The sequence below is a fragment of the Loxodonta africana genome, chromosome 1 (genome assembly GCF_030014295.1).
Source record: "Loxodonta africana isolate mLoxAfr1 chromosome 1, mLoxAfr1.hap2, whole genome shotgun sequence".
NCBI classification, from domain to species: domain Eukaryota; kingdom Metazoa; phylum Chordata; class Mammalia; order Proboscidea; family Elephantidae; genus Loxodonta; species Loxodonta africana.
The window spans coordinates 137,249,096-137,825,811 of NC_087342.1; the positions used below are offsets into that span (position 1 = coordinate 137,249,096).

Consider the following 576,716-nt stretch of genomic DNA (forward strand, 5'->3'; position numbering starts at 1 on the left):
AAAAAAAAATAAGGGAAGAAATGAGTGAAAAAGGTTCCCTGATATCTCCTTGGTTCCTTACTGAGACACATCCACTCCTCACATATTGACATGGTTATGTTCCAAATACCAGGTCGTTATGTGAAAATCAGTGTTATGCAACAATGGAGGATGACCCCATCAGATCACAAAATGGAGGATGACTACATCATTACATAACTTCCAAATTACATCATTACCTACCTGCCAAATTATATTACTTAACTGGCAGACCACTGAGAATCTTGTCCCAGCCAAGTTGACACATACCTTAACCATCACACACACAAAAAAAAAAAAAACCATCACAGCCAACATTAATTTTACCTTACAGGTTGCTGTTCATTTCTGCCAGATGTATGTCATTAATGTGGGTAATAGTCAAACAGTACATTTTTTTTACCATTGTCGTAAATGCAAAATGTCAGATAAGGAGATAATCTGTAAGTAAGGAGTAGGTGGAAGTCCTAAGTTCAGCGGTTACCGCCGCTGAGGAGAGGTCAAACTAGTGTTTAAAAACTGATCTATTACCACATGAAAAAATCTTCTGGATCACACTTACATACATGTCTTCTAATTCTTGTGTACCACTGTGCCTTATGAAATTTCAGTGCGATAAGCTTGGCCATGACTCCCCAAACTTATAATACCTCCAGATTCACGAAAAAAAAAAAAAAAAGCAGTACTTAGATTACAAAATAATTCAGCAAATATTTACTGAGTACCTATCAAATGCTCACTATCATGCCAGACATTGGAAAACTACCTATTTCTTGTATCTAATTTTTTTAATTTGGTTTGAGTTCTTTCCAGAGACATATATTCATTTTATTTTATTTAATTGGGACAGCTATCTCAATAATACTAGAAGTATTAGTTTCCTGGGACTCCTGTTATAAAAGTACCAAAAAGGGGATAGTTTTAAACAACAGAAATTTTATGACAATTCTCAAGGCTAGTAGCCCAAATTCAGGGTGTCAGCACAGCCATGTTCTGTCTAAAGGCTCTAGGGGGAGATACTTTGCTATCTCTTTCAGCTTCTGGTAGCACATAGATGCATCTACACATGGCTGCTTTTCTTATCTGTCTCTTCTGTTTTATAAGGGCACCACTCAGAAGGAATTAGGACCCACTCTATTCCTCTATGACCTCATGTTCACTGATAACAACTTCAAAGACTCTATTTCCTAACAAGGTTACATTCACAAGTACCAGGAATCAGGACCTCAACATATCTTTTTTGGTGACACAATTTGTCTTAGTTGGGTTCTCTAGAGGAGCAAAACCAGTGAGATGTTTATACATAAATAGAGAGCTTTACTTCAAAGAAATGGCTCACGTAGTTGTGAGAGATGGCAAGTCCCAAATCCGTATGTCAGGAGGAAAGCTGGAAAGTCTCTGCTGGCTCCTAGAATTGCAGGGTCAGGAGGCAGGCTGGAGACTTCTGTAGGCCTACGTTCCAAGTTCAGGAGAACAGTGCAGGGTCCAGAGACAGCGAGCTCTGCCAGAACATCCATTTATCCTGGTGGCAGGCCACACTCCCGAGGAAACTCTCTTTGAACTCATTGGTTGATCACATCATGGACAATGATTACATTACATAACGGAACAGCAGCTAGGCTAGTATCTAGGCAAATCACTGAGAGTCATAGCCTAATCAAACTGACACACAATTGAATCCGTAACACTAGAAAATTTGTTTTCTTATCGAGTAACAGACTGAACTGTGTGCCAGAATTCGTTTTCTCTCATAGTGGTATTATTAAACTATATTTTACATTTTTACAATGATTTTTTTAAAAAATATTCTTAGGACTATGAACTCACATATTTCTAGTTCATTTATAAACCCACATATTCCATAAAGTTTCTAAATCTTTTTAAAAACACCACATGATTCAAAGGAAATAGTTCAGATACTTTAAAATTTTTCAAATAGGTTAATTCAGTGCTAATGTAAGTAAGAAGGAAATAGCACCAATTTCCTGTTTCCCTGTACTTCCACTTATGACCACAGTGGACCACTATCCCAGAATCCATTGCAGTTATCTAGAATTCAATTTTATCTATAAAGTAGTTTTCCCACTTTCAAGAGTACAGAAATGATGTTTTTCACTCCTAAAATTTTAAACACGTAAAGATGGACAAAGCCTGACAGATGCGGAAAAATAAACAGAGAAATTCCACAATGACCATACTTTTATTTCAAGAAAAAATGTTTTTTTTAAAAAAAGAAAATGGTTAGATAACAACGTCAGACCCTGGAGTTCCAAGGAAAACATCTGAAAAACATTATTTATTGGCATCGAATTATTTAAAAATACCGAAAAAAAAAAAGCTACCTAAAATCCGCTAACAATGATTCCATAAAAAAGACAGTCTTCCACATCAACACTCTAATTCTTATGGTTCTAACCCCATACACATATTCAAACTTTATATACACGTATAAATTTATTTTTATAAAAATGAGGTGAAATTGCATTTTCCTTTAAATAATCATAAATGCTTTCCTCATCAATACAAATAGATCTACTTCAATGGTTTAAATAGCTGCAAAGTGCTTCACTGAATGAATGTTCCATGATTTATTTGATCATTTCTCTATCCTTGTACTCTATCTTTAGGTACTTATGTCTGTGTGAATACTGAAAACACTGCGGTTCCCTTATACTGGGGTGGTAAGCAAAAGGTGGGTAAACTATGAAGCCATGAAAGCATCATCCTGAAAAACTGGAAAATAACCATCATTTGTATTAAACCATGCTCTTCAGAAATAATAAAACCAGAAAAAGAAATACGTGTACATACACATACATATATGGACCTATATATAGGAGAAAGAAAAATTATCTCATGTGTATGTATTTATAATGAAATAATATTAAGAATAAAAATGCCAGTTATGAGACTTCTAACTTCATAATGCAAAGGTGTTTGATGTCCAAAACTCAGGGTGCTAGCTAGTCCTTTTTTTTTTTTTTTTCCATTCTTTGAGGATTTAAGTTCGTTGACCTGCAGAGGAGATGAAGCTGTTCAAACTGCAAAGTGAAGTAAATACAAAATGCAAAATCCTAATCAGCTTTAGTTCAGAGTCAGCACTAGATAATGGCACTTTCAGAAGCTATGTTGCAAGCCATTACCACATTTCTTCTGCTGTTATTAACTGAAGACAAGAGCTGAAAAATAATAGCCAGAAAGACGGCCACTAATAAATGGGAAATACAATATGGATGATCAAGTAAAGCACATTTCTTTACCACTTTCATGCATTACTCCACATTTAAAATTTTGCTTCTAGGCCCACTAATTACATCCTGCCTTTGGGATCATTACCACAGGGATAATGATAATGAAAGCGTAAACCTGATCTAGAAGAACCTGGGCTCAAATTCCAAGCCTATAATTTTCTAGCTGAGTCATCTTGGTAAAATTATTTACTTTTGAGCACCAGTTTCCACTTACAAAACAAAAATGACAAGTGTTTAATAAATGCTGGTTAGGGTATCTAGATAGTATAGCTAGGATATCACACTGTGAGCACTGCCTTTGCGTAAATAACTTAGTTACGTAAGTCTCCAGCAGTGGTTCTCAAAAGAGGGACTCATGCTCTTGGGTCCTTCAAAAAGATCCTGCAGTCTCTCAGTCCTTCTTTTCCTCTAAATTCTGTTTCATCAAATGATTGTGTAGCCTTGAGGATGTTGGTTTTTTGTCATTACTATTGATTATTCTTTCTGGTAGGAATCAGAGCTGCGTCGAAAACCAAAGGGATTTTTGAAATGGGCACTCTTCTGAGTATGTGTCTTCAAGCTAATTTAAATAGGCTACAGCTATACTGGTGAATTGCCTACAAAGATCTCAAATGTATGGTGTGATTAAAACATTCCAAAGGTTATAAAGTATGGGATCATCATTTTCTCCTGTGAAGCAGACAGATTCTAATGGATTGAGGAGAGTGAGGATCTTTACTTATTACTAAAATATTGTTACGGATTGGATTGTGTTACCCAAAAACACATGTTCAAATCCTAACCCCTTTGCCTATGAATATAACACTGTTTGGAAATAGGGGTTTTCTTTTGTTATGTTAGGAGCCCTGGTGGCTCAGTGGTTAAGAGCTACGGCTGCTAACCAAAAGGTCAGCAGTTCAAATCCACAAGTCACTCCTTTGAAACCCTTTGGGACTGTTCTACTCTGTCATGTAGGCTCACTATGAGCTGGAATCAACTCAACAGCAACGGGTTGGTTTGCTATGTTAATGACGCCATACTGGAGTAGGGTGAGTCCTAAACCTAACCTTTTCTGAGTAGGGTTTATAAAGGGGAGTACAGACAAGAAGAGCCACAAATGCACAGTCAGAAGAGACCATGTGGGTATCCACCTATAAGCCAAGAAACATTAAGAAACACCTGGGCTGCCAGAAGCTGAAAGAGACAGGAAAGAAACTTCCCCTAGAGCTAATAAACTTCCAGACATAGAGGAGAGCATAGCCCTGCAGACGCCCTGAATTTGGGCTTCTTGCCTTCAGAACTATGAGATAATAAATTTCGGTTCTTTAAAGTCATCCACTTGTGGTATTTTTGTTATAGCAGCACTAGGTATGGAACCCAGAGGGTAAGTGAAGGGACTGCATTCAGAAGGGAGTCTGCCTTTATTAAAACAGTGTTCTTGTATGTCATCCAGTCAATTCCAACTCACAGCAACCCTGTAGGAGAGAGCAGAACTGCCCCACAGAATTTCCTAGGCTGCCATCTTTATGGGTGCAGATGACTAAATCTTTTCTCCCATGCTGGATTCAAACAGTGGACCTCTTGGTTAGCAGCCCAACACTTAACGACTGTGCCACTAGGGCTTTTATTAAGATAGAACCCCCTGCCATCAAGTCGATTTTCACTCATAGTGATCCTAGAAGACAGAGTAGAACCGCCCCATAGAGTTTCCAAAGCTGTAAATCTTTACAGAAGCAGAGTGCCACATCTTTCTCCCTTGGAGAGACTGGTGGGTACGAACAGCTGATCTTTCAGTTAGCAGCCAAGTGCTTAACTACTTCACCAACAGAGCTTCTCTATTAAAAGAGTGTTGTTGTTAGGTGCCATCCGTTCTGACTCATAGAGATCCTATGTACAACAAAACGAAACACTGCCCAATTCTGTACCATCCTCATAATCTTTGTTATGTTTGGGCCCATTGTTGGAGCCACTGTGTCAATTCATCTCATTAAGAGCTTTCCTTTTTTTGCTGATCTTCTACTTTACCAAGCATGATGTCCTTCTCCAGAGACTAGTTCCTCCTGATAACATGTTCAAAGTACGTGAGAAGTCTTGCCATCCACCCTTTTAAGGAGCATTCTGGCTGTACCTCTTTCAAGACAGATTCTTATGGCAGTCCATGGTATATTCAATATTCTTTGTCAACACCATAATTCAAATGCATCAACTTTTTTTCAGTCTTCCTTAATCATTGTCCATGCATAACAGGTGACTAAAAACACCATGGCTTGGGTCAGACATACTTCAGTCCTCAAGGTGACATCTTTCCTTTTTAACACTTTTAGGAGGTCTTTTGCAGCAGATACGCCCAATGTAATATGCCATTTGATTTCTGGGCTGCTGCTTCCACAGGCCTCGATTGTGGACCCAAGGAAAATGAAATTCTTGACAACTTCAATCTTTCCTCCATTTGTCATCATGCTACTTATTGGTCCAGTTGTGAGGATTTTTGTTTCCTTTATGTTGAGGTGTAATCCATACTGAAGGCTGTAGTATGGTTTGACTGATTTGATTTGATTTTCATGAGTAAGTGCTTCAAGTCCTCACTGCTTTCAGCAAGCAAGGTTGTGTGTAAAAATGGCATCAGGGTAGGGGCATCTGATTTTCTTTAACTTCACAAGAGGGTTGGAGAATCATGATTAGCATTGATAGCCCAAAGCTGATCCTTACGAAGCAGAGGTCAGATATACCTCCTCCCTCCAACCTTTTTACCAATTCTGACACCAGCCGTCACTCCCATAGCACTCTCTACTTCTCTGCTGGGTTTGATAACTTGTTGTAATGGCCACAGAGAATTCACAGGCAATACTTACGATTATGGAGTTTATTAGAGAAGCAACGAGGTACAACTTGGAATGAGAAATGACTCAAGATACAGTTCTTTGATCAGGACAGCCTCTTCTCAGCCATGCTCACAAGTAGACCTCTCTCTGGCTCTCAACCCCTTGGCCCGGCCTCTGCCCTGCTCAGGCAAGTGTTACAAAGCTCTTTAGCTCTGCCAATAAGTACCTGGGGGCACCCCACAATGCCAGCAAGCCTTGGCCCAAAGGTGCTCAGTTCTCTCGCTGTTGGTCAGCAAGCCTAGCTCTGACTACAAGTACCCTGAGGCACCCCATTCTTCTAGAAACCTCCTGCCTGAAGGCACTCAGCTCTCTCGTTACATGAGCAGGCACACCCACTGTAACTGCCTGACACTGCGGGACTGGAGACTCATTGTGCTGACTCACACTGCTCTCCTGGTTCTGTAGCCACTGTTTCTCTGCTGCCACTTCTAGCCATCTTGCATTATCTCCAGTGTTACAACTCCCTCTGGCTCCCGGGTATAGGAGGTTTTCAGCATGGGGACCCCAGGTCCAAAAGACATGTTCTGCTCCTGCCTCACCTTGGTGGTAGTCAGGTCTCCCCTTTCTCTCTCTGGTAGGGCAAATTTTTAAGCCTAGCAGGATGGCAAAACTGACCAATCCCCTGGTTAGGGTTTCATACACCTTATTTTCATGGTCTACCCCCACAAGGGTGATATGCACCTTATTTGTATTAGTAAGCTACCCAATGACCTTGGTGGGGCAAAAGCACCTTATCTGCATAGTCCCACCAAGGCCATGGCAAAAAAGGCCATATAAAAGCAATCCACTGCACTGCATTGTGTCGTCTGCATATTGCAGGTTGTTAATAAGCCTTCCTCCAATCCTGATGCTGCATTTTTCTCCCAGCTTCTTGGATTATCTTCTCAGCATACAAATTGAATAACTGCAGTGAAACAATACAACCCTGACGCATACCTTTCCTGATTTTAAACCACGCAGTATCTGTTCGAACAACTGTCTCTTGGTCTGTGTACAGGTTCTGCATGAACACAATTAAGTGTCCTGGAATTTCCATTCTTCGTAGTTACTGTGTTAGTCGTCCAGTGCTGCCATAACAGAAATACAAGTGGATGGCTTTAACAAAGAGAAATTTATTTTCTCACAGTCTGGTAGGTTACAAGTCCAAATTGAGGGTGTTGCCCCCAGGGGAAGGCTTTCTGTCTCTGTCAGCTCTGGAGGAAGGTCCTTGTCCTGAATTTTCTCCTGGTTGAGAAGCTTCTCAGGCGCAGGGATCCCATGTCCAAAGGACACGTTCTGCTCCTAGTGCTGCTTTCTTGGTGGTATGAGGACCCCACCTCTCTGCTTGCTTTCATTTCTGGAGACATAAAAGGTGGTGCAGGTCACACCGCAGGAAAACTTTCTTTACACTGGATCAGGGAGGACCTGAGTAAGGGTGGTGTTACAAGTCCACCCAAATCCTCTCAGCATAAAATTACATTCACATAATGGAGGACAACCACACAATACTAGGAATCATGGCCTAACCAAGTTGATAGACACATTTTTGGGAGGACACAATTCAATCCATGACAGTTACCACAATTTATTATGAGCCACAAAGTTGAATGTCTTTGCATAGTCAATAAAAAACAGGTAAACATCTTTCTGGTATTCTCTGCTTTTACCCAAGATCCATCTGACATAAGCAATGATATCCCTCATTCCACATTCTCTCCTGAACTTTTGGTAGTTCCCTGTTGATGTAGTGCTGCATAACTGTTTTTGAATGATCTTCAGCAAAGTTCTACCTGCATGTGATGTTGATGATATTGTTTGATAATTTCTACATTCTATTGGACTACCTTTCTTTGGAATGGGTACAAATATGGATCTCTTCCAGTCAGTTGACCAGGTAGCTGTCTTCCAAACTTCTTGACATAGACAAGGGAGTGCTTTCAGAGTTGCAGCCATTTGCTAAAAGATCTTAATTAGTATTGTGTCAATTCCTGGAGCCTTGTCTTTCACCATTGTCTTCAGTGTAGCTTGGACTTCTTCCTTCAATAACATTGGATCTTGATTATATGCTACCTCCTGAAATGGCTGAACGTTTACCAAATCTTTTTTTACAGTGACACCGTGTATCCTTCCATCTTCTTTTGATGCTTCCTGTGTCGTTCAATATTTTGCCCATAGAATCCTTCAAAACTGCAACTCGAGGCTTGAATTCTTTCTTCATTTCTTTTAGCTCGAGAAATGCTGAGCATGTTCTTCCCTTTTGGTTTTCTAACTCCAGGTCTTGGCAAATGCCATTATAATACTTTGTCTTCTTGAGCCACCCCTTGAAATCTTCTGTTCAGCTGTTTTATCATTACTTCCATTCACTTTAATTATCCTATATTCAAGAACAAGTTTCAGAGTCTCTTCTGACATCCATTTTGGTCTTTTCTTCCTTTCCTGTCTTTTTAATGACCACTTGCTTTCTTCATATATGATGTCATCCATCTGGTCTTTGGTCATTAGTGTTCAATGTGTCAAATCTCTTCATGAGATGGTCTTTAAATTTGGGTGGGATATATTCAAGGTTGTACTTTCACTCTCGTGGACTTGTTTTAATTTTCTTCAGCTTCAACTTCAACTTGCATATGAGCAATTGATGGTCTGTCCCACAGTTGGTCACTGGCCTTGTTCTATTGATATTTAGCTTTTCCATTGTCTCTTTCCACAGACGAAGTTGATTTGATTCCTATGTATTCTATCCGGTAAGATCCATGTGTATGCTTCGCTGTTTATGTTGTTGAAAAAAAGGTATTTCCAATGAATAGATCGTTGGTCTTGCAAATTTTTTTCATGTGATATCTGGCTTTTCTATGACCAAGGCCATATTTTCCAACTACTGAGCCTTCATTAAAACAGTAGGGAATAAAAAATACAAAGGATGGATACAAATGCAGATGGGTTTGGTACACTGATGTCTCAGGATAAATGGAATCTGTTGAGGATGATGGGAGAAGGGTTGGAGAAGTCTGAAATAGTTGTAGTGACAGCTGAACACCATGTTGATTTGAGAACCTAGTAGACGTTTGGGTAATACATAAGTTTCCTGTGAACTTGCAGCACTGATGTTATATTAGAAGCAATTTTATCTGTCGGATGACTTTCTTCAATGATGCTGACCTTCCTACATTCCAAGAAGGAGATGGTGTTAACTAGGTTTATTCACAATGAGGATATTAGGAGAGGGAAACCAGGAAATGCTAGAGGCAAAAGAGTTGAATATTGATTACAAGAAAGAGTAAATAAAATAATGTACCATGGAATCTAAATTGAGTAGGGAGACAAGAGACCACGCAAGGGTTCTAAAACTGGAGGTGCCTTACCTGCCTAGGGTGGCTGGCTCAGGTGTAGGCTGGACACCATTTTGTGACTTCCGCTTCTGCATTCTTGTGAATGTAACCGGGACTTCTTCACATGCATTGGCCCTGGGCCTTTGGCTGAGTCAACCAGAAAACTAACTTCTTCCCATTCATATGTTTTTATCCTTGGGTCTCTGGCTGGGCAGAACCAGCAGATCCTGGACCCCATCAATCATCTTGTGCTTACTTAACCCACATATGCTCCCTTTACCAATCCCATCAAAAACATTGCTTCAGCTATCCCACCTTCCACTTTACTGATTACTCACCTACCAATCAGAATATTGTAAGCTAACTTCCTGATTCGACCCTTTAACTATGCCTGTGTGACTGCAGCTTTTCGGAGCACTGGTTTTCACTTTGTAAAATCCAAAGGCAGCTCCCTGGCTCGAGCTGCCTTTGCTCTCATAAATCTTACTTTCATTTTAAACTGAGTACTTCTTGTCACCAAAGAGAAAATGGAGAAGTCAAGGGGTTTAGGGACCACAGTGAGGTTCAAAATGGTCACAGTGGTTGTAGTTGAAGATGGGATATTTCAATTACTGAATTGGGAAGAAAAGCAGGTTCTGGATATGACTTGGGGAGTAAGTGACTGAAGTAAGTGGATAAAAAGACCTTGGAGAAGATATGGAATTAGGGTTAGATTTCGGGGTGGCAGGATCCTGTTTTGTTTGTTTCCTTCTTTTTTTTTTCCTTTAATAACTAGAAAAAAATTAGCTTATTGTATCCACTGTAATGTTAAAAATAATTAAAACTCACCAAAATTTGAATGTTAAGGTTTATTCCGAGCAGTTATTTCATATGCATATAAACAGAGCATTTTGATTCCAGAAAAAGCAAGTGGCTTGAAGAAGTTAGGTACTGTAGAGTTTCTAAAGAGGACATGAAAGGGGGGAGAAATACAGAATACCAACCATTGGCTAATCTTAACATGATTGACTGAAACTTGCCCTATCCCTTTTACAGAAATCAATAGATACCAGTTCACAAAATAAGTCTCTGCTCCTCCACTCATCTACATCTTTTGAGATTCAAATTTAGTAAGCCTGGCTTTGAACAGGAAACCCTGGTGGCCTAGTGGTTAAGTGCTTCAGTTGCTAACCAAAGGGTTGGCAGTTCAAATCCACCAGGTGCTCCTTAGAAACTCTATGGGGGCAGTTCTACTCTGTCCTGTAGGGTCGCTACGAGTCAGGATCGACTTGATGGCACTGGGTTTGGTTTTTTGGTTTGGCTTTGAACAGGAAAGGAGAGAGAGGATTTGTAACTTCAGGTGAAAGAAAAGCTGAAGGCGGATTAATTTCGGTCAAGGATTTTTTTTAAGCAACTATTTGGTTTTGTGTATAAGACCCCTAAATCAAACTAAAATATCTGCTAGCAATTTCTCTCTGACAGTAATTACCCACCCATTCAAACCTAAAATTCTTAACTTTTCTCCATTATGTCAGAATTAAATTTTGCTTAACGTGACAAGTTAGCTGAGAGGTGAATGGGATTTACTAAGTTTAAACGATAAAGACATGCAAAACTTTTAACAAAAATTAAATGCATAACTAAGAGATCTGGTTTTGTAATTAGTTGTGTTTCTGATATTCAAAGGCACTCTCAGTAACCTCTCTTAGCTTCAAATGTTTAAGTACAAAGGAGCTGCTAATAAGATATTAATAAATACACTAAATACATATTTGTATGTACACTAACTATATTGGAGCTTAAGGGAGGTGTGTTAAATGTGAAAATTATCTAGGCCCTGAATCCTGGATAAAGGGATACATGATATTATAAATTCCTAATTAATCACATTAATTTGAAAAAACAGCAATTTTAGAAAATATCTTTAATATTATATATAGAAACAGATCATTTTACTCATAACTGTAGACTCACAGAGTCAGAAAAATTAAAATGGAAAGGGATCTAGAGATTGTTCAATCTAGTGGTTCTCAGTGTGTCCCCTGACCAGCAGAATCAGTACCACCTGCACGGCTTGTTAAAACAACTTATCCTACCCCAGAGTTTCTGATTCAGTGGGTCTGGAGTGGGGCCTGAGGATTTGCATTTCTAACAAGTTCCCACCTTATTTCCCATTCCATGTATATCAGTTTTCTACTGCTGCTGTAACAAATTAATACTAATTTAGTGGCTTAAAACAAATTTATTATCTTACATTTCTGTAGGTCACAAACTCAACGTGCACCTCGCTAGATTGAAATCAATATTTCAGCTTTCCTTTCTGGAGGTTCTCAAGGAATCAGTTTCTTTGCCTTTTCCAGCTTCCAAAGGCCCACCCACATTCCTTGGCTCTTCCTCTATCTCCAAAGTCGGCATGTATGTATTTTAATATTAGAAATTTATTATTTAAAACTACATCTTGAAGTCAGTACAAACGAGTCCAGTCAACCACATCTGCCTGTTGTCTACACGCCTCAGTATTATACTGTCATTGGCACAGACTATGTCATAGAGCATCACAACTGGATCATGCAATATCCTCAGGCAACCAAAAATAACAAATTATAATAAATTATATTCATTACACTACTCTTACTAAATTAGGAAAGATTACTATTATTCCATTTAAGGAAAAGATCTTAAAAAAAGTTTTAAACAAGAAGTTTTCTGCTTAAGCTTTGCTTCACAGGACAATTAGGACAGTTCATTCCCCATATATTGTTCTTAATCACAGTTTTTCTGCATTATTTTAATTGCTGTTGAATTTTCATTGACATGTTGCATAATTTTTATTTGTTTTTTAAAAAGGGATGATGAGGAATTAAAAAAATGCTCGCTGACTAGAGAACTACTCACCTAAAGGAGTTGAGTTTCGGTGGTGGCACTATCGGTGACTTCCTTCTCTTTTTCTGTATTTTCGAATCCTTCATTATTGAGCATCTATTATTTTCATAACAAAAAAACCACAAAGGAAAATAAACATGATTGTCACCCCAGTTATAAGACCTAAGGAGGTAGGGTAAGAGTTTTGAAGTCTTAGGTACACGAATGATGGAAGATTTTTTTTTTACAGTACTATCGTCCAAAGTGTACTGCCGAATCTTCCCTAGACAAATTACTTTGAAAACATCTTTAAAAAGGAATGTAAACCACAGTTAGTTTTCAAAAAAATGTGATTGCATTCACTACCCTTTCTTTTCAGGTGGCTATGGCTTAAATCGTAAGACCTCCTCAAAGAAATTAACTTTTAACATTTCTCAGGCATTCCTGGAGCCACGGGACCCAAATACACCCACGGTCCCGCTCAGAAGCGCTCACACGCCAGGTCTGCCATGGGCCTTCGGCGGTGGGGATTTCGGACGAGAAGTGTACAGGCCGAGCAGGGCCCTGTCGAGAGCCCCAGCGGCGGGCGCCAGAAGTCGGGGTTCGGTGCGGCGCCGCAGCCCGCTCCGCCCGCGAGCTGAGCCCGGGCTGCTGAGGAGCCGCACTGGGGGCGGCGGCGTCGGGGCGGGGGCGGAAGCCGGGCGGCTGCTCCAGGGCCCGTGGGGGAGGAGCGGCGGCGGCGGCGGCGGCTGAAGCTGCAGTGGCGACCGACGCGAGGCGGTGGCAGAGGAGACCCACCCCTGTCCACATGGACAGTCGCAAAGGCCTACGCTGATGCATTCGCGCCTGGGCGGGGTGGGCGGACGGCATTAGAGGCGGCGGCTGCAGAAACACCGAGAGGCCTGCGGGAGCCTGACGGTCGCGGAGACCTCGCCGCCCCGGTGCGGCTAGTGCGGCCATTTTATTGCCCGGGGCGAGGGGGAGGCGTGTTTGCGTGCTCTCCTTCATCCTTCCTTCCTGGAGGTCCGTGGGTCGGCGAAGCTTCTCAGGCTGCTTAGGTTGGCAGTGGATGGGGAGTCGTGGGCCGAGAGGAACCGGGCCAGGGAAGCGCCGTCGCCGTCGTCGCCGCTCGCGTTCCCCCGGAGGGGCCTGAGGAGAAGCCTCTTTACCCGCCAGCCCGCGGACAAACCCGGGAGCGCCTGGGCTGCTTTTGTGTAGGCCGGTCTGGAAGTGGAGCGCCGCCCGCCTGACGGCCGAACCCAAGGCCAGCAATCCTGCGGCGGCTATCTTCCTTTGGCGCGGCCCCTCATCCCGGCGATCGTGGCGGCGGTCTGGGCCATGGATTAAGAAGGAGGCGGCGTGGGAGGAGGAAGATGGCGGCCGGCAAGAGCGGTGGCGGCGCTGGGGAGATTAGTTTTCTGGAAGGTACGTCTCTTTCTGCCCTTGCGGGGGTGGGGGGTCGGGAACTACAGGGAAAACGTGGTCCCCGCGACCCCGGAAATTCAGTTATCCGCACTGGGTAGGTTTCAGGGGCGGTGGAGGTACGAAGATGGGGGGCTGCCGAAGCGATGGCGGGGAGGGGATGTGCTGCGAGCGCGGGGTTCGAGCCCGCTCGGGCCAGGGGCTTGGCTGAAAGCGGGGACGCGGAGAAGGCGACGGTGAGTCGGACCCGCGAGCCGGAATAGGTGGGCGTCCTTTGAGAGTGCGCGCAGAAGTCTGACATTTTCTGAGTTTTGGTGGTGGACTAAGGATAAGAACACAGTGCATTCAGGTCTTGTTTAGTGTTCACGGAAAGTTTCAAATTGCTAAAGTTGAGAGAAATGGGGGGCCCATCTAAGCAGGTAGTTTTCTGGATATGCTTTTATACCCTGTGGTATTTCTGTCTCGCGGAGCTTTGCTTAAAAATATTTTATAAATAATCAAAAAAGAATAAAGTTCATAATGTCAATTTGGGGGCAGTCACTACAGCTAATCGACTAAATTTGGGTGGTTCCATTTTTTACTCACTTGTGAAGGAGAGTTAAATATTTTCTGTAAGTGAACTAAGCCAGTCTTAAGAAAAGCTATGTTATTGTTGGGGGTGGTGGTAATGGATAACAACAATATTGGCTTTTTGCCCTTTGTATAAAGATTCCCGAAATATGGCTCAATTCATTGTAATTGTGGACCAAGAACTTTAATTTTCTTATTGGTTAATTTGATGATGGGCCTAGTGTTTACCACTAGTATTTGAGTATGTAGATATGATTTTTAGGAAAATGAGTCTGCTCTTTTGTTTAAGAGGATTAACTGCTTTTTGGATGATTTTGCCAAGATGATTTTTATATGCAGTGTATCATAAGCAATACTCTTTGAAAACTTTTAAAAATTACTGAGTTAAGAAAGTGCAACTTAACTATAGTAACAGGTTCTGTAGGCTGTTGTGAGGGATGGGTATGCCTTGTTTACTGCTTTATTAACATCTAAAACACAGTGAGTACTCTTTGTTTAATAAATGAATAGAGACCAATAGAGGTAAAAAAAAAAAAAATGTGCAGTTTTCTTAACTCTTTATACTTCAGTATGGCAGAGCAAGTTATGCAAGCCAACCTTTATCCAGAAGTGATGGGAGTTTTGTATGATTTCTAGTAAGAAGATACATATGTTTCTGAGTGTTTCTGGGTTCATTTCATATTACCTACTCGTTTCATATTACCTACACTCTAGTTTGGGCGAAATGGGTACCTGTTAAACGCTGAGAGTGGTGTAGCTTGTCTTATAGGTAGTGCTGTATCATAATTATTTGCTTTAAAATTGGAAACTCAGAAGATGGCTTACTGATGCTTATTCAGTAATCAGATGACTGTTTTTTTCTGTTGTAAATTCTGGGCTCCTATAGGTTCCTGATTCTGCTTGAGTTCTCACTAGATGACCATAGGGAGGCTAGAAAGAGCATTAATAAAGTCAACAGATACAGGGCTGATATGAATTTCAGGAGCTGTGAATGTACAGTCTGTGAATATGAATTAAGGATTATGAGTACTTCAGTTTGATAAATTTGAGTTTCACCATATCTCTCCTAGTATTTTCTAAAGAAAGTGAATGGTAACTTGTTTTGAACATGAGCATAAAAGATAATGAGGGTTTTCGTTTCCTATATGAGATTTTTAAGGAGCCCTCGTGGCGCAGTGATTAAGAGCTCAGCTGTTAACCAAAAGGTCAGCAGTTTGAATCCAACAGCTGCTCCTTGGAAACCCTATGGGGCAGTTCTGCTTTGTCCTGTAAGGTCCTTATGAGTCAGAATCGACTCTGCGGCAGTGGGTTTTTTTTGTATTCGTTTTGTGTACCAGACTTTCATATACTGTATTAAATCTTTTCTAAGTAAATGGGATGATATTTAGTACTACTTGTATGTTCTTATCTGTGTTTAACTTTCCATGATTCTTTTGGTTCCACATACTTTTAATAATAAAACATTTCACTGTGGTTACCATGTTTTTAAGTGTTCAAAACGTTTCTGCATAGCTGTTAAGATTTAATATTTAAACATTTACATATTATACTTCCTTAACTTTCCACTAGACTTTTTGAAAAACTGAAGTAGGTTTCCATTCAGACACTTACAGCAGACATACTCTGTTGGCTAGGCAGTGTACCAGGGTCAACATAGTGTATAAGATAATCAAAGCCCTTGCCTTCAAAGAACTTATATTTTAGCAGGAGGAAACAATTGAAAAATAACCACTTAGAACAAACTTACCCCAAATTTTTGCATAATTCCCTTCACTTTATTCAGATTTGCTCAGATTCGTCAACCTTTTTAAAATAAATGTCATGCTGCCACACACACACCCTTGTGTGCAAACAACAGTATTCTCTTTTACTGTTTTATTTTTCCTAATTGTTGTTAGTTGCCATCAAGTTGATTCCAACTCATGGTGACTCCACGTGTGCAGAGTACTTATATGATAAACTACTTTCTGCAAGTTTTTCAGTTCTACTAAAATACTAGTTTCATTAAAGCAATGATTTTGTCTTTTCATCACAGTATTCTTTGCATTTAGAACATACTTAATGTTTATGAAATAAACAAGGTGATTACAGAGTATAATAAATTCTGTGGAGGAAATATTCAGAGCAATGAAATAATGAAAGAATGAGGGAGCTGTTTCACATAGTGTTAGAGTCAGGAAAGTCCTCCCTGAGGAGGTGACACTTGAGTTAAGATGACACCTTAACTGTGTACACTTCAGGGTATGACAGAGAGAGTATGTGTGAAGGTATAGTTTGTTAAACAAAAAGGTCACTGTAGTGGAAGTATAGCAAGCAAAGGGGAGAGAGTGGTACGAAAGTTAGAAAAGGCAGACGATCTATCATGCAGGACCAAGAAAATTTTTTATTTCATACTGAACAGTGGGAAGTCATTGAAGAGTTTGGGTTAAGAGGGTATCATGATACGATTTATCTTTTTTAAAGATCACCATTACTGCTGTGTGGAATTATTTAGAGAAGAGCAAGATTAAAAATGAGGAGATTGGGTTAGGAGGATACTGTAGTAGTCTAGAGAACAGTCCAGGACCCAGTAGACTTACGTTCAGTTACGCACAAGATTGCCAGGAGTCAGAAGCGACTGTTGGGGAATAGTGTCATTTACTGAGATGGGGTAGCCTAGTAAAGGGGAGAGAGGGAAATTAGCTCTACTTTGGTCGTTTTAGGTTTGAGATGTCTATTTGACATCTGTTTTCTGTAATATGCTTTATATCGTAACTGTTGTTGTTGTTAGGTGCTGTGAAATGAAACACTGCCCAGTCGTGTACCATCTTCTCAATTGCTATATCTGAGCCCATTGTCGCAACAACTGTGTCTGTCCATCTCCTTGAAGGTCATCCTCTTTTTTACTGACCATCTATTTTACCAAGCATGATGTCCCCTTCCAGGGATGGTCCCTCTTGATAACATGTCCCAAGTCTATGAGACGCTGTCTTGCCATTCTTGCTTCTAAGAAGCGTTCTGGCTGTATTTCTTCCTAGACAGATTTCCTTCTTCTGGCAGTCCATGGTATATTCAGTTTTCTCGGCCAACACCGTAATTCAAATGCATCACTACTACTACTGTCTTATTCATTGTCCAGGTTTTGCACGCATATGAGGTGATTGAAAATACCATGATTTGGGTCAGGCACTTAGTCCTCTAAGTGACATTTTTCCTTTTTTAACACTTTAAAAAGGCCTTTTGCAGCAGGATTGCTCAAGGCAATATGTGATTTGATTTCTTGACTGTTGCTTCCATGGGCATTGCTTGTGGATCCAAGTAAAACGAAATTCTTGACAGCTTCAGCCTTTCCTCCATTTATCATGATGTTGCTTATTGGTCCAGTTGTAAGGATTTTTGTGTTCTTTCTTTTGAGGTGTAATCCATACTGAAGGCGCCTGTAGTCTTTGATCTTTATCAGTAAGTGCTTCAAGTCCTTGTCAAGTTCTTTTTCCTCATAACTACCAGTTGAAATTTTAATTTAACTTCTAACTTCTCTAGGGAAGAGGAGACTTACTGGCTGCTATTGTACTAATCTTTATTTTGTTCCTGTGGTATCACACTAAAATTGCATGAGTTTAATTAGGCCACAGTTTATATAGATTTCCTCGTTTCCCCTCTTTCACTCATTTCTTTCTGTTCTGTTCACTTTTAAGGTTTTTTTTCATGCTTCTACTTGTGATAGATGGTTTTGGCAGGTTTCTCTTCTGACTTCGTTCATTCATTCAACCAATATTTATTGTGGAGGAGAGAGAGGGAAATTAGCTCTACTTTGGTCATTTTAGGTTTGAGATGTCTGCTTGACATCTGTTTTCTGTAGTGTGCTTTATATCGTAACCATTGTTGTTAGGTCCTGTCAAACGAAACACTACCCAGTCATGTACCATCTTCACAATTGCTATATCTGAGCACATTGTTGGAGCCACTGTGTCAGTCCATCTCCTTGAAGGTCATCCTCTTTTTCACTGACCCTCTACTTGACCCAGCATGATGTCCTCCTCCAGAGATGGTGCAAAACATCACCTGATGTTTTGTAAGCACTGGCCAAGTGAAGGAAACCCTGGTGGCATAGTGGTTAAGTGCTACAGCGACTAACGAAAAGGTAAGCAATTTGAATCCACCAGGCGCTCCTTGGAAACTCTATGGGACAGTTCTGCTCTGTCCTGTAGGGTCGCTGAGTTGAAATTGACTCGACGGGGGCGGGGTGGGGGGTTGGCTAAGTGGAAGGCACAGTGGTGAGAAAAAAACAAAAAACATGATTTCCTACTTCATGGAGTTTCCAGTCTCAAGAGAGTCCATAATCAAATAATCACACTCATGAATGTAAAATAACAACTGTTGAGTATAACAGAGGGTATTATTTATGGTAATGAGCTGTTTGATTTAATCAGGGTGGTCACAGAAGGTTTGAGGGAAGAGTAGAAGGAGAGGAGTCATTGAGTCGTGCAAATGGTTAACACAGTCATCTCCCTAACTGAAAGATTGGAGATTGGCGTCCATCCAGACGCACCCTGAAAGAAATACCTGATGATCTATTTCCCAAAAAATCAGTCATTGAAAACCCTATGAACCACAGTTCTCTGGCACACAGGGGGTTGCCGTTAGTCGGAACTGACTCTTCAGCATTTAATTTTTTCATGAGAAGGGAAACTGGAGAGACAGATCTTTCCAGGCAGCAGAAATGAAAGGGAGGGACCATGGCATGTTTAACCAACTAAAAGGAGGACAGTATGGTGCCAGCAAGGAGAGTGGTACCTGGAGCCTGGTAATGACATCAGTTTCTTTCAAAAAAAGGTCACTGGCTACTGCATTAGAAATCTTTAGAGAAGGGCAAAAGATTATCAGGGAGACCAGTTAGTAGTCTATTGCAGTATAGGGCAGAGGTGATGGTAGCTAGTTTGTTCTTGTAACCTTTCTTTTGATACTCTTCACCTTTTCTTCTCTGTGGAATTTCTAACTAAGTCTACTTCCTCTCTCATTTGTTTCTTCTTTTTCACCCTGCACTTGTTCATGTCTAGCTTCTTTTCCCTTTGCCTTTTGTGTTCTTCCAACTGGAATTTTTCATCTATGTTTTCTCCCATTTTTGTTTTTCTGAAATAACTTTTTTTCTGCCATCCTTTTCTAATATGCATATATTACTACCTTAGTTGTTTGTTTTCCTTTTCATTCTGGACCTTGTCCACTAGATTGAAAAGAACGATGCTAAATAATTGCGGCGTTCTCTGTACCAGCAAAAATGCTTCTGTCTCCAAATGAAAAGTCTTTTCCATTTTTTTATTTCACATGTAAACTCAGTGCAGAACTCAATCAATTTTCTACTTTGACTAACACAGTAATGCTTTACAATGTCTCTTCAGCTGAGGCACAATTTCTCCAAAGGCCACTGACTGACATTTCATGGAGTACAGCAGGGTCTTTAGTTTTGGCCTGCTAAGGGGAATATGCCACAAAGTTCTCCATTTAGACCTGCTCCTTTTTCTTTTGATTGCAGTAATTTTGGAAACTACATCAGGGTGTTGTTTCTTATTTACTCCTTAATTAAATGTTCATTTCCTGGTTTCATCCCAGTTGAATCAATAAATTGTGGTCTCTTCTCATCATTTGATTTCATGTGTTCACATAGAAATGTGGAGTAGAACCTCACTTGGAATGGAAGGAATTTTCTTTAAAAATAGGTTGAGAGCATGAACTCAGAAGCCACAATGTCTGGGTTCATAACCTAGCTCTATCAATTACTTACTTGCTGTGTGATCTTGGACAAATTATTTAACTTCTTTGTGTTTTCTCGTCTGTAAAACAAGGATAATTGTTACCTCATAGGGTCACCATCAGGATTAAATGAGAATATATGTTAATGTTTATAACAATTCCAGGCATATAATAAGCATTATGTGTTCGTTTATTACTATTATTGCATATTATTAGCAGTTGAAGAAGTGGAAAAGAACTTCGTTTTCTTGCTTTCCTTCCCTTTCATGTTGCTGTCTCTTTTATTTGAATTCTAGTTTTTTGTTCATTGTCCTTTCACTCACTGTATTTCTTTTTGTAGGCATCAGCTTATTCTTGATATTCTCAGTTAACTAGAATAGTGAGAGAGGAAAGGGAGAATGATATTATGTACTCCGTATAATCTAGACTGCCATACATTGATCCTATTTCTGTAACAAATGTATATTGGATATTTGAGGAAATCAAGAAGTATATGTGTTATATGACCCAGAGCAAGTTAGTAGTGAAATTAAACCTGATTTTTAGTCCCAGCCTTCTTCCTTCCTTCCTGTTTGGTATTCTTATCGCTCTTCTTCCCCTATTCTCTTTCTTAACCCTTGCTGCCAGATTCCAGGGTGGGGAAAATAGACCCAACCTTTCATCTGGAAGAGTGACAAAGAATTTACAGCCATCTTCAATATACCAGAGGTAGCGAGAACCAAAATTGTGGTATTTTTTTCCCACTCTCGCCACAAAGTTAGTTTCTTAACTTTGAAAATGTTAGTTCTTACATATTGGATTCAAAAGTTTTTAAAAATTCTGTACAGTCCAGAGAGCTAAAGAGGGACAGAACAAAATAGGCAATACAATTTGTAATTTGTTTCAGCAGACTATATAACAATGTAAAAAAATAAGCAGTCATAAATTTAACTTTTTTTCGATAAGGGACTGATTCAGAAATTTATGAAAACCATAAAATGTAAGTAGGAAGAGAAGAGGAAGAGTATTAGAAACTTTTCATTCCATTCCTTTTTTCCTTCAGTGATGTCTGTGTTATGCTGCCATTGTTGTTATAATTGTTCGCATTTGCATACCTCAGCTCTTAGAAAACATGGTCCCAATACTTAATATTGTTAAAAAATTAAATTAATACTGTTTTCATACACAACAGTTAATCCACAGCCTTAAAGACAGATTGTTTACTGGTTGGGATTGCAACACTCTTATGTTGTACACTTAAGCCACATTACTTGGAGTGATTCAAGGATTGACGATTCACTCTTGTGAACTGCATATCGTGGTTGCTGGCATCAGCCATGGGGTGAAAACAGTGACAGTGACTATGGAAGGTAGATAATCTGTACCTGTCCATTTGACACTAAAAACAGCGTTCCTTTCAGCCCTTGTTTTTGGGTGCCTTATGGATTTTGTAAAGACATCTGGTGACACAATGGTTAAGTGTTTGACTGCTAACTGAAAGTTTGGTGGTTCGTTCCGGAGAAAGATCTGAAGATTGATTCCATAAGATTACAGCTTAGAAAACCTGCGGGGACAGTTCTCTGTCACATGGGATTGCCCTGAGTCAAAAGTCACTTGACAGAACCTAACAACAACATGAACCTTTTGCACTCATTGCTGAAAATCGGCACCTCTTGTGTCCTGAGGGTGTAAGACTGTCAGTGCTGTAATTGAGATAACCAAACCAAAACCAAACCCATTGCCATTGAGTCACTTCTGACTCATAGCGACCTATAGGACAGGGTAGAACTGCCCCATAGGTTTCCAGGGAGCAGCTGGTGGATTCAAACTGCTGACCTTTTGATTAGCAGCTGTAGCTCTTATCAACTATGCCACCAGGGTTTCCGTAATTGAGATAGTCCCAGGCAAAATAGGACATATGGTTATCCTGCCCTGCCTGAAGTTAAAAACAGTAGCTACCTTTGAGGCCATGCGTAACTTGGGTGGGGTAGTAAGACAATTGTTTGTTTTGTTTCAAATATATTTAATGCTTGTTTTTGAGGATAAATTTTTCTCCCACTCAAATTAACTGCATTACAGTCTTTGAAATAAAGCAGGGAAAAAAAAAAAAGGAACAGTGTTGGTGACCAGTCATATACAGAATAAATTTACTTTTTCACCTTTTTGCAAAGACATTTTTCAGGACAGTGGCAAGCTAGAAATTCCCATAGTTTCCAAGATTTATTTGTAGACTATGCAGTAACCATGTTATCTTTCCCATATTAAAAGTGCAAACTTTCTGCCTCCATTACCTCGTATGTCTGAATCTGCCATTAAATTCTGAAAGTGTGGTCAAGGTAGCAGTTTTTCTTTAAACCTCTGCTGACCTCTGCCACCTTAGAAATCAACACTTTCTTTGCCTCCATAATGCCCCCTCACAACCTGCAACAGTTTGGACAATATGGGCTTCCTAATGTTTTGGCGTTTAATCTTTTTTCTTAAGTTGGTTTCCATTCTTTATTATTATCACAACAAATATTACTGAAGAATGATTTAGTTTTGTCACAGTAGCAATTAGGTCAGAGAATCTGCTTTATCAGCATTTCCTTCACAAGTTTGGATATCAACTCTTTGAGTCTCCTTTGCCTTCACTGTGTACAGGCTTCACTTTTTTCTCAAGTTTATCTTCTTTTAGTTTATTATGAAACTCCTTTTTGGATTGTGCACTAGCACTTCCAGAGTTAGTGTTTCTAAAATTTCATTGATCCATCTCACCGAATACCACATCTTCCACTGCCACCATGATGACCCTCTAGTCCTCCACTCCTTGGAGCAGAAGGAACATTTGGAACTACTTGTCTCTGGCAGTCATTTCTGAGTTGTTCATTTTCTAGCCTGGAACTTTGTGTGCTTCAGCTTGGGTTGACTGTGTTTTTAGAGATCATGTATGTATCTGAGTAAAGGGGGAACCAACTGTACCATTTTGGGATGAAGTACCATTGTTTGATGTTTCTGTTCCATAGAAGGTCAAGGAGCTTGAAGCAAGACCGACAGCACCAAACTGCTGCCTGAGTGATGGACTTGGACTGAACTGACTATATGCCAGCATCATGCCAAAAGGTCCATAGAAACCCACTGAATGAAATGAAGAAGTAGATAAGCCTAAAGAAGACTGAACAATAGCTGAGTCCTGAGGCAAAGAATATTACAGTTTTGATGGTTCACGGAGTTCTTTGTCAGTTCTACGGATACGACGTATTCAAAGATTTCATCTTGAGGTAGTATTGGATGATCTCTTGGCCTGTCTTCTGTACCAAAGGATCCCAGATTGTGTAGATCAGGAATTCAGGCAAGGCTCAGCTGGAGATTTTTCTGATTTGCATTGCATCTGTGGGGTATTCAGTGGTGGTTTGGCTGGTCTGGCGGTTTCAGGATGGCTTCGTTCAGGTGTCGGACCCTGGGCAAGTACGGAAAGCTTGCCCCTATTCCCTCTCTTGGAAACCCTGGTGGTGTAGTGGTTAAGTGCTACGGCTGCTAACCAAAGGGTCGGCAGTTCGAATCTGCCAGGCGCTCCTTGGAAACTCTATGGGGCAGTTCTACTCTGTCCTATAGGGTCGCTATGAGGGAATCAACTTGACGGCACTGGGTTTGGTTTTTGGTTTTTTATTCCCTCTCTTTATAGGCACAAGGCCTTTTCACTTGGTCTCTTCAAGGAGGATATTCAGACTTCCATGTTAACTCAGGACTCCAAAGACCACCTTTGGAGATTCTTGACAGGTCCTTAAGAAAGACTGGGGCTATAGTCCTGTCCGTAAAAAAAAAAAAAACCTGTTGCTGTCAAGTAGATTCCAACTCATAGCAACCTTATAGGACCGAGTAGAACGGCCCCATAGTTTCCAAGGAGCACCTAGTGGATTCAAACTGCTGACCTTTTTGTTAGCACCCGTAGCTGTTAACCCACTACACCACCAGGGTTTCCGTAGTCCTACAGAGCCACCCAAAACTGTTTCACTGGGAGACTTCCTTTTTCATTAAACTTCCCTTTACATTTCGTGCTACTGATTTTATATGTCTAACTTCCAGAAGTTAATTTTTCTTTCAGTGGTCCTTTTTAAAAATATACCCGGTTCTTTCATGGTTATAAAAATCTTAACAATGATAATTTTAAAAATGTGTCATGAAATATTTCACACATACATGAAGTATAAAGCATAATGAAGCAGACACTCCTGTTCTCCTTCCTAGGCTAAAGAATATTACCAATACAGTTCAATCTGGGGTTAACCTTACCTTCCCTTTTTGTATTTCCCTACCTCTCCTCCAGAGGTAACCACCATCCTTAATTTGTTAGTTATCATTTCCATGCATTTTTTAAATACTTTAATCTTTGAGTATCTGTCTCTGAACAATATTTATCTATTATATATTTTTGTTTAGCATGTTTTAAAATATTTTATAAATAACATGCAGTCTTCTGCAACTCGTATTTTAAAAATTCTTACAGCATTGTTTGAGAGATTCAACGATGTTAATAAAAATAACTTTGGTTTTTCGTTTTCATTGTCATTAAGGGTTATATTGTATGACCAGACTACAGCTTATGCAGTCTATTCACACTATATATATATATATATATATATATATGTGGAAATTTGGATTGTATCCAGATTTTCACTATTACATGCATTGCTACCATGAACATTTTTATTATGTCTCATATTGCTACTCTGAGCATATTTATTACATTTTCTTGTGCGTGTGTGTGTGTGTGTGTGTGTTTCTCCAGGGCAGGGATGTGCAAACTTTTTCTGTAAAGTTCTAGATAGTAAATATTTTATGCTTTGTGGTCCATACAGTTTCTGTTGCAGTTATGCAATGCTGCCATTTTAGTGAGAAGGCAATAATAACACATAAGTAGATGAGTGTGGTTGTGTTATAATAATGTTTATGAACACTGAAATTTGAATTTCATGTAATTCTCATGTGTTACAAAATAGTATTCTTCCTTTGATTTTTTTCCCAACAATTTAGAGTATCCCATAACAATGGAATTATTGGGTCATAGGGCATGTACAGCTTCCCCTTTACTGGTATTGTCAAATTGATCTCCAAAGTGGTTTTATTATCAGTTTTAAATTTTCCTGTTTCTTCACGTCATTGCCTGCTTCATATTGTCTGATATTTTAGTTTTTGTGCGGCTTGCTTTTGTGTGATTTAAGAAATCCTTTTCTACCCCAGGGCTATAAAAACATTTACCAATATTTTCTTCTGAAAGTTAAAAGATTTTCCTCTTTAAAAAAAAAGTTTTTAATCCAAATATAATTCATTTTTGGCAGTGACTTTTGTCCAGCATCATTTGTAGAATAGTCTATTTTATCACTTTCAGTACTACCTCTATCATATATCACATGTACATGTACCCGTGGTCCTGTTTGTGGACTCTAGTATGGGCCGTTGATCTGTTTTTCTATCCTTGAGTCAGTATCTAGTTACTATAACTTATAGTAACTCTTAATATCTAGTAAAACATCTTCCCTCAATCCTTCTTCCCCATACAAACACCTTATTTTTCTTCATAATTGTCTTGGGGATTCTTGGCCGTTTGGGTTTCCAGTAAATTTTAGACTCAGCTTGTCAAATTCCTTCAACCTTTTGACATTTCTATTGAAGTTGCATTGAAACTTGACATCTTTAGGCATTTGATCGAGTCTTCCTATTTGTCCATTTTATTTAGGTCTTTAACATCTTGCGGTAAAGATTTTACTTTTCTCCAGAAAGTTTTTGTACATTTTGTACTAAATTTATTTGTAGGTATTTTGTAAATATTTGTTGCATTGTAAATGTCTGTTTTTAAAATTAGATTTTGTAGGGTTTTTTTCTGTGTATAGAAATGTAATTAATTTTGGTGTGTTGATCTCATATCTAATAACTTTACTAAACCATATTTAAATATTTTGCAGAATCACTTGGGTTTTCCTATTATATATTTATTATTTCTTATATTGCCTTATTTGCAGATGATATTTTGTTTTTCTTTTTCAATTCTTACAAATGTTCTTTTTTTTCTTACTGTATTGGCTTGAAGTTCTACCAAGTCAGTGATTTTTAAAAGAATGCTTCTAATGTCTTACTATTTAGATATGGTGTTGCTGTAGTTTTTTGATAGATACCTTTATGGCTTAAGAAAATTCTATCGAGAAGGTATTACTTTTCTCTTTAATCAGTTAAACGGTGAATTATATTTTTAGATGTTCTATTAACCAGCTTTGTATTCTTGGGGTTAAATCAGTCTTAGCCATGATTTTTGTCTTTTTTTGTAGATTACTGGATGGAGTTTGCAGTATTTTGTTTTCAGTTTTTGCGTCAATGTTCATAAGTGAGATTTGCCTCCTGTTTTTGTTGTTATTGTTGAACTGTCCTTGCCTCTTTCTGATGTCGAGGTTTTCTTTGCCCTGGAAAAGATTATATAATATTGTAATTGGACTAAACTTAAATGTTTGGTAGAACTCCTCTTTAAGACAATTTCTTTCTGATGTTCTCTTTGTAGGAATTTTTTTCATTTGCTTATTTCATGCTTATGGTATTTTTTGGGATTTCTATTTTCTCTTCAGAGAGATCTGTTAATTCATGCATTCCTAGGAATAGACAGATTTAATGTAAAATTGTTCATAGTATTTAATCTCTGATGCATTTGCAATTATATCTTTTTTTCTATTTTTAAATTGTGTTTTTCTTTCCCATCACTAAACTCAGAGAATTTTATCAATTTAATTAGATTTTTCAAAAAATAATTTTGACCTTGTTGGTCCTCTGTATTATAACTTTGTTATTTTGCCTAATTAATTTTTACCTGTTTCTTTAGTTTTTAATGTCAAAGCAGGGGACTGGAAGTCAGCTATGCAGGCTGGGGAGCAGAATTCTAGTCTGTGTTAATTAGGAAATCATATGATCGCGTTTGTTAAAATTGTATGTACAGAACCCCAGTTCCTTTAGTGCGTAAATATTATATAACCTGTCTTTTGACTGCTGAGTGATTAGTTGATCGATACTAATTGCTGGATAAGAAGTCTTTATTAAGTTAGTACTTGTTGTAGCTTATGGTTAAACACTTGGCTGCTAACCTAAAAGTCCTCGGTTTGAACCCACCGGTGGCTCTGTGAGAGAAAAGACCTGGTGGTCTGCTCCTGTAAAGTTTACAGCCTAGGAAACCCTATGGGGCAGTTCTACTCTGTCCTATAGGGTTATTATCACCTTACCCTGCTCTCTTTTTTTTTTAAATATGGGTTCATTTTACATTAGATTTTTTTTTTTAATAATTTTAAAATTGTAGAGAAGTTGTAAAGATAGTACAGAAAATTTTTGACTACCCTTCACCCAGCTTCCCCTTGTTATCTTCGTATGTAACCATTGTATGTTTGTCAAAACTGGAAATCAGTATCAAGAATACTGCTATGTGTACCATCTTATGTAACCATTGTATGTTAGTCAAAACTGGAAATTAACATTAGTATAATACCGTTACCTAAACTGTAGGTATTATTTGGATTTCACCAGTTATTCCATTAATGGCCTTTCTTCTTTTACAGAGTCCAATCCAGGATACCACACAGTATTTGGTTGTCATGTTTCCTTAGTCTCCTTTGATCTCTGACAATTTCCTGATCTTTGTTTTTCATAAGCTTGACAGTTTTAAAGAGTACTAGTCATGTATTTGTGGAATGTCCCTCAATCTGGGTTTGTCTGATGTTTTCGCATGATTAGAATGGCATTATAGGTTTTTGGGAAGAAGACCACAGGGTTGAAGTGCCATTTTTATCATATCATATGAATAAAATTTATCACTGTTGATATTAACCTTGACCTCCTTATCGAGGCAGTATTGTTAGGTTTCTCTACTAAAAGCTTTTTTTTTTTTTTTCCTTCCTCTATACTCTGTCCTCAGGAAGTGAGTTAACAAGCTCAGCCTAGACCCAGGGGAAAAATATTTAAGCTTCATCTCTTGCAGGAGAGAGTATGTACTGTATTTTTACACAAATAATATGTGCCTTCTATGTTTGTTTGCCAACCATGCCTCACCCTGTCAGTTATTTTCATAAGCACCACTATGCCAGTTATTTTTATATGTTGCACAGTGCACTTAAGAAAATACCTCATGGGAAGAGGGCGTCCTTGGCAAACAAACATAAAAGGTGTGCGTTATTTGCATAAAAACATGGTACACACATTATTTGGAATTTTCTGTAAGGAAAATATGTGTCTTCTCATTTAATTATCTATTCAATGATACGTTTTTGTCAGTATGGACTCATGATATGGTTCAAAGCAGACCTGGTGGCACAATGATTAAGCCCTTGGCTACTAACCTAAAAGTTGGTGGTCCGAACCTATCTGGTGGCTCTGTGGGAGAAAGACCTGGCGATCTGATTTCGTAAGGGTTACAGCCAAGAAAACTCTGGGGGGCAGCTCTACACGGGGTCACTGTGAATTGAAAATCTATTCAACAGGACTTAACAATAAAAATCCAATGCTATTTTTATTTATTTTTACTAAAATTGTTTGGCTATTGAGAATTTCTTCAGGTTGCCTCCTGTAATCTTTTGACATGCCTGTCTTTGTTTATTAAAGCACCTCTTTGCTTCCTGACACTACAAGATGTTCCGGGCTCATCTTGTATTTTCACTGCCTCAGCCCAGGTATCAGCCATTTCTTTTATGAGCCCTGACCACTTGTGTTGGAGAATGGTATTTAGAACCAAGTCCTAGTTGTAGTTGTCGCTTCTTGCCACTGTGGATTCACTGCTTTTAATCCTACTCAGAGAACAGAGCCCTAGGTCTGTATACTAACTCATGTATATACATTTATCTGTATTGATTTCTGATCTATCACAGTATATGTGTTAAAATAAACATGAGCTCATACTGATAACTCTAATCTAGAACCACAGGCATCATTTTAGCTTCCCCTCTTGTTTATTTGTAACTTCTTTCTCTGACAGTGAGAAACCTCACTTTTGTTATCCACTGTTTATTTACTTGTTTGTTCAACCTAGTGTCCCTGGGTGTTGTAAACAGTTAATGCACTTGGCTGCTAACCAAAAGGTTGGTGGTTCAAGTCCACCCAGTGGCACCTGAGAAGAAAGATCTGGTAATCTACTCCTGAAAAATCAGCCATTGAAAACCACGTGAAGCACGGTTCGACTCCTACACCAGCGGGCTTGAAAGTGACTTCATGGCAGCTGGCTTTGATTTTAGCATATATGTAAAGTTTCAGATTTGCGCGTGATGGCTCATTTCCCACTGTTTCATGACATTTATTTACTACTTTATTGTAAAATTCTTCAAAATTCTTTCTCAGTGAGAGGCTTTTTTTTTTTTAAGCTTGCATTGAAGTTTTATTTTTCTGTAGTGATTTATGTTTATTTCAGGGCTCTTTAATTATGAGCTTTTCTGGTCCACATAGATTGTGAAAATGCTGGCCTGTACTTGTGGGCTAGGAATCTCTGGATGGTGGAAACGATTAAGCACTTGACTACTAACTGAAAAGTTGGCTGTTTGAACCCACCTAGAACCACCTCGGGAAAAAGTCGTGGAGATCTGCGTCCTAAGGCCACAGTCTTGAAAACCCTGTGGAGTTCGGCTCTGCTCCACAATACATAGGACCATGAGTTGGAATTGACTCCATGGCAACTGGTTTGGCTCTTATTTTTGTTTGTTTGTTTAAGTGTAGGCTTATGGTTAGGAGTTCCCTAACCGTGGGGTAGAGTCTTTTTCTTCTTTTCAGTTCAACCCAAAACTCAAAGCCCAAGGACACATCACAGTTAGCCCTACTATCTCTTTCTTCAGTGAGTTTCTTTTTTTCCTAGCCCATCTGATAGGAGTGTTGCCCATTAGGTCTTCTGGTCTTTACTGTGACCTTTTCTTGCTGGAGCGCTAAACTTGGTCTTGTTAAAACCCAGACTTTAGGCCATCAGGTTTTTGTCATATGGCTCCAAGACGCATACTAGGTTCAAAACTTCATTATCTGTGTGGATTCCAACTTTCTAATTGTTTATGGCTTCATAGGATTTCAACCATGCACTTATAAAAACTTTTAAACTCATAAGAGTGTATTTGGTGTTCTGATCTGGAGAGTTCTGAACGAGTATGCCGTATTGGCAACACAGAAAGTCTTGTTTTGCTTTTCTTCTGTCAAAAGGCAGAGATGGCTGGCTGAGGTAAGGGAAAGGATATCTCATGAGTAAAGCAAGCAAGCTATCAGGTACTAATTTCTACAACCAACAGTCAGGTTGAGATTTACAACGGATTTTATATATTTCACATGTATTTATGTACCTTCCTCCTCCAATTTTTATTTTATCATACTAATTTGAACTTCTTTTTATAGTAAACACAGTGACTGTAAAGGAACAAGAACAGATTTTAGTGTGCTCTTTCTCTTTTTGGAGGAAATAAGATGTTCACAAGAAATTGTCAAAGGCAAGCAAACTGGAAGAAAAGTGCTAGAATAAGAAAAGGACCTGGGAAATGCTCGAATTCATTTTATATTGAGTAGTTCTGTTAATGAATACTTACCTCAGTTTGTTTTTATTTCAGCTTTGGCTAGATCAGAGTCTAAGAGAGATGGAGGTTTTAAAAATAATTGGAGCTTTGATCATGGAGAAGAAAGTGAAGGAGATACAGATAAAGAGTAAGGATTTTTTTTTTTCCTCAGATATTTTATAAGAATGAAAGTTTTCATTGGAAAAACAATTTATATTCCATGAAAGTATTTTTAAAGAGTATGGTATTTACTTAAAACATTGAATTCTTTTACAGTAGCATTAGGAAAGCAAAAGCAGTCCTTTATTGGTCAATAATTTTGTTATATTTCTCTGTCTTTTTAAATGTATAAGTATGTGTATGTAATACATGGACATTTATGAGTAAAACTTTGCCATACTACGGAAAGGATTTTTTTTTTTTTTTGTAAAAATGGCATTTGGTTCCAGCATGGTTTGAAAAGTCACTATATCATGAATAAATGAACCCAGATTAAGACCCCTGAATTTTCTGTGGAAATTTAAATCCTACAGTATCTTTCTTCCCTCCTAAACCTCCCCTCCTGCACATAAATCTTAGATCAAATTCCCACCCAAGAAAGCAGAAACACTATAAATAATAAACTTAGATGTTCACTCAGACAGAAGTTAAGCAAAGTGTTCAGTGCGCTTTGTTAATGTATTTGGGTATATTAATGTATTTGGATTGACTGCTGTGTAAAAATTTCAAGTGATACTTTTAATAGAATCTTTTGTATGTTGGAGATTTGTATTAAAAATCCAACATTGCTGTTGGTTTCTTGGCTTATTGATCTAGTTTTCTGCCGGCCAGAGAAACAACAAAGTTAAAGAGAGATATTCACATCAAGTTCTACCAAAGCTGTAGACATTTTAAAGAAGTTTTTACACAGAAGTCATTCAGAGTGTATTGGCTAAATATTGTAGGTGCTTCACTTCTGTCTGGGCAACAGCTCCATTCATGATTACTGCAACTTTATATGCCCTCACCTATGAGATGTTGACCTGAAGTGAAGCTTTATTTTGAAGGAGAGCTTTAACTGGTAAGTTTCTCACTTAAAATCAGTATTTTATGGCCTTCTTTCTTTCTTTTGATAATTTTTTTAATATAACAGATTTTTAGATACATTTATTATTTATGTAGTTTTGGAAAATTAAAATTAAATCTGAAATTAAGCTGAGCAGAAAGTGTACCACCTTTTAAACATTTTTGTATAAATGGAAGGAGAGAATTTTTAGCATTAAAAAAGTTGGTATGTATATAGCCAATAATGAAACAAAGCATTTATATTTTTATTATGAGTAACTAGTGTTTTACTATAAATGGCTAGCAGAGTTGTCTTTAGAAGGATATATTTGACCTTCTGTACTTGAAGATTTGCTGTGGTTATGTAAATAATTTGTCTTTTAAGGTGCTCACAGTCCCATATGTTTCATTTATGAATTGTACTCTTGGCTTCATCACTAAAATTGGACCCTCAGGGACTCCAACTTTTTGAACATAATTGAGATTAACAGTGAACTGTTAATAGATATTAGTCTGATCTTTCAGAATCTCGGATCAGTGACTCTCGGTGAAGTTTTGATGTTCCCAGGAGTCGTGAAGTAAAGCTATTTTACTGTGGCAGTACCATCAGATTTACTTTCTTTTCATTAATAAAGGTTTTCTTCCTTTATCAGTTTGTTTCTTCTGTTTCGTTTCTCTGTCCTTTTCCCCTAATTGTCGACCTAAGACAGAAAGGGAAAAATGAGTGAATGTACATAAAATCTATGGTTAAAAAATAAAAAATTACGTGTTCATTTAAGGCGGGGATTGGCAAACTATGGCCCATGAGCCAAATCTGGCCCACCACCTGTTTTTGTTAATAAAACTTCATTGGAACACAGCCACATATGTTGTCTATGGCTGCTTTTTCACTACAGTGGCAGAGCTGACTAGTTGCTATCCAAACTATCTTGCCTGAGAAGCATAAATTACTTACCACTTGACCCTTTACTGAAAAAGTTTGCTTTTATCCCTGAATTAGGTGAGCATAAAAGAGAAAACTTTTCTGATTTTAATGTCTGGGTTGTAATTGTTACTTAAGGTTTTTTCCCCTTATTTTCTGTGTAGTGGGGCAAATCTACTCAGTGTAGATGAAGATGAGGATTCTGAAACCTCAAAAGGAAAAAAGGCAAGTGTTGCATTTTTTTTTCAATTAGGTTATAATACCAAAAACTACTGCTCTCAAAAGAAGAGCTTTATTTTTTTTTTTTTCGCTTGTAAACCCAACCACCAACTTCCCTGCTCCAGAGACAGCGTTCCCAATTTCTTGTTTATCCTTCCAGAAATACTTTAGGCATTACAAAGAAAATATTTTACTACACCTCCATATACAATTCTTAGCATAGTGTACACACTTTTTGTTTCTTGTTGTCTTTACTTAATGTATCTTGGAGACCATTCCATGAGAGTCCTTAAAAAGAACCCTCATTCTTTTCAGTGGGTACACCACTATGTTGGTGGATATATATGGTGTTTCCAGCCTTCCTCATCCTGCCACAAAAAAATAATGTTGAGTAAATTAGTCTTCTACATATATTATTTTGCACACGTGCAGGCATATTGACAGAATGAATTCCCAGAAGTAATCTATTATGATATTTCCAATTTTATTGTGCCCAATTTACTCTTTGATCAGCAGTGTCTAAGAGTTTCTGTTTTCCTAAACTGTAGTCACAGCGATTTCAACTTTTTGATCTTTGCCAATGAAAAATCATATCCGAATGTAGTCTTAATTTACATTTATTTTTTACAAGTGAGTCTGAACACCTTTTCATATGTATAGCCCTTTCTGTTTTTTCTCATAATTGTCAGGTAGTAATTATTATTTCGCCCATTTTTCTGTATGGTCTTTGGACTATTACTGATTCATATAAAGTATTCATATTCATTCTAAAATCCTTTTTTTTTTTTTTAACATTTTGACACCTCTGGAATCTGGATGCATCTTATAACGATACCATGAAATGATTTATTGTCTTTTTTTTTTTTTGGCATAGCAGTACATAGAATAATGATGCATCCTATAATGGTTTCTTAAGTTTGGTAAAATACATGTTTTGGAGAAACTAGCGCTTTACTGTGATAGTAGTGTTGATATTTTAAATCAGTTTTTTTCATTAGTCTTTTGTCTTTGCTTATAGTCATTGCCTTGAAAAAATGTATTTTCATAAGTTGTTAAATATATTAGTTATTTTTCTTTTATGGCTTTTGAGCTTATTATCTTGGTTCCTAATGATGTTAACCTAGTTGCTTTGTACTATTAGTTTTATAAAATAGTTTCACAATGATAATACCAATGTAATTACTAATAAAATTATTAAAATTTTTGTTTTGTTTATTTGCTTGTTTTTGGGAGCACCACTAGGTATATACTACTTTGAATATATGTTGAAATTACTGTGTTTGAAAGTCACCTGAAATTACTTATTCCTGCTTGGTCGTGTCACTAACTGGATGGAGAATTAGTTTTTTGGTTTTTTTTTTTTTTTTTTAATTTGTTTTTTCTTTCATTTTGGTGTAATTTACTTTATAATTTTGTAAAACAAAGTCAAATCTGCAAAAGAAGTTACCTTCAGGGACATCTAGCTTCTGTCCCTTTTCCTTCTATCCCCCATAGGCAACCTGTTTTAGAATTAGAAGGTTTAGCTTTCCATTATTCTTCTTTTAGTGTACATTTATACCACCCTTCTTTTTTTTTGGTCATCCAATCTGAAAGCTTTTTATTTTAGTATAGTAGTTTAATTCATTTACATTTTTTGTATACTGCTGCCGTTGAAGAAACTGTCCACATTGTTTCAGCACCTTGATTTCGGTAATTAACAGTATATCTTGGAAATCATTCCGCAGCGACGTATTTAGAGATGTTTATCATCTCTTACTGCTACATAGTAGTCCATTGAATGTACTGTAGATATTCAGTTAGTCCCTTCTTGATGAACAGGAGTTTTTCCCAATCTTTTGCTATTACAAATAGTGTTTTAATAAAGCTTTGTGTATATATATTTCTGTATCTTTGTAGAATATTTGTGAGATAGATTCCTAGAATTGTAATTGCTGTTTCAGAGGATAAATTCATGTAATTTTGCCAGATATTGCCAAATCCCCTATTAGTAGGAGTAGTACTTGGCATTTCTGCTAGCAATGCCTGAGAGTTCCTGTTTCCTTAAAACCTTGCTGAGTATGTAGTCAGACTTGAATTTTTGCCAGTCTGATATAGCACCTTCTTTAGCTCATAGTTCCTGTACTTAAAGTTTAGTAAAACTTTAGTTTTGGTTCACTTTCAACAGGAATATATATGAAACACGGAAAGATGCAAAGCCAAAAGAGTCTTCTGGATATCAGTATTTCAAATTGTTCCTTGCAGGAAGTTTTTAGACCCTAATACGATAGATAAGTAATTTATGTCTTTTGTAAAGTGGAAAAAGGCTATTGTGAAGTGGGAGGTTGAAAAAGGTGTTATATGATGCCTTTTCCGCAGATAGGTTTTAAAAAAAATCCCTTTTAGGGAAGTGTAAAAATGGAGATGGTGGATTTAGAAGTTGATTTCCTTAAAACTGTCCATTCCTGCTTATCCTTTGGAAAGTTTTTGTTATATCCCTGAGGTTTATGCAGTGAAACTTGTGAGAACCTGAACTCGACATGACTGCCTTACTTTTCCACTCTCGCTGGTTTTCCACTTTAGACAACGTGTAGCCTTAGCAATTTTCTGTTGCTTGTTTTAGTGAAAAATATTTGAGTCTTTCTCTGACAGTTTTCTGCCTTACACGGGTTCCAGCTTTCACAGGTTGTGCTGTGTTTCCCTGAATTTTGAATGGCTTTTGGGTAATATATGGGTCTACATGGATCCTTGGTTTAAACTAGTTTAGTCCCTTTTCTCCATTTGAAAATGAGCATGATTGAGAGAAATTATTTTAGTTCAAAATGTCTTAACATCCCTTCTGTTTTGTAGAATAATCGTCTTTTTGCCTTTGGGCTTATACAACTTAATCGTATCTCTGTCTGTGAAGGCTTTATGTCTTTCATCAGTTTTTAAAAAAAATTTAGTGATTATCTCTGTGTATATTACCTTTCTACATTATTTTTTCTGGAACTCTTATTAGACTTAGTAGGACCATCTCCCTCCCCCCCCCCATATCCCTTAATGTATATTTTTAAAAGTAAAAAAAGAAATTTTTCCTGTACCATATTCTGGGTAATTTCCCCAGCTGTCTCTTCCAGTTCACTAACTGCTATTTTCAACTGTGTGTAATCTGCTATTTAGTCCATGCACTTTTTTGTTTGTCTGTTTAATTTCGGTTACATTTTTCATTTGTAGAACTTGGCTCTTTTTCAAATTTGTGTGCTCTTTTCCGTAGTGTCAAGTTCTATACTATTTCAGTTTCCATTCTCCTTTTAAAAATTTTAAATGCTCTTAATATATAATTTTAATGTCTTTAATCATTTGGAAACCCTGGTGGTATAGTGGTTAAGTGCTACAGCTGCTAACCAAAATCCACCAGGCGCTCCTTGGAAACTCTGTGGGGCAGTTCTGTTCTGCCCTGTAGGGTCGCTATGAATCAGAACTGACTCAACAGCAGTAGGTTTGGTTTGGGTTTTTTTAATCATTTAATGGATTCTTTTAGACTGTTCTGGTATCTGAAATTTTTAGGTGCTAAACTCCCTTATTATCTGTTCTTTAGTTAAATCGATTATGTGTGATAACTCTGGGTAGAAGATACCAACATATTGGTATTTTTTGCACATTTCACGGTTCCAATGAAATATTCATGTAACAAATATGTATTGGGCACAGTGTTCTAGTTGCTGGGGAGTAAAACAGACAAATTTCTTTTTCTTTTGGAGCTTAAATTCTAGTAACTACTTATGTTTCTTAGTAACTTAATGATTAATGTTATAAGTACGGGAGTTGGCTTATGGGCCAACTGCTGCCCACAGCCTGTTTTTGTATGGATCATGAGATTGAATGGTTTTCTACATTTTTTTAATGGTTGGGGCAAAAAATTAAAAGAATACTATTTTGTGATGTGTGAAAGTTCTATGAAATTTAAACTTATGTCTATAAAATTTCACTGGAAGACAACCATGCTCATTTGTTTATGTATTGGTTAAGACTGTTTTGGGTGGTACAACAACAGATTTGAATAGTTGCAACAGCCATGTGACCCAAAATGCTTAAAATATTTACCGTGTAGCTCTTTACCAAAAACTTGTTCAACTTCATTACTGTGTATTAACTTTGTTTATACTGTGCAAATCTATTCTAGAGATTGGTATCCAGTTAGGAGAAACATATAGCTTTGTTGGGTAGGTGGCATATTCTAGCAGTTAATCAAATTCTAAGCCTGCTAATAACTATAGGATTGTTGTGAGAATTGTATGAGCCTCTAATTGATATAAGGAATCCTGGTGGCACAGTGGTTAAGCATTCGGCTGCTAACTGAAATGTTGGGTTGAACCTACCAGCTGCTCCACAGAAGAAAGATGTGGCAGTCTGCTTCCATAAAGATTTATAGCCTGGGAAACCCTATGGGGCAGGTAGTTCTGCTCTGTCTTATAGGGTTGCTATGAGTTGGAATTGACTCTACAGCAGGGGCTTGGTTTGGATGTCATTCATATAGTGTATGGTACTAGCAAATCTTTTATAAATGGCTACATTACCGTTAAAATTAAATTCAGTATTATCGACCCTTTATAAACTGGTTTTCCTTTGCACCTAATAATGTGTTTGCAGTTGCAGATCTGGCATCATTGAGGCCCATGTTTGTCGTTGGTTTTCTGGTCATGTGATTTTTTTTTTGTGCTAATCCATCTGTTCGCAGTAGTTTTTCTGATGGTTTGCCTGCATTAGCTGGAAAACAGTCTTAGAGTGCTAAAGGAGGGAAGAAATATTAACTAAAGTTTTCAGGAACCTCTAGATTGAATGTCATCTTTTATTATTAGGAGTGCTCCAGTCTATATAATTATCCATGGATGGCTCAATTTATAAGCTGTATTTTAATTCACCATTTATCTTTGAATTTTCTGGCAGCTGGAATTGTGTCCTATGTGTTTGCAATTGTGTGATAAGAGAATCTTTACAAATTTACATCCTATAATTTCCTATAGAGCAATTTTTTTTCTTTTTTTTTTTTTTTGTTGAACTTTAGATGGATGTTTACAGAATGAACTGGTTATTCATCAAACAGTACACACATTGTTGTATGACATTGGTTGACAACCCCATGACATGTCAACACTTTACCTTCTCAACCCTGAATTTCCTATTACCAGCCTTCCTGTTCCCTCCTACCTTCCAGTCCCCGCCCCAGGGCTGGTGTGCTCCTTTAGTCTTGTTTTGTTCCATGGGCTTGTTCAATCTTTGGCTGAAGGGTGACCCTCAGGAGTGGCCTCATTACTGAGCTGAAGGGGTGTCTGGGAGCCATACTCTCAGGGTTTCTCCAATCTCTGACAGGCCAGCAAGTCTGGTCTTTCTTTTTTAGTTTGAATTTTGCTGTACATTTTTCTCCAGCTCTGTCCAGGACCATCTATTGTGATCCCTGTCACAGGGTTTCAGTGGTGGTAACTGGGCCCCATCTAGTTATACTGGACTCAGTCTGGTGGAGGCCATGGTAGATGTGGTCTACGGAGCAATTTTTTTTTTCTGGATCTGTATTCTAAAGGTATAACAGATTGTAGGGGACCTTTTCTAAGGGAAATTGACAATATAATGATGTTTTTCATGTGATACCTAATTATCTGACAAAGCTATGAGTACTGGTTTGTCTTGTTGCTCACTGAAATGCATATATATAGCTTTTGATACCAACCTATGGGCAACAGAATTGGGAAATTTAAGAATGAACGTATATAGATTCTCTCACTTTGATAATGGGTATTGCATTGTTTATAGCTTTCTCAAAAAGAACTTCTGAATATGTGTAAGCACTTACTCAGAAACATGGCAGAATTAGCTGAGTTATGTGCCTGTTTATCGGGGGATTTAATTTTGGCTTAACCTTTTCATGCCCAGCGGTACATATAACCCATTCCTGTCGAGCCAGTTCTGACTCATAGCAGCACACATAGCAACCATTAACGTCTTCAACCTTTGGGATTTCTTGGGAAGCTGCTTTTATCATGATAGTGCAAGCTGCCGCAAGACAGCGGCCTTTATGACTATTTGAAATTGAAGAAACATGCGTGTGCCGCAAATTACTCTTTCTGCAGAGTATCGTATGAGGTGTCTAAATTTTTGGTAGGAAAAACAGAATTTTGAGGAAAATTTTATATGTTGCACATATGTGCCAGTAGATTCACTATTCAGGGTCTGTTTGTTATTCAGTAGCTTCCAGTAATTGATCTAATATTTTAGGTGAAGTTGCAGGATCCTAACACAAAAATTACTGGAATGTATAAAATAAGGAGATTAAATTAGATATTGCTTACAATGCAATTAGCATAATGCCTATTCATAATAAGCACTCAGTAAGTATTAGTTATTGTAGTTATCTGTATATAGTGGTATAAGGATGACAAGACTTTATCTTACGGACTTTGGACATATTATTAGGAGGGCCCAGTCCCTGGAGAAGGATATCATGGTTGGTAAAGTAGAGGATCAGTAAAAAAAAGAAGCCCCTCAACGAGATGGATTGGCACAGTGGCTGCAGCAACAGGCTTAAACTTAGCAAAAATTGTGAGGATGGCACAGGACCAGACAGTATTTTGTTCTTTTGAATGTTATGAGTCAGAACCAACTCAGTGGCACCTAACAACAACATGTATAGTGAAATGAAATAACATTATCCATTTTTAATACTGGAAACTTTGTGTCTTAGTTATCTAGCGCTGCTATAACAGAAATACCAGAAGTGGATGGCTTTAACAAAGAGAAATTTATTCTCTCACAGTCTGGTAGGCTACAAGTCCAAATTTAGGGTATCATCTCCAGAGGAGGGTTTTCTCTCTCTGTCGGCTCTGGAGGAAGGTGCTTGTGATCAATCTTATCCTGGTCAAGGAGCTTCTCAGGCACAGGGGCCCCAGGTCCAAAGGACACACCCTGCTCCCATTGCTGCTTTCTTGGTAGGTCCCCAACTCTCTGCTCCCTTCCCTTTGTAAGATATAAGGTGGTGCAGGCCACACCCCAGGGAAACTTCCTTTACATTGGATTAGGGATGTGATCCGAGCAAGACTGTTAGATCCCACCCGAATCCTCTTTAACATAGTCTAGTCTTGCCTCATTAACCACAAAACGTAGAAAAATTATATCAATCACAAAATGGAGAACAGCCACACAATACTGGGAATCATGACCTAACCAAGTTGCCCCATATTTTAGGGGGGCACAGTTCGACCCATGACACTTTGCTTCCAGGATTGTTAACAGGGTATGTATCAAAATAGCCTAGAGCAGTGGTTCTCAAACTTTAGTGTACATCAGAATCGCCTAAAAGGTTAGATTAAAAAGATTGCTGGATTCCATTCTCAGAGTTTCTGATGTAGGAGGTCTGGAGTGGCACTAAGGAACCCTGGAAGCGCAGTGGTTAAAGCACTTGGCTGCTAACCAACTAACTAAAAGATGGGTGGTTTGAATCTGCCAGCTGCTGTGTGGAAGAAAGATGTGGCACTCTGCAGAAGAAAGATGTTACAGTCTGCATCCATGAAGATTACATCCGTGGAAAACCGTGTGGGGCAGTTCTTGTCTGTCCTTTAGTGTCACTAGGAGTTGGAATCCACTAGACGGCAACGGATTTTTTTGGAGTGGCACTTGAGAATTTTTATTTTAAAAATGTTCGCAGGTGATGTTGATGCTGCTGGTCTACAGACCACACTTCGAGAACTGTTGGCCTAGTACACTTTTTCAAAGTAACACATGCCTGGACTTTATCACCGCACTTATAGTTTTTTTTTTTTTTTTTATAGTTAGGTTTCTGGTAACGGACTTGAGCCACAAAGAGTGACTAGACCTAATTTTTCTCAGCAGACCTGTAGTTTATGATAATTTATGGAGTTTCTAATTAAAGATATCTGTGTTATGAGCTTCCTAACTGAAGATATCTGTGTTTCTAATTGAGAGGGAATTAATAATAGTTACTGAATTCTCACCTGTTTCTGGGCTAGGCAACTTGTATGTGATTTCTCTCTCTTCCTTTCTTCTATTTTCAATGACATCTTTCTTAATGCATGGAAAATAACCCCATGATTACAGGGAAAGTTACCTGGCCGAAAAGAAACAACTGGTCTGTTTGATTCCTAAATTGTCTTTCCATAGTACTGCTTTGTTTTCTATGGGAAAGGGCCCACCAAATGCAGAAGTAATTATATTCTCTTACTGAGGGTAGTGAAAGAGTATGATAACGCCACTATCTTGATTTCCTGTAGTTTTGTTCCTATTTTCAGTTGCTTGTCTTAGATTTTGATCACATTTTTTAATCTCTTTATGGGCCTGGTTATTTTTTATTGGTAGAAATTCATATGAGAAGTTAGAGATAATATGAGATTTATGAACATACCATCTTCCTCTAGGAGACTATAGGAAACCCTGGTAGCATAGTGATTAAGAGCTATGGCAGCCAACCAAAAGGTCAGCAGTTCGAATCTACCAGGTTCTCCTCGGAAACCATATGGGGCAGTTCTACCTCTGTCCTGTAGGGTCACTGTGAGTCAGAATCGACTCGACAGCAGTGGGTTTGGTTTTTGTTTGTTTGTTTGTTTACGGGGCTGTAAGTTTACTTCTGGCCTAGGAGCACTACTAAGCCCAGATCACTTTAATCCAGTGGTTCACAAAACCAGCATTACCTGATCAACATCACCTGGTTACTTGTTAGAAATACACTTTCTCAGGCCTGCACCAGACCTGCTGAATCAGAAGAAACTCTTACGGGGGGAGCACAGCAGTTTGATCCAGGTAGTTCTACTAACCAGAAGGTTCACAGTTCCACCAGCCACTCCTCGGAAATCCTAATGGGGTTGTTTCTACTCTATAGGGCCTCTGTGAGTCGGAATCAATTAAACCGCAACAGATTCAACAAGTTTGCCTTTAATCTGACTGGAGGTTGAGGTGATTGGAAGCTGGATTTCAGCTATGTGAAATAATTCACCCTTATTTGCAGCCTATAATTCTGATCCAAATTTTGGGGTGTTTTTATTCGAACTTCCTTACTTGGTGGATCTTGAATTCCACTTTTTGTCTCCCTAGCCCTGTGAGTCTGTTGGAAGTTCAGTTAAGCCTCTCAGCTGCATATTCTGAAATCAACAGGGGCCTGTGGGTAAAAACAACCACAGATCTGGGTTTAGCTCTCTTAGTTTCTTGCCCCATAATTTTTTTCTGCCATTTTAGCGCTCAGATACCTCAAACAGATTTTTAAATATATATATATATATATATTGTTCAGCATTTTTAGTTGTTTTCAGGGGGTGGAGGGACATTTGGTTTGCATTACCTAATCCACCATAAGAAGAGCAGGGGTCTGAAGTACATGGATGTCAACTCAGAAAAGATTAGGAAGTAAAGAAAGATTTCAAGGAGGAGGAAGTGATGAGTTTCTGTAGAGATAATTGGAGGAAAAATCAAGTTACTCTGTTTTTATGGCTATATTTGTTATGAAAAGAAAATAAAACCTTAAGCTGTTTTAGAAATAAAAATATAGTAATTTTTTTAAATGTTGTTTTGGTGAAGTAATTGCTAAGAATCAAACACAAGGTCTTAAATAGAGCCTGAAAACTAAACCTAAAACCTCTTGCTGTCTAGTGGATTCCAACTCATAGCGAACCTATAGGGCAGAGTAGAATTGCCCCATAGGGTTTCCAAGGCTGTAAATCTTTATGGAAGCCAACTGCCGTGTCTCTCTCCTGCAGAGCAGCTGGTGGGTTGATCTTTCATTTAGCAAAACAAAACAAAATAAACTCAATGCTGTCGATTTGATTCTGGCTCATAGTGACGCTGCAGGACAGAGTAGAACTGTCCCATACGGCTTTTAAGGAGTGACTGGTGGATTCAAACTGCCGACCTTTTGGTTAGCAAACAAGCTTTTAAAAAACCATTACGTCACCAGGCTTCCTTCAGTTAGCAGCCAAGCACTTTAGCCACTGTGCCACCAGGGTTCTTGAGAGTCTGAAAGCAGTTTCAAAGTCTTGTGCAGTGAATGGCAGGTTTCTTTGTTGAGAAGAGCTAACCAAGAGGGGCCATTCTATTGTCTTATGGTGATGCCCCTAACATTGGATTGTCATTAATATGTTTATGCTACCAATTGCACCTATGAAGGCATGAAGACATCTTTCTCTACATAGACACTTTATTGCTGAGGCAGAAGCCCTTGTGGAAAAATACAAGTTGTGATGACAGCTGATTGTCATAATTAATAGTACTGTCCCACATATAGCAGCAAAGCCGTTAAGCAGAGAAAACTGCTTATTTTTCATACGCTGGAGAGAGGGTTATCATATGATTCTCTACCCCCATACCCTCTATTTTTTTCTTTTATTTTCTTAAATATCTGTAGAGATACTTAAAAAAAAAATACAGTAAACACCCACATTCCCACATATTTGCATTGTCTTTAGATAAGAAAGTATTAACCGTTCAATTACTCCATATTACTGCCATCCCCTCTTCCCCATCCCCAATAGCTAGTACATTTTTACAGCTTTTTTTCATTTTTATGAATGGATTTTCAAATAGTTGTTAATAAGTTATATTCTGGTGTTTACTGACTTTAACATTTGTGATCTTTTCACAGTTAAATCGTCGATCTGAAATTGTTGCTACTAGTTCTGGTGATTTCATCTTGAAGACATATGTAAGACGAAACAAGACTGAAAGTTTCAAAACTTTGAAAGGCAACTCAGTTGGACTTAACATGCTGAGCAACAATAAGAAATTGAGGTATGGACACTACCCACACATTCCTACAGAAAAGATGGAGAACAGGCCCAACCTGTACCTTTTCTGTTGAATTTGTCAGTAGGCCTAGGAGGTAGGGTGGTCCCCACGTACGGATTCTTTGCTTTGAATCTTGGGAGTAGGGATGATTGCAGTGATTTCTTGGTTCTGAATAAAAAGTAATGCGAGACACATTTCAGGAGGCTGGGATTTCATAAGATGAGCTTGCTTTCATGCAGCTAGTAAAATCTCAGTCATAATAGTAGAAGGCACTATAGGATGGGGGTTGTTGTGTCTCCTGTAGGGGATGCTTACCAAGATTATCTCAACAGGGGACCTTTTCGTTGTTGTTAAGATTTCTTCTTCTTCTCTTCCAAACATAACCTACCTCTCCTAGTGGTTGTCATAGTGAACCACTGTAACTGATCAGATCGTGTTGTTATATCTTCCAGAAATAGGGTTTAAAAGCACTGTTTTATTTCTGCCCTGTCAATTTATAGATAGAGAACTGAGATTCATAAAGGTTAAGTAATTTTCATATCAAAGGCAGAATCAGAAGTATAATTTAGGACTCCTGATTTCTATTCTAATGTTCTACTCTATCTTCTTTCTTGAAATGGAACGGTAATATCTCAAAAAGAAATTCAGGAAGTAGGAAAATTCATAATGGGCAATTTGGTTTCTTTATAAATAAATCTTTCTTTTTAATGGTGAAGACTTTTTTGAGCTCAGAATTTAAATGATTTATTTTGCATATATGTATGTAATTTTTCCCTATTTAGTTATTTTTCGTTTCTTAAATCTGCAGTGAAAATACACAAAATGCATCATTATGTTCTGGAACTGTAGTTCACGGTAGACGTTTTCATCATGCAAATGCACAGATAACGGTAGTAAAAACAGCAGCCCAAAGGTAAGGGTTCTAATTGTTACCTTTGTTTAGTGTATACGTATCATCCTTTTTCATAGAAAGTGTTCACTTTTTTTTCTAACCCATTTTTTCTATTGTGAACTTCACTATGTTCCCATTATCTGTAAAGAGATACATCTATGAAATAAGTCATGTCCTAGAATTTTGGTAAATTTCATATTTGCTTTTTAATAAATTACATTCTGTAAGGGAGAGTTTTGTAGTAAGAGCCCATTCTATTGCATTATATTCCAGTAGATCTAAAAAGATATTTAAATGAAGCTGATTTCACAACATTGACAGAGATATCTTCCTTTTCATACAAGGTTTATAGGATTTTGTAATTCAAAATAAATCACATTTTTACTTTTAAATGTTTGAGAAAAATCTATTGCACAGTAATTTTTATGGATTTGAGTATTCTCATTGATCTTGAACGTACTACTTGAACCTTAAAATAATGAAAGTAATATTTGGGGAAAACTTGGTATTTTAAATACTATGAGGCTTTTCAGAACGTTTTTTGAAATGTTGCATCCTTTTTCAGTTAGCTTAGAAGTCCTTAGTTTCCAACAATTAAATAATCTATTTATTATGTTATAAATAGTTTAGGTGATTTTTTTTTGATAACTAATAAAACTTAGAGATTTAGTATATGTTTCAGGTGCTGTTCTTCAGTTTTTGAAAATGTCAAACTAGGCTGTTAACTCATTTAGAAAATGTGTCCTGACTTTTAAAAACCCTTGCTATATTTGCTGTTAAGTTATAGACTATTAACATAAAAACCTGAAATCTTTCTCAGACTTCAGGCTGATAAACCCATCTTTTGCTTATTATGTTATTTTATCATAGTTTTCACATAATTAAGAGAATCAACTAAAAACACAAATGTTAGTGCACATACTAAAAAAAAAATGGCTTGCCCTGCTGTCAAAGTACACAGATCAGTCTTTCTGGCCTGCATGTGACACAAACATGAGAATAAATAATAAAAGAAGGTAATTAGGGGGAGGGTAGAAGGAGAAACATACACTTCTCCTCACATACTGATCGCACTGATAAAGTCCATCTATGATAAAGATGTCTTCATATACTGAAAATATGGTTTTAAGGTGAAATACTACTTAAAAATTTACAACCAAGTTAAGTGATATATTTTACAACCAAAATTATTATTTTTGATGTTTTCTCTTAGTTTGGAATTATTTGCACTGTGACCTATTGCCTCCATCCTTCCTTTCCTCATTGGTAAGATTAAACTGATTATAGTGTGGAAATTGGTAAGTGCACTTATCGTGCACTATAATAGGTCTCTGCATCTGTCATACCTTGCATGTGTATCATCACTCATCTGCATAAAAGATTAGATTCAGTTAATAGGGAGTAATATTTACTAGTAAAAGTTTCAAAAAAAAAAACACGAGTTAATTTGTATTAAAAAAAAAAGATCCTGAATGAAAATACAAGAACAGCTCCATAGGAGCAGTAAAACCGTAAAGAGTCAAGTCAGCAAGGCAGATTCTACTTATTGTTTGTCTTTTATTTATTTATTCTGTATAAGAATATACATTTCTTGCTCCTACAGCAGTATAACTGTCACTAAAAAGATTTAGAAGTTGAAAGAAGTTATTGAGAGGCTTTCCATTTTCTTCCTCCAAAAATGTTGTCATTTTATGCTACATACCAGGTATAGGTGAGGTGCAGAATATTCAAAGGTGAATGTAACAAAGTCCTTGCCTTTGGAGCTCAGGTTTGATTAGCGTAGAGGACAGAAAAGACAAGTAAACAAATGATTACGTGGTAAGTGCAATAGTAGAGATATACAAAGTATATGTAGTAATATCACAGAAAAGGGAGCAAGGAAGAACTCAAAGGAATTAGAAGAGAACAGGCCACCCCTGCAGTAGGAAACATCTTCAAAGGCACAAAGAAAGCCTTCATCAAAAATGGTTGCTACCAAGTAGTCTGTTTTAATTAGTGTAGTGTTGGCACGATTGTCAGATGTCAGGTGAAAATGAATACACTGGTTTTTACAGCTTCTCCTTATTTTTTTTTCCAACTCTTAATTTGAAATTCAAGGAAGTAACACCAGTTGGTAATTCATACACTCAGCCTATGCTTTTTTAGGATGAGTGCTGTAACTTGGTTTTTAAGTAAATTAGACCTTCTTCCTGAGTAATTTGTAATTCTTTAGTAAAATATGGGAACAAGTGCTTCACACCTGTTTATCTAATAGGAATGAGTGAAGATTGCTTAAATATCATATCAGTTAGCTGCTGAGATTTGAGAGATAATTTAATTCATATTTAAAACGTAAGCTGTTTATATACCGTGTAGTGATGGAAAAATAGCCTTAGTATGGAAAAATAAAAGGCAGAAATTTAAAAATCTGTACAACTCTATGTATATCTCTACACCCATTTTGATCAGATGTGTTAAAACAGCATATTTTATCAATTTATGTTTTATTTATATTTCTTTCACATACTTTTTTTTTTTGGCTTGGCTTTTTATTAAGAATGGGGAAAAGACTGTAAGGGATCGTAGGGTAAAATTAAAGTGTACAAAAGCATATATAGCCCATAAAGGGGAAAATGGACCCAGGAATAAAATTTAATTAATGAAAATTACAGTTTTGAAAAATATTTTTAAGTCTTAAAACAGGTCCCATATATAAGAATCAGCTCATTCTTCCTCACCACTGTTCTCCCTCCTTCCTTCTTTTTTAACTTGCAAGAGTACTAGTACAACTGTAATTCAAAGTAATTTTTATTTTCCGCTTTGTATGAAATAGCCCAGTAAGAATGTAAGTTGACGTTTTAACAGAGTCCTACGTTACTCATAATGGCTTCTTCCTCATTTTTTTAATAAGGTTTTTTTTTTTTAAAGTTTAGTATGTAAGGTCCTCTAGGGCAAGACTTGATAAATAAATACGTGTTGAGGATTTTTGTATAAGTACTATGACTTAAAAGTTGGATACCATGTTAGGATAAATGTATTTTTCTCAAAGATAAGAAAAATGAGCATGAGTGTGTGTGTGTGTGTTTGCTTATTTTTCTTCGTGACTGTCTTGATTTTTTGGGAAGAACCAAACTTGTTTCTTTTACCTTTTCTATGTCCTCTACCTCTTCCCTTTCCTCTATACAGGTGAGTTTAAAAAACAACAAACTCTAGTGTTTTAAACTCTTTTCACTCCCTTGGGCACAGGAACATAGAGTTAAGAATGGCTAGATTAAATACCTAACTTTCGATTTTCATTGTATTTTCCTGGAAATATAGCTTCATAAGAATATATATATAGGGTAAGATAGAGTATATTTAAACTTTTATCTTTATGTTTTGTTTCACTTTAATAGAGATGTGGCAATACTCTCATTTTTCTGTCACTTATATAACGTAACTCTGTACAGACTATTTGCATTTATTTGGAATAGCAAAGGTAAATTTCAAATTAATGAAAATTGTTTATTTTTTTAATGTGTTTCTTTTGAATGTTATTCATATAAAAGTTACATATTTTTTCTTAGCTTACCAGGATTTTTTTTTTTTTTCACTAGTGTACGCCACATCATAGGAATACAAGAATTAATATGGGAACTCAGGGATTTTGTCAATCGTGCTTTGTTTATAGTTAATTCTGAATATTGTTTTTAATAGAGGAATAATTATGGAGTCTGAATCTTGTTTTCTGAATCGAGGGGTTATATAATTTTTTTCTTGAGTAATTGATGCTAATAGCCTTTTAGCTTTTCATGAACTGTGGAGAAGGGTGGAACTTTTATAATTTGGACTTGTGATAAAAGGCCGTAATTTCAAACTTTAGGCCTTTTATTATGTCCCAAACTGTTTGTTTAATCTAAGACTTTTGTACAAAATTTTCAGCCTTAAAATTTTTTTTTCCTTACTCAAAAGCAAATAGTCATACCTGATATTAGGATTGGAAACACTAAAAATTTAATGTTTTTTAGTTAAAATTTAGTAACCACTAAAAATTTAAAATGTTTTATAGTTAAATGAAGCCTTCCAGGAATCTTTCATATTTTTATACATATTTCTTCTTCCTGTTAAATGTATTAAGAGGAAGACTATTTAAATATAAACTTTTTTGTATTGACAGAAATTGAAAAACAGTGTATATATATTAGACAAGATTCAAAATGTTGTATATAACATGTATATAATGTATTTGGAAACCCTGGTGGCGTAGGGGCTAAGTGCTACAGCTGCTAACTAAAAGGTCAGCAGTTTGAATCTACCAGGCACTCCTTGGAAATTATGGGGCAGTCCTACCCTGTCCTAAGGATCACTATGAGTCGGAATTGACTCGACAGCAATGGTTTTGGTTTTTTGGTTTATAATGTCTTTAAAACAAGTTGATCATATTATAGTTTTACCTTATTGACTGCTGTTACTAAAGCTACAATGATATAGCAACAATGAGGTCTCGCCTCTTACTTTTCTTTTCTTTTTCATGTTTTAAGCAATCTGGACCGAAAAGAAAGGTAAGCTTAATATCGATGAAATTAGAGCATGGATATAGCAGTAAAATATCAAATTCTTGGTTATTTATATACTTTGAAAAATACCTATTGAATTAGCGTTCATCATTAAAGCTTATTCGTTATCTTTTAAAAGGAAACATTAATATAATAGCATGATCTTTGGATTATGTGGTAGTGTTTCAGCATAATTCTCAATATACATTTTCTGTGAATGGTTATCTATTTATGCTGATATGATTACTTTTCTTTAAAAATAGAATGTTTCAGTGTCTTAGTATGATTGCTCTCAGTTACATTATCAAATCTTTCTTGATATATTTCAGTGATGATAATACTTCTGTTTTTACACCTCAGTAGCTTGGAGTTAAATACATCAAATGTATTCATTCCTATTCTGAAACAAAAGTTTGTAGTAGAATTTTATGATCGACCTTTCTCTTTTCTTACTATTTCTTCCTTTTGTCCTAACACTGCAGGCACATAGTCCTTTAGGAAAAATGTTAAATAATATAAATGATACGGAAAAGGTTTTTAAGAACACATCGCTTTGAATAGTGAAATGATGTGATTGCTATAAAGCAGGAGCCCATAAGAATAGCTTCTCTAAACCCACTGATATGCATACAGAATGTTTTTAGCCGGTGTATATGTCCTTTTGGCTAGTTTCATTAAGAGCCCTTGCAGTACTTTTATGTGATTGGTGAATGTCAAAAGAAAGGACATTGTATAATTTTTTCAAATTCAATAATTTTAACTGTAATTTTGTTTAAAGATGTAGAGATAAAGAGGATAATGTGCAATATTTTATTAAGTGCATTTATTCCATCTTTATAAACACCAAGTTTCTAAAATATAAATTTAAAGATGATCCTTCCAACAAAAGATTTACACATATTTTATAATTATGAAATACTTGATAGTTGCAGCCGAGTCAACTCTGACTCAGGTGACCTCATATACAACAGAATGAAATGCTACTCAGTCCTGAGTCACCCTCACCACTACCAGGATGTTCAAGTCTATTGTTATAGCTCTTGTGCCAGTTCATCTCACTGAGGGCTTCCCTCACCCTCTATTTCATCAAACATGATGTCCTCGTCTAGCATTTAATCCGTTCTGATGTGTCCAAAGCAAACGAGTGGCACTCAACTCGCTTGCTTTGGATAGTGTTCTATTGTGATGCATAAAGTTTTCATTGGCTAATTTTCAAGAGTAGATCACTGGGCCTTTCTTTCTAGTCTGTTTTAGCTTGAAAGTTCCTCTGAAACCTGTCTACCGTGGGTGACCCCTCTGGTATTTGAAATACCAGTGGCATAGCTTCTAGCATCATAGCAACACACAAACCACCACAATACCACAAGCCTTACATGTTTTAAATGAATGGATTGTGCAGACGTTTTACAGCCTACTTTGTGGGAGTGAAAAAGTACTTTCCCTTTTTGTTATCTTTATCTCTTACTAAATCATTATTTTTCGTATGACACAGTCATTTTATATCTTTAATTTTTAACTCATGTGGTTTCCTTTTTTAGTAAGAACATTAATATTTTTTAATAAAACTTAGAAAATACATACTAAATAACTCTATAATTATATATATGAAACAGTTTTGTTTTATCTAAGAAATTGTTTCCAGTATACTATAGTAGATAAAATGTAGGTACTGTTATGTTATCATAATAATAGAAAGATGTTAGATTATTAACTTTTTCACAGTAGCCTTGGAGGATTTGTGCTGATTTTTCCGCTATTTTGGCTCCTTAAGCGCATTTCAGTAGATAAATTTATTCCTTGATATATTTAACAATGCCTGTATGTGCCAGGTACTCTATTAGGAGCAGACAGAAATTCCTTTTGGAGCTTACATTCTTGTTGGAATAATACTGGAATAGGAGTCATAAGAGAGAATTGAGTGAGTAGCATATAACCAGTGGGCACATTACTTGCTATAACATGGGGATAGTAATATTTGCCCAATTTTAAAGGAGGTTTTTGAGGAACAAATGAGATGACTATTTAACACTGTTTTTTTTTTTTTTTTTTAGATGTTATAATTTAAGCTTCCTAAAATAATAACAATCCATATCGAAATTCTTTCAATTATTTTACTAAGTCTACCTGCAGGGATTCTAAAGCTCTTAAAAATTGAAGATGAAGCAACAGCTTTTTATAAAAAGACCTTATGAGGAAAGCTCATGAGTACTTTATTTGGCAGCTTATTTACTTTAAGGCTAAACTTAGCCCATTAATCCTTTGAATCCTTACGTGAAATTATTTTGTGTTAATTAGAGACAAACTGAGAAGAACTTTGGTGTTAACAGTAGTTTTTACTTTGTGATTTTTTTTTTTTCTCCACGTAAGCCCTTTTTCTCCCTTCTTGGGGCACTGGTGGCACAGTGGTTAAGAGCTCGGCTGCTAGCCAAAAGGTCCGCAGCTCGATTCCACCAGCCACTCCTTGCAAAGTCTATGGGGCAGCTCTACTATGTCGTATAGGGTCGCTGTGAGTCGGAATTGACTTGATGGCAATGGGTTTCAACAGTAAACTGCCTCTTTTTTTATGATCTTTGAAGAGTAATGGAGGATCTTTTATCTTTTTCCCTTAACACATGAGAGACTGTAAATCTTTGAACTAAATGATTTATTTATAGGAGATTGGTTTATCTAATAAGTAAAATGTACTTGTGGAAGGTTAATCTTTTCTAGTTTTTTTTTTTTTTTTCCTAATTGTAATGTATACTGAGCACAATGAGGTGTGTTTTTAACTTAATACCCTCCTGAAATAAATAGTAAGATTTGGAGCTTGAAAACTTAAAAAAAAAAAATACTGTTAATTCTCTTTATCATGGGATGACTTATGACAACTTGAATGACTCAAGTGCCTTTCTGACTTTATGGAGAAATTCAGTTGTGAATACAGTGTGTGTGTTAGCACAAGCAATCTAGAATATATAATTTGGTATTATAACAGTTGTTTTACCTCCTGAATAAAAAATCTGTTGACCTATTATAATCCTGAACGGTGATTTTTGAATTAAAAACGATTTTGAATACTTTTTTATTGTAAAAAGGGTACATTATAAATAATTTTGAGAGGTACAAAGTTGAAAAGAATATAGTAAAGTAACATACCTAAAAGGTGTATTTGGAAAAAAACCCAAAAATACCAAACCTGTTGCTGTCGAGTGAAATTCCAATTCACAGCACAGTGGTTAAGAGCTCGGCTGCCAACCAAAAGAGCTCCTTGGAAGTCCTATGGGGCAGTTCTACTCTGTCCTCTACCAAGTCAATTCTGACTCGTGGGGATTCTGTCCTGTATGGTCACTATAAAGCTCTTACAATAGAAAATTATTAGGATTTTAATGTATTTCTTGCCAGTCTTTTTTTTTTTTTTTTCTCCTATGCACTTTTTAATATATTTAGGCATTAGGTCATAATGGAAATATAGTTATATATTCTGAATTTTGACCTAACAGTATGTGCTAAGCTTTTTTTTATGTCATTGGCTTCTATTGGCTACGTAATAGCTTGTTATGAAACTGTATGAGTTTTGGTTTTTTTTTTTTTTTTTACTATTAGCCTGTTTCTGTCTTCCCCCACTCCCAGTATTTTATATAACACTTAGATGAATAACTTGGTATATAAATCTCTAACTGCACCTCTTAGGATAAATCTCGAGAAAGGACTTCTTTGGGCTGGATTACAAATGTTTTTAATGCTCTTGATAAATATTCCCAAATTGTTTTGAGAGGGATGGTACCAATTGATAATAATACTGTCAATTGCTGTCTCAAGATATTTGAAAATAAAATTATATTCAGATGATACTTTTTTTTTTAATTATGGGGATTATCTGAAACCTTAGCAATAATAGAAGTTGAGTGAGATGGTAGGCTACCAGATTGAGAGTATTAATAATTAATGCTTTTCTTCATTTCAGCTCTAACCAGTTGGAGCATATATTAGAAAGACCAAAATCGCATTCACAATAGCAACTAAATTTAAATACCTTGTAATAAAATTAATAGTGTTAATAAATTATCTAAAGAACCTAATTGGATGCATATATTACATTCCTCGTTGATAAAAAGCCTTCATGTTGTTTGATGCCAGTGCTTCTTTAAAGTGGATTTAATGTGGTTCTAGCTAAATCTCAGTGACTTTGTTGTTCTGAGAATTTGACCAGTTGATTCTAAAGTTCATTTAGAAGGATAAATATTTGAGAAGAGCAGTAGACTTATTTTTAAAGAATGGTAATTAAGGGAAGAAAAGAATGACTCGTCTTGTACAGAATAAAGCACACTGTAAAGAAAATAGTAATTAAACATGGAAACTCTGGGAAAAAATTAAATAGGCAGTAAATAGATAAAAATATATTCAGTTTGCCCAGTCAGTAAGCAACGCTACAGTGCCTTTCAGATGCTTGAGTTAGGACATTTTACACCAGCTGACAGTATTTAAATTACTATATGATGGCTCTGCATGGTGGCTAGTGGTTCGCTTTCGACAGCGTTTTCATCTTTTTTCAACAGTGTTTGTGTAGTTGTTTGACCTGGTAAATACGCTTATAATTACATAATGCGTTTTAGGTTTATACTTTTATTCATTTTAAGTATTTATTTAATACCTACTATATTCTTTTTCTTTCTTTCTTTTTTTTTTTAAAGGCATAAGGATACTGTGATGAATAAGACAGACAAGATTCCTCTACTCCTTTAGCTGGGGCAGACTGATAGGGCAAAGACTAATAATGAACAAGTAAAATATGAAATAAGTATTTCTGTGTAGAGACATATAATTGGATGATGTGATAGACAGTGGCAAGTTTTGTCTTTTTTTTTTTAGGTTGCATGTTCATAAAAACTCTAAACTGCAAAGCTAACCATTTAACCATAGACTAAATAAGGAGTGAGCCATATCAAATGCCAAGATCATCAGGATGGCTTTTCCAGATAGGGAAAAGGTGAAACTAACTTACTAATACAAGAATGAATGATTTTGGCATGTTCAAAGAACAGAAGGAAGGGCCACTATGGCCAGAGCACAGGGGGCAAAGAGGAGAATGTTGTGACGTGGATTTGGAGAGGTCATCCACAACTAGGTCATAAAATAATTTGTAGAATAATAAGAGGTAGGATTTTATATTAGTGCAATAGAAACTTTGGGGTATTTTAGTCAGGGAAGTTTTGGTACCTGATAAATAGTTGAGGTTTTCGAAAATAGTATCTTGTACATGATTTATAATTTGGCACAGTTAAATACAATGGCATTCTATTAAGACTGAGCATGTCCCACTTTCTAAACAGACATGATACTGCAAAAGAACATTAATAGTAGTCTGTATCTAAGTATCCCAGCAAAATCTAGGAGCTGGGGAGGTAGAAAGGAGAGGTAAAAGCAATCTTAAAGGCCTTTTTTGGCAAGGAGGAAGATGATGGGAGGGCGAGTGGGGAGAATAGGGAAGACTAGGAGGGTCACTATGAGTTGGAATTGACTTGATGGCAATCGGCATGACAATGGATAGGATGGGGAAGTAAAAAATATTTTGAATTTCTCATCCGTTATGGTGTGTGCAGTAGAACATCTTGTTACTATCTTGATAACATGTTAACACAACATGGCCAATGGGTTGGTAATATGGGTTGAGAGTGGGAAGGTAATTATTTGTTAAATTAACTAGATGAAAAATAATAAGTTGTGCAAACCAGTAAAATTAGGGGAAAAGAGGAAACTATAAAATAATAACAAAAATATAAAAATAGTAAAGTAAGGTGAAAGAAAAAATGGTCTGTCAGCTCTTGTCATAGTTATCATCAGACTGAATACATCTAGTAAAAGGTAAACTGTCAAGTTTAATTAAATATAGTATATTGTATTGTTGGAGCCCTGGTGGCACAGTGGTTAAAATGCTCGGCTGCAAACCAAAAGATCAGCGTTTCAAACCCACCAGCTGCTCTGCAGGAGAAAAATGTGGCAGTCTGCTTCCATAGATTTACAGCTTTGGAAACCCTATGGGGTAGTTCTCCTCTGTCCTACAGGGTTGCTATGAGTCAGAATCAACTCGACAGCAGAGGGTTATACTGTATTGAGACATAAAAAATAACAGTTTGAAAGTAAAGGGATGTACAGAGCCACAAGAGAAATGCCAACGAAAAGAAAGCATGTGTGGAATTTTAATAACAGCTGGAATTAAGGGTTATAAGCACTAAACAGGATAAAGGAACACAGTTTGTTGTGGGCACAGTCAATAAGAAAGAATATAGCAGCTAAATGTGAAAAGCTCCCTAAAATAGTTAAAAATGCAAGGAGATCTTGGTTAGAATACAATCGTGGAAGTTTGTGTGTGTGTGTGGTAGGAATATGTATAACAACACGTTTGCTGATTTAACACTTTTGAATATATAATTCAGTTATATTACTTATACAATTTGGGAGATTTTAATATGTGTCTTTCAAAATTAGACTGATTGGTCATATGACCTGGCAATCCCAATCTTAGATCTATACCCAAAAGAAGTGAAGGCAAGAACACAAACAGAAACCTGTACACCAGTGTTCATTGATTACAGCACTATTCGCAATAGCCAAGAGGTAGAAAGAACCTAAGTGTCCATCAGCAGATAAATGGGTAAACAAAGTGTATATACATACAGTAGAATATTAAACAGCCAGAAAGAGAAATGAAGCCCTCTTGTATGCCATGTATGGATGAACCTTGAAAACGTCATGCTGAGTGAAAGAACTCAGTCACAAAATGGCAAATACTGTATGATCTCACTTACATGAAATAGGCAAGTAGAAGCCAAAGCTTAGTGATTACCAAGGATGGGAGAGGCAGAAAGCGAGAGTTACAGTGTAAGGGGAACTGAGTTTATTTTACTGATGGTGGAATAATTTGGAAAACTCAGAACCCATTGACATCAGGTTGATTCTCATAGCAACCCTATAGGACAGAGTAGAACTGCCCCATAGGGTTTCCAAGGCTGTAAATCTTGTTTTTCTTTTTTTAAGAACAAAAGAAGTTTTATTTGGCATATATTCAAAAGGACAAAACTGGGAAGCAGACAAGCATACTGCCAGTGCTAATGTCTACCAAAATCCAAGGAATATTGTAGAACAGACAGGAAGGGGAAAATGGACACACGTGCTGCTACAGCCATGTCAGTCCGAGTCAGAGTAATATTGCAGAAGAGACAAAAGTGGGAAAACAGACGTTCCTGCTGCTAAAACCATGCCTGTCCAAGTCCTGGGATGAAAGTGAGAAAACGGACAAACATGCTGCCAGAGCCCTGTCTGTCTGAGTCCAAGGAAACATTATAGAATAGGCAAGAATGGGAAAATGGCCGTGCATGCTGCTAGAGCCGGGTCTCCCCCAGTCCAAGGAACATTACAGTCATCAGTATATATTAACATTACAAAGGGCAAAACTACTGAAAGCTTTAACTGTTCACAGATTGGCTGTTGTTGTTCTTGTTAGGTGCCCTTTAGTCAGTTCTGACTCATAGCGACCCTGTGCACAACAGAACAAAACACTTCCAGGTCCTGCGCCATCCTTACAATCTTTGTTAATGCCTGAGCCCGTTGTTGCAGCCACTGTGTCAGTCCATCTTGCTGAGGGCCTTCCTCTTTTCCACCGACCCTGTACAGTGTCATTCTCCAGGGACTGATCCCTCCTGACAACATGTCCAAAGTATGTAAGATGCAGTCTCGCCATCCTTGCTTCTAAGGAGCATTCTGGTTGTACTTCTTCCAAGATATTCGTTCTTTCTTTTGGTAGTCCATAGTATATTCTTCGCCAGCACCATAGTTCATAGGTGTCAAAACTTCTTCAGTCTTCCTTATTCATTGTCTAGCTTTCACATGCATATGATGCGATTGAAAATACCATGGCTTGGGTCAGGTGCACCTGAATCTTTAAGGTGACGTCTTTTCTTTGCAACACTTCAAAGGGGTCCTTTGTAGCAGATTTGCCCAATGCAATGCGTCTTTTGATTTCTTGACTGCTGCTTCCATGGCTGTTGGTTGTGGATCCAAGTAAAGTGAAATCCTTGACAGCTTCAGTCTTTCCTCCGTTTATCATGACATTGTTTATTGGTCCAGTTGTGAGGATTTTTGTTTTCTTTATGTTGAGGCATAATCCATACTGAAGGCTGTGATTTTTGATCTTCATCAACAAGTACTTCAAGTCTTCTCCATTTTCAGTAAGCAAGGTTGTGTCGTCTGCATAACACAGGTTGTTAATGAATCTTCCTCAAATCCTGATGCCCCGTTCTTCTTTATAGAGTCCGGTTTCTTGGATTATTTGCTCAGCATATAGATTGAATAGGTACGGTAAAAGGATACTACCCTGACTCACACCCTTCCTGACTTTAAACCACTCAGTATCCCCTTGTTCTGTCCAAACAACTGCCTCTTGATCTACATACAGGTTCCTCATGAGCACAATTAAGTGTTCTGGAATTCCCGTTCTTTGCAGTGTTATCCATAATTTCTTATGATCCACACAGTCGAATGCCTTTGCATAGTCAGTAAAACACACGTAAACATCCTTCCCATGTGTCTGTCAGTTTGCCGTACTGTGGAGGCTTGCGTGTTGCTGTGATGCTGGAAGCTGTGCCAGCAGTATTCAGATACCAGCAGGATCACCCATGACTGACAGGTTTCAGCTGAGCTTCTAGACTAAGACAGACTAGGAAGAAGGATCCAGCAGTCTACTTCTGGAAAGAATTAGCCAGTGAAAACTTTATGAATAGCAGATTGGCTAGAAATTGCTAAATTGCTAAGATTCTACATTTTGAATTGTCTTTCTTAACAATCACTGGTACGGGTTTCAGTCAGGAGGTTCTTGATTGGTCTCGCAAATCTTACTATTCACTAAAGGCTAATAAAAAAAGATAAGAGTGGAAAGCATATGGATCTTTTGTGTCATGATTTATTTATGTGAAAGATTCCCTAAAACATGTTTTCCCAGATTGTCTTAGTTATTGTCTTTATACCTCAGGGCCCAGTTGATGTGTCCTTGTGAGTCTACCTCCAGCTGGGTTACGTTCTAGAAAGAAATAATGGCCCTAGTATTACCTGCTAAATCATTCCCGCCTTTTGATCGGAGATTGGAGTTAACACATCGATGATCAATACTTGGACTTAGGCTCCTAGATAGCGGCCATGGCAGGCTCTTTAAACTCACAGTGCTGGCTTTCCACCAGATACCATCTGGTTCTTCATCACAAAGCTGTAACTCTTTACGCAAGTAGACTGCCATATCTTTCTTTGTAGAGTGGCTGGTCAATTCGAACCATTGACCTTTCAGTTAGCAGCCAAGCTCTTAACCACTGTGGCCACTAAAAAACTAGGGCTCCTTAAATTCAGAAAAGGTTAGTAATAATGGTTATACAGCATGAAGAATTAATCAGTATCACTGAATAACACATATAAAAGTTTTTGGATTGGCAAGTGTTTTGTGGCGTCTTTTTACCACAAAAAAATTAGACTGATAAGCCAAAAAATTAGTTTGGAATGATAGGTTTGAACTGTAAAATGAATACATTTGATTTATTTTATAGAAATGTATTTCTTTTTTAATCAGAGCAATGGAAAAACTATTTTTTAAAAGATATCATTAAACAAGGGAAAAAAATAAGGAATAAACCAGCAACCAGATCCTAGATGCCTAGGGTTGGGGCAGGGAAGAGGGAATGATGAGCATGGGGTATCTTGTAGTGCCAGAATGCATGCAGATACTCAAAAAACAAAAGGATGATGTCATGTCAAAGGACCCCAAGAACCAACTGAAAGCTCCCAGAGGCCAAAACAAGCAATTGGACCCAAAATATAAAATAGATACCTGTGAATTCATACCGATATAAACAAATGATTTTATAAATTATTTATTGAAGTATTTAAGCAGTCTTAAAATAAATCCTGCTTTTAATACAACGCCAGATTCCATTTGGTAATAAGATTTTATGAGCTACGTAAAATGAATTTGAGGAAAAGGAACAGCTCTTTCTTAAAGAAGAGTTCCAAATAATATATGTAGATACTTTCCTCTTCAAGAAATGTGAGCTGGACTTAGTGACTTGCTTCCAAAGAAAAAATAAGGGAAAATAGTAATTTTTGAGTGGACACTAACTTAATTAAATGATGAAGGTTAACATCACCAGTGGTAAGTTACGTTGATATCATATACCCTCTCCTTCCCATATTAAAACACTAAAAACTTGATGCTATCGAGTCATTTCCAACTCACAGCACCCTATAGGGCAGAGTAAACTGCCCTACAGGGTTTCCAGAGAACAGCTGGTATATTCAAACTGCTGACCTTTTGGTTTTGCAGCCCAGCTGTTAACCACTGCACCACTAGGGCTCCCCTCCCATATTACATGTTAAGAAAGGCGTTTCACTTCTGTGATATTCTTCCCCCACAACCTCATTCTAATCATGAGGAAAACATCAGGCAGACCCAGATTTAGGGATATACTACAAAATACCTGACCATTTCTCAAAAATGTTAAGGTCATGAAAAACAACTGAGAAAAAGTAGTAGACCACAAAAGACTAAGGAGGCATGACAGCTAAATGGGATGTATCCTGGATTGGATCCCAAACAAAAAGAGAGTATTATACTGGTGGAAATCCTAATACAGTCTGGAGTTAATAGTAGCCTGCCAGTGTTTATTTCTTCATTTTGACGTATGTATCATGTGAGGTGTTAACATTAGGAGAAACTTAAAAGATATAAGGGAACTTTGAATTATTTTTGCAGCTTTTCTGCTAATCTGAAATTATTCCAAAATACAGTTTATAAAAAAAAAAGACAAAAGGCTGGGGCCTATTTAATCTTTAAAGAACAGAGCATTCAAATGGTATTTGAACAATTCAGAACAGAGAAAAATAAAAGAGGTCTCCAATTCACTTTATGCAGCTTGTAAAATCTTTATTACCAAAATAGAAATCCAACGTCGTATCAAAAGTGGGGTCTATTTCAAGATTGCTGGAATGGCTTAAGACATGTCACCTTAATCATAGTTTATGATTCCTATATTAAACTTTTTGGTTTATGAGAACTAAAACTCTTAATATTATCAGCATACGTTTTCCTAAGTGCAAAGGACAGTGTTATTTCCTAGAGAATAATTCATAGGCCAGAGGTTATGAACAATCTAATGGAGGTAATATTTGAGTAGGGGGAACTTGGGAGGGAGGGCCTAGGAGTCTGAGGACCTGGGCTCCAAACTTAGTACTTGGTAAGTATGATCTCCAGTGAGCCATGTCATTTCTGGTCTTGACAAAACGACTGTGGCATTCAAATAAGGCAAACAGTGCAAAAAGTTCTAATATGGTATCTGACATAAACAGGCACTGAGCACATTTATTCATTTGTATATCCTTTAAAGAATAGGTTGAAGCCTGATAGTGAGGATTTTTAAATGTCAAGAAAAAGAATTATGGTTCAGTTGAAGTGGGGAACACCAGAGCTGTTATGAAAGGCTTTCCTAGATAGGACAGAACTCATGGGACACAATTCACAGAAACTACAGGGCAAATAGTGTCCCCTGGAGTTCAATCCTCAGGAGCTCTGCCAGTTTTTTTTTTTTTTTTTAAGGTGAAAATTGCCTGCCAGTTTTTTGTGTTTGTATTATTTTCTTTTTAAATAGAGTCTAAAAAAAACACACACACACAAACACAAACCTGTTGCCATCAAGTCAATTCTGACTCATCACTACCGTATAGGACAGAGTAGAACTTCCCTGCCCCCATAGTGTTTCTAAAGAGTGCCTGGTGGATTTGTGCTGCAGCTATACCATTTTTGAGCAGCCGTAGCTCTTAACCATTGTGCCACCAGAGATTTATTTTGTGTGAAATGGAAGAATTCTATCAGCAGAAAAATCAGGTAGGAGATGCTTAAAATGACTCTAGAAACAGTAGAGTGGTGGTGTGTATGGTGCTCTCGAGGAAACGATAGATAAAAGAAATGTAATGAAATATTAGATAACTGGAAATTTATTTCTTTTGGTTAGAAATGTTTCAATAGAATAACTTTAGTATTACCAGTTTTCTTGAAGTTATTGCAATGCCTATTCTTCTGCTTAAGACACTTACTTTTATCCTTTTTTCTGATAAAATGAGTAATCTCGTGGTAAAAGAATTTCAAAACATAGTATCCGGGAAGTTGAGAGTTGATAGTCTAATGCTTTTGACAACAACATTTACTCTATATGACGTGTGAAAGTATCTTAAGGTTTAGTTTCTTACGGTGTTTTTCTTTTTCAGTTGCTGTTTCTCTTCTGAAAGTTGGCGACTTTATTAATAAGGATGTTTTTGAGGGAAAAGATGGATTGTTTTTTCACATTTAAGAATTTCGTAGTTTTTATTAGTCTTCTTTCGAAGTGTAGTAGTAGGTTTACAGTCTTTTTGAAGGGCTTTAACCCAAATTTTTTCTGGCTCATTATTCCTGTCTCATTTTGGGTGACTGTTAGTAAATGAGTTGTTTGATAAAACATAAGATATTTGTTATTTTGCATGTGTTTCCCAGAACCATGATGGACAAGTACAAGTTACAAAATTGACAAATAAAGTTTAAAGCTCTACATAAAGTATTGATGGTGTGATCATGTACTTAAGTAGGGCTCTTCAGTATAGTTGGTTTAAAGATTTAGATTTAGTGATATTCAGTGGTCAAATAAATTATTGAGGAAATGTATTTCTGAACGTTAGGTTGTAAATTACATGTTTTTATATGTGGCGGTTTTATATTGGTAGACCTTAGGTATTCATAGGTATTAACATTTTCATAATAATCGACAATTGAGCCCCCCCCCGTTGTGAATTTGCTGACCCGAAGTATTATTAATCATTCCTATTTTAGAATACAGTGTGGTTGATGATATTTTAAGTATTTAGATGATTGTTATTTTTAGAAATACTTGTATTTTAAAAATTAAAGGCCCAAAGGACAAGGGGACCCCAAAGAGCTAAAGCAATCTTGAAGAATAAAGTAGAAAGACTCACATTTTTTTATTTCAAAACAGGCTATAAAGTTACAAGAATTAAAACAGCCTGGTACTGGCATAATAGACGTGTAGATCAGTGGAATAGACTAGAGAGTCCAGAAATAAATCCATACATCTACGGTCAGCTGATTTTTTTACAAGGGTGCTAAGTCCATTCAATAAGGAAGAAAGAATCTCTTCAACAAATGGTGAACGGAAAATTGGATTTCCACGTGCAGAAAAATGAGTCAGGATCCATACCTCACATTATACACAAAAATCATTTCAAAATGGATCAACGACCTAAATGTGAAAACTAAAACCATAAAATTCTTGGAAGAAAATGTAAGGGCAAGGCTGTGGGACCTAATTTTTAGTGGTGGACAATCAGATAGGACACAAAACCATGAGCAGGAAAAGACAAAATAGATAAAGGGGACTTCATAAAAATTAAATACTTTTATTCATCAAAGGACTATATCAGAAAGTGAAAAGATAACCTACAGATTGGTAGAAAATTTTCAGGAGCCACATATCTGGTAAGGGTCTGATACCCAAAATGTATAAAATTTTTCTGGAACTTAACAACAAAAAGATAAACAACTTAATCAAAACGTGGGCAAAGAACTTTAACAGACATTTCACCAAAGAGGATATTCACATTTGCCAACAAGCACATGAAAAGATGCTCAACATCATTAGCCATTGTTGTTGTGTGCTCTTATGTCAATTCCAAGTCATAGCGATTCTATATGACAGAGTAGAACTGCCCCATAGGGATTCCTAGGCTGTATTCTGTGGGGGCAGATTTCCAGGTGTCTTATCCTGCAGAGTCACTGGGTGGATTTGAGCCACCAAATCTTTCTGTTAGCCATCAGGGAGATACAAGTCAAAATCACAGTGAGATATCACCTCACCTCTGTCAGAACGGCAATGATAAAGAAAACAGTAGGTGTTGGCAAAGTTGTGGAGAAACTGGAACCCTCATCCATTGCTTGTGGGAATGTAAAATCGTACAGCTGCTGTGGAGAACAGTTTGGCAGTTCCTCAGAAAGCTGAACATAGAACTACCATATGGCCGACCAGTCCCAATCATAAATATATACCCAGATGAAGTGAAAGCAGGAACGCAGACTGAAACCTTGTACACCAATGTTCGTTGCGGCACTATTCACAATAGTCCAAAGGTAGAAAGAACCTAAATGTCCATCAACAGATAAATGGATAAACACAATGTGGTATATATACACAATGGAATATTACTCAGCCAGAAAGAGAGAGAAGTTCTCAGGCATGCCACAACACGAATGAACCTTGAAAACATAAAACTGAGTGAAATAAGTCAGTCACAAAATGACAGATACTGTATGATTTCACTTATATGAAATTAGCAAATATATATAAACTAAAGATTACTAGTACCAGGAGTGGGAAAGAGAAGAAAAAAGGGGAGTTTTTGCTTAGGACCATTGAGTTTATATTAATGGTGGTGGAATAATTTGGAAAAAGATGAGAATGATTTCACAACATGAAGAATGTAATCAGTGTCACTGAATTATACATGTAGGAATTGTTGAGGGAAAAAAAGTTAAAGCCCCTTATATATTAACTGTTGCAAATAAAATTCACAGAAATGGGCATCTGTAGTCATAAAGCAGCAAAAATAGCCTTGGGCCCTTCCCTATTTTATTTTTCCAAAGGATTTAACATTTCACTTTAAGGTTTTATTTCAGTAAGCATATATGAAGAAAAGGTGATTAGTCTGAGTTCAGTGAGATGGTTACTAAGAACCTGAGAACTACCTTATTACAAACATTTGGATATCTGTATAAGAGGAAGTAAAAGTTCTTTGACATATATGGTGACCTGGAAAAGGAAGAAGGCCCTGGTGGCCAGAAAAGAAACTGAAAATGGTGAGCATAGGAGCAATGCTGTGACTGATAGCTGCTGCAGTCTGTGTGGATTCAAAGGGAGGCAGGATTGGTAGAAGAATATCAGTCCCAGGAACCCTGTTTAGGCATATGAGATGGAGTTTTTTCTAAAACTTCTACACAAAACACAAGCCCACAGAAGTAAAAAATCACCCACCTGCAGGGAAAGAGGACAGCTGGCAAGGGGGGTTTCTCTGCTTCTGCTTCATTTGGGGTGGGGGTCGACGGGATGCCCACTAAAAAATTAAATCCTAGGCTTGAGCTTCATTCCAGTTTGGAGTTTGAAATTTTAGTATCTATATAGTAATGGGACCCGCAAGCCAAGAAATTAATATAAAAATTGATTTGAGATCACCTAACAAAATTTTAAAGAAAATATGGCTGTAAGATTCTTTTAATTCCCTTACAAACTAACACTAATCCTGAAATTTCTTATTCTTATATTAAAATATGCTTTAATTTCTGCAGTTTTTTCATTATGATAAAAACTTAAAAACAAAACTTGTTGTTAGGTGTCATTGAATGAGTTCTCACTCATAGTGACCCTATGTACAACAGAATGAAACACTGCCAAGTCCTGCACCATCCTTACATACCTCGTTATGCTTGAGCACATTGTTGCAGCCACAGTATCAATCTGTCTCCTTGAGTATTTTCTTTTTCACTGACTCTCTACCAAACATGATGTCTTTCTTCAGGGTCCCTCCTGATAACATGTCCAAAGTACGTGAGATGAAGACTAACCATCCTTGCTTCTAAGGAGCATTCTGGCTGTACTGATCTAAGACAGATTGGTTTATTTTTCTGGCCTGTTAAAATGCCTTGCTGTTGAGTCAATTCTGATGCGTAGCGAGCAACCTTTTAAGACAGAGTGGAACTGTCCCATAGGGTTTCCAGGGAGCTGCTGGTGGACTCAAACAGCCTACCTTTTAGTTAGTAGCCAAACTCTTAACCACCGCACCACCAGGGCTTCTGTTCTGTTAGTCCATGGTATATTCAGTATTCTTCACCAACACCGTAATTCAGTCTTTTCATTGTCCAGTTCTCACGTATGAGGCAATTGGAAATACCACAGTTTGGGTCAGGCACACCTTAATCCTCAAAGTGACACCTTTGCTTTTTAACACTTTAAAGAGGTCTTTAGCACAGATTTGCCCAGTGCAGTGTGCCCTTTGATTTCTTGACTGCTGCTTCCATGGACATTGGCTGTGGTTCCAAGTAGAAAGAAATCCTTCGCAGCTTCAGTCTTTTCTCTGTGTATCATGATGTTGCTTGTTGGTCCAGTTGTGAAGATTTTTGTTTCCTTTATGTTGAAGTGCAGTCCATACTGAATGCTGTGTAGTCTTTGATGTTCATCAGTAAGTGCTTCAAGTTATCTTCACTTTTCAGCAAGTAAGGTTGTGTCATTTCCATAATCCTAGTTGTTAATGAGTCTTCCGTCAATTCTGATGCCATACTTTTCTTCATATACCCCAGTTTCTCAGATTATTTGCTCAGCACACAGATTGATTAAGCCTGGTGAAAGGATACAATCCTAACGCACACCTTCCTTTCCTCATTTTAAGCTGCTCAGTGTCCCATTGTTCTGTTGGAAAACAAAATTTAGTTTGCCCTATTTAAATAGAGAAACATGTAGCAAATATTGAGTGCAGAGTAGCCATAATGTTTGGAAATGTAGGCAAATGTAATTTAAGCAATGCTTGGTTCAGCGCACTGTGTCAGATTGCAGAGAACACTGCATTAAAGCAGTGTTTTCATCGATCCAGTTTTTTTTTTACTGAATAAACCTGTACCTTTAGTATACCCTAGAGGAAATAGTCAAGTAGGTTCAAACTGTAAAAAAATATGTATATATTTTCAGATTTTGTGAACACAGTATAACTGTCAAATATTTTTCTTATTGGTAATTTATAGTATCATTTAAAAATACCTTCTTTTTACATCATCCACTATTTTAAAAATATACAATAGGAGTTACTGGAGTTTGCCACCAAAAAACCAAAACCAAACCCATTGCCATCGGGTCGATTCCAACTCATAGCAACCCTACAGGACAGAGTAGAACTGCCCCATATGGTTTCCAAGGAGCGCCTGGTGGATTCAAACTGCTGACTTTTTGGATAGCAGCTGTAGCTCTTAACCACTACACCACCAGAGTTTCCAGAGTTTGCTACAGTAGTATCATATTTCACTTCAGATTATTATTGCCTCTGTTGCATTTTAAAGTTAGTATCTTTAAGTGTTGAATTATAAAAATTAGAGATTACAATTATTTGAATTAAAGGTAAGACAGTACTATATCCAGAGTGTGAAAATGTATGATATATAAAAACAGACATTTTATGTTAAGCCTAATATAGCATAATCAGAAGCCGAAAATCTGCTGTCTTCCTGACACTGTTACACTTAAGACAAATTCCCATCTTTACAAATCTTAAAACTGTGGCAAGGTGGAAATTGCCAATTGTACCAGGTGTTACTTGAACCAAAAAAACCAAACCCATTGCCATCGAGTCGATACCGACTCATATCAACCCTGTAGGACAGAGTAGAACTGCCCCATAGAGTTTCCAAGGAGTGCCTGGTGGATTTGAACTGCCGACGTTTTGGTTAGCAGCTGTTGCACTTAACCACTATGCCACCAGGATAATGACACTACTCATCAGTATTGATCAGTTTGCCTGGGTTAAATTCTGGCAGTGCCATTTAATAGTTGTGAGACCATCAGCAAGTTAATTTACCTCTTTGTGCTGCAGTTTTCCCTTCTGAAAATGCTAGTAATAGTACATACGTCATAAGATTATTGTGAAGATTTAATGATGTAAAGCCTTTAGATATAAAGGGTTTAATAGATACAAAGCCCTTAGAGCAGTACCTGGCACATAGCGTCAACAGTAGCTAACTGCTATTACAAGTACACTACTGTCACTACCTCTCTTTACATTTTGTTAAGTAGTTTGACTTTCATGGTGTAAGAATATGAAACCCTTACAAGATATTCCTTTAGGATTTTGATTAATTAATCCTCACATATACTCTGTAATGAATAGATAATTGATCACTAGTGTGAATGGATTTCCAAATAATAAAATAGCCCCTTTCCCTTTTTTTAATTTCTAGTTAAATAAAATAGGAGTATTTTTAGAAGTTTTGACTTAGAGTGGGAAAGTAGTATCGTAGCGTCCTGGTCTGTTGCACTTGTTGCAGTTCTCCTTATTTAGTGCTTTTATCCTATGGTTAGCTATAGGTTCCCCCCTCCCTCCAAATTAGTGCATATTTGGACTTAAATAATATTTAGGACCCTTATGAAGACTGTGTTCAAAATCCTGGAAATCTGTTGTATGTGAAGTCTTGAGAATAAAGTAATATTTTTAAACAAATGTGCTTGTGTCGCTTTGCATAATACAGTCATAAGACTAAAAGTACTTATTCTGCAATGCTGGTTTTATACGTAACAGTTTTTGGATTGATTTTGGAATGTTCTCATGACCAGTAACCTATTCAACATTTATTGCATTATTCACTGGTGTTTTTTAAACTATTGAAAAAGCATTTAGAGCAAAACTAGCAAATGAAGTATCATTTAAGTGGATACTTTTTTATTCAAAAATAAGTTGTGTGACTATGAAATATTATAAGTTCCTTTTTAATGTGATTTTTATATACCGATCGTGAAGGCAATTCCAAAAGAAAAACTGTAAAGGTTTGTGCATTTTGGAAATAACTATAGCTTTCCAAAGTGACTAGTTTGAAAGAACAATAATTTGGATTCATTCACTAAATCTTTATTGAACAACCTTCCTACTGTGGGCCCTGATAGACTGACAATCTAAATAAAATATAGTTACTGTACTCAAAGGTCTTACATTAAGCTTTAAATGTAGTTTAGTCTTACTATTTTATAATACCGCTTTTTACATGGCAAATAAGCTGTAGTTTGCTTTAATAAGTATATTGTAAATATGCCATAATTTTTCATTTCGATGTTAGAATTAAACTATGTAAATTTCCTTTTGTAGGAAAGAATACCCACCTCATGTCCAAAAAATTGATATTAATCCTGTAAGGCTAAGTCGGCCCCACGGTGTTGGTAAGTGTGCAGTTTTACTTTTTACACCTGTGAAGGGTTTTTGAATTGTTATAAGAAAGGTACAAATAGGGAGATGACATTGGCTTTTGAAAATTTTCAGATACAATAGAAATATAAAGAAAACCTTTTTCTTGTTTAACTCTGATTTGAGAATTTCTTTGTGACCTGAAATGATCAGGTAATTTTGCAATCAGGTGATGCCAATTTGAAATGCTTTAATTTATTAGCATTTTTGTCAAACTGAAAGTTCAAATGTTAACTGCCAGTGGACTATATAGCTTTGAAATTGTGTTTTATTCAACTGTGTTGTAATGTATTATGTTAATCATCTTTTCCTTAAATTGTTTTAATTCTAAAATTTGGAATGCGTTAGAGAACCGCTGAGTTAAAAGAGACCTTACCTGATAAGATTGTAATAATAGATGTTGGAGAACCAAAGTGAGTGGGTATTTATAACTGCATTTAAGTAATTCTTAATGCAATAATATTGATGAAAAAATAAAACGAGGGCCAATAACATTTAGGAAAAATATTTCACCGTCAAATTGATTTTCTTTATCTAGAATAGTGGTTCGCAATGTGTGTGTCTAGTTTGCCCCAGGCATTTGTTTGAGTAAATACTACTGATGACTCTTATTAATCAAAATCTAATGATTTTAAGCAGCTGTATTTTCCAGAAGGAGCCCCGTGGCGCAGTGGTTATGGGCTCGGATTCAAACCCTCCAGCCACTCTGTGGGAGAAAGATGTAGCAGTCAGGTTCTGTAAAGATTATACAGCCTCAGAAGCCTACGGGCAGGTCTAGCCTGTCCTTATAGGTTCTCTATGAGTCAGAATTGAGTTGACAGCAGTAGCTCTGGGTTTATGTTTTCCAGATAGCCAAGAGCTTGTTTTTTAAAGCACTTGCGTTCTTTTTCTGTTAATAACTTTGGGTGAAAATCTTTTGTATATATATTGAACATATCCCTATTATTAAGACTAGTAGTAGTGGACACCCTCTTCAACGTTTATTCCGTTATACCTTAAATCTTTATTGAACTCTTACTCTATACCACATGCTGAGTTAAATGCTTTAATTCATAGTTAATTTTATCCTAGCTCTCTATTCAAGATTCCCTTATCCACATTTTGTACAGAGGAGGAAACGGACATAAAGAGATTACCTAACCTGCTATCAAGGACACATATGGAAGAGCTGGTATTGGAACCAAAGTTTGTTTGATTCCACAGTCCAGGCTTTTAACCGCTGTTATTTTTACTATTTTCTTGCTAGGTCAGAACATTATTTCTAATCCTTAGAGAACTGTACAACATTCCCATTTTATAGGTGCATTTCAGAAAGATTAAGTGAATTGTCCCACTCATACAGTTTTAGATGCCAATCAGCCAGGCTTATTAGGAATAAATTTTAAAGTTTCTTCAGTAACATTTATTATTCAGCAGATAAGAATAGGGGTTTTTGTAACTTTTTATTTTGAAAGCATTTTAAACTTACAGAAAAATTGCAAAAATAGAAAAGGAAGTTCCTATTTTCCTTTTACCCACCTTTCCCTAATATGAACATCTTATTAATTATAGTACATTTATCAAAATCAAGAAACTGCTGTTGGTATAACACTTTTAACTAAGCTGTAGACCTTGTTCAATTTCATTAACGTCCTTTTTCTGTTCCAGAATCTAGTGTGGGATCCCACATTGCATTTAGTTGTCATGTCTCATTAAGCTCCATGAATACTTTTGAAAAGTAGTGATCACTTATTTTGTAGAATGACTCTCAGTCTGGGTTTGTCTCATATTATGGTTAGATTGAGGCAGTGCATTTTTGGCAAGACTTCCACAGAAGTGATGCTGTACTTCTCTCAGTGCATCATATCAGGGGTTACATGATGTTGATGTATTTTATTACTGGTGATGTTAGCCATGATCACTTGGTTAAGGTAGCATCTGCTGGGTTTTCCACTGCAAAATTACTATTTTTCTCTTTGTAATTAATAAAGATCTTGGCTGGACCCTTTGTTAGCCCAAGATTGGAACCATTCCTGAAGCCAACTCTCCAGACAGGGATTGGACTGGACTATAAGATAGACAGACAGTGGTACTGGTGAGGAGTAAGTTTCTTGGCTCAAGTAGACACTTGAGAGTATGTGGTCAACTCCTGTTGGGTGGCGAGATGAGAAGGAAGAGAGGGACAGGAGTTGGTTGAATGGACATGGGAAATACAGGGTGGAAAGGAGGAGTGTGCTGTCTCATTAGGAGGAGAACAGCTGGGAGTACATAGCAAGGTGTGTATAACTTCTTGTGTGAGAGACTGACTTGATTTGTAAACTTTTGCCTAAAGTACACTAAATAAATAAAGATCTTGGGAGAGATACTTTGAGATAATGCAAATATCCTGTTTCTTCTCAAACTTTTACCTCTAAATTTAGCAACAGTTACTACGTGGTGTTTGTCTGATGATGATTCCCTATTCTCTTCATTTCTTACACATTTAATTAGAATTCTTCTGTGCAGAAGAGCCTTTCCCTCTCTTTATTTTTTCAGTTATTTGCATCTGTGGACTCAGAAAACTAGTTTTTTGGAGCAGGATCTAGATTCGTATGTATAGTTCATATGAATAATATTTGTAAACTTCAAGAGAGCAATATTGGTGTATGTAACTGTAAGCTTTGTTGTCAGCTTTTGTGTCAGGTAGGTGCTTATATACTAGGGTATGGGATGAATGACAATGCTATAATAATATTGCAAAAATTGTTGCATGAATTTTGGGTTTCGTTTTAGAATTTCCTTTAGAGATAGTTTGAAAAGCGTTGAGATTTCAAACCCCTAGGATCAGTAGTTAACTGGCATAGCACCTGGAATAATTTTCTCCTAAAAATGAATCACTTGTCTTTCTATAGTTCTTAAAACCCAAGGTAATTTTCTTGATTGTTACATTTTTCCCCCTTGATTTTAAGAGGCATTTAATATGAATTTTGATGTTATGGCTGTATATCAACACTTATTAGCATTGATACGCAGCTCTTGAGTGTAAAATTAAAGCTTGCAGGCCATTAAGCATAATTTTTTATCAGACCACGTCTTTTTTTTTTCTTTTAATGTTTGGTGTTCTTTCTGTATTTTCTAAACAGGTAGAATAACAGCAACTGCATGACTATTAAGATCCCTTTTTTTGCTACCTCCTGTCCCTTTGTTTCTTAAACTTCGTTTTTGTTCCCTCACCTTTTTTTAATAATGTTCTCAAATAATTAATAGATCTTATGTGCTGTTTCAGAATGTACATTTTCCAGTGTAGCAACTTAATCACCTGATTTAGCCCTGTTTAACTTATATTTAAAACTAAGTTAACATATTTAAGACGAAAAATATCCCCTTGCCCTCAGCCATTGAGATAGCTATTAGCATTTTGGTATACAGATTTCTAGACTCTTTCTTTGCATAAATACTCGTTTTTAAAAACACATTCATACCATGTATACTATTCTGTAACTTGCTTTTGACTTTGCTATAGTAGTATCTGGAGCCCTGTTGGGGCACAGTGGTTAAGAGCTTAGCTGTTAACTAAGAGGTCAGTAGTTTGAATCCACCAGCTGCTCCTTGGAAACCGCATACTTCCATGAAGGAAGTATGGGGGAAAAAATTATATCTTGACCAGATTGGCAAAACCTAAAAGAATGATGCTATTTAATGTTGCTTAAGAGTAGGAGAAAACATGCATACCCAAGTACAGTTTGTTGGGAGATGACAACCTTTATGGAAAGCATTTTGATGGTAATATATTAAAAGTCTTAAAAACGTACATAGTCTTTGTTCTTGCAATTTATTTCTAGGGGTTTGATCTAAGGAAATAATAGATAAAATGTAAAACTTCAACCCTGTTCTGTCCTATAGGGTTGCTATGAGTTGGAGTCGATGCGACAGCAACAGGTTATAATAGTATCTTAATTCCGTAGTCATTAAAAGATACTAGAATATCAGAGGAAAAGCCAGCATGGAAAACACAAAGGAAGTTTGAGAATCAAATGGGCAGGAGTGGGCAGGGAAACTGGACAAATGGAAATGGGGAATCCAGGGTTGAAACGGGGAGAGTACCAACACATTGCAGGATTGTAACTAGTGTCATGGAACAATTCGTGTATGATTTATTGAATGAGAAACATTTACTGTGTAAACTTTCACCTAATGCACAGTAAAATGCTCCCCCCAAAAATGGACAAGCTGTCTATCATAGACTTTCTTACAAGTTAATAACCAAGTATCTTTAATCATTTTTTAGTGAATGCATTGTGGTCATTTATGTGCCATAATTTAAGTTGATTTCACGGTTTTGGTATTGTAAATATTATTATACTAGTGCATTTTTTATATTTGATCTATTATTTCCTTAGATCAAACCCCTAGAAATAAAATTGCAAGGACAAAGGCTATGTACATTTTTAACACTTTCAGTGTATTACTGTCAAAATGCTTTCCATAAAGGTTGTCATCTCCCAACAAACTGTACTTGGATGTGCATGTTTTCTCCTACTCTTAAGCAACGTTAAATAGTATCCTTCTTTTAGGTTTTGCCAATCTGGTCAAGAAAATTTTCCCCCCCATACTTCCTTCATTACCAGTGAGGTGTCTTATATGTTCAGTAGCCACTGAATTTTTTCTTTTATTCGTGTCTGCCCATTTATTTATTGTGTCCTTTGCCTATTTATCACTTACTTATAAAAGCTTACTATAAGTTAAAAAACAGCAACTTCTTTATGTTTTCTGATGTGTGAGTACTTTTTCATTGTGTGATTTTTTTTTTTTTAGGATTGTCAGGTAGTACATTTTAATTTTGATGTGATCAAATCTACCTGTTTTTAAAGTTATATTTACTTGTTTAGTGTAATGTTTAGAAAAGCTTTTCAGACCGTGGAATTCTAAAAATACTCACCTTTATTTCCTAAAAGTACTTCTAGGTTTATTTTTATTTAGTTACATGTTTCTGTGGTTTTGTAGAAATAAATTTTAAAAATTGTTTTTATAACAGCATTCTCTTATTTTTTACCAATAAATTTGTGTAAATGTTCAGGGATGCTTAATATAATATTTAATGAATTCCTTGATAAATCAATTTCAACTGTATTTTTTGCTCATGTTTTTGGAATGTCTTTTTTTCCTAGGTTATATTACGTACTTTTAAAGTTTACATATATATCTTAAAGTTGATACAATTTATTTATTCAAGCTTGCCTTGCGCCCCTATTCTCTGATAGTGTCTATTCTCAGGAAACTCAAGGGTAGAGAGACTACAAACTTGTGAACACATTGCTGTGTAGTTTGAAGGTACTATGATAAACACAAGTGCAAAATACAGTATCATAAAAGAGTGGTCACTGACCCTTTCTGAATAGTTGAATTAAGTCCTCACAAAAAGAAGTAAGGAAAGCTGAGTTTTGACTTACTAGAGCTTGACAGACCAAGTAGAGGGAAAAAGCTTTGAGGCTAATGAGAATGGAATGCAAAGGCACCATGGGTTGAAAGTCTGACCAATTTGAATAAATAACCTTTTTGATTGGAGAAGATGGTAGAGGATAGGCAGAGATGAAATTGGAGAGGTAGGTCGTGACCAGACTGAAAAATGCTTTTTATGTCATGCTAAAGAGCTTTTACTAAACTGCCTAATTTTTTTTTTTTTTAAAGAGCTTTTACTAAACTGCCTATGCTAAACAAAAGTATAAGTTATAGAGCCAAAAGTGATTTTTAAGGAGGCGGAACTGAGAATGTTATACATAACTTTAGTTTTATTTTATGTTGAAAATTAGCCATAGTGACAGCTACATGATGGAGAAAACTAACCATCTTTATAGTTTGTCCTTCTTTTTTGACAGACCATAAAAATAATTCAAAAGCAAATTCATAACTAAAATACAGTGTTATGTCACTCTCTAAGTATATATTTTTTAACATATTAGTAATAACACAGAACCAAGTTCTCAAATAAAGTTAAGGACCTTCCTTGCTTCTCTACCCCAAACTTCTATTATGAAAATTTTCAAACATACGGAAAAGTTGAACTCTTACAGTAAATACGTATATATCTACCACATAAATTCTACAGTTAACACTTCATAATACTTGCTTTATCACATATTCATCTGCCTACTTTTGCTCTTACATTTTAAGAGCACTTTGTAGCTACCAGTACACTTCACTTCTGAATACTTCAGTGAGCGTATCATTAACTGGATTTCAATATTTGTTTATAGTTTTTTTCTTTTGATATAAAATGTGTACACAGTGAAATACACAAATCTTAAGTGTACATACAGTTCAGTACGTTTTGACAAGTGCCATTTACCTTTCTAACCCAATCCCAAGCCCCTGTTTTGACATAGTAAAGATAGTATCATTGCCTCAGATGAGTTCTCTCATGTCCCTTCTCATTTAGTCACCACCCTTACCCCCTCAGCGGTAATCATTCTTCTGATTTTTCCCAGCATAGATTAATTTTAACTATTCTAGAACTTCATGTGAAACTAGACCGTATGAAGAAGAACATAGCATTAAGAATAGAGAAAACTCATTAACCCGAGAGATGTAGGTGACACAGCATTGCTTGCAGACAGTGAAGAAAACTTGAAGCACTTACTGATGAAGGTTAAAGGCCACAGCCTCCAGAATGGATTATACCTGATGTGAAGAATACGAAAATTCTCACAACTGGACTGATAAACACTGTATTGATAAATGGAGGAAAAACTGAAGTTGCCAGCTATTTCATTCTGTTTGGATCAACAGTGTCCATGAAGCAGCAGTCAAGAAATTATGTGACGTATTGCATTGGGCAAATCTGCCTCAAAAGACGTCTTTAAAGTTTTCAAAACCAAAGATGTCACTGCAAAGAGTGTGGTGCACCTGACCCAAGCCAAGGTCTTTTCATTCACCTCGTATGCATGTAAGAACTGGACAATGAAAAAAGGAAGACAGAAGAAGAATCGATGCATTCCAATTGTGGTGTTGACAAAGAATTTTGAATATCCAATGGACTGCCGGAAGAACAAACCAATCAGCCTTAGAAGAAGTACAACCAGGATGTTCCTTAGAAGGGAGGATTGTGAGACTTCAGCTTGCTTACTTTGGACATATCAGGAAAAACCAGTTGCTAGGGAAGTACATTCTTTTTGGGAAAGTAGAGGGTCAGCAAAAACGGAAACTCTCAGTGAGATGGATTGACGCCATAGCCACAACAATGAACTCAAACATACCAACAACTGCAAAGATGGCACAGGACTGGGCAACATTTCGTTCTGTTATACATAAGGTCCACGTGAGTTGGAGCCATCTCCGCAGCAACTAACAACATAGAGAACAAAATTTATTAGTAGTTGCTAAAGGCGAGGGTGTGGGGAGTCTTATCTTAGGGGGCGCTGAGTTTCCATTAATGATGGTAGAATAATTTGGGAACAAATGTTGCATGACATGATGACTGTCACTGAATTGTGTAAAAAATGTTGAATTGGCAAATGTTTTGTATGTATATTTTTACCACAGAATGTTTAAGAATATCAAACAACATTTTTATATAGCTAAGATTATGAATTTGTAAAATTTAATTTTGGTACTCTTTTTTCCGTTCCTCCCTTTAGAGCGTATAATGAAGAAATCAGAAGAGTCTGAATCACAATTGGAGCCTGAAATTAAGAGGAAAGTGCAACAGAAACGTCATTGTAGTACTTACCAGTCTGTGTCTCCTCTGTCTCCTGCTTCAAAAAAATGTTTAACCCATTTAGAGGTAGGTAGAAAAATTACTCTTTATTGCGAGTCAGACAATATTTTTATTATTATTTCTTTAGTACTTAGTACATTCTAGGTGGCTTTTTTATCATAGAACTAGAAGAGACCTAGAGAGACATTATTTAGGCAGTATTCTGCTTTCAGACATACCATTGTTCTTTACCTATCCAAAGCATAGAACATATTTTTTACCTGAAAAGAATTTAGTGCTTTCCTGAAATACACTCTAAATAATTGTCCTCAAACAGAATTTTTTTGAAATTTTAAATTTATAGAAAAGTTTTTTTAAAAAAGTAGAAAAGCTATATACATATGTTTTTCATAGATTCCCCAGTTTTCCACATTTGTTTTATCATCCTTCCCCTCTCTCCTTTTCCGCCCTCCACCCACCCCTCTGTGTGTGTGTGTGTGTGTGTGTCTCTGCACCATTGGAGTATAAGTTGCAGGTATGATGCCCATTTAGTGTGTGTTTCCTTAAAAAACAACAACGACAACAAAAAAGACATTCTAGCAGCCCTTGGTGTCACAGCAGTTAAGAGCTTGGCTGCCAACCAAAAGGTTGGTAGTTTGAATCCACCAGCCAATCCTTGGAAACCCTGTAGGGTTGCTATGAGTTGGAATCAACTTGATGGCAACGGGTTGTTGTTTTTTTTTTTGTAACTGGAGTACAACTCTCAAAATTAGGAAGAAAAAATCTTTTGATCCCATATTGCCATCTAACCCACAAAATCGATTCTGACTTCACCAAGGTAATGTCTTTTATGGGTATAGGCTCCAATCCAGGATCATATGTTGCCTTTAATTGTCATGAATCTTTAGTCTTTTTCAATCTAGAATTAGTTCCTTAAACTTCTCTTGTCTTTTATAACCTTGATATTTGTAAGGCGTATAGGCCACATACTTTATAGACTTATTTCTCAAGTTGGATTTTATGTTTCTTCATGATTTATACATTTTTCAAGAATGATGCTATAATCTCATTACATCATTTCAGGAGGCACGTGCTGTGTCATATTAGCCATGATTGGGGGGCCAACTTGATAGCCAGTAACAAGATGTTCTCTTAGTAGGTATTTTTATACTCATCGATTAATAAGGCTTCTACTGTAAGGTAGAGCCTTCCGTTATTCCCAGTTTAGTTATTTATTTATATCAGCATTCTTATTTTACTCAAAACATTTTAGTCTATAATGATCATATTTATTTTCATGCTCAAGTTGTCCCAGACTTGGCTTATGGGAGTTTCTTCAAACTGTCTCCTGTTTCTTTTTGACACTTCTCCATCATTCTTTCAGGACTTCTTTCTTTTTAGTACAAGTTGTTCTACACTTACTTTGTATTTTCCCGTCCTAGCCCTAGAGTCGTGCGTTTCTTTGAGGAGCCATTGCTCCTTTAAATGGAAGGAAGATACTTGGGTACCAGCTATGTTCATTGCTACTAAGTGCTCATTGTTTCTAGGTTGTCTCAGTTGGCAGAGCTGGAAAATAATATGTGTGTGTATGTCTTAATATTTAACACTTATTAAAATCCATGAGTTCACACCAATAACTCCAATTCTAGTCTAGTACCACAGTATTTATCTTAGCCTTTCCTTCTTTGCATTTTTTAACTCCCCTCTCTGGTGTGAGAAACTGACTGCCATTATCATCAGTTTATTTTACTTATTCGTTCACTTTCCCTTTATGTGGCTAGTCTTCTGGCATGTCAGGCTGAGCTTGGCCAAGGACATACTGGCATCTTTCTACTTGTTGGCCCAGATAAAGAAGTAAAGAGGAAACCTCCTTCCCAGACATACCGCCTTTTCTCTACTGGACATGTTGACTGAAAGCTTCAGATGCTCACTGAAAGCTTGAGAATTTTTTTAATGTTTAAAATACATATTCCCTCTTCTTCTGTTTACTCCCATGTCAATTGTTCTTACTCTCTTCTTGGTGGAGATAAAGAATAGCTTGTAGCCAGCCTGTATGTAATTTTTTATTTTCTTCAACCAGGTTGGTGGTTTTTTTCATTCATAGTTGTGAAACCCCAGACTATTTACTACTTACAAGAAAACAAGCCTTATTTTACATAATGAGATTAAATATTCCCAGGATATTTAATAAAATGGCATTGTCTAAATCGTGCCTCAACAAAGAGTATTATTCCTATTAAGTGTGGTTGGTTATTTACTTATTTATGTCTCAAGACTGGCAGATTGTATGTCATATGCAGTTTTTATTTTGTAAAAGCCTTCCACTGACCAAAAGTGAAAAATGAGGCTTTAATCAGTCTTTGTTTTCCAAAAGAAATACTCAACAAAAAATTCTTAGGTAGAAGATAATTGAGCCATGTTGAGATACTAGTTTTTAGGTTGCTAGGTTGATAAGATTCTTAATTTTTTATCATGAAAAACTTAAATATTTTATTTGGTTCAGCTGATCTGTATTTTGTTTCTAATTGTTCGACACACAGTTCCAATACAGATGTTTCTTAGCTGATGGACCAAAACCAAACCCACTGCTGTCGAGTTGATTCCTACTCTTAGCAACTCTATAGGACAGAGTAGAACTACCCCATGGGGTTTCTTTCCAAGGTTTGTAAATCTTTATGGAAGCAGACTGCCACATCTTTCTCCCATGGAGCAGCTATTGGGTTCGAACCACCAACCTTTCAATGAGTAGTCAAGGACTTTAACCACTACACCACTAGGGGCTCCTTTAGCTGATGGAGGAATATGCTAATAGCTCAGGTTGTATTTACTTTTATATTTTAATATAGAGAATTTTAATAATAGGGAATGTACTTTTTATATGCTTCAGTACTAATTTTTTGCAGGGAAATAATCAGAAATTGTTGCTCTTCCATAGAGTGTTTTTTATTTAAATGTGTCCCGTTTATCTTTATTATATACAGTAAAATGTGGAACCAGTCATTGCCCAGGTTGGTCATATCTAAAAATTCTTAAAGTCAAAGTTTCCTTATATTTAGCGTACTCCCACTGTGGGAAATGGGACTCCATCTCCCACAGAAATGAACATCTTTGTACTTATTTGGGTACTCTACAGTATTCTTTTTAAGCTAGAGGTGGAAATATATCTGCTCATCGTGAAAACTCAGCTTACCAATGGGGCTTGTATTTTTCTTAAAGGATTGGATATTTTATCACAGGATAATAGATAGGTGGGACTACTATTTTGTTTATGGATTTCCCTTTCAGATGCAAGGGACATAGTAACCCATTTGTGTTACTTAATACCATTATTACCTTCCCTTATAGTGAAAATAGACTAAAATATGGGGAGTGAGATAATCTGTCCCATATTTGTGTCTAATCAGTTGTTTACATAGTTTATATGTTAAGTATGCATTCTAAATGCACAAGGCCCTATTGAAAGTGTTAAGGGAAAAATAACTTGTTTACACTCCACAAGGTAGCTAAATTCTCCAGTGTACTGGCAGAGAAAGAGGTGTGCTCTTTTTTTATAATCCACGTTATCTGGGATAGAACCTTGGAAAGATAACACAGTATAATAGAAAGGCTTTGTCACTTTGGGCAAACAATTTCTTTGTCAGTTTCTCATCTGTTAAACAAGAAGGTAAGGTTAGAACAGTGGTTTTCAGACTTTTATGCTTGCATACTTTCTATATATTTTTCAAGTGTAGGTTTACATGCAACAAGATGCATAAAACTTAAGTGTTGAGTTCCATCAATTTTGAAATATATATATACTCTTGTAATCATACGTAACTGTCACCAACCAGTCAGTCCTCCTACAACCCCTTGATGACTTCTGCCACCATAGAGCTAAAAGAATTTTAAACAACTATATACTCCCTTACGTATTTTTAAGTTGACATTGAACCTTTTTTATCTTAAGTTTCAGTAGTCACACAGGGTGTAGTATCTGACACAGTGAAAGAAATATTTTGAAATAGGATTATTTAATCACTTGCCTCGTATATGGATCTAATGCTGTCCAAATACCATAGCAGTTGATACTTAACCATCTGTTTATGCTTGATCATTCTATCATGTTTCATTGTTAAAACAGATATTTATTTCCTGTGATAAAAGGCTGAAAAGTGTTTAACAATAAACTTTTTCTCCTGGGTTGGGTTTTAATTATTGTCATTGTTGTTAGTTCCCGTCAAGTCCAATTCATAGCAACCTCATGTGATACAGTAGAACTGCCTCATAGGATTTTCTAGGCTGTAATCTTTTTTTTTTTTTTGTATCCTATAGAAGCAGATCACATCTTTTTCCCAAAGGGCCACTGGGTGGGTTTGAACAAACAACCTTCTGGTTAGCAGCCGAGTGCTTAACTGTTGTGCCACCTGGGCTCCTTAAAAACAAATTTAAAATAATAATCATATTTAATTAGGAGTACACTACTGATCAAAACTATTGTTGGGAGCCCTTGGGTTGTGTAAACAGCATGATGGGCTACTAACTAGAAGGTTGGAAGTTTGAGTCCACCCAGAGGCTCTTCGGAAGAAAGGCTTGGCGATTTACTTCTGAAAAATCAGCCACCGCAAGTCCTTTGGAGAACAGTTCTACTCAGACACACACGGAGTCTTCATGAATTAGAGTCGACTTAATGACAACTGGCTTTTATATTATTAACATATAAGTAATTATTTGATATAAACACAAATTTATTAGAATACATGTTTTAATTAGAGGCAATGACCTTTTTTCCAATTACTTCATATGTGCATGAATATATATATATATATTGACAGAAGATTTAGCATCTGTTCATATTTTCACTTCTTACAGATATAAGTGCTGAAGAGCTTTGTTCTCATAAATAAATACATGAGAATGGAGTTTTATTATAGTAATATAACTCCATACTTTGAACTCCTTTCACATTATATGCCAAAAGTCACATGGTACTCTACCATCAAAAAAAAAAAAACTTTTAATGACTTCTTAACTGTAAGCTATATTAGACCTTCTTTAAAATATTTTTCAAAGAAATAGAATTTAGTGTCTTGAAAAAATTTTTGTTATCTAGTCCTCAGAATCAGTTCCTTTTTTTCAGTATTTAGAATTATTCCTTCATTTAGTTTGGAGGTTTTTGTATTCCAGAATCATACACCATTGTACGATTTCAAATGGATGACAGATTTAGCTTTCTTTTTTAATGTGGGAAAAGAACAATTGCTGCAGAAGATGATTTGACATCAGAAGCATACTCGAATCAATTTTTTGAATGATTATGGAAATTGAGGATCTAGATATTGATTCCGTTAAGAGTATTTATGCCCTGTACACCTTGGAAAATCGTCATGTATCCTCAAGCATACACATAGTTCAATTTGAATACTGCTAGACTAGAACATCTTGAAAATGCCTTCCAGCGTTTATATGCTAAATTCCAAGTAAAATGACTTATTCAGGGTCTCCGGATAACCATGGTGTCTCCGGATAACCATGGTGATGATGGAAAGGGGGGGCTTAATTTTGAGACTTTCTTGTTTCTCTGATGCTGAAATAAAATACCAAAGTCTTTTGTTTCTTTTGGAACTTAAGGTATCTGAACAGCGTGAATATTGTCCAAAATGTGGAAAAGAAAAAGAAAATCAGACTAAATGCCAAAGTTGTGGTACTAATTTTTCTAAGGATTTGCAAAGAAACTGCAGACAAGGTGTAACTTTGAATGAATCCTCTGGACCATTATTAAGGACGTCAATTCATCAGAATTCTGGAGGACAGAAGTCACAAAACACAGGATTAACAATCAAAAAGTTTTATGGCAACAGTATGGGAAAGGTTCCGATTGATATTATTGTGAATTGTGATGATAGTAGACAGAATTATTTACAGACTAATGGGAAAGTCATTTTACCTGGGGCAAAAATAACCAAAATTACAAACTTGAAAGAAAGGAAAACAAGCCTATCAGACCTAAATGATCCAAGTAAGTATTTTACTCCCTATAGTATTTCTGATATCAATTCAGTATCTTTTCATATGTATTTTTAATGTGAGCATGAACATATTTGAGAAGTGTAGTTTTTAATAGATATCTTCTTGTGAAGTGATACAGCATTTTTGGTAGATCTGTTCAAGCCTGTCCATGTTGTTGGAAAATAATAACTGACTTTGTTCTTACTCTGTTCATCTTAAATAGTGAAAAAACACAGACTTTGGCCCCAGTCTTAGGTCAAGTCCCAGTTATGCCCAGTTTTCTTACTTTGGCCAAGTTGATTTAACCTTTCTCATCTACAAGTTTTCTGCCTTCTAGTGTTTTTGAGGGGAATAAATAAAACAACATGTAAAGCGCCTAGCATAGCCCAATATAGTATGTAACATGTAGAAATAATTCAGAGATTAGTTCCCTTTTTGTTTCTCCCCTAAATCTTATTCCTGTCTTCAGATGCATAGGAATGAGTGTACGGAACTCAGCCTTGTTTGTAATAAATGACAAAAAATTGGGAACAATCGAGTACTGATTGAAAAAACTGTAACATATGTACTTACAAAAGGGGGAAATGATCTAATACTGTGTGCAGTGATTTCCAGGATGTTTAAGTGTATACAGTGAGGTGTGTAGTACATAGTATATAGTATGCCTACTCTTTATTTATGAAGGGTGAGAGAATGAATACAGTTTTTTAAAACACAAAGATATGCCAAAAACTAAAAAAAAAAAAAAAAGTTACCGGAAAGAGGGAAGGACAGAGTGTAGGTGTTAGGGTGTTAGGAATAGATACTAGACTTCTCTGAATATACCTTCTTTTTACAGTTTTGACTTTGGAACCGTGTAAATATTTAATAATTATAGAACAAAATTAAATTTTTAAAAAGGAGAACAAAACCAAAAAGAGAATAAAATAAGTGAATCTTACTATATATCTAGTTGGTGGTTTGAACATACAGAATTATTTCAAATGAGTTTAAATTCAAATAATATTTTGGCTATACCTACCTAGTAGAATATATTTTAAGGCCAAACAGAACTACAAAGAAACCCTAAATGTGTTCGGTAATATTAATAATTAGTATTGTTACTTTTAAACATATACATATTGATAATACAAGTATTGTCATTAGGAACCAAGTTTTTCAGTGTTAGAGAAAAGTGATAAAAAATATATATAATTAAATAAAAATTCTCTATGTTTACATTTGAATTAGGGATAATAGTGTGAATTCATTATCTGTGTTCTCTTAAATATAAAATAGATATTTCCTTGCTATATTCCCAGACACAGTATACTGAGTGTAAAAATGAAAACCCTAGCTCCCGTGTTGTATTTTTAAACACCATTTTCCCAATAAAAATAACCAGAGCTCTTTAGAGAAAGGCAGACTCCAGGTCTAGAGCATGAAATATGCAAGATAAAGCGAGAGCCTCTAGTCATATTAGGAAGCATGGAAACAGTCAAAGACTGCTATGGACATGTCAAAAGGACATAGCTAAAATTAAATAAATTAAAAATGGCCAAAAACAGGACTACATGAGTCATAAAAAGAACCATAACTGCCATGGATTGAAATGCCAAATATATTAAAATCAGTTAGTTCATAATAATATACTTACCTCCAAAAGGAAAAAAAGAAAAGCTCTCCATTGGTTACTTGTGGAGATTACTTTGTTTCAGATCATTACTCTGAAAGCTGGTAAATGGAAAAAATGTTTTTTTTTAAATCTAGTAAGTATAGATCAAGTTCTGTTTTAATTCAGTTCAATAAAAAAACCTCAGCCCATTCCAACATGTTAACATACTTTTCAAAAAAAGAACTACGTTAAAATTACTAGATGATAAACAGGATATTCGTAAATTCTGTTTAGCCTGATGACATTTGAGAAATATTTTGTGATACTACATAGGGGTATACCTGTGTAGTGTTAAACTAAATCCTTCCTGGTGATGAGATTTTTGTGTTTTAATATGGAAAGGTATATACAGAATTCTCATTTATTAGGCAGTCACTGGATGTTATCACTGTGCCTGCACCTTTATGTAGGAAACTTTAAGATGCTGAGAAGTTTCCAGGATGAGGGGAACTGGAAGTTGGTAAGGCTATAATGTAAAAAATTAAAATTAGTACTGTATTTGAGGTAAGATAATGATGTATGAAAATAAATTCATGTTGTTGTGAGGTCCCTCAAGCAGTTTACTGTTCAGAGCTTAACCTAGGACCATATCTATTATGCATTAAATCCAATAAAGCATGAATTAACTTACCATCCCTACTGAAAAAGAAAGTTATAGGCTAAGTATTTTTCATTAAACTATCTGGAAAGATGTACCCCAGTTTAAGAACATTTCATAGTAATATAAAAAATGTCACTTATTCCATGCTTACGTGACCTTCTTTATGATAAAGGTTTATACGCTAACAAATTTTAATTTAATTTTCACAGTCATATTATGTAGGTACTGATATCCCATTTTGAAAATGAAGCAACCTAGGCTTAAAGGCATTGAGTAACTTGCTCAATACAGATATATGATTAAAGGTTAGATTTTTTAAAAAGATGTTTCTGATTCCAAAGTCTATTTTACATGGAAACCATTAACCACACAGTTTCTGAGCACTTGAAATGTGGCCAGTCAGAATTAAGAAGTCCTGTAAGTATAAAATAAAGAATTTTGAAGACCTTAGTACAAAAAAAAAGAATATAACATACCTAATAATTTTATATTGATTACATGTTTAAATGATAATGTTTTTTATACATTGGGTTAAAATAGATTATTAAAAATTTTTAAAGTCAGTTTTCTTATTATATTTACTGTTAAATTTGTGTTTGTATTAAAATAGTTTATCGATCATGAAACATGTTTTAGTAGGAATAGCCATATAATAAAATGTACAGTATCTCAGGTAGTAATAATTTCCATGTAGAAAGTGAAACTGGTCCAGGAAATGAAGAGTGACAGTTGACAGATGTCTGGAGGAGAAGAGAAAACTAGGTGATAGAGTAGGCACCTCTGATAACTTTGAACAGAGCTCAGAATGAAGTGAGGAGGAAGATATGCCAGTATCTATGGGAATAAATTTGGAATATAAGTACAGACACTGAGGCAAGATTCTAGATATATAAGAATAAAAGAAAAGAAACTGTGAGAACTGCTTTGTAACTCTGCCATACGATGCTGGCATGTTCGCTCCCCATTGGTTTGAAATTTTGGTGACGTTAAGCATAGCCCTCATTTATTTTAAGTTAATAAAATGAAAGCTACCTAGTACAAGCCTATCTTTTGCAACATTGGGGCTTTAAAGTAAGTTTTGATATAGTAAATATATAACTTTAAATGCCCCTGAAACACCATAAAAATAATTATAGAACACTAGGCTTACCTTTCAGTTCCTATTTCTGTATTTTCATAAACAATAAACATTCATCAACTTTTTCTTGAAACTTGCATGTATGTCAGACGCTGTGCTAAACATTTTACGTAAATCATTTAATCCTTGCAGTAATTCTGTGAAATATAGGTATCATTATTCCTAATTTTACATAGAAGAAACAGGCAACTATGTAGTTAAGTGGCAGAGCCTTTTCCCAGCATTCAAATATATGTATTTCTGCTTAGACCTTCTAATCTGACCTGTTAGGTTTTCTTTTAATAAAAGACCAGTTCTGAAAAAGATCCAGAATTAGCATTTATTTCTAAGACCGGACAGCAAAATAAAAAAACAAGCTAAGCATTTCTGGGGAAAATGCTCCTCTGAGACATATAAATTACTCAGTAGGTATTAACTAAGCATTTGTATGTAGAATACTAAAAAAGAAACAAGTGTATGCATTATTCTATACATAATTTTTGAATGCTTGTTCTGTGTCACACACCGCTTTAAGCTCTGGGATATGTTGTTTAAGGAACAGAATAAATGGCTAGTGGGCCTGGAACATAAAGACAGAGAAATAGAGTAGTATGAGAAAGCTGGAAAAGTCAGCAGGAGCCAGATTATATTGGTTTTATAAACCAGAGTAAGGAGTTTAGACTGATTTGAGTGCAGTGTAGTGGCTTTGGGGAATGATGGTTTAGAGATGGGTGTGATAAGGTTCAGAGTTCCTGAGTGGTACACATAGTTAATGCACTTGACTGAAAGGTTGGAGGTTCAAGTCCACCTGGGAGGTACTTCAGAAGAGAAGACGATATACTTCTGAAAAATCAGCTGTTGACAACTATATGGAGCACAGTTCTGCTCTGATATACGTGGGGTTGCTGTGAGTCAGAATCAACTCAAGGGCAGTTGGTAACTGGTCTAACGAGATTTAGCAATGAGTATAAGGTGTAAGAGCAAATTACCTTCATGATGTCCTCTTATTACCTACATTCATTTACTCAAAAATATTGAGCATTAGGCATTGATCCAGGTTCTCCTGAAGACCAATTTTGACTTCAGTGATTTCCTGTGAGATAAAATCATCTGGTCACATAGAGTTTCACACACATTTAAAATGAATACCATTCTGTGAAAACTTGTATGCAAATTATTTTCACAACTTAGACTTTGGAACTCTGAAATAGACCTACTGATAACCATTATTAATTTTTATAGCTTGTATGTTGCTATGTGGTTGAGTGGTGGGGGAATATTGAATCAATTTCATATTTGTATATTGTAAAAAAAAAAAAAAAGCCATGTCTTAACGATTTCGTTGTTCTTACCTCTCCAAATTTTACTTCTCATCCGGTAGAGTGGATTGTATCTTCATTTGTTTTTTATTAATATCAGATCTAGAGGAAATCCAAAGCAAATTTGGTATATTTCCTACTTTGGTGATTTATTTACATTTTTAATTTGACAGAAATGGAATGCCTCCTGAAGCATTTACCATTTTCTTTATAGTCATTTTGTCCAGTGATGATGATGATGATGATAGTGACAGAACTAACAGAAGAGAAAGCATATCTCCTCAACCTGCTGATTCAGCATGTTCTTCTCCAGCACCATCCACTGGAAAAGTAGAAGCAGCACTTAATGAAAATACCTGCAGGGCAGAACATGAACTAAGAAGCATTCCAGCAGATTCAGAGTTAAACACAGTTACATTGCCAAGAAAAGCAAGAATGAAAGACCAGGTACCTTTCATGTTTAATAACATTTACCCAGATTAAATCTCTCTTTGAGATGTAAATTTTTTTTTTTTTTTTTGAGCAATTTAATCATATCAGTAGGAGAAAAAGATAGATTATTTATTAAGTGGAAGGTCATTAGACAGTATATAAAAGTAAATGTCAAATAAATAAAAAGCTTAAAGCAATTCAACAAGAAGAAACAGTAACAATCTTACAGTAAGACGTAGACTTGTGTTATCTAGGGAATAGGGAGAAGTCATTTTAACAAGACTAGAAACTTGGACATATTTCACTATTAATATATTTTACTATGCCTTGGTTTATATAAATTTCAAAATGTTCATAAGAGAAGCACTAACAAATTGTTAGTAGACAGTAACACTAGAGACAAATATTTGTAACATGCAGATGACTTATAATTAATATTTATAATAGACTAAGAACTCTTAAAAGTTGAAAAAAAGAAAATGAACAAAAAATAGGAATAGACAAGGAGAAAATCCAGATAGGAAACAACCAAAAGAAACAAAATACAAATTAGTAAGAAAGTGCAAATTAAAGAAACAATGAAATAAATTTATATACTTGGAAAATTTTATAAGATTTACAGTTAGACTGCAAAATTAATACAAGAATGCTGCTGGCAAGAATCCAAGAGGAGACGTACTTTCTTATTTTGCTGATGGAAAAGATTACGTCTGAACCAAAACCAAAAACCAAACCCAGTGCCCTCAAGTCGATTCCGACTCATACATCTATCAACATTATTTTTAATGTATACCATTTGATCAAACAAGTCATTCTTTAGACTTCATCTCAAAGGGAAAAAATACACCGGTATATAAGGCTATATGTGCAAACATGATTATTGTCAAACAAGTGCAAATAAATTGATTGCCCATTCATACGGAAATGGCTAGATAAATTGTGTTATATCCACGTCATATGGAAACGCTGGTGGCGTAGTGGTTAAGTGCTACGGCTGCTAACCAAAAGGTCGACAGTTTGAATCCACCAGGCGCTCCTTGGAAACTATGGGGCAGTTCTACTCTGTCCTGTAGGGTTACTATGAGTCGGAATCGACTTGACGGCAGTGGGTTTCATCCATACCGTGGACTATTATGCAGCCATTGGAAATAAAAATTATTACTATACCGGAGGACTTGTAGAATTTTTTTAAGGTACTGTTGAATGGGAATACTAACATGTAAAAATAGGGTGTATATTATTTTTATATAAATAATATTTTTTAAGTAGAAACCTTGGAAAACCTGTTAAAAATTTTGTATGTATTTATGTGTGTATGTATTTCAGGGTTTTGGGAGTACAGATTAAAAACATGGAAATACACATACTTGGTTGTTAAGAGGGCATCTTCAGAAATGAAAAACAAAACAAGCAACAAGAAGGATAAAATAAAAAATGATGCATTAATATTTTTATATAATCCCAGGGTAGTGCCTTTCCAAGCACAAAAACACAAGCAAAAATAATAAAAGAAGAGATGCATGTATTTGACTAAATAAAAAGTGTAGAACATGTATCAAATTACTTAAAATTTGATAGGTAAATGCAAATGGGGGAAATAAGGAACTCTGTGACCAAGTTGATTATATATTTTTAATTTCTTAAAAATGATGAAGTAAAATCAAACCATAGAAAAATAGGTACAGGAAATGAATAAAGTTCACCAAAGGTGGTAATTAAAGAAGTAAAGATTAGATTAAAATTATATCTTTTTTAACTGACACGCTGTCAAAAATGTAAAAAGCGTTGTAGTGCGTCATCATGGTCAGTGTTTAGAGAAATGGAACATCGAGTGCATAAATCAGTATAATTTTCCTTTGGGCAGTTTGGCAGTCATTCTGGATACATATCAGAACTTAATTGCAAAAATGCTCATAGATTTACTATTATATAAAACCAAGTTTTTACTTTAACACTGTTGAAGGAAAACCAATCAAGCAATAATTACATTTCTTATATTGGGTCTTTGTATATGTGTACATAGTTTGCAGCCTTATTTTATTAACTTAAGTGGAAATTTTCCTTTTCAGTTTGGTAATTCTATTATCAACACACCTCTAAAACGACGTAAAGTGGTTTCTCAAGAAACTTTAATTGATCCTGTGTCCTTAAGCTGCCAATGTTCCTTTGATAGTGTCATCTTAAACTGTCGAAGCATACGAGTAGGAACGCTCTTCCGGCTGTTAATAGAGCCTGTAATTGTAAGTATATTCTTAAGCTCTTCACAATACCAATTATAAGATTCAAAGTTCCTTTGCAAAGGCTAGTATGTACTATTTAAAAATTTATAAGTGAAAATGTTTAATAGATTATTAAAATTGTTTCAGGATTTCAGATTGCTTTAAGAGTATATAGACAAATATGAGTAAGAGCTTCTCACCATTAAAAATCAGTGTATAAAAATTTATCATAATGTATTGATCACAGTAGTGACATAGTCGTCATAGGAGATAATATCACTGAATTATGAAACCCTCCATTATGTTACTGTTTTATTCTCATCCTAGCTCAGTGCATGAATAAGTATTTTTAAGCATCGTGGTGAGAAAAAGAAGAATCCAGAAACACTGGGATCTGCAGAAAAATTTATTGCAGCAGTGAGACTCCAAAAACCAAACCCACTGCCTTCGAGTTGATTCTGACTCATAGTGACTCAGAAATAGACTATCGGACTAAAGTGGTTAAGTGCTACAGCTGATAACCGAAAGGTCGGTAGATCAGATCCACCAGGCCCCTCTTGGAAACTATGGGGCGGTTCTACTCTGCCCTGTAGGGTTGCTATGAGTCGGGATCAACTCGACAGCAATGGGTAGTATTGGACTAAAATGACTACCCAGGAGGCATTTTGCTTTTGGACTAGTTCAGTGTCTAAGATCCCAAAAGGACTTTAACTCATTGTAGTCCCTTTTTTCTAAACCTTTCATGCCTTTCTACTTACTATTCCTACTGCCACCAATCCAAGTGTTTATTTTCGATTTGAAATTTTAATGTTATTTCCTTAACTAGCCTTCATAGTCATCATTTTTCTTTTTTCTAGGGTACTATATATTTTGGTAGGTTAATTTTCCTAAAGTACTATACAGAATCTCTCGGCATTACCATTTATACGTAAAGCTATATCTTTAAGAAAACATGTAATAGCAGAAAAGTTAAAAGGTAAATTAAAAAAAAAAGTACTATACTGAATCTCCCAGTATTACCATTTATACATAAAGCTGTATCTTTAAGAAAACTATAATAGCAGAAAAATTAAAAGGTAGTTTTATTATTATTTAAATTATGGTAAATAATAGGGATGTTTCGTTTTTTTCCCGATAAACTTTGATGGTTTTAGAACAAAATATGATCAAAAGGGGGGAAAAAATCTCCACAGTTTATTTTATAGGAACGAATGACGTGCGGACCTGATTTCTTAACAGTGGAAGGTTCTGTGGAAAGCTGCATTTTGTTCAGCTTCTTAACAACTTAAAAACTAGAAAGTTTCAGAAGTACTCCGGAAATTTAAAGCAAATTATATATATAAACTGTCTACCCAATAGTGCCATATGACATTGTAGTGAACTTGTCAAGTTTTTCTGGGACTTACGAAACTTTGTTTGTCACAAGCCTTCATAGTACAAATTATCTTTCCTGATTTCTGTCAGTTAACAAAATGTCACTTTGTACATCAAAAATTTCCAGGCATACCCTGTAGGCTTTATGACTTTTCCCCACATAAGCACTGATATTCAGAACTCTTCAACATAATAATTAAGGTTTTGTTGGTGATTAAGACATTTAGTTAAAAGTGGCATACATAGTCTCAACTATCTATTTAAAAATGACATTAGAATCCTAGACAAATAAGAGCCTTTACACGAACAGATACATGCACACCCATGTTCATTGCAGCGCTGTTTACAATAGCAAAAAGTTGGAAGCAGCCAAGGTGCCCACCGACGGTTGAATGGATAAATAAATTATGGTATATTCACACAATGGAATATTATGCATTGATAAAGAACAATGATGAATCCGTGAAACATTTCATAACATGGAGGAATCTGTAAGGCATTATGCTAAGTGAAATTAGTCAGCTGCAAAGGGGCAAATATTGTATAAGACCACTATTATAAGAACTCGAGAAATAGTTTAAACAGAGAAGAGAGTATTCTTTGATGGTTATAAGAGGAGGAAGAGGGAAGGAGGGAGGGAGAGGGGTTTTCACTAATTCGATAGTAGGTAAGAACTATTTTAGGTGAAGGGAAAGACAACACACAGTACAGGAGAGGTCAGGACAACTGGACTAAACCAAAAGCAAAGAAGTTCCCTGAATAAACTGAATGCTTTGGAGAACAGTGTAGCAGGGGCGGGGGTTTGGGGACCGTGGTTTCAGGGGACATCTGAGTCAATTGGTATAATAAAATCTATTAAAACATTCTGCATCCCACTTCGGAGAGTGGCATCTGGGGTCTTAAACGCTAGCAAGTGGCCATCTAAGATGCATCAGTTGATCTCAACCCACCTGGAGCAAAGGAGAATGAAGAACGCCAAAGACAGGGTAATTATGAGTCCAAGAGACAGAAGGGGCCACATAAACTAGAGAGTACATCAGCCTGAGACCAGAAGAACTAGATGGTGTCCGGATATAACCAATGACTGCCCTGACAGGGAACACAACAGAGAACCCCCAAGGTAGCAGGAGAGCAGTGGGATGCAGACCCCAAATTCTCGCAAAAAGACCAGACTGGTCTGACTGAGACTAAAATGACCCCGGAGGTCATGGTCCCCAGACCTTCTATTAGCCCAAGACAGGAATCATTCCTAAAGCTAACTCTTCGGACAGGGATTGGACTAGACTATGGGATAGACAGTGATACTGGCGAAGAATGGGCTTCTTGGATCAAGTAGACATGAGACCTTGTTAGCGTCTCCTGTCTGAAGGGGAGATGAAAGGGTAGAGAGTGTCAGAAGATGGCCAAATGAAATAGAGGAGGGAAGGAGTGTGCTGTTTCATTAAGGGGAGAGCAACTAGGAGTATACTGTAGGGTCGCTATGAGTCAGAATCGACTCGATGTCACTGGGTTTTTTGTTTTTTTTTTTGAGCAAAGTGTATAAATTTTTATATGAGAGTCCGACTTGATTTGTAAACTTTCACTTAAAGCACAATAAAAATTTTTTTAAATGACATTAGAATTTAAATGATTTTTTCCATAAAAGCTACAGATTAGATTATACATTATGTCTAAAGTGAAGAAAAACCGATTTTATAAATTCGTTTGACAAAGTAAAAGGCAATGTGTGTACTCAGTAAATATTGATACAGATTGTTTTGTTTTTTAAAAATAGTAGGTGAATTATTTTATCCTAAAAAATAGTTGTGCTTACAACATGAAAGTTTGGAATCTATGGTGGTAATCTCTGTTGTGGTATGAGGTTTTCCCAAAGAACATTCTTCATGCAAGTATAGTGGATCTCTAGTTTTTTCAGATGATGTAATCTAAAAAGATTATTTGAAATTTGCTTCTTGAATTTATCTGCCATGTAATGATTAAGAAACAGATTTTAAATGTTTTATTAAATTTTGTAGTCACTTCTTATTAGATAAGTTAATTATTCAAAATTCACTTAAGTGATAAAATTGGCATATTAAAATGGCTTACATTAAATAAAGCTGTCATGTTTTTCCAGTGACAAGCTATAAAATCAAAGTTTTCAGCCAACTTAAATTTAGAAACTTGGAGATGTAGGTGATGTATCTCTATGTCTACTAGTAATTTATATTAGTTTAATTACACACATAATTTTAGATGACACAATACATTTAGCCATACTTCTTTCTACTCCTACATTTCATGTAACAGTTTCATTCATATGCCTCCAGATTAGTGTTTATATCACCATTCTGCCACTTTTTGAGTCATACAGCATCATTTTCTAATACTCTAGCCTCTATGTACGTTAAACCGTTTTCCAAGCCACAAGTACCCTATTCTTGACCTCCATAGTGAAACCAATTAATGTATTACTTTTAAAAGTAATTTTTAAAGGTACTCTTAGTGATATCTTAAACTTAACCGTCATTGTAATAATTCCTATATTTATATTTCCTTGCTTACTTTCTTTATATCATGAAAAGATTCAAACAGAAGAGTTGAAAAAGAATTCTACCATGAATAATCAAATACCAGCTAGATTCTACCACTAGCGTTTTATTATACTTGCTTTATCTTACCACCATGAGTCAGAAATCTACCTGATGCCAATGGATATTCATCCCTCTGTATAGCAGTCCATCTTATTAAATGCACTTCAAAGTATTTGCGTCCTTTTTTTAACTTCTGCACACCCACCAAATGAGTATTAATTGAGGTTGTATCATGCTTAATGTGTCTTCTCCGCTTAAAATAATTGGTTAGAAAATCACCATTTTGTAACTGCCAGTAATAACTGATTCAGGCAAGGCTTTCCAATAGATGCTAATGTCATTGAGGCGAAGGTTATTAGGAATAGGATGTTTCAAGCATTTCTCTATAGATTACTATTTAAATACAAAGGGAAAAATGTGTTTTTACAGTGGAAAGACTTGATAGTCATTGCCTTAACCAGATTATTAAGCTTGTATTAATCAGTAGTGAGACAGCCTGACATAAGTACCTCCTGATGTGATGTAGTAGGACGTATTCCTCGCCTATGTGTTGTTTTGGCTGGAAATGTATGACCTGAATTAATTTATGAAGAAAAGGTCCAGAATGTTGTACATTTTGCAGAACCTATTCTGGATTCTTAAAAGGCCATGTCATGAAGAACAGAGGAAGCCGGGTTTCTGCTCTAGACTGAAATAGACTGAAGAGATAAATGTAAATGTAATCCAGTTAGGATTATGGATTGGTTTAAAAAAAAACTACAAAGGACAAATTTGAGGAATTTGAGGATGAACTCTATGTTGAATGAAATTAATCTTGGTTTTCTTAGATGTGGTAATGATGCTGTGCTTGTATAGGTGAATGTCCTTATTCTGGGGAGATGTGCACTGAAAGATTTTGGGGTGAAATGTTACCATATCTGCTGCCTGCTTTCTGATGATTTAGCAAAAGGGAAATGTGTGTATTTATTGAGAAAGAGATGGAGTGAGTGTGGCAAAATAATAGTTGATGAATCTAGGCAAGGGATATATATGAGTTCATCGTAATGTTCTGTCAGCTTCTCTGAATTTTTGACATTTAAAAAATTTAAAAAGTACCAAGAAATGAAACAATAATATAAGAAACATTACCAGTACTTGAAAAAAACATAGATGAAGCGTACTTTTCCGAAAGTTATGAGAAAGTATCTCGTCTTATAAACACATGGTAAATGGCCCAGTTTTTCTGCCCTGTGTAGACTGAGGTCCAAATAATATCTCACTTAGGGTGTGTGTTGCAAAACCTTCATAACTCTGTGACCAGTACTAATGTATGTTATTTTTTTAGTTTTGTTTAGATTTTATCAAGATACAGCTAGAAGGTAAGCTATTTTATGTCTTTTTATTCATTAAAGTTTTATTTACACTAAAGAACTTTATATAAATTAAAAGTAAATGATATTCATAGAATTCATTAAGATAATTAATCATTACATATATTTTCTTAACCAAGAGCATATATCTTAGTGGTATAATTTAAAAGATTCATACTGTAGAATGACAAAACCTATTTTTTTATATATACACTTCATTAGTACCCCTGTTTCATTTAGAAAAAAGTGTCTAAGCTTTTATAAGACATTGATGAAGATTTTTCCTTATTTTCCAGTGGAGTTATTATTTATAGAGCATAATAAATATATGTCTTAACTTTAATTTTATATTTCCTCACAGTTTACTCCATCTGCGACTTTACTGTCTTAAGGTTTGATTCCTTTTCCATTTGCATTTGTTTTCCTCCAGAAGCAGAAAGTGATCCTGTAGCGATCACTTTAAATACCTCTGATCTGACTAAATGTGAATGGTGTAATGTCCGAAAATTACCAGTAGTGTTTCTACAGACAATACCAGCAGCTTATCAAAAGCTGAGCATGCAACTGCAAATGAATAAAGAGGATAATGTTTGGAATGAGTGTAAAGGAATAAATATGTTGACAGGTAAGTTATGTAGAATACACACAGTTTATGGAATGGCAGAATGAGTGCATGCACTAGAATTAGATGCCTTAATTTACATCTTTATTATCTACAATCCTGACAACTGCTTTGTGAGACAGATACCATTTTACAAATGAGGAAAAGCTCACAGAAAGTGGCAGGGCTTAAGGTAAAATCCAGGTTTGCCCATTTAAAGTTTTAAAAACTGGAGTTAAAACTCAAAAGATTTGTGCTACTCATTATCATATCACTGTGTAATCTGAGTAAAAGGATTTTTTTTTTTAATACACTGAAAAAGTGCTAAGTGCAAGTCAGCAACATAAATCTGGAATCCTTGAAAGTTGGTCTGAAGAGGAAGTTTTCAGGCTCATGCAGTGGATCTGCACCCTCTACGATAAATACCAAGATACAGTTCTCCAATTTAATTCCCTTCACTTCTACCATTTATGGAAAAGCATGACTGATTATAAAATACTTTTCAGCAATGATGCAGATTTGTTATTGCTGCTTCAGCTTAATGATGAGTAAATGTTACTTACTGTTTCTATTTGGTTTTGACAGAATGTCAACCAATACATTTTTAAAACCGTAAATAGTTTTGGATCCAATTAGATGAAGTAAATAAGTTATATCCGTGAATAGATTTTTCTTAAGCTAATGCTAGACTAGTGTGTTCTGTTTCCATACTCTTAAATAAGGAGAAAACAGTGTCAGTTAACCCTGTCACTGATCTTTATTCCAGTAATGTTTTTTGTATACCCTCTGTATGCCAAACATGATTTTGGACATTTATACTAGGATTTCTGGTAATATCTTGGAAACAACTAGTTGTTACTCTTATTCTAATATCTGTTTATTTTGTTAAATAGTTACATTTATTTCTTTTCAGATCTGGAAGAACAATACATTATTTTAATTTTTCAAACTGGCCTTGATCATCAGGCAAATACGGTGTTTGAAAGTATCATTACTGAAATTGGTATAAAAAATAATATTTCCGATTTTTTTGCAAAAATTCCCTTTGAAGAAGCCAATAGCAGACTTGTTGCCTGTACAAGAACCTATGAAGAAAGCATCAAAGGAAGTTGTGTCCAAAAAGAAAACAAAATTAAAAATGTAATTGTGTTTTTAAATATTTATAATTTTAAATAATGGGTATCCTTAAGGAGAAAAATGTTCCATTATAATACTACTCATTTTGGTGTCAGATATTTTAATTTCAGAATTAATTGCTGTTATATGTGATTTGTAAATTGTCTCATGTCAAAATATTAATGGGGGGTAGGTAACCTGTAACACAAATAGCATTTGACTTAGCATATTGGGAACACTTAATCTCTCAGCTTGACTATAGACTTGGAAGTATGGCTATCCAAGGCATAGTCTTAGTAAAGCTGAGCAAGGCCTGACTAGAGAAGAAGCACTCTCACAGTTGGTGGATTGCAGAAAGAGCAGAGGAAGGAAGGGGAACCATCCTCCTTATTTTGTTGACTTGGCTATAGGATATAATGCCAGAGGAATCAAAAAGCAGACAAGCAGTGAGGCAACTAAGATGGACAGAAATATCAATGAAAGGCTCTTTTCTCTAAAGACCACTTGTTTGGTTTAGCTTTGTGTAAAGTTAATGTTCATTGGACTGTGCTCCCTGAGCCTCTGCCTGTACATCCCATGGAAGTCTTAGCCATTGGATTTAGGTGGGCTTCCATTACTATCAGAAAAAACCACTGTATCTGTTATTTGAATTTTAGTAACATAATCTAATTTAATATGAGTAGTAGAGATTCAGACAAAATACCAGGAAAGCATTGTTACGTAAATTTGGAGAGCATCATTATTGTAGAAGCTACATATAAAAAGTAGAATGTTGTTACATATCATAAATACTTTTTAGATAGATATTTTTAATCCTTTTTAATAGGCATTCTTGTCTGTGCTTACTCTTCTTACTGAAATGTTTCCCTATTAATATTGTGAGTTGATAATTTCCTTTACCAGGTATCCTTTGAATCTAAAATACAACTTCGAAACAAACAAGAATTCCAGTTTTTTGATGATGAGGAAGAAACTGGAGAAAGCCATACCATCTTCATCGGTCCTGTAGAAAAGTAAGAGCATTCCTTTTTATTTGCAGTGCTCTGAATTTGTTTGTTTATTTTATTACATCATATATTTGTTTTTCTGTTTGTTACAGATTAATAGTATATCCACCACCTCCAGCTAAGGGAGGCATTTCTGTTACTAATGAGGACCTACACTGTCTGAATGAAGGGGAATTTTTAAATGATGTTATTATAGACTTTTATTTGAAGTAAGTTAATATTTTACTAACTTCTTAGTAAATCTTCTATGTATTCTATTCTATTACATAGTCTATTATATTGTATGTCTTTAATTTTTGGAGTCAAACTGGGTTTTGAATTCCAGCACTGCCACTTACTGCATGGTATTTGCAAAGTTACTTAATTAGTCTCTACTTGTGTTTCCTCATTTTTAAAACGCCAAAATTAATAACAGAAGAAGCCAGAATCACTGCCATTGAGTCAATTCTAACTCATAAAAATTCTAACGGACTGAGTAGAATTACCCCATAGGGTTTCAAAGGCTGTAATCTTTACAGAAGCAGACTGCCACAGCTTTCTCATGGGGAGTGGCTGGTGGGTTCAAACTGCTGACCTTTGGGTTAGCAGCCAAGTGCTTAACCACTGCACCACCAGGGCTCTGGAGAAATAATAGCAGTATGTAAAAGTTGTGAGAATTAAATGGCATAGAACACATGTCAAGTGCAACGTGCCTGACACTTACAAAGTGTTCATAAAAGATATTATGTTGTAATTGTTACAGTGTTTTATACCTGTAAAAATATTATTACTGCCCTAGGTTAGGTAACCATCACATGTCTGTCAGTTTGTTGTACCGTGGGGGCTTGCATGTTGCTGTGATGCTGGAAGCTATGCCACCAGTATTCAGATACCAGCAGTGTCACCCACGAAGGACAGGTTTCAGCTGAGCTTCCAGACTAAGACAGACTAGGGAGAAGGACCCGGCAGTCTACTTCTGAAAAGAATTAGCCAGTGAAAACCTTATGAACAGCAGCAGAACATTGTCTGATACAGTGCTGGAAGATGAGTCCCCCGGTTTGGAAGGCACTCAGAAGACAACTGGGAAAGAGCTGCCTCCTCAAAGTAGAGTCAACCTTAATGATGTGGATGGAGTCAAGCTTTCTGGACCTTCATTTGCTGATGTGGCATGACTCAAAATGAGAAGAAACAGCTGCAGACATCCATTAATAATCAGAACCTGGAATGTGTGAAGCATGAATCTAGGAAAATTGGAAATCGTCAAAAATGAAATGGAATGCATAAATATCAATATCCTAGGCATTTGTGAGCTTAAGTGGACTGGTATTGTCCATTTTAAATTGGACAATCATATAGTCTACTCTGCTGGGAATGACAACTTGAAGAGGAATGGTGTTGCATTCATTGTCAAAAAGAACATTTCAAGATCTATCCTGAAGTACGCTGTAGGTGACAGGATAATACCCATACGCCTACAAGGAAGACCAGTTAATACAACTATTATACAAATTTACACACCAGCCAATAGGGCCAAAAATGAAGAAATAGAAGACTTTTATCAGATTCTGCAGTCTGAAATTGATCAAACACACAATCAGGATGCATTAATAATTACTGGTGATGGGAATGCAAACGTTGGAAACAAAGAAGAGGGATCGGTAGTTGGAAAATACGGCCTTGGTGATAGAAACAATGCCGGAGATCGAATGATAGAATTTTACAAGACCAACGACTTCTTCATTGCATACCTTCTTTCACCAACAATAAACAGTGATCGTACACATGGGCCTTGCCAGATGGAACACACAGGAATCAAATTGACTACATCTGTGGAAAGAGACAGTGGTAAAGCTCAATATCATCAGTCAGAACAAGGCCAGGGGCCAACTGCGTAACAGACTGTCAATTGCTCTTATGCAAGTTCAAGCTGAAACTGAAGAAAATCAGAGCAAGTCCACGAGAGCCAAAATATGATCTTGAGTATATCCCACCTGAATTTAGAGACCATCTGAAGAATAGATTTGACGCATTGAACACTAGTGACCGAAGACCAGACGAGTTGTGGAATGACATCAAGGACATCATCCATGAAGAAAGCAAGAGGTCATTGAAAAGACAGGAAAGAAAGAAAAGACCAAGAAGGCTTGCAGAGGAGACTCTGAAACTTGCTCTTGAGCATCGAGCAGCTAAAGCAAAAGGAAGAAATGATGAAGTAAAAGAACTGAACGGAAGATTTCAAAGGGCGGCCCAAGAAGACGAAGTAAACTTTTATAATGACATGTTCAAAGAGCTAGAGATAGAAAACCAAAAGGGAAGAAAACACTCGGCTTTTCTCAAGTTGAACTGAAGAAAATGTTCAGGTCTCCAGTTGCAATAGTGAAGGATTCTATGGGGAAAATATTAAACGACGCAGGAAGCATTAAAAGAAGATGGAAAGAAAACAGAGCCATTATACCAAAAAGAATGAGTCGATGTTCAACCATTTTAAGAGGTAGCGTATGAGCAGGAACCAGTGGTAGTGAAGGAAGAATTCCAAGCTGCTCCGAAGGCATTGGCAAAAAACAGGGCTCCAGGAATTGATGGAATAACAATTGAGGTGTTTCAACAGACGCATACGGCGCTGGAGATGCTCACTCATCTATGCTAAGAAATACGGAAGACAGCTTCCTGGCCAACCAACTAGAAGAGATCCATATTTATGCCTATTCCCAAGAAAGGTGATCTAACCGAACGAGGAAATTACAGAACAATATTAATATCACACGCAAGCAAAATTTTGCTGAATATCATTCAAAAAGAGCTGCAGCAGTATATCGACAAGGAACTGCCAGAAATTCAGGCTGATGTCAGAAGAGGATGTGAAACCAGGGATATCATTGCTGATGTTAGATGGATCCTGGCTGAAAGCAGAGAATACCAGAAGGATGTTTACATGTGTTTTATTGACTATGCAAAGGCATTCGACTGTGTGGATCATACCAAATTATGAATAACATTGCAAAGAATGGGGATTTCAGAACACTTAATTGTGCTCATGAGAAACCTTTACATAGATCAAGAGGCAGTTGTTCGTACAGAACAAGGGCATACTGATTGGTTTAAAGTCAGAAAAGGTGTGCGTCAGGGTTGTATCCTTTCACCATACCTATTCCATCTGTATGCTGAGCATGTAATACAAGAAGCTGGACTATATGAAGACGAACGGGACATCAGGATTGGAGGAAGATTCATTAACAACCTGCATCATGCAGATGATACAACCTTGCTTGCTGAAAGTGAAAAGGACTTGAAGCACTTACTGATGAAGATCAAAGACCACAGCCTTCAGTATGGCTTGCACCTCAACATAAAACAGAAATCCTCGCAACTAGACCACCTCAACATAAAGAAAACAGAAATCCTGACAACTAGACCAATGAGCAACATCATGATAAACAGGGAATAGATTGAAGTTGTTAAGGATTTCGTTTTACTTGGATCCACAGTCAACACCCACGGAAGCAGCAGTCAAGAAATCAAACGACGCATTGCATTGGACCTCTTGGTGCAAAGGACCTCTTTAAAGTATTGAAAGGCAAACCTGTCACCTTGAAGACTTAAGGTGCGCCTGACCCAAGTCATGGTGTTTTCAATCACATCATATGCAGGTGAAAGCTGAACAATGAATAAGGAAGACCAAAGAAGAATTGAAGCCTTTGAATTGTGGTGTTGGCAAAGAATATTGAATATAACATGGACTGCCAAAAGAACGAATAAATCTGTCTTAGAAGAAGTACAACCAGAATGCTCCTTAGAAGCAAGGATGGCAAAAATGCGTCTTACATACTTTGGACATGTGGTCTGGAGGAGATCAGTCACTGGAGAAGAACATCATGCTTGGCAAAGTACAGGGTCAGTAGAAAAGAGGAAGACCCTCAATGAGATGGACTGACACAGTGGCTGCAACAATGAGCTCAAGAATAACAACAATTGTAGGGATGGTGCAGGACAGGACAGTGTTTCATTCTGTTGTGTATAGGGTCACTGTGGGTCGGAACCAACTCGGTTTCACCTAACAACAACAGGTTAGGTAATGATGTGTTGAACAGCTACAAAAGTATGATTTCATGTATTTCCTTCAGTAAGTGTTCATCAGGCACTAGCTGTGTACCAGATACCGTATTAGTCAAAGTTTATGGTTTATTAGGGAACATAAATATGGTATTAAAGCAATAATAGAACCATCAACATGGTGCAGACACAAGAGAAGAGAGCATTCTTCATTCTCTTTGGGAGCTGGAGGGTTTGAGGACCAGGAAGATTTCTGGGAAGAGTTTCCATCATGACCCAGTGTACACATGCATATATATGTTTGATGTGTTTAGTATAAATTTATATGTTTTTACTGGTTTGTGAGACAAAATGGGTATGTGTACAAAACAAAACAGAACTAACCATCAGCATGTCCAGTGCTTTCTAATATTTCCTAGTTTATTCTAATATATTTCATAAAACAAAACAGAAAAGCTGGTTGTTGAAACCTGCTAAAGTTATTTTATGACCTACTAACACCTACAACCCACAATTTGAAAACAAAACGGTCTAACAAAAGTGAAAGATTTTAATCAGAGAAGTGGTATCATAATTGAATTTCCCTCAGATCATTTTGACAGGTATGCACATTGTGAAGTCTAAGTGAGAAATAATTTGAGGCCTAACTGAGGCATTTTAGTTGGACTGGAGAGAAATTGATGTTTTAGGAGGTAGATGAATGGAGATTAAGAAGAAAAGAAATGAATGCCAGAGACCTGCTAAATGATGGTACCGTTATCTCAGGTAGTAAATGGAGAAGCAGAATGGGCTTGTGTGGGAGAAAGGATAAGTTCTCGATTAGATGTTTATGATACAACCAAGGAGAGAATTCCAATAAACAGTTGACTATATGGTTCTGGAGTTTAATTCTAGCGTTTCAATAATAGTTCTCTTAAGAGAATGGATGAGATTGCTTAGGTAGGGGTGTAGAATTATAAAAAGAGCAATACGGACAGAGCTTAGGGAGTAAATTTTAAGGAACAGACAGGAAAGAGAGAGGCTCCCATGAATAATTTCTGAAGGTATTTGAGAGGTAGAAAGACAAATTCAGAGAGTGATGTAATGAAATCCAAGGAAGGAGGATGTATTCAGTGTTACCACTGCAGCCGAGCCAGATAAGGGCTAAGAACAGTTTTGAGGTCACAGTGACCCTAAGCTAATTTGATTCCATTGGAGTGATAGAAAGGAAAGCCAGATTGATAATTTGCTTAACACACAGTGAGATTAAAAAATATTTTTTTTTGCTACCCTCTCTGAGCAATTGACAGAACAACTAGACAGAAAATCAGTGGGCTTACAGAACTAATTAACACCATTAACCTACAGGATCTACTCAATAGTTATAGAACACCCCACCCAACATTACACATTATTTTCAAGGGCCCATAGAACATGTACTAAGATAAACTATATCCTGGATAGTTAAAAAGCCTCAACCTACTTAGAAGAACTGAAATCATAGAGAGTATATTTTCTAATCACAGTGGAATCAAACTAGAAATCAGTAACAGAAAGATACAGGAAAATCTCCAGATACTTGGAAACTAAACAACTTACTTCAAAATAATTCGTGAATCAAAAAGGAAGCCATAAGGGTAATAAAAAATCATATTGAACTGAATAAAAATGAAAATACAAAATTTGTGAGGTACAATTAAAGCAGTGCTAATAGGGAAATTTATATCACTAAAAGCATACATTATAATAGAAAAAATGTCTAAAATAATCTAAACTCTAACCCCAAAAAAAGTAGAAAAAGACAAGCAAAATAAGCCCAAATCAAGTAGAAGGAAGGAAATAAATAGAGCATAAATCACTGAAATAGAAAACAGTAGAGAAAATCGATGAAACAAAGAGCTGGTTATTTGAAAAGAAGAATAAAATTTACAAACCTCTAGCAAGACAGTTGAAAAAAAAGAAGTCCCAAATTACTAATATCAAGAATTAAAAAAGGGGGATAATATCTCAGGCCATGTAGACATCAGAAGGGTAAGAGAATACTACCAGGAATTCTACATGCATAAATTTGTTAACTTTGATAAAATGGACTAATTCTTCAAAAAAAAAAACTGCCACAGCTCACCCAATATGAGATATATCATTTGCATAACTCTATAGCTATTAAGAAAATTGAATTCATAATTTTAAAATTCTCAAAAACAAAAACTCCAGGCCCCAATTTTTGTTGTTAGGTGCTGTCAGATCGATTCTGACTCATAGAAACCCTATGTACAGCAGAACAAAACACTACCTAGTACTGTCTCATCCTCACGGTTCTTGCTGTGTTTGAGCCTGTTGTTCAAGCCACTGTTTCAGTCCATCACGTTGCGGGTCTTCCTCTTTTTTGCTGCCCCTGTACTTTACAAAGCATGATGTTCTTCTCCAGGCGATAGCCCCTCCTGGTAACATCTCCAAAGTAGTTGAGATGAGGTCTTAATCATCCTCGCTTCTAAGGGGCATTCTGGCTGTAATTCTTCCAAGACAGGTTTGTTCGTTCTCCTGGCAGTCAATGGCATAGTTGGTATCCTTCGACCACACCATAATCCAAAGGCATCAGTTCTTTGGTCTTCCTTACTCATTGTCCAGCTTTAGCATGCATATGAGGCGAATAAAAATACCATGGCTTGGGTCAGGTGCATCTTACTCCTCAAAGTGACACCTTTGCTTTTTTTAACACTTTAAAGAGGTCTTTTGCAGCATATTTACCCAATGTAATACATCGTTTGATTTCTTGATGTCTGCTTCCATGGGTGTTGATTGTAGATCCCAGTAGAATGAAATCCTTGAAAATTTCCGTCTTTTCTCTACCATGATGTTTATTGTCTAGTTGTGATGATTTTTGTTTTCTTTATGTTGAGGTGCAATTGATTCTGAAAGCTGTAGTCTTTGATCGTCATCAGTAAGTGCTTCTCAAGTCCTCTTCACTTTCAGCAAGCAAGGTTTTGTTATCTGCATTTCTCAAGTTAATGAGTCTTTCTCCAATCCCGATGTTGCTTTCTTTTTTCCAGCTTTTTGGATTATTTGCTTAGTGTACAGATTGTATGCTTAAGGGATACACACCTTTCTGACTTTGAACCACACAGTATTCCCCTGTTCTCTTTGAATGACTGCCTTTTGGTCTATGTACAGGTTCCACATGATGAGCACGATAGAATGTTCTGGAATTCCTGTTCTTCACAATGTTATCCATAATTTGTTATGATCCACACAGTCAAATGCTTTTTCATAGTCAGTAAAACACAGGTAAACATCTTTTGGTATTCTCTGCTTTCAGCCAAGATCCATCTAAAATCAGCAGTGATATCCCTCATGTTCCAGGTCCTCTTCTGAATCTGGCTTGAATTTCTGGCAGTTCCTTGTCAATGTACTGCTGCAACTATTTTTGAATTATCTTGTGCAAAATTTTCCTGCATGTGATATTACTGATACTGTTTGATAATTTCTGCATTCTGTTCGATTACCTTTCTTTGGAATGGGCACAAATACAGATCTCTTCCAGTTGGTTGGCCAGGTAGCTGTCTTCGAAATTTCTTGGCATACATGAGTGAGCGTTTCCAGCACTGCATCTGTTTGTTTAAACATCTCAGTTGGTATTCTGTGAATTCCTGGAGCATTTTTGCCAATGCCTTCAGTGCAGGTTGGACTTCTTCCTTCAGTACCATTGGTTCCCATATGCTACCTCCTAAATGGTTGAACATTGACCAGTTCTTTTTGGTACAGTGACTCTCTGTATTCTTTCCATCTTCTTTTGATGCTTCCTGCATCATTCAATATTTTGCCTGTAACCTGAAACCCAATACTGTGGAATCCATTCTGACTCATAGCAACCCCATAGGACAGACTGTAACTGTCCCATAGGGTTTCCAAGGAGCGGCTAGTCAATTCAAACTGCCGCCCTTTTGGTTAGTAGCCGGGCTCTTAACCACTGCACCACCAGGGCTCATTTTGCCCATAGGATCCTTCACTATTGCAACTCGAGGCTTGAATTTTTTCTTCAGTTCTTTCAGCTTGAGAAATGCCAAATATGTTCTTGCTTTTTGTTTTTGTACCTCCAGGTCTTTGCACATTTCATTCTAATATTTGGTCTTCTCGAGTTGCCCTTTGAAATTTCTTTAGCTCTTTTCTGTGATCATTTTTTCCGTTCACTTTAGCCCCACTACATTCAAGAGCAAGTTTCAGAGTCTCTTCTGACATCTACCTTGGTCATTTCTTTCTCTTCTGCCCTTTTTTCTTCCCAGGTGGTATCACTGGAGAATTCTTTGAGAAGTTAAAAGAACTAACACCAGTCGTACCCAGTCTCTTCCAGAAGAGGAGGGAACACTCCTCAGTTCATTTCCTGAAGCCGGTATTACCCTCATACCAAAGCCAGACAAAGACAGTATTTAAAAAAAAAAAAAAAAAATACAGACCAATATCTTTTATGAATATTGATGGAAAAATCCTTAACAGAGTGTTAGCATATAGAATTCAACAGCAAATAAGAATTATATACCATGACTGATTGGGATTTATTCCAGTGATGCAACACTTTCAGTATTTGAAAATTAATCGGTATAACCCACCATATTAACTGATTAAAGAAGAGAAGTTACATGATCATATAAATTAATGCATTAAAAACATTTGACAAAATTTAGCATCTGTTCATGAGACAATCTCGCAAAACTAATGGGGGGAACTTCCTCAACTTACTGAAGAATATCTACAAAAAAATTATAGGTAATGTCATACTTTCTGCTGAAATACTTGCTGAACACTTTTTCCTTAAAATTGGGAACAAGGCAAGGATGTCCACTCATGACTTCTGTTCATCGTACTGCTGGAAGTTCTAACCACCACAATAAGGCAAAGAAAGGAAATAATTGACATTCAGATCACAAAGGAAGAAATAAAGCTGTCGTGTGACATTTTTGCAGGTGTCATGATTATCTGTGTAGAAAAGCCCAAGAAATCTACCAGAACAGCTCTCCTAGAACTAGTGAGTTTAGCAAGATGGCAAGAGGCAAACTAAATATACAAAAATCAATTTCTGTATTATTAGCAATGGAAATGTGGAAACCAAAATTTAAAATGCATACCATTTAAATCATGCAGAAAATGAAATGCTTGTCTTCACTGACCATAAAGCCATAAAAGTAGAAATTAAAAACAGAAAAAGCAGAGAGAAGAAATGAAACACTTGGAAACTGAACAACGCCCTGTTCAAAAACAACTGGATTACAGAAGAAATTAAGGATGGAATAAAGAAATTCATAGAATCCAATGAGAATGAAAACACTTCTTTTGGGGCACAGCTAAAGCAGTGCTCAGAGGTCAATTTATAGCAATAAAGGCACACATCCAAAAAGAAGAAAGGGCCGAAATCAAAGAATTATCCCTACAACTTGAACAAATAGAGAGCAACAAAAGAAACCCTCAGGCACCAGAAGAAAGCAAATAATAAAAATGAGAACAGAATTAAATGAAATAGAGAACAGAAAAACAATTGAAAGAGTTAACTAAGACGAAAAGGTGAAAAAATTAACAAAATTGATAAACCGTTGGCCAAACTGGCAAAAGAAAAACAGGAGAGGAAGCAAATAACCTGAATAGAAAATGAGATGGCTGATACCACAACAGACCCTACTCAAATTAAAAGAATCATATCAGATTACCATAAAAAATTGTACTCTTAACAAATTTGAAAATCTAGAGGAAATGGACAAATTTCTAGAAAAACTACATACCTAAACTAACACAAACAGAGGTAGAACAACTAAATAAACCCATAACAAAAGAAGAGATTGAAAAGGTAATTAAAACTCCCAACCAAAAAAAAAAAAAAAACCCTTGGCCCTGGCAGCTTCACTGGAGAATTCTGCCTAACTTTCAGAGTTACACCACTATAACTACAGGTATTTCAGGGCATAGAAAAGGATGCAGTACTCCCAGATCAATTCTGTGAAGCCACCATGTCCCTGATACCAAAACCAGGTACAGATACCACAAAAAAAGAAAGCTACAGACCTATATTCCTCGTGAACTTAGATGCAAAAATCCTCAACAAAATTCTAGCCAATGGAATTCAACAATGTATCAAAAAAAAAATTCACCATGACCAAGTGGGATTCATACTGGGTATGCAAGGATGGATAGTTCAACATTAGAAAAACAATCAATGTAATCCACCATGTTAATAAAACAAAAGACAAGAACCGTATAATCTTATCAATTGATGCAGAAAAGGCATTTGACAAAGTTCAACACCCATTCATGATAAAAACTCTCAGCAAAATAGGGATAGAAGGAAAATTCCTCAACATAATAAAGGGCATTTATGCAAAGCCAATAGCCAGTATCATCCTAAGTGGAGAGAGTCTGAAAGCATTCCCCTTGAGATCGGGAACCAGACAAGGATGCCCTTTGTCACCACTCTTATTCACCATTGTGCCGGAGGTCCTAGCTAGAGCAGGTAGGTTAGATAAAGAAAGAAAGGGCATCCAGTTGGGTAAGGAAGAAGTAAAATTATCTCTATTTGCAGATGGCATGATCTTATACACAGAAAACCTTAAAGAATCCTCAAGAAAACTCCTGAAAGTAATAGAAGAGTTCATCAGCATCAGGCTACAAGGTAAACATACAAAAATCAGTCGGATTCCTCTACACCAACAAAGAGAATATTGAAAAGGAAATCACCAAATCAATACCATTTACATTAGCCTCTAAGAAGATAAAATACTTAGGAATAAATGTAGCCAGAGACATAAAAGACCTATACAAAAAAAAAACTACAACACACTACTGCAAGTAAACCAACAGAGACGTACATAAGTGGAAAAACATACCTTGCTCATGGATGGGAAGACTCAACATTGTAAAAATGTCTGTTCTACCAAAAGCAATCTATAGATACAATGCAATTCCATTCCAGATTCCAATGACTTTTTTTAATGAGATGGAGAAACAAATCACCAACTTCATATGGAAGGGAAAGAGGCCCTGGATAAGTAAGTATTACTGAAAAAGAAGAACGAAGTGGGAGGCCTCACACTGCCTGATTTTAGAATGTATTATACTGCCACAGTAGTCAAAACAGCCTGGTACTGGTACTACAGATACATAGACCAGTGGAACAGAATTGAGAACCCAGACATAAATCCATCCCCATATGAGCAGCTGATATTTGACAAAAGGCCCAAAGTCAGTTAAATGTGGAGAATACAGTCTTTTTAACAAATGGTGCCGGCATAACTGGATATCCATCTGCAAGAAAATGAAACAAGACTCATACCTCACACCAGGCACAAAAACTAACTCAAAATGGATCAAAGACCTAAATATAAAATCTAAAATAATAAAGATCGTGGAAGAAAAAATAGGCACAACAGTAGGACCCCTAATACATGCCATAAACAGTATACAGAACATTACTAACAATGCACAAACATCAGAAGGGAAACTAGATAATCGGGAGCTTCTAAAAATCAAACACCTATGCTCATCCAACAACTTCACCAAAAGAGTAAAAAGATTACCTACAGACTGTGGAAAAGTTTTTAGCTATGACATTTCCGATCAGCATCTGATCGCTAAAATCTACATGATACTGCAAAAACTCAAATACAAAAAGACAGACAGCCCAGTTAAAAAATGGGCAAAGGATATGAACAGGCAGTTCAGCAAAGAAGACATTCAGGCAGCTAACGGATACATGAGGAAATGCTCACGATCATTAGCCATTAGAGAAATGCAAATCAAAACTACAATGAGATAACCATCTCACTCCAGTAAGGCTTGTATTGATCCAAAAAAACAGAAGATAATAAATGTTGGAGAGGTTGTAGAGAGACTGGAACACTTACACACTGCTGGTAGAAATACAAAATGTTATAACCATGTTGGAAATCTATTTGGCTCTCTCTTAAAAAGCGAGAAATAGAACTACCATACCATCCTGCAGTCCCACTCCTTGGAATATATCCTTGAGAAGTAAGCACCTTTATGGGAAGAGATATATGCACACCTGTGTTCTTTGCAGCACTGTTTACAATAGCAAAAAGATGGAAGCAGCTAAGGTGCCCATGAACGGATGAATGGATAAATAAATTATGGTATATTCACACAATGGAATACTATGCATCAGTAAAGAATGATGATGAACCAGTGAAATATTTCTTAACATGAAGGAATCGGGAAGGCATCATGCTGAGTGAAATTAGTCAGTTGCACAAGGACAAATATTGTATGAGACTGCAATTACAAGAACTCAAATAGTTTAAACACAGAATATCCTTTGATGGTTACAAGGGTGGAGAGGGAGAGGGGTATTCACTTATTAGAGGGTAGACAAGACCTATTTTAGGTGAAGGGAAAGACCACACACAATACAGGAGAGGTAGCACAACTGGACTAAACCAAAAGCAATTTCCTCAATACAACAGAACGCTTAGAAGGCCAGAGTAGCAGGGGCAGGAGTCTGGGGACCGTGGCTTCGGGGGATGTTTAGGTCAGTTAGCATAATAAAACATTCTGCATCCCACTCTGGTGAGTGGCAACTGGTATCTTAAATGCATGCAGGCAGCAATCTAAGATGCATCAATTGGTGTCAACCCACCTAGAGCCAAGGAGAAATGAAGAACACCAAAGACACAAGTAAGTTTGAGCTCAAGAGACAGGGCTACATAGATCAGAGACTACATCAGCCTGAGACCAGAAGAAATACATAGTTCCCGGTTACCTCCAATGACTGCCCTGACAGAGAACACAACAGAGAATCCCTGATGGAGCAGGAGAGCGGTGGGATGCAGACTTCAAATTCTTGTTAAAAGACCAGACTTAATGGTCTGACTGAGTCTAGGAGGTCCCCAGAGGTCATGGTCCCCAGACCTTCTGGTAGCCCAAGATAGGAACCATTCCCAAAGTCAACTCTTTAGACAGGGACTGGACTGGACTATGAGATAGAAAATGGTACTGATGAGGAATGAGCTTCTTGGCTCAAGTAGACACATGAGAGTATGTGGGCAGCTCCTGTCTGGAGGTGAGATGAGAAGACAGATGGGAACAAGCTGGCTGAATGGACACAGGGAACACAGAGTAGAGAGAAGGAGTGTGCTGTTTCTACGGGGAGAGCACCTCAGAGTACATAGCAAGGTGTATAAATATTTGTATGAAATACTTGATTTTTAAGCTTTCACATAAAGCACAATAAAAATAAAAAGGGAAAAATGAAATGCTTAGTCATAAATTTAATAACACATGTTCAGATTTATATACATGATCTAAATAATGGAGAAACTCACCATATTCATGGATTGGAATACTCAACATAGTAAAGATACCAGTCATCTCCCAATTGATACACAGATTCAGTGCAACTCAATCAAAATTCCAGCAAGATTTTTTTTTTTTAGAGAGACAAAATTATTCTGAAATTATTTGGAAAAGCAAAGGAACTTAAATACGTTATTCAAAGGAAGACTAAAGTGGAAGACATCAGTCTACCAGAATTCTGCATGAGTGTGAACGCATACAAACATATTGTGTATAGCGACAGTATTCAAGATTCTGTGATTTGGTGGAAGGACAGGTATATAGATAAATGGAACAGAATCGAGACCACAGAAATAGCTCCACATAAGTACGGCCAACTCATTTTTGTTTGTTTAGAGTTTGTTTTGTTTTGAGTGTACAATTCAAGAGTTTTAATAGCAACAGAAAAGAGATTGGTGGTTGCCTGGGGCTTGGGGGGAATGGTGGTGGGAAATGGGGAGTGTTGCTATAGATTGCTATTATTAATAATAATATGAACATTGATATACAAGTTTTTGTGTGAACACATGTTTACTTGTGAGTTTAGAATGTGTTCTTATAAAATATTAGGTCTTACAAGTCATGGATTTACTTTCAAATACCACTTCTCTGCTCAAGGATAGCCTGTTGTTTATCATTGTCTACAATAATAAACATTTCTGATAACTTCTTTCAGTTATAGGAACAGTTTGAGGATGGCTAAATAGATATTCGATCACTGCTTGGCTGACTTTTTAATAAAAAGTGAACTATTAAATGCATTACGTTGGAATTATTTTTTGTCAGATATTTAGTGCTTGAAAAACTGAAGAAAGAAGAAGCTGACCGAATTCATATATTCAGTTCTTTTTTCTATAAACGCCTTAATCAGAGAGAGAAGAGAAATCTTCCTGAAACAACCAATCTGTCGTAAGTCAAGCTCTTTAAAGATATTTAACAAATGTAATAAGTCACTCAAGCTTAACTTAATAAAAATTACTTATCTGCATTGAGGCACCATTATTTAGTTCTATTGTTTACAAAATGATTATAATTCATAATATTCTAAAGCTTTAAGAATACTTAGAATTCATAAAGGTCTAGGTGTGATACCTAGAACAGTGCTTCCCAAATATGCCTGATGGTTTTTAAAAAATTATTTATATATTATTTATTAAATATGGATTTTTTTTGTTTCACTCAAGATGTTCTTGTACCCTAGAGGATCTTATGAGTCTGGAATTGTAATAAGCTCTTTGAATAATTCTTTTCAAACAAGTTAAGGAAGTACTCTTCTAGATACTGGGTCTGAGTTATTTTCTTTATAATTCTTTTTCAATATATTGAGTATCCAGCTTGAATTCTTGCTGGTAACTACTCAGAAGAAATATAAAATGCTGACACATTTTTGTCGTAACTACTGTTAAATGAATTGATGGCTGCTTGTACATAATATAAATAATGTTTTGTACTATTTTGACAATTCCCAATTTTGTGTCTTAAGAGTTGACGATATACATTCCTTCACTGCTCCCCTGTACTCATAGTCTTCCTTGCTTCATCTGCCCTCAGATATTTCTCACTCTTCTGCCTGTTTTTCTGCAAAATTTTTGTAGGCAGTGCTCCAATATGCCTTTTAACATAGTTGCTGGAACCAATTCTAAACTATAGTGGAGAGCTAAGTCTAGGCAAGACAAGTGTTGTAACCTCTAGGATGTAGTGCAGGAATTAAATACCTCTTTCTTCCATATCCAATGATGAACAGTTTCTTGCCTTCCTAGCTCCATCTCCAATGCTGTATTTTCTTTCCCCGATTGCTTAAACCATCTTACACAAGTGTTCTTGCTGTTGAATCTTCGTAATTTATAAATTGCTGCATATAAGCTGAAGCACTAGAGACTTTTCAGAAGCTTGATAGTTTATCTCTTGTCTGACAGAATACAGCAAAAGCGACATGGGAGAGTAAAAACCTGGACCCGGCATGTAGATATTTTTGAGAAGGATTTTATTTTTGTACCCCTTAATGAAGCGTGAGTAAGAATTTTATGTAAATGTGATGGCAATTTTTAGAAAATGTTTTTCTGAGATGAAGATGTCCATTATAAAACTTCTTTCTGAGAAATGTATATATTTATATTTTTATAATCTTACGAAAATTAATGTAGATTTCCAGTGAATCATGTATGATATTGAACTTAGCAATCACTAGACCAGATACCTTTTTAAATTTAGTTTTAATGGTCAAGGTAGACTAATGTCATTAAAAAATAAACAGTGGTGCTAGTGGTCTAGCAAACATTGTTTAGAAAGGTTATTTTATACAAAAAGATGTTTACATCATTTAGAAAAATTTGACTCTTTGGTTTACAAAAAGCTTTGTCTCAACTAAAAATCAGTGATGGGTGGAGTTATGAAATTTGTGCAGATTGAAAACCAGCTTCTATATTAGGCTGTTCTGATTACTTGAAGCAATTTTGTAAATAAATGAAGGTACTTAACACTGTTACTTCCTCTCAATGACTAGAGAGATACTTATGTGTTTGGATAGTATTACTGTGTAATTAAGACCTGAGAATTTTTTGTATTTCTTTTTGAAGCAGGGGAATTGCTTTTCTATGCCCTCCAGCCAAAGCCCACCAGGAACATACCTACCTGTAGTTGAACAACTTGGATTTATTACTTGTTGCAGTAAGGGAGAATGCACACCATGTGTAATCATGAGATGTCTCAGTAAGAGAGTGCTAGGAAGAATCTATTATAGGATTTGGGTTTTGGCTAGGGGACTTGGGGAAGGGTCCTAGGAGGTGATGGTTTGCCCTAGATTGGTTGCAGAAATTCTGTGATTGGGTAAAAAAGTAGCATTTGCCAATTTAGCAGGAAAAGCGGGGCGGGGGGGGTTGGTATTTTGTGAGTTGCACTGTGACCTTCGTGTTTGTCTCCGCTTAGATAAATTATGAAATGGCCTTGTTTTGTCTCATTTTATCATGGTGTCAGAGTAACCTTGTCTAAGGTTGGTTTTCTGTGAAATTGTTTGTGTTTAAAAGACCTAGTGACAGGCTAGCTTCTGAATGTGCCTTTTTTTTTTCCTTTGACACTATAAAAAACAAATTCACCTATAGGATAGTCAATTTCAAATCCCAGTTACTTAAAATTTTGCTTTAATCATGAGACCTGTGTTCCATTACTTGCCCAGTCAGAAGCGGGTAGGCTAAGTCAAAACGTTCATTTATGGCTATAAAGCACAACCTCTTGAAAGCTGTGTATTTGCTGAAATCAAACATAGTATCCTAATACAATTTAAAACTAATTGCTCTCTTCGTTCTCCCCAAATTAAGTTTCTTGGCACTAATATGTGATAAAAAGTAACGTTTGAGGTAGAGCAGCCTACTTGGATGAAAGGGAGGATATACACAAACCAAACCCACTGCCGTCGAGTCGATTGCGACTCACTGCGACCCTATAGGACAGAATAGAACTGCCCTGTAGAGTTTCAAAGGAGCGCCTGGCGGATTCAAACTGTCGACCTCTTGGTTAGCAGCCGTAGTAGTTAACCACTGTGCCACCAAGGTTTCCAGGATATACATAGAAAGCCATTTATCGGAAATTAAGTATAAAAATTTTAAATAGAAGCATAATTTGGGTGCATGCTCTTTAGGGTTAGAGGTACATGCCTCTTAGTTACTGTATCTGATGTATACTGTTAACGCTTCCAGTCTATTGAGGGAGAATGGGCAAAGTTGTAGGCCTAATAAAGGATTTTGCAGAAGAAATTTGCCATTAATAAGTAGAAGAATAGACTCCAAATCAAGTTGTCTTTTTTTTTTTTTTTTAAGAGGTAGAGCCACAAATGTGTATATTCCCTAATGATATTAGGTTGTTGTTGTTGTTAGCTGTGATCTAGCCAGCCCCCAACTCATGCCAGCCCTATAGGAACAAAACAGTAAACACTCATATAGTTGTCATCTATTTTATTTTTAATTTTATTGGTGATACTAATATCTTTAAGCTTAAAAGTTTATAAGCTGTTTGTTAAAAATTGTCACAGTAATTGACAAGGAGCAGAAATTTGATACTTGGGTCAAATCCATCTTGAGATAGATGAAATTGTCTGTTTTAGCCGCTTCTTCCTTTGGTTATTCAAGGTCAATGAAGGAATTAGAAGTGACCTCAAGGTTATCTGATTCTGCTTTCTTCTTTCAGCCAAAGAAAAGACTTCTCCTAATTCATAAAAAGAGACAATAGAAATTTTATGGCTTATCTGTATTGACACAGCTAAAAAATGTTAACTGTGATAGACCTAGGCTGTGGCTGTAGTTTGAGAGTCACTGGATTATACCACATTTCATCAATTTTTTAAAAACATTTCTTTCATATTTTAACATTTCTAAAATTCAGATATGACAAGATACAGCTTTGTCTTAGAGTTGACGAAATGAGGAAGTTAGTGTATTGCCCTTTCTATTAGTACAGCCTGACCTAAGTTTATAAGGAAGCCCTGGTGGCTTAGTGGTTAGGTGCTATAGCTGCTAACCAAAAAGGTCAGCAGTTCGAATCCACCAGGCACTCCTTAGAAACCCGATGGGGCAGTTCTTCTCTGTCCTATAGGGTCGCTATGAGTAATTGACTCAATGGCAATGGTTTTTTTTTAAGTTCATAAGGATACTGAGGATTAATAATTTGGAACAGGAGGAAAGCATTTATCCATCTGTCTTTACATACCGAGGATGAAATGAGCCTCTGTGATGTTTCTACATGCTGTCTGAAGAAAGGATAAAGAGTATTGTTTCTCAATATGACCTTGGGTTAATTTAACATTTTGTAGAACTCAGACTATGGAATAACTTCTATCCTTGTCACAGTATTCATTTTTGATTCAGCAAATATTAAACCTACTGCATGACAAATAATTGTGCTAGGCCTTGGGAATTATACTAGGCTTGTAAGCTCTCTGACACCTGTAGCCTGTTTATTGTATCCCCAGCACATATCACTGTTCCTAGCAAATCATAGGCTCTTGAGAAAATTATTGGTTAGATTATTATTGGTTATAAGCCTAGACTGTACAGTTTCCTATGGACTGCCCTCTGCTGTTGGGAACTGTGATACCTAGATTCAACTATGTCATGAGTACATTGATAGCTGAAACTCTTTAGTAATTAAAATTTATTTCCTTTCAGTATATTTAAATTTCAATATAGCATGAAACCTTTAAAGGTTTACTTACATAAATATTTTCAGTAGTAAGCCCTTTCTATCTTAGTAATGGAATCTCTCGGTGGTGCAGATGGTTCACACACTCAGCACCCAGCACACCTTGGAAGAAAGGCCTAGAGATCTACTTCTGAAAAATTAACTGTTGAAAACCCTATGGAACACAGTTCTACTCTGACACACATGAGGTTGCTATGAGTCTAGATCAGCACCATGGCAACTGGTACCTTATTAAAACACACAGTAGAAGTTAATAAAAGGAAAAAAGGTAGATACACACACATAATACTTAGAAAATGTTGAAAACTATACAGTCTACACATATATAGATTTCTGAAGACATTTTAATATTGAGGCAGATAGTTTTCTATCACTTTGATATAAAGAGGACAAAAGGGTGAATAGTAATGATGAATTGTAGAGTAATGTAAATTACATTAAATTGCCTGGAGAAGCAATGCATTTCTTATACCAAAAGCAAGAAAATGTTCAATGGATTGCTTATAAAACTGAATTCAAGCTACATAATTCTAACAAAAATTCTAACAAAAGAATGTTTTTAAATTGAGAATTAAAAATATTGGGCATTCTTAATAAATTTGTTTACAAAAGCTTTAGAAGAAACATTTCAATTGATATTTATTGCCAAATATAATAAACTTTTATAATAATATATTCAGTAGTTTCATTTGTTTTTTACAGTGCCCACTGGTTTTTGGCTGTTGTTTGTTTCCCTGGTTTGGAAAAACCAAAATATGAACCTAATCCTCATTACCATGAAAACACATTCATACAAAAATGTTCAACTTTAGAGGACAGTTGTATTTCTTCTCCTTCAGCCAATGAAATGGACAGTTGTTCACAAAACTCTTCCGCCAAGCCTGTAATTAAGAAGATTCTAAACAGAAAACATTGCATAGCTGTAATTGATTCAAATGCTGTACAGGAAGAAAGTGACCCTCGTTATCGGAGAAACATATGCAGTGTGAAATGTAGTCTGAAAAAAGTAAATCATACTGCAAATGAAAATGAAGAATCAAATAAAGGAGAATCTGCTTGCCAGGAAGTTGTTGATAGGACTAAAAGTGAGAATGGCCTACAGAATGAATATTTAAGTTCTATACACCATACAGGTATGTATCCAAATGTTTTGAAAGAATGAAGGAATTCAGAATAAATTGAATTTTTTTATAAATAGGATTAGAATTCAGGGTGGACTTTTTTTAAGTCAGGTTTCTTCAGGTATAGGAGCTCTGGTGGTGCAGCGGTTAAGACTTCAGCTGCTAACCAAAAGGTCGGCAGTTCAAATCCGCCAGCTGCTCCTTGGAAACCCTATGGGGCAGTTCTACTCTGTCCTATAGGGTTGCGGTTGGTTGGGATAAACTCGACAGCAATGGGTTTGGTTTTTGGTTTTTTGTTGAGGTATATAATTTACATAAAATGAAATTTACTCGTTTATAAGTATAGCTCAATGAGCTTTGATAAATATATATAGTCATATAGTCACAGCCATAGTCAAGATTTAGAACCTTTCCATCATTCCTTTTGCAATCAGTCCCTTTTTCCCACCCCAACAGAGTTCAGTTTTTACTAGGTTTACATTTTCTAGTGTTGGGACTTGGATTTATTTTTATTTCATAGGAAATTTGCTGTATTTAACATAAGTAGTAGTTGTACAGTCTTAGATCTGTAAGGGAAAGTAATTCAGTCTCAATTTACAGCTGCATAAAGTGAGATCCATTGCATGATTAGATCAGATTTACATACATTTACATGCTGAGGGATGGAGTTTAATTTTAGGAAATACTATATAGTTAAAACCTTAACTAAGAATAATTATATATAGATTCTTCTTGTTTATTTCTTTTTGTCTAACCTTTCTTGGCTAAAAAATATTTCCAGTTTTATTCATTGGCTCTTCTTATATCATTATATAATATGAATGTAGAAAGTTTGGCAGATTGACAGCTGAAATGTATTCTTTGTACTGGTGGGAGTTTAATTGATGTTGTTATATTGGTTTTTGTTTGTTTTAATGCTTTTAGATAAACCCTAACCATTGCTTATCATATTCTTTCACACTCACCTAATTATGATACTTGCTACCCGTGTTTATGAGATTTGGATAAGTCCTTACTGCCCCCAGAGAATGCCTTGAATGTTACTGTTGAAAAAAGTAGATGATTGATAACAATATGCTTTCTTATGCTTTACCTGTTTCTGTTTAAAAAACAAGCTCTGCGATAGTTCTGATTAATGAAGATTAATGGAGTTTGTAATCAATTTTGACTTTTCTGAATTGACTTTTTAAGTGTTCTTGGTTTTTTTTTTTTTTTTTCAGTTGTGGCATTCAATAAACTTTAAAAGATGGTTCCAATTAAAATCTGAAATATTAAAAATGGGATATAGATTATTTCTCCAAAGAACAGACATTTTTTTAAAAAATAATTTCAATCTTTACTAATCTGTAAATATTTCTAAATTGTAAAAATAGATACCAGAGAATGGAAATTTATTTTACGGAAAGTATGCTTTAAGACGTCAAGCACATCAAGGTAGAAATGTGGACTGATAGGGAGAACATGATTAACCTGGCAGAGTGGAGTGAATCAAATCTGGAAGTACTAATGTCTAATTGAAACTACACCTATGACCTGTCTGACTGACTTTTAGCTTCTTTTGTTATGTAGGTGGCACTCCACACATTACTTAATTTGATTTGCTTCTCATTGTCATCACTCCTTTATCCTCCCTCTAGCTTCTTACTCCAAATTATCTCTTATTGTCTAAGTCACACTTTCTAAATGTGATATCTGAGAAGTGAATCTGTTTTCTGAAATAAAATTGTGTTCTTAAAGGATTTTTTTTTTTTTTTTTTTTTTTAGTTTCTGCTTAGCTTGGTTTTAAATGAAAACCCAAAATAAAAATTTGAAATGTTTTATTTAAAAATGTATATATGTATGTGGTACTTCGGGTGTGGATTTTCTGTAAAGTCCAGATTACTTATACTTCCTCTTTCTTTATCTTTTAATGATAGCAGCTAGCTAAAAACTGATTAAAAGTTTTTTCTTTGTGGTTACTCAAATGATCAGCAGGCAGTAAAATTTTTCTAAACTTCAGAGCTAAAGTATATTCAAAAAACTGGGCTGCTTCTTAATCATGATATTAAAAAGCAGAGTGGTGGTTCTTATTACAGTTTTATTTTTTCACATTTCTGTAATTATGTATTTTAAGTAAATTAACTGACATTGGAGCTATTATTCCATAGACCAACTAGACATGTTGTAAAAGTCAAATAGCCAGAGGCATAAATTAAAGCTTTCTCCACCAAAATAGTTGCATTCAGGTTAAAGATCGGTTCCTCATTCTTCTTCACTATTTTTCTATGGGAAAGGAGGGGCACTGGTCCAATAACTCTTCTTCTTTATTTTCCTTCAGTTTTAATACATTGATTCTCTTCTTTGAGTCAATTCCGTATTTCTAGCACTCAGTCACCTTTATAGACATCTAAAACTTCAGTTGATCTACTAAATGTGATATCCATTCTATCATTTTTTCTTCAAACCACAAATAAATTAATCTACTCCATAGAACCCGTAACATGCTCCAGTATGTGCCTTGTGAACTTATTAAAACTGTGATTAGCTCTGTTATGCTTTCTTTGAAGGAAAAAAAGTTGGAACCAATATGTGGCTTCAGGAAGAATCTACCAAAAATTGTAAATATTAAACATTCTTAATACTTATACCAGCTTATATTATTATAGTCAGAAAGCTGCTGTTTAGCACTTGCAAGAATATTTTGATTCATTTGACTACTAAGCTGCATAAAGTTGATAGCAGGCCCAGAGTGTTGCTCTTTTTGTTCTGTGAGAGGTATAAGCTTAAGAGGCAGAAAAAGAAAATTGAGCGATATTATAGCAAAAAAGTGTATCAAAAGCCAAGCAGATAAATACTTCCTCTTCTAGCTGTCTTTACACTCTGTTTCATGGGGCAGGAAATAGGGTGAACATAGGCAAACTAGGTAACCACCAAGTACTGTGCGAATAGCCTCTTTAGAGATTGATGACCATTTTTGCCATTCTGTAGCATAAGCCTTCAAGTCACTGTTTTTCATTCCTTTTAAAAAGAAAGTCCTTCTCTGATACATAATCTTAGGTCTTTCTTTAATGTGAATTCAGATTGAATTAAAGTACACGACTTAAAGCAAAGCAATGGGACAAAGTTTAGGGCTCTATATATATAAACCTAGAAATTCCTAGTGGCATTCTATAAATTAATGTCCTAGCCTAGTAGCAAACAACAACAAAAAGAAGTAGCCAGTTAAATTTGAGTAAATGACTTCAAGAATCCAACAGAGACCACAAGTAAAGAATACTATGTAGATTGCCTTTTTGATATCTGTTTATTTCATTTATTCATTATCTTTATTGTAGTTCGTGCATTTGTTTCTGTTCTTATATGTGTATAACCACATCAGTTATATCTTTCTTAAAGGCAAGGGCTCTGAAATAAATGCTTCACAAAATTACCATTATTGTGTGTGATTCACTGATATTTAATGTTCTTCTTAATGCTTGTTTTAATCTAATTCTGATAGTGCCCCACAGTTTGAAAATTGTTGCTGTAGAGTAAGTCTGTGCCTTTTTCAGAAATGAGGTCCCATAACTTTTATCAGATGTGTCCGAGGGTTTACTGACCCAAAAGTACTTAACAGTGCTCTCCGGAGCTTCCTTTACTGCCACAGAGAAAATGGTTAAGTAGTCTATCCTGTATACAATGATGGCATATTAAAAATGAAGATAGTGAAAATTTTTGTGATCTGATTAATATCGCAGTAATTGAGTTCTGAGGGCAGTGGTGGGTTCAGAGGTAGAATTCTCGCCTTCCTTGCAGAAAACCAGGGTTCAGTTCCTGGCCAGTGCACAACCACGCCCTGTCTATCAGTGCAGGCTTACGTATTGCTATGATGCCGAACAGATTTTAGCAGAGCTTTCAGACTAAGACAGACTAGGAAGTAGGGCCTGGCAGTCTGTTTCCAAAAAGCCAGTGAAAACCCTAACCCTGTGGATCACAATGGTCCAATCCACAACCCATCATGAATATGGTGCAGGACCGGGCAGCATTTTGTTTCATTGTTTATAGGGTCATCATGAGTTGGGGGCCAACTCAACGGCAGCTGACAACAATATACTGAGTTTTGTTTGGTCTGAAAAGTATAATTGACAGGACTTAAGTGATGCATATTAGACAACTTTAACATAATTTCAACTATGAAACATATATAATCACAAGTGTTTGCTACTGCTGTAGTAAATAAGTGGAATTGCATGTTATCCCAGAGATTACGTTTTAAAGTCACCTGTAGGAAAATAATGTATCATTACTTTTGCTTGCTGTTTCTGGAGTTGGATGCCATATGAAGTAATTGGCATGGCATGGTGCATGAAAAATGTGTATGTTTATACTCTAGAATCATCGTCAGCTTCTTCAGATGACCTTACTATATAAGAAGCCCTTAGGAATTGAGACTCATTGAGAGAACAGCTGATTGAGTTATTACCCTTCCATTTACTCTATGGCATTTGTTTATTGAGTAAAGTAATGGAGGGAATAGATTGTATTAAATTATTTTTCTCCCTTTTTTGAAATTGTAGTTTAATTTATGTAAGTTAGATACAGATATTCATAGGTAGGAATGATTTGCTGCTAGAATAACCTAATTGTTATTAATTCTGAATTGCCTGAGGATTTGGACAAATTTTATTCAAATATAGATGTTTCAGCTTCATACAAACACAAAATACAGGTTTTTGAAAAAGATTAATGGAAGAATAACTTCTTTGTATACCAAAAGGATTTACCATGATGTTTTATTAAGTTATTTTAAATAATATACTTCTGATCACCACATTTTAGATTTAGATACAGCTTTTTCAGGAGCACATTTTATTTTGCTGTTTTCCCATGCCATCTTGTTTATATATATTAATATTCTTAATATCCTTTTTATAACTTACGCCAAAACCAATTTTAACGTGTCTAAAAAAACCATAAAATTATGTTCTTTAAATCTTTGAAGTAGCATGCTTTGTAATAATACTGGTATATTGGCATTATAGTCCCTGATTCATTTTTTATTTTTTCTTTTCACGTAAATCTTACTTTCCTACAAATCTTGTCCCTTGTCGTATGATGATTATGTAGTTCATCCTTCCATACTGAGCTTTTTTTAAAGCTTTTGTATGATTTGCTTCTTTCAATAAAATAATTGATTTTTAAGTACAGTATGTCCCAGGATCACTAACTTCCAACTTAACAGACCCTTACTTGCCCTTTAGTGTTACGTAAATGTGCCCTCACTTTGAAACGATTGAACCAACCCCACATGCAACAAATTCTCCATCACAATCGCCTTCACTTGCTGGCGAGCACCTTTTAAATCCTTTAAAAGGCTTCGAGCCTTTCTTTCCTAAAGTAAGGCTTATAAGAACTGTATGCACTTGTTCCAACTTGACCTACAAATTCAACTTAGACACACTTAGGAACGGATCTCTTTTGTAACCTGGGGACTGCCTGTATTAGATTTTTGGAATGGACCTTTAGAAAGTAACCATTTCAGTTTTTTCCTATGAGTCACTTATTTTTGTACTACCAGCACTGCATTGTTTTTATTTATTGAAAAGTCTATGAATACAACCAAGGCAGGAAGGAAATATTCAGAATTGGGGGAACTTGTCCATAACTACCATTCTAACACAATGATTCTTTTCATTTTCAAATATTTATTATTTGTTCAGAAGCAAGCTTTACTTAATTTTAATCATGATTATATTTTTACCCTGTGTTAAATAATTTCTCACTCTGTACAGTTTCATTTTATGTTCCCTAAGTTGCTAACTATTCCCATGATTGAATATTTAGGTTATTTTTAGACTATTGTAACTTGCATTAATAGTTGAAGGTATCTGTTATACCTAGCACAAAAATACCTATATACATACATATATATATTTATACATATTTTTGATCAAATAATTCATACCCAGTTTGTTTTTGTTGTTTTTTTTTTTTTTCATACTGATAACTAAGGAAACAACTCTAATATGTGCATCCAGGTTTTTATTACAAATAATTTATTTTATATTTGTGATATTACATGCCTAACCAAGTTTTGTATCCTTAATTACTGTATCATTAATTAATAGCACTAATTTTGATATCATAGCCTGCAACTTATATGCATAGCTTTTATTATGTACTGTTTCTTATTAATACAGATGGCTTAAGCAAAATCAGACTAAACTATAGTGATGAATCATCTGAAGGTGGTAAAGTGCTCGAAGATGAACTCATCGACTTCTCAGAAGATCAGGATAACCAGGTGAAGGCAAAAGCTTAGCAAAAAGTTCTAATCTCTTATCTAATTGAAAATTTTCTAGAGAGTTTCTATAGACAATTCCTGTAAGCAAAAACCATCATGCCTTCTGGATTTGATCTCATTTCAAAACACAAATACAATTTCCAGTTCAGAAGTTCCCAGGATAAATGTATGAGTGTTATTTTTTTTTTATTTACCACTGTAGGCTGAACTAATATTACCCTCCTCAGAAAGCTTTAATATAAAATTAATTCATCGTCACCTTTTCTCTCCCTCTTTCAAAGCATTCAAGGGTTTTATTTAACCTTTAGTCTAACATTCAAGAGGCAAGTGTTTAAATTTTCAATTATGTGAAGTAAGAGTATGGCAAAATTATTATCGTTTCTATTTTTCCAGTGTTTTATTCTTTCATTTTATTTGTATGTATTATAGCAGCAGTAGATAGTATTTAGTTAAAATTAACGTAGGTCATTCCAGTATTTTGGAATCTTGTTTCTCTTGTTAGGTGCCTTCGAGTTGCCTCCAACTTTTAGCGACCTTATGTACCACAGAATGAAACGCCGTCAGGTCCCACACAATCCTCACAATAGTTATTTCGCTTGAGCCCATTGTTACCACGACTCTGTCAGCCCATCACATTGAGGGTCTTCCTCTTTTTCCCTGACCCTCTGCTTTACCAAGCATGATGTCCTTCTGCAGGGACTGGTCTCTCCTGATAACATGTCCAAAGTAGTTGAGGTGAAGTTTTACCATCCTCACTTCTAAGAACATTCTGGCTGTAATTCTTTCAAGACAGATTTGTTCGTTCTTTTGGCAGTCCATGGTATATTCAGTATTCTTCAACACTATAATTCAGATGCATCAATTCTTCTTTGGTCTTCCTTATTCCTTGTCCAGCTTTCACATACATGTGAGGCGATTGAAAATACCATGGCTTGGGTCAGGCGCACCTTAGTCCTCAAAGTGACATCTTTGCTTTTTAACACTTTAAAAAGGTCTTTTGCAGCAGATTGCTTGGTGCAGTACATCGTTTGATTTCTTGACTGCTGCTTCCATAAACGTTGATTGTGGATCCCAGTAAATGAAATCCTTGACAACTTCAGTCTTTTCTCCATTTATCATGATGTTGCTTTTTGGTCGAATTGTGAGGATTTTTGTTTTCTTGATGTTGGGATGCAGTCCATACTGAAGGCTGTAGTGTTTGATCTTCATCAGAAAGTGCTTCAAGTACTCTTTGCTTTCAGCAGGCAAGATTGTGTCATCCGCATATCGTAAGTTGTAAATGAATCTTTTTCCAATCTTGATGCCATGTTCTACTTCATATAGTTCGGCTTCTCAGATTATTTTGTTCAGCATACAGATTGAATAAGTATAGGGAAAGTATACAACACTGACACACACCTTTCCTGACTTTAAACCATACAGTATCCCCTTGTTCTACTCAAATGACTGCCTCTTGGTCTGTGTACAGGTTCCTCATGAGCACAGATAAATATTCTGGAATTCCCATTCTTCGCATTGTTATCCATAATTTGGTATGATCCACACAGTCAAATGCCTTTGAATAGCAATGTCTTATTAACACTAAGAATAAAGTATGTTTTTGAAAATATTTAAAGGGTGCTTTATATTGAGAAATTTATACAAATCTACGGCATCTATTTCTTTAAATTTCTGACCTTTCTTTAGTTGTTAGGACTAGCTTTGAGTTGTTTAAAGTGATGATGGCTTCATACTTAACATTTTTCGTTTTTGCTCAGTACTTTTGTGAACGAAAGCCATTTTTTGTGATGTGTATTGGTTTACAGTGTGTGACTGTGAGATACAATGTTTTTCTATATATATACAGATATATGTGGAAATTGTATCCATGGCTTATGAATGAGTAATTATGCTCAGTTAGTCATAGCAGTTATCTCTTATGTGAATTAGCTAGTCTAGTTGGTCTTTAATGTTGTTGTTCCTACTATTTGATTATTCCATTCACAGTGTTGCCGGAAGCTTTCTCCAAACATAAAGAAAAAAGCCTTGTTTATCTTATAGTCAAGAGAACTACAGAATAAGACACAGTATTTTTAAACTAATTTCTCTTTAGTGGATTATGGTTTTGTCAAGGAAAGCAGTGTTTCCTAAAATTATTTAAATATTTCTGATGTGAAAAATTATTTATGTAAAATAATAATAAAGATGAGTAATGCCCTGATGTAGAACAGTTGTCTTAGCCAACAAACTAAATTTTTATAAAAATAAACTAAAATCAGAGCAGTAGTATTTGAGGGGAGAAGAATCAGTCATAATATATTTAATCATTAAAGATTTATTCTAGATTGAGTAAAACTAACAATGTTTTTAGATCTCTGATTGGTAGCTTTTTGTTTTGTTTTGTTTTAATAATTTTTATTGTGCTTTAAATGAAAGTTTACAAATCAAGTCAGTCTCTCACATATAAACTTATATACACCTTACTACATACTCCAATTTACTCTCCCCCTAATGAGTCAGTCCGCTCCCTCCTTCCAGTCTCTCTCGTGACCACTTTGCCAGTTTCTAACCCCCTCTAGCCTCCCATCTCCCCTCCAGACAGGAGATCCCAACATTGTCTCAGGTGTCCACCTGATGCAAGTAGCTCACTCCTTAATCTGATCGGTAGTTTCTTTTTATTGAAATGTCAGTGTCATGACATTAGATAATTGGAATAAAGTGATACAGCAAATTTTCTCATATCTGATATGCCTAAATAGAAAAGTTTTTGTGTGCTTATTACAAAGGTTTTTGTAATGGTGCTATTTTGTTAGTTCAAGAATTATTTAAATTATGTATTTTCAGTACTAAGACTAAGCTTTCTTTTATAGGATGATAGCAGTGATGACGGATTCCTTGCTGATGATACTTGCAACTCAGAAGTAGGACAGTGGCATTTAAAGCCTACAATCTGTAAACAGTAAGCATTAACTGTATATCTTACAAAGATCAGGATTACAAACTACATAATTTTTTTTTAAGTACCCTCATAGAATAAAATATAACTGCCAGTTTGTGTTTAAAGAAATATTTGAGCAAGAGTCACAAAGGCTGCTCAGTGAGGAAAAAGGGGCAGGCTGTCCAGGAATCAGGTTGGGGAAGATGGATAATTATTTCAGTCTTCCATTTGCCCAGGTTTCCAGGTTCTGTGTGCATGCACATACATGTACTTGGACATACACAAATTTCCATAGTAAACCACTGTTCCTTTTGGGAATATAGTGTTTTTGAGCAGAGAAAGACTGTGAACTGCCATTCTAATCAACAACATGGGAATTGGGGTTTAGACTGGTTTCATAGCTACTATATGAACGTTATGGAATGACTCAGGGCAGTCCTATGGGACATGTTCCAGATGGGAGCCCCAAAAGAGAGTGAGCCTGTTTAGTTTTCAGAAGTGTTTGTTCTAAGGTCTCCCCAGAGGCTCTGAACTTCTTAGGTGATGAAGTATTATTTCTTGACTAAATCTCCTTTTACTTTTTGTAGAAAATGTTTGCTAAAACTCCATTAATAGCCTTTAAAAAAGAAACTTCATTTATGAATTTAAAAATAGAGACCAAGGCAAATTAAGAGATTTGTCCCAGATCTCCAGATCTTCAAGAACTTAGGTCTTCAATATTCCACAACTTTTGCACTACATTAGACTTCCTCACTTACTTAGATTTACAACATAGCTTTACAGAGTTAAAACTTTGAAGGCTGGGTGTTTAGTTATACTGGATGTTCTGAGGAGCCCTGATGGCTCAGTGGTTAAGATCTCAGCTGCTAACCAAAAAATCGGCAGTTCAAATCCACCAGTTGCTCCTTGGAAACCCTGTGGGGTGAGTTCTGCTCTGTCCTATAGCGTTAGTATGAGTTGGAATCAACTGAACAGCAATGGGTTTGGTTTTTTGGTGGGGGGCATGTTCTGATGTGGAATCTTGCCAAAACACACACACAAACACACACACACACACACACACACACACACTGGATTCTAAACTAATTTTTTAATGCAGTGATTGCCTGGTTATCTACAGTAGGTTTTAGTTTAAAATAGGATTATTTTCCTTCTGCTTTTGCATGGGCCCACATTTGATGATATGGGAGTATGGGGATTTTCAAAACTTCAGAATTGTTTTGGCTTTATACTAAATTTTTTAAGTATTTTTAGGGACCAACAATGAAATATGTTTATAACTAAGATATGGTTAAATTAATATTCTGTAACTCAGTATTTAATATAACCATAGATATCTAAGAATTACTAAACTGCATGTATGTGTCAGATTTTTTTCTTCCCGTAAGCTTTACTGAGGCATACAAAGGGAATTCCGAAAGTTTTAAATTTCATTATTAATGTGCCACATTTTAAATTTTTAATGCCTTTACAACATTATAAAATATTTAACACATGATCATTTCTACCCTGCAGACCTTGTATCCTGCTTATGGACTCTCTTAGAGGCCCTTCTCGGTCAAATGTTGTAAAAATTCTACGAGAGTAAGTTCAAAACCTGACCTCATACTTCATGTCATTTTCTGGTGGGGTGAGGGGTTATACATATTTACATATATGTATGTTTTTACTATATGTGCATTATTGCAGGTATCTAGAGGTGGAATGGGAAGTTAAAAAAGGAAGTAAAAGAAGTTTTTCCAAAGATGTTATGAAAGGCTCTAATCCAAAAGTACCACAGCAAAACAACTTCAGTGATTGTGGTGTGTATGTATTGCAGTATGTAGAGAGCTTTTTTGAGGTGGGTTTCAATTTTCGATCTGGTATAATAAAGTACTTGGCCCTATTTTAGTGTAAAAAACACAACAAATACATTAGAGAAATTTGAAAACTTCAGTTGAAAAATTATTCCGGAGAGCAAAAACTCCCAAAATGGAGAAATTTTAAGGCATAAAAATGCTGTATTTATACTTCATCAAATCTAAGGCGTATTGAACTCATTCCATCACTGATCAGTCCATGTATATCATCAACTGTCTCTCCTGACTTTTTCTATCTTAAGAAGTCTCTGATTCAGACTGCCTCTTTTCTCCCCTTCACAGATAAATTTCTTGAGAGATATTTATATTCACTGTCTGTATTTCCTTGGACCTCTGGTGGCACAGTGGTTAAGAGCTTGGCTGCCAACCAAAAGGTCGGCAGTTTGAATTCACCAGCCGCTCTTGGAAACCCTATGGGGCAATTCTACTCTGTCCTGTAGGGTCATTATGAGTTGGAATTGACTTGATGGCAACGGGTCGGATCTCCATTTCCATAACTCCTATTTCCTTCTTAAATCTATTTAATCTGTGTTCACCCTCAGTCTTATATTGAATTTGTTCTTGACCTCCCAGCACCATTTGACCCTGTCAACCAAAACACAGATCTAATTGTGTTACTTTTGTCCTTTAAATCTTCTCGTGGTGGCTTCTTGTTCCTCTTCAGTTAAGACTAAAATCCATCACATGGCCTGTATGCACCTGTATGATCTTGCCCCTGCCTAAGCTTCTAGCCTTTCATTCATTTTTTATATTAGCCATCTGAACATCATTCAGCTTCTCATGTTGTATGTATCATGTTCTTTCTTACCTCTGTAAAAAAGAAAGTTTTTTTTTTTTTTTACCTCTAGGCCTTGATAAATGTTTCCTTACCTGAATACTCTTGCCTGTTGCTTCTGTCATTCCTTGGCTGGCTAACCCTTGTTCGTCCTTCATGTCTCGGCTTAAACATCATTTTCTAGGAATTTTATTAAGCTCCTGCGTATATATTCTACTTGTACTCTGTACTTCTGTCATAATACTTGCCATGTTCACTGTTTTATTTGTTGAATTCTGTCCAGACTGAGTTGGCAAACCTTTTCTGTGTACATGTTTTAGTCTTTGTGGGTCATACAATCTCTTGTGACTGCTCAGTTCTGCTGTTGTAGCGTGGAAGCCACCAAAGACAGTATGTAAATGAGCAAATGTGGCTGTGTTCTATTAAAACTTTATTTGCAAAACGCATAGTGGTCTGGATTTGGCCTGTAAGCCATGGTTTGCTGACCCCTGATCTAGACCATAAGATATTTAAAGGCAGAAACTGTCTTATATTTCCAGTGCCTGGCATGTGATATGTAATGAGTAAGTACATATTGAATGAGTAATTGATTTTTTTTGTCCATCTTTAACTTGGGATACTTTGCGATTTATTCTTTACACTTGTTTAATGTACATTTAATATTTTTTATTTTTAGAACCCAATTCTCAACTTTGAACTGCCTATGAATTTGGCAAACTGGTTTCCTCCCCCAAGAATGAGAACAAAAAGAGAAGAAATCCGAAACATAATTCTGAAGCTGCAGGAAGATCAGTGCAAAGAGAAAAAAAAGCATAAGGACACTTACTCAACCGAATCATCTTTAGGTGAAGGAACAGAACAATGTGTCAACAGTATCCCAGATTGACCATTTCTCTTGCTTGTTAGTTCTGCCTTGGGAAACTGAATGACTTTCACCTTTTACTATAGACAGTAAAGAACTGAAGTGTTCACCACTCAGAGTGATTTGGAAATGTTAATGCTTGTATAAATGTCATATAATTAATTTTCAATGGAGTATGTATTAAGTAAATGACTGTAAATATGTTAATGAGGCCAATTTTTCCAGCATTTATAATTATTTTTTTCACTTGTTAGGAAGCTTTTGTTATGTATTTTCTGTTAATAGTACTTAAAACTGCAACTTCTAAACACAAAATAAAAAGAAAATATTTATAGGAGGAAATCGTTAACTTGATATTCTTTAGTAAACTTGTATTAAATTCCTCTGGGTGTGATATATTTCATAGGAGTATTTAAGTATGATAATCTTTTGACCTTTTGCATTTGTTTTGAAATATGAAAATAAGATTAAATATAAGGCATTTTGAACTAAAAAGAAAGACATCTTCATATGCTTGTGTAGCGGGAAGAAAGTAGCAGCTTTTCAGTTGATACACTCCTGTGTGCTCAGAGAACTCAAGAAATGTTAATAAATATTTATAATTTTAAACAAATATTTATGAAGAAGCAGTATTAAGAACAGTTCAAATTAAAGTTACTTTGAAGTGTACTACTAAATAATAACAAAATATACTTTATCATACATTATTGTAAAATGCATTTTCGAAGACATCAAAGACTCAGGTTAAAATTATTTTGGTTAAGTGCAGCTTGAATCTCAAATTTCCCATGTTACCTTTCTATGTTATCGCTTAAAGTATGCTACAATCTGTGTGACATAATTAATAAACATTTTTAATCTCTGTAAACACAGAAATTTAAATAGGAATTTACTATTTTTTGTAATAGCTTTTGCTATTTTTCCATTGCTCACTTTGTTGTTATTTTGATAAACAAAATATCAGACTTTTTGCTTGAGTTTTTCAGCGTAAATTATTTTTAAATGTAATAGTACTGCCTTTAATCAATTTCATAATGCAGAAAAATAACTCCTACCTTGAATTCCCTGTAAAAAATACTAAAATGTGATGGTTTTGATGAGATTTACAGTTCACATAGGGACCTTGTATATATGTGCTGAAACTATTGTTTTTCAAATGAAATGTTATACGTTTCTTTCCAATTAACTTTGAAACTTGAAATATATATTTTAAAAGTCTTTTTTTTGTTAAATAATGACTTTTTAAATGCACGTATAACAAAAGTAGAGACTAAAAGAAGGACATGTTTATATCATCAGCAGTTACTTTTATTTTGCCCATCTCTGGCATTGCAACCAACATTTTATGCTCTTTCTTGAATTTAATTAAGTCTATGGTGTAAGGATTTGGGGGAAGTTTTGTTGTTAACAACAAAGAGACTTTTTTTTTTTTTGAAACATTAAAATGCAAGCTTAAGAAAAGTCACTACTTGGGGTATCTAACTACAGATTTTTGTTTCTTCATTACTTTGAACTGAACATTTTTTATTTCTGATTATATGTTTTAGGAGTATCCTAGAGCTAGTAGATCAGTATTTACTGAATATGGTGAAATGCTTTTGCTTTCTAATCTAAGACCAAGAGAAGCAAATTGTTTTAAAAACCTAATTGCAGTAAGCAAAATTGATATATATTTTTTTAATGTCCTGCATTTTGTCAGAATTTGAAAGTACTGGAGAAAAAAAACTTCTAAAATGCATGTTTGTTTTTGTTTTAATTTCTAACGGTTATATTATGCACTCACATAACTTTTGATAAGATAAAAATATAATTTGTCCCTTGGACCAGTTTAAGCCAATCACGTATTGACATGAAAAATATAGATGGATGCATGTCAACTTCTAGAGGTAGAGTACCCAACTATTTATGGTATTTCTCCAACCCTATGTGAAAGTTCTATGTTTTAAAATTAATACTAATTACTTGGCAGTACATAGTGAAATTTTTGGAGACTACTGGGTTTAACTCTGAAAGTAGACTTGAGACTGGTGTAAACAGACATTCATTTGATAATTGTGTACAGCTCTGGTACTTCTGTATGTAGTTTAAAAGTCGCTATCAGCCTTTTACAAAATGTGTTACTAGTATTGAGAAGTTGTGAAACAAAACTTTAGAGGTTTGTTACTAGACACTGAAGCTGCATGACGAGTATCTGGTGTCTTAACTAATTAGATAGATCTGTTGTATTGGTTTTCTTGTTGGCTAGAATAACAATTAATTTTTAGAAGAGTTTTAGATTACTTGCCATAAAATATGTATGCATTTCAGTTCTTGGTAGTTTAGGAGCAAATGTGGTGCTTCATTAGTCCCTTCCCTTCAGTGTTGCTTAAGACAGTTGAAAACAGTATTATTTCAAGTTCACATAAACCTAAAACAGTTTAATTTTTCTTTGCATAATAAACTGTGCTTCAATTTCAAGTTTCTTTCCAGTTAACTTTGAAACTTGAAGTATATAGTCAATTAAATTGTAGTAGGTTTTATTTGAAAGGATAAAATGATTACCTAAATTACCAAAATGAATTCAGTATTTTTTTTTCTTAAAAACTGATCTACAAAAACTAAACTATAATGGAAAAAGAATAACAGAGTGTTCATTTACCAAAATCAGATACTGTACTTAAAGTCTCAAACCATTCACTGAAAAGTAATAAGAATATATTTTAACATATAATAAGAGTTGATGGATTAAGGGGACTGGAATATAAAGATGGAAGGGAATAGCTTTGTCAGAAGAACCCATTCTTTAAGAGTTACGAGGCAATGTAGTGCTAAGTGTCTAGAGGAGACACATAACAAGGTTGCTCTTTAGATCACTAAGGATGAAGAGTAAGGGAGCAGATTATTGTGGGGGACATACTACAGACTGCCTAGCCAAGCGACATAACTAGATAATTAAACAACAGAGGCAACTCCAGATGGTACTGGGAAATGTAAAAATGTGCTGAACTCCAGCAGGAGTTCCTGGTAAGTTTGTATTCCTTACTCTCACAAAGAAGAAAAGGGGTTATGAGAGCTGCTGTTCCAAAACTTAAATTTACCCATAGGGGAAGAATTGGTTGATCAAGTGGAGGCAGTGTGAACTTTGGGGAAAAGTATCCCTGCCATTTTAATTCCGATAGCCAGATCAAGGAATACTGGTAGAATAACTAAACTACTATTAATAGAAATCAGGGTGCAGTGTACTCAGAGGAAGATGCCATAAACTCATGGCCTTGAAACATTGAAAAGAGTTAAAAGTTAAGAAGTCTTTATGGTCCTTATTGAAAATGATTACAGTGAGGAAGATGGTATCCAAAGCCAGGATTTTTATCTAGAAATGTACATCTGAATCATCTGGAGAGCTTTTCAAAATACACATATCCAAGGTCTCAACCCCAGTAAACCAAAACCAAATCTGTTGCCGTCAGTTCTGACTCAGTTACTCTACATTGGTGTCGTGTATTTTCAAAGAATTTCCCAGGTAATTCTGATGTGCACCTCCCGTGCCAAACCACTGTTTTGAAAGAATCATTATATGTCCCTGATGGCTTTCAAGTTGCTGGCCCCAGCCCTTTTTGAGGTGTGCCTGCATTTTCTACCCTTGAGTGCTTTAAATTATCACCTCGCCACCCTAGACTCCCATTAAGAACTTGATAGATGAAGTCATTAAATTGCTGCTACTAAGCCTTCAGGAATTATAAAGAAAATTACTGAGGTCCTCAAGTTGGAGACTGGCAAATTTTATATAGAAAAAAGTACATTCTGCAAATTATAAGGTAGTATACATTGATAAGATTTTAAAATGAACTGTTAAATTGATTTATGACCTCTTAAAGCAGTGAGCACCGAGAGTCATAGAACCACTAAAAACAAGGTGGTTTTTCACTTTTGAATGAGATTGTGGGCTAGTCAATCTGTAGACTGCAGCAGACCAGCAATTTTCAAAGTGTACTTAATAGCTCAGAGCCCAGATGGTGGTGTGGTTAAGGGCTTGGCTGCCAAGCAAAAGGTGAGCAGTTCAAATCTGTCAGCCCCTCCTTGGAAACACTGTGGGGCAGCTCTTCTCTGTCCTATAGGGTTGCTATGATTCGGAACCGACTCCGTGGCAGCTAACAACAAGTTCAAGTTAAGCAAGTTTCTTCACAGGATTTCTCAAGAGCTTTTAATATTGCTAATGTGCAGAATGATTAAACCAGAGGAAGGTATAGAACACAGCTTATTTGATATTTAATTTGATAACTTAATTTGCCCATACCCTCCTGTTTCTCTCCTGGACTGGCTTTCTAAGTTTCCTTATTTAAGTACTGCCCATCAGAAGACATAGAAATTAGTGGTAAAGGTGTTTGTGAACTGAAGTTCAAAAGAAGATGCTTTTGAAACTGTCTTGAAGTTGGTTATTTTTATACTTTCTTAGTTGGGTTATGATTTGGAAACTTCATAATAGGTGACTAATGTCTTGACGAAAAGTTTAATGAGAAGGATTTTTCTTTAACCATTTTAATAAAAACCATTGTACTGAAAGAATTACAAATTCTTTTATATAAATGGATTCTTCTGGAAAAACAGCAGGTTAGATGATTCCAGTCAAGGTAATCAAATCCTTAAATGTATGCACAAAAAAGGCCTGGGATCTACTTCCAAAAATTAGCTAATGAAAACCCAATGGACCACAGTACGGGTACTTAACGCAACCCAACATGGGGATGGTGCAGACCTGGGAGCACTTTAATTGTTCGTGGGTCGCCATGAGTCAGGGGCCGACTCTACAGCAGCTAATAACATCAAACTCATATAAAAGTAGAAATTGTATAAAAATATGGAAGTGAGTTGAAAGACTATTTGGAGGCTTTTTCTGTCTTTGTATCTGAACCACTTAACTGCTAGCTTTAACCTCTTCTGACTTTCACTGTGTCATCCTTTACTTTAGAGTTAAAATGCAATGGACAAAACTTAAAAGCGTTTTTTTTTTTTTCTTTTAAAAATAGCTGTGCAAAAAATATTCTTTATATAAAATTAGGAGTTATATTACTAATATATTTTCTATAATTTTTAATTCCTCAAATACCTGTAAACAGGACTTTGTTCAAGCCTGTGATATAACATATTATTATAATTAGATTTATACATATACACAGCAGAGGGTTTAATTTAAAAGAAATTGAGCCTTAAACACAGAATACAGGTTTTGAGTATACTAGGTGCTGAGTATAAAACGGAGCCAACAAATAAACATTTCCCCATTACTGGAGCCTCTTTACAGCCTATTGAGAAAGATACCCTTTAAACTCACAATAATTTCAAATAAGTGTCATGCATAGGAAGAGGAAAGGCATAGAATGTATTAAAACAATAAAGCTTGCTCTGGGAAGGTTAGGAAAGGCTTTCCTGAGGATGTGAAATTGGAACTATGAGTTAACAGACCTGAGCAAAATCTGGAGGGAAACTTTTTTTTGCAGGCTGTGGAAAGGCCTTGAGGTAAGATGTGTAACTTGTCCTAAATGATAATGGCCTCATTTGTTAAGGCTTGTACTATTGGGTTATATTCCAAACACTGTCCTAAGCATTTTAAAAATGTGTATTTCTCACAATGATTACGAAATACTGTTATTATCCCCAATTTACAGAACAAACAAGTTTAAAAATAGTTTCCCCAGGTAGGCTGCACTTTGCACTCAAAATCTTACCCTACAGTCTAGATTAACCTTTTTCTAGATAAAAGAATATGCAAATTAAGGGGTACATATTTTCTAAGCTTCAATGTGGCAAAATCTTGATTATTATTGGAGTAGTATGTAGGGGCTCATTGAACTATGTTGTTTTTCAGTATGTTTAAGCATTTTCATAATTTTAAAAGAAGGCCTGTGTAACTAGAGTGAAGTAGAAAGGTAGGCTGGGACCGTATCACTCGGTCTTGAAGTCGTGTTCAAGATTTTGGTCATTATCTTAAAAAGCCATTGAAGCATTTTAAGCAGAGGAATAACATGACCAAATCTTACTGTTGAAAAGATCATGATGAAGACCAAATTTACTGATCTGACAGATTGGAGAAACCCCAAAAGTAGGGTCCCTGGACACCTTTTTAACTCAGTACTGAAGTTACTCCTGAGGTTCACCCTTCAGCCAACGATTAGACAGTGCCATAAAATACAATGAGGCTAAATGGGCACACCAGCTCAGGCGCACGGATGAGAAGGCAGGAGGGGACAGGAAAGCTTGTAATGAGAAACCACAGGTCGAGAGGGGGAGAATGTTGACATGTCATGGGATTGGCAAAGAATGTCACAAAACTATGTATGTATTAATTATTTAATGAGAAACTAATTTGTAAACCATCTAAAATACAATTTAAAAAAAAGCACATTGGGCAAATATGCTACAAAAGGCCTCTTTAAAGTATTAGAAACCAAAGATGTCACTTTGAGGACCAAGGTGTGCCTGACCCAAGCCGTGGTATTTTCAGTCACCTCATATCCATGTGAAAGCTGGACAATGAGTAAGGAGAACAAATAATTGATGCCTTTGAATCATGGTGTTGGCACAGAATATTGAATATACCGTGGACTGCCAGAAGAATGAACAAATCTGTCTTAGAAGTACAGCCAGAATGCTATTTAAAAGCCAAGATGGTGAGACTTCACCTCACTTGCTTTGGGCTAATCCCTGGAGAAGGACATGATGCTTGATAAAGTAGAGGGTCAGCAAAAAAGGGGAAGACCCTCAATGAGATGGACTGACAGAGTGGCAGCAACAATAGGCTCAAACATAGCAAAAAATGTGAGAACAGCACAGAACCAGGCAACATTTCGTTTTGTTGTATATAAGTTGCTATAAGTAGGAACAGACTTGATGGCACCTAACGACAACATAGTTTCATGTAACTTGACTTCCTTTTTAAGACTTTGTTTTCTTGTTCAAATATGCTCCTGCAATATATCTTGTGTGTAAATTCCTGAAGAAAGTATTTTCAAAATTCCTTTTTCTCTTGGCCAACGCATCCCTGGGTGTCTGGATTGTAAAGTTATGTGAAGTGTTGGTAGAGGGTTGGGAATGGTGTTAGTAGCTTGTACCATGACAGCTATCTGAAATTGTGTCCTCCACTCTTATAGGTGGGTAAATTCTTCCAATAAAAGCAGAAAACAGTTCTTTTTTGTTACCGTCTAAAAAAAAAAAGATTAAGATGGTGGTAATGAAGGGATTAGAAGGGGCAAGAATGAGTGCAAGCCTCTACTATAGTAATTAGAGAATTGCTGTATTGTGAATTACTATATTTAGGTTTAAGGGTACAATTATGGCTGTGATCCTAAGAATGATCCAATAAGAAGACATACTTGGATATTTCATTTGAAATGTTCGTTACAGAAACATGCAACAAGAACAGCAAAGGGTGTTCCTTTCTCCTAGAATTTTTTGTTTTTTCTTAGGAACAAAGCATTATCAAAGGCACTTACATGTATGTGAAATATGCCTCTGAAAAATAAATATAAAATCACTAAGTGAAGATATTATTGACAGAAAATTGGATCTAAAAGCAAAATTGAAGCTTGTAAAACTACCAAAGAAAAAACATTAAAATTTTCTTAAAGCACCAGTGTTATATTTTTAAAATATAAACATTAAAAAAATATAATTAGCATGTAATATCAACATTCTACTCTCTTCACATAAAAAGTAAAATTAGTGTAAAATTAAACCAGTCATAATAGGTCAATTGTTCCATGCCATTTCCAAACATACTTCTTACAGAAACTGTCCAAAGCTATTGTTGACCCTCTCAGATCCCATTCTCTTGTGGAATCTAATTGGATTTAGGGTAAGCACTTGATTTCAAGGGAAGTTAGTTTTAGTTTATGGTGATATGGCCTGGCAGATAAACAAAAACAGGCCGTTAGATCCAATCATTGGCAATTTAGATTGAAAGGAAAGAGTTTGCAAATTGGAAGTAGAAGAGAGGATAGTATATTAGGATGAATTGAAGTCCAATGGTCATTAATTAAATGATAAGATGTATCCTTATTTCAGAGGTTAAAATGTGAAAAAAAGATGCATATTTTTTTTTCACATTTTAACCTCTGAAATAAGGATACATCTTATCAAGTAAGTAAACTTGAGTTTGCATCAAAGCCACCTGGAGGGCTTGATAAACAGGATGTTGGGCCCCATCCCCAGAGTTTCTGATTCTGGAGTCTTGCAGTGGGGCCTGCAAATTTGCATTTCTAACAAGCTCTCAGGTGAGACTGCAATTTGACAACCACTGATGTATGGACAGCAACAGGGGGATGTATGGTAGGAAATCCTGGTTGGTGTAGTGGTTTAAGAGCTACAGCTGCTAATCTAAAAGGTTGGCAATTCAAATCCAAGGCACTCTTTGGAAACCCTATGGGGCAGTTCTACCTTGTCCTATAAGGTCGCTATATGAGTCGAAATCGACTTGATGGCAATGGGTTTGGATGTATTGCATCTTAGCATTTTCAGCCAGGTGTGTAAAAACCCTTGATACAGGTAAGACCAAAAAGCACCAAGAATCAAAGCATCTTAGGTTCAGTGAGATGCTGTATGAAATTATTTGATTATACTTACTCAACAATATTTTAGTTACATAGTTAAGCATTTGAATAACTGAGGTATGTGATCATACCATGCAGCTTTGCTTATTTTTTATTTTTATACTTTGGATTTTTCTTATTATTTTAGCAACTTCATGTGTATTTCATATTTTTATCCATATTTATACAATCTGTATATCTATATATAGTAATATATGTAATTGCATGTGTATTTGTTAGCTGTTTTTAATATAAAATCTGGGATAATAATAGAAACACTTTTCAGCATTTTTGTTTCTCAGCAACATATCGTGGAGATCAGAGTGGAAGGGAACCCTTTTACCTTGAGGCATTCACCCAGTAGTGGCATGTCACTTCCACTCACACTACATTGGCCTAAGCAAGTTAGTCTACACTCCTAACTTCAAAGAAACAAGAAGAAAGTGCACACTTACCATATTTCCAGAAGGAGAGGATTATTTTAGAGCTGTTTAATGACTACCACAATACTAATGGGCATCCACTTTTTTCTGATTTTTTGAAACCATGAGCATGTAATATATATCCCTATTTTTATGTACTAATATAGGGTCGCTATGAGTTGGAATTGACTCGACGGCATTGGGTTTTTGGTAATATGCTGGTCATTTTATTTCTTTGGGATAGATTTCCAGGAATTTTCTAGGTCAAAGATTATACGTTCTCTTAATATTTATATATATTACAGCCAGTTTTCTGAAAAAGTATAAGAATTTACATTTCCTCCTGCAACTTATTAATATACCATTTTTCCTGCATCTTCACTAGCAATAGATATTACAGCTCTTTTAAATTTTGCAAGTCTTATAGCATATAAAGCTGTTTTTCATGATCAGTTTGGTTTGCATTTCTTTGATACGGGTTTAAATTTGACCCTTTTTTTTTTTTTTTTTTCCATCGTGGCTTCAGTGATTTGGCTTGCCTATCATTTGTCCATTTTCTGTTGGATTAGTTGTCTTTTTTTTTTTTTTTTAACTTTCTTCATATTACAAATATGTATTACAAATGTGTTTTTATTTTTTCATAATCTATCATTTATCTGCAGACTTTTTAATGATCTATTTTCCATTCCAAATTTTTATTTTTTATGTATTTTCTGGGGTTTCTATCTTAGTTAAAAGCTCTTTCTTGACTCTTAATAGTACTTTTTTTTTTCCATTCCAAATTTTTATTTTTTATGTATCTTCTGGGGTTTCTATCTTAGTTAAAAGGCTCTTTCTTGACTCTTAATAGTACTATAGTTGCACGTTTCTTGCAAGATATTTTTAAAATTTAATAAAACTGAATTTATTTTTGTGTAGAGAAAAGATGCAGGTGTTATATTCTTAAGAATTTTATAGTCTTCAAGACAATCATTTGCGTCAGTACCATTTTATTAAAAGTACTTTTTTGCATTGAATTAAATTCCCAGTTTTGTTATTGTCTTAGTGATCTAGTGCTGCTATAACAGAAATACCACAAGTGGACAGCTTCAACAAAGAGAAATATACTTCCTCATAGTAAAGTAGGCTAGAAGTCCAGATTTAGGGCATCAGCTCCAGGGGAAGGCTTTCTCTCTCTGTGGGCTCTGGAGGAAGGTCCTTCTCCTCAACCTTCCCCTGGACTAGGAGCTTCTCCTTGCAGGAATCCCAGGCCCAAAGGACATGCTTTGCTCCCAGCACTGCTTTCTTGGTGGTATGAGGTCCCCCTGTCTCTCTACTTGCTTCTCTCTTTTATGTGTCAAAAGAGATTGCCTCAAGACACAATCCAATTTTGTAGATTGAGTCCTGACTCACTAACACAACTGCCGCCTATCCCACCTCATTAATATCATAGAGGTAGGATTTACAACACATAGGAAAAGCCTATCAGATGACAAAATGGTGGACAATCACACAATACTGGGAATCATGGCCTAGCCAAGTTGATACACACATTTTGCTGGGACACAATTCAATCCATGACAGTTACATATTAAATTATCATGCTACTAAGATTTATTTCCGAAATTTCTATTTTGTTTCTTTGATTTGTCTACTCCTTCCTTCATTATACCTGATAAATTACCATAAGACATAGTGAAACAGCTATACTCAGGGGTAGCTTATAGGTATAAATGCCTTTATCGCTAAACACAAATATAAAAAATAAAGAACCTAAAGGGTCATATTTAAAAAGTAAGAACAGAAAAATAAAATACATTAAAAAAAAAAAAACTAAGAAAGGGAAATTAAGGAAGACAAAGTTGAAGTTAATTAACTAGAAATATTCTGCAACATTACCACACAGCATGATTAAAAAAAAAAAAATCATGAATTTTTTTTTCAAAGATAAACACATTAGATAAATTTTGAGCCTGATTAAACGAAAAAAGAAAAGGAAAATTTAATATAAGAAAAAAGGAGACATTAAAGGTTCAGGAAAGCTTAGAAAAGACAATTTAACATATAATTCCATGATCTCAAATTTGAAACCTTGAATAAAATAGGTTAAGAGTTAGAAAGTTGGAAAATATCAGAAATGACTAAGAAGTAGAAAACTTGATTAGACTATGTACACTTAGAAGATATTGACAAGATGTTAAAGAGCTACCACTGAAAATGCACAAAGACCAGATAAGCTCTCAGATCTGAATGTATAAACAGTTAAATCTGAAGTTATTAAAACTATTCCAGCCCGTAGAAACAGGTACAAGTCTTCCAATTCATTTGTGAACCCGACATATCTTTAATAAAAAGTTCTAATAAACAGTATCAGAAAACTAAGGAATTATGTAATTTAAGATTGATAAACTTGAAATAAAACATTAGCAATTACAATCCAGTAATAGCCAACAAGTGATGCCCTATGACCAAGTTAAAGATGGTTCAATATCAGAAAATAACCTAATCGTATGTCAAAAGATTGAAGAAGGAATTTTGTATGAGTATATACAAAATTTGGTTATTCGTAACACTACCTTTATAAGAGCCGCCGTGGCACGGTCGTTAAAGAACTCAGCTGCAAACCTAGACCAAAACCAAACCCAGTGCCCTTGAGTAGATTCTGACTCAGAGCGACCCTATAGGACAGAATAGAACTGCCCCATAGAGTTTCCAAGGAGCGCCTGGCGGATTCAAACTGCCCACCCCTTGGTTAGCAGCCATGGCACTTAACCACTACGGCACCAGGGTTTCCGCTAACCTGAAGGTTGCAGTTAAAACCGCCATGGGAGAAAGATGTAGCAGTCTGCTTCGGTAAAGATTTACAGCCTTGGAAACCCTGTGGGGCAGTTCTACTCTGTCCGATAACTTTGCTGTGAGTCGCAATCGACTCGACGGCAGTGGTTTGGTGGTTTGTTGTTGTTGTTGTTTTATCACAACCTTTAAATAAGAGTACAAGGTATCTATTAAAATGTAATATAGACTATCAACTCCCAGTAATAAATATTACACTAAATGGTAAAACACTGAAACAATTTAAATTTATCAGGAACTGGACTGGCTCTCTTCTAATAGTACACTTCAACATTGTATTTGAACTTTAAGCAAAAGCATTAAAACAAGAAAATGAAAATCACTTGTAGAAACTTTAGGAAGTAAGAGATAAAAGGAACTTTGCTTGTTGATTAGGTGGTTATACAACTAGAAAATCTAAGAAAATTGTTTTTTTAAAAATAGACTATTATAGAAAATTTATTGGTTTTTCTGGCAGTCCATGGTAACCCAGTATCTTTGTCAATGCCATAATTCAAATTCTTCTTCAGTATTCCTTATTTGTTGTCCAGCATCTGTCTTGGAAGAAGTACAGTCAGAATACTCCTTTGAAGCGAGGATGGCGAAACTCCATCTCAGGTACCTTGGACACGTTATCAGGAGGGACCAGTCCCTGGAGAAGGACATCACGCTTGGCAGAGGAGCAGCGAAAGAGAGAAAGACACTCAATGAGATGGACTGACACAGTGGCAGCAAAGATGGGCTCAAAGATAGCAACGATTGTGAGAATAGCGCAGAACTGGGCAGTGTTTCATTCTGCTGTACTTAGGGTTGCTGTGAGTTGGAACTGATCAACAGCACCTAACAACAACATAGAAAATTTGGTACAGTACCTGGATAAATACACACAAAAAAGTAATTCTAGCAAGGAGAATCTAGAAGAGGAATTGGGTGGGGGAGAATTCATTCACAATAACGACCGAGAAATATAAAAATTCTTAGGAATAAATTTAACAAGAAGGCAAATGACCTGAATAAGAAAACTGTAAAATTTCCTTGATGGATATAGAATAAGACTAAAGACATATATCGTGTTCTTTGTGGGAAAGCATAATACTTTAAAATGTTGATTCCTCCCTAAATTTATATATCACTGTAATGCAATTTCATATAATCCCAATCATGTTGGGATTTATACAGAAAGAAAAATATTTGAGAGGATCCAAGAAAAGAGGTATTAGAATGTATTACAAGGTCAATATAAACAAATCAATATGGAATCTGGGGATGAAGACAGAATGACAATGAGATGAGCCTAAAGAAATGTGCTGAGGGAGAGGAAGATAGAAGGAACTACTGTACACACAAAAGGGCCAGGCTGTGTTTTGTTCTGTTTCACTTAGGAAGTGACCCAATGACACCTAACAACAACAATGCATGCAAAAGTGACACCAACACAAAGGGTGAAAAGAGAATATAGCAAGTGCTGAAGTGAGCCAGGCATCAGTTGTTCATTGTTGCAGGTCCCCACCTGCTGTTCATTTTGGTCATGGACTTTAAAATACATGCTGCTGGTTAACAGCAGTGTTTAAAATGGTAGTTAGCAGATTGTAATAACAGTCCTTCTGTTGTTTTTATTCTTAAATCTTTAGAGACTTGGTTACAAATAGGATAACCACAGAACTACCTAGGGAGAAATTATTCTCTAGGCACGGGCATTGGCCATGATTTTCTCAGGTGCCAAGTGAAAAAAAAGTAACCTAAAATGCCCCGGGCAAAACTGGGTTTGTGGGTGTGTCAGATTTTTTTTTAATAATGACATCACTGAGAAATATATTTTGGATTTTGCCCCTATATAAAATGCATTTCTCTATACAGTTTCTATCTCTCTCTTTCACACGAAAAACAATCCTTACACCTTCTAAAGACATGTATTCTGATAATTTGTTTTATTATTTTTAAAATATTCATTAAAATTTATTACACTGATATCACCACCCACAATTTGAAAAACACTAAGGTTTTTAATCGCATATGCTTCAAAAAATTGAATACACATGATTAAATTTTTGTCTAGTACCAATTTGGATAACCAAATTGTATAAATTACAAAAGCCTATTAAAAATTCTCAATTTTTGGTTCAAAAAATGCACACTTATGGGAAGATAATTTAAAACATTGGAAATGTTGGGGAAGTATATGTTGAGGCAGATTGTTTTGTAGTTCTCTGGTTAATTTCATAATTGTTATTGGCATGATCAAATTGAGTTGGTTTAAATACATTTCTCTGCAAACATTTAAAATATGCAAAAGCAAAATTAAACAAAAAATTTGATTGTACACAGAAATCACTTTAGAAATTTTTATTTTTAAGTCTAGGTAATTAGTTTGGTTATCTTCCCATAATTAATATATATGAAAATGAATTTTTTCATCTCAGCAGTACATATTATTTCTTTGTAAAAACAGAAGTCTTCTCATAGCAATTCGATTTTTAAAGACTTTCTTATCCAAGAGTCATGCCATTCATTTTTAGTGTGATGTTTTTCAAGAAAAAGTAACTGAAAATTCAGGAAACTAAAATAATAATTTAATATCTCAACTACTAAGGGTATTTTATGAACTCCGGTTATTACTGTGTGAATTCATTTAGTGCTTTGTTTGCTTCAAACTTATGTTTATTATTAACTGTAAGATAAAATTTAACCTTGGCACATATTCAATTAGACACTTCCTGGTCAGTGGTCACTCTTTGATCTATTTCAAGATACTACTATTTTTAAGGCAAGGAGACTAGCCACTACCAATCTTTTCATGTCTTTATTTAACAAATACTTTCAGCAGAATATTGCATATCACTGACTTGTTTAAATAGTATTTCCTATCCCCAGTATTTCCCGTCTTTATATATTTGAATTGTATAGTGTCAGCTTTGAATACTTCATTCATAAACTTGAAAGAGGGTATAATTTTTTTCTTTTTTTGTAAGATAATATCATAGTTTTTTTATACATGTAAAACTGAAGGTAATTGGTGGAAATAAAAATTATAAATTAATTTTTATTAATTTCTAATAAAATTAATTCCTTAGAAAAATGAGACAAATATGTATATAGATACTTTATAAATATTGAGTCACCTGTGGAATAATGTTTTAAATTTAAATCCCATGTTTCCATGGAGAATTGGGCAAACCTTCTCTTCCGTAACAAAAACTCTAAAATGCTCTAAAAATGTTCATTTCTGAAAGTCCTCAACTGTCAAGAGTTTGGTTCCATTCCACAAATGTTACATGTGCCAGGCGTTAAAGCTGGCTCTGTACATCCAAAGAGAAAGGCCTGGTCCCCTGCCTTCAGTACACTCACAGGCATGTAAATAAAACATTCAGTATAATACAGAGTGTGCTCAGATAAAGACCTGCACAGGATATTTCCTATGGACACTAAATCCAACCGGAGGGTAGAATTATTATAGTAATGTTTATTACATTTATTATGGATCAACTAATCACTGAAAATGATTAACTTTCAATTACTGTTAGTAAAGGATTAATTAATAAAAACACAATTTTACAGATTTGAAACATCATTAATTTTCTGTTGCATTTTCTGGACTGTTTGTTTAAGTTGTGGCGACTTGATCTTTCAGAATTGTGTCAATGAATTCTTCATGCAGATTACATACCTATAACAATACATATAAACAAATGGTTTCTTTTATCCAAATTTGATCCAAGCTTGTTTTTCTACCTTCTCGAAGCTTTTTAAAATCTTAACATTTAATTTTTTAAATTATATTATGTCAATAGATTCAGTTGTCACCACTTATTCGTAATATGGAGCTCTGGTGGTGCAGTGGTTAAGAGCTCAGCTGCTAACCAAAAGGTCGGCAGTTCGAGTCCATCAGTAGCCCCTCAGAAACCCTATGGGGCGGTTCTACTCTATCCCATCGGGTCGCTATGAATCAGAATTGACTCTATGGCAATGGGTATTCATAATATGCAACAATAATAAATAATTCAACTATTTCTCTACATTCATGAAATTTGTATAGCTATAGCAGGAATACTTATCTAGGGTAAGATATTTTAAAAGTTATGTTTTTTATATAAATTTCTATTTTTTAACATTCAAATTTCATCAAAAGTGCATATAACAAAGAAATTCTATTATTGACTTCCTGTAATAATCTCTACAATTAAAACATAGCTAATTTCAAGTAAGATTTACTATTTGTTTTATTTTTAAAGATTTAACACTTTTTATTGTTCAAATGGAAACCCTGGTGGCGTAGTGGTTGAGTACTACAGCTGCTAACCAAGAGCTCAGTAGTTTGAATCCGCCAGGCGCTCCTTGCAAACTCTATGGGGCAGTTCTACCCTGTTCTATAGGGTCACTATGAGTCGGAATCGACTCAACGACAGTGGGTTCAAGATTATATGTGAATGCTGTCTTTTAAATGTACTTATTATTTGTATGAGTTACGGATGAGAATTAATAATATGCTGTGTTTATAGAACTCTTTAGAGTTTGCCAAGGGCTTTCATTTTTGCATTATCTTACTTAATCCTTCCCCTAAAAGAAGTATTATTATCATTCCTATTTAACTGATGAGTAAATTGAGTCTCAGTCCTGGAGAGCCTGGCCTTCAAGTGCTGTCCTTCCTCCTTACACTGTACATTTGGTGTTAAAATGAGTTTGAGTTTAAATCTGTTATTCTAGAATGGCCTTCACTTATTTGCTTTCTTGTCATTTCTACAACTTTGTTAAGTTACACTTGGCTCAATTAGTCTGAAAAAAAAAAAAAAGATTCACTCTGTTCTGGCCTTATTCAAATTGCCACACTCATGCTAAAGGTGACAAGATATGGCAAATTAGATAAAAGATTATTATTCAGGCATTTGACAGTTCAATTAAAGTGTTTGAAGTGATGATCTTTGGTTACATTTGTGCTACTGTTTTTCAGTTTAAATTATAACACTGCTAGAACAGTTCAGACAAACTAGCTGGGAGTTTAAATAAGAGAAACTACAATGAAATCTCCAGAAGCCAGATGTTAGATGTGTGGTAATCTGGTTAAGGAAAAAAAAAAAAATGTAAAGGTATCTGTTGATAAACATTTCTGCTTTTAGTCCTTTATATTGAAAACATTTCCAAAGTATATTAGTCTACTTTCTTTCAAGAGTGAGTTCAGAAGGGTTAGAATAATTTAATCTTATTAAGAAATAATTTACAATTTTACAGTGATTACATTAAACATTATTTTTTCATGTTAAGGTATGATACATGCAGATGTTGATGGCATATGAATTTGGGCTAAGGTATACACTAGGGAAAAACTTCATAAGACTGTTTCTTAAAGACCTGCTTATTTCCTGTAATTTGTTTCCCTAAAAATTCCAGCTGATTACACCATCAGTGCAGACTGGTTAATAACTGGAAGAAATGACCAATACTTCTTTTAGAAGTAACAGTGTTATAAATATCTCACTTATTAATTCAATAAACATTTCTTTAACCTCATTCCTCTTTTGTAAAATGGAGATAACAATAGAACTTCTATACATCAATTGGGGTTCTTAATTGAAGGTAATGGAGACATAGTCTGCCTAGCTTATCCAGAAAAAGTACTGGAAGGATATTATGTAGCTCACAAAGCCACTGGGAATGGTGGAGATCCAAGTGTATAAAATGCTCAGGGCAATCCGTTTAGTATACCATTGTTGCATTGTCATGACCAGACCCTACCTGCCACAATCATCCATGCCACTATAAATCATCTCTACCCACCCCTGCATCTTTGCATCACTTTGTACAGCTACCAAGTTTAAGGTGAGAGATCCAATTGTCTTACTGTAGGTGCTATGCCATGTCTGTGTCCTAGCTGCCAGCTAGTGAGGAAAGGAACTTTGGCTCAAATCAGTTTCCATAATGACAGGTGGGCCTGGCCTGCACCAACATGCAAAATTAAGGCTTCTCCACAAATAGCATAGGGGTACAGAAGTCCCACAGGAAAAAAGCAAATATTTACCATACTACATCATAGGGCTGTGAAGATTTAATGCAATGGTCTATATGAAGAAGAACGTGGCATCAGGATTGGAGGAAGACTAATTAACGGCCTGCAATATGCAGAAGACACAACCTTCCTTGCTGAAAGTGAAGAGGACTTGAAGCACTTACTGAAGAAAATCAAAAACTACAGCCTTCAGTATGGATTACACCTGAACATAAAGAAAACAAAAATCCTCACAATTGTACCAATAAGCAACATCATGATAATGGAGAAAAGATTGGAGCTGTAAAGGATTTCATTTTACTTGGATCGACAATCAGTGCCACGGAAGCCGTAGTCAAGAAAGCAAATCACTTGTTGCATTGGGCAAATCTGCTGCAAGAGACCTCTTTAAAGTGTTAAAAAGCAAAGATGTCACCTTGAGGACTAAGGTGCGCCTGACCCAAGCTATGGTCTTTTCAATTGCCTCATATGCATGTGAAAGCTGGACAGTGAATAAGAAAGATGGAAGAATTGATGCCTTTGAATTACAGTGCTGGCAAAAAATACTGAATATACCATGGCCTACCAGAAGAATGAACAGATCTGTCTTGGGAGACCAGCCCAAATACTCCTCAGAAGCGAGGATGGCAAGACCTCCTCTCACATAGTTTGGACATATTATCAGGAGGGACCAGTCCATGGAGAAGGACATCATGCTTGGTAAAGTAGAGGAGCAGGAAAAAGAGATAGACCCCGAAGGAGATAGATTGACACAGTGGTGCAACAATGGGCTCAAACATAGCAACAGTTGTGAGGATGGCACGGGACTGGGCAGTGTTCCATTCTGTCATATGTAGGGTTGTTAAGAGTTGGAACCTACTCCAGGGTATCTAACAGCACGTAAAGTACTTAGCACAGTGCTGACACATAGTAAGCATCCAATAAATTTTAGCACTGCTATTACTATTAATTCAACGAGTCAGACAACATGCTAATCTCTGGAGATGAAAAAATAATACTGCAGAATTTTTCATTGAAAGGAGCTCAATCTTTTGGGGAGTTGTTACAGGAGGAAACAGATATAAAATCATTATATCTTCTTAATTACAAAGCCCTCCACATGTCTGTCAGTTTGTTGTACTGTGGAGGCTTGTGTGTTGCTGTGATGCTGGAAGCTATGCCATTGGTATTCAAATATCAGCAGGGTCACCCAAGGCGGACAGGTTTCAGCTGAACTTCCAAACTAAGACAGACTAGGAAGAAGGACCTGGTAGTCTACTTCTAAAAAGAATTAGCCAGTGAAAACCTTATGAATAGCAGCAGAATATTATCTGATATAGTGCCAGAAGATGAGCCACTCAGGTTAGAAGGCACTCAAAATACGACTGGGGAAGACCTGCCTCCTCAAAGTAGAGAATACCAGAACGATGTTTACCTGTGTTTTATCGACAATGAAAAGGCATTTAACTGTGTGGATCATAACAAATTATGGATAACATTGCAAAGAGTGGGGATTCCTGAACACTTAATTGTGCTTATGGGAAACCTATACATATATCAAGAGGCAGTCATTCAAACAGAGCAAGGGAATAACGTCTGGTTTAAAGTCAGTAAAGGTGTGTGTCAGGGTTGTATCCCTTCACCATACTTATTCTATCTGTATGCCGAGCAAATAGTCTGAGAAGCTGGAATATATGAAGAAGAACCCAGCATCAGGATTGGAGGAAAACTAATTAACAACTTTTTTTAATATGCAGATAACACAACCTTGCTTGCTGAAGGTGAAGAGAACTTGAAGCACTTACTGAAGAAAATCACAGACTACAGCCTTCAGTATGAATTACACTTCAACATAAAACAAAAATCCTCACAAGTGGACCAATAAGCAATATCATGATTAACAGAGAAAATACTGAAGCTGTCAAGGATTTCATTTTACTTGGATTCACAATCAACACCCATGCAATCTGCAGTCAAACCAAAAGACTCACTGTATTGGGTAAATCTGCTACAAAGGACCTCTTTAACGTGTTGACAAGCAAAGATATCACCTTGAAGACTAAGGTGTGCCTAACCCAAGCCATGGTATTTTCAATCGCCTCATATGCATGTGAAAGCTGGACAGCGAATAAGGAAGACCAAGGATGAGTTGACACCTTTGAATTGTGGTATTGGTGAAGAATATTGAATATACCATGGACTGCCAAAAGAATGAACAAATCTGTCTTGGAAGAAGTACAACCAGAATGCACTTTAGAAGCAAGGATGATAAGACGACGTCTCACATACTTTGGACATGTTATCAGGAGGGATCAGTCCCTGGAGAAGGATATCATGCTTCATAAAGTAGAAGGTCAGTGAAAAAGAGGAAGACCCTCAACGAGATAGATTGTCACAGTGGCTGCAACAATGGGCTCAAGGGTAACGGTGAGTGTGAGGTGGAGCAGGACTGGGCCATATTTCCTTCTGTTGTATATAGGATTGCTATGAGTTGGAACCAACTCAACGGCACCTAACAGCAACACTCACAATTATAAATCTCCTTAATAAGTGGTACAATATAGAAATGAAGTGGTGCACTGGAAAATAAGGTAAAGAAAAAAGAATTCTGTGAAAGAGTCAGAACAGAGAAAATAATAGTTGAATGGAGTTTTTAAGACTGAGGGGAATGAATTCCTTAGATTAGGCGGGAGGGGAAAAAAAGTCTATGTAGGAGGAATAGTCAGGAAAGGGCATGGGATATTTGAATTCCTATGGCTTTTTTTTTTTTTTTTTATGGCTTTAGGTTCAGTACTGTGAAGGGTTCTATCATTCCATATGAATGAGTTTAAATTTATCTGAAACGTACCATGATTTGGTAAAGGAGTGACATAATTGGATTTGGGGAGGGCGGTACAGAGAATGAATTTGAGTGAGCAGAGACAAAGGCAAAAAACTGGTGAAGGCCCGTACTAAGGGAAGATGGAGAATAAGGCCTCAACTTGGAAATAATTTATGATGTAGTAGAATGAACTAGAATTCATGACTACGAAATTAGAAGTAAGGAAGAGGAAGGAGTGTTGGGTAACTTAAAAACCACAACTTCTGGACACTGGTGACTGGTAATGCCATAATCATAATAGGCTCTGTCTGCAAGGGAATTGCTTGAAGGAGTTGGCAAGGGAAAGATAATGATTTTCTGTCATGTACCTGTGGGTTATTTAGTCTGCTTTATTTTAGGAGTTGGTGACACAGATGCAGTTGGACCTGTTAAAGTGGATGATTATTAGTTAAGCAAAGAGTAAAGACAATTTAAACACCCATGTCACGGTTCCCTATAAAAATGAAGGAACAAAACCACAAAATTTCACATATAGTGTCAGGGGTTCATGGAGCCCTTCAAAGTTTATGATACTGGATTGATGAGTCTCAGCTTAGAAATCTCTGGGGCAGAATCTGGGGAAGAGCCCTACAAATATTTAATGGGCAAGAGCAAAGATGAGACAATTACAAATATAAATAGAAAATAAATTATGATATGAATTTTGGCAACAAATAAGACACAGTGCAAAAAGCATATGCATAAATACAGGTATATATGGAATTTCCTAGAATTGTCAACTCTCTTGCCATTTGTTCATCCATCAGTCTCATTCACTCAATAGTAATAATAATAATGGTAGACACTGTTTAATGATTGCCTATCATGTGAAAAGGTCCCCGGATGGTGCAAATGGTTTGCTTTCTATAATTAACCTAAAGGTTGGTAGGTTGAACCCACCCAGTGGGACCGTGGAAGCCTGGCTAGCTGCTTCTGTAAAGATTACAGCCAAGAAAACCCAATGGAGCAGTTCTACTCTGTAACACATGGGGTCCCCATAAGTTAAAATTGACTCCACAGCAACAGGGTTTTTTTTTTTTTGGTTGACCATGTCAAAGTCAGTGTGTTTGTGAAGTTCACTATCCTGCCTTCAAGTAGCTTTCAGTCCAGGTGGGGGTGACTTATATGCCAACTGAAGCTGCAATACTGAAATAAATGTTGAGAGAGACATGTGCAATGGGTGTTAAAAGAGCAATAGGAAGGAACAGAGACTTGTACCTAGGTTTTGGTATAAAGGGATTTAGGGAAAGCTTTTTAGAGGGGACAAATAAATTCTGCTCTGAAGGATTAATTCCATTTAGCCTAGCACTGCTACAATGTGATAAATAGCATTGCTGTCTGTTTTTGGACAGACAAGCACTTTACAATGGCTGGAGTGTAAAGTACAAGAAATAGAGGAAGGCAGTGTGGGCAGAAATGAGATTACACAGTTAAGTAAAGATATGACAGTGGCGCAAAATGCAAACGATTCCAAAGACAGGCAGGAAACATTGTATGAAGGCTGCTGTAGAACAGCTTCACCAGGCGTGCGATGAACCAGGGGGCTGCATGACCAACGAAAAGGCATTCAAATTCAATTAAAATAAAAAGAAAGAAAGAAATCCCTACTGTGTTAGCCAAATAAAATAGTTTGTGACTGGTGAACTAAATCAAGAAGGATCTTATGTAACTTTAAGGGGTATGGACTTTATACTATGGGTTGTGAAGCACCATTGTAGGACAAAGTAGGACTACCCCATAGAGATTCCAAGGAGCAGCTGGTAAATTTGAACTGCTTGCTTTTTGGTCAGCAGCTGAGCTCTTAACCATTGTGCCACCAGGTCTCCAAAGCACCATCATAGGAGCTTAAATAGAGAAGCACATAATAAGATTTGTATTTTATAAAAGATAAATCTGGTGGCATTGTGGAGACTGAATTAGAAGGGAATGAGGCTATAGTCTGGGAAGCTGGTTAGGTGGCTAACGCAGTACACAAGACCTGAGACGATCCTGGCCTGAAACAAGATAATGATGGTGGCTATAAAGAGGAATTGGATGTTGTGTTGAAGATATAGAGGAGCCCTGATGGTGAAGTGGTTAACAGCTCGGGTGCTCTTAACTCTTAACCAAAAGGTCGACAGTTCAAATCCACTTAGCCACTCCTTGGAAATCCTGTGGGGCAGTTATGAGTCAGAATTGGCTGACCACAGCAGTTTTTTTTTTTTTTTTTTTTGAGATATAGGTAGAGCTAGAAGCAAAGGGACTCCATAATGGTTTAGAAGTGGAGGACAAGAGAGAGCAAGTCACAGAAGTTGTTACTCATGAAAAACTGTAATGTGTCCGCTTCTATTGGTTTCCCAAGGTTTTTTAATCTTAAGTCCAAAATGAGGTCAAAGAAGTGAAAGAAGCACAGCATGCTACCTTCTTCCTCCTCACCTACTCCTCATTATTTTTTCAATTCATTTATAAGTCTTGAGTTTTTATATCAAGATTTACTTTCTGGCAATCTGGAATTAAATTTCTAAGATTGCTGCAAATTATTTCCTTTCTTGGTTTCACTTCCTCTTTCCTACTTCCCTATTTAATTCTTAAAATTTTATTGTTTTAATTGTAGTTTCTCCATTGAGAAAACTGTAGAACATCCGAATATCTGAAACTTCTCTCCTCTTCTGAATCTTCTAGATTTTCTTCAATTTCAAAGTTGGTAATTGGAAATGATGGGGGGAAAATCTGTACTTTTTTTTTCATTTGAGACATTCAGCATCATAGTCAATTACCATTTTATTCTCGTAAAAGCAGCTTCCACTCGTCGTAAAGACGGTTTACGTTTTCATTACAGAATTCAAATTTGCATAGCTACTTCATATTTAATTTTAAAATATAATCCACAGATATGTCCCTTATAAAAACAGTAAAAGATGATAGGGGCTCTAATAAATAACAGCAGGAGGGGAATGTTAGGGGAAGTCAAAAATTTCCATCTCAGGCTCCCTTCCCCCAAAGCAGAATAGCAAGTTTGTTGCTACTGAAGGCTACTGCCTTCTTAGGGCAACCCAGGTCAGCGAAGCCGGGCGCATCCACAGCCCTGGGGTCCTCCCTTCTTTTCCGCACAACTTTTTCCCGCTTTGCGCTAATTCTTGCTGTTGCCAGACTATATAGTCACGCCATCGAGCCTGGAAAGAACTTGCTTTCCTGGGGCTGGAAACTAGAACCATTGCGAAGGAAGCCGTTTCCCAGGGGAGGAACAGGGACTTTCAGCTCGGCCAGGGGCAGTGCAGCCCCGCGGCGACCCCACCGTGACCCTCGAAGCTCCGCGTCGCCGCCAGGAGAGGCGGACCGAGGGGCGGGGCGACCCCCAGCGCCGAGCGCCCCTCCCGGAGCGCGGCCCCGTTTGCCCGCCCCGGCCCGCCGCGCCCCCGCCCCCTCGGGCGCTCCGTAGCCGTGACGTGCGCGGCGGCGGGGCCGGTAACTCCGCGGGGCGCCGGCCGGCGGGCGGAGACGGACCCGGGACCTGTCCGAGCAGGAAGCGAGCAGGATCCCGGCCCTGGCCGCCGCCACCTGGTCCCTGTGCTAGTACGCGTCTTCGTCCTCCTCCCTCGTCCTCATCACTCGCACCCGCGTCCTCCAGCCTCACCGGCGACAGGTAACCCCGTCGCCGCGCGCTTGCCTCTGCGCCCGCACAGGTGAGTGTCCCCGAGTCCCCGCTGCGGGCTGCACCGCTTGGGCCTCGTTTTTCCTGTTCTGGCCCTGCTTCGGGGCCTTCTCCAGCCGTCCCGGGGCGGACGGCTTGTTTCCCAAGGACGCGCGGGTGGACGACACAGGTGATGGTGGGACCCGGCGGCGAGCGTGCCCAAGCGGCGACGGCTCGCGTTAGTGTCGTAGGTGGTTCTCTTTTCCACAGATAGACAATGAGACTCTCCTTTTATAGGTTTATCATCACCGAGGTACTTTTGTGTTTCTTCCCTGTTCCCAGGTAGAGATAGAACACTCAGGTGTCCAGTTCTGACTTGGACGCTCCATAATAGTTTTATTTTCTCTTTTGTAAACAAGCTTAAAATTCACTGCAGAAGCGTGCATTTTGTTCTGGGATGCGAGGATCAACTGTTGTCATTACTAGTTTAATCATTTGGAGAATCGTTTGGGACTCTCGAAAGCAGTATTTTCAATCGCACATTGTCCAGTACCTTAAGTATGTTAATTCATGTGTGTATTTATTAATTTCCAAAACTCCTTAAAATGATTAAAATGTTCTAAGTCTGGAATTTTAATTTTAAGTAGAGAATAACTTGTTAGTGTTATTACTAGAACATCCGTGTCAGAAATACGTTTATACAGTTTCGGGAAACACCCTACGTTTTATCTGGCATAAAATATGTGGTGGAGGAATGCTTAAAATCGAATCTGCAGATCTTAGTTGGGAGCTAGGACCACAGCATGAACTTAATAGATTATTACACATTCTGAGTACAAGTTTGGTCTCTGTTGTGCTCTGGTGGTGTAGCTGCAGTATCGCTAAATATAGTCAGTGCTTGAGAGTTTTAAAAATTAACATTCTTAAGGTTTAGCAGAAACCATCCTTACACCATAAAATGTGGATCTTGAACTTGGGTTGGTAGTTGTCAGGGTACAAAGGTTGGCAGCAAAATAGCATTTCTGTACAAATTAACTGAACTAATAGACGTCTGGGGTTATGATTTTCCAACTGGAAATTGTTTAGTGAAATTACCTTGCTGTTTTTTAATCATTAGTTTTAAAAGTACCACAAATGATACGAAGTGAGCTATAATCAGAGCTTGAAACAATACAGCCCTTCAAAGTAGCTCATTGACTTTTAAATATCCAGCTTATTTTGAGTATGTTCGGTTGCACAGGAATCACATGCAGAGTGGTAAACAGAAGTCATTTTAGTATTATGCAAATTCGTTGTTACATTTGTATGATCTGTTTGACATGCTATTTGTTTTCCCCACTTTTTTAGTTATATTTTTATTTTCAAACACTGATTTTAAAAGGCAGTGGCAGAAGTGACAAAAGACTTAAAAAAACAGTTCATGATTAAAAACTATGAACATGATATGTAATGTAAAAGTGTGTAGAATGTACATGTACTGTATATTCTTCGTTAGTCCTGGAAACATGAGTAAGAAAAATGTACTGAGCTATTGGCAATATTTAAAGTAAATTAATGCAAGGTATTAAAAAGAGTTCATATACGATCTTTCCACAGTAGTTACATCATAACCCAAGAGGCTTATCTGAAATGGGTTTTTTCCCTGTTTATGTTTGTGTGATCAAGTTTTAAAATAACAGTGGGCAGGAAATCTGAGAGAGGCTGGAGGCGCTTTTCTCATCCTGTTGTGACTTTGTCTGGAGTCTGTGGTGTATCATGTAGCCCATTGTTTAGACAACTGGGCTGTATCTGGGCTCTAAAATACAGCTTTCTTTAGAAAGTTTTAAAGGTTTTGGCCATGGGATATTTGAATAAATATTAGTACCCCAAACATTAAAAAAAAAAAAAGTTTAAGTGACTGTTGATAATTGAGGCTCCATCTTTGTTGTGTAAAATGTCAGTTTTAAAAAGGTATTTCTAAACTCTGTAAAATTTTAATTTCTATATATTAAAAAAACCTTATTTTAAAAGATTGCAAAAAGAATTACGACTTTGATAAATCTCAGTCTAATTCGGATGCCCATCATGAGACACTTCATAATAATTTGTGAACCAGTCCATTAGTATTGTAAGAATGTTACCCTATTAGGCATCTGCTGCAATTAAAACACTAACAGGAGCGCTTGACCTTCAAAATAATTTTCAAGGTTAGTGGGCTTGCGCTTCTTTCAGGTAGTAGGAAACTTGGGGCCAGAGAGTTAAATACTTGCTCAAGGTTGTATATACCTTGAGGGGCAAAGTCTGGATTCCTACCTGAGTCTTCTGACCCGGAAACTTTTGTTCCCTCTACCAGGCCAGTTTGCCCTGATTTCAGCTCACTTGGTAGATGGTTAGATACACCTGCACAACTGGTATTGTATTGAAGAATGTAACTAGAGGTTTGAAGAAGGCACCCAGAGCAGATGTGATAGGTCATGAGTGTAGTTCTGGAACTAATATAGAATTCCAGGTCTGTTTTTTCATTCTCAAATTGACATCCTTGAACAGTGATATCATGTTGCCTTATTTTTGATATAGTCCCAGAATGTGATACATATTGTGGCGCTTTTATTTTAATGGTCTTTATGGGAACTAGAATTAGACTGTAACCTAATACTGGTTTTCATCTTAGCTAAAATGAGTAGTATGATGTTCATGGTTAGGATAAAACTTTTAAAAAATTTTCCTCAAATGAGATAGATTTTTGTCCCTAAATGCAGTAGCTGTCTTTTAAATATTATATAATTAATTAGGTAATCCCAGGGAAAAAGCTTGTTTTTAGATTATGATTAAAGTGTCACCTGTGCTTTTAGGACAGATCCTCTTTTATGGCTCTTTTTATTTTAGGAATGTCCCTTGAACTGTAATAAACATAAACGACAAAAATGAACACATAAATTTGATCTCTCGTAACAAACTAGAAATCATATTTTAATAATAGAATGGATTGGGAAAATGAACAGAAAAGGGTAGAAAGGGTAAGTTGGGTGGCTAGATTTTTACAGGGTAATTTCATTATTTGGTTTGAAGCTTTAGGAATTTTGTACCTCAGAGCACCTGTATTCAATTGTAAATATAAAACCATCATCCAGAGGCTTAACATAAATTATTAATAGATGATCCATGACATATCTGCTTTTGTTTTTTTGGTATAGGTAATCAAGACCTAATTAGGGTGAAGTAATTTTCTGAATTCTATTTTTGAGGCATTAGATAATGTCTGGCGACCCTGGGTGGTGCCAGTGGTTAGTGCGCTTGGCTGCTAACTGAAAGGTTGGTAGTTTGAGTCTTGTCTACTCGGAGGTGCCTCAGAAGAAAGGCCTGACAGTCTACTTCTAAAAAATCATCCATTGAAAACACCATTGAGCACAGTTCTACTCTGACACGTGTGGGGTCACCCTGAGTTGGAAATGACTCGATGACAACTTGTTTTTTTATTTTTGTATAATGTTCAGAGGAACCAGGACCTCGTGCATTTAAAACAGTTATGCTTCTGACAAATTTTAGTGAACTGTTAACCGTCTTAAGATACAAGTATTAGAATGTATCTTTCTGTTTATGGGTTTTCAAAAAATCTTTTTTTTCGTATTGGGGAGTAAAGGAATGACAGAGTGGTTTGAGAAATGACCATAAGTCAACCAAAAGTCCCCCATGCATACTGAAGTGTAGGAAGTAAAACCAGAAGAACAAACCTGTAATCTTTAGAAATCTTGCTAGTATTAAAAAGAGAGGAAATAATTTTCTCTGCAGAAAGCTTGTCTCAAGTGAAACCAAAACACTGAAACACATTCCTCCGGTGTATATTCAAGAGGTATAGCATCCGTGCTGAGTAACGCGCACAAAGGAAGGTGGTGGCTCGTGGTAGAAGCACGGGCATCTTTTGTCTGTGTTACGTCCCTTGTTATTTTATTTGAAAGTAACCTCCTGACCAGCTTTTATAAGGCAGGGAATTGTGTGTGGTAGAATTATTTGGTTTCTATTATATGTAGGGAAACCCTGGTGGCGTAGTGGTTAAGAGCTACAGCTGCAAACCAGCAGGTCGGCAGTTCAAATCCACCAGGCCCCCCTTGGAAGCCCTATGGGACAGCTCTACTCTGTCACTATGAGTTGGAATCGACTCGGTGGCAACTGGTTTTTGGTATTATATGTAGATGAGCCTCTTTTTCAACAAATATTTACTGAGGGCCTTCTGTGTTAGAGATGTAACTGTAGGTGTGCACTGGTTCCTCCCTGTTCTGGCTGATCTTTAGATCTAGGAAATAGGAGGAGTGGCAGAGACATTAAATACATAAATACAAACCATCCATTTAAAATCTGAAGATGTTTATGTCAGAAGTTAATATCCTGTTTGTATGGGACTTAATTGTTTTGGAAATCATTTTACACACTTTTGGTCCTTAAAACAACTTGATGAGGTGGGTGGGGTAACTTTATTACTATTCTGTAGATGAATAAATACTCAGAAAAATTAAGTAACTTGTTGAAAGTCAGCATAGCTCAGAATGGACCCTCTATTTGTATATCCCCAAAGTAGTGATCCCCATCTCCCCACCTCACTGAGTACTTTTCTGTGTTCTAGAATTTTCGGGTAGCCTCTTGTTGTTAGCTGCCGGCATGGTGATCTCCAGCTCATGGTGGCTTAGCGCACCAACTGATCAAAACGCCGCCCAGGCCTGTGCCATCTCCATGATTGGTGCAGATCAGACTGACTTGATCCATAGGGTTTTTATTGGCTGGTTTTTTGGAAGTAGATCACCAGGCCTTTCTTCCTGCTCCGTATTAGGTTGGACACTCTGCTGAAACAACATCATGGGAACACACAAGCCCCTACTGATAGAGGGGTGGTAGCTGCGTGTGAGGTGCATTGGTTGGTAATCAAACCTGGGTCTCCTTTTTAAAAGGCTAGAATTCTGCCACTGAACCATTATTGACCCCTAGCAGTGACTTGTTTCATCTGATGATTTTTAATTCAGATGGTTACAGAAATTCCAAAAAATCAGCGTCACTAAAGTTATGATTGTTAAATAAAGTTTTTTTAAAATGGAAGCTAGAAGATGAGCATGATACATCATTATGCAATGTTTTCTTTAGATTAGTGGAGATGAAGTTGGTAATTAACCTTCCTAGTTGGATAGTTCTTAAAGAAAAGTCCACAATCAGTTAAATGAGAGGAGAATAATGCTTGGGAAGAATTTTAAAATACCTTTTATTACTTGGCACATTGGCATTGATCTTGATGTTATGCCTATCTTTATAAAGAGTTCCTAAAAACCTAAGGTGTGTCAGCGTTGGCTCCTTTATGCCTTCATTCATTTAACAAATACTTGAGTGTCTACCATGGGTCAGGTACTTTTCTAAGCACCAAGGGCAGTCATGAATAAGACAGACCAAGTCCCTGCGCTGAGTGTGACATTTTGTTGTTTTGAATTATGTAAGTTAATTATAGACTCTTCATACTAGTGTGTAATCAACAGGGCTGACCCTGAAGTTGGGAAATAGACAGTTGTCAAAGTGGTGCGATTTGAGGGCTACCTGGTGGGACAGTGGTTAGAACCCTGGGCTACCGAAGAGTGACAATTTCGAACCCACCAGCTGCCCAATGGGAGAAAGATGTGGCAGTCTGTTCCTGTAAAGATTTATAGCCTTGGAAACCCTATGGGGCATTTCTGCTCTAGTTTATAGGGTCACTGTGAGTCTGAATCAGCTCGAGGACAGTGGGTTGTTATTGTTGAAAGACTCATTTGCTCTAAAATGTGCTACTCCCGGTGGTCAGTCTGCTGGAGGCTCTTAGGCTGTTGGGTTACAGCACTATTACTAGTCTCCTTCTCATAAATGAAAGTATGTTCTATCTTACCGTAGTCTCGGGGCGGGGAGGGGGAAGAGAAAGTAATGGAACCTAAGACCAACATGCTGGTGTTACAAAAGGGTATAATTTTAATAGCAGGTATGGTTGTTTGAGCTCTCACTATGTGTCAGGTACTATGACAAGTAAGTACTTTAGTTCATCCTCAGTGAGGTTGGTATTATGGCCCTGATTTTACGGATTAGGAAACTGAGGCACAGAGATGTCAGATTTGCCTAAGATCAGAGCTAACTTGGTGACCCTGGAATTTGGATCCAGTTCTGTCTGATGGCAAAGCCTTTGTAGTGCCTACTCTACAGTCCTTGTAGCCACATAGGAGGCACTCGCATGGAAAGAGTGAATACCTACATACAAACTTGTGATATTCTACGCATATGTGATGACAGACCATGTAGGTGGAGGACCTTGGTGAGGGAGTGGTGGATAAAGAAAGCATGTTGGGTGCCGTGAGTGGTGGGAGTTTACTGAGGGGAGAGGATCTTGCTTCCTGACTGCTTGACCCATAGGCTTGGTCCTTGCTGTGATAATCCTGAGGCTTCTGAGTTGCATTTATGCACAAGTGCTTGCCATCCTGCTCATGAGTAAGAGGATAGTCAGATTTGTGATCCTGGCTTTATCACTTATTATTTGGGTTGAATTAGTCTCTCTGGGCTTCAGTTTTCTCATCTATAGAATGGAGGCAATAGTATTACCTACCTGTTGTGGTTCTTGTGAGGACTGAATTAAATGGTAGTACATGTAGAAATTTTTTTTTTTTTTTTTACATGTAGAGCATATAACACACTGTCTGCACATAGTGTACATTATTATTGTGTTGGATTTTTTTGGCCATGTTAGAGATTTGGGTAGAATCTTGAGGTTGGCCAGTTTTAAGTAGTTCTTAAACTTACAGGTGCATCAGAATCACCTGGAAAACCAGTAAAAACGCACATGTCAGGGTGGAGTGGGTAAGACCAGGGTATTAATATTTTAACAAGCTTCTTTCTTGTTTTACATGCACAACAAAATTTGAGAACCACTAGTTCAAACCTTTTCTTCCTCTTGTGCTTAGGGAGGGCTTCAACAATAACAACAAAAATTATTTGGCTTGACTAGGCACTATATGGTAAAAAGGGAGTAAAATATCAGTTATCAAAATCTCTTCACCGATTTTTCTTTTAAAGCCTCTTTGGAATTTGTAGCATTTGTATTTAAAGGACAATGCAGTGTTATATTTCAGACCTAACATAAATCGTAATGACTGTTTCAGCTTGTTAACCGCTTCATTTGGAAGTGAGCTAGCTATATTTAATTTTTAACAATTATGGTCATAACAATAATATATACAAATGCACGCTTACACAGATTTTAAGACCTTTTTAAGCTTCTTAATTGGATATCTTTAGGTGGTGTTTTGTTTTTGAATAACCAGGGTTGGTACTGTTAGTGGTATCAGGCAGGGTCCTGGTAGGAAAGAGATTTAATCCTTGATGGCTCAAAAGAAGGGACTATTTGCAGAGGTTAGGGAACAAACAAGGGGTAGCAAAGCACCCAGAGACTAGCAACAGTGAGAAGCCGTTAATTTTCTAGTGATTACCAAAGCCCAGAGAGCTGACGTTGTGGAGGAGGGCCTGTGGGAGCTGTGGCCTTGAGGCATGCCAGGAGAGAGGGGGAAGTTCCCTGGCCTCCCCTCCCCTTGCCTTCGGGTCTCTGATCAGTGACTTCATTGCTAGAACCTAACTGAAAACGGCTGGATGGGGAGCCCAGGTAATGATCTCTGCAGGCTCATCCTCCCAGGGCAGGAGCTGTGCAGAGAAGGGCTGGGGGTGGAGTGGAGCAAATGGAGAATAACTAGGACATTAATTAGAACAGTTGGGAATTTGCGGCGTTGCCTTGGTGCATTTTAGCATTGTGATACACAGAATACCTGGGACTACTTGTCTTATATATGCTTTTAGGACTTAGTTATCCATTTTCTTATTTAACTGAAAAATTATTTTAGGGACTTTTAATGTTCTTTATAATCCAATAAGAAACGTAATCCAGGACTGTTAAAAAACAAAACAAAACAAAACACTTATATCAGTGTATTGTTATACCTTGATGAGATTTTCTGGAATTTTCTTCTTTAAGTAGTTTTGGTCTAATGGAGTAAATGTCTTTTCACCTGAAAAGAAAAATCTTTTAATGACTAAATTAAAAAAATTTGCCAAGTTAACCAGTTCTTTACCCTCTGGAATGTATACTTTCTATTCATCTGGACTTTCTGGATAGCAAAAAGAACAGAACACACAGCCTTATGCGGTAACAGTTAATAGAAGAAGGACTACCGTATCAGGAAATACACTGAAACCTGTGAGAGCCGGAACTTGCCTTGTTTTTCTGGATCTCGGAAGTTTTCTTCCTTTGACAAGGTGCAGCCTTACCACTTCTCAGTTGCTCGTTTTAGTGAGAAATGTTTTTCCCCACAAAGATTTTCACCTCACACAGGTTCGGCTTTCACAGATTTTACTATAATTGTTCTTCCTCCCCAAACCTGTTTATTTATTAAAAAAAATTTTTTTTTATTTTAAATTATTATAGATGAACGCTTACGGAGTGTCATGTATTGAAGTGTATTCCCCCAAAGTATGTGTATCAGCTTGGCTAGGCCATGATTCCCAGTACTGTGTGATTTCTATCATTTTGTCATCTGACGTGATTTTCCTGTGTGTTGTAAATCCTATCACTATGATGTTAATAATAAGATGGATTAGCAGCAGTTATGTTGACGAGATCTACAAGATTAGATTGTGCTTTAAGCCAATCTCTTTTGAGATATAAAAGAGAGAAGGAAGCAGAGAGACAGGGAGACCTCATACCACAAAGAGCAGAGCCGGATACCACCGGTAGGAGAGCTTGTCCTTTGGACCCGGGGTCCCTGCATCTGAGAAGCTCCTCCACTAGAGGGAAAATTGCTGAGAAGGACCTTTCTCCAGAGCCGACAGAGAGAGAAAGCTTTCCCCTGGAGCTGATGCCCTGAATTCGGACTTCTAGCCTACCAGACTGTGAGAGAATAAATTTCTCTTTGTTAAAGCCATCCATTTGTGATATTTCTTTTACAAAAGCACTAGATGACTAAGACACAGAGCAAATTAGTTTCTCATTAAACAATTAATACACATATTGTTTCGTGACATTGGTTGCCAACCCCAGAACAGGTCCACACTCTTGCCTTCTGGACCTTGAATTCCCCAATACCAGCTTTCCTGTCCCCTCCTGGCTTCTTGTCCTTGCCCCTGGGCTGGTGTGCCCTTTAGTTTATGGGCCTGTCTAATCTTTGGCTGAAGGGTGAACCTCAGGAATGACTTTAGTGCTGAGCTATAAGCCTATCCTGGGGCCATATTCTCAGGGTTTTTCCAATCTCTAACAGACCAGTAAGTCTGGTTTTTTTTTTTTTTTCTTTGGTGAGTTAGAATTTTGTTCTACATTTTTCTCCATCTCTGTTTGAGACCCTCTATTTTTTATTGTGATCCCTGTCAGAGCAGTCGGTGGTGGTAGCTGGAAACCATCTAGTTGTGCTGGGCTCAGTCTGGTGGAGGCTGTGGTATTTGTGGTCCATCAGTTGTTTGGACTAATCTTTCCCTTGTGTCTTTGGTTTTCTTTGTTCTCCCTTGTTCCAGATGGGGTGAGACCGTTGGAGTATCTTAGATGGCTGCTCAGAAGCTTTTAAGACCCCAGGTGCTACTCACCAAAATAGAATGTAGAACATTTTCTTTATAAACTGTGTTATGCCAATTGAGCTAGATGTTCTCCGAGACCATGGTCCCCACGGCCCTAAGCCCAAAAATTTGGCTTCCCATTAAATTTCTGTGAAAATCTGTTGCAATTCATAGTTATCACCAACTGCTTTGCTAATGGCAATTTTACCAAGTTAATCTTAATTCTAGCTAAAGCTATCAATCCATGGTCTTTATTTTGAATTGATTCCTAAAGGTTATTAAAGAAAATAGTTCCTCTCCTTAAAGAGATGGTCTGAAGGACCCTAACATAAGAGCAGTACTCCCCCAAAGACAATTCAACTACATTTTATCATTTCTGTTTCATCTCTTGAGGGCCCCAGGGAAAGAGAAATACAAAATATTATTCATATTAAATAGCAGCTATGCTGGGTCTTGTTCCCAATTTTCAGAAAAGAAAGAGCTGTATTGCCTAGGATGGAACATGTTAATCAAACAACAAACATCGGGCTCTGAGACTTTAACATGTAAAGGATACCTCTGGATGTGTACAATATTATAATTAAGTCCTTTTTTTGGAGGGGGGTGTGTAGGGGAGACAAGTACGCTCTTTCTGTAGCACCTGTGCTTGGAATCATACATTTAGATATTTTCTCTGTAAGTGAACATTTTTTTTTTAAGGGGAGATTTCAGACTTTTAGGGAATCTTCTAAAAAACATCTTTTTTATTTTTATTCGACACTGATAGGGTACGTATCCCACAGGAGAGAATTGAGACTGTTGGTTTTTCCATGTAATGCTTTTCAGATTTCCCTGATTTGAGGATTGAGTTATTCCAGAGAGAACTTTTCCCCTGTTCCTTGTTATTTTTTTTCTAAAATTAGATGAACCAGCTGTGTTGTGGTTTGTGGGCATGATTTGCTCCTGTTATTCTTTTGGTCTTAGTATTTGGGAAAGAACAAAGTGTATGCATGCATATGTGTCTGCAGAAGAATGTATTGGCTTCTCTGCTTTTCCTGTTCATCGTTGTTGCTCTTGCAGATTAGGAAAGCAAGATGATTTATTTATCTATTGTTCTTGAGGTTTTAAATTAAATCATTCCTTGTGTTGGTCACTGAGATGATGGAGAGAACAGATGAGTATAAAGTTTAAAACTTGTCATGTAATCAGATCGTCATTTGGGAAGGTATGTATTAGTTTGAGAAAGATTTTCTACCAGATATTGGGGGTAGTGGTGTGTGGAAATTGAATGAGCTTGACTATATGACCAGATATCACTATAGATGTTTTAGAATTCAGAAAAACATATTTATTTTAATCAGAAATGTATATTTTATAGAGATAAATTCTACTGATAAGTTTGTTTTGGAGGGGCAGCAGCATAAGTTAAGAATTTATAAACCAGCTGTTAAATTTGGTCATTTTAATGAGTGATTAGCGAAAATGGAGATAGCCTGACGTCCGCTAATGGGGCTGTTAGTGTGTCAGAAGATGGACTTTGTTTATTAAAGGTGTGCTCCTGGGCTCTGGAACTGGCCCAGAATCCCATGAACTTTGGTCCTATTTTCTAGGATCTTGCTCTTGGACAGACAACGTTGACATAGATTAGAATTTTCAGAACACGCAGACAGGTGAATAGGTCAGCACGATTGGACAGTTGGGGGTTTATTCCAGATGGGCTGGGGAGTGGCAGTATATAGTAATGATGAATTGACCGAGTGATGTAAAATGGCCCGAGATTACTGCGGCTCTGTCAACTCTAACAATTCTTTTTTTTTTTTTTTTAACAATTAAAGAAAAAAATACTATATTTTAGGTGAAAGTTTACACAGCAAATTAGGTTTCCATTTAACAATTTTTAAACAAATTGTTCCATAAATTGGTTACATTGTTTATAATGTGTCAGCATTCTTATTATTTCCATTTTGTTTGTTCTGTTTCCATTAATCTAGCTTTCCTGCCCCTCCTTACCTTCTCATTCATGTATACACTTTAAGGAGTGAACCCTCGTTGTCTATGTGTACTCTCTGGATGCTTATTTTTTTTAACTTTATTGTGCTTTAGGTGACAGCTTGCAGTGCAGGTTAATGTCTCCTTCAAAAATTTATACATATATTGTTTTGTGACATTTGTTGCAAGCCCCAGAATGTGTCAGCACGCTCCCCCTTTCAACTCCAGGTTCCCTGTGTCCATTCATCCAGTTCCTCTCCCTTCCTGCCTTCTCCTCTTGCTTTTGGGTAGGAATTGCCCATTTGGTCTCATATATTTGATTGAACTAAGAAGCACATTCCTCACATGTGTTATTGTTTGTTTTATAGGCCCATCTAATCTTTGTCTGAAAAGTGGGCTTCGGGAGTGGTTTCAGTTCAGAGTAAGCAGGGTGTCCAGGGGCCATAGTCTTAAAGGGGTTCTTCCAGTCTCTGTCAGACCAGTAAATCTGGTCTTTTTTCGTTAATTTGAATTTTGTTCTACATTTTTCTCCAATTCTGTCTGGGATTCTCTGTTGTGATCCCTGTCAGAGTGGTTGGTGGTGGTTGCCCAGCACCATCTAGTTCTTCTGGACTCAGGCTGATGGAGGCTCTGGTTCATGTGGTCCTTTAGTCTTTGGGCTAATATTTTCCTTGTGTCTTTGGTTTTCTTCATTGTCCTTTGCTCTGGGCACGATGGGACCAATAGATGAATCTTAGATGGCTGCTTGCAAGCTTTTAAGACCCCAGAAGCTTCTCACCAAGGTGGGATGTAGAACATTTTCTTTGTGAATATGCCGGTTGACCTAGATATTCCCCAAGACTGTGATCCCCAGCCCCCTGCCTCAGGAACTCAGTCCCTCAGGGTGTTTGGATATGTCTAGGAAACTTCTGTATCTTTGCTTTGGTCACATTGTGTTGCCTTCCCCTGTGTTGTGTGTTGGTTTTCACTTCACCAAAGTTGACACTTGTCTACTTAGTGATTTTCCTTCCTCCTTCCTCCCTACTCTCATAACCATCAAAGAATGTTTTTTTCTGTTTGTAAACCTTTTCTTGCATTCTTACAATAGCGGTCTCATACAGTGTTTGTCCTCTTGTGACTAACTTATTTCACTCAGCATAGTACCCTCCAGATTCATCCGTGTTATGAGATGTGTTGCGGATTCATCATTGCTCTTTTTCGTTGTGTAGTATTCCTCTGTGTGTATGTACCATAGTTTGTTTATCCATTCAATGTTGATGGGCACCTAGGTTGTTTCCATCTTTTTGCTTTTGGGAACAGTGCTGCAGTGAACTTGGGCGTTCATATGTCTATTCGTGCAATGGCTCTTATTTCTCTAGGGTATATTCCCAGGAGTGGGGTTGCTAGATTGCATGATATTTCTATTTCTAGCTTTTTAAGGAAGCCAAGTCATTTTCCAAAGCGGTTGTACCATTTTACACTCCCACCAGCAGTGCATCAGAATTCCAGTCTCCCTACAGCCTTTCCAACATTTGTTATTTTCAGTTTTTTTGATTAGTGCCAGTATTGGGGTGAGATAGTATCTCATTGTAGCTTTGATTTGCGCTTCTCTAATGGCTAATGGAAAACCCTGGTGGCGTAGTGGTTAAGTGCTATGGCTACGAACCAAAGGGTTGACAGTTTGAATCTGCCCGGTGCTCCTTGGAAACTCTGTGGGGCAGTTCTACTCTGTCCTTTAGGGTTGCTATGAGTTGGAATCCACTTGACGGCACTGGGTTTATTTTTTTTTGGAATGGCTAATGATCGTGAGCATTTCCTTATATGTCTGTTAGCTGCCTGAATGTCTTCACTGGTGAAGAACTCTAACTAAACTTTTGAGGGCCACACTGAGTGTTTTACAAGGCATTCTTTAATTTTAATCCTTGCAATGACCCAAGAGGTAGCTATTCTTATTATCCCATTTTACAGCTGACAGCGTGGAGGTCCAAGGAGCTAGCTAAGGTGATTCAGTCAGTGAGGAGTAGAGCTGAGAGATGCCTCCAGGTAGTCCGGCTCCAGAGCCTTTGCCCGATTTAGAATTCTAACTTAACCTTTTTTCTCTTTTAAAAACTTAAATCTTTGAAAATTCCTCCAGGATTCATATTTTATGTCTTTTTATATATAAACAAGGGATGGTAAGTGTCTTGGTCATCTGGTGCTGCTGTAATAGAAATACTACACATGGATGGTTTTAACGAAGACAATTTCATTCTCTCATAGTCCAGTAGGCTAGAAGTCTGAATTCAGGGCTCCGGCTCCAGGGGAAGGCTTTCTCTCTGTAGGCTCTGGAGGAAGGTCCTTGTCATCAGCTTCCCTTGTCATCAGCATCTCAGCACAGGAACCTCAGGTCCAAAGGACACTGCTCTGCACCAGGGCTTCTTTCTTAGTGGTATGAGATCCCCATTCTCTGCTGGCTTCCCTTTCCTTTTATCTCTTGGGAGAGAAAAGGTGGTGCAGGCCACATCCCAGGGAAACTCCCTTTACATTGACTCAGGAATGTGACTTGGTAAGGGTGTTACAATCCCACCCTAATCGTCTTTAGCATAAAATTACAATCACAAAATGGAGAACAACCACAGAATACTGAGAATCATGGCCTAACCAAGTTAATACATACATTTTTGGGGGACATAATTCAGTCCATGACAGTATGTCATGACACTCATGCAGCTGTTGCCCACTTTTAAGTCCAAGGCAGACAGCTCCTGTGTCATATCCTCTTTCCTGCTGAGGCCGGACACTCCCCCACATTCCTGCTCTACCCAGGGCTTGGCCTCTCCTGCCACTAACATCTCTGGGACACACCCATCCAAATGGTTCTTGCCTTCTGAACTCCTTAACAGCTACCTGTTTTAATTACATATGTGATATGTTTGCTTTAAAAATACATATTCCTGTAAAATTTTGTGTAAATCAAATAAATAAAAAATTATAACTTTTTACTATCCTAGGAGAACTTTCCATTTAAAGGATTATAGGGCAAGTCTTTTTTTTTTTTTAAACAAATGACTATTTTCTAGATTAAACTAATAAAATAGAGATTTTTTCGCACGTTAGGTTTGCATAAACTTAGGTCAGGTTCAGTACACATTTGATATAAATACGCCAGAATAAAATTTGGTCTCATGTTGTGCTCCGTATTGCCAAAAAAAGGATTGGGTAACAGTTTGTCTTTTTAAAAATAAATGCCATTTGTTGGATTTGCACTAAAATGTACCGTAGTAGGTTTATCTATGGTAATAAACCAAACCCGTTAATGTTGATTCCGACTCATAGCAACCCTATAGGACAGAGTAGAACTGCCCTATAGGGTTTCCAGGGCTGTAATCATTCTGAAGCAGACTGCCGCATCTTTCTCTCATGGAGCGGCTGGTGGATTCGAACCATTCACCTTTGGTTAGCAGCTAAGCAGTTAAACACTGTCCCACCAGGGCTCCTGTGGTAAGAATAATATCCTTTTAATAGATTTGAGATGTATATCACAGTAGAATTTTTTTTTTTGCTATAAAATTAGGTAAGGAAGTTCTACCGTTCTAATGTTTAAATGCTGAAAATCAGTGTTTTACATGATTCTGAAATAATTTTTCTGAAAACAGGTAAATTTTAGAGAGAAATTTTTATTAAAAAATTGCTAAAGTTGAAAAGCAAAAAAAAAAAAAGTTTGGAAAACATAACTTCACGTAGCCTGTGGTAAATTATTTTGGGTACCTAATACCATACTAATGCGGCCATGAACCCAGATTGATTGTAATCCCTGTTCTGCCACTGAACACTTAACAGAGACTGCTCTGTAACCTTCCAATTAATAGATCTGCTGGCCTCGTTTAGATCACTATTCTTTCCAGCTGCTTCAGCTACTGACCAACTGATCCTCCTTTAAACTCCTTTCTTCCTATTCCTGGCCTTCTGTGGTCAGGCACTGCTTTGGGTCTCTGACTTTTTTTCTTCTCTTTTTGCTGTTTATTTTCCTCTGCCTCTGCCTTTACTGTTCATGTTCTCATAAAATCCTGTTCTTGGCACTTTGCTCTACTCACTCCATTCTTTCTTTTGATAATTATATCAGTCCCACAGTTCCAGTTCTCATCTTTAGGCAGATTTTCCCGAAATATCTTCTAAAGTCTTCTTGACCAGCATTTCCAAACCAATTTTTTACTGACGTCTTACAGTTTGACATGTTCCCATCAGATCTGTCTTCCTCTAGAAACTTGCATCTTCTCTTTCCCTTATTTCAGAAAATGGCACCATCCTTATTTATTCTCAGACTCCTCATGCCCCTCTTTGCTCTTCACATGGCCGATTCTGTCAGTTGCCAGATCCTGTCCTGCCTGTGAAAGGTTGTCCTTCACATTCTACTGCCTTTGACTGAGTGCAGGCTTCATTACTTTTCCCACCAGACGTAGCTCCTTATATTTGGTCCTTTTCTTCCAGTGTACATTCTGCTCTGTACACTATCATTTGGGTTATATTTCAAAGTGGATATCTGATTGTAATAGTCTCTTCTTGCTCAATAAGACATCCCGGTAGCCCTTCAGTAATGATTTTAGAGTCCAAACTTTTATTGTGGAATTTGGGACCCTCTGTGACCTGATTGCTTGGTGTACTTTACCACCTGCGCACCCATCATACCTCTGCAATTACGCTGTGCTCTTGCCCCATTCATAAATTCCCCAAACAGGCCCCCGAACATGTTCTCAAACACTCTCACACGCCCATTCTCCCATTTCCCTACTCTTGCTTAAACAGACCAGTTATCTGGTGCGCCCTTTCCTGTAGCTAGTCTTAACCATTCTTTAGGACCTGCTTGAATTAAATCTTTCAAAGTAGCTTTCCCAAATTTACTATTTGGGTTTATACTTGTATTATAATGTGCATCACAAATATGTGATGTGTCTGTATGTGTCTTCCTTTATTTGCCCCTACCGTCACTTGATAGTGAATGACTAGAGGGTGTGAACTGCCTAGCAAAAGCTTTGTAAGATTTTGTATAGGAGTCTCAGAAATCCTTTACTTTCTTAAAATGGTGAAGATTTTGTAAAGATTTTGTTTATATGGGGTATATCTATTGATGTTTACTGTATTAGAAATTTAAACACTATTTAATTCATTTAAAAATAAAAATAATAAATACATGTTAACAGAAATAAAATATTTTCCAAAAAAAAAAAAAACTTTTCCAAAACAAACAAAAATTAGTGAGAAGAGTGACACTATTTTACATTTTGTAAATCTCTTTAATGTCTGGCTTAATAGAAGACCCCTGGATTCTCTTCTGCTTATGCGTACAATTTGTTGCAATATGTTGTTTTGGGTGAAGTACAGTCTATGAAGAAAATCTGGCCTCATGCAGATATGTAGTTGGGAAAGGGAGAAGTATTTATTTAGTCTGTTTTATACTTTGAGTGGATCTTTTTACCCATGCAAGATTTTATAATATGATGTATTTATTGGGCATTTGGAAATATTGATTTATTGAGCTATACAGATTTTGCAAATTTAGTAATATTAAAAAGCGTATTCTGATCTCATTAGAAATATCTTTAAGGATCAGGAAACTTTTTTATGCTCATGACGCAGATACAAGTTTTCCCAAATTCTGCTCTTCACTTGAAAACTCAAAGTTTTTCACATACTATCAGTTTTGTTTTCTTGTAATGACAGACTTCATACAAAAAAAAAAAAGTCTTCCAAATCAAAGTTTGAATAGCCGTGGCTTGTCAGTCGTTCTTTAAAGTAAAAACAGCATTCCATGGAAAAAACTGCAGTTCATAAAGTTCACTATTTGAGCATTCACATAGCCTTTCCCTTGAGAAATCATATTTTGTTATGACACAGAATCACTTTATGCTTACTTCCCATTTCTTCATACAGAATATTAAAAAGATGTATACTTGGGGGTTGAGCTGTATTAAAATGAATAATTTTTACTGCTTCATCAAGGCCATTCTTAAGTTAAACTAATCAGTTGATGTGTAGTCGTTTCGTACGACAACCTCGTGTGAGTCAGAGTAGAAGTGTGGTCCAAGTGTGATTTTCAGAAATTCTGTTGGTATTTCATGGCTTCCAAGGCTCCTCTGGGTGGACCCGAACCACCAGCCTTTCAGTTAGCAGTCAAGTGTGTTAATCATTTGCACAACACAGGGACTCGTAAGTGAAATTAGCATTTTTTTTACTATGGGTGCATGAGGGTGAAGAATACAGTGATTAATGGTATAGTTTGGTTCCACTGCCTTGATTCTAGCTAAAGTAGTAATAGACGTTTTATTCATCGTTTCTTTTGTACCATCAGTGGAAGCATAAACACGGTGGAAAAGACGTATGTTTTAGTGTTATTATGAAAATAATTTTGGCCTTGTTGATTGTCTTAAAGAGTCTTAGGGAGCTCTAGAGGGTCCGTGAGCCACACGTGGAGAACTGCTTGTCTAAGTAATTGTGCACTTGACTTGTGAACATCTTCAGGTTTCATGTAGACCAGACATGATGTTGTTGTTAGGTGTCATCAAGTTGATTCTGACTCAGTGACCGCATGTACAACAGAATGAAACACCGTCTGGTCCTACACCATCCTCAAAATCGTTTGTTATGCTTGAGCCCATTGTTGAGGCTACCATGTCAGTCCATTTTGTTGAGGGTCTTCTTTTTTGCTGACCCTCTACCTTACCAAACATGATGTCCTTCTGCAGGGACTGGTCCCTCCGGATATCACGTCCAAAGTGTGTGAGACAAAGTTTTGGGATCCTTGCTTTTCATGAGCATTTCTGGCTGTACTTCTTCTAAGACAGATTTGTTCATTCTTTTGGCAGTCCATGGAATATTCAGTATTCTTCACCAACACCGTAATTCAAATGCATCAGTTCTTCTTTGGTCTTCCTTATTCATTGTACAGCTTTCACATGCATTTGATGCGATTGAAAATACTGTGGCTTTGTTTTTGAACACTTGAGAGAGATGTTTTGCAGCAGATTTCCCCAATGCAATGTGTCATTTGATTTCTTTACTGCTGCTTTTATGGACGTTGATTGTGGATCCAATCTTTTCTCCGTTTATCATGATGTTGTTTATTGGTCCAGTTGTGAGGATTTTTGGTTTCTTTATGTTGAGGTGTAATTCATACTAAAGGCTGTGGTCTTTGATCTTCATCAATAAGTGCTTCAAGTCCTCTTCACTTTGAGCAAGTAAGGTTGTGTTATCTCCATGTCACAGGTTGTTAATGAGCCTTCCTCCAATTCTGATGCCGCGTTCTTCTTCATTTAGTCCAGCTTTTCTGATTATTTGCTCACCATGTAGATTGAATAATTATGATAAAAGGATACAACTCTGACACACCTTTCTTGACTTTAAAACACAGTATTCCTTTGTTCTGTTCGAATGACTTCCTCCTAGTTTATGTACAGGTTCCTCCTGAGCACAATCAAGTGTCCTGGAATTACCATTCTTTGTAATAGGACATGCAGAGAAACCTGGAATGTTAGAAATGTTCGTTTTCCTGGAGTTAATTTGATTCCGCTTCCTTGTAAGATAGTTGAAAAAATTTAGGCTTGAAGAGGTTTAAAAAACTTGATGAAAGCCACACAGTGAAATTACATGGCAGAACTGAAAGATAATTCATGACTCTTAGTTCAGAGTTCATTTTTTTCCTGTCCATATTGTGCACTTAAAAAATTTAGAGATAATTTTAGACACAATTTATATAAAGCTATGACTAGAAAATAAGTATTTCTTTTTGTGCTATAAATGTGGGTACTGTCAAATAAAATGTCTTGGGAGAGTGGTTTTTGAACTTTGTGACCTAGAACTCTAGGATCTTTTTTTTTTTTTGTCTCTTTTTTTTCCACTGAGCTCACATGAAATTACTTGCTGAATCGCATGGAAGATAAGATGAGAAATTGAGATAGTTCAACATCTAATGCATGATCAGTGCTATAAAAACTCAAAAAATACCGTGGTTAAAAAAAAAAGACCCTGGTAAAAATCAGTATCATCAAATTTGATATTTAAGAGAGCATATGATTCTATAAAGAAGTGAAAAATTGAGCATGTTTTAGAGAACATTTCTTTTTAAAAATGTTTTCTTGTAGAAAATTTTAAACATATTCAGGAAAGGAGACAAAAACATATAAACCCCTGTTTACCCATCACCCATATTCAACAGTTACCAACTCATAGCTGTTTTGTTTTACCTTTTTCTTTGTAATTATTCTTCCTTGCCGTGGATTATTTTGAATCACATCTCAGATGTCGTTATCATTTCATCATCCAGAAATATTTCAGTTGGTAAGAGAATTTCTTAAAACTTATAAATAGGCGTATATAATGAAATCAAGATTTGTTATCTAAAATAAGTTTGAATTAATCTCTCAGAAGCCTTCTAGCCCAAACAATACAAAACAGAAACAAAGAAACAAAAACACCATCCTTTTGGTCCTGCCGTCCCACTTGTTCCTTTTCCTAATTTCTCTTCCTCTACTCTTGAAAGAGAAGACTGTATTAGCTGTTTTTATTTTTTTCTCTGCTCACTCTTTTGTTCATTGCGGTAGAATTTCTGCCTCAACTCCCGTGCTGAAAGTGATTCTATTTCCAAATGCGTTGGCTTATTTTCACTTGTCATCAGCCTCTTCTGAATTATTTGATGATGCTGGCATCCCCGTCTTGTTGAGACTTTTTTCTCTTGGCTTCCATTGCAGAAGTCTCTGTCAATGTACTTTCTGCCTTTCTCTCTCCTTTATCTTTGTTGTTCTCATTCTTTCTTTAAAATGTCAGGTTTCTCTTTTACTGCTGTACTAGTAATTCTCTACTTTGTCATACCTGGTGAACCTTTTTATAACAATTATTTTGCAATACATCCTTTATTATATCAAAATGAAATTAGTAGACAATATAACCTATATGTGGGGGCAGCGCAAGTACAGTGGTGGACTTCTTGCCTTCTGTGTGGGAGACTGGGGTTTGATTCCAGCCTGCGTACTGCATGCGCAACCACCTGTCTGTCGGTGGAAGCTTGCACGTTGCTATGGTACTAAACAGGTTTCTGCAGACTAAGACTAGGAATGGCTTGGTGATCTTCTTCCAAAAACCAGCCAATAAAAACCCTGTGGATCACAATGATCCAATTAGCAACACATCGTGGGGATGGCACAGGACCAGGCAGCATTTGGTTCTGTTCTTCATGGGGTCCCCATGAGTCCTGGGCCAACTTGACCACAGCTAACAACTATATACAGGTAATCCCCAACTAACGATGTGTTTGAGTTACGACGAACTGTACTTAAGACCATCTTTTTTTTTGATACATCTTATCGTTATTAATATGTACCGCATATAGTGTTGCAGCGTGAAATTTGCTGACGTTATTATTCTCAGATGTAATGTTTCCAATTCTCAAAGACAAATAAAGATGGGATTTATAAAGATACTGATAATAAAAGGCAATAATAATGAAAACTAAAAAAAAAAAAAAAAAAATTCCACTTACCTCACGACTGACCTACGACGGAGTGGTTGGCAGAACGGAGCCTTGTCATCTAAATCAGGAACTACCTGTATATATAGCAGTCCTGGTGGCCCAATGGTTAAGTGTTTGCTTGCTAACCAAAAGGTTGGTGGTTCGAACCCACCCAGTGGCTCTATGGGAGAAGGAGCTGGCCATCTGCTCCCATAAAGATTACAGCCTAGAAAACCCTATAGGGCAGTTCTACTCTGTGACATGGGGTCACTGTGAGTTGAAGTAGATGGCACCTAACAACATAGTATATATATTAATATAATGGTGTAAGTATAACATAAGATGAAGAAATTTATGTTTAATTATGTATTTCAGTATGTGGAGACTAAGAATGTTAGTAATTAGATGCTAACATTCCATATGTAGAATAATCATGAATGCAGCAGCTGCAAATTAGAGTAACATATGTGTGTATTATATTGGCGACTCTTCAAATAAATATGATCTTGTTCCCACCTAGGACTTGGAATTTGTAGTTGCTGTGTTGCCACTGGTAAGGGTAGAGTCTGCATGGTAACTGGGTTAAGAAAATTCTTCTGTTGCCATTAGCAGGTGCCGAGGAGAGCATGTGGGTCTCCCCTGGGTTGGGAACACATACAAAAGGTACAGCTAGCTGCCTTGGCTCTCAGCATGGGGGTCTGCACTAGATTAGTCCTTGGATGCTTTGAATGAGATGTCTTGGCAACTGTCCAGACTGGAAATATACCTTCTCAGGTTGCAAGCCTACCTTGGCTTATCTGAGAGCAGCGTATGGGGATAGCAGTACCCTGGGTGGGTGCCTGCTTTGCCAAAGATCAGTCTGCTACCTTGAGAGCGGTGCTCTTTATCTGTTGACAGTCTGGGAGCACATTGCCAAATACAGGTCAGGAGGCGTATATGACCTGTAAAAGAATCCTCCTTTTCCAATTAGGCTATTCAAGGCTTGTGCTGTATTCAGTTGTTATTTGTTTAATGTTAATTTTGTTATTAACAATGTTGAAGTCAGTCAAAGTTTAGTAATTCATTTGTTTGAGGGCATATGGCCTCTTATCAGAAATTCAGTAGTGCTACTCTTGTAAAGGGAGCCCTGATGGGGCAGAGGTAGAGGTTGAGAGCTTGGCTGCAAACCCAAACGTCGGCAGTTCGAATGCAGCAGCAGCATCTTGGAAACCTTATGGGATGGTTCTCCCATGTTCTATAGGGTCACTATGAGACGAAATAGACTTGACGGCAACCGGTTTGGTTTGGTACTCTTATAAGGAATGGTAAATAGCTTTTTTTTTTTCCTTCCTCAGTTGAGTATTTTATTGTCTTTAGTTATTGAGAGAACAACTAGACAGAAAACTCAGTAAGAATAGAGACGATTTTAACACTGTCAGCCACCTAGATCTGATATTTATAGAACATTAACATCAACCAATACCAGAATACATATTCTTTTCAAATACAGTAGAACACTCACCAAGGTAGATAATATATTGGGCCACAAAATAGGTCTAAATACATTTAAAAGGATAGAATCATTCAGAGTATTTTCTTTGACCACAAAGAATTTAAATTTTTAAAAATAAACACACACACATCCAAATCCCTAAATATTTGAAAATTAAAAAACACTCTTCCAAATACCTATGGATCAAAGAAAAATTTACAAAGAAGTTAGAAAATACTTCAAACTGGATGAGGATGAAGATGTCCCACTGCTGTCGAGTCAATTCCGACTCATAGCGACTCTATAGGGCAGAGTAGAACTGCCCCATAGAGTGGTAAATAGCTTTTTAATGGAGTTGACTAATATGCTCCTAATAACAGTAATTAGTAACATTTGCAGGGTAGATTGAATTCTAATATGTAGACTGGTGCTTTGTTTTGCTGTTCTAGAATGTGTAGCATATCACTGCTTTAAGATTTCAACCTACTCATTTTTTAATACTCAGTTCAGTTTGTCGTGGTCCTCGTCCTTCACTCTTTCCCCACCGCCATGCCCCATGCGTCTGTGAATACTTTATGTTATCACTTTAAATATTGTTGTATGAGGTAACTTACTTGTCTTTCTCCTTCAGTAGATTAAACTCTGTGTGGCTAGTGGTTTTGTTCTTGTGTTTTCAAAGCCTCATTCTTTGCCCTGTTATAATAAAACCAGAAAATGAAACCTGTTGCTTTTGATTCCGACTCATCGTGACCTGTAGGACAGAATAGAGCTGCCCCATATAGTTTTCAAGGAGCGCCTGGTGGATTCAAACTGCCGACCTTTTGGTTAGCAGCTGTAGCACTGAACCCCCCTACACCACCAGGGTTTCCCCTGTTATAATAGATGCTCAGTAAATGTCTATTTACTGAGTGAATAATTGCATAACAAGTTTGAACTGTGACTATATTGTCTATATTAAAAATTGTTTTTTTTTCTCCAAATAAGAATTCTAAGTCATTCCATTAACATAAAATCTCTTAGGAGTCGTGAGATTGGGACACTTGAGGGCTTAATAAGCCAGGGCAGCTGGAATACTGGAGGAAAAAGTAGTATCAGCAATGGTATGAAAGAGTTTTTTTTTTTTTAATGGAAGGTGAAACAGCTGAAACTATCTAGGAACCCTTTCCTTACTAATTTGAAATGATGCAATACAAGACACATGGCAGAGATCATTTCTACACGCGAAAATCATTTTTAAGCTATGCTTCTTTGTGTAACTACTCAAACCAGTTGCCGTTGAGCTGATTCTGACTCAGGGCAATTCCATGTATGTCATAGGAGAACTATGCTCCGCAGGGTTTTCAGTGGCTGATTTTTCAGAAGTAGGTTGTCAGGCCTTTCTTCTGAGGTACCTCTGGGCGAACTCCAACCTTCAACCCTTCGTTTAATTGCTGAGCGCATGAACTGTTTTCACCACCCAGGGACTCGTACAACTACTAGGGTTAAATAAATCCTTTTGAGAAATTACAAACCTAAATTTAATGAGTTTGTGCATGTTCCTTTTTTTTTTTTTTTTTAACCTCTATCCTGCAGTTTTGTGTACTGTTTTTTCAGGGCTCAGAGTTAGAAGCCTCATTGTGGAAGAAAGATTGTTCACCTGTAAACATATATATACTTGTAGCATCAATTTGAGTTTCCACAGAATTTATTATATTTCTGGATGAAAATTACTTGAAAGATAATACTTTTTTCTGATTATAAAGGCAATAGCTATCCTTGTGGAAAGTTTAGAAAATATGAACTGTGTAAAGGAGGAAATAAATATCATAACATCACTATGTAGATAGTGTTACTATTTTTATGTATTCTTTGTTTTTAAAAATTTATTAATTCTCCCTCATTTACAAATCAAATATTAGTGTCTGTTTTCTTCAAGATTTTATTCTTTTGTAATCACTAATTTATCTTGGAGCATGGTTGAAATGTTATTTTAAAAATTGTAATATTTAATCACTTTTCTTCTTTTCATTTACCACTGAGAAAGAAAAATCTAACCTTTTGGTTTGTTATTAGGGAAGTTTTTTTTCCTGTTTTTTTAATTTTATTTCATATTCATCACTAAAGCTTCCCCTTTTTTGAATATTTTTAAAATTGTACTCATTTTAAATTACACAGCTAATAAGTGAATGCATTCTTTTGCCAACAACCAATCAAAACAATACAGATATAGGTGACATTTCCTTAGGCCACCTCCTGGTTACTCTTCTCTCTCCAGAAGAAAACATTGTTACTATTTCAATTGGTATAATTCTCTATATTTTACTGTAGAGTTTTTCGGCTTATATGGATATGTAGTTTTGTATGTGTTTTAACGTAAAAGATCTGTGCTGTAGAAAATGTTTTCCAACTTGACTTTTTCATATGACAGCAGGTCTTGGATGTGCATGTTGGAACTTACTGTCTTTAATTGCTGCATGACTTTCTGTAGTCCAGCTGTAGTACAGTTTATTAGACTACTTACTTTATTGATAGACATTTAGATTGTTTGCAGTTTTTCTTTATTACAGTGCTACAACACATATCCTTGGATGTACCTCCTTACTTAAAGGCTTATTCTTGGAATTGCTGGGTCAGAGAATTTATCAGTTAAGAGTCCCTGGGTGGTGCAAAAAGTTAACGCACTCTGCAGTTAACTTTTTGGAAGTTTGGAAGTTGGAAGTTTGAATCCACCCAGAGGCGTTTTGGAAGAAAGGCCTGGCAATCTGTGTCAGAAAAACAAGCTATTGAAAGCCCTGTGGAGCACATATCTAGTTTGACACACATGGGATCGTCATGAGTTGGAATCGACTAGATGGCGACTTTTTTTTCTTTAGCCTTGGCTAACAGTGAGAACAACTCAACAGCTCAGTGCTATCAAGTTTTACATTTTATCCCCATGATAGTGACAAAAGTATCTCGTTGTTTTAATTGTACATAATAATATCTTTCTTACCTGGAAATTTCAGAATTTTATGATAAAGATGGATAACATACATTTTTCTGGTATCATTCTTTATAGAGACGTGGCTGGTTGTGTGAAACATAGACTTTATGTTAAGCAAGATTAAAAAATAAGTTGAATTTGTGATTTTTATATGAAGAAACACTTAACTTCCCCCTCCCCCCAAAGTCATTTTAGTTTAGTTTTCATTTGAGTCGAGCTGATGCAACAAAAAAAGTATTCTTTGCTCTTAGTTTCCGGAATCAGATATTTTGATGGCTAAGACCTTGGGAAGCATTCCTAAATGTAACAAAACAGTTTGTTTAACAAAAATATGGAACCAAGGCACCGGTACTATATTATGATTTAGAAGAGTGTAGAAATAGGAATAGACTTTACAGTGTTTTGAAAAATAGCGAAGTAATGAATTAATTAAAATTCAAATATTATACTCGAGAATATCTTTTGCATTGTTAAATTTATTTAAGTATTTTGTACATTCATCACTGGCTTTTGGTTAGTAGCAACTGATCTATATGATAAACAAACTGAAACAAATAATATGGTGTCAAAAGGATTATAAAACACCCAGCTAAGTTTGTAAATAGTTCCCTCTAACATAAATGCCATTTTTGCTAGTGCTGTCCTTCTCCATTTTGATAACAAGTTACTTATAATGGCCAATGTCTAAAACATCTTACAAATATTGCACAGTATTGTATGTTTCCATCTATATCTTATGGTTTCTTGAGAATTGTGCAGTAAGTGAATGGTTTTGTTGAATTATTTTAATGGTATTTGGTTTTGTATGTTTTGTACTGGTTAAGTAAGAATAAGTAAAAGGAATGGTTTTAAAAATTAAATTCCTGCAGTCACTTTTTCTCATTTTACGGAGGGGAAAAAAATGCTTTCAAAGTGAACCAGAATGTAAGCTAATTATTTTCCTAATTATTCCTACTTCCTTTTGACTTTGCTAATTAAGTTCTTATTAAAAATTGTTTTCTTTTTTAAAGTGTTTTTAAGGCAGTATATTTACGTGCTTTAATTGGCATAGTTGCCTTTCATTCCTGTGATACTTTATGTAGTATGTCAGTTTTACTTCAGGAACTGTATGTTATGTTCATTAACATTTATGGATATCAGCAAAAAGTCATTGTGAAAGAACACTTAAACGTGATGCTAAAATGGTCTTTAGTATATTACATTTTTTTTTTTTTCTATAAAAGACAAGGTATATGGGATTTCTACTACCATGTGTGGTTGTTTTGGGGGATCTAAGATCTCTAATCATAAACCCATTAGAGGTTCTGTAGAGATGAATTTATCATGGCATATATCTGCTTCCTTAGAAACTTTAATCTTTGCATCTTAGATTGTATTGTTTATACAGGGTCTAACTTAAAATATAGGTGTTTAACCATTGGGTTGAAGAGGGTATTCACTACTTATCTGTTCAATCAACAGATATTTAATAATTCCCTATATATGATGTGGGGCCCTGGTGGTGCTCTGGTTAAGAACTTGGCTGCTAATCAGAAGGTCAGCAGTTTGAATCTACCAGCTGTTCCCCGAAAACCCTATGGGGCAGTTCTACTCTGTCCTGTAGGGTCGCTGTGAGTTGAATTCGACTCCACAGAAGCAGGTTGTATATATGATGTACTGTATTAGGTACTGGCAATATGTGGATAGGCAGGGCATGATTCTTCTCCTCAAACTTTAAGAAGAGATTGAAATTTAACAGCAAAGTACAAAACGAACTAAGCAGATACTAATTCTGTATTAAGTGAAAAGCAGCATGTGGTGGCCCTGTGGAGGAAGGAGCACCTAATCCTGAGAGGGCTTTTGGTGGAAAGCATCAGGAAGGAGGAGAGATGTGGTTAATTTTTGAAGCAGTGAATAGAATTGCAGTAGATGGAGAACAGGGGTGAAGCCTTTCTGGGAGGAGGAGTGCAAGTGGAATGGTTGGGGGCACAGAATACTTGTTAAGTGTAGAAAGATACCCTTGGAGAATTTGATCCATTCAGTAGAGTGAGAGGGATACTGTCTGAGCACTTCCATCTCCAAAATGGAGTTTTCAAGTTGATATCTGCTGGGCGATAACTCAGCTTTCCAGGTTTTGAAGATTACATGTGTTTCCTCTAATGTCTCTTGGAAAAACTTTTTCTATTCAAGATAAGACAAGGGAAAGGGATGGGGGACTGGGGTGTTACCTAAACCTTACATGGACAGATGAGGAGCTGTGTTGGAGTTCAGGGTGAAACTAATTATTCTGAGTAACCTTACTCCAAATATTAAAGTGAGGTGAGTCTTATAAAGTACAGGCAGGATAATGGAAATAACTTTCGAATGGTCTTCACAAGTTCTTTGGCTTAATAGAATTTTCATAAATAAGCACATCTTCCTTTGTATTTTGAGTCTGATTTTCTGCTGGACATTTTGTTGGAAGTTGATAGGTTGAAATGCGGTTAATATTAATTACCTTTATTTGTATCTGTTTAAAATAGCTTTATGTTGTATTAGATTTACCTTGTTTCTGTCCTCTTTCTTTTATCCTGATGTTCAAGATGATGGCACCTTATTGCTGCTGCTTCCACAGAATCTTATTTTTTATCCTTTCTCAATAGCTGGTTAAAAAGGGAAGTAGAAAAAGGGCTTTTAGGATTTAGTCATTTCACATGTTGATTACTACAAATCTCTTCTAATTACGCTTTTGCATGCTGTTCATTTAGCTTAATGTACTAAGTGCATTATCATTTTCTTAACCACTTTGTTGCTTTGACTGTTACCCTTTTCATCCTTTGCTCTGATATCCCATCCCTAGATTCATGTTTCCTTTCTCTTCTTTCCCTTTTCCTTTGAAACCTATTCTCCATCTGTCCTTGTTTTCTTGCCCCGTATCTATTATTTTTGTACTTACTATCTCTTAAGCTGAAAACAGATTATCTCTGTTTGTCTAACCAAGGATTCTGGCTGTCTTCATGCACCTCTCTGAAATCTACTTGTTTCAAATTTAGCTTTTCACAGAAGAACAAGTGATAGTCTTTGATAGCCTGAGATAGCTTTTTAGTCTCTATTTTCTCAAGGTGCCTCTGATTTTCTACCAGTATTTTAGTGTTCTTTATCCTCTGGGAAATAGCCTACAGGGATAAGGCCTTGTTTTGACTTCACGTGTAGATCGTATGTGACTTCATATATAGATCATATGGTTTACTTAACTGGTAACCCCACTTGTGAAATTAGAACATGCAAATAGACTAGTTAAACGGAGCTTCAGCACCCCATCTCTCCTGTATTCTGGTGACCAACCCACAAGGTGGAGATCTTTATTTTAATAATGAGATACTTTGCAGAAGGGATAGTTTCCACCTCTGATATGGCATTTGATATCTCATATGTTATTATCATTTTAAACATCCCACCTTACCTGAGAAATACTGATGAATACTGTAATTAGACAAGGCCTTGGGCTCTGTCTAAGAGGTCAATAAAATGGATTATTTTGGCAATGAAAGCAAGGCTTCTCTACTAAAGTCTTCTTGTTAGGTGCCGTCGAGTCGATTTCAACTGATAGTGACCTCATGTGACAGAGTAGAGCTGCTCCATAGGGTTTTATGGGGGCAGATTGCCAGTCTTTCTCCTGTGGAGCTGCTGGGTGGTTTTCAAAAACCAACCTTTTGGTTAGCCGAGAGCCTAACCGTTATACCACCAGGGCTTCCATCAAAATCTAGGACCCACATATCTGTGGTCATTTTGGTTATCATTTAGTGTTTGCCAGGATTATTGAAATACTTGGAAATTTATCATCTATTTTGAAACACAACTACATGAATTTTATTTATATTCCTGAATCTTCTAAGTGGGAAAAGCAAAAGGGCACACTGTATTTTAGGGAGAAGCATGGGATTACCATGAGCTGGAATTGACTTGGGGACAGCTGGTTTTAAAGTGATGGAAGGAAGAAGTTTGAATATAGACCTTGTTCATCAGTGCTTGCCTTCTGTGGGACCATGAGAAGGAGCCACAGCGGAAGGACCTTTTGTATGACTGGTGTGAGAGATCTTAAATGAGGGAAGACTTTACGCAAGGGTCTGGGAGTTGGGAGGGAAATTTGAAATAACCAGGGTTGGGCACAGAGAATGGAGGTATGGTTGAAAGTCAGAATTAGGAATACAATAATCAGCCTGGGGAAAACCAACAGACCATAGGATGTGGCAGTAAGGAGCAGAGTGAAAGGGAAGTAAGTACTTTTTTTTTTTAAAATACGTTATTGTACTTCAGATGAAGGTTTACAGAGCTAACTAGCTTCTCATTAAACAATTAGTACACATATTGTTTTGTAACATGGTTACCAGCCCCACAATATGTCATCATTTTCCCTTCTTGACCTTTGAGTTCCATATTACTAGCTTTCCTGTTCCCTCCTGCCTTCTAGGTCTTGCCCCTGGGCTGATGTGCCCCTTTAGTCTCATTTTGTTTTATGGGCCTGTCTACTATTTGGCTGGAGGGTGAACCTCAGGAGCAGCTTCAGTAGTGAGCTAAAAGGGTGTCCGAGGGCCATACTCTCCGGATTTCTCTGGTCTCTGTCAGGCCAGTAAGTCTGGTTTTTTTTTTGCTATTTAGAATTTTGTTCTCCATTTTTCTCCAGTTCTGTCCTGGACTTTCTATTGTGATCCCTGTCAGAGCAGTCAATAGTGGTAGCCAGGCACTATCTAGTTGTGCTGGACTCAGTCTGGTGGAGGCTGTGGTAGCTGTGGTCCATTAGTCCTTTGGACTAATCTTTCCCTCGTGTCTTTGGTTTTCTTCATTCTTCTTTGCTCCCGAAGGGGCAAGACCAGTGAAGTATCTTAGATGGCCGCAGGAGTGAGTACTTTTAAGTAAGTGGAGAAAAAGAAGAGGGTGGATTGAAGAACAAAGAGTACTGGAACAGAGGACTAGAGTACCAGCGTGTTGGGGTTTGAGAGTTGCTGCTGGAGTTTGAAACTCTGTTAAGGACACCTGAGAGCCATTTGTTGTTTAATTTGTTGATCCTTAGAACTGAGGACAAGGGTAGAGATTTAAGGAGCCACTTCATAGATCATTATGTTTAGTGTTCCATGCATAATTTTCTCTGTTCCTCAAATATGGATTTGCTGTATGGGTAATGTGAATAAATGTAAATTTTCATTTTTTCTTATCATTTATTCAATGACTTTTTTTGAGTGCCAACTCCATGCCAGGCTCTTATAGCTCTGGAAAAGGGAGAGAGAAATGTAAATAAGTAGTCTCTTCAAAATTTTTTTTTTCCTAATTATGGATAAAAAGAAGAATAAGTTAAGTTTAATGTGGAAGTTGTATTGGTTCATCTGTGATTCTCCCAACAAGTTAATCTTTTAAAACACAGAGACTTTCTCTTGTTGGAGAGTCATGGCAACATATGCCATAAGAAAAGCTGAAAATTCTGTTAAAGTGCCTCTTTTGGGAAAAGTGGTGTAGGATAGTAATTAAGAACACAGGGTCTTAATTTGTTAGGTTTATGCATCTTTTCCTTTGTAGTTAATGACTTTTTGTGCCTTGTTCTAACCCTGGTGGCATAGCAGTTAAGAGTTTGGCTGCTAACCAAGGAGCCAGCAGTTCAGATCCACCAGGTACTCCTTGGAAATCCTGTGGGGCAGTTCTGTTCTATCCTTTAGAGTCTCTATGAGTCAGGATCGACTTCACAGCAGTGGGTTTTAGATAAACTTCTAGAAGCATTATTGTTTGCTTTTCACATGTAGATCTATATTCCACCTATGTATGATTTTCATGTATGATGTGAGGTAGGGTAGAGCTCAAGTTTTATTTTATTTTCCAAATCCAAGGATATCCAGTTGTCCCTTTAGCATTTATTGAAAAATCTATCTTTCCCCATTATTCTGCATTGCTACTTTTGTTTTAAGTCAAGTATTTGTATAAGTCTTTGTTCTGTTCCGTTGGCCTATTTGTCTATTTATGCACTATCACCACATTGTGATATTGTTGTAGTTTCATAACTGCAATAGTTCTTCAAGGATGTTTTAGCTACTTTTGGCCCTTGTATTTCATATAAATTTTAGCATCAGTTCGTCAGGTTCTTAAAAAAAAAAAAAGCTGTGGAAATTTTAATGGGATTTTAATTTTAATATGCACCTTGAGATCACATCTACAGTATTGAGTCTACTCATGTAGGATCAGGGTATATTCCTTAATGTATTTAGGTCTTTGTTGGTTTCTCTTAATAATGCTTTATAGTTTTTTCTGTGGTGGTCTTACATATTTTTCCTTTTAACGTTTTACTTTTCTAATTTCAGACTTTTGAGAGAGTTGCAAGAACAGTACTATACAAAGGATTCTTATATACGTTTTACACAGATTTCTCAAATGAACACCTTACACACACACACCCCACTCATAATTTTTTTCTGAACCTTGTGAATGTAAGTTGCAGACATGCTGTCCCTCTACCCTCAAATGTTTCAGTATTTCCTAATAACAAAATTAATCTCTTAACTGACCACAGTACAGTAACCAGTACTATTATTTACAATCTACAGATCTTATTCAGAATTCACCAGTTTTTCTAAATACGACCTTCATAGTGAAAGTAAATCCCAGCTCATGTGTTGCATCCAGTTGTCATGTTGCTTTAATCTCCTGTCATCTGGACCAGTTCCTCATCTTCCCTTGTGTTTCCTTTTTGAGGAACAAAACCCAGTTATTTTGTAGAAAGCCTCTCATTTTGGACTTGTCTGATATTTCCTCATGATAAGATTCAGTTTACATTTTTGGCGTGAGTACCAGAGAAGCAGGGCTTTGAACGCGTTCATTCTGGTTTGAACACCTGCTGATAATTTGCATTTCTAACAAGTTCCCAGGTGGTGCTAATGCTGCTGGTTAGGAACCAGTCCTGAGAACAACTAGTAGACCAGTGCTTCTCAAAATTTATTATACATAAGAATCACCTGGGGATCTTGTTAAATGTAGATTCTGATTCAGTATATCGGATTCAGTATATATTCTGATTCAGTATATCAGTAGATCTGATTCAGTGTACCAGCAGGGGTTCGAACTGGAATGAACCTGTTGAAGCCCTGCGCAGAAGTGGTGTATTGCGGTGAGCAGAACTTTTGATCATTTGGTTAAGGTGGTATCTGCCACCTGTGTGTAAAGTTATTATTTTCTGCTTTGTAGTCGATAAATATCTTTGGGAGATGTACATATTTTAAAATTAGATTTATTCCTAGGCATTTGATGTTGTTTGATGTTATTGTAAAATGGTGTCTTAAAATTTTTTATTTTCTAACTATGTTTTGTTAGTACATAGTGTACTTGGTTTCTATACATTGATCAAATACCCCACAGACTTACTAAGCTCACTTATTATTAATAAGCGACAGGTTTTCCATTATGAATATATCAAAATTTGTTTATCTGTTCATCTCTTGATGGATATTGGAATTATTTCTAGTTTTGGGCAGTTATGAATAAAGTTGCTGTAAGTATTTGCATATAGGTCTTTATGTGGAGATTTCTCTAGGGTAAATACCTAGGAGGTTTCAGGTAGTGTGGTAAGTAGTATGTGGAGTTCCAGTTGCTCTGCGTCCTTGACAGCACTTGGCATGGCCAGTTTTTAAAATTTTACCTTTCCTTGTGGATGTGTAGCGGGATCTCATTGCGATTTTAATTTGCATTTCTCCAATAACTCTAATGTTGAGCATCTTCTCCTGCACTTATTTGTCATCCATAATAATTTTCATTGATTCATCTTGTCATTGATTGGTTTTTTTGGGAATGTTAAAACAGCCTTGTTTTCTTGGAATACCGAATTTGGTTGTGATGTATGATACTTTTTTTTTCTGGGTTTGTTTTGCTGGTATTTCTTTAGGATATTTGTTTTGATATTAGTGAGTTTTTGTGTCACGTGTACCCTGACCTTAGAATTAGTTGTTGAATTCTCTGCCCGAGGGCTGTGTAAGATATGTATCTTTTGGTAGAAGTTGCTGGTAAAAGCCACGTAGGCCTAGTGTTTTCTTTGTGGGGAGATTTTTAAATACGGATTCTATTTCTTTAATATTTATAAACTGTTCATCTTTTCTGTTTCCTCTTTTGCCAGTTTTGGCAAATTGTCCACTTACTAGAAATTTGTCCGTTTTACTTAAATTTTAAAAGTTCTAACTTATTAGTGTAAAATTGTTAAAAATATCCTCTTATCTTTTTGGTATCTGAAGAATCTGTAGTGATGCCCCGTTTTCATTTCTGACATCAGTTAGACATCCCCATTTTCATTCCTAACATCGGTTATTCTTGCCTTCTTCTTTTTTTTTTTTTTGATCAGTCTCACCAGGAATTCTTTTTATTAGTCTTCTCAAGTGAATCTAGAACTACTATGCTTTCTCATATTAAAGTTAAACTCTCTAATGAAGCTGCAAGTACAGATGAAGTTGCTGTAAAGATATTTCTGTATGTGTTACAACATTTGATGGAACAAGTCTGTGTTAGATTTTTTATCTTGATGAAGGTCCCATTATTGCTTTGTTTGTGCTCTGGCACAAAGTTGCATTGGTTTCTGGTAGTCTACCAGTAACCCAGTATTTTCCATAAACCTTGTGGGCAGTTCTGCAGAGTACAAAAGTCTTTACAACAAAATACTGTAAAATGGTATTATGTTAGAAGAATGTATGCAGTGAGACACAGAGGCAGGAATAAATGCCCATTTTCCTAGAAGGTTTGGAGGTCAGCAAAGTTTGAAAGGATGGGGGATGAACAGAGAACTGAGAGAGTGTGGGAGGGAGATCATAGAGAGGAGCCTAGGAAAAGCCCATGCTGTCAGAATTCATAATCCTCTTTATACAAGTGCCATGTTGGTTTAGGGACAAAGGGAGACAAATTGTGTTTTAAGAAATAAGAGAAAGTTTCATGAATTTTCTTAGCTCCCCTGGAACAAAGACTAAGATAAATACGTACTGCCTGTTAGCCTTATACTGTGGCGGGTCAGGGGCTGCAGATCTGAGGAGCCTTTGTTAGCGCATTTAGTGCTGGTGAAAAAGGTGGACTCTAGCCTTGGACACTGATGTCCTCTAAAGACAAAGCAAAGATAGAATCCTATGTCCCCTGTCATCTTTCACTGAATAAGGGGGCTGAGGAGGAGGTCTCCACAGTTGGCCTGTTTCCAGCCCTCGTATGTGCTGACTTGGGCCAGGCCAGAGGAAGAATCCTGTTTCTTAGGAGTGTTGTGAGAGTTTGTCTGGTGAGCAAATATAGTCCCTGCCTGGCTGGCTCCCTGCAGGGCTGGGGCCTTGTGCTTGCAAGGTGACCGAGCTAGCTGCAGCCTTCAGCTTCATGGTGGGCCATGGGCACAGGTAGATAAGGTGTAGCTGCCAGCCATCTGACTGGTAGCTGCATTGTTGCCTACTCCTCGCCAGGCCTGAAAGCTGAAGAAGGTTCTTACTTCATAGGCAATCATCACTAAACACGCAAAGGAGGAGGCAGCTGCATGCTGGTTATACATCTGGGTGCCCTTCAGGGCTGGCAACTCAGCCGTAGTGGGGCAGGTGATGAAGGCCATGATGTAGAGAACAGTGGCACCAACATTAATGATCATTAACACCATGTAAAATTTCATGTGCGGCTGGAACAGGTACAGGATAAAGATGATGATTGTCACCAGTCAGAGGAAGACAGTGATGAACATTACCCAGCCATAGGCTGGGTACGGGTTGTATGGGTGTCGTCAATCAGGGCCCACACCAGTAGCCTCAGCACCTGGAGGGGCAAGAGAGAGCCAGCGGCTCCCAGAGCCCCCCCCACAGACCAGATGTCTTATGCTTCTGCTGTACATAGTACTCCTTGCAGAAAATGTTGTTGTTAGGTGCTGTTGAATCGGTTCCAACTCATAGTGACCCTATCTGTTTACAACAGAATGCAACACTGTCTGGTCCTGTGCCATCCTCACAATTGTTGCTATGCTTGAGCCCATTGTTGCAGCCATTGTGTCAATCCATCTTATTGAGGGTCTTCCTCTTTTTCCCTGACCCTCTACTTTACCAAGCATGATGTCCTTCTCCAAGGACTGATCCCTCCTGATAACATGTCCAAAGTATGTGAGACGTAGTCTCACCATCCTTGCTTCTGAGGAGCATTCTGGTTGTACTTCTTCCAAAACAGATTTGTTTGTTCTTTTGGCAGTCCATGGTATATTTAGTATTCTTTGCCACAATTCAAAGGCGTCAATTCTTCTTTGGTCTTCATTATTCATTGTCCAGCTTTCACATGCATATGAGGCCATTGAAAACACTATGGCTTGGGTCAGGCACACCTTAGTCCTCAGGGTGACATCTTTGTTTTTTCAATACTTTAAAGGGATCTTTTGCAGCAGATTTGCCCAATGCAATGTGTCTTTTGATTTCTTGACTGCTGCCTCTATGGCTGTTGATTGTGGATCCAAGTAAAATGAAATTCTTGACAACCTCAGTCTTTTCTCTGTTTATCAGGATGTTGCTTATTGGCCCAGTTGTGAGGATTTTTGGTTTCTTTATGTTTAAGTGTAATCCATACTGAAAGCTGTAGTTTTCGATTTTCATCAGTAAGTGCTTCAAGTCCTCTTCACTTTCAGTAAGCAAGGTTGTGTCATCTGCATATCACAGGTTGTCCATGAGTCTTCCTCCAATCCTGATGCCCTCTTATTTGTATAGTCCAGCTTCTCTGATGATTAGCTCAGCATACAGATTGAATAGGTATGGTGAAAGGGCAGAACCGTGATGCATACCTTTTCTGACTTAAGACCACGCAGTATCCCCTTGTTCTGTTCGAACGACTGCCTCTTCATCCATGTACAGATTTCTCATGAGCACAATTAAGTGATCCAGAATTCCCATTCTCCTCAATGTCATCCATAATTTGTTGGGATCCACACAGTTGAATGTCTTAGCATAGTCAATAAAACACAGGTAAACAGTTGAATGCCTTAGCATAGTCAGTAAAACACAGGTAAACATTTTTCTGATATTCTCTGGTTTCAGCCAGGATCCATCTGACATCAGCAGTGATATCCCTGGTTCCATGTCCTCTTCTAAATCTGGCTTGAATTTCTGGCGGTTCTCTGTCAATATACTGCTGCAGCCGCTTTCAAATGATCTTCAGTAAAATTGTCTTACATGAGATATTAATGATACCGTTCTATAATTTTCACATTCGGTTGGATCACCTTTCTTGGGGATAGGAATAAATATGGATCTCTTCCAGTTGGTTGGCCAGGTAGCTGTCTTCCAAATTTTTTGGCATAGACGAGTGAGCACTTCCAGCGCTGCATCCATTTGTTGAAATGTCACAATTGGTATTCCATCATTTCCTAGAGCCTTGTTTGTTGCCAGTGCCTTCAGTGCAGCTTGGATTTCTTTCAGTACCATTGGTTCCTGAACATGCTACCTCCTGAAACGGTTGAACATTGACCAATTCTTTTTGGTATAATGACTCTGTGTATTCCTTCCATCTTCTTTTTATGCATCCTGCATCATTTAATATTTTCCACATAGAATCCTTCAGTGTTGCAACTCGAGTCTTGAAGTTTTTCTTCAGTTCTTTCAGTTTGAGAAACGCTGACCGTGTTCTTCCCTTTTGGTTTTCTGTCTCCTGTCTTTGCACATGCCATCATAATACTTTGTTTTCTCTGGCTGCCGTTTAGAATCTTCTGTTTAGCCCTTTTACTTCATCATTTTTTTCCTTTTGCTTTTAGCTAGTTGACGTTCAGGAGCCAGTTTCAGAGTCTCTTCTGACATCCGTTTAGGTCTTTTTTTCCTCTCCTGTCTTTTTAATGACCTCTTTCTTTCTTTATGTATGATGTCCTTGATGTCATTCCACAACTTCTCTGGTCTTCAGTCATTAGTATTCAACGCTTCAAATCTGTTCTTGAGATGGCCTCTAAATTCAGGTGGAATAAACTCAAGGTTATACTTGGCCTCTCATGGACTTGTTCTAATTTTCTTCAGTATCAGCTTGAACTTGCATATGAGTAATTGATGGTCTGATCTATAGTCGCCCCCTGGCCTTGTTCTGACTGATGATATTGAGTTTTTCAATCATCTCTTTCCACAGATGTAGTCAATTTGATTCCATTGTATTCCATCTGGTGAGGTCTATGTGTACAGTTGCTGTTTATGTTAGTGAATAAAGGTATTTGCAATGAAGAAGTCATTGGTCTTGCAAAATTCCATCATGTGATCTCCGGCATTGTTTCTATCACCAAGGCCATATTTTCCAACTACCGATCCGATCCTTCTTTGTTTCTAACTTTTGCATTCCAATCACCAGTAATTATCAGTGCATCCTGATTGCATGTTTGATGAGTTTCAGATTGCAGAAGTTGGTAAAAATCTTCAATTTCTTCATCTCTGGCCTTAGTGGTTGCTGCCTAAATTTGAATAATAGTCGTATTAACTGGTCTTTCTTGTAGGTGTATGGATGTTATCCTATCACTGACAGCACTGTACTTCAGAAGAGATCTTAAAATGTTCTTTTTGATGATGAAGGCAAGGCCGTTCCTCTTCAAGTTGCTATTCCTGGCGTAGTAAACCATATATGATTGTCAGATTCAAAATGACCAATAGCAGTCCATTTTAGCTCACTGCCTAGGATATCCATCTTTATGTGTTCCATTTCATTTTTGACGATTTCCAGTTTTCCTAGATTCATACTTCGTACATTCCAGGTACTGATTATTAATGGATGTTTGCAACAGTTTGTACTCATTTTGAGTTGTGCCATAGCAGCAAATGAAGATCCTGAAAGCTTGACTCCATCCATGTCATTAAGGTCGACTCTACTTTGAGGAGGCAGGCGGCTTTTCCCAAGTCATTTTTTTTGTACTTGCCAATCTGAGGGACTAGTCTTTTGGCACTGTATCAGACAGTGTTCCACTGCTATTCATAGGATTTTCACTGGCTAATTCTTTTCAGAAGTAAACTGCCAAGTCTTTCTTCCTAGTTTGTCTTAGTCTGGAAGCTTAGCTGAAACCTGTCCTCCATGGGTGACCCTGCTCGTATTTGAACACCGGTGGAATAGCTTCCAGCATCACAGCATCACACAAGCCCCCACAGTATGATAAACTGACAGACACTTGGGGGTTGCAGAAAATACTTCTCATTCAGTCAGTCAACAAATGGCACCTACTGTATGCCAGGCACTGAAAGCGGGGCGAGTCCCTGCCTGGCAACTCTTGAACCTCTTTCAGGTCTCTGTTGGGAAGTTACATGCTCCAGGACACCTTCCCGGCTCCTCCAGTTGGGGTTCCAGAGCCCTGTTCCATGCTTGCATGGCCCAACAGGCAGTGGAGTTTTCTGTTTCCTCCCCCAGACCATGATCTCTCCGAGGGTGGGATTGTGGCTGTCTCACCCATAACTGCGTTCTGACACCCAGCACAGGACCTGGTCCCTGGCAGGGTCAGTAAAAGCAGCTGCAGCAGCGTGAGTGCACTGAAGCTGGAGCACGCGAAGCCCAGGCCCTGGCCCTGGTGCCATGCCGAGACGGACGTGCCAGTGCCCTGTGTCCAGCTGCTTGTTCACGTGCTCACTTTTAAAACATAGTATCTTTATGAAGAAAACAAAATGAGCTTATTTCTCTCACTTTGCTGCATTGCCTTAAAGTTACTTGGGTATTTCTCAGAAAATAATGTATGTAATTATATGATACTTCTTAAATAATTATTGGTTAGGCCATGTGTGGTTGCCCTCCATTTTGTGATTTTCCTATGTGTTATGAATCATAATTTCTGCCTGTGGTTAAAGAGGATTAGGGTGGGATTAAGGTCGACTCTACTTTGAGGAGACAGGCAACCTCCTTGCCCAGGCCATGTCCCTGATCCAATGTAAAGGGATTTTCCCTGGAGTGTGGCCTGCATCACCTTTTATCTCTTAAGAGAGAAAAAGAAAGAGAAGCAAGCAGAGAGTGGGGACCTCATACCACCAAGAAAGCAGCACTGGGAGCAGAGCACGTTGCTTTGGACCTGGGGTCCCTGTGCCTGAGAAACTCCTTGACCAGGGGAAAATTGATGACAAGGAATGTTCCTTTAGAGCCGCAGAGCTGACACCCTGGAGCTGACACCCAGAATTTGGACTTGTAACCTACTAGACTGTGAGAGAATAAATTTCTTTTTGTTAAAGCCATCCACTTGTGGTATTTCTGTTATAACAGCATTAGATAATCAAGACAGTACTTCATAATGTTGTTGTTAGGTGCTGTCAAGTTGGTTTTGACTCATAGCAACCCTATGTACCGCAGAATGAGATACTGCCTGGTCCTGCGCCATCCTTAAAATCGTTGTTATGCTTGAGCACATTGTTGCAGCCACCGTGTCAATCCATCTCGTTGAGGGTCTTCCTCTTTTCTGCTGACCCTGTACTTTACCAAGCATGATGTTCTTCCCCAGGGACTAATCCCTCCTGGCACCACGTCCAAAGTATGTAAGGTGCAGTCTTGCTATCCTTGCTTCTAAGGAGCATTCTGGTTGTACTTCTTCCAAGACAGATTTGTTCATTCTTTTGGCAGTCCACGGTATATTAAGTAGTCTTTGCCAGCACCACAATTCAAAGCCCTCAGTTCTTCTTTGGTCATACTTCATAATGGCAAAGAATATTTTATTGGAAATAAAAGGCCATCTTATAACCTAGACATGAGGAAACTATTTTATTTATTTTCAGATTATTCAGATTATTTCAGATTATACAAAGAGTAGTTAACTCCTCAACTATTTTCTTTTGGAAAAATATTAGATAAAAAAATAAGAAAAATTTAATTATGTTCTTATTTTGTGGCATAAACATGTAGGACTAAAAGTTTGTTTTGATGCCCATTCTAATATTTCTGGAGTATAGGATACATTTAGCTCTGCAAATTATGTATGGTGCACTCAACCCTCAGTGCAAGCAGTCTTTATAGAGGGGTTTTCTGTGCCCTTGGTTTGAGGATACATATATGAATCAAATATGGTCCCCATCATCAGGGTACTTCAGCTTAACGGGAAAACGTAAATAGGTAAATGCTGGCAATACAGTTTTCCTGGCTCTTTTGGAAGAGTATGTGTGGGATACGTGGGAACAAAGATGGGAAACAATGGTCGTTGAAGAGGAAATTTGACTGAAGGAGGAACCTCAGAGAGGAGGTGACGCCAGAATTTGGCTCTGGAATGATTTTGCCAGAAGAAGCTGAGCAGGAGTGTGGAGGTGGAATCAACCTGGAGTACTGGGGAGCTTGGAGTAGTAGAGAATGGCTGGACAGTGCAGACCTTAGAAAGGAGATGAGAGAATGCAACATCTAGAGAAATAAGTGTTTGCTATGTTATTAAACAAATTAAGAAAAAATTTCAGATGATCTGATGTTCCTTTATATTGCAATGTATAACATAAAAAAAAAGAGTTACTTCTCGTATGTTACAAGTGGGAACAACTGATGAGATGAGAAAATTCTGAGAGGTCTTTAGACTCACTTGCTATCTAGATGATTAGTTCCAGGTCACCAACCTCAAAAAGTACGTTCTGCTTCTCAAACTTGTGCTAGGCTCTTCAGTTTTCATTGAATCTAAAACACCATCAGTTCTAATATGCACAATTATTTTATATAATGCTAAGAAAGAAAAAAAATTACCACAGATTATATAATGACACACTATTGTCAGATGCATCTCAGTTAACATGTTGGCATGTGAAAAAGTACATATTAGAAATACCGAAATATGATATTTCATTTGATCATTACAACAACATTTTAAGTAGGTATTAGCTCCTTATAAGTTACTGTGTTTCATGGATTTTCAGGGTAGCTCTTATTGAATAATCAAATCTGTGGTTATTTACTCCTCAAATTCTGTACTGTTATTTAGTTATCTATTTTTTCTTGTTTAATATTTAGCTTATTTCTAAATTTTTTTTTCTTCATTATTATTGGTAACTACTACTTCAGAGAATATCTTTACAGATAAATTTCTGACTATTTTCTTAAAGACTGATATCTAGGAGTGAGAATACTAGGTCAAAAAGTCTAAACATTCTTAAGACACACACACTGTATATATCTGTATATCTCCATGTTGCTTTTCAAAACCGTTGTACTAGTTTACCTTTTTCACACAGTGCTTAAAGTGTAATTTCTACTCTACCTTCATTAGCATTGAATATTAAAATGAAAAAATTTCTAATTCTGTAAGCAAAAATGGTACGCAGTTTTAATTGGAATTTTTTTGGATTGAAGACTTTGTGACATTAATTTTTATAGGAGCTTATCACTGGTGTACATGGCTGGCATTTTTTTGTGGTTACAAGTAAACTAAGTACAGGTATAATTATGCAGCTGTCATAACATTTTTAATTACTAGATTTATGTTTTTCATACTGTATGGTAATGACTAGATTTTTAGCTATAAAGAATGATTGATGCAACCAGAACATTTTTTTTGTATTTTTTTTTATTAACTTTTATTAAGCTTCAAGTGAACATTTACAAATCCAATCAGTCTGTCACATATAAGTTTACATACATCTTACTCCGTACTCCCACTTGCTCTTCCCCTATTGAGTCAGCCCTTTCAGCCTCTCCTTTCATGACAATTTTGCCAGCTTCCCTCTCTCTCTATCCTCCCATCCCCCCCCCCCCGAGACAAGAGTTGCCAACACACTCTCAAGTGTCCACCTGATATAATTAGCTCACTCTTCATCAGCATCTCTCTCCCACCCGCTGACCAGTCCCTTTCACATCTGATGAGTTGTCTTTGGGGATGGTTCCTGTCCTGTGCCGACAGAAGGTCTGGGGAGCATGGCCGCCGGGATTCCTCTAGTCTCAGTCAGAGCATTAAGTATGGTCTTTTTATGAGAATTTGAGGTCTGCATCCCACTGATCTCCTGTTCCCTCAGGAGTTCTCTGTTGTGCTCCCTGTCAGGGCAGTCACCGATTGTGGCCGGGCACCAACTAGCAACCAGAACATTTTAAAGTCTTACTGAATTTCTTATTTTGATCTGCTGCTTAAAAAAAGCTGTGGGTTTTTCTAGAGGAGTTTCATGTTTTCAAGCATAATGAGCTTAGCATGTAAAATCTTTGTGGCCCTGTTAATGCTGACATAAATTTTAATGATTTAAATTATAAATCATTAAATATAATGATTTTGAAACCTCAGTGTAATGCATGTTTTGGAACCTGATCAAGTAGCTGAAACTATAAAATTATAATAGTATATATGCTTAGAATGTAATAGCACGTGAGTATTTAACTAGTTGTGCCATTAGGGCTCCTTTAAATGATAAAACAGACACTGCTAAATCCTTTCCTCTTGAGCATATACCATTAGTAAGAAGTACATATACAAGAAGACTGATTTTTCAGCTGATTTAAGAATGAAAAAAAAATTATTTCCACTGTGACCTTTCACCAGGATCTGTTTTAATATTTGTGAAACAGAAGCATTTGGATTGAATATTCTAAAAGGTTATTTTTTTCAGCCACACTATTTGCTATTTTCTAAGATGGCTTTTAGCAAAATGTATCACAGTGTTTACTTGAGTTCTTTTCTGGGAAAAATTGAATGTTAAGTAATAAGTATGATGTGGACTTTTCTGTGGTAAAGTATTTCTACCAGTGGGTTCTGCTAGAAACAGATTTTTAAAAGGAAGTAGAGGGGTTGGCACAGTTTTTTTTTTGAAAGAAAATGGATAGACAAAAGGGAGCCTTGTCCTGGCGCCTCTGTCTGTGTTATGTGGCTGTGGATGACTCACTTAACTTTTCCATGCCTTTTTTTGTGTTTGGAAAAGAACACAGTAGCATTGGTCATCGATCGTTCGTATTGTAAAACTAGTCGAATTCTGATACTCTGATGAAGAGTTGGTACATCAGTTTTAGTTACTGTGTTATTTGATTCCAAGTGTTTAAGTGTTGGATTTAGAGAATTTATTTCATGCCTTGATCCAACCCAGCCTGTTTTAAATTATTTGGCTTTTATTTATATTAGTGAGTTATCCTGAATGAAGATACAAGGTTATCAGTTTAACAAAACTAAGCTACTAAATTATTCTCTGAAAGATAGATTGTACTGTATAATTATTTTCTACAAAGGAAAATAAAGGGGGAAATTGTGCCACAGAAGTTAAGATCTCAAAGATATATTTTTTTCATTATGCCAAAAAATAACAATAGCGTTTTTCTCTGTGGCTTATTCAGAGTGGTTGAGCCTTTTTGAAGTTTTGCGAATATTTCTACATCTATTTTAATCTAGCTTTAGACTCTTCCTTTAGAATATAGTGTTCAGTAACATAGTTGTATCTTTTATAGAGATATTTGGCCATTTAGAATTTAGATTTGTATTTTGTACTTTTTTGTGCAGTTGTAATGGGCTTTACTATACTTATCTGATTAAAATTCAACTGTGGACAAATAAATGGCATTGCTGAAATGAGTGAAATCCAAATTTTAATTACTGTACGAGTGGAAGTGTCTGCTTTCATTCTCCATACCACAAAGCTATGTGTGTAGTGGGGGACCTTGTGCTTTGCTGTAGAAAACAAATGTCTTTTGTAGTTTTTCCATTGCACCACTTAGAACAAATAAGGTCTGACTTTTAAACACACTGATAACTACTTTTTATTTTCATCTTTTTCTTGAAAATAGTACTTTTACTAGATTCTCCTGTAGAATCTAACTTTAAATTGTTATATTCAAATTTATTTCTGAACTGAAAAAGATAATAGTGAGATAAGTAAACCAGTGGTTTAGTTAAAAAAAAAAAATGCATTTGGTTTAGTACAGAATTAGCTCAATTTCATATGTCAAACAATCATTATACCATTGTTAGGATATTTCTAATACAACATTAAAAATATTATATAATTATAAAATAATACAAAAAGGTAAGTATGTAAAGATATTTGGAAATCGGTAATAGGAATGAGGGGAAGGTTATGACTGCCAAATATTCATGATTGAATTTTCATATGATACGGTTTCTGGACTTTTCCCCATACGGATCACTTTTCTCCAAGTACATTCCAGTTATTGAACGACGTACTCTTAGTATAATTTTACAAAAGTAAAGTATTGACAATGAGCATATTCCCAGTTTTAAGAATGATTCTTCTTCCCATCCTGGAGTAAAGAAGAGAGAAGAAAACCAAAGGTACAAGAGAGCAATTAGACCATTAGTGGACTAATGGACCACATGAACACAGCCTACAAGACCATGAGACCAGAAGAACTAGACAGTGCCTGGCTACCAGTACTGAACACTCTGAGTGGGATCACAACAGAGGGTTCCAGACAGAATGGGAGAAAAATCATGAAACGAAAAAATTAAATTCACAAAAAGGACCAGACTTACTGGTCAGACAAAGACTGGAGGAACCGTGAGACTATGGCTCTGAAACTCACTTCTGAACTGGAACTGAAGCCATTCCTGGAGACTACCTTTCAGCCAAACCATAGACAGGCCCATAAAATAAGCAATAATGCTCGAGAGGAACATGCTACTTAGAACAATCAGTCGTACAATATCTAATGGGCAACATCTGCCCAAAAGCAAAGATGCGAGGGCAGGAAGGAGTAGAAAATCAGGACGAAAGGAAACGGAACCTAGACTGGAAATGGAGAGAGTGCCCTGGCACATTGTGGGGAACGTAACCATGGAACACTTCATGTACAGACTATCGAACGGGAAACTTAATTGCTCTGTAAACTTTGACCTAATTAAAATAAAACGGGGCTAGTAACGAAGAGGAGGATGAGAATGGTTGCACAACTCAAAGAATGTAGTCAGTGTCACTGGATTGTACCTGTAGAAATTGTTGAATTGGTATAAGTTCTGTGTCTATTAACAACCAAAAAATAAAATAAATTATAAAAAAAAAGAATGATTCTTCCTTTAATTTATAGTTGCAGAAAATGTATTGAGCTATAGTTGACTAGAGTCTGTAAGTCTTGTCCAAAGGAATGCTGTCCAGCATGTTATCCCTATCAGGTACTTGTGTGGTTGGGTTTTTAAATTCAAGCTGAGAATATTCTATTGTTGAGTTCATCACTATCTGTGATCTTGGACATGTTACTTAATTTATCTAATTCTCATTTTCCTTTTTTATAAAATAGGCATGGTAATAGAACTTACCATATAGAGTTGTCATTCCTGTCACGTATATGCTCAATTAATGTTTATTATCGATCTTGTTTTCTAACATACCTTGTGTTTCCCACCTAATGAAATTCAAAGGCGATATTGTGAAGTTTTAAGAGAACAATTATATGAAGATTTTGGGGAGTAAACTAATTCTCATAGGCAATTTCAATTTATACTACTAACATTTCTCAATTAAAGAAATTCACTTGAATCTTGAATATTAGATTATTATGCATTTTCCTCAATTCTTTGCTTTCTCCAAAAAGTTAGAAGTTTGAACGCTCATTCATCAGTTTGTGTTTACCTTATACAGGCACAAATTATCAACTGAAAAACTTGGCTTTCTGTAGTTATTGTGGTTAAACCTTGGTACCTAGTTAATGCTCAAAGATGATTACCAGGTTCAGTAAAGCCGTCTTGATGCTAACACTCTCTAATTGGCACCAAGTTGTTATATAATCCAGCAACTATTTTTTGCTTGAGATGGTTTGAGAAAGCAAGACACTGAAGTTATAGGCTTTTTGTGGGATTGCTACCATGTGACGGGTATAATATGTGAAGAATAATGAACACTGGTAATGATTTTGCTAGTTTTGGGTACTTACATTTTTCCTTTCTCAAGCTTTTTTATTTATCGGGTATATTTAATGATATTTGGTAACATTTCTATAAAATTTGTTTTCTTTTCAAAATGATTTTAAAATTGAAAAGATCTTACATGGTTTTACTATACTCTAGGATTAAATCTTTTTCTCCTTAGAGAGCACATTTCCAATTTTATAATGAAAGTTATCTAGAATACAAATCCATAAGAATGTAATTCACTTACTTGAAATATTTTATAGCAGCCTTTTTAAGATTAAGTCAGTATTCTTAAGTAAGGAATAATTATATTGATAAAATATTAGGACTTTTAAAAGACAATTAAAATTATGAATGCTGAGACAGTGTGGTCAGATTAATAAGCTTTCTTGAATATTCCCAAGGCAATATTGAAAATAATTAACAGGAAATTATTCTGTAAAAAAGTTTTTTCCTGATTTCTTATTAAACATCGAAAATTGTCTGCATGTATTTAACTTGTATCTCTCTCCTGAAACTTTATTAAAATGACAGTATAGGACTTTTTTTTAAAAAGGCATAAATCCCTAAGGGCAAAGAAATTAGAAGAGGAAGCAACAGCAAATAAGGGATTTCAGCAGATTTTTAGAAGATACTATGTGGATATTATCTGACTTAGTTAACCAGAAGAATCTATGTTCTGAGTTCTTGCAGGGGGAAAAGCCAGTACGAAGTGATCAGATAAAACTGAAAAACCCCTGAAAGGCTTAGGTCTTAGAGTTTCCAGTTATTACAGGAGGTGAGAGTGATTGATGATGCAGGGTGGAAAACAGTGGCTTTCAACTGTCTTACCAGCGACCAGAGAGGCCTTGTTTCTGGAAAACAACTTTATCAGAGGAAGACCAACAGATACTAATAGTTCTCCACAGAAATGGTGGATGCTGCCCAGTTACTCCTCCACACATTTGGTTTTCTGTTCATATTTAAGAGTTGTTTAAAAGCTGATCAAGGATTATATGTAAGCAGATCAGAACTGTCCCCGGTAGAAAACCAAATATGTTGAGGAAAGCCATTCCATGAAAGAAAAGAACAAAAACAACCGAAAAAAAGAAGCAACAAGAAAGAAACAGAGACAATGGAGGGAAATTAAAAAAATTAAAAAAGTGATTATAGAAATAAAGTTTTCAATAGAAGGGCTAGAAAGTAAAATGGAGGACATTTCCAAGAAGGTGGAATAAAGGAATAAAGATTTAGATACAGTATCAAATTTCAGAAAGAGGGTGCAGAAATAAGTGAAGATGTTTTAAAAGAAATGTATAGTATCAGAACATTTCTCAGAATTGTATAACTTGTGCCTCTAGACTGAACGTGTTCCCAAAGTTTGCACCACAGCACATACTCGGCCATGTCATCACGGAAGCGTAGAACATCCAAGATTAAGACTAGATCTTTGAAGTTTGTAGGTCAGAGGGGAGAAACAGAAGTACAAAGGGTGAGGAATTTGAAAGCCATAGTGGTTCTGGATGCTGAAAGTACTTGGGTTATGTCTTAAAAATCCTGAGGAAAAATTGACTTTCAATTTAGACTTGAGTACTTGTATATATTTCTTCAATCTATCATTTAAGTGTGAAGGTAGAATAAAGACCTTTATTGGACATGAAAGCACTAAAATATGTATCCAGGAGAGAGCAACCGACTGGGAAGTCTCAGGATGAAGCAACCACGCTTCATCCTGAGCTGAGAGGGGGAGCTGAGAGGGGGAGCCGAGAGGGGGAGGAAAGGCACTGTTGTTGCTTATGTAAGCCTTGTAAAATATTTTTTACTGGGAAAATGTATACAACAGATTGCCATTTAAACCATTTTTTAGGTGTGCAGTTCAGTTACATTCATCATGTTGTGCTATGAGCCTTTTTAAAATAGTATATTCGGCTTTTGAAAAAATTGTTCTTTATCACTTTACTGAAAAATGTAATATAAAAAGTACGTCTTCATGAAGCACTATCAGTATTGAATGAGATTTGTGAGAAGATTGTAATTAATACTTCTTAATATGAACAAATAAATGGAAGAAAAAAACAGGCTCAAACCATGAGCATAAAGCAATTCTCCCTCTGTGAAGAATACTTGTCAGTTCTAACAGATTCTATTCTAGTATGGTAATTCTTGTGAATTGAGACTAAATTGTAGCTGAGTTGAATCTTAATTCTTGAATAATCACTGTGTAATTAAGTCCAGAGAATGAATGAGATCATAAAAACTGTAAGTACTTGAACTACTCTGAATTAAAGTTTTTGGACTAAATTGACCTCAATAACTAGGGCCTTTATAAATAAAGTTAGTACTATAAGAACTCGATACTGTGTTGTGGTGTAGGTAGAAGGCAGCAGCTTTAAAGGAAGTCACTCACAGCCATATTGGTGGTTAAGAGTAAAGGCAGAATGCCCAGAGTGTAATAGAGGAGAGGATTTTCTTTGTGAGATCTACTGAAAAAAACGAAACAAAACAGTTTGCTTACTTTTAACTTTGTTATGGGAAATGTAAGCCCTGTAACCCTATAAATAGCATTCCTTTGAGGTGTTGTCATGCTTTATGAGCTGCGAAGATGTATAGAGCTTTGGATCATATAATCAGGTTTTACATTTTAGAGTGATTGGTTATTTTTGTTTGTGGAAAGTTAGCTATTTGAATGACTTGTTAAAGTGCTTTGACAGAACTGTTATTTCCATAAAACAGTATTTGTGAAAGACCATAGTTATCCATAAGTTTTGTTTGTCTCAAGTCTTGCTGTGGAAGATCAGAAGTCCAGACAGAGTCTTCTTCTCAGAAAAATTCCCACTAGAGCATTTGATTTATTTGGGATACTCAGCAGAAGTCTGTCAAAACCTACTTTAAAAACAAAACAAAACAAACAAAAAAACAAGCAAAAAAAAAAAAAAAACCCAACTCCCACCCATACTTTGCCAGCTGTTTGGTGAAAGTTTGTATTTTTATCCATGTTTTGAGAATTTTATTATATTACTGTATTTTGTTCATTTTATTTATCCAACACATTTGTGTGAAATGCTAAATTGGGTTAAAAGCAGTGAATATGTCTGATTTCAGGTATATTTATAATCCAACAGATTGTAACAATCAGAAAACTCTAGTTGCTGAACAGTAGCATTGAAAGGTAGTTGCCATACTGAGTTTACTATCAGTGGATATATGAGATAATATCCCATAAAATTTATGGCAATTTAAGTCTTTAATATATACAAGATTTAATTTATCATATATGTATTAATTTTTAAAAAATTTTGTTTGAAATACCCAGTAAACTACTAAACCATGGCAATATATTTGTTTCTTCATGCATTTGCTAATTTTTTGCTACTATCTGGTATCATTCCGTTCTGTCATTCTTTCTGCTACTGCCCTGTTTTTTTCCTTATCATATTGGATTCTTGCATACAGTCTCTTCTACCAGGACACAGTGATCTTTCCTAACATGAAAATTTAAGGCTGTAAAAAATGGTGTGGGGGCAGAGTCAGACCTCCTCTAACCCCACAAGGAGGAAGGAGAACCAAGATTAACAGCCCCAAACTGATTCCCCTCAGGCAGAGGTCAGACATGCCTCCTCTTTCCACCATCTTTACCAGCTCTGACACCAACTGTCCATCCCACAGCCTTCTCTACTCCTCTGCTGGGTTCGATAATTCATTGCAGTGGCAACATAGAACTCACAGACCATATTCAAAATTATGGGGTGTATTAGGGAAGTAACAGTTAGACAATTCTGGCTCAGGAACACTCACGATACAGTTCTTCCATCAGGATAGCCTCTTCCCAGCCATCCTTGCAGTCACACCTCTCCCTGACCCTGGGCCTCTCCCTAAAGGCACTCAGCTTTCTCTCTGTCTGGGCCCAGGAAGCCCACTCTACCATCTCCTGCTTCAGGGCCTATGCTGCCGGGTCTCTCCTGCCACCGCTTCTCACCAGCTTCAGGCTTACAACTTTCTCTCTGTTTCTTGCTTCCAGATCTTCTTAGCACAGGGATCTCGGGTCCAAAGGACAAGGTCTATTCCTGGTTGTTCTTCCTTGGTGGTAGGATCCTCCTCTCCACTCTGGTATTGGCTCTCTTTTAAGGCAAAACTGACCAATCCCCTTGGTAGGTCACAGTTACCCTATCACACAGTCCTGTCCAGTCACTTGCATGGGAGTTATGAGACCATGGCTAGAAAGGCATACACTGCAAAGGCCCTTTACACTTTGGCAAAGGAAGCCCTGGTGGCACACTGGTTAAGTGCTTGGCTGCTAACCAAAATGTTGGTAGTTCGAATCTACCAGCAACTCTGTGGGAGAAGAGACCTGATGATCTGCTTCTGGTGAAGAGTACAACCCAGGAAATCCTATGGAGTAGTTTTCCTCTGTCCTATGGGGTTGCTATGAGTTGGCATCCACTCGATGGTGACACTACCACCACCACCACTTTGGCATGGATCTACCTTTCCAGTTTCATCCTGACCAAGCTTATTTTTCCCCCTCCTCCGTATACCCTACAAAAATGAAACAGAAACCCAGCTGCAGTCAAGTCAACTCCCACCCCATGTGTTGCAGAGTAGAACTGTGCTCCATAGGGTTTGCAAGGCTGTGATCTTTTGGAAACAGATTATCAGGTCTTTCTTCTGAGGTGCCTCTGGGTGGGTTTGAACCACCAATCTTTTGGTTGGCATAAGTAGTTGTGCTACCCAGGGACCCGTGTACACCCTCCAGCCATACTAAATTACATTTCTAGTAAAGATTGTGGCTTTCAGTTTCACATCCTTGAATTTCTGCCTTTGCTATTTCATTTGTCTGTTATACCCTTCTCTATTTCTTGAAATCCTTGTTGGACTTCTAGATCCATTTTATATTGCTCTCTCTCTCTCTGAACCCTTAGTCATCCTGAGAGGAATTTAGTCAGTCAAAGTTATCCTGTCTAGGTGCTTCCATGTGAGAATATTCTACTTTGGGCCCTTATTTATGTGTCACACCTTGGTCATGAGAGAACAAAGATGTTTGTAGTAAAGAGAGGGACAGGAACATAGATTGGGAAAAAGCAATGTACACATAGTGGAGTCAGAGCCATCTTCCTTCTCTAATTTATTATCAGTGTTGGAAATTTTTAAATATTAAAAAAAGCATTATCCCTAGGACATTAATAAAGTAAAGAAATGTTTGCTTTGGTTCTTCCCCTGGTTTACTTACTGAAAGGTGGTATTTGTATAGCCTGCGATTTGAATCTTCATCTCAAGACATTGAGATAGCCCTTGTTTCTTGAATTTTGCCTGTTTTGAAGGCATGAATTAGTGTTCTGAGATGGGGAATAGATGAAGAAGGTGTATGAAGACTAACTTTACCTACTTTACAGTGGTTAGCAACAGCTTCTGTTCTGTGACTAGAGCCCCCTCTGCCCCCCGCCAGGCATGTGGACACCTAGGATATTATCATTTTATTCCTTTCCATTTTCCCCTTAGAAATAACTAGAATTTTTTAGTCCAGTATGAGATAACCTTGTAATTTTAGAGATCTGGGGGATCTTTTTTCTATATACACTTTTTGTTGTTTAGAAAAACTGGATGAGAAATATTTGTTTTTGGTAGTATCCTGTCACATAATGGGACTTGATCAAATGTTTGTAGAATGCATTTTTAATAATGCCCATTCATGATCCAGAGTGCGCTCCAGACTTCCCTCAAGCAGTTACCTCATAAACGTGTAATATTGTGCATGGAAGAGATGATGCTGCAATGATTAAATTTTGTAGGAAGACTTGTTATTTTTTATTTTTTATTGTGCTTTAAGTGAAAGTTTACAGATCAAGTCAGTCTCTCATACAAAAATTTATATACACCTTGCTATATACTCCTAATTGTTCTCTCCCTAATGAGACAGCCCGCTCCTTCCCTCCACTCTCTTTTCGTGTCCATTCTGCCAGCTTCTAACCCCCCTTCCCTCTCATCTCCCCTCTAGATAGGAGATGCCACCATAGTCTCAAGTGTCTACTTGATCCAAGAAGCTCATTCTTCACCAGCATCTTTTTCTATCCTATTGTCCAGTCCAGCCCCTGTATGAAGAGTTGGCTTTGGGAATGGTTCCTGTCCTGGGCTAACAGAAGAGGAAAACATAATTTTGAAGTGCTTATATAGTCTTGTCTTTTGGCCACTTCAAATAGTTTCTTTCTATTTATAGTCATAAGATTAGTTCTTTCATTTATAAAAGTGAAAACTGAAATTAAGGGTACCACCCAATATTTTTCATTTTTTTAAATTTAGTTGAAGGTTTACAGAGTAAACTAGTTTCTCATTAAACAATTAATACACATACTGTTTTGTGACATTGGTTACCAACCCCACAACGTGTCAACACTCTTCCCGTCTTGACCTTGGTTTCCCCATTACCAGCTTTCGTGTCCCCTCTTGCCTTCTCATCCTTGCCCCTGGGCTGGTGTGCCCATTTAGTCTCATTTTGTTTTGTGGGCCTGTACAGTCTCTGGCTGAAGGGTGAACCTTAGGAATGGCTTCATTACTGCGCTATAAGGGTGTCTGGGGGCTCTACTCTTGGGATTTCTCCATTCTCTGTCAGACCAGTAAGTCTGGCCTTTTTTTTGTGAGTTACGGTTTTGTTCTACATTTTTCTCCAGCTCTGTCCAGGACACTGTATTGTGATCCCTGTCAGAGCAGTCGGTGGTGGTAACTGGGCACCATCTAGTTGTGCTGGACTCAGTTTGGTGGAGGTTGTGGTAGTTGTGGTCCGTTAGTGCTTTGGACTAACCTTTCACCCAGTATTTTTATAGGAGGTATGAACCTTATGTTCTTATGATGCTGAACAGGTAGGTTTCAGAGGAGTTTCCAGACTAAGGACTAGGAAAAAAGGCCTTGTGATCTACTTCTGAAAACCAACCAATGAAAACTCTGTGAATCACAATGGTATAATCTGCAACTGATCGTGGGGTGGCACAGGACTGGGCAATGTTTCCTGCATGGGGTTGCCATAAGTTGGGGGCCAACTAGACGCTGGTAACAACATGAATGAATATATTTGCCAGAGACTTAACATCTTGGTGTTCTGATGGTTGTCTGTCCTGCCAGTGGTTGGCACTTGGGAAATAGAAATTGTTGCTGAGTCCCTATTATGTTTTTCAGTTTTTTCTTCCAAAAACTAGTAAAATTACTGTTGTCCACAAGAGTTGAAAAATATCATTAAACAATGTGTAGTTGACTCTGAGGCTTCCTCCAATTAATTGTTGGACACACAGATGAGGACTAATCTTGTGAAAAAGATTTGTTGATTCCATTACACTTGTATGCTTTTTTTTTTTTATTAACTTTTATTGAGCTTCAAGTGAACGTTTACAAATCAAGTCAGTTTGTCACATATAAGTTTATATACATCTTACACCGTACTCCCACTTGCCCTCCCCCTAATGAGTCAGCCCTTCCAGTCTCTCCTTTCATGAAAACTTTGGCAGCTTCCAACTCTATCCTCCCATCCCCCCTCCAGACAGGAGATGCCAACACCGTCTCAAGTGTCCACCTGATATAATTAGCTCACTCTTCATCAGCATCTCTCTCCTACCCACTGTCCAGTCCCTTTCATGTCTGATGAGTTGTCTTCAGGGATGGTTCCTGTCCTGTGCCAACAGAAGGTTTGGGGACCATGACCACCGGGATTCCTCTGGTCTCAGTCAGACCATTAAGTCTGGCCTTTTTATGAGAATTTGGGGTCTGCATCCCACTGATCTCCTGCTCCCTCAGGGGTTCTCTATTGTGCTCCCTGTCAGGGCAGTCATCGATTGTGGCCGGGCACCAACTAGTTCTTCTGGTCTCAGGATGATGTAGGTCTCTGGTTCATGTGGCCCTTTCTGTCTCTTGGGCTCTTAGTTGTTGTGTGACCTTGGTGTTCTTCATTCTCCTTTGCTCCAGGTGGGTTGAGACCAATTGATGCATCTTAGATGGCCGCTTGTTAGCATTTAAGACCCCAGACGCCACATATCAAAGTGGGATGCAGAATGTTTTCATAATAGAATTATTTTGCCAAATGACTTAGAAGTCCCCTTAAACCATGGTCCCCAAACCCCCGCCCTTGCTCCACTGACCTTTGAAGCATTCATTTACTTGTATGCTTTTTGTTTTCTAAACTCAAATGTCTGGAAGAGTCAAGTATAATATTTACTGTGTGATTTTAATTAAAAGTTGAAAACAGACAAAATCTATGTCCTTTTGTAAGACTGCTTCCTGAATGCCTTTCTAGTTGTTAAGAATGCATTAGGCATTGTGAAGTTTTTTGAGTTAACACTCTGCTGAGCTGAATTGGTATAAAGCTGAACCAATGTGAATGGGTTAACACTACTGCTCAGAAACACAAACGGCGAGTAATGGGCCTTAACAAAATAAAGAGGAACCAAGACCTGGGAGCTGCTGAAAAGTCCTGAGGTTCCCATTCCAGGGGCCATCAGGTTCAAGTGGGTCTCCTTCATTTATTTTCAGTATTTCAGAAAGCCCAATAGTTAATATTTGCCTCTATAGAACTGGAATAGGCAAATCAAAGTGTCACGTTTCTTTGCTTTTGGTTTCTTATTTCAATGCAGTAACACTAGTTATTTTATAGTCATCAAGACTATAAAGTTAATTCATTAACTTAACGAGCACTTATTGTATGCCAGCTACTATTCTAGGGCTCCAGATTCATAACAGTGAACAAAACAAAGTCTCTGGTTTGAAGAAGTTTATATTCTAAACAAGTATATCAGTATGACAGATGTTAAAAATTATAAGAAAAACAAAACAGGGAAGGGTAATAGGGTATGTGGGATTTGGGTGAGTGGGTTTGCTCTTTAAGTAGGATGGTCAAAGAAGCCTCCCACTGAGAGGTACAGATCTACCTCCCAGAGTTGTAAACATTAAATGAGATAACATTAAGGACTTAGTGCAATGCTTAATGCATAGTAAATGGTTTATAAAATGTGATTTTGTTTTTTTCCTTTGACTAACTGAATTAAACTACATATCAGCTGTTATTGTTGTGTCAAGTCAATTCCGACTCATAGTGTCCCTATAGGACAGAGTAGAACTGCCCCATAGGATTTTCTAGGCTGTAATTTTTACAGGAGCAGATCACCAGGTCTTCTGCAGAGCTCCTGGGCTTGATCTGCCGACCTTTCATTTAGTAGCTGAGCGCTTAACCAGTACGCTGCTAGGGCTGCTTACATATCAGTTATAAGAAGACAGTTCAGTTTGTCTTCAATTCCTGCTTTTGCATGAGCTGGGTGTGTGCGCATAGCCCAAGATTAGCCTTATCAATTACGTGAGAGATTTATTTAGTATCCTATGTATTTTATTAATGAGTCCCTGAGCGGCGCAAATGGTTAAGTGCTCGACTACAGCAGTGTGATTAATTACTTTTGCGTGTAGCCTTTCTAGCCATGGTCTTGTAACTCCCACCCGGGTGATTGTGGCCTACTGAGGGAATTGGTCAGTTTTACCTTAAAAGAGAGCCAGTTCCACAGTGGAGAGGAGGAGTGCACCACCAAGGAAGAAGAGACTAGCAAGAGAGACCTGGCAGCAGGAGATGGTGTGGTGGGCTTCCCACCCCACGGAGAGAGAAAGCTGAGTGCCTTTGGGCAGAGACTGAGGGCCAGGGAGAGGGGTGCCTGCGGGCACAGCTGGGAGGAGGCTATCCTGATGGAAGAACTGTATCTTGAGTGTTTTGAGCCTGAATTGTAACTGTTACTTCCCTAATAAACGTAATTTTGAGTATGGTCTGTGAGTTCTGTGTGGCCATTACAGTGAATTATCAAACCCAGTAGAGAGTGCTGTGGGTGGGACGGTTGGTGACAGAATTGGTAAAGATGGCAGAGAGGGGAGGCATGCCTACCCCCACCTCATAGGAATCATCTTTGGGCTGTTGATATTGATTCTTCTTCCCCCTCGTGAAGCTGGAGGAGATCAGACACTGCCCCCATGCCATTTTTACAACTACTATCCGAAAGGTTGGCAATTTGAGCACACTCAGAGGTGCTTCAGAAGACAGGCCTGGCAATCAGTTTCCAAAAGGTCACAGCCTTGAAAATCCTATGGAGCAGTTCTACTCTGTACATATGAAGCCATCGTGAGTCTGAATCGACTCGAAGGCAACTGACAACTAACAATGTATTTCATTAGTTCATTTTTGAAAGAATGACAAATTGTGGAACACTACCCTCTGCCCTTTTTAATATAAATGTGTCCTAGAGTATATTCTTCCTGATCATTAGTTTTTGGTTTTTTTTTTTCCTGGTTTAACTAGTTATTATCTCAGGTAAACTGTGTGTCCTGAATTAGATTGGCCTCAGAGTGACTTCCAGAATTTGTCAGTGAAAATCTTTAACTGCTGTATTTGGGACATTTTTTGAGAGAGTTAAAGTGCTAGAGATGTCACAGATGCGTTGAAAGGTTATGGATTCCTCAGACTGCTTGTCATCTTGATAAGCTAGCTGTTAAACCTAGCATACCATCTAGGTTATGGTTTTGCTTACACTTAGACCTTTTAGTCCCTGAAAAGAGAGCCCTGGTTATGCTGAGCTAGAGGGTGAACCCACCGGTTGGGCAGCTGCTACTCAGGGGAAATGTGGCATTCGTCCTAATGCACGTTGAACCGTGTGCTCCTGGGAACAAAGATTTGAAACATTGCATATTTTAATGAGACATAAAATTACGTGGTAAGTCTTCTTTGTGTTAGGAAAAAAAATCATATGCTCTGTTTACTTTGTTTCTCCAGGTGGCATTTTTCTGAAGGTGTTCATTGAGACTTAACAGCATTCCTGTGGAATATAAATAGGTAAGTAAATGAAATCAGATGCCTTTATTGTTGGTGATTCTTTCCAACACTCTCCAGGTGAGTAGCCACTTGCTTATTGAATGAGGTGCAGTGTTTCAAACTTGTGGACTGTGCATGGTCAACAGTAGGTTTTTTTTAGGCTGGACACACCACTTGGATGTGCATACATGAAGATAGTAAAGGACCCTGTGAAGTTTCATAAATAGTGTTGGATTTAATGGGATAATTTCCATGCTTGAATTCTGACATGGTTTGGTCTTTCACCATTCGAGAGCAGGTTTCAGAGCTGTTTATAATGGGCATGGCCAACTTGAAGTTGTCTTTTCTTCTGTGCTTCTCTATGGACTGTTTTAACATTTGTTATTGTTTCTCTCAGAAAGTGGAAGTAGAGATGGCCAGTTCAAATTACCCAGTTTTATTACTTCCTGATGGCTCAGGTAAAGGAATTGGCTGAATAAAAGTGTCTTCTTCTTTAATGATTTACAGCTTTGGAAACTCTGTGGGGCTCTCTTCTGTCCTATAGGGTTGCTATGAGTTGGAATTAATGGCAGGTGGGTTTTTTGCTTTAGTCCCTGAAAAATCTGAATAACATTGACCCAAGGATGGTCACTTAAGTATTTCAGTATAAGCAGAGTAGGACCATTGTATACAGGCAGAATCCTCCTGGAGCAGTGGCCTTTCTTTGGTCTGAAGACCAACTTGGTTTCTGGAAATTTGATTGATTGTTGTTTTTACTATTTTATTGGGAGATCAACAGTGTCCCTTGATGAAGAAAATCAATGAAAGTCTTCAATGAAAAGTCTTTTACTAACTTTCTTTTTTGAAAAACCAACAAACTTTTAAGAAGTAACTTAAACCTAGCACAAATTATAAAACTGGGTAAATTCCAGATATGCTCATTGTACAATAAATAAGGTTAGCCAAAGGGTATGAGAAATTTAAATCACTTGGGATAAATTAAGATCTCGTTAATTATATTCTGGCTTTAGTGTATCTTAACACATAAGAAATTTTGAGCTTCTGTAGTTTCTGAGGAAACCCCGGTGGCATAGTGGTTAAGTGCTATGGCTGCTAATCAAGGGGCGGCAGTTCGAATCCGCCAAGCGCTCCTTGGAAACTCTATGGGGCAGTTCTACTCTGTCTTATAGGGTCGCTATGAGTTGGAATCGACGCGATGGCAGTGGGTTTGGTTTTGGTTGGTAGTTTCTGAAGAATACAAGGCTTTCTCTAGAATGTCCTACATTTTGGCCAGATTATCTTAGTGTATATTTATGAATAAATTATTTGAATTATGTCTAAATTTAAATCTGTTTTCTGATAGTACTTTATGCAGGAGTTTGGATCTAAAAGAGTTTGTGATTTCTACCCTGAAAACATGTAAGAAAATTGTATAACCAATCCTCACAGTCAAGATTATACAGTGCTGGTAGTAATTCACATGATAGTTACCAGTTTTTAAATAATTTAAAAAGATATATTAATATTTAATAACCATATAGTAAACTTAATATTGAAATATTTGTTTTTATTTTTTACCCTCTCTTTTTGTTAAATTAATCTTAGCTATACCAGTTAAAAAAAAAAAAATTTTTTTTTTTTATACCAGTTAAGTTGAAGTTAACCTTGGTGTTGGTCCTGAGGCTGTTTCTAAGCATCAAGTGATAATGGTCTTAGCTTTAAATGTCAATTGATATATTGGATTTTCTGAGTTATATTTTTAGAAGTTACTTTGTGAAGATGGTCAACTGTTAGGGCCTTGACTGTGGCCAGCTAGAACTTTTACAGTTGGAAGGGGCATGATAGCTAACCTAGATATTTCTCTTTTTTTCACGTCTTAGCCTGGAAAACCTGAGAGCTCTATTTTCTCATCAATATCTAAGCTTAAAACGGGGTCTGGCACTTTGTAGGTATTCAGTAAATATTTATTGAAAAAAACAAATGAATGCATATAAGAATTTTCTTAAAAAGTTGAGGTTTTTTTTGTGTTGTTAATCTTGAGTTGTTTTCTTATTTGTCTTTGTTTTAGACTTGGTGGGCATTTTCGTCTCTTTTTAAAAGAATGTTTATTGCTGTTAAAACCAAGATACTCACAGTAAATTTTAATACTAATGTTTAATTGATACACAATTCAATGTTACTTCAATAAAATGGTATCTATATCTAAATTGAGGAAGATAATTTGGAAATGTTTTCTAGGAGTGCTGTTTCAAAGGTGATTTATGACTGAAGGGAACCCTGCTGAAATGTTTTTGACGTTTTAGTGTACAAATAAGTTCTTAGGAAAATATAAGACTCAATAAAGGCTGAGTGCACACACAAGTGCACCACCCACAGCCAGCTGTTACTTGGTGCCTGGTTTTCTCATGTTATCTGGACACCAGGGAAGCTAATAGCCCTCAGGATACACTGATAAAGATGATAGGAGTTGCCCATTTAAAACTTGTTAGCCAAAGGTACATATAATACTGTTTGGATCAGTAAGGCCAGGACCTGGCCAGATGAAAGAGTAGTCTTTTTAAAGGGTACATTTGATACATCTACTCTCCTCCCTCTGATTCCCTCCACTAGAATTTAAGATCTCTGAGGGCAGAGATTTTGCCAATTTTGTTTACTTAAAAAATCCAAGTGATTGTTTTCCTATTAGTTAGAAAGGTCCATGAGGCCAGATACTATGTCTTTTTTCTCACCCTGTATCCACATATGACGGTATGTGACATGTTGTAGGTAACAATGAACGAATGTGGAAGGAAGTCTTGGAAGAATTTTGCTTGCAGTGTTTAATGTTTCTACCTTTTTGATGTTTTTTCTACCTCTGGCAACCCAACCCCAAATTATGTTTAACTGATACTCAATTTCTAATACCCTAGCTAATAAAATATGAGGTGTTGCTATATAGCTAATAAAATATAAGGTGTTGTTATATCTTACAACTATAATTTTTACAGGGTAGTCTTTGAAGATAATGGTGACATGGCAGGTGACAGCTGATTTTGTGGTACGAGTTCTGCCCGTGTACATGGTTGTTATTGTATCCTCACTGGTGTTGCAGAGAAAGAAATTGGATGTGTGTACATTTCTCATTCTCACCCCCATTATGTTTACTCTCCAGGGAGCCTCTGGTTGATAAGCTTCTCACCTTTCAAAGAATAAGTGAAAAGATAGTACCTCTGAGAGGCTACCGATTGCCTTCTATAGATAGTGCTTACTTAAAAGTATCAATTGTCAAGTAAGTACTAAAAATGAGATAATTTTCAATTGATGATGAGCTTTTCTAGAGCAGTCCCTCTCTTCCTAGAATAATTTCAGTGCTGCTTTACATTAAAAATTTCAAGAATTTTTAATTTTCTTAAATAATTCCAATTATTACTGTTTTCTTTGTATTCCTGCATTTCGTATATAAATTAAAAAAAAAAAAAATCCATTACCATTGAGTCGATTCTGACTCATAGTGACCCTGTAAGACAGAGCAGAACTTCCCCAGTAGAGTTACCAAGGAGCAGCTGGTGGATTCGAACTGCTGAGTTTTCAGTTTGCAGCTGAGTTCTTAACCACTACACCAGGGCTCCAGTGTATGTATAGGCAATCTTTAATGTGTTTAAAACTTCTGGGACAATAGTTCTGGGAATTGAGACTACCCCACCACCTTTTTTTTTTTTTTTTTTTAATTCCCTTTATGGTACCTTTTCAAGGACACTTCTCATGCAAACATGTTCAGTAAGAATGAATGTTGATTGCTTGCATTTCTCAGTGATTTTCTGGGGACATTCTAACCTGTCTGCAAGAAGTTCATTTTTCTCTGGTGGAATGTATAAATCAGACATCACTTATGAAACTTAATTTACATGATAAATACTTAGTATTACAAAAATAATTAAAAGGAAGTATATTCTACTGAAAACCTTGCACTATGTAAAATAATATTAATTAAGTAGAGGATGTGAATGTTAACCACCTCTCCAGGCATAGGTATGACATCAGCACGTGGTCGGAACAAGACAAGTTCACATAAGAATCTGAGCCAGCCAAAGATTAGACAGTCCCATAAAACGAAACGAGGCTAAAGGGGCACGCCAGCCCAGGGGCAAGGACTAGAAGGCAGGAGGGGACAGGAAAGCTGGTAATAGGGAACCCAAGGTCGAGAAGGGGAGAGAGTTGACATATTGTGTGGTTGGTAACCAGTGTCACATAACAATATGTGTACTAATTGTTTAATGAGAAGCTAGTTTGTTCTGTAAACCTTCATCTAAAGTACAATAAATAATAAAATAGGAAAAAAAAAAAAAAAAGAATCTGAGCCAGATTCTCTTGGTCCAAGGGCAGTGACTGTCTTTGATGATAGTGCTCAACATGGCTGTTTTCTCTTGAGTCATACTGTTTGAGTCTTGACTGGAGATTGCTTAGGTGTGGAGTTTGAGGTTAAAAATCATTTTCCATCAGAATGTTAGAGGCATTACTTTATTGACTTGTTGCTTTCAGTGTTGCTGAAGCCATTGTGATAGATAATCCTTTGGATATTACCTTTTCTTTTTTTCCATTATTTTTTTCACTCATTTCTCTGGAAATATATAGCATCTTTATTTCTGGTGTTCTGAAATTTCACAATGGTTTCTTGGTGTGTTGGTCTTTTTTTTAAACTACACTGTTGAGGACTTAATGGACCTTTTGGCTGCAGTCTAGAAAATCATGCCTTTCAGTTCTGGTGAATTTTCTTTGGCTACTTTAAGTTTTATTCTGCCTTTTTTGGGGGTGGGTGAGTGAGTTGAGGGAGTTTCTCATAGTATTTTGATGTTGAACCTCTTTACTAGTCTCATTTTCCAATTTTTTCTCCCATTTTCTCATTTTAAAAAACATTTTACACCTTTCTAGCTTTTTTTCTTTGCTTTTTGAAAGATTGCCTCAGCTTTATCTTCTAAACCTTCTAGTGAATCTTTCATTTTTTGGTTTTATGTTTTAATTTCCAATGCTCTTTTTGTAGCATATTGTACTTTTCTCAGAGAGAGAATTTGTTATTTCTCTGATGATGTAAGGATAGATTTTTGAATATTCTATCTGCTCCATGGTCTCTGCTTTCTCCAAGTTCTTGTTTTCTACTTTTTATTTTTCTTCTCTGTCCTGCATGTTAGAGACTTTCTTAGGGCATATGGTAATCGTGCTCATGATTTAGAATGGGGAACTATAAGCCTGAGCGCTGCTCAGAGCATGTGGGTAGAAGTTGTTGACTTTGTGCTTTACTGTAAGGTGATCTGGGTATTCAGTTTGTGGGGATAAGCCCTTGTTAGTATCTTAGATCTTCCTTATTGGGCTGATCATATTCCCTTGAGAGAAGACTTCTAGTCTCCTTCCTGGAAGCTAAAGGTCTGGTTGCTAGTAATGTGGAAGCCCGGGGCGGGGGGCGGGGGGGAGGGTAGTGGTATTGTTTACATGCAGCAGTTTTTCTATGCATACCTTTAACCTTTTGGTTATCCAGTTATTTTCTCTTTTGAATGTTTTGTTGATACCATGTGTTTTCACTAATGGAAGATGTCGTAGTTACCTAGTGCTGCTATAACAGTAATACCACAAGTGGATGGCTTTAACAAAGAAATTTATTTTGTCACAGTCTAGTAGGCTAGAAGTCTAAATCCAGGGCATCAGCTCCAGGGGAAGGCTTTCTCTCTCTCTGTTGGCTCTGGAGGAAGGTCCTTGTGATCAGTCTTCCCCTGGAATAGAAACTTCTCCATGCAGGAACCCCCGAGTTCAGAGTACTTGCTCTGCTCTTGGCACTGCTTTCTTGGTGGTATGAGATCCCCAACTCTCTGCTTGCTTCCCTTTCCTTTTATTTCTTGTAAGATAAAAGGTGGTGTAGGCCACACCCCAGGGAAACTCCCTTTACATTGATCAGGACTGTGACCTGAGCAATGGTGTTATATTCCACCCTAATCCTCTTTAACCACAGGCAGAGATTATGATTCATAACACATAGGAAAATCACAAAATGAAGGACAGCCACACAATACTGGAAATCATGGCCTAACCAAGTTGACACATATTTTGGGGGGACATAGTTTTATCCAGGACAGGAAGCATGCTGATTAAAGGACCAATTCAGAATTTTTGTTATGAGTTAGAGATTGTGATACTCATTGTCTGAGATCACATATGTCCCAGTGGACCCTGGATGTAGTAAATCCTACTGATATGAGTCAGTGAAAAATCGTTTTTATAATTTTTTTTCTTGAAAATATGCAAAATATGAGGTAAAACATGAAGCCCCCGGCAATGATTGTACATACATTTTATTCTAGTCTCCTTCTTAGCCTTTTTAGTATTTTTCATGAAACTTTTCAAAATGTGGTATAACGCATAAAGCCAAGGGATTTTGTATCTCATGAAAATTACCACTACAATGCATTTTTCATAACTGCGAAAGCAGTATTACAGCCCAAATAAAGTCAAGGAATTTTTTATCTCAGGAAAATTACCACTACAATACATTTTTCATTACTGCAGAAGCAGTACTGACAGGCTAAATAAATAAAAGTACAGTAATTTGAATCTCAGGAAAATTATAACTATAGGGTTGCTATGAGTCGGAATCAACTCGACGGCATTGGGTTTGGTTTTTTGGTTTGGCGTGTAGTCTTCATTATAATAGAAATAGTACTAACAGCTAAGAAGCAGAAACAGCTGCCCTGGAATACTGTCGAACTGCTCACAGTGGTGCATTCCACCTGCTACATGTGGAAACAGCAGTTGGGGCCTAAGATTGAATGTAAGAATAACTTACAGGAATTCAGATGTCTTGAAAAGTACCACTATAATGCATTATTTCTTATTGCAAAGGCAATATTTACTGTTTAGAAGCTAGAAAAGCAGACAGTCAGTCATACCTGAATATAAAGGATGATATTAAGGAGAAAATAGCCACTATTAACTGAATAAAGGCTGGAAATAGCTACATTCTCAAGAGAACACAGTAACTGGGAAACATAGTGAGGAGGCTTACCTCACAGAAATAAAGGCAAACCTATTAAAAGTTTAGAAAATTCCCACATCCAGGAGGCATCCCTTAAGACAATGCTCAATCTATACAAAAATGAGGGTCCAATTCAGAGTTCCTGAGTTTCACGCATTTCAAAGGGTCCCACCTTGAGGCTAACTGCTTTAAAATTGGGCTACCCTCTTGCGAAAGAACTCCAGAGGAATAAAAAGTGATTGGGACACCAGATTTACAACAAATCGCCAAAGGGTTATTGTGCCAGATGTGTCTCATTTTAGAGTACCTCTGCCTTCTGCAGAGAATAAACATCTAGCTTTCTCTTGGGGTAGGGGTAAGACATTCGCCTAGCAACATGGAGTGTGTGTGGGGTGGTGTAAGGAAATCTTTCTCAAATAACTTTGACTCAGTCCTCTTTATTTTAGACCCTTTCTTTTCACTCTGGTTCTAGAAGTTCCTAGTACTGCAGTTCTTCTGAATTTTGAGGATTCTGTGCTGTAATTTGGATTTCTTCTCATGTTTCCCAATTCCTGACTTGGGATTCATCTCTAAAAAAAGCCCCTATATCTTAACTGAGAGACTGCAGCAAACTTTTCCAAATGGGAAAGCAATTTGAATAGTTAAGAGAATTTGTCATTCTTTTTTGAGTTTTGAGGGTTTGTTTTGCTGTAATTTCTCACATTTAGGTACTTAATTATTCCCAAATGACTCCTGATAGTTACTATGTCATTTCCCTTTGTATTTAGAACTACCACAAGACCATTGTCAAGAAATTTATTGGAGGCTTCTGCAAGGCATATGGGGGGGGGGGCGGGGGAGGAAAGAGGAGAGGTGTGACTAGCATTCATTGGGTGCCAATAGACTGGTGATCTCAATTTTATGTCACTTAATCCTTGCAGCAATTCTGTAAGGTAAGTGATATTATCCTGCAGTATGGGTAAGGATACAGATAAAGATCAGAGAGGCTAAGTAACTTGCATAAGCTCAAAGAACTAGTAAGAAAGTGATGGAGTCCAGTTTCAGACCTAAGTTTTAAGACTTTTAGACTCTTTCCAGTGTTTCATTTTATTTTACTCTTCCTAAACTGTGTGAACAGTTCATTCATTTACCTAGTGAATATTGGAGTGCCTGCTGTGTTTAGACCTTACAGACACAGAGGGGACTTGTTCATGCCCTGATGTAACAGCACTGACATGATCAGATTTACTTTTCAATAGAATTACTGGCCATCTGTGGTGAGTGTTAAGAGTAGAAGCAAACAGACAAGTTATTTGCAGAAGTTCTGGTAAAAGGTAATGATGGCTTGGACTAGGGTTGCAGAGGAGATGCAGAGAACTCTATGGATTTGAAATGCCTATTGAAGGTAAAACTGACAGGATTTGGAAGGAGCTGGAGGAATTGAAGATGACTTCAGATTTGATTTCAACTGTATGATGTTGGTGCCTTTACTGATACGGGGAAGGACTGACTGAGGGAGGGAGGGATGACACTGTCTTGGACAGAATAATAATATTTTTAATCTATGAGATATATCCACAAGGAGGTGTCCAGTAGGCAATTAGAAGTAAATGTCTGGGTCTCAGAGGGGATCTGGGCTGGAGAAATAAATTTGGGCATCCTTCATATACAGGTGGCATTTAAAGCCATGGGACTGGATATGACTGGGGAAAAGACATATATTTGTGTGTGCTAATGTAAGTGTGAAGCAGTGTTGTTGACTAACTCCTGTGGAGAATCATAATCTGAGTTGTTAACTCAGAAATTACTTGTAAACCTAATAGAATTTACTGGATAGGGCAAGCATATTCCTCCCTGTAGCCATTGAGTGGAAGACAAACAACAAGCACATTGCAAACATGCAGGCAGTTAACTAACTGCTTTTTGACTGAACTATGTGTCAAACATGTTTGACTTTCATGAGAGATTAGACCTAATAGCATCTGCATGGGAATCTCAGATTTGATGAAAAATCCACACATGAGAAGAATTATGGCCCATGTATCAATACTTTCTTAGGTCTAGTTAAGTAGTGAAAAGTAAGTTTCTGTTGAGATGTAAAACTAGACCATCTGGGATCACTCACTAGTTGATTCACTATTGCATATTTGTCTCATAGCATCTAAGTTCATGAAAATAAAATGTTCTGCATGTCATGGACCCTTTAGTCTACTTTCAGTAGCCAGTATTGTAAATGTTAAATCTGAGAATGCCAAGCATGAACAAAGCTTTATAGGAACAATGGAAAAATCAGATTGGAATTCATAATAGGCAAAAGCTGGACATAATCCAAGTGTCCATCAGTAAGACAAAAGATGAGTTATTGTGGTATAGTTGTTCAGTAGAATACCACACAACAACATGATTGAATCTGAGAAACATTTTTTTGAATCTAGGAAGCCAGACACAAACGAATACGTATTGTATGGTCTCATTTTTATGAAGTTTAAGGACAGGTGAAAACTGTCTGTAGTCAATAGAAACCAGAACAGCGAATGCCTGTGAGGGGTGGAGATTGACCAGAAGGAGGCATGAGGAAGCTTTCTGGGGTGATAGAAATGTTAATATGTTGACTTAGAGCATTTGTTCAGAATGGGTGTATGCTTTTGTCAAAGCTCATCAGCTTCTATCCTTAGGATTTGTACATTTCACTGTGTATAAATTGTACCTCAATAAAAAGTAAAAGAATAACAACAAAAACAATGGGCCGAGAGGTTCTGTGAAGATGAGTATAGGGAACAGATGAGTGAGGCTAACCCCTACAGCCTTAGATGGGTAGGGAAGGTTTCTCAGAGGAAGTAATGTGCCAACTCTATCTCTTTAACTCTTCAAGGCTACAATGACTTATTTTTCAACTTTTGAGGAATGCCACACATTACCATCTGTTTCTGGGATTCCTGTTTATAGCGTGAACTATGATAGTTAAAGGGTGGTAGTATTATAAATTACGTCAGGACAATAGCGAATAAACAGAACTTTTTTTTTCAATGTTATCATCTGTCATGGTATAGTACTCTGCTTCAGTCACAACTGAAGTGAGGCAGTAGTAGAGCTTGTGTTACCTGAGGGCTGAGAATGTAGATAAAGTGGGCAAGGTCAGGAAGAGGGGAGTGGAGGGTACTATCTGTGGCAGGGTAGATGCGTATTTCTAGAAATGAGTTGCAGTGATCATGTGGCAATTTGCATTTGGCTCTTTTAAAAAAAGGTGTTAATTTATATTTCCAAAGTTATGCATGCTACTTTGTTCCTTTTGATACAGGTGATAGTGGATAGCCCTCTTCAAAAATGGAGGATGGAAAGCCCGTTTGGGCGCCACACCCAACCGATGGGTTCCAGATGGGCAATATTGTGGATATTGGCACCGACAGCTTGACAATTGAACCCTTGAACCAAAAAGGCAAGGTGAGTTTCCCAGAAAGATTTCAAAATTTGATTTCCTTTTACAGGTGTCTCCCTTAATGCAGTAGATATAGCTAATACAGTATAAACAGGGGGAAGCAAATTTCTGGTAAGTGAATCTTAGTTTTTTACTGACTTCTTTGGTGAAAGCAGAGGTACGTACCTTAGGGAAAGAATGGTGTCCTGATGAAATTTGACAGAAATTCAGCCAGCTTTTCATAATCACATTCTTAAAAAAAAAAAAACCTGCATGATGAAATACGAGAGAAGAGTTACGTTGTTGTTATGTGCCGTTGAGTGGACAGAGCAGAACTGCCCCATAGGGTTTCCTAGGCTGTAATTGTTACAGGAGCAGATTGCCAGGTCTTTTTTCCTGAGGAACCACTGGTGGGCCCAAATCACCGACCTTTCAGTTAGCAGCCGAGCACTTAACCATCACGCTACCAGGGCTCCTTTTAATTTCTTATACCATATCACTAAAGTTATTAGTAAATCTGTAGGGTACTCCATATATTATGAAGTAAGAATCTTTAAAGTAAATGGGTTCATGTTACCAAATTTTGTTTTTTGCCTTTTAGATAATCCCTTTCCTTAAAAAAAAAAAAAGGCTGCTTAATTACTTCAAATTATTGGCATGGGATTTGAGTACATATATTTCTATTAAGTGAAGATACTTAAGTTTTAGACATAGCAATCTGTTATTATTTTTAATGATCTTTTTTAGAACATCAACCAACCAAACCAAACCCAGTGCTGTTGAGTCGAACGGACTCATAGCGACACTATAGGACAGAGTAGAACTCGCCCATAGAGTTTCCAAGGAGCGCCTGGCAGATTCAAACTGCTGACCTTTTGGTTAGCAGCCGTAGCACTTAACCACTACGCCACCAGGGTTTTCTTAGAACATAAAGTATACTTTAATTCTTTACATATGGTATCTGTTTCCTTTTATGCTGAGGTGTAGACTAGACGGTATTATAAAATGGATGCCTTCTCTTTCAGTCTTCATGGGGACGTAGGGTCTGTTTTTTTGTGGAGAGTCTGACAATTTTCAGTTTAATTAATATTCCTGTTAAACAGTTCTGATTCAATTTAATTCGTGAATGTCATTTCTGTTTAGACTCTGAAAAGGTACATGAATAATTTGTAATTTTAGTGATACATGTTTAAGTAATGCCATGTGACTGCCATCCTTCTGGGAACTTTAGAAAAACAAGGTGATTTCTCATGAGGTCTTTTCACAGAGAAAACTATTCTGTTACTGTAAATAACCCAGGAACCTAAATGCATAATATATGATGTGCCGTGTTAGAGATGGCCAGTTAAAGATACCCTCAGGAAAGAAAGGACAAAGTGTTTCTAGTTTTCCTCTCATTAACAAGTACTTATTTGTTCTTACAATGCAGTACATGTTAAAAAATAAAAGAACTAAAAAATAAGTTCAAGTATTTTTATATATTTGAAGTCTTTTTAAATTTTTAAAAAATATATTTTATAAGCAAAGTAGATCACAAGGCCAAAATTGAAATGGAAATTCTATTTCCTAGGTTTATGCTTTTAGGAAGGAGCCCTGGTGGTGCAGTGGTTAAGTGCTTGGCTGCTTACTGAAAAGCTGGTGCTTCGGACCCACCAGCTGCTCCTCAGGAGAAAGATGTGGCAGTCTGCTTCTATTAAGGTCACAGCCATGGAAAACCTATGGAGCAGTTCTGTTCCGTCCTATAGGATTGTTGTGAGTCGGAATCGACTCGACAGCAATGAGTTTTGGGTAACTGGTAACCAAAAGGTCAGCAGTTTGAATACTTGGAAACCCTACGGGGCAGTTCTACTCTGCAGTATAGGGTCGATATGAGTTGGAATTGACATGACAGTAATGGGTTTGGTTTTGAGTTTATTATGTACTGATAAATCTCCAGGTAACAGAGTAATTCAGTTCAAGCATAAGGAGAAGCGTGATTTATGGGCATATGTTTTTTTCATACTTTAAATATTTTTTTAAATTAAATTTGTTTTTTATCATTTAACAAATTCTACCTGTACAATTCAGGTACATTCTTCAAGGTGTGTAACTGTTCTCGCTACCCTTTTCCAGATTATTCTACCAACATTAATCTCATGTACTTTAAATATTTTGATGTGTTTTCAGTTGTACCTTATTATACTTATTCAGTATACATATAGAATCAATGTAACACTTAAAATTTAAATTGTGAACTCAAGTTTTAAGTTAAAAAAATTTTTTTTTTGATTGAAGGTTAGCAGATATTCTCAGAGATTGCTTTTAATCATAATTTTTTCCCCTAGATTCTGGTTGGAGTCTTGATAAGTTGTAAAGTGTCATAAGCAGATGGTTAAAAAGATCATAATAGAAGCAGTCTTGTGACTAGCTATTTCATGGTATAGAAATCACCGACCTGTGAATAGTAATAAATAATTAAATGCATGAAGTTATGGAGGAGTCAGGTGCACCCGTTAGGTGGCACAGTAGAAGCATAGAGGAGGAAGTGGTCATCTCTAGTGGGGAGCACATCATTGGTGGCAGCAGTGGCTTCTAAAGGTTTTTGGTTATAACACAGTAAAAAATAGATTTTACATCACAACAAGTATAGGAAACAGAATTGATCAAATGAGACATCCTTACCACATGCTGTGCATTCTGATATTTCCTAATCTCTTTTATTCCATTAAAAATGCTGTTTGTGGCCCTCTAAATTGATTTCACATTCCGTATTTGAAGCAGACTGGCCTTCAGGCTAAAGCCCTGAGCATATGACGTATAAGCATCCACGTTTCTGTTCCCTGTCTACTTTTGTCAACCCGTGCTCTTCCCCATCCTCTTGCCAAATGTTTGTTTTTGTCAGTCTGTTTCTCCTTCTCTTTCATCTTCCCTTCCGCAGTGTTTATCAAGTTGTAACCAGAAATCAGGTGGTGCCTGGGCTCTGTGTTGTTTCTCACAGTATTCCTTTTGTCTGGAATGCCACTTTCCGTAGAGCCTTGCTTAGCAAATACTTATTCATCTTTGGTTTGAGGGTCACCTTTTTCTTCTTTTCTTAAATTTATTAATTCTTTTTTTTTTGGTGAAAATATGTACAACAGACATACACCACTTCAATATTTTCTACATGTTCAATTCATTGAAAATGGTTACATTCTTAAATCGTACCATCTTTCCTGACAGCTTTTTCTAAACTATTTCAACATCATTAATACAAACTCACTGCCCCCCTAAGCAGTTAGGCCAAACTTGGTTTATTTGGTTCAGGGATGACTTCAGACGACAGTTTCAGCTCAAGGTGTAACGATTTCCTCAGAGTGAAAGTTTTCGGGGGTAATCTGACCTCAATGGACAATCACCTTCTTTATGAAATTCTTGTACGGATACCCAGTTCTTCACCCCTACACATTAGAAATGACGGTTGATTACTCCTTCAAAGAATGAGATAAATCCTTAGCTCTTTCATAATACATTACTGGAGTTATTTGTTTACATTTGTCTTCCCTTTTCTACCAGACTGTAACCTTCTCAAGTACAGGTGCTATATTCTCTGTCTGTTCTGTCATTGGTACTTAATGCACTGTGTTTGACATGTGGTAGGTGTTCAATGCTGGATGCTTAATGTGTGCTTTTGTTTTAATGTGAACCACATTCCTTCTGCATGTTAAATGATCTTTTGATGGGAGAAAAAAACCTTCTGTCCTCGAGAGAAAACAGTTACCATAATGAAATAAATTTTTTCTTTCTCCTTGCCTAGGAAGTGAGGGGAGGGAAAGATGGGGACTGGTTGTAATTTGGGGAATTGGGAGAGAAACCATCTTTCAGGATTCATTCTGTCCTTTTAGCCTTGCTCGTAACCTTCTTATTCTAGAAGCTCCTTCTTCTCCCCCATCTTCTGAACTCCTAGTACTGACACCTGAAGTCTGGGGATTCCTTACCCCTATTGCCCCAGCTGGGAAAAGTAGGCACGTAGGCCTCTGGCATTAGCAGTTATTTATTTTTTTTTAAGTAATTTTTATTGTGCTTTAAGTCAAAGTTTACAAATCAAGTCAGTCTCTCATACAAAAATTTATATACACCTTATTAGCAGTTATTTCAGAGAGCATTTTCCTATAGAATCATTATTATAAATTGTGAATTACCCTTGTTGTTAGGTGCTGTCCAGTTGGTTCTGACTCATAGGGACCCTATATACAACAGAAGAAACTGGCTCCATGCCATCCTCTCAATCCTTGCTATGTTTGAGCCTATCGTTGCAGCCACTGTGTTACTCGAATCCATTTTGTTGAGAGTCTCCCTCTTTTTCCGTGATCCTCTACCAAGTGTGATACCTTTCTCCAGGAACTGGTCCTCCCTGATAGCATGCTAAAAGTATGTAAGATGAACTCTCACCATCTTTCTTTCTAAGGAGCATTCTGGCTGTACTTCTTCCAAGACAGGTTTGTTCCTTCTTCTGGCAGTCCATGGTGTATTCAGTTTTCTTCTTTGGTGTTCCTTATTCATTGTCCAGCATATGAGGAGATCGAAAATACCATGGCTTGGGTCAGGTGCTCCTTAATCCTCGGAGTGACAACTTTGCTTTTTAACACTTTGAAGAGGTTTTTTCCAGCAGATTTGCCCACTGCAATACGTCATTTGATTTCTTGACTTCTGCTTCCATGGGCATTGATTGTGAATCCAAGTAAAATGAAATCCTTGACAGCTTCAGTCCTTTCTCTATTTATCGTGATGTTGCTTATTGGTCCAGTTGTCAGGATTTTTGTTTTCTTTATGTTGAGGTGTAATCCATACTGAAGGCTGTAGTCCTTGAGCTCCATCAGTAAGTGCTTCAAATCTTTTTCACTTTCAGCAAGCAAGGTTGTGTCATCTGCATATTGCAGGTTGTTAACGAATCTTCCTCCAATCCTGATGTAGTGTTCTTCTTCACACAGTCCAGTTTCTTGGATTATTTGCTCAGCATACAGATTTAATAAAAAACAAAGCAAAACAAAACCCATTGCCGTCGACTTGATTCTGATTTATAGCAACCCTACAGGATAGAGTAGAACTGCCTCATAGAGTTTCCAATGAGTGCCTGGTAGATTCGAACTCCTGATCTTTTGGTTAGCAGCTGTAGCACTTAACCACTGTGGCACCAGGATTTGACTAAGTAAGGGGAAAGGTTATGACCCTGACACACAACCTTTTCTGATTTTAAACCATGCAGTATGGAGATACTGTTTGAATGACTGCCTCTTGATCTACCTACAGGTTCTGCATGAGCACAGTTAAGTGTTCTGGAATTCCATTCTTGCCAATGTTATCCGTAATTTGTTATGATCTACATAGTTGAATGCTTTTGCATAGTCAATAAAACACAGGTAAACATCTTTCTGGTATTCTCTGCTTTCTGCCAAGATCCCTCCAATATCTTCCACGTCCTCTTGGGAATCCAGCCTGAATTTCTGACAGTTCTGTTGATGTGCTGCTGCAACCGTTTTTGAATTATCTTTAGCAAAATTTTAATTATGTGTGATACTAATGATATTGTTCTATAATTTCTGCATTCAGTTGGATCACCTTTCTTAGGAATAGGGATAAATACGGATATCTTCAAGTTGGATGGCCAGGTAGCTATCCTCCATGTTTCTTGGCATAGATGAGTAAACACTTCAGCACTGCATCAGTTTGTTGAAAGATGTTAATTGGTATTCTGTCAATTCCTGGAGCCTTGTTTTTGTCAGTGCCTCCAGTGCAGCTTGGACTTCTTCCTTTGATGCCATTGGTACTTGATCATATGCTACCCCCTGAAATGTTTGAATGTCGATCAGTTCTTTTTGGTACAGACCTGGTGTACTCTTCCCATCTTCTTTTGATGCTTTCTGTGTCATTCAATTTCTTTTTCGTGCATAGAATCCTTCAATATGAAGACATGATTTTTTTCTTCTTCAGTTCTTTCACTTGAGAAATGCTGAGTGTTTCTTCCCTTTTGGTTTTCTAACTCCAGGTCTTTGCACATTTCATTATAATACTTTGTCTTCTCAAGGTGCCCTTTGAAATTTTCAGTTCAGCTCCTTTACTTCATTTTTTTCCATTAGTTTTAGCTACTCTACATTCAAGAGCAAGCTTTAGAGTCTATTTTGACATCCATTTTGGCCTTTTCTTTCTTTCATGTCTTTTTAATGACCTTTTTCTGTCTTCATGTATGATGTCATCCCACAACTCATCTGGTCTTTGGACATTAGTGTGTAATATGTCAAATGTATTCTTGAGTTGGTTTCCAAATTCAGGTGGAATATACTCAAAATGGCACTTTGGCTGTCATGGACTGGTTTTAATTTTCTTCAGCTTGGACTTGCTTGTGAACAGTTAGTGGTGTGGTCCATAGTCGCCCCCTGTCTTTATCCTTACTGATGATATTGAGCTTTTCCATCATCTCTTTCCACAGATGTAGCTGATTTGTTTTCCATTTTATGAAGTCCATGTGTATAAACAAAAACCCATTGCTGCAGAGTCGATTCTGACTCATAGTGACCCTATAGGACAGAGTGGAATTGCTCCATAGGGTTTCCAGGGAGCATCTGGTGGATTCAGATTGCTGGCTTTTGAGTTATGTGCATAGTTTCTGTTTATTTTGTTGAAAAGCTATTTCCAATGAATAAGTTGTTGGTCTTGCACCAAGGCCATGTTTTCCAACTACTGATCTTTCTTTGTTTCCAGCTTTTGCATTCCAAATACCAAAGTAATTATCAATGCATCTTGGTTGCATATTTGTTGAGTTTCAGACTGCAGAAGTTGGTAAAAATCTTCAATTTCTTTTTGGTATTAGTGGTTGGTGTGTAAATTTGAATGATAGTGGTATTAATTAGCCTCCCTTCTAAAAATAAAACTCATTGCTGTCAAGTCGATTCCTCCTCATAGCGACCCTGTAAGACAGAGTAGAACTGTCTTATAGGATTCCCAAAGAGCAGCTGGTGGATTCAAACTGCCAACCTTTTGGTTAGCAGCCAAATGCTTAAACCATTGCACTGTCAGGGCTTCCTTCTAGGTGTATGGATATTATCCTGTCATTGACGGCATTGTGCTGCAGGATACATCCTTAAATGTTCTTTTTGACCATGAATGTGACACTTTTTGTCTTTAACTTGTAATTCCTGGCGTAGTAGACCATATGATTGTCTGATTCAAAATGGCCAATACCAGTTCATTTCAGCTCAGTAATGCTTGGGATATTTTGTCTTCAAGTGTTCCATTTTGTTTTTGACAACTTCAATTCTTCGTACATTCCGTGTTCTGATTATTAACTGATGTTTGGAGCTGTTTCTTCTCATTTTGAGTCATGTTATATCAGCAAATGAAGGTCCTGAAAGCTTTACTTCTTGTCATTAACATGGACTCTTTGAGGAGGCAGCTCTTTCCCAGTAGTATTTCGAGTGTCTTCTGCCCTGAGGGGTTCATCTTCTGGCACTACATCAGACAGTGTTCTGCTGCTGTTTATAAGGTTTTCACTGGCCAGCTTTTTCAGATGTAGATCCTAGTGTGTTTTAGTCTGGTAACTCCACTGAAACCTGTCCACATGGGTGACCCTGCTGATATTTGAACTAGCGATGGCATAGGTTCCAGTATCACAGCGATACACAAGCCACCACAGTATGACAAACAGACGAGTGGTGGGAATTACTCTTGTAACACCATTAATATACTAAATGTACATTGTAGATTAATTCTGATTTCGTGTTCTGTCATGCAACCCTTTCCACATTTATAACATTCAAGAAAATATGTATTGGGTTTCAAATAATAAACTTCCAGAGTTTTTAGAGCATAATAATTTTCTAAGTTGGGTATGACTTGAACTGAGGTAGTCTTAGTGGCCTGGATTTCACTCTGTCAACAACAGTAATAGTCTTGTCTTATACTATTGCACACTTGAAGACCTACAAATAATATTTTAAAATAATTGAACCATTTTTCTTTAGAGTTTTATTTGATGTGGATGAAAACTTCAGGCACAAGATAAATTGTTATTGTGAATTAGAAATTTATAGGTAACTGTTAGAACGACAGATAAAATTGAATTCTCTTTAGGTGTCATTTGAGATCATTTGTTCTCTCTTACAAGATGACATCTTAATTCTAGGGTGTCTAGCATAATTTTTAATTAATACAGTAAATGTACCATTTGTGTTTACTCCTGGGTATCTGTAGTTGTTTGGACCAAATATTTTTTGATATTTATTTCTGACACATTTCTGTGTATGTTTTATTCAAAAATTGTCATTAATCAAATAATAGTCTGTTCTGTTGTTATAGCTGAATGACTGAATGTTACTTTTCCCTTTCATTACAGCAATACAATTGCTGTGTATATAAACATTAGAATTTTTATTTTTGAAAAAATTATCAGTTTTTAAATAGCTTACACATGTAAGTTGAATATTAAGATACTTGTTGTTTTACTGCACTCTAAATGTTAGAGCCCAGGATGCTTATTTACTGATTTACGTTATTGATTTCCTATTCGGAGTAACAGTGGGTAATGCATTTGAGTAAAAGTTACCCTGTTTTTTGAGTTAGTGACTTGTTAAATAGTAGCATCTTTTATTACGTTGTTGTGAAGAGCGTGTTGTTGCCATTATTACAGCGTATACAATCAAGTAAGCTCCTTTATTTTTCTTACTATTTGTAGGTCTCTAGTTTAATGAACTTTTTTTTTTGTTAGATGTTTTTGGCTGTCATGAACCAAGTGTTCCCTGCAGAAGAAGACAGTAAAAAGGATGTGGAAGATAACTGTAAGTATTAAGTTAAAAATAATTCTCAGTGTAGATGAAGGAAACAGTTCTCCTGAAAAGTAAATCTAGTCGTTATATCACTAGATACGCTATACTAGTTCGGAACAAATGTAGACTTTTGACGTGAGGTTCGTGTGAACCGAGGAGCTCAGAAGTCCTAAATTCCTTATTGTCTCACATTTGCATTTTGTTGAAAGGCTCCCTTGAATTTCCTTTTAGTGTTATTTCAGTTGGGTAAATGTGGGGACTGGTAATAATTTACTTGGATACTTGAACTAAAGGTCTCTTGTTAACAAGTTTGAAAGAATTATTTTGAATCTCATCTGGAATCAGGAGATTTTAGTAGTTGTACCTGTGGTTCAGTAATTTGGAAGTTAAGTCAGTAGGAGTCAATGAATGTCACTATTTGAAGTAACCAAATGTAAAAAAAAAAAAAAAATACTGTATAGTAATTACTAATTGAAATGGATTTTAGAACATGTTAAAATGCAGCATTAACTTGACTTATAAATATCTTAGCCTCTGTGGTGGGGGAAAAAAAAACTGTTTTCAAGATTAAGCAGTAATCATAGTTCAGTTTTTTGTGTGTGGGAGCAATACTCAAGAATCATGTCCAATTTTCATGCATTTTTTTTAAAGGTATCTGATATCAGAAACACTCCATTTAAGGAAAAAAGAGAAAGGGATAGGTTTGTCCGTGTTGATTTTCTCTGGAGTTTACATTTGAGTAAGTCTGTCACGCCCCATATGTGAATGGAGGCAGTGTGTAGCAGTGGGGAGAGCTGGGGACTGTGGAGTCAGGCAAACCTGAGTTTCAATTCTGACTGTGCTGTTGGGAAGCTGTGTGTCCATGGGCAATTTATCTCTCCTTTTTGATCCTCTCATTGGTAAAATGTGAGTAATAATATATATGTTCCATGCTTAGAGATGACATATTTAAAATGCTTGACACAGTTTCTGATTTGTAATAGCCTCTCAATAAATGTTAGCTGTTAGGTGTAAGGAGCCCGAGTGGCACAAGGATTAAGTGCCTGTTTGCGAACCGAAACATTGGTGGTTTGAATCTACCCAGTGGCTCTATGGGAGAAAGACCTGGTGATCTGTTTCTCCAAAGATGACAACCTAGAAAGCCCTGTGGGGCAATTCTTCTCTGTCACATGCGGTCACTATGAGTCAGAATCAGCTCGATGGCACCCAGCAACAACAGTATTAGATGCAAGAGATTGAGAATAAGATTCCTTTCAAAATGGTTGGAGAAGTGGTTTGATAGGATAATATTTTTCTGAACAGCAATCAGAACAAAATAAAAAGAGCCATAAGATTATGCTATACCCAAAGAGAGAAACTTCTTATTCTGTTAAAATTTTTTACAGTATATAGACCTGGGAGTTAATCTTTTTCATGTATTAAAATTTGTTTATATGTCCATATGTAGGTAAACATAATACATAATTTTGAATTATTTTTAATCCATTAAAAAAATAATATTTTAAAGCATCCTCCCTCTGGTTGCTTCATCTTGATATACTTGTGTAACTTTTTTATTTCCCTGGCTTGGTAGGGATTTGCTGGCTGTTGCAATTTTTCGATGATGCTAGAAAGGAGCAATGATAATATGTGACTGTTAACTGTCCTCATCATCCAGTAGTCCAGCCCTACCTGAATTGCCTTTTCGGAAACCCTATCATTAATGTAGCTTCGGTTGTTGAGTTTAGAATGTAGGTTTTCCGGCTGAAGTGGTTCCTTCACTTAGGAGTTTCCTTTGTCCGAGACTTGCCACCATACTGGCTGCCCTTTGCCAAATGACACATTGGCATTGTTTCTTCTGGTCTTAAAATGCAAATTCCAAAACCCTTTCCTCTCTCTGTATCATGGTAATAATGTGAAGGTTAGATGGTTGATGTCTATAGAGTGTTCTGAACGATGTAGTAAAGGTTCTGTTGAAATAGAGACGTGTGCTCTCTTTTGGTAGTATTGTAACAATATAGCACAGTTCATTGCCTGCTTTTAGCTCTATGTTTTCTATATGAAGAGTTTTATATGTAGAGATTAGCACGTTAATTTTGTCTTTTTTTTTTTTTTTTTATTATGATCCAATACTGTTTTTTATTTTGTTGCTTATAATTTCTGACTTTAGAAATGATTGGAATATTTAATGGCTTGGAATCTAAAATCTATTTTTTTTTTTTAATAACTTTTATTAAGCTTCAAGTGAACGTTTACAAATCCAATCAGTCTGTCACATATAAGTTTACATACATCTCACTCCCTACTCCCACTTGCTCTCCCCCTCTTGAGTCAGCCCTTTCAGTCTCTCCTTTCTTGACAATTTTGCCGGCTTCCCTCTCTCTCTATCCTCCCATCCCCCCTCCAGACAAGAGTCGCCAACACAATCTCAAGTGTCCACCTGATATAATTAGCTCACTCTTCATCAGCATCTCTCTCCCACCCGCTGACCAGTCCCTTTCATTTCTGATGAGTTGTCTTCGGGGATGGTTCCTGTCCTGTGTCAACTGAAGGTCTGGGGAGCATGGCCGCCGGGATTCCTCCAGTCTCAGTCAGACCATTAAGTTTGGTCTTTTTATGAGAATTTGGGGTCTGTATCCCACTGATCTCCTGCTCCCTCAGGGGAATTTTGTCTTTTTACTTGACTGTTGGGCATTAATTAATACCAGAAGAGGGAAAATAATTCAGGAATGCAAAGTCAGTAGTTAAAAGGAAAAAAAAAAAAATTTTTTTTATGCTGATTTTAAGCTACTATTACTTATATGATATGTAATATTCGTCATGAATTATCATCTGTTGGCAGTTGAGAATAATACAGTATAAACTACAAAATTGGAAAGAATCCTAAAAGTTGCCTGATCCAGTCTCCTTCTCAGTAATAGAATGACTTCAAACACAATATAAAAATGTAGAATTATGTCTACTGTGTTGAAGTTTGGAGCTTTGGTGGCGCAGAGGTTAAGTGTTCAGCTGCTAATCAAAAGGTCAGCAGTTAGAATCCACCAGACGCTCTTTGGAAAACCTGTGGGGCAGTTCGACTCTGGCCTGTAGAGTCGCTGTGAGTCAGAATCGGCTTGACAGCAGTGGGTTTGGTTTTTGGTGTTGAAGTTTTTTGTGGGTTCCTCTTTGTTGGTTTAGTGAATTGGAACCGTAATGGATACCAAACCAAAACCAAATCCATTGCCATCAAGTTGATTCCGACTCATAGTATGGTCTTAAATGATCAAATATCTCTCTAATCAGATCCTCAGATTTAACAGCGAAGTCATACCCAGTCTTCATTAGAAACTTTTGGAATGTCAGAACTATATTTATTATTGCAAAGTGGTACTGAGTTTATAAAAAACAATCTGTTTATTCTGTTATTCATATGTCTTATTTTAAAAATAGTTTTTAAAATTATAGATTCTTTTGAGTATGATGAAATCTATGATTAATTAGGCATAAAATGAAAAAAGTTTACATAAAAGATGGAATGTAAATAGCCTTATGAACTAGTCCTGAAGTTGGTTACTAGGAGAGTAGGAGGGAACTAGGTGGAGCAGGAAGCTATTTCTGAGACACTTACGAACATCCTTAGGCTCATAATTCAGAGAGGCGTAGGCAGCCAGGAGCTACCTACCATTAATCATCCTGGCAAGGCAAGGATTGCAGATATTTTCCTCTCTTTCTTTCCTTTTTCATGTCTTTGTGAAAATGGAATAGCCTGAGTAGCATGATTTAAGGGGAAGACCCACATATCCAAATTGTTTTTGTCATTAGCAGATATATCACCAGTTAGACATTTATTTGGCTTAATTAACAGACATCCTTGAGAAGGCAGGTGGTGGATGTGGAAGGAGGTATATAGGTTTATATGGTTAGCTTTCCAGGGAAAGTGTCGTGTGATATTGGGGCTTCTTACCTTAGACAAAGCGGAGGGAATTTCATACAACCAGGTACTTCACAGGAAGGTGAGAGATGGGGGAGTGGTACAGAAGAGTGCTTTGTGTAAGGAAAAGTAACATGTAGATACAGGCTCCTAGGGGATGAAGTTGAAAGGAGGAGCAGGGATATAGAAAGGGAGGTGAACTAAAACCCAAACCAGATATACCTCTGCTGCCTACCCCCTCTCCTCTTTCCTCATTACAAAAGAGAGCTGCCATTCAGCTGTTCGGAGTTTCTGCCCTCTTCTTACCCTGTTTTATTCTGCCTTAAGTGGCATAAGAAAGCAATGAGGCATGTTCCCTTGGAAAGTAACGAGCTGCGTTATATGAATGTAGACACATAAATAGGCTTTGAGATAAGTACAGCAAGAGGCTCTTGTTTAACAGTGTTGATTAGGTGTTGAATTGGATGTTGGACACTGTGCAATTGCAGTGAGGGATCAAACAAACAAAACATGAGTCAGGCGGTGTCCTCAGGAGTTTTACTTAATAACTAAAATCAGATATGTAAAAATATAATTGTAATCCTGGCAGTATGTGTAAAGTGCTCTAAAGAAAACACAAAGAAGAGAGTAGTTCTGGTGAGGGAGGGCAGAAACTGAGGAATGATCATTTGTGAGATAATATTTCAACTGACCTTCAAGGATAAGTACAATATAGATTGACAGTGTGGCTGCAACAGCGAGCTCAAGCATAGCAATGATTGTGAGGATGGTGCAAGACTGGTCAGTGTTTTGTTCTGTTGTACGTTGGGGTTGCTATGAGTTGGAACATACTCTGCGCCACCTAACAACAACAACAACAGAGATGTAGAGGACATTTTTAGGCAGGAGGCAATGTGTGAATGATATTTGGGTTTGATAAATAGTTTAGTCTGTTTGCAACTTTATTGAGCATATATTAAAGAGAGTTTTGGAAAATCATATAGAAAGGTCAATTGAATGCAGGTTTATTAAGGACCTTGAATGTCAGACTTGAATATGGACTTTGGTCGTTGATGGAGACCCACTAATGTTTTTTGAACAGGAGAGAGATTTAATCTGGATTATGAGCTTGGGTGGCACAAGCACTTTGCCATTGACTGCTAACCTAAAGGTTGGCTGTTGAAACCCACCTAGAGGACCCACAGAAGAAAGTCCTGCTCAACTGCTTGCATAAAGATTATAGCCAAGAAAACTCTATGGAGCAGTTTAGATAAGTGGGTCTTCCCCTTAAGCCATGCTACTCAGGCTGTTCCATTTCACGGGGTTGCCATGAGTAGGGGGCCAACTTGACAGCGTCCAACAACAGTGTAGTTTAGTTAGATTAATGTGCTGGACAGGATGGAGTAGGGAGGAGAGAGAGTAAGGCACTACATAACTAAGAAGCTACTGTGATCACAAAAGAGGTAATGAGACCTAAATTAGAATTGTGGCAGAAGAAATGAAAAGAAAGGAGAGACATTTCAGAGGTTCAGATTATTAATGCCAGTGATGAGCCTGGCACTGTGCTTTTCTTTGTTACATGGTATAAAGACTTGAAAACTGGTCAGAACAAGGATAGAGAAAGATGATCTGAGAGTTGACTAAGGTTTACAGTCTGGATAACTGAAAAAAATGGTAGTGCTAAAAACAGAATAAAGGTCACTGGAAAGAGCAGTGGTTTTATTTTATTAGCATGTAGAAGTGTAGAAATGGCACTCATAAGATTAGAGGGCCAGAAGAATAGATTCGAAGTCAATTCTGGCATATTAGTAGAACAGATGTCAGGAAAACAAGGTTTCTATCCTGATTCTAAAGAGTCCTGGTGGCACAACAGTTAAGAGCTCGGCTGCTAACTGAAAGGTTGGTGGTTCGAACTAACCCAGCAATTCATGGGAGAAAGCCCTGGTGATCTGCTTCCATAAAGGTTATAGCCTAGAAAACCCAATGGGCAGTTCTACTCTGTCACTTGAGGTTGCTATGAGTAGAAATTGACGCGCTGGCACCTGACAAGAACAACAACAACATCCTGATTCCTGCAGTTAATTAGCTGCATATCCTGGCTTAAGACATGTGATTTCTCCAGGACTCTTAATTTCATCATATCAGTTGTGAGGGAGTCTGATGAAATGATCTGACAGACACTTGCCATTCTTAAAATTTTATCTCTTGTGTTGTATCTGTAAAATTGTGAGTGTAGACTGGATTCAGGACTGTTGAACCTTCATCAGTAGAAGAATATATTCACCTGGTTGGACATTAATCGTTTAAAAATATTACAGTAACAAGTTTGTTAATTGGATGTATTTTAAATCAGTCTCTGGGTTTTACACGTAGCAGGGCTTTAAAAAGATAGAATTAAATCTAACCTGACAACAGAATGTTAGCATGGGTCAAAGTGATTTTTGGTAAAGATGGTATTATTTTTACTTGTTTTTCTAAATATCTAATGATTTACAAATTTTTATTTCTTAGGTTCGTTAATGTATTTAAATGAAGCCACACTTCTCCATAATATCAAAGTTCGGTATAGTAAAGACAGAATTTATGTAAGTATTTTACCTACAGTTTAAGTTTTTGTGGGGATATTTATTTTACACGGAAACCCTGGTGGCATAGTGGTTAAGTGCTATGGCTCTTAACCAAGAGGTCGGCAGTTCAAGTCCACCAGGCGCTCCTTGGAAACTCTGTGGGGCAGTTCTACTCTGTCCTATAGGGCCACCACGAGTCAGAATCGACTTGACGGCAGTGGGTTTTTTTTTTAAATTTTACGTGCTACTGTTTGATTTTTGGGGGCTTTAGATTTTCTGACAGGAAACCGTGCATGATCTGAGCCTGACAAATAGAATGTGCGCTCCAACAAGGACAAGGATTTTTATCCTCATTTACTGCCCTAACTCCGGATCTCAGAACATGCCTGGCACCTCTTAGGCACTCAGTAAATATTTGTGGAATGAAGATGAATTCAGAACATCATCTGATATGTTTCAAACTGAAAAAATATCATTTGATTATTTTAAAAACACTGTTTTGGGTTTGGATTTTGTTTTTCTGATAACTCTCTATAGGTCTATTCAGTACATTCACTTTTTACATTGTTCTACAGAGAATTTAAGGCAGCCTATAAAGGATATATATTGAAATAAAAAGTTTGAATAAGGATAAAATACAGATTAGAATAGAAGGCAGTATCTGAGGAAATGACAGTAATGCAAGTGCTGACTTTAAAACCTAAATAGTTGCGATATTTTGGTAAACTCTGTACATTGTGCTTTAAAAATCCAGGATATTAAAAAATGAAAAAGAATGCTTTTAATGTAAATGGTCAGAGTTTACACCAGATCATTCAGATGGATAATTGACAAGTATGCTTTAATTATAATTGTTCATTGGGCAGTATACAAGATTTTATTCTAATATGACCTAGTGGTAGATTTCTTTGTTGGGTAGAGATAAATTACCCACTGTAGTTCTCCTGTTATAAAGATGGGACTCCTCATTATTTTTGAATGAAGAAAACACATGGCTTCTTTGACCTTCTAGATCAAATGACAGTATCTTAATCTTTTATATCAGGATCAGTTTGCCTAATTGTACTTACTTAATTCTGACTAAATTACCTTTAGTCTTTGCCATCTGTCCAAGTAGTGACAGCTGGGAAATAGAACCAACCTAGTCTTTTCCAAAAGAGTTCACTTGACATCTTTTGGTTATATATATATATTATTTCAATATATGTATATTGTGAGGATGGTACATGACCGGGCAGCATTTTGTTCTGTTTTGCATAAGGTTGCTATGAGTAAGAAACAACTCGAGGGCACCTAATAACATATTTATTATTTTAAGGCTTTACTTTCTTGAATTTTACAGAATCAGTTAAATAATATATTTAGGTTAAAATATGGCTATTCTTGATTAGAAAAATATCTAGAAGCAAAATTTACTCAATTGACAGATTCATGCTGAGTACCTGATGTATTGCGAAATGCTGCTCTAGGTACTGAGGTACTATAAATTTTTAATGTTATGTTAAAACAGTTTAAATTGTAATGAATAAATAGAGTGAGAGTTAATTTGGATATAAATGGGAAACTTCATCTTTCGAGAGGTCACTTATTTTTTTAAACATTTCTTATATCATTTGGTGGTGGTAGAGGAATCTTTTTATTTGAGCAAATTTTAATTGTTTTAATATGTTCTTCTGGTTTGGAAACCTTTTTATTTTATGGAATGATTATAATATCTTTGTATTTGAGATAATTTGTTTTTATTTGGGGTGTTTATATAAAGAATTAATACCCATGGGTTTTTCATTGGTCTTTTAATGCTTCCTGTGCTACAGTAGTAAAAGGCTTGCTGATTGTGACCATCGATAACTAAAAATTTACATACAGCATTAATTGTACTAGAACAAGGCCATGGGCTGCTTGCAGAACATACCATCAGTTGCTCATATGCAAATTCAAGTTGAAGCTGAAAAAAATTAAAATAAGTCCATGAGAGCCAAAGTACGGCCTTGAGTATGTCCCACCTGAATTTAGGGACCATCTCAAGAACAGATGACGTATCGAACATCAATGACTGATTGGAAGAGATGCAGATATGTGGCCATTCCAAAGAGAGGTGATCTACCAGAATGAGGAAATTACTGAACAATATCACTAATATCACATGCAAGTAAAATTTTGCTGCAGATAATTAAAAGAAAAAAAAGAAGTTACAGCAGTACATTGACAGGGAACAGTTGTCAGATGTCATCAAGGACATCATATGTGAAGAAAGCAGAAGGTCAACAGACAGGAAAGAAAGAAAAGACTAAACTGGATGGTCAGAAGAGACACTGAAACTTGCTCTTGAATGGACATTAGGTAAAGTGAAAGGAAGAAATGATCACATAAAAGAGCTGAACAGATTTCAAAAGCGGCTTGAGAAGACGAAGTCTTGTAATGAAATATGCAAAGACCTGGAGTTGGAAAACCAAAGGGAAGAACACACTTGGTGTTTTTCAAACTGAAAGAACTAAAGAAAAAATATTGAAGGATTCTGTGGACAAAAAATTGAATGACATAGGAAGCATCAAAAGAAGATGGAAGAGAGAAATGCAGATCAAACTACAGTGAGATTTCATCTCACTCCAACAACAAAAAAAAACTGGCATTAATCCAAAAAACACAAAATAATAAATGTTGGAGAGGCTGTGGAGAGATTGGAACACCTATATGCTGCTGGTGGGAGTGTAAAATGGTACAACCACTTTGGAAATCGATTTGGCACTTCCTTAAAAAGCTAGAAATAGAACTACCATATGATCCAGCAATCCCACTCCTTGGAATATATCCTAGAGAAATAAGAGCCTTTACACGAACAGATATATGCACACCCATGTTTATTGCAGCACTGCTTACAATAGCAAAAAGATGGAAGCAACCAAGGTGCCCATCAACGGATGAATGGATAAATAAATAATGGTATATTCACACAATCGAATACTACGCATTGATAAAGAACAGTGAGGAATCTGTGAAACATTTTGTAACATGGAAGAACCTTAGAAGGTATTACACTGAGTGAAATTAGTCAGTTGCAAAAAGACAAATATTGTATAAAAAAAAATTTTTTTTTTTTATAGGACCACTATTATAAGAACTTGAGAAATAGTTTAAACTGAGAAGAAAGCATTCTTTTGTGGTTACGAGAGGGGGGAGGGAAGGAGGGTGGGAAAGGGGCATTCACTAATTAGATAGTAGATAAGAACTACTTTAGGTGAGGGGAAAGACAGCACATGATACAGGGGAGGTCAGCATGATTGGACTAAACCAAAAGCATAGAAGTTTCCTGAATAAACCGAATGCTTCGAAGGCCAGTGTAGCAGGGGCAGGGGTCTGGGTACCATGGTTTCAGGGGACATCTAAGTCAATTGGTGTACTAAAATCTATTAAGAAAACATTCTGCATCCCACTTTGAAGAGTGGCATCTGGGGCCCTAAACGCTAGCGAGCAGCCATCTAAGATGCATCAATGAGTCTCAACCTGCCTAGATCAAAGGAGAATGAAGAACACCAAGGACACAAGGCGATTACGAGCCCAAGAGACAGAAAGGGCCACATGAACCAGAGACTACATCATCCTGAGAGCAGAAGAACTAGATGGTGCCCTGCTACAACCAATGACTGCCCTGACAGGGAACACAACAGAGAACCCCTGAGGGAGCAGGAGAGCAGTGGAATGCAGACCCCAAATTCTCATAAAAAGACTTGACTTAATGGTCTGACTGAGACTAGAAGGACCCCGGTGGTCATGGCCCCCAGACCTTCTGTTGGCCCAGGACAGGAACCATTCCCGAAGCCAACTCTTCAGACATGGATCAAACTGGACAATGGGTTGGAGAGTGATGCTGGTGAGGAGTGAGTTTCTTGGATCAGGTGGACACTTGAGACTGTGTTGGCATCTCCTGCCTGGAGGGGAGATGAGAGGGTGGAAGGGGTTAGAAGCTGGCAAAAAGGACATGAAAAGAGAGAGTGGAGGGAGACAGCAGGCTGTCTCATTAGGGGGAGAGTAACTGGGAGTGTGTAGCAAGGTGTATATGGGTTTTTGTGTGAGAGACTGACTTGATTTGTAAACTTTCACTTAAAGCACAATAAAAATGATAAAAAAAAAAAAAAAGAAGTTGGAGGTAATATATAGAGCCACTGTACCAAAAAGAGATGGTTGACGTTCAGCCGTTATAGGGGGTAGCGTATGATTAAGAACTGAGCACTCAAGGAAGAAATCTAAGCTGCACTGAAGGCATTGGTGAAAATCAAGGTTCTAGGACTTGATGGAATACCAGTTGAGATGTTTCAACAAATGGATGCAGTGCTAGAGGTGCTCCCTTGTCTGTGCCAAGATTTTGGACGGATTGTGTTTTTTTTTTATCCATTCTGCCACTCTCTGTCTCTTTATTGGTGCATTTAGTCCATTTACATTCAGCATAATTATCGATAGGTTTTTTTTTTTTTATGAGTTTAATGCTGTCATTTTGATATCTTTTTTTGTATATTGTTGACAGTTTCTTTTTCCTACTTAATTTTTTGTGCTGAGTAGTTTATCTTTATATATTGTCTTTTCCTCTTGTTGTTGATTTTGTTTCTGCTGAGTCTCTCTTTTTTTCTTGTATTTTATTTTGGTGAGTAGGATAGTCTCCTTTGTGGTTACTTTAATATTTACCCCTGTTTTTCTAAGTTTAACCCAAATTTTATTTCTTTATATTGCCTTGTCTTCCTCTCCATATGAAAGATCAATGACTACATTTCTTAGTTCCTCTTTATTGTTTTAATGTTGTCTTCTTTTACATAATAACATTGCTGTTTCCCTGTTTTGATCGTTTTTTTTTTTTTTTATCTTGATTTATTTTTTTGATTTCCCTGCCTGGGTTGACTTCTAATTGCTCTGCCCAGTGTTCTAGTCTTGGGTTGATACCTTATATTATTGATCTTCTAACCAAAGAACTTCCTTTAGTATTTCTTGTAGTTTTGGTTCAGTTTTTATGAATTCCCTAAACTTCTGTTTATCCAGAACTGTCCTAATTTCACCTTCATATTTGAGAGACAGTTTTGCTGGATATATGATTCTTGGTTGGCAATTTTTCTCCTTGCAGTGCTTTATATAAGTTATCCCTTTGCCTTCTTCCCTGCATAGTTTTGCCAAGTAGTCCGAGCTTATTCTTACTGACTCTGCTTTGTAGGCGACTTCATTTATCCCTAGTTGCTCTTAAAATTCTCTCTTTATCTTTGGTTTTGTCAAGTTTGATTGTAATATGTCTTGGTGACTTTCTTTTAAAATCTACCTTGTATGGAGTTTGATGAGCATCTTGGATAGATATCTCCTCATTTTTCACGATATCAGGGAAGTTTTCTGCCAACAAAGCTTCAACAATTCTCTCTGTATTTTCTCTTGTCCCTCCCTGTTCTAATGTTCCAGTTACTTGAAGGTTATTTCTCTTGATAGAGTACCACATGATTCTTAAGGTTTCTTCACTTTTTGTAATTCTTTTATCTGACTTTTCTTCAAATATGTTAGTGCCAAGTGCTTTATCTTCAAGCTCACCAATTCTGCCTTCCACTTGCTCAGTCCTGCTCCTCTGACTTTCTGTTGAGTTGTCTAAATCTGTAATTTTATAGTTAATCTTCTGAATTTCTGATTGCTGTCTCTCTATGGATTCTTGCAGCTTATTAAGTTTTTCATTATGTTCTTGAATAACCTTTTTAATTGCTTCATCTGTTTTATCTGTATGTTCCTTAGCTTCTTCTGTGTTTTGCCCCTTCTCCTTCCTAATCTCGTTCCTGATGTCTTCAAGAGTTCTGTATATTAATCTTTTGTATTCTGCATCTGGTATTTCCAGGAAGACACTTTCATCCAAAAGATCCATTGATTCTTTGTTTTAAGAGCCTATTGAGACAATCACAGTCTGTTTCTTTGTGTGACTTGAAATTGACTGTTGTCTGCGAAGCCATCTTTAAGTTATTGTATTAGTTTTTTTTTATGTTTACTGTATCATGGCTTATTGCTTTGTTTTGTTTTGATATGCCCAGATAGGTTGCTTGAGTGAGCTAGCCTGATTATTTTCACCTTTGAAACTCTGATGTCCTGTCACCAGATGGCTAGAGCTGTTAGGTATATAAGTCTAGGAGTCCATTCCCTTTCCTTATATGAATTCAGCTCAGGTGTGCAGGTAGCTGATCATCAAGTGTGTGGTACAGGCCCTGTCCTACAATTGTAGAGGGGCAGAGGTGATTGGTGTAGGCACTGGTATCTGGTTGCAGCAGGGGTCACACTCTGAACAAGGCAGGGAGCGGAGAACCTTCCCCCGAGTGTCTGTGAGGAAAGGGTGTCCCTGTTTCCTAGAGCGTACAGGTGGGTGGGTTCTGCAGATTGACCTTTGGCACCGAAAGCTTTTGGTTGTGAGGTCTGGGAGGTACCAGTTATCCTTGGGCCCCTGTCATGGGTGACTGGAGTGGATCCACCGGTCCATATGCCCCTGATGTAGGTAGGTGGGGACCCTGTTTAATAGGCAAGGTGGTGTCAAATATCAAACACCCACCTCTTCACTGCACAGCTGAAACAGTTGCAGTCTACCAGCAAGGGCCTGTTCTCCTGAGGTAGGCCCACACAGGACCATGCAGGGGGGAAAGGTATTCAAAGTCCATGGACCATTTATGCCTGGACTGAAGCTGCTTCTGTTCTGAGCTCCCCCAGTTAGTGGAGTTGGAAAATTATCTTTTCCCCCAAGTGTGAATTTATTCCTACTCCAAGGCCGGGAGGATGGCTCAGGGCACTTAATAGGGCCTATCTTAGGCCCAGGGAAATCAACAACCACTGAAGCTGGCTTGGGGGCTGGGGTACATTAAAATATACGCAAGTACTTAATTTTTGCCGGGAGCACCATTCTTCTCTGGTTCCGGAAGAGTGAGTAGGCTGTGTGGCTGGCTGCTTCTCCCTGAGGAAACTACGGCCGAACACTGCTACCAGCCCACCGCTGCTGCTCCTGGGAATGGTGCCTGAGGGATCCCAGCTATTGAGGTTGAGCAACTCCCCTCCGCTTTAGAACTGTCTGTCCCTCCCCCTGCTGCTTAGTCCATTTTCTGACTTTGCCTTTGATGTTCAGGGCTCGTAGCTTGTCATAACTGTTTCACCTGTTTTTTTTTTTTTTTGGTCTTTGTTGTAAGAGGATTCCTAGGAAGCGTCTGGCTGTTCTGCCATCATGGCCACACTTCCTATGCCAAGATTTTGGAAGACAGCTACCTAGCCAACTGACTAGAAAAGATCCAGATATGTGCCCATTCCAAAGAAAGGTGATCCAACAGAGTGGGGAAATTATTGAACATTATCATTAACATAAAATTTTACTGAAGATAATTCAAAAATAGTTGTGGCAGTACATTGACAGAGAACTGCCAGAAAGTCAAGCCAGATTTAGAAGAGGACGTGGAACCAGGAATATCATTCCTGATGTCAGATGGATCTTGGCTGAAAGCAGCGAATACCAGAAAGATGTTTACCTGTGTTTTATTGACTATGCAAAGGTATTTGGCTGTGTGGATTATAACAAATTATGGATAAAATTGCAAAGAATGGGAATTCTGGAACACTTAATTGTGATCATGCAGAAGCTGTATGTAGACCAAGAGGCAGTCATTCAAACAGAACAAAGGGATACTGAATAGTTTAAAATCAGAAAAGATATGTATCAGGGTTGCATCCTTTTGCCGTATTTATTCAGTCTGTATATACTAAGCAGATAATCTGTGAAACTGGACTATATGAAGAAGAATATAGCATAAGGATAGGAGGAAGACTCATTAACACCCTGTGATATGCAGATGACACAGCCTTGCTTGCTGAAAGTGAAGAGGACTTGAAGCACTTACTGATGAAGATTAAAGACTATAGCCTTCAGCCTGGATTGCACGTCAACATAAAGAAAACAAAAATCCTCACACCTGGAACAATAAGCAGCATCATGATAAATGAGAAAAAGATTGAAGTTGTCAAGGAATTAATTTTTCTTAGATCCACAGTCAACGCCCATGGAAGCAGTAGTCAAGAAATCAAACGACATATTACATTGGGCATATCTCCTGCAAAAGACCTCTTTAAAGTGTTAAAAAGCACAGATGTCAGTTTCAGGACTGAGATGTGCTTGACCCCAGCCATGGCATTTTCAATGTCATATGAATGCTAAAGCTGGACAGTGAATAAGGAATATGGAAGAAGAATTGATACCTTTGAATTATGGTATAGACAAGGAATATTGGATATACCATGGACTGCCAGAAGAACAAACAAATCTATCTTGAAAGAATTACAGCCTTAGAAGCGAGGATGGTGAGACTCCATCTCATCTACTTTGGACATGTTATCAGGAGGGACCCGTTCCTGGAGAAGGACATTATGCTTGGTAAAGTAGAGGGTCAGTGAAAGCGAGGAAGACCCTCAACAAGAGGGACTGACACAGTGGCTACAACAGTGGGCTAAAGCATAACAGCAATCACGAGGATGGTGCAGGATCGGACACTGTTTCTTTCTGTTGTACATGGAGTTGCTATGACTTGGAACCGACTTGATGGAACCTAATAAGAACAACAACGATTAATTGTACTTAAAAAAAATTCATTTCCCCTTTTTTCACATTGGGCACAGTTGACCTACAAGCTTGGATAAATCGCGTGATTGACAGAAAAATTTATCTGGTTCTCTAGGAAATTTTAAGTTTTTGTTCTTTGTGTATGATGTCTGCATCATGTTGAAGAATTGAGCTTTTAGGGTTGCTTCTAGCTTTTTCTCCTTCCTCTTCTAGGATGTTTCTGCAGTTGGGCGCATGACCTCTGTTAGATGGTGGCTATCTGGGCTCGTGAACTCCTGTTTGGGGACACAGTATTTTTATAGTTAACTGAAGCCATGGTTGTTGTTGTCATGCTTGTTTTCCAGCCAGTTATGCCTTTTGTTTCTAAAAACCGCTAAAAAGCAGTAATATATAACTATAGCCATTAGTATTTTATTACATGTAAAGGAAGGAAGCAATTTAAGAGTTTAAGTTTGATGTTTTTATGTTTTTCACTAACCAGAATTATTCTTCCTTAGATTTGAGTAGAACAATAGTTAACCCACATTTAATGTTCCCATTGGTTATTAAAATCTCCGTGACTTTCCTTTTGTCTCTCATAGGAAGATTAATTATCTGGAATTTCTTCTTTTTTTTTTTAATCCAGTTAGGAAATATCTTGGGAACATTCCTTGAACTCTAGATTAGTAGTTTGGGAGTTCAGGGTTTCTAATCATTTCCCTTCCACAACTAGAAGCAGGAAAGAGAAAAATACGGTCCTGCATATCCTGATTCTGCCAGTATAACTAAACCACAACTTTTTTCCTGCTCAAAAAGGAATTTTATGAATTCTACAAGTGTATTTTTCAGATCTTCTAAAGCCACAGTTAAATTCCAAAATTAAAAGCAAGCTTAAATTGCTCACTAAATATTTAACCAGTCAATATTCTAAGCAGTGGTTAGCGTGTGTGGTTTTGCAGAAATCTGAGATCAAGTGGTCACCAGCGAGCTAAATCAGTCCTTGGCATTCAGTGATAGGGTTAGACCCAGACGGTCCTACAAGCTATATTAAACTCTTCAATAGCAGCCCAAGACTTATGAGCAGGTGAATAAAATAGCCTAGTTGAGGGATATAAATGACCAGAACGTGGACTGTAGGAATAGAATTAGAGGAGTAGATTTGCCATGAGCCTGGGAGACTATACGGGAGGAGAATGTTTTCTTTGAGGCAGAGGGCGGTTGGAGAGATAATAACTTTCGACTTGCTAAGTTTGAGATGCGTATGGAACAAGAAGATGTAACTTTATTAAGAGTTGGAGAAGTATGGTCCTGTAGAGATGAGGGAATGTTTGCGGCTGAAAAATGTAGATTAGGAGTCCTGGTTACATAGAGGGTTGAAGGTACGGGACTGTTTCTTTTGCTCTGTTTTCTTGCTTTATTTCTCTCTCCTGTAAACTTTGTTTAGTTTTAAATGAAAATAGTAATTTGAAAATTTTATGTTTATGCTTTTCCTATTTAGACGTATGTCGCCAACATTCTGATTGCAGTGAACCCATACTTTGACATACCTAAAATATATTCTTCAGAAACAATAAAGTCATATCAAGGAAAATCTCTTGGGACAATGCCACCTCATGTCTTTGCAATTGGTATGTAATTTAATTGTATCTTGAGTCTCTTCTTTTCTTATATGGTAGAAATTGGCTCAGTTTTTTTGGATTAAAAAAAATGCCATAAATTAAACATATATTTTGGAGGACCTGCTTGCATTTTGGGTGTATTAACATTGTTAGGAGCGTGTATTTTACGTAGGGTGGGGAAGAATACCTTTGCAGCCAACTCATGGGTTAGTCATATATTACCTTTGTTAAACATCTATGTCCTTGTAGGTGTGTTTACCCAGTTGAAAGCAGAACATGATAAAAACTGACCTAATGGTTCTTTTGACTCCTCAGCATGGCCAGCTCCATTTGAAATGTGCCCCGCCTCACAGCTTTGAGGCCCATGCCTTCCAGTGTTACTCTGGGCATCACTTGTGATTGTGTTACTAGACTAGTTTTGAGCTTTGAGACCAGTCTTCTTTTCATGCATTGTCTGTGTTAGGGCTTCATAAAATTAAAGGATTGAATGTGTTATAGCTTCGTGTCCCTGGAGAATTGGCGTGGGAAGACAGTAATATCTGTCTTTGCCTTGCTTAGCCCCTCTTTCACCTTGAAGCACTGTAGCTCTGAGGCACAGAGAGATGATGTTATTTGATCAGAATTAGAAATTGCCCTCCCTGGTAGCTGGTGACTGTAAATATAAGATGTTAGCTAACCCTTTGGAGCCAGACTTAATCAGCAGTTAAATGACAGTCTTAGTGCTGGTTCTTAGTGTAGCTTATCTCTTTTTCGGCTTACTCTTCAACTCTGTTTGGCCTTCACTTCCTGATTTGGTCGACTGTGAACCTGTTAGGCAGGGTAAAGAGTTCAGCCCAAGTCCAGTGCAGTAGCAGTTTAGACTTCTTCTACTAAGAAGCTCTGAGGAGCATTGGTATGTTCTCTATTGTCTGGCAAAAATAGGAAAAACTTATAACCTGAATGTGAGCAAGCTCATCACTGGAGAGAAGCTACGTGTTTAAAATGTAATTAAGCCAGCTTTTATTTTTAGCCTTTTACTGCTAATAAAAGATGTTTAGAATGACTTCACAGAAGTATATAGACAGGTTGCTGACAAATTGGTCAAGGGGATGGGCATATTCTAGTATGTGGTTTACACTTGGTCCTTAGAATAAAAGCCATTTGTAAAGCTTTCTTTTCTGTTATGGGTAACACATCTCTGAAGTTAGAAACAATTATAGGGCCAAATTGGTCAGGAACTAGTTTTGAATTAAAATTGTTTTAATTGGGTACTTCTTTAACCAAATATTGAATTAAATTGTGCTCAATTTGTTCTTCTAATCTTAAAGTTTAATTAAGACATTTTGTAGTCTATTGTTGGTATTTAATGAAGACAGTTATATGTATAAGGAGCTCTGGTGGCACAGTGGTTAAGTGATTGGCTGCTAACTGGAAGGTTGGTGGTTCGAACCCACCAGCCACTCTGCAAGAGAAAGATGTGGCAGTCCCTCCTGTAAAGATTACAGCCTTGGAAACCATAGGGGGCAGTTCTACTCTGTTCTATACAGTTGCTATGAGTCAGAATTGACTCAATGGCAGTAGGTTTTTTATGGGCTCATTATATATATGTGTATGTATGTGTGCTGACCAAAAGGTCAGTAGTTCGAATCCATTAGCTGCTCCTTGGAAACTCTATAGAGCAGTTCTACTCTGTCCTGTATGGTCACTATGAGTCAGAATTGACTTGACGGCAATGGGTTAGTTAGCCTGTATATGTATATGAAATTGCAAATCTAGGAAATGCTGATAAATTCTATGAAATGTTTAAATTTGATAGTAGTTTCACAGAAAAAAAAAAAAAAACCTTATAGATTTATTTTACAATTAAAATTTTTTTCTCCAGCAAAATTTTGGGTTGCCAGATTTCTTAATTGGAAGCTTGTTATTTCTTGCTTTTCTTCAGGGACTTCATTAGTTATGCACAGTGAGCATTTTTTATCCCTCTGCAGATCTGCTCTTGTATTAGGGAGTGCCAGGCCACAGCTCATAATATGGAGATACTCTAGCACAGACCTAAGGATTGTTTATTTGGATTTCCTATTACTCGGCTGTCAGGATAATAACATTTTAAGTAAACACTTTCAGAAATGTTTTCTAACACTTTTGAATGATTTTTCATTTTAAAATTTGATTAACTGTAAAACACATTTATCATTTCTTTAGGAGCAAGTGCCCTTTGATTTTAAGTGAAATTTCTATAATTTTGTAAATTTGTATTAAATATATTGTTCACCATTTATGTGTTATTTTAACTCTAGCTGATAAGGCTTTTCGAGACATGAAGGTGCTCAAGATGAGTCAGTCTATCATTGTATCTGGAGAATCAGGAGCTGGCAAAACAGAAAATACAAAATTTGTTCTAAGGTCAGTGTTCAGATAATCGGGAATATTTCGAACAGGTTGACTTTTAATACCTTTGTGTGCTTTGTGGCATAACTTTGAAATGGTGGGCTCTATTCCCTTTAAGAAACAAATACTTCATGTGGAGGCTAATGGGTCTATTGTTGAAAGCAGGCTCTGACAAGGTATTTGCCTGTGGGGATCCTAGAGGAGACCAATGTTGGTTAGGCAGGGGAAAATCTGGGATCATCCCTTCAGAATTCTTCCTTACATTCTGTATCCGTTATTAGTGTAGGTGGAACCATTTTTTACCTCATGCTTGTGACAATTTGGCCCCCTTCCTCAACTCCCTCCTCCCATTTGCTGCCATCAAATTAAACTCTCTATAGTTTGTTTTGAATCATAGTGTTTTAAAAATAGATTGAACCACAGCACTCATTATAGTTCTTTCAATTTACGGACTCAGGGAGGTTAAATCCAGTGGTGAAGCTACTGCTAGGACCAGTGCATTCTGAATCCCCTTCAGTGGTGTTCCCACTTTATTACGGCTCTTAGTTGATGGTTGCCTGGCAGCACACCTTTTGAAATTTTGCTATTTATTATGCCAACGTATATGCTATTCTGTTATTTATATAAAACTGATTTAAGAGTTATGTATGTGCAATTCTGCTTAAGTGAATGTTTCTCAGTACTCCTGGAATTCAGTTTCTTATTCTTTCTCTAATGTACGTGATAGTCATATACAGTGAGTCTGTGGCTGATAAACACCTGTGATAATGACCAAAAAGTTAAGAAATTGTAAACTTATAATGTAAATTTATATTGTAAATCAAAGATTACCCTTTGTTTTGAAACATGCTAGGCAAATAGCTGTTCTGTCACATTGTATCTTTCAGTACAGTGCAACGGGATCATGCTAACTTCCCAGTGGTTCAGTGACAGGTTGCCTTATTTTCTTGATTGAATTAATAGCCTATCACAAATTATTTTGAGATCTCATACAGTGTAGATTATTCCTGATGAAATGTGTGTCATATTTAAAATTAAATCATTGGTTAAAGTCAGAATGTTCCCTAAAACAGTTTAAGAAAATAATGCTGATTTGCATGTTACAGGCAATCTAAATAGAATTTTAAATAAATTAAAAAATCTATAACAGAATAGTTGCATTTAAACATGGATTTGTGATTTTTAAGCATACAGATGCAACAACTACGTTTGTGTTTTAAATGTACTAAGTGATACTAAAACCATAAATATATGCAATAATATTGTCATCTAAATATTTCTTTATCCTGTATGTTACAGATATCTGACTGAATCCTATGGAACAGGTCAAGATATTGATGATAGAATTGTTGAAGGTATTGTTAATTTTTAAAACTATTTCCTATTGTTAGGAATGTAATGAAATTAAGGGAATCCTCTCAGTGATCTAGAATGTTCTTTCCCCAGAGATCTAGAAGACACTCTCTTCTCCAAATATTTGCTCAGATATCATCTTTGGCGTTAATTCATGTCTTCTGCCCTTCGCCTACTTCATGTAAACAGAGATTTTTATTTTATATTCCAAGTCCTTAGAATAATACCTTACAAATAGTATGAGCTCCGTAAATATCTGTTGAATGAAAGAATACAGAAAGCTCTCTGGCTTCTTTGTTTTGTGGACTTGGTTTCCTTATTTTCAACTTCTCCCTCCCCAGTTATACTATGGTAAAATTTGAGGTGGACCAGGGGAGTGTGCTTTTTTTTTTTTTTAAGAAGGAAGGAAAGAGGGAGAGGGTTATTGGAAATTGAGGTGCTGTTTCAGGCAAATCATTTTTAAATGTGGAAGGTGGTTTCCTCAAGCTATCTATGCCACTTAGAAATTCTTCTTGTAGCCTGTTTGGAAACCACTGAACTAGGCTATCACTGTACTGAGTCTGGAGGCCTCCATCCCCGCATTATAGACTCCTGTCTGGACTATTCATTTATGTTCTTGCTTCCCCTTAATCTGTTCTCTGTATTGAAGCTGGAATAATCTCTTTTGCTTTAAATCCTTTAATGGCTTTATATTGCTATGAAGATAAAGCCCCAAATCCGTAATATCACCTATAGTGCCCTGTGTGGTCTGATCATGAGTCGTGTTCCTTCTGACTCCTTATGCTTCTTTAGCCACTCTGGCCTCCTTGTAGTTTTACTTTCCCCCAGTGAGCACTCAGTAAGTGCTTTTATAATGATGGTGATATTAACATATATGTGAGGTATTGGGCAGTGTGCGATATGCTTAAAATCTGTTACCTAATTTAAATCTTCACAGAATGAGGTAGATACTATTATTATCCTTATATTATAAATGAGAAACTGAGGTAATGAGAGTTTAGGTAACTTGTCCGAGAACATAGCACTAAGTTGTGGAACTGACATAAACCTAGTCATCTTAACCACCATGTTATACTAAATACCTATTGTAGCACTCTTCTGACATTAGAAAAATTTCAGTTGAACAGAAATTTATAAGGGGTATTCTGTGTTTATGTGTTTTGCTAGGTTATAAAAATAGCAAAAGGGTGTGCAGTTTTTTTTCACAATTAGGTAAAATATGTTTGTAGATACAGCTTAATACCACTCTAATAAATATTTTTAAAGTGTGTGTTAATAAATTTACTCATTTTGATGAAATCATCTTAATATAATTTCCCAGTTTTACTTACAGTTTTCAACTGTGGTGGTATGACAGCAGTTGTGAGGGTCTCACAAGTAATGGATTGCGCATAGTAAAGTACCTGACCTTGTGAGGGAATCACCCTTTAAAATTGAATAAATAAATAAGAAAAAACAAATTATGGGTTAACTCAATAAAAGATGAATTAATGTTTTGATTTATTTACTTGAGGTGCAAGCTCATTTGAGAATGAGATTTAGTATTGGTTTCCTTTTTATGGTTGCTGAAATGTTATATGCTATTTCTTTTCTTCTGACCCTTTCCCTATCTCTCTGTCTACTTTGTAAACTCCCGCTCATCCTATAAACCTCAACTCAGACTGATAGGCTTAAAATTTGTTACCTAATTTTAGTGAAAGATTCCCTTGCTTGGTTTAATCACTTTCTCTTATGCTAGTATCTATTGCACTGATTTCACTTTTCTATAAGACTAAACTCCTTATGAGCAGGTACTATGAACTATACCTTACTAATTTTTCCATCTCCGTCACTTTGAATAATGGCTGAACATAGTTGATCTGCTTCAGTAAAGGTTATAGCCCAGAAAGTCTATGGGAATGTTCTGCTGTGTTACTTGGGGTCACTCGCTATGTGTCGGAATCAACTTGATGGCACCAAACAACAACAACATAGTAGATAGTCAATAAACATTTGTGAGACTTGACATTACGTGTGGATTCTTCCTTGTTAATATTTTTTTTAGGACTTCTGTGTGTCTTTCTGTCTCTATCTATCTTTCTGTCTAACAAAATCATACTAATTATACTGTTTCATAATTTTCCCTTATGTTAATTTTTGATGGAATATTTCATTTTCTCAATAGCCAACCCACTCTTAGAAGCCTTTGGAAATGCAAAGACTGTTCGCAACAATAATAGCAGTCGATTTGGAAAATTTGTAGAAATACATTTCAATGAAAAAGTAAGTGAGAGTGAGTTTTGGGGGGTATGTTTGAAGAGTGTTTGTGAGAAATAGGAAGATCTTGATATAATTGGTGGTGTCCATCGTTTCTTGGTAAATTTGAGTTACAACTGTACTTTCATCTCAGTAAATTTGTGAAGTTTGTTACTTTAAATAATTTGGAGAATATGTACATATATATCCACTTTATATGCAGGGACTATCCAAAAGCTCCTTTTGCAATCACAACCCAGATATGGATTTGACTTTAGCATTGAGTATTACCTTAGAGCTATTTTTCTTGTAAGACATTCTAGCTGAACCTGCCTCAAGCTGAGATGCAGTGCAAAGCCAATTCTGATTCACCTGGGGCTCAAAGCTTATAATGAAGATGTTTCAAATGAGGGATGACCTCTGTAGATACTTTTTAAGAATATATTTAGTTATAATTTTTCCTCTGTATTTGATAAATATTGTAACTTCTTTAATAGATAGTTGTTTATTAGAAAATATGAATAATTTAGCATTGATAAGTTATACTTTAAGACTTTAAATGCAAAAATGTATTTTCTATTTTGTTTTTTAGAGTTCGGTTGTTGGAGGATTTGTTTCACATTATCTCCTAGAGAAATCTAGGATCTGTGTTCAAGGCAAAGAGGAAAGGAATTATCATATCTTTTATAGGTTATGTGCTGGTGCTTCTGAAGATATTAGGGAAAAACTTCATTTGAGTTCCCCAGATAATTTTCGGGTAGGTTGGATGAAAAGAAATTTCAAACAATTTGTGTAAATTGAATTGCCTTCAGTCCTAAAATTATGTCAGTGGGATTTTGATATCTAGTTGTCTGTAACTTTCTTTAAATAAAGTATACTGTGACAGAATGACAGCTATACTGAGTAGATCTCTATTGAAATTTATTGCCAAGTTTATAACACTATATGAGGAGGTATGTAATGAGATAGGTAAAAGGATAGTTGTTAAACTTCTTATTAATTTAAACTTAATTAGAAATTTATAGTAGTTCTGTAATGCTAGCTTTAATGTTACCTTTGACTTATCTGTAAAAACAGTTTGACCAGTGAATTAATGTTAATAAAGGGCATATGATTGTCTTTTTTAATTCAATTCAACGATAATTATTTATTGCCTGCACAGGGGTATTTACTGCATTGTACCAGGGGTACAAAGAAAAATAAGGCACAATTTCTGCTCTTGAGCAACTTAGAATCTGCTAGGAAACATACATACACACACTGACTGATATATAATATGTTGAATGATAAGAGATATGTATTGATTTCTGGGGCAGCCTAGGAATTTTAGGAAGGCTTATTGGAGGAATGTAAACTAGATGAAGAAAGTTGGAAAGGGTATTTCTGGTAGATGGAAAAGCATGAACAAAGAAGAGCAGGAAGCATCTAAAGAGTAAGGCAGAAAGTGGTGGGAGGTGAGACTAGAGAGCATGGTCTTACTTCTGTAGTTAATAAGCTGTCGAAGGACTTTACGTAGAAGATCTGTACTTCACTCTTGGATTAATATGGACGACAACTTTAAGGGGATGGGGAAGAGGTGGGTAGAAGTTAAAACCAGAGGTAGACTGATTAGGGACCTACAGCAATAATAAGAGGTACTAAGTGTCTAAATAGGATCCTTGGGTGGTACCAATGGTTAAGGGTTTGACTACCCAGAAGGCTGGTGGTTCTAACCCATCCGGAGGCACCTCGGAAGAAAGTCCTAGCCATCTGCTTCTGAATGGTCACAGCCTTGAAAACCCTGTGGAGCACAGTTCTACTGTGTAACCCGTAGGGTTGCCATGAGTTGAATTCTACTCAACAGCAACTGGTTTTGGTAGTTTTCAAATGGCTGAATTAGGTCAGCAATGGCAAGATTACAGAGGAGGGAATGTGCAAAATATTAGGAGGTAAAATTCATAGGTCTTAGGCACTAAATATGATATGAGAAGCACAAGCCTGCAATAATTTTTTAATTTTTGTCTGAGGTTCCTGGGTAGATGTAAATACCATCATTGGGGCCATATGGAAGGTTTGTGGCATATAGGTTGAGTTCAGTTTTGGAATCTATGGATCAGCTAAGTAGAGATGTCTGGAAGATAGCTATCCTGGGCATCTGTATCAGTGCTAGAGATAACAGGCTTGGGAGGTGTCAGCACTCTCTGTGATAGTTAAAACTATGACAGTTTGTAGAGGAGATTGTCCAGGGAGTTGCATAATATAAAGAAGCATGTGTTGGGATCCAGATTCTGAAGTTGAAAGGCACGAGCAGAGGGAGAGTTGCCTGAGAAAAAAGCACATGTGGAGTAGTGAAAGAACAACAAAGAAAATCAGGAGTGCTGAGTATCACATGAGCCAAAGGAGTACAATTTCAAGAATGCTGACTGGGGATGGTTAGCATAATTTACAGATTCTCAGCCAGAAAATAGTGTCCCTAAAAGATTAGTGCAAAGAACTAATGAACTACAACTATCACAGCCTCCACCAGACTTGAGTCCAGCACAACTAGATGGTACCCGCCTACCACCACTACCTGCTCTGACAGGGATCACAATAGAGGGTCCCAGACAGAGCTGGAGAAAAATATAGAACAAAATTCTAACTCGCAAAAAATAAATAAATAAATAAATAAACAAAACCAGACTTACTGGCCTGACAGACTGGAGAAACCCTGAGACTATGGCCCCCACATACCCTTATAGCTCAGTAATGCAATCACTCCTGTGGTTCACAACCTTCAGCCAAAGATTAGACAGGTCCATAAAACAAAATGAGACTAAATGGGCACACCTACCCAGGGGCAAGCAAGAGAACGCAGGAGAGGACAGGAAAGCTGGTAACGGGGAACTCAAGGTCAAGGAGGAGAGAGTGTTGACATGTCGTGGGGTTGGCAACCAATGTCACAAAACAATATGTATATTTAATGAGAAACTAGTTTGCTCTATAAACCTTCATCTGGAGTACAATAAAAAAAATTTAAAAAAAAAGAGAAAAATAGTGGAAACCCTGGTGCCATAGTGGTTAAGTGCAACAGCTGCTAACCAAAAGGTTGGCAGTTTGAATTCCACCAGGCGCTCCTTGGAAACTCTATGGAGCAGTTCTCCTCTGTCCTATACGGTCACAGTGAGTTGGAATCGACTGGACGGCAACGGGTTTGGTTTGGTTTGGTTTTCTTTTTTTTAATAAGGGAGTAAATGGAGTCCTTGGGTGGTGCAGATGTGCTTGGCTGCTAACTGAAAAGTTGAAGAGTTGAGTTCACCTAGAGTTGCCTCAGAAGAAAGGCCTAGGAGTCTACTTCCAAAACATCAGCCATTGATAATCCTATAGAACACAGTTCTGCTCTGACACAAATGGGGTTCCAGTGAGTTAGGATAAACTTGGCAACTGGTAACTTGGGAATCATGGGTTGGGGTAAGGAATGTAGTTTGTGTAAAGATGCTGAGGTGAATTAGTTTCTTAGGGCCTCTGGAATAAATTACCACAAACTATATGGCTTAAGAACAACGGAAATCTGTTGCCTCATAGTTCCGGAGGCTAGCAGTTTGAATTCAGAGTGACAGCAGGGCTATGTTTCCTCCAAAGGCTCTAGGGAAAGATTCTTATCTCTCCCAGTTTCTGATAGTCCAATATATTCTTGACTTGTGGAAGCATAACTCCAAAATCTGTCTTCATCTTCATATGGCCTTCCTCCTTCTGTGTCTCCTCTTCTTATAAGGGTACCAGTCATAAAGAGTTTGGGGTGAACCTAATGACCTTATCTTAACTAATTACATCTGTAAGGACTGTATTTCCAAATAAGGTCACATTCACAGGTGGGGACAAGGGAGCTTAGGACTTCAACATACCTGTTTTTTGGAAACCATTTAACCCATAACACCAGGATTCTGATATTCCTGTTTGGGCAGGAATCCCCCATTTGATAATTATGACACGCATGATTGTATTTAATTTTTGCTCTGTGTGTGTGTATATGTGTGTGTATTTTGTTTGTTTTTGCAGCCCCCTTTCTCGTTGTTTCAGGCAGTTTCTTTCAATGTGTATTTGGAACTTTTAAAAACTTTATGGTCTTAAAGTGTGTCTTGTAATATACTTCTTAACTTCCAGCCTTCTTTTAGAACTCAACTGAATTAATTGGTGTTTGAATTGAGTTGCCCACATTATCTTCATGAAGTAGAAGATGAATTTCCGTGCTATGAGTTAAAAAGTTTTTTAACAAGTACCCAGACCCAGTGCCGTCACCAAGTAGAGGTTTATTTTTCCTCACGTGACATGGTTCAGTTGCTCAGTGGTACAGTGGTACTGGCAAGGACCCAGGCTCTTTGTGTGTTTTTGCTCTGCCGTTTGTGTTTTTTAACAGCTTTATTGAGATGTAGTTTAGGTACCATACAATTTACCCGTGTAATGTGCTCGATTCAATGATTTATAGTATATCACAGATACTGCACTATGAACTTTAGAAAAGGAATATAAATTGCTGTGAATCATATGAAATTTAATAATGGTGATGTGGCTTTGTCAACACCTAGCTGAAGATAAAGTGATGTGAATAAACTGACATCTCCTTCTGCTTGGAGTCTGTGGCAGCGTGGCTCTACTGTGTCTGAAATTGTACAGCCTTTTGTGGCCCAGCTGCAGGCATCCTGAGAGGGCGGCTTCTGCAGTTCTTCATCAGGCCAGGGATTTCCTGCTCCCATAGTGAACCAGAAGGCATAATTTCCTTTCTTACAGGAGAGTCCTTTTGGTGGTAAGAGGGGAGTAGAAGAACGGTGTTAACTTTCACCCAAATGCATCTTCTGTCTTGGACATTCCTCTCATACGCACACCTATACACACCCCATCCTACTCCTCCCTCCCCAAATGATTCTGCGTTACAGTCATTTGAAAGTATCTTGGTAATTTCATCAGATTTTTCTGTAGTTTAGTTTAGCCCTCCAGTTATAACTCATAGATCAGGTTGTAAAGATAAGAAGAATCCTTCAGTAGGGTTGATTTTGTTTTTTTGGTCACTGCTTTTCCCAAATTAGTAAACGAGGAATCGCAGAGATACATCTGCTGGAAAACGTTTGCATTAACTACATATGTGTTTTAGAAAACAAAAAGTTTAACATGCTTGCATTATCCAAATTTTAAATATATTTTTGCACATATTTTACAGAAGCGTTCGCCATAGTCATGCAAAGATCCTTGAATCCAAAGAAAGCTTGGGTAGAATGAAAATGGATGGTAGGGATAGTTATAGCTTTTCTAGTTCTATAAAAGTCAGAAGAAACAAGTATTTTTCCTAGGTTTTAATATCAGGCCAAACTGTCCAAAAGCCAAGTGTTTAACAAAATAGTTGGAGGCGGGGGGTTAAAACTCTTGCTAGCAAAGGAAATATTTGCGTTGGCTTTACATGTTTGGGCTACTGTTATCCTACTAAATAAAAGAACTGTTTTTGAAACAATCACTTGAAAATGCTTTACTGTTATTGTCCCCCTCCCTTGCTTTTTTTCCTCCAAAGATTCTAAGCTAGAAGGAAAAACTTGTTGTGTATCATTGTCTGATTTCAATTGTATTTTAGTATTTCATTATAATGGGGGGAAGATAATTGTGTGGCATATCTAAATTACTAACTTATACTCAAATTATTCAAAACTTACTATAAAATTTTTCTTGGTATTTATTTGATTTGGTGTATTTAACGTTGGAATGCATGCCATGATACAATGGGATCATAGTGACCTGACGTAAGAGAAGCTGAGATGCTTTTAAAATTTTCCCATCCTGTTCTCTGTGTACTTCCTTCCTGACCAGCCACTTCCCCGAGTAAATGTGGGTAGTTGATTCTCTTTGAGACCAATATATGATTTTCTTCTCAGCTGCTTCTCTTGTTCTGTGTTTTGAAAATACTTAGCCTTTAAAACGCTTCTCACTGAAATAAGAAAAACTGAAAGTATTATTCGAATTCCTAAAAAGGTCCATAAAGGAAGTACTGTAATTTTTGTGTATTCATTGTTAACTATCAGTAAATACAAAAGGTATGCTTTGAAGAATTGACTCTCAAAAAAGAGAAAAATCAAATTTAAGAAATTGAAGGTGAATATTTCTCCTTTTTTCAGAATTTAAAATATTATTTGAAATATTAAACCATAGTATAGGTTCTTATTGTGAGTCTGTAAGCGTGTAGTAGGAAGGTGATTTTCATTATTATCCATAGTACTTATGCACTGTATTTTTAAAAGGATATTTGGTATTGAGGTTTAAAATTACTGTTCCTTAAAAATGGGAAACCTTTGTGGTATTGATTTTAAATTTAATCATTTAATCTATTTTCAGGGAGATAGGATTTTCAGTATCCCTGGTTTGATTAGTAGGACTAAAATGTGACAACATGTAAAAGTATTGATTTTATTTGAGAGAGTAAATGATACTCAGGCTATGTTTAGAAATTTTTAATGGCTAGCACTATTTAATAAATTTCTCCAGTATTGTTTTCCTGTGGATCACATTTTTTAATGATTTTTTACTTTCTTTTTCATAGTATTTAAACCGAGGCTGCACTAGATACTTTGCCAACAAAGAAACTGACAAACAGATTTTACAGAACCGTAAAAGCCCTGAGGTATAGTAGACTTATTTTTTTATTAAAGTATTTAATGCAAAAGTAATCTAGTGGAAGATACGTCAGATATTTTGGAGCCCAAATAAAATTTCTTATGTTTCGACTTATACTTAAAAAAAAAAAAAAAAAACAAAAAGCTAAATACTCATCTAAGTTTCTCTCATAGTGCAGCACTTGAAACCACTGTTGGTGTGTGTAGAACCAACAGGTTCAGGTTTTGCTTCGTTAGGCCACGGTGCACTGCTCTGCGTATTCTTTTTCAAGTATGAGAGTATTAAATTGCGTAAGAATCACTCTCTTCTAGCATTTTTGAAACTTACTGTCATATTACCCAATTGGGATATGTGTAACTATATATCAGTAGAAGTATAAAATACATCTTTTATAATTTACTGTCTACTTCAAGGCTGAAGACTTGAAGTAGACAGTAAATAAGCTGAGTAAACAAAAGAATGCTTATAAATTATTTCATGTCTCTTCAGAGCATCTCATTTCTGTAATATGAAAAGTTTTTTGTACTGGGCTCACTAAATTATTATACTATTTCTGAGAATAATTAGATATGATCATACCATTAAGTATTATTTTAAAAGCATTAAAACCTTAATTTAAAATCTACTGTAACACTTATAAAGTTTAGTATGCAATGTATTTAAGTAATAAATGGCATTAAGTTTTGTCTATTCAAGGAGTTTAAATTACAAAATGCTAAACAGGGATTAATAATAGGTCCTACTTCAGCTTGTTTTTATTAATTCTATTTAAAGATTTATATTGAGTATTTAATTGAGCAAGTTCTACTGTAGTCAGTTTATAATGCTATTGGATTGTGAGTCAAATAGTTTTGATTCCTCAAATGAGTGAGATGAATTGTGTCTTCATATACTCATAGAAAAGAACAGAAAATAAAAATTTCCATTGTTTTGGATTCTAAGCACATGAGTCTTCAGTTAATTTTTAAGTCGACATTTTATATATCGTCTTAGACACAGGTATCTGAACTGTAAATCATAAACTTTCTGTTATAGACATAGTTGAAACTTTAAGAAGCAGCATTAATATTTATTATGGTATCTTCCTTTGTCTTGATAAGACTGTTTTATTAGTCATCAAGATAATATAGAAGTTGTGTTCGCTCCACTAAGATAATGGAAACCTTCCTTAGTGGGGCACGGCAGCTTTCCAAAAGGAAAGAAATAAAGAATATAAATTTGATCTTTGGCATGTAAAAAACTGATTACAAGGGAAGGAAAACCGGATTTTACTCTCAAAAGAAAAAAATGTGTACTTTCTGATTCTAGAGTCAGCATACTGTGTCAGTAATCTTATTCACTTTATTGAATATTTATGTATGTAAATGAACAGTGGATTAATATGTCTGAATTACTTTTTATGTCTTCTTTGTCAGGAGGATGAGGTGATCATTTTGACTAATTAGAATCCTTTGCCTTATTTCATTAGAGTGTTTTAAAACTGTGTAATTTTCGAGAGAATGCAGTATTTTTAGTCTGTCATAATAGCAGTATGTTCTTTCACATTTCATTAAAACAATTTTTAAGTGAAGTAAGCATTCAATTGTAAGACTAAAAATTCTGCATGGTATGTGTTTTCTTTTAATGTTGGCTGCATGTGGTTGTTTGCTTCTCTTATGAATGAAATTGAATTTCATTATCTAGACATTTTCCAGAAATTTTGTACAAGCATAATTGAACATTAAAAAAAAAAATTATAGACAATTACAGCTTTATCTGGGAAGCCATCGTTCTATGAGGGAAAAAAAAAATCTCCCAGGGGAGTCTTAATGTCAAATTGATTCTGATCCTGTGTTACCTAATATTTGACTATACTTCCTCATTCTGAAGTTCTGGAAAATTCCTAGCTCTGTCTTCTTGTGTCCAGCAACTTCTATGTTCGTCTTTCTAGTTTTTGCAGACCTGACTTCCCTCCTCCCTTTTTCTGAATTTGCTACAGGTTCTAACAAATGAATACTTTAAATGCAAATTCTTTTAGGAGGTAACACAAAAATAAACTTTCTCTTCATTTTCTAAAGTGTTTTAAGTCATTGCATCAATTCTTGTTGTTAGTTGCTATTCAGTCAGCTCCGACTCATGGTGACTCATGGCGACCTTATGTATAACAGAAGAAGATGTGTAAATTCTTAGAATAAGCATAATGATTACTGATACACTTTACTTCATACAGAAAGATTAGAAAAAAATATTTTCAGGTCACGAGAATTCTGTCAGCCATCCACTATTTTCTAGTGTTTAATATTGGTGCAGTTGATGGCAGTTAACCTAAAGAAGTGTAATGCTAGGTGTCAGATTTAAATTTTTATTACCGTTTTTTATCTCAGTTTTGTTTGTTCTTTGGGTTCATGTTGATTTAACTACAGATGTTCTCTTCCTTTCCACTCATTTTATGTCTTTATCTAATATCCTATTATTATAATGCTTTAGGGCTAAAATTGTAATTTAATTGGAAAACATGTCAGTCATTTTTTTAACTGAAATCTTTATTGAGGTAATTGTAGATTCACAGTTATAAGAAGTAATACAGAGAGCGCTCATATATACTTAGTCGTTCAATTTTTGAATGTGTTAGAATACTGCAATTTTCCACTGAAAATTTTTATTTTTGCATGTTATATAGTGCATTACTAGACCTGGTGTAGTAATTTTATTCTATTTAAATAATATAAAGTTCAGTTAATTGATGACTTCTTGTTTTATAGTGTCTTAAGGCAGGTTGCTTGAAAGATCCTCTGTTAGATGACCATGGAGATTTTATTAGAATGTGCACCGCCATGAAAAAGATTGGTCTGGATGATGAAGAGAAACTTGATCTGTTTCGGGTAGTGGCTGGTGTCTTGCACCTTGGAAATATTGATTTTGAGGAAGCCGGCAGCACTTCAGGTTTTTTGTTTGTTTTTTAATGAGATGTGAAATTAGAGGGAAATTCTGTCATTTCTTTGTCGTATGTAATTGAATCTGTTTACGTACAGGTTTATTAACACTTTCTCTGAGCTTTGTAGACCATATGATGAATCTTCCAAATGAGGGAAGCTTTATTATCCTTCATTATGAGGCCCGTTCTGAGCAAATTAGTGATACTGATTAGGACTAAACCTTTTTTTTTTAATGAAGGATAAGTAACTTTGACTGTTGTTGTTGGGTGCTGTTGAGTCAGTTCTAACTCATAGTGACCTCATGTTACAGAGTAGAACTGCCCCATAGGGTTTTCTTGGCTGTAATCTTCACGGAAGCAGGTCTTTGTCCTGCAGAGCCGCTGGATGGGTTTGAACCTCTAACCTTATGGTTAGCAGCTGAGCCCTTAACCAAAATTTTGAACTGACATTATACTTTAATTCTCTGTCATTTACTAAGGTATATTTGATATTTTTCTGGTTTGTTGGGAAACCCTGGTGGCATAGTGGTTAAGTGCTATATGGCTGCTAACCAAAAAGTCGGCAGTTCGAATCCACCAGGTGCTCTTTGGAAACTCTATGGGGCAGTTCTGCTCTGTCCTATAGGGTTGCTATGAGTCGGAATCGACTCGACGGCAGTGGATGGGTGTATATATATGTATATATGTATGTAAATATACGTATGTGTAAGCCATGTTGGCGTAGTGTTTAAGAACTTGGTTGCTAACTAAAAGGTCAGTAGTTTGAATCCACCAGCCACTCCTTGGAAATCCTATGGGGGCAGTTCTGCTCTGTCCTGTAGGGTCGCTATGAGTCGGAATTGACTTCATGGCAACAGGTTTGGTTTATTTTAAATAAAAGCTTATATACTTTATTAATGAGAAATGTAAATACATTGAAATTTATGGTAATGTAAAAGGATATGTAAATTCCTGAATGCTGGCAATTTTTCAGCTTTAGTGTTTTAGTCTCTACATAAACAGTAAGACTTTTTGTATAATCCTAAATTTGACCCATGAATACAACAACTGGCAGACTGTGGCCTTTGGGGTAAATCTGGCCCATCGCCTGTTTTTGTATAAATAAAGTTTTATTGGGACACAGCCACATCCATGCACGTATGTATTGTCTGTTGTGGCTTTCAGGCTACAATAACAAAGTTTAGTAGTGGCAGCAAAGACTGCATGGCCTGCAAAGCCTAAAATATTCACTATTTAAACCTTTATAAAAAAAGTTTGCTGACTCCTGCATTAATATATTGTTTTAAAATCTCGTATCAAGGATGAGTTAAAAACATCTAATGCACCATTTATATGTATAGTAGTCGATACCATGGGCTTTAGTGTCAGATCTCAGGCTCTCTGAGCCTTGGTTTCTTCATTGGTAAAATGAAATAATACATGAGAAGTGCTTTTATAGTACCTGGTGCTAATATGCATGTAGGTAAAAAAATTTTTTTTTTTTTTTTAAGGGGCACAAGAGAAAGGAAAAAGATTTTAAAAATACATCTACTATGAGCAAGAGCCTTTATATACTGTTTTTCACCTAAATATCATAGTAGACCTATGAGGCAGGAGATAGTATCGCCATTTTACACAGGTGGAACCTGTGGAAAAATTAAGTAATATGGTTATTAAATGAAGATGTAAATGTGAAAACCAGAATTTACCCACATCCTAGTAACTCAGGAGCTTATGCTAATTGTCCCTCATTTTCCCCAGGTCACTGAAGCTCCCTGACAGTCCTGATCTGTGAATGAGTAGATTGAAATAGATAGACTTAATGACTTTCAGGTTTAATTTCCTGTGATGCTGCAAAATTGATAATATGAGATACAACACAGTGTAGTGGGTAAAAGCGAGTGCTCTTGCGGCAGACTGCTTCACCATGCACTACCTGTGTCACCTTGGGCAAGTAACTTAAGCTTACTATGTCTCAGTTTCCTCACCTGTAACTGGGGATGATGATAGTTCCTCCTTGTTGTGAAGAGGAATAAATGGAGAGAAATATTTGTAAAAAGCTTTGAATGTTACTGTCTGGCACATAGTAAGCACTGTAAGAATTTTAAATAATAATTAAAATAAAAACATAGAGCATTCCCAGTTTAAAATGGAAAAACATTAAAGTTGATTTATTATTAGTGTGCGTTAACATTTTTAATTAGTTTTTTGAAGGGATTTGAAAATATATTTTGAAAGTGTAATGAATGTTAGAATACATTTCGTTTGTGCTGGAACATTGTTATACTAAAGTCACAAAAAAAAGATCCTGTGTTTAGAGTGAATGCACACACTTTAGAAATCTCAGAAGTGGTGTGGCATTTTACGTCTTACGTTACTACCTTGTGGTAAAACATGCAAATGTATTATAAATGTTGCATGGTGCAGTTAGCAGAAAAGCATTTAAGTGGCCACAAGGTACGTAGTACATATTTGCTTTTTCTCTTCCATCCTATCTTTTTGTTGAAGGGACAATGAGCAGAAAGTAGAGAAGTTTGGAATGAAGTATTGAATCAAGAGAATTAATAAACCAGATTATTTTTATTTTAATCATTATGATTTTATTACGTATACATATATATACACTTTATATATTCTAAATGCAAGTCCCTATTCACTTTTCATATGTATAATTTGCAGATATTTTGTCCATTCTGTTGCTTTCCTTTACATTTTTCTGGATTGTGTTCTTTGAAGTATGAAAGTTTTTAATTTTGGTGAAATCCAGTTTATCTGTCTTTTCTTGTGTTGCTTGTGCTTTTAGTTTCCTATTTAGGAGACCATTGCCTACTCCAAGGTCATGAAGATTGATGCCTCTGTTTTCATCTGAGTTTTTTTAATTGTTTTAGTTCTTACATTTAGGTTTTTGATCCATTGCGAGTTAATTTTTTTAAGAGGTATGGGGTGGTGATCCAGATTCATTCTTTGGCACGTGGATAGTTAGTTGTCCCATCACTATTTGTTGAAAAGACTACAGGCAGTCCCTGGATTACGAGCGACTTCTGTTCCTAAGTCTCTTTAAGTTGAATTTATACATAAATCAGAACAGTTAACATCTAACGTCAGTTAGTCAAATGTTTGTCTTAGTATACGGTATACCTTCCTATGCATAAAAAACGTTAAACACTTGCAGATATGCTAAAACATCTTTAACATAATAATACAGTAATAATAATAATGTTTTGTTGAGTGTCACAAAGTAGTGCCTATTTGTTACTATGGACCATTGTATGTACCTCGAATTTTTACTATACTAGGCTTTATAGGGGAGCCCTGGTGGCATAGCAGTTAAGAGCTTGGCTGCTAACTAAAAGGTCCGCAGTTTGAATCCACTAGCCACTCCTTGGAAACGCTATGGGGCAGTTCTACTCTGTCCTATAGGGTCGCTGTGAGTCGGAATCGACTCTAAGGCAACGGGTTAGGTTAGGCTTTACAGGGGGTTGGTTCATAACTACAGGTTGGACATTTGTAAACTGGGGACTGCCTGTATTTTCCTATTGATTGGTCTTGACAACCCCTATTCTTATAAGATCTTGTGATTATTTCTTCTGAGAAGTGGTCTGTTAAGCATTTCACTAACTTGTCATAATCAAATTCTCATGATTTTCACATATGCTGTGTAGTTTTGGAGTTAGGTAGTATTGAAATGAAGCCTTTACATAAATACTAACTTTTTAAAAATTTGTAAAATGTTTAGTATTTCTAATATTATTAGCAGTAATAATTACAGTAATAGTAATTAGCCTTTATGCAGTGCTTACTGTATACCGGGCACTATTCCAAACACTTCACGTATATTAACTTATTAATATTCATAACAACCTTATGAGGTAGGTACTATTATTAACGTTATTTTATAGATGAGGAAACTGAGGCACAGAGAGAGTAACTTGCTGATGGTTACACACGTAGTAAGTGGTAGAGCCAGGTCAACCCAGAGTCTCAAGCATGCTGGTATACTTCATGTTGGCATGAAAAAATATTTTTTATAACAGCCTCTATAAACAGAAATTTATAGATATGATATGTAGGTAGTAGCAGTTGTCTGCTCACCCTCTCCCTCCATTCCAAGCAACACAAGCACATGCCTATACACACACATGCATAGATATATCCTTATCAAAATTAACATACTAAAGCATATTATAACTTTTGCCACAAAAATTACTCCCCGAAGCTTTTTGGAGACTTAACGAATTTTAATAGGGAATTATGATTCATCGTTATATATTTTGCTTACAGGGTCATAAAAAATGAAATAGTAGCAAGTTAGTATTGATGGGATGAAAGAATTAAACCATAGATTTGTCCCACACGAGGGTCTTCAGGTGCCCTTGGCAGCAGGGGTGTCTGGCAATGGCGGTAAAGTGAGGTGAAATTAAGAGTTACAAATAAAACACGTAAAACCCAAACCAAACCTGTTGTCACTGAGTTGATTGTGACTCATAGTGACCCTACAGGACAGAGTGGAACTGCCCCATAGAGTTTCCAAGGAGCAACTGGTGGATTTGAACTGCTGACCTTTTGGTTAGCAGCCAAATGCTTAACCATTGCTCTACCATGCCCCTATAAAAATAGTTTTACATAAAAAAAAAAGCAAAGTGTAATTCAAAGAAATGAGTCTTAAAAATTTGGTGTAAAAAATGTTTATTAATTTTGAATTAAAGTATATTTTCATTAGGTGGTTGTAATCTGAAGAATAAATCTACTCAGTCATTGGAATACTGTGCTGAGTTACTGGGTTTGGATCAAGATGATCTTCGTGTGAGTTTAACCACAAGAGTCATGCTTACAACAGCAGGGGGCACTAAGGGAACAGTTATAAAGTAAGTTTCTTAACTATGAAAATCCTGCCTTGCAGTTTGTCAAGGAGCTGAGTTTTAAAGTTGATCTTTATGCATCATTCCTTCTTTTCATTATAGTATGTTCTAAAACCTGTGTTGATAGATCAAAATTCTGTGCATCTCACTGCAGTAAACCACCAACCATATAAATAAATGGGGACTTTGATAGCTCTTCAGTTGTTCCTTGCAGATGTACTGCATGTCACAAATTTGGAATTTATGAAATAAGAAAGGGATTTACTTTTGTACAGCAATGAAAATGAGTTAATTATGTAGCTCAGTATTTGACTGTTTTAGGTTTATTTTATTTCAGAAGTATGTTTCCATGCAAATGGAATGGTGCACACAGTACAACTTATACATAGAACTGTCTTTAACAAAATACTCAGCAATGGAATTTCCCCTGGCTTTTAGGATTCTTTGTTTAAAGGAAATTGCAACTGATAAGAAAATAAAGGCACAGCTAAGATTTTTAAAGTCAGTAACCAACAATTTGTAGATTGTGTCTGGTATGTGTACTCTTGGTTCAGTATTGTATATTTTATACATTTTCACTTTTGATATTGGAAATTAAATAATGATTAGGGTTATCATCCTGAGACACTGTTAGATTTTCACCTGTGAGGAGAAAATGTCGTATCCTCTGTGCGCTGCTAAATAAGGCAGGCAGTGGGCTCTAGTGACGTATTTCTGACAAATTTTCAACAAATTAAAACGCATTCTTAAAAAATGTTTAAACCAATTGCCATCAAGTTAACTCCAACTCATGGCGACTCCACGTGTGCCAGAGTAGAACCGTGCTCCATAGGGTTTTCAATGGCTGATTTTTCGGAAGTAGATTGAAAAAATGTTTAGCCACTCAGAAAATACAGTAGTACCAACACTTTTAAAAATCTTAATAAGGTGTGCATAGCCTGATTCTTTGCTAATTCCAAATTATTTTTATTATAAAGAAAAATCCAGCAAGGAGGATGTAGAGCAGTGCCCTACAGGTACGTGGTTTCTTAGGGATAGTTCAGAGGCCAGGAGGTGGCCCATAAAGGCCTTATGGGTGGTCCCCAGGTATCACTTTCTCAATTTCTGCTTTGATCCAAAGCAGTTCTTTTAGGTACTTTATTTATTGGGTGTCCACATAAGATTCACTTTAAGAAATGGTTCTCTTGTGGGAAATTTCAGTTAGAAAACCACTGTTTAGAGGGAATTAAAATATCAGGCTGACCTAGATGACTTTTAAGGGTTCCTTTCAAATTTGACATTTTTTTTTTTTTTTGATGCTCCTCTGGTACCTCATGGATACCTTTATGATAGCATTTAGCAGTATTTGGAAGTTTTCTTTTATGCCAGTCTTCCTTCATAAGACTGTAATTTTCTTGAGAACCGAGGCTGTATGTCTGAATTTGCAGCATCAAATACCGTTACACCGTGTAGTTACTTAAACAGTTGTTGTTAGGTGCAGCCTAGTCAGTTCTGACTCATGGAGACCCTTGTAGAACAGAACAAAACACTGCCTGATCCTCTGCCATCCTCAGAATCTTTGCTGTGCTTGAGCCCATTGTTGTAGCCACTGTGTCAGCCCGTCTCGTTGAGGGTCTTCCTCTGTTTCACTGACCCTCCACTTTACCAAGCATGATGACCTTCTGCAGGGACTGGAGAGCAGTAAAGTTGGACAATTCACATTTTAAGGTGTAAACATTTTTTTCATAAACAAAGTAAAGAAGTTACCAAGCTTTGAAATTATCTTGAATTAAGTGCAATTTCTTTTGTATTTATGGAAAATCAAAAGGAAGATTATTCTTATGAATAATTTTTATATATTCTGCATGTATAATATAGAGAAGTGTAAGTTAAGGTTAAAAAGATTTTTTCAGACCTAAAGTTCTTTTATCCAGTAATAGATTTTTTTTTTTTTTAATCTAAGTATAGGTGATTTTTTTCTTTTTTATCTAATTGCAAAGAATTCCCTTAGTTTTTCTCTTATAATTTTTCAGCCAGCCTCATTTATCTGTGCCTTTTTACCCATGACCCTTGGTAACTATTTTGTTCTTCATAGTGACTATGTTAGGTGTGTGTACTTTGACCTGGGGTGTCTGGCACCCTTTTCACAAAACGTCACCATAAGGAATTCTCATCGGTATCATGTTCTTTTATAGGGTACCCCTGAAGGTGGAGCAAGCAAACAATGCCCGCGATGCCTTGGCGAAGACTGTCTATAGCCATCTCTTTGATCATGTGGTTAACAGAATAAATCAGTGTTTTCCTTTTGAAACCTCATCCTATTTTATTGGGGTCCTAGATATTGCAGGTTTTGGTAAGTGTAGTTTCTTTTGTGAGTTTGTGTGTGTTCAATATTTTTTCATTTGGTTTTCCACAATATTTAAAAAGAAAAGATTTTAAAAAGTAACCTTTTCTCTTCTTGTAATACCCTTTATCTGATGTATTTTAAGCTATACATACATACTTACATTTTATAGAATGATTTAAATAGGAAACTGATGCTTTAAAAAAAAGACTCGAATGGGCAGTTTTGATCACACTAATGTTAAAGTTAAAACGTATTGATTAAAACCGCTATAGTTAAGGGATGTCTCTGTACTCTTAAATAAACACAAGCGAATAAAGTAAACTCTTGAGTGCTACTAATGCTAGTACTAATTAAGGCATCAAGATTTTTAATGTATTTTTTAATGGACTTTGAGCAGTTGTGCAGAAAGTAGAGACAGTTCCCATTGACAGTCAAACTTTTGACTAACATGTAAGCTGGTGTACAGGTTGACCTAGTTGATAGACCATCCTGCTTACTGTGTGTAAAAATTTGTAGCATTAATTGTGAGCAAATATAAAATAACTTTGAAGCTGTACAACCAGAAATGAAATGAATCCACCTACATCTGAGTGTTGCTGCTTTATTCTGAATGACTGTGTAGTAAAATTCTCAAAGTAAATCTGACTGTTGGTATCAGGTTTTGTGTTGGGTTTTATTGATGTGGGGGTTCCACTGGCCGTGTAGGAGCGGCGTTTCTCCTCTGTGGTTTATTGCCTTTGCCAAGGGAAGGTGTGTGTGTTTGCATCTTGGGAGGAGCAGGGTTTTGTTTTCGTTTTGCCAGGCTAAGTGATGTGATATATATTTTAAAGTTTATAGTAAATCATTACGTTTTACTCAAAGGTAGAGAAACACCTGTAACTGAATTATGATTTCACGATCTTCAGATGCTTGTTTCCTGGTGTATGCCAGTTTAACTTAACACACACAGAGAATCATAAAATTTTAGAGTTTTAGGGATCTTAGTGATCATTTAATACAATCCATTAATTTTAGAAATCAGTATCCATAGCATTTTTGATAACTAAAATGTTACAGCTTGCATAGCAAAAGATCTTTTAGAGCACTTGAATTTTGAGCCTTTTGTTTTGTTTTAATTAACTCAGATTAATACTTCTGCTTTAAAAATTAGGAAATGGCTTACGTTTTGTATGTTTTACCATATGAGATTTATTTCATAGGACAAAAACCTTTTTTGTCAAATGAAGCAAGGTATTTTTCATATTTTTAATTCTTAACAAAATTTAAGACTTGAAATAAGAGCATTTGGGGAGCACGGAACAATTGCATTTATTTATTTTCACCTAATCTTCACTTAAGCCATTAAAGTACATTAAAATTTTATCCAGAGGTAAATTTATAATATAAAGTTGGCCTGCTGATGACTCTTGCTTCTGGTTTTATGTTTTCAGAGTACTTTGAACATAACAGTTATGAGCAATTTTGCATCAACTACTGCAATGAAAAACTTCAACAATTTTTTAATGAAAGGATTCTGAAAGAGGTACTTGCCATTTTACTTTAGGAACTGCAGTAAGTGATTTTAAAATTCAAGGAACAGAGATGTGCCACAGTTACCGTGATCAAGGGGGCATAATGTAAGGTGGCCCAGGGAATTAAGAAAGCCCAGCACAGACCGCAGCATTTCAGCTGTTACTCAGGCACATCAGATGTGTGAACGGCGTAGCTGCCGCCCTGGGGACTCAGTCAGAACATTGATAGGTACTTCCTCAGATGTAAGGAACATCTATTTACCAGTGACTTTACTAGGCTTTATGCTGCTGTTTTAATTCTGTCATTGCCAACCAGCTTTCTCCTCTCATTGTTGCCTAGCATCTCCCACCCTTCCTGCAAGTCTCTCTGCTTCTGCTGCCTCTGCCATCTACTTGCTCTCTCTGTGTGGCAGCAAAGCCCCAAGTCAGGAGTTTTGGTGGACATTTCGCCACAGAACACTGAGTCCATTTCATATTGTGCAGTATTTCCATCTCTGTGATTATGATTATTTTATTTTTAGGAACAAGAACTCTACCAAAAAGAAGGTTTAGGTGTTAATGAAGTACATTATGTGGATAATCAGGACTGTATAGGTATGTACCATTTAACTCCACTTTTGGGGAAACAGGAGAGATATAATGAATGCATTTAGTAGTAATTTTTCTGTGCTCTGTAATTATTATTTCTGGCTATAGGACTTGAAACTATGATATTTGAGAGAGGTTCTACTCCAATAATACTGCTTGGAAGTTGTTTTTCCTACTAAGGCCTCAAATTCAGCTATCTGGACAGTTTGTCTAAAATCTGCTCTGTTCATTATGGATGGGCATTTTCCTACTTAAACAGCTAACATGTGAATCAGTTCACAGAGAAACCGAAAGGCTTAAGCAGTAAAGGGATTTATTATCTCGCATGATGAGAAGTTCACAGGTAGCCCAGGCTCTGGGTGACATTTGTCAGGGTTTGGCTCTCCTGCGAGTCTCTGGGCTCCCTCCTTCTCCGTGCCTTGGCAGCACCCTCCTGTTGCATGTTGACTTCAAAAGTTCTGCATGTCACATCCAGATAATAGTGTGCAGCAGGAGAACAGGGTCTGTGCTTTCTCCTCGGTTTTCTAACTGTAAAGAAGCATTTCCCTGAAGCCCTGCAGTTAGCACTCAGGCTTCCTTTTCTTTTCCTATCCTATCTCTAAAACCATTAAGCAAGCCTAATTTTGAAATCGCAATTCGACAATCTGATCAATAACTCATGTGCTAGATTTGGACAAGGTAATAGTATAACAGTGCTATCACTTCATATTTGTGTAACTTTAATCAAAGCACTTTCATGTCCTACCTGCCCACTCAGCATTCCTTTAGCACCCTAGATCCTTTCCCACCTCTCTGCCTTTGACTGTGCGGCTTGATATCCTTGGGTAGAACTCCTTTCCTTCCAGTTATCCTTTAGTCTACCTCTACTTTCTCCTCTGCCAATCAGTAGCCCCATTTATGGCTCAGTTCACTACACCCCACCTTTACCACTGCTAAGTGCCCAAGAAACACCATGCTCTGACCAACGTCATTAGAATCTTGATTTTGTATGTCTTGTAGCTTAGAGTCTGTCACACTCAACAATTCTTATATACCATAGTTTAAGCAGTCCACATCTTACAGCTATTTGGGATGGGCAGAAAATTCAAACAGCATGACGGAAGGAGCATAAAAATGTGCTGTTACTGAATAGTTTTACTTTGGAAGCATAATTTAGATAAACTTTTAAAAGCAGTATAAAAAAGCTATGCATGCAGAAGCTTCCCTTCCGTGCTTTTGCTTCATTTTGAATATAGATGTCATTTGGAAGAGGAGAAATTTCTGATTTCTTAGCCACTTATCCTGACTTACAAATGAAGTGTTTATTATATCAATTGCTTTCTTTATACAATCTTTTTTTTTTTTTTTTTTGGAAACCTATGATAAATGTAAAATTTTACTTTCTAATAAACTGCCAGGTTTGGAATATAGCCCACCAGCCCTTTATGGACTTTTAGAGAATACCTATAGAATCATCTGTTACATTGTTTCTGACCAGTCCTTGAAATCGATGATCAGTTTTTGCTCACATATCTTTAAAATGTTATGTTGCTATCGTATTGTGAATATTTTGATTTTTTTCCCCATTGAAATAGATTTAATTGAAGCAAAATTAGTGGGCATACTGGATATTTTGGATGAAGAAAATCGCCTTCCCCAGCCCAGCGACCAACACTTTACATCTGCAGTTCACCAGAAGCATAAGGACCATTTCCGACTCACTGTGAGTTTACCGTTCCAAAATTGAGACTTGGTGATAGGAAGAGAAACCTCTTAAGAAGATGCATTAATCATTTTAACCTTCAGTAGATAATTAGAATCATGAGTTATGTAGGGCTTAGAGTGACTATAATACATTCAGTACAGCATCTTGTATAGATGAACATTTAATTTATATATACCGGCAGTCCCCAGGTTATGAACATTCAACTTAAAGACAACTCCTACTTGCCCTTTAATGGTATGTAAATTTTCTCTCGCTTTGAAACGATTGAACTAACCCCTACTCACAACAAATTCTTCATCTCAGTCACCTTCACTTGCTGCACGTGCAGCTTTTAAATCATTGAAAAGGCTTCCGGGCTTGTCTTGCACTGAAGTAAGGCTAAATACGAACCATATGCACCTGTTTAGACTTACCTACAAATTCTTGAAGATACAATTAGGAGGGAATCTCATTCTTAACCTGGGGACTGCCTGTGTTTTTGATGCCGATGATCTGTTTAATCAAGGCCCTTCCTCTGGGTGGAAAGAGATCCCAGGCAGGAGGAGTAGCTGGAGTAATTGTTGTGAGATGCCTCCATCTAATTGCCCAAGAAACAACCCAGAGTCTGCAGGACCTGGTGGGAATGAAAGTAGATGAATCCACTGGGTTTAAGAGGAAGAACAGTGTTTGAAAAGCTTTACCTGCTGTCTTCATGGTCTCCCTTCTGAGTGAAGTGACCCTGAATTGCTTTGTTTTATGTCATGTAACTTTGATCACAATCCAGGAGTCACAAGAGATCCTAGAGGTCATAAGCAGCCATCTGTCTACACATTTGTAAGACCAGCAGTAAAGGTTGTGGCTTATGAATGAGAATGCTCACTGGTGGAAGCAGTCCATATTAGACAGCTGATTCATTTTGATCTTCTTTCCTCTAGGGACTTTTGAATGGAAAATACAATCAGAGAGGGAATAGAAGCTGAAGCGATAGAAGAATTAGCTGAAATAAAGGGAAAACCAGACATAGAGCAGTAGAAATACATGAGAGGTGCATTTCTAAAAGGGCCAGAAGGCCAGGTTCCCGCAGCTGCTCTGGATCATAGAGCTGTGCTTGAACCCGTGCAGCAGTGGACAATAGAACAGGTGTCCATGAGGCTGCACTGTGTGGCTATTGAGCTGTTTTCTGTGCTCCCCTAATTCTGTCTGTACCTTTAAACTCAGGGATCATCACCTGGGATAATACAATAACTCCATAGTAGGGTGAGAAAGAGCCAGATTAGTGCAGAAGAAATACGCCAGTTTCAGCCACAAAGATATGTGCTGCCTCATGGTATAGATAACAACAACAATTAAAAAAAAAAAAAGGGAAAGAAACACTGCGTCGTGGAATTAAGGAACTAATAGGCAAATGCCTCCCACACTATATATCATTTTGCGATTGTACCATAGTATAACAGTCATTGCTTTGGTGGATCCAGGGGATTAAGTGAATGGTAATGGGTATTCTTGTTACCATGCATCATTAACAGAATCCAGACTGTGTTGGGTAATAGGTTAAAGGGTTTTACTTGAAAAGCTGATGTGATTCTGCTAACCTCTAGAGACTGGATCCCACAACCACCTGCCCCATTAGCAGAGAGCTCTGTATCCCTTAATAGTCCCTGTAATGTGGAGACTTTTTTCCTCTTACTTCAGTGGAGACAGAAATAGGACAATATGTATCCTCAACAAAACTTTTTCTAAGATTCAGTATTATCTCTCCCTCTCTGTATTCACCCCCCCTCCCCCACCCCCAGTTCCTTGTTTCGCCTAGCCTGTGGATGCATGCTTACCTACACCAATGGTCCTGATCACTGTTGTTGTTAGCTGCCTGTTGAGTCAGTCCCCGACTCAGGCGACCCCATGTGTTACAGAGTAGAACTGCTCCATACGGTTTTCTTAGCTGTAATCTTTACAGAAGCAGATTGCCAGGCCTTTTTTTCTGTGGAGCTGCTGTGTGGGTATGAACCCGAACCTTTTTAGTTAGGAGCTGCTCACAAAACGCTTGCAAAATTGTAACTAGGGTCGCACAGTCATATAACTCAAAATGTCAGGAATGGGCTTTGGCCACTTTGCTCAAAAAGAGAACTATGAGCAAGGCAGTAAATCCCAATTTGTATAGGCTGTTACTTTTGTTGTATTAATTTGAAAAAACAAAAACAAAATGATTGAACGCTCTGTGCCAGGCACTATTCTGAGGGTTTTACCTGAATTATTTAATTTCATCCTCACAGCAGTCCTCTGAGGTAGATCCTATTAGGATCCCCATGCTTCAGTGAGGAACATGCAAGGAGAGGTTAGGTGACCTGCTGCTGTGTATCCCACAGTGAGGAAGTGGTGGATTTGGGAGTCAGGCCCAGGCAGTTTGGCTTAGGACGGTCACATAGAGAAAAGAGGCCTTGTGGTCTACCAGCTCTCTAATTCAAGCAAGCCACATAAGTTTCCCAAATCTTAGTTTTCTCACTTTTAAATGAGATTATCTTTCTTAACCTTCAGTTATTTTGAGGGTCAGATGTGATCTTGAATATGAAAGTGTTCCTGAAACTTTTAAACATGATACAGACATAAAGAAATGTTACAATTAGATAGTATACCCCTAAAATGATTTGTTGCTCTTGGTTGCTGTCAAGGTGATTCTGACTCATGATGACCCCATGTGTGCAGAGTACAACTGTTCCATAGTGTTTCCTTCACATAAATTAGGGCTTATTGTATAAACACGTTAGGATGTATGGTTTAAAACAGTCAGAGACTCCCTGTGGTGGATTTCAGGTTTTTCTCTAGAAAAATGGTTCTCAACCTTGGCTGCATATAGTGACTACCTGATGGGTAGGTGGTATGGGCAGTGGGAGCTGTGAACATTCTCCAGGTGAATATAATTAAGCAGCCAGGGTTGAGAACCACTGGTTTAGCAGTAGGCAGTTAACGTTATAAAATGCCTACTATGTTTTACATGTGCTTGTCATTTTTTTTAAATTGTCTTACCCCCTTTTTCTCTCCTAAGATACTATAACCAAATATTTGCTAGATTGCATTGGTACTTTAAAATGTATTAGATGTTTAAAAGCAATGTAATTATGAATACTCTGAAAACTTCTTTTGTAATTTTGCAGATATTTTACATCATAAATGTTTTGTAAATGAACATCATGTAATCTTTTTTGATAAATCTATAACTGAGGTATATATTGTTTTTCAGATCCCCAGAAAATCTAAACTGGCAGTTCATAGGAATATCAGAGATGATGAAGGCTTCATTATTAGGCATTTTGCAGGGGCAGTGTGCTATGAAACAGTGAGTATATCTTTTACCGGGGGAGAGGAAAATTGATGTTGAAGCTGTGCTGTCTGATACGATAGCCACTAGCCACATGTAGCTTTTAAAATGTAAATAAAATTTAAAATTCAATTCCTGAGTCATGCTACACCCACTTCAAGTGCTCAGTAGCCATATTGGCTGGTGGCCACTATTGGACAGCTCAGATAAAGAACATTTTCATCGTCATTGTTGTTACTGTGTGCTATTGAGTTGGTTCTGACTCATAACAACCCTACAGGACAGAGTGGAATTGCCCATTTGGGTCTCCTAGGTTGAAATCCTTTTTTTTTTCAATTGTGCTTTAAGTGAAAGTTTACAGTTCAAGTTAGTTTCTCGTGCAAAAGTTTATACACACATTGTTATGTGACCTTAGTTGCTCTCCCTATAATGTGACAACACACTGTTCCTTTCCACCTTGTATTTCCCGTGTCCACTCACCCAGCTTCTGTCCCTTTTTGCCTTCTCATCTTGTCCCTGGACAGGAGCTACCCATTTAGTCTTACGTATCTGAGCTAAGGAGCACTCTCCTTACAAGTATTATTTTATATCTTATAGTTCAGTTTAATCTTTGTCTGAAGAGTTGGCTTCAGGAATGGTTTCAGTAACGGGCTAACGGAGAGTCCAGGGGCCATCTCTTCCAGGGTCCCTCCAGTCTCAGTCAGACCATTAAGTCTGGTCTCTTTACTAGAATTTGAGTTCTGCATCCCACTTCTCTCCTTTTCCGTCAGGGACTCTCTGTTGTGTTCCCTGTCAGGACAGTCATTGGTGGTAGCCGGGCACCATCTAGTTCTTCTGATCTCAGGCTGATGGAGTCTCTGGTTTATGTGGCCGGTTCTGTCTCTTGGGCTCTAATTTTCCTTGTGTCTTTGGTGTTCTTCATTCTCCTTTGCTTGAGGTGGGTTGGGACCAATTGATGTATCTTACATGGCTGCTTACCAGCCTTTAAGACTCTAGGTGCCACTCACTGAAATGGCATGCAGAACATTCTCTTAATGAATTTTATTATACCAGTTGACCTCGATGTCCCCTGAAACCATGGTCCCCAGACCGCTGCCCCTGCTACTCTATCCCTCAAAGTGTTTGGTTATATTCAGGAAACTTCTTAGCTTTTGATTTAGTCCAGTTGTGCTGACTTCCTCTGTGTTGTGTGTTGTCCTTCACTTCACCTAAGATAACTCTTATCTACTATCCAGTTAGTGAATACCCCTCACTAGGTTGAACTCTTTAGGGGAGCCAACTGCCAAGTCTTTCTCCTGCTAAATAGCTGGTGGGTTTGAACTGCCAACCTTTTGGTTCACAGCCAAGTGCTTAAACATTGTGCCACGTAAGTGTCAGGCCTGTGTTGGAATCCTGGAATCCTTTTTCGTCAAAATAGAAAGTTCACTTGGAGACTACTGTGTTAAGGGATATTATAACAAGATGGACTCAAGCATTCCTGTTGATGTATTTTTCAGACCCAGTTTGTGGAGAAAAATAATGATGCCCTACATATGTCTCTTGAATCCTTAATATGTGAATCCAGAGATAAGTTTATTCGGGAATTATTTGAGTCATCCACAAATAACAACAAAGATACTAAACAAAAAGCAGGCAAACTCAGCTTCATCAGTGTGGGAAACAAGTTTAAGGTAACTTGTGTTAAATAATTTGATTTTTTTTTTTTTTGAGTGCATTTAAGACAAATTATGTTGTTTTATACTCTAAAGTGAATAATGTAGACCAGTTGTTACAAATGTCATGAGTGAAGTTCAGTAGCAGTCCCTGCAAGGTACGTAAAATGTCATAAGGTAGGTCTAATAACTGAACATACAGAAATGCTGGTAATTTTCTGAATATGTTCTTTCTTGGTGCTAAGCATATCTGATTGCCTCTCCTAATGTTCTTGCTTCTGCTTACTGTCTGATTGACCTTCCAACCTTCTCTTTCCCACTTGTTTTCTGTTTCCTTCCTTATTCAGCAGTTTTGTTTTAGCTGGAGTAGTCCAGCTCGAGATGGCTAGAGAGGACTAGTTGAGTTGAGAGAGGAAAAGCAGGCACAGCCAGGGGCTTCAGGTAAATGATCACCTTCATGCACTCCTATTTATAGAGTGGCTGCAATGTTAAAAAGGGCTCATCTCAAATTAATGATTCAGTTTGTAATTCCTTTTGAGTGTGTGTTCTCTTACAGTGGCATTATGGATCTGCATATTACGCTAAAATTTGATTAAAGCTTTTAATAACTTACATAGAAGATAAGTGCTTGGGTGTGACAAACCCTTCAAATTGCTTATTTAACATTGAAGAACATTTGTTATATTAATTTTGGATCAGGAATTTTTCTTTGCATTCTATAGAGAAATTGTCACAAGATGTGTTTTAGAAATCGAGCACTACTGTTTCCAAATGTTGAGTCTTCAGCATAGAAAGAATTAATTTAAAAACCTTTAGGTCACATGCTTAAACAGCGAAGAACTATAATTAATAGGAAAAGAAATAGAATTAATTTCTGTCTTATACATTTCTACAAAGTATTATTGTATTTATAAAAAAACTCTGAATATGCCTTTCATTATATGTACTTTAAATATTTTTAAAAATTATGTAATTAAGGATAATATTTAAGTATTAGAATATTATGATAGTAACTGACAGTATAAGCTTAAACCCCTTTTAGATTGAAGTAGGTTCTGAATAACTTGATAAAATCATTTTATAAAAACTGGTTATTTTAACCTTAAACATAAATATAGGAGAAAGCTTATAATACATTTTGAAGTAACTGAATAAAAAACTTTTAACTTTTTATAATGTATTAATTATGAGTCCCTAATTTTTCTTGATGAGCAATATTTTTTTTCTTATTTGCATAGTCTTAAATTCCTGAATAAATGTTTGATAAAAGATTGGTTTAAAAACAGAATTTTAGTCTATATGAAATGTAATTCATTAAATATTTTCTTCCTGTAATATGGAAAACCTGGTGGCATAGTGGTTAAGTGGTATGGCTGCTAACCAAAAGGTTGGTGGTTCGAATCTACCACGCACTCCTTGGAAACTCTATGGGGCAGTTCTGCTCCATCCTGTAGGGTTGCTATGAGTCGGAATTGGCTTGATGGCAATAGGTTTGGTTTTTTTTTTTTTTTTGGTTACTGTAATATTACAGTAGTATTACCGGTAAGAATATACTTGAAATTTTGGGCAATATAAATAAAAACAAAAGCATTCTTCAGATTATCTTATGGATTAAATTTCTCTTTTATGTTGAAATACCTTATAATTCCTTATATATAACAAATATATTTTGCACGTTATACTGCTGAAAGCTATAACTGAACGAAATTATTAATAATAAAGTGTTTTTCTCTGAGATACTTTGAAATGAAGTATTAATGATGATTCTTAATTTTAAAGAATTAATTAAAAATGTAAAATAGTTAATTGTTTGAGATATGTAAAGTAATAAAAACAGGGTGCCTTGTACAGTAATAGCTCAGTTACGCAACATCACTGGGGACTAAAAGTTTTCCTGAGAAGTGATTTTTTTTTCAGGCTATTGAAATATATCCCCTTTACTGTCAGTGTTTTAGAAAAGGTAATCCTTTTGATGGAAATATTTATTATTCAGTCATAAGTATGAATATTTATATGCTTTAATAATAGAAATAAAGTACAAATGAAGCATGAATTGCATAAGGCTGTTTATCCTTGTGCCTGTGGTCCTTGACTGCTGTTCTTTGATAATTGTCTTTCCTCTTCTATTAGCTGCTATTAGTTTATTTTTTGCTGCTTCTACTCTTCTGGCTTATTTTATCTCCATTTTTGGGGAGGATACGGTATTTAGTCTATGTATTTAGGAGCACAGACTTTGTGACAGTTGTTTTTCCAAATTAGCAGCTCTTTTTTTCTTTCCAGTTGTGTGTCAGTTAACCAGATAAGTATGACTGCATTTTTTTAATCCAGTGACAAATTCACTCCATTTTTGTAGCTTAATCCTGCCCTCTGATGTGTGAAGTATACTGTAGTATCAAGGATGAAGGCATGAGCTTTGGTGTTAGGCCTGTGTTGGAATACCTAGCTCTGCCATTCCTAGCGCCATCATCTTGGAATGTTACTTTCTGGACCTCAGGTTTTTCACCTGTAAAAGGAGACTAATAATATAAAAAAAAAAATAATTAAAGTATGATGATGCCATGAAAAGCTTTAAGCAGTGCCCAGTTCATGGAATGCGTTCAGTAAGGTACATCTGTTATTGATTATAATGTATGATAGATCCAGTATGTTAATTTAAGAAATAACACGTTCATTTGTCTTTTGTAAGTAGCACAATGAGCATGTCACTATAAAACCCAGATATAAGAATTTTACATTATTAATTTACTTTGCAGAGTAGTAAATAAATAACTTTAATGTATTGAATCAGGATAAATTATAATCAGATAATTAATATTATTAAAAACAGGACAACTTAGTTAATTTGTAATATTCATTGTCAAATTTTTATATGAAAAAATTGTCTAAGTTTAAAAAAAATTGAGCTGTGAAGTATTTTTCTATTGTTTTAAAATAGTAAAAAGGATTTCTATAGCTAGGCAGGACAGTATTATTTATACTAAGTGTCATAAGAACCAATCCTAATGTATACCATTAGTGTATGTTTTAAGCATGTCTTTGGTCTTAATGGCACGTGACTCATAACTACACCTAGTTTGCCACATAGTCAGATATGTTCTGTTGATTCTTATTGAATGTACCCCGAGTATTTCATTAGTTCTTCATTGCCTATGCACATTTTTCCGCATTCACCTCACCTGGAAGTGTGTGTGTGTTTTTTAGAATTGCTAGTTTCAGTCTGAAAGAGTACAATTTATACAAGCTGCCTGTAAGTACAGTAATTGTCCTTGGCATTATGTTAGTCATTTTGCATGTTGCTGTCTGTTAAAGACTTTGTACAGGAGGCTGACAGATTGTAATGTGCTACATGTGGATGTTACCACGTTATTTTATTCTCAGTTTGGTAAGCTCATGTTAACTGGTGTCCTGTGCACGTGTGCATTTTGAAATAATGAACTGGTTTCTTCTACAGACACAGTTAAATTTGCTTCTGGATAAACTTCGAAGTACTGTGAGTATATACTTAAAAATGAGTTTTGTTGTTTGTTTCCTTTATGGTATTCTTAATCTATCATTAAAAAAAAATTTTCAGTTTTAAAAAGGTTGTCATTTTCGTTAGGTTCTGAAGAAAGATCAAATATATATGTGAAGTCAAATTATTTTATAAATATATAAAATTCATTGACTGTTATTAAATTAGTATTATCCCGTATGTGGGTTATATAAACGAGGCATGGTTCCAAGTTAAAATTCATTTTTTACAGAAATCCACCGAACTTAACTGAGTTCCTTTTCAGATAGTTATTTTGAAAAGCTAGATATTTTGTTTTGCTTAACTTATTATTAGACTTGCTTTTGGAACCATTCAATTCTTTTAAGTATCTTCCTTGGCTACTCTAAAGTGATGAGATTACTTTTGTGATTTATAACAGTAGGCATTTCTAAAATGTGTTCTAAAAATATTTGCAATAAGTACAGTTTTGCAAGGTGACTGCTTTGAAGAGAAACAGTTATTTAGATGTCTAGCATATTAGCCTTGGCACTCAGCAGCATCATTTTGTACATAATCAGTATTCTCTCTACATCATTCAGCATGATCTGATAACTGATTCCAAATGAATGCCTTTAAGCTTTTTAAAGTATTCTTTAATAAACAAAACTTCAAAATGTGTGATGATTCAGCTTAGGGACCTCTTGCGTATTTTTGTGATAGAATGATTAAAAAGGATCATTTTTTTTTAAACTCTTTGGTCTAAATTTTAAGGGTCGTGATTTTAAGTTTTATGTGCTCCTGTTGTGGGATGTTTTCTTCTAAAGGAAATATAGCATATAAATATGTTGAAATATAGAATAAAGTCACATGTATGTCAGCCTGTGAGGTGTGTTGTTAAAATAGGTTGAAATAATTTGTGGTGAGAGATGTCTTCTAACAATAGCAGTTTTTGACATTCAAATCTTAAATGTAATTTTTTTAATATTAATATATAATGCAGAAATTTATTCCAAGCTTTAAATTATAAAAGCACGCTAATAAAATTTTAAGTTCCTTAATGATTATTTTAAGGTTTCATATATTAATGACGGTATGCTCTGCAAGTCTCTGGTATACCTAGAAATAGAAAAATAAGAGTGCTGTATGTGTTGTCTTAAAAGTATCTTTATCCCCCTAGGGAGCAAGCTTTATTCGTTGCATCAAACCTAATTTAAAAATGACAAGCCACCACTTTGAAGGTGTTCAGATTTTGTCTCAACTTCAATGTTCAGGTATTTCCATATTTTTATAATACACGTCAGTAATCTTAGCTCAGATACATCTTATTAGGTCCAGTGTTTTCAAGTAATTCACAATTATTTTGATTATTTTTAAGTACAATAAGATTTTTATCTTACATTTCCTTTATTTATAAAAAAAGCATGGCTCACAAATTATTTGAGCAGTGTTGGGTATATTATGAAACAAAACTATTTTACATCATTGAAGTAAAGTTTGTAAAAGCTCTCTAACTGCAAACTTGGATATCCCCTAAATGGGCTGCCTTCCTATGGCTCTCTCAAGTCAGCAGCAGTCCTTTTACTCAGTTCTCTCATAACTCAGGTCAGAAGGTAGGTTGGGAGACCTTGCTTCCCATTTAACCTGTTTTAAAAAGATGAAAACAATACAGTGCCCTCAGCTTCTGTAGAGTTAATATGCATTTGTCTAAACTATCACTTCCTACCCCTTGCCTTGCCATTGTCTGACCTTCCTCAGTCACAGAAATCTTAGGTACCAGGCTCACTGTTTTTCCTTAACTCCATGCCCATCCCCTACCCCCACCCATATCACCCCTACTTTTTCTTAAGGCATCAGCCCCCTCCTTTCTTTACTTATTACCTTTTGCTCTATCTTAGGTTCCTAATGCTTCCTTAAACTATCTTGCCTCTCTGACTCCTTTTTGTGCTCCTCTTGGTCAGATTTATCATAAAGCTGGAGATGTTTAAGCTTCAGTGTCCCTCATTTAAATGGGCCTCTTCCAAAGCCCTGCACCTAGTTTTATCTTTGTATTTTTATATTACTTTCTTAAAGAGCTTTCTCAATTGTATTTGCTTCAGGCCCCTAAAACCTGCGTCGAGCCCTGATGCCTCTCACAAAATCTTAGGTACTGATTAATCTAATTCTGTCCTCTCCCTATATCTCCACAGCATTGGTAGGCAAGACGGGTTGGTACCATGATCATGATCATTGACCTTTAAAGAGTTCTCAAACCTGTCCTGCCAAGATTCCCTGTTGAACATGTTTTCCCCTTTCTGCACCTATCAGACCCACCCTGTTGTTGTTGTTAGGTGCCATCGAGTCAGTTAACGACTCATAGCAACCCTGTGTACAACAGAACGAAACACTGCCTGGTCCTGCACCATCCTCACAATCATTGTTATGCTTGAGCCCATTGTTGAAACCACTGTGTCAATCCATCTCCTTGAGAGTCTTCCTCTTTTTCACTGACCCTCTACTTTACCAAGCATGATGTCCTTCTCTAGGGTCTGGTCCCTCCTAGTCTCACCATTCTTGCTTCTAAGGAGCATTCTGGTTGTGCTTCTTCCAAAACAGATTTGTTTGTTCTTCTGGCAGTCCATGGTATATTCAGTATTCTCCAACACAACAATTCAAAGGCATCAGTTCTTCTTTGGTCTTCCTTGTTCGTTGTCCAGCTTTCCCATGCACAGTAGGCGATTGAATACACCATGACTTGGGTCAGGTGCACCTTAGTCTTCAGGATGACATCTCCGCTTTTTAACACTTTAAAGAGGTATTTTGGAGTAGATTTTCCCAGTGCAGTGCATTGTTTGATTCCTTGACTGCTGCTTCCCTGGGTGTTGGTTGTGGATCCAAGTAAAAGGAAATCCTTGACAACTTCAGTCTTTTCTCCGTATTTTATGATGTTGCTTTTTCGTCTAGTTGTGAGGATTTTTGTTGTCTTTATGTTGAGGTGTAATCCATACTGAAGGCTGTGGTCTTTGATCTTCATCAGTAAGTGCTTCAAGTCCTCTTCACTTTCAGCAAGCAAGATTGTGTCATGTGCATAATGCAGGTTGTTAATGAGTCTTCCTCCAATCCTGATGCCTTATTCTTCTTCATATAGTCCAGCTTCTTGGATTATTTGCTCAGCACACACATTGAATAAGTATGGTGAAAGGATGCAACCCTGACTCACACCTTTTCTGACTTTAAACCACACAGTATCCCCTCGTTCTGTTCAAACGACTGACTCTTGATTTGTGTATGGGTTCCTCATGGGTACTTAAATCTTTGAGCCCCATTCAGCAGGTGGCCTCACCTTTTTGCTAAAAAACTAAAAACTTCACTTGCCTCTCCTAATTACATCTACCAACCTGCATGAGCCGTCTTTCTCTTCTTAAGGAAGAAAGAATTCCTTCTCTTCCTAATTGAGGCTTGTAGTTCCTTGGAATCCATTCCTTCCTACTTTCTCATGGATCTCGATTATGTATGTTCAGCCTTCCTCTCGGAAATGGCTCTCCCCCTTTGCATTTAAGCATGCCTCAGTCTAATTCCCTGTGACCCGCATGCCCTTCCAGCTGCCTTCCTGTCTCTCTCCTCCCCTTTGAAGAGAAGAAAGAATAGTCTGTTCTTACTTTCTCACTTTCCTGCCTTCCACTCACTCCTTAACTCAAGAGAATTCAATTTCCACTACAGTCAGTCCACCAAAGTAGTTCTTGACAAGGCTACCCATAATTTTCTTGACCCAAAATCAGGTGTTTGTTTTACAGTCCCTTCTCTTCGTGGACTTTACAGTGACATTTGATTCTGAACAATCCCTTCGGCATACTCTTTCCTTGTCTTCTGAAACAGCTTTTCTTTTGAATTCTCTGGCCATACCTGACTTTTTTGCAGGCTCATCTTCTTTTCACCTGGATATCATTTGAGGTTTTTCAGACTTTGGATTAGGCCTATTTTTCTTCTTGTTCTACATCAGCACTGTCCAACAGAACTTGCCATGATGGTGGCTATAGTCTGTATGTGTGTTTCCAGTATAGTAGTCACTAGAGATTTTATGGCTATCAAACATTTAAAATGTGGCTTTTATGTCTTAGGTCCTGAATTTTAAATTTTATTTGATTTAATTTTTTTAAGTGAAATTTAAATAGCCACTTGTGGCTAGTGCAGCTACAGAGCATGTGGCTAGTGGCTGCAGTATTGAACAGTACAGCTCTCCATTCTCTGAGTCCCCCAGATCCCCTTGATGTGACCTCTTAAACAGTGAGCCCATTTTTCCTCATTTCCATAGCTGCCTCCCTAATCCAAGCTGTCACCATCTGTCATCTAACTTTTGTGCTGTAGCTTCCTAAGTGTTCTCTTTGCATCTACTCAGTTTATTCTTCACATGCATTTAGAATTATCATTTCACAAACCCATAAAAGAAGGTTTGACTGCTTAAAACCTTCTACTGGCTCCTGATGATTACTGGGGTAAACAGCAAAATCGTAATTACTTGTGAGGTCCCACATAGTCTGGCTCATGTGTTCTCAGCCCCATCTCTTTCCACACTCTCTCTTCTCTGTGCTCCAGCCAAGCAACCAAGCTGACCTTCTTTCTAGCTCCTTGAGTGCTCCTCATTCCCTCCCATGCTGCTTCCTCTGTTTGGGATGCTCTTGCCCTGCCTTTTTTTTTTTTTAAACTTTTATTGTGCTTTAAGTGAAAGTTCACAAATCAAGTCGGACTCATATAAAAATATATAAACACCTTGCTATTTTTTATATACTCCTAATTGCTCTTCCCCTAATGAAACAGCACACTCCTTCCCTCCACTCTCTCTTTTTGTGTCCATTTGGACAGCTTCCGACACCCTCTACCCTCTCATCTCCCCTTCAGACAGGAGATGCCAACATAGTCTCATGTGTCCACTTGATCCAAAAAGCTCATTCTTCACCAGTATCATTGTCTATCCCATAGTCCAGTCCAATCCCTGTCTGAAGAGTTGGCTTTGGGAATGGTTCCTGTCTTGGGCTAACAGAAGGTCTGGGGACCATGACCTCTGGGGTCATTCCAGTCTCAGCCAGACCATTAAGTCTGGTCTTTTTATGAGAATTTGAGGTCTTCATCCCACTGATCTCCTGCTCCCTCAGGGGTTCTTCGTTGTGTTCCCTGTCAGGACAGTCACCGGTTGTAGCCAGGCACCATCTAGTTCTTCTGGTCTCAGGCTGATGTAGTCTTTGGTTTATGTGGCCCTTTCTGCCTCTTGGGCTCATAATTACCTTGTGTCTTTGGTGTTCTTCTTTCTCCTTTGCTCCAGGTGGATTGAGACCAATTGATGCATCTTAAATGGCTGCTTGCTAGCGTTTAAGACCCCAGATACTACTCTCCAAAGTGGGATGCAGAATGTTTTCTTAATAGATTTTGTCACGCCACTTGATTTAGATGTCCCCTGAAACTATGGTTCCCAACTCCCCGCGCCTGCTATACTGGCCTTTGAGGCGTTCACTTTATTCAGGAAACTTCTTTGCTTTTGGTTCAGTCCAGTTGTGCTGACCTCCCCTGTATTGTGTGTTTTCTTTCGCTTCACATAAAATAATTCTTATGTACTGTCTAATTAGTGAATACCCCTTTCCCACCCACCCTCCCTCCTTCCCCTCTCTTGTAACTATCGTAGAATATTCTCTTCTCTTTTTAAACTTTTTCTCGAGTTCTTATAATAGTGGTCTTATACAATATTTGTCCTTTTGAAGCTGACTGATTTCGTTCAGCATCATGCCTTCCAGAATCCTCCGTGTATGAAATGTTTCACGGATTCATCATTATCCTTTATCAATGCATAGTATTCCATTGTGTGAATATACCATAATTTATTTATCCATTCATCCATTGATAGGCACCTTGGTTGCTTCCATCTTTTTGCTGCAGTAAACAGTGCTGCAATGAACATGGGTATGCATATATCTGTTTGTGTAAAGGCTCTTATTTCTCTAGGATATATTCCAAGGAGTGGGATTGCAGGATCATATGGTAGTTCTATTTCTAGCTTTTTAAGGAAGCGCCAAATCGATTTCCAAAGTGGTTGTACCATTTTACATTCCCACCAACAGTGTATACGTGTTCCAGTCTCTCCACAGCCTCTCCAACATTTATTATTTTGTGTTTTTTGGATTAATGCCAGCCTTATTGGAGTGAGGTGGAATCTCATTGTAGTTTTGATTTGCATTTCTCTAATGACTAATGATTGTGAGCATTTCTTCATGTATCTGTCAGCCGCCTGAATGCCTTCTTTAGTGAAGTGCCTGTTCATATCCTTTGCGAATTTTTTAATTGGGTTCTTTGTCTTTTTGTAGCTGAGTTTTTGCAGTATCGTGTAGATTTGAGAGATCAGACGCTGATCGGAAATGTCATAGCTAAAAACTCTTTCCATCTGTAGGTAATCTTTTTACTCTTTTGGTGAAGTCTTTGGATGAGCATAGGTGTTTGATTTTTAGCAGCCCCCAGTTATCTAGTTTCTCTTCTGCATTGTTAGTAATGTTTTGTATACTGTTTATGCCATGTATTAGGGCTCCTAGCATTGTCCCTTTTTTTCCTTCCATGATCTTTATTGTTTTAGATTTTATATTTAGGTCTTTGGTCCATTTTGAGTTAGTTTTTGTGCATGGTGTGTGAGGTATAGGCCTTGTTTCATTTTGCACAGGTGGATATTGAGTCATGCCAGCACCATTTGTTAAAAAAGACTGTCTTTTCCCCATTTAAGTGACTTTGGGCCTTTGTCAAATATCAGCTGCCCATATGTGGATGGATTTATGTCTGGATTCTCAATTCTGTTCCATTGGTCTATGTATCCGTTGTTGTACCAGTACCAGGCTGTTCTGACTACTTTCCATCTTTTCTTTTATCACTTACATCTCGGCTTGATTATCATTTCCCTATGAAAGCTTTTCTTGTTATTCCTAACTAGTATGGAACCTGAGCTCAGGGCCCTGGCTACCTTTATTTCACAGTCACAGTTATAACTTTTGTGTATATTTGCACAGTTACTTAATTTTTCCTTCCACTGCAAGGGTACAAACTGTGTCTTGGCTTACATATATATCCCTAGTTCTTAGTAGTATCTGTCACATACTAGGCCTAGTAAATATTTGTTGAATGAACCACACAGTCTAGCAAATACGAAGATGTATTTGTGACTAATTCTAACAAATATTGGAAAAGTAAATAATTCACTTCTGTTGTATTCCTACACGTGGTACAGAATTATTTTTGTAATACTTTCTTCAGGTCATTCTTACTTTACTTTGAGTTTGACTTCTTTTTTGTTTGACTTTCTCTTTAGACTTTGTTCAGCATAATATAATAATTCACTTTTTAAGTGAGCATCCGGTGTCCTAAGTCAAGCGTGTTTATATTTAGCTACATATACACCATTAGATTAATGGGGCATGGGTTTACTGATACTTTAGCTAAGATTCCACTTTCAGTAAGCAGTGTATTTCAACAGTTTTTGGCAGTTTAATAGATGATACCGTTTCATGATACTTTTTTTTTTTTTTTTTTTTTTGTGGCACTAATATTAGTGTAATGATTCAGAATTGTTTCCAGTTATGTGGATAAGTAATGAAAAAACAAAAATATTATGAATGACTGGTAGAAATAAAAGTGTTTGTGAAGCTTTCTAAAATAAAGACATTTAAGATTTGAATTCTGCCTTGCCCTTCCATTTCATTCATTTATATATTTATTTACTATTTTAAGGAGAATTAATTAGTTTAGGACACCTTTTACAAAAATTTCTGTCTTCTGATGAACCAACACCAGGGCAAAGTAAGGGAAGGTGAGATAAGGCAGATTGTCTTCTTCCTCCGTGACCTCAGTGCTGTGTTGCCTGTTTGTGGTAGCAGAGAGGGGACCCAGGGCATAACCAGCCAAGACTGTACCAAGAAGCTCCCCACCAAACTTCCAGAGTAAGACGCAGGCCATGGGGATTTCTAGAAGGAAGGTTACTTGGTATGGTGAATTTTACTTTTTTTAAGCTTCAAAAAATCTTTAATGTAAATTAGCTTCAAGTGCTGAGAAAGCAGTCTTAGGCTTGGTAATTTGTTAATAAGCTCCTTGAAATTCTTAATGAACTTATATGAAGTAATTTATAGTTTGTGTATAGCTACAGGGCAAGCCAAAGAACTTGGAGAGGGCAAAGGCATACATTTCTAAGGGTGCTTGTTTTTTTTTTTTTTTTTATATAACGGGAAAAAATTGTGGTAGTCTCAACCAACTTTTTATTTCTTTAAGCAGAGCCTTTGTTTTTCCCCAGTAAGAACTATTGCCTTTATGTGTTTCATTTAAAAAAAAAAAAAAAAAAAAAAATTTTTTTTTTTTTTTAAGTTATAGTGGTCATATATGCTCACAGTAACAAAAATTAAGTGGTACAGAATAATTAAATAAAACGCCTCACTTCTCAGGGGTGACCATTTAACTCTATGTCTTAGGTATATTTTTTTATAGTGTGTAGAGCTCTGCCCCATTCTTTTTAATTAATGCATCGTAGTCTATCATGGTTGTAATATAATTTAATCAATCTTGTATTAATTGCTATCTAAGTTATTAATTGCTATCTAAGTTAATTGTTATTGATGGCAATGGCTCTTATGGCCTTTATTCTATCATGGTTGTAATATAATTTAATCAATCTTGTATTGATTGGTATCTAAGTTATTAATTGCTGTCTAAGTTAATTGCTATCTAATTAATGCATCATATTCTATCATATGGCTGTAATATAATTTAACCAATCTTGTATTAATTGCCATCTATTTTTTCTATTACAATTGTCCAGTGGATATCTCTGTACACATATCTTTGCCCATGTGTGTGACAAATTATAGGATAGATTTATAGAAGTAGACAGTACTGAGTCAAAAGGATAAATATTTTCAAATTGGCATCCAAAAGATTGCACAGGTTTACTTTCTCACCAAGAGGGCATGAGTGTGTTTTCCTACATCATCAACAACTCTAGGTACTATTGGTAGTTTACGCCTTTGGCAGTCTGATAGGCTGAAGTTCACCTTAAAACAATACTGCCCCCTTTATTTTTAAAATGAAATTTTACTTATTTTTAAATATTTTGTAATTTCAGATTTTTAAAATTTAAAAATATTTAAATTTAATTTGGGATAGAAGTAAGGATTCGTTGCTATTTTTGTTTTCCAAACAGCTAGCCATTTGTCATAACCCTTTCTGTTAAATCATCTTATTTTCCCTATTGATTTGAATTGTCCCAAAGACTGAAAGCCAGATCTTTTTATAAACAAAGCCCTGGCATTGATGTCATTGTCATTGCCTATAGCTGTTGAGCCTTTCCCTGTCTATTTTACACTTTTCTGACATCAAAAGGTCACATTGACTCAGGCTAAAGTTAACCACTTGCTAGAGTTATTTTGAAAGTAGATATTCAACCTAAAGTCTCTTCCTTCTGACAGACTGTAGTTTGACAGGTGAATGACAAGGGTTTTTATGGTGAAATTATTGGCTCTTCTTTCTTTTCTGTTGACTTCCTTTAAGCATTGGTGAGAACTTGGGAATGTGTCTGACTACATGGAGATTCCATGTGTCAGGCATTTTGTTCTAAAATTAACCCCAGGACTTCAAAAGTGGCGTAATGTGGGCCTTTGCCTTGTATGCTGTGGTTGTGACACAGACGTTTCTGGTAGAAGAGAGATACAAAATATACTTAAGTTTTTTGGAGATCAATAGTTTGCCCACTAGAAAATGGTCAAGTTGATTCTTGATGAAATTCAGCTGTAATAGTTTTGTCGTTGTTATTCTTAGCTGCTGTCAAGGAAACCCCTACCTCATGGTGATCCCATGCGTTAATAGGATTGGACTGTTTATATCCATGGGGTTTTCGCTGACTGATTTTCACAAATCTTGAGGCTTTACTTTCTAGTCTGTCTTAGTCTGGAAGCTCTGCTGAAACCTGTTTAGCGTCAGAGCAACACACAAGCCTCCACTAACAGATGAGTGGTGGCCGAGCGTGAAATACATTGGCCAGGATTTGAATCCAGGTCTCTGGCATGGAAGGCAAGAATTCTACCCCTGAACCACCACTGCCCTCTTAAAATAGTTTTAGACAGTGGATAAGATGGGACATATTGAGTATAAAAACATTATTTCCCATGTATTATTTAACTGCTGATAATTCCATTAAATTTTCCCTTTTTAAATATTAATTTGTAAAATTGTTTAATCATTCACAAGTTATTTTTGGACTTCTGTACAGTTACTGGCAATGATTTGTATTTGTTTATGAACCTAGGTATGGTGTCTGTTTTGGACTTGATGCAGGGTGGTTTTCCATCACGAGCTTCATTTCATGAACTCTATAACATGTATAAAAAATACATGCCAGATAAACTTGCAAGGTTGGATCCAAGACTATTTTGTAAGGTAAAATGCCATCCATATTGAAATTCCTTATGTATAAACTATCTTATTATTAATTAGTGTCTAACCTTTTTATTTTTATTTTGCAGGCTCTCTTTAAAGCTTTGGGCTTAAATGACGTTGACTATAAGTTTGGGTTAACGAAAGTATTTTTTAGACCTGGCAAGGTAAGTATATTCTTATTTTAACTTTAACATCATAAATATGGATAGGTGAAGTTAGTGAATATTTTTAAGTATTTAGTGATTTGTTTTAGTTTTGAATCATAGGGTGACTAACAGCATTCATACAAAAACAAACACATACACAATTTCCCTCCTTGTGAGAAGTTTATAATGTGTAGTACTCTCTATACAATTTTTATAATTTTATTCAGCTTTGCGAGTGTTGGAATCTGGGCATTGTTTAGTTGGATTTTTTTTTTTTAAAACTTGAATAAAAGTTAACGTGAAATACTTTAGTTCTAAACATGTTCAAAGGTTTTCTAAAACATATTAATTCAGTCTGTAATGATTTAAGATTTTACAGTACTTTTGAGTCTTCATTGTGAGAACACCTGCTAGAGTATGGTAGATGTGTAAAGTATATATTAGACTGAATTTTGTACTGACCTCTTTCAGACCCTAGAATGATAAATGTATAAATGCTTTTGTATGTGGTGTATTTTTTTAGACTAACACACACATATTATAGCTTTAACATATACAGGTTCTCATAGTAATTTGCAAGACAGTTGTAGAATACTCATAACTAAATACATACAACACAAATATCTAAATGCCATTCATAGATCAGTTAGTGATAATATTTTTCACCATTACTGATTTCTTTAATGTGGATTGAATAATTGCATCCTCATAATTTTAAATATTATTGTTACCGTATTTAAATAGCCAGTGGTTCTTGTTTGGCAAAATCATTAATAAATAGCTTCAGTGCATTGAAGACTAACTTAATCATGATAAATAAATCTGATCTCACATTTTTGGGCCTGAGAGAAGTGTATGTGTGCATTACCAATGTATGTACATCCCTGTGAATATTTTTCTCTCAGAAGGCCTATACCTTTCCCTACAAAAGAAAAAAAAAATTCAGAAAAAAAGAGTATACGAATGTCCATTGTTGGTTTAGCTGTAATCATATGTATTTACCATAAAGTCAGCATTTCTCTTATTTCAGAGCTACAGTAATTATGTAAGAATTAACAGTCTGATAAGAGGAAACAGTTGGTTTTGTTTGCCTCCAGAAAAATGCATCAATCAGAAGGATATGTTGACAGCCTAAGGCACAAAGCCCAAGATCTTCAATCTCATTATGTTTCCTTTAATTTAATTTTGAACCATACAAAAGCCAATACATTGTTAGCTGGGCATGTGGCATCCTTAATATTTTAGTGGGACATATGGAGAAGGATAGAAAGGATTATGGAATTTGGTGTTAAACAGTGGACATAATGCATTTTATTCGTTAAAAACCTGATAGCTGCTTTATTTGTGTTTTCTTTTAGTAGTAATTTCTTATCCCTGATCAAAATAGGGGTGGGGTTGGGAGACAGAATAATGATGATGTATAGCTTCCTTCACTTACCAGGAGCTATAAAGGGACATCTGAGAATGTGTGTGAATCAGAATCAAGATGTGTTAGCCCTTTTCTTCATTTTTTTTTTTCCTCAGTAAAGCCTTTTGCCAACTCTCTGTAATTGTCATTTAATATTTTTTTCTGTTGTCAAACTTTATTATTGAATCTTCTAGTTAACAATAAATAATCTCCCTTCTTTCACACACACACAAAAGAGATCCTGAAGGAACAAAGGAAAAAAAGGCAGGAAAATGCAGCCAAGTGTGTTTGGATTTGCTTTATACCCCATTGAGATAAAAAAATTGATGTGTGGTCATTTCCAGAAAGTTAGTTTTTTTGATTCATGTTACTTTTATTCAGCATCTATCTGTGTGTTTAAACACATTTATATTTTGATATTGATATGAAATTGTTTTACTTCCTAGTTTGCAGAATTTGATCAGATTATGAAGTCTGACCCTGACCACTTAGCAGAGTTGGTGAAAAGAGTCAATCACTGGCTTGTCTGCAGTCGCTGGAAGAAGGTTCAGTGGTGTTCACTCTCGGTCATCAAATGTAGGTGTTTTCTTCCACACTGAGGTCTGTCATTACTTCAGTGGTGAATGCTGGATGACAGGGGCTGTGTCTCTTGTTCACGCTGTGTCCCTGGATCCTCAAGCAACACCTCACATGTAGTATGTGGTCAATTAGTATTTGTAGACCTTATTTTTGTGTGTGTGTTTTTTAGTGTTTAATACCCATTTTCTTTATCTGAATGTGTTATAACCAACCAGTTGTCATCGAGTTATTCCTACTGGTGGCGACCCCATATGTGTCAGAGTAGAACTGTGCTCTATAGGGTTTTCAGTGGCTGAGTTTTCAGAAGTAGGTCATCAGGACTTTGTTCAGAGATGCCTCTGGGTGGGCTTGAACCACCAACCTTTCAGTTAGCAGCTGAGCACATTAACTGTTTGCATTGCCCTGGAACTGAATGTGTTATGGGAACATTAATTTCATCACATATCAAACAAAACAACTCACTATCTTGATTCTTCTCTCTCTTCCTCTATCCCACACCATCCACCAATCTCTCAGATTTACACCAGAACTTTTCTTTTTCCACCCGTATAATGCCACCATCAGTACACAATAATTCAGAGCCAAAATCTCAAGGTTGTAAGTGTCTCTTTTTTCTTATCCCTGAAATCTTGTCAGTCACCATCTCTTGTTGATTCTGCCTGTGAGTCCTGTACATTCTTCCTCTTTGTTGCCAGCACCTGGGTAGAGCCCCTCAAGCTTATGTGCACAGTAATTTCAGTGGCTCCCAAACTGATTTCCCTGATTGCAGTTTGTCTTCTCAGAGTGCTTCTGTGTTAACTAAAAACCCTTTATGGCTCTTCTTGAGCAGACATTCTGAATTCTTAGAATATGTTTCAAGACCTTGTAAAATGAGGTTTCAGCTTACCTTTTAAACCCCACCTCCTGCCCCACCCCCTTTCAGACCTTATTCTCTTGATACACTGAACAGAACTGCTTTTGTGTGTGTTTCTGCCAGGTCATGGCAGCTAGTCATCTCTGACCGAAAACAAGGGTGAGGGACAGAGTATTTTTAGAGAACATGAGGGTCTGGAAACACTGGTGGCATAGTGGTTAAGAGTTATAGTTGCTAACCAAAAGGTCGACAGTTTGAATCCACCAGTTGCTCCTTGGAAATCATATGGGACAGTTCTACTCTGTCCTCTATGAGTCGGAATTGACTCAAAGGCAATGTGGTTTTTTTTGTTTTTTGAGGGCCTTTGGCAACTTTTAATTGTTGGAGCTCTGTGGTAGTCCGTGACTTCATTAAAATTTATAATTGCCCTCCCCGTACTTATCACAGCACTTGGTACAGTGCTGAGCATATGAAAAGGATTCAACAAATAGCGTCCTGGTCATAGAGAACTAAAATTCCTTGGACCTACCCTCGTGGTGCAGTGGTTAAGTGCTCGATTGTTAACCGAAAGGTTGGCAGTTCAAATCCACCCAGCTACTCTATGGGAGAAAGACCTGTTAATCTGTTCCCCTAAAGATTACAGCCTAGAACCCACTGTGGGGCAGTTCTACACCATTACATGGGGTAGCTATGAGTCAAAATGAATTGGACGGCACCTGACAGCAATGGTGAAAAGGAAGCATTCCAGCAGGGATTATTATTGGGGCCTTTGTGAGATAATGGGGAATTTAGATGAAAATCATAAAAGATAAAGGAAGCTCTTTTTTTTCATCATTTTCCAAGTAAAATATAAACATACGTCATTGTAGTTCAGTGCATTCAGTTTTGTACATTGTATTGTGATAGGAAGTGGATCAACACGTGACATTAAAATTTTCCGTGTTGTACTATCCTTTTGGGACCTGTGTTGTGCAGTGATATCGAAGTCAGTAGAGAAGCAGGTATATTTGCAGATTGTTCTGGAAAAAAAAAAAAAAATGCTTCATGGTCAGATTATGAAATTCTAGGTAACTGAATATTAAATAGAACCATTTACTACAGGATTCTCAAATACCTCGCTCGTATGTTCATAATGAATCTCCAAGATGAAGAATAGTGTATAGCTTTTCCTGAACTTAACTGACAAAAAAATCTATTTTTCAAAGCATACCTGTTAACATTTCATGAAATGACGTTGCCTAGGAGAGTTTGGGAAACAGCAGTGTGTAGCATTATCAGGATGCAGTTAAAATATAAATCTACCCATATAGTCAGAATCAACTCAGTGGCAACTAAAAACAACAACAAGCCATATACATGATATGCTTTTTATTTTTAATAAATATAAGGAATTAAAGAAATGTGAAGTCTTGATTTTAGTGTCTAGGATAATATGTTCATTAAAATTTCATGTTTTTTGAATATTGCTTTGTGGAAATGAATGTATTTTTAATATTTTATGTCTGTTTTAAACTATATTTTTAAATCATTTTATTTTATTTATATATAGTGAAAAACAAAATAAAATATCGAGCTGAAGCCTGTGTTAAAATGCAAAAAACTATTCGAATGTGGCTTTGCAAAAGAAGACACAAACCTCGGTAAGATGATGAATAGTGCCTAAAGAACCCTACAGAACTTAGTTACCGTAATGTAACAAGGCAGTAACGTCATAATGAAGAGCAGCTTGGATACTCAAGGAGTTTTCTCTTTTCTCATGTCATTTGTAAAAAGATAATATTAGTTTTTTATCTGTAGTATTTATTTGAAGTTAGTTAATTCTTGCCTTATTCTACAAAAGGACTTGAAGTGGATTACAGAAATGTAAACATAAAAAATTGAAGTAAATGGTTAGAAAATGCTTATTCTGATTATTTTAGTGACATGAGTTTCTTGATAAACTGTCAAATTGACATTGCCTAGAAACTGAAATTTGACTACTGAAATATTGAAACTTATACTCGTCTTACTAATATTTTGACCATATTTTTCGAAATTGTAGGAATTATATGGTTTCACTGTAAATTTTGTGCTTTTTTCTTATTTGAGTGTTTCAGTATTAATTTGCACTTTTTAAACATGAAGGTCTGAATAACTATTGATTGTTCGAATCTTTCCAAGAGATTAGGTAACTCTTTTGTTAGTCTATAATTTGAATTTTTAATTTTGTCATTCTAAATATAGATTAAAAGCACACTGACAAGTATTGATGTCATTCACAACCATATTTGATTATTTCCTTTTTACCCTCAACAAGAGATCTGAAAAAGGAAATACTGAATAATATTGAAAACAGAAGTGAAATTTTAGCACTATCTGTTTAGCACTTTATTTATAAAAAAGTTTTCCTCTATCATTAAATGGTGAAATTAAACTCTGATGACGTATCATCTTCACAGCATTGATGGCCTGGTTAAGGTGGGCACACTGAAGAAACGACTTGGTAAATTTAACGAAGTTGTCAATGCACTGAAAGATGGAAAACCAGAAATGAATAAAAAGGTCAAGAATCTTGAAATTTCTATTGATGCTTTGATGGCCAAAATTAAGGTATGCACTTTTACTCCAAATGACTTTGACTTTTTGTATAATTTAACATCTCTTGTTATTTGCATTGAGATTATACAGGAAAAAAGTCTGTTTTTTTAAAGATAAAAAATGTTAAAGATTGAGTCTATATGCTGGCAGGTGGATGCTCACTGGAATATTCTCTCTGCTCTTCTCTATGTTTGAAAATTTTCATAGCAAAAAGAAAAAAAGGAAGATAATTTGTTATGAGATTTCATCTGTTTCTACAAGAGATCTTATTCCCAAAATAGTAACTAAATATTATACCCCATTGATAAGCTTTTGCATAATCACAATTGAGAAAGAATTACTGTAAATTATTTTAATTTGATGCTTTTTGCTTTCAGAAACTAATTTTTAAATTATAAAGTAATGTGATATTATTGAAACTTTGGAGAAAACCAACCAGAAAAAATCTCCCCACACTAACACGTTCAACTATTATACTATTGTATATTCCTCTTCTAGTCTTATTTTATATGCATATATTTTATTATAGTCCTTAGCATAATGAACATTTATTAATTTTGTGTCTCTAACATCATGTTATATGCCTTGTCTTTGTTACTGCATTATCTTCATGTAGGCTATAACATAATTTAACTGCTTTGAAAGCAGTAATTAATTTTTCCTTTTTAGGAAAAAATGGGGCCTTTTTAAAAAATGTTTTTCACTTATTTGATCACTAGTGAGATTGAAAAATTTTTCTATATGCTTATTAGTTATATTTCATCTGTCCACATCTTTTCCTAAGTTACATTTTAGGGTCTTAATTTTTTTTTTCCATCTTGTTTCATAATGTTTTTGTATAATAAAGACATTAATCCTTGGTTGTTGTTGTGTTGTTAGGGTGCCATTGAATTGATTTAGACTCATAGTGACCCCACGTGACAAAGTAGAACTGCCTCAGTGTTTTCTAGGCTGTAATCTTTATGGAAGGAACCCTGGTGGCTCGGTGGTTAAGTGCTTGGGTGCTAACCAAAAGGTTGGCAGCTCGAAGCCACCAGCCACTCAGTGGGAGAAAGGTGTGGCAGTCTGCTTCTGTAAAGATTTATAGCCTTTGAAACCCTATGGGGGCAGTTCTGCTCTGTCCTACAGGGTCACTATGAGTTGGAATTGCCTTGATGGCAGTGAGTTTGTTTTTTGTTTTGAATCTTTATGGAAGCAGATTGCCAGGTCTTTCCTTGCAGAACTGCTGGGTGGGTTTGAACCGCCAACCTTTCCGTTAGCAGCTGAGCGCTTAACTATTGTGCCACCAAGGCTCCTAATCCTTGGTTCATGGTCCTATATCCTTCAAATTATATGAGATAGAATAAAGTGAGCCCCTTGTCATTTTTGCAGGTGTTTTATGTAGACAATGGTAAGTATCTTGGCAGTAGAAGGGATAGAGAAGACCAGGAGAAGAATGACAATGCTATAGATAAACTTAGCTGATTTTACAAATACGTCAAAGGCCATCTCTATTTATGTGACATCAGTATCGGTTAAGATCAACCAGTCATATTTTTTAAAGACTAACTTAGGAAAACCAACTGGCAGTTTTGGTTGTATTTCTTAAATATCCCTTTGGTACTATTTGAACATTTCATTGAAGAGTCGTGAACACTAGCTGAGTTAGCTAATTATTCCTAAAAAAAAAAAAAAAATATTTTTTTAACTCTAATATGTTACCTTCCACAATACGCATCCTTAGGTATTTGATTGATAGAAAATAGGGTCAAGCATTTGTGTGCAGAGATAGCTTTTTACATAAAATTTTATTATTTTGTTTATTAAGTCCACTCTGATGACAAGGGAACAAATACAGAAGGAATATGATGCACTAGTTAAAAGCTCAGAGGAACTTCTCAGTGCATTACAGAAGAAAAAACAGCAGGAAGAGGAAGCAGAAAGGTTGAGACGTATTCAAGAAGAAATGGAAAAAGAAAGAAAAAGACGTGAAGAAGACGAACAACGTCGAAGAAAGGAAGAGGAGGAAAGGCGGATGTAAACTCTTTATATTGTGGTTATTTGAATTAGAAATTACCAGAATAGTGAATTCTTGGTATTGACAGTGGTTAATGAGTACTCTTATTTTTAAAATTAATATTCTTATTTGAAAAATCAATTTCTGAATAAGTTTGAAAGTTGAGAACATAGATTATTGTATAATAAGGATGACAAATGATTTCAGTGGTAATCTGAGTTTTGGTTAGAACGTTACACCTGAGAATTTCTTAATTTCTTTCTCAAAGTTATGACTTGTATATTATTTTATAAGCTAGAAAAAAAGGGCACTACTATTTTCTGCAGTTTAAAAACTGACAACTTCTTGGAAGATTTCTGTGATAGTGTAAACAGAAGAAATACAAGAGTTATTTAGTTGGCGAAGGGATACAGAGAAGCACATATAATGAGGACCTTACAGCTAGAGTTTGTAACCAAGCTAATCTGTAGTTTTTAAAGGTTATGAAATATATTTGTTCTATTTCAGAAGAATTACTGTCAGTAGAATTAGATTTTATGTTATTCAGATTAAGTTGATAATGTATATGACCAGGAGGTTAATTTGAGTTCCATTCTGTAACCTTTGTTTATTAATAGTTAAATTGCTTTGTGAAGGATTCATGATTTTCTATGACGTTCTTAAAGAGTTTTCTATTTTTGTTAGGAAACTTGAAATGGAGGCAAAGAGAAAGCAAGAAGAAGAAGAGAGAAAGAAAAGGGAAGATGATGAAAAACGTATTCAGGTATGTACTTACTAGGTAATTTGGATTAAATTCCTTTCAGAATCTACAACATTGTAAAGCAAAAGAAGTGAAAACAAGATCTTGATGTGCTAATTAAGCTATCACTAGTTTATCCCTGAGACCAAAGGCAGTTTCTTTAGTGGTTATAGGAAGGGACTTTGGAGCTAAGTAAGTGGGCCCAAATCCTCCTCTGTCACTGGTAGAAATAGTGACATTCCACAAGTTATAATAAGTAACTCTTTGGGCTATGATTTTCTCTGTAGAATGGGAATAAATAATAGTCGTGAACATTAAACTAGTTAACACATGTTAAAGTGTTTAGAATAGTGCCTAGCTCAGTAAATATCAGTTTCGTTGTTTTTCCTATTATAATACTTAAGGGAAATTGAGTAGAACATTCACTCAAAATATAATTACTGTGTTTACAAAAACTATTTTAAAACTTTATACATATTGGTATTAATAGGTTAGAGTTACGATATTTTCCCTGCCCCCATTTTTAAAAAAAGTCCCTGTGTCTGTGTCTGAGAATAATTGATCATGTATTTGAGTATCTGTTTGTCTTGGCTTTCATAATATATCCTAAGTACAACCCATCACTTAAAATTTCTGTCATTTGCTGTCTAGGTGTTGTTAGTAATACGATATCTAGTTGTTGTTGTTAGTTGCCACCAAGGTCGCTCAGACTCATAACGACCCTCTAAACAGTATAATAAGATGTTGCCTGGTCCTGTGCCATCTTCATGTTTATAGGTGTGTTTGAGTACATTGTTGCAACCATGGTGTATTTTGAGTGCCTTACAGCCTAGGGGGCTTACCTTCCAGCACTATATCAGACAATATTCTGTGATTCATAAAATTCCCATGGGTTAGTTTTTTTTTTTTTTTTTTTTTTTATAATAACTTTTATTAAGCTTCAAGTGAACGTTTACAAATCCAATCAGTCTGTCACATATAAGTTTACATACATATCACTCCCTACTCCCACTTACTCTCCCCGTCTTGAGTCAGCCCTTTCAGTCTCTCCTTTCTTGACAATTTTGCCGGCTTCCCTCTCTCTCTATCCTCCCATCCCCCCTCCAGACAAGAGTTGCCAACACAATCTCAAGTGTCCACCTGATATAATTAGCTCACTCTTCATCAGCATCTCTCTCCCACCCGCTGACCAGTCCCTTTCATTTCTGATGAGTTGTCTTCGGGGATGGTTCCTGTCCTGTGTCAACTGAAGGTCTGGGGAGCATGGCCGCCGGGATTCCTCCAGTCTCAGTCAGACCATTAAGTTTGGTCTTCTTATGAGAATTTGGGGTCTGCATCCCACTGATCTCCTGCTCCCTCAGGGGTCCTCTGCTGTGCTCCCTGTCAGGGCAGTCATCTATTGTGGCCGGGCACCAACTAGTTCTTCTGGTCTCAGGATGATGTAGGTCTCTGGTTCATGTGGCCCTTTCTGTCTCTTGGGCTCTTAGTTGTCATGTGGGCTTGGCGTTCTTCATTTTCCTTTGCTCCAGGTGGGTTGAGACCAATTGATGCATCTTAGATGGCTGCTTGTTAGCATTTAAGACCCCAGACGCCACATTTCGAAGTGGGATGCAGAATGATTTCATAATAGAATTATTTTGCCAATTGACTTAGAAGTCCCCGCAAACCATGTTCCCCAGACCCCCGCGCTTGCTCCGCTGACCTTTGAAGCATTCATTTTATCCCGGAAACTTCTTTGCTTTTGGTCCAGTCCAATTGAGCTGACCTTCCATGTATTGAGTGTTGTCTTTCCCTTTGGGTTAGTTTTTTGAAGTAGATTGGCAGGCCTTTCTTTCTAGTCTGTTTTAGTTGTACCTAGAATGCTTGTGATACTTGGGATACTCTTTAGAATGGTGGTCCCTCTACCTTCTCTTGGTGTTGGCAAAGAGAGGAAAGATGGAGATGTGTTTGCAGCATGAATCTTAAAAATACAGAAGAGAATAGAAACTGAAGATACTTGTGGCTGAACAGTATGTATTCCTCAGTAAAGAACTTGCATGGAACAGTTGCCCTTTATTTTAACAATAACTGGGATGATCACGTAAGCAAGTGGAGACCTCATGGTAAAACTGGCTGTCCTTGGCAGGCTGAAGTGGAGGCGCAGCTGGCCAGACAGCGGGAGGAGGAGTCTCAGCAGCAGGCGGTTCTGGAGCAGGAGCGCCGGGACCGGGAGCTGGCGCTGAGGATCGCCCAGAGCGAAGCGGAGCTTATCACTGACGAGGCTCAGGCCGACCTCGCGCTCCGGAGGTACTGGGGTCCTTGGGTGGGGTGCCGCGACCTCTGCTTTGGCGTTTCCTCACCTCTCTGCTGCTCATTTCCATGTAAAAGGAAGATAGAAAATCATACTCCTCAGGTCCTCATACATTTTAAGTAAAGATATTTAAAATTATTTTTACCCACTTGTGTATCCGAAACAATTGATTTTCCATTGAATTGTTAAACTGTTGAAAAATGAAGCTGTGATATTTCAGTTTGTGAGCACTTTGTTTGGAAAACATCTCAAATTTTGCCCTGAAATTGTCAGAGTATTATATTGGGTTGAAGGCTAATTTCTAAATTAGCTTTATACAATAGCATAGGAATTAATGAATATATTATAATTCAGTTTAATATATTTGAGGTTAGACTTTATTATTTTCCTAATGCAAAGGTTTTTTAAAATATCTTTATTATACAGCCTAACACTTGGAATGAGGAGAAGTTTATCATCCCGTGTCTCACAATGTCTTAGAATAAATTGAGTTTCCCTTCCCAAGAAGAACGATTAGTCACACTGAAGTATTTTGTCTCCTCTAGTTTCTCACTTGTCTCTAAATACTGCATTTTAGTGGCGTGTGGATGACTCTGGAGTTCATATTAAAAGTTACAAGAAGGTTTTGATATATCTGGTTCATTAAAAAAATTTAGAATGTAGATGTATTAGTTAATTATTTACTTATGTACACACTGCAAAAACAAAGGAAAACTAGTCTGTAGGATCCCTTTGTATGTGGATATGTATATATATTGTCTGTGTATACTGAGAGACTCATAAATACCTGTAACTATGCTTTTCAGATTTTAAGAGCACAAAGCAAATTTTTATTCTAGAAGTTTCTTTTTTACTTATTGCCCAATTATTAAGGAGCCTTGGTGGTGCAGTGGTTAAGATCTCAGCTGCTAACCAAAAGTCGGCGTTTCGAATCCACTAGCCTTTCCTTGGAAACCCTATGGGGCAGTTGTACTCTGTTCTGTAGGGTTGCTATGAGTCAGAATTGACTCGATGGCAGTGGGTTTCCTTTTTTTTTTTTTTGGATAGGGTCCCTATGAGTTGGATTCGACTTGAGGGCAACAAGTTTGGGTTTTTTTTTTTTTGGTTTTTAGTTTATGACAAAATATAATTGACGCACAGCCACTAGATGGAGCTATTTCCTTGTGAAAGGAAAAACGGGTTCTAATTGCAGAACAGTGGTTAGATTTGATTTTCATGAAAATAAAGATCGGAAAGAAAAAAGGGTATCGTAGGTTGCCCTCAAATTTTTTTTTGTGATAAGTATTATATAGGGGAACTCTGGAGTCTGACTTGTATATGAAAATATATGGAAAATCAGCAGAATTGTTGTTAGTTGCCTTCAAGCTGATTCCGACTCATGGCAACCCCAAATAAACTGAGTAGGCCTATACAAATATAAGACATTATAATAATTCTCAAATTTTTGGACTGGAGTCCAATATTTGGCCTTTTATTAGCATTTCACTATAATTAAAATATTTTCACCTGGCTATGGGCTTCGTAACTGTAGACTCAGCTCACTGCTGTTCCATTCCTCCCTCCTGTGTTATGTCAGAATGGCTGGGAGCCTTTGTGTATCTTCTGACAAGGGTGACTATTCCAGGTTGTTAAACAAACCAAGCTTTTATAGCTGCTATTCTTAGTGTCTGTGAGGAAGTACTGCAGTCGACAGAGCTGGCTTTATTATGACTGAAGTTCATTTCTAAGGGGCTCATCGATGGAGTCATTCTTAGTACTTGTATGACCAAATTTTATGTTTAAAAATCTGAAATATTAAGCTGTACCCCGTGTCATTCCATATGGTATGTACAAGATACTGGCTCATATGTAGACTCCTTCCATCTTCAGAAAGGTGCACTTCTCCCGGGGTAGGTGGTCTCTGAGAAAGCGTGGACCATTTAGGACCTTTAATATAAATGATAAGTATCTGTGATTTAAGCTAAGCAGAATTAACTACCTTACGGCCCACTGCTAAGTAATTAGGAACCATTCTCGCCGTTAAGACCTTGAGAGGCAGAAGAGTTTTTGCTCTCCTGTGGTACAGTCTAGGGATGTGTTCCCCTCCTCTGGAATGCCTGTTTAAATCTTCACAAAGCTTTCCCTGGCCCTTCATGTCCTCGTGAGTTCCTTCCCTTTTGAACCTAGTGGTTATTTTATACTCTGTACATATGGGGTTGTCATGAGTCAGAATCAACCCAACAGCAGCTGACAGGAACAGCACTACAAGCTTTAGCACTTCGTTATGGGTAATGTTCTATACAGATTTTCCATGCTTGATAATTTTGTCTTACTTTAGTGGGCTGTAACTAAACATTTCAAAATGCTTATTTTACCTTTGTTAGCACTAAATTTTTCCTATAACTGTTTATTAGTTAGAACTCTCTAAGTAAACCTGTTCTTAACATGTAGCATTAAAATGTTCTTGGGTTCTTTGATGGATTAAAAAGTAAATATTTATATGGATTCTGCTGCAGTAAACAATTTTAAGTTACTTTTTCAGCTTGGATTCCCATCCAGTAATTTCTAAGTAAGAATTGTTTTCCACATATATAGTCTGTTTTAAAATGTAATCTCAATCAATTATACATATGATCCTTTATGCAAAGTAAGGATTTCAAATTACTTAAAATTATAAAGTAATTTCCAGATTCTGTTGTTCAAAATCTCACTACATACGAATTTACTAACCTAGATATAATATTTTCCTTTAATTTTCATTGAATTGAACCCCTTTAATTCATTCTTTCCTAATCATTTTTAATAAAGATTTAAAAATATATAAAATTCTTACCTTATACTTGATTAGTGGAGTTTTAAAATCAGTAAGTTAAGAAATTGAAACACAAATTTTTACAATAAAAATTTTCACAATTCAGAGTTTATGGTTTTAATTACAATATATTCTTTTCACAGAAATGATGGAGCAAGACCCAAAATGACACCGTATGTCATTTCCCTCTTTTAAAACTTCATTTCGTCTTTTGAACTTTTTAAAATAGGATGGGGATGCTTTTGTAGGAGAATTAGTTTCCTCATTGAAGTAAAATTTAAATTATTTCCTTTATTTGATAAAGAGAAGGATATAACTCATTATTTTCTTGGCCAAGGCAAATGTTTAATGCTCCTGTATAGCATTCAGTCACAATCATTCATGATTTGGTTTCCTTCTTTGTGTTTTCTAACTTTGTTTAAACTTCAACACTCATTATCTTCTATGTGTTTTTAGTTATTCCTTACCTTACACACCTTTATTGAAGCAGGTATGAGGATATGAATAAGAATAAATAAAGTACTTAAAATGTTTGAGTAATAGAAGCTTAGTTTTTAATATATGATATTTCATTCTACTAATATCCAAACTATGTCATAATCGTAAGTTATAAATGTAATACTAAATTTGACACTGAAGTATCTTTTTATTATAAAAATCTCCCCATAGAAAGGGAATCCAAGTAATATTTGTAGTACATATAAAACCTGATTTTTAACAGATTTAAGGGCCTCAACTGCTACTTTTTAGCAATGGTTCTAGACTCCATAGTTCCCAATATCAATAACAAATGTTTTAAAAATGATAGGACCTACATAAATAATCTCCCCTCCAAATAATACATGTAGAGGAGAACTGAAAGTATATAAATTTATAATAATATCTATTTTAATATGAAAGTGCTTATGCACAACCACAGAAGAAGACATAATTAATCAGATGCTTTTATTTATACATAGACTCACCATGAATTTGACAACTACAAATGCAGATTGATACGCTCCTGTTGTATTATTTACTCAAATGTCATGAAATTATGAACAATCCTTTGTAAAGTTTTGAATGAAGCAACATACGGCCTCTTCTCAATTAAACAGTAGTTACATTCCTAGAAAAATTCTGTGAATATTAAAACCATGCAAAAAAAAAAAAGTACTTGTAAGGCTTTGTTTACATGTAAACATTATGTATATACATATTTCACCTGTATATCTGGTGGACATGGTGAAGTCATGTGGGACATGGGACAGTTCTTTCTTGTACAGAACACCTGGCATCTCTGCCCAACCTCAGCAAATGCCAGAAGTGCACTTTTACAGCATTGTTGTGACCATCATGCCACCATCATGTTTCCTGGGGGCACCATTGCCCTCCATAAGAACACCTGCTATGTAGTTACCATTTAAGCTTGAACTAAATAGAAATTAATTAAAATAAACCTTGCAACTCATATTTAAGGTAAAATTGTGAGCATTTGAATATAGTTTGGTAAAATCAGAAAAAGAAAATAGCATCTGGAGGCATGAACCATTTCTATCCAATGTGTTTGGTGTAGTGCCTATTGCAGTAACATAGGATCAGGTGGAGTGTTGAATCCGTAGCAATTGTCATCCAGTATAGTGTCTGGGCAGAAGGAGAATTCTGTGTGAGGTCAGCAGACCAAGTGGAAAATGCTCTGAAAGGCTAGGGATTCCTTGAAACCTGCTGTGGGAAAAGAAATAGAGGAACCTCCAGGAGAAAGAGATGGTAAAAACAGAGATTCTCTCGGATACTGGGACCGAAATTGTGAGGAGAGGTGATGCTAGAATTAAAAATATTGATCACAATTACCCTGAGTTTGGAAATTACAAAATTCTGAGAAACTGCAAGTTTAAAGAGAGATTGATAGACTTGTTATCAAAAGATAGTTTTTATTCAGTTATATTTGTGTATTTTATTTTGTGTGTGTTGTCCACGATCAATAGTTTTGAAATATTACTTTTCCTCTGTGTGTTTGCTTGGATAGACCTACATCAGTACCCGATTGTAGCCAATGTTGGTTACAAGGACATTGGCATACAGGAGCCCTCCCCTCCTTGATAGTCAGGGTCCCAGCTGGTGGCAGGCATCCAGGAAACTATGATATAAAAAAAAAAAGCAAACATACCCATCTTTCTTTTCTTAGGATTTTTACTGATTTGTAAGGTATTGAGGTTACCAGACTCAGAGGAATAGAATAAGTAAGAAAATAATTAATTACGGAAGGAAGAGAGCAAAGGGCAGGAAAATAAAATAATGAAGTTAATGAAGTGTTGATGAATAATGAAACTTCGAGTATATTCCAGAGAATTAAACAAATATTGAGAAAAGTTATACTCTCTTGGGCAATAAAAGAAAAATAAGTTTTTGCCTTTGGGAAATGTGGCTTGCAAGGTCAGAATGCTTCAGATATTTAATTTAACAAGAACATCGTGTACTTTTTTTTTTTTAAAGCATGCTTTGATTTAGAATGTTACAGCTTTGAATTTATCAGTCTTATTTAAACTCTTGACACTGTAAAATACATCAGCTTGGTTTATCACCTTTATGCCTTGTCTAATTAATATTTATTAAGCAACTCCAGTTCAAAAATCCTTGTATAGAATGTGTACACTGCCTACTTTCCCGTATGCAATTAGAAAATGCTATTTATATTCTATACATAAAAATACTACATAAGCATGGCGCTCATGAGATTTTATCTAAAAGCTCCTTGCTGCTAAAATGGGGACATGTTCAAATAACTTCAACTGGATTTAAACAAAAATTTTGCTGTATTTTATATTATTGATTTTACAGAGTAAAATAATTGTAAATGGTTAATAAGTCAATAATCCTACTGAACATGCTCTTTTAAGTAATCTATGTAACCATGATATGTTGTTATTTTTTTAATAGGGAACAAATGGCCAAAGAAATGTCAGAAATTTTGAGTAGGTTAGTTCAGTGTAATTTGGGAGATAAATGAACACCTCAAAATCATATTTTTAAATCACTTTTGATTACTTGGACCAGAACCTGATATATGAATAGTCTACTCCTTTCGTGTAAATGTTCTGTATGAAAAATATTCCCCTTTCATCCCTCCCCAAACAGAAAAAGATAAACATTGTCCTCTGAATCAGTGTTTCTCAATGGGAATACCGTTAACCTTTTGGATGGGAAATTCCTTGTTCGTGGTACTATCCTGATTATCACTGGCCCCACCAACTCAATCTCATGTCAAGGGACCTTCTCTTGAATTGTGACAAAACGAGTATTTTGAAACTCCCCCCCTAGGGTTGGTATTGACCCTGGTTTGGGAACCTCTGTGCCTAGTTGAAGGGGATGAAGAGGAAGAGTGTAGATCCTGAGGGGCTCTGCATCAAAGCACACAGTTTAAAAACCACTGGTGTAAAATGAGCCTCCAAGGAATAATACAACCCCAGCAGGATCTGGTCCATTACCTCTATAAATGGATATGAATCAATAACAATTTTAACTGCTGATTTTAAAGTTGCAAAATTAATTAAAATATTAAATTAATATGTTTTTAAAAATCAGAAGTTAATTTTGCTACTACCTTATCCTGTCATTTACATGATTGCCTTTATAACCAATCCAAGTAATCAGTAAATTGCATCTTTATTTTACTATTTTAATAACTTAGACGTGGGGGAAAAATGCATTTAAGTGCATTGCATTCATGTACTTCCTAGGATGCTGCATATGTTTTTTAGCAAATGTATTTTTGTTTGAAGTGATATGAATGAAAAGTTAATATCAAGACTGTATTTTAAGAAATAATAATTTGAATTCATTGCTATTTTTTAAAAGTATCAGAACACATGTATATTCTGCCAATCTATAAAACTGCATATAATGTAAATTAACTTTTCTTTTTCAAAAGAAGAGAAAAGCTATAATAATTTTCAGCTACTCTCTTAGAAAAGACTCCCGGAAGTGCTAGAAAAAATTTTTTGTTTATTGAATAGTGGTTTAGGGATGCAGGAGAGAAAAAAAGAGAGTATTGAATAAATGTTAAAGCATAATTTATTGTTAAGGGTAACAGAGAGACCTTGCTGACACACAGCTGGCACTTTTTGAGCAAAACAAGAACAAAAAGCTACATGGAAAATGGCTAATCTCAAGCTTATGAAAAGTATAGGTTATGCAATAAACCTAAAACAGATTTTAACCGTAAAAATGCAGGAAGGACTAATGGCCACACATCATTCTTTAGCCAGTCTTATATGTGACTAACAACAACCATGTCTGACACTTTTTAAGTACATAAGGTGAAGTAGGAAACCCTGGTGGCATAGTGGTTAAGTGCTACGGCTGCTAACCAAAAGGTCGGCAGTTCGAATCTGCCAGGTGCTCCTTGGAAACTCTGTGGGGCAGCTCTACTGTGTCCTATAGGGTCGCTATGAGTTGGAATCGACTCAACGGCAGTGGGTGGAAGGTGAAGTATGCTATTTTTTTAATTCTCTAAAATGAAGGCATAAATAGGCCTTTCAAAGATTCGAAGACACCTTATTTGTTTCATTGTTAGGCTTAATATTGAAGGAATGGTTTCACTTTAGGAACAAAGTTTTTCGGTAACGTGTGTCTCATTAAATGTCTGTGTTTTGATAGTTTGCCAGGATTACTTATTTCTTTCAAAACGTAAAATGATGAGAAAATCTGTGTATAAATGAGCTCATTTTCAGATATTTTACCTTCTCCCTCTATGAGAGAAAGTTTTCCAAGTAGTAAGCAGATGATAAAGGAGAAATTCCTTGTGTGATAACTGAGAAGCAATATTTTAGTTATTTAATTCTTTAAATATTTGTATCATCTTCTTTTCATATCTTGAAATGTGGTGTTTCGATTCTTCCTTTGTTGGTGTTGAGTTTAAAAATCTGTTTGCAGCTTATTCATTGAGTGTCTTATATGTGAGAGCATAATCTTTTGTTGGAAAATAATGTTCAGTGTTACAGAAAAGAAGTTGTTACCATATTCGCCAAATAAGGATCTCAGCTTATATATATAAAAACAAGCCTTAAGCCCTGAGTAGCACTGTTGTAAAACAGTCGAGTTCATTCCACTTCAGTGTGTGCTTTAGATTTTCTTTCCTTTTCACCCACACAACTGTTCCTACTTAAATGGGACAAGATACACCACTTACGCTCTTTGAAATTTCTGTTTCTGCCTCCTGACCTAAAACTGCTCCCTGTGGTCATATCGTTACTCACTAGCTGTGAGCGTGTGGTTATTATCTGCTTATATAACTTTTCTAAGTGTTCTTTCACAGTGAGGTTAAAAAGTCAGGAGTTTTAGGTTTCCAGTAGCTCTTTTATCCTACCTTTAATGACTCATCTGTGGACCCTGCAAACATCTGGGTGCCCAGAAGACTCTGAGCCAGTAGACATGGGTGGAGGTTGGCCATCTGTAGCTTTCACTGGGCTCTCCAGATGGTTGTGCTGTGTGGCCTGGTGGCTCGTAAACCATTAATGTGCTTCTAGTGATCTTCCAAGTATGTTGAGCATTTCTTTTTTGATTTTGAGAAATATATCTAAATGTATTTTTTAACTTCGGATGTTCATATATCCATCAGCATCAGTAAATAACATTTAAATTGGAGTCTGGGGGAAGTCCATGGTATAGAATATTGGAATCAAAAGTTCTCATTTAAAACCTAACATGGCTGTTAAAAGGAGTGCTGGAAAATTTTAATTTACACCTGGCCATCTTTTAGTATACCATTCTTTAATCTCATCTGTCGAGGGTACAGAAATGATTAAGTGTTTTTCTAGTAGTTATTTTCATTTCTCAAATTTATGCTCACTTTTCTGCCTCTGTAGTCAACATTACATTCATTTTTCTAGTTTAAATAGTAAAAAATATATAATAATTACAGAGGTCCTGCTGTACAAGCCACCAAGGCAGCTGCTGGTACCAAGAAACATGACCTTAGTAAATGGAAATATGCAGAGCTACGTGATACCATTAATACGTCTTGTGGTAAGTGTATGGAGAGGATTACAGCGGGGGAGGGCTCCATAGCGGATGAAGCAGATACCTGGATTGGAGTGCTATTTTGTTTTAGTTGTTGTTGTATAAATTAGCTTAAGCTAGTCTCTTTGTTACTCTCCCCTTTAAATGAAGACCTAGCTTATTCACAAAGGTAAAAGAGAGATACGCTTGTTAAATGTATTTTGCCTATTTCTTGCATAGGTTGGAGGGGAAGAGCGAAGACAAATTATGGTTTGGGTTATATTAATGACTGGCTCTTCTAATGTTATTCATAATAGTTAAATATTTAATATCTGAATATTTTGATCCATGAATGCAAAGGAACAACAGACTGTGGAAGTCCTTTCTTTGTAAAGCTATTTTTCTTCTAAGAGAACAATTAGAGTAAAATATCATATCCAGAGGATCCCATGTAATTGTTTTCTTGTTTGAATTCAGCATGCTACGACCAGGAAATTAGGTGTCATAGTTGTACCGAATTCCTCACTGTTTTTTCCTCCCTCACTGAATGTATCAACATAATTACAGACAACAGCAACAATAAAAAAGATGTGTTGCATGTAGCTATAACTTGTAATTGAGCACAGTGACTTTTTATTCTATTGTGAAGGTCTTGTGGCCTTGGACAAGTCACTTAACCCCTCTTTCACTTTCCTTATCTATAAAAAAAACTATTTGGTCCAAAGTTTTTGTGTGGAGCAAATTATGTAAGATAGTAATAAAGTATAAGAAAGTGCCCTATAAATATAAAGATAATGCTACCACACAAAGTTCGTCTCTATCAACAATTAATGTACCTTTGACTTTATACTATTTAAAAATAAAAACGTTTATGCCACAGGATAATTAAGGTAAGATGATTTAGTTAAAATGGTGATTTTTTTTTTTTTTGGCTCTTTCTATTTACTTGATAGATATTGAGCTCCTGGCAGCTTGCCGAGAAGAATTTCACAGGAGACTAAAAGTGTATCATGCTTGGAAATCCAAGAACAAGAAGAGAAATACTGAAACAGAGCAACGTGCCCCAAAGTCTGTTACTGACTATGGTAAAAACAAATCTGTATTTTTAAATGTTCCAAAGTGTATGTACATAAATGCATATAATAAGACATTTGGGTAAAACACTCACATAAATTTTCTCTTACTGTAGAACTGTGACTCACTGAACCTAACACGAGTATAATGACCAGTCTTTTATAAATATTATTTCTATTGAATATGTATTTAAATATTCAATAGAATATGCCGTATCAGCTTAGAAATGCTGAATTTATTTGTTAAAATAAATTCTAGAGGTAAGAATTTTCTTATCTACTGAAGAGGTTATGCAGTATGGCTGTGAACACATACTTTTATCATGTATACACCCATACATAAAGATGACATGTGAAAATGTAAAGATTACTATGAATCTTCTACTTTACAGGTGAAATGAATTTTATATATGAAAATGAATTATTTTCACACTTGCCAAAAAAGATCTTTTTAAAATTTTTTCTTAATTTTTTAAAAAATGTGGCTCAGTTTTTAGAGTTGTTTCCCTGAAATACCCAAGTGTTATTATCTCTTTTATATGTAGACATAAGTACCTTCCTCTCCCTCCCAGAAGAAGAAAAGAATTGGTTTATGTGTTTGCCATTAAAATTCTAATTCCTTTGTTTAAACAAAGAAGAATGTTTACTGCAAACGTTATTTTACAATATTGTGACAATGAAAGAGTAAAAAATATCTCTTTGGTTCAGACTAGAGGTTTGTCTAGGCCAAGACCTGAATTTCTGACTGGGACCCTAAAATGCATTTTGTTACTTAGTGATGAAAAAAGCAAAGTGGTATACTTGAAATTGGAATATGGAGCAGGATAGCCACAACCTAGGAGAAGCATGCACTAGCTTCAACATCGGTTGAAAATAACCTGTGACGTATGAGTAGTAATTTTCAATCTTAAAAGCAAGAATTAGAATTTGATTTGTTCAACCTGCTACTTTTAAGCATATTAATTCTGGTTGACATCAAGGTGACAGTAGATTTAATGTCTTTGTTGTTTAAGGGATATAGTCTCAACACTCGACAGTACAGTTTAGCAATGCATGATCCGAGTTGTTAGAAAATAACTCTTAGTTAATTTTTGTTTCTTTTACTACTTCTCAGGTAGATAATGTTTGAATAAAAGTGTTTTTAAGTTGTTGAAAAGAGTAGATTGAGTAAGGAAAATATTGTTATTAATAAGGGAGATTTAATGCCAGCGATTAGTCAGACTATAACAGTGTGGAGGGGCATATTGACACATAGTCATAGGTCACTTAACCTCCATGATACATTTTGTGAAACAGGATGTTATGTGATTTGGGTGTTGTGCGAACACTGTTTTATATACAGGCAGTCCTGGTAAAATCCATAGTTAAATCTCCTTAAAGCCTATTATATTAAACCTTATGGGAGCCAGCTAGACAAAGCCCAGGGGCTGTCTCCACTGGATACAGGAGGCCAGCCTTGCCTGGCATGCAGCCACCAGCTGAGTGGGGCCTGTGCTGGCACCCGGATTGGGACTTTGCACAGACTGAGGCACCAGGCGGTGGGTCACGGAGAGGGGGGTATGGAGAGGTGGCCACGGAGAAGGGGTGTGCAGGTTCTGGGAGTGTGGCTGGCGGTGGTAGCCCTGGCTGTGCAGCCCTGTTGGTGCAGCCACTTCCTGATCATGTGTCCCCACGAGTGCCCAGGACTGCAGGCGACCCTGCCACTGCTCTGGCAGGAGGGGAGAAGCCCAGGCAGTGCCTGTCCTATACTGGGAGTGAACCACTGCAGGACTAGTGAATGAAGCAAGGAGGAGGGGGAGGAGGTGCTGAGGAATAGAGATGTGCCCTGGAGCCCCGCTGCTCCTTCACTCTGGGGGTTTAGGGTGTTTAAAACCACTAGGGGGAAATAATAAACAAAAGGAGAGCTGCTTTCCCTTAAAACAAAACAAAAAAACCTTTTGGAACCATGGAGGTATGGTTGTTGCCTGAATGGACATCATGTAGCACATGACTGTTTTGACAGTCTCAAAATTGGCTGGTGGAGGACCCTGTAAATATTGATCTTGTGACCACCGCTTTCTTCTCAAGTTGAAAAATTTGCCTCTGTAATACCTGTTCACTATCTGTGTGCTGAGTTTCAGAATACAGTTACATTTGTTTGGTAAAAATGGCAATGAGCTATCATTATTTTTTACCTGTAATATGCTAATTGGAGCCTTTAGCTCACCCACTTGTGATATGTCCTATTAGGATGTACCACATGAAATGTTGGATTCGAGGGGGATTGTTTTTGAATCCCGATTAGACGTGTTAGAGTAAGTGGGTGTTAGGTTACATCATCTCGTGTTACTAGGCTAGCTTTCGTAGTCATTGACTTTATTTTCTAGGTGATTCTTGTGTAAGCATTGATTTTTTTTACCCTTCAATAATAGGGTGGCTGTTGAACAATCATGACTGCTTTTTTTGGTATGCATTCAAATTAGGGAATAATGCAACTGAGGCTGAGGATAACATCAGTTTGTCATTTGGAGAGGGTGTTGCTAACCAGTGAATGATAAGTCGTGGTTTCACAAATTTCTCTCTGGAGACAGCCTTCAAAATGAGCCTTGAGGAAAACCAAAATCTGTCATAAATGAAGATGGATTGACAGAATTGGTGGAAAGCAACTCTCGACCAACAGAAGTCTTGCAGCAGACTTGGGAGTATATCTCCTATGACCGTTTGCCACTGTTTGAGTGTTTTCAAAAAAGTGAAAAAGTTGGACAAATGGGTTTCACGTGAATTGACGGTAAATCAGTAACTGCGATGTTTAGAGGTGTGCTCCGTGCTACTCATCAACAACAAAAATGAGCCTTTTTTTTTTTTTTGCAATGTATCAGTACTTGTGATGAGAAATGGACACTGTTTGATGATAATACATGATCTGGGCAACGGTTAGATGCAGAGCAGTCTCCAAGACATTACCCAAAACAACCACTGCACGCAAAAAAGGTTACGGTGACTGTATGGTACTTCGCAAAAGGCATAATCCATTATTCTTTTTTGCAACAAGGGCAGTCAGTGCAAGCTCATACTGTTAGGAAATTGATTGTATACTTGGAAAATTGAGATCATAACAGACAAGACTGGTCCACCAGAGATGGATCAGGTCTGTTGCATGACGATGCACAACCACACACTTCTCAAACCATGCCTCGAAAATTAACGGAGCTAGGTCATGGGATTCTCCTGTACCCACCGTACTCACCTGACATCTCCCCAATGGATTACCACCTTTTCAAACACTTGGAACTCTTCATACCTAATAAAAGATTCCCAAATCAAGAAGCTGTAGTTGAAGCATTTGAGCAGTTTATAGTCAGAAAAGATGAAAAGTTTTTTAAAAGAGGGGTATATAATTTAATATCATGTTGGCACAAGATAATTGAACATAATGGAGCATATTTTGATTAAATAAATTTGTTTTGTCTCAATTTCTGATGTTTTTACATTGCCTTCAAAAAAAAAATCCGACATTTCATATGGTGCAACCTAATATTTCAAATTTATCTGAATTATGGCATTTCTTTAAAAAAAAGATTATGCTGTTATATTTGGCACACAAGTGTTTAATGCATATACAAAGGATTTAGTTGTATTTTTAAATCAGAGTTTGATACCTTACTCGTCCAGCTTCCCCCAAAAAGGAGCAATACTGCCTGGCTCAACTTGCTGATTGGTATATTGTTTCCAACCCTAATGTACTATTTGGAAGAACAAAAGAGTTGGTAAAGAAAATTCCCTGAGAGTTCCGTCCAGGTATATGAAGGAATTCAGGATTTATATGTGAACACAATCCACATGTTTTTGCGTACAATACACATATATTGAGCCTTGAGAGAATTTGATTATGGACCATTTTCAGGATAAAGGTAACCTCTACTCTGGAAAGTACTTATCATGTTTTTCTCTATATTTATTTATTTATTTCATAGAAAATTCTTTTTGACACAGAAGTATAGCTAAAAAGAAAGGTGAAAAGCATCAAGGTAACTGAATAGCTCAGTAGAAAAAAAAAACTATACTTGGGTTGCTTCCTAATGGGACAGCTAATCACCCTTTAAAACGAACTTCTGTGTAGTCTGTTAATTAGAAGGACTAGAATTCATTATGTTTGAGAAAATAAAATAATGGCAACTTTAGATTAACAAAAATATAAATTGGTATTATCGACTTTGTTACATTGACAAATCACGGTAAATTCTTGTAATAATGAGTAAGGAGCCTCCTACCCTCTTCCTGTTGGCTTTACTGGTTGAGCATATTCTCATTTCATTGACTGTAGAAAGAGATTTTCAGAAATAATTTTTTGGGAGGTGACCAATTACCCAGTAAATGTAATATTTAGTTGCTTAACACAAGGATGTTGAAAAGTACTTTTATAGTTTCTGAAATAAAAACGTTCTGAGTTTAAGATTTAGCTATTTGAAGAGATTAAAACATACTGTGTGTGTGAATGATGAGAGTAGCAAATGCTTTTTCTTGACTAAAGAATATAGTTTTCTGATGAATTTAGAAGTTATTTCCTTTTTTTCCTATGAAAATTCTAGTAGTATTTTTTTATATGCTCTAAAAAAAAAAAAAATTTTTTTTTTTTTTTTTAATAAGCTCTGGTGGCGTAGTGGTTAAGAGCTATGGCTTCTAACCAGTTTGAATCCACCAGGCGCTCCTTGGAAACCCTACGGGGCAATTTTACTCTGTCCTCTAGGGCTGCTGTGGGTCGGAATTGACGCAATGAGTTTTTTTGTTTGGTTATAATGTCTATTATTAACTCATTGTGTTGGGTTTTTGTTTTGGGTGGTACTGTGTCACAAAATTTGAAATGAAATTTAACTTTAGAATTTTGATCCCATTCATGTGTGCATGATGCAGAATTATCAAAAACATAATCAAATAGCTTTAAAAAAGTCAGAAAGCAGCACCTACTTGTAGTTAATTTTGAGAGTTTTTGGCTTATTGATTGGATAGCCTACAGCATCACCTCTGTTGATGAGAAAGCTTTATAAATTAGAACAATGCTCATTTAATAGTTTTGGCATTTTTATCTTTTCTTCAACATAAAATATTTGTTCACAGATTTTGCGCCATTTTTGAACAGTTCACGTAAGTCAAAGGGTGGTAATTTATGAGCTAACTGGAAGATGGGTTAAAAATACTTTATAAAGTACTAATGCCTATTAAATTCTGTTTTGCTACAATTTTAAGAGTAGAGCATTAATGTTGGTTTATCTATACTCAAATATATTTTAATTTGAGACGTTGCTTTTATTAGATCACATTAAAACTCTCCAAAATATTTTTATATATGCAAAACAAAATCTAATGTATTGTCTTATCAATTACTTCCTTTTAAAAAATAACTAGCATTTTAAACTGTGATTACATATCATTCTTATTGTAGCAAAACCCTCTTAGTAAAGCAGTTGATCTTTTAGAATAAAGACTAACTTTAGGTACTCGTTGCAAACACTATTTTCAAACACCGTGATAGCATATTTCTGTTCAAAGAGATTTCAGTTTTGTATGATAATAGGGAGAGGAGATTATTCTGTTAATTTTACTAGCTTCCTATGGTGCACATTCTTTGATCATTGAAAAGGTTTGAGCCACCTTAATGTATAGTAAATTGCTTCTACAATCAGTTGAGCAGTAATGATTTGGATATAATAGTGTATTTAATTACCAACTAGTTGGGCCTTTTTTTGTTTCTTATAATTTACAGTGCTACATTTGAAACTTATTTCACACTTTTGAAGACAGCTCAGTTGGATGTGAAACAGTTTAGAAGTTTAGCGTCAGGCTTTTAATGTCTTTATTTTTGTACTTTCCCAGTTGGATATTAGTTTCCAAGCTTCCCCAACAAAATTTCAGTTCTCACATCAGGAGAAAAAGCTGTCAGAGACTTTCCTTTTAGTTTTTTAGTCTTACCCAATGTATTTAGTTACAGGAGGCTGTCATTTTCTATATACCTTTAAATTATAAAAGAAAAAAAGTAGTATTAAATCATGGGTGACCATCAGTATCATAGTAAGTTATCTCTCATGTGGACATTGAATTTGTATTCACTACTGAAGAGGGAGGGAAAGGTTATTTTTTTACCCTTTGGAATTATCTTCGTTTTTGAGTTAGTGTATTTGTCTGCAAAGTAGGTAATTTTTTAAAACTTGAAATGGAAAGACTTTAAGTCACTGTGAGGGGCCAGAAACAAAAGAATTAGACACATCTCTGTTAATATGCTAAAGGTGATGGGGCTTTTTAAAGTCACTAACAAAACTGGGCGTCTTTCTCTCAGGGGCGTAGCTTTGCTACCTGCTTTTTGCTTTCTCTGGTTTGCAAAAAAATTCAGCTGCTATAAAGCTTTTGCTATTTCTTGATGTAAAAAGTAGAATAAGAGTATTTTCATCCTTTCAGTATTTGGAAATTGTCACAAAAGCCATGTGACTATTATTGACATATATTGGATATATTATATAATTTTTCATTGACATACTTAGCTTTTCACAATGAGATTCTTAATTGAGCTCCAATAAATGGTTGGTCTACTTTTAAAGTTGTGAGTATAAATCGTATTAACAGGCTTACAAAAATATGCTGCTAAAGATGTAAAGTCATTGCCCCAGGGAAATATTTACATTTGCAGATAAAATAAAAACCCAACTATTCAGTAATGAAAATTGAACAATGGAAGAAAGTTTGATATGAGTGCACTTCCCAGTACCAGCAGAAAAGCAAGGACTTTTCTATTGGTGAAGAGAACCAAATATACACTTTCCACTTACTTCAGTGGATTTTATTCCAAGAAAAAGTTAATTTCAGAGTAAGTAAGTATCTTTGAGGGGAAGGCCACACTTACTGTTACAATCTTTTTTGGGGGGTCATTAAGTTGTCTAAATAGCATTAAGACATTTACATTAGGTTGACCATTTTAAAAAACAAAATTACTTGGTAAATGAAAGATTTTATATGTTTTCTTTTTGTGGAAACTGTGGTTACACTGATAAATATTTATATCCTTTGTATTTTGGAAATTATTGTTCTTTTTATTTTACTGTAATTAGTCCAATAAATGTTATGCTGCAACCTTCGAATAAACTCTTTGGAGGAAACATATAAATCTAGTAAATAATACCAGTTTTCCTTCTGACCACGTGAGTTTATTTTAGGTTACTACTAAAAACTGTGCACTTATGGGAATCCGCTAAGGGGTTGTTGGTGGTGGTTGGTGTGTGTGTGTGTGAGTGAGTGTGTGTGTGAGTGAGTGTGTGTGTTTTCAATGCCAGGGAAAGAATCACACTCTAAATTGTATTCATTTATAGTCAGTTAACATTTACATTTTGTTTTAAATTTACTGTTAGGAACCTCTCTTCTTCCTTTTTCGAAATATTTTCTTGGTTCATTTTAGGATTAAAGGCTGTTTGCTACCTCCCTTGGGCTGCTAGTGTAACTTCCCTTGTTCTGTATAATAGCTCAACAGAACCCAGTGGCTCAGCTTCCTGCCAGGCAGCAGGAGATTGAAATGAACCGACAGCAGCGCTTCTTTCGCATCCCATTCATCCGCCCTGCAGACCAGTACAAAGACCCACAGAGTAAGAAAAAAGGCTGGTGGTACGCTCATTTTGATGGACCATGGATTGCCCGGCAGATGGAACTCCACCCTGACAAGCCACCCATCCTTCTTGTGGCTGGTGTGTATGATTCACATGAAAAAATTATAAAACAAAAATGGATTATAAACCCTCCAAATGAAACATTCTAGTGTATGTGTAATAGTTCATTAAATTTCAGGATTGATGCGGTGGAGTTTTGCAGTTAAATCACATTTTCAGTTAATTGAGGATTAACTGATTTATAATGTGAAATCGCTTGGATTTTATTGTGTCCTTGTAAAGAACACAGAAACTTGTTTACGTCCTAAGAAACTTTTCATCATATTAATTATATCAGTTGATTTTTAATGGCTTGAGGGAATGTGGAATTTTTTTATTAACCCCAATAATTTGATTAACTGCAGTGTTAGTAAATTTTGAAAGGGTCCTTCTGGGTAGGAGGCAGATTCAGATTATCTCTAGTGAATTTATTAAGCAGATATCTTAGAGGGAGAAAATAAAATCTTAAAAGTTACAAACTAAGAGCTTCTCTAAATCTATGAAAATTGATAGTATTTCAGGAATAAAGTTACAAGAAATGGTACTGAAAAGAGATATGGTAATTTTCCGACGTCTCGTATACGCAGGTAAGGATGACATGGAGATGTGTGAGCTGAATCTTGAAGAGACAGGCCTCACTCGAAAGCGTGGTGCTGAGATTTTGCCAAGACAGTTTGAAGAAATTTGGGAACGCTGCGGAGGCATCCAGTATCTTCAGAACGCGATTGAGAGCAGACAGGCTAGGCCCACGTACGCGACGGCCATGCTGCAGAATCTGTTAAAGTAAACGTTGCACACTAACCTTGTAGCTGGGAGCCCTTACGGTGGTTCTGAGGGGTGTGTGCCCCAGAGATTTCACCACTCCATGATCATGTTAGCATTACTTAGACAAAGTGAACAGATTTTAGTAATGATGGGTTTTTGTTAATTTGCTTAAGGTTAATTATGGTAGTGAGTTTGGGACCTAAAAATTATTTTCTGCTCTAACTCTTAAATCTCTCATTATTCTAATACTTGTTACACTTGGACAGACTCTGACATTTCTCATCCTTTTCCAACAGACTACCTTAAGTGCAGCCATCATAGTTGTTCTCTAGGAAAAGAGAATTTTTTTAAAACAATCATACTACTTACACTTTTTAAGGATGGCACAGTACCATGGAACTGGAATATTGACTTAAATTTTTTACAAGAATTAAGGCACTTGAAATGATCAAGGCACTGATGTTTTAGTCTGAAAAGCTGCTCACATTCTACTCACATTTTCAGAAACTCATGGACGTTTCCCCTGAAGGTGGAAACTATGATTTTTTTTTTCTCCCTCCTTCACTGTGTCTTAGTTTGAGTGAAGTGATTCTAAAAGTTCTAGAATTCTAGAAAGGGCCTTCCTGTATTTGATGTACTCTGTAATAAAGAGTACTTACAGTATCCTGCACGGATTTGTTTTTCTTTTCTAGCACATTGTTGCTATAAGAATGTTCTTTTTATAATGGGCAAATAAAGGAAATTCAGACACTTTAAAGGCCTAAAAGTTTTGAAATGACTTGTTTTGTTTAGGAAAGGAAATAGATTTTTGGTGGCACCATGGTTTAACTGGGCCGAATTCAAATATTCTTTCAACTTCATCTCAGTTACGATTTTTGTGTCAGAATCTTGTCCAAGTTGTTTCATGTGATTTAGTGTTGTGCTTCAGACATCTTTTATTATTATTTTTTAATTCCCACTGTCTTTTTTGGCCTTTGAGATTTTGGTAATTGTAGAGCTGTTTTATAAGCTTCGTAATTCAAAAGCCCAGGTACTTAATAATTGCTTGTTTCGTGTAACTGATAATCTAAAAAGAAAAAACAAAAACACGTTTTCTTTGTGTGCTGTTTATTTTGATCAAAGGCCAGCTGTTTCAAGCCTAATATTTATGACTTTCATATTAGGAATTGAGAGACAAAAATGCATCAAGGAATTATGTTGACATAATCCTAAGAAGTCTTGTTTGTATTTTAGAATAAAATTAGAAAATAAAACTATTCTCTGCACCTTGCTTTTCTGATTTTTAAAGACCCTAACCTTTGAAATGAATTCCCAGTAATTTTTTTTTTTCTTAGAAAGGATACCTCAGTTAGGAAGATATTTCCAAACTGATTTGTGTTTGTGAGCCACAGACACTGTTTTCAGAACTGTTTCCCTCATAGTGTCTGTCTTAGTGCAGAGGCGTTTATTTATTATGCTACCGTGCAAACGATTGTCTTCTGTTAGGAAAGCACACTGTCCTGTCTGTGCTGTCAATTGAGTATGTGAATGTGATTATGTTTTGAAGGCTGTATTACTGCCCGGATTGACCCACCCTGGGGTCATTTGGTCCCTGTGGTTGGTGACACAAGGTCTGGTTATTGAAATAAATGACCTGTTCTCTCTCTTCTGATCTCTTGCCTTTAATCGGTGTTTTAATTGTATAGGATAGGGAATAATTAGTTTTGTTTCCTAACTAGTTGCAAGTACTGTCCTTGAAGAAATTATTCAAATTGATTTTTAATGACTTGTCCCTTTTTAACTGTTCTCAGAAACTGTTTATATACCTCTTAGATACAATAATAGCCACTAGATGGAAAAATTAAAACTACTGTAATCAGAAAACTTAATATTTTAAAAGACATAAGAAATATACCACAGCAAAGCATTGTTAAAAATCTTTTTTAGTTTTTGACTCTAATAGTTAATAAAATCATAGTTAATCACAAGCCATTTTGTTTCTAATTATGTTACACAGCTGTCCTAGAACTTGATCTATTTAAAATAGTCACCTGAGTTAATTTTGGCTACCAGGAGAATTGCCCTAATTCGAATAGACTTTCAGTAACCTACATACAATAGATGTACATACATACACTCAGAGGTCTGATTGCTGGAGAAACTGAGGACCTCATTGACCTTTTAAGGGAAATATAGTGCTGTCAAGATGCTGCATTACTATGTCACAGTGACACCTATAAGATCGAGGAGAAAACTGTAGGAATCATAAGTAAATTAATTCATGTTTTCATTAATCATTTTAATTAAGAATAAAAATTGCAAGTTTTAACCAGCGAAATCTGCCCTTAATTCTTAATGCTTGTCTTCCGCAATACCAGTTCCTTCCTTACTATACTCTTTGGCAAAGGTAGGTATATCTAAAATATTAAAAATAGGACAAAATATTTTTACATTTAATTCGATTATTGATGTAATTTCTAATTCCTTTAACACATTTTAGATCTGTATAGGGTCAACTCAACGGCAGCGGGTTATCGTGAGCCATGGGTATGCACTGAGAGAAGGAAATTTCCCTAATGCACATACGGCCAGAGAACACTGACTTTTCTTAGTTGTAAAGTTGGAGTGATAAAATGATGTGCTAGAAGCATGAGCCGACACAAAGAGCACTTTATTATTGCTCACATTCAGCTTCCTATGACGACTTTTTAGAGTTCATTCTTTCTAGTAACATAGCAAAACCCTTTTGTTTTGCAAGCAACCAAGAAAAGATCATCTTAAGTGGAAGAGAGGTGGTGTCGGTGGAGGTTTAACTAGGGAATAGAAAAGCATAGGCAAGAATAATAATGAGGATTTATTGTCTGTAGAGTTTCATTAATTGGAGATTTCTTTAAAGATATTTTCATTCATAGGTTATTACTGTGGTTCTCAGGGGATCCAAATATGTAGATCTTTGGTTTCTTTACCTACAGTTTGTTAGGAGTTCTTTGGATCAGCAGAATAACTACTGAATCAGTCAGTTAGTCAATTAATACAGTGTTAGTGGTAGACCTACCTCCTTTTATGGATGAGGGAACAGAGATCCACAAAGGTCAACTAATTTGGTTCTGAATCATGAAGAAGATACAAATGCCTTTGTTCCAACTATGTTGAGAAATAAAACAAGCAAACATTTTAACAGCCCTCAGAATTTGCAAAGGGTTTTGCTTTTGTCATTCTATGCCTTCAGAAGGTGTGACAGGTTTTTTATATTATTTATCAGTAATAACAATTATGGAGAGTCTTAATTTCTCCCAGAAGATAAACTAACAAAGGAGAGAAGGGCAGGGGCAGGGGCGGATTAATCAGTAAACAAGGTACGCACAGGCTTCCTTGTGTTTACGTATCTGCACTGCACTGTACCTGTTTTTCACCACATCATGTGACATTGCGTACTGTGGATTTGTAAGTAAACACAATGAGGCCCCAGTGTACCTTACTTATTGGGTAATCCATCCCTGGGGAGGGGATATCCAAAAATGAGAATAAGGACAAGTCAGGGAGAGCAGTTGTTAATAGCTAAGGTGGAAGAGAAAGGTGATGTGCCCTTGAAGACTACATCCCTCAGGTTAGAAAACACTGAAGATTTTAGGCACCAAAGCTCTCTTAGATCTTTGCTAATTTTTAAAGAATTACATGTAATAGAAGAGCAGAATCTGTAGTTATTAAAATTTGGGTCAAGATAGAGCTGGTGTATTGGTTCTCAGCATATAGAACTGGAGAAGGCCAGCACTAGGTAGACCTTCTGTGCATAGCCTCATTAAGGGTAAAGTGGAAACACTTTCAGAGTTAGAGCCTGACCATGCCAGGACTGGGTCTTTGAATAAAATCAAGTTCAAATTCATGTATTCTTCTTTCTTCATTTGCTAACTTAATGTATGAAGTAAGTTTGGATGCTTCAGAAGTTTTTCTGTTGATAATCAAGAAAACTCAGTGCACATTTAAAAGGAGAATCTCACGATACTGATGTGTACACATGCAGAATCTCAGTTCACCTTCAGAATCCAGATAAGGCATATTACTTGGTTGTTTTCCTTTCACTTTGAAAAATTCATCTCGTTACAACTGTTGCTTAATTTTTCCTCATTAAAAATGTGTATCTGATTCTTTCCTAAATTACTGATGTACTGGAAATACAAATAATAAATACTTTCTATGTTGAACTTCTTCCTGTATCTTGTGCTTTTAATAGTTAAAGGGTGTTGTAAACAAAAAAGTTGTAAATGTTGCTCTTGTTGGCCATGTCTCAAATGGAGTAAGGTGCAGAGGTCTGGGATCCTGAAACTTCATCTAGTCACCAGAACTGGAAGCCTGATGCTAGGTAGCTATAGGAAGAGGTGAGGCACTCAAGGTGATTGAACCATCCTTGAGCTTTGGCCCCATACTCTTACATGATCTCCATCTAGGGAACTGAAAGGACTGTGCATGAGCTACAACTACTCATTGCCTAGATTAGAGGCAAGCCAAATCTTGGCTTCCTTTTTCCAAGCACTTACTAACCCTGTTTGTGGGAAGACATAGGATGTAAAGACAGGGGACCCAATGGAGAGGCCTTCCAAAGGCTGTCAATAAAGCTAGTCTACACAGCCTACTCCATGCTGCTTGCCTGGAACCTAGATGATCCTGGTGGGTCTTCTGAGAGTGGACAGAGACTTGGGCAGTCTTACCTCACCAGTTTTTTTCTTGCTTGTTAGAAAGGACCAGTGCAAAGATGGGTGAGCCAAAGAGTGAGAGGCACTTGTTCCCCAGAGAAGATAGAGTATTAAACTACTCTTTCTCCACCAAAAACAACATTCCCTACAGTAGTTGAAGCACAACTGAAGTGTAAGGGGTGGGGATGGGGCACATTATGTGGCTGTAGTAGTGGTAGATTTTCAATTTTTCATGTGCTTTAGGTGGGCCCATCATGCTTCTAACAAGCAGTTTTTCCTCTGAAAAGTTCAAGGATATGAGGGTGCCACCGTTTTCAGGTCTGTGGCAACTTGTCATCATATCCTAACTTGGAGTCCTTGTCCCACATCTTATTTCTTCACTCTTAAGGATTGAGGTGGGAATAGGGGTGAAAGCCATGTATTTGTGAGACCAACATGATTGAATTTTTAAGGGTTTGTAACCAGAGGGGAATACTGCTTCCCGAAAGTTTGTATCTATTGTTAAGAATTTTTTTTTTTTTGATGTTGAAAAGCTTAAATGTTACTGTCAATGTTTAATAATTTTGCAATCTATTGGCAGCATTAAAGTCTTCATTCTTGAAATCATTTATCTTAATCCGTAAAACAAAACGAGAGACTGTGCAGTAAAACAGACCCGTTTTATTGTAAATCTATGAATATGGTATTTATCATTTTTATTGAAATTAAATTTTGCAGCAAATATACTTGATAATCGATGACATTCGAAGCATACTGAGGGATTCATTTTTCCCTAAAAACATTAAACATTTACTGAACAATCAGTTACATTGATGCCAATCTAGGTATACATACACAAATGTTAGTCTGAGGAAGTTTTTAATGAAGTTATTATGAAGACAATTCACTTGTGGTAGAAAACGAATCAATCATGTCTTATAGTACAATCTCACTTTTTCGCCCAATATAGTGTCTTCCTTTAAAGTAGCTTTGCCTGGGCATTAACAAGAAAAGTTAGATTTTCTTTGGTATGTATATCTGATTATCTCCGTTTTCTTTTCAAGGAACAATTCAGAAATTGTCAACAAAATGATCTACTATGTAGGCAGTAATTGCTTACATAAAACTAATCTGTCAAAGAATTGAAGGTAATTCATACTACAGAAGTTGAAATGTAGAGCATATATACTCTCACCACAGTGTTTACATATTGATACATTTCATGCATTCAGAAAGACCTACATCTTCTTACATAAATAATCATTTTTTATGTACATTCTAATGAAGAGCTTTCCTTCCAAATATTGCTCAGTCCTCAAAAGCAATTAGTAAATTGCACTTGTTATAAATCTGTGAATAATATTTTAAGGGCAGCCAGAAGCAAACCTGGTTTACTATCACCTTGACTATTTGTTAAGCATACTTAAAAAGTAAATACCCAAGAATTATCAAAACATGTTTTCACTGATTGCATTTTGAGTTTTGATTAAAAAGCATCTTCAGAATTTATCAGTCCTCAGGTCCATATTGAATGTCTTTTATATGTGAAACATGGTGGATGCTGGTTCTCAATGTTAACTATATACCTAGAGTCTGATGACCAGTGAATATTCCTGCTTATATTTTCTGGATGTTGAGAAAGTGGATACAATTTTTAAAGCAAATAGTCTCTCTTGAGATAGATTAAGTGATACTTTGTACATTTTAATTTCTTTCCCCATCTTGATGGTTAAATTCTTCATGTCCTGCAGTCAGTGATTCAGAATGTTTTTCCTGATTATCTGGAAGGTAAATAATTGTAAAAAACTTAAGAAATGCCACATGATGTCAAACCAATGTTTCATTCCAATATTACCGCTGCTGGTGCCTCCAGGGGTAAGAGGACATGCTTGCCCTTTAGGATATCTTTGAAGGGTTGGAGATGCACCTCAAATATTTTTAACTTTGTAACTTACTTGGAATATATTCTCTTCTTAAACCTATTTACGTTTAAGGTTATTTAGATCCCCATCTCTTGGGGCAGGGATGGCAAATAGTCTGTGAATGAACATAACTATGCTCCCTTCTAACAACCAAAGCAGACAATCTCTTACAGAGCTCTTCCTCATGGAATTGAAATGTGTCCTCCCAATCTCTTTCAACATAATCCATGTAGCCACTAATAATCAACACTAAAATTTATTTACCATTCCTGTCTTGAAGATGAAGTTCTTCAAGTTTACTTCCTGCTGTGAAAAGTGTCACTTTCTTTCATTCACTACAAAATTTCATTTGAAGTATGGTCCCTAATACTATCTGGTATTTCAGGACGTAGCTGATGTTTGCTTTGTCCCAGACATTTGGTCAATATCAGGTCTTGTGTCCTGTTGTTATTTTATGACGCTAGCGTGAACAGTTTTTGGCTCTGCAATTTTCTTGGCTTCAGAAAATCAAAATGGCACACGTTCTAATGTGCATGTGGTTATACGAGATTATGAGTAGCATCTCGTGGGATTGTCTCACTATCCTTCTTGATTTGTATATTGAGTCTGGTTTCAAATGCAAGCTTTGACGTGCTTGTTTACTTCTAGCACTATAGATCTCAGACAGAATGGACATTGGCTGATGATTGCCTATGTTTACCATTAAAGATAAGGTCCCCCCCCCAAAATTATTCTTAAACACTTTATATAGGCTCTATATTGGTTACAGATAAGTTATTTTCAACAATGCAAAATAAAACTCAAACAAACTGAATGGCGTTTGAATGGATGAGTATTTTAAAAGAGACATCTAGGATGGGAAGGAACATTTCTCTGAGAAGGAAGGTTTAGGGGTTTCTGAATTTACTCAGTATTCACGAATCATCTTCTACATATTTTTCTAAATGCTTTTACTGATTATTATTAGAAATCAAAATAAGGTATTTTATAAGAATCTATATAAAACTAAAATACCCAGTCACAGGAATATAAATTATTAGTGTGAAGATTTCAACCTGTTGAAATGCATTTGACAAATCACATATATAAGAAGAGTTTGGGAATATTAGAAAATAATTGACAAATCACATATATAAGAAAAAAGTGGAATTATTTTTCAAGTTCTGAGTTGTGGTTGCTGAAAAGCAACTCCATAATAGCATCTTGTTCATATAATTTAAAAACAAAACTTATTTAAAATTTGAATGTATATAATTCTAGGCTCTTCTCTCTATATTTTATATACTTTCTGATGATAGTGTATATACAGTTTGCACCTTGCTTTTTTCCTCTTTACACTATACAATGGGTATAATATTTGGGGGATACCTTCTGATGTGTTCCCTTATCAGTAAACTGTTTTCTTTCTTGCAACATTCTGTCCATTATAATTTCACAGAAAGAGGGAAGGAGGGTTTCATTACAGGAAGGAGGAAAATCCTATACCAATCCCAGTACTTGATGGGAAGAAAGCAGAGGAGAGGGAGAGAGAGATGGTTTGAGGAGGTTGAGCAACAAGTTCCTTGTTCCCCCTGGTAAGGCAGCATTTTTGGTTGCTACATGTTCTCGTTGAGAGGTTTGGAGGATAGAAGCTCTGAGAATACCAGTGGATGGGCAGAGGCCTGGGGTCAGAACCAAGAGATCACAATGTGAGGGAAATATGGAACTAGGAACTTGCCAAAGGACCTGGTAAGACCAGGAGAGCCATCACTGATCCCCACCCCAACCCCGACCTCTATATCCAGGTACCATCGTGGAGAAAGGAAGGGGACAGAATCTCTGAGCCTCCCTTTTCCAAGGAAACTGAGTTACTTTAAAGTGATTGCTTAAATTAATGATCAGATGAAATTTTAAAAACTATTGAACTAACTCTCCAACCCTGCCACACATGTCCCCCCCCCCCCTCCGCCCAGTATCTCCACCGCTATTCAGTGGGGAAAGGGCTCATAAGAGAGTTTAGGACAGTTATTTACAGAAAAAAAAATGGAGCCTTCCCTTTTTCATATCTGAGATATAGCATGAGTAAAAGTGTGACGTGGCTATAGTTATAACAAATACTTTCATATGCTTAAAACTTCCCCAAAATATCACTGTGTACCATCATTTACTTAATTACAAATAATGACACAGAGAACACATTAGGCCTATTAAAGGACAAAGGTGAAATTTTTTATTTGAAGTGGAAGAGTCATAAATAATTTACTTGAAGTTCTCTTTGGATTTGCATTTTCTGTGTATGTATAATGATAATTGTGATTAATAAAAGTCAACCTCATTAAGCCACAAAAAGGACCTTTGAAAATGAAAATTTTGTTTATTCTTGGGAGAATTTCATGAAGTAAGTTTTTAGCACAATTGAATCTATGTATAGGACATCTAAAACTGAGGGAGTGTATTCATAGATACTGAATGTGGGAAAAAATAGAAGGAAAAATAAAGGTGAAAATACAGTGAATGACAATGACTTTGCAGTAGACTGGCAACCAAATCAATTGAATTGCTTGTTGTGTGTCAATGGAGCCATCTTCCCAGTAAAATATTTGCCTTCAACATCCTTTTTTTCATCCCTTTCTTCACTTTCAGGTAGCATAACAACAGTTGCATTTATAATTCTTTAGATCATGCTGCTTTGAAAGTTTTCTAACACTTAGTGCTTCAACTGTTTGCTTGTGAGTTTAGGCTGAAGTGCCAGGTAGGAATCTGTTTTTCTTTACAAGGCTGCCTTTCAGTAATAATTACCACACCGAACCGGTAACACTAATAGCCGTCCTTACCAAGCAGTTTACACTGAGGGGCATCTAATTTATTCCTTACCTAAATCTATGAATTTATTCCCATTATTATCTCCATTATACAGCCGAGAAAGTTGAGACTTAAAAGGGGGAAACAGGTTGCTCAAGATTAGGCTTAGTTAGGGCCAGAGCTGGAATTTGACCTTGCCATTGTCTTAACATATGGTTGATTAGGCTTTAAATTGTCAGCTGATCCCCAAGAAAGTAAACGTCAGTTGCCTAAATGATGACATTTCTTGAGGAACTGAGATAACTGATGGGAGGGGGAGCAGGTCATGGGGATCCAGGATGATGGAGATCCAGGAGGGACTCTCAGACCACTGCTGGGCTCTGGTGTCTTCTCCCCTAAGCGTCTGATGGAGCTCGTGGGGGCAGCTGGGGTTTGTCCCAGTGCTAAGGATACTAGGGCTCAGTACTTAACATTTTTAAAAGAATCTTAAATCAGGGAGTTGGAAAGGGCAGGAATGGGATTTCTCTTACCTTCCTGAAAAGAAATTGAGTATCTCTCTCCCTCTCTTCCCTCCTTCCTATTATGGCCCAGCATCTAACATGGTGACTGGCACGTGGTGCTCAAAAATGTTTGTTGAACTGAATTGGTCTGAGGAGCATCAGATATTACTGCTCAGGACACCTCAAGTCAGTATTATCCCCCAGAAGCAGGCCAGGTGGGGGAAGTGGAGCACGACAAACCTTCGTGAGAGCTGTTCCGTTCCAGATCACCTGGTACCTCGCTTTATTGATTTCACTTATGACAACCTAGAATTAAATCGATCTTTCTTATTCAAGAAAGAGGAATGTTTAAAATTATAAATGTACAGCCATCTGAAAGAGCTGATAGGGCTGATTGCATCCTGCTCACAGCTGCCACGTGTAACCCTCTTATTCTCCCCCCCCTTTTTTTTTTAGGGTTGAGCTCACTGGCCCTCTTTCTCTTCCTTCCAAGTTGCACAAGTGATACATGAACATACTCTCATGATAAAAAACCTGGCCCCCAATTACATTCCTCTTAACTGGAAAGATAGTGAAGTGCATCTGTCCTTTCAAATTTTGGGTATGCATTTACTTACTAGATTGAACCAAACAAAATTGCTGATATTTGACAAATTGTGATGACAATATGGCAATGCCATATGGTTGAACCTAATATACTTATAAAGCATATAGTTTTATTATTCATTTATTATATAACAGGAGCTACTCTCTTTTTTCATTTAATGATACGTCTTGGTTTTTTTCTATTCCAGACATGGAGCTATATTAGTAGTTTTAACTGCTGGTTCCATAGTGAAAAATTCACGGCAGATTGTTTAACTATCCCCCTGCGGATGGGCTATACAACTGTTTTAAGATTCGCATCAGTGATGCAGTGAACTTTTGGTACGCATATCATAGTGCACAGGTACAGCTGTTTTTACGAGTATAAATGTCTAAAAATAGGGTGAAAGTGAGTAGCTGAGTCAAATTTAAAATTTTGATAGACACAAATTTCTCTTGAAAAAAGGATTTTCCGATTTACAATCCACCAACAATGCTTGATAGACCTAGTGTCCCCCAGTGTTACTCACACTGGATATTATCCACCTTTTTTTTTTTTTTTGCAAATTCATGAGCAACAAACAATATCTCATTGTTTTTAGATTTCCCTGACTACAGTGAGATTGAGCATCTTCTAGGTTTTATTGGCCACTTGTATTTCGTCTGTGAATTGCACTTCTGTATGACTACGAATTACATCTCTTTGCTCGTTTTAATATTTGTCTTTTTATTGATGTGAAAGAGCTCTTCTTATTGATGTTCATCCTTTGTAATGTATTTTGTAAACATTTTTCTCCCACCTTATTGCATCCCTGTTGATTTTATTTATGGTGTATTTTTTTCTACAGATGTCATCTTCTTAATGGTTTCTGGGGTGGTGTCTTAATTAAGGAGTTCTTTTTTTTAGCCCAAGATTATACAAATATTTAAAAAATATTTTTTCTCATGCTTACATAGTTTTGATTTCAGGCTTGGATCCTTGATGTAGAATTCACTAGTGCGTTATAAGGAACTAATTTTCCTTTTTTTCTAAATGTAACTCTAATTGTACTCCAACCATTACTGACTGGTCCATGTTTCCTACTGGTTTGAAATGCTTGTTACATACAAATTCGCTAATATATAAGGCCCTGTCTGGGGGTTATATTTTGCTCTATTGAGGTATTGTCTATCTCTGTGTCCTAAATATTATTCCTTTACATATGGTTTACTGTCTTACTGAGCAGCCCTCCATGAGTGTACTTTTAAGATTTTCTCTTGTACTTTTTCATTTCCATAGAAACTTTAGAACCAAGGAGTCCTGGTGGCGCAGTGTTAAGCGTTTGGCTGCTAACCAAAAGGTTGGCAGTTGAATCCACCAGCCACTCCTTGGAAACCATATGGGGCAGTTCTATTCTGTCCTACAGGGTCGCTGTGAGTCAGAATTGACTTGACAGCAACGTTTTTTGTTTGATTTTAGAACCAGAATGTCAAATTCCATAAAGGATCCTGTGGGATTTTCATTGGGATTAATTTGGGTGAAATTGACATCATTATCATCCTCACTTCCCTGAGTAGATACCCTGTCCTTTATATTCTTTGTAAAGATCCTTTATAAACATTATTTCTATACCCCTTCCAGTAATCCAATGAGTTGGGCTGTATTAGTCTTATTATCCAACAAGGAAATTGAGGTTTAGAGAAGTTAAGTAATTTGTCCAAGGCCACTTGATTAGTAAATTGCTGAGCCAAAAATTTAATCACAATTTGTCTGGACTCCAGTACATTGGAGTAATTATCTTTGAAGTGTTAATACTTTAAAGGAACAGGGTATGGCTCATCAAGGAAGAGGCTAAATCTCTCATGAGTACAAGCAGATGGCCACAAGTCCCCCGAAAGGAAATTAGGAGCTGTGGTCACTAGAATGAGCAAGAGGACGGTAAAAGCAAACAAACAAAACCAACAGAACTGATAATGACATGAGTCTGAGAGGATCAACACTGAGCACAATTTCAGTTGTGTGATTAGAAGGTCATGACTGGAAAAAGCTGGCATCATTCCCTGAGCCTCACACACACCTAAAGTCTGGCTCATGATTAGAAGGCCCATTATATCTTGACTTCTTCCTTCTAAAGAGCATCTTAAATCTTCACTGTCTAGAAATAGAGGATTGATTATATATGATAAAACATCTACAGAATGAACTACTATGCAATCATTAAAAATGGAATTATAGAATATATTTAAGGAAATGTTCTAAGTAAAAAAAGCATTAAGCTAATTTGGTTCTATTTTGCTTTAGAAAATAAATTCTACATAAACATGTAAACCAAAAGATAATAGTGATTAATGCAATGAATTACACATGATACTTTGCTATATTTTTCCAGAGTTCTTATGATAAACTGATGAATGCTACTATGTTTGCAGACAACTCCCCAACTTACAACAGGGTTCTGTTCTGACAGCTTTGTTGTAAGTTGGATCTGATGTAAGTCAAATACCGCATTTTTTTTTTTAGTTTTCATTATTATTGCTATATATTATCAGTAACTTTATAAATCCGATCTTTACTTGTCTTTGGGGGATGGAAGCATTACATATAAATTAAAAATATGATGACATCAGCAAATTATGTACTGCAATGTTGTATGTATTGTATGTAGTACGTATTACTAACCATAAGATGTACAAAAACAAACAAAAAACCAAAAAAACTGGATAGTCGTAAGTGTGGTTCATTGTAACTCGAATATGTTGTAAATTGGGGACTAGCTGTATATATACACATATGTACACACACACACACACACTGCCACTGAGTCGATTTTGACTCACGATGACCCCATGTGTATATTTTTATATATTTTAAAAAGTCCCAATTAAGGTAGACCATGTAACATACTGTCTTAAAACTGACACACCTTCTTTTCCTCCCTACTGGTCTTAATACTGCACAGGGCTTAGAGCAGTAGTTCTTAAAATGTGGCTGTATCTGGGCCCTACCACAGACCTACTGAATCAGAAACAGCACAGCTGGGCTCAGTAATGTGTTTTCTAACAAGCTGTGCTCTGGGTTATTCTAATGCTCACTGAAGTTAGAGAGCCATGGGTTTAAAAGATTAATAATGAGTTTCTTGGAGCAATGAATTCTTGGGTCTGTAAAGTTAGTGTGCTTGACCTACCTGCACGTGGCTCCCTTTCCCTGAGTGACCTCACATTTCTCTTCGGGGCCACAGAGACGTGGGTCCAGGTGGTCCAGGCCCCCCTGCCTCTCATATCTGGGTCTGCAGCGACATTCCGCTTCCTTGGTCCACTCATTCATTACACACTGGGCAAATTTCCCGCAGGCCAGGAATTTGCAGGGATCTGCTTTATCAGCTGTAAGAGACAGGGCAGATTTTAGTGAACGCATGGATGTGTAAGCAGTGAAGCTGGCAGAAGTTGAAGGCAAGAGATCAAATGTATTAGCCATCACCCCATTTTGTTGTGGGTTGCACAGGAGTGAAAGCAGGCTGGAGTAAAAACAGAACCACAGATTTCTGTATCTTTGAAAAATGAGATTATAGACACAGATGATAACACACATATTTAGTTCCAAATATTACACACAAACTTTGGTGTGCATCCGAATCACTTGGAGGCCTTGTTAGAACACAGATGCTGAGGCCCACCATCAGAGTTTCTGACTGAGGCAGTTTGGGAGGGGGACTGAGAATTCGTATCCCAAGAAACTGCCTGCTGAAGCTAATGCTTCTGACCTGGACAGCACAGTTTGAGAATCACTGCATTAGACAGTGGAGTTTTGTTTGTTTGTTTTTGTTTATTTTCAGGTAAGCATGTGTTGTAAACTTATTTTAGTATCTATATGTATCTAATATCAGAGAAACCTAATACATAGTAGTCATTTTTGTGGACAATTTTGAGAGCCCAGAATCAATTCCCCACTTAAAAAAAAAAATTTCTCATAGCCTTTTGCTGATCCCTGAGACTCTATTGTTAGAGATTATTTCCTTTGGCTTAATTATTCCCCTATTAAAATTAAAATAGACCTCTTGTTTCTATTCTGCTTTTATCATTAATTGTTCTGTTTCACTTTATTCTTAATTTCATAGAGTTGCCTTAAATTCTTTTGGAAGCAGACTATAATAAATCGAGTGAATCTCAGAAAGATTTAGCTCTGGAAGGACTTAGCCCCACCAGCCCTTTCCTGTCGTTCTAGAACTGAGCATATTGAACTCCGGGGCAGAGAAGGGAATGGCCTCAGTCACCACATGCTGATGGCAGAACAGAACAGGCCTCTTGGTCCTCAGACCACTGTTCTTTCTGCCCTGGCAGGGCTTCCTGTTGAATCCCATCAGCCATTTATTCTTTGGATTATTCTTTCAATAAGCATGTACTTGCACCTATTATGTTCAAGAAACTGAGGGACAGGGAACTGTGTAGAAGACACTTAATTCTTCCAAGAAGCCTAGAAGAAGGTAAGGAGTGAATACAGATAATTCTATACAAGAAGCCCAGTAGCCTGTCTAGTATATGAGGATAAGGTGAGAGGAGAGATCACCATGGAGGGGAATGCTTTGAATTCAGTATTAAAAGTGGGTTGCATTTGTACAAGGAGCCCTGGTGGCACAATGGTTAAAGCTCTTGGCTACTAACCGAAAGATTGGTGGTTTGAACCCACCAGCCACTCAGTGGGAGAAAGATGTGACAGCCTGCTTCCATAAAGATTATGGCCTGGGAAACCCTATGGGGCAGTTCTACTCTGTCCTATAGGGTCGCTATGAGTTGGAATTAGACTCACAGGCAATGGGTTTGGTTTGGTTTGATGCATTTGTACATGCAAAGACTAGCAAAGGCATTCCAAATGGAGACAACAGCATGAGCAGAGGCAGAGAGGTGGGAAAGTCACATCCTTTTTTTTATTGACTTTTTTTTAAATTGTACTTTAGATGAAGGTTTACAGAACAAACTAGTTTCTTATTAAACAGTACACATATTGTTTTTGACATTGGTTAACAACCCCATGACATGTTAACACTCTCCCTTCTCAACTTTGGGTTTCCTATAACCAGCTTTCCTGTCCCCTCCTGCCTTCTAGTCCTTGCCCCTGGGCTGGTGTGCCCTTTAGTCTCGTTTTGTTTTAAGGGCCTGTCTAATCTTTGGATGAAGGGTGAATGTCAGGAGTGATTTTGTTACTGAGCTAAAAGGGTGTCTGTGGGCCATGCTCTCAGGGTTTCACCAGTCTCTGTCAGGCCAATAAGTCTGGTCTTTTTTTATGAGTTGGAATTTTCTTCTACATTTTTCTCCAGATCTGTCCAGGACCCTCTTTTGTGATCTATGTCAGAGTAGTCAGTGGTGGTAGCTGGGCACCATCTAGTTGTGCTGGACTCAGTCTGGTGGAGGCTGTGGTGTGGTCCATTAGTCCTTTGGACTAACCTTTCCCTTGTGTCTTAAGTTTTTTTTCATTCTCCCTTGCTCCCAAAGGGCTGAGACCAGTGGAGTATCTTAGATGGCCACTCACAGGCTTTTAAGACCCCAGACACTATTCATCACAGTAGAATGTAGAACATTTTCTTTGTAAATTATGTTATGCCAATTGATTATGTTATGCTAGATGTTCCCTGAGACCATGGTCCCCACAGCCCTCAGCCCAGTAATGTGGTCCCTCAGGGAGTTTGGATGTGTCTACGGAGCTTCCATGACCTTGCCTTGGACAAGCTGTGCTAGCTTCCGCAGTACTGCCTACTGTCTTACCCTTCACCAAAGGTACCACTTATCTATTGTATTTGGTGTTTTTCCATCCCCACCTCTTCTCTCCCTTGTAACCATCAAAGATTGTTTCTGTTTGCGTGTAAACCATTTCGTGAGATTTACAGTAGTGGTCTCATACAATATTTGTCCGTTTGTGATTGACTTCACTGAGCATAATGCCCTCCAGATTCATCCATATTGTGAGATGCTTCGCAGATTTGTCATTGTTCCTTATCATTGTGTAGTACTCCATTGTGTGTATGTACCATAGTTTGTTTATCCATTCATATGTTGATGGGCATCTAGGTTGTTTCCATCTTTTTGCTATAGTGAACAATGCTACAGTGAACATGGGTGCGCATATGTCTATTCATGAAAGTCACACCCTTTAAATAGATCATTTTTATGGTTGGCAGGGAAGAGCAGGGGAAACCCAGTCTGGAGGGAGCAGAGAATCATGGGTGGGAAGAAAGGGAACTAACTAAGAGAACTAAGTTGAGGTCTGATTCTGGAGAGCCTGGAATACCATGGTGAAGAATTTGAACATTACAGGCAGGTGGGAGCAATGGAGAGGTTTTGCGCAGGAGAGGGGAATGATCAGAATTGTGCTTTAGAAGATATGGAAATAGAACTTAGACTTTTACGAATTAGGATGACTTCAGTGATTATCTGGTCCTCTATTTCCCAAGTGGCAACATTTGCAGAATTCTAATTCAGCAGGATTTAATAAGTTTTATACTAAAAAGGTTCAGTGGCTAAATAAGGTTAAAAAAAATGATGGATGAAATAAACATAACAGGTTTCTTTCTCCCTGCTCCCTTTCTTCTGTTTCTCCCTCAACCTACTCCCCTTCTTTTTACTTTAAAATCTCTTAGGGTCATTACTAAGCTACTGTGTATGGTGAATCTTGAGGTGGAAAACATAGTCTGCTGCTTTGTTATACTCACTGACTATGGAAACAGTGTGTGTGCAGGGGTATTCTGTCTTGTGGGATGAGTATTCCAATGAACAACTATGGAATCACTGGTCTGATTCAGCGCCTCCTTGTGGTGGAGGAAGCTACAATGAGGGACATCAGACCACGCCAGGGGTTTGGGCAAGAGTGGGTCCTTGAAAACATATTTTTGGTCTCCCAGCAAGGCAAACCTGCTAACGGCCTTTGTGTGAAGTTTATCTTACTCTGCAGCTTGAGGGTCCCTTAGGACCTCCAGGCCTCATTAATGTGAATGGGTTTCCCTTCCCTCTCAGTTCCTAAAGCTGGCCATGTTAAGGGATCCTTGTCACTGTTTAGAAAATAGCTCAAATCCATCCTGACAGCCCAGGTGATTGGTTTAGTAAATAACAGCTGTCAGCAACTTTACACGCAGGGCTGTAATCTTGAAACCAGAAGCCAGAAGGGAATAGTTAGAGGCTCCGTTTCCCCCTCTCTGTGTGGAAAAACATATTTAACTGAGGAAGTTGACCGAATGCATGGAGTCTGCCCCTCTGAAGAGTAAGAGGAAGTTTATAACCAAAAGAGTTTCCCTGTGAAAACAAATGTTTCTGTTTTACTGTAATTTCCTTTTGGCCTGGCCAGGCATAGTCTGTGTGTCAATAAAACTGCATAGTATACCTCTCCTCTAAGAGAAGAGAAAGACACCATTAGAGAAATTAGTTTTATCCAAATTTGGGGTCCTTGAATCAGGTATATTTGAAGAACAAGTTCACTCAGTTTTTCTCCTGTTATTTATTCATGACCAGTCTGCAGAGAAGATGTAGGAACCTTCAAATACCCAGCTCAGGTCTTGTTTGCTAGGTATACCTTCTTGGATACTAAGACAACATTCATTCATTCAACAAATATCAACTTGGCCCTTCAATACCTTCAGCATTAATAATTTCAGACCAGCTTATTGCTTTAGATTTTAATTTTATCCATATATAAAATTCTGGATTTTAGATAGATGGAATTTTAGAGCTAGAAGGTATTTTTAGAGATCATCTAGATTAATTGCTCACTTTGCAGATGAGGAAGCTGTGACTCAGTGAAGTTGGGTGTTGCCAAGGTCATGCTTGTTTGTGCTCAAGCCTTCTGACTTCCATTCAGATCCCTTTGCGGACTGTGTGAGGGGAAGTTCCTGGTAAGGGAAGGGCCTCAATGGAGAGCTGTTGATCACCTCCTAATATGGCACATGACCAAAACTAACCTAAACCCATTGCCGTAGAGTTGATTACAACTCAGCAACCACATAGAACAGAGTAGAACTGCCCCATAGTGTTTCCAAGGAGTGGCTGGTGGATTCCAACTGCTGACATTTGGTTAGCAGCTGAGTTCTTAACCACTGTGCCACCAGGGCACATGAAGGCAATAGCAATTAATTTGAATCATAATGGAAAGAGACCATATTTACACCATTGATTTGTGAAACAACACACGCTGCTTCCACTCTTACTATTTTAAAAATATTTTTCCTAGATGTGTTGATGACCCTCTTTGCTTACATGTCATCCTTCAAGGGGCACCTACAACTTTGGGCAACACCTGAGAACTGGATGTGGGCTGATTCTAGGGAGAAAGTGCCGTGGGAGAGATGGAATAGATGGAAGAGAGAGATTGGCTCTAGATGAATGCAATCATAGTGAGCAGAACTTCCTTTAGCAAAGCTTTCTCTGTGTAGTTATTTCATTTCTTTGTCACATCCCAAAGACATTTCTCCTTAGAACAATGGACTCAATTCATTTGCAGGCCAAACAAATATTTGCCTTTACCATAACCCATCCCTAGGCATTTTCACAAAACAAATTAGTCTGAACTTCCCACCCTTTGCTCTTGATTTGGTCAATATTAATAATCTAAACATTATGCTGCAACCACCTAAAATGCTCTATCCTGGACATGGTATCCAGCTTGGAAAGAGGCATAAGAAAGAGACTTGAGATCAATAGTATATTAGGAAGGGAACAGTTAGCTGCCATTTCCTAGAAGAATATTTTCAAGTCATAATCAAACTCTGTGTGGATCTGAAGAAGTGAAGTCCTTATGGCTGATATAAACACTAATTTGTGTGTAATTGCTTTGGCTTCCTGGATCTGCTTAAATCCCTTTTAAACATATCAGTTTTAAGGTTGGCACTAGAGATGTTTCATGAGCCTGTACCACACTAAATAAACACCTAGCATGGTTTAGGGGATCCTCTGGGCTTCCTGTGATTGCTTGCTGGCAAAATGTCTTAATTTTCTCTCCTGGGCCCATGTGGGCAACTTTTCTGCAGAGCAAATCTGACAATCTCTCTGAAGAGGCAGCCCAGGGCACTCGACCTTAGTGAGTCAGGCAGGGTCAGGAACTGCTGGTTAGCAGCTGGTAGGGAAGGCCCAAGTCCTTCCTGGCACCCAGAGGCCCTAGTTTAGTCCTTACTATGTGGAGTCTGGCTGTAACCAGGGCATTGATGTCATTTCATTCAGACCTTGTCCCTGAAGTGTCCCTGGCTTCACCAGGAGTGGCCAAGGTAACTATACAGAAAAAATGCTCCCATTTATTGAGGGCCTATTTTTTTTTATCACACTTGGCATGTGTCTTCATTAATTTCACAACAGTCTTCCAGAGTAGATATTTCTGACCTCATTTTCATAGGTGGGAAAGCTGAAGCCCATTTTGGCTAGAAACTATGAACCAAGATTAACACTGCACCCATCTGCTTACAGAGCTTGGCTTTTGACATCATTCTAAGGATTTTCAAATATGGGGTTTAAAGGAGACACCTCAGGGCTCCAAGGGGGCTAACAGGGGCTGAAGTAGACTGAGCAGGAGGCCCCCTGGAGGCCAGCATCTCCACTTTCATTGGTTTTACTTATCAGACTTCCAAGAATGCTCTCCTTTGAATGAAGGCTTTTCCAACTACACAAAAGCTCAGCGATGTGGTCTTCCACCACTCCTTCATGAGGCAGAATGTTTAGTTGTAGAAGTGCAGTCTGACACTACAGTGGCTCCAAAAATTTTTTTTTTCCTGTTGTTCACATGTGACAGCAATGAACGTGGGTTGAAATAAGTAAGCTGCTATGGAGGGCTTGAAGTATTGTATCAGTCTGAGATTTTCAGGGCAAGCATATTTTATGTACCAGCTTCTCCTCTGGATTTGCTTATGTAATATCTTCTGCGTGCGTTTCAAAACTCCAGAAGAGCATTTCCAATTGGCTAAGGAAGGATGTCTCTCAGCTCCCATCATGTGATCAAACAAGCATTTACATGAATGTTGCCTGCCTACAGGGAACATTTTGAGGCATTTTACAGTTAAAGTTAAAAAGATCATGGTCCTTGCCATCAAGGAGTTTATAAATCCATGGAGACTGTAGGTCCTCGATGGTCCAAAGCTGTCTCTATTTTAAACCTGGTTTTTCTGGCCCCCAGAGCTGCACCCATGCTTGTCAGCCCTTGAAAACAGGCCCTCCCTGTCTGCCAGGCCTCCGAGGGTGAGAGCTTCCGGTTTCTAGCCCCTCTCGGTCCTGCACTGCACCAACTTCAGTTTATGTCGTCTCCCTGATTATCCTGCCACTTGTCCTATATCCTGGGGGCTGTGTATTGATTATCTTTCTGCCTTAGTCTTTATGACTTCATCATTCTCTTCTCTTGCTAGATCGCCACCCCACTCAAGTGTTAGAAAGCGAAGCGTTTCGGTGTTTCGTCCTCTCCTGGGCTGGATTTCAGCTCATTTCGGCAGTACCAGAGTTTTAACAGTGGGCTGGAAGGGGCTGACCGGCTGTTGAAGTCTTGTTTGTGGACGGCTTTTTTCGATGTTAGGAAACCTACTTTCGCTAGATGGCGCTCCATAGCAAAAGAAGTAGGAATACATTTAGGGGATGAAGTTTTAAGCGCTCGAACAGATTTCTGTCTCCTTAAAAACCACTGTGCCCTGCGCCATGGTGGAGGGAAGCGAGGTCTGGAAGGTATTTGTGCGGTGGCAGAGGCAGCTGCAGGGGACCGCTGATGGAGCCATTATTACTTAGTGATTACAGCGGCAGATCCGGCCTGCCTGGCTGGCGGAATGTGGTGGAAACTCCTAGATCATCTTTTCGGACTTCAAAAAGGCAGAGTTATATGGCTCTGGAGTCCAGAGGCGTGACCAAACCTCACGCCACAAGTGACCAGATTTTAAATGAGTCAGAGCCGGGGTAAATCAGGCCACAAGGGCGCTCCTACCGGCAACAGGGGGCAGCTGTTAGTGCTGCCTTGTCCCACCACCCATCATTTTGTAACCAAGGCTTTGTGGCCATGGCTTTATTGGAAATAGAGGAGTCTTTAAGAGCCCTGGGTGGCACAAAGAGTTAACCACGAAAGGTTGGAGATTTGAGTCCACCCAGAGGCACCTTGGAAGAAAGGCCTGGCGATGTAATCCAACTTGATGGCATCTGGTTTTGGGGAGGTCATTACTTTGCCTGGGGCATCAGAGAATGTCAGACACACAGCCCAACAGTAATCTTCAGGGCACGGGAAGCACACTGTTAGCGCCTATGGTACTTTTAGTGACCCATGAAAATGTTTTAATTTCTTTTAAAATCGGAAGGCAAAATTAATATATTCCAATATGGATTATATTCACCTTTTCACCGACGAGTTGTAAGATATAATTTTTAAATATCCTTTTATAAAGGAAACAGGTCCACATAATCATAATGCGGCCCTGATAGTCTGAGTTCCTTTCTCAATGTGTGAATATCACTTTTATGCACTGCTTGATACCTACCCAGAACCCCAGTGCCGTCGAGTCGATTCCGACTCATAGCGACCCTATAGGACATAGTAGAACTGCCCCGTAGAGTTTCCGAGGAGCGTCTGGCGGATTTGAACTGCCGACCCTTGGGTTAGCAGCTGTAGCACTTAACCACCAGGCCACCAGGGTTTCCGCTTGATACCTAGAGCTCAGTAATTTTAATAAATATGTCCATTGACTGAGGGTTCATCTAGGATATAACACAGGAACCACACCTTCCACAGCAGGCCCATCAAGTTTGTCTCTCATAATCCTGAGAACAGCAGATTGACTGTAGTTTTGGAGGGAGTGAACCTGCTTGTCCCCTTTGTCAATGCTCAAGCTTCATGGAAAGCACCCTGGGCAGGAAGACCTGGTTTCACTGGAAATTGTGACCTTGGGAGCTAGGTTAGCTTCTTTGGGTTTCAGCTTTGCCTTCTATAAAATGGGATATTTAAACCAGATGATCACTAATGTCCCTCCAGCTAGTATCTAAGTTTCCTTTTCTGGTTGTTCTACATGAATACAGACAGCTAGAGCAGCGGCTGGACATGCTGACATGTGATGCCTCCAGAATTATACAAGTCAGTGATTAAAATAAAGTTTTTTTTTAAAAAAAAAAACTATGTTTAATTACTGTTTTTGTTATTAACCAAAAATAATTTACTTAATACTTATTCCTGTTGGGTTGGAGTCCCTGGAGAAGGACATTATGCTTGGAAAGGTAGAGGGTCAGTGAAAAAGAGATGGGTTGACACAGTGGCTGCGATGATTGTGAGGATGGTGCAGGACCAGACAACGTTTCACTCTGTTGTACATAGAGTCGCTATGAGTCGGAATGGACTCATGACACCTAACAACAACAACTAATCAATGACAACACAGCACTGCATACATGGCTGGCGATTAATATACATTCTTGGACTTGATTAAGTTATAAATGGGAATTCTCTCTGGTTTGAAAGGGCAAACGATGTGAGAAACTTTGGGTTTCATTTCAATTTTGCATTGTCCTCGAGAACCACCACCACACACTGTTTATAGTAGGCTCTCGGTAATTTTTTTTTTGAATGAGTAGATGTGTGAATGCCCATACACATCTTGCTCAGGATGTGAGGCTGAAGAATGATCTCAGCTCCCAGCCATTATCTGTCTCTGCCAAACTGAGGACAGGGTAGTGCAGGGATGTTAGGGTGGGGACCTAGGTGTCCAGGGTCAGCAGGTGGAAGGAGAACTTTGACAGTAGGAACTGGGGGATATGGCTCTGTAGCCAGTTGAAGCCCAGGCTTATGTGGAGGAATTTACATTAAAGGGTTGGATACCCCAGGATCCCATACCCCAGCATCTCAAGAAAGCTCCATGGGGTAGCTGGGGTCTGGGATGAGGGCACAGGTTAGAACTCTGGGGAAAGGTGAAAGGTAGCTGGCAGTCTGGTCAGGGTTGGGGTTCCTAAGTGAAAGCAGGCATTAAACAGCATCCCAGGAGGCAAAGGACAGCAGCCATGTAAGCCTAGGAGACAGGGCCAGGACCACAGAAGAGGCAAGGGGTGAAAGGACAGGGGAGAGGCTGGTGAGAGGCTCCTGGGAGAAGAATTTCTGTGATTCCCCCAGCTGGGAAGGGACATTTCTAGCATTTCTACATTTTCTGCCTTTCAGGTTGATTGGGAAGCTACAGGCCCACTAACAGTATGCGCTGACAACAACAGAAGAAACAGACGTGTGTTGCAAATTACGGTTTTTACAAGGTATTGTATGAGGTGGTATATCCTGGAGGTGTGACTGTGCAAAACTTTTGTCTCTTTTGACTTTTGCACAGGAAGATAAACCTTGTAAGTACATTTCCAGGTTCGTGTGTGTTATTTGGAAACCCTGGTGGCGTAGTGGTTAAGTGCTACGGCTGCTAACCAAAAGGTCGGCAGTTCGAATCCGTCAGGTGCTCCTTGGAAACTCTATGGGGCAGTTCTACTCTGCCCTGTAGGGTCACTATGAGTCAGAATCGACTCGACGGCTGTGGGTTTGGTTTGGGGTTTTTTGGTGTGTTATTTGGAAGTTGTGTTTCTCATGATGAATCCATGTTCACAGGAATACCTCATTTTCAGGTGCCAGCACGAGTTGCAGAGTACCTGACATACCACCTTCCTACCCCCAGAGTCCAGAGGGACATATATGTCCCGCATAATATTTTGTGATCTGATGTGGTCATCCACTGTTTTCACATAATGACCTGGTCTTTGGAATCTAATCAGGTTGATAACTGAAGAATGTGTGTAATTGGTCTGGCTGGCCATTGTCTGGAAATATAATAAAAATTGAGACATAGAAAAGAAATGCTACATCCTTTCCACACACTCATTTGGTCTACATATATAATAGAAGTGCTTCTATTATATAAAAGAGTATTGAGGGCATATGGCCAGAGATACAATTCTCTTGATCCCCTTTATCAGAGAAGCCAAAAGTCTGAACTTTTTACAATCCCATTGTACAATGTCATACTGTGGTGCTCTCCCTCTACCCCAAACCATTCTCTGCCCTCTTTGAGTCTTGGGAGCTGACTTCAGTGACCTGCATCAGCCTGGCTCCCTCACCCTCTGGGTTCAGGTTAGGTTTGGCCAGTGTGAGACTGGTAGGTGATAGGCAGATGGGGTGAGGGTGAGACTGGGATACTTATTCCTCTTACCCTCGCTCCCTTCCTCTGGCCATGGTTTTGGGGGCTACTTGTTGCCTTACATCCCAGGATGTTGTGGGATCGTTCCTCTTTCACAGCTACCCTTTCAAAGTGATGTGGAGCCTCTTTTCCCTCCCCTCATTCCTTCAGGCACTAATCCCTGATCTCTCACTCTTTAGGTGCTGCAGAGTTGGGTCTGACTCACAGCGACCTTATGTATAATAGAATGAAATGTTGCTTGGTCCTGTGCCATCCTCACAACTGTTGCTATATGATTCCATTGTTGCAACCACTGTGTCAGTCTATCTCCCTGAGGTACTTCGTTTTCACTGACCCTCTATTTTACCAAGCATGTTTTTCTTCAGAGACTGATCTCTCCTGATGATGTATCCAAAGTAAGTGAGACAAAGTCTCACCATCCTTGCTTCTCAGGAGCCCTTAACTTAGTCCCTTAATCCGTGAAATAACACCATCTAGTTAGTTTTCTTAACGCAGCTGTCCTCTCTGTCAATATTCCTTCATTACATCTCCTTTCAGTTATTTTCAGTTAAATTCTTTTTCCGCCAGAACCCTAACTAATAAACTCATCTTCACCATTTTTATGACGCAGAGCTTACGATTTATTGGTTGTGAAATATTAATGAATATATACCAAGAAGCCCTGGTGGTATAATGGTTAAAATGCTCGGCTGATAATCAAAGGGTTGGTGGTTCAAGCCTACCAGCTGCTCTATGGGAGACAGATGTGGCAATTTGCTTCCATAAAGATCACAGCCTTGGAAACCTTATAGGACAGCTCTACCCTGTCCTATAGGGTCACTATGAATTGGAATTGACAACTGTTAGAGAAGAATTTGCTTTTTACATGGCATTGTAAATACCTTGTGAACTTGAACAAGCTTGTCTCTCTTTATTTTGATAATTAGAATAATTATAATTGAGAATAATTATTTAGTATTAGATTGCATCATGTGAGAGTTAAACTGCTTATTCAGAGCTGATGTTCCAAGGACCCCTGGGATGTTCTCTCCCTCTTCTGTTCTCCCAGTTTCTTCCCTTTTGGTAATTTTAGCCCTTACTTTTCAGGTCTAACCCTTTATTTAGGGCTTGCAGAAGGGTCAGTTAGCCAACATATCCTCCACAGACAGTCCATTCCACTGTTACTCTTTGGGATCTTCTCAATTTATATGCGTTTTAACTGAAATAAGTCATTTTGGTTTCTAAAATTATAGCAAACATCTTGAGCTTACTAAATCCTGTTGTTGACATTGTGGGCCTATAGTCCCCACAGACTACAAAGATACTCACGAACCTCTCATTCTAAAGTCAAATCAAATCAAATCCCCTTTTCTATGCTTCCCCCTAAAATAGCACTTACCTCTTCTTTCTTTCACCACAAAATTCCTCAAATGAGTAATTTACACAAATGCCTTCTCTTGAAATTAAAAAAATATTAATGTCTTCCTTTGTTTCAAAAAGGATATGAGAAGGTCTACAAAATACACATATGTATGTGTCATGGACTGAATTACGTCCCCCCAGACACCGTGTGTATCAGTTTGGCTGGGCCATGATTCCTGGTTTTGCGTGATTTTCCTGTATGTTGTAAATCCTGCCTCTATGATGTTAATGAGGGAGGATGGGCCGCAGTTGTGTTGGTGAGGCAGGACTCAATCTACAAGACTGGATTGTGTCTTGAGGCAATCTCTTGAGATATAAAATAAGTGAGCAGACAGACAGGGGGACCTCATACCACCAAGAAACCAGCGCTGGGAGCAGAGTACATTGTTTGGACACTGGGTCCCTGTACAAGGAAGCTCCTAGTCTGAGGAAATATTGATGAGAAGGCCAACAGAGAGAGAAAGTCTTCCCCTGGAGCTGACACTCTGAATTTGGACTTCACTTTGAAGAAATAAATTTCTCTCTGTTAAAGCCATCCACTTGTGGTATTTCTGTTACAGCAGCACTAGATAACTAAGACATTATGTATAAATAAAACACAATTTTAAAATAGATAAGGCAATCAGTGACAAGAGAGTAGAGAGGAGGATGAATTGGGATGGAGAAACGGAGAGTAAGAACACAGAAAGGCAAGCCTTAAAATTCTGGGCAGTTACCAAAGGTGATTTGCTGATTTGTGGTGCTAACATTTTCTTTGTTCCTCTTACTCTCCTGTGCTGAGTTCCTCTTGTTTGTGGATTTCCTTTTCATTTCTTTTGTTTTTGTAGATTTTGTTTTTATTGAGACTTTATGTTTTTCTTCTTTATTTTGATGAGTAGGTTTGTTAACTTTCTTTGTGGTTACCTTGAAATTTACCCTTATCTTCCTAGGTTTGATTATTACTTGGTATCGCCTTGCCTTCCTCTCCATTACAAAGTTCTATTTCTTTGCCATTTATTCCTTCTTTTATTGTTCTGACATTGTTGTCATTTACAGATTAACCTCTGGTTCCCTGTTGCAATTGTTTTGGTTTTGGGTAGTCCTTGAGAGTTCATTTCCTAGGTTGGTATCTGGCTGGTACAATCTTGCCTCCTAGATTCAGGCTGTGGTCTGATGTTTGTTCTCAGACCAAAGGACTCCCTTTAATAATTTTTGTAAGTTTGGTTTTTACATATTACCCTAATTTCTGTTTATCTGGAAATGTTCTAATGTCACCATCATATCTGAATGAAAGTTTTGCAGGATATATTATTCTTGGTTGGCAATTTTTTCCTTTCAAGGTTTTATATGTCATCCCATTGTCTTCTTGCCTACATGGCTTCTGCTGAATAATCAGAGTTTGGTCTTATTGTTTCTTCTCTGTATGTGACTTTTTGTTTTTCTTGAGCTGCTCACAGAATTTTTTGTCTTTGGTTTTAGTGAGTGTGATTATGATGTGCCTTGGTGTTTTTCTTTTGGGGGTCTCTCCTCTATGGGGTTTGTTGAGCTTCTTGGATGGTCAGCTTTTCATCACTCATGATATTAGGGCAGTTTTCTGTCAGCAGTTTTTCAATGATCTTCTCTGTGTTTTCTGTTTTCTCCCCCTGTTCTGGAACTCCAATCACTTGCAAATTTTTGCTTTTGATTGTATACCATATAATTCTTAGGGTTTCTTCATCTTTCTTTGTTCTTTTTTCTGATTTTTCCTCAGAGTTGTATCCAGGTGTTTGTCTTCAGTTTCTCTGATTCTTCCATTGTTTTGAATCTGCTCCTTAGCCCTTCTATGACACTGTCCATTTCTGAATCTTGTTGTTTATCTTTTGGATTTCTAATTGTTTTTTTTTGTATGATTGCTAGTTGTGAGTTTATTTTGGCATTTTATTCATATATTACTTTCCGGAATTGTTCCCTTTTTTTGGTCTGTATTTTCCATGAATTTGTCTGCCTTTTCCATAAATTTGTCTTTTTTTCCCTCATTTTTGTCTGCTTTTTGCTTCAACTTTTGGATGCTCTGAATATTAGAGATTTGAATTCCCTGTCAGGTAGTTCTAGTGCCTTTTTTTCTCCTGAAGAGTCATCTGGTGTTTTATTTTGGATGCCTACTGGAACCATCCTGTCCTGTTTTTTTTTTTTTTAATGTTTTGATATTGTCTGTTGTCTTTGGGCCATTCAGTAGTTATTTTCTTCATTTCTTGATTGTAGATTTGTTTGTTTCGTACTGCTTTTTTGTTTTACTTGGTTATATCTGAGTAGGCAGGCTGTGTGTTCTTTGCTGTTTGCTTGTATGTCCCAAACCAAACCAAACCCAGTGCCATCGAGTCGATTCCGACTCATGGCGACCCTATAGGACAGGGTAGAACTGCCCCACAGAGTTTCCAAGGAGCGCCTGGTGGATTCAAACTGCTGACCCTTTGGTTAGTGGCTGTAGCACTTACCCACTATGCCACCAGGGCTTGTCTGTAGTCACAATAATTTTCACCTCCTTGTCCGACGGGCAGGGCCAGCCAATCAGCTGTGGTGTAGCAGGGCAGGTCCAGCTGAAGGGAAGGGGCTGGGATGGGTTGTTTGTGGCATGTACTAGGGCCGACAGGGCAGGCCAGGAATCAGTGCTGGGCAGGTTCCAACAGGCTGTGCCTATGCAGCTTGGGGGTGTGATGTTCAGTGCACAGTGCAAGTAGGCAGGAAAAAGTGGGGAGGTTGTGATATGTGGAGCTAATAGGAGTATATGAAAGAGGAGAGAGGAACAGGAGCCAAAAACAAACAAACAAAAAAAAAGAGTGCTAAGGGAGCTTGCCATTGGAGTGGAGAGAAAAGAAATGGAGAAAAGAAAAAGGGAAATAAATAATAAAGAAAAAAATAACTAGATAAAAATTTGGGAAATAAAAGAAAAGCCCCCAGGAGTCCCAGAGTCCCACCAGTGGGGCTTCTAAGACCAGGGAAGCGGCTCTAGGCTGCACGTATAGCCTGGCTAGAGAGGGTATAGATGTTACACAGCACCAGGTATTCAGAAGACAGGAAAAGAAGATAAGTGTAGGGAGACAAGAACTGAGAAATGAGGAAAAACAGAAAGGCAAAAAGAGAGAAAAAAGAAATGGCCACAGGGATCCCACCTATGTGGCTGCACAGATTGGGGGAGTGGCTCCTAAGCCGTGCAGTGCAGCCCGGCTATAAGGGGCACCCAAGCTGAGAAAAGAAAAAGAAAACAAACAAAATAAACAAAGCAAAACAAGGCAAAAAAAAAAGACCCAGAGATCCCACCAGCGTGTTGTCGCGGGCCGGGGGAGAGGACCCCTGGTCAAGCATGGCTTCACAGCCTTTCAAGAAGAATCAAAGATGGCACACAGAGCCAGGTATTCCAGAGAAAGGGGGGCGGGGGGTGGTACGAGGCACAGAAGAAACCAAAACAGACAGAAAGAACCAACAACAGCTGAGGATCCCAGCCAGTGTGGGCAGGGCGAATCCAAGCAGCCTGAGGCCAAAGCAGTTGCTTCTCAGCCAGGACACTGCTGCTCACTGGAAGGGGGGGCGGGGCGGGAAGGAGGGAGGCTAGGAAAGCGTATATTGCTCATACCGGCTGCTCTGTCTCCTGCTGGGCATTTCGGGAAGCTGCTTTCCCCTACTCCTTGTCCACTGATCTCCAGTGTAGGTGGGGCGAATCCAAGTGGCACCAACTCTGCACTTCCCGGCCTGCCGAGCCACCGCAGCCAGCCAGCCAGCAAGCTCGGAGGTACAGCGGCGGGGAGAGAACGGGGGCTGGGAAAGCGTATATCGCTGGTTACTGGGTGCTCTGTCTCCTGCTGGGAGTTCCGCGAAACTGCCTTCCAGGGCTCCCTGTCTGCCAATCCCTCACAGGAGTCCAAGATGGCGGGTCAGTGCTGCGTTAGCAGTGGGGACCTCCGTAGCTATATCTCCTCGCTTTCTGTCTTGTGTCAGTTTCTTATTCCATTCCGTGCTTTACTGAGTTCATTATCTCTTCATTTGACACTTCAGGTTCCAGGAATGAGGTTTGTCTGTTTTACTTAGTTTTTCAGGTCTTTGCTGTAGAGGGATGGCATGGTGCTTCCGTCTATGGCACCATGTTGGCTGGAAGTCGTGATTTGCTGATTTGGCTTTGAGTTTCTTAATAGCCAAGAAAAACTGCAAATATGACAATTTCAAGATTTTTGTAGTCTATAAGATTAAAAAAAAAAATTCCCTGGCCTATAAATGAGCAAAGATTTTCCTGCTTGGAGGCCTGAGGAAGAAATAATTCCTGGATGGATCATCATAAAGGGGGTAATGAGTGATGTGTTAGGAAATATGCTCAGTATTTTCTTGACTATGGGGGGTTATGGGACCGTAGCAGTCAGGGATGAAGAGAAAAATCATGAGTGTGTCATTTGGAAAGTAAGGCAATTACTTGAGAGAAGAGGGAGTGATGTTAAGCAATGAACCTGGGTATACTGGGAACTTGTATGTGTGTGTGCATGTCCGTGTGTGCCTATGTGCTGTCCTGAAGAGGTCTTCTCTGTGTTGTGATGTACTGGGCTTTATGGAAAAGTTGAGTAAAACTGTATAGCAAGAGACTTAAGAAAGTGACATCTATGTAGGTCACAGGGAGAATGGAAAGAGGAAGAAAGGAGCTATTTAATTAAAAAAAAATCAGCATTGGCAATGAGGTATCTCTTGATTCACAGGAAGCGACTCTGGTTTCTGTGTGGGAAACAGAATGCTGGGTGCTAATGTTGGCTGTGTAGGGTTTGCAAACAAACCTTTTCTCCTGGCTTGATTTGTTCTATTTGCTATGATCCCCGGGATCCCAGACTAATCACCACAGGGTGTTAGCTGTGTCAGCTACAGTAATGCAATAGTAGGAAGGATTGTGCCCCTTAATGTCAGCTAAAGGCAGGCACCACCACCTAACTCAGTCAAAGAAGATCAACAAGGCTCTGAAACAATGCGGTCCAAACAGCCAAGTCTTGGATAGTTTTTCTGAATCCAGAAAGAAAATTCACACTTTTAGGCACTAAAAAACCCAGAAAAAAGTGGACCATATATTCTTCAGGCATTTTCTCCACAATATTTTTCTCAGCTGACCTTTGGAGAGGAGGTGAACAGGGCTAGCTGACTTTCTCATTTTCCGTTTCATTCCAGCCTCATTGAAATCTGGCCTTGCTGCCCCACCAAGACTGCATTTGTAGAGGGTTCTAATGACCTCTGAAGTGTCAATTTAAGTAACTTCCACCCATTGTTCACTCACTGCTTCTGAAATTGCTGACCCCTCTCTCCTGCCCTTCTCTTCTTCGCAGGCTTCTGCAACATCATCCTTTCTAGTTACTCTCCCGCCTCACTGACTGCTCCTTCTTGGCCTTCTTCACTGACAGTCTTCTTTATTCTCTATGAAGTGTTGGGGTTTCTCAGAGTTCTGTCCCAGCCCTACTTTCATCTCATCCCCACATTCTCCTCGGCAGTTTTTACCCATTCTGTGACTTCAACTGAGGTTTCTCAAATTTCTACTTTGAGCACTGGCCTCTCCCTCAGGCCTACTCCACATTTCGCCTAAAGTCCATTTCTTTAAAAACCAATTTTCCCCAAACATTTTTTGGAATATTTTTACATCCTTAAGATATTTTATTAATTTTTGCATTAAAATTTTTTTTCTTTTAAAAAAGGAGTTAATCTATGCATACTTGGTACCTATTTTTATGTTTTTACTATGGATTTTCCAAATTTGCAGTAGTTTATGAATGAACTGTGTATTTTTCTTTTATAAATTTAAGAACACTTTAAAAAGTGTTTAGTATGCAGTTTGAAGACTTTTTGCTATTTTTAAACATTAAAAAAAATTAGCTTTGAGGGCCATAATATCACAAAACAAAACAAAATGAAAAAAAAAAAACAAACCTGGAGAAAAAGACATCAAAGTGGATGGGAATAGATTTAACAAGGGCTTTTGAACAGCCTGCTTTAAGTGGATTGGTTCAGCCCGGCTTTCCTTTCCCTCCAGTCTGAGCAACTTTCCATCCTTACTTCCTATCTGAAGCTGCTGTCACAGTGGGATACCTGAAAGACCCTGACACCCCCAGAAATGTCTGCAGCTTTCTTCTGCCCTTCTGCCTACAATGGCTCCTCTTCACCCTTCTCTCCCTGGGTCCTCTGACATCATACACCAAGGCTGAGCTTAATGTCATCTTCTCTGTGAAACCCGCTCTGACATCCTCTCTTCTTTGTGGAGCTAATTGCTCTCACTCCTGTGTGTCATATCCTGATTATAGTATTTAACAGATTCTTTATGGCTTTTTGTATATACATCTCCTCATCTGGAGCCCTGGTGGCATGGTGGTTAAGAACTTGGCTGCTAACTGAAAGGTTGGCAGTTCGAATCCACCAGCTGCTCCTTGGAAACCCTGTGGGCAGTTCTGCTGTTCTATAGGGTTGCTATGGGTTGGAATTGACTCAACGGCAATGGGTTTGGTTTGGTTTTGGTCTGTTTATCTTGCTGGGCATTTAGCCCCTTGAAGGCAGAGATGGGGCTGATTTATCTTTGGGTCCTGGTGCCTTATAATAGTGTCTGACCCATGGTAGATCATCAATAAATGTTTACGGGATGTATTACTGTTACTTGTCTAACTTCTCTGTATCAGCAAAGATCAGGGCCAGAGGGAATGGGAGATGGGGTCATTTTTGAAGGTTTAAGAAAAATTATGCAACACTTGGAAACAATGCATAAGGCTGACTGCATGGCCTTCAGTATTCTGCTAGAGCACTAACAATCCCCTTTAATAACGGTCAGCCTTCTCTCTAAAACAGGACTTGGCAGACTATAGTCTGTGGGCCAAATTGGACCAGCCACAGGCTTTTTTATAGCTAAGAATGGTTTTTACATTTTGAAATGGTTAAATTTAAAATAGTTACGTAAATACCTACATAACATCCTTGATTTTGGCCGCAAAACCTGAAATATTTACTGTCTGGCCTTTGAAGAAAACGTTTGCTGATCCCTGCACTAGAGGGCAGGAACTTTGTTTGACTATTTACTAGGTCTGAGACGTTTTATAACTCTATGAAGTTGAAAGTTAATGTATAGAAAATTGATCAGATGATTTTATTTTCTGTTTTATGTTTCATTTCATCATTCTTTTTTTGTTCTTTGGCTGTATAAAATCCCTGTTCCCATGTCTTCTTTTAAACTGGCTTTGTCATCATAAGAGTTCTCTTAATGAGTTCAACACAACTTTGACATATTCTCACTCTCTGTTTGTATGAGAATTAGGGTTTTCACATTTGGGGGTTACTCTTCGACAAGGGTTGGGGGAGGTAGAGAAGGGTAGAGTGATTCTAGAGCAGAGGGAACACTGGCTGTGAGGTGGGAGGACCATGCTGACCCTCATAGTGTTGCACAGTACTAGCTGTAATCTCCCTGTCTCTACCAAGAAGGTGGTAAAGGAAGGGCAAGCATTGAGAAACCAGGAGCTCAATTTTGATGTATAGCCCTAATCCTGGGTGGGGAAAGGTTAAAAGTATAGGATGTCATCCCTATTTTCCAAGGTTAGATTCTTGAGCTCCTCTCCTATAGACAAAGCTAAGTATTTATTACTGACATAAAGTATCTCTAGCAGCTTTCCTCTTTCTCTCTAAAGATTTCCCCTTTTAATTCTCTTCTGAGGAGAATTTCCTCAGCAAATTGGACCAGCATCAGTGAATTCAAGGAAATACTTGAAAGATCAAAAATGGAATCAAGGAGGTTTCCTGTATTTGCTAAAATGGCCTTCCAGTATTACCTGAGATTTTGATTATTGATGCCCTCAGGTCTCTCTTACTACATGTGAGGGATGGGCAGTGCTTTACGTCGGCTGAATCTTCAACACTAGAAAAGACCACACCAGCAATACTGCCAGAAACAGTGTAAATTGGAATTTGACTCCCTGTTCTCCAGGAACCTGAAATAATCATCTTCACTTGGGGTCTAGAGACCTAAAAGGCAGCATGATCAGCTGGTTGCACTGGTTGGTTGTACTAGGAGGACATTTTAATCAGCTTACCTGTCAATCACCATGACAGCTAACACTCAAGTATACCACCAAAAAGGAGAAAATCTGGAACAGCCAGTCACATTGAAAAACTAGCTGTCATATTGCCTTGATTAAAAGATGGAAAGAAAACTATTGAAAGTCATCTGTGTATTTCCCTTCATTTATTTTAAATCCTAGACACCTGTTTATTTTATAATTAAAATACTAATTGTGTACATATTTCCTCTAAAGAAAATTATATAGACTTGCTGATGCTAGAAACATTTTAACTGTACAGACAGTGTTATAGAACAGCATTTTTAATTTTGTCTTCAAGAAGTTTTGTAAGGCATGCAGATTCACAGAGTTAAGAAATTAATGAACTGGGTTCGAAGCAATGATTGTGAGTTTTGTCGGATTTAGTGCTGACCTCCTTCTCCCTGGATCAGAACAAGGCTGTGAACAGGGAAGAGTCGCTTTGTGAAGGCGGCAGGTGTTTGTGAGTCTATAAGAGTGTGTGAACCTGACTGTATGTTGGTCTCCTGTCCACCTTTGTTATTGGGATTGAAGTAACTCCTACTTTGTATACTGGAGCTTGCACATGCTCTCATGCTGTCATTTTTTTTTTTTTCTTTAGCAAAGGGGGAAAAAAAAAAGGAAAACAAAATAGATTTAGCCAATCTCTCTCATGGACAAAGTGTAACGAAATGATCACAGGGCAAAATTTCATCAGCTGCCTATTAAAAACCTCATCACCTGGTCTGGAGGATGGCTAGATTTGGAACTGATGACAGTTTGCTCTTCGACCTCTGCTTATATCTCTGGTTTCTACTTCTCTATGGGACCAAATGGAGAGTTTTTATAAATGCCAGGGAAGTTCAAGCTCTGAAGATTCCCTGTCTTTTTGGGATTTCTGAATGTGCCAGAATTGAATTCTGTATCAATTGGGACAAGGGTACAAATTCCCAGGTACCATCCTTAAAGTGCTGAACAATGTTTAACATTTTGGAAATGGTTCAAGACTTGGGGGTAGGATGTGCTTGCTAAATATGGAGAAAGTCCCAGCTTTTTATCAATTCTACTTAATATCATCCATATTAAATTCCTACTGAGTTCCAAGCATTGAAATAGGGACTGCCATAGGGAAGTGATGGATCCAGCATCTCTAGGTGGGAAGATGATATATCAAAATTTCTAGATATTATTTTGAGCTCCTATGACCCGCCCTCATTGATAATCTGGCATTTTACTTGGAGTTCTTTTAGTCCGTGTAACATAGTTAGCTCTTGGTTCCATTCATGCCCCATCACAGAGGACTGACAGCCCTACCACATAGTTACTAGGAGATATTATGCATGAACAGGAGTTCTGGTAAAGCAGTGGTTAAACACTCAGCTCATAACTGAAAGGTTAGAGTCTGAACCCACCAGCTGTTTAGCGGGAGAAAGATGTGACAATCTGCTTCCGTAAAGGTTACAGTCTTGGGTCAGTTCTACTCTGTCCTACAGGGTCACTATGAGTCAGAATTGACTCGACAACAATGATTTATTAAGGACTCTGGGTGGTGCAAACAGTTTGCTAAATTGACTGCTAACCTAAAGATTGCCCTGGAGAGGTGCTTCCGTAAAGATCATAGCCAAGAAAACCCTATGGTGCAGTTCTACTCTGTACTTTCCATAAGCGTTCTTGGTTGAAAGATGATGATCTAGAAAAGAGACAAAAATGTGAGCAATAAAATTAGAGCTGTACTCCTTCTCAGCCTCAGGTAGGCCAGTGTGCCCAGGGGAGCAGATGATGCAGGAGGTCCTGTTGAGGACCACTGCTCTGTACAGACAGCTTCTTGAGGCCAGGGACTGAGCTGAGTTACCTTTGTTTTTGCCAGAGCCTAGCAAAGACCTGACTCGTAACTTGTACTCAATACATATTTGTTGAATAAATAATAATGAAGAGTCAGATTTGTTAGTTTCATAGATTGCTCTGATCGCATGAGGAGAACGGATCTCAGGAGGTCAGAGGAAAATCTGAAAGAGGGTGTTATCCTGATTCAGGTAGAGAGGACAGGGGTCTGTGCTACCTTTGGGGGCAGCAGTGGGGATGGAGAAGAGGGACAGACAGTGGAGGGTTAGGATATATAATCAACCAGGGATGATTTCTGACTGGGTAGAGAAAGTGTTTATGAGTATAGGAGAAATTGTTGAGGAGTATAGCAATGACTCAGGTTTTTTGTATGGGTACAAATAAAAAGAGCCCTGGTAGCGCATTGGTTAAGAACTGAGACATTGTGAAAATGTCAGTTCTACTCAAAGTCATCTATAGATATAATATAATCCTGATCCAAATACCAATAACATACTTTAATGAGATGGAAAAACTAATCAACTTTATATGGAAATGAAAAAGGCCCTGGATAAGCAAAGCATTACTGAAGAAACAGAACAAAGTAGGAGGCCTCACACTGCTTGATCTCAGAACCTACTATACAGTCAAAACAACCCAGTACTGGTACAGTGACAGGCATATAGGCCAATGGAACAGAATCGAGAACCCAGAGGTAAATCCATCCACCTATGGTTAGGTGATCTTTGACAAAGAACCAAAGTCCTTTAAATGGGGAAAAGACAGTCTCTTTAACAAATGGTTCTGGCAAAACAGGGTGTCCATCTGTAAAAAAATGAAATAGGATCTGTATATCATACCATACACAAAAACTGACTCAAAATGGGTCAAAGACCTACATATAAAACCTGAAACGATAAAGATCATGGAAGAAAAAATAGGGACAACACTAGGACCTCTAATACATGGAATAAAGGGAATATAAGACATAACTAACAATGCACAAACACCAGAAGATAAACTGGGAGCCCCTGAAAATTAAACACTTATACTCATCAAAAGACTTCACCAAAAGAGTAAAAAGAGAACCTACAGACTAGGAAAAAAATTTGGCTATGACATATCCAACAAGGGTCTAATCTCTAAAATCTATAGAATACTTCACTATCTCAACAACAGAAAGACAAATCCAATTAAAAAATGAGCAAAGGATATGAACAGACACTTCACCAAAGAAGACATTCAGGAGACTAACAGACACGTGAGGAAATGCTTACAATCATTAGCCATTAGAGAAATGCTAATCAAAACTACAATGAGATATCATCTCACCGTGACATTACTAGCACTAATAAAAAACGACAGAAAATAACAATTATTGGAGAGGTTGTGGAGAGATTGGAACTCTTATGCACTGCTGGTGGGAATGTAAAATGGTACAACCACTATGGAAAATGATGCGGTGCCTACTCAAAGAGCTAGAAATAGAAATACCATATGGTCTAGCAATCCCACTCCTAGGAATGTATCCTAGAGAAATGAGAGCCATCACACAGTAGTCTTAAGCACACCCATGGTCATTGCAGCATTATTCATAACAGCAAAAAGACGGAAACAACCTAAGTGTCTGTCAACAGATGAATGGATAAACAAATTATGGTGCATACACACAATGGAATACTCCGCAAAAATAAAGAATAATGAATCTGTGAAACATCTCACAACTTGTATGAATCTGGAGGGCATTATGCTGAGTGAAATAAGTCAATCATAAAAGGACAAATATCGCATGAGACCACTATTATAAAAACCTAAGAAAAGGTTTACACACAGAAAAAAACGGTCTTTGATGGTTATGAGGGAGAGGGTGGGTGGGGAGGGAAAATTACTAACTAGATAGTAGACAATTGTTAAATTTGGCAAAAGGAAAGACAACGCACAATATAGAGAAGCTTCCTAGACACATCCAAACAGCTTGAGGGACAGAGTTACTGGGGCTGAGGTCTGGGGACCATGGTCTTGGGGGATATTTAGATCAATTGGCAAAATATAGTTCATAAAGAAAATGTTCTACATCCTACTTTTAGTGAGTAGTATCTGGGGTCTTAAAGGCTTGTGAGTAGCCATCTAAAATACGTCTATCGGTCCCATCATGTCCGGAGCAAAGGAGAATGAAGAAAACCAAAGACACAAGGAGAAGATTAGCCCAAAGGACTAATAGACCACATGAACCACGACCTCTACCAGCTTGGGCCCAGAAGAAATAGATGGTGCCTGGCTACCACAATTGACTGCTCTGACAGGGATCACAATGGAGGGTACTGGACAGAGTGGGAGAAAAATGTAGAACAAAATTCAAATTAATAAAAAAGACCAGATTTACTGGTCTGACAGAGACTGGAGGGACCCCCAAGACTATGGCCCCGGGACACCTTGCTAACTTAGAGCTGAAGCCACTCCCGAAGTCCACCTTTTCAGCCAAAGATTAGACAGGCCTATAAAACAAACAATAACACACATGAGGAACGTGCTCCTTAGTTCAGTATAGGAGTCTAGGAGACCAAATGAGCAGTACCTGCCCAAAAGCAAAGACAAGAAGGTGGGAAAGGACAGGAAAATTGGGTGAATGGACACGGGGAGCCCCCGGGGTGGAAAGGGGGAGAGTGTTGGCACATTGTAGGAATTAAAACCGATGTCACAAAACAATTTGTGTATACATTTTTGAATGAAAAACTCATTTGCACTGTAAACTTTCACCTAAAACACAATAAAATTAAGAAAAAAATATGAAAGTTCACGAGCTTCCATATTCTCATCTGTAAAGCAGAGATCAAAATAGCTGTTACTTCCCAGGATGATGATGAAAATCATATCTTCAGTGCAAACATACAATGAAACCTGTGAGAGCTGGCATTTGATGGGACTGCCTTGTTCTGCTTCTCAAAAGTTTTCACCTTTGATGGGAAAGCTTTTTGCTCCTTTTAGTAGAAAATATTTGAGTTTCCCTTCTCCAACAGGTTTTCCCTTACACAGGTTCTGGCTTTCACAGGTTTTACTGTATATGAAAAAGCTTTGGAAACCAAAGGTAAGGTCCAAACATTTAAATGAAGTGCTAACACATGTTATTGTTGATAAATTTCAATTCTGAAAGAAAAAACTATACACAAGACTCAGAGGTACAGCCCCAGGCCCAGACCCACCTGAGACCTGTCATCTCCCCCACCAGAGTCTACCACTTCCTCAGCTCCATTGCCATCTGTGAAGGGTCAGATGCTAACCTTCCAAGAGCCCTTGTCAACCGGCCTCTTGAGTAACTGCCGTGGCAGCCCCCACCACATGCTCTTGGGACCTACCTCCTTCTCTTCAGCAGACACCACCCTCCAATGGTAGCTCATATAGCTGCCATCAGCACCTAAGTGGCCGTGTGTCCCACCCGTCCTGCCTTCTCAGCCCTGCTGCTAGTTGTCTTTGTGGCTGCTGCAGGCTGCACAGCCCTCACCACCACCCACCACCGTAGGCCTTACTGCCCTGAGAACAGCCTGGAATGACTAGGATTCTTTACATTTATCTGTACTTCTAGCTTTTCTCTTCTGTTCAGGCTATCTGGCCTCAAGAAAATGTAATTTACAAGAACATTCAGTGCTCTTTTCACTATGGAACCACCCCTTAAAAAAAACCCATTGCTATCAGTTGATTTTGACTCATGGGACCTCATGCATTACAGAGTAGAACTGTTCCTTAGGGTTTTCTTGGCATGAGGTTCCCATGAGTCGCAATCGAGGGCAACTAGCAACAACAACAAATCTATGGAAGCAGATCGCCAGGTCTTTCCTCCGTGGTGCTACCAGAACTGCCAGCCTGGTGCCTGACCATTTCTTAGTGACTCCCAAACCTCTAGGGCATGACAGAAGGTGCACATTAAAAATCTTTAGAGTGAAAAAGAAATAGGCTTGATCCCAGCATAATTCTAAGGTCTGTTTTCAGCCATACACTACAAGTTCCTTTGGGCAGAGACCAATTTTCATATACAGACATGTTATACTGCAGTTGATAAATGCTTATTATTCGATTAAGCATGTAGAAGATGGCCAAGGTCCACTTGCTGGTTATATGAGTGAATCTACCCTTTGCCTTGGGTGAAATGACTAAGCTAGGATCCCAGGCTGTGAGTGAGGAAGCCCACTTAGTCTGTGTCTATCCCCTGTGTCCACCCTCACTTCTTGCCTGTCCCTTCCTGTCTGGTCCAGCCTTCTTCCTTCCGTGCTCACTCTTGACTGGAAATTGAGGGCAGATTGGCACCATAGCTTCTCACTGTAAACAGGAGATTGGATCGATCCATTTTAGCTATTGGATTTATCCATTGTCATTTATATAGGGGAATAAATAAAGCTCATTGTTGATTTTTAACTTTTGTGAAATTCATATTTGGCTTTCTAATCCTGCTATTCTAAAACCCTTTGGTTCATGCACTACTCAGCTGGCTTTCCCCAGCCATTTCCTGGCAGGACTCTTCCATTCATTATTCTGTGAGTTTTTAATGTATTAAAAACTCAAGTTTTCTCATTCTCCAGGTATCCAGAGGAATAGAGTATGGACCATCAGTTCCCATAAAAGTTGAGTGGAAGTATCAACCCTGTATTCAAACCAAAAAAGCCAAACCTGTTGTTGCCTTTGAGTTGATTCTGATTGATAGTGACCCTATGAATTATAGGACAGAGTAGAACTGCCCCATAGGGTTTCCAAGGAGTGGCTGGTAGTTTGAACTGCCGACCTTTTGGTTAGCTGCTGAGCTTTTAACCACTGTGCCCCCAAGGCGCCATCACCCCTGTAGATACCATGAATTACCATTCATTCATTTAATAGGTATTTCTTTAGCTTCACTGCTGCTACTGGTTTTAGCCATGTCTACTCTGAAAATTTTTTGAGCTGCCTCAGGCTCAGGCTACCTCTATGAAGCAGGCAGGTAATTTCCCATGTTGCCAGGAAGAGTTGATTGTATCTATTATTTCCAGTGCTCCTTGTCTTTCCCCTATTGTTCCACCATTCCAAGTACAAATATGGCATGCTACTCCACAATCCACAGGGCAGCCTGGAGGCATCCTTTGGTAGTTTAGCTTAGCTTAAGTTTGTCTCCATCATGGACTGAAACTGATGTAGCACAAATCATTTCTGTGGCTTGCTGTTGGCTTCTTAGAGAAAAAGCTACAATGACGTCCATTCACAGGAAATTAAAAACAAACCAAACTCGAGGCTGTTGAGTCAATTTTGACTCATCGTGACCCTATAGGACAGAGTAAAACTGCCCCATAGGGTTTCCAAGGAGTGGATGGTGGATTTGAATTGGTGACTTGTTGGTTAGCAGCCAAACTCTTAACCACTACACCACCATAATAATAATTTCGGCTTCAGCCCCCACATAAACACCTTGTCATGCTACTTTTCATTGTTCTCACTGGTGCCTTACATAGATAAAGCTTCAGAAATTATTACTTAGTGAAGTTAATAATGATATTATAATTATAACTCAGCAACATTCAACAAACAAAATAACAAACCCATGAACAAAAAAACTAGTTGCCGTCCAGCTGATTCCAACTCAGAGTGACTCCATAGAACAGAGTATAACTGCTGCATAGGGTTTCCAAGGCTATAAATCTTTATGGAAGCCAACTGCCACATCTTTCTCTGCAGAACAGCTGGTGAATTCAAACCACTGACCTTTTAGTTGGCAGCCAAGGGCTTAACCACTGTGCCACCAGGGCTCCGTTAGGTAACATTAGGCACCTAAAAGGCCTCAAGCACCATGCTAAGTGTTGTAAACATTCTCTCAGTTACTATCTGCATTTTCCAGTTGTAGAAATTTCTTTTAGATAGTTAACACTCCACTGTCAGCAAACAGGGTTCACAGTCAGGACTACAGACCGCCAAGGCCATTGCTATGCTGTGCTTCCTGCCTGCATCATCAGCGCTCTGAACTTAACCCTCGCAATGCACTACCAGCTTCCCACACATTTCCAAGGCAGTACTCAAGAGGTAGGGGAGTTGGTGGTTCAATGGTAGAACTCTCGCCTTTTTTGTGGGAGACCAGGGTTCAGTTCCCCTGTCCGTGTACCTCATGTGCAGCCACCACCCATCTGTCCTTTGAGATCTGTGTGTTGCTGTCATGCTGAACACGTTTCAGTGGAGCTTCCAGACTAAAATGGACTAGGAAGAAAGGTTTGGCCATCTGCTTCCAAAAGGCATCCAATGAAAATTCTATGGATTACAGCAGCTGGATCTGCAACAGATCATGGGGGATGGCACAGGACTGGGCAGCATTTCATGAGTCATTGCTGATTCGACAGCAGCTAACAACAACAGCTCAAGAGGCACCTACATTGAGAAGCCTGTCTGTACCTCCCCTGCCTCACCTTAGGTCCTTATATTGCTGCATGGGTCCCTAAGTAGACTGTCAGCTCCCTGAGGGAGGAAGGAAGGTGAATGGGCTTTACACCTTACTGCGTTTCTTTACTTTGCCTCTCTTACGCTTTCCAGGTTCTTCCCATTTAACCATAACTACTTGCTGCAGACTCTACTTGCTGTAAACCCTGGTGGTGTAGTGGTTAAGTGCTACGGCTGCTAACCAAGAAGTCAGTAGTTCAAATCCGCCAGGCTCTCCTTGGAAACTCTATGGGGTAGTTCTACTCTGTCCTGTAGAGTCGCTATGAGTCGGAATCGACTCGATAGCAGTGGGTTTGGTTTTTTTTGGTTTACTTGCTGCAGAGTCAATTCCAATTCATGGCAACCCCATGCGTTGCAGAGTAGAACTGTGCTTCATAGGGTTTTCAAGGCTGTGAGCTTTCGGATGCAGATCACCAGGCCTTTCTTCCAAGGCAGCTCTGGGTGGGTTTGAACCACCAACCTTTTGGTTAGTAGTCAAATTCTTAACTCTTTACACCACCCAGGGAGTCTACTTCCTGTTATTTTTTATCAGTTGATTGAAGGAACTGGTCTCCTCTTCCTAACTGGCAGGGACTCCCCAGTTCTTTCTCAGTTCCAAGGCAGTTTTCAGGAGAGAGGCAGTAACTTACTAGCATTTAAAGCCACTGCTGACGAGTACATTCTGCCTCACAGGGACCCTTGCGTTTTGGTAGTCTTTAATTTTCTTAGCTTTCTTAGCGGCCCCTGTGTGGAGGTTAGGACTCCCAGGCTCAGTGCCTAAGGCCTCTCTGTCTTTTTAATGATCCTGTTTACTAAAGCCAGAACATTTTTTTTCAAGTTGCTGAAAGCCCAGCTCTGTGAAAGATTAAGTGTCTCCCAGCTGAGCCTTTTGGTTTGCATTTTGCCCAAGGCCATTTCCTTCTGCCTTCATTGTTAATCCAAGGAGAGCCAGAGGGTGTTAAAGATTCACTTCACTAATTCATAGCCAATTAGGAAGCTTTATTTTGACCCCGACTGGAAGGTCTCCTTGGCAGTGGGTCTGGAGCCTTTCCCCTTGCGCTCCTGGGAATTAAAAAAAACTTCCCTTCAGTTAGTTACAAAACGGAATTTTGAATCTAATGGTAGAAACAGTTCCCAGTTTGGGCACAGCTGGTTACAGTGGTACATACACTAAGTTTTATTATTGGAACAAATGTTTACTTTCAATTATGTAAGTTCAGGCCAAAACCTCATTATCTTTAAGGGTTTTCTGCACATCTAATTTTTCTTTGTTTTAATCTGCACATGGAAACTGATCTAGGGTATATGATTGGGAGGGGAAATTATTTTCTTTCTTTGGTGATGGTGAAGTGACTTTTTTCCAGGCTTAAATTCTGAAGCTGCCCATTTCATCTTGAATTATGCAGTGAAGAAGCCATTCTGACATGCGATTGGAAGTTTTCTTAGGTAGGAGACCCCAGTTGTTACAGTTCACTGAGAAGATGCTCTTGACTTCTAGAAGAATGTAAATTAGTTTGGCTGTGGGCTACATTTTTTATATACATATATTTCCCAAACATAGCAGAAGTTTAGTTCTGAGTGGTAATTAAAGCTCTGAGATTGTGAAGCGAGAGGTGTGCTTGTTCTTTGTTTTTGATGTAGAAAAACTTTAACACCTGTTTTAGAACCCTACTTTTTAATAACTTCTGAGGAATCCTTGGGTAAAGCAAATGGTTAAGGTTCTTGGCTGCTAACAAAAAGGTTGAAGGTTTGAGTCAATCTGAAGGTGCCTTGAAAGAAAGGTCTGGCAATCTGCTTCAGAAAAATGAGTTCTTGGAAACCCGGTGGAACACAGTTCTACTCTGATACACATACTGTCTCCATGAGTCAGGCTCTACTCGATGGCAGCTGGTTGGTTAGTTAGTTATAGCTTCTGGAATGTTATTCTGTCAAGTATGATTTTATTGGTGTTTTTCTGGCCTGATAGTTGAACTGCAGGCTTGAAAAACAACAACAATAAAACAACCAAAAACAACTTTCTGAGTTGGACGCTTTTACCTGGTTCAATGTCGAGAGAGTAGTTGTCTATTTCCAGATCAAGTTGTTGGGCTGCAGCAGAACGAAAATCCTCCAAGACCCTGTGCACGGCCTTGGTCAGGTTATATGGCACCGACTTAGCAAACCTCATTTTACTATTCACAATCACACTCCCATTTCTGAAGTTAAGTATTTCGAGTTGCTTAAATCCCGTAAGATTGGATCGTAGATATGGAACCAGCTGCAAAATAAAAGATGGTTTATTCTTAACGACGCTGTAAGTGCTCAGCTGCTGCTGATTTCATCTTGCTCACTTTTTATTATCTGAGGCATAAATCTCACTTGCTCTTTATTTTTTGTGTTTGGATTTAATGTGAGACCAGAACATCACTATTTAATGATCTATTTGCAGTGATTATGTTCCATGTTTCTACCTTCCTATTCGTATATTGAGATAGATGGGCAGTGATTTTCTTCATGATGAATTGTGAGAACAGAGGATTAAAAAACAAAAACCCAGGTCAATGCTGTCATCCAAACTAGAACGTCAGGTTCAGTTATTTAAAAGAGTCCAGTAAATAAACACATGTTCCAAGCTGAGCCCAGGAGTAGACTGACCTATGCCTGCGCAAATGGGACATCCGTTTGGAAGCAACCAATTTGAAATGACCTATTGAAATAAACAACAGTTAAGCATCAGCCTGTCTGTCTATGCAGGATATGTTTCATGGTCAATGCAAATGCAGGACAGTGGAAATAACAGGGAACTGGCAGTTAAGAACCTTGGGTACCGGTCCTGGAACTGTCCTTAACCAGCTGTGTGACTTTTACTAAGCCCCATAACCACCGATCTGAACTGGAAGGGGGAGGAAAATGTGGTTCCTTAGAAACCCCTTCCAAGCTACAATTTAGTAATCTCAAAAATGTGCTCCAGGGGATTTTGTTTCAGTTTACCATACCTACCTCTTGTAAGGTACAGCCATCTTTGAGACCATTTTTCAGAAATATTCTAAACATTTACTTGTCCCTGGCTCTGCAAGTTAGCCCTCTCAGTCAAGAACCACACACCTGAGCACCCAAAGAGCACAAAGATGCAAGCTGTATCCTCCCAGGTTTGGCCCAGACCTGCTTTATCTTTGTTGCTGTCCCCACCCCACCCAAATTTTGGCTGTCTGATTCTGACCCATAGTCTAATACCCCTGTTACAAAGTTATTATGAAAATAAAATGAAATCGTATACAAAATGTAAGACTTTTTTTTTTCCCCCATTCCTAAATCAACTCTTCCTTGATTTTCTCTTACTTACTTTGACTTGTCTCGTTCTTTGTCCCTTAGCAATGCTTTGGCCTCTGGTAGGAACTCCGAGTCTTCACCTAATGTGCAGACTACTAGCTTTCCCCTTCCCCCAAATCCATTCTCCTGTTCTTCCTGGGAAATGGGCTGCCTATCTAGAGACCACATTTCCCAGCCTCCTTGCATCAAGATGTGGCCATGTTACTAGGTCCCACCAATGGGACAGGAGCGGAAGTGATGTGAGCCACTTTGGTATCACTTGCTTATAAGGAAATGGTTTGCCTTGGGTTTCCTCTCTTTACCCCTTCTCATGAGGGGAAACAGGCATGTGCTGCTGAACCAGCTTTGACCATGTGGATGCGGACAACACCCTTAGGGTTGGCAGAGTTATAGGAAGGAAAGAGTGTGGATTCCTGGATGACATTATAGAGCAGAAGTGTCCCATCAGGCCATCAAATGAAAGAGAAATTAAATTGTATCTTATTTAAGCTTCTATATTCTTGGTATCTGCACTATGGCAGGTTAGCATATACCCTAATTAATACACCTGGGCCTCGTTCACTGGGACTATTCACTGGGACTCTTCTAATATGTACTTATCCCATTGTGGGGGTGGGAAAATTAGAGAAAGTACTTTACAGTAAAGGTTCATTTGAATAAATTAGCTTTTATGTAAATTTTAATTTGTATAATTAAATTACATGAATCATACAAATATTTTTTCCTGTTATTCTCAGAAATTCAGTACTCTGTAAGATATGCACTATGTAATTGACATTAATTGCCCATTATTGTGTGTAAGGTGTCAAATAGTCCAGCATTCCTTATTTTATATGTATTTCTTATTGTACATACAGAAACAGAATAAACGTGCACTTTGGGGGTGTTTTATATCTAAGATACATGTCATCATGATCATCTTTTCATTTTCTTTGTTAGCGATCAGGGATGATAAGCACATTAGCCATTTTTTAGGTTTATGAGAACTTAAAGGGAAATAAAAAAGAAGCCCTTTGTACCTGAACTCTCTGCCTTATTTTTGCAAGGCCACACTAGATTTGTTTTCTTTGGTCAAATGGCTGGAAAGAAGCTTGTGGCATTACAACTTAGGAAAAGCCCACTTGCACTCTTTTTAAATTCCAAGTTCAATACTTGAGTGGCTATGTGTTATTCCTGGGTAAACTAAGTTAGGGAAGACCATATTGAAAAGATTTTAGGTATATTTGTTCACATTAGGCTGTACTTCCACCACAGAGCTCACTTGTCTGAGTGGATCAGAATCCATCTCAACACTCTAACTGAATGCCTTCAGCAACAGTGGTCCCACAGGTTTGTCTCTTCTAACCTGCATTGCTTAATACAGCCAGTCATTACATTATGATGTGAGGACAACAACAAAAAAGAAACAAGTCTCCAATAGGAGAATAAGTGGTGCTGACTCACCAGCTGAGTGAATCGTTGCTCCAGAGCTTGGTATTCCAGAGAGCTCTTGTTGAACAGGTCGTTGGAGAAGGGCATGTTAGCAACACGCAGACTGAAGAACACTACCAGCTCTTGGCCCTTGGGAGCGATGGTCATAGATCTAGTGGTGATATACTGTAAAGCTGGGACAGGAGTGGTATTCTCCAAGAAATGACCTGGGGTAGAAACATATCCACTGTGTCTTGGTACCTCAGACAAGGCAGGAGTGTTGGACAGGCCCATTTCATCTAGGTCTCTGACTGTATACTGGTTGTCTGTACTCAATCTGCTGTCTTTTGAAAATGCAGGAGAATGTGAAATTTCTGTAGCAGATTGGCTGATGGCAGCGTAATCGTCAGTGGGGATGGTTATCCCTGGCACAAATGCTGTTGGGTCAGTGGCCATTATGTCTGTGACACTTTGATCAGTCAGGGAGAAGACCCTTGATCCCGTAAAGAAAGGTAGAGTCTCTGGTTGTGAGGCAGAGGCCTCCACCGTAGCAGGTGGAGACCAAGAACTGTCTGTGGGGGAAGGTCCTGAGACCAATTTCATTATGACCAGGCATTCCCCAAAGAGCAGAAAGAGAAGAGAAAAAGAAAATCCAAAGTTAGATTTGGCTTTAAAAATATATAGAGTTTGCCCTGGCCATTTTAAAGGTCATATTTAAAAAAATGACAGATTGATATAGAAATGGCAGGCAGTCCTATGTCCGATCCTAGGCAAATAGAGGATGGGTCCCTGTGCCCCAGCTTTATTTAGGTCCAATCTCTCTGGATAGAGGAGACTAAAGAAAAGAGCACCAACTACCTAGAATGGGTGGAATTACTGCCAAGCCAGACAGAACATACCTGGGGACAGGTCATGCGAACTGACCAGGTCACCAGGTGGTGCCATACTCTAGCTGGCATTGGAATAGATTTGGATCATACCCCAGGCCCACCAGATGTCCAAGACAGCTAGCTGTACACAGTTTTGTCCACTCATTTTATTCACCTTCCAGTAATGCAATCTTGCATTTTATGCAATTGAATTTTTTTGGACCCCAGTTATCCCATTTTGGTAGTTTTCCAAAATTGGATAATCTCACTGAATAATCTGCCAATTTGCAGATGATATTTGTGAATGTAAAGGTGTGGGTGACACACATACTGAACTTTATATTGGCCGTGTTGTTGTTATTAGTTGCTGTTGAATTAATTCCGACTCATGACAAATCCATGTCTTCAGAACAGAACTGCCCCACAGGGTTTTCAAGGCTGTGACCTTTCTGAAGCAGATCACCAGGCTGTTTCCTGTGATGCCTCTGTGTGGGCTTGAACAGCCAAACTTTTGGCTAGTAGTCAAGCACGTAACCGTTTGTGCCACCTAGGGACCTCTATATTGACCAAACAACTTCCTAAGTATTTGATAATATTTAAGGGCTTTGTCACCTTTACATTATTTTCTGATAATTTCTGCATTGCTTTCTACTGAAGTCCACTTCCTTTTTTGTGCAAAAAATTAAAATCCTGTAAAGATTTATGAACTAAGAAAGAGGTTATATGAAGCTTTCAGATCAAAGAGATTGGATGATTATTATTTCAATAAACTTAGATCCAGGCCACTGACTATATTTAAGGCACTAGGTAGATCAAAACAGGGAGTTTTCTGTGAATGTTTCGGTGGCATTTTGGCAAATACGAGGGAAAGTGCTGTTGAAATCCAAATGCTAAGCATGATGGAGGGACTGTCTGGAGGCAGATACAATCTTTGGACTCTCTGTCAGCTATTTACTACAGTGCAATCACCAATACTGAAACACCAAGTAATAAACTGCTCTGAAAGGTGAAATTATATTAGTTTTATTACTTTCCTAAAATAAAGCCTGCCCGTTGGTGCGTTATGCCCAGATTTCAGAGAAGCGCCCTCTTTTCTCTCACCTAAGGAGGGTTGTTTAGGTGTGTCTACCCATAATTCACTCAACTGCCAGAAACGATATCTCCTAACACCTAAGCGCTTTCTGGATGTACACTTGTAGTTTCATTCACATCTCCATGGAAGGAAGTGGAATGAGTAAACTGAAAGGCTTCAAGTGTTATCAGTGATTTGATTTGACTTCTTTGTGCCACGTGAAAATGTGTTTGGATTTCTGTTCCTATGGTGTGATTTCTGGCTTCTACAAATAATTGAGGGTCAGGGAAATCTGAGACAAGAAGCACAGTAACAGATGTCTTCATTCAGCTCCTGGGCCAGAATCTCATTACTCAAACCTGTAGCACTGTATAGACTTTTATCAACTAAACATAGGCTGCTGCATTATGTCACCAACCAGCAAAAATGAATTTCTAACCCCTTCGCTTTGTGGCCTGTTAACGTTAATTGTTCACATTCACAATAAACCTAACCAACTTATTTCACTGATAAAACAGTTAACTATTTAAATGTTAGGTTGCCAGGTGAAATACAGGATGCCCATTGGGATGTATTTATACTAAAAAAAATTTGTTATTTATCTGAAATTCAAATTTAACTGGGCATCCTGTGTTTTTATTTGCTGAATCTAACAGATCTACTTAATGTAACTTTAAAGGCTCATTCCACTCTCTTTTGGGAAACCCTGGTGGCTTAGTGGTTAAGAGCTACAGCTGCTAACCAAAAGGTCGGCAGTTTGAATCCACCAGGTGCTCCTTGGAAACCATATGGGGCAATTCTACTCTGTCCTGGAGGGTCGTTCTAAGTCAGAATTGACTCGATGGCAACGGGTTTTTTTTTTTTTTTTTTCCCCACTCTCTTTTGGCTTAAGATTGAAGCAACTTGGCTATGGTCAAGACTTTTGAAATAGAAATGTCATCCAAACCTTATCACCACTTATAACTGTGCTTCAAATAATTATGTTTTCATACGATTCTTACATAAGAATTACACATGGCAGCAACATATGCCATTCCAACAACAATGGTTTTTTATACTATAATCAGAAACTCAAGCACTAAAAGCTAAAGCCATTTATTTCATCATGAAATACGCAAAATAAATAGACTCTAAATAAATTGGTTTCTTAGCTGTTATTCTAGAGGATGTGTAGCAGTTGCCATGATGTTGTGGGGGTATGTTTATATGTATGCGTGAGTCGTGACGGTGCTGGTTAGAGCCTGGGCTGCTAAGTGTAAATGATTATTTTGGATACTTCCTGGGTAGGGTACCTGTCCAAAGGCAAGAGCCACAGATACAATGGTCTGACCTAAACTAGGTGAACTCAGGTCCAAGCTTAAGATGCACTGAAGCCCAGATGAGACAAACTTCAAAGGTGAAAATGAGGCGAGCCAGAAGCCATCCATAAGGATAGCCAGAGAAGGACAAAGCAGGGCGTGAGAGTCAGCACAGATCAAGGCTCCTTAAATGCTACTAGGAAAGGTTACACATAAACACTAAATCAAGTGGCTGGCTTTTTCATGTTAAGAGATCTAAAAAAGAAGAAATTCCACAGTCCACCTTGATCTTCAAGTGCATAACCAGCTAGTTTTTAATTCCATATCATACAAATCCATCCATATTTATATGTATTAAAAACAAAAATTCATTGCTGTTAAGTTGATTCTGACTCCTAGCAACCCTATAGGACAGGGTAGAACTGCCCCATACAGTTTCCAAGGAGCACCTAGTAATTCGAACAGCTGCTTTTCGTTATGCAGCCTGAGCTCTTAATCACTGCGCCACTAGGGCTCCATCCTTATTTACAGTAACAAGAAAGTTAGTCCTTCCATTTTGGAATATTATGGAGATAGAAAATAAGTGTTTATTAGTCATTCATTTATTAAATAGATATTGAGAGCTTACAATATATAAATCATTGTTCCAGGTGCTGGGATACTTCAGTGAACAAAACAGATAAAATTCCCTGTCCCCAAGGATAGGAATTACATATAAAACAGTTTATTTTATATATGAGGTCCAGGATTTTTAGCTGCACTAAGCAGGAGGAGTAGGGAAAAACCTATTTGACTCTTTAAATTATGTGTTATTTTATTAAAAAAATAAAAAGATGGAATAAACATGATTGAAGGGAGTCAAGGTCAGTCATGACAGGCTTTAAGAAATTATTAAAAAATTATATATATATCTTTATATATATGTAATAAAGATAAGAAACTGATTATAGAAAAGATGATAAATGTGGAAGAAAGACAAAGGACACCCAACATTTTTTAATTCATATTCTCAAATAAGAGAACAGAACAAATGAACAGGAAGTACTCAAAGCTATGACAGAAGAAAAATTTTCTGATACATTAAAAACAAACAAATTTGAACTTAGAGATTCAAAGTATATCAGAAAATGATATACTAGCCAGGGCTCAGCATATTCCTCAAGGAAGAAAGTGACTGATATATTATTTTTAGATTTTTGTAAACTTCTTCAGATAAAAAATAGCTCCTTTGTTATCTGGAATAAATGTGAAATTTCAAATGTGTTTACATATTAAATAAAGGTCTTGAGCAGAACCACCACAGAAGCAAAATATTTTACTACCAGCTCTTTATTATTAACAACAGTAAGATAACATCTGGATTTAAACTGAAATTGGTAAGAAATTTAATTTCTAAACCCTGGAGAACGTTATTGTTCACTTTTACTATTTTACTTAAAGGTTTCTATGGGGTTATGTCTTCAAAATCCTACTTTTAAAATCTTGGAAGGCAGGATTGAGGATGGGATGGGAGGAAATTAGTATTTATTTGGCACCTGTTATGTTCTAGGCAAGGAGTCCCTTGGTGGTGCAAATGGTTAAGCTCTCAGCTACTAACCGAAAGGTTTGCAGTTTGAATCCACCCAGAGGCACCTTGGAAGAAAGTCCTGGCGATTTACTTCCTAAAGATCACAGCCATCAAAAAATCTTACGGAGTACAGTTCTACTCTGACACGCATGGGGTCACCATGTGCTGGAACTGACTCAACAGCAAGTGGTTTTTTTGCTTTTATGTTCTAGGCACTGTACAAGGTGCTTCGGATGTCTGAAAAAATTCTCCTCCTACTTTAAGCCATTTTTTAAGCTCCCAGTTAATTATACACTCCGCATTTGCTACTTCATGTGAACTATTGGAGTTCTTTATGTATCTGTTATTTCTGTCTTTCTTAGGTGACTGAAATAGGTAATTAAGAGAGGCAGCCCAAGGCTGCAAGTGTGGGTGTCTGCTTGACCAGTAATTATCATTAGAATGAAATATGTATGTCTATGTACTTTAACATGCTGCATTCCTCTTTTCTCAAACCATCAATAAAAGGCATATTTTTTCCAGTCTTCCCTCACTAAACAAAAATGCTGAATCTGTGAAATCTTATTGGACTTAAACACTTCCTCATATAATGTAGAAACTACAGAGCTGAAAGCCATATCACACCTCTCTTTCTTTCTCTCTTCATTTTGTGTAACATGATCTTTAATTGCTTTCAATTTCAAATCAGTACTAGGTAAGGAAATCGTGAGTATGCTTTTGGAAAAAGAGCCCATCTATGTCTTGGTCAGGTTTGTTGGCAGCCTTAACAAAATCCAAGTTTATCTTCTCTGATGAAATGGACATTTTGGGACAAATGAAGTCATTGTTATGTAGATCTAACATGCAGTCACATTGTAGCTTTTAATAATGCGGTCATAGTTCAATTTCAGATAGCTTCTGAATTATTTATTCTGAGATTATTGATAAGATATGTGTGTATTTTGTCACTTCTGAGTTGAAAACTCAAATAATCAGTACTTTTTTTTTCTGTTTATGACTTCATATGTATCCATGAAAATGTATCCATGAAAATAGTAAAGAACAAGATTAAATAAAATGTGAATTTGGGACTGTAGAAGGCACACAAAACATTACATGGTATGGTAGCCAGCCTCCAATAAGGCCCTTGATGATCCTCACTTTTTGTTACTGATGCCCCTTTATAGGCCCCTTCCCCAACGAAGGAGGAGGAGGGAACGGTTAGCAAACAAATGTAGAAGGTATGCAATTATTTGCTTAAAAATACGGTAACTATATCAGAGGTTGTCAAAATTTTCTGAAAAAGGGCTAGATAGTAATAATTTAGGCTTTATAGGCCATATACTCTCTATCACTACTACTCAGCTATACTGCTGTAGTCATGGACTGTATGTCAATGAATGGTCGTGGATGTGTTCCAATAAAACTTTATTTATGGGCACCGAACTTCAATTTCACATAATTTTTACATGTCACAAAATATTATAATCTTTTTTCCCCGACCTTTTAAAAATGTTAAAAATATTCTTAGCTTGTGGGTTGTACAAAAAGAGGTGGTAGGCTAGATTTGGCCCATAGTTTGTTGATCCTTGGCTTATATTTTGTCTATTCTTTGGATTCTCCTTTGAACCAACTGTAACATCTTCACTCATTAATTAATGAATTAAATAAACTCTTTGACATGTGTTTATTTTATATTTGAATGAGAGTTATGATTTCACCCTTAAAAATTATTCTTTACTTTTTCCAAAGGCAGTTAATGGAATTCAGTTGAGGTATTTGAAGACCATTAATCAAAAGGCTGAGAGGTTCTCTGTCCTGGCTGCATATTAGAATCCTGGGGAACTTTAAGAACTGTATCAATACCAGGCAACTACTGCAAAGGAATTGAACTAGGACCTCAGGGAGGGCCTCCTGCATGGGTATGTTTATAAAGCTTTCCAGGCGATTCTAATGTGTAGCCAGGGTTGAGAACGAGAAAATTCAGAGAACTGTTTTTTTTTTTTTTTTAATAATGTTTTATTGTGTTTGCAGTGAAGGTTTACACAGCAGTTTAGGTTCCTATTCAGCAATTTCTACACAGATTGTTCAGTGATAGTAATTACGTTCTTCACAATGTATGAACATTCTCAATATTTCCATTCTGGTTGTTCTGTTCCCATTGCCGTCCAGTCAATTCCGACTCATGACTCATAGTGACCCTCTAGGGTCGTTATGAGTTGGAATCGACTCTATGGCAGTGGGTTTGGTTTTTTGGTTTGGCTTGGTTGTTCTGTTTCTATTAATCTAGTTTCCCTGTCCCCTTACATTCTCATCTTTGTTTTAAGGTACAGTAATTGCTGACCATTTGGTCTCATATAGATGATTTTTTTAAAGAAGCACAGTACTCACAGGCGATAATCTTTATTTTATAAGCCAGTTTGTTATTTAGCTAAAAGGTGGCTTCAGGGGCTAGTTTCCATCCAAGTTTTAAAGGGTATTTTAGGGCAATAGTCTTGTAGAGTCCTCCAGTCTCAAATGGTCCAGTAAGTGTGTGCATGTGTGTTTTAATAGGAATTTGAGGTTCTGTTCCACATTTTTCTCCCATTCTATCAGGGTCCATCTATTGTGGCCCTGATCAGAATTGTTGGTAGTAGTAGCTGGGCACAATCTAGTTCTTCTGGTCTCAGAGTAGGACAGAGTAAAACTGCCCCATAGAGTTTCCAAGGAGTGCCTGGTGGATTAGAACTGCCGACCTTTTGGTTAGCAGCCATAGGTGTTAACCACTATGCCACCAGGGTTTCCCAAAGTAGATGAAGTCATGGTTTGAATAGACTATTAGCCCTGTAGATAAGTACCTTCTTTAAGTCTTTGGTTTCCAGATAACTAGTATTTTTAAAAAAATCATTGGTTAAGTGAAAAGTAAGTTGTTACTATAAGATGTACAACACACAATAAATAACGGATAGAACTCCTGTGATGTTATTGATGTTGTAGAATATTCTTTAGATTAAAGCTTAATAGAAAGATCTCATTACATGAAAGAGAAGATTATAAACTGATTTAATTAATCTCTTCTTAGACTTTTTTAAATAGTTTGGGACTTGGCAAATTAAGATGATTGTCAAAGACTTAAACACAAATTTTATTTATTTAAACCTCACTTCATTCCATAAGGAGCCCTGGTAGTGCAGTGGTTAAGAGCTCAGCTGCTAACCAAGAGGTTGGCAGTTCGAATCCACTAGCCGCTCCTTGGAAACCCTATGGGGGAAGTTCTACTCCGTCCTATAGGTTCTCTGTAAATTGGAATCGACTTGATGGCAGTGGGTTTGTTTTTAATTCCATAAAGAGTTTGAGTGAACCAAAGACCCGGTAGTGCTATTAATGAACTGTGAAGTGTTATGATTCTCATGTCTTAGAGTATTCTTAGTTTTTTAGATGAGAGGAATGAGAAAGTCTTAAGGAGGGGCTCTAAATATTCCAAATCTCAAAGTTTTTGGTGACTTCATGGTGCACTAAATGTGATGGCTTAGCCACAAAATACCAAGTAATTTTATTTCTATTTGGCATTTTACACATTGTAAAGCACTTCCAAATATTTTATCCTTTCTGATCTTCAAAGGTTTTAAAAAAATGGTACAAGAGATAATTACATTACATACATATTTATAATTTATTTCCCATGCCAAACCAAAACTTGTCCCATTTTTTGATTCAACCTCAGTTACTTAATAAACGCAAACTTTTCTTTTGCTTTGGTCTTAGTTCTCCTTCTGTTTCGTGTGTTGTATATGTCTGGCCCCTCTCTCCTGACAGTTACATTTACATGCACTGCACAAGGTCTTGCTGCCCTGGGGAACCTTTGCATCCAAGATCACGTGTGTTTGTTCTTTCTCCATCTTTCCTTTAATGAGTCCCAATATGCTCTTTCTTTGCTGGCATATTTTGCGATTGTTTTCTTTTCGATATGCTTATTCTTTATTTCATTTATGTCTATTAATATCCTTCTCAGAAAGGCAAGGAGGCTTTGTTACCTCACTAATAGGTGAAGAATCTGAGGCTCAGGAATAATTAAAAGTCTTACCCAAAATTAATTTGTGATAGGCTTAACACCAAATCTCAATTTTCTTAACATATCCATTTTATTTCCACAAATGAAAAAAGCAAAAGCTGTTGATGTTTTCCTCTATGCCAGAGTTTCATTCATTCATGGATGCATGCTTACATTCACTCAACAAATAATTAGTGAGTACCTACCATCTGCCATGTACTTGCAAGGCACTAACTGGGGGTATAGAAATGAGTAAGATAAATATATTTCCTACCTCAGGTGCTTACAGTAGCTGAAAAGACTACAATAAGCCCAATTCATTGAGCACCTTTTATGTATGTTCTCTTACCTAAAGGTCACAAGGAATTTATGAGGCATTTTCACCTACACTTTGCAGATAAAGAAACTAAGGCAGAGAAAGAGATTAATAAACTCTTCATATGGTATCAGGGATGAAGTCCTTAATAAGGCTACCATTGGGGCAATATACCCATGGTCTCAAAGAACCACTGGTAGCTTAACAAGGTGCTAGATCCATCATATGTTGTAAAAAGTTTGATAGAAAAGGGAGGTGGTCCAATGAAGTGGCATTACTAAACCCTTACAAATGATATGTTACTTATAGCACAGAGCAATGACCCTGCCAAGCAGAGGCACATGGGTTTACTAACACATCACAGAAGACAGAAGGTCAGCCTTTCAGTTTTCAATGATGAAATCTCTAAACCTAAATCCTATTTACCAGGTGGTATAATAGTGTTTCCAAGTGCTGAGAAAGGCAGGTCTGCTGACATTGTCTTCCCAACTCTGCTTAGGGAGAGTTTGGCAGCTGAGATTTGAGTAATTGCCAAGTAAGGAGTCCAGAGAGATCTTTTTACAGTGAAAACATAGACCGCAGCAATTTCAAGTAAAGGAAAATTACCTCAGATACATTTTAACAAATGTGAGACTGACATTTTAGCAAAAGCCTTGTTTAAATTCCTCATAAAATTCCACAATAAAAGAGTAATTGTATTTATTAGCAATAAAATTTTTCTCAGAAGAGTAGTTCACCCTGTTAAACCCCAGGTCTTCATGAGGCTAGTGCTGAAATTAATGAGCCAAATGGAAAAATGGAAAGGCTGAAGAGTCAAAGTACATGTGATAAGGAAAAGCAGATTGAATTAAGCCTGAGAAATCAGAATCTGATTCCACACAGTATTGGGAGATTAGCAACTCGAGCTGAAGAGTCGGTGTTGCCAGCCATGTCTAATGTGTTTCAGGCAAGATAGTTTCAGACATAATCATACAATTATGGGATATTTAAGAAGAATATTTAAAAAGATATACCGCAAACATGCAAGTTTGAAGAATACATCCAATTTGTGAATACCTAAATAAGGACAAAATAAATTAGACATTGTCATGGATTGAACTGTGTCCCCCCCAAATATCTGTCAACTTGGCTAGGTCATGATTTCCAGTATTGTATTATTGTCTACCATTTTGTCATCTCGTGTTATTTCCCTATGTGTTGTAAATCCTATCACTATGATGTTAATGAGATGGATTGGCAGCAGTTATATTGATGAGATCTACAAGATTAGATAGCACCTAAGCCAACCTCTTTTGAGATATAAAAGAGAGAAGTGAGCAGAGACACAGGGGTACCTCATACCACCAAGAAAGCAGCACTGGGAGGAGAGTATGTCCTTTGGAACTGTGGTTCCTATGCTTAGATGCTGTCAGACCAAGGGAAGATTGATGACAAGGACCTTCCTTCAGAGCCAACAGAGAGAGAAAGACTCCTGGAGCTGACGTCCTGAATTTGGACTTGTAGCCTACTAGACTATGAGAGAATAAATTCTTCTTTGTTAAAGCCATCTATTTATGGTATTTCTGTTATAGGAGCAGTAGATGACTAAGACAGACATGTATAAAAGTTAACTCACTTGGATTTGCCAATGACTTTTTAGATACAACACTACAAGCACAATCCATTAAAAAAAAAGTTGAACTCCGTTAAAATTAAAATTTTCTCCTCTGTTAAATACAATGTTAAGAGAATGAAAAGACACAGACTGGGGAGAAATATTTGCAAAACACATCCAAAATATACAAAGAACACAAAACTCAACAATAAGAAAACCAACAACTCAATTACAAAATGGGTAAAAGATCTGAACAGGCACCTCGCCAAAGAAGATATACAGATGGCAAATAAACATATGAAAAGATGCTTAACATATTTTGTACTTAAACCAAGAAACCAAACCTGCTGCCATGGAGTCCTTTCTGACCCATGGCAACCATGATTTTGTCATTAGGGAATTTCAAGTTAAAACAACAATGAGATACCACAACACACCTATTAAAATGGCTAAAATCTAAGACACTGACAACACCAAATTCTGATGAGGATATGGAGCAACAGGAACTCTCATTCATTGCTGGTAGGGATGCAAAATGGTACAGTCACTTTGGAAGACAGTCTGGCAGTTGCTTACAAAGCTAACTATAGATTGACCAGTCGATCTAGCAGTCGTGCTCCTAGGTATTGACCCAAATGAGTTGAAAACAAGTCCACACAAAAACTTGCACATGAATGTTGTAAGCAGCTTTGTTCATAATTGTCGAAGTTGGAAGACACCAAGGTGTCCTTTAATAGGTGAATGGTTAAACAAACTATGGTACATTCATACAACAGAGTATTACTCAGCAGTAAAAAGAAGTGAGCTATCATGCTACAAAAAAGCATAGTGGAACCTTAAATGCATATTGCTAAGTGAAAGAAGCCAATCAGAATGATTCCAACTATATAGTTTGGAAAAAGTAAAACTATAGAGACACTGAAAAGATCAGTGGTTGCCAGGGATTCAGGGGGAGGGAGGGATGAGTAAGTGAAGTATAGGGCATTTTTAGGGTAGTGAAGCTATTCTATATGATACCGTAATGGTGGAACATGACATTATAACCCAGTGCCGTCGTATACCTTTGTCAAAACCCATAGAACTGTACAACACAAAGAGAGAACCCTGATGTAAGCTATAGTCTTTAGTTAATATATCAATATTGGTGAAATGGAATCCCTGGTGGCGTAGTGGTTCAAGAGCTACGGCTGCTAACCAAAAGGTCAGCAGTTCAAATCCACCAGGTGCTCCTTGGAAACTCTATGGGGCAGTTCTACTCTGTTCTATAGGGTCGCTATGAGTTGGAATTGACTCGACGGCAACGGGTTGTTTTAATTGGTGAAATGGAACACATAAACATCAATATCCTAGGCATTAGTTAGTGAGCTGAAATGGACTGGTATTGGCCATTTTGAATCCAACAATCATATGATCTACTATGCTGGGAATGACAACTTGAAGAGGAACGGCATTGCATTCATCCTCGAAAGAACGTTTCAAGATCTATCCTAAAGTACAATGCTGTCAGTGATAGGATAATATTCATACGCCTACAAAGAAGATCAGTTAATATGACTATTATTCAAATTTATGCACCAACCACTAAGGCCAAAGATGAAGAAACTGAAGATTTTTACCAACTTCTGCAGTCTAAAATTGACTGAACATGCAATCAGGATGCATTGATAGTTACTGATAATTGGAATGTGAAAGTTGGAAACAAAGAAGAAGGATCAGTAGTTGGAAAACAGCCTAGGTGATAGAAATGATACCAGAGATCTCATGATAGAATTTTGCAAGACCAACGACTTCTTTATTGCAAATACCCTTTTTCACCAACATAAATGGCGACTATACACATCAACCTTGCCAGATGGAATACACAGGAATCAAACAGACTACACCTGTGAAAAGAGATGATGGAAAAGCTCAATGTCATGAGTCAGAACAAGGCCAGGGGCCGACTGCGGAACAGACCACCAGTTGCTCATATGCAAGTTCAAGCTGAAACTGAAGAAAATTAGAACAAGTCCATGAGAGCCAAAGTATGACTTTGAATATATCTCACCGGAATTTAGAGACCATCTCAAGAATAGATGACCAGTTGAACACTAATGACCAAAGACCAGACAAGTTGTGGAATGACATCAAGGACATCATACATGAAGAAAGCAAGAGGTTATTAAAAAGACAGGAAAGAAAGAAAAGACCAAAGTGGATATCAGAAGAGTCTCTGAAACTTGCTGTTGAACATCGAGCAGCTAAAGTAAAAGGAAAGAATGATGAAGTAAAATAACTGAACAGGAGATTTCAAAGGATGGCTTGAGAAGACCAAGTAAAGTATTATAATAACATGTGCAAAGAGCTGGAAATAGAAAACCAAAAGGGAAGAACACACCCTGGCATCAGCAGCAGTGTTCCCCAGGAACTTGTTCCAAACCCGTTGCCATCTAGTTGATTCCAACTCATAGCAACTCTATAAGACAGAGTAGAACTACCCCATAGGGTTTCCAAGGATCGACAGGTGGATTTGAACTGCTGCGCCACCAATGCTTGTCAGAGATGCAAATTCTGAGATCCACCCCAGACTGACTGAATCAGAAACTGGGGATGGGGCCCAACAACCTGTGTTTTTAACAAGCCTTCCATAGGAAAGTTCGAGAACATGGGTAGAGGAAAGGCTTTACAATTTGTTATGGGAAAATTTACAGTGACTGAAGCATTGTGATGTAGCCCCAGCCTTCATCCTGAGGGACAAGCAAATTTAAAATGTTATAGGAACATTTTTTTTTTTTTCGCCCTGAAGCCTCTTAGTTTCTACTTAATCCACAGTTGCATCTTTATTATATTTTGTTGGTAAAGACTTAGGTCAAGAAGAGCTAACAAACATTTGTGTTTAAACCCAAAATCTGGTGAAATCCACGAAAGGGGTAAGCTTTAAAAGCTTTAGAGTTAATTTAATTAGAAGGTAAGGAAATTCAGCTGTAGGTAGCAGCTTTTTACTTTGAAGCCTAAGAAATCCATACTGTGATCACACCGAAGATCCTTTAGGGATGTCTTCCATTTGACATTTAAAATCCTTTTTTTATATCAATAAATGTCATTTTGGAAAAGATGACATTTTATGCCATATAGATAATTTGTTCAAAAGCAAAAACATGCCAAAAAGCATATTTGAATTCCCAGGATGTTGTTAATCCAAGCTGGTTAACATCTTTCTTTGCTTACTTCTTAATGGACTATAAATCCTTCATAGGAGGAGTACTGGTATCATAGTGTTTAATGGCTTTTGTTAAGTTACAGTTGCATAAGATATTTGTCTTTCAGCCACTTAAAATAATCGCTTCCTGCTTCAAAGCATTTTGTAAGCTGGTTCTGTAAATACATATTTTGAAGCTATCACTATAGTACTTCACAGTCCATCAGCTAGAAGGTATCACTATGTGCGAAGAAGGGAAGAACGCAAGAGAGCTGGCTCTAAATCTCTGTTTTTAAAAGATAGTTTTGAAGCATGAACTATTTTTTTGATATTTTAATAGTTCCAGTTGGAGCTATTTCAAACTCAAATTTCTAAGCATTACACATGCCCAGGTAATCTACAAAAGGCACTTGGACTGCCTTCAGTGCGTTAGATGCCTGGTTAATTTCATGCCCTTGATATTGGCAATTGTACCTAAAATAAGGTATTTCATCTGCTTTTATTTTACAGCAGGTTTTGAACAATTTATAAGATTTAGTAAGGGTAATGTACTGTGTTTGATGAAACCATAGCCTAATCATATAAAAAAAATCATATATTACGATAATAAAAATGTTAAGTCATAACAAAAATCCAACTCCTTAGGACACTGTAGGGCAATGGGGAGTGGGGAGAACTGATGGCATCTTGCAAAGGCTCAGTGCACAGGGAATGTGAATATTAAGAAGAAAGCCTGAATAATTCAGGCAAAAGAATATTATTTATTATGTAATAAAGAAAACATATTCAAACAACTCTTCTCACCTGCAGGTAAGAATGCCCAAGTGATAACTCTCTTTCTTAGCAAATCATCTCTTACTATTTTTAATTTAATATCTAGCTATGTTTGAAGACAAAGCATTACATTGAAGAGGTTCTCATTTTGCACCTATAACTCTGCATCAACCTTAGCACCAAAAGAAGGGCCATATTAAAATCCAGTGACATCAACATTACCATTAACATCCATCCATCTTTTGTCATCCATCCCTCCATCCCTCCACCCATCCACCCACCCACCCATCCCTCCATCCCTCCACCCATCCCTCCACCCATCCATCTACCCATCCATCTACCCATCCATCCCTCCATCCCTCCATCCATCCCTCCATCCCTCCATCCATCCATCCATCCCTCCCTCCCTCCCTCCCTCCCTCCACCCAGTGTCCCTGGGGCAGAGGAAAGAAAGATAATGGATAAGAGTCAGTGTAAAAAGATGAGTGAGATTGCTTCAATTTGAGGGCAGCTTAAATGGATAACCACATCATCAAGAAGATGTCAGCATTAAATGGAACATTCCCCAGTGATTATGCTGTTTATTACTTTACTGAAACTGATGGATATGAGTGCACATGAAGATATTTCCCTCAGAAAATAAGCAATCTGGTAGTAACTCTAAAATTGCTTAAAATACATAAGGAGAGAGCCATCTGCTTTAAGTTAAGTACAAATAAAAAGGCAGTTTTGAAGCACAGTGAAGGACCTGTGTATTTGTGGTCTCCATAACATTAGAAATGAAGTGATTGGATAGCAAGAGCTCTGGGCTGATGCTGGCTGAACAATGTTTAATGGTGTTACACTAGTGCCATAGTGCTGCCCAGTGATGGGACCCTTATGATTTGGGCCCTGAGCTGATCCTGGCCCTCAGATTGCCCTCAGATCATTCCTTGTCCTTTCTCTACTTTGCTCTGTTTCATGGAGGTGCTGTGGGATGCTGAGCCCTGGTTGTATTTCCAAGGCTTCTGCACCATATGGTTTCTGGCTGGGTTTGGCTGACATGGAAGCACTGGTGGGCAGGGGTAGGAAAAAGCTAGGGCTATTTCTTCACCTCCTTCTGTGCCTTAAGTGGCTGCTCGGGCAACAGCTCTCTCTCCTCTGTGGCTCCAGCTTCCAATAGATAGGTGTTCCAGCCTTCCAGCAACCTTTCGGTGACCCTGACCTCTGAACTCTGGTAATAAGGCCTCCTCCCTTTGTCTCTTAAGTGTAGGGGTGGTAGAAGCACCCTGCTCTTCCTAATCTCCGGGCAACCGCTCTCTTCGGTTTGGCTTCTTTGTTCCTCCACCACCTGAGTAACACATTCCCTTCATTAAATTCCCTTCCTTGTAAATAACAGTTTGAATCATTAGAAATGGCTGATATTTGACTGGTTTCGACCTATAAAAATGGCAACATAATGCCTGAAGTGGTTTCTGTTTTTCTGGTTAACTTTTGACTGATACAGATCCACTAAGGGAGGGACAGGAATCCTGGTGGCACACTGGTTAAGCAGCTCGGCTGCTAATCAAAAGGTTGGTGGTTTGAACCCAAAAGTCAGTCCGTGAGAGAAAGATGTGGCAGTCTGCTTACATAAAGATTTATAGGCTGGGAAACTCTGTGAGGCAGTTCTACTCGGCCCTATTGGGTCATTATAAGTTGGAATTAACTAGACAGCAATGGGTTAGAATGGGACTCTGTCACCTCAAACAGGTACTTCAAAATGCTGATGCTGGCAGAAGGGATGCAGTGGGGACAGGGCCCAGGGGCCCAGGACACAGTGACTGTGGCACAGCGGTTGGATGGGCAAGGAGGTGGAGAGTTACGGGATAGCCTGGCCAGTCCAGCAGAGGCACACAGGCAGCCAGCAATTTCTAGAGCACAGTGGAGGAAAGCAGAGCTTCCAAAGAACCTGTTCATCATTTTGCCCTGAGCATTTTCAGAGGCACAGTCTAAGTAGCTAATAATAATAGAGTTCCTGAAATGAGAGACTGACATCCCTTTGCAGCAGTGTGAGGTGCAACGATGAGGAGCAGAAATAGGGAAAACGGGTGCAGGAGGAACCAGATCAGAGACTACAATCTTAAATACTGACAGAGTCATTTAGTGAAGAGAAGATGGAAAGCTGATGCCAGAATCCCACCGAAAAGTATTTGTATTTAAGAGAATGCATGGAAAAATACATTTCTCATCCAAAATACTGCTTTAGTCATTCACAACAAATCCTTTTGTCACCCTCATAAATACCCCTCTCTCTATTGTTTATCTGCTATCTGTACTATTTCAACTCTCCCACTCGATTACCCAGTGGCAGGCTGGATGAAGTGTGGAGAGCAATCTTGAGTATAGACACTGTTTTAGGAAGATATAGTTCTGTTTGTGCTGAAACATACATGATTCTGAGGCAAAAAGAAAAATGTGCCACCCTGTATATACTTATCAAAATGTCTTCCCATATCTCGAACCAACTGGAAAAACATAATGCTTTACAGTTGAAAACCATGACTATATATGCAACCTCATGTTGTCCAATATGTTTGCGTGCCTTTGTCAACCCTCATAAAGCCGCCCAGGGTGGGCGGTGAGGGCTATGAGGAGCTGACTAGAAATCAGTGGCCTGATTGGAAATGACTGTTCTCATTGTGCATCAATACAGGGTTGTAAAACAAGTAAGCAAGCAAAAATGGGCTATCTTAAAATTTTGATATTTTGTTTCTCTTGAATGTTTGACATTAATTTTGATTTTTAAAAATATTGCATTTAAATATTACCTTGATTATTCAGTATTTTGGCTCCCCCCTTAACTTTGGCACCTGGTGCCTCCGTCGCCATACCCTAATTCTGACCCTGCTAAGTGCTACGCATTACACAGGCACAGAGACTCTGCTGAGATTAGCTGAAGAGGAAGAAGAGGAAGAAAGGGCCAGGAAGGTCAATGGGAATTCGTGAAAGGAGAATTCAAAAAAATTGAGGAAAAAGACCATGTCCATCAAATCTTGGGCAAATTGGCCTGGAATTGGTGGTGAGGTCACTGGAGAAACAGATATAGATGGGTATCTGCGTAAAAATAGCTTAGTGCAGATCACGGGCTTTTAAAGAAAATTTGAAATTGAGAAAATGGCTTCTAATGAAGAATGACAGTTTAATATAACTTGGCCTTATCAAGCAAAGTAGATATCAATAATGAAGGCTGAAAGATACCATTACAGTGATATCATTATGAAAGGCATAAAATATAAAATTGGAACTCTTTCCCAGCCTGTGCTTCATAGTTTCATGTGCTTCATGTTAGTCATGGGGAGAGAAAATGAGACTCCCCCAGGGAGAAACAAACTGAGAAATTCACTAATCTGCATGTGAAGGCTCCAAACTTAAACACAAAAACAAAACAAAAACAAAAATCCAAGCAAACAAACCAACAAAACCTCAAATAATTCTAATGAAAACAGGAGAGTTTCATACATTTTGTATATGATAAATGAGGGAGCAACTTGCTCCAGAGATGAGTCTTTTTTTTTTTTTTTAAATCTCAAGAAACTTTTCTGAATATCACTTTTTTTTTTCTTAGTCAGGAATTAAGGGTATTCACAGAGGAGTCATGCCAACCATCAGGTTCCATTTTCCATATTTAAGCAGGTTGTTGTGTACCATCCAGTCGATTCCAACTCAAAGTGACCCTACAGAACAGAGAAGAAATGTCCCTCTGGATTTCATAGGCCGTAAACTTCTTTACGGGAGCATATCACCAGGTCTTTTCTCCTGCAGAGCTGCTGGTGGGTTCAAACCACCTACCTTTGGTTTAGCAGTAGCGTACTTAACTATTGTGTCACCATGGCCCCTTTTAAGGCAGGTAGACCCTAAGTTTTGCATTAACATTTTCCTGTTGGTTATGCTAAATTCCTCTTTGTCTTAGAAGAAAAAAATCTCACTGAGAGGGATGTAAGGTAAAAAGCTTCACCTGGCATGAAATATAGCTGAGCATTCACAACAGCTTTCCATATGTCTTGCTCCCTGTGTCATCCCCCAGAAAAATGGAGAAGGTCACCTCTCAGGACTTCAGTCTGACACCAAGTCTGGTTGCTTAAGGATTCTCACTCTCATTTCCATGGAAGCCATTAAAAAAAAAAAAAAAAAAAAACCAGCCCCGGAGAATAATGTGGAGGTAAAACTTAAAGGAAGGCTAACAAATTCCAGATACACAGTGGCAGTCTGACTTCTTCCAACTAAAAGATAAACCTGGCTCCTTTAATTAGTTCTGCTTTTCTCCCTATCCCTGAGCTAGTCAGGTGCCGTTTCCCATCCCAGGTCCTTGATGGAACATTATTCTCTTAAATGAGTTCTCCCGGGGAGATCCTCAAGTTGTAGCCCCAGCTTCACTTCTAGGAAGTTCTTGTGTTCCCAGGGTTAATGTTTCACCCATCTTGGATGCCTTGCCCACTGTTGTCTATATCCAGGGTCTCTAGACTTGTTTGACTTCTTGTCTGCTGTCCTGTAGAGCTCATGATTAAATTAAATAGCTCTCAAAATTAAAAGGCTCTTTTAGCCATTTCAGATTTATTTTTTCCTCGTCACTCTCTGTCCCCTGGCCTTCTTCCTCCTCTCCACTGCCCAATTCTCTGAGCTGTAGCACTTCTTGCTCTGTTTCTTGAATATTATAAAGCAGCTTGTATAACCCCCAAAACCAAGCTTGTTGCCGTTGAGTCAATTCTGGCTCATGGCAACCCTACAGGACAGAGTAGAACTGCCCCATAGGGTTTTAACTATCTCTACCTAAATTTAACACACCCAAGATGCTTAAAACAAAAACAGAAGCACATAATTTGCTTAATACTTTGGGGATACTCTGGCTATCAAAGTATAAGAAATTTACTGAAGGATCATTCAAGAATGTCACAAATAAGCAAGTGAAAAACTTGACTCAAATTATTGCATGTTCTTATTGTAAATCCTCCAGATCGATGGGAAATTTGCCATTCTACAGAATGTAGGTCTGGTCTGAAAATCTGAAGAAAGAAATTTTCTCAAACCCTAAACATACATTCATTTAAAACAAAACAAAACAGAAACTGATAAATACAAATAGTCATATTCATTTGCCTCTCTGCAAATGCTTTCATTCGCTCCATCTCTAGAAAAGAAATTTGACAAGTTTTGGAAATGCTGACTTTGGGTGATATTTAGTAAGCATTTCATCAAAAGTTATTGCTTTAGCGCTTGTTTCAACATTTCAAGTAGCATAAGATTAATACCATGCTCTGACAAGGATTTTATTTAACATGACAATACAGAGAACCTGCCAACTGGCCAAGGAGAGCTGTTATTTTTCTATCTTACTCATTTCCAAGGAAGGAAAATAGAGGCAAAAGGAACTGAAAATCCGCTTCTCTTTTGGTTTACTTAGTGGTCAAAGCACATTATTGCTCTCTGAGATTAATAGGATCCATGTAAATGCTCCATTTTCCTGATATTTACATTTTTAAGATCAGAAGAATGATGTCACCTGTCACTGAGCAGAAGAAGCTCATGACAATTGTAGAAGGTTGCATCATTACCTATGGTAGAGTCCTGTGCTGTAAACTAAACACTGCATGCAACTTGTTATCTACTGACAAATTTAGACATGCAGTTACATGTTCTAAAAATGTAAAAACTAAAGGAAGGGAGTTTCTATGTCTCCCATTCAGTTTAAATGCTCCTACCTTAACCAAAAACCAAATCCATTGCCATCGAGTTGATTCTGAGTCAGAGTGACCCTATAGGACAGAGTAGAACTGCCCCACAGGGTTTATAAGACTGTGATCTTTACAGTAGCAGACTGCCACATCTTTCTCCCATGGAGCGGCTGATGGGTTCCAACTGCCGAAATTTTGGTTAGTAGCCAAGTGCTTAACCACTGTGCCACAAGGGTTCCTTTTAAATGGCTAGAAGTCTTTAATTTTGATTAATTTTTTATATGTACCTTGTTGTTTGGGGATGTCAAGTTGGTTCCGACTCATAGTGACCCCATGTACAACAGAACGAAACATTGCCCGATCCTGCGCCATCCTCACAATCTTTGCTGTGTTTGAGCCCATTGTTGTAGCCCCTGTGTCAATTCATCTCCTTGAGGGTCTTCCACTCTTCCACTGATTCTCTACTTTACAAGCATGATGTCCTTCTCCAGGGAGTAGTCCCTCCTGATAACATGTCCAGAGTACGTGAGATGAGATGCATCCTTGCTTCTAAGGAACATTCTGGATATACTTCTTCCAGGACAGATTTGTTCCTTCTTCTGGCAGTCCATAGTATATTCAATATTCTCTGCCAACACCATAATTCAAAGGCACCAATTCTTCTTCAGTCTTCCTTATTCATTGTCCAGCTTTCACATGCATTTGAGGCGATTGAAAATACCATGGCTTGGGTCAGGAGCACCTTAGTCTTCAAGGAGATATTTTTGCTTTTTAACACTTTAAAGAAGCCTTTTGCAGCAGATTTGCCCTATGCAATATGTCATTTGGTTTCTTGACTGCTGCTTCCATGGGTGCTAATTGTGGGATGCAAGTAAATGAAATCCTTGACAACTTCAATATTTTCTCCGTTTATCATGATGACGCTTATTGGTTCAGTTGTGAGGATTTTTTTCTTTATGTTCAGGTGTAATCCACACTGAAGGCTGTAGTCTTTGATCATCAGTAAGTGCTTCAAGTCCTTGATTTCAGCAGGCAAGGCTGTGTTATCTGCATATCTCAGTTTGTAAATGAGCCTTGCTGCAATCCTGATGCCACATTCTTCCTCATATAGTCCAGTTTCTTGTATCATTTGCTTAGCATACAGACTGAATAGGTATGGTGAAAGAATACAACTTGATGCACAACTTTCCTGATTTTAAACCGTGCGATATCCCCTTGTTCTTTTCAAATGACTTCCTCTTGGTCTATGTACAGGTTCTTCATGAGCACAATTAGAGTGTTCTGGAATTCCCATTCATTGCAATGTTATTCATAATTTGTTATGATCTACATAGTCGAATGCCTTTGCATAGTCAATAAAATACAGGTAAACATCTTTCTGGCATTCTCTGCTTTCAGCCAAGATCCATCTGACATCAGCAATGGTATCCCTTGTTCCATGTCCTCTTCTGAGTCCGGCTTGAATTTCTGGCAGTTCCCTATTGATATACTGCTGCAACTGTTTTTGAATCATCTTCACCGTGATTTTACTTGCATGTGGTATTAATGATACTGTTTGATAATTTTTGCATTCTGTTGGATCACCTTTCTTTGGAATGGGCACATATATGGATCTCTTCCAGTTGGTTGGCCAGGCAGCTGTCTTCTAAATTTCTTGGCATAGACAAGTGAGCACTTCCAGCATTGCATCCATTTGTTGAAATATCTCAATTGGTATTCTGTCAATTCCTGAAGCCTTGTTTTTTTTTTGCCAATACCTTCAGTGCAGCTTGGACTTCTTCCTTCAGTACCATTGGTTCTTGATTATATGCCACCTCTTGAAATGGTTAAAGGTCGGCCAATTCTTTTTGGTACAGAGACTCAGTGTATTCCTTCCATCTTCTTTTGATGCTTCCTCTGTTATTCAATATTTGCCCATAGAATGCGTCGCTATTGCAACTCGAGGCTTGAATTTTCAGTTCTTTCAGCTTGAGAAATGCCAAGTGCGTTTTTCCCTTTTGGTTTTCTATCTCCAGGTCTGTGAACATTTCGTTATAGTACTTTACTTCTCTAGCTGCCCTTTGATATCTGTTCAGCTTTTTTACTTCATCATTTCTTCAGTTTTCTTTAGCTACTCGACATTCAAGAGCAAGTTTCAGAGTCTCTTCTAACATCCATTTTGGTGTTTTCTTTCTTTCCTGTCTTTTTAATGACTTTTTGCTTTCTTCATGTATGATATTCTTGATGTCTTCCCACAACTCGTCTGGTCTTTGGTCATCAGTGTTCAATGAGTCAAATCTATTCCTGATATGGTTTCTAAATTCAGGTGGGATATACTCAAGGATGTACTGTGGCTCTTCCGGCCTCGTTTTAGTTTTCTTCAGCTTCAACTTGAATTTGTGGAGCAGCAATTGATTCTGCAGTTGGCCCATGGCATTTTTCTGACCAGTGGTACTGAGCTTCTCCATTGTCTCTTCCCACAGATGTAGCTGATTTGATTCCTGTTTATTCCATCCGGCCAGGTCCGCGTGTATAGTCACTGTTTATATTGTTGAAAAAGGGTATTTCCAATGAATATGTCATTGTTCTTGCAAAATTCTATCATGTGATCTCCCCCATCATTTCTATCACCAAGGCCATATTTTCCAACTTCTAATCCTTTTTCTTTGTTTTCCAACTTTCACATTTTAATCACCAGTAATTGTCAATATATCTTGATGGCACGTTTGATCAATTTCATACTGCAGAAGTTGGCAAAAATCTTCAATTTGTTCATTTTTGGCGTTAGTGATTGGTGTGTAAATTTGAATGCCATATTTTTACACAGATAATGTGTGCCTTCTATGTTTGTTTGCCAAACATGCCCACCCCCACGAGGTATTTTTCGTAAGTGCTGTTAAGTCAATTTTTTTTTGCATGTTGCTGTAAAAAACGATTAATATTGTGTGCTTACGAAATATCTCATGGGAGGAGGGCGCAATTGGCAAACATAGAAGACGTATTATTTGCATAGAAATATTGTAATAGTTGTATTAATTGGTCTTCCTTGTGGGTGTATGGATATTATCCTATCACTGGCAGTGTTATATTTCAGGATAGTTCTAGAAATATTCTTTTGGACGATGAATGCAACACCATTCCTCTTCCCAGCACAGTAGACCATATGATTGTCTGATTCAAAATGGCCAATACCAGCCCATTTCAGCTCACTAATGCCTAGGATATCAATCTTGAAGTAGTCCATTTCATTTTTGACATTCTCATTTTCCTAGATTCATCCTTCATACATTTTATGTTCCCGTTTCTAATGCAAGGTTTCTTCTTATTTTGAGTCATGCCACATCAGCAAATGAAGGTCCTGAAAGCTTTATTCTATCTATGTCATTAAAGTTGACTTTACTTTGAAGAGGCAGCTCTTCCCCAGTTGTATTTTGAGTTGTATATCAGACAATGTTCTGCTGCTATCCATAAAGTTTTCACTGGCCAATTTTTCAGAAGTATATCCTCAGGTCCTTCTTCCCAGTCTGTCTTAGTCTGGAAGCTCCACTGAAACTTGTCCACCATGGGTGACTCTGCCGGTATTTGAAATACTGGTGGCGTAGCTTGTAGCACCATAGCAACACGGAAGCCACCACAGTAAAACTGACAAGCTGACTGACAAGCGTTGGTCACCTTAGGACAGCTAAAATGTCACTTTCCCTCAATTAAAGAGCTGCTTCTTCAATTAAAGTGTTGATCATATACATCCGTACTAATGCAATTCTTTCCAACAAGGCCCAAGGTGTTATTTTTTCCTCACAGTCTCATACGTGGCCTTGTTTGCCTCTGATGCCTTTCTGGGTTCAAACTATTTATATGACTCGTGCCTAACCCTCTAAAAATTGGCAGAAGAGGAGCAGAAACACTTGTCTTCCCACCCTAATTCTGATGTTAACTCATGTGGGTCAAGATACGGGAACATGAGGCAGAAATCCTTGTAGGTATGAGCATACCATGTCCTGGTTACTTGAAAAGTGATGGTTGTGGAAAGGGGTTAGACATGACTTTGACAACCTTATTTATTCCATGCCCGTGACTCTCTCTTCATGGCTTTCCTCTGAGAAAACTTTCTTTCTATTCTCATTCCATTATAGAGTGTGGATTTCTTGCCATCTCTTTTCTTCTCCCATGAGTTCATTCCATTCCGGTAAATACTGATAAGTGTACATTTTACATTATGATTAAGGCATTCCACCAGACAATGTTGCTTCTCTTTCCACCAGGTGAGTTGGTTGAATTATTACCTGATTTTGCCTCTTCTAGTTCTGGACTTGAATCTTTTCTGCTGACATAATGTATAAATCACCTTCTGTTTTTACTTGCTATGCCAAGCAGCTTCTCTGGCCTCATTTAACTCATCTCTACCAAAATTCTGACCACTTAGGTCAATCTTCCTAATGTATATTGGAAATCCTCTGACTTGTACTGAGTTTTCATAGAGGCAAGAAGGGAGGGATGATGGAGGAGGGAAAGAGAGAGAGAGAGAGAGACCTATGCATCTTCCCCAGGCTCGCGTTCTCGTTGCCACTGGGTCAATTCCAACTCATAGCAACCCTGTACGACAGGGTAGAACTGCCTCATAGGGTTTTGAAGGCTGTAATTTTTTTCTTGAAATTTAGATTTTTATTTACTATTGCAGTGTCTTACTCAGATATATTTTTGTAAATTGTGTCTTAGGTGAAAGTTTACAGTGCAAATTAGTGTCTCATTCAAAAATTTATACACAAATTGTTTTGTGACATCAATTGCAATCCCCACAATGTGTCAACACTCTCCACCTTTCTCTTTACACTCTGGGTTCCCTGTGTTCATTCGTCCAGGTTTCCTGTCCATTCCTGCCTTCTTATCTTTGTTTTTGGGCAGATGTTGCCCATTAGAGCTATACTTGATTAAACTAAGAAGCATGTTGCTCATGTGTGTTATAGTTTGTTTTATAGGCCTGTCTAATCTTTGGCTGAAAGGTGGACTTCAGGAGTGGCATCAGTTCTGAGTTAGCAGGGTGTCTGGGAGCTACAGTTTTGGGGGTCCCTCCAGTCTCTTTCAGAGCAGTAAGTTTGATCTTTTTTTATGAATTTGAATTTTGTTCTACATCTTTCTCCCACTCTGTCTGGAACCCTCTATGTGATCCTTGTCAGAGTGGTCAGCAGTGGTAGTCAGGTACCATCTAGTTCTTCCGAGCTCAGGTTGGTGGAGGCTGTAGTTCATGTGATCCATTAGTCCTTTGGACTGATATTTTCCTCGTGTCTTTGGTTTCCTTCATTCTCCTTTGCTCCGGATGTGATGGGATCAATAGATGTATTTTAGATGGCTGCTTGAAAGCTTTTAAGACCCCAGATGCTACTCACCAAAATAGAATGTAGAACATTTTCTTTATGAACTATATAATGCCAATTGACCTAGATGTCCTCTGAGACCATGGTGCCCAGCCCTCAGCCCCAGTAACCCAGTCCCTCAAGGTGTTTGGATGTGTCTAGCAAGCGTCTGTGACTTTGCCTTGGTCAAGTTGTGCTGACTTTCCCTATATTGTGCGTTATATTTTCTTTCACCAAATTTAACAATTGTCTACTATCTAGTTAATAATTTTCCCTTCCCGCCCCTCTCTTCCCTAGTAACTATCAGAGACTTTTTTTTTTTTAATAACAATGGTCTCATGCAATATTTGTCCTTTTGTGATTGAGTTATTTTGCTCAGCCTAATGCCCTCCAGATTCATCCACGTCATGAGATGTTTTTTGGACTTACCATTGTTCTTTATCATTGCGTAGTATGAACTCAATCTTTCTTTTCAGAAACCTTCTCTGTGCTCACAACCATGTTGAATTTTTGATGTTGTTGTAACTAAGAGTTCTCCAACATAAAATTTTAATTAATTCCAAAGTCTAGGCCTTGGAAACATCACAGGCATATGTGACAGTGTATTCTTTTTTTTTTAATTTTTATTGTGATTTAAGTGAAAGTTTACAAATCGAGTCAGTCTCTCATACAAAATTTATTGTTGTAGTTGTTAGGTGTTGTTGACTTGGTTCCGACTCATAGCGACCCTATGCACAACAGAATGAAACACTGCCCGGTCCTGCACCATCCTTACAGTCGTTGTTATGCTTGAGCTCATTGTTGCAGCCACTGTATCCATCCACCTCGTTGAGGGTCTTCCTCTTTTCCGCTGACCATGTACTTTGCCAAGCATGATGTCCTTCTCCAGAGACTGATCCCTCCCGACAACATGTCCAAAGTATGTAAGACGCAGTCGTGCCATCCTTGCTTCTAGGGAACATTCTGGTTGTACTTTTTCTAAGACAGATTTGTTTGTTCTTTTGGCAGTCCATGGTATATTCAATATTCTTCACAACACCACAGTTCAAAGACATCAATTCTTCCTCGGTCCCCCACGTGTCTATCAGCTGGTCATACTGTGGGGGCTTACGTGTTGCTGTGATGCTGGAAGCTATGCCACTAGTATTCAGATACCAGCAGGGTCACCTATAGAGGACAGGTTTCAGCTGAGCTTCCAGACTAAGACAGACTAGGAAGAAGGATCTGGCAGTCTACTTCTGAAAAGCACTAGCCAGTGAAAACCTTATGAAAAAATTTATATACACTTTGCTATATACTAGTTGCTCTCCTCCAATGAAACAGCACACTCCTTCCCTCCACTCTCCATTTTCGTGTCCATTCGGTCAACTTCTGACCCCATCTGCCCTCTCATCTCCCCTTCAGACAGGAGATGCCAACATAGTCTCATGTGTCTACTTGATCCAAGAAGCTCACTCTTCACCGGTATCATTTTCTATTCCATAGTCCAGTCCAATCCCTGTCTGAAGAGTTGGCTTTGGGAATGGTTCCTGCTTGGGCTAACAGAAGGTCTGGGGACCAAGACCTCTGGGGTCATTCTGGTCTCAGTCAGATCATTAAGTCTGGTATTTTTACAAGAATTTGGGGTCTGCATCCAAAAAAAAAAAAAAAAATTTTTTTTTTTTTTTTTTTTTATCCCACTGCTCTCCTGTTCCCTCAGGGGTTCTCAGTTGTGTTCCCTGTCAGGGCAGTCATCGGTTATAGCAGGGCACCGTCTAGTTCTTCTGGTTTCAGGATGATGTAGTCTCTGGTTCATGTGGCCCTTTCTGTCCCTTGGGCTCAAAATAGCCTTGTGTCCTTGGTGTTCTTCATTCTCCATTGATCCGGGTAGGTTGAGACCAATTGATGCATCTTAGATGGCTGCCTGCTAGCGTTTAAGATCCCAGGTGCCACTGTTCAAAGTGGAATGCAGAATGTTTTCTTAATAGATTTTATTATGCCACTTGACTTAGATGTCCCCTGAAATCATGGTCCCCAGACCCCTGCCCTTGCTACGCTGGCCTTTGAAGCATTCAGTTTAATCAGGAAACTTCTTTGCTTTTGGTTTAGTCCAATTGTGCTGACCTCTCCTGTATTGTGTGCTGTCTTTCCCTTCACCTAAAGTAGTTCTTATCTACCATCTAATTAGTGAATACCCGTCTCCCACCATCCCTCCCTCCCCTCTCTCGTAACCACAAAAGAATGTTTTCTTATCAGTTTAAACTCTTTCTCAAGTTCTTATAATAATGGTCTTATACAATATTTTTCCTTTTGCAACTAATTTCACTCAGCATAATACCTTCCAGATTCCTCCGTGTATGAAATGTTTCATGGATTCATCATTGTTCTTTTATCGATACATAGTATTCCATTGTGTGAATATACCATAATTTATTTATCCATTCATCCATTGATGGGCACCTTGGTTTATTCATCTTTTTGCTGTTGTAAACAGTGCTGCAATGAACATGGGTGTGCATATATCTGTTCATGTAAAGGCTCTTAATTCTCTAGGATATATTCCAAGCAGTGGGATTGCTGAATCGTATGGTAATTCTATTTCTAGTTTTTTAAGGAAGTGCCAAATCGATTTCCAAAGTGGTTGTACCATTTGAAATTCCAGCCAGCAGTGTATAAGTGTTCCAGTCTCTCCACAGCCTCTCCGACATTTATTACTTTGTGTTTTTTGGATTAATGCCAGCCTTGTTGGAGCAAGATGAGATCTCACTGTAGTTTCGATTTGCATTTCTCTAATGGCTAACGATCGTGAACATTTCCTCATGTATCTGTTAGCTACCTGAATGTCTTCTTTAGTGAAGTGTCTGTTCATATCCTTTGCCAGTTCTTTAATTGGTTTATTTGTCTTTTTGTAATTGAGTTTTTGCAGTATCATATAGATTTTAGAGATCAGACGCTGATCGGAAATGTCATAGCTTAAAAACTTTTCCTCAGTCTGTAGTTAATCTTTCTAGTCTTTTGGTGAAGTCTTTGGATGAGCATAGGTGTTTGATTTTTAGGAGCTCCCAGTTACCTAGTTTCTCTTCTGCACTGTTAGTAATGTTTTGTATACTGTTTATGCCACTTATTAGGGCTCTTAGCAGTGTCCCTGTTTTTTCTTCCATGGTCTTTATCGCTTTAGGTTTTATATCTAGGTCTTTGATCCATTTTGAGTTAGTTTTTGTGCACGATGCAAGGTATGTGTCTTGTTTCATTTTTTGCATATGGATATCCAGTTATGCCAGCACAATTCGTTAAACAGACTATTTTTTCCCCACTTAACTGACTTTGGGCCTTTGTCAAATATCAGCTGCTCATATGTGGATGGATTTATGTCTGGATTCTCAATTCTGTTGTATTGGTCTATGAATCTGTTGTTATAGCAGTACCAGGCTGTTTTGACTACTGTGGTGGTATAATAGCATCCAAAATCAGGTGGAGTGAGGAGTGAGGCCTCTCACATCGTTCTTCTTTTTCAGTAATGCTTTACTTATGCGAGGCCTCTTTCCCTTCCATATGAAGTTGGTGATTTGTTTCTCCATCTCATTAAAAAATGTCATTGGAATTTGAATTGGTATTGCTTTGTATCTATAGATTGCTTTCAGTAGAATAGACATTTTTACAATGTTGAGTCTTCCTATCCATGAGCAAGGTATGTTTTTCCGCTTATATAGGCCTCTTGCAGTAGTGTCTTGTTGTTTTCTTTGTATAGGTCTTTTACATCTCTGGTAAGATTTATTCCTAAGTGTTTTATCTTCTTGGGGGCTACGGTAAATGGTATTGATTTGGTGATTTCCTCCTCGATGCTCTTTTTGTTGATGTAGAGGAATTCAATGGATTTTTGTATGTTTATCTTGTATTCTGATACCTGCTGAACTCTTCTATTACTTTCAGTAGTTTTCTTGAGGATTCTTTAGGGCTTTCTGTGTATAAAATCATGTCATCTGCAAATAGAGATACTTTTACTTCTTCCTTACCAATCTGGATGCCCTTTATTTCTTTATGTAGCCTAATCGCTCTGGCTAGGACCTCCAGCACAATGTCGAATAAGAGTGGTATAAAGGGCATCCTTGTCTGGGTCCCGATCTCAAGGGGAATGCTTTCAGACTCCCTCCATTTAGTATGATGTTGGCTGTTGGCTGTTGGCTTTGTATAAATGCCCTTTATTACGTTGAGGAATTTTCCTTCTACTCCTATTTTGCTGAGAGTTTTTATCCCGAATGGGTGTTGAACTTTGTCAAATGCTTTTTCTACATCAATTGATAAAATCATGTGGTTCTTGTCTTTTGTTTTATTTATGTGATGGATTACATTAATTGTTTTTTCTAGTGTTGAACCATCTCTGCATACCTGGCATGAGTCCTTGGTCATGGTCAATTATTTTTTTGGTATGTTGTTGAATTCTATTGGCTAGAATTTCATTGAGGATTTTTTCATCTGTATTCATGAAGGATGTAGGTCTGTAATTTCCTTTTTTTTTTGTGGTGTCTTTAGCTGGTTTTGGTATCAGGGATATGCTGGCTTCATAGAATGATTTGGGAGTGTTCCATCCTTTTCTATGCTCTGAAATACCTTTAGTAGTGGTGGTGTTAACTATTCTCTGAATGTTTGGTAGAACTCTGCAGTGAAGCTGCCTAGGCCACGGCTTTTTTTTGTTGTTGGGAGTATTTTGATTACCTTTTCAATCTCTTATTTGTTATGGGCCTATTTAGTTGTTCTGTCTCTGTTTGTGTTAGTTTAGGTAGGTAGTGTGTTTCTAGGAATTCATCTATTTCTTCTAGGTTTTCAAATTTGTTAGAGTACAGTTTTTCATAGTAATCTGATATGATTTTTTAATTTCAATTGGGTCTGCTGTGATATCGCCTATCTCATTTCTTATTCGGGTTGTTTGCTTCCTGACCTGTTTTGCTTTTGTCAGTTTGGCCAATGGCTTATCAGTTTTATTAAGTTTTTCAATGAACCAGCTTTTGATATTTTTAACTCTTTCAATTGTTTTTCTTTTTTCTATTTCATGTAATTATGCTCTAATTTTTATTATTTGCTTTCTTCTGGTGCCTGTGGGCTTCTTTTGTTGCTCTCTGTCTATTTGTTCAAGTCATAGGGATAATTCTTTGATTTTGGCCCTTTCTTCTTTTTGGATGTGTGAGTTTATTGTTATAAATTGACCTCTGAGCACTGCTTTTGCTGTGTCCCAAAGGTTCTGATAGGAAGTGTTTTCATTCTCATTGGATTCTATGAATTTCTTTATTCCATCCTTAATGTCTTCTATGACTCAGTCGTTTTTGAGCAGGGTATTGTTCAGTTTCCAAGTGTTGGATTTCTTTTCCCTGCTTTTTCTGTTATTGATTTCTACATTTATGGCCTTATGGTTAGAGAACATGATTTGCAATATGTTGGATTCTGTTAAGGCTTGCTTTATGACCTAATATGTGGTCTATTATAGAGAATGTTCTATGTGCACTAGAAAAGAAAATATTCTTGGTTGCTGTTGGGTGGAGTGTTCTGTATATGAGGTCAAGTTGGTTGATTGTGGCATTTAGATCTTCTGTGTCTGTATTGAGCTTCTTTCTAGATGTCCTGTCCTTCACTGAAAGTGGTGTGTTGAAGTCTCCTACTGTAATTGTAGAGCTGTCTATCTCACTTTTCAATGCTGTTAGAATTTCTTTTATGTATCTTGCAGCCCTGTCATTGGGTGCATAAATATTTAATATGGTTATATCCTTCTGGCATATTGTCCCTTTTATCATTCCTTGTCCTTTGTGGTGGATTTAACTTTAAAGTCTATTTTGTCAGAAATTAATACTGCCACTCCTGCTCTTTTTTGATTGTTGTTTGGTTGATATATTTTTTTTCCATTCTTTGAGTTTTAGTTTGTTTGTGTCTCTTAAGTCTAAGGTGTGTCTCTTGTAGGCAGCATATAGACAGATCGTGTTTTTTTTTTTTTTAATCCATTCTGCCACTCTCTGTTTCTTTATTGGTGCATTTAGTCCATCTACATTCAGCATAATTATAAATAGGTTTGAATTTAGTGCTTCATTTTGATGTCTTTTTTTGTGTGTTGTTGACAGTTTCTTTTTCCACTTAATTTTTGGTGCTGAGTAGTTTATATGTTGTCTTTTCCTCTTATTCGTTGTTGTTGATTTTGTTTCTGCTGAGTCTGTATGTTTTTCTTGTATTTTATTTTGATGAGTAGGACAGTTAGTCACCTTTGTGGTTACGTTAATATTTACCCCTATTTTTCTAAATTTAAACCTAACATATTTCTTTATATCACCTTGTCTTCCTCTCCATTTGGAAGATCTATGACTGCATTTCTTAGTTCCTCTTTATTGTTTTAATGTTGTCTTCTCTTACATAATAACATCAATCTTTCCCTGTTTTGAGCGTTATTTTATGTTAATTTATTTTTGTGATTTCCCTGTCTGGATCGATCTCTGATTGCTCTGTCCAATGTTCTAGTCTTGGGTTGATGCTTGATGTTATTGGTCTTCTAACCAAAGAACTCCCTTTAAGAATTTCTTGTAGTTTTGGTTTGGTTTTTATGAATTCTCTAAACTTCTGTGTATCTGGAAATGTCCTCATTTCACCTTCCTATTTGAGAGACAGTTTTGCTGGATATATGATTCTTGGTTGGCAATTTTTTTCCTTCAATGCTTTATATAAGTCATCCCATTGACTTCTTGCCTGCATGGTTTCTGCCGAGTAGTCCGAGCTTTTTCTTATTGACTTTCCTTTGTAGCTGACTTTTCATTTATCCCCAGCTGCTCTTAAAATTCTCTTTATCTTTGGTCTTGTCAAGTTTGATTATAATATTTCTTGGTGACTTTCTTTTAAAATCTACCTTATATGGAGTTCGATGAGCATCTTGGATTGATATCTTCTCATTCACGATATCAGGGAAGTTTTCTGCCAACGAATCTTCAACAATTCTCTCTGTATTTTTAGTTTTTCCTCCCTGTTCTAGTTACTCCAATCACTGATAGGTTATTTCTCTTGGAAGAATCCCACATGATTCTTAAGGTTTCTTCATCTTTTAAAATTCTTTTATCTGATTTTTCTTCAAATATATTGGTGCCAATTGCTTTATCTTCATGCTCACCAATTCTGCCTTCCAGTTGATCAATTCTGCTCCTCTGACTTTTTATTGAGTTGTCTAGTTCTGTAATTTTATTGTTAATCTTCTGAATTTCTGATTGGTGTCTCTCTATGGATTCTTGTAGCTTGTTAAATTTTTCATTATGTTCTTGAATAGCCTTTTTAATTTCTTCAGCTGTTTTATCTGTGTGTTCCTTGGCTTATTCTTTGTATTGCCTGATCTCCTTCCTGATGTCTTGAAGGGTTCTGTATTTTAATCTTTTGTATTCTGCATCCGGTAATTTCAGGAAGGCACCTTCATCTTTTCCTCCAGTTGTGAATTTATTCCTACTCCAAGGCTGGGAAGATGGCTCCAGGTGCTCAACACAGCCCATCTCAGGCTCAGGGAAATCAAGAGCCACTGAAGCCAGCTTTGGGGCTGGAGTCGTGCTAAAATATACGCAAGTACTTAGCTTTTGCTGAGAGTGCCATTCTTCTCTGGGTCTGGAGGTGTGAGTAGGCTGTGCGGCTGGATGTTTCTCCCTGTAAAAACTGTGGCCGAACACTATCACCAGCCTGCTGCAGCCGCTCCGGGAAATGGTGACTGAGGGATCATGGCGATTCAGGTCCTGTAACTCTTCTCTGCTTCTGAACCATCTCATCCTCCCCCTGCCACTCAGTCCTTTTTCTATCTTTGCCTTTGATGTTTAGGGCTCTTAATTTGTGATAAATATAATTGTTTTACTTGTTTTTTCAGGTCTTTGTTGTAAGAGGGATCGCAGGAAGCGTCTGGCTAGTCTGCCATCTTGGTCCCGCCCTCGACATTGTATTCTTATGTTAAAATGGGATTTCATCTCTGACAGCTACACTTTTCCAATAGTTTGTCCAATCAGTGTTGTCTTAAGCTCTTTCCTCCTTATGTCTTACATTAACCTTTTTTTTTTCTGACAAATTCCTCAATTCTCCAAATGTAATAGTGGAATAATATGCTTTTATGTTAGAAGGTCTGTTAAAATGGTCATATTGCTTAATTTTGGAATTACTTAAAGTTTTGTTCATGTAAGAAATTCTCCTTATCATCAGAGATTTTTACTACTGAGGGTTGTTTCAGGGAGTAAAGCTCAACAGGCTTATTCTAATTGCTTCAGTGCCACCAAGTATGAAAGAAAACAGAACTGAGACAGTTTCCAGATAATCTGTGACTCAGCTGCTATGCCTCATGGTGTGTGGCATGTCTTCTGCTGAGCTGAGAGCTGCCATGTGCTGGTTTTCTGCCACTGGTGAGGCATGGGCATTTCAGTTACAGTTAGTAAGATACAAATACAACTCCTGTGGTCTGTTAGTGGCTACCCTAAGAAATGAGAAGGGACAGATTGTAGTCGCAGTTCCCTGCCAGCCTAGGAATTATTCAAACAAGTCAATTACATCCTCTTGCTGGAATCAGGTGTCACCCCATTCTTTTGTTTCTACAAAGCCTGCCTCCCCCTGATTGTTCACTCTCTTCCTTGTTCACTCCCACGTGGCCCTTTCTAGGGGTAGAGCCCTTGTCTCCTGGCTGTGAGTATGTTTATACTGCTGTTGCTCTCATTTATCCAGTGTTGGATGTTATATGTTTGGCCCTCCTCATAACCATAGGGTCGGAATTCTCCCGTGAGTTGGAACTGATTTGACGGCAATGTGTGTGTGTGTGTAATGGAGTGAACAGGAAGTAATCAAAATACCAGTGCATGATTATAAAGAGATAATAGCCCTTTGCCATGATGTTGATTCTGACTCATAGCAACAGTATAGGGCAGAGTAGAACTGCCCCATAAGGCTTCTAAGCCTGAAATCTTTATGGAAGCAGACTGTTACATCTTTCTTCTGTGGAGCAGCTGTTGAGTTCAAACCGTTGACCTTTTTGTTAGCAGCCAAGTGCTTAACCACTGCTTCACCAGGGATAATAGAAGGGCAATATTTGGATATCTGAGAGACATGGCCAAACTAGATCACAAGCCTAGTAGAGAAACTGCAGACACATATATTACCACTTCCCACTAATGAGCCTGTAATAGACATTGCTCCTTAATCAGGCCACACTTTCTTACTAAACTCATTCATGGCTTCAGAATTCTTCAAAAGGTTTTACCTCTTAAAATTCATTAAAATAAATTCACTTCTGTCCATCTTCACTTTCTATCACCCAAGCTCAAGCCTGGATTACTGTTAAGACTCTTCTAATTACTTACATTTGCCCGCCTCTGGCCAGTTCTTCACAATACAGTCAGAAGGATCTGTTTAAACTCAAATTTGATATGTCATTCCTTTGCTTTAAACCCTTCATGGTTCTTAAAAGGACTTATAAAGTTCTACCTTTCTAGAGCTTCACCATTTTCTGCTCTCTATTTAACTCATGTTCTAGCTATACTAACGAGTCCCTAGGTGGCACAAATGGTCAAGCACTTGATGACTAGCTGAAGGTTGGTGGTTTGAACCCACCTAGAGGCACTTAGGAAGATAGGCCTAGCAATCTGCTTCTGAAAGGTCACAGCCTTGAAAACCCTATGGAGCAGTTCCACTCTGCACACATGGTGTTGCTGAGTCCGAATTGACACCACTTGGCAACTAATAAAAACAATAGGAAGTCATCAGGCTGGCATAATGGAGGAATATCCCAGTCATGAGAAAAAATAATTTATGCAAGAGCATAAGTGCATGAAAGTTGGTGTTCAGTGGTATGACCAGAACTGATAGCAGAAAACTATTCCTGGGCCATAGATTTGGCTCTGAGCTTTTCTGTAGCCAGAGCAAAAAGGAAAATACCAGATTATTCCCATTAAATTTGAGTTTCATAGAGGTATTATGATACAAATTTATTCCTTTCTTCCTTCCTTTAATTTATTCAACATATATTTGTTGCCTGTCCACTATGTGCTAAACATATGGTTGGGCACTGGTTGGGACCACAGTCCCTGACCTCATGGAGCATTAGAAGATGGGTTCTATACTGAGTTCATTCAATTTAGCACACTCCACTGATTCATTTCCATGGAGTCAAAGGCTGCTGTCAGATGAAGAAAAATTGGAAACAAATGTTGATTTCAACATATTTCCCATATAGGAGAATACAAGACAAAACAATGTCCAATAGCAGAATAGCTCTGCCTAAAGTTTGCTAAATCACCCCTTAAAACATTGTAATTTGTTAAGAGACTAGGCTTATATTTTAAATGGAATGTATGTCAAGTGAAAAAGTCCATAATTTGGGAGAGAAGGCACTAAACAGCTTTTCTCTTGATAGGTCAGATAATCACGCTAATGAGCTAAAATAGAAACGTAATACCCCTTCCCATTTAAAACAAAACACAACACAGCACAACACAACACAAAAACTTATGTTCTAAAGATTTGATGCTATTTTTGAAGGAGTTGGATACATGTATGTGAAGGATACAATGTTGAGTTTTCTATGGTTATGACCCGTTTGTTATGAAATAGAAGTGATGTTAACAGATAGCTGGCTTTGTAAGAAAGAATGGCTTGAGATCACCTCTCCTTAAAATGTTTATGATAGAAGACTTCAAAATTCTATACACCATACCAATTCATTTAGTTTTCTAGAGGCGTATTTTGCAAGTACTTTATCTCAGGGGTTTAATAACTAAATTAAACTGCTTAATCTTGAAAGATTTCTGTCAGTGTATTTTACTGAGATTTTAATGGCTTAGTGGCATTTAGTGACGCTAACCTTAAAAATTTTCCAGGGTAAAATTATTTCAGTAATACCATGGTTCAGAACTTTGGAGCACTACTTGTCATTTCACCTGTGCATGGGAGAAGCCCAGAATTGTTTTATAGGGGAGAGAAGCATTGGTCTTGTACAGAGCACATTTCTTTTTGCTCATTTCCATGTAGAAGTGGGGTGCCTTTTTAATCAGGAATGTTTTCTGGCTAGGGTCTTCATTTTTCCTTAGGACATGTTATTCCTATCTCTGGCTGGGCTGACCGTGAAAGCATATGGATCTGCCCTTAATTGGCAACGTAGCATATTTGCACTCTACGCCCATGTCAGCAAATGTAACTTTTCTTGCTCAATACTAATAAAAAGCTCAGTTAAGAGATATGATTTTCTTTTTTGGAGCACATTCATTCCTCTAGATACTCAAAAATCAATCCTTAAATTAAGGTAGACTGTCAGAACCTAGCCCCTCAAAGAGCTGCTGGCAATGAAGTGGGCCCTGGCATGCTGCTGTGTGTCTCGTGTGAGGGCCTTAAAGGAAATGCCCTGACACTGTGAGTACACAGTAGGGAGGTTGATGTGGACAAGACATTGTTCCCACAACTCAGTGTTCTCTCTATGAGGACCCACAGGGGGAAAAAAATCTTTTTTCTCTAAGCAATTGCCAGACTGTAAGCATGCGGACCCAGAATTGCATAAGGTGTTTTTCTTATTGCCAAGCCTGCTTAGAGACAAATCCATGAACCTCATTTTTTATGAATGAGGTAGAATTTTAGTAAAATTTAAAATCCCCGTGAGAATCTAATAATAAGCCACAGTACAGAAGATTGAAGAATAGTGAGGGAAATTTTAGAAGAAACAAGAAGGAGTCGTTTTGTGGAAGCCAAAGGAAGGAATTTCAAGAAGGGAGTGGTCAACAAGAATCAATCACCAGAAATATCAAATTAATGATCCTAATTGATCATTAAATTGATCAATTAGGAGTCCATCTGCGACACTGGTGAAAGTTGTGTCTTTGTAATGTGTGGTTAGAAGTGAAACTTTGTGGTGATTAAGAGGCGAGATAGTAGAGACCCAGAAGCATAGACTATTTAAAACATGTTGATAGAGTAGTGAATTAAAGAGAGAGGAGGCTGAGGTTTGAAGGCAAAGGAAATTTAAGGGAATTGTTTTAAATGATGGGGTATACTTAAGCCAAACTTAGTATAATAGGTGGAGGAAACTTAATGATGGTCCTGCCCCTGGGACCTTGAGCAAGGCTCTTCACATCTCTGGCCTTGGCTTTCTCATCTGTGAAACACAGTGAGTTCTCTAAGATCCTTTCAGGCTTAGTGTTCTGTTGAATACTTATGAATGGAAGGAATGTATAAATAAAATAAGAAAATAAAGCAATTAAAAATACAAAAATGCTTTCATCATATATATACTATTATTTTTATTAATCTACTTGAAATGCTTTATGTTATCTTAATGCTTAATGAAAAGAAAGAATCCAGTGAGCATTTAATACCAATCACTTCACCAAAGGGTTGGGTTTGTTTTATGCAACCAACTCTTAAATGATTTGGAAGTCAAAATAATGGTTGATGTGGATTATGGTAGATTATAAATGGCCAGAAATTCTTTTATTCTACTCCCACTGAGAGATAGGGTTTATGTTCCCTCTCTGTGAATCAAAACAGGCTCTATGGCTACCTAGCTATTAGAATATAAGAAAGTGATGGTGTTTCTGGGCCCTTAAGAGACTGGCAGTTTCACTTTCTGTCTCTGGGAATCCTGGCTCTTTGAACCCAGCTGCCATGTTGTGTGGAAGCCCAAGCAGCCCTGTTGAGGGGCCTATATAGAGGAGGAATGAGATTGCCAGCCAACAGCTGTGGGTGAGCAGTTATTTGTCATCCACATAAGTGAACCATTTTGGAAATGGTTTTCAACACCAGTTGAGATATCCCAGTTGACACAACATGGAGCAGAGAAGAATCATGCTCACTAATCTGTGCCCAAATTTTGAATATATAGGAAAAGTAAAAGATTGTTGTTTTAAGCCACTAAATTTAGGCGTGGTTTGTAATGTAGTAATAGATAACTGCATCATGCAGTTAACATTTATTCACTGGTAATCACGTAAGCCAAATCCAATTTACATAGTTCTGCTATCATGCCATGTATGCTATGCATTCCTGAAAAATCTTGCATCCCACAAAATTGCATACAAATTGTACAGAGTTTATAATAAGGCTGAGGTTGACCACTTAAAACCTGTATGATTTTGTAGTAAGAGCCCTGACTAAAACAATAACAATCTTATTAAAATATCAGTCACAACAAATCTCCACTGACATTTGCACTTAGAATCACAGGACATCTTTATCAAACTTACATTATGGAGCTTGTGTGTCCCTAAAGACATTTACACTTGTAGCATTACCAGAAAGTTCTATAAAATAGAAAGCATAGGGGTTCTTAGAGTCACTAAATCAGCTACTTCCAGCACTAAAGGAAGGCTCTTCTGTAGGAATTTTAGTTCTTTTTTTTCTTCTTAAGGTCTTCATATATTGCCAAATTTTTCTCTTAGACTATGAGAAAGTTTGACCCTATTGCCTCAAAAACTAAAGTTCCTGGAGAAAAAAAATGAACCAAAAAGATTTCAGCATTAACTGACGTCCTTCCTTATTTATCAATTATGCATGAGGTAATTTTCATTAATGAAAATGTAGGAGAACAGTATCAATGGTCAGCCTGTACACAACACCTTTCTCTTTATTTGTGCCCTAAAGGAATACATATATTGACTGCAAGGGCCCAATCTGTCTGTTGCCATAGCCTCATGTCATGGACTTGGGTCTTAGGACCTACCTTTCCTAACTCGGACTCTCAGTTTCTAAGCCAAGAAATTGCTGTTCTGTGTGGACAGCAGTTGATGCTACTTTGGTTTCAGGTTTCTTCACCAGATCCATAAAGAAAGGGCTATCAGTGCGCTTCGTGGAACTAGGAACTGGAGCTGAGGGAAGGATTTGAGGGTGTCCTCCTCTTCAGAGGAGGGTGGCTCTACCGACTGCTCGTTCATTAGAGGTGCTGGTGTAGGAAAACCTACTGCATCAGGGATGACTCTGTCACTGGTTTTTGAGGCAGTGTCATAGATGGATTCCTAAAGGAGGAGGTTGACATCTAACATAGTCTTTGTGGGAAGACACTCACCAGGTAAACCGTGCTCTGCTCTGTCAATTGTCTCAAGCCTGGATTGATCAAGAGGAAGGTCTGGACTCAAAGTAGTACCCTGAAGAATGAATTTAGGAAGACAAATGTTGAGAAGGAATATTTCATGGCTATATTCTGTATGTTTTTATTATTTAAATTCAACCAAATCACATAATAAGTTTATTTGAGTCTACTATGGAGGAAGATTCTGATGTAGAAACATGTTCTGGAAAGATAACTTGCAATGAGACAGTGGCTCAAACTAGTCTATTGGCTTCTTGGCTAACTGAATCTGCCTGAGTTGGATCAACACAACTAAAATGCTTTAAATTGTGTCAATTATGTCTGAATTTCTGAATCCCTTCATTATGAGGGGGACACGAGCTTGGTCAGCACTTTTATTTATGAACACCTCAATGGCAGCTTCTGGCATAAATTAAATGAACATAATTTTAAATGAAATATAAAAATTACTGAATTTATTTTCCAGGACATTAATTTATACTTATAAGCCCCACAAATAAATATTTAGATAAATCTAAGACATGAAAACAAATTTATAAAATCTGTCAAATATGCTTATGTTTACAATTATTTTTGAAGGTCAAAGATAAATAATATATTCTGCTGTCATTCTTTTCAGTTCTTGAAAATGTGTTTTATCAAAAACAGAAAATTTCAACTCTAATTGAAACAAGAATCTAACTAAATTAAAGGAAGCTGTGAATTTTAGGGTATTTGAATCAGAGGTTGTATCATATTTTATTAATACAGATTGTGAAGTACTGCTTATAAAAATCAGAAAATAATCATAATTAACATTGCAAATAGAATTTTGCCCCATTCAGTCCTTAAGCTGATTTTTGAAGAACAAAAAAGACACCAAACTCACTTTTGTGATATCAGCAAGGGGTGTAGGCAGCACTGGTTGAGTGTCCTGATCAGAGCCTGGCAACGACTCAACAATTTCTGTGGGTGAAAAATCATAAGATTTTGTGGGGGCAGTAAAACAGTCAGGGTTGAAAAATGTGGTAATAACCAGTTCTTAAAGAATGTTGTTATTGTGTGCTGTCTAGTTGATTCTGACTCATAGTGACTTTATAGGACAGAACAAAACTGCCCCATAGGGTTTCCAAGGCTGTAATCTTTATGGAAGCAGACTGCTGCATTTTTCTCCCCAACTGCCAACTTTTCATTTAGCAGCTGAGTGCTTTTACCACTGCGCCACCAGGGCTCCTTTCTTAAAGAATAGTACAATGTTATTACAATTGAAAATCATCCTAATTTAAGTGTGTAATCTGTTTCCTGCTGGGATCTGACTGCTATAGATGAGGGATTCTGTTTGGGTTGTGTCAGGGGAGCTGAATTCTCCAAGGGTTCTCCTCTCCTCTTGGGTTTCAATGGATGACCATAGTTGACGCAGACTGAACTGAAGCCCTTGGTATTCTCCTAGAGCTACTCTTGGTGTGAAGTGGTCACCAAAGGCTCATTAAATGAGACACAAGAGGGAATGAGGAAAGACAGAAATGGTACTGTACATGATATATCTCACAGTAATGACTGACTCTACAAGGTCGAAGTTAACATGACAGTGACAACGAGGCATTCACATTTCCTAGTCGCTCTATCAGAATGAGGATAAACCCAGAAACATGAAATCACCAACTGACCATCAACGAACTGAATTGTCCCCACGTCCAAGGATTGGTCTTCCTCGAGCCGCTCTGCTGACCAGCTTTTTGAGGTCTATAGCTGTGAGATAGACTTCTGGTTGCCTGCTCTCCTCCATGATTCCATGACTTTCAATTTTGTTGGAATCAAAAGACAGGAGGTCATCCGCAGGGCTCTTTGCTTCTGCGTTGTCTCTCTTGAAGATGGCCACAAGTCGTACCTCTACGAAACTTAAACTGTAAACAGCAGAGGACACATCCCACCCAAAGCCATTGTTACATATCTTGTAAAGAGACTCACTATGTTGCTACAAGGCTTCAGGTCATCTTCATCCTCTTTCCTTATGTGTTCTGAAAGAATATTCCACCTCAGAACCAATTTTGATGTTTATCAGAAATTTAAAATATAGGAAAATAATTAACATATATTTTTAATGGCCAAAATAGAATGCCAGCATGGAGGTTAAGTCCAACTTGAAGAAGAATTACTAACTGAATCAAGTGGTCATAGATTTTCCATTTAGGTTTTTATAAAAATGTATTAATTGTCAAGCGTTGCAGGTAGTGACCAGTGTTTTTGGTGGTATCATAGGTAAAGTTAATCAGTGTGAAGGATGAATTGCTCCTTCTAAAAACAGACATCTTTAGGAAGGTCTATGACATAGCAATGTATGATATAGCAGTGGCTCAATACTATTTATGTGTTGTAACCAAGTCAAAAACTTTAGTCCTTAGGGCAATTTCCATTCTACCTTTTTCTAAGAAGTATTTTTTAATTAAAAAATAAAACTCAAAACATAATTTTTCCTCTTAAACTGCTTTTGAAATAACATATCAGAAGAAAGAGAAAGAAAAGTAGTACATGGTTAACTATATTATTGCATTTATTCATTCAATGCCTTTTTGCATGTAAAAATGAAACAGAATTTTCTACAGCTCTGTCCTCTAGGATCGGGTTTTACCTTTTAGTTCATACCATAAATCCACACAGAAGGGTGTAGAAGTGTTATAGAGGCCATAGGAACTGATAATGTGTTTTTTTGGAAGTTCTTCAGGCAGCACCATCAGTCTGAGTCTACAGTTCATTATCTTACTCGTCAATTATGGGAGCCGAAGCTAGGTTCTTATTACTGATCTCTCTAAGGCATAATGGGTCTTTTCACAATTCAAACTGACCTTGAGACCAAGGAGCAAATTAGTTCCTCTGCTTTATTGCAGACTTAGGTTGCATGTATGTATGTGCATTCAGGCAGACAACTTCCCATCACAAATGGCATTTCAGAAATAGTTAAAGCATGCCTGCATCACAGATATGTGCTTTTCTAATTAAACCTTGAGTTTTATAGAATACTTTTTAGCTGACTAATCAATGTTTACCTGCTTAACACACGTAGCGATTTAAACTAGAGCCTGTCTCCCTCCACTACTGAATAATTGGTTAATCACTCCCATTTAAATAAGAAACTACTAAAAGGCCATTGGCTTATCCTAGACATCACATATAAAAATTATTTGTACTAGGTCAGCATATATAGATTTGTGGGGGAAAATATACTGTATTTCTAAACATAAAATAAAACAAGTCCAAATTACCCATCTCTTTCTTTCTTTGGTCTTCATTTCATCATTCAGAACGGAAACATGCAGAAGAGAAAAAGTTATGAAATTGAGATATTCAACTTGTCATTGCATATTAAAAAAATGGCACATTCTTCTGTTTCATAGTCTTCTATTTTTTCCCAAAGCTTTGAAGGAAACACATAAATTACCACCAGAATCTGACTGAAAATTCTGAGAACCGTAGAAATCTTGGTTAATAAACATATTATGTTTCTGATTAGGATCTGAGCCTTAGTTCAAAGATCATACGTACTTTTGACCTTTCTGTTAAACTCCTGATTTCTTCATATTCCTCCTAAAGAGGCTGCAGATATGTTCTATATAGCTTACATTTTGGGTGGTGTTGGTGCCAGGAAGTTTTTCAAAAGCATTTTATAAATGGATCTCTTACCTTCTGAATGGCAATAAATGAGTAGTTTATTCCTGAAACTAATTTGTCCATCTGAGGCCAAACCCTGTAACTGGTGTTTGGTTGACTAATTCTCAAATTGCTTCAGTCAGTAAAACTTGACGGAATGTCCAACTCAACAAAAATGTGTTGCAAGAACAAACAGTTATCACTTATTGAGTGGGTGGTCTGCTCTAGGCAGTTTACATTTCTTCCCATTTCATCTTTCCTACAACACAATCTCCACTTTCCAGATAAGGGAACAGGCACAGGGAGGGAAGGTGTTGGGGGGAAGTGGCAGAGCCGGGATTCAGACCCTGGGCTGCCTGACTTCAAGGTCTGGGCTGGTTTTGCCATGCCACACTCTTCTCGGCCAAGTGGTCACCAAGCTGACGAATACATCTTAGACTTCTCTGGGCATATATATGTATACCTATATTTACATCTAGATGAATTTAGTTTAGAATTCAGTTTTTTCACTTTATATTTCCAGTGGTAGTTGCCAACAGACATTCTACACATATGCAGGGATTAGCATTGCTGCTCTTTCTGGATTATGACTCCGCCCAGCTTTCACTTCCAGGTGTAATACGCCTGAAATGGACCCTGCTGCAACTTCTGTGGAACTCAGGGAGAATCAATGATTATTTAACTAGGGCTGTTCTTGGGGAGGGACTTCCTTCTGGGGCAACCAAGCATTCATTCAGGGTCTACTTCTTGCTTGTTTCCAGCAGGTAGTTTGTGATCCATGACACTCCCTGGAGAGGCCAGCCTTTCTGGCCCAACACCCTAATTTTGTATGATGGCGCTAAGTTTTTATTCTTCCTTGTATTGCTTTACTGAGGTATAATTGACATATAACAACTGCACATATTTACGATGCACAATTTGATAAGTTTGATGGTAGCTGTACATCATACACACTTGTGGAACCATCAAAATCAAGACAGTGAACATACCCTTCATACCCAAGAGTTTACTCATACCTTTTTTTAATCCCTGCCTCTTGCCCCCTTCACCTCACCTTCCCCAACTATTGATCTGCTTTCTGCCCCTGTAGATTAGTTTGCATTTTCTAGAGTTTTATATAAATGGAATCACAATGTACTCCTTTTTTGGTCTGGCTTCTTTCACTCAACATAATTATTTTGGGATGCATCAATGTTGTTGTGTATTCTAATAGTTCATTTTTTTGCTGAGTGGTATTCTGTTATAAGAATATACCACAATTGTTTATTACTCTGTTGTTTCCAGTTCTTGGCTGTTACACATAAAATCGCTACAAACGTTTGTGTACAAGTCTTTGAAGAGTATACCCTCAAAGTGGATTTAATGATTGTTAATAGTTTCCCACATTTGCTGTAAAAGATGAAGCAATCTTTAAAGTGGACCTTTTACTGTTCATCCTTATAATTACATTAATAATAGATGTCCTAACTACTTCCCAATTGTGTTTAGAGAATTGAATGAGGTCATTGACATAAAAGTAGTTGTTCAACTGTAAATCAGGCTTTATACAATGAGTCGAGGGCCAGATAGTTCCAAGAGACTCATGGGCCCCTCGAGAATACTATTTCCTTCATGATAAGTTTACAGTATTCTGAGTACTTTATCAATGATTAAAAGTTTGTCACATTTATAAGAATGTATTTTATTATATTCAGGGGCCAAAATATTTTTCCGGAAACGGAATCTTTATTACATAATAAAAATCATTGACAAGATTTGATCAAGTTTATTTTGTAAACAGTTTTGGAGCAAATAATAAATTCTTATAAATACATGGGGAAAGTACAGCTTGAAGGGATATATGTTTACATTTTTTACTTAGCAAAGTTTCATTTTGGTTTTTTTCTGATACAGACACTTAAAAAAAGATGGGATTTTCATTTATTGAAGGGAGGGGATAATGAGCATTTGAACATTCACCAGGAGGACTCTTCCCATCATTTCTTCAGCTTCAAATAAAAAATTTCTTCTTAAACTGCAGTGGGTTATCCAGACTTTGCCATCTATGTGGAATGTTCTCCTATCTGCTTTTATTCCTCTCTAACGCATCTGATTTCACATGGAATACTGCACAGCAGCATCTTGAAATAAAGTAAAACAAGCCTACTTTGGTAAATATTAAGGATTTCATCTTCTATAAACTTCACTTTTTAATACTTCTTTCTTCTGGAGTAATACCAATCGGTGGGGCCTGATAACTTGAAAAGAAAGAAACTGGCAAAGCTCCCCCAGAAGCTACTCTTTATAGGATGTTGAGGCCTTGCCCTGTGCACCTTGTTGCTTTAAGGCAAAACATGGTGAAGGAGCCAAAAAAGAACTTCAGTGCAGCCCTCTCTCCTAGCTTTACAAATCCCCTTGGAGGCATGAAATTTCATTCTGCTCACACAGGGTTGATATTTACCCTGCAGCATGTTAAAAAAAACAAAAAGAAACAAACAAACAAAGTCATGATCTTTTTTTTACCTGTAGATGTTTGAATAAAGAGAACTTAAAAAAAAATTTGAGCCCTAAAACATGAACCCGCAGTAGAATGCTGGGATGCTAATGGATACAGACCTGCTTGTGGGAAAGCCAGCAGGAACGTAACTTAGGCCTGCCTTAGCGTGGCACTATTTTATCATTTTCACTTTTTATTTACAATTTTAATTTAATGATTTTTGAGCAGGAATATATTACTATAGTTCAGACATCAAAATGATTTAAAAGGTCTATTTTGGGAAGCCTTGCTTCCACCTCATCCCTGTCTGCCCCATTCCTCTACTGCCTTTTTCCCCATCCAGCTGCCTTCAAATAGTTTTCTACTCATGTTGACCCCATGTGCGTCAGAGTAGAACTGTGTTCCATAGGGTTTTTAATGGCTGATTTTTAGATCACCAGGCCTTTCTTCCCAGTTACCTCTGGGTGGACTTGATCCACCAACCTTTTGGTTAGCAGCCAAGCAGTTAACTGTTTGCACCACTCACAGACTCCTCCTCTTCCCGTTGGTACTACTTTGTATTAGTTTCACCTGTCTCCTTCTGGTAGCATGATTTGTTTAAATGATGATGCTATTTTGCAGTCATTAGGAAGCCAGGTAATCAGACACCGAGGTAACTAGTTGCTACTTTTTTGGATCTGTCTCTACCGAGGCATTTTCATAAGAGGTACATTAATAACAAGATTGCCAAAGGACAGCAGACGGGCTTTCTGCAGAGAACTGTGTTCTTGACTCCCTGAGGAGGGAAGAAATAGAGCTTCTGTGTAGCCCCATAAAAAATCACCTAGAGTTGTATTCTAATTAGGCAATTCCTTTATCTGAGATGTATTCAGTTTTCAGGATTTGGCAGCACTAAACAGTTGTGGGAAAAGGGACCTTATAATCCTCGTGATACTGCTTTTAAAAGAGGATAGGGAGAAATTTATTTAAAAATTGAGAAGAGGCCCATTCTCTTACTTACCTAAATCCTAACACATGGATTTCTTTGAATCCTGGAACTTTCTTAAATACCTTTTGTATCTGTAGAGAGAAAGAAATTTATGAAATTTCTTTGGTTCTGGTGGGTCAGATCTTACCTAACAGGAAAAGCCTAAACACTTTTTTTTTTTTTTTTTTTTATGATTTTTATTGTGCTTTAAGTGAAAGTTTACAAATCAAACCAGTCTCTCACATAAAAACTTATATACACCTTGCTACACACTGCCAATTACTCTCCCTCTAATGAGACAGCCTGCTCTCTCCCTCTACTCTCTCTTTTTGTGTCTATTTCGCCAGCTTCTAACTCCCTCTACCCTCTCATCTCCCCTCCAGGCAGGAGATGCCAACATAGTCTCAAGTGTCCACCTGATCCAAGAAGCTCACTCCTCACCAGCATCCCTCTCCAACCCATTGTCCAGTCCAATCCATGTCTGAAAAGTTGGCTTCGGGAATGGTTCCTGTCCTGGGCCAGCAGAAGGTCTGGGGGCCATGATCACTGGGTTCCTCCCAGTCTCAGGCCATTAAGTCTGGTCTTTTTGTGAGAATTTGGGGTCTGCATCCCACTGCTCTCCTGCTCCCTTAGGGGTTCTCTGTTGTGTTCCCTGTCAGGGCAGTCATCGGTTGTATCCAGGCACCATCTAGTTCTTCTGGTCTCAGGATGATGTAGTCTCTAGTTCAGGTGGCCCTTTCTGTCTCTTAGACTCATAATTGCCTTGTGTCCTTGGTGTTCTTCATTCTCCTTCGCTCCAGGTGGGTTGAGACCAATTGATGCATCTTAGATGGCTGCTTGCTAGCGTTTAAGACCCCAGACACCACTGTTCAAAGTGGGATGCAGAATGTTTTCTTAATAGATTTTATTATGCCAATTGACTTAGATGTCCCCTGAAATCATGGTCCCCAAACCCCTGCCCCTGCTACACTGGCCTTCGAAGCATTTGGTTTATTCAGGAAACATCTTTGCTTTTGCTTTAGTCCAGTTGTGCTGACCTCCCTTGTATTGTGTGTTGTCTTTCCCTTCACCTAAAGTGGTTCTTATCTACCATCTAATTAGTGAATACCCCTCTCTCACCCTCCCTCCCTCCCTCCTCTCGTAACCACAAAAGAATATTTTCTTCTCAGTTTAAACTATTTCTCAAGTTCTTATAATAGTGGTCTTATTTGTCCTTTTGCAAAACTGACTAATTTCACTCAGTATAATGCCTTCCAGATTCATCCATGTTATGAAATGTTTCACAGATTCCTCACTGATCTTTATCGATGCATAGTATTTTGTTGCGTGAATATACCATAATTTATTTATCTATTCATCTGTTGATGGGCACCTTGGTTGTTTCCATGTTTTTGCTATTGTAAACAGTGCTGCAGTAAACATGGGTGTGCATATATCTGTTCGTGTAAAGGCTCTTATTTCTCTAGGATATATTCCGAGGAGTGGGATTGCTGGATCGTATGGTAATTCTATTTCTAGCTTTTTAGGGAAGCGCCAAATCGATTTCCAAAGTGGTTGTACCATTTGACATTCCGACCAGCAGTGTAGAAATGTTCCAATCTCTCCACAGCCTCTCCGACATTTATTATTTTGTGTTTTTTGGATTAATGCCAGCCTTGTTGGAGTGAGATGAAATCTCATTGTAGTTTTGATCTGCATTTCTCTAATGGCTAACGATCGTGAACATTTCCTCATGTATCTGTTAGCTACCTGAATGTCTTCTTTAGTGAAGTGTCTATTCATATCTTTTGCACGTTTTTTAATAGGGTTATTTGTCTTTTTGTAATTGAGTTTTTGCAGTATCATGTAGATTTTAGAGATCAGACACTGATCTGAAATGTCATAGCTAAAAACTTTTTCCCAGTCTGTAGGTAGTCTTTTTTACTCTTTTGGTGAAGTCTTTGGATGAGCATAGGTGTTTGATTTTTAGGAGCTCCCAGTTATGTAGTTTTTCTTCTGCATTCTTAATAATGTTTTTTTATACTGTTTATGCCATGTATTAGGGCTCCTAACATTGTCCCTATTTTTTCTTCCACGATCTTTATCATTTTAGATTTTATATTTAAGTCTTTGATCCATTTTGAGCTTGTTTTTGTGCATGGAGTTAGGTATGGGTCTTGTTTCATTTTTTTGCAGATGGATATCCAGTTATGCCAGCATCATTTGTTAAAAAGACTGTCTTTTCCCCATTTAACTGTTTTGGGGCCTTTGTGAAATATCAACTGGTCATATGTGGATGGATTTATGTCTGGATTCTCAATTCTGTTCCATTGGTCTATGTATCTGTTGTTGTACCAGTACCAGGCTGTTTTGACTACTGTGGCAGTATAATAGGTTCTAAAATCAGGTGTGGCAGTATAATAGGTTCTAAAATCAGGTAAAGTAAGGCCTCCCACTTTGTTCTTCTTTTTCAGTAATGCCTTATTTATCTGGGGCCTCTTTCCCTTCCATATGAAGTTGCTAATTTGTTTCTCCATCTCATTAAAGAATGTTGTTGGGATTTGGATCGGAATTGCATTAAATGTATAGATCGCTTTTGATAGAATAGACATTTTTATAATGTTAAGTCTTCCTTTCCATGAGTAAGGTATGTTTTTCCACTTATGTAAGTCTCTTTTGGTTTCTTGCAGAAGTATACCATAGTTTTCTTTGTGTAAGTCTTTTACATGTCTGGTAAGATTTATTCCTAAGTATCTTATCTTCTTGGGGGCTACTGTAAATGGCATTGATTTGGTGATTTCCTCTTCAATGTTCTTTTTGTTCATGTAGAGGAATCCAACTGATTTTTGTATGTTTATCTCGTATCCCAATACTCTGCTGAACTCTTCTATTAGTTTCAGTACTTTTCTTGAGGATTCCTCAGAGTTTTCTGTGTATAAGATCATGTTATCTGCAAATAGAGATACTTTTACTTCTTCCTTGCCAATTTGGATGGCCTTTATTTCTTTATCTAGCCTAATTGCTCTGGCTAGGACCTCCAACACAATGTTGAATAAGAGTGGTGATAAAGGGCATCCTTGTCTGGTTCCCCATCTCAGTGGGAATGCTTTCAGGCTCTCTCTATTTAGGGTGATGTTGCCTGTTGGCTTTGTATAAATGCCCTTTATTATGTTGAGGAATTTTCCTTCTATTCCTATTTTGCTGAGAGTTTTTATCATGAATGGGTGTTGAACTTTGTCAAAGGCCTTTTCTGCATCAATTGATAAAATCATGTGATTCTTGTCTTTTGTTTTATTTATGTGGTGGAAACATTAATTGTTTTTCTACTGTTGAACCATCCCTGCATACCTGGTATGAATCCCACTTGGTCATGGTGAATTATTTTTTTGATGTTGAATTCTATCGGCTAGAATTTTGTTGAGGATTTTTGCATCTACGTTCATGAGGGATATAGGTCTATAATTTTCTTTTCTTGTGGTGTCTTTAGCTGATTTTGGTATCAGGGATATGGTGGCTTTATGGAATGAGTTTGGTAGTATTCTGTCCTTTTCTATGCTCTGAAATACCTTTAGTAGTAGTGGTGTAACTCTTCTCTGAAAGTTTGGTAGAAGTGAAGCTGTCTGGACCAGGGCTTTTTTTTGTTAGGAGCTTTTAAAAAAAAAAAAAAAATTTTTTTTTTTGATTACCTTTTCAATCTCTTCTTTTGTTACGGGTATTTAGTTGTTCTACCTCTGTGTTAGTTTAGGTAGGTAGTTTGTTTCTAAGAATTCATCCATTTCTTCTAGGTTTTCAAATTCATTAGAGTACAGTTTTTCATAGTAATCCGATATGATTCTTTTAATTTCAGTTGCGTCTGTTGTAATATTGCCCATCTCATTTCTTATTTGGGTTATTTGAAAAGCCTAAACACTTTTGATGAGTTAGGGAAAAAAAAAATGAAAATGGAAAATTGAAGCAACCATTGAGGTAAAACACTTTGCTCTCAGTTCTTTGTGAAAGCCAGAGGAAAGTGTTTTGATATTTAAAAAAAAGCTGTAGTTGGGTAGTTCTGACCTGCTTTAGTGGTTACTTTACATGAAATATGAAATAAGTATTAGGTGTTACTTGGAGGAAAATTTTATGGCTACAGGTTTTTCATTTATATACACAGAATGACTATAATATATTCTGAATTGAATTAAAGAATTTAGAAAATATATATAATGTTAAAGAGATTATTAAAGTGAAAATGGAAGGTATTCCTACATAAGATGATAAGGGCAGATTCTAACTTCATAGATTAGATTTGTTATTAGATTTATGTGAATTACACTAGAAATTTTCTTAATTTTGCCTTTCTAATGAGGTATTGGAGCCCTGGTGGCGCAGTGGTTAAGAGCTCAGCTGCTAACCAAATGTCAGCAATTTGAATCCACCAGCTGTTCCCCGGAAACCCTATAGGGCAGTTATCTTCAGCCCTATAGGGTCACTATGAGTTGGAGTCAACTTGAGGGCACCAGGTTTTAATGAGGTATTGTCTTAGTTTCCTAGTGCTGCTGTAACAGCACAGTTCAGGAGGCTAGAAGTCTGAATTCAGGCACCGGCTTTAAGGGAAGGCTCTCTCTCTGCCCATTCTGGGGGAAAATCCCTGTCTCAGCTTCTGTAGCCCCAGCATTCCTTGGTTCCTTGGTAATCCCCAGGTGGTATCTATCTTTCCTCTATTTGTGCTTGCTTATTCCTCTGTGTGTCTAACCTGCTCTTTTTATATCCCCAAAGTCATTAGGTTTAAGTCACACCCTACACTGATAAGACCTCACTCACATAACAAAGAAAACCCTATTCTAAATGGGATTACATCCACAGGTATAGATAGGGGTTAGGGTTCCAACACATACTTTGGAGGACACAATTCAATCTTTAACAGGTATCTTAGCGAAATAGTTTACATTTACTACTCCCAGTTACTTCCCAGACCACCACAGTGTGGTGTCTGTTTCTGGATTCCCACAGGAGGGCTCTCTCCAGAACACTGTCTTTAGGCCCGGCTTCCTCCAAAGCCAGTGGCATTTTCCATTCCTCTTCTGTGGTATCCCTGATCTTTCCTCATCCTTCTTCCACCTCTCTTACTATGCTCTCCCTCCTTTTCCTATCTTTACTTTCTATTTAAATATAAGTAGTCTGCACCTTCCATCCTTAGCCTCCTTGTCCTGCTCACTCTTCCATTTAATCAATAAGCTCTATTGTAGGCACTGTGGTAGGCCCTGGTAAACAATGTCTAATTGACCAGCATTGCCCCATCCAGCTTCCCTGGACAAAGGCTGGGAGGCAAAAGAGACCAAGAGAAAAGGATAGTAGTTAAGTGGAGAATATTGGGAGGAAGAGCAGATGAAAGACAAAGCTGAAGGGTGAACAGGGACACAACCCTGTCCTCTCTTCCTTGTCCTCATTACCCTTCTGTCACTTGTTGGGGAATCTTGTTTTTTCCCATGGCTCCAATGATCACCTAAGACATGGTCCTGAGTTTGTGACATGAATATCCTGATATTTGCCACTAACTGAATATGCCCAAATCAAATTATTCTCTTCCATAAAAAAAAACAAAAAGAAAAAAAAAGTTATTCTCTTCCACCCAAATGTGCCTTTCTTCCTGGACTATTTTAGTCAGGGTAATAAGCACCCATATTTTTCCATGCCAGAAACGCCGGTATCCCCCAGGCACCTTCCCTCCATATGCCCTGCACATCCAGTCACCAACTCCAACTCCTGTTGGTTTAAACCCCACAGTGTTTTTTGTTTCCACCATGTTCTTATTTCCTACTTCCCCTTCTGCATTGCTGAAAATGGTTTCTGGTATGTGTGGGGGAAAGCAAGGAGGTATTGTTTCCTTGAATACAATCTTTTTTCCAAGTTAATCATTCCATATCTGTTGCTCTTCACTAAAAATCCCTTGATGGGTTGCACTGTCTATTGAATAAGGTAAATTTTTTTGGAATGGCATTTGAGATCCTACCCAGTCTGACCCCACCCCCAGTATTTTATCATTTTCACTTCCTGCCATTATTTCCCTCTTGGTGAGTCGGAATTGACTTGACAGCAATTTTTTTTTTTTTTTTAAGTCACACTAAACAATCCCCTGCTCTTTTCCAAATACAGTCTGCACTTCTATTCCTCCAGGTCTCTGTGCATCCTTTTCCTTTAGTCCAAGAAGCAATCCCACCCCCCACCTTCGGCTCATTGACTTCCACCCATCTTTCAAAGCCTACTCCAACATCTTCTCTAATGAAAGCATTTGTACAGCCTCAAAGTCAGGCTCAATTATTTCTTATCCTAGCCATCTAGTACTGGGAGGGAGTACACTCACCAATAGGACTCAGCAAATTTTATTTAATCAAGTTCAGTGCATCCCTTCATTCTCTAAACTCATTAACATGCCACTGTGTTGTTACCGTAACTGTAATTACTGCCCATTCCACATTTTCCAAGGCAAGGAGTATAGCATTGATCCACAGATAATCCCCAAATCACATACTGGGTTTTGGGGTACATCATGGATTTTTTTTCCAGGAGGCTGATTTACCTTTAAATTATATTTTCTTGTGCTAAGATTTAAAACAATTTTTATTCCCTGGACACATACTCCCGCTATGAGTTGGAATCGACTCGATGGCACTGGGTTTGGTTTTTGGTTTGGACATATACTCCAGAGCCCTGCTGGTGCAGTGGTTAAGAGCTTGGCTGCTAAGCAAAAGGTCAACAGTTTGAATCCACCAGCTGCTCCTGGAAAACCCTATGGGGCAGTTCTACTCTGTCCTATGTGTTGCTATGAATCAGAATCAACTTGACGGCAATTTGGCTTGGTTTGGTTTTTGAGCATATGCTAACTGCAGTGAAGAGAGTAGCTCAGATTTTGGGTGATAATGAGACACGTGAGTTGATCTGGGCTTAAAATATTGGTTTTGTTATTTTCTAGTTTCGAGACCTTTAGTTCATTGCTTAGCCTCTCTGAATCTCAGTCTCCTTAGCCAAGATGAGATAACAGTTCTTATCTCATACGGGTGGTGTAAAGAATAACTCACAATTAAAAAATGTCTAGATCTATCTATTACTGATGAAGATCAAAGATTACAGCCTTCAGTGTGGATTATACCTCAACATAAAACAAAGATCTTCACAACTGGACCGAAAAGCAACATCATGATAAACGTAGGAAATACTGAAGTTGTCAAGGATTTCATTTTACTTGGATCCACGATCAATGGCCATGGAAGCAGCAATCAAGAAATCAAACAAAATATTGCACTGGGCAAATTTGCTGCAAAAGACCCTTTTTAAAGTGTTAAAAAGCAAAGATGACACTGAGGAAAAGGTCTCGTGTACATGCAAAAGCTGGACGATGAATAAGTCCGAAAAAGAATTGATGCATTTGAATTATGGTGTAGGAAAAGAATATTGACTGTACCATGGATGGCCAGAAGAGCAAACAAAAGTGTCTTGGAAGAAGTACAGCCAGAATGCTTCTTAGAAGCTAGGATGGCGAGACTTTATCTCACTTACTTTGAACATGTTGTCAGGAGGCACAGGTCCCTGGAGAAGGACATCAAGCTTGGTAAAGTAGAGGGTCAGCAAAAGGAGGAAGACCCTCAACAAGGTGGACTGACACAGTGGATGCAGCACTGAGCTCAAACATAGCAATGATTATGAGGATGGTGCAGGCCTGGACAGTATTTCATTCTGTTGTATATAGGGTCGTTGTGAGTTGGAACTGACATGAGGGCACCTAACAACAGATCTATCTATATGGGATCAAATTGACAAAAGCAACTTGGAAGATTAGATACGAACTTCAGGAGGCAGTGAGTTTATGCTAATGGGGGAAGAACAACTCAGAAAAGGAGGGTGAGTATAATTGCACAACTCAAAGAATATAATCAATGCCACTGAATTGTACATGTAGAAACTGTTGAATTTGTGTATGTTTTGCTGTGTATATTCTTAACAACAGCAATAAAAAATAAATTATAAAAATAAAAAGTGTTTAGCACAGGGAGAGGAGTCTTTGGGTGGTACAAACTGTTAATCTGTCTCAGATGCTAACCAAAAGGCTGACGATTAGAATCCACTCTGAGGTGCCTAGAAAGAAAGAGCTGGCGACCTACCTCTGATAAATCAGCCATCGATAACTGTGGAACACAGTTCTGCTATGGCACACATTGTGTGGCTGTGAGTCAGAGTCAACAGGAAAGCAACCTTTTTTTTTTTTTTTACTTAGTGCAGAGCAGAGAGTTGATGATGTTGTGTTATTACTTATTTGGTTATGCTGTAGCTCTCCTACCAGATTACCAGCTCCCTGAGAGCCTGTCTTTTACTTCACCAACAACCATGCAGTCACCACATAGTAAGGGGTCCCTGGGTGGCTGAATTACCAGACAAAAGGTTGGCTGTTCAACCCACCCAAAGGTGCTGAGGAAGACAGGCCTGGAGATTTGCTTCCAAAAGGTCACAGCCTTGAAAACCTTATGGAGCAGTTCTACTTTGCACACATGAGGTCACCTGTGTGGGAATCTCCTCCATGGCAACTAATAGGGGTGGGTTATCCAATAAGCAAGGTAAGCACCGTGCTTACCTTATCAGGTCATCTGTAGTGAACAATTTCACATTTTTTCACCACATCAAAGATTCTGCTTCTAGGTATGGCTGGTATCTGTCTCTCTCCCAACCCCAAAGCATCTTCCTATAGAATCAATGCCTCTTTTCAAATTTACAGTCCCTGACAGGGATGGATTTCCTAGTAAGCAAGGTATGCATGGGTTTACTTGTTGTGGTTATTTACTAATCTGTAGTGACCAATTTCACATGGCTTTCATGCCTACCTTGCTTACTGGGTAATCTGCCCCTGGCGACTAACAACAACAAGATGGAGCCTAGCAAGGGTAGAACAAGCCTTTGGCTAAGCTTTTTTGAAAGACTGTATGGGGAAAGACAGGATAAGGATCTGTGTAGGGGTTAGGGGTTATGTGTATAAATTTACACTGTGTTCCCAATCCCCAAATGGGCTTAATGGAGAATTAGGAGGTTATATTCTGCCCTAGAGCCGGTGGTTATTATGGCAGCAGGCAGGGAAGGGTTGGGTGCATGCTTCAGGTCTGTTCTGGTCTTTGGTGACAAACAGCTTTGGAACCAGAGGGACTGCAAGTGTAAGGATGAGCTGCAGCTTCTGAAGCAGGAAGATTCAGACCCTAAATCGTCCCTCAAACAGAAACGTTGTATATATGCCAATAGTCAGGCGCAGAACTGCCTGTGTGGAAGCCCGCAGTGGCAGCAGCGACAGCAGGGAGCACCGCTGGGGGCGCCCTCTTACTTCTTCCTTTCCAGGAGTGGTCCTTGGCCCTGGCTAGGGCGAGGGGATTTATTGCTTGTGTCCATGCCCTCTTTGCGAACACTTTTATGATTAAGAATCAGCTTTGCTTAGGAGGCTGCAGAAGGCACCCAGGGAGGAGGTGACAAAGGTCTTCAGTTAATTCTGTTAAATAATCTTTCGGGACCTTCCAATCATGGAGCACTAACCACTAAATTGCTAATTAAGTGCCCAGCTAACCTTATTAATAATACTAAATGCACAAAAGCCTCCCTGATTCTGTTGGAATGTATATTAACGGGGCTATAAAAAGGCAGCCTAGCTGAGTTCTCATGGATGTTTGAACAGTAGAAAGCATTCAGACAACAACTAAGGGATTCCTTTTGACATTTGTATTAAATTGCTCATTAGGTTTATTGTGGAAATTAAATTACTGCAAAGCACTGTCCATTAATTCCTGATTAGGCCTGAATGACTTTGCTAATGCAGGCCTTGGGCTGTGGTGAGGCTGACTGATTATCTGATGGTAGGCTGTGAGGTTTGTAGCAGGCTGTTGAGATGGTCTCTGGCAGCTCAGGAGTCTGGAAGGGGAACAAGATGCTAGAAACAGAAGGGCTCCTTCTTCGAGATGCCAGTAACTGTGCAGATGGAACCAGCAGGACTGATGCAATGAGTCTCTGGAATAAGACTGGGCAAGATGTACTCTTCTTTGGCTAACATATTTTTCAGATGCTAGAAGGGGCATACTCATTTGATGATTAAAATACAAAATACTGTCCTTATAAATGTTCATGGTTAGATAATCTCACAGATGCTTCTATTGTCAGATTCACTTTTTAATTTTTTTTTTTTTTTTTTATAATTGTCTCTGTTCTCTGTTCTATGAACCTCTGAATTATGGACAAATTCACCTTACCCTTTAAAACCAAAAACCAAACCCAGTGCCCTGGAGTCGATTCCGACTCCTAGCGACAAATTTGCCCTTACTTTGAAATGAGTGAACCAGTCCCTACTCACAACAAATTCTTCATCCCAATCATCCTCACTTGCTGCATGTGCAACTTTTAGTTCATTGAAAAGGCTTTTCTTGCACTAAAGTCAGGCGAAATAAGAACCGTGTGCATCTGTTCCGATTTACCTACAAATTTGACTTAAAGATACACTTAAGGACTAGGTCTTGTTCGTAACCTGAGAACTGCTTATATTTGAGAAAAATAGGAAGCACAGAATTGTGGTTAAGAGCATGGGTTCTGAGGCCAGGCTGCCTGGGTTTGAATTTTAGCTTTGCCTGTTAATAAGTGTGTCATTCTTGGGCTGCTAATTCATCTCTTTGTGCCTCAGTTTCCTCACTTGGGATAAAGGAGAAATGATATTACTTAACTTACAGAATTGTGTGAAAATTGAATGAATTACTACACATAAAGCATTTATAACAGTGCTAGCTATTAGTACTATAAACAGCATTTTCGACTTAGACAGGAACCTTAAGGTCACCTTTGATTTTTAAGTGGGGAAACTAAGGCCAGGGAAGGCAAGTGATCCGCAAATTCTCATGGCTAATTCTTAGCAGAAATAGGACTAAACCAAAAGACCAGTTGCCGACTGTGTTGATTTGTAGTCATGGCGACCCCCTATGTGTCACAGTAGAACTGTGCTCTGTGGGCTTCTCAGTATCTGAGTTTTTGGAAGTACATCACCAGGTCTTTCTTCTGAGGCACCTCTGGGTTGGACTTGAACAGCCAACTTTTTATTTAATAGCTGAGCAAATTATTGTTTGAGCCACCCAGGGAATTCCAGAAACAAGACTAGAACTCTGATTTTCAAAAAAAAAAAAAAAAAAAAAAACCCTAATTTATTTGCATTATTCTACATCAGATGGTTTTGGGTCAGGGAAGACAGTGTGTGACCAGTTATTCAATTTTGCAAATTCTCTGACGTACTTCATTCACTAAGGTTTTGCTGAAGAGAATGTTTCAAAGAACAATTGGAAAAGTTAATAAACGATTCGTTAATTCATTCTATCTAATAATCCATGTCTAAGTACTTCTCTGCTTCATGAACACCCCATGCTGATGCTTTCTTTTTGAAGGTTGTAGGAGGTAGAGATGATTCTTTATATTTTATTGACTGAATGATGCTACACGGAGAGGCCAGAGGTTAAGAATGTTTGACTCATTCATCTCTCCTCCAGCTGAGAGGAAGAAACATTGACTTCTCCAAATAGGAGAATTAGGAAATGGTTTGTTTCTTGGTTGTGTTGAGTAAGAGGCATGTGCACCCAGGCTGTCCATAAATCTAGTTCATGGTTATGTAATCTCACAGATGCTTCTATTGTCAGATTCATTTTTTAATTTTTTTATTATTGTAAAAAAATATATAACACAACATTTGCCCGTTCAACATTGTTCACATACACAGTTTAGTGGCACCAGTTACATTAATCACTGGGGTGGTGGGGATTACATTAATCAAGTTGTATAACCGCCACCAATATCCCTTGCCAGTTTCCATTACCGAGAACAGAAACACAATGCTTCCTAAACAATGACTTCCCCTCTGCCTTCACTCCTGCCTCTGGCAGATTCATTTCCACACTCAGTTACAGAGTAAGTTAACTGCATCCTGAGTTCTGTGCTAGGAGGTAGGGCTACAGAAACCAAAGAAACTGTTCTGCCCTCAAGGAGAAATTCATAATCTGGTGGTGGCTGAGGAGGGAGGAATGGAGACAGAAAAGGTCTTAGGCAAGCAAACAAGCAATGTCAAGACAGTGTGATAAGTCTTGTCGCAGCAGTGGACACCAGGTGTTAGCAGAGCCCAAGGGGAGAGGGGCCCATCTCAGAATGGGCTGGGGGAACTTTCCATGACTAAGCCCTAAAATTAGATTGGGGAAGGGCATTCCAGATAGAGGAGGCAGCACGTGTACAGGCTGAAGGCGAGGAGAGATTTGCAAGTGGCTTGTAGTTCCGGAAAGAAGAGTGCAAAGGAGGGGGATGGGAAGGAAGTGGTGCAAAATAAGGCTGGAAAGGAAGCCTGGGGTCTTATCACAGCACATCTTAGATGTTATGCTTAGTATAGCAGTATGGAGTTTATACTGCAGGGAATGAAGAACATTTTAATTTAATCAGGAACTGGTGGACATGATGATGGTCAGAAAGGGAAGAGGCATCTTGAGAAGGCTCTTCAGTTTAGCAACTGATGACATGGACAATATACCTGCCTTCCACTTACCCATGAAAAATGTAATGTATTTAAATTGCATCAAACCACAAAGACAGAAATATTATGCAAATACAAAGTATCATAGATTAAAAAAAATTATATTTCAACTCAGCATGATCCCTGTTTGGTGCCTACATGGCCATTGTAGACAGAATATCTGCTCAGTGGCCTGTAGTAAATGAGATCTCAAAACCTACTAATATTTAAAGAAAATAGAAATATAAATAACTTTTGAAAATGGAAAACCCGTGAGAAACTTCTTGGAGATCTTTTTTCTTAATATTTTGGAACCCATTATAGTTTTTGCTTTTTTTCTTAATGGTTATAAATGATTGCCAAGTTACAAGAATCTGAAACTATTAGCCTAAAAGGCTTATGTACTTTTGGCTCCAGGTTCTGGGTTATAAGTTGGTATGTGGTGGTTTGGGGTGTGTTCACTCACCTGGAGTTGAGACTTGGCTGCTAGCTCCTGGTAATATGGGGACTGGGAGTCAGTGAGATCCACCTTGAATCTCTGGTTTGCCAGAGTGACGCTGAGCTCCACCTTCTGCTCCAGTGGATCCTCAAACTTGTTAGTGAATTCAGTTTCTCTTTCCTGAGTTGAAAACAAAAGCATTTCTATTAATATAAACCACAAGCAAATGGTTAAAGTATGTAATATTTATTGGTATTGCTACAATAAGCGGATTATGAATGCTCAAGTGCCTTTAGAATAAAAATCCTATTAACTTAGAAGTGGCCTTCGAATTTCATTGAGAGGCAAAGTACCAAAGCCCTATTAAGTTAACTATCTAGAGTCCTTGAGAACAATGTCATGTTATGACCATGAGCTTTGTGAAAGCACACACATGTACATTGTTGCTGTATCGCTATGATTGTACCACATCCTTGACTTTACAAACACTCTTTAATAAGGGTTGTATTACACAAAATAACCTATGAATGCTGAGATATTATTTAATCTAATCCTTTTAAGAGAAGAGCCTAAAATGGTTTAATGAGATCACTTGTGCTTGAACTTCACATTGAAATTAGTTAGAAAGCACTGTCGAGAGAGGGTTTAGAGTTTCTCTCAGAAGGAGTGGCATATTTGGGCCACCTTTGGAAGCATGTGCCGGAGTGGCTAAGAATAAAACCACTGTTCTGAGGATCTGGATTTGGCCTCTGATGACAAAGGGCCCTGGGTTGCCCTTCTTCCTGCTTTCTGATTTGGGAACAAGCAGGGCTGTCTCATTGCTCTGAGTTCACATGGGCTCCACAGGCACAGAGCAAGCCTGAAAGTTGGGGTTTGACAGATATGGGTACCCAGATAATTCTGCAATCTGCACAGCTTTCTCAAAAAACATAAACAAACAAATATATCCATACAAAATTGTATGTCTCTGGTAAGGTACATGGTCTCTTATAGTGAAATTAGCATTGAGGAAGCTGAAAGATGAGAACAACTAACGGAAAATGCCGTAAGAGGAAGAACTCGACTGGGTACTCAAGCTGATGTATTTCCTCTTCCTCCACAGGTGGTGGACAGCAGTGCAGCCCTTAACTTTACCTGGGCATGTAGAGGAGATGGGTTCACATTTAACAGACTGCTGATGCTTGTTTAACTGTAGGATTTGCATGCATTCATTCAAAAACTATACAATGAGCATCTGTCTGGGGGTAGCACAGTGGTAGGAATTATGGAAAATTAAAAGTATAGTGTATGATATTATCCTCTGGAAGTTTACCATTTCATTAGGCAGATTTGATGTTCACAAGACACATTGAAATAAATTCTTTAAACTAACTTACCCTCAGTCCCTGGATCAATTTTCCATGCCTTTCACTTAGCACCCCTAGTAACTTTCTATTCCCATAGGATAATACCCAAACTCTTTTTCCTGACATTCAAGGCCCTCCACAGTATGATTCCAACCTGTCTGAACAACTTTAGTCACTTCTCTGCCCCAGGCCTTGCTATGTATAAAGCGACCACCAGACTGCTGTACTCACCGTTGCTCAGACACCACATCACTTGTGCTTGTCTCCTGACCAGAGACCCACTTCTTCACTCCCTACCTTCCACACCAGCAATAACACACCCACACACACATCCACACATGCTTTTTAAAATTCTTACCACTAGCTCATGACTCACTTAAAATAATATCTCCTTTGACTATCTACGGTAGAAGGTGTATTTCCTTCCTCAGAACACCAATAGCATTGATTAACTTCTGAACTGCTCGCTTGACTCCTATCATATATTCACTTGGAGGCTTCTTTTTATGTGCAAATCTCGTCAGCCCCCATATAATCACCTTGAATCCTGCATGGCTCTCGCTCTTCATTGAATGTCCCAAAGCAGAAACCGTAAGGCTATTTATGCACAAAGCTCTCAGTAAATATATATCACTGAGGGTCACTCCTTCACAGTCTGTCCTGGCCTATCATTTTGCCCCAGTCTATACACCTGTCATCTTTAATCATAGCACTTAGAATATTTTGTTGTGCTTATTTGCATTATGAATTCCTTGAAGGCAGGGACTGTGTCTTGTTCACACCTTTATTCTTTGTTCGTGGACATTGGTGGTTCAGTGGTAGAATGCTCGCTTTCCATGTGGGAGACCTAGATTCAATTCCCAGCCAAGCACACCTCCTGTGGAGCCACCACCTGTCTGTCAGTGCAGGTTTGTATGTTGCTATGATGCTGAACAAAAGGAACCCTGGTAGTGCAATGGTTAAGCACTCAACTGCTAACTGAAAGGTTGGTGGTTCGAATCCACCGAGAGGTTCCATAGGATAAAGACCTGGAGATCTGCTTCATAAAGATTACAGCCAAGAAAACCCTGTGGGATGGTTCTACTCTGTCACATGACATTGTTATGAGTTGGAATCGACTCCACAGCACCCAACGACAACAATGGTGCTGAACAGGTTTCAGTAGAGCCTCCAAACTAAGGTGGGCTAGGCAGAAAGGCCTGGAGATCTACTTCTGAAAATCAGCCGATGAAAAATCTGCAACTAATCGTGAGGATGGTGCAGGACCAGGCAGCATTTCCTTCCATTGTGCATAGGGGGCCATGAGATGCAGGTTGCCATTGACTGCAGAATGATTTTTTGTTCCTGGTAATAGTTTAATAAAACCTGCAACCATCTGGCCTAAGTCCAGGCAACAGGGCCATATCTCTGATCTGTGAATTTTCACACAGAGCTGGTAAGACTGAACTTCCTACCATCGCCAGTAGCTTTGACCTGTGCCTTGGAGGGAGGCCCCACAGAAAGGGAAAGGGCGAGAGAAGCAGGTTCATAGACCCCAAGAGAGAGTAGATCTTGTTACAATGGGGTGTAAGGATGTGAAGATCCAGGTTCTGATTTCCAACCCCTTATACCATGCCTCCTCCCCCCACTGGAGGCTGCTGCCCCTCCTCATGCTGCCATAACTATGCCACTCAGGAATAAACCACTTCAGGAGTAAAGATAAGGGCATTTCCCTGCTTTTGCACAGAGTGTCTGGGCTCAAAATTTTTTCATTCAATTCTGTATTTATTCTCTTATGCTGCATTCTCTTTTCACTCAAACGAGGTGACCAGTGCTCCCCTTTGCCTTAGAACATTACTTTTATTTTTTTCCCAGTTTGACACACAGGATTGTAATCATTTTGATATTGCTATCGTAATTGACTCGATGGCACACAGGAACAACATAACCTATTCATGCTGGACCCGGCAAAGAATAAAACCTCTATCCTTGCTGTCAACATGGAATTACAATTCAGTGGAGAAAGAACTTGATGGATTGATTGGTTTATTGACCGATTTACTCATTCATTCATTTATTCGAATGGTCAGTGAGTACCTGCTGTATATAAGTTTCTGTTAGGTACTGGGATAAAAAGGACCCCTGCCCTCCTGGAGTTTATAATGAAGTTGCTCCTTTTAATTCCTCTACCTTTTGCTAGTTCACAATCTACTTTTTTTCCTTCAGCCCCTCGGAAGAATCGAGAACAGTGAATAGAACAAAATCACTGACTCGTAATCTGAGTGCTAAGAATGCAGCGCTAAGAGTTCTGAATGGCCAGTCCATCCACTACTTTTTCCTGTTTTGCTAACAAAACAAAAATGTGAAGAGCTATATGGACTCTGAGAACGTCCTACCTTTGTAGGTATTTTGGTGTCGTTGAGAGTAATTTTGAAAATCTCGTTGAGTGTGCCATCAGGAGTAAGAGGGAAGGGCCCAAGTGAGACACTGGCAACGTCTGCAGAAATTTAAAAAATCACAGGCACAAAAATGAGACTGGAGGAGCTTAAATTAGAACATGGTCAAAATTCCATAAGCTTTTCCTGTCACTCTGGAATTTTAGATGTTAGGTTCATTCTGAACTCATTTATTTAAGATCCCATAAATATATTCTTGAGAAAAATATTACTCATACTCTTGATCCCAGTTAAATTCTTTATTCTTCCTCTCCAGGACCCAAGTTTGATGCTCTCCAAGATGTCTACAGATAAATGGTTTTGCCTAATGAGATTTGATTAATTTTCCTTTTTGTGATTATAATAAGGGTGCATAAACAGATATTTACCTTGAATTTGTTCTTCTGAAAGCTTTCTTCAAATGTTACCTGAATCTTTGCAATTTAGATTGCTTTAGCAATCATTGAGGTATCAAGATTTTAGTCATAAAATTCAGGAGCTGAAAGAACACTGAGAGGCTGTCAGTTCTACCCCTTTTAGAACATTCCAGATATGACAACTGTTTTGATATTGGAAGATCTCCATAGAATGGAAATTTAGGCTCTATTCAAGTAAAGAAAAAAAAATCATTGTAATAAAACTGCATTTATATTTTAAAATAAGTTGTTATTTAATAAAATGCTCAGGGAAAAGTTGTTTTATACCTAAATTGGTATACATTTAGGCAGAATTTTTTCCACTTCCATATTAATTAGGCAGAAACATAGACTGTATTAATTTATTTTCCTGCTTTAGAAGGCAGAATATACCAAGAAAATAATTTGATCTTTCCTTACTTCCTGAGGACTGTGTGGTGCCTGGAAATCAACAGTCACAAGCAGTCACTTGCAATTGTGAGGTTTTGCGCAGTAATTGTACTGGGTGGGGAACTGTGGTTCTCAGTGGGGGTCTGTGGAAACTGGTATCAGAATTATCTGGGAAGGGTGATTTTTTTCTGTAAATAAAACACATACCCTGTGGCATATTAGAATCTCAAAGGATATGTTCCCTGGCACCTCCTCCCAGATCCTTAGTTGTAAAACCCTGTTGCAAAGACCGCGGCTTCAGTAGGGATTACATCTCAACATAAAAAAAAATCCTCACAACTGAACCAATAAGCAACATCATGATAAATGGAGAAAAGATTGAGGTTGTCAAGGATTTCATTTTTCTTGGATCCACCATCAACACCCATGGAAACAGCAGTCAAGAAATCAAAAGACACGTTGCATTGGGTAAATCTGCTGCAAGAAATCGCTTTAAAGTGTCAAAAAGCGAAGTGTGACCTTGAAGACTAAGGTGCGCCTGACCCAAGCCATGGTATTTTCAATTGCCTCATGAGCATGTGAAAGTTGGACAGTGAATAAGGAAGACGGAAGAATTGATGCTTCTGAATTGTGGTGTTGGAGAAGAATACTGAATATACCATAGACTGCCAAAAGAACGAACAAATCTGTCTTGGAAGAAGTACAACCAGAATGCTCCTTAGAAGCAAGGCTGGTGAAACTGCATCTCACATACTTTGGACGTGTTATCAGAAGGGATCAGTCCCTGGACAAGGACATCATGCTTGGTAAAGTAGAGGGTCACCAGAAAAGAAGAAGACCCTCAAGATGGATTGACACAGTGGCTGCACCAATGGGGTTAAGCATAGCAACAATTGTGAGGATGGTGCAGGACTGGGCAGAATTTCATTCTGTTGTGCATAGGGTTGCTGTAAGTTGGAACCAACTCGATGGCACCTAACAAAAACAAGTACAAGGCAATTGGGTGGATGTGTCCTGCACCTTGAATTTGACCGGACTAATATATATATATTTTTAATATATATATATTTTTTATAGACCACGAATTTAAAGTGTCTTCAACCTCTTTTTTTTTCAACCTCTATAGTTCTGTGAATAATCAGTTAATGTTACACTTTTTTGTTAAAAAAAAAAAAAAATGTGACTAGCTAGTACACTCAAAGAACAAATGTTTGTTGGTTATTTATTTATTCTTCCGTTGCATTGCCTTGAAAAGAGAAATTACCTCCATTTAAAACTATATAAAAACCTGGCTGTGAGAACAATTGTTGGAGAGGTTAGGTTTGTCTTCTAGGGCAGTTAGGCTTTTTTGGAAATTTCTCACTCATCCTGAACACCTGAGGCACCTAGCAACATTCCTCTATCCAAACCTCATATCAGGAAAAGATCTGACAAATTCAAATACAATAAATGCCTGACTCCATTTCATGAGCTCCTCTCCCAGGGAGTGTATGTATGCATTTGCATCTTAAAGGTTCAAGGCTTAGGTTGAAGATATGAGAGTGTTAATTTCAAAATCACAAACTTCTATTTCCAAATTCCGTTACACATACAGAAATTATCAATAATGATTTGTAGGGGATTGTAGAGGTGAGGTGGTGAGCGAGGATTGGGAGAAGAGCTTTCTTTTGAGCGAAGTCTTCATGGTGCCCCTGAATTCACACTGTTAAGGATATTTTCTACTCTTTGATGCTAAGTCTCTAGTAAGTATGATGTGAATTGCTTTCATTACAGTTAGGATCATGTAATTCTTTTTGTGGCTGCATTTTGGGAATATCTCAACTGAAAAAATAGCCGCGCATGGAAGTCAACCTCAGGTGTCATTAGAACATTGGAGAAATCCTAAAACATTCATTGCAGGAATGAAAAGGTTGAATGGTGGTATGTTATACTATATTTAGTATATTATTTTGGTATAGTCTGTCTTCTAAAGCAGGAAAATAAATCAATACATTCTATGTTTTTGCCTAATTAATATGAAAGTGGAAAAAATTTCTGGCTAAATGTATACCAATTAGGTATAAAACAACTTTTCCTTGAGTGTTTTATTAAATAACAATTTATTATAAAATATGAACCCAACAAACCCAATGCCATCGAGTCGATTCCGACTCATAGTGACCCTATAGGCAGTTTTGTTACAATGATGTTTTCTTTACTTGAATAGAGACTAGATTTTTATCTTAACAGTTTTTGTGAAGAATAGAAAATGGTTTATGAGAGTTAGCTTTCACTTTTACCAAATTATCTTACTAGATTTAATTTTGTTATTACAGAAGCTCCCATCAGCTAAAATACATTAGCTTTCATTTTTTAAAATAGACATATAAATTTCAATTCTCTCATTAATGTTGATTGTTTTCTAATATTTAAATGAACTTAGAGTAAAATATCTTTTTATATAATTTTCTCCTGTAGATATTTTTCTGAATAAGATTTAATATTATCTGTCAAAGGTCAAGTTTTAACTATCTATAAGTGGGAACTAACAACTCTACAGCTGTCATATTAATTGTTCAAGAATGTGTTTTGCCACTAAAGTTTTAATAATTGAAATTGAACTAGGCCTGTTGCATTATCAGCTAAAAGTCAGTCTAGAAAAGATAAATTAGCTGCACTTAGGGGAGATATTAAAATATAGTCACATCTGCTGGGTCTGAAGGTTATTGGTAAGTAAAGAAATGGGAAAATAATATTATCATTTGTTTAAAAAACCTCCACTTTCTCAATTTCTAGATTTTAAGTCATCAAAATTTGATTTCTTAAAACATTAACACAATTAAAATCAAATAACAAACTGGGGAAAACACTGCCCAAAAGGATTAATAGTTTTATTTCATATATTTTAAAATATTCTTGTAATTTTATGGGAAAAAAGCAAGATCACAATAGAAAAGACATAAAAGAGAAATTCCAAACATTTAGCAAAATTAAAAAAAAAATTTATTTTCCCTTTCCTTTTGGCAAACATTAAAACAAATAACACTCAATATTGGCAAATGTACGATGAGACAGGCTCTTGTCTTTTTGACCAGTAGCTTAGTTAAATTGCAACAAAATTTTTGGAAAGTAAATTTGTAAACACATATTAAGAGCCTTAAAAATTATACTCTGATTTAGTAGTCTACTTTGAAAAATATCTCTAACAGTGATTTGATAAAATTTTATGTTTCAATCTGTTAACTAAAGCTTTATTTGTGATGGCATAAAATGCTTAACAACCATGGGATGGTTAACTTGATAACATTTATATAGATGCAATAGAATGTTGGAAGCTATTGATTGTTTTGAAGAAATTTTAGTAGAATTACAAAATGTTCTTTATGTTAAGTGGGAAAAAAGGATATAAACTATAAGCAAGTATAGTCTCAATAATACATATCACAACAGAAGAAAGACTGGAAGGAAATAGGCAGAAATGTTGATAATGATTGCCTCCGGTTGTAGGGTAATGGACGATTTAGTTTTACCTTTAGTATTCTTTTCTATAGTTTTCAAGTTTTTACAAAGAGCACAAATTATTTTCTGAGGTTAGAAAACAATTTAGTTTTGAGAAAGTACATTTTAAACCTTGTCAACTTCAGTAAAAGATTGCTTTGTAAATAACAGGCTTTCTTGATGATTTAGATTAAGGTTCAGAAGCAGACTAAGTGAGATATAAGCTTACCTGCGGAAAACACAGGGGTTCCACCAGGATCTTCCAATGTCTCCTCTGTAGTTATTTCACCTTTTCTATCAACAAAATAAAAAAGCAAGAAGTGTTGAGAAGGCATTTGATGACAATAGGAGAAATGCATTTAAATTAGCCTGTACTGAGTAGAATGACAAATTAGAGGAAAAAGAATATTTAAAAACTCAGTTTATCTATTTTTTCATTATAGCAGTAATATTCAAATATATCCTTTTTGAAGAAAAATTCAAACAACCCAGAAAAAGGTTACATTTGGGTTCATGGCTTTCGACAAGCAATTTGGCATTTTTTTTAGTCTTGGGTTGTATATTGCGGAAGGCAAAGCTGGTCTTTGGGACCTGATGTTTTGTAGTTCCAGTGCACTTACACTGTGTCCTCGCCACCAAAGATGAATTAATGCCATGATCTGTGACGGAAATATTCTCATTAAAACCTCAGACCCTTGATCCTGTAAATCCAGAGAGTCATTTAGTAACTTTAAGTAATATTAACTAACTCTTGTGGTTACAGTAATGGGAGAGAGGTAGATTTCTAGTAATGTAGGCATAGTAAATCCATATTCTGAACTCAATATTGCTTATTCTGTTTGCCTGCATTGGTAACTAGCCAGAAAGTTGGGGGAAGTTTTGCAGTTCCATGAAGGGGCAGTGTGAAAGATCTTTCTGGGGTAGATCCAAGGCCATGGTTATAGAGCTGTCTGCATATGTTGGTCCATTCTAGAATGTTTCACTTGGAAAGAAATAGTGGTAGTGATGTCTTTTGAAATTCCAATATAGTAGCAGCTGACCAAGATATTTGATCATATTGGCTCATGGTGATGGTCTTGGGGATAGCTAAGTTTCCTGTTGTAGAATCACCTAGATTAGCCATAAACTGGCCTGGGCTTCCACCAATCTGAAAGGATGTCAGCTGTAAGTATGGACAACAATATTTGTAGGTAAAGAGGCCAAATATAAACTCAGACTCAGTAGTGAAATTTGGAGTCATCTATTCTCATTTTCTTGGTGGCATTATTTTCTGTTGTTAGCTGCTGTCAAGTCCACTCCGATGCATGGTGAGTCTATGCATATTTTGTTACGTTAAAACATAACAAAACGCTGTCTGATCCTGTGCTATCTTCATGATCGTTGGTATGTTTGAGTCCATTTCCTGACATTATAATATGCAGTTACTAAATAGTTTTACTGGGAATTATACTTGGTAAACCGTAATTATATTAAACATTATATCATTTATAACTTCAACAATTTTCTTTTTTACTCAGTGAATCTTTGTTTCTAGTAAGATCTCTTTCTCCCATCATTACTTTAGCCTCCTTGCTTTACCTTGCTGTGGAAAAGAAAATGACCAAGAAGAGCAGTTATTAAAACATTGGCTGTTGCATTAGCTCCTGCCTACTTTGTGCAGGATTCATGCTGGAGACTGTTTCCATATCCTTTGCTATTAGGTGTGATCCTATCATTGAACAGGCAATCTATACCATCACTGAGGAGCTACAATTTGGGAGGCTGGGCCACTTGGTTCTTCCCTTGGCTTTTATGTTAAAGTCATTTGAAATTGGCAGATTCCTGGACTAGTCAGGTGATAAACATTTCTGTTTTAGCTTCTTGGAAAGGTTCCAAGTTTCCAAGTAAAAGAGTTTTTTTTTTTTTTTTAATGAACTGGTAATTGCAGCTAATGTCAAATGTCCCTTGCTCCTTCCTTTCTTCCTGTAATGCTGGCAGGCACAGGAGTGCATGGAATGCTTCCATTTCTTTCTCTTTCTAGCCAGGGTAATTGTTTCTTGTAACTTTTAATAATGTTCTATCAAGTGTTGATATATTCTGCTAAGTTTTTTCTTTATGGATGGCCTCTGCTTCACTTTCTTTTTTGGAAAATAGAAGAGTCATGGACAGTGTTTTATAATAAACATTATCCTACATTTAAATCAGAGGAATCAATACCTTTATATATTGTGAAAAAGGATAATACTCTAGTACTAAGGTTTTCCTATGTCACATAATTTCTCCTGGCCATAACTTTTTAAAAATTTGTATGAAAGTGCTATAAAGACATAATCAATAAATAAAATATATGAAGACTTTGCTGTGGAGCCAGTGGGAAAGTATAAAACAGTTCCTGCCCTTGAGAAGTTTATACCCTAACAGGCAAACAGTAAAGCAAGGAAATGTTAAACAAAAATACGTGTCAAATATAACATTCAAATCAGGGAAAGATTGCCGCAGGCTCAAGTAGGCTGGTAAGACATCATGGGGAGGTGGGGCTAGACCTGGAGCTTGACTGGAGAGTAGGATTTGTGTAGGTCGACTGGAGAAAGCAGGCTCTTCAGGGTAAGAGGGAAAGGCTTGTGGTTCAGAGGCAGGGAAGTGTAGGGCTGCAGTGCAGTGAGGAAGTTGTATTATAGTAGTTGTGGGATCATGGATGAATGGGAGGCAAAGTTGGAATGGTCAGGAGGTGAAGGGCCTTCACTAAATAGTTTGGTCTTGGCAGGAAAACAGATGGCTCACTGTCTTAGGTATCTAGTGCTGCTATAATAGAGATACCACAGGTGGGTGGCTTGAGTAAACAAAAGTTTATTCTCTCACAGTCTAATAGGCTAGAAGTCCAAATTCAGCGCGTCAGCTCCAGGGGAAGGCTTTCTCTCTCTGTTAGCTCTGGGGGAAGGTCCTTGTCACCAGTCGAGGAACTTCTCAGCACAGGAACCCTGGATCCAAAGGACACACTCTTCTCCAGGCTTTTCTTTATTGGTGGTATGAGGTCCGTATGTCTCTCTCTTGCTTCTCTCTTTTATACCTCAAGAGACTGATTTAAGACACAACCTAATCTTGTAGATTGAGTCCTGCCTCATTAACATAACTGCTGCTAATCCCACCTCATTAACATCATAGGAAAATCACATCAGATGACAAAATGGTGGACAGTCACACAATACTGGGAATTATGGCCTAACCAAGTTCACACATATTGTTGGGGGACACAATTTAATCCATGACAGTCATTCATACTGATTTGAACAAAGTTTAATAAAGGGACTATTTACTAAATTGTGGAAAGACTATAACAGCAACCACAAGGGATACTGTAGTACCCCAGGGCTAGTAACAGTAGGGTGTTAAAACCTCTCCTAAGGCAGAAGATATCAGAGGATGGAGTAATTATCTTGAACCAGAGACAGAGAAGGCTCTATGGAAAGGGCTGCCCGAGAAGAGCTGAGCCGAAGTTGAAGGAGGTCATCAGCCCCGGAAAATTTCTTGGGGAGAAAACCAAAAACAAACCAATTGCCGTTGAGTCAATTCTGACTCATAGCGAGTCCATGTGTTTGAGAATAGAACTGTGCTCCATAGGGTTTTCAGTGGCTGATTTTTTGGAAGTAGATTGCTAGGACTTTCTTCCGAGGGGCCTCTGCGTGGGCTCAAATCTTTAACCTTTTGGTTAGCAGCCCAGCGTGTTAATTGTTTATACCACCCCAGGACACCTTTTGGGGAGAAAGGAATAATAAATTCCCTGACTTCATCCTTTTCCAGCTGCCCATTGGCTGAACCTAACCAGAAGCCAGAGGGCAAGGGATACCAGAATTGCAGTCTGTCATTCCAGTCAGCCTCCTGTGGCACAGGGTAAGTGAAGAGTGGGGAGTGGATGTGCAGAAGGACAATGGGAAGATGTGAGAATCTTTTGAAAGCCACTGAACAGGGCTCAGTGTAAGAAAAGGAATATTTCAGATTTACTAATCTAGCAGCAATTTTGCAAGTTAAGGAGAGGAAGAGATTAGAGGCAGTGAAATCTGTTAGGGAGATCAGATTTGACATTTTTTTGCAGTGGAAATTAATAAGGAACAGAAACAAAGGAGCACATGTGGAAGGGTAGATAAAGAATTGCTGGTAATTCATGCAGCCAAATTTGTCTATTCATAGCATTATCATCTTTAGAGTTAGATTTTTAGATGTTATAAAATGTATGTAATTTATAAATTTGGAGTTTGGTAACATAATCTCTCTTCTTTAATCATTTTATCTAATGCATTTTTCCTTTTCCTGTTTTTCATCTTGATTTTCTCCCTTGATATTCAGTTCTTGTTGAGGATATAGCTCAGTGCTTCAGTAATCTAGTTTGAGAAATACTAACACTTTACAGAATACCAAATGAAAGTGCGAAATTCAGTTGCTCTCTAGTTATATTAAATATTTTCCTGATGTAACTAATAGTTTACCATAAAAACCCGTTCCTGTCTAGTTGATTCTGACTCATAGCAACCCTATAGGACAGAGTAGAACTTCCCCATATGGTTTCCAAGGAGCATCTGGTGGATTTGAACTGCTGACTTTTTGGTTAGCAGCCATAGCACTTAACCACTATGCTACCAGGTTTTCCAATAGTTTACCGTAAGTTCTAAATATTTTAATTGCTCCGCACTGGGTTGTATCTTATAAGTGAACATACACACTAGGTACTTTTCACACAGTAAGGAATTCATTTTATCTACAAATATAATGCAAAGATCTATCTCAGCCTATAATATCTACCAACTTTTCTTTTTTATGTACTCATTTATCTTCAACATAATATCTGCATAAATTGTCAAAATAACCTACACAGATCTTGGTGGCTGACATAATATCACAAAGGTAAAATAGCTCAGTCTTACTCCATCATATGATCTATCAAAAGTCAAGAGCATGCAGCATTCTATTTTGGGTACTTACATCTCAGGCAAGTTTCTCTGTTTTATTCTCTGCAAAAAAGATAAAAAGTAATTTTACCAGGAGATAATGCCACCTGAAGAGCTGAAATCTATTTTCATTCTGTTTTCCCTTCAGTTTAATTTCAACCTGCCTGTACAATATTATTTTGCAAGAATAAAGTTCCTGTTGGCCTTATCAGACATCTTCAAGCACTTCTTGCTTCCTTATACTGTGGAAGCAAGTTCAAAAGGGGCAGGGGCAGGAGGTCTGGAGAGCTGTTCGCTCAGTGTTCCAAACTTAACGCTCACCTGCTGAAGAAGTTCCAGGTGCTCCTGGGAGCTGCTGAAGTTTTTCCCAATATCAAAGAGGCAGAAGGTCTCCTGCTGGCAGATGCTGACCCAGTCCTGGTACTCTCCTGTGTCAGGGATGCGATCCAGAAAGATCCGATATGCCTCCCATACTGCTTCCTGACATACTGCAATACAAAGGCATTGGGCTGGAAAATGGCCACATGGCCACATCCTAAGAAGAGCTCCCTCCCCCAACTCAAGCACAATTTCATAACAAGGAAAGTTCTTTCATGGCTTTATGTTGACACACCGATTTACAGCACAAAGAAATTAATTCATTTAACAAACTTTTATTGAGCACCTACTATGTGCTATGGAGAAAAACTTTAAAAAAAAGAAGGAAGATAGGAAATTGTGTGTGTGTATGTGACTGCAATTTTAAACAGGTTCTAGGAAGGCCTGACTCTAAAGTTGATGCTTGAGCAGCTTGGGAAAAGCAAAGGCCCCAAGGCTGGAGAGCGATAGGAGCATCAAAGAAACAGTAATGAGGTCAGTGTTGGCTAGAGCAAGATTGAGAGTAATAGAAGATGAAGACAGGAGGAGATAGGGAGGGGAACAGGTTGTACAGGGGCTTGTAGACAAGTAGCTTTCAAACTGGGGTACAGGTAGCCCAGCCGTACTTGAAGACTTTCAAGGGGATAAGCATGCACTCAGTTTAAAGGGAATCAATTTCTAAGTCTCAACTTTACACATGCTTCCCTATAATTGGCCTGCCTAAGGACATACCTCTCCTTTTTCACTTCCCCTTTGGTCCTAATCCTTTCCCGCTTCATCCATCCCTAATCACATTGCCCTCAGGTTGCAAAACAAAAGGACAATTCGAAATAATAATGTTGAGGTTGAAAAAGGGAGTGAACTTATTTGAGGAGTAACACAGACACTTGCAACTCAGGTGGTTCCTGATTTTTTGCTTTTAACAAACTGGGAGATCTAATGAAGTTGACAGTTGAAATATCATTAAAAATGATGATAGATCATGATATGGTTATCGACATGTAATGCAAAAGGAATGTAAAGAATTAAGGACATTATTATAACAAAACTCTGTTCTTGTTCCCATCTACTTAATTATGTAAGCAAGTTTTCTTAGCATTTAAACAAAACTAAGTAAAAGAATAAGAATAAAATTGATGTGTAATCCTATCTCTTTTAGCAATAGGTAACATAAGAATGATACAGGAACCAATAGAAGATCAAAACTAAAGCAGGCGTCCTCCATACAGAGGCAGAAGCTAATAAAGCCCAAGCTACAGAGCCTTTCATTAACATGGGCCCTTTTAAAGCCCTGCTCTTAATTTTGTGTTTGCAGTGTGGTACTGTACCTAACCCTACATCCATCTGTTAATAAAAATTTACTTAACAATATTTATCAAATTGATAATATAGCCATTTGTTTTAATCAAATATATTTAAAAATATTATAAATGGAACTAAACCCAGGAGAAATTACACATAAGACCCGTAGTCACAAGAAATAAATTTAAAACATACAATTTCAATTTATCTACACATTTTGGTTACTGAGAATTTTTTTTTAGAGCAATCAGTAACAGACTTTCCAAGCATAAACATAAATTACACTAAGATAAAAATCTGAGGGCGAAGTGGAACGGAATCGTGAGTTTATGGAGAAAAAGGAAACAGTTGACATTTCTGACTGTTAAAAAAAGTTTGCTCACCTACTTGTTCAGAATATTTGATAGTAAGTATAGAGTCACCCTGGTGGCGTAGTTGTTAAGTGCTACAGTTGCTAACCAAAGGGTCGGCAGTTCAAATCCTCCAGGCGCTCTTTGGAAACTCTATGGGACAGCTCTACTCTGTCCTATAGGGTCACTGTGAGTCAGAATCGACTCGACGGCACTGGGTTTGGTTTTATAGAGTCACAATGGTAGATTCCACTGGATACGTAAGAATGCTTTAATCCTTGCTTTATTTTTAAATATCAATGTTTACAACTCATAGAAAGTTACATCCTGTCTAGTTATTTAAATGTATGATGAAAAAATATTAATTTCAACAGAAAAGTGTGCAAGGGGATGCATGGTTTAAAAATTACTTAAGTGAGCAAAAAACGTTAGATGACTTCTCTTATAAGCTACTGTAATATGCTGACGTGTACTTCTAGAAGGATGGGAAGCAATTAGGGGCTTTGGGGCAGAGACTGATGGCATCTGACTTTCTAAAGACATATTTTGGCACTGTGCTGAGAAAAGGGGCATGTGGGGAGGAACAAGGTGAGAAGACCTGTTTGGAGATTCTTACTTCTATGCTTTTCCTCCTCTCCGCTTATTCTTATCTCTGGATTTTTCCTAATTTTCAGAGGCAAAGAGAATTCTAGACTGATAGAAGCTCACCTCACCTACCAGCAACAACTTGACCAGAAACTTCAAGCTAATTGATCTTTTAATTTGTAATCTCCAAAACCAGGAGAGCATGCAGTCCCCACCACCTCAAATAGCGCCCTCTAGTTTCACATATTTGGGGCAATGGTAAGGGTAAGCACTCCTGGAGAGCCACGCCTTGGAGGACTCACTTTTATGAATGTGATCTCTCCCCTGTCAGGCAAAGATTAGGGAGTTTTAATGCCTTTCCTGACAGCAATGAACATGTAGCCTGTGGATCTTCAAAACCAAAAAAACCAAACCCATTGCTGTCCAGTTAATTCTGACTCGTAGAGACCCTATAGGCCAGAATAGAACTGCACCATAGGGTTTCCAAAGAGCGGCTAGTGGATTCAAACTGTTAACCTTTTGGTTAGCAGCCAGCTCTTAATCACTGCGCCACCAGAGCTCCTCTGGACCTCCATCTCCAGTCTAGAGTCTACACATCAATAGGCGGGAAACAACCTTGGGTGTTTGCAGATTTGCCCAAACCCCAAGAATTGTGTGTCCAGTTTGAGCAGACCAGCTTCCCTGCTCTCCTTCTCACCTACAGATGTCACATGTCCTTTGGGATTGTTATTTTGTACTTCTGTCTTTCCTCAAGGTACCTGCTAGTTTAGTTAAAACAAAACAAAACAAAACAAAACAAAACAAAACAAAACAAAACAAAACAAAACAAAACATGTAAGCACTGGAGATACAATACTTAGCATAAACTAGCACTGCCTCTGAGGATTTGGTGTTTGTAACTCTCACTGACGATATCCACTGGTGAAACATCTTCGAAAATGTAATCTGATAATCCCTTCTATTTACCAGTTAGGCACACCTTTAGGTGTGTTGGTTTTTGGTATCAGATTTAGTCTTCCTTTTATTTCAGTACGGTTTAAAGCTTGAACCTATTTTGTTCCCAACAGTCCAAACTCAAACTTCTAGGTAGATAGATAGATGGATGTATATTTTTGTTGTTAGTTGCTGTCTAGTTGGCCCCAACTGTAGCTATGCTATGTGTAATAGAACCATTGCCTGGTCCTGGGCCATCTTCATATCATTGTTGTGTTTGAGTCTAGTGGCGCCACGGGGGGGAGGGGGGTGGGGGCTGCGTACCGCATTGGGCGACACTGTCAGAAGGGGTGACACCAGAACCATTATCCTCCAACAGGGCTGTCCAAGAGAACTCCCCAGGTAGCAACGCTCCCCCGAGACTCCGAGCCCCAGTTGCCAGGGGGTTTCCAGGGCATCCGCCACTGCAGGGCAAACTCGCTTCTGGGCAGCAATCCTGGGGTTGCACAGCGAATGGGCAGGTCTCGAACTACAGCACCTGGGCAGCTGCTCTGCTGTGCCTGAAGTCCCGTTGGCAGCCCCTGGGCCGCCTGGCTGCCTCTGGTCCAGTGCCCTACACCACAGCAGTTCGCCTTCCACCCCATCTTCTGCGGTCCCTCTGGCTATGACTGGAACTGGTCCTGGCTGTGACTTGAGCTGCTGCGTCATGAAGGCATAATGGAGGGGGAGCAATGCCTGGGAGCAAAGCCTCCTTAAGCAAGAGGGTTCAGAAGAACATCTCGCAGAATTCTATTGTTTTCTTACAGAATTTTCACTTTAATCACATCAAACTATGTAATGTAAATACAGTTAGGCTGTGGGTATGATATTGTAATTTAAAGGTGTAATTTTAATTTTGCTGTTTTTTTATGTCACTGCTATTGCCATTACGTTCAGTGAAATGTGGGAATTAAGATTTACAAGTAACATTGTACCAAGAACATTACTAAGAATTCTGTGTGGTCTGAGAGGGCGGGGGAGGGGGTGTAAGTAAACCCTTGTGATGCCACTGTTTGAGTTCAATATAGACGTATACAGAAGTTCATTTTCCTGAATATTTTGTAGCTCAGGATACATCAACAACCATGCAGAGATTTCTGCAGGCAGCACCCTGTCATGTGATTGGAGAAACTGAGGCTGAACCATCCAGTAGGAGGTGCTTGTTTCTGGTGCTTGCAGATTCCCAGTCCTCCTCCTTTCCCTCTCCTTTTCCATCATCTGAAGGACACAGAACTCCCCACTTCCGTGGAATCTGCTTTTCACAAAGGCACCTAGAGAAGTTTCTCCCTGAAGCTCAAGTGTCTGACACTACTTTAAGAATGATCTCCCTGGAGTATTGGGATCAAAATGTTAAGGATGAAACAGGGACAGTAGATTTTTCTCAGACTCTTTTTGAGGGGCAGGTTTTTCTGTGGCCTCTCTGGAGTCATTTTTCTGGCCTCTTTGAAACTTACCACAAACCAGGAGGCACAGAATCTTCTGGGATTGTGAGAACAGGAGCACCCGCACAGGGCCCACTGGGAGAGTCCCCCTCCTTACTAAGGGAGCACCAGAAGAATGCTTGAAAGTTGAAGCATCGAAGGATCTCAGAGCTGGGAGGGGTCTGAAAATGGCTCAAAGATAGATTTTTCTAGCCCTTGATTTACCTATTCTGTGTCATCCTTCTCTAAAACTACTGAGAGGGATTATCATAGGGATTCTAGAACAATTCAGAGCCTTAGTTCCTCTATCTTCCCATGCTTGCTGGTTGACATATGAAGTCCCGTCTCAGAGTCTCAGCTTTTCTGCTGAATGTCAGATGCTAGGCTATTTGATAAGGTAGGAAGAACCCTAGAGATCATGTGTCCTGGAGACCAGGCATGGTTTTCTGTAATTGGAAGTCCAGGTTGGCAGGTAAGTCATTTGCATTTGGAAGGATTAAATTAGACTATGGTTTTGTGAAAATACTCACCACAGTGTTGGGCACACATTAGATGGATAGATAAGACACTGGAATGGGAGGCAAGACACTGGGTTCTAACTCTGTTCTGTGGCCGTGGATGCATCACCTCCCTTTCTTAGACCTCAGTTTTCTTGTCTGTACTGTGAGGGTGTTGGCTAGATGTTCTCTAGACAAGTGCTTTTCAGATTTTAGGTGCAAACAAATTAGCTGGGTATCTTGTTAAAATCTAGCTCCTGACAGTAGGCCTGGGAGTAGGATTTGAGATTCTACATTTCTAACAAGCCCTCAGTTGGCAACACTGCTGGTTTGTGGATAACACTTGGAATAGAAACTAGACCCTCTCCATCATTAAACTTCTCTAAGTCACACAGTACTGTGAAAGGAGGATCTAGCTTTTGATACAGGGGAGAAGACAGAGAGAGAGAGAAAGCAAGCGAAGGAGGGAGGGAGGGAGGAAGGGAGAGAGAGAGAGAGAGAGAAGAGAGGCCATAAAGAAAGGAATTTGATTTGGGTTAGGGGGAGCACAGAGTTGAGCACGAGGGACTACTAGTAAGAAACTTGCATCTTTTGCAGTTGTGCCTGGGCATGTGTATGTTTACAGTTCTACAGCAAAGCTTAGAATATTTTTACTTGCTTTGGTTTAAGCACTGGTAAAAGGAATAGCTCGATATTCCATTTGATTTGCAGAACGTGATGTTTTTCCCTGCTAAGTTTGAAGGATGCCAACAGTTAATTTTGTAAAAGCAGCAACAAGAGCCGTAAGTGTGTTACTCTGTCAAAGAAACACTGCTTTGTAGCTGGATCTTATTTTTTGTTTCTTTGTGAACCAATGTGTTAGAATTAAGAAACCCAGGTTGATGAAAAGTAAAATTTCTTGTCACCCAGGTGCTGCCATAAAGATAATGGACTGTCATTGCTGTGGGGAGAAAAAGTGTGGTTTGTTTCACCCAGAGAAATAAGAATGAAAGAGGCAAACCTAATAAAAAATAAAGGAATAAGAATAAAAATTCAGAACTAAAAATTCAGCTTCAGCAATAGTCTAGTCTACAAATACCTGCAGTGAATTCTATTTGTGAATGTCCTAAAGAACTAGAAAAAAAAAATGTTACATGAAAATAGTTAGCAACAGTTGTGTTCCTATTCATTGATATGCAAATACTATATATTTATAATTCTGTATAAAAAACAATATGGAATTTACCAGTGTCATTTATCTGATCAGTGTGGAGCATGCTCATCTAAATAATTCACACATATCATGGCCATTTCTTGTCATCCTCAGTGTGTTCCTTGATGTTTTTGAGACTGTTAATTATGACTCCAAAACACAGTAAGAATTCCCCAAATTAATTCAACCCCTGAACATCTTATAGTCACAGCCTGTAAATTTCCAGGAGGTTAGGATCATGAAATGAGTTCTCAGTGGCCATTGTGTGCCACATGCCACAGGCTAGAATTGAACCAAACTCTTTACTCAGTGGGCTTTAAATAGACAAGGGTGACTGTGCTTTATGGAATGGATGCAAACATCTAGGGTGCAAACCTCAACTCTCACCCGTAAGGATGAGTTTAGGCTTCAGGTAGACAAGATACTTTGCATTATTTGGAGCTACCTGGGGTATTTAATAGCAGTTACCAAAGTTTTTTTTGTTTTTTAGAGGAAGCTATTTTTTCATCAGTGCTTAGTGAATGAAAAAGACAGTCACTGATGGCTGTGGTATGATTTAACTCCATAATGATTTCTGGGAACACTACGAACATCCTGCTATGTTGTCTTGTGGTAAAAACTGCACTGTAACTCTGCTGGAAATCACAGTAATTGTGTTGTAAATTCGGTTAATGCCCTTGAACTATGTCTTAGTAACTGTGGTTAATTTGTGACTCCTTTGCATTTGGATGTGCCTCCAGGTTTCCCAACTTCAGAGGTTTTCTCTGGACCTATAATAAACAATTTAAACATATCAAGGAGCGAGAGAATCTGGATGTAATGTTTTCTTTGAAAAAATGAAATCTTAAGTCATAAATCAACGGGCTCTGGTTCCTGACACAGCAATCATTCTGTGCTTCTCTCTTCATAAGAAACAACATTAAAATTCAATATTGGGTATTAGCGTAAATAAAACAAAGAGGTAAAACCCAGATACCAAGACTTTCTGGTGACTTGTTAAATGCCTCCAGGTTTCTGTGTTGCACAAGACATTTTAAACTCTGAGAGCAAATTTCTACCATGGTTTTGAGTGGTTATTACTCATTTTTATCAGATTAGTTAATCAATTTTTACAACTCTTGTGGCTAAATGAGAGCATTTGGAAGTTTTTTGCTGAAGACAACCTATAGAGGAATCAAAGGGAAGGGGTAAAAAGAACAAAAAGACTAAAGAGGTTTCATCTCTTTCCTTACCTCTCAATCTATAATAAGCTTGAAGACTGGCTAAAATTTGTTTCATGGATTCCTGTGGGCAGACTTTAACCCCAGTTGGGAAAAATGCTGATCTTTTTGTTCGATGCTTTGCCAAATCAAATATTTGTCTCATAGTTGACACTTTGTACATTTTTGCAGGACTTTCACTTGTCTCAATTCTTGGGGCATTGTCTATATCTTTGGCTTCAGAAGGATATATTTTAATGGAGATATCTGCAAAAGAAAGATTGATTTCCTAGTGAATATATACACTTATGTGTTACATGTGACATATATGGATAAGTGAATGAGACAAAATAACTACCTTGGTGCAATTGCCAAATACAGTTTTCTAATCATGAGGCATTTTCAGGAATTAGAAAATAGCACAATGAACTGATCAAATACACATTTTTTTAAAACAACATCCCAAATCATCTTGCCTTTAGGAACTGCCAAATATTGAAGCCATTTCCCACACATCTCTTTAAAAATCACTTTCTGCTTAGCACTCAAGCCTTCTGAGAGATACGTCTTTTGATAGAAATTATAATTCAAGTGGGGAATGATGAAGCATTGTGGTACCCAGAGGTATACTCTTGATGAGGAAGTGGAGTGCTTATAAAAACCTACAGGAAAAAATGCAATGCAATAACTTCCCTGCCTATTAGTGGCAGCCCTAGGACATCTGTAAAAAAAAAAAAAAAAAAAGGAGGGCTCAAATGGTGGCAATCTGGTTGAAAGTGAGTGGGGGCAAAGAAATGCCTGAGAGTTACATTTGCAGAGCAAGCTTGCTGTTGTATGGGGGTGATGGGAGGAAGGATGAAGGGAAGGCAAAGAGAGAAGGTGGGCAGAGACATACCTCCCCAGGCCATCTCATCCTGCTGGCACTACTGTTTTAGGGTTAGGTCTAGACTTCATTTTTAATTTTCTGGACCCCTCATAATAATGTCTTAGATTCCTAAAGCACTTTTCTGTTTCTAATTTTTTTGGTGTATTATCTCATGTCATGCTCACAAAAACTCTGTTATATAGGTAGAACAGATACTGTTTTTCTCAGTTTAATATACTTGGCTGCTAACTGAAAGGTTGGCGGTTGGAGCCCACCAGTGGTACTATGGGAGAAAAGAGCAGGAGATCTGCTCCTGTAAAGGTTACAGCCTAGGAAACCCTATGGGGGCAGTTCTGCTCTGTCCTGTAAGGTCGCTATGAGTCAGAACTGACTCCAGGGCACACAACAACAACAAACAACAGGGTACTGAGGCTTAGCAGTGTCAGAATGTGTGTTAATGGTGTAGCCAGAACTCAAGTCCTTCTCTCCTATTTCATCTCTCTTTTCTTTGACCTTCTATCCTTTAAAAAAATATCTATTGATGAACAGTTGGGACCACTAACTATGACAGTTGAGACCCTAAGCATGTGGTTTACAGGGATTAGTATTCCTATTTTTTTAGGGAAGACTCTTGAACCCATATCTTCTTTTTTTTTTTATTTATTGTGCTTTAGTTGGAGGTTTACAGAACAAACTAGCTTCTCATTAAACAGTTTGTACATATATTGTTTTATGACATTGGTTAATAACCCCACGACATGCCGACACTCTTGCTTCTTGGCATTGGGTTCCCTATTACCAGCTTTCCTGTTCCTTTCTGCCTTCTAGTCCTTGTCCCGGGGCTGGTATGTTCCTTTAGTCTCATTGTTTTATGGGCCTGTCTTATCTTTGGCTGAAGGATGAACATCAGGAGTGACTTCATTACTGAGCTAAAAGGGTGTCTGGAGGCCATACTCTCGGGGCTTCTCTAGTCTCTGTCAGGCCAGTAAGTTTGGTCTTTTTTTGTGAGTTAGAATTTTGTTCTACGTTTTTCTACAGCTCTGTCTGGGACCCTCTATTGTGATCCCTGTCAGAGCAGTCAGTGATGGTAGCCAGGCACCATCTAATTGTACTAGACTCAGACTGGTGGAGGCTGTGGTAGTTGTGGTCCTTTAGACTAAATTTTCCCTTGTGTCTTTAGTTTTCTTCTTTCTTCCTTGCTCCCAAAGGGGTGAGACCAGTGGAGTATCTTAGATGGCCGCTCACAGGCTTTTAAGACCCCAGACGCTACTCTCCAAAGTAGAAAGTAGAACATTTTCTTTATAAACTATGTTATGCCAATTGAACTCGATGTTCCCTGAGACCACGGTTCCCACAACCCCCATCCCAGTAATTCGGTCCCCCAGGGAGTTCGGATGTGTCTATGGAGTTTCCATGACCTTGCCTTGTACAAGTTGTGCTGGCTTCACCAGTATTGTGTATTGTCTTACCCTTCACTAAACTTGCCGCTTACCTACTTAGTGTTGAACCCGTATCTTCCGAACTGTGGTACAGACAAGGAAATCAAGCTGAACAAATATAAATCCAAGCAGGTTAGCTGGAGAGCAACTCAAATCTTGCTGTAAAGCAGAGAAGTCCCTCCTTTATTATGGGATGATGGAGAGAGTCCTGCTGGGAGCACATATTCTCTGTGCCTTTTGAGGAGTCTCAGAATGCTCCACTGGTTTGGGCAATGGTGAATTCTTAGGAAAGAATCTCCAGGAAGGGAGGGAGTTTAGAGAATAATTTACTCACCCAGCCAAACCCCAGACCAATTAAATCATAGTCTCTGATTGGAACACAGGCATCAATAATTTTTGAAGATCCCTGGGTGATTCCCATATGCAGAAAAGATTAGGAATTATATAGTTTTATGGATCCCTAAAGATGGTGTAGTGGTTAAGAGCTTGGCTGCTAACCAACAGGTCAGCAGTTCAGACCCACCAGGTGCTCCTTGGAAACCCTATAGGGCAGTTCTACTCTGTCCTATAGGGTTGCTGTGCACTGGAATAGACTCGACGGCAATGGGTTAAAGATATTTTTAGCTAGAGTCCAAATAACCCATCTCAAACTGGCTAAAACAATAAGAAAGTTATTATCGCATACAAAGAAAAGCCAGAGGTAGGGAATGTCCCAGACCTGGTGAAAATGGAGCTCTGGTTCTGCCTTTCTGCTTTTCTCTTGGCTCTGTCCCTTACATGGTAACTTTGTTTGCAGGCAGGCTTTCACCAAATTCCCCTGATGGCTGCCAGCAGCTACTGGAACAGCAAACTTTTCCTTGTTCATGTCAAAAAATAGCCTTTCCCTGAAGTCACGCTGACTTAGGTATTGTAGCTGGTTGCCAAAGGATATGCCAGTGCGGTTGAGTTGAGTCATCACAGGGCAGGGGATGAGATTACCAGGAACAGCTCCATCTCAGAGTACGTTTTCCTCCCTGCAGCAGGTTGGCTGTGTGGCAAAATGGAAGGTGCCCATATCACATTGGGGCAAAGTGGAAGAGGGGGAGAGTACTGAGTAGGCAACCACTGGTGCTCGCTACAGCTACTAAAATGCAAATTTTAGCTTAGGAATGTTAATTTTAGTAGTCCTTTCAAATACTTCATAGACTACAGTAGTGCTAAAGTAAGTTTTTGTAATTATATTTCAATTACCAATAAGAATGAGAGAAAACCTGTACACCATTGGATAATTCTAGGCCTATCCAGTGTAGAAGCAGACCACACTTCAGGAAATCCTACTCCTCATACACTGCACTTCTCCACTCCTCTTGTGGTGCCTGCTAGCTTTATGGGGAGTCCTGCCATTATGCTGCACCTGCTCTCCACTTCGCACGCAATGTTCAGTCCTTTGGGGGTGATCCTTTTCTTGCTTTTCTGTCATTCTCTGGTAGATTTCTCTGAAAAACTTGGATTGGGAACAGTGTTTATCCCACTCTGGCTCTGGGAACAATGTCCCTGTCCTGGAATTTTCCCCAGTCAGATCCCCTGGTACTTAACACTTTGCTTATATCCAGATTCACTCAAATAGGTACTGTTCGATCAGGGTCTTATACTTCATCCAATTAGGGTAGTAGTAGAAAGGGGGCAAGAAGACCACAGATTTGCCCTGCTTCAAAGCACTCCCATGAGCTCCCACTTGTCCTCTTTCCCCTACTGAGGTTTGTTTTTCTCTATTCTCCACCTTATGAAGTCCATAGAACTGGTAGTTTATAATTAGGGTAAATCAGGGGACATGTCTCCTGGTTTGCCTGGAATATCCTGGTTTATGGCTGTTATTCTTTCCTTCCCAAATTCTCAGATGTGTCAGTGCAGGACAGGGGTAACTCCGCAGGTCTGGGTTGCTCAAACCCTGCACATTCCAAGGACAGACCTGTCTTCAGGGATGACCCTTGGCCAGCTTCTGGGAGACGATCTCTGAGCCCTGGAAACATTCTGTCTCATTAGATTGTTGTTGTTGGTCTGAGGCCTTGGGCCAAGCTGTATTTATGGTGAATGCCTGAGGCCTTAGGCTACTTGGTATCAGTTTGACCAGATTTATATAAAAAAAAAAAACCCAAACCCATTGCCTTCAACTTGATTCCAACTCCTAGAGACCCCATAAGACAGAGTAGAACTGCCACACAGGGTATCCAAGGTTGAAATCTTTATGGACACAGACTGCCACATCTTTCTCTCACAGAGAAGCTGGTGGGTTTCGAACTGCTGGCCTTTCAGTTAGCAGCTGAGTGCTTTACTGGATAGTTTATTCTAAAAATGTGCTTTATGGTGAATGCCTATTTTTGCTCAGGATGGGAGGGGCTGGAGTCCGAGTAGCTAAGGTCAGTCACATGAGTGCTGCATGCTTATGTAACTGACCCCAGGTAAAATCCTTGGATATCAGAGCTTGGGTGAGCTTCCCTGGCTAACAATACTTTGCAGTTGTCTTACATTATTTCAGAGGGGAATTAAGCTTATTCTCGTGTGACTGCACTGGGAGGGAACACCTGGAAACTTGCACTTGGTTTCTCCTGGACTTTTCCCATGCACCTTTCCCTTTGCTGATTTTGGTATGTATCCATTGCTGTAATAAACTGTAACCTTGAGTACAACAGCTTTCTGAGTCTGTGAGTCCTTCTAGTGAATCATCGAGCCTGAGAACGGTCTTGAGGACTCCCAACGCAGTGTCTCTGTTTGGAAAATAAATTATATATTCACCTTATTTTCAAAATTTCATTGCTAGACGAGACCTGAGAAAAATACTCTACATATGGTTATCTCCCTCCTCTACGAAGTAACTACTCTTTTCCAGTTTTGAATTGCTCCACTTAGATATTTATTTCATTTGAGCTGGAATTATGTACCAGTAACTTCTACCCATTAGTTCTATTTCTGTCCTCTGGTATAGTAAAGAGCAAGCTACTGACACTTCCATGAAAGGTCCTCATATTTTCCCTACTGTAAGTTAAACATTTTCCACCTTTTTGTGTTTTTTTGTACCACATGAGAATTGAATACCTCATCTTGCTCTATCCTAAGTTGTATAAAGCCAACCACAGGGACCTCCTGTGATGATACTATAGCTTGGGCTAGGATCAGAATCTTCTACCTGCACTTCTGTCCTAAGTCATCTCTATGAAAGAGGTGGGAAAGGTGTCTAAGAACAGGGATGTAGGGTTACCTGGGTCCAAGGATATTTATGAGACCCACCACACTTGTCTATCTCAATGATTTCAAATAAAATAAATAAAAAATTAAAGACTTGAAACATACAGTATTATAGATTTCAATGAGGTAAAAAGAAATTAGATTTGTTGGAGCTAACGAAAGCATTCTTGAGTAAAGCAACTAGAATGTATTAGATGCTGATCTTCAGAGTGCTGCATAAATTGTAATATTGATATCGAACTTGACTTTTAAGGATTCTTTGGATGCATTTTCATGAGTTTGATGTTTTTATTTTATGTAAGTATTTGGACAGTTATGCAGGTGATACAACCTTGCTTGCTGAAAGTGAAGAGGACTTGAAGCACTTACTGATGAAGATCAAAGACTACAGCCTTCAATATGGATTACACATCAACATAAAGAAAACAAAAATCCTCATAACTAGCCCAATAAGCCACATCATGATAAATGGAGAAATGATTGAAGTTGTTAAGGATTTCATTTTACTTGGATTCACAATCAGTGCCCATGGAAGCAGCAGTCAAGAAATCAAAAGACGCATTGCATTGGGCAAATCTGCTGCAAAAGACCTCTTTAAAGTGTTAAAAGACAAAGAGGTCACTTAAAGGACTAAAATGTGCCTGACCCCAGCCATGGTGTTTTCATTCATCTCATATGCATGCAAAAGCTGGACAGTGAATAAGGACGACCCAAGAGGAGTTGATGCTTTTGAATTATGGTGTTGGTGAAGAATGTTGAATATACCACGGAATGCCAAAAGAACGAACAAATTGGTCTCGGAAGAAGTACAGCCAGAATGCTCCTTAGAAGGGAGGATGGTGAGACTTAGCCTCACATACTTTGGACGTGTTATCAGGAGAGATCGATCCCTGGAGAAGGACATCATGCTTGGTAAAGGAGAGGGTCAGCGAAAAAGAGGAAGACCCTCAACCAGATGGGTTGACACAGTGGCTGCAAAATGTGCTTAAGCATAACAAAAATTATGAGGATGGTGCAGGATTGGGCAGTGTTTTGTTCTGCTGTAAATAATGTCATTATGAGTCGGAACTGACTCAGCTCCACCTAACAACGACAACAACAATAATAAGTATTTGGAAAGTGCAGACCAAAGTTTTTTTTGTTTGTTTTAACTAATTTTTATTTAATTTTATTTTTTTATTGTGCTTTAAGTGAAAGTTTCCAAATCAGGTTAGCCTCTCATAAAAAAATTTACATACACCTTGACATACACTCCTAATTGTTCTCCCTCCAATAAGACAGCATAGTTCTTCCCTCCACTCTCTCTCCTCGTGTTCATTCGGCCAACTTCTGGCCCCCTCTGCCCTCTCATCCCCCCTCCAGAAAGGAGATGCCAATACAGTCTCATGTCAGACCAAAGTTTAATGAGAATAAACTGAGTATGGAAATAGTTACTATAAAAAACCAAAACCAAACCAAAGCCATTGCCGTCAAGGCGATTCCAACTCATAGCGACCCTGTAAGAGCAGAACTGCTCCATAGAGTTTCCAAGGAGCACCTGGTGGATTCGAACTGCTAACATTTTGGTTAGCACCCATAGCTCTTACCCACTATGCCACCAGGGTCTCCATATGTAATAGAAGATTGGGAAATTTTTAGAAACAGAAAATATTTCTCTAAGATGATGGTAAAGCGTGAGTATAGCCTGTATGATGATGAATTGGTTGCTAGCATCAACTGCCTTTGGGAGCAGTTAAAAGTTGCTAAGAGAAGAGGAGGACAAAGTGACTTCAGAAAAAAAAATTTTCCAGAGTATATGAATATTAGAAAATTTAGTTAAATATATTATGAATTTGGGAAAAAATAAATGCAATTGTGCTATTTTAAGTTTTAGGTTAAACACCACAAAAACAACACTTAAGCCAATAGATGTGGCAATCAGTCATATTATTGGATAAGAAAAAGACAAAATGGAAATTAATACACATTTGAATATTTAGAACTTTAAATGCAGACCAGGAACATAATATACAAGGTGCTTACTTTCTAAATGTAACTAAATATATTCATATTTGTGAAAGAAAAAAGAAGTAGCAAAACAAATCATAAAATATCATTCAACTATTCAAAATGTTTAACAGTATCATTGGTTCACAAGAGTTATAAGAGTATGGGTGCTAGCTCTATTTACCTACTAACTTTGTAACTTGGATGTACATGACCTCTCTGAATCTGAGTTGCCTCATGTATAAAATGGGGAATGCGTAATAATAACACCTCCCTTATAACGTTTCTGTGAGATTAAATGAGTGACAGCATGGGAAGCACTCAAAACAGTGTCTGGCCCATTGTAAGTACTCAATAAGAGCCCCTTTATCTGATAATATACACACCCCACTTCCTCGTCTCACCCTTGCTTTCTAATGTGATCGTTCACTATACTACTCCTCCGTGCTCTCACTAGGCTATAAGTGTATTCTGAAGGCTTCCTGTGTTTCCATGCTGCAGTGCTCATCTCATGCTTCTCTGTTTATTGGGCAGTGGTGGCTCAATGGTAGAATTTTTGCTTTCTAGGCAGGAGATCCATGTTTGATTCTAACCAATGCATCTAATGTGCAGCCAGCACCCCTCCATCAGTGGAGGCTTGCAGGTTGCTATGATGTTGAACAGGTTTCAGTCTACTTCTGAAAATCAGCCAACGAAAGCCCTATGGATCACAATGGTTATATTGGCAACCGATCATGGGGATGGTGCAGGACTGGGCAGCATTTGTTCTGTTGTGCATGGGGTCATCATGAGTTGGGGGTGACTTGATAGCAGCTAACGACAACAACTTTTCCTTTGAGGACCAGCTCAGTTATTACCTTCTCTCCTAAGCTTTCTCAGATCCCAGATTTAGAATTCATTCCTCGTTCCCTGTGTTCCTCCAGTGTGGTTCATATCTCCATTTCATTCACTGACTCACCAATAAAGTGCCTACTGTGCTTTGGTCTCACTATGATATATAGCAGTAAATGAGATAAACAAAGGTAATGGAACTCATGTCCTAGTACTTTCTTTGACGTGTCTTGCATAATAATTTATTGTAAATATAGGAGTTTCCTCCTTTACACTGAAAATACATTGAAGATCTCTATTGTAATGCTGCCCCCAACTCACCTTGGTGTGTACCTAATACAGTGTTTTTACATGACAGATATACAATACATATTCATTAAGTGAATTAATAGAAATGCCTGTGGAAATATTAATGCATCTCTTACAATATGTGTATGTGTTAGATTTGTTTTAAAATCATTAGACTACAAAAAATGGCTTCATATGTCTTACCTACCTACATTATTGTAACTACCCTTTTAAATGTCTGCCCTCTTCCACAGTGCCTGACATCAGAGGCTTGGCACACGGTCATCTTATTAAAGAAAATATCCTGAGGGAAAAGATAAACAGAAAATTCCTTTATGAAAAAAAACAAAACAAAAACAAAAACCAAACCCAGTGCAGTCGAGTCGATTCCAACATGAAGGTGATGTTTTATGTATGAAGTATGTTTTAGCAATGTTTGTATTCTCAGATAATTTTAGCATCAACATGAATTTTTATATTCATAAATATAAATAAATAATCAATCAATGGAAAATGTAGGTATCTTTGAGAAAGAATTTCAATATTGTCTGGCCCTTTAGGGTGATACATCTACAATTCTTTTGCTCCTTAGTTGTTGTACTTGATATGCAAAGCCACAAACTCAGTTAAATCCAATCCTCTGCCCAATTCTTTTTTTTTAATTGTACTTTAGATAAACATTTACAGAACAAATTAGCTTCTTATTAAAGGGTTAGTACACATACTGTTTTATGACATTGGTTAACAATCCCAGAACATATCAACACTCTCCCTTCTCCACCTTGGGTTCCCTATTACTAACTTTCCTGTGCCCTCTTGCCTTCTAGTCCCTGCCCTTGGGCTGGGGTGCCCCTTCAGTCTCATTTTGTTTTATGGGCCTATCTAATCTTTGGCTGAATAGTGAACCACAGGAGTGACTTCATTACTGAGCTACAAGAGTATCGGGGGCCATACTCTCAAGGCTTTTCAATCTCTGTCAGGCCAGTAAGTCTGGTCTTTTTTTGTGTTAGAATTTTGTTCTACATTTTTCTCCAGCTGTGTCTGGGACCCTCTATTGTGATCCCTGTCAGAGCAGTCAGTGGTGGTAACCGGGTACCATCTAGTTATACTGGACTCAGACTGTTGGAGGCCATGGTAGTTGTGGTCCATTAGCCCTTTGGACTAGTCTTTCCCTTGTGTCTTTAGTCGTCTTCAGTCTCCCTTGCTCCCAAAGTGGTGAGACCAGTGGAGTATCTTAGATGGCCACTTATAGGCCGTGAAGACCCCAGACACTACTCTCCAAAGTAGAATGTAGAACATTTTCTTTATAAACTATGTTATGTCAGTTGAAGTAGATGTTCCCCGAGACCATGGTTAAAAACCAAACCCATTGCCAAGGAGGGCCTGGTGGATTTGAACTGCTGACCATTTGGTTAGCAGCCATAGCTCTTAACCACTATACCACCAGGGTCTCCTCTGCCCAATTCTTATCTTCATTCTTATAGCTGCACATGGTGGGGGAAAACCATCATTAGGACTTACTTTAAATTTATGACCATGAACTTCAAAAAACCAAAACCAAACCAAACCAAACTCATTGCCGTCGAGTTGATTCCAACTCATGGCAACCCTATAGGACAGAGTAGAACTGCCCCATAGGGTTTCAAAGGAGTGGCTGGTGGATTCAAACTGCTGACATTTTGGTTAGCAGCCAAACTTTTAAACACTGCTCCACCAGGGCTCCATGAATTTCAAATAGTCCTTAGATAAAATCATACCACATTTCCTTTGTCCATTCAACTTCCCACTCCCCTGAAGAACTATACACTTCTCTTTTTCCAGATCTCCTGTACCTTCTTGCCCATTTTCACTCTCAGATGATGACCTTGCTTTGTATTTTATTGAGTGCCAGAGAAGCCAGAAGAAAAATCCACGAACTCCCAGCACCACATCTGCTCATCGTTGGCTGCATCTGTGCTCAGACTCTGTTTTCATTCCTGTGATTATCTGATGGCCTGTGCTTACATCTGGAAACCCTGGTGGCATAGTGGTTAAGTGCTACGGCTGCTAACCAAGAGGTTGGCAGTTCAAATACCCCATGTGCTCCTTGGAAACTCTATGGGACAGTTCTACTCTGTCCTATAGGGTCGCTATGAGTCGGAATCGACTCGACGGCAGTGGGTTTGGTTTTTGATGCATACATCTAAAGTCAATCCCTTCACTTATGCAATGGATTCCATCCTTTTTCTCCTCTCAAAGATGTTTCCCCCAAAAATTGTCCTCTTACTCTCCTACATCTTTGGTTTGTTTCTTTCCACTGGATTATTCCTGTCAACATACAAACATGATATTTTTTCTTTTTTTTTTTTTTTATAAAAAACCACTTATCGTCCACTGACTGCCCCATTTTTATACTCATACTTAGAGTAAAACTCTTTGAAATCTTTTGAAGAATTTTGCTGTATGGATAAAAAATTTGCTTTTTACCTCCTTTGCGAGAACAAAGAAAGATCTTATATGAGTGAGGATTCTCCTGATACCACATGCCAAGCTATTGACATGTAGCCTCCTTCGTTCTCTTTATTTTGATATTTGCAATTTTCTCATAGAGCCTGGCGTATTCCATGTGCTAATGTGATATTTCACCAGAAGGTATTGCTGTCTAACACATAATATATGAAACTGAAAACTAATCATACAAAAATAAAGTAACTCCAATGATCATTCCAATGATCACAGTAACTTCCAAAGAAAACAAAGATTCTCACAACTGGACCAAAAAGAAACATCATGATAAACAGAAAAAGATTGAGGTTGTCAAGGATTTCATTTTACTTGAAGCCCTAATCAATACCCATGGAAGCAGCAGTCAAGAAATCAACAGATGCATTGCATTGGGCAAATCTGCTGCAAAGGACCTCTTTAAAGAGTTGAAAAGCAAAGATGTCACCTTGAAGACTAAGGTGCACCTGACCAAAGCCATGGTATTTTCAATTGCATCATATGCACATGAAAGCTGGACAATGTGAATAAGGAAGTCCACCTTTGAACTGTGGTGTTGGAGAAGAATATTGAATATACCATGGACTGCCAAAAGAACGAACAAATCCATCTTGGAAGAAGTACAACTAGAATGCCCCTTAGAAGCAAGGATGGTGAGACTGCATCTTATACACTTTGGACATGTAGTCAGGAGGAATCAGTCCTTGGAGAAGGACATCATGCTTGAAAAAATACAGGGTCAGCAGAAAAGTGGAAGACCCTCTCAATGAGATGGATTTACATAGTGGCTCCAACAACGGGCTCAAGCATAATGATTGCAAGCATGGCGCAGGACCGGGCCCTGTTTCGTTCTGTGGTACATAGGGTTGCTATGAGTCGGAGCCAACTTGACACCACCTAACAACAACAACAATGATCACTTCTGTGAGTTTGGAATTGTACATGTTGAATGTTGATATTTGTCAGTGGGAGTGGTGGTGAGAGTGGTGATTTGGCAGCAGAACAGACCACCTGAGGGAGGCCTGAGGTTTAGCATGGTAGGATGGGTTCCCTTTGGGCTGGGTGGTTTTCGTAAGAAGCCTAGAAGGGAGTAGATATTTAGATGGGCAGGAAAGGGGACAATGGGTAGGGCAAGTTCCAGTGGGGTAAGGCAAGTCGTCAACACTGAAGGTTTAAGTTTGGAAGGTTCTATTGTTTTCTTCAGCCACTCTGTCTTGGAGCTGACCAAAATCCCCCAATCTAATGTAGTGCTGAAAGCTTGAAAATTTCCAAATATTTAGAAAGAAAAATTAAAAGAACAATCGCTGAAGACATAAAGCACGATTATTTTATCCTAAAAAAATGTCAAATCTGGCCAAGAATAGAAGTAAAAGCCATTGCCATTGAGTTGACTCCAACTTAGCAGCTCTGAAATACTGGGCTTTTGACCCTTCATTTTTCAGTTTTTAAATTAGTTTTGGGTTGCCTGCAGCTTGTCTGCTAGCTTACGCAAAGACTAGCCCTTCAGTCAAGAGTATCTTTTCCACCCTACGTTCAAGGCAGGTGGCTACATGGCCTCCATGCTGAATGGCATCCTGGAAGCCACATCATCTCCCTGCCACGTCACTGAAGAGTTTTTTTTCCTTCCTGTACCAAAGTTGCCTTCCAGTCATTGACTGCTTACAAAGTTTCCATTTGCCCATTTACCAGACACTTGCTTGATTATATATTCAAGTATCTCCTTATCAACTTATTTGGACCACTCCTCAACTAACCCTATAGCCTTACAATATAGGTTTACTATGTGCATATAGTGACAATAACAGGCAACAGTGAAGAGAGAATGGGGCATTCAAGGCAGCATTGCTAGGAAAGCAACATCTACTTAGCAAACCCATTATGTTTTCCTAGGGGAAAAAGCCTTAATGAATGAATTAACAGAAACAGAGATAAAAGTTACGGGAATTTCTACAGAATAAAAATTTCCTTTTGAAGAACAGAACTCCATAGAGAGAAAATGTAAAATGTTTTAGGACCAATGATCAATGACTGGGAGTTTTAAAAAATAATAAATTAATCTTGTATAAACTTTCCTGACCTCACCAAAAAAGAGGGAGGGGTTGTGGCCTTTATGCAAATGTTCTGCTTGTTTGTGTCCAGTCCATTCCTGTCTTCCCCCTACATCAGCAGGCATTCTCAATTACACACCTGAAAATTTTTCTCCAAAGACCAAAGGCAACTGAATGTATTTTGTGGTTAACATACCTGAATATGTATCAATAAACTCTGACAATTTACTGAATACTTTGTTCAGTGCTATTCCAGAAAAGTGCATGGATTTTAAGCACACTGTTTTCTGCATGGTCAAGTGAAGTACTCAGAAATTTCTGCAACTTGCCCTCCCATTTCTCCTCCTACATGTAGTTGCCAATAAACTGAAGCAATACCAGTCCTGAGAGTCAAAGTGTATTGGGATAAATGATACAAAAGAGGATAATAGGAATTAAGGGAGCTTCCAGGATTTCCTTTAATGAAATATGAAGTAAATACGTTCTCAGAATTGTTAGCATGTAAGCTGATTACCAGTGATGTATGTGGCGGATGCCACACCATTTTCCTCTCTTGAAGTTTTTGAAAATTAGATATTGCAGCCCTCCTTATTTTTTACCTTGAAAACTGGCATTTGTTCAGCAACACTGCTGCCAACTGAGGATGATTAAGGCAATGTATATAAAATACTGAGTATAGCCAATAGTAGGGACTCTAGCAGTCTCTGCAAGAAAGGCTGGAAAGGAAGGTGGAGACCAGATCATAAATGACTTAATATGAAATGATTGGACTTGGTTCTGAAGGCACTGGGAAGACTTTCGAGGTTCTTTCCTTTTCTTTTTCTGTTTTTTCAAGCAGGGAAAAGTGGGGTACAATAGATAACAAAGCCAGTTAAAACTAGAGATATCTCTGAGATAGTATTGACAGGGTTTGGCACTGAAACCCTGGTGGTGTAGTGGTTAAGTGCTATGGCTGCTGACCAAAAGGTTGGCAGTTCTAATCCACTAGGCGCTCCTTGGAAACTCTATAGGACAGTTCTACTCTTCCTATAGGGTCGAAATGAGTTGCAATTGATTTAACGGCAGCTAGTTTGGTTTCTTTTTTTGTTTGTTTGTTTTTGGCCCAATTCTCAGAGGTTTAGGAAATGGAGAAGTCAAAGATCAGGACCTGAGAGGAGGTTGTTATATGTGGTCCCAGGCAGTGAATTTAGGGAACTGAGAGTATGGCAGTGGCAGTGGAGATGAAAAGATGAAGCTGGATTAAAGAAGCATTTGTGTACTAAAATTCATAATGCAGTGGTATGCTGAAGCAGGCTTATTCTGGCTCCTTGTTGTTGAGAACCGATTGTGAATATCCATGTTAAATGATGTCATGTTGTTAGCTTGAAATTGGCCATGGTAGAATTATTTATACCACGGACATTGGCAAACACTACATGTGAGGGATTTTTCCCCTTGAGGAGCTGGTTACTAAATATTTATCAGCGTACCTGATAGGATTTGGTGACAAATTAGATAGGAAGAAGAGGACTACGTCTTAGATGATACCAGAATTCCTGGCTCTAGAGGCATGGATGGAAGATGTGGGCAGCAGAGTGGTTTACACCAGAAAAGGAGTGCCGACTATAATGCAAGCAAGATGGATATGGTCACTGCCTTCATGAAACATTTAATTGGTTATTAACAGAGTGTGCATCGAAACAATCTGCACAGCTTTTTCAAAATACCTATTTTGAAAGCAACAAAATATATTTATATATTTAATGCAAAGAATGGGTTTAAAAAAAGGAAACAACCTAATGAAGGAAATAATTATACAAATCATTCTATTAACGCTATTAAATAATGAGACTACTCCCCCAAACTGGAAATATATTTATGACATAATAGTTACCAAAAGCGTAGATTAAAACAACCCTCCTGGTGATTCAGAATGTGATGACCCACATGACATACCTTTCCAGAAGGGTCATAAATTATTCTTCTCAAACCTGGCTGCATAGTAGAATCACCTGGATAGCTTTAAAAATTATTCCAGCTTGGGCCCACTTCAGCCCAATTAAATCAGAATCTCCAGAGCTGGAACCCTAGCAATGGTGTTTTTACCCATGCTGGGAATCATTGCATTGAAGTCTTGAGGCTGGGAAGATGAAGTCAATGGAAAAGGAGCCTGGCGGAGGAAGGTCTTAGGGGAATTGGTTGTAAATGAAGTTAAAGTCATAGAGTTAATGTTAGAAAGACATGAAACCTTTTTATTTTCTCTTAAACAAGAAAGAATGAGGAGAGTCTATATAAAGCTTCAGAGAAACTTTGAGATAGAAAGAAGAAAAGTAAAAAATGGGGTCAAATGACTTCAGTCTTCTCAGTAAGTAGGAGGAGGTGGGGATAGTAATGGTGCTAGTAGTCCTAGCCATGTTAGGAGCTAACATTTATTGAATATTTTTCTGAGTAGATACTGCACCGAGGGCTTTATAAACATTATTTCATTGATGCTCGTTACAGCCCTATGAGGCAGACATTGTTATTATTATTCCCATTTTATAGATGAGGAAACCATAAAATGGGGATAATGTATGAGGATGAGCAATTTGCCGAGGTCACATAGCCAGTTAAGGGACAGAGCTGAGACTTAAATCCAGTTCTGTGCAAACCTTTAAGTCTTTGTTCTTAACTATGTTACTATTATTGTTTCTGTGGATGATGGAGAATCAAGTTGTAGATTTGAGGGGAGAAGGGAGGTTTGGAAATTTGGTTCAGGGACTAAGTCAGGGAATCAGAGATGAGTAAGACTGTGAATAGCTTGCAGCAGGTCTTCAAGCCTTTCTAATTTGAGCCCCTGATGAAAATTTGCATTTTTAACAAGCTCCCAGGCGAAGCTAAAGCTGCTGGTTGGTGGCCAATTCTGAGAACCACTAGTAGAGAAGTGGTTCTCCAAATTTATTATACATAAGAATCACCTAGGGATCTTGTTAAACTGTAGATTCTGATTCAGTATATCTGGGGTAAGAATGCAAATTATCAGCAAGGGTTTGAACTGGAACAAACTAGTTGGAAGCCGTGGCTTGGAGAGCCCAGTTAATGTTAAAAGCGCATGAATTTGTTTCATGGAAGTACTCTGTTTATTTCAGTTTTTTAAATAACAGTTGGTAGCTCAGAAATGATAGTAGAAAAACTGAAAGCTAAATTTACCCAGAGGTGGATTAACAAAGTGGGTGGTGCAGAAGGTCAAAGAGCAAAGTTTCTGTTGTACTAGTAAGAAGACTATTGATAAAGGTTCAAGAACTGACCACAGAGCCTAGAATTAATATGTAGGACAGTGAGGCCTGAACAAGGCTGACGACCTGGAGAAACTGGAAGAGGCTGAGGGGCTGAGGTGGTTTGATGAGGGTGAGTATCAGATTTAGTAGAAGAATGGAAGAGACACTATTAGAAAAAGGGTGTTTCAGAATTTGACATATTGAGGCTTGGCAGTTCAGTGGTTAAGTGGTTTGTTGCTCACAGAAAGGTCAGTAGTTTGAACCTACCAGCTGCTCCACAGGAGAAAGACATAGCAATCTGCTCCTGTAAAGATTTACAGTGTTGGAAACCCTATGGGGGAAGTTCTTCTCTGTCCCATAGAGTTGCTATGAGTTGCAATTGACTCAACAGCAATAGCTTTTAGTTGGATAGGACAAAAATATCATAAACCTGGAGGTGAAATTTCAGTGTTGTGGTAGGTAAGGTATTTTTGGTCCACCATGACAAATCATTGATTCATCAGATATAACACAATCTTAAATAAGCTACTTACTACTAAGTGTAGGCTTTAATAGTATGCTTTTAAAATGACACCATAAATAAATGACTTCATTTCTTTGGGCTGTTTAAAACTTCACACTTCTTTCTTAACAAGTAATAAAACTCTGAAGATCAGTGTTTCCATTGTCAGGATAGAGCTTAAGGATATGGCCAACTTTCTGGAGATCAGTCATGCAAACAGATGTTAGACTCAACCAGAATCAGCAATAATATGGTGGTGTTAGCAGTGGAAAGTTGGCTTTTGGATTAATAGTAAACATCATATTAATTCCACTCATCTATTGGACTGTTTAATAGACTAAGTAGATTGGGAAAGGATTGAATACAGCTTCATTTTCAGTTTTAGTTCTAACTCACCAACCTCAAATGACTTTAGGAACATTACTTAGCACTCTCTGCCTTAGGTTCCCTACCAGAAATGAATACATCATCTACCACCCGGTGAAATCTTAAGAAGTATGACTAGTCAAACTTTAAGCTTTTATCAGAAAATATATGGTACTAATCTAAAGGATTATTAACATGATTACTGTATGCAAAGGGCTTTGATCAGGTCTGAACTGATCTGAGTACAATGAGTCAGCAATAGTGCCATTGGGTTTCATTGCCACGCTTAATTAAATGTAACTTTGTTCATAAACACAGTAGGGTAAGACAGACAAATTAGCCTTACACATGTTATTTTCTGTATGAAGTTAAAGTATTTCTGAAGTGGAAACTTTTCATTAATTTCAAGGTCCTGACTTTTCTCCACAAAATTGCCTTTGGTTTAGTTTCCTTTAACCCTTCTCTTGAGGGCAATTATGAAAATAGATGCCGGCTGTGGCTAGGGGACTTAAGATGGCTGAATGAAAAGAACCAAGTCGGAAAGAATTAAGATGACTTCACACAGGCACACAGAAAGGCATTGTTTCCTGCAGAATGACTGAATGTAAGTGGGAGAATATTAATCTAACGAATACAACCATATGCCTAGAACCGTTTATCACTGCTCTGTAGCTCTTTCAAATTCTTCCTACATTCACGGTGGCCAGGATAGAGGTGCAGCAGCAGGAATACATTCTCAATAAATAATTACAGCAGTGCATACTGTAGTTCAGAGCTTGACAGCAGCATTTCCATATACGAATTCTCATTACCAGGGCTGTGTCATTCAACCACAACAACCTCATTGTAGAAGTATTGGCATGCAGGTTGCCTTGGACCCAAAACAGAAAGTGCAGGCCACCCCTCCATTATTAAAATGGTTCCATCTGACTTGATGCTTTTGTGAGACTGAAATCCCAGCCTTGAATGAACAGATCTCACAAGGTGAGCTCAGACCCAGTGATTGCTAAACTGTCCACTTTGAAAGGTTAAAACTCATTGTGGTCAGAAGTTTTGCCTTCCTTTAACTGTTTGGTGGTATTCTAAGGGTTGTATAAGCGGTTCCCGCCCCACAACTGCACTTAAGCAAGACGAGGTGGTGTGGATGAAACCCCAGTCACCCTGGAGTTTGCCCCTTCATAATACGGAATGAGTTCAGAATCTATATGGCCATTACAACCTATATACTAAATTAGAATATAAACCTAGTGACTATTGTAAGAAGCAGATGTGGTTGCCTTTGGAGGAATTATTTTAAAATAGCATAAAACCTGTGAAAATGATTATGACACCAAGTGTACATAGGATCTGAATTTCCAGAGATGATTAGGGAGCAAGTACAGTTGATGTTTAAGGTTGCTGTACTCTTAGGATTGACAGAAATGGCCAATAAAGCAGTAGGTCTCGTCAACCCTGCCTAATTAGCTCCCACATGTAATAGTCCTTTAGTGTGGTCAGTGATATAATTACAAAAGGGGCCATGAGGCAGCAATTTCTTCTTATGTTTTAAAAGCAGGAATATAATCTAATAAATGGTTTCAGGTGTGCTGCTGCAGATTGTTCATTTGGACACAAAGTGTCTTCAATTTACACAGCTTTGCTTTTAAGGACATCTTCTCAGATATAATTGAAAAAAAAAAAAACCTGCCTTGAATCTTTTAAATGACACTGCTCTGAGATTGTGGCACAGATGAAAATACAGGAGCTGCAAAGTTAATGTGACTGCCATTTGTTAGCTATCTCAAGTATACAAATGAAGCCATTTTCTTAGTAAATGAAGCCACAATTAGGGCAAACACCTTCCTGGATAATTTCATGAAATGAGAGCATATCTCAGTAGTAAAGGATTAGCGAAAAGTAGAGTGTCTTCAAATGCAAATTTCCTGACATTTTAGAGCTACTAAAATAATTACCGTACCTTGGTGAACTAATAATAACTTAGTTAAAGGTTTCATTTATTATAACCAAATGTAATGCAAAAGGCACATACTGTGATAAACACCATTTCCATTATAGGGTTTGGCAAGGGTAGACTTTCTTTCTCAGTGTCTCCCACACATCAGAATGTCACAGCCATTAGATGAAATTATTTATGTGAAACGGAAAGGTAAGAGCAGAAAGCAGTGCTGTGCACATTATAGGCAGCTGAACAAAGTCCTGAACAGAGGAGCTTGGTATCTTGATGAAGTAATTGTTCTCTGAAACTCTTGAATTCTTTCTTTTGTTGCACTAAAACAATTTTATTTAATGAATGTTCTGAAATCAAAGCCATTTCCCATTATGCAGCTCTGGAAAAACTACATTCAGAGTCTGCAAAGCTTACAGGAAACCTTTGGAAATATTGGCATGTCTTTGAATCTCTCTCTATTCTGTGCCTAGCACAGTACTTCCTGCATGGTAAACACCTTGTGGAATTAAGTTGGGAAAAATCACCTAAGGACATAGGAAACCTTTTGAGAAGCAATTTGGCAATATGAATCAAATACCATAGAACTTTATATTGCTTTGACCCAATACTTTTACGTGTAAATTTATGCTAAGATTCTTAAATACCTAGAGAAACTTATGCATGAAATTTTCATTGCAGTGGAATTCATAGCAACAAAATAATTACAATTATTCCTCTCTGGTTTGGTACCTAGGTAAAGCAAATCACCATATAGGTAATAAAATGATGCTTGTCAAAACTTCATATGGTGAACATTCATATGATGTAACAGAAGTGCAAGAAGCCTGATATAAAATTGTGTGTATGGTAGAATTGCAATCAGGTGAAAATTAAATTGGCATAACAAAAAACTGAAGAAACAGATGAAGATATTTGTATAGGTTTTTTCGGTAGAAGGATGATGGTAATTTTTTTCATATCTTTTCAATTTTCCAAATAATCTATAACTTTTTAAAAAAGAAACTGTTGAATTGACCTAAACACCTCATTGTTATGGTTAACAGCTAGCTGTATTGAAATGAACCCTTTTTTTCTCTGAGCCATTTTCTAATAGACTCATGATGGTTAATTAGTCACAAATTCAAAGTCAGTCTGACTAAGATACATGAATTCTAATTAATGGAGACCTCACTAACTGAGGGCACTGAGTTTTTTTTTTCTTTCCACTAACTGAAGATTAACAGAAATTCACAGGCCCAAAATTCTTATGGAATAAAAAGATTTAAAAAGTAAAATATTAGGATTTCTTATTATGCAGTTACAGCACGTTATTCTGTAGAAGTGCTCGTATTAAAAACTGTCATTAGTGAGCTGATTTCATTTAACTTACTATATATAATCATGCCATTTGTAATTGTGTATAATGGCTGATATGTAATATCTGAAAGCAGAAAAATAATTAAATTGGTTAATATAATTAATTAAAACAAAACTGATTTGCACAATCAAGTCTATGAAATAGACAAACCAGTTTTTAGCAGCTTCAGCTTCAAATAAGTTTTTAAATATAAAAAAAACCCTACTTTTCTTAAATATACCTGTTTTGTGGCTTGCTGTACTTTCAGGTTCACTTGAAAGACTGCCACAAGATCCGTGCGCTGCCATGTTCTTTTATGCATGCTGTTTCAAAAACAACCAAGTTTCTGAGCTGGTCTTCAGCACGAACCCTGAAGATGAAGCATCCTGGTGTTTTTTTTAAGCTAAAGCTACTAATGATTTAATTCTAGAAGGTAAGAAATCATTTTTTTTTGTCTGATCATGAGTGACTTACAATACTGATTTCATGTTTTAGATTTTATTTGTTGAGTTTAGCTGGATGAATGGAACTGGTTTCATAGACGTGCTGTTATTGATATTAACAATAATAATTTCCATCCAATGTTTTATAACAATAAATAGGATGCAATTTATCTCTACTATTTTGTTAGCATAAATTGCACTTAAGATTATGTACTCAATCTTCAATCAAGTGAAAACCACTTTTGATATTCAATCAATCAGTCAGTCAGTCAATATTTATTCAGGGCCTACTATGTATTAGAAGGAGCCCTGTTGGTGCAGTGTTTAAGCACTCAGCTGCTAACTGAAAGATGGGTGGTTCTCCATGGGAGAAAAATGTGGCAGTCTGCTCCCATAAAGATTTACAGCCTTGGAAGCCCTATGGGGCAGTTCGACTCTGTCCAATAGTGTTGCTATGAGTTGAAATAGAGTTCACAACAATGGGTTTGGGTTTTGGGACTATGTCGTAAGCTCCTAAGATAAAATGATGTCTTTGCTGCTTTTGAATGTACATTTCCATAGATTTTATAGATAAGCATTTTAAAAAAGAAACAAATATGTGAATAACTTACCTTTGATTCCTTGAACTTGGAGAAAAATCCAGAAAACAAAAAAAGCCCTTCTAGTTTCCAAATACATTCTGGCTTTTCAGCACTGGTAATTCTGGTAACAATCATGGAATAACCCCAAATCTCATTTTCAAATAAATAAAATGACAGAAATATGAAAATATTGAAACGTTGGTGTCAGCTGAGTGGATAACCTTCTTGTTTGCCTTTATGAAGGTGCTAATTTACGAAGAAGATACAGCAGTGTCTGTTTCTGGAATAATCTGTTTATCTTCCACTGAGGTGTAATCTCTGCTTAAGGGCCAGCTGGAAGAAACTTTATCTTATTAACCTTCTGGAGGAGCATCTGTCAGCCTGAATGCCATTATAAACAAGTGTCCACAGACAGAAGGAATGCTTTTTTCTTGATTATTCACCGTTACAGTGACACAGAGAGCCAGGGAAAGTACTGCCAAATGCAAAAGAAGGCTGACAGGATCAGATGTTTTCTAAAATGCCATGCACAGGTAAAGTCCATTGAAAGTAGGGCTTTAACCTGGTTTGTTCTAGTTTGAACCCCTGCTGAGAAATTTTTATTTCCACTCCAGATATACTGAATCAGAATCTACATTTTAACAAGATCCCTATGTGATTCTTATGTATAACAAAATTTGAGAACTGCTGCTCTACTAGTGGTTCTCAGAATTGGTCTCTAACCAGCAACATTAGCTTCACCTGGGGACTTGTTAGAAATGCAAATTCTCAGCAGGAGTTCAAATCAGAATGAACCTGTTCTAAGTCCTGAAGCCCTGACTGAAACAGCTTAATTGCCATCCTTGGAAGCATGGCAATACGCGGTAGCCTCTAAAAAAAACCAAAACATTGCTGTCGATTCGATTCCGACTCATGGCAACTATATAGGACAGAATAGAACTGCCCGGTGGAGTTTCCAAGGAGCGCCTGGTGGATTTGAACTGCCAACCTTTGGTTAGCAATCATACCACTTAACCATTATGCCACCAGGTTCTCCTGTTAGTCTCTAGAGACTAAAATGCTGTCTCCATTCTGGTGAAAATGTACTGCTTTATAAATTGTTTTCTATCTGACATTATATACAGATGACTGTTTCTTTGTTTTAATTTTTAAACTTGTGATTCATGCATAGAGTTTAAGAAGTCAAATTGTTCTACAAGATTTATAAAAAATAGCAGTGCCTGCCTCCTACTGCTCTCCAACACCTCCATTCAAAGGGCAACCATTTCAGTTCTTCTGGTACTCTCATTCATATTCCTAAAGAGCATGCTTATATTACAGTTTTTTTGTTTTTCACTTTTAGACATCATTATCAAATAATGGATACTGAGATATCTTTGCTTCCTCACATACCCTCTCCACTCTCTGTAAGTGCTTATATGTCTAATCTTTCTATCCTCCCATTTGCCCACCTCACTGTTATTGTATTTTTCATTTGTGGGATACTCAATTCAATTTTATATTATTGTGTCTATATACATGCTATTTATAGCTGAGCTATGGAGTATACTATAATTACTAAGATATATTGAGCTTTTATGTTGTGATAGGCACTGTTCTTAGAAATTCCCATAGATTTTTCATTTATTCCTCAATACAATGTTATGATTATGGTTTCTCTGGTTTATGTTTGAGGAAACTAAAATATATACGGAGAAGCCCGGTGGTGTAGTGGGTAACTACTTGGCTGCTAACCGGAAAGTCGGGAAAGTCGGTGGTTCAAACCTACCAGCTGCTTCATGCAAGAAAGATGTGGCAGCCTACTTCATAAAGATTTACAGCCTTGGAAGGCCTATGGGGCAATTTGATTTTGTTCTATAGAGTTGCTATGAATTGGTATCAACTTGAAGGTGATGAATTTGTTTTTTTTTTTGGTTTCAAGGTCAGTGATGTCACTAGGGTTGGTGTTACTCAGTGTGCTAGCTCATAGTGTCCCTACCTCCTCCTGCCCCATGAACCTCCTCCCATACCATACTATACAGAATCCTTAGTAATGTTTTTTGTACTAATATTACTCATACATTGTAATTCTCATGTATCAATGAAAGTAATGGCAATTGTTGCAAGCTAAAACTAGCAAAATTAAAATTACACCTTTAAAATGCAATATCATATGCACAGCCTAAATGTATTTATATAATGTAGTTTCATGTGGTTAAAGCGGTGGAATGCTCGGGGGCCAGCTCTGCAGAAGGTGGCAGCTGGCTTGCCAGGATGGTCACATCCCGCTGCAGGGGCTGGTAGAGGAGCTGCACTGCCTGCTGCCCTGGGGACCCAGGCCAGTGACCAGGCTGCCCTGGCAACACCCCCTGCTCAAGGAAAGACTATGTGGTCCGTCTAAGCTCCGGGGTTCTGCAAACTCATGCTGCAGCCTCGCTGGGCCTGTTTCAGGATGGGGTAGGGGCAATGCCATAGAACTGGGTGATAGGCCACCCTCTGGAAACTAAGCAGCCCCCTGAGGCCTGACAGACTGTGAGGACCGGCGGAAGTGGTTTGGGCCAGGCAAAGCTATGCATTGGGGAGCACTGGTGCCACTCCCTCTGATGGTGTCACCTGGTGTGGTATGCACCCCCCCACTCCCCCATCCCCCTAGTGATGCCACTGTTTAAGGTATATGTGGCAGAATCAGGATTTGAACCCAAGAAGTCTGGTTCAAGAACCCATACTCTTAACTACTACTCTCCCACCCTCCCATGTTGTTTCTCATAATTGTCTTATTTATTTATCTTAGTTTCCTATGTACAATAAATTATCCTCAAAATTTTATCCCTGTTGTGTAAATTTACCCTTCATATGATTAAAGACTTCAGGTATGCTGTCTCTCATGGGGGTTTCTAACCCCCTCTAGTCTGTATTGGTTGATTTCCTATCATGGTTCACAACAGCTTTCTGGAGATCTTCCTTCATGGTCATCCTGGGGATTCCTTTCAACTCTGTCTTGTATTGGATCCCATTTTCATTATTCTTTTTTCTTTCTGTTCCTCCGAGTGTATCATTTCAATTGTCCTGTCTTCAAGTTCACTGATTCTTTCTTTTGTCAGCTGAAATCTTCTGTTGAGCCCTTCTAATGAATTTTTAATTTGTTATTGTACTTTTCAGCTCCAGAATTTCTGATGTTTCTTATCAGAATTTCTCTTTGTTAATATTCTCATTTTGTTCATGCATCATTTTCTTGATTTCCTTTAGTTCTTTGTGTTTTCTGTTAGTTCTTTTAACATATTTAAAACAGTTGTTTTAAAATCTGTATCTAGTAGTTCCAATGTCACATCTTCCTCAAAGATGGTTTCTGTTGGTTCCTTTGAATAGGTCATCCTTTCCTGTTTCTCTGTATGTCTTGTGATTTGTTGTTGAAAATGAGACCTTTGATACTATAATTGTAGAACTCAGGTTCTCCCCTTTCTTCACCATTTGCTACGTTTCTTCTTATTTTTTTTCTTATCTTTTCGTATTATTGAAGGCTGTGGTAGTTCTGTAGCTTAATTACTTTTCCAAACTATTTTTGCAGAAACAAATGGAATAAAAACCACTGGGGGTGGGACCTCTTAAGTCTTTGCAGAACGGCTGGGGCAATCTTTTTTGAGGTTTACACCGAGGCAATGTATCCACCCAAGAAGAACCTCATGTATCTCTCAGCATGCGTTTTTGCCCTGGGCATGCTTATATTTCTCCTCGTTATACACATTTGGGTACCTTTAAATGCCTTAATTTCTTAGTGAAATTCTCTCCCTGGCGTTTTGATCCTGGCATCTCAATTACCTGCTTTTGCCTGAAGTGACCACAGGCTCCTCAGCTTACCTTACAGTGCCTCAGACTATGCCTGCTGCTCCGCCACTCTGAGCAACCTCCAACATGGATGAAACAGAGACAAAAGCTGTGCTTTAGTCCTTAGGTGTCACTCGACTGACACATACTTCTTTGATTTGCTCACTCTAGAGCCAGGGAACAAGATCTCATGCTGAAAACACAACTACCATTTCAAGCCAGCTGCCAAGCAGGGTCGGGGAATGGTGCTCAAGCCAGTATCAAAAAAAGCCTCAGAGTCTTCCTACTCTTCTGACAAACCTAGTTTTGACAAGGCCGTTGGTGGGTGTTGTCTAGTAGATTCTGACTCATAGTGACCTCATGTGACAGAGTAGAACTGTCTGATAGGGTTTTCTTGTCTGGATCTTTATGGAGCAGGTTGTCAGGTCTCTCTCCTGCTTGACAAGGCTAGTGCTATCTTTTTTCTGCTTGTTTTAAAAAAATGTTCTGTGAGAGGACAGTAGCACAGAACTTCTTATTCTGTGATCTTGGTTCTGGTCTTTCCTATCTCAGTTCTTGTTTGCTAAGAATGTCTTTCTTTCATTTTCGTTACTGAAGGATATTTTTGCTAGGTATAGACTTCTAAGTTGTTTGCTTATCTTCTTTCAGCACTTTGAGTATAACATTCCACTGTATTCTGGTTCCCATTATTTCTGTTTCAATTAGGTATCAATTGAATTTTTGATCCTTTGAATATAATCTTTCATTTTATCTGACTGCTTTAAAGCATTTTTGTCTTTAATTTTCTATAGTTTATGATGGTGTGTCAAATTGTAAATATTTCTATGTTTATATCTCTCTGAGTGTGAGTTGAAATCGACTCAATGGTAACGGGTTTGGTTTTTTTTGGTTTGGGTTTGTTCAGCTTCTTGAATCTGTAGATTGAATCTATGGCTCTGTTTTAGAAAGTTCTCATTCATTATTTCTTCAAATAGTGCTTCTGGTTACTACCTTTTCCCCTCAATTTGTAGTTCCAATTTAACTTTTGACTGTCTCACTGTATTTTGTGTATCTCATATCCTCTTATGTTTTCCCATCCACCCCTCCTGCTTCATTACATTAATCTAACTTTTATTTCACTCTTCTCTCTAATCTGCTGTTCTTAATTTCAGCTATTGTATTTTTCAGTTCTGGAATTTCTGTTCAGTTTCTTTTCAAGCCTGTTTCATCATTTTTTATACTTTATACCCCTCTGTTGTTTTTTATCTCCTTGAATATAGTGAGGATAGCCTAGTATTTACAAATTCTGAGACTGAGGAATGTTTTTGTTGTTTGCTGCTTTTTCTGATTTTTACTTTTTCTAAATTTCGTGCTAGACATTATATTTTGAAAATTGTGTTTCATTAAGCAAGGCAGTGTGGTGTTGGCAAATGAATTGATGCTAAAATCAACGGAATAGTATAGAAAGCTCAGAAATAGACTCACATAAATATAGTCAATTGATATTTGGCAAAAGTGCAAAAGGAATTCAACAAGAATCGTTTTGTCAAAAAAAAAAAGATGCTGGAAGACTTGGACATTGTTTGCAAAACAAAATAAAACAAACAAACGAGAAAATAAACCATAACAAACAAACAAAAATGAACTTATACACAGACCCTACACATTCCAAAGAAATTAGCTCAAAATGAATCATACACACACACAAAAATGCCAAGTTCTAAAATTCTGAAGAAAACTTAGCAACAAGTCTACGTGACCTTAGGTTTGGTGTTTTAGATATAACAAAAAAGCATGATTCATGGAAGAAAAGTTAAGTTGGATTTTATTAAAATTAAAATCTGCTCTGTTAAAAACACTGTTAACAGAATAAAAAGAAAAGCACAGACTAAAAAAAAAATATTTACAAGACACATATCTGATAAAGGACCTGTATCCAAAATGTACAAAAATTCTTAAAATTCAAAAATAAGAAAACAAAAAACCTGACTAAAAATGAACAAAAATTTGAACAAAAACATCCCCAAAGAAGATCTGCAGGTGAAAAATAAGCATATGAAAAGATGCTAAGCATAATTTTTCATTGTTGTTGTTAGGTGCCGTTGAGTTGGTTCTGACTCATGGCAACCCTATGTAGAAGAGAACGAAACATTGCCTAACCTTGCCCCATTCTCACAATCATTGCTATGTTTGAGCCCATTGTTGCAGTCATTGTGTTAATCCATATCATTGTGGGTCTTCCTCTTTTTTGCTTTACCAAGAATAATGTCCTTCTCCAGGGACCTTCTTCTGATAACATGGCCAAAGTAAGTGAGATGAAGTCTCCCCACCCTTGCTTCTAAGTAGCATTCCAGCTGTACTGCTTCTGAGACAGATTTGTTCATTCTTCTGGTAGTCCATGGTATATTTAATATTCTTTGCCGGCACCATTATTTAAATGAATCAATTTTTCTTTGGTCTTCCAGCTTTCGTATGCATATGAGGCAATTGAAAATACTATGGGTTTGGTCAGGTGCACCTTAATCTTCAAGGTGACATCTTTGCTTCCCAACACCTTAAAGTGGTGTTTTGCATGTTTTGCCGCAGATTCACCCAATGCAATACATCATTTGATTTCCTCATTGCTGCTTCCATGGGCATTGATTGTGAATCCAAGTAAAGTGAAATCCTTGACAACTTCAATCTTTTCTCCATTTATCATGATGTTGCTTATTGGCCCAATTGTAAGGATTTTTGTTTTCTTTATGTTAGGGTGTAATCTATACCGAAGGCTGTAGTCTTTGATCTTTATCAGCAAGTGCTTTAAGTCCTCTTCACTTTCAGCAAGCAAGATTGTGTCATCTGCATATTGCAGGTTGTTAATGAGTCTTCCTTCAGTCCTGATGCATCGTTCTTCGTATAGTCCAGCTTCTCTCATTATTTACTCAGCATACAGATTGAATAAGTATGGTGAAAGGGTACAACCCTGATGCATGCCTTTCCTGACTTTAAACCACATAGTATCTATCCCCTTGTTCTTTTCAACGAACTGCCTGTTGGTCTATGTACAGGTTCTTCACGAGCACAATTAAGTGTCCTGGAATTCCCATTCTTTGTAATGTTATCCGTAATTTGTTATGATCCACACAGTCAATTACCTTTGCATAAAACACAGATAAACATCTTTCTGGTATTCTCTGCTTTCAGCCAAGACCCATCTGATATCAGTAATGATATCCCTTGTTCCATGTCCTCTTTTGAATCTGGCTTGAATTTCTGGTAGTTCCCTGTTGATGTACTGGTGCAAACATTTTTGAATTAACTTCAAAAAAATTTTACTTGCTTGTGATATTAATGATATTAATGATATTAAGTAGCCCTGGTGGTGCAGTGGTTAAGCTCTCTGCTGCTAGCCCAAATGTAGGTACTTCAAATCCCCCAGTTGCTCCATGAGGGAAAGATGTGGCTGTATGCTTCTGTAAAGATTACAGCCTTGAAAACCCTATGGGGCAGTTCTACTCTGTCCCATAGGGTTGCTATAAGTAGGAATTGACTTGATGGTAGTGGCTTTGGTTTTGGTTGTTAGGAGACTCTGGATTGCGCTAATGGTTAAGTGCTCAACTACTAACTGAAAGATTGGTGGTTTGGGTCCAACCAGAGGTGTCTTGGAAGAAAGGCCTGGTGATCTATTTCCAAAAGATCACAGTTATTTAAAAGGCTGTAGAGTGCAGTTCTACTCTGACCCACATGGGATCACCAAGAGTTGGAATCGACTCAATTGTAACTGGCTCAAAAAAAAAAAAATTTTTTTTTTTTTTAATGCGTCTATTAGGTGATTACAATTAAAAAGGAAATCTGACATACCAGTTGCTGGCAAGGATGCAGAGCGACAGAAACTTTCATTCTTTATTGGTGGGAATAAAAATTGGTACAGTTACTTTGAAAGAGTTTGGCAGTTTTTTACAAAGCTTGATGTGGTCTTGCTGTACACACAACTAGGTATTTACCCAAATGATTTGAGTACATATGTCCTTACAAAAGCCTGCACATGACTGTTTGTAACAGTTTAATTCACAATTCCCAAAAAACAGAAGCAACCAAGATGTTCTTCAGTAGGTGAATTAAACTGTGACACTGGACTACTATCCAGTGATAAAAAGAAATGAGCTAAAAGATAAAAGGGATGAATCTTCAGTGTGTATTGCTAAGTGAAAGAAGCCAGCCTGAAAGGTTGTGTACTATCTTATCCCATTATTTGACATTCTGGAAAAGGCAAACAAGTAAAACAAATTAGTGGATGCCATAAGTGTAGGGGAGTGTGCTTTGAATAGGTGAAACACAGGAGATTAGAGCAGTGAAATTATTTTCTATGATATTGTAAGGGTGGACATATGACACTGTGCATTTTTCCTAAGTACCTAGAACTTCACAGCAAAACAGTGACACTTAAGGCATGTAAATAAAAAAAAAAAAAAAGTCATTTAGTTAGCTCCTAACTGTTGACTATGACAGTGCAGGCTGTGAAAAGGAAGCTAACACTACCAATGGATAAAACAACCTCAGGGGACGTGGTGGGAAAAAAAGATGCTGACCTAAGCAACTTTGGAAATGAGTGGTGTCTGTAAGACTAAAGGCGAAAGGAATGACACAGAAACACTACACTCTTCTCAAAATAGTTGTTTCCCAAAATGGTGTGGGCTAACAATTCTGAAAACACTCTACATGTATTCCAGAATTAAACAAGTAAATGAATGGTGGATGATAGGAGCCAAACTTCTCACTATTGGAGGTTACAGACAAGCAGGGGGAAAAGCCTAGAATTATCCATATGGTGATGGTGATGGGTTAGGGGGTTATAAATGTCAGTATGAACTCGAGTTTAGTTTATATGTGTGCCTGTATGCTAACCTCAAGGTTGTTGGTTTGAACCTACCCAGTGGCTCTGTGGAAGAAAGGCCTAGTGATGTACATCTGCAAAGATTACAGCCAAGAAAAACGCTATGGGCAGTTCTACTCAGCAACACATGGGGTTGCCATGGGTCAGAATTGCCTTGATGACAATGGGCGTATGTATATTCTGACTCATAGTAGAACTGCCCATAGGGTTTCCAAGGAGCAGCTAGTGGATTAGAACTACTGACCTCTTTGGTTAGCAGCTGAGCTCCTTTTTTTGTTTTTGTTTTTGTTTTTTCACAGAGAAAATTAGTTTCTCATTTAACAATTAATATACATATTACTTTGTGACATTGGTTGCTAACCCCATGACATATTCACACCCTCCCCTTCTCCACCTTGGGCTCCCTATTACCAACTTTCCTGTCTCCTCCTGCCTTCTCATCCTTGTCCCCTGGGCTGGTGTGTCCATTTAGTCTAATCTTTTTTTATGGGCCTGCCTAATCTTTGGCTGAGGGGTGAACCTCAGGAGTGATTTCAGTACTGGGTTAAAAGAGGGCCCGGGGGCCATACTCTTGGGTTTCTCCAGTCTCTGTCCGGCAGCTGAGCTCTTAACCACTGTACCACAAGGGCAACTGAATATATATATTCAGTTGATCCTCATTATTCACGAACTCTGTATTTGTGAATTCTTTTGCTCACTAAAATTTATCTGCAATCCTAAAATCAATACTTGCAACGATTTTGCAGTCATTTGCAGACATGCTGTAAGTGCAAATAAACTTAGATGTATGAAAGAAAGTTAAAACAAGAGGGGCTTAATTTTCCCTGTTGGAAGAAAAGAGAAACAATACCCTCTTCCCTTTGCTTAGAGCATTTACTTTGGAAAACTTATAATTGCAAGTTCTTCCTCTGTCTCCTTGTAATGTATGTAATCTTTTTAAAGGCTAAATAAGCCTCTTGCCAATTTTACAACCCAGGAATGTTTCCTCAAGGACCTGGAAGCCATCTCTTTGAAACATAATCAATCAAAGAAGATAGCTTTGCTATCTCCCAGTTTCCTGGAAGGATAGAAGCCTAACATCAGTTGGTGGCTGATTCCAAGTTACAAACCTCCCTCCGGTCATGAAGGCATGAGAAATTTATTTTTTTCTTTGGTTAAAGGCGATTAGCAAGCGCAGGTGGCTACTGCAATTACCGGAAAAATTTAGGATGAACTCTGTATAACAAATGGTGCTGTCAAGTCCTTTTACTTGAGGACTAGTTATCATTTATCTTGAAAACCTGTATGAGGTGAGTTCCATCTGCTCTTGGCTATAAAACAGGATAAAATTTCTTTCTGTCTTTGCATTCTCTTTAGCGGATGGCCTGTGATGTGCATCACCTTCTGCTTTAATGCTTGTTCAATAATACAACTCTTTTTTCCTCTTCTATTTTTGTGGAGAGTTTGTCCCGGTTGGCAGGATATTTTGTTCTTAATTATGCTTCCCCAACAATGCACAGAATAGACAAAAATTTGAGTGACCTGATGTGCACGTTTGCAGCTAAGGTTGAACAAGTAGCTCTCTGACTTCCAGTTTCAGCTCTCATACTGTGAACAAGTGTCCTTTTTGCGGTTTATTTAGTTCCACGTTTTTCACATTTTTTGCTTTTTGTTGGTGATTTCTCTGCTTAAAATGACCCCCCGAAGAATAGTGCTGTAAGTGCTATCTAGTGTTCCACTTGCAAGAAAGCTATAATGTGTCTTATGGAGAAAATATGTGTGTTTGATAAGCTTTGTTCAGACATTGAGTTATAGTACTACTGGCTGTGAGTTCGATGTTAATAAATCAACAGTATATATCAAATAAGATGTCTTTAGTCCCTAGGTGGAATAAATGGTTAAGCACTCAACTACTAGTCAAAAGCTTGGTAATTTGAACTTACCCAGAGCACCTTGGAAGACAGGCCTAGCAATCTGTTTCTGAAAAGTTACAGTCTTGAGAAATCTATGGAGCAGTTCTACTCTGTACACAAAGGGTTGCTGTGAATCATGAATTGGAATTGCTTCAGCTGCAACTAACAACAACAAGATGTCTTTAAACAGAAGTATATAAAACAAAGTGTTGATGAAAATATGATGAGAGGCTTGCAGAAACTTAACCCTGTATTTCCTCTAGGAGCGATGGATCAGTATTTGCTAATTCAGTTTTTGTGGCAACTTTGTATAACATAAGAACTGTGAATAATGAGGATCAACTGTATTTACAGATACATGTATACACACAGGCTATTTTAGGCACTTGTATTTTCTTGTTCTGTCAACTGAGAGAGCTTAGAAGCAACAACACCCCAGTAGCAATGAGTACATATAGTGCCCAGATCTTGGTTTCTAATGACACTCTCCAATAAAAGGAATTAGGGCTCCTCAGAAAAATGACTGATTCTAAAACTGGAGAAGGATTGACAAGGTAAGTCCGGTATTGTTATCTTGTTACTGAAAGTAAGGAAGTGCTAAAACCAAACCAGACCAGACCAGACCAGACCAAACCAAACCAAACCAAACCATTTCACCATGGCTAAGATATGTCAAAGGGACACAGGAGCCAATTGGAAGAGCTCTCAATAGCTAAAATTAGAATAATTTCAGCAACAAAATAAAAAATGTAGTATTTACTTATAACTCAAAGTATAAAATAAATATCCATGAGCCCATACTAATACAAATAAATGAATAAATAAACAAGAGAGAAAAGACAAATTTTTCATGCAGAAGAATTCAAAATAATTTATGTAGATGTCCTACCCTCATTGAGGTGGAGTGTAACTCTCCGCTCATTAAGTGTGGCCTGCATGTGCATAGCTACTTCCTTCCAAAGAACACAGTATGGAAAAGGGGGAAAGAGTAACCTTACAGTAGAGAAAACTGACAAACACTATGTCAGTCAGATGATCAAGGTCAACATCATTAGTGATAACTCATGACATGCTGATTGTAAGTACCCTTGATATGATGTAATGGATTAGCACTTTACCTCTGTGGTCTACCCCTCAAAATTCATAACCACAGTCTAATCATGAGAAAAACATCATATAAATCCCAATTGAGACACATTCTACAAAATACCTGACCAGTACTCCTCAAACCTGCCCAGGTCATCTAAAACAAGTAAAATCTGGAACACTGTCAAAGCCAAGAGAGGTCTAAGAAGACATGACTAAATGTAAAGTGGTAGCTTGACTGGGATCCTGGAAGAGAAAAATGGCATTAGGTAAACAAAAATACTAAGGAAACTGAAAAAAGTATAGACTTTAGTTAAAAATAATGCATCATATTGTTTCATTAATTTTAACAAATGGACCTTACTAATTCCTCAGGATTGGAGGAAGACTTATTAACAACCTGTGTTATGCAGATGACACCGCCTTACTTGCTGAAAGTGAAGAGGACTCGAAGCACTTACTAATGAAGATCAAAGACCACAGCCTTCAGTATGGATTACACCTCAACATAAGGAAAACAAAAATTCTCACAACTGGACCAATAAGCAACATCATGATAAATGGAGAAAAGACTGATGTTGTGAAGGACTTCATTTTACTTGGATCCCCAATCAACAACCATGGAAGCAGCAGTCAAGAAATCAAAGGATGCATTGCATTGGGCAAATAGGCTACAAAAGTGTTAAAAAGCAAAGATGTCATCTTGAGGCCTCTGGTGCTCCTGACCTAAGCCATGGTGTTTTCAGTCACGTCACATGCATGTGAAAGCTGGACAATGATTAAGGAATACCAAAGAAGAATTGATGCCTTTTAATTATGGTGTTGGCGAAGAATATTGAATATACCACGGACTGCCAAAAGAACAAAGAAATCTGTCTTAGAAGAAGTACAACCAGAAAGCTCCTTAGAAGCAAGGATGGCGAGACTATGTCTTACATACTTGGACATGTTATCTGGAGGTATCAGTCCCTGGAGAATGACATCATGCTTGGTAGAGGGTCAGGAATAAAGAAGACCCTACTTGAGGTAGATTAACACAGTGGCTGCAATGATGGACTCAAGCATAGCAACAATTGTGGGAATGACGTAGGGCCGTGGAGTGTTTTGTTCTGTTGCTCATGGGGTCGCTATGAGTTGGAACTGACTGAACAGTACCTGACAACAACAACAATGCAAGATATTAATACTAGGGAAAACTGAGTACGGGATATATGGGAGCTTTCTGTGCTATCTTTACAATTTTTCTGTAGGTCTAAATATGTTATAAAATAAAAAGTCTATTTAAAAAAAAAAAAAGCTTATACAAATAACCTGAAGCTTAGTATATCTCCTTCCAGAAAAGATTTTCCTGCTTCTGCCAACCTCTGGGGCTTACTAGTTTTGCAAGATCAGCTGAATATAATTTCTGAGTTTGAAGACTTTCTAGACTACCCAGGTGATTCGAAGCTGGGCTCTAAGTCTTGGGGGAGGGTTGGTTCACTTTATGTTCACCTTTATTCCTTTGTAATTTACTAGGGATTTACCAAAGCCTGAACTCCAACTTTTGTCCCCTTCCTACTAAGAGATTTTCAAAAGCACTGTTCAACATCTCAATTGCTTTTCTGATAGATTAGCAAGTGCTCCGGGGTAAAAGTGGCTCACCAAATTAGGCTCTGTTATCAAATTCTTTTTTTTATTTGTTAGGTCTCCATTCCCTTCAATCAGGTGGCTTTAGATTTTATCCAGCTTTTCTAGATTTTCTCAACAGATAGAGTGATCCAAATTACCTAATCTCTTCATCTGCTGTAGAAATTCTAAAACTTTATTACTGTTGTCTCTTTTCTTGCTTTTTATTGTAGTGACTTCATGCTTTTTACATTAAAAAAAAATGTACTGTTTTCTAGGAGTATCTGGAGGTAGCAGAGGGTAATGAGTGTTTAGCCTTTACTTTAAAGTCAGATTATTTTAGCAATATCTAAAGAAAATTAGCATCAACTTGGCATAGATAGGTAGGGGTAGATAGCTGCCATTGCATTGACTCCGACTCACGGCAACTTTAAGTACAATGGAAGGAAACATTACCTGGTCCTGCATCATCTTCATGATTGCCAGCATGTTCCAGGCCATCTGCTGTGGCTATTGTGCCAAACCATCTCACCAAGGGTCTTGCTTGTCCTCATTATCTCTCTACTTCACCAAACATGATATTCTTCTCCAGCAATGGATCCCCCCGATGATATGTCCAAAACAAGTGAGTTGGGCAATTGTTGTGATCTATAAAGTATTCATAAGCTAATTTTTGGAAGTAGATTGCCAGGCCTTTCTTTCTGATCTGTTTTAGTCTAGAAGATCTGCTGAAACCTGCCCCCCATGGGTGACTCTATTGGTATTTGAAACACTGGTGGTATAGCTTCCAGCATCATAGCAACCTAAAGGCCACTACGGTACGACAAACTGACAGACAGGTGGTGGCAAATTGTTGTAGAATTCTACTTATAACAGTGTGTTTGAAAATGAGAAATGAACTAGATAGAAGATGAATCTATTTTCAGATAACTACATGTAGGAAAAATGATATAAGGACTCAATAGAATAGATTAGTTCTTGTATATAAATTAGAATGAAATACTTTCTTAGTTTGTTATATGGCCCCATGTTATATTATGCTTTTTCTCTAGGAGAGAAAGAACAATTTCAAGTTATGAAAGAAGTTTCCACTTAATGGCCTTCTTAATGAAATATGTTGTTCAAAGGAAAATGTGGTGCAGACTAATTTGTTTTATAAAGGATACCCTATAGGGTCGCTATGAGTCGGAATCGACTCGACGGCACTGGGCTTTTTTTGTTTTATATCATAAGTAGGTATGTAAAGCTACTGAATTTATTTTAAAATGACAAATATTTAAAAGTTTCTCTTGATGGCAGTACCTTATGCATTTTCTTCCATTTTTCATTAAAATCTAGGTAGCTGATTTTGATAACTGCCATTTAGGAAGCAAACAGGAGTGATAAACATTCATTATCCCTGAAATGATGTTTTCTGGGGCCATCAGGTCTTTCTCTAAGTACTGTCGTGTTTAATTATGGGTCATTGTTAATTAATCCAGAAGCACTTCTTTAAGCTCGTTGACTGTCAACAATAATTATATATTCTTAAAGAGGTAAGCTTTCCCCTGTATTTTCTGGCAGAATCTCAGTAGTGCATTTAAAATGTACAAAGTAGAGTGGAAAGGGCAGTGTGTCTTTGCAGGTGTATTCCTTCACCTAAAACCAGTAGATTGAAAATTGAGAAATGGCTACCAAAATGAACCAGTTAATAAAATAAACAGTTCTATTTGCTAATCAAAACCAGTAAAAATGTTTTGAGTTCCTACTAAATGAAAAGCTCTCAGTTAGGTGCTTTATATGCATAGCATATCTTTCCAGCACTCCTAAGAGGTAAGTATTATTTTTATTTCTACTTTACAGATAAGAAAGGGGTAGAATAGAGAAAGGTAAATAGACTACCCAATTATATAACTAATAAAGGTGAAGCAGGAGCTCCATCATAGATCTTTCTAATTTCAAAGCCCACGTTCTCTCTATTGCTCCTTGTATGAAAAAAAAAAAAAAAAGATGCTAAGAAAGTAACTGATACTCATCAGACAAGTTAACAATACTGAAAGAAAGAGAAGCCACTGAAAATGTAGGGTCACATCCAAAATTAACTGTCTGTTTTGGTCCTTTCCTTCACATTGCACTTACTAATTTGGACATCAGAGGAGCCGTAGTGGTGCAATGGTTAAGTGCTCAGCTGCTAACGGTAAGTTTAGTGGTTTGAACCCACCAGTGACTCTAAGGGAGAAAAGACCTGACAATCTGCTCCCATAAAGATGGCAGCTTAGGCAACCCTACGGGGGCAGTTCTACTCTGTCCCATAGGGTTATTGGGAGTCGGAATCAACTCTATGGCACACAACAATAACAACAATTTGGATGTCCTGTGTGAGGTGGCTACGTAGGAATCTGGAAAGTCTTCATCCCTGGAGTCACTTAGTTTTTTATTTGGTAGAAGGACTACTTATCCTCTTAGTGTTCTAGGTTTCTTCTTGCTCACTTTGTAGTTGTTGGTTTGTCTCTGCAATCCAGGCAGGCAAAGGGTATTCTTGAGATATTTCCATCACCATTCAAATGCCGAACCACTCCTGGTAGGAACCACTCCTAGGAGGGCAGGTAGGTATTGCTATGAGTATTAAATCCCTGATCTGGGGAGAATAGGTTATGTCATCTTTGAGAAAAACCTGATATCCCTGTCTATACTTCTGGTGTCTTGAATAAAGATTCACCCCATATTGCTCAGAGTGCTTCCCTGCATTATTGCTCATCTCTAAGTAAGGAAGGAAATAATACACAGAAGGAAACAATGATAACACCAATTGTAATGTCACTTAAGGTAGGCTCTGCTCTTCTGAGTTTACCCTCCAGCTCCATTTCATCTTGTCAGTCAGCTAAAGACCACAGGGTGAAACAAAAAGGGCTGCTTCAGGCATAATGAGGGGAAGGGCAGCAGATGGAATCTGATAAAAGCAGACTCCACAAACGGCAGGAATGGAGGGAGGGCTTTGGCAATTTCAGGTCCTGAGGTGACAGTTTAATGAGGATGTGAATGACAGCAACCCAGGGAAGCAATCCTGCATCTTCACCCACCCTCATTTTCTCAGAGACTTTTTCAATATGTCCTGGTTTTGGAAGACTTGAATGACCCCATCATCTTCTGGAGACCAAGCAAGCCAGCCTTCCTCTCAGGGCTCTTAGCACAAATGTCTTCCCTGTCTTGCTCCTTGCCCCTCTCCAAGTATTTGGTCAAAAGTACAGTAAATACAGAATAAACTAAATATCCCCTCCTGGGGTAAAAATAATTATAAGCTGAACACTAGAAAAGCAGGTAACTTTTTTTTTTATCTTAAAGATATCAATCTGCATGTATTTTGAAATGCAGATTTTTAAAAATGATTATGAACAGCATCTGCTAAGAGAATCCATATCATATGTTTGGAATCAGTCAGATACATTTAGTCCTTTCTATATATGGTCTAAAAGTTCATGATAAATGTTGTGCATTCTAAGAGTACAGGTACCTTCATCAGGGACCTGAATTTTATGAATACTAAATCCAGTTTCCACCACTTGTCTGTCATTTAGTTGTACTGTGGTGGCTTGCATGTTACTGTGATAAAGGAAGCTATGCCACCAATATTTCAAATACCAGTAAGGTCACTCATGGTGGACAGGCTTCAGCAGAGCTTCCAGACTAAGACAGACTAGGAAGAAGAACCTGGAGATCTACTTCTGAAACAGTTGGCCATCGAAAATCTTATGAATAGCAGTGGAACATTGTTTGATATAGTGCTGGAAGATGAGCCCCTTGGATGGAAGGTATACTCAAAATACAGCTGGGGAAGAGCTACGTCTTCAAAGTAGAGTTGGCGTTAATGACATGGATGGAGTAAAGCTTTCAGGACCTTCATTTGCTGATGTGGCACAACTCAAAATGAGAAGAAACAGCTGTAGACATCCATTGATAATTGGAACATGGAATATAAGAAGTATGCATATACTTCATAGGAAAATTGGAAGTCATTAAAAATGAAATGGAGTGCATAAATATCAATATCCTAGGCATTAGTGAGCTGAAATGGACTGATACTGGCCCTTTTGAATCAGACAATCATAAGGCCTACCATGCCAGAAATGACGAATTGAAGAGGAATGGCATTACACTCATCATCCTGAAGTACAATGCTGTCAGTGATAGGATAGTATCCATGCACCTACAAGGAAGACCAGTTAATATGACTATTATTCAAATTTACCCACCAACCACTAAGGCCAAAGATGAAGAAATTAAATATTTTTATCAACTTCTGCAGTGTAAGCTGGAGCCCTGGTGGTGTAGTGGTTAAGAGCTTAGCTGCTAAGCCAAAAGGGCAGTGGTTTGAATTGAACAGCTGCTGCTTGAAAACTCTATGGGGCAGTTCCCCGGTGTCCCATAGGACCACTATGAGTCTGAATTGACTTGACGGCAATGGGATTGATTTTTGCTTTTTCTGCAGTGTGAAATCAAACATGTAATCAAGATATATTGATAATTACTGGTGATTGGAATGCAAAAGTTAGAAACAAAGAAGAAGGATCAGTAGTTGGAAAATATGGCCTTGGTGATAGAAATGATGCTGGAGATCACATGATAGAATTTTGCAAGACCAATGACTTCTTCATTGCAAATACCATTTTGGCCTTTTCTTTCTTTCCTGTCTTTTTAATGGCCTCTTGCTTTCTTCATGTATGATGTCCTTGATGTCATTCCACAACTCATCTGGTCTTTGGTCATTAGTGTTCAACATGTCAAATCTATTCTTTAGACAGTCTTTAAATTCAGGTGGGATATACTCAAGGTTGTATGTTGGCTCTTGTGGATTTGCTCTAATTTTCTTCAGCTTTAACTTGAATTCACATATGAGCAATTGATGACCTGTTCCACAGCTGGCCCCTGGCCTTGTTCTGGCTGCTGATGATATTGAGCTTTTCCATCATCTCTTTCCACACATGTAGTAGATTTGATTCCTATCTATTCCATCCGGTGTGGTCCACGTGTGTAATTGCCATTTATGTTGTTGAAAAAAGTTATGATTAATGAGGCAAGATTAGGTTATGTCAGAGAGGATTAGGGTGTGAGAGAATAAATTTCTGTTTTTTGAAGCCATCCACTTGTAGTATTTTTGTGATAGCAGCATAAGATAACTACGAATTCCAGGAATTGAAAGAATAGCAACTGAGATATTTCAAGAAAAGGGTGCAGGTGGTCGCTTAACTATGCCAAGAAATTTGGAGGACAGCTGCCTGGGCAACCGACTGGAAGAGATACATATTTGTGCCCATTCCAAAGAAAGGTGATCCAATAGAACACAGAAATTATCAGACAATACCATTAATATCACACATGAGTAAAATTTTGCTGAAGATCATTCAAAAGTGATTGCAGAAGTACATTGACAGAGAACTTCCAGAAATTCAAGCTGGATTCAAACGAGGGGATGGAACAAAGGTTATCATTTTTTATGTCAAATGGACTTTGGCTGAAAGCAGAGAATACCAGAAAGATGTTTACCTGTGTTTTGCTGATTTCGTAAAGGCATTTGACTGTGTGGATCATAACAAATTATGGATAATATTGCAAAGAATGGGAATTCTAGAACATTTAATTGTGCTCAAGAAGAACCTGTGCATAGACTAAGAGGCTATCCTTCAAACAGAACAGGAGATACTGCATGGTTTAAAATCAGGAAAGGTGTTCGTCAGGGTTGTATCCTTTCACCACACTTATTCAATCTGTGTGTTGAGCAAATAATTGGAGAAGTTGGGTGTATGAAGAAGAATGCAGCGTCAGGATTGGAGGAAGACACAACAGCCTGTGATATGCAGATGGTACAACCTTGCTTGCTGAAAGTAAAGAGGACTTTGAAACACTTACTGATAAAAATCAAAGACCAAAGCCTTCAGTGTAGATTACACCTCAACATAAAGAAAACAAAAGTCCTCACAACTGGACCAATAAGCAACATCATGATAAATGGAGAAAAGATTGAAGTTGTCAAGGATTTCATTTTACTTGGATCCACAATCAATACCTGTGGAAGCAGCAGTCAAGAATTTAAAAGACTCATTGCGCTGGGCAAATCTGCTGCAAAAGACATTAAAGTGTTAAAAAGCAAACACATCACTTTTAAGGTGCACCTGACCCAAACCATGGTATTTTCAGTCACTTCATAAGCATGCAAAAGCTGAATGACGAATAAGACCAAAAAAGAATAGATGCCTTTTAATTATGGTGTTGGGGAAGAATATTGAAGATACCATGGACTGACAAAAGAATGAACAAATCTGTCTTGGAAGAAGTATAGCCAGAATGCTTTTTAGAAGCAAGGATGGTGAGACTTCATCTTGTCCTTTGTACATGTTATCAGGAGGGACCAGTCCCTGGACAAAGACATCATACTTGGTAGATGGTCAATGAGAAGGAGGAAGACCCTCAATGAGATGGACTGATACAATGACTGCAACAATTGGCTCAACCATAACAACAATTGTTAGGACAGTACAGGACCAGGCAGCATTTTGTTCTGTTGTTCATAGGGTTGCTATGAGTCAGAAGCAACTCGATGGCAGACGGCACCTAACAACAACAACAAATCTAATTTAAATGGTGTTAAAAGATCTTTGAGGTTTGAATTCCTTGAGGGCTCATTGCTGGAGCACTTACACACCCAGCAAGTAAGAGTGAATGGTCAGCTGTGTCAAGGGCTGCCGAGACAATTAGGAGGATATGCGTGGAGGAAACATTCTTGGATCTGTGAGACCTTTAGAAAGGACTCTTGAGACCTTTAGGAGAGCATTTCAGTAGCATGGAAGGAAGTCAGGTTGCTCTGCATTACAGAATATTTGGGTGATGAAAAAGAGACACTGAGTGAAACTTTTCTTTATATAGTCTAGCAGTGAAAGATGAGAATTAGCTGGACTGGCTAGCAAGGCCATAGCACATTTTTCAGATGAGGAAACTGAAGCTTGGGAAGGCTAAAGGAACTCTTAATGTCTCACAGCTGATAACTGACTTAAATCCAGTCTCTGTGTGTATGTCTGTGTGTGAGCTATACTCTTGTTGTTAGTAGCCATTGAGTCAGCTCTGACTCATGGCAGTCTCATGCATAACAGAGTGAAATGTTGCCTGGTCCTGTGCCACCTTCATGATTGTTGGTATGCTTAGTCCATTGTTGTAGCTATTGTGTCAATCCATCTCATTAAGGGTTTCCTTCGTTTTCGCTGACCCTCCATTTTACCAAACCTGATTGGTCTTTCCTGATGATGCGTCCAAATTAAGTCAGCTGAAGTCTCACTATCCTCACTTCTAAGGAACATTCTGGTTGTATTTCTTGTAAGATGTAGCAATATGTACTCCAGGGGTGGCCAGCATTTAATTAAAAAGACCACTCTCCAGATATGGCTAGTACAATCTTTGTTGTTGATAAGTCATGTTGAGCCAATTTTCTACTCATTATAGCCCTATGTAACAGAGCAGAACTTCCCCATAGAGTTTTCTAGGCTATAATCTTTACAAGAGCAAATTGCCAGGACTTTTTTCCATGGAGCTGCTGGGTAGATTTGAACAGTCAACCTTTTGGTTAGCAGTCCAGTGCTTAACCATTGCACCGCCAGATTTAACGCCAGATTTTTTAATATTAGCATAATGAAGGATAGAGATTTGTATTCATTCGTGATATTAGTGACTTGTTAATTAGGATAATGGATGTTGGAAATGGACACTCGTCAGTGAGATTACTGATAGTCAAGATTTGTGAATTGCCTAAAACACTTTATGTGCCTCATGTTGCCCTGGCATGAGTCTAGTAGGTCTCCCTTCACCCTCAGCTTTTCAGCTTCATCTACAGTCTTTGTGCCCAGGCACCTCTTGGAGGATTCTAGTTAAATGATGGTGATCATATGGTCAACTGAATCCAGTCTCTAAGTATGTTGTCACATCTGTCCCAAAGGACTTCATGCAAGGGTGGTCGAAACACCAAAAAGGTATTTTATTGGGCTTTTAGAATAGGCTTTATGACCTTTTTGGGGTCTGCTTACTAATAAATGTTAATTTAATAATGGTCTGTATATGTGGAAGATTTTTGTCTTACTCGGTAGCTTTGCAGCTGCTCACATGTGCTTACCCACCCGCAGGTAGGGAGGGTGTGGGCAGCAGGGATTGCTTGGCTTGAACTGAGTGTAAATGGCACAATTGAGGGGCTTGATTACTGAGCTGTGGAGCTCACTGAGGCCTTCACGTAATGGGGATTCACCTGGTGGTACAAGTCCTTTTACTGAAATGTAGTAAGTATTAAGGCAATAGGGGAGTAGCTATCTCTCACCCACTTTCAACTACTGGAGCCCACTATTATCTACTAGAATCAACATTTTTGTGCTTAATCAAATTGGCTCAGGTCAGTTCAACACATAATTCTGTCAATTTTCTCTGTAAATTCACTTTCCCACTCTTAGAAACACCTACTCCTCACCTTTTCCTTAATATTTCTACCTGAGGACCTCCTCCCTGAGGACTCTACCTGTATGTGTTCCAGTTTTACTGACAAAATGGATGTAGTCAGATGGCAGTCCTTTAAAGGCCCTCATCTCCTTCATGAAATCCCCCAATCTGCCTGCACTTGCCCTCAGCTTCTCTTCCTATTGCCAGGGAAAGAGTGCAGCTTTGTATGTGAAAGGTGAACCTTGCCACTTGAGCCCAGAATCCCACCCTGTGGCTACTTATGGACTTTATTTCTTGGTTCACCCACTGTAGTCTTTTTTTTTGACTAGGTCATTCACATCACATATAAAATGCTCTAATGTCTTCTGTCTTAGAAAAACAAACTTAATATTGATCCTTTTAGGCAACCACCCCATTTCTCTGTCCCATTCACAGTAAAAGTCCCTGAAAGATCATCTATATTCATTGTTTTCACTCTTCATATTTCATTTTCTCTCTTGTTAAATTATAAAATATTTCAAACGTAGAAAAATTAGGGAATAATGTAATATTCACTTATGTACATACATATGCAGAGCCCTGGTGGTGCAGTGGTTAAAAGTACGGCTGCTAACCAGTTTGAATCCACCAGCTGCTCCTTGGAAGCCCTATAGGGCAGTTCTGCTCTGTCCTATACGGTGGCTATGAGTTGGATTTGACTCGATGGCAATGGATTTGCTGTACATACATAGCCACTGTCCAGCTGTATAAAATCTTAATGTTTTCTTATATTAGCTTTACCTTTTTAATGGAAATATTACAGATACAATTGAAGCCCTTCTCCACTGCATTCCTTTCCATCTCCAAAGACAACCATTATCCTGAATTTGATGTTTATCCTAACCGTGCATATTTTATATATTAGTACACAAATACATATCCACAACCAAAATATAGCATTGTTTTTACAAGTTTTAAAATGTTACATAAATACTGTACTGTGCATGTCATTTTGCAACTTACATTTTTGTTCAGTATTATGTTCTTGACATTTATCTATATTAATATATCAATTAATTCATTTCAATTCCATATAGTATTTCATTTAAAAGCTATTGTACACCTTATTCTTTTTTGATAGGTGTAGCAAGCTCCAGTCCCACCAGTAAGTAATAAATGAGAAATTCCTAGTTCTGCATATTCATGCCAGTTCTTGGTTTATCGGACTTTTTAATTTTTGCCAAACCAATGAGTTGAAAAGGTGTCTGTCATGGATTGAATTGTGTCCCCCCAAAATATGTGTATCAATTTGGCTAGGTCATGATTTCCAGTATTGTGTGATTGTCTACCATTTTGTCATCTGATGTGATTTACTTATGTGTTATAAATCCTACTTCTTTGATGTTGATGAGATAGATTAGGGGTAGTTATGTTAATGAGGCAGGACTCAATCTACAAGATTGGATTGTGTCTTGAGGCAATCTCCTTTGAGATATAAAAAAGAGAAGCCAGGAGAGAGAAATTTATTTTGAGTAAATGGAAGGTAAGTAGCTAATCTTTTTCAATTGTGGATAACCAATTGCCCCAGCATTCTTAATGACTAGCTCTTCTTTTCTCTAGCCATTGTAATGCCATCTTTGATTTGTACTATTTCCTGGATCTCTGTGCTGTTTCATTGGTCCAGTGGTTTATTTTTATAAATGCATCAGTAGTGCACAATCTTACTGATATAGCCTTATAACAAATCTTGACACCTGGTAGAGCAAATCTCCCCATTATGCTTTTCAAAGTATTCATATCAATTTTTAGCTCTTAGTATTTCCATATGAGAAGCCCTGGTGGTGCAGTGGTTAAGAGCTCAGCTGCTAACCAAAAGGTTGGCAGTTGGAATCTACCAGATGCTCCTGGAAACCCTGTGGGGCAATTCTATTCCATAGAACTATGAACTCTATAGGATCGCTGTAAGTCAGAATAGACTCGGCGGCAATGGGTTTTGGTTTTTATTTCCATATGAGTTTTATGAATATTTTATTAAACTCATGAAAAACTCTGGGCAGATTTTCATGGGAATGTGTTCAAATTTATGAACAAAATTGAGTGGAACTGAAACATATATGGACTTGGGTCTACCCATCCCTAACCATGGCATGAATCTCATTTCTCATTCCTCAACACTGTCTAATCAGACTTATTTCCCAAACATTCCATTGACTGGGCTCCAGTTACTAAGGTTGTGAACAATCTCCAACTCACCAAATCCAATGGCTACTTCTTTGCCCTTTACTTACTTGTCTTTTCTTAAGGTCTTTGCACCAACTCAACCTCCCTGTAGTCATGTAACTGACTTTTGCTTGTTTCTTTACTCTCAGTTTAGGTGCCACCTCCTCAGAAAGTTCTTTTCTCATTACCCAATTTAAAGACATCACACAGTCGCTTCTATCACATCACTTTAATTTTTCTGCATAGTTCTTATATCTGATGTAGCCTCTGGTAACCTCTTTGATTTATACTACCTTCTCTCTTGTTAGTTACACTTTCTTAGATTCTTTTGAACACATCTGGAGAGGCCTGGGTATTCTTGGAGCAAAGCCAAAGAGACAGCTCCCATGGGCTATCGTAAAATAGTCTTCATCAGTAATATTTGTATAGCTAATAAGATGTTGAATGTCATAGAACTCTTCCTTATAATGTTCTTCAATTTATGATAAAGACATAATGCCCAAGGACAGCAGAGTAAACTACTGCTATAAAATCAAACAACCACATGGTGGGGCTACACTGTGAGCTGCTTAGCAGAGAATCTATCAGACAGGATGGATGGCAAATCCTTCAGGCTTCTGTAAGTGTCATTTTCTCAAATGTTTATGTAATAGATATTGCACAGAGAAAAATCTGAAGTTACTCTTCAACTAGTACCTGGAGAGCAGGTATTTTTTGTTACTGGATAAGAGCAGACCTATGTGCAATAACTATTGGCTGAGGTGCAAGCCAGGTTAAATCCTTTTATGAAAGTCAAAGCACCTAGTGAAGATACCCTGAATAGAATAGAGAGGGAAAGGCCAGGGTCCTCTTACATAGCAGTCCTGTTTCTGTTCCGGCATAGAAATAAATTGGTAACCTGGCCCCAGAATTCTGCACCACTGGACGTGCCTATATATGTGCAATTCTATTTCCTGGGTGTATTCTTCATTGGGAGCTTGAGGCCATGGTATGAGTCAGATGCTTTATAACAGGTCCAGAATTAAGCAGTTTCGGATACCTCCACTTTAGTTAGGCTCACAAGTACTTGGACTCAGGCCTTCCTCAGACTGATTTAGCCTACTAGCTGCTCCTGGTTTCTGAAGGCTCAGAAATCTTTCCCTCTTTTCTTCAAAGACTCCTTTAAAACTATCTGGGCTGCACATAATTTTCTCTGGCTAATTTTTTTTTTTTTCTATTACTGTCTAGGAACCCTGGTGGTGCAGTGGTTAAGAGTTCAAGCTGCTAACCAAAAGGTTGACAGTTCAAATCCACCAACCACTCCTTGGAAACCCTATGGGGCAGTTCTACCCTGTCCTATAGGTTTGCTATGAGCCAGAATCGACCTGACAGCAATGGGCTTTTTTTTTTTTTAGTATTACTGTCTAATATTTGTTCATTCACCCAAAAAATATTTATTATGCTTCTCAGGATATCATATCTGGAGGCACAAGATGGACATGTTCATTTGAGATTCTCATTAGACAACCAAGATATATTGTATAGACAGTTGGATAGACAAGTTCTGAGGTCTGGGACAGAGATTTAGGTATATTTTTCTAAAACCCTGGGATCGGATGAGGTTACTTAGGAAGTCAGAATAGATAGATGAGTAGGGTGATGCAACCAAAGTCCTATTTTTCTTTATGCAACATTGGGTAATTGGGATCAGCTGTAGGGCCCTGGCTAGCCCTTCAGACTGTCAAGCACTTCTCTGCTCCACCAGCCATTTTCTGCCTAAAACGGGTCTCTGAAGTCCCTAGAAATCAGACACTAGCCTTCTATCTTGTGTTAACTCATTTTTTCACTTTATTTAATACTGGCTGAAGTTAATACATGAGAAGACAGAGGACAAAATCAGGACTTCAAAGCTCTTAAAATCCCAATTCAAATCTATCATGTTGTAAGCACTCCTTGAGTTCCTTCTAGTATGATTCTCCATGATCAGGAAACAAACTTATCAGGGTGTCTCTCTGGACTGTGCTTATCCTGGTTTTTATACCCTTTTAATCTCTCTTTCTACCCTTTGGTGAATGGTGGAAGGACTCTTCCAGGTAGTTTCCTTATTTATTAATGGGAGACATATGGGCTTTTTAAGGCATGTAGCCCAAGCAAAGTGTACACTGGCTTTCTCGTTACACTCTGTCTAACCCATGGAACAGCTTCCCATAGTGCAGTTTCTATTTTGCTGGCACCCAATAGTGTGTGAGAATATACTGTAGAGGCAAGTTGTTGAGTGAGTTAGGAGACACTACATGAAAACAGAAAGAGTTAGCATAAATAGTTAATGTTTCTTAGCATTAACCACGTGGTAGATACTCTTTTGTGTGTTTCCTGTGTCATTTAATTCAGCAATCTTCAACGGGGGTGTTTTTGTTGTCACAGGGATTTGGGAGTGCCAATGCCATATCCTTCTGGGTGTCTGTCAATTTGTCATACTGTGGGTGCTTGGGTGTTGCTGTGATGCTAAAAGCTATGCCACCGGTATTCAAATTCCAGTAGGGTCACCCATGGTGCACAAGTTTCAGCTGAGCTTCCAGACTAAGACAGACTAGGAAGAAGGACCTGGCAGTCTACTTCTGAAAAGAATTAGTCAGTGAAAACCTTATGAATAGCAGTGGAACATTGTCTGATATACTGCCAGAATATGAGCCCCTCAGGTTGGAAGGCACTCAAAAGACAACTGGGGAAGAGCTGCCTTCTAAAAGTAGTGTCAACCTTAATGACATGGGTGGAGTCAAGTTTTCAGGGCCATTTGCTGATGTGGCATGACTCAAAATGAGAAGAAACAGCTGCAAACATCCATTAATAATTGGAATGCAGAATGTACGAAGTATGGGTCTAGGAAAATTGGAAATTGTCAATGATGAAATGGAATTCATAAACGTCGATATCCTAGGTATTAGTGAGCTGAAATGGATTGATATTGGCCATTTTGAATCAGGCAATCATATGATCTACTATGCCAGAAATGACAACTTGAAAAGGAATGGCATTGCATTCATTGTCAAAAAGAACATTTCAAGATCTCTCCTGAAGTACAACTCTGTCAGTGATAGGATAATATCCTGACACCTACAAGGAAGACCAGTTAATACTACTACTATTCAAATTCATGTACCAACGACTGAGGCCAAAGATGAAGAAACTGAAGATTTTAACCAACTTCTGCAGTCTGGAATTGATCGAACATACAATCAGGATACAATGGTAATTACTGGTGATTGGAATGTTAAAGTTGGAAACAAAGAAGGATCAGTAGTTGGAAAATATGGCCTTGGTGATAGAAGTGGTGCCAGAGATCGCATGATGCAATTTTGCAAGACCAATGACTTCTTCATTGCAAATACCTTTTTTCAACAACGTAAACGGCAACTATACACACAGACCTCACCAGATGGAATATACAGGAATCAAATCGACTATATCTGTGGAAAGATAAGATGGAAAAGTTCAATACCATCAGTTAGAACAAGGCCAGGGGCCAACTGGGGAACAGACCATCAATTGCTCAAATGCAAGTTCAAAGTGAAGCTGAAGAAAATTAAAACAAGTACACAAGAGCCAAAGCACGACCTTGAGTATATCCCACCTGAATTTAAACACCATCTCAAGAATAGATGACCAGTTGAACACTAATGACCAAAGACCAGAAGAGCTGTGGAATGACATCAAGGACATCATACCTGAAGGAAGCAAGAGGTCATTAAAAAGACAGGAAAGATCAAAATGGATGTCAGAAGAGACTCTTAGCATTGCTCTTGAACATCGAGTAGCTAAAGCAAATGGAAGAAATGATGAAGTAAAAGAGTTGAACAGAAGATTTCAAAGGGCAGTTTGAGAAGACAAAGTGAAGTATTATAACAGCTTGCAAAAACCTGGAGTTAGACAACCAAAAGGAAAGAACACACTTGACATTTCTCAAGCTGAAAGACCTGAAAAAAAATTCAAGTCTTGAGTTGCAATATTGAAGGATTCTATGGGGAAAATATTAAACGACGCAGGAAGCATCAGAAGAAGGTGGAAGGAATACATAGAATCACTATACCAAAAAGAATTGATTGATGTTCAACCATTTCAGGAGGTAGCATTTGATCAAGAACTGATGGTACTGAAGGAAGAGGTCCAAGCTGCACTGAAGGCATTGGCAAAAAACAAAGCTCCAGGAATTGATAGAATACAAATTGAGATGTTTCAACAAACGGATGCAGTGCGGGAAGTGCTCACCAATATATGCCACGAAATTGGGAAGATAGCTACCTGGCCAATTTATTGGAAGAGATCCATATGTATGCCTATTCCAAAGAAAGGTGATCCAACAGAATGTGGAAATTATCAAACAATATCATTAACATCACAAACAAGTAAAGTTTTTCTGAAGATCACTCAAACGCAGCTGCAGCAGTAAAAAGACAGGGAACTGCCAGAAATTCAAGCCGGATTCAAGAGAGGATGTGCAACAAGGGATATCACTGCTGATGTCAGATGGATCTTGACTGAAAGCCAAGAATACCAGAAAAATGTTTACCTGTGTTTTATTGATTATGCAAAGACATTTGATTGTGTGGACCATAACAAATCATGGATAACATTGTGAAGAGTGGGTATTCTGGAACACTTAATTGTGCTCCTGAGGAACCTGTATGTAGATCAAGAGGCGGTTGTTGGAACAGAACAAGGGATTACTGCGTGGTTTAAAGTCAGGTAAGTCTTGTGTCAGGTTTTCATCCTTTCACCGTACTTATTCAATCTGTATGCTGAGTAAATAATCCAGGAAACTGGACTCTATGAAGAAGAATGGGGCATCAGGATTGGAGGAAGACTCATTAACAACGTGCATTATGGAGATGACACAACCTTGCTTGCTACAAGTGAAGAGGACTTGAAGCACTTACTGATGAATGACAAAGACCACAGCATTCAGTATGGATTACACCTCAACATAAAGAAAACAAAAATTCTCACAACTGGACAAGTAACCAACATCATGATAAAAAGAGAAAAGATTGAAGTTGTCAAGGATTTCATTTTTCTTGGATCTACAATCAATGCCCATGGAAGCAGAGGCCGAGAAATTAAATCACATATTGCATTGGGCAAATCTGCTGCAAAAGACCTCTTTAAAGTGTTAAAAAGCAAAGATGTCTCTTTAAGGACTAAGGTGCACCTAACCCAAACTATGGTGCGTTCAGTAGCCTCATATGGATGTGAAACCTGAATAATGATTAAGGAAAACTGAAGAAGAATTATGCCTTTGAATTATGATGTTGGCGAAGAATATTGAATATATCGTGGACTGCCAAAAGAATGAACAAATCTGTCTTGGAAGAAGTACAGCCAGAATGCTCCATAGAAGCAAAGATGGAGAGACTTTGTCTCACATTCTTTGGGTATATTATCAGGAGGGATCAGTCCCTGGAGAAGGACATCATATTTGGTAAAGTGGAGGGTTAGCGAAAAAGAGGAAGACCCTCGATGAAATGGATTGACACAGTGGCTGCAATGATGGGCTCAAGCATGACAACGACTGCAAAGATGGTGCAGGACCAGGCAGTGTTTTATTCTGTTGCACATAAGGTTGCTGTGAATTAGAACAAGTTTGATGGCATCTAATAACAACAATGCCATATAGTGGGTGGGGTCCAGGGATGCCAGACTTCATGTGGGGTATGGAACAATCCCACATAGTAAAGGATCATCTCACATTTGTGTCTCTAATGTTCTGCGGTTATTCACACGAGTGACATTTGGTTTAAATTTTTGTGCCAAAAACCTAATTTTGTTTTTCATATAAACAGAAGGTAATTTTTGTATGGTTCTAAAATACTGACATTTCCAAGAATGCATTTATCATTAAACTGAGGGAAGATTGTACTTTGTTTGGAACCATATCAAGAGTTGTTTTTTTTTTTTTTTTTTCTTTAACTGTTTCAGAGATTGTGTCCCTGTATGTGACAACATGGCTTGAGGTAGTTTGCAGCTGCTGTGTTAATGGTGATTCCATGTAAATGTGCAAAGATAGAGTCAATTTATTATTTGTTGTAGAATAATCATGTCTGAGCATTTACTTATAGAAACACATTATTTTATTATAAATTACCTTGTATTTTTTCTTTATCTTACAATTAAGGCATTACATAAATTTTTAAAAATTTATTCTGGTAGGTAGTATTATCTATGAATTTCATTTCCAGGATGCTCAAGAGTATGTTACTAAATATTTGTAGTAGGGAGAGGGTTTTATTCTGAGAATTATTGATCTATTCTTATAACAACCACATGATGCAGGTAACTATCATTTTAACAACTTTCAGATCAAGAAACAGGCACAGAATGACAAAGTAGCTAGCACAGATCATAGAAGCCAGGGAGCCAGAATTTGGACTCAAAGTTCTGGATCCTAGAGATCCTTAACCACTGTTGTTCTGCTTCCCACCACAGGAGGCCAATAGAAGTAGGAGGCAAAACAAGGACAGAATTCTTAACAGGCCTCGAGAACCAGAGAGAGTATGGTTATGGAAGTGCATTATGCATGCAGTTGGCTTATACCAGGACTGGAAAGGGTAACTGAGACCATTTGGCTACCCTCATTGGTTCTAGGAGAAAGGCAAGATGGCTTCCTGAAGCTCATTCTGAGCAACGGGAATAGAACTGGGGCAGACTGCTGTGCATAACTCTCCGAGGGCTCTGTGGTCTTCCCATCCCGCTAGGAAGTAGAGGTGTGGCTTGCCCACTGAGAGCCTTCCTGCTCTCAGCAGTGTCCCTGCTCTGCCGTTTTTGGAAGCTATGATATTATACAGTGGCACATTCAACGTTCAACTTTTGTTAAGAACGTCTGTTCTTCCTGTACTAGACTCTGGAAAGGTAAAAGAACTTTGACCATGTTCCTTCACACTGTCTTAAGCATGCATTTTGACCAGCAAACAGCCATGATTTTTTTTCTCAGTCTATCGACAGATCTTTCCATATGTTTGATACTAATAATCCTTCTTGGTTGGTTGGGAATTTCTCTTAAACATAGATTACTGAGTCCTTGAAAATCAAGAGATGTTTTCAGGTATGAATACATACACTTTAATAATGTTTTTTTCACAGTGGGTTAAAAATGCTCTGCATGGGCCTTTGCCAGTGCAGATTAGAAGAGAGAGACCAGAAAATCTGCCTGTCTGGATGGGCCTCAGCTGCCCTTTCCATTTTTCAAGGCGCTTTTTAAGATGGTGATAAGCACAATCCTAATGAGCTGGAACCTTCTTCCTCAGCCACTCTTTTGACAGGTTGGCAGTGCCTAGCTTGGAGAGATTCTTACTGAGGTTAAATTCTTGAAGCAGCATCAAGAGAAATCTGTAGATTTGCATATTAAAATATGTCTGCTTTTTCTGTTTTAAAATAACTGTTTATGGCAGTTCTTGGCTTATTTGTTGACAAATTGTTCCAGGATGGCTTAGACAGGAGGCAATGGCATGCGCAATATAATGGGCTGCTCTTATCCCAAAAACTTTACCAAAGAACTTCTTATTGGCTTGTTACTGTGAGCCCAACATTGCTATAATTCTCCTCTCAATGAATTTAACTTTATAAATATGTTAAAACCCATGGAATATATACATATGCTAACTGTAATTTTTTTTTAATGTATCTGTAGAATTACAAAGGAGGGAGAAGTAGATAGGAGCAGATTATAACTGAGGCAGTGTGGTAGTGATAACTTTGTTTGAAACATTTTTGCCTTTGCCTATATAAAGAAGGCATTTCTATTGCTTGTTCGTGATGTATTTGTTCAGGTGCTGTGCCCTGGCACCAGTCCAAGGGCTGGTGAATGTTATTAACTTTATGTATAAGCGATGACCAAACATTTATTCATACCTTAAAAATGGGAGTAATAAAACTCACTAAATCCTATTCCCAATTTACCAATCATTTGTAGTTCCTCTGATAATTTGTAAGGTAGCTATTTGGAACTTGGAACTCAGCTTCTTCATAATATTTTATTTCTTATAGTAGTCTACAATCACCTATAATATACACCAGGGGTCAGTAAAATTTTTCTGTAAAGAGCCAAACAGTAAATATTTCAGGTCTTGTGTAACAGATTGTCTCTATCTGAATTACTCAACTCTGCCATTATAGTGGAAGAGCAGTCATAGACTATAGGTAAATAAATGGGCGTGGCTGTGTTCCAAAGAGACATTATTTGTGGACATTGCAATTTGAATTTTAGATAATTTTCAGATGTCACAAAATATCATTCTTCTTTTAATATTTTTAAAACGATAAAAAATACTTTTAGCTCACTGGCCTCACAAAATCAAGCGTCAAACAGATTTGGTCCCAGAGCAATATTTTGCAGACCTCTGATATATCCCAATGTGTGCTGTATTTACAAATCTAAAGAATGTAACTATATGTATGTTAATGTTAACATACTTCAAAACTTGAAATTTCTGTGGGAAAAGAATTTTTATATCCAATTGGAAATGTCAGGAATATATCTGTTGCAAAATGATCTAAGTCAAGTTGTTTGTGTACAACGAATAGGTTTTTATTGGTAGGTGTGAGAGCATCGTTATTTTGATAGAAACGAGAGCTATGGGTTTCCCCAAACTCCACCTCCATAACCAGTAGGCAGGTTACAGAGAAGGCAAGTCTCACACCAGATTCTGCTACATATATATGTAAATATATGTTTATGTAAACATTGATTAGCAAGTGGAACTACCATGGTTTTGCAACTTGTTTTTGTGAGCTCAGAGCAGTCACACACTCTTAGGCACTCTTAATACCTTGCATGGAATGGAATGTACAGTATTCTACAGGAAGGATTCAGATAACCTAGGAATCAGGCGACAGAAATCTTTGTTAATGATAAAACTCAGGACATAAGAGAACTGTAAGCCAAGAATCCACTCCAAGGAAATAAGCTGCTGGATAACCGAGATGTGTGGTGTCTCTGGGTGGAGAAATAGTCAATGTGCTTGACTGCTAAGATTGGGTGTTTGAGTCTACCCAGAGGTACTTCAGAAGAAAGGCCTGGCAATCTACTTTTGAAAAATCAACGATTGAAAATCCTGTGGAACACAGTTCTACTCTGACACATACAGGGCCTTCATGAGATGGACTTGACTCAACAGGAACTGATTTTTGGTTAACTAGATTTGTACACAAGTAAGTGCTGGGTTGCATATATGTTTTTTTCTAGCCAATACCTCTCATTTCACCAATAGCAAGTCATTTCTAACATTCCTTATGTTAATGAACAAATTCTCTAGTGCTGACACGAGACTAAAATAGTTGAAAATGCTGTGGTAGCTGCATCTGGAATATGGGCTTCTGATTAGGTCATTCAGATGCTAACCAACTACCCACGGAGTGAGCCTGATTAAGGATCATCAAATATAAGTTAATATTTAGGTATAAATTAGAACTAACATATGTAATATTACAGTTCCTATGTTCAAGTGTTTAAAAATAAAATTGTGGGCAACATAATACTATTCTAGGGGACAACTACAATAGCAAGAGCAGGAATTTCTTTTCCCCATCCTGTTCTATCGTCTAAGAACTGAGAACAGGGACTGTTTGTACTCATTGTTGCTCATTGTTGGTTGGGCTGCCCACTGAAGAGGCAAGGAAAGGACAGGGTAGGAATGAGGACAGCAATTTTAGAGAATTGGGGCTATGAAATCTTTGAGGATAGGGACTTCTCGAAGTAAAAACCTGTGCGGACACATGTTGGCCCCAGGTCAGTTCCCTGCCCTCTTCTTCCTTAGAACTCTAACTGCTCACTGCCTGTGCTATTGCCACAGATTAGTGCCTCTATCCAAGGCTTTGCTTCATATCTGTCTCTCTGAGGAATAGAGCACAGTTTTACATCCTTCTCTCTCCTTTCCTGACCCTGAAGCCCTACTGAGGTTTGTAAAAAACGTTTAAAGCTTTATAAAGCGGAAAAGAGACTGTGGATGAAGACAACAAACAAAAGGATTATTGCTAAATTCCCCAAATCACAATAAAATTGACCCTGTGATGTATCGTGGGTGATTATTTTTCTCTTTCTATATTAATTTTTTTTCTGTAGTGTGGCATTCATTAGAATGTTATCAGAATGCAATCCTTCTTAGTTTCTCTTTTCTCTACAGCCATATCTTTGCCATTATTTAATTTTTTTTAATTATGGAAAATGTAAAACATACCGAAAAATAGAATGGAGCTTATGGTCAATCTAGTTGCAGATATTCCCCCACCCATATCCCTACTCTTTTTTATTTTGAAGCAAATCTCTTATGTTTTTTTCATATATACTGTAGAAGATAGGGACTTATTTAAGAAATAACTATAATCCCAGTATCACAACAAAAATTAACTGTAATTCCTTAATATCAAATACCCAGCTAATCAGAGCTCATATTTCTAGTTGTCTCATAAGGCCTACAAATTACAACTAGTTGGTATGTCTTCTATAGATTGAATCATGTCTCCCCAAAAGACAAGTTGAAGCCCTAACTTCTGGTACCTCTGAACATAATTTTGCTTGGAAATAGGGTCTTTGAAGATGTTATCAGTTCTTAACATGAGGTCACATAAGAGTAGGGTGAACACTAATCCAATCTGAGTGATGTCCTTATAAAAGAGAAGAGACACAGAAGAGCAGAGAGAAAATAACCAGGTAGCTGCAAGAAAGAGAGAATTAAGGAGAGGAAAGAAATTATGGATTAAAAGAAACTTGCTGCAAGCCAAGGAACATCCTGGTCTACCAGAAGCTGGGAGAGACAAGAAAGAATCTTCTAGAAACTTCAGAGAGAACATGGCCTGGCCAATATATTGATTTGGATTTCTAACCACCAGAACTGTAAGTTAATAAATTTTTATTTTTTAAAGTCATCCACTTTATGGTATTTTGTTATGGCAACATTAGGAAACTAAACAATTTCTTTTTAAGCGTCTTTTAATCCATAATTTCTCTCCTCTCCTCAATTCTCTCTTCCTTGCAATTTATTAGGTGAAGATGCTTTTTTATTTCCTGGAGATTTCCCATAATTTGGGTTTTTGTGATTTATATATATTTTTGAGAATTCCCCTTTATTATTTTTTTCTTAATATTTTCATTATAAATGTACTACATACTGTTGAAAAATATTTTGAAGTATAGAGAAGAAGGAAGAAGACTTCTAGTTTCTTCTCCACTGTTGCCATAGTCCTGCCGTAGACCTCTTTCTTGGGACCTCCTCTTAGGAATGAAGCTGTCTCCCTTCTGTGTTTCAAAAGATATCTTCCTCCTTTCCCCTGTTCTGCCATTCGTTAAACCAGTAGTTCTTAGTAGGTTAGCACTGTCCCCAAAGACTGTTTTGGAAATGGGTTGTTTCATTTGTCAAATGCCTGAGGGGGTGGGGAGAGTTAATTACATTTGGCAGGCAGGGACTGGGGAGGCTAGATGTCCTGCAATGTGCAGGACGGTACTTCACAGGGAAGACTTGTCCTGAATATTGCACTGCTTTCTTATGTTACCCTTAAATTCATTTAGGTGAAAAATTGTTTATAATTATCTGAGACTATAACTCAGTTCTGTTTTATACATATTCACAAAGTAATTTTTACATGATTTTTTACTATACACTGAATTTTCTATGAATACAACAACTTACAACAACTAGGTAAATTGAGGGAAGATGAAACTCTATTTTGCTTGAAACTTTTCACCTCAGATAGTCACATCACTAGCAGCATTGTCATTCACAGGATTTGCATTAATACAACACACTTGTATTAGCGCACTTTTGGCCGTTGCCTTCATAGAGATACCTGTCGGTACCTGATTACTTTATGGTGTCTTCTCATGTAGGTCAAACTTTAACGTGAGGGTGCTATTGTTGTCTGCCCAAGCATTTATGCTATAAGATATATATTATTTTATTAATAAGTTTTAAGTTTTTCCTATGAATTATATTTGGGTGATTATATTAATCATTTTGAAATTGTGTATGTAGGTAGGCTATATTACCTGTGGATTTTATTTCAGGATAGTAATGTGGGACTATAAGATATTTGTTGCCTTTGAATTATGGTGTTGGTAAAGAATATTGAATATACCCCAGTCTGCTAGAAGAACAAATAAATCTGTCATGGAAGAAGTATAGCTAGAGTGCTCCTTGGAAGCGAGGATGGCAAGATTTGGCCTCAGGTACTTTGGACATGTTTTCAGGAGGGATCACTCCCTGGAGAAGGACAACATGCTTGGTAAAGTAAAGGGTCAACAAAAAAGGGAAGGCCCTCAAGGAGCTGGACTGACATAGTGGCTACAACAATAGATTCAAACATGGCAATGATTGTAAGGATGGTGCAGGACCAGGCAGTGTTTCCTTCTGTTGTACATAGGGTTGCTATGAGTTGGAACCAACTCAACGGCACTGAACAAGAAGATATTTCTTATTAAAGAAGGTAGGGGTGGGTTGGAGGGGATAGATTTGGGCCTGAGGAGATTGAGCCCACAGACTTAGGCCTGTGGGGAAAGTCAAGACAACTGATGCATCAGGGATCACTGAATAAGTGAAACATTTAGCAGTGAAGTTTGCATAACAGTTGGCACTTATGTGGTGCTTACTTAATATGTCAGGCACCCTTTGTTCCTAGTGCTTTACCTAAATTAACTTCTTTAATCCTCACAACAGTCTCAGGAGATTAGTAGGAGCTATTACTCTCTTGTTTTCATAAAGAAGGACACTGAAGAGCCTAGAGGTGAAGTAATTCACACAAGGTCACATGGCTAACGAGTATGAGGGCTGGGATTCAAACTTGGGCAGTGGGGCTAAAAAGTCTATTCTCTTAACTACTGCATTTAATTATTTTTCTTTTGGAGCGTAATTCATTGGGTATTAAGGAAAATCAAGCATGTTAGCAGAAAACATACATGGCAATGTCAAATTCCAAGTGAAAATGAACATACAAATTGAGCCTGTTAAAGACTAGTGAGCTGAGTAGGGATGGGAGTGAGTTGTGGGAGTAGGAAGTGAATATTTAAAATGCATGCCAGCCTTTCCTAAAATGTGCACGGTGTGAAAGCCAGGACCTTGTCTTTTGTGTTCTCCTATAGGTGTAGGCTTAAAATTGGAAAAGATGTACAGCAGGTTTGTATCCTTTCACCTTATTTATTCAATCTGTATGCTAAACAAATAATCTAAGAAGCCAGACTATACAAAGAACATGATATCAGGATTGGAAAACGACTCATTAACAACCTGCGATACGCAGATGATATACCTTGCACTTAATGATGAAGGCAAAAGATCACAGCCTTCAGTATGGATTGCATCTGAACATAATGAAAATCTTTACAACTAGACCAATAAACAACATCATGATAAATGGAGAAAACATTGAAGTTGTCAAGGATTTCATTCTATTTGGATCAACAATCAATTTCCAATGAAGCAGCAGTCAAGAAATCAAATGACATAATGCATTGGGCAAATTGGCTGCAAAAGACCTCATTAATTAAGAGTTCTAAAAAGCAAAGATGTCACTTTGATGACTATGGTGTGCCTGACCCAAACCATGGTCTTTTCAATTGTCTCGTATTCAGTGAAAAAAGGAGTCAGAAGAATTGATAGATTTGAATTGTGGTGCTGGCAAAGACTATTGATTATACCATGAACTGCCAGAAGAACAAACAAACCAGTCATAGAAGAAATACAACAAGAGTGCTCCTTTGAAGGGAGGATGGTGAGACTTCTTGGCTTACTTTGGACACACCATCAGGAAAGACCAATCACTAGAAAAGACATCATGTTTGGTGAGTAGAGGGTCAGCAAAACTGAGGAAAACCCTCAATGAGATGGGTTGATACAACAACTACAACAATGGATTCATGCATATAAAAGATCATAGAGATGACACAGGACTGGGCAATGTTTTGTTCTGTTACACATAAGATCGCCAGGAGTTGGAGCCTACATGGCAACTAACAATAATATACTCATAGCACCTGGAATTGGTGTTCTTTGCAGGGGCTTAATAAGTATTTGTTGAGTGAGTAGGTGAAGGACTTTCTAGGATTGTGGGCTGCAGTCACTTCAGAGCAGACATTTTGTGTGGTAGGGTTATTTGAATGGTTTTTAGTTACGCACGTAAGTAACAAGTAGATCTATTGTCCTGGGAAAAGGTGTGTGGAATTCCGCCAAGACTTCTAAGCAGATCTTGGTAATGGTTAAAAGTGGATCGCTGTATATTAGAAGGCCAAAGTCTTCAGGGAGGAGAAAGGAGAACTGCAGCCCTTAACCTCCAAGATAGTATTCTAGACAACACTAGTGTGGTGGGCCAGGTAGCCTTGACTGGTGACAGGATAGGATACTATGTACCTCCAGGAGGTCCCACTGAAAAGCAAGAGGGAGTCTGGGCTAATGAGTTCCCACGTGAGCAGGGAACCTTTGTTGAATAGAGAATAATATGGAAGAGTCTCAAAGTTAACAAAGGGGAACAAAACAAAAATTTAGGCATCTATATTATATGAGGAAACATGCCAGGTGGTTTTGTGAAGTGTAGTACACCTAGACAAGAGTAGGCCTTAACAAGAAGAATTCCATAATAAGAGGTGCTTAATTTGCTCATCGAGGACCTCAGAATTGTAACTACAATTGCTAATTATGTTATTCCTGGTTCAAATATCCATCTTGACGTTATCTGACCCGAGCTAGGGTGGAGGGGGTGTTTTGACAGAAGTGTTTTATATAAATTGACAGAACCCATATATAATGAATAATATGTATCTTACTTAGAAAACAAAAAACCCTCTACTCCAGCCCTGGCCAGACAGTGTCAAGATGGATATTTGAACTTAAATATGTAAAGAGATATACATTTGTATACTTACACCAAGCTGTAATTTATAAGCAGATTTACTCTAATTCCTCCTGACAAGAATTTGGCTGAACTGTTATTTAGGAGAGGAGCCCCTTGTGGTGCAGTGGTTAAAGTGCTCAGCTGTTAACTGAAAGGCTGGCCGTTTGAACCCACCAGCCACTCTGTGGGAGAAAGATGTGGCAGTCTGCTTCTGTAAAGATTTACAGCTTAGGAAACCCTACGGGGCAGTTCTATTCTGTTATATAGGGTCGCTGTGAGTTGGAATTCACTCAACGGCAGTGGGTTTGGTTTGGTTTTGGTTATTTAGGAACAGCTTGAGAAATCCTTTTTTGTTTTAGTCTTATCTGGAGTCCTTTTTGCTTTCTCCTTTGATCCTCTGCACCGTCCTTCACAAGTCTGGGTCTCATACCAGCCTTGTCTCAATGACCATTTCTTTTTGTCAGCCTCTGTCTATAACTGACCAAAGTTTCAGAGTTCAGACTTTAATTACAGATTTTTATCAACTGTGTTTCTGTAGCTTTAGCTATTGTGTGGATTGGGATAAAGAAGGAATTTCAAGAGATTTACATATTCTAATTTCCTTGTGTTTTCTATGCAGTATGTTCCTAGGTCAGCAAACCTGCTTTATACCTTGGTTGACTTTGGTTGTGATGTGATATGGGGCAAATAGCAGAGTTTGACATTTGGCCTTGTCATTGGGATTCCTCTACTGAGCCATGGAATAAAGAAAATCATTTGAATATTTCTCAATTCTTCTAAGGATGATACACTAATAAATATTGTTCTAGGTACAAAGTAGAGATGTTAATTTATTACATATAGTAAATGACTTAGGAGGGCATTAGGGCTTAATTCTGTCATGGAACATATTGAGGGCTGCTCTGAGAAAAAAAAAAAAATTTTTTTTTTTTTTTTTTTTTCTCAAAGCCCACCCTGGCCCAGCCATTTTCATGTAGCTGATCATTAAACTGACATCTTGGATGATGTTCCATGACTATTATGGAATTATCTTTAGAACTGCACCACTGGGCATATTTGAGTATCACTTTATCTCTCAGCCTTCTTATGACTCACCTAGACTTGTTCCTCTGCACCTGATCTGCTGAGTCACCTGCTTGATGTCATTTTTAGTTAACTTCCTGCTTCTGACTGTTGGCTTTGTTTCTTTGCACCAGTAAGCCTTTTTGCAATTTGAGGTTGATAATAAGTAGTGATCTTTGTTTATGACATGACTCTGAATACTTCCATAAGTATGTACCAAAACTGGTGGGAACTCATGTTAGGTGTGCCTTTGACCTAGGCTGGTCCTGCCTAGAAAAGTCTTCAGGATACAGTCAAAGGCTATGGCTAAAAGTTCCTTCCTACATATGATGACATACTAGCTGGCTTTAGAAGACAATTTTCCTTTTTTTCGGTCTTTATAAATTCCCTATTATTAGGTATACATTTTCATATACATTGTCCCCCTTCATCCTCACAATAATATTGAGAGGGAGAGAACATCAACTCCTTTCCAACGAGAAGGAAACCCAGTCTCTAGTTAAGAAACTTTAAGTCATTTTTGCACACCCCCAGCTTTCTTATTTAATTCATCACCAAATCCTGTCAACTCTACCTTTATAGTGATTCTAAGTTTTATCCCTTCATTTCTATTCTCACTGTAACTGCCCTGGAATAGCACCTCACTAAGTCTCAGCTGGAGAATTTTAGCAGCTTCTTAACAAGTTTCACAGCTCTAGTCTCTCTGTTCATTTGTTCTACACCCTGTGGCCAGAGTTGTTTTTCTCAAATACAAAATTCATCATGCCATTTTACCGGGGTGGTGGGTTTACCTTATTCTCCCCACATTGGCTACAGAAAAAAGTTTCAGAAACCTTAAAATGTGATTCAGGGCCTTCACAAATCAGGTCTGAACCCATCTTTCTAATCTTTTTCTCACATTATGTCTCCAGGTATCTTACACTGGAGCTGAGCCACGCTATCTACTGTTTTTAGAACAAGTCCTGTGATTTCCAGCCTTTGTACTTTTCTGCAGTTTCTCTTGCCTGGTAGGCCTTGCCTTCCCTCCTCTTTCTTACCCTCTCTGCCTATACAGGTCCCACCAATTCCTCAATATCTACTCAAATGGTAACATCAGTACATTGGGTACTTTGAGGAACTTTGTGGACTCAGACAGAGCTGAGAAATCTACATGTCATTAGTGTTTGTACTTTTGATGATATTTACTGTATTCTTTCTTTCATTTGTTTGCTTGTCCTATCCCTTCTTTAGAATACAACACCTCAAGGTTAAGAGTGATCTTATGCTTTTAAACATACTGTAGCACCTAAAATACTTCTTTGAATGTGTCAGGTACAGAACCAAATTGGTTGAGTTTAAAAATCATCCTCTTTTAAAGTGAACATATGCTCAGAAAGGTGTAGAAAAAAGCACTTAAGCGTGCATGCTTCTGTTTACTAGTTCTCAACTGGGGGCTCCTGTGAGTCTGTGAAGATGATAAGTATGTCCTTGAGCTATTTTCAGCATTTCAGTACACTTAATGAAAGTATATTTTTACTTGTTATGAGGCTGGGAGACTAAGTAAAATGTCGAATTTCTTTATTTTTGGTTGTAATTATATTAATTCTGTAAAAACAGCATTAATCTCTTAGTCTGAGATTGTTTGGTAGCAAGTAACAGAAATATATTCAAATTAGGTTATGGAAAATTTAATATAAAGATTTGGGGTATCTTGCATAAGTCAAATATATAAAGTACAACTGGTTCTCATAAAAGATTGAGACCAGAGAACGAGAAATTTTCAAAAACAAGGCAATTATCTTAAGAAGGACCTTAGGTGTACCATCTCTGCTTCTCAGTCTGCATAAATTTTATTCTCCTCTCTGCGGACTAGTTACTTGGGCTCTATTAGCACATAGCTGTTTTAATGTCTGTACTTTATTTTACAATGTTTCAGTGCAAATATTAAATATATAGTAGATTTGTAGCTGAGAAGTCATTAGTTAAGCTTGCTTGACCCAATCAGGTATTCTCTCTGAGGAGGTGGTAATTAGTAATATACACTCCCTGTGTGACAAAAATGGTCAAGTACTGGACTACTAACCAAAAGGTTGATGGTTCAAACCCAACCAGAGGCGCCTCAAAAGAAAGGCCTAGCAATCTGCTTCCAAAAAGTCACAGCCATGAAAACCCTATGGAGCCCAGTTCTATTCTGAAACATGTGGGGTTGCCATGAGTTGGAATCAACTCCACATTCACTCCACTGGCAGGTGGAGGTGGGAGGTGATTAGTTAGTATTTGAAAGAACTTAATTAGAAACCCACACTCCAAACATGTCAATTCTTCGGCCGTCCTTATTCACTGTCCAGCTTTCATATGCATATGAAACGACTGAAAACACCATGGCTTGGGTCAGGCGCACCTTAGTCCTCAAAGTGACATCTTTGCTTTTTAACACTTTAAAGAGGTCTTTTACAGCAGATTTGCCCAATGCAATGCGTTGTTTGTTTTCTTGACTACTTCTTCCATGGGCATTGATTGTGGATTCAAGTAAAATGAAATTCTTAACTTCAATCTTTTCTCCATTTATCATAGTGTTGCTTATTGGTCCAGTTTTGAGGATATCCTCCCTGTCCCCTATCCTCCCTTGAAGATGAGGACTGGGCAGAGGGCTAGTTCCCTCTGTCTCTTGAAACTGTGAGTTTTCCAGGGAAACACCTGCATGAGAAGAGGTTATTTGGAAGCATGAAATTGATGACAACCTCTACTATTTTTCTTGGCAACTCTGAGGCACCAGACTTCTTAGTGCACTGGGGCTGTATTAGTGGTTTCTTTAAAGTCTGCTGTACGTTCTGCACTCGTTTCATTGTACCTGGACTCTGGGACCCATTATGCTAATCTTCCTTATCTTCTTGCCTTACTTTCCTGTCAAAGGTTTTCCCTGAGGGTGGTTTTATTAAAATTTTAAAAATACCATCCGTCTGTCTAAGAGTTTTTTGTCTTTCTTTTGGACAGATTGCATCTGATTTCTTTTTAAGTGGTTCTGTTGAACTTTTTCAGGTACAGAGAGTAGCAACTGTACAGCTTCTGTCCAAAGTCATCTTTTTTTACATTATTGCTGGGCAACTGTTGGAGTTTGTCACTATTAACCTTAGGCTTTTGCTGCAGTGATTAAGCTCCTTCATTGGTTTATCCAGCCCGGCACCAGTATAATTTAAATTACATTCCAGTCTATGTAAAGTTCATTGTTTTCACCCCTATATCCTGCACAGTTTTTTTATCCTGCAGTTTGTGGTTTTTTTTATTCCCCTGCTAGTGCTTTAAAGAGATGTCCTTGTGTTCTTTGTGTTTTGCACCTGTGTGTTTTTCTGCCTGTAATATTCTTCTTTACTCATGTGCTACATGTACTCCAGTGACCTATGTACTATTTTGTTGGCTCAAGCCAACCTTCACAATGGTTCCAGGTATATTGTTTAGTTGCCTTTTCAGCTATTAACATTTTCTAAAGTGATGCATTAGAAATGAAACACAAGAAATACATGGCAGTTTTCTGGGAAAACACTTATTTTATTTTGGTTTTCTTTGGTTATTTCTTCAGATGATGTCCCCTTACCTCCAAAGGCTTTTTAGTATACTCTGCTTCCTTCTAGTATTTTCAACCATCCCCTCATCCTTGATTCTTCTCACCTTTCACATAATTTCCAACTCAGAGTTTTGTTCAATAATATAAAGTGTGCTTCTATTGGATTTAAAAAATTTTTTAAGACCACATACATTAGTTTTTTGTCTTCTTGCTCTGCCCTTCCATTATTCTTATTTCAGAGTCATAATATTTATAGTACAATGAATTATAGGTAGAAGCATTTCTTTCCATGCTTTAAACAAAGAAAGTCAGTGAAACTAACATTAGTGGATGGATGACTAGCCAGAGCTAATAAAATGTACAGGGTGCATCAACGTTCATTCACTGATCAATTTTTTTGGAGTTCCTCTTATGTCTCTAACATTTGTAGGAAAAAAACAAAGCCACAGATTCATAAACAAGGCTTCACTGATAATGGCAGGAAGCAAGAGAGAGCTCACCAGCCAGGAACTGGGGACCATCACAACCAGTTCCTTAACACAAACAAATGACAGGCTTTCTTTTGTCCCTGAGAATAGCCAAGACCGTGTCCAAGATTTGCCTCATGGTCAACAGAGGACAAAGAGTCTTCTTGACGTTCAGGTAGGGAAGATGCTCAGCAGGGGAAAACAAGGTAGATTTTGTAGTCATAAGTTACCAGTCTTCAAAAAAACTCTTTGAAAGCGTTTGATGGCAACATTGGAAAAAGTTCACAATATTTGGTAAGATATTTTGGATCTGCAAAGGTGTTATACAATTTGTCACGGGGAGTAGACATGAAGGGTCTCATTGTTAGCTGAGATTTTACTTTTTTTTTTTTTTAGAAGACATGCCATGAGGTTTTGTTGATTATGGAGGAATTGATTTCTTTCCTTTTATTGTACTTCAAGTGAAAGTTTACAATTCAAGTCAGTTTCTCATATAAAAACTTAAACACATGTTGTTATGTGACCCTAGTTGCTCTCCCTACAATGTGACAGCACACTCCTCCTTTCCACCCTGTATTTCCCAAGTCCATTCAGCCAGCTCCTGTTCCCCTCTGCCTTCTCATCTTGCCTCCAGACAGAAGCTGCCCACATAGACTCATGTGTCTACTTGAGCTAAGAAGGACAGTCCTCACCAGTATCATTTTGTGTCTCATAATCCAGTCTAATCTTTGTATGAAGAGTTGGTTTCAAGAATGGTTTTAGTTTTGGGCTAGCAGAGAGTCTGGGGGCCATGAACTCTGGGGTCCCTCCAGTCTCAGTCAGACCATTAAGTATGGTCTTTTTGCTAGAATTTGAGGTCTGCATCCCACTTTTCTCCTGCTCCATCAGGGATTCTCTGTTGTGTTTCCTGTCATGGCACTCACTGGTGGCATTTGGACACCATCTAGTTGTTCTGGTCTCAGGCTGATGGAGTGTCTGGCTTATCCTGGCCTTTTCTATCTCTTGGGCTCATATTTTCCTTGTATCTTTAGTATTCTTCATTTTCTTTTGCTCCAGTTGGGTTTGGTCTCAGGCTGGTGGAGTCTCTAGTTTATGTGGTCCTTTCTGTCTCTTGGGCTCATATTTTCGTTGTGTCTTTGGTGTTCTTCATTCTCCTTTGCAAGTTGGTTGAGACCAATCGATGCATCTTAGATGGCTGCTTGCGAGCTTTTAAGACCCCAGATGCCACTCACCAAAGTATGCGGAACGTTTTCTTAGTACACTTTGTTATGCCAATTGACCTAGATGTCCCCTAAAACCATGGTCCCCAGACCCCTGCCCCTGCTACTCTGTCCCTTGAAGTGTTTGGTTGTATTCAGGAAACTTCTTAGCTTTTGGATTAGTCCACTTGTCCTGACCGCCCCTGTATTGTGTGTTGTCCTTCCCTTCACCTAAAATAATCCTTGTCCACTATCTAATTAGTGAATACCCCTCTTCCTCCCTCCCTCCCTCCCCACACTTGTAACCATCAAAGAATGTTTTCTTCTGCGTTTAAACCTTTTCTTGAGTTCTTAAAACAGTGGTCTCATACAATATTTATCCTTTTGCAACTGACTAATTTCATTCAGCGTAATGCCTTCCAGATTCCTCCATGTTAAAAGATGCTTCATGGATTCATCATTGTTCTTTTTCGTTGCGTAGTATTCCATTGTGTGAATATACCATAATTTGTTTATCCATTCTTCTGTTGATGGGCACCTTGGTTGTTTCTATCTTTTTGCTATTGTAAACAGTGCTGCAAAGAACATAGATGTGCATTATCTATTCTTGTGAAGGCTCTTATTTCTCTAGGATATATTCCAAGAAGTGGGATTGCTGGATCATATGGTACTTCTATTTCTAGCTTTCTAAGGAAGTGCCAAATCGATTTCCAAAGTGGCTGTACCATTTTACATTCCTAGCAGTAGTGTATAAGTGTTCCAGTCTCTCCACAACCTCTCCAACATTTATCATTTTGTGTTTTTTGGATTAATACCAGTGTCGTTGGGGTGAGATGGTATCTCATTGTAGTTTTGATTTGCATTTTTCTAATGGCTAATGATCTTGAGCATTTCCTCATGTATCTGTTAGCCACATGAATGTCTTCTTTGGTAAATTGCCTGTTCATATCCTTTGTCCATTTTTTAATTGGATTGTCTTTTTGTTGTTGAGGTTTTGCAGTATCTTATAGATTTCAGAGATTAGACTCTGATCAGATTTGTCATAGCCAAATTTTTTTTGCCAGTTTGTAGGTTGTCTTTTTATTCTTTTGGTGAAGTCTTTGGATGAGCGTAGGTGTTTGATTTTTAGGAGCTCCCAGTTGTCTAGCTTCTCTTCTGGTATTTGTGCATTGTTAGTAATGTTTTGTATACTGTTTATGCCATGTATTAGGACTCCTAGTGTTGTCCCTATTTTTTCTTCTATGATCTTTACCATTTTAGATTTTATATTTAAGTCTTTGATCCATTTTGCATTAGTTTTTGTGCATGGTGTGAGGTATGGTTCTTGTTTCATTTTTTGCAGAAGGATGTCCAGTTATTCCAGCACCATTTGTTAAAGAGACTGTCTTTTCCCTATTTAATGGGCTTTGGGTCTTTATCAAATATCAGCTGCTCATATGTGGGTGGATTTATGTCTGGATTCTCAATTCTGTTCCATTGGTCTATGTATCTGTTGTTGTACCAGTACCAGGCTGTTTTGACTACTATAGCAGTATAATATATTCCAGAATCAGCTCGTGTGAGGCCTCCCACTTTGTTCTTCTTTTTCAGTAATGCTTTACTTTTTCTCTTTACTTATCTGGGGCCTCTCCCTTTTCCATATGAAGTTGGTGATTTGTTTCTCCATCTCACTAAAAAATGCCATTGGAATTTGAATCTGGATTGCATTGTATCTGTAGATGGCTTTTGGTAGAATAGACATTTTCACAATGTTGAGTCTTCTTATCCATAAGCAAGGTATGTTTTTCTACTTATGTAGGTCTCTTTTGGTTTCTTGCAGTAGTGTCTTTAGTTTTCTTTGCATAGGTCTTTTACATCTCTGGTTAGATTTATTCCTAAGTATTTCGTCTTCTTGGGTGTTATTGTAAATGGTATTGATTTGGTGATTTCTTCTTCGATGTTGTCTTTGTTGGTGTAGAGGAATCCAACTGATTTTTTTATGCTTATCTTTTATCCTGACACTTCACTGTACTCTTCTATTAGTTCCAGTCATTTTCTTGTGGATTCTTTAGGGTTTTCTGTGTATAAGATCATATCATCTGCAAATAGGGTTACTTTTAGTTCTTCCTTACCAATTTGGATGCCCTTTATTTCTTTTTCCAGCCTAATTGCTCTGGCTGGACCTCTAACACAATGTTGAATAAGGGTGGTGTTAAAGGGCATCCTTGTTTGGTTACCGTTCTCAAGGGGAAGGCTTTCAGACTCTCTCCATTTAGTATGGTGTTTGCTGTTGGCTTTTTATAAATGCCCTTTACTATGTTGAGAAATTTCCCTTCTGTTCATATTTTGCTGAGTGGGGTTGATTTCTTATTACATTGTACTACATGCCAGGGGTAGGTATGATGGTGAACAGAATGCATAGTCCTGTCCTTATGAGTTTCACACCACGGAATAAAATATAATATTATAAAATGAAACTAGATCCCTGTTGTAACTTTGCAAAGAAATAAATTAGGGAAATATAACCTCTTGAACACTATAACCAAATTCAGTGGTATTTCTTTAGTTATATTCTCCTCACTGAATATCTTAGAAACATCTGCCAAAGAGTTTTCTCCATGATTCTTCTGTCTTTCTCTTCCTTCTTCCTATATTCATTTTCTGGCTTTAGTCATTCTCCCGGGTCCTGAAAATAAACCATGCCCATGGCTTTATCCTAGCTCCTTAATTTTTCTGTTTCTACTTTAATCTAGATAGCCTGTTAATAACCAAAATTCTGGATTTATTTTGTTTTGTTTTTGGTTTTAAACACTTTTCCCTTTAATTTCAGCACCTACTTTCATTGTTGTAGATGATTTGCATCATCATAACAGTTGTTTGCCTTTAACTTCATATTTTCCCACCCCACGGCAAAAGGAAAACCTTTGTCAAATATTTAGGCTTCAGAGACCATCATTCTTGTTACTTTATTCTCTTGTTCAAGAATCTATCTGAAGTCCTGCTTTAGAGTCCTCCCTGAATCTGCATCTTTACTTTCATCCAACTGCATTCTCACTGCTGTGCCATACACTTGACATTAACACATACCATGCAGACTCTGGCTCTCTTGCCTTGTAAAAACGTCTTTATTCTCCACATTCCTATTCACCCATATAAATAAAGAAGACATCAAGTCCTAAGGATTCTATAACATTCTCCCAGATTACTCTAGCTATTTACTTGTGGAAATTCTGAGTGTTTCATTATCTGAGAGATTAAAAAACATAAATCAATAAAAGATTAAAGGATTTATAGCAGAGACAAATTTTGCCCTGGTAATGAGATAGGTTGGATGGCTGAATATTCTCCTTATTTTGAATATCTTATGATAATTCAGTAGTCGTTGTTAGTTGATATGTATCTTCTCTGTGATTTTATTTGAGTTCTAGCTGGAAGCTTCCCAGTGATTCTGCTGAATTCGGTGTCCATTTAATTTGTGGACTATGTGATCTTGACGCATTTAGGAAGGATTAGCTACTTAATTTGCAGGGCCTAGTGCAAGGTGAAAGTGCAGGGCAACTTATTCAAAAATTGTTAAGAATTTCAAGGCAGCAAATTAAACCAAGCATGAGGTGCTTCTAAGCACAAGGCCCTGTGTGACTTTATAGGTCTCATGCCCATGATGCTAACCCTACCCTCAGGTCTGAGTATATTTTACTAGTTCATTTCCTGTTAGTAGAATTTATCTTTCTTGTGGTTAAAGAGTCCCAAATCACTGCATACATTGAATATATTTATTTAATTAAGTTTCTAAACCCAGAATTCTGAGCTATTGAAATACTTCATGATGCGAATATTTCAAACTCTATAGGTGATTGTGAGAGATCATAAAGTCTTTGAAGGTAGAGATCAAGTTGATGACATCTCTGAAATCCTAACAGCAGGCCCAACCTTTCACATGATAAGACAAAGTAAATATTTATGAGGGGGCAATAATCTTGATTTTTTTTCTGTGCTGGACATTGGCATGCTAAGGGGCTTCTAGAAGAAATCAGCAGGAGATATTAAGTGACTGATTAAAGCCTTTTGAAGAAATCTGTCACAATTGAGGGATAAGGTCTGGGGAGAAGAGGAGGACACCCAGATACATAATCCAGATGCAGTCTAGTGGCCAGAGCTGTGGGAATGTTTGGACATTGTGGTCATGGGCAGGGAAGAAGCAAGGGTGGGGGACATCCAAGGCACAAGCCAGGTGGGTATCCAGGGTGACTGATGAGAAGATAGGTGGGATTCAGGATTGGAAACCAGGGACTAGGAGGAGAGGCCAGCCCATAGAGTTGAGCGATCTTGCAAGGACAAGGTGGGATGTTCTGTGACAACAAGATTGAGCTGCCCTTGGGTTTATTTATGAATGAGGAAATGAGATATGACACACTCACTTGCCTCAAAGGAAATATAGGTAGGAGACTTTTTGAGTCCTATTAACCTATTCCAGAAGTCCTTGTTATTACTAGAGCCTGATGTTTTCATTTTAATCTATACACATATAACCAGTGTTTCTCCAGTGTCAAGGTACAATAGAGTCACAGAACCAGTTCATCCTCACCAGGTTACTGGAAATCCAGCTCCCCACCAGTGCTTTCTACTGCCAAGAAGGCTGTGAAAATATACAGTTCACAGTTTCTTAGAGGTGATGCATTTCCCCTACTGTCTTACTTCTGCTCTCCCTACTGGTATTTCCTTCATGGTCATTAATACAGCGAATGCTGTTTCCACTTCAATTTCCACTTTTACAGCCACCACCATTGCCATCAGTGTGGTCATCACTTCTACTTTCATGCCTGGAGTTCCAGAGCAAGCGGCTTCTTTCATCAGCCTGGGTCCTGTGCTGTGGCAGCTATTCTTGAGATACTGTAAAAGGTTTTGTGCCTGCCTGGACCTGAGAGGTTGGTATGATGATCTGCTCTCTCCTTACAAGGCCTGGGACTGTTGCTTGCTCTGTTTCACCCTCTCAGGCAGCTGGAATTTGTTGGGACCAGCATTTCTGAGAAGCACTAGATCTTTTTTTTTTTAATTTAAATATTTATTATTATTTTTAGATTCCTGGCATCTCATTGGCCAGGGAGCAAGAAGGGTCTCCTTCCATCTCCCTTTCTCCTGACTTGAAGCAGGAAGTCCTCTTTTGAGCATATACTATCTGCTCATCATCTCCCAGAGGCCATCTGCCCAGAGCCCTGGCACAAAGTTAGTGCTGACCATATAGACGGCCATGGTGGTAGCAGTAAAAGTAGAAATAAATTATAGTGGTTTCATGGGCAGATGTAACCACCCTTGTCTTTGGACATTTTTTGCACAGGAAATTCAGAAGAGCCACTGACCAAATTAACTCTGCAGGTGAGCTGTAAGACTAACCTCAAAGACGCTTCCAAATGGTGTTGGAATAATGCTGTTATCTTATTTCCAGGACAATTCAGAGCCTCTGTGGGTGATTTGTGCTCTGAAATCTTTGGTTGCTGACTGTGGCCAATTATACTGAGTGCCTCATATCACAGGCAGAGAAGGAAATAATTGTGGAACTTTACCTAGGGAGGGATCTATAATTCAGTTTCCTAGGACTGATGCTAGAGAACATCCAGGTAGCTTTGAATGTTCCTCCAAAACTTTTTTGAGAAAGTCATAATCATTGCAACTTTTGTTATACTGACCTACTTCTAGAATAAACTTGAGTAAATTGATTTTCTCTTCAAAGCATAGATTCAACATTTTCTTCAGCTCTTTTCCAATTACATAACACTCACCCTATTTTAATATTGGTTTATCTTCTCATTACTGTGAAAGCTTCACGAAGACATTGATTGTATTTATCTTTTTTCACCATTGCATCCCTAGCATCTACCTCAGTAAATATTTGTTGAACAAGTAAATGAATGAAATATGGTAGCCCAGTGGTGCCTTGGACTCAGACATGACAGGCATGCTTAGAAGACTGGAGGGACAGGTCTTCTTTATTCACCATAGGGACAGAGAAACTTCTTTGGAAGGAACTCAATCCAAGGAAAGAGAAAATGAAGACATAAAATTTGCTCAAAGGACCGCGGACCCGTGCCTTAGGAGGAAGGATTTTGAGTATGACAAAAATGTCACCACCATTCAGCTTGTGCTCTGATGCAGCCTCCTTGGACTGAGCTCTGGAGTAAGGGAATTCCAATTAAACTTGAGTTAGAACTAAAAGCAACAACCAACCAAATATTGTAAGCAGCTCTTGCAGTGACAACAGATAGCATTGGTGCTTCTGCAGAGATGGCAGGTAGCACCTTTATGATACAGCATGGTGAGCTGGGTTCACAGTGTCAGTATCTGATATGGGCAGCAACTGCATGGGCATGGAGGCACCAACAGTAGCGAGCAGATTCCTTTGATGAGTAGAGCAGTAGAGGTGTCTCTAATAGCATGACTCTGGGGTGGGCAACATGGAGTAGGAGAACAGGAAATGGAAGATACTATGGCATAGCTGAGAAGATGCCCCACCCCCTTCCATGAAATACTCATTGGACATCCCTGGGGATGCTCATAAAATTTTGTGGAGAATTTGAGGGGGACTGAGTGCTTGCGCGTCATCTCTAGAGGGAAGGAGGGAAATTGTGATTTTGGATGATCACAAAACCTCCTCCCTTCCAATTGATTGTACCCTCTGACTTCCATTCCTCCTGTAAGGTACAGGTTGGAAAACATAAATTAATAAAGAGAAACTAGCTAGGGCTGGAGTTATCCCAACTGGAGTTTCAGCACTTTGCATCCCAGTTCTGGGATCCACAGCCCCCGAGACAAGGGAACCCAATTTACTTCCTCACCCCAGCCAGACATGGCCATGTATTGAGAAAAAAATCCTCTATTTATTAGGACTAATAAAAAAAAGTCCTCCTGAAAGCTTCCCTTTTTTACCTGCAGAGAAATTGAAGAGCTTTTTTGGTTAAACTTGAGATACTAAAGAGCAAAGTGTGCAATATTGGGACTCTACATTCTGGCAGAAAATCCTTTCTACAGTCTTAATTTCCCAGCTTCTTTCCTGCTTGAATTCATTTGTACCACTCATTTAAGTTCTACTATGTAGAGACCCCACTCCCCCTACAATTGAGATTCTCATTCAGTTAACTTCCCTCACATCTGCCATACAACTCATTTTTTACCTCAGTGTGATCCCTTTACAAGTTTTCATTTTATATTCCCAGAGCCTAATGTTTAGCCTGTTGTGCATCCAATTTCATTCTCATCAACCCTTGTGTACTGTCAACCTGCAGAGCTGGCTGACTTCTCCCAGAAGCCCCTTTCCTTGGGCATGTTAGCTGAGAAAGCCCATAAATTCTCCCACCCCAAGAAATTGGTCAGGTGTGCTGTGTTCACCAGGCTTGTCAAACCCTGTCAGAGTTAGCAAATCAGAAACTTTAGACACATTCAACTTTAAGTTACAAAAGGCAAACAGCTGCATATTCCCTGATCCTGTCAGCTCTGAATGTTTCCAGAAGCAAAAAAAGAATTATTTTATTTTGAAATTTGGCAGGGTAAGGAAGTAAACATGCTGGCTCTCACCTGAAATCTCCCCCCTCCCTCTCCCAGAGGATTTAACATGCTCTGCCTACAAGTGACCTGAATTTTAAAGAATAAATTACCTTCTGATTAAGTTCTTAGGTTTCTCCTCAATTTTTCCATCAGAAAATGAAGCCAATGACTAAAGGGGATCAGTATTATTATTTGTTATATTGACATGCTAGATCACTGGTCGAAAGTAATGGCTTCTTTAATTTTGGTATATCCTTCAGTGTTAACCCCCTTTGAGTCTGACAGCATGCAGAATTAGAATGGTATGATGGGAAGGTTTAGGAAGCTCAGAGAGAGTGAAGGCCTTTTATTCTGTCAGCTATCCTCTTACAGATCAAGGAATAGATAATATTTGCTATGGCTCTTTTTCTTTTGTGAAAGGCTCCTTTATTTTCCTCCTGCTAACATTCAAGCATAGACTGACATCAGAAAGGGGTGTGTGTGTGTGTTTGTCTGTGTGTGTGTGTGAGGGGGAATTATCAAGCCTGGTTCTTGGGATTTTATAATGTGATCTCTAGTAGAAATTATAGGGATTTCTAATAAAATGGCTGGTAGAGAATATTGTATGCTAACTCCCTAGAAAAGTTGTTTCATGTTGTTAGAGCTGAATCATATGTGTGCTGAGGTTAGGATAAGTCAAAATGTTAGAGTGGCTTTGTCATTCTAACTAGACTGTATGGATAAACCCATGTAAAACATATAAAATGAGATCAATATAGTGTGGTAGAAGGTTGTCTTTATCAGCTGATGCCTCTATGGCCTTGATATCTTGGGGAAAACATACAGTAGCCCTCCTCAAGAACTTATACATCCTAGGGGCCATGGCTGGGATATGGATAAGTGGCTGAGGTGTTGGATCATTGAACAGGGATGGGAAACCTGTGGGTCAGGTTGTTCCTAAAAATTGAACTCTGATTTTCTTTCTAACCATTTATTTCTCTAGCCACATGTAAGAATTTTGTAATGCTAGAGCCTTAACAAAAAAACTTCCAAAATGTTTAAGCTCAAATATGCAAGAAGTTTATTTCTTAGTCTAAAGTAGCTGATCCTTATTGGTGGATTGTGCTCCCCCAAGCAGTGATCCAGGGACCCAGGCACCTTCCAGAGATGAAGCCCAGGCAAATGTACTTTGAAAAGCTCCATAGATGATTCTGAAGTTCAACCCAGCTATAACCAAAAGGCTAACAACATTTCCAGGGAAGAGAATTTTATGTAAGAGCTCTTGAGATTATTTTCTTATTATGAATTCCAGTTCTTACAATAGAAGTTATTCTCATTTACTACTATGGTATAGTCTCCAAAGGGGGAATACAAAGTGTGGTCTTTCCTGTCTTCAAAAACGGTGGTCAACAGTCTCTACCATCCCATGTATATCAGGGTTCTGAACAGCTCCTCAGATCTTCACAGCAACTTTTTCTGAGGGTTACATTGGTGTCATAATTTATCTTCTTGCCAGAAGAACAGTCAGGGTTTAGGTTTACCTAGTCCCTGAACTAGACTATATGAAGAAGAAGGGGGCATCAGGATTGGAAGAAGACTCATTAACTTGTTATGCAGATGACACAACCTTGATTGCTGAAAGGGAAGAGGACTTGAAGCGCTTACTGATGAAGATCACAGGCCTTCAGTAGGGGTTACACCTCATAAAGGAAACATAAAAAACAAAGAAACAGGACCAATAAGCAACATCATGATAAATAGAGAAAAGATTAAAGTTATCAAGGATTTCATTTTACTTGGGTCCACAATCAACGTCCATGGAAGCAACAGTCAGAAAATCAGATGGAACATTGCATTGGGTAAATCTGCTGCAAAAGATCTCTTTAAAGTGTTAGAAAGCAAACACGTCACCTTGAGGACTAAGATGTGCTTTACCCAAGCCGTGGTGCTTTCAATTGCCTCATATGCGTGCAAAGGCTGGGCAATGAATAAGGAAGACAGAAGAATTAATGCCTTTGAATTATGGCATTGGTGAAGAATATTGAATATATTATGGACTGCCAAAAGAAAAGAGCAAATCTGTCTTGGAAGAGGTACAGCCAGATGCTCCTTAGAAGCGAGATGGCAAGGCTTCGTCTCAAATGCTTTGCACATGTTATCAAGAGGGGTCAGTTCCTGGAGAAGGACATCATGCTTGGCAAAGCAGAGGGTCGGCAAAAAAGAGGAAGACCCTTGATGAGGTGGATTGACACAGTGACTGCAACAATGGGCTCAAGTATAACAATGACTGTGAGCATGGCACAGGACCAGGCAGTGTTTTGTTCTGTTGTCCATAGGCTTGCTCTGAGTAGAAAGCTACGGGATGGCACCTAAGAACAAAAACAGCCCCTAATTGATCACAGTTTTAATGTTCTGATTCATCTGGAAAAAAAAAAAGCAGACTTTTCATAGCTTTTAATGACTTCTATTGACCACAGATACCGCAGACAAAAATTGTTTATGGGTAGATATATGATCTCTATACATATGAAAGATTTAAAAATTCTTTCAGAGACTCTTGGTTGCAAAAATAGTTTATGAGTCAAATCATGCAGGTGTTACCTTCTGCTGAGGAAAATTCCTACTTTATAGGACCGTATCCTGCCACATCTTTTTAAATTTGTTGCAGAATAATTTACATGAAATGTACTTGTGACTTCCTTTAATTAAATAGGACTCCAGGTTTCTCCTGTACTAATGGCATGGGCTACCTTTCACACTGCAGTAGCAGTCTCGTGAAGTAGCTGAGCCTTATCAGGGAGAACATCTAAATATTTTGGTATTGTGTCAAATTATGACATAATTTGGTATTATGTCAGAACCAAAATCAACATTTTGGGCAGATGCTTTGACATAGAGGTGAATTATATTTTACATTATGTTTTCCAGTATTACGAAGCAGGAAAATTTAATTGGCTAATTGGGGGTCCATTTGTGATTGATATCTTGGTGAACTCTAAATTGTTTTGTCTGGGTAGAGGGAAATTCTATAACTGTAGAAGTGGAAACTCAGTTTTCAAAATCATCTAGGCTACTGTCATTTCATCTGTATTTTATGGACCAATCTTCAATCAAGTGCACAAGAAACATTTGGCCAAGATTGGGGCTCATCTCTGAGAAAAGTCCTGAACCTTACTTGTGGGTTCCCCCATGGCCATTTAGATCCACAGCTAGTCAAGACTCTAAGTCAGACCCAGCAATGATGCTAGGAAAGCAGCATCTTTGTCATCTGTTCACCAGCTGTCTAAAGCCAAGTGATGTTCTTTGACTCAACATCATAAATACCTGCTCTTTGGGAATTATTAGTTTCTACAGTTATAGCCATCTAATATCAACTCCTTTCAAAAGCCTGGCTGAGATGACTGATCTTTAAGAGGGAGTAGTAGTAGATAGGTTAAGAAGTCACCCTATAACCTTCTTGGGAATTTATGAATGTATTAAGCTAAATCATAATCCTACATAAATGAGTCCTAGCACCATGCCCTATCCTTCATTTGAATTTCTTTTAAGAAACAGAAAATTACCCTTCAGTCTCAGCTTTCTCAGAAGTCTGATGCCAAAAAATCGTATGTAGAAGCTCATTGCAGTAGTTTTTGTTAAATGGCTTTTGAGAACGTGTCTGTTACACTGCTCATATTGTCTGATATAAATATCCTGGGACAAAACATTCTCAGGAACTGATGAATAGCTATTCATCATTCTATGAGGCTATGCTGTGATTAATTTTAATAAAACTTTTACCTTAGCTTCTAGGAATTTCAGCTTTTAGTCAATTCTTGCAGCTTTCTCTAGTCAAGCTCTTCATTATGCTATTTTCTTTTTGTATTTCCTTTTTTTTCTATTTGACTTTTTTTGTTTTTGTTTTATCTGTCAATTAATTCAAAGGTTGAATTTGGTAATTTTTTTTTGTTTTTATGCCATTTATTATTCATTAACTCAACAAATAGTTTTTGAAGGATTACTATTTTCCAGGCACAGTGCTAGGCTTGGGGGTTAGAGAATTAAACAAGAAGGCACTTCTTGTGCTTAAAGGGTTTACAGTTTCCATTTTTACTGACAGCTGCCTCAAAATATTTCAGAAGAATTTAATTTTAAATTCATACCCCTTGTCTACCTGCTATTGTGGCACCTCCAGCTCTCACTTCTGTGAAAATCTCACCAGTTTGCTCTTTAAATCTGCAGAGCATGGCTGACGACTGCTTCTGGACATGTGCTCTCAGGCACTCATATCTTCTGTCATTTTCCCTCCTCTGGCTTCCTTTGCTGATTGGTCCTCAGAGCCTCTTAAAGACATCTCCCTGCTGCCATTGTTCCCTGCTGTGCTGCTGTTGCTTCTTGTTGACAGCTGCCTCCTCTCCAGACTTTCCTGCTCCCAGCCACTCTGAACAAAACTGCCCTGCCAATATGGGAGGAATCTCCTTCCTTCTTCCCATCCCCATTCTGTCTTGATAATCCCAAAAACACTGCCTGATGTTTTATAGAAATTGCTATGAAAGAATCACCTCTTTAGTTTTTCTTTGCAGCTCACTCTCCAGGACTCTGACTTAAGTCCATGCTTCTGGCCATCCAAATTCCTCTAGATCCCCTAGTAAGTCCTAGGCTTGTATTTTATGTTGATGTATTCAGTATATACCATTAACTAAATGTATCGAATGAGTATGAGCCAACGTGAAATTTCAGAACTTTTCCCTCTGCTGCTGTCAAAAGTCTTTCCATTAGCCTCATCCTCAGTGGTCAGCACTTCAATTAGTTTGGGTGATGGCATTTTCTAGCACAGTTGCTGAAGCCATAGGGGAAAAAAAATTATACTTAATGGTTTAGTGACTCACAGAAAGGAACACATGATTATATCCACAAAATCTATGTTACCTGAATCTATGTTATCCTCTCAGATAATTATCATGACAGCACAAGAAAAGGTGGTTAATACCCTCTGTTTCCAATACACGGTCAACAGGGCAATTAATTACCTGCAAGCAAGTTGAGAGAACTTGTAATGTTAGCATTTTAGTACAGGGAATTATGCATTGCATCAGGGATGGGAGAAAAATTCAACTAACATAAGCAATAAGGGAAAGAAACTTACTTTACAGAAAGAGGTAGAGGAATCTCAAAACATCTTTTGGTTATTGGTTTTTTTTGTTGTTGTTGTTCATCTACTTGATGCCACTAGAGTACTTGCCAGAGCATTTTACTTAAATTATTCATTAGTGTGATGTCAGAGATGCAATTAGATTTTGAATTTTGTATCCAGATAACAACCTGCGTTATGCAGATGACACATCCTGGCTTGCTGAAAGTGAAGAGGACTTGAAGCACTTACTAATGAAGATCAAAGACCACAGGCTTTGGTATGGATTACACCTCAACATAAAACAAAAATCCTTACGACTGGACTAGTAAGCAACATCATGATAAACGGAAAAAAGATTGAAGTTGTCAAGGATTTCATTTTACTTGGATCCACAATCAACAGCCATGGAAGAAGCAGTCAAGAAATTAAACTACGCATTGTACTGGGCAAATCTGCTCCAAAAGATTTCTTTAAAGTGTTGAGAAGTAAAGATGTCACTTTGAAGACTAAGGTGCACCTGACACAAGCCATGGCATTTTCAGTCTCTTCATATGCATGCAAAAACTGGATGATGAATAAGGATGACTGAAGAATTGTCACCTTTGAATTGTGGTGTTGGTGAAGTGTATTGAATATACTATGGACTGCCAAAGGAACAAAGAAATCCGTCTTGGAAGAAATACAATCAGAACGCTCCTTAGGAGCAAGAATGGTGAGACTATGTCTCACATACTTTGGACATGTTGTGGAGAGATCAGTTCCTGGAAGAGGACATCATTCTTGGTAGAGGGCAAGCAAAAAAGGGGAAGGACCCTCAACAAGTTGGATTGACACAGTGACTGCATCAATGGGCTCAAGCATAACAAGGATTGTGAGGATGACGCAGGACCAGGCAGTGTTTCCTTCTGTTGTACACAGGGTTGCTATGGGTTGGAACCTATTCAAATGCACCTAACAACAACTCGAGGATCAAGAGCATGTTTCAGAGCCTCTTCTGATGTCTATTTTGGTTTTTTCTTTCTTTCCTGTCTTTTTAATGGCCTCATTACACAATTCCTATGATTTTCGGTCATTAGTGCTCAATCTTTTCTTGAGATTGTCTCTAAATTCAGGTGGGATATTCTCAAGGTTGTACTTCAGCTCTCATGGACTTGTTCTAATTTTCTTCAGTTTCAACTTGAACTTGCATATGAGCAATTAATGGTCTGTTCCATAGTCAGCCCCAGCCTCGTTCTGACTGATGACATTGAGCTTTTCCATCGTCTATTTCCACAGGTACAGTGGATTTGATTCCTGTGTATTCCGTCTGGTGAAGTCCACGTGTATTGTTAGTATTTATGTTGTTAAAAAAAGGTATTTGCAATGAAGAAGTCAGTCTTGCAAAATTCTATCATTCAGTCTCCAGCATCGTTTCATTCACCAAGTCCATATTGTCCAACCACCGATCCTTCTTTATTTCCAACTTTCACATTCTAATCACCAGCAATTATCAATGCATCCTGAATGCATGTTTGATCAATTTCAGACTGCATAAGTTGATAAAAGTCTTCAGTTTCTTCATCTTTGGCCTTAGTTGTTGGTACATAAATTTGAATAATAGCCGTATTAAATGGTCTTACTTATAGGCATGTGGATACTATCCTATCACTGACAGCATTGTACTTCATGATAGATCTCAAAATGTTCTTTTTGACAATTAATGCAATGCCATTCCTCTCAATATATGTGTACATGTACTTGTGTAATCCCCCACGTCTGTCAGTTTGTCATACTGTGGGGATTTGTGTGTTGCTGTGATGCTGGAAGCCATCCCACTGGTATTCAGATACCAGCAGGGTCACCCTGGAAAGAGCAGAGAGAGGTTGGAAAGACTGCAAGAAGGCTAGTGTGGCTGAAGCATGGAAAATGAGGGGACAAAGTGTTAGATGAAGCTGAAGAGAGAGTCATGCAAGGATAAGCTACATTAAATGGATTAATTTAAAGGAAGCAACCATAATGGAAATAATGAGAATGTTCATGCGTTGTGTACAATGTAACTAGTGTCACTGAACAATTTGTATAGAAATTGTTAAATGAGAACTTAAACTGTTGTGTAAACCTTCACCAAAAACAAAATATTAAAAAAAATATGTTGGTCATTATCCAGGGAGTGAGGAGAAGACATTGTCAGTTTTAAGGGGGTGGGGTTTGAATGAGGAGGATGTAGGAGGTCTGAGTGTGTGGTGGTGGATCATGCAGAAAGTGATTTCAGTAGTCCAGTCCAGCTGTGATGACAATTTGGATTAGGGAGGTGGTGGTGGAGATGAAGAGAAATGCATGTAGCTACAGGCTTTTTTAAAAAAATCAACATCATTACCATAAATTTCCCTGAGTTGATTGAGCTATTGGCATTTTTCTGGAAAGTCTTTAATGTTTAAGGCAGGAAAATTTTTCTAATAATGAAGAAATTGTGGATTTTTTCACACTGAACTTTGGAAACAAATTTGTGAAAATTTCTGATAACCTTCTTACTAAAATCAAAATTTTCTGATTCATTTTTGTCTAATGTTCAAACTTGGGTTTAAAAGAATAAATACACTTTAAATGCGTTAATGGTCTAATGTTTATTTAATAGCTGAAGTACAACAAAAAATTGTATCAGTTTAAATTTCAGGGAGAAATTGCCTATATTATGAAGAGTACACTTTTCAATCATTCAATATTGGGGAAGATAATCAAGTAAACAGTACTGTAACTCCAGGACCATTGCTAAGCTAGAGGCCTCCCCAGGGCCTTCTGGGGGCAGTGAGTGGGACAGTGAATCTGGACTAAACATTGTATGGGTGGAGCGTGGAATTCAATAGAGCTTGTTGAAGGAGTTATACTTGACTCAATGTTTGAAGAGTATGTGTGTTTCAGGCAGAATGCACAGGAGGTAAGAGGGAGCTTGTGGCAGTACCCCAAGACTGACAAAAACAGCACGGTATGCCGAATGCTGAAAGGTGGCATCTAAGAGGAAGGCAGTGATTAGATCATGACAGGTCTTATATAACACTAAGAAATTCAAACTTTACTTTGAAAGATTCAGGTAGATGAGTGAAATGACTACATTTATGCTCTAGAAAGGTGCATTTCCATACTTCAGCAATGATGATGATTATCCCCAAAATAGTGATTCTTTCACTGAGTGCTTACTATATCCCACAGCCCCTGGGAGGTACTTGCAGTTAAGCACTTGGCTACCAACAAAAGGTTGATGGTTCAAATCCACCCAGAGGCAGTGACATCACTAGGATTGGTGTCGCTCAGTGTGGTAACTCATAGTGTCACCCCACCATGTACCTGCTCTCTTACCAGACTGCACAGAACTCTTAGTAATGTTTATTATCAATTTTAATCATAGAATAATACATGGTAAAGTTATAAATTGCTGAAATGTAATGTTTCTTAGATTATACGGCTACTAACAACAAAATTATTTTGTAAAATCTTTCTACATTGAATTACACCATTATTAGTTAACATGTTATTAGTAACTGAGTGGAAGAAGCCTTTTTTAATTTTTCTGCTTTTCCTTTAATTATGGCTTTATTCTCAAAAAAGTTATTGATATAGGTTCACAAATAGTAATTACCACAATATTGTAGCTAAAACACCAGAGAATTTGACAAAATCGGTGGCTCTGAAAACACTGGCAGCAATGGAAACAATAGCTCATGCCTCTGTTTTATCATTGGTAATAATAGTAATTGTTGTTATTACCAATAATATAATAATACCTACCACGTAGGGTTGTTACATAGATTAAAAAATGTATATAAACCCCTCAATTAGTGCTTGCAATAGACTATTATTACCTTTGATCAGTGGATATTGATTTGGAAATCTGAGACACGTTGGGAAAAGTGCCTCGATGTATTTGGCAAATCTATAGGTGCTGTAATATATTTGGTTGTATTTAAGAACATTGGTAATTGTGGTGAATAGGTTCAGAAGGAATGATAATACATGTGCAACATTTTATTACCCAGTGATACATAGATCATAGAGAGCTGAGTGATTTTTTTTTAATTGTGGTATGTCCATGAGCATTTAGATGCTTATTTATTGCTTTGAAGCATAGAAAAAAAATCCCATGAAAGAAGTTATCTACTGATGAATGAAAAGATACAATAAAGTAGTAAAGAGATCATATAAAGTGATGACAACTTTAAAGCTGGTAAAACCAAGGTGGAGAGGACAGCAAGCTGTGGAGTTATGAGAACTGAAACATGGATTAACAATGTGCTAGTAACTGTGGAAAAGAACTCAAGAACATGGCTATAATATTCTGTGGCAGTTAATGTGCAGTTTATATATTTGTACAGTAATTTTATTGTAAGTGATATTGCCTAATTGATGCGATCCATCAAGCAAGGCTGGAAAAGGGTTTTGCTGGACATACAGTTTCTTTGGGTTGGTATTCCTTGCAAGGACATTTGGTTGTATTGCTTTAACTGAAATTATTTGTAGCTCTGGGGATTAGAATTGGTATATTTAGATCAATCAATGCTTTTTCCTCAACACGTTGCTGTAATTGCTTTATGGGGAACCAAAGGAAGCCAGATGGAAAGAGGAAGTGGGCAGATGAAGCACCACATGGCCAGACTGTGAGCATGGCCCAAGGCCCTCTGCGACAAAGAGAATAGGCTCCAGTTGAAGGCTTACAACCCAGCCTGCCTCTGTTGGGAGGGGAGGAGGGGGATCATGCAGTCTGGGGAACGACACTCATTACCTGTGAGGCATGAATATTAAACTGCAAGCAGCCACTGGTCCTTGCCACTGGCAGGAACTGGATTTTATTTGTAAGTTTTAAAAAGCACTGGATATGATTTTTGGATATCAAAATGGCAAATCAGAATTTTTCATTATATGCCAACCCATATGGATGAATCACTCCGTCCCTTATTGCTCTCAATTTCCTCGAAACACAAATGCCATCTATTCAACCATGTGGAAATTAATCATTTACTGCATCGTAGCCCATTGTGTGTTACTTAACTATGTTTTAGTTTAGATTCATATTCAAAAAACCTTGATTGGCTGCCATGTTTGCTTTCTTTGTTTTCCCAAAGAGATCATAAGCTTTCTGGAGCAAGAAGTTGGTCTTATTGCTCTTTCAGACTCCAGTGCTTCTTGTGCTGTACAAAAACCCAAAACCTGTTGCTGCTGAGTCAACTCTGACTCATAAAAAAGACAGTAAACCTGCCCCACGGGGTTTCCGAGGAGTGCCTGATGGATTCTAACTGCCAACTTTTCGGTTAACAGCCGTAGCTCTTTCAGCACTCTGCCACCAGGGTTTCCTTGTACTGTACAGTGCTTAATAGTTGTTGATGAATAGAAAATTAGGGTGATTGTCGTTAAAGCTTGAACTCCTGGTGGCACAGTGGTTAAGTGCTCGGCTGTTAACTGAAAGGTCGGTGGTTCAAACCCGGAAGAAAGATGTGGCGGTCTCCTTCCATAAGGATTACAGCCTTTGAAACCCTATGGGGACAATTCTACTGTGTCTTATATGGTTACTATGAGTTGGAATCAAGTCGATGGCAATGGGCGTGTGTCCTGAAAGTTGAGTCTTAAATACATATAAGCAAAACTTTCAAACAAGTCAAATTCTATTAAAAACATGGTATAATCACACATGTAGATTCTCAGCTGAAGTTTTTTAAAGAGATATGAAAATTCTGACCTATATGTTACAATGTGTATTAACGTATCATCACCTTAGCGACAAGTTACGTGCAAGGCACTGTGATGGTACTTCAAATTGTTCCAAAACATGGTCCCGGCTGTCCTGTAGTGCAAGACAGATTATGCAAAATCCTAACTGGGCTTTTCTTTTTCAATCAGTCCTTGTGGACTTTTCACCAATGACTTTAGCAAGTTTCTGATCTTTTCAATGGAAAGAATTTAGCTAAAACAGCAGCTTGTTAGGTTACATATACTAAGTGGTGCTGTGGGGAAAAAGGTGTTATAGATACAGGTAGTACCATAAGCTTACCTTGAACAACAGAAACTCAGCCCTATCAAGTGACATCTTAAAGGTAATGTTAAATGCCATTTCTAGGAGGGAAAAATGTGTTCTAAGAGAAAAAAAGTTTTTTTTTTTTTTGCTCCCCTATGGGGCAGGAGTCCATTTCTTCATTTTTCTATGATTAGCAGCTGTAGTTTGGCCTAGAGCAGCGTGGAATATCAGTACCTTCTAATTATTCTTACTGATTAGAGAAGAGCAATAAGACATGTGATAAAAGTATGATCTTGGCCCATCGGTACTGCTTGGTCTTTTGTAACAGCCTCGTATTTGATCCACCTGCCTCTATTGTCACCACATTCAAATCCATTCTCCAGAAGTCATCTAGAGTATTCTTTCTAAGGGGATAAATACTTTTTGCTTACAACATAGAGATAGCAGCACCTCAGCATAACATCTGAAACTTTGGCTATGTCCCTGGGCACATCTTTTGCTAGCCTCTCTCACTTTATGCTCCAGCAATCCTAAATCCTATTCACATGCCTAAATTCGGAAACCTGTTATAGGTCACAATGTCTTTTAATACTCTAGTCTCTGTGCTATGCCATTTCTCCCCCACCCCCTCTTTTTTTTCCTATTGGGTTAATTTCAAAACACTGCTTATATAGATAAATTTACTGTCAATAAATTTTTTACTTAAATAAAAACACTGCTCAAGTATTAGGTTTTTTCAGGAGCCTTCTTGAATTACTCCTTTGTCTCTCTACTTCTGTTATTTGTGTATATATATATACACATACATTTTTTTCTAGATCATTGTCTAATCATTTCTAAATAACTTCTGTTATTTGTTTATATATATTTATTTAAATTATTGTTAGTATCATACTGTATTTCAGTGATCTATTTACATGCTCTGCTTCAGACTGTGAGAAATCTGAGGGCCAGAATAAATCCTTGGCAGTGGAGGGGAGGGGGTTGAGGAATGGGAATTTCTTAACACTTAATTGTGCTCATGTGGAACGTATACATGGACCAAGAGAACAAGGGGGTACTGTGAACAGAATACAACAGAACAAGGGGATACATAGTTGAAAACCAGGAAAGGTGTGTATCAGGGTTATAGACTTTCACCACACCTATTCAATCTGTATGCTGAGCAAACAATCCAAGAAGCTGGACTGTATGAAGAACAGGGCATCAGGATTGGAGGAAGACTCATTAACAACTTGTGACATGCAGATGATACAACCTTGCTGGCTGAAAGGGAGGAGGACTTGAAGTACTTAATGATGAAGATCAAAGACTACAGCCTTCAGTATGGATTACAGCTCAATATAAAGAAAACAAAAATCCTCATAACTGGATCAATAAGCAACATCATGCATGATAGGAGAAAAGATTGAAGTTGTCAAGATTTTATTTTACTTGAATCCACAATCAACGGCCATGGAAGCAGCAGTGAAGAAATCAGTGGATGTATTGCACTGGGCAAATCTGCCGCAAAAGACGTTCAAAGAAAAGTCATAAAGATGGTTAAAGACTTAGAAGAATATAAGACGTTCAAAGAAAAGTCATAAAGATGGTTAAAGACTTAGAAGAAAAAGGTAAAAGAACAGACGTTATTTAGCCTGAAGACTAAAGGTCATTTTCATAATTGTTTTCAAGCATTTGCATAGCATTTACCCAAAGTATGGTGTTCTACATACATATCTTCACTAAGGAAAACCAAAGGGAAGATGAGCTGAAATTGTAGTATAAGAAATATAATTAGGTTGTAAAGAAGACTTTTGGGGCAAACAGTGAAGGAATTTAAAAATGGTAATGACTGACTAAGGAAAGCACTGAGACTTTCTATGGAGGGCTTTAAAATATAGGAGAGAGGTATTTGATACTATCTTAGGTAAGGGAAAGGGGCCCTGGTGTTGCAATAGTTAAGAGCTTGGCTGCTAATCAAAAGGCAGGCAGTCTGAATCCATCAGCTGCTCTTTGGAAACCCTATGGAGTAGTTCTACTCTATCCTGTAGGTTTGCTGTGAGTAGAAATCAACTCATGGTTTTGGTTTTGGTGTAAAAGTAGGTAAGGGAAAAGGATTTTTATGGAAACCCTGGTGGTGTAGTAGTTAAGTGCTACGGCTCCTAACCAAAGGGTCAGCAGTTCAAATCCACCAGGCGCTCCTTGGAAACTCTATGGGGCAGTTCTATATTCATATTTGTAGCTATTAAAGTCCACTGGCCAATTTTAGTGTGAACAGTCGTTTCATTATCTGCATTGCATGCTTCAGGGTATCTTTTCCTGTTTGTTTCTAGTCATTTCATTTTGTTATTTTCAACATTATAAAGATATCAAATCTCCCTAAACTGATCTCTAGATTCCATGCAATTCTTTTCAAAACCCCAACAGAATTTTTTTCTGTGGAAACTGACCACCTGATTCTAAAATTCACATGGAAATGAAGGGGATGTAGAATAGCCAAATCGACTTTCAAAAAGAGCAAAGTTGGAGCAGTGGCATCACTAGGGGAATATGGGGGGTGTGGACCACATCAAGTGACAATGTCAGAGGGGGTGACACCAAAATGATCTATAAAATTTTTGTGCAGTGTTTCGGCAGAGATTCATCTTTTATAAAAATATCCCTGTAGATAGTTATAACAACAAAAACATTTTTCGTTAAGTCCAGCTTATATGCATCAACATATCTACAAGGCTAAATTTATACTGATTTAGTTTTTGAACCTTCTAGTGCACCCTGGTCAGATCTGTTATTATTATCCAATTACAATGACACTTCGAATCACTTGTTTTTTTCTGTGTGTGCTACAGCACACACTGTTGTTTTTGTTGTTGCTGGTGTTTTTACAGTTACTGATTTTGTCAAATTTTTTGGTGTTTTAGCTACAATATTGTGGTAATTAGTATTTTTGAACCTATATCAGTAACTTTTTTGAGAACGCAGTAGCAATTAAAGGAAAAGAAAGAGAAAAATAAAAAAAGCTTCTACTGAGTTACTAATAATAGTGTAAATACAAACATTGTAATTCAATGTAGAAAGATTTTACAAAACAATTTTGTTAGCATTCATATAATCTAAGAAATATTACATTTATGGAACTTGCAATTATATTTATCACATTATTCTATGATTAAAATTGATAATGAACATTACTGAGGATTCTGTATGGTCTGGTATGGGAGTAGGTACATGGGTGAGGGTGACATCATGAGTTACCACACTGAGTGACACCAACCCTATTGATACCACTGAGTTGGAGAACTGATTTCTAGACTTATCATAAAGCTATAAAATCAATACACTGTGGTATTGTCATATAAATAAGCGAATAGGTCAATGGAATTGACTACTGAGCCTAGAAGTAGACCCGAATATATATACTCAACTGATTTTTGTCATAGTTACAAAGCTGATTCTTGAAGAAAGGACAGTCTTTTTAAACAAATGTTTCTGGAATTAATTTATATTTATTTGCAAAAATAACTTTAATCCAATATTGTCCTATAAAAATTAACTCAAAATGGATAATAAACCTAAATTTAAAATTTAGGGCTATACAGCTTCTAGAAGAAAACATACAATGTCCATGACCTTGGATTAGGCGAGGATTTGTTTTTTGCATATAGCACCACAAGCACAACATATAAAAGAAAAAAAAGTTGAAGTTATCAAAATTAAGAACTTTTGCTCCTCGAAAGACAGTGTTAAGAAGATGATAATACATGTCACAGACTGAGGGAAAATATTTGCAAAGCACCATTCTGATAAAGACTTGCACCCTGAGTATATCATAACTCCCCAAACTCCATAATAAGGAAACAAATAGCCCAATGAAAAATGGGCAAAATATTTGAAAAGATGCTTCACCAAAGAAGACAAACATGACCAATATAGTTGTTATTATTTTTTTCTGGACCATTTTAGGGCAAGTTGCATATATGATGCCCTCTCATCCCCAAATCTTTTGGTAGAGTTTTCTTTAAAAAGGATATTCTTCCATATTGCTTTGATACGATCATTCAAATCAGGAAACCAACATTGACACAGGAGTAGCACTCCATCCGCAGATCCCATTCAAAATCAGGCTGCTGTTCCAACAACATCTCTATTTCCTTTCCAGTCCAGTATTTAAATTTGTGCCCCAATACCTCCTCATCCCTTCCTCCTTCTTTTCCCTTGACTGATTCCCAATGGAAGGGAATAGGAAGAACCATTCAATAGCTTTTTAAGAAATACTGCATGGGAGGTACATTTTTATATATCCCTTATGTATGGATATTTTTTTTTCTTTTCTTTGTTTTTTATTGTGCTTTAGGTGAAAGTTTACAGCTCAAGTTAGTTTCCCATAAAAAATTATACACATTTGTGACCCTAGTTGCAATCCCTATAATTGGACAGAACACTCCTCCTTTCTACCCTGGGCTTCCTGTGTCCATTCAGCCTGCTCCTATCCTTTTCTGCCTTCTCATCTCGCCTTCAGACAGGAGCTGCCAATTTAGTCTCATGTATCTACTTGAACTAAGAAGCACATTCTTCATGAGTATTATTTTATGTTTTGTAGTTCAGTCTAATCTTTGTCTGAAGAGTTGACTTCGGGAATGGTTTTAGTTCTGGGTTAACAGAAAGTCCAGGGGCCATGTCTTCTGGGGTTCCTCTTGCCTCAGTCAGACCATTAATTCTGGTCTTTTTATGTGAATTTGAGTTCTACACCCCCCTTTTCTCCTGCTCTGTTAGGGACTCTCTGTTGTGTTTCCTGTCTTCTGGTCTCAGACTGTTGGAGTCTCTGGTTTATGGGCCCTTTTGTCTCTTGGCTGATATTTTCCTTGTGTCTTCGGTGTTCTTCATTTTCCTTTGCTCCAAGTGGTTGGGATCAATTGATGCATCTCAGAGGGCCACTCGCAAGCTTTTAAGACCCCAGATGCCACTTGCCAAAGTGGGATGCAGAAAATTTTCTTAATAAACTTTGTTATGCCAATCCAGATGTCCCCCAAAACCATAGTTCCCAGACCCCCATCCCTGCTAGTCTGTCCCTTGAAGTGTTTGGTTGTGTTCAGGAAACTTCTTAGCTTTTGGTTTAGTCCAGTTGTGCTGACTTCCTCTGTATTGTGTGTTGTCCTTCCTTTCACCTACGATAATTTTTGTCTACTATTGAATACCCCTGTCATTCCCTCCGCACCTTCATAACCATCAAATAATATTTTCTTCTGTGTTTAAACCTTTCCTTGAGTTCTTATAATACTGGTTTCATACAACATTTATCCTTTTGTGACTAATTTTTTTTTAGTATTTTTCCACCCCACCCCTCCCCTCCCTCATAACCATCAAAGATTGTTTCTTTTTGTGTGTAAACCTTTTCATTAGTTTTTACAGTAGTGGTCTCATACAGTATTTGTCCTTTTGTGATTGACTTATTTCACTCAGCATAATGCCCTCCAGATTCATCCATGTTATGAGATGCTTCACAGATTCATCATTGTTCTTTATGCATAACACTCCATTGTGTGTATGTACCACAGTTTGTTTATCCATTCATCTGTTGATGGGCATCTAGGTTGTTCCCATCTTTTTGCTATTGTGAACAGTGCTGCTATGAACATGGGTGTAGCGACTGACTAATTTCATTCACCATAATGCCTTCCAGATTTATCCATGTTGTGAGATGTTTTGCTAATTCATCATTGTTCTTTACCATTGTGTAGTATTCCATTGTGTATATGTGCCATAATTTGTTTATCCATTCATCTGTTGATGGGCACCTGGGTTGTTTCCATCATTTTGCTATTGCGAACAGTGCTGCAGCGAACATGGGTGTGTATATATCTGTTCACGTGAAGGCTCTTATTTCTCTAGGGTATATTGCAAGGAGTGAGATTGCTGGATCCTACGGTACCTCTATTTCTAGCTTTTTAAGGGCGCACCAAATCAATTTCCAAAGTGGTTGTGCCATTTTACATTCCCACCAGCAGTGTATAAGTGTTCCAGTCTCCCCACAACCTCTCCAACATTTATTAGTTTGTGTTTTTTGGATTAATGCTGGCTTGTTGGTGTGAGATGGTATCTCATTGTAGTTTTGATTTGCATTTCTCTAATGGCTAGTAATCTTGAGCATGTATCTGTTAGTCGCCTGAATGTCTTCTTCGGTGAAGTGCCTGTTTCTATGGATATCTTTTTCTTAATGCTAGCAAAATTGACTAATACTTTGGCTTGATATAGAAGTTATTTTCCTTCATAATTCGAAGACATTATTTCACTAACTTCTAGCTTCCAGTGTTGCTCTTTAACCGTAACTGGGGCATTTAACGTATCCTTTTAACCTGGAAACTCTGATAAATATTCTGGTAATATTTCTTAGATGATTTCCTTCCTTCCATTTTCTTCTCTGTCTTTCTTTAGAACATACATTATTCGTACTTCGTAGACTAATCCTCCCCCGCCCCCCCTTTTTTTTTCTTTTCTGTTTCCAATACTTTGTCTTGTTGCCTGACTTTCTGGGATGTTTCTGTTACTTTATCTTTCAGTCTTTCATTGGTATTTTTTAATTTCTGCTATCAGGATTTTTTTTTTTTTTCCTGAATCTTCCTTATTTTAACCATCCTCATACCCCATCACTAAGCCCTTCTACTAGAAGTGTCCGGTGCTGCCAGCCTGTTCCTGAGCCTTTTGGAGAATCAATGCTGTAAATTGGATTGATTCTTAGCTTTCCTTGTTATTGGCTTGGGATTCACCCTTATTGACTTTTTAAGGCTTTTAGCTTCCAAAATTCTGTTACTGTGTCTGCAGTATTTGCTGTACTTCTTTGTTAAAAAAAAAAAAAAAAAATCCCTTTACTGTGGTTTTAATGGTGTTTCAGGAGGGAGGAAATTGAAATGTTTTCTAAGATTTTTGAAATGCTTAATGAAATTTATTTAAAATGCTGCCTGACTTAGATTTATGAGTGAAGTTCTAAGAAAAATTTATTTGTTCAACTTGTAAGTCTGCCTTTTTATGTTTAACGTATTTGAGAGAATCAGGTATATTGAATGTATAATTGTGATTTGAATTGTCTAAGGAAATTTGATTAATTATGTATGTAAGCAGTATTAAATGTTTTAGAAGGATTTAATCTGTTAAAATTGTGAGTTATTGTACATTATTCAAAGAAAAAGTGAAAGTGCAGCTTCTATTTTTAGCCAAAAGTTCAGAACTAAAATAATATCTTTCAATTGATGTTATGGTGTTAAGTAAAACTATATTTTAAAATGTATAAATTTATCACATTAAATACTAGTCAAATACAGAAAATAACAGGGAGAATTTATTTCCATGCATAAAATCTTGCTCCTTTCACCTCCAGATGTCAAAAGACCACAACAAAAGAAATAACTGCTATCACAGATAGTATTCAATATTGTACAGCAATAATCAAGAGATAGAAAAAAGAAATGTAAATATTAGAAAGTAGAAAATAAATCATATTATTTGAGAAAAAAGTGATTGCCTACATAGAAAATATAAGATATGAACAGAAAAGCTATTGTAAAAGAGAGAACACAATTAGGGTACAAAACGTAAGAGACTAGTTATGAGGGTTTTTAGTGGTTGAGGTTGAAGGTGAGGGTAATATGGACTGCAGCAGGGGCACAGAAGAGAGAAGGAGATGGAGGAGTGTTTCTGAGGAGAACAGTGAATCCTCTGTTACAGGCTGGGCTTGGGACACAAGGGGAAGGGAACTTTTGTGAATGACTCCCAGGTTTCTGGCATGAGCAAATTTGAAGCTGTCAGCGCAGTTTATCAAGACTGGACTGGCAGCATTTGAGAAAAGACTAGATTTGCTGTGGGTAGAGCTGGCCAGTAAGAGCTCAACTGTAGAAATAAACTTATGAGATACTCGTAGGGCATTTTAAATGGAGATACCAATTATTATGACACAGACATGGAACTCGGAAAAATGGTCTGGGTTGGCAAAAGATGATATTTAAAAATTTATGAGGAGAGACGTTTGTGGGCTCAATTAGAAAAAGAGATAAGTAGAGAAGGAGGCCTATATATGGTTTGTCACACCTTACAGTAAATTAATTAGTAGGCTGTACAACCCATGAAAGTGGTAAGTATTATAGGATGGATTTAAACTGCATTTTCAAATTATTTTAGTTTATTAGATAATAGATTTTTTTTTTGATGCTTAGGGAACATTTTTTACTCATTTAGAGAGTATTTATCAAGCCAGTTATGACTGTGGTACTATGGTATTGATGTGCTGTATAAATTAATTTAAACAGGCACGGTCCCTACCTTCTGTCAGATTTAAAATATTCTCCCCTTTCCTCTTCACACATGGAATTGCAAAGGCAGAAGGGGCCTCAAGTTGATATAATCTGAGCCCTTGGCTCTTGCTTAGATCCCCTGTGTAATATTTCTGACAAGTGGTGGTTGACCTTTTGCTTGAACACCCATGGTGACAGGGAACACTCTAATTCATATGAAAGTTCATATAATTTATATACCTTTGTTTGAAAGTTTTCATTGTACTGAACTGAAATATTCTCCCCTGTGTCTCCTAGTTCTGGATCTTCTTTCACTTTAAAGGACCATCCAGAATAGGAATCTTTCAAATATTTAATGACCATGAGTATCAGTTTTCTGATATATTGTCGAATCTTCAGCACCCAATGTGACAGGTTTCTTAGTCCTGTCCAGTACTCTGCTCCCTTCTGTCATCATTTCTCTGAAATGTGACTTCTTGAGTGAACCCCAGTGCTCTGCATGTGATCTGACTAGGGCACATTCAGCCCCACTATTTTTTATCTTGTTTTGAACACTGAATTTCTATTAATGTAGCCCTAGATTACTTGGGGTTTTTTTCAGAGCACTTGCATTACAACATTATCTCACACCGGAGTTTGAAATGTTTTAAAATCCTTTTATGTACCAGCTGCTAACTATGCCTGTTCCCTTCAGAGCTGGTACACTTGATTTTTTAAACTGAATTATGGGTCCTTGCTGTTATCCTGTAACATTTCATCTTTTTAATTTAGCCAATCCTTTCAGCTTGTCAGAATTTTTTTTTAGATTTCAGTTTTGTTCTCTTGTATGTTAGTTGGTATGTATGAAGTGCCTTGAACACAAAGCTGACATTTGTGTTCAAGGCACTTCATATATGTTCTTTCACTTACAGCTCACAATACCAGGTGCACTGTTTATGACAGGTTTTTCCAAACCCTGGAGACAGTGTAGCATATAATGGAGAGGAAAGTGGGATATGAGTTTTAGTTCAACCAGTCTAGCTGTGTGGTCTTGGCAAGTTCTATCACTTTCTTTGCCTCTTTTTCTTATCTGGAAAACAGGAATAATAATAAATGTCTTGTAGATTTGTTCTGGGGAATTTGTGGAATAGCCCTTACAAATCAACTTTAATAAGTGTTAGCTTTTGATTTTAGTAATTCTTTTCCAAAGGAACTGGGATCGGGTAGGTTTAAATCACTATCCTGAGGTCACAGGCAGTTAGAGAATGAATCAGAATTTGAGTCTTGGTGTCTGCCATCATGAAATTTAGTCCACGGGCCCTAGAGTCAGAAATCACTGGATTTGAACTTTGCTCTTGACATTTGTTGTTGTTGTTAGGTGCTGTCTAGTCGATTCTGACTCAAAGCAACCCTATGCACTACAGAACAAAACACTGCCTGTCCTGTGACATGCTCAAAATTGTTATGCTTGAGCCCATCGTTGCAGCCACTGTGTCAGTCCATCTCACTGAGAGTCATTCTCTTCTTCACTGACCCTGTGCTTTACCAAGCGTGATGTCCTTCTCCAGGGACTTATCCCTCTTGACAATATGTCCGAAGTATGAAAGATGTAATCTTGCCGTACTCGCTTCTAAGAAGCATTCTGGTTGTACTTCTCCCAAGTCAGTTTTGTTCGTTCTTTTGGCAGTCCGTGGTATATTCAATATTCTTCACCAACACCACAATTCAAAGGCATCAATTCTTCTTCCACCTTCCTTATTCATCGTCCAGCTTTCCAATGCATATGAGGTGATTGAAAATACCATGGCTTGGGTCAGGATCACCTTAGTCTTCAAGGTGATATCTTTGCTTTTCAACACTTTAAAGAGGTCTTTTGCAGCCGATTTGCCAGTGCAATATGATGTTTGATTCCTTGACTGCTGCTTTCATGGGTGTTGATTGTGGATCCAAGTAAAATGAAATCCTTGACAACTTCAATCTTTTCTCTGTTTTTCGTGATGTTACTCATTGGTCCAGTTGTGAGCATTTTTGTTTTCTTTATGTTGCGGTGTAATCCTTACAGAATGCCATGATCTTTATCAGTAAGTGCTTCAAGTCCTCTTTGCTTTCAGCAAGCAAGCGTTGTGTCATCTGCATATCATGAGTTGTTAATGAGTCTTTCTCCAATCCTGATGCCTCATTTTTCTTCATATAGTCCAGCTTCTTGGATTATCTGCTCAGCATACAGATTGAATAGGTGTGGTAAAAGAATACAACAATGACACACACCTTTCCTGCCTTTAAACCAATCTGTATCCCCTTGCTCTGTCTGAACAACTGCCTCTTGATCTATGTACAGGTTCATCTTGAGCACTATTAAGCGTTCTGGAATTCCCATTCTTTGCAATGTTATCCATAATTTTTTATGATCCACACAGTCGAATGCCTTGGCATAGTCAATAAAACACAGGTAAACATCTTTCTGGTATTCCATGCTCTCAGCCAGGACCCATCTGACACAAGTGATGATATTCCTGTTTCTACATCCTCTTCTGAATTTGGCCTGAATTTCTGGCCATTCCCTGTTGATATCTGCTACAGCTGCTTTTGAATGATCTTCAGCAAAATTTTACTTGCGTGTGATATTGTTAGATAATTTCTATATTCAGTTGAATCACCCTTCTTGGGAATAGGCACAAATATGGATCTCTTCCAGGCGGTTGGTCAGGTAGCTGTCTTCTAAATTTCTTGGCGTAGATGAGTGAGCACTTCTAGTACTGCATCCATTTGTTGAAACATCTCAACTGATATTCTGTCAATTCCTGGAGCCTTATTTTTCCACAATGCCTTCAGTGCAGCTTGTACTTTTTCCTTCAGTACCATTGGTTCCTGATCATATGTGACCTCTTGACGTGGTTGAACATTGACCAATTCTAATGACTCTGTATATTCCTTTTGTCTTCTTTTGATGCTTTCTGCATTGTTTAATATTTTCCTCATGGAATCCTTCACTATTGCAACTCGAGGCTTAAATTTTTTCTTCAGTTCTTTCAGCTCGAGAAATGCCAAGCATGTCCTTCCCTTTTGGTTTTCTATCTCTAGCTCTTCGAACATGTCATTATAATACTTTACTTTGTCTTCTCAAGCCACCCTTTGAAATCTTCTGTTCATTTCTTTTACTTCATCATTTTTTCGTTTTGCTTTAGCTACTTGATGTTCAAGAGCAAGTTTCAGAGTCTCTTCTGGCATCCATTTTGATCTTTTCTTTCTTTCCTGTCTTTTTAATGACCCCTTGCTTTCTTCATTTATGATGGCTTTCATGTCATTCCACAATTCATCTGGTCTTTGGTCATCGGTGTTCAACACGTCAAATCTATTCTTGAGATGGTCTCTAAATTTAGGTGGGATATACTCAAGGTTGTACTTTGGCGCTTGTTGACTTGTTCAAATTTTCTTCAGTTTCAACTTGAACTTGCATTTGAGCAATTGATTGTCTGTTCCATAGTTGGCCCCTGGCCTTGTTCTGACTGATGGTATTGAGTTTTTCCATCATCTCTTTCCACAGATATTGTCAATTTGATTCCCGTGTATTCCATCTGGTGAGGTCCACGTGAATGGTCACCAACTTTGTTTTTGAAAAAAGGTATTTGCGATGAAGAAATTGTTGGTTCCGCAAAATTCTATCATGTGATCTCCAGCATTATTTCTATCACGAAGGCCATATTTTCCCGCTACCAATCCTTCTTCTTTGTTTCCAGCTTTTGCATTTCAATTGCCAGTAATTATCAGTGCATCCTGATTGTATGTTCGATCAGTTTCAGACTGCAGAAGCTGGTAAAAATCTTTAGTTTCTTCATTTGTGGACTTAGTAGCTTGTATGTAAATTTGAATAATCATCATACTAACTGGTTTTCCTTGTAGGAATATGGATATTATCATATCACTGACAGGGTCATACTTCAGGATAGATCTTGAAATGTTCTTTTTGATGATAAATGCCATGCCATTCCTCTTTAAGATGTCATTCCTGGAATAGTAGACCATGTGATTGTCTAATTCAAAATGGCCAATACCAGTCCATTTCAGCTCACTAATACCTAGGATATTGATGTTTATGTGTTCCATTTCATTTTTGACTATTTCCAATTCTCCTTGATTTATACATCCTACATTCCACGTTCCAATTATTAATGGATGTTTGCAGCTGTTTCTTCTTATTTTGAGTCATGCCACATCAGCAAACGAAGGTCCTGAAAGCTGACTCCATCTAAGCTGAAGGTTGACACTACTTTGAGGAGGCAGCTCTTCCCCAGTCACCTTTTGAGTGCCCTCTAACCTGGGGGGCTCATCTTCTGGCACTATATCAGACAAAGTTTTCCTGCTATTCATACAGTTTTTACTGGCTAATTCTTTTCAGAAGTAGACTGCTGGGTCCTTCTTCCAAGTGTGTCTTAGTCTGGAAGCTCAGCTGAAACCTGTCTGCCATGGGTGACCCTGTTGGTATCTGAATACCGATGGTATAGCTTCCAGCATCACAGCAATCCGCAAGCCCCCACAGTATGACAAGCTGACAGACACATGGGGGTCTTGATATTTACAAGTTACATAACCTTGAATCGTTTACTTAAACCCAAACTCACTTAACGTCAGTTTTCTCATCTATGTATTGAAGAATCTGGTATCTTTTTCAAAGATTCTTAAGATAATTCAATAAATAACATACATGAAATCCACAATTTCTGGTTGTACAAATGACAATCTCCTTTCCTTTCCCTTTTCATCTTCCGCCACACAACTAAAATCATGGGAGGAGTTCCTGAGTGGAGAAAATGGTTAAGTGCTCAACTACTAACCATGAGGTTGGTGGTTCAAACCCAGCCAGAGGTGTCTTGGAAGAAAGGCCTGCCAATCTGCTTCTGAAAGGTCACAGCCATAAAAATCCTATGGTTCTACTCTGCAACACATGGGGTCTCCATGAGTTAGAATCGACTTCATGGCAACTGGTATTGGTACCAATGCCATGAAATTTAAATGAAAAGAGGTATGAAAAGTGCTTAGTGTGTAGTATGGCACATAGAATGCATTCAAAGTTCCACTTAGGCTGTGCTGTAAAAAATGGGCAGGATTTGAAGATTTATATCAGAAGAACCTCTGAAGAGGAAGGGGACCACTCTGTCTCTGACATGCGTAGGCAGTCACCAAATAATGAATGGGTTCGTTGGGGAGAAACAGACCTGAAAGAGTATTTGAATTTTTTCTGATGAATATTTACCTGAAAAAGATGGATTCAAATGAATTCCCACTAAAATATAAAATAAAGTTACATTTCTGCACACATTCACTTGTTTCTATTACTTTTCAACCCTGTGTCAGTCCGAACCCAACAAGGGCAAAAAGTTCATGGAAATATCTCTGGTTCCATTCTCAGGAGTTAAGTTAAATTCATGTGGAGGCAGGGATGGAGTGAGTACTATCACCTATGATGTATTTATTGTTTACTAACCCTGGTGGCATAGTGGTTAAGTGCTACGGCTGCTAACCAAAGGGTCAGCAGTTTGAATCCACCAGGTGCTCCTTGGAAACTCCATGGGGGCAGTTCTACTTTGTCCTGTAGGGTTGCTATGTGTAGGGTCGCTATGAGTCAGAATCGACTCGACAGCACTGGGTGGGTTTTTTTATGTACTAGGTGGAGCCCTGGTGGCAAAGTGATTAAGTGGTCAGCTGCTAACCAAAAGGTTGGCTGTTTGAATCCACCAGCTGCTGCTTGGAAACCCTATGGAGGCAGTTCTACTCTGTTCTGTAGGGTCGCTATGAGTCCGAATCAACTTGATGGCAACAGGTTTGGTTTTTTGGTTTAGGTACCTCCTGTGTGTACATTTAAACCTCATAAGAACCCTATGAGGGAGGTACAATTATTATTTCCATTTTGCAGATGAGGAAACCAGGGCTCAAAGACATGAAGTGATTTACTGGAGGCCACATGGTGAGTAAATGTTGGAGCTGAGACTATAGGTGGGACCCACACCCAGTGTTGTAGGTGGGACTCACACCCAGTGACACAGCCAGAGAGGAGAGGGCATGGAGAGAAGACAAGGTTTGCGAGACTGTTAGGATTGACTAAAGGTCAGTATCTGACCATTTCTGGGTTTTGGGCAAAGTCTTTAATCCAATAGAGATGGTATAATTCTTTCACCACAAGGTATTGAGTGACGTTTTGGGATTTTTGTCATCTATAACCTATCTGGAGTCCCTGGGTGGTACATACGGTTATACTCTCGGCTACTAATGAAAAGGTTAGTGGTTAGAATCTACTCAGAGGTGTCTCAGAAGAAAGGCCTGGTGATCTGCTTCCAAAAGATCAGAGTCACTGAAAATCCTGTGGAGCACAGTTCAACTGTGAAACACTGTGGGGTTGCCGTGAGTCAGAGCTGACTTGACAGCAACTGGTTGGTTTGGTTATAACCCAGCTGCTATGTCCTTTTGTCTACTGTAGTTCAGATGGAAGAGAGCACAAGACATTTACCGATGACAGTTTTCCCACATTTTTGTGCATGATTCTCACAGCTTTTCTATTTATGGCTTAATATTCTGTAATTTTTTTAAAACTTTTTTTTTTTTTAACAATTGTGTTTTAATTTCCTTGCTTTCCCTTCCTGTCCTGCTGGGTCGCAGGCGGCATGTTGAGCATTTGAGTCAGTATTGTGCAGAGTCAACCAAGTTGCTCATACATAGCCTGTCATTAGGATGCCTTGGAAAACAGCCCCTTAGGGTCGTAACAGTCTGTGAGAGAACAGAATATGGTATCTGACATCAACTGTAATCAGAGTTTACAAAGCAATAGTTACAGGAAAGGCAAACATTTACCTTGAACCAATTTTACTTCTTAATCAGTGCACCTGTTTTCAGGTGAAGGCAGTGGGACTACAGACTGGTTTTAATCTCATTCCATGTAATGTAAGGCAAAAGCCAACAAAGCCAGACAAAACAAAACTGAAGATAAGCAAGCAATATGTAGTGTTGAAAAGTGTCTCTTTTCAACACTATATTGGAGAAAACCTGTGCATAAAGGTTACATTCTAATCTACTTGTATGAATAAATACATAAAGATTAAATATTACTGCTATGACTTAACTAAGAGATCGTGGTGGTTCAGTGGTAGAATTCTTGCCTTCCGTGCAGATTTCTGGCCTATGTGCCCCATGGGCAACCATCACCTGTCATCAGTGGAGGACTGTGTGTTGCTATGATGCTGAACACGTTTCAGTGGAGCTTCCAGACTAAGAAGGACTAGGAAGACAGGCCTGGTGCTGTACTTCTCAAAATCAGTGAATGAAAACCCTATGAATCACAATGGTCAGATGCACAACTGATCATAGAGACGGGGCAGGACCAGGTAGAGTTTCCTTCTATTGTGCATGGGGTAGCCATGAATCAGGGGCTGACTACAGGGCAGTTAACAACAACATGACTTAACTAAGTCTTTTGACTTGAAATATTGTAGTTTAACTTTTGACTTACTACCTCTTGTAATGCTTTTCTGCATTGGTCTTCTCAATAGGAAGATATGCCTACAGTAATTTTCAGGGGACTATTTGACAGAAGTGCCTGGGTGGTGTAAACAGTTAACTCATTCAGCTGCTAACTGAATGGTTGCAGTTTCAACTCCACCCAGAGGCACTTTGGAGGAAAGGCCTGGTGACCTACTTTTGGAAAATCAGGCATTGAAAACTTTATGGAGCACAGTTCTACTCTGACACATGTGGGACTGCCGAGTTGGAAGACTCCATAGCAACTGGTAGTATATTTGACAAAAGCGACATACTACCTTTATTGGTCACTGGAAATCTGGGATAATTAATAGTGTCCCACCAAAATGGAGTAATTAATTTGTAGCACCTTAATGTTTTTATAAAGAAGTGGATATATTAATGACCATGTAATAATGAAAGTAGTAATGTTTTCTTCTTGTTGCTGCATCACTTTAAAAAAGTATGTCTTACAACCTAGTGTCACTGATAATTAATTAAGGTAACAACTAAAGCTGTGAAGAGGTGTTTATGTACTTTTCTCAGGTGAGATGCTCATTATATGCTAGGGTAAGATTTTGAGAAAAAAGCAATGATGTCCCTGAGAAATTATCTATATCTGATGAAAGGGCCTCATATGTAATTCTTACAAAGAGCACGTAGATTTTATTCATAGATTTTATATACTCAGAGTACAAAGAATAGAAATAGCATGCACATAGTATGCATTTTAATAGCACGCACTGATCTAAAAAGTGTTTTATAACACTGATGCATTTTCATCAAATTTTGATAAAATGCTGAAAATCTAAAGAAAATAAAAATCACCCATAATCCCATCACAGAAATAACCCTTGTTATTTTTTTAAAGATCTTTTTTTTTTCATAATTTTTATTGTGGTTTAAGTGAAAGTTTACAAATCAAGTCAGTCTCTCACATAAAAACTTATATACACCTTGCTACACACTGCCAATTACTCTCCCCCTAATGAGACAGCCTGCTCTCTCCCTCCACTCTCTCTTTTCGAGTCCATTTTGCCAGCTTCTAACCCCCTCCACCCTCTCATCTCCCCTCCAGGCAGGAGATGCCAACATAGCCTCAAGTGTCCACCTGATCCAAGAAGCTCGTTCCTCACTAGCATCCCTCTCCAACTCATTGTCTAGTCCAATCCATGTCTGAAGAGTTGGCTTCAGGAATGGTTCCTGTCCTGGGCCAACAGAAGGTCTGGGGGCCATGACCACTGGGGTCCTTCCAGTCTCAGTCAGACCATTAAGTCTGGTCTTATGAGAATTTGGGGTCTGCATCCCACTGCTCTCCTGCTCCCTCAGGGATTCTCTGTTGTGTTCCCTGTCAGGGCAGTCATCAGTTGTAGCTGGGCACCATCTAGTTCTTCTGGTCTCAGGATGATGTAGTCTCTGGTTCATGTGCCCCTTTCTATCTCTTGGGTTCGTAATTACCTTGTGTCCTTGGTGTTCTTCATTCTCCTTTGATCCAGGTAGGTTAAGACCAATTGATGCATCTTAGATGGCTGCTTGCTAGTGTTTAAGACCCCAGACACCACTCTTCAAAGTGGGATGCAGAATGTTTTCTTAATAGATTTTATTATGCCAATTGACTTAGAGGTCCCCTGAAACCATGGTCCCCAGACCCCTGCCCCTGCTACACTGGCCTTCGAAGCATTCAGTTTATTCAGGAAACTTCTTTGCTTTTGGTTTAGTCCAGTTGTGCCGACCTCCCTTGTATTGTGAGTTGTCTTTCCCTTCACCTCAAGCAGTTCTTATCTAGTATCTAATTAGCGAATACCCCTCTCCCACCCTCCCTTCCCCCTCTTGTAACCACAAAAGAATGTTCTCTTCTCAGTTTAAACTACTTCTCATGTTCTTATAATAGTGGTCTTATACAATATTTGTCCTTTTGCAACTGACTAATTTCACTCAGCATAATGCCTTCCAGGTTCCTCCATGTTATGAAATGTTTCACAGATTCTTCACTGTTCTTTATTGATGCATAGTATTCCATTGTGTGAATATACCATAATTTATCCATTCATCCATTGATGGGCACCTTGGTTGCTTCCATCTTTTTGCTATTGTAAACAGTGCTGCAATAAACATGGGTGTGTGTATATCTGTTCGTGTAAAGGCTCTTATTTCTCTAGGATATATTCCGAGGAGTGGGATTGCTGGATCGTATGGTAGTTCTATTTCTAGCTTTTTAAAGGAAGCGCCAAATTGATTTCCAAAGTGGTTATACCATTTTACATTCCCACCATCAGTGTATAAGTGTTCCAGTCTCTCCACAGCCTCTCCAACATTTATTATTTTGTGTTTTTTGGATTAAGGCCAGCCTTGTTGGAGTGAGATGAAATCTCATTGTAGTTTTGATCTGCATTTCTCTAATGGCTATTGATAGTGAACATTTCCTCATATATCTGTTAGCTACCTGAATGTCTTCTTTAGTGAAGTGTCTATTCATATCTTTTGCCCATTTTTTAATAGGGTTATTTGTCTTTTTGTAGTTGAGTTTTTGCAGTATCATGTAGATTTTAGAGATCAGGCGCTGATCAGAAATGTTATAGCTAAAAGCTTTTTCCCAGTCTGTTGGTAGTCTTTTTACTCTATTGGTGAAGTCTTTGGATGAGCATAGGTGTTTAATTTTTAGGAGCTCCCAGTTGTCTAGTTTCTCCTCTGCATTGTTAGTAATGTTTTGTATACTGCTTATGCCATGTGTTAGGGCTCCTAACATTGTCCCTATTTTTTCTTCCATGATCTTTATCATTTTAGATTTTATATTTAGGTCTTTGATCCGTTTTGAGTTAGTTTTTGTGCATGGAGTGAGGTATGGGTCTTGTTTCATTTTTTTCCAGATGGATATCCAGTTATGCCAGCACCATTTGTTAAAAAGACTGTCTTTTCCCCATTTAACTGTTTTGGGGCCTTTGTGAAATATCAACTGGTCATATGTGGATGGATTTATGTCTGGATTCTCAATTCTGTTCCATTGTACCAGTACCAGGCTGTTTTGACTACTGTGGCAGTATAATAGGTTCTAAAATCAGGTAAAGTAAGGCCTCCCACTTTGTTCTTCTTTTTCAGTAATGCCTTATTTATCTGGGGCCCCTTTCCCTTCCATATGAAGTTGGTGATTTGTTTCTCCATCTCATTAAAGAATGTTGTTGGGATTTGGATCGGAATTGCATTAAATGTATAGATCACTTTTGGTAGAATAAACATTTTTATAATGTTATGTCTTCCTATCAGGAGCAAAGTATGCTTTTCCACTTATGTAAGTCTCTTTTGGTTTCTTGCAGAAGTGTACTGTAGTTTTCTTTGTATAAGTCTTTTACATCTCTGGTAAGATTTATTCCTAAGTATTTTGTCTTCTTGGGGGCTACTGTAAATGGCATTGATTTGGTGATTTCCTCTTTGATGATCTTTTTGTTGGTGTAGAGGAATCCAACTGATTTTTGTATGTTAATCTTGTATCCTGATACTCTGCTATTAGTTTCAGTAGTTTTCTGGAGGATTCCTTAGGGTTTTCTGTGTATAAGATCATGTCATCTGCAAATAGAGATACTTTGACTTCTTCAATCAAATAAAGGCCAATCTGGATGCCCTTTATTTCTTTATCTAGTCTAATTGCTCTGGCTAGGACCTCCAACACAATGTTGAATAAGAGTGGTGATAAAGGGCATTCTTGTCTCGTTCCCGATCTCAGTGGGAATGCTTTCAGGCTCTCTCCATTTAGTATGACGTTGGCTGTTGGCTTTGTATTAAAAAAAAAAAAAATTTTTTTTTTTATAAGTGCCCTTTATTATGTTGAGGAATTTTTCTTCTATTCCTATTTTGCTGAGAGTTTTTTTTATCATGCATGGGTGTTGAACTTTGTCAAATGCCTTTTCTGCATCAATTGATAAAATCATGCGATTCTTGTCTTTTGTTTTATTTATGTGGTGGATTACATTAATTGTTTTTCTACTGTTGAACCATCCCTGCATACCTGGTATGAATCCCACTTGGTCATGGTGAATTATTTTTTTGATATGTTGTTGAATTCTATCGGCTAGAATTTTGTTGAGGATTTTTGCATCTATGTTCATGAGGGATATAGGTCTATAATTTTCTTTTCTTGTGGTGTCTTTACCTGGTTTTGGTATCAGGGATATAGTGGTTTCATAGAATGAGTTTGATAGTATTCCGTCCTTTTCTATGCTCTGAAATACCTTTAGTATTAGTGGTGTTAACTCTTCTCTGAAAGTTTGGTAGAACTCTGCAGTGAAGCCGTCCGGACCAGGGCTTTTTTTTGTTGGGAGTTTTTTGATTACCGTTTCAATCTCTTCTTTTGCTATGGGTCTATTTAGTTGTTCTACCTCTGTTTGTGTTAGTTTAGGTAGGTAGTGTGTTTCTAGGAATTCATCCATTTCTTCTAGGTTTTCAAATTTGAGTACAGTTTTTCATAGTAATCCAATATGATTCTTTTAATTTCAGTTGGGTCTGTTGTAATATCGCCCATCTCATTTCTTATTTGGGTTATTTGCTTCCTCTCCTGTTCTTCTTTTGTCAGTTTGGCCAGTGGTTTATCAATTTTGTTGATTTTTTCAAAAAACCAGCTTTTGGTCTTGTTAACTCTTTCAATGGTTTTTCTGTTTTCTATTTCATTTAGTTCAGCTCTAATTTTTATTATTTGTTTTCTTTTGGTGCCTGTGGGTTTCTTTTGTTGCTCTCTTTCTATTTGTTCAAGTTTTAGGGATAATTCTTTGATTTTAGCCCTTTCTTCTTTTTGGATGTGTGCATGTATTGATATAAATTGGCCTCTGAGCACCACTTTTGCTGTGTCCCAAAGGTTCTGATAGGAAGTATTTTCATTCTCATTGGATTGTCTGAATTTCTTTATTCCATCCTTAATGTCTTCTATAATCCAGTTTTTTTTTTTTTTGAGCAGGATATTGTTCAATTTCCAAGTGTGATTTCTTTTCCCTGCTTTTCCTGTTATTGATTTCAGCTTTTATGGCCTTATGGTCAGAGAAAATGCTTTGTAATAGTTCAATGTTTTGGATTCTGCTAAGGCTTGCTTTATGACCTAATATGTGGTCTTTCTAGAGAATGTTCCATGTGCACTAGAAAAGAAAGTATAGTTGGTTACTGTTGGGTGGAGTGTTCTGTGTATGTCTACGAGGCCAAGTTGGTTGATTGTGGCATTTAGCTCTTCCTTGTCTTTTTTTTTTTGTCTTTATTGGGCTTCTTTCTGATTTTCCTGTCCTTCACCGAAAGTGGTGTGTTGAAGTCTCCTACTATTATTGTGGAGCTGTCTATCTCACTTTTCAATGCTGATAGAGTTTGTTTCATGTATCTTGCAGCCCTGTCACTGGGTGCATAAATATTTAATATGGTTATATCTTCTTGGTGTATTGTCCCTTGAATCATTATATAGTGTCCTTTCTTATCCTTTCTGATGGATTTAACTCTAAAGTCTATTTTGTCAGAAATTAATATTGCCACTCTTGCTCTTTTTTGATTTTTGTTTGCTTGTTATATTCTTTTCCATCCTTTGAGTTTTTGTTTGTGTCTCTAAGTCTGAGGTGTGTCTCTTGTAGGCAGCATATAGATGGATCTTGTTTTTTAATCCATTCTGCCACCCTCTGTCTCTTTATTGGTGCATTTAGTCCATTTACATTCAGAGTAATTATGGATAGGTATGAATTTAGTGCTGTCATTTTGATGTCTTTTTTGTGTGTTGTTGACAGTTTTTTTCCCACTTAATTTTATGTGCTGAGTAGATTTTCTTTATATATTGTCCTTCGTCATATTTATTGTTGATTTTGTTTCTGCTGAGCCTATACTTTTCCCTTGTATTTTATTTTGATGAGTAGTATAGTTTGTCTCCTTTTTGGTTACCTTATTATTTACCCCTATTTTTCTAAATTTAAAACTAACTTTTATTTTTTGTATTGCCGTATCTTCCTCTCCATATAGAAGGTATATGATTATATTTCTTAGTCCCTCTTTATTATTTTAATGTTGTCTTCTTTTATATAATAACATCACTGTTATCCTGTTTTGAACTTTTTTTTTTTTTTTTTTCATAATTTTGCTTTCCTTTTTTTGAATTTCCTTGTCTGGGTTGACTTCTGGTTGCTCTGTCCAGTGTTTTAGTCTTGGGCTCATACCTGATATTATTGATTTTCTAACCAAAGAACTCCCTTTAGTATTTCTTGTAGTTTTGGTTTGGTTTTTACAAATTGCCTAAACTCGTGTTTATCTGGGAATGCCTTAATTTAACCTTCATATTTAAGAGACAGTTTTGATGGATATATGATTCTTGGCAGGCAATTTTTTTCCTTCAATTTTTTAAATATGTCATCTCATTGCCTTCTTGCCTGCATGGTTTCTGCCGAGTATTCCAAGCTTATTCTTATTGGCTCTCCTTTGTAGGTGACTTTTTGTTTATTCCTCGCTGCTCTTATAATTCTCTCTTTATCTTTGGTTTTGGCAAGTTTGATTATAATATGTCTTTGTGACTTTCTTTTAAGATTTACCTTATGTGGAGTTCGATGAACATCTTGGATAGATATCTTCTCATCTTTCACAATATCAGGGAAGTTTTCTGCCAACAAATCCTCAACAATTTTCTCTGTATTTTCTGTTATCCCTCCCTGTTCTGGTACTCCAATCACTCGTAGGTTATTTCTCTTGATAGAGTCCCACATGATTCTTAAGTTTTCTTCATTTTTTAAATTCTTTTATCTGATTTTTCTTCAAATAAATTAGTGCCAAATGATTTATCTTCGAGTTCGGAAATTCTAGCTTCTACTTGCTCAATTCTGCTCCTCTGACTTTCTATCGAGTTGTCTTATTCTGTAATTTTATTGTTAATCTTCTGAATTTCTGATTGCTGCCTGTTTATGGATTTTTCTAGCTTATTAAACTTTTCATTGTGTTCCTGAATAATCTTTCTAATTTCTTCAGTTGCTTTATCTGTGTGTTCCTTGGCTTGTTCTGCGTATTGCCTCATTTCCTTCCTGATGTCTTGAAGGGTTCTATATATTAAACTTTTGTATTCTGCATCTGGTAATTCCAGGAATGCACTTTCATCTAGAAGATCCCTGGGTTCTTTGTTTTGAGAGCTGTCGAGGTGATCATGGTCTGTTTCTTTATGTGACTTGATATTGACTGTTGTCTCCAAGCCATCTATAAGTGATTGTATTAGTTTATACTTGCTTACTGTGTCGTAGCTGCTTGCTTTGTTTTGTTTTGGTATACCCCTATGGGTTGCTTGAGTGAGCTAGCTTGATTATTTTCACCTTTGGAGCTCTGGTGTCCTGTCCCCAGCTGGCTAGAGCTGTTATCAGGTATATCAGTCTAGGAGTCCATTCAGTTTTCTTGTATGAATTCAGCTCAGGTTTCCAGGTAGCTGATCATCAAGTGTGTGGTACAGGCTGTGTCCTAGAGTCTTAGAGGGTCAGGGGTGATTGGCGTATAAAACGGTATCTGATTGCAGCAGGGGGTCACGCTCTGAACAAGGCAGGGGGCTGAGAACGGACTCCCGAGTGTCTCTGAGGAAAACATGTCCCTGTTCCCTAGAGTGTGCTGGTGGGTGGGTTCTACAGAGGGACCATGGGCACCCAAAGTTTTTGGTTGTAAGGACTGGGGGGTACCAGTTATCTTTGGACACCATCATGTGCACCTGGGTGACCTGAGTGGAGCTACTAGTCCTTAGGTCCCTGATGTGGGTAGGTGAGGACCTTGTTTAATAGGGAAAACAATGTCAAACGTCAAACACCCACCTCTGCGCTGCACAGCTGAAATGGTTGGAGTTTGCCAACAAGGGCCTTTTCTCCCGAAATAGGCCCACACAGGTCCCTACAGAACGGAAATGTGCTCAAAGTCCACGGACGGTTTATGCCTGTACAGGAGCCACTTCTGTCCTGAGCTCCTATGGTTAATGGAGCTAGCAAATTATCTTTTCCCCCAAATTGCAATTTTTTTCCTTCCCCAAGGCAGGGAGGATGGTTCTAGGTGCTCAACAGGGCCTATCCCATGCCCAGGGATTTGGCCGCTGAAGCTGGCTTGGGGGTGGGTGGGCACTGTAAAATATACACAAGCACTTAGCTTTTGCCGAGAGTGCCGTTCTTCTCAGGTTCCGGAGGTGTGAGTGGGCTGTGTGGCTGGCTGCTTCTCCCTGAGGAAACTGCGGACCAACGGTATAACTAGCCCGCCGCCGCCACTCCGAGAATTGTGCCTGAGGGCTCCCTGCGATTCAGGTCCGGTAACTCCTCTCCACTTCTGAATGGTCTCTTCCTCCCCCTGCCCCTCAGTTCATTGTCTAAGCTTGCCTTTGATGCTCAGGGCTCCCAGCTGATCACAAATATACTCATTTCACTTGTTCTTTTGTGTCTTTGTTGTAAAGAGGGCTCGCCGGAAGCGTGTCTATTCCGCCATCTTGGCTGCACCGCCTTAATGATCTTTTTATATAATCTTCTAGTCCTTTTCATATAATCTTCTAGTCCAGCTCATAGTTGTATTTCTTTCTTTTTTTTTTTTTTTTTAACGAGGAACAAAATTTGCACCTCACTGCTATGCATACTATTTTGTGACCTTTTTAACCACTTACAATTTACCAAGAATATTTTCTATACCATAAAATATTTGTCTACAGCATATTTTTAATTGTTATTTATTTTTGTTTTATCTATTTTAACTTTTAAAACTCTTTAAAGTTTTTGAACTTCTGACTTCCAGAATTGTAAGATAATAAATTTGTGTTGTTTTAAACCACAAATAAATTTTCTAGTTTTTAACTCAATACTGCTTATTTTTTTTTTAATTTTTATTGTGCTTTGAGTGAAAGTTTACAAATCAAGTCAGTCTCTCACACCAAAACTTATATATACCTTGCTACATACTCCCAATTGCTCTCCCCCTGATGAGACAGCCTGCTGTCTCCCTCCACTCTCTCTTTTCGTGTCCATTCTGCTGGCTTCTAACCCCCTCTACCCTCTCATCTCCCCTCCAGGGAGGAAATGCCAACATAGTCTCAAGTGTCCACCTGATCCAAGAAGCTCACTGCTCACCAGCATCCCTCTCCAACCCATTGTCCAGTGCAATCCCTGTCTGAAGAGTTGGCTTCAGGAATAGTTCCTGGCCTGGGCCAATAGAAGGTCTGGTGACCATGACCACCAGGGTCCTTCTAGTCTCAGTCAGACCATTAAGTCTGGTCTTTCTACAAGAATTTTGGGTCTGCATCCCACTGCTTTCTTGCTCCCTCAGGGGTTCTCTGTTGTGTTCTCTGTCAGGGCAGTCATCGGTTGTAGCACCATCTAGTTCTTCTGGTCTCAGGATGATGTAGTCTCTGGTTTATGTGGCCCTTTTGTCTCTTGGGCTCGTAATTACCTTGTATTCTTGGTGTTCTTCATTCTCCTTTGATCCAGGTGGGTTGAGACCAATTGATGCATCTTAGATGGCCTTTTGATAATGTTTAAGACCCCAGATGCCACTCTCCAAAGTGGGATGTAGAATGTTTTCTTAATAGATTTTATTATGCCAATTGACTTAGAGGTCCCCTGAAACCATGGTCCCCAGACCCCTGCCCCTGCTACGCTGGCCTTCGAAGCATTCAGTTTATAGGAAGCTTCTTTGCTTTTGGTTTAGTCCAGTTGTGCTGACCTCCCCTGTATTGTGTGCTGTCTTTACCTTCACCTAAAGTAGTTCTTATCTATTATCTAATTAGTGAATACCACTCTCCAACCTTCCCTCCCTCCCCCCTCTCATAACCATCAAAGAATATTTTCTTCTCTGTGTAAACTATTTCTTGAGTTTTTATTATAGTGGTCTTATACAACATTTGTCCTTTTGCAACTGACTAATTTCACTCAGCATAATGCCTTCCAGATTCCTCCATGTTATGAAATGTTTCACAGATTCATCACCATTCTTTATCGATGCTTAGTATTACATTGTGTGAATATACCATAATTTATTTATCTATTCATCCATCGATGGGCACCTTGGTTGCTTCCATCTTTTTGCTATTGTAAACAGTGCTGCAATGAACTTGGGTGTGTGTATATCTGTTCATCAATACCACTTATTTTTTTAACTCAATGAAATTAATATAAATAAAGTACACAAATCTTGATGATATTTTATATATGAAGACACCTACAAAACCATTACCCAGATCAAGATAGAGAAAATTTCCAACATCTCAGAAGACTCACTCCTGTTTCTTTGAATCAGTTCCTCCCACTCTGGATTCTAGAGGTCACCATCAGATTTCCATTACCATAGATTAATTTTTCCTTCTTCTTAAAGAGAAACAAACAAAAAACTTAGTCTAAATAGAACAAAACATTATGCTCTTTCTGTCTGGATTCTTTTGCTCAGCATTATATTTTTGAGAATCATCCATGTTATTGAGTGTGTCAGTAGTTCTTCATCACTGCTGTGTAATACACTGTTGTATGAATACACTACACTGTTTTATACATTCTATCATTGAACATTTGGATTGTTTTCAATTCATGTTTATTATGAATATAACTGGTATAAACATTTTTGTATATGCCTTTTGTTGGATTTATGTACTCATTACCCTAGAATATGTACCTATAAGTAGAATTTCTGGGTTATAGGGTAGGAGTATATTTAGCTTTAGTAAAAACTGGCAAACAGGTTTCCGAAGTGGTTGCCCACATTTACACTCCCACCTGTACTGCGTAAGAGTTCTAGTTGCTCTTTATCTTCATCAAATCTTGGAATTTCTAGTCTCTTTAATTTCAGTTAATGTGATGGAGGGATGTGGTTTCAAATTTCTTTTTCCTGAATAACGATGTTGAGCATCTCTTTGTCATTTTGCTGGCCATTTGGATATCCTTTTTTGAAGTGCCTATTAAGCCTTTTGCCCATTTTTAATTTTTTTTCTTGTTATTGTGCAGGAGTTCCTTCTATATTTTGGATACAATTACTTCATCATATATATGTATTATGAATGTCTTTTCCCAGTCTGCAGCCTGCCTTTTCACTCTCCTAATGGATTTATTGCATTATGGTGCTTTAATGACTGTGTGGTAGCCCAAAATAAAAATATAGTCTCGCTTCCAAATTAAAGTAACTACCACTTTTGGAGGTGGAGTGTTATTTTATGTAGTAAAACAATTATATATATGTATTCTTCCCCCCCACACCCCAGGGCTTGTTCTTATTTCAATTTAGGAGTCTCAGCATAGTCATCTCTACATAAAAATGTAAAATAGATACATTTTAGTTTATTTTGATAAGTCAAAATAAAATTCCTTTGATATCTCCAACACATGTGTTCGATAAATCATCTCTTCATTTCCCCACGTCTTGTTGTTGTTGTTGTTAGGTGCTGTTGATTCGATTCTGACTCATGGGGAGCCCGTGTTGAACAGAATGAAATGTTGCCTGGTTCTGTGCCATCCTCACAATTGTGCTATATTTGAGTCTATAGTTGTAGCTACCGTGTCAATCCATCTTGTTTCGCTAATGTTCTACTTTACCAAGCTTGATAAGTATGATGTCCTTCTCCAGGGACTGGTCCCTCCTGATAACATGTCAAAAGTATATGAGATGATGTTTCACCATCCTTGCTTCTAAGGAGCACTCTGGGTGTACTTCTGCCAAGACAGATTTGTTCCTTCTTCTGGCAGCCCCTGGTATATTCAATATTCTTCTCTGACACAGTAATTGAAATGGATCAATTCTTCTTCAGTCTTCCTCATTTGTTGTCCAGCTTTTACATGCATATGAGGTGATTGGAAACACTATGGCTTGGATCAGGTGCACCTTAGTCCTCAAAGTGACATCTTTGCTTTTTAACACTTGAAAGAGGTCTTTTGAAGCAGATTTGCCCAATGCAACGCGTCTTTTGATTTCTTGACTGCTGCTTCCATGGGCATTGAGTAAAATGAAATTCTTGACAACTTCAATATTTTCTTCCTTTATCATGAGATTGCTTATTGGTCCACTAAGTGGTTCAAGTACTCTTCACTTTCAGCAAGCAAGGTTATGTCATCTGCATTTCACAGACTTCCTCAAAAATCCTCTCCTCAGGTCTTAATTCTGAGTAATGTAAGTATTATGTAGGTGTTGATAAGTACTTGGTAAGTATCAAGAGTGATTGTAGAGGCAAAGCTCCTGTTGTTTATTTCAGAGGAGCTGAGGAAAATAATTTTAATCAGGGGAAATATTTAGGGTACCCTAAATTAGCATAGATACACCAATCTCTAAGGCTACTTTGCTTCTTAAAATAACACAAACATTTTCTTTGTCTGTAGAATGACTTACTTTGTCCATAGTTATCAATGATCTTCATTAGAGAACCGAAACCAAACCTGTTGCCATCAAGTCGATTCTGACTTATGGTGACCCCATGTGGTGCAGAGTAGAATTGCTCTATAGGGTTTTCTTGGCTGTAATCTATGTGGAAGCAGATTGCCAGGTCTTTCTTTTCTTTCTCAGTGCTACTGGGTGAGTTCAAAATGCCAACTTTTAGGTTAGTAGTTGAGCACAAACCACTTGTGCCACCCAGGGACCTATAGCCTCACTAGAAACAACCTGAAATTCGAGCTCCTTACTATGACCTTCAAGGTGCTGTCTACTCTTCACCCTGACTGTCTCTCCAGCTCATCTTGTACCACTTTCCCACTTGCTCACAGCTCTCTAGACACGCAGGCTTCTTTCCGTTCCTCAGTGCATTTGCATTTGAAAATATTTCCTCCAGAACAACACATGGCTGTCTCTCAAACTCTCTTTTTAAAGTAATTTGGCCTGAGTTCAAATACTATCTTCTCAAAAATGAATCCTTCCTGATGATGTTATGTAAAGGATCACGCTCCCACCACCATCATATCATCCTGTTTATTTCTTTCATAGCTTTTATTTCCTTAGAAGCAATTCTGTTCATTAATTTTTCTAATGGTTTGTGAATGTTCCCCACTTGTAGAGTGTAACTCTAGCTACCATGTCTATCTTGGTTATTGCTGGGTCCTCAGTGCTTACAACAGTGATTGACACATAGCATGCTCTGCTAATTTTAGTTGACTGAATTCAACGAATACGTGGAATATACAAGGTCAAGAAATAGAAATCACTGCTTTCAGAAAACTCTAAATTGCTAATCACTGGCTGGTTTCTTTGAATTGATACGTAGTTATTTCATATGGATGGGACTTACCTCTGCAATGAGAGTGTAAGAGCTTATGCATTGTACTTCTTTGGAATCATTCAGGATGCTTAGCATTATGTGGTTTTTCTTTATCCCCCCACGATAGAGCAAACTACATCCTCCTTTGAACTCTCAATATACTTTGCACCCAACTTTATTAAAGCACATTCATGGTATTATAATTATTTGTTTACATGTCTGTCTCTCTCTCTTCTCCCTGCTTCCCTCCCCTCCTCCCCCATCTCTCCTGCATTAGTGTCTGTGAAAAGAGAGATCTTTGATTTATTCCTATTTTAATCTCCAGTCCCTGGCACAGTGCCTAGCACAATCTAGGTGTTCAACATATGTTTGGCGAATAAATAAATAATTTGTTTTCAGTAAATATGTGTTAAATTAAATTGTTAGCATACTTTTTTTGATCACTGAATATTTGATGATGGAAAGGCTTATTGATTTTTTTGTTTGTTTGTTTCCGAACCTAATAAACCTCTTGGTTTTTCGTACAGAAGAAAAGCGTTTCATTTTACTATATGCATCCTTCTTGACAGTGAAGTTGTTTTGGGGAGTGAGTGAGAGGAATGCCTAGAGGCTAGAGCTATATTCTTCTGCAGACCACCTAATGTGGGCCTAGCCAGGTCTCCACAGCAGTCTTTTTCATTCTACCTGCACATGCTGGCTGCCAGCCTGTGCTCTGATTTTTAAGACAATATGTGCTGATAGAAATACACAGCTACATCAAATTCTTTCTTCCTACCTCCACACAAATTTTAGGAAACTGAGTGAAACCAGGCCTTGGTTACCAGATGGCAATTTGAGTTGGTCTGCTTTCACTAAACTCTCTCATCAGGTATTACATCAATTCTCTTTCACACTTGCTGCCAGGCCATGCTACTTATGCCAATTAAGCTTAACGAAAATTGGATTTGACTTGAATTAGTTTATCTTTTACAGAGATGTTTTCCTAGAGCAATTAACGTATACAAGAGAAAAAAAGAATTGGGGAAGTTACATACTTTTTCCTCTTTTCTTGAAATGGATCATGAAATCTAATTTGAACAACTTTAAGGAGTTACATGCTGTTCCTACTTGATATCATACAAAAGCTTTGCCCCTTCTCCTTGTTGGCCACCTCTGTTGTCATGGCAACCACTGTAGTTTCACAGATGCAGCGGTGTATTTGCTGAGCAGGAAGGTAAGGCTATTGTTTGTTAGAATAATTATTTAAGCACAGGTGTTGTTAACATAAGACTTATTGTCAAACTCACTAGAAAAAGGATAAAAGGAAATGTTGCGATCACATAAGATCAGCAAAATTTTAGAAGGAACATAGCATGAGTAGGTAAGACCCTTGAGTTTCCAGAGCTAAATCAGCACATCTATGGAAATGCTTGAATACAAACATAGTGCTGTTGAAATTTAGCCCTGGAAGGGACTTTAGGAGTAATTTCGCATAACCTCTTAAATTGTTCTAATACAAGAAATAGGATTATTTCTCAGCAAGCTGCTTGTGAAATTTCTTGTGGGAAATCAATGAACATTAGAAATTGATGTTGGTATCAGGAGAAATGCAGAACTGATCTAAGTGGACGTCACAAGGTTTCAGATTCACTTCTTAATTAATGAAATAAATATATTTTCTCATAATATCTGAGAAGCTTCTGATTAAAGTGCATGTTTTTATGGTGATATGCCATTACATCTTAGGAAGGTGATCTCAATTGAGCAGAGTAATTGAGTTTTTAATACAAATTTTTTTTTTTTTTGGCGTATGTGAGATAGCTAATTATTTCTTACTGAAAGTGAAGGTGAAGTTGAGTCAAATCATGTTATTCTTGAAGGTGTAAAGAATAACTTTAAACTACAGAGCAGCTGCTGCTAACCCTTGAAACTTCCTTAGCTGACCTTAAACAAAACCCATTGCTGTCAAATTGATTCCAGCTCATAGTGATCCTCCAGGACAGAGTAGAACTGTTAACCTTTTGGTTAGCAGCCAAACACTTTAACCACTGCGCCACCGGGACTCCTCCTATCTGACCCTATAAATCATCTAATAAAACTCTCCTTTATGAATTAATTGAAAATAAATGGGGAGGGTAAGAGTCTTCTAATTGAAAAAAAAAATCCTCAGGATATAGGTGAAATGCTAATGAATAGTTTGTGAACTAATAGTAAGTCTGGCCACAGATTTAATAATGCTCTCTCTTCTCACAGTGTGATTATTATGAGATTGTACTTCCAGTAACTTGCCCAAGGTTTAGCCTTTCCTTCTCTAACATTTATAAGACATTTTCCAGCATACCAGGCACTATTAGACTTGTCAGTTTCAGAAAGTAAATGGTATTTTCCTGTCAATTGCTGTTGTGGAATTCTATCAGCTATGTCTTGACATTATTTCCAAGAACATTCGTTCACATTACATATGTAGATTTTCCTCTTAGTGATGTAGGTGGGGACAAAATTGATATATGGATTATAGGATCAGATTCATTATTCCACATTAATGATATGATCCAATTTTGGGATATAGAAACCAAAAGAGAAATGTGGGCTTGGACCTTGCCATATTCTTTTGGATCAAAGGAAAAAATTTAAATGGGGTTTATTTAGTGTCTGGAGTCATTGACACTAACTGATATTTCATTTCAGAGTATAGGAGATAGGAAACGCAGGGATTTTGGACCCTGGTACAATTATAAAATGAAATAACTTTCATATATTTAATATTGTGGCAATTTGACACCAAATATTTAGTTGATAGGTGAATTAAAGCCAATAACTCAACTTAGTATGAACTCTCAAATGACCACCAATTTAAATGACCTGTCATGCTACATCAGACATGGGCACACCAACAGTTATTATGGTTAGTTTGGCACACAATTCTAAAGATCTTAAATTGGTGAAAAGAAATAGCTTCATGTGCCTGATAACCATGGGTGTGCAAAAGGCAACAAAATATAATGGCTAAAAAGATGAGCTTTGGGGTCAGACAGAGAAGGATCTGATTCCACCTGGGACTTGGACCTGCTCTGAAACTTTACATAAGTTAACTTAAACCCTCGAAGCCTCAGTTTGTGCAGCTGTAAGATGGGAATAATAATTCCTACCCCTTAGGGTGGTTGAGAGTATCAATGTGATAAAAAAAGAAAAGTACCTTGCACGTAATAGATACTCAATAGTAGTAATGATGATTACTATTTTTTAAAAATAAAGTTGGTGAATCTTTGTATGGAGGAGGCAAAATATCATTACTAGTTTTTATTTTAATAAATAGATATTTTTTCTAGGAACTAAACACAGAAGAAATATATTTCAGATGTTGAAGTTTTAAAAATAGACTTAGATTACTATGCAGAGACATATTTATAATCCTTATAAAATGTATGTATCATATTTCCTACTGTGTAACAAAACTTAATTTGTCAGTTGTAAACTTTTCTAGAAAAATGGCTAATAAATATTTTGAGTTTCAAGGGGCTAGTAAATTTGTGAACATTATATGTAATTATTGTTGTCATGACTGAAACATTCAAAGAAGGACAAGATGAGTGTATGTTGGATTCTTTCAGGTCCTCTATTTCCTGCATGAAAACTTGTGTTACCAAGATTGAGGATTTTCTGTGTGCAACACAAATTCATTCATACCTCCACTGAAAGTGAGCAACCCAGCCAAGGCATCTGTCTAATTGCAGGACTAGATTGTCCCTCAACACTAATTTGAAAGCACTGATTGGATCAAAGAAAAAAAAAAATTTTTTTTTTTTTTAGGATCAAGAGGACTCTTTCCTTTCAGGGAAGCTAAGTGAATATACAGAGTTCCATCTATGGGTGAGGTCAACTGAGTTGTCCAGGGCAGTTCAGAATAAAAAGCTCCAGCTACAGTGTGGCACCACTTCTTTGAAGCAATTGTTGTCCTGGCTCCTAGACGAGAATCCACAGGTATGAATTGCTGACTACATGCTGCCCTTCATACAGTGGTGCATCACATGCGGTGGTAAATTGGCTCTCTCAACAACACAATGACAACAACAACAGCATCCTAGACTTGTAGCATTTACTAATTTTCTGGGTATAAATAGTCCCACCATAGCTGATTTCGACTGTAATTCATGAATAATCAACTCTCCTGTAGGAACCAGATCATAAACACCTCTGTGCAAGTTCTATTCTTCCCATCCCAGTTACAAATTTTTTTGACAACCACCCTAGTGGCTGAAAACCCATTGCCCTCACCCTGCCTGTGAAGATAGTGTGAGACAGGCTCATTGTGTCTCAAGTTGAGAAGCAAATTTGATCTTCATCTGCAAACAAACTTCATGGAAGTAATTAATAACATTTTTCTTCCTGGAATGTTAAAATGAGTACAAATGCTTGTACACAAATAAGATGGAACCCCATAAGAGAAAAGGGCAGCTAATTACTTTTTTGGACCTTTTATACTCATGGACACTCATGGTATATCAAAAGGCAAAGACATGATGATATATAAAAGTTTTTTCCTTAGGTATTCATGATTCCAAGGAGGGAGCAATTTCTTTGCATACATACATTATATATATGGACAAACCAAACCAAACCCGTTGCTGTTGAGTCAATTCCAACTCATAATGACCCCGTAGGACAGAGTAGAGCTGCACCATAGAGTTTTCAAGGAGTACCTGCTAGATTCAAACTACCGACCTTTTGGTTAGCAGCCATAGCTCCTAACCACTACTCCACCAGGGTTTTCATATATGTATACATACATACACATATATACATACATAAACATGTATGTATATACAGCCCTGGTGGCACAGCAGTTAAGCACTCAGCTGCTAACCAAAGGCTGTCAGTTTCAACCCATTCAGCGGCTCCACAGGAGAAAGACCTAGTGATGTGCTTCTTTAAAGATTACAGCAAAGAAAACCCTATGCGGCAGCTCTACTCTGTCTCATGGAGTCGTTTTGAGTCAGAATCGACTTGATGGCATCAAACAACAGCAACAACAATACATATATATATATACACATTACATATATATTGTATTCTTTAATATGTGTACACATATATTGGATTATTTCAAGACCTACATCTCATATTATGTTGTATTATATTATATTGTTGTTAGGTGCCATTGAGTCGGTTTCAACTCATAGTGACCCTATGTACAACAGAACGAAACACTGCCCAGTGCTGCACCATCCTCACAATCGTTGTTACACTTGAGCCCATTGTTGCAGCCACTGGGTCAATCCATCTCGTTGAGGGTCTTCCTCTTTTTAGATGAACATCTACTTTACCGAGCATGATGCCCTTCTCCAGGGACTGATCCTTCCTGATAACATGTCCAAAGTATGTGATACGTAGTCTTGCCATCTTTGCTTGTAAGGAGCATTTTTGTTGCACTTCTTTCAAGACAGATTTGTTCATTCTTTTGGCAGTCCGTGGCATATTCAATATTCTTTGCCAACACCACCATTCAAAGACGCTAATTCTTCGGTCTTCCTTATTCATCATCCAGCTTTCTCATGCATATGAGACGTTTGAAAACACCATGGCTTGGGTCAGGAGCACCTTAGTCTTCCAGGTGACATCTTTGCTTTTCAACACTTTAAAGAAGTCTTTTGTAACAGATTTGCCCAATGCAATGCATCTTTTGATTTCTTGACTGCTGTTTCCATGGGTGTTGATTGTGGATCCAAGTGAAATGAAATCCTTGACAACTTCAATCTCTTCTCCATTTATCATGATGTTGCTTACTGGTCCAGTTGTGAGGATTTTTGTTTTCTTTATGTTGAGGTGTATTCCATACTGAAGGCTGTGGTCTTTGATCTTCATCAGCAAGTGCTTCAAGTCCTCTTCCTTTTCAGCAAGCAAGGTTGTATCATGTGCATAATGCAGGTTGTTAATGAATGTTCCTCCAATCTTGATGCGCCGTTCTTCATGTAGTTCACCTTCTCAGATTATTTGCTCAGCATACAGATGGAATAGGTATGGTGAAAGGATACAACCCTGACGCACACCTTTCCTGACTTTAAACCACACAGTATCCTCTTGTTCTGTTCTAACAACTGCCTCTTGATCTATGTACAAGTTCCTCATAAGCACAATTAAGTGTTCTGGAATTCCCATTCTTTGGGATGTTATCCATAATTTCTTATGATCCACACAGTTGTATGGCTTTGCATAATCAATAAAACAATAAAAAAATGATATCCCTGGTTCCACGTCCTCTTCTGAATCTGGCTTGAACTTCTGGCAGTTCCCTGTCAATATACTGCTGCTGTCACTTTTGAATGATCTTCAGCAAAATTTTACTTGCCTGTGATATTAATGATATTGTTCAATAATTTCCAAATTTGGTTGGATCACCTTTCTTGGGAATAAGCATAAATATGGATCTCTTCTAGGTGGTTGGTGAGGTAGCTGTCTTCCAAATTTCTTGGCATAGATGAGTGAGCACTTCCAGCACAGCATCTGTTTGTTGAACCACCTCAACTGATATTCCATCAATTCCTGGAGCCTTATTTTTCACCAGTGCCTTCAGTGCTGCTTTGACTTCTTCCTTAAGCACCATTGGTTCCTGATCATATGTTACCTCCTGAAATGTCTGAACGTCTACCAATTCTTTTTGGTATAGTGACTTTGTGTATCCCCTCCATCTTCTTTTTTTTTTTTTTTATTAACTTTTATTAAGCTTCAAGTGAACGTTTACAAATCCAATCAGTCTGTCACATGTAAGTTTACATACATCTCACTCCCTACTCCCACTTGCTCTCCCCTTCTTGAGTCAGCCCTTTCAGTCTCTCCTTTCGTGACAATTTTGCCGGCTTCTCTCTCTCTCTATCCTCCCATCCCCCCTCCAGACAAGAGTTGCCAACACAATCTCAAGTGTCCACCTGATATAATTAGCTCACTCTTCATCAGCGTCTCTCTCCCACCCGCTGACCAGTCCCTTTCATGTCTGATGAGTTTCTTCAGGGATGGTTCCTGTCCTGTGCCAACAGAAGGTCTGGGGACCTTGGCCGCCGGGATTCCTCTAGTCTCAGTCAGACCATTAAGTTTGGTCTTTTTATGAGAATTTGGGGTCTGTATCCCACTGATCTCCTGCTCCCTCAGGGGTCCTCTGCTGTGCTCCCTGTCAGGGCAGTCATCGATTGTGGCCGGGCACAATCTAGTTCTTCTGGTCTCAGGATGATGTAGGTCTCTGGTTCACGTGGCCCTTTCTGTCTCTTGGGCTCTTAGTTGTCATGTGGCCTTGGTGTTCTTCATTTTCCTTTGCTCCAGGTGGGTTGAGACCAATTGATGCATCTTAGATGGCCGCTTGTTAGCATTTAAGACCCCAGACGCCACATTTCAAAGTGGGATGCAGAATGATTTCATAATAGAATTATTTTGCCAATTGACTTAGAAGTCCCCGCAAACTAAGTTCCCCAGACCCCCGTGCTTGCTCCGCTGACCTTTGAAGCATTCATTTTATCCCGGAAACTTCTTTGCTTTTGGTCCAGTCCAATTGAGCTGACCTTCCATGTATTGAGTGTTGTCTTTCCCTTCACCTAAAGCCTTTCTTATCTACTGATTAATCAATAAAAAACCCTCTCCCACCCTCCCTCCCCCCCCCCCCCCGTAACCACAAAAGTATGTGTTCTTCTCAGGTTTACTATTACTCAAGATCTTATAATAGTGGTCTTATACAATATTTGTCCTTTTGCCTCTGACTCATTTCGCTCAGCATAATGCCTTCCAGGTTCCTCCATGTTATGAAATGTTTCACAGATTCGTCACTGTTCTTTATCGATGCGTAGTATTCCATTGTGTGAATATACCACAATTTATTTACCCATTCATCCGTTGATGGACACCTTGGTTGCTTCCAACTTTTTGCTATTGTAAACAGAGCTGCAATAAACATGGGTGTACATATATCTGTTTGTATGAAGGCTCTTGTATCTCTAGGGTATATTCCCAGGAGTGGGATTTCTGGGTTGTATGGTAGTTCTATTTCTAACTGTTTAAGATAACGCCAGATAGATTTCCAAAGTGGTTGTACCATTTGACATTCCCACCAGCAGTGTATAAGAGTTCCAATCTCTCTGCAGCCTCTCCAACATTTATTATTTTGTGTTTTTTGGATTAATGCCAGCCTTGCTGGTGTGAGATGGAATCTCATCGTAGTTTTAATTTGCATTTCTCTAATGGCTAATGATCGAGAGCATTTTCTCATGTATCTGTTGGCTGCCTGAATATCTTCTTTAGTGAAATGTGTGTTCATATCCTTTGCCCACTTTTTGATTGGGTTGTTTGTCTTTTTGTGGTTGAGTTTTGACAGAATCATGTAGATTTTAGAGATCAGGCGCTGGTCGGAGATGTCATAGCTGAAAATTCTTTCCCAGTCTGTAGGTGGTCTTTTTACTCTTTTGGTGAAGTCTTTAGATGAGCATAGGTGTTTGATTTTTAGGAGCTCCCAGTTATCGGGTTTCTCTTCATCATTTTTGGTTGTGTTTTGTATTCTGTTTATGCCTTGTATTAGGGCTCCTAGGGTTGTCCCAATTTTTTCTTCCATGATCTTTATCGTTTTAGTCTTTATGTTTAGGTCTTTGATCCACTTGGAGTTAGTTTTTGTGCATGGTGTAAGGTATGGGTCCTGTTTCATTTTTTTGCAAATGCATATCCAGTTATGCCAGCACCATTTGTTAAAAAGGCTATCTTTTCCCCAGTTAATTGACACTGGTCCTTTGTCAAATATCAGCTGCTCATACGTGGATGGATCTATGTCTGGGTTCTCAATTCTGTTCCATTGGTCTATGTGCCTGTTGTTGTACCAGTACCAGGCTGTTTTGACTACTGTGGCTGTATAATAGGTTCTGAAATCAGGTAGAGTGAGGCCTCCCACTTTCTTCTTCTTTTTCAGTAGTGCTTTGCTTATCCGGGGCTTCTTTCCCTTCCATATGAAATTGGTGATTTGTTTCTCTATCCCCTTAAAATATGACATTGGAATTTGGATCGGAAGTGCGTTAAATGTATAGATGGCTTTTGGTAGAATACACATTTTTACTATGTTAAGTCTTCCTATCCATGAGCAAGGTATGTTTTTCCACTTAAGTATGTCCTTTTGAATTTCTTGTAGTAGTGCTTTGTAGTTTTCTTTGTATAGGTCTTTTACATCCTTGGTAAGATTTATTCCTAAGTATCTTATCTTCTTGGGGGCTACTGTGAATGATATTGATTTGGTTATTTTCTCTTCGATGTTCTTTTTGTTGATGTAGAGGAATCCAAGTGATTTTTGTATGTTTATTTTATAACCTGAGACTCTGCCAAACTCTTCTATTAGTTTCAGTAGTTTTCTGGAGGATTCCTTAGGGTTTTCTGTGTATATAATCATGTCATCTGCAAATAGTGATAACTTTACTTCTTCCTTGCCAATCCGGATGCCCTTTATTTCTTTGTCTAGCCTAATTGCCCTGGCTAGGACTTCCAGCACGATGTTGAATAAGAGCGGTGATAAAGGGCATCCTTGTCTGGTTCCCGTTCTCAAGGGAAATGCTTTCAGGTTCTCTCCATTTAGAGTGATATTGGCTGTTGGCTTTGCGTAGATGCCCTTTATTATGTTGAGGAATTTTCCTTCAATTCCTATTTTGGTAAGAGTTTTTATCATAAATGGGTGTTGGACTTTGTCAAATGCCTTTTCTGCATCAATTGATAAGATCATGTGGTTTTTGTCTTTTGTTTTATTTATGTGATGAATTACATTAATGGTTTTTCTAATATTAAACCAGCCTTGCATACCTGGTATAAATCCCACTTGATCATGGTGAATTATTTTTTTGATGTGTTGTTGGATTCTATTGGCTAGAATTTTGTTGAGGATTTTTGCATCTATGTTCATGAGGGATATAGGTCTATAATTTTCTTTTTTTGTAATGTCTTTACCTGGTTTTGGTATCAGGGAGATGGTGGCTTCATAGAATGAGTTGGGTAGTATTCCGTCATTTTCTATGCTTTGGAATACCTTTAGTAGTAGTGGTGTTAACTCTTCTCTGAAAGTTTGGTAGAACTCTGCAGTGAAGCCATCCGGGCCAGGGTTTTTTTTTTGTTGGGAGTTTTTTGATTACCGTTTCAATCTCTTTTTTTGTTATGGGTCTATTTAGTTGTTCTACTTCTGAATGTGTTAGTTTAGGTAGGTAGTGTTTTTCCAGGAATTCATCCATTTCTTCTAGGTGTTCAAATTTGTTAGAGTACAATTTTTCATAATAATCTGAAATGATTCTTTTAATTTCATTTGGTTCTGTTGTGATGTGGTCCTTCTCGTTTCTTATTCAGGTTATTTGTTTCCTTTCCTGTATTTCTTTAGTCAGTCTAGCCAATGGTTTATCAATTTTGTTAATTTTTTCGAAGAACCAGCTTTTGGCTTTGTTAATTCTTTCGATTGTTTTTCTGTTCTCTAATTCATTTAGTTCAGCTCTAATTTTTATTATTTGTTTTCTTCTGGTGCCTGATGGATTCTTTTGTTGCTCAGTTTCTATTTGTTCAAGTTGTAGGGACAGTTCTCTGATTTTGGCTCTTTCTTCTTTTTGTATGTGTGCATTTATCGATAGAAATTGGCCTCTGAGCACTGCTTTTGCTGTGTCCCATAGGTTTTGATAGGAAGTATTTTCATTCTCGTTGCTTTCTAAGAATTTCCTTATTCCCTCCTTGATGTCTTCTATAACCCAGTCTTTTTTCAGGAGGGTATTGTTCATTTTCCAAGTATTTGATTTCTTTTCCCTAGTTTTTCTGTTATTGATCTCTAGTTTTATTGCCTTGTGGTCTGAGAAGATGCTTTGTAATATTTCGATGTTTTGGACTCTGCAAAGGTTTGTTTTATGACCTAATATGTGGTCTATTCTAGAGAATGTTCCGTGTGCGCTAGAAAAAATAGTATATTTTGCAGCAGTTGGGTGGAGAGTTCTGTATAAGTCAATGAGGTCAAGTTGGTTGATTGTTGTAGTTAGATCTTCCGTGTCTCTGTTGAGTTTCTTACTGGATGTCCTGTCCTTCTCCGAAAGTGGTGTGTTGAAGTCTCCTACTATAATTGTGGAGGTATCTATCTCACTTTTCAATTCTGTTAAAATTTGATTTATGTATCTTGCAGCCCTGTCATTGGGTGCATAAATATTTAATATGGTTATGTCTTCCTGATCAATTGTCCCTTTTATCATTATATAGTGTCCTTCTTTATCCTTTGTGGTGGATTTAAGTCTAAAGTCTATTTTGTCAGAAATTAATATTGCTACTCCTCTTCTTTTTTGCTTATTGTTTGCTTGATATATTTTTTTCCATCCTTTGAGTTTTAGTTTGTGTCTCTAAGTCTAAGGTGTGTCTCTTGTAGGCAGCATATAGATGGATCGTGTTTCTTTATCCAGTCCGTGACTCTCTGTCTCTTTATTGGTGCATTTAGTCCGTTTACATTCAGCGTAATTATAGATAAATAAGTTTTTAGTGCTGTCATTTTGATGCCTTTTTATGTGTGTTGTTGAAAATTTCATTTTTCTACATACTTTTTTGTGCTGAGGCGTTTTTCTTAGTAAATTGTGAGATCCTCATTTTCATAGTGTTTGACTTTATGTTAGTTGAGTCGTTACGTTTTTCTTGGCTTTTATCTTGAGTTATAGAGTTGTTATACCTTTTTGTGGTTACCTTATTATTTACCCCTATTTTTCTAAGTAAAAACCTAACTTATATTGTTCTATATCACCTTGTATCACTCTCCATATGGCAGTTCAATGCCTCCTGTATTTAGTCCCTCTTTTTGATTATCGTGATCTTTTACCTATTGACTTCCATGATTCCCTGTTATGTGTATTTTTTTTTTTTAATTAATCTTAATTTGTTTGTTTTTGTGATTTCCCTATTTGAGTTGATATCAGGACATTGTGTTTTGTGACCTTGTGTTGTGCTGGTATCTGATATTATTGGTTCTTTGACCAAACAATATCCTTTAGTATTTCTTGTAGCTTTGGTTTGGTTTTTGCAAATTCTCTAAACTTGTGTTTATCTGTAAATATCTTAATTTCGCCTTCATATTTCAGAGAGAGTTTTGCTGGATATATGATCCTTGGCTGGCAGTTTTTCTCCTTCAGTGTTCTGTATATGTCGTCCCATTCCCTTCTTGCCTGCATGGTTTCTGCTGAGTAGTCTGAACTGATTGATTCTCCCTTGAAGGAAACCTTTCTTTTCTCCCTGGCTGCTTTTAAAATTTTCTGTTTATCTTTGGTTTTGGCGAGTTTGATGATAATATGTCTTGGTGTTTTTCTTTTTGGATCAATCTTAAATGGGGTTCGATGAGCATCTTGGATAGATATCCTTTCGTCTTTCATGATGTCAGGGAAGTTTTGTGTCAGGAGTTCTTCAACTATTTTCTCTGTGTTTTCTGTCCCCCCTCCCTGTTCTGGGACTCCAATCACCCACAGGTTATCCTTCTTGATAGAGTCCCACATGATTCTTAGGGTTTCTTCATTTTTTTAAATTCTTTTATCTGATTTTTTTTCAGCTATGTTGGTATTGATTCCCTGGTCCTCCAGATGTCCCAGTCTGCATTCTAATTGCTCGAGTCTGCTCCTCTGACTTCCTATTGCGTTGTCTAATTCTGTAATTTTATTGTTAATCTTTTGGATTTCTACATGCTGTCTCTCTATGGATTCTTGCAACTTCTTAATTTTTCCACTATGTTCTTGAATAATCTTTTTGAGTTCTTCAACAGTTTTATCAATGTGTTCCTTGGCTTTTTCTGCAGTTTGCCTTATTTCCTTTGTGATGTCTTGAAGCATTCTGTAAATTAGTTTTTTATATTCTGTATCTGATAATTCCAGGATTGTATCTTCATTTGGGAAAGATTTTGATTCTTTTGTTTGGGGGGTTGGAGAAGCTGTCATGGTCTGCTTCTTTAAGTGGTTTGATATGGGTTGTTGTCTCCGAGCCATCACTGGGAAACTAGTTTTTCCAGAAAATCCGCTAAGAAAAAAAAAAATGCAGTCAGATCCCTATCAGAGTTCTCCCTGTGGCTCAGGCTATTCGGATGTTAATGAAGCCGCCTGCGTCCAGTCCAAATCCCGGCGGGATGGTTCCCTGGCTGGGACGCTGCTCTCCCCATTCCAAGACCAGTCACTGCCTCCCGGGGACTTCTTCTACCGGCTGCGTCCCATGCTGCCCGCGGAACCGGCTGGTCCCCCTCCTAGGGTTAGTTCAGAGGGGTGGAGCAGCTCTCTGTGCTTGTGCCGTACCTGACTGGTACGCTGGCTCCAGGCTCTGAAAACAATCTCTGCTTCCCCGTATTAGTTCGTTCTCCATCTCTAAATCTGTGTTTGTTGTTCAGGGTTCATAGATTGTTATGTATGTGATCGATTCACTTGTTTTTCTGTGTCTTTGTTGTAAGAGGGATCCGAGGTAGCGTCTGCCTAGTCCGCCATCTTGGCTCCGCCCCTCCCCTCCATCTTCTTTTGATGCTTCTTGGATCATTTAGTATATTTCTGTAGAATCCTTCAATATTGCAACTCAAGGCTTGAATTTTTTCTTTAGTTCTTTCAGCTTGAGAAATGCCAAGCATGTTCTTTCCTTTTGGTTTTCTAACTCCAGATCTTTGCATGTGTCATAATATTTTACTTTATCTTCTTGAGCTGCCCTTTGAAATCTTCTGTTCAGCTCTTTTACACTTATTATATTATACTATACTATATTATATATATATATATATATATATATATATATATATATATTTTTATATTATATGGTTAAGAGTTTGGCTGCTAACCAAAAGGTCGGCAGTTCGAATCCACCAAGTGCTCCTTGGAAACCTTATGGGGCAGTTCTACCCTGTCCTACAGGGTTGCTATGAGTCGGAACTGTTGGCACTGGGTTTGTTTTTTATACTAGACTATACTGTACTGTATTATACTATACTGTACTATATCTAAATATAAAATCCATGATCATCATTTGGTATTTATAATAGTTGTGTTAACTATAAAGACAGAACTTTACTAATTACATATGTTTATAAATTACATATGTTTATAATTCCTACATGTATAAAAAAATTTTTTTTACATCTATAAATGCTATTAAATGATTTGTGAATGTATTTTTTCATTTTTTGTTTAAAGTATTATAATTGATACTATTTTTGGTGAGCAAATTAGTACTAAATTATAGCAGTCATATGAAAGAATGTTCATTTTGAAAAGTATAATTGAAATAATTGGACCTTTTATTGTAGTTGAATTTTCCTGTTGACTCTTCTTAGCAGTAATGATAGACTATAGAATTAATTTCTCTTACATTTTGTGGTTTGATTTCAACTCATAGCTACCCTGTTGGACAGAATAGAAGAGCCCCATAGGGTTTCCAAGGCTGCAAATCTTTACAGAAGCTGACTGCCACATCTTTCCCCTCCCAGAGCAGCTGGTGATTTTGAATCGCTGACCTTTCAGTTAGCAGTTGAGCACTTTAACCACTGTTCCACCAGGGCTCCTTGTGGTTTGACCAAATTCTGTTATGCTAGAGAGAGAAGGAAAAAAAAAAAAGTTTTTTTAAAAATCCTAGAATTGACTCCCGACAACATGTTCTTCTTAGTTCAGTTCAGTGGGAAAGACTGGGGTACGGATTTGAATTGCTGTGAGAGAAAAAAGCTTAGTCTGTACTGTTCATGCAGGCACAGAATCAGGAGTTACTTTAAACCTCATCCACAGACTGTACATTTTGTGGGTTGATTCCTCTCCAAACCAAACCCACTGTCATTGAGTCAATTCCAACTCATAATGACCCTATTGCACAGGACTGCCCCATATAGCTTCCAAGGCTGCGAATCTTTACGGAAGCCAACTGCCACATCC

At 37.7% G+C, this 576,716-nt stretch overlaps 3 protein-coding genes and 1 pseudogene across 15 annotated transcripts; 2 read left to right on the forward strand and 2 right to left on the reverse strand.

Moving 5' to 3' along the window:
• Positions 1-13,007: 13,007 nt before the first annotated feature.
• On the forward strand, positions 13,008-134,166 carry SENP6 (SUMO specific peptidase 6). 13 transcript variants are annotated; one of them, XM_064288145.1, is made up of 27 exons: positions 13,009-13,701; positions 22,977-23,231; positions 30,546-30,639; positions 31,436-31,551; positions 32,622-32,682; positions 43,271-43,416; positions 44,222-44,326; positions 48,805-48,825; positions 67,765-67,835; positions 75,453-75,598; positions 81,119-81,506; positions 86,402-86,634; positions 88,689-88,859; positions 94,110-94,143; positions 94,565-94,759; positions 95,649-95,875; positions 96,755-96,864; positions 96,951-97,067; positions 110,983-111,105; positions 112,113-112,205; positions 116,089-116,519; positions 119,054-119,104; positions 122,666-122,769; positions 125,619-125,707; positions 127,202-127,270; positions 127,376-127,526; positions 128,997-134,164. In XM_064288145.1, exons 6-27 carry the CDS (start codon positions 43,391-43,393, stop codon positions 129,204-129,206), a joined length of 3,165 nt encoding a protein of 1,054 aa, XP_064144215.1. In that variant the 5' UTR covers positions 13,009-13,701; positions 22,977-23,231; positions 30,546-30,639; positions 31,436-31,551; positions 32,622-32,682; positions 43,271-43,390; the 3' UTR covers positions 129,207-134,164. The 13 variants fall into 13 exon arrangements, with proteins under 13 accessions (XP_064144201.1, XP_064144251.1, XP_064144215.1 ...); XM_064288156.1 differs by lacking the exons at positions 13,009-13,701; positions 22,977-23,231 and adding an exon at positions 23,287-23,302; XM_064288167.1 differs by lacking the exons at positions 31,436-31,551; positions 32,622-32,682.
• Positions 22,389-23,298, reverse strand: LOC111750186 (protein LSM14 homolog A-like; annotated as a pseudogene).
• A 19,133-nt stretch (positions 134,167-153,299) lies between the features above and the next one.
• Positions 153,300-324,392, forward strand: MYO6 (myosin VI). The gene is made up of 33 exons (XM_064288189.1): positions 153,300-153,475; positions 210,306-210,365; positions 220,598-220,740; positions 229,431-229,500; positions 235,868-235,941; positions 245,994-246,123; positions 248,391-248,496; positions 249,781-249,836; positions 251,999-252,096; positions 252,662-252,826; positions 258,608-258,688; positions 261,423-261,603; positions 266,295-266,439; positions 268,608-268,765; positions 270,190-270,281; positions 270,792-270,864; positions 272,433-272,560; positions 275,778-275,873; positions 277,352-277,525; positions 280,959-280,997; positions 282,157-282,250; positions 291,271-291,401; positions 291,488-291,565; positions 293,402-293,531; positions 295,937-296,027; positions 296,826-296,976; positions 298,772-298,980; positions 299,645-299,723; positions 301,825-301,985; positions 310,680-310,783; positions 311,710-311,841; positions 319,314-319,532; positions 320,081-324,392. Exons 3-33 carry the CDS (start codon positions 220,624-220,626, stop codon positions 320,278-320,280), a joined length of 3,762 nt encoding a protein of 1,253 aa, XP_064144259.1. The 5' UTR covers positions 153,300-153,475; positions 210,306-210,365; positions 220,598-220,623; the 3' UTR covers positions 320,281-324,392.
• Positions 321,261-448,685, reverse strand: IMPG1 (interphotoreceptor matrix proteoglycan 1). Its single transcript, XM_064294647.1, is given in 17 exon segments — positions 321,261-321,324; positions 333,860-334,055; positions 364,522-364,741; positions 367,237-367,775; positions 406,903-406,981; positions 407,795-407,871; positions 408,573-408,621; positions 408,623-408,809; positions 410,166-410,186; positions 414,027-414,085; positions 426,968-427,120; positions 430,662-430,762; positions 435,213-435,277; positions 439,937-439,965; positions 440,224-440,390; positions 447,811-448,044; positions 448,673-448,685. Coding segments are annotated over 17 exon segments (2,253 nt in total).
• Between the last annotated feature and the right edge of the window lie 128,031 nt (positions 448,686-576,716).

What these genes read in the sequence shown, in the direction of transcription:
- SENP6 (XM_064288111.1), top strand. Translation starts at nt 13,650, where the DNA reads ATGGCGGCCGGCAAGAGCGGTGGCGGCGCTGGGGAGATTAGTTTTCTG. An exon ending in GTTGTAAAAATTCTACGAGA is followed by an intron (nt 127,271 to 127,375) that starts GTAAGTTCAAAA and finishes GCATTATTGCAG; the next exon opens with GTATCTAGAGGTGGAATGGG. An exon ending in ATGTAGAGAGCTTTTTTGAG is followed by an intron (nt 127,527 to 128,996) that starts GTGGGTTTCAAT and finishes TTTTATTTTTAG; the next exon opens with AACCCAATTCTCAACTTTGA.
- MYO6 (XM_064288189.1), top strand. Translation starts at nt 220,624, where the DNA reads ATGGAGGATGGAAAGCCCGTTTGGGCGCCACACCCAACCGATGGGTTC. An exon ending in AAAAGAAGACACAAACCTCG is followed by an intron (nt 296,028 to 296,825) that starts GTAAGATGATGA and finishes TCATCTTCACAG; the next exon opens with CATTGATGGCCTGGTTAAGG. An exon ending in AAAGTCTGTTACTGACTATG is followed by an intron (nt 311,842 to 319,313) that starts GTAAAAACAAAT and finishes TCTGTATAATAG; the next exon opens with CTCAACAGAACCCAGTGGCT.